General features: G+C 40.8%; 2 protein-coding genes across 8 annotated transcripts; both read left to right on the top strand.

Moving 5' to 3' along the window:
- The first annotated feature begins 117,741 nt into the window (after positions 1 to 117,741).
- Positions 117,742 to 260,452, top strand: LOC140728911 (protein tyrosine phosphatase type IVA 3-like). 7 transcript variants are annotated; one of them, XM_073048034.1, is made up of 7 exons: positions 227,713 to 227,743; positions 234,369 to 234,474; positions 241,222 to 241,762; positions 243,403 to 243,495; positions 250,941 to 251,071; positions 251,806 to 251,880; positions 253,685 to 260,452. In XM_073048034.1, the coding sequence occupies exons 3-7, from the start codon at positions 241,658 to 241,660 to the stop codon at positions 253,800 to 253,802; spliced, it is 522 nt and encodes a 173-aa protein (XP_072904135.1). In that variant the 5' UTR covers positions 227,713 to 227,743; positions 234,369 to 234,474; positions 241,222 to 241,657; the 3' UTR covers positions 253,803 to 260,452. The 7 variants fall into 7 exon arrangements, with proteins under 7 accessions (XP_072904143.1, XP_072904128.1, XP_072904119.1 ...); XM_073048042.1 differs by lacking the exons at positions 227,713 to 227,743; positions 234,369 to 234,474 and adding an exon at positions 117,742 to 117,821; XM_073048027.1 differs by lacking the exons at positions 227,713 to 227,743; positions 234,369 to 234,474 and adding an exon at positions 117,780 to 117,881.
- Positions 260,453 to 312,281: 51,829 nt separating this feature from the next.
- On the top strand, positions 312,282 to 558,192 carry trpn1 (transient receptor potential cation channel, subfamily N, member 1). The gene is made up of 29 exons (XM_073047991.1): positions 312,282 to 312,498; positions 315,198 to 315,299; positions 357,051 to 357,149; positions 464,428 to 464,541; positions 466,835 to 466,939; positions 472,494 to 472,592; positions 475,744 to 475,845; positions 478,030 to 478,131; positions 483,917 to 484,015; positions 485,724 to 485,924; positions 488,969 to 489,070; positions 491,441 to 491,539; positions 495,505 to 495,633; positions 497,010 to 497,138; positions 498,541 to 498,657; positions 501,612 to 501,710; positions 502,593 to 502,793; positions 512,755 to 512,853; positions 522,547 to 522,753; positions 527,434 to 527,535; positions 532,088 to 532,186; positions 535,113 to 535,259; positions 538,356 to 538,463; positions 542,919 to 543,116; positions 544,960 to 545,166; positions 546,389 to 547,754; positions 553,450 to 553,602; positions 554,846 to 554,953; positions 556,223 to 558,192. The coding sequence occupies exons 1-29, from the start codon at positions 312,349 to 312,351 to the stop codon at positions 556,300 to 556,302; spliced, it is 4,923 nt and encodes a 1,640-aa protein (XP_072904092.1). The 5' UTR covers positions 312,282 to 312,348; the 3' UTR covers positions 556,303 to 558,192.
- The last annotated feature ends 18,524 nt before the right edge of the window (positions 558,193 to 576,716 follow it).

The following is a 576,716-nucleotide window of genomic DNA, read 5'->3' as shown; positions in this document are numbered from 1 at the left end:
GATGTCCAACTGACTGAGGAAACAGCATGCCAAAGGCAGCGATTTAAAGTGCTGCAGCACCAGTTCAATCTGCTTCAGTTAGAGCTGCAGACCCACAGCCCTCCAACATTTGATCAACCTTCTGGTAAGACAGATACTTTGGGGGCAGATGTTGTGGGTCCAGATGCAGGTCCCCCTCCTCCTAAGGTAAAATTTGGGGTCTTCCATGAGGATGGCTCTACAGCAGTACATTGAGATCTACTCAGGAGCCAAAGCTTCAGCAGCTGACTGATCCTGATGATACTGAACATTCCTCTCCCTCAAGTCACAGCATTTAAAGCAGGACTGGACTAATCCCCTACACAGTGGAGATTGCATCTGATGTCATCTGGAGACAATACATTGATCAGCTAAGGAGAGCAGAGTCGATTGTTAGAGAAGAACAGTGAGCAGACCTGTCAGAACCATTTCCTACAGTCTCAGAGTCAACTCCTACAGCCAGCACGGAGGAGGGCCCAGAACATGAGATTGTTTCATAGGCCCCAGAGCCTGAGATTATTTTACATCCACATATCTTGCCAGCCAAGCTGAGTGACCCCTTTTGTCATTTTTAATCTTTTTTTATTGATTTAAAAATATATAAAGACAAATACAAATCAGAGAAGTTATATCAAATACATATTCCAATAGAAGTACAAACAAAAAAAAGGAGTGTACACTGTCAAAATCATATATAGTATAATACCAACTCTTTAGTTTTGTTGACATCGAAGGGAAGGTTGTTATCATGTCACCATGTCACTAGCCTCTCTGTCTTGGCTTATACCCCGATTATCATTCGTTGAGAAATGGCCCACTACAGTAATGTCATCTGCAAAGTTGTAGATGGAGTTAAAGGATGCAGTCATGAGTGTATAAGGAGTCATTGTGCATCATTTTGCTGTTATGCTTGATAAATCACTGGCTTTTAGCTTCAATGGTTGTAAGGTGCTTTTCCATCACTTCACAATGAAAAACTTATTGCTGTTTATACTTTAAGTTGCAGATTCACTAGAAACCAACAGAGGGAGCTTGTGGCTTTCTATAGCCCAATACAATTTTAGAAAGCAAATCTGAGAGGCAGAGAAAGAGCTTGGGATTGTGCAGAGCCTCAATATCTCTGTTAAGATGATCAATTCATTTTCCATGCCTGGAATTACTTAAAATTCCATTCATTATTATTGCATGGCTAAAAATAGAAGTGACTTTGCACAGTAGGAAAAATGTAATGAGCTGGATTGATAGTAACTGTACTTTGCTGACATTGGTCAGCAGAGGACAGTCAGTTCTTACACAAAAAAGGATGCCAGCGATTTGTACAAAATAGAGGTACATTGTAACCTGGGTGGACTTCTGGATTTTGGCTTCAATACACAGTGAAACCCAGCAAAGACAGCCTGTGTCAATAAGCTGACAACAACAACTCACCCTCTGCATTTCACATCAACATCACCCTCAGCTGAGTACAGTATGTTCTTTTTCAGCAGCATTAAGATGAAAGTTCTGGAACTTAACTTTGGTTCACTATCTTCTAAATTACCTGCAAATGAAAAAGCTAAATTACATTTCCCATTTAACAATAAACTAGAGATAAACAACCAAGACAAAGCTATCACGCATACACTCTTCTTCACCTGGAATGACATTCATAGCATGTAAGCCATTTAAGACACGCTGGCAATCTTGAGATTGCCATGTTTGATGCCATGAGGTCAGCCGTTCTTTCTATGGCTAAAGACAATATAATAGAGACCACAAGAGACTACAGACAATGGAAATCAGGAGCTGGAGGAACTATGTGGGTCAGAAACCATCTAATGGAGGGAGATAGACAATCAACGTTTCAGGTCAAGAGCCTTCATCAGAGACCAGCAGCTTTGCAATAACCATGTTCGAAACAGTCATCTCTCATCACCTGGCAAACATACAGATTGGAAATGGAATGATAATTTTGTTGTTGCTCCAAAAGTAGCCCATGAAGTAGAGTGAAGTGTTTTTGTGTGATTCACACATTAAAATTCTGGTGGGTATACCAAGGTACTGCATCTGCATCCAGATCCCAAAATAAGGTATCCGTACTCTCTACTCAATTCACCTGTCCTTTCTGAATTGTGAAGTATATCACCTGGGAAAACCCCAATTACCTTTCTCACTAGACCTATCAAATTGCATCTAAGTAACTGCATGGTAGGCATGACTCCTATTTCAAAGTCATGTAGTCAAGAGTCGAAGAGTCATCAAGTCATATAGTATACAGACAGGGTCTTCTGCCCATCGAATCCATCATTTATACTTATTCTACAATAATCCAATTTTATTCTTCCCACATTTCTGTGGTCTCCCAAGCACAACTGAGATTCTACTACTCATCCGCAAACATGGACTAATTTACAGTGGCAATCAATCTACCAACATGCACACCATTGGAATATTGGAGGCAACCAAAGCACATGGAAAAACCTTCATGGTCACAGGGAGAACATGCAAATTCCACAGACAACATTAGGGTCACAGATTAAAATCCAAACCGTTATCTCACTGCTCTTCTAAATGTTGATTGGGAATAAATTTCTTAGTAGGGTGCAGCCTGAAATTATGCTTCTTTACTGCTGCTACCAATTTACACTGATATTCTCTGCCATCTTTTTTATAAGAACTAAAAGGAGGAGGAGATAATTAGGTCTCTTACGCTTGCTCTGCCAATCCACAAGATCAAAGTGGATATTTTTTTATTTTAATGCCACATATTTGCACCAACCCCATGTGCCTTGATTTCTTTAATTCCCTTGAGCATTGATTTATAATATTAAATTTAACTTAAGCATGAGGAAAACAAAGGAAATGTTCAGGCCAAGGGGAAAGCATTAAATTCACAGAATGTAATTTCAATTATGATAGTTAAAGTTTCAATCAGGTATGGGATATTCATGCTCATAAGATATGCTATGTTCGGAAACAAGCAATTACAGAAGCTTGGGAATCTTAAACACGATTTACTTTGAAGCTGTGAAAATAGGTTAAGGGAACATTAAATCCAGTGAACATAATATTGATGAAAATAACTTTTAAAAAATTTCTCTGTGGGAACTCAATATATTAGTTGTACTGCTTAAAATACTTGCTCTTCCAAACTACTATCTCCAGCTAAACCATTTTAGTATAGTTGAAAACACAATGACATTTTGGAAAAAAGTCCAGGTGTGCCTTGTTCGCAAAAAAAAAGCTGGACAAATTCCAACTGATCACCACCTGTTCAGTCTTCTCTCAACTGGAAGCTAAGTGAACGGAGGGGACACTGACAGTGTTGTCAAATAGGACTTATTCACGAGGAAGCTGTTCATCGATATCATCTTTAGGTTTCCCCAGGAGCATTTGCTCCAGACCCCATTACTCCAAAGGTGACCACCCTTCAGATTTAGGCAGCACTTGACCAAGTGTGACAAAAAAAGCTACAACCATCAGATTCCTGAACTGGCACGGATAACTTCATTCATCACTGCTCTGAACAGCTTCTACAATCTACAAACTCACTTTCAAGGACTCTTTACAACTCGTGTTTTCACTATCATTTTAACATACAGTTTGTCTTTTGCACATTGTTGGCCTGTCTTTGTCTGTCTATTTCAAAAATTATATTTATTTTGTATTCTTTTATATTGTAAAATTCTAATGTACTCCTGCAAGAAATAAATCTCAAGATAGTATATGGTAACATATATGTAATTTGATAATAAATATATTTTGAAGTTTGATATTTGAAGTCAACAGACATCAAGAGAAAAAAAAACTTTCATTGTTCCAGATGATAGTAGTTATTGGAATATAATCATTGGGCCCAACAGTGACTCTCCTTTTGTTTATTCACTAATGGGGATATTCACTGATCATTGCACAAAGTAATTGCTGATTGGTATATTACTAGCACATGTGAACATTGAAAAGGTTTGGTTTGCATGCCATCCAGATCAAATTTTTCACACGCAAGTACTGTGTATCAAGGTAGCATGAATTCCATTTGCAACCACTAAAAAACAAAACATTATGTGCCTGCAAACATCGGGACCAAAACGGACAGTCTAAATAAGTATCTTTGACATTCAACGGCAAGTCCACTGGTGCCAATATCCTGTGCAGGGATTCAACAGGGCCAATATATAAATAGTGTGGCAATAAGAGCAAGTCAGGAACGGGATACCCTGTAGAAATGATTCCCACAAGCAATGAACCCCACAAGCTTTCCATCATCTACCTGAGTTATACGGAAAGGCTGAATACATTAGGAACATTAAGCACAAGAAATTCTTCAGAAAACACACAACAAAATGCTGGAGAAACTCAGCAAGGGCAGGCAGCATCCCATGGAAATAAACAAACAGTTGACATTTTGGGCCAAAACCATTCTTCAGAACAGGAAAGGGAGGGGGAAGATGCCAGAATAAAAAGGTGGAGGGAGGAAAAGGAAAATAGCTAGAAGGTGATAGGTGAAGCCAGCTGGGTGGGAAAGGTAAAGGGCTGGTGAGGAAGGAATCTGATAGAGAGGAGAGTGGACCCAGAGGGAGGTGATAAGTGATAAGAGGCCAGAGTAGGGAATTAAAGAAGAGAGGAGAAAGAGGGACAAATTGATATTCATGCCATCAGGTCAGAGGCTACCCAGACGAAATAAGGTCTGGGTAGCTCCTCCATCCTAAGGGTGGCCTCATTGTGGCACAAGAGAAAGCCAAGGACTACATGTCGGAAATGATGCCTCACTTAGAAGAACTGTTTGGAGCTCTGAATGGAGGGAGGAGGTGAGGGAGCAGGTGTACTTCTTTGGCTGCTTGCAGGGATAAGTGCCAGAGAGAGATTAGTAAGTACAGACAAATGGACAAGGGAATTTAGGACCTTATGCAATGGAGCGCAGAAGAATGATGATCTTATAGAGGTATGCAAAATTATGCGAGGTATAGATTAGTTGAATCGTGAAGCCTTTTTCCTCTCAGGTTGCTTGAGACTTGAACCAGAGGCCATAGGTTTAGAGTAAAGGCTGAAATATGTAAGTGGGAACTTCTGCACTCAAGTGTTGAACAAGCTGCCAGCAGAAGTGGTAGGTGCAAGTTCAATTGTAACTTAAGAGAAGTTTGGATAGGTGCATGGGAGGGCTATGGTCCATGTGCAGGTAGATTGAAATGAGCAGAAAACCAAGCTGGTATGAACTAGATGGTCTAAAAGGCCTGCTTCTGTGCTGCAATGCTCAATGACACCATGACTCTATCTACAAGGCACAAGACAGGAGCAAAGTAGAATTTTCAGCACTTCTCTGGATGGGTACAGCTCCAACAACTCTCAATAAACTTGCCACCATCCAGGACCAATCAGTCCATTTGATCTGCACACCATCCAAATCACCAAATGTTCCTCCATCACCAGTGCTCGTAGCTGCATTTCCAAAATGCACTGCACAAACATCTCATACACATATGAGGGGTGATTGATAAGTTCGTGGCCTAAGGTAGAAGGAGTCAATTTTAGAAAACCTAGCACATTTATTTTTCAACATAGTCCCCTCCTACATTTACACACTTAGTCCAGTGGTCATGCAGCATACGGATCCCTTCTTTGTAGAAGTCGGCATCTTGGATCTCCAGGAGCAGTCCACAGCAGGGGTGATTGATAAGTTCATGGCCTAAGGTGGAAGAAGATAGCTATTAACTTTCTGCATAACCACTCAAAGAGTTGAACTGCACATGCATTTAACGAGAGCTGTATAACATCTCCTCTAGCTTAGGCCACAAACTTATCAATCACCCCTTCTATGGATCACTTCTGGAGGTCCAAGATGCCGACTTCTACAAAGAAGGGATCCGTATGCTCCACGACCGTTGGACTAAGTGTGTAAATGTAGGAGGGGACTATGTTGAAAAATAAATGTGCTAGATTTTCTAAAATTGACTCCTCCTACCTTAGGCCACGAACTTATCAATCACCCCTCGTAAGAATTAGCAGCAGGAAATGGGCATTTCAAGCCTGCTATGCCATTCATCAAGGTCATGCCAATCTTGTACCTCAGCACAATATCCCTGTTATAACTCCATGTCACTTTTCCCTTAATAACCAGAAATCTGGTTAAAGAGCGATAGAGCAAAAGAGCACCCTTTTCTGAAAGTTTACAGGATACACAAGAGATACTCTTCCAGGAGATTAGACGTAGTAATAATTCTACAAAGTGCAAGAGCAGGACTCTTTTCTGACAGGTTTCTCTATTTTTTCCATCACGAGGACCATCATATAAGAGGCAATCTCTATGTTTCAGGACTGTTTTGAAAGGACTAAATGATGGATGTTCAAAGAGGCCGGCACACAAGAAAAAATCACAGACCTTGAGGAATATACCTCATTTGTCACCTGCTACATCTGTAAGTATAATTCCCTCACACTCCTGACTTGAGCCTTGCAATGGTGGACAGGCTTTGGGGAGTTAGAAGTTGAGTTGTTCATCACAGGAGTCCTAGCCTCACACCTAGTCTTAAAGTTAAATTGCACATAAGGCTAGTCTAGTTCAGTTCAGTCAACTAAAAAGAAAAATACACAGTGAAATAAAGAAAAATACAAAAAAAATGGTGCTAAATTTATCTTCTTACTTAAGGTCAGCCCCTGATTCCATAAAATAGGGCAGTGATAAATGTCCCAGCTATAGCTGGGGTAAAGCTGAGGGACCAGATGCTACCAGCATTCCAACATTTATCTCAGTAATTATAAAATGGTTGCTAACTCAATGATAAGAGGAAGGTCTGAGCAGTAGATCAGATGCTGAGCCTGCAACCCTCTTTTGCATACAAAACAATTAGAGGTCAGATTTCCATGGAACAGATTGCTCGTTGTCAATGTGATCCAGCCCAGTATAATTGGAACAATGGAACTTAAGAGCAGATCTCATTACCTGCCTGAGCATAACTGAAGAGAATATTTCTTCCATTAGTCTTCACTTCTGGTGAAAATTGGACCATATCTCAGTTCCGTGTTTGCTCTTTCCCCTAACACCAGAAGCACATAAACTAGTCACTCAACAAAATCTATAATTACTGACATGTACTGACATGTCGGTAAGTCAATGGATAAGAATTCTCTGTGCAGGTGCAACATGTTGCAGATTTTTCACTTGGGTCATCACTAGGGAACTCTGGAACTTTGAATTCCACTGCTTGTTTCCAATAAGAATCAAATGTCCTACTAGTGTTATCTAATGCTGCCAGAACATTCAACACTTCTGAGCTCATGCACACCTTAAAATCTTGAATTTCTTAACCCTTACACACATAGGGGCACTAACAATTATAAATGGAACACTTGGTACATCCCAGCAAAACCCTGGACCATTGTCCTTTTACAATACAAAATGCAATGGGTTTTTTTGCTGCAGATTCCTGCATCTGCAATCTCCTGTGTCATCTGTTTACTGTAGTTGTGTTTAAGGCTATTAAGGCTGTTTTAGCTATTACTTGGACATTTTTGGCTGTCAAACACTGGAAAGGGTAAGCAGAATCAGAGCCAATCAGATAAAACAATAATTAAGAAACATGAGATCAAAGGGTTAACTGTCTTTCTCAAAGAACTCAGTGCACTGCTGCAATGCATTTTCTGGATTCTCTTGTAAACCCTGCAGTGATATAAACAGAGAGGGTGAAATTCCCCAAAAATTTAACATCTTCTCAAAAATTTTCCTGAAGAAATAATTAGCATTCAATTCTAATAAAAAGACTTTAGTGATTATGATTTTGCCACTAACAAAGATTTTACCAGAAATGTTTAATCAAATACATACTTGTGGTTTGTAACAACTTACTCTTTATCAATTAGGCATTTGCACAATAATCTAAGTGGCAACAGTTCAGATAATGGCGGAATGTCATTTCAAAGCTCTGGGCCATAATATAATTGCTTAATACAAGAGCTTAATCATAGCTTGCTGAGATACAATTTACAACAGCGATTTTTAAAGCTTCACTTATCTTAACCTCTCATTAATATTTAACATACTGTACATAGTTTCCCAGTGGTTTTATTTAGAGACATATTATCTGTCTCTCATTTTCTCATTGTGCCAGATTTTAAAATACCTTTCAGTCCAAACTTTTATTTTCAGTAAGGAAAGGGCCATCAGTACTAAGAGAACTTTTTTTTTACACTGTTGGAATCTGTTGCTGGTAACAAGTAACCTTTTAGTTAGGATGCCTTAAGCCATGAAATCTGCTGAATATGTGCCCTCTACCACATGCACAGTGCTGAACAGAATCTGACTCTAGCTCGTTAGTGACACTCACCACCTAGAAGAGCAAAGAAAGCAGTTACATAGGAATATCTTTGCTTACGTATTCCACTCCAAAATAATATAGTGACTTTGAAATATTTTGTCTTTGTTTAAAGTTATTACACTTGAATTCTAGAATGTTGGTGCACTTTCAACAAATGGTTTGCAATGGTTCAAGACGGTAACATCTCAAGTTAAAGAGATGAGCAATTGAAAAATCAAAGTCAATGGTCGAGTTTATTGTCATATGTATAAGCGTAATGAAAAATTTATTTGTGGCAGTTTCAAAGCCACATGGCACCATATAATCAGCACTCACAAGAAAACATAAATTAAGCAAAGTACAAATAATTTACAAGAAAACAAATTAGAACAAAGAGAACAAAGTCTATTTCAGTGCATGATGGTCTGTCAGTGGTTCCCACTGACTAAGGATTTTGGGTTACTGCTCCAGTGTCTGCCAGACAATACCCCCAGTGCTCCTGTCATCCTTTCCGGCCACTCTCAGGCCTCCAATAGTTGGGATTGACCATGCACGGTTCATCCTAGCTGTCTATGTATCTGCACTTTAAAACTAGTCTTCCCAGAGTGACTGACATTAAAGTGCCACCAAACCACCTTTGCCCCTTAGTAGCTAAGCCACGCATGAAGGTCTAGAGTGGGCGGGACTTGGTTGTCAGAGGCTATTTGAGACACATGTCATTGGGAGCATTTAATGGGCAGTGAGAATTTATTCCCACTATCACCAGCTCCCTCACCACCCCCCTCCACACACACACACAGAGCATCGGCTAAGGCAACCTTAAGGAACATCCAGTTAATATATTTAAAAAATTAAAAATTTGATTTCTGATGCACAATGAAAGAAAATAAGAACTGCAAATTTGTGAAAAATAATTACAAATATATTCAATCTATTTAAAGCCACAAATAAAATGATTTATTTAATTACAGTAAATACAATTTTCATCAATAACTTTGGAGCATATATTAGGACAACTATTTCACCCTGCTTTTTCACCTTCCAATGCTGTGGTTGGGTTTGATGCAGTGATATCAGCTTCTCAGCATCAGGCTGAGCGTCTCTCAGAGAGAGTCTCAGATCACCTTATTCTGCTTTGTTGCTTTGAAAGAAGTTGGACGACTACACTGAACCATACTCTACTAAAAGTGATGTTGGAAAGATTATAAAGAACATCTTGACATTTCTCCACAGTGCAGGATAGCATTCAGATATTTTTTCTGCAACCAAAAGTCTTAACATGAATTTTGGAAACTCAGCTTCAGCTCAAAGTCATTTTGTAGCAAGGTCATCTTTTCCTCTATCCTTCCAGTTTATTCCTCATTACAAGTGTTTAGGAACTGATTGATTACCCAATTTGAATTGAGAGAAGATCCTGAAATCTCTCTGACATGATTTTCTGCAGCTCACCCAGGTGGGCACAATATACTTGAAATCATCATCTGGTATTCTTTCTTCGCCTTCCACCTCAGAACGGCTCAGAAATTGGAAAAGGTCACGATGGGCAATGTTGCACTTAAATAAGGTTAACTTGGACAAAAATATGGAGACAATGGATTTGACTTTGAGAAGGTTCACATTGTTTCCTTGCAATTGAAGATTGATTTCATTAAATTTTGTGAATAATTCTGACAATAAGCAATTCCATGCGAGTTGATTGCCGAATGAAGTATTTGAATATTGAGAGAATTTTATCACAGTTTCAATAGGCCATAAAACCATCTTAGGTAGTTTCCTTTTGAAAGCCATTTGACAGCAAGCATTCAAACTATACATCATTCTCAATACAAAGCTCTCAAAATAGTCAAGAATTGAGAGCATGGACTTGCTTTTATTTACCGCTGTGATAACAGCATTCAATGATTTGTGCAGCCGAACACTTGGGTTTTTTTGGGGAAAGACGTTGTCTGTTAATTACACTGTGAATGATAAATACATTATGTATAGATTTTTCAAGAAAGTAATAATGCCACGATGACGTCCTGTCATTGATGGTGCCTCATTTGTCGATTAAGCACGAATGATGGTGAGCAGAATGTTGTTCTCTTTGAAAAATTGCTCAAAAACCCAAAATATTGATTCCCCCTTCATATCTGTTTCTAGTCCCCTTGCAATTGACAACTCTTGAACCATGCTTTCATGTTTTGTGAAGCGTACATAACCAAGTAGCAATGATATGTTGTCTGGAAAAATTGACTCATCCAACTGCAGAACAAATTCTGTTGTCCAAAGTACATAGCACAATGTGTCTTCAACATTCTCAGACATGTCATCTATTTATCTTTTAACAGGAGTTGTCGCTGAATGGAATCACTTCAATTATCAGGTCTGGTGAGTTATGCAAAACTGCACACAGAACCTCCCTTACTACTGGCAGAATCAGTTCTTCTCCAATTGTATGGGGCTTTCCAGATTTAGCAATGAGCAATGAAATATTGTGTGAAACACACAAACCATCACTGTTATATTATGAAATGGTGGTAAACATGTTTTAAAGTGTTTTCCATTTTGTAAGTTTTCACAAAGTAACTGAAAATAAGCCAAGTTCTTGTTTGCTTTGTTAGAGCATTTTTTGGGATTAGCACGTATCGCAAATTACTTCAGCAATGACTTCAGCCATCAGTCTGCAGATTCAAATATGAACTGCAGATTAAATTTAAAATGCAGCTCTGAACAATGGGTTCTTAAGAACTGTGGACCACAGTTAATTGAAAAACCAGACAATGCTGATTTAAATTCATTATTTGGGTATCATTTTGGGTGCAAAGAAGGAGGAGTGAAGTTTCTGTATAGTTCAAAGGAAGCATTGTAATTATGGAATTGTCATGAATTTTTTTGATCTTTAGCATACTGTATAAAATGTTGTGTAGTGTTGGGTCAAACAGACTTCTTGATCTGAAAGGGGTATTAGTTATGATGCTTGCCATGTCTTATTTTGTTGAAATAAAACACTTCATATCCACCAGTACTTCTCTCCAGTGGCCTTGTTTACATTACAGAGTGTATCAAAGTGTATTCTCTTCAAATATTCAAGACAGTCTCATTGTCTCATTAGAAAAAAAATTTTCACACAACATACACATTGGCTTTTGATGGTTGCTTGGTGCTGGTATAAATCCTTATTTCAGATACACCACATTATAATGTCTATTTCTTTTACAATTGGTCTGCATCTGCCACTTTCATTATGGACTAGCGACCATGGTCAATCGCCAATTGTTTAAGTCCAACCTCAAGCACTGATCAATAGCGCAGGCAAAACCTGACTCTCTGCCGGAAGGTACATAAAGTGAGGCAACAATATCTTGGTTGGGCCATGAGCTAGAGAAATGTGGTCAAGACTATTCAGAAGGGCAGTTTATAAACTTTACTCCACTGAACGCCATACCCTAATTCACAGGAATTGTGTCACTGCGTACTCTCTCCGGTCCTGTTCACCCTGTACATATCAGACTTCCAATATAACTCGGAGTCCTGCCATATGCAGAAGTTCACTGATGACACGGCCATAGTGGGGTGTGTCAGGAATGGACAGGAGGAGGAGTATAGGAAACTGATACAGGACTTTGTGATATGGTGCAACTCAAACTACCTGCGTCTCAATATCACCAAGACCAAGGAGATGGTGGTGGACTTTAGGAGATCTAGGCCTCATATGGAGCCAGTGATCATTAATGGAGAATGTGTGGAGCAGGTTAAGACCTACAAGTATCTGGGAGTACAGTTAGACGAGAAGCTAGACTGGACTGCCAACACAGATGCCTTGTGCAGGAAGGCACAGAGTCGACTGTACTTCCTTAGAAGGTTGGCGTCATTCAATGTCTGTAGTGAGATGCTGAAGATGTTCTATAGGTCAGTTGTGGAGAACGCCCTCTTCTTTGTGGTGGCGTGTTGGGGAGGAAGCATTAAGAAGAGGGACGCCTCACGTCTTAATAAGCTGGTAAGGAAGGCGGGCTCTGTCGTGGGCAAAGTACTGGAGAGTTTAACATCGGTAGCTGAGCGAAGGGCGCTGAGTAGGCTACGGTCAATTATGGATAACTCTGAACATCCTCTACATAGCACCATCCAGAGACAGAGAAGCAGTTTTGATGCAATGCTCCTCAGACAGGATGAAGAGGTCAATACTCCCCAATGCCATTAGGCTTTACAATTCTACCGCCAGGACTTAAGAACTTTTTAAAGCTATTATTAATGCTTTTTGAGATAGTGATTTAGATGCATATCATATTTTTTACTGAGTTAAGTATTGTATGTAATTAGTTTTGCTACAACAAGTGTATGGGACATTGGAAAAAAAAGTTGAATTTCCCCATGGGGATGAATAAAGTATCTATCTATCTATCTATCTATCATTAGAGTATGGGAATCAAACCAGCTAACACTGCAAAGGGCAATAATGCACGGGCTGGGCAAGGAAATAACACGATTTCTTCAGTCCCGATTTCTCATGATTTGCCAAATACAGAAATGTCACATTGCTTTTCAACAACTATAATACATTTCGAGCAAAGTCTAAGAAAATCATGGGTTAGCAAGAAATGAGGTGATTGGGTGATCGTTGTAATCAATTATGAGGCATTAAGAATCAAATGTTTATAATGCAAAACTAATTTCTTAAATTAAACCTGTAATCCATCAACTGCCTCTCTTGCTACCAAGTGATCCTCACTACCTTCTTTATCTTTATCACCCCCTTAGAAACTCCCACCACCCCCACAGGTGCAATATTGTCAACTTTGGGAACCACTTCTCTGAGTGGTCATAGTGTTGCCAAACTGTAGTGATTAGGTCTTTGCTGATTGGTGAAGGGAAATGGTTGAACAGAAGTAGCTGTTATTGAATCTGATGGTATGTGACTTGAGGTTTCTGCACCTCCTGCTCGATGGTAGCTGCAAAATTATGGCATGCTATTTGGAGCTCTTTGATGAAGGTATTACCTCCTTGAGACAATACCTTTAGTAGATACTACCAATGATGGAGAGGGATATGTATGTGATATACTGGACAGAATCCGCTACTCTCTGCAGCTTCTTATATTCCCGTGTATTCAAATTACCACACCAGATCAAGATACTTCCAACTGTACATCTGTACTAGTTTGTAAGAGTGTTCAGTGACAATCTGAACCTCCTTAAACGACTAAGAAAGTAAAGATACTGGTGTGTTTTGTCTCATAATTCCATCTATGTACTGAGTCTAGGACAGGTCAACTGAAATGTTAAGGCTCAGGAAATTAAAGCTGCAGGCTCACTCCACCGCTGATCCCCCAGTGTAAATTAGTGCATGCTAACCCTCTTCCCCCTCCTGAAGTCAACAATCAGGTCTTTAATTTTGCTGATGTTGAGTGAGAGGTTTTCTGGCACAATTCAGCAGCTGAACTAACTCACTCTGATAACCTGGCGCATAATCACCTTATCTTGCAGCGATATCGAAATCCGATAATAGGAAATTCAGTTAGTTTTCCATCACACCAGCATCTTATTCGGCCAAATTACTTATACTCATCCCAGCCAAACTTGAAATTACTTATCGCTGCCAAGTCTCAAAGAAAGAAGCAGGTGAGTAATGGCTGAGTAATGTACTAGATCCAAAAATGATTATGAACAACTCCCATAATCAACCTAATCTTTCCCATCATATATCAACTTCAGTAGTCAGCAAGAGAAGGTATAACAGCTCCATGACAGAAGATGTATGCAGATCAGTGTGAGATTGCCATCAGTTGATGCTCAGATGTTTGTGTACATAAGATGATAAAAATTAACTGAATCCCTCACATAGCCAAGAAGAACAATGGCTCAACTAATAGAATCACTGCTGCACAACTTCATGAATCCAAGCTCATTCCTGCCCTCTGGTATTGTTTGTGTGGAATGTTCATTCTCCCAGTGACTACGTGGGGTTGCTCTAATTGCTCTGGCTTCCTTCCACATCTAAAAATAGGCAGGTTGGTAGGTTAATAGGCCTCTGTTACATTGTACCAGGAGTATGAGTGAATGATAGAATCTTGGGTAAGCTGTTGGGAATATGGGAGAATAATATGAGCTGGTGTAAAGCCTGAAGGTCAGCATTGATTTAATGGGCCAAAGGATCAGTTTCCTTGCTGTATAACACTATAAGAAGTCAATAAATTATAATAGACTTGTGTTGGTAGTCTCATGGACTGTAGGTGAAGATTTTACACAGAAACGTGACAGAAATTGTCATCAGTTGATGCTCAGATGTTTACAGATCCAAGAAGAACAATGGACAGTTCAATGAGAGGAGGGGCTGTTCTAGACCCGGTGTTGGGCAATGAGCCTGGCCAGGTAACTGACCTTCCAGTGACTGAGCAGCTAGGGAGCAGTGACCACAACTCCTTAACTTCCAGGATAGCTACAGATAAAGTTAGGCATCGTCCTTGTGCAAGAATTTTAAATTGGAGGGCATTAGCAGGAATTAAGAAGCATTGATTGGGAACACTTCTTTCTGGCAAGTCCACACCAGACATGTGGAGGGTGTTTAAAGGTCAATTGCACAAAGTACAGGAAATGTATGTTCCTGTTAGAAATAAGGTTGGGGATAGAAAGATAAGAGAACCTTCGATGTCCAGAGAGGTGATGAACTTAATCAAGAAGAAAAAGGAGAAGTGTGTAAAGCTTTAGAAGTTAGGATCAAACTAAGCACTAAAGAAGGGAATTAGGAAAGCCAGGAGGGGCCATGAGAAGTCCTTGGCAAAGGGGATTAAGGTAAATCCCATGGCATTCTATACATACATCAAGAGCAAGAGGATAACGGGGGGACCACTCAAGGATAAAGGGGGAAACATTTGCTTGGATGCAGAGAATGTGAGTGAGATACTTAATGAGTGTCCAACTGGCCAAGTGGTTAATGCGTTGGACTAGCGACCTGAAGGTCATGAGTTCGAGCCCCAGCCAAGGCAATATGTTGTGTTCTCGAGCAAGGCACTTAATCACACACTGCTCCAGTCCACCCAGCTGAAAATGGGTACTGGCAAAATGCTGGAGGTTAACCTCGCGATAGACTGGCGTCCTATCTGGGGGGAGTCTCGTACTCTCAGTCACTTCACACCATGGAAACCGGCATAAGCACCAGCCTGATGAGCATATAAGGCTTGGGACAGACTTTAACTTTAACTTAACTTGCTTCAGTATATACCAAGGAAATGGATATGGAGGACCAGGCGATCAGAACTGAGTGTATAAATATGTTAGGCCATTTAGAAGTCAAGGAGGAAGAAGTATTGGGCCTCCTAATGCGTATTAAGGTGGATAAGTCCCCAGGACCTGGTGGGATCTACCCCAGGGTATTGAAGGAGGTAAGAGATGAGATTTCTGGGCCTGTGACCAGCATCTTCGTGTCCTCTCGAGCCACAGGCAAGGTCTCAGAGGACTGACGAGTGGATAATGTTGTACCTCTATTAAGAATGGAACAAGGGAAAATCCTGGAAACTATAGACAGTGAGTCTCGCATCAAGAAATTTAGAAAATTATTTCTTCATGGAGAAAATTATTAGGGATAGGATATATGAACACTTGGAAAACCAGAGCCTAATTAGACCCTTATCAACTTGATCCAGTTTTTAGACAAGATGATGAGAGTAGGGCAGTGGATGTTCATTTTTTTTTCATTTTCAATCTTCTTTTATTGATTTTTAAACAAAAAAATGAATAGATACAAATCAGAGGAGAAGTTATATCAAATACATAATGCAAAAAATGTACAAACAACAAAAGGGATATATACTGTCAAAGTCATATAAATATAATATTAAGCTATTGTGTATAAACAAAGAACCACAACTCCTCTTGGCAATTCATACAAAAAAAAGACTGGAAATTTTTATAATAAAGAGAAAAAAACCCACTAAACTAACCTAAAACAAAAAAAGACTGGGCAGTCCATTTGAGGATAAAATTAGAAAAGAAAAAAGAAAACATCCTTCTGGTCAGTTCTGAAACTTCGTGGATAAAGAGGAAAAAAGAAAGAAATTTTTTTTTAACCTAAAAATAATAAAAAAGAGAAAAAAATTAAATCATATAAAAATATTGAATAAAAGGTCGCCAGGCTTGCTCAAAATTAAAAGGTGTGTCAAACATCCGGCTTCTAATTTTCTCCAAACTTAAACAGGGCATAATGGAAGAGAGCCAAAGAAAAACAGTAGGTAGATTAGAATCTTTCCAGTATAACAAGATAGCTCTCCTAGCCAATAAAATTGAAAAGGCTATCACATGTTGAGCAGAAGCAGGAACACTTCCTGTTTCCTTGGGAATAATCCCAAAGATTGCCGTAAGTGAATTAGGTTGTAAATCCACACCTATGACTTTTGATAACGTTTTAAAAACACCCCTCCAAAAATTATTTAACTTTGCACAGGGCCAAAACATATGAGTTAGAGTAGCCACCTCAGTGTTGCATTTGTCACAGGTGGGGTTTATATTAGAAAAAATATGCGCTAATTTATCTTTTGACATATGGGCCCTGTGTACCATCTTAAACTGAATTAGGGAGTGACGTGCACAGATAGATGAATTATTAACTAGATAATAAATTTTACTCCATTGATCATCTGAAAGTGAATGCTGAAATTCCATTTCCCAAGTACGTCTAACCTTATCATTAGGCATCATACGTGCATTCATTAACTGTTTATATATAATAGCTATCAATCCTTTTTGAAATGGTTTAAGCTGAAAATAGCATGTATCATATTTGGTAAATGAACAAATGGATAATTTGGTAAAAATCACGTAAAAAATTCCTAACTTGTAAGTATCTAAAAAATGTGCATTAGATATATCATATTTATCCACCAACTGTGAAAAAGACATTAAATAGTCCTCTAAAAACAAATCTAAAAAAGATTTTATTCCCTTGGTTTTCCATATTAAAAAAGCCTTATCCAGAGTTGATGGTTTAAAGAAAAAGTTAAAATGGATATTACTAGAGAGTACAAAGTTATTTAATTCAAAAAATCTATGAAACTGAAACCAAATTTTTAAAGTATGTTTAACAATAGGACTAAGACCTTGTCTACCTATCTTGGAAAACAAAAAAGGAAGAGGAGCTCCCAATAAAGAGGGGCAGTGGATGTTGCTACATGGATTTTACAAAGACATTTCACAAAATCCCTCATGGGAGGCTAATCCAGAAGCTTAAGATGCATGGGCGCAAATTGGCTGCTTGGATTCAGAACTGGCTTCCACATAGAAGACAGAAGGTAGTGGTTGGAGGGACCTGTTCGAGTTGGAGGTCTGTAAATAGAGGAGTTCCACAGTAATCTGCACTCCGACCTCTGCTGTTAATGATGTATATAAATTACCTGGATGAAAGTGTAGATGGGTGAGTTGGTAAATTTATGGATGATACCAAAATTGGTGGAGATATGGAGAGTGTAGAAGATTGGGAAAGAATACAGCATGATATAGCTCAGTTGCAGATATGGGCTGAGAAATGGGAGATGGAGTTTAACCCAGATAACTGTGAGGTGTTGCACCTCAGTAGGGCAAATGCAAGGAAACAGTACACTGTTTAGGGCAAGATCTTTAATAGTGTTGCTGAGCAGAGAGATCTTGGGATCCAAGTTACCACATACAAAATGCTGGAGGAACTCAGCAGGCCAGGGAGCATCTACGCAAAAGAGTACAGTCAACAGTTCAGGCCGAGATCCTTCATCAGGACTGAAGAAAAAGAGATAAGGAGTCAGATTTAGAAGGTGGGTTTGGGGAGGGAGAAATACAGTTGATAGGTGAAACCGGGAGGGGTGGGGGGTGATGAAGTAAAGAGATCAGAAGTTTGTTGAGAGAGATACAAGGCTGCAGGGGAATATAATAGGAGAGGACAGAAGGCCACGGAAGAAAGAAAAGGAGAAGGAGCACAAGAGGGAGGAAATGGGCATGCATGGAGATTAGGTAGGATAGGGAAAGGGGGGTGGGGAATGGTGAAGGTGGGGGGGGGGGCATTACTGGAAGTTTGAGAAATCGATGTTCACGCCTTCAGGTTGGAGGCTACCCAGACGGAATGTAAAGTGTTGCTCCCCCAACCTGAGTGTGTCCTCATCGTGACAGCAGAGGAGACCATGGATTGACATGTGGGAATGGGAATGCGAAGTGGAATTCAAATGAGTGGCCACTCGGAGATCCCACTTTTTAAGTGGACGGAGCGCAGATACTACCGTAGATTCCGGATTATAAGCCGCTACTTTTTTCCCACATTTTGAACAGCTTTGAACTCTGCGGCCTTTAATCCAGAGCGGCTAATACATGGTTTTTTTTCATGCCGCCTCGTAAACATTTTGCCTCGTAACAGTAGACCAATAAAATTGATGAGTAGTTCACAGAGGTCCAATGAAATTGTACGATAAATCAAGTGCACTTTCACAATTAAATTATTGTAAATCAGTCATTTGTACTCACCCTCATCAACATGGAAAATACTCGAAGAAAAGCAAGTCCCGAGCGCGTCAGACCCGATTAGACCCGATTAGACCCGATCGCGTTACGCAAGCGCGTCAGACCCGAGCGCATCAGACCCGATTAGACCCGATCGCGTTACGCGAGCGCGTCAGACCCGAGCGCGTCAGACCCGATTAGACCCGATCGCGCTACGCGAGCGCGTCAGACCCGAGCGCGTCAGACCCGAGCGCATCAGACCCGATTAGACCCGATCGCGTTACGCGAGCGCGTCAGACCCGAGCGCATCAGACCCGATTAGACCCGATCGCGTTACGCAAGCGCGTCAGACCCGAGCGCATCAGACCCGATTAGACCCGATCGCGTTACGCAAGCGCGTCAGACCCGATTAGACCCGATCGCGTCAGACCCGAGCGAAAACGCTGCTTTTAAGTTAAAGGCGATCAATAACTTTTCCTGGTAGGCTGCAGTATATATATTTTTACCAGTCGCTAGGAGATATTGGAATATTGTTCGTGCTGTTCAGTAAAAAAGTATATGCAACGTAATTTGTGTTACCGATACGTATGTATATTTAAAAGTAGCGGTGCGGCCTAAAATCCGGTGCGGCCTTTACAATTAAAAAATTGATTTTATTTCTAAAATTAGAGCCAGCGGCTTTTAATCAGGTGCGCTCTGTAGTCCGGAATCTACGGTACTATGCTACATCAACAACTGCATTGGTGCTGCTTCCTGAACCCATGCCGTGCTTCTCGACTTCAACAACTTTGCCTCCAACTTCCACCCTGCCCTAAAATTTACCTGGTCCATTTTTGACACCTCCCTTCCCTTTTTCAATCTCTCTGTCTCTGTCTCTGGAGATAACTTATCTATTGATGTCAGTTATATACACATTGACTCTCACAGCTACCTGGACTATGACTCTTTCCACCCTGTTACTGGTAAAAATGCCACCCATTTCTCTCAATTCCTCCATCTCTGCTGCATCTGCTCTCAGGATGAGGCTTTTCATTCCAGAATGAAGGAGATGTCCTCCTTATTCAAAGGATAGGACTTCCCTTCCTTCACCATCAACTCTACCCTCAACCTCACCTTTTCTATTTTGCGCTCGTCTGCTCTCACCCCACCCTCCCAACACCCCTCCAGGGATAAGGTTCCTCTTGTTCTCAGTTACCACCCTACCAGTCTCCACATCCAGCACATAATTCTCCGTAACTTCTGCCACATCCAACGGGATACTACTACCAGGCACATCTTTCCCTCCCCCCCACCTTTCTGCTTTCCTCAGGGGACACTCCCTACATGAATCCCTTATCCATTCATCCCTCCTCACTGATCTCCCTCTAGGCACTTACCCTTGCAAGTGGAACAAGTGCTACACCTGTCCCTACACCTCCTCCCACAGTACCATTCACAGCTCCAAACAGTCCTTCCAGGTGAGGCGACACTTCAACTCTGAGGTCTGTTGGGGTCATCTTTTGTATCCGGTGCTCCATCCTGTGCATCGGTGAAAGTTGACGTAGTTCGGGAGACCGCTTCACTGAGCACCTACAATTTGTCCGCCAAAAAAAAGCATGTTCAAGGGGGATACCTGGAATGCGCTGCCTGGTATGGCAATAGAGGCAAATACATGAGCGGGTTTTAAGAGACTTTGGGTAGGCATATGGATGTAAGGAAGATGAAGGGATATGAACAGGTGTAGAGAGGAGGGATTAATGTTTTGGTGTTTTTTGATTTACTTTTTAGCTGGATTGACTTAACGTATGTTATATGTTCTAATTATTATTGGACAGAATCATAGCTAACAAGAGAAGTCAAAGCCAACGTAAAAGCCAAAGAGAGGGCACACAATAGAGCAAAAATTAGTGGGAAATTAGAGAATTGGGAAGCTTTTCAAAATGAACAGAAGGCAACTCAGAACGTTATTAAGGTAAAGATGGAATAGGAAAGTAATTTAGCCAATAATATTAAAGGGGATACCATAAGTTCCTTCAGATAAATAAAGTGGAAAAGAGAGGCGAGAGTGGCTGTCAGACTATTGGAGAATGATGCGGGGAGATAGTAATGGGGGACAAGGAAATGGCAGTCAAACTGAATAGGTATTTTGTATCTGTTTTCATCATGGAAGACACTAGCAGTATGATGGAAGTTCCAGATGTCAGGGGTCATGAAGTGTGTGAAGTTACCATAACTAGAGAGATGGTTCTTGGGAAACTGAAAGGTCTGAAGGAAGATAACTCGCCTGGACCAGATTCTGTATACCCCAGAGTTCTGAAAGAGGTGGCTGGAGAGATTGTGGAGGCATTAGTAAAGATCTTTCAAGAATCACTAGAAGCTGGAATGGTTCTGGAAAACTGGAAAATTGCAAATGTCACTTAGATCTATAAGAAGGGAGAGAGGCAGAGGAAAGGAACCTATTGGCCAGTTAGTCTGATCTCAGTGTTTGGGAAGATGTTGGAATCCATTATTATGAATGAGGTCTCAGCTTACTGGAGGCACATGATAAAACAGGCTGTAATCAACATGGTTTCTTCAAGGGAAAATCATTCCTGAAAAATCTATTGGAATTCTTTGAAGAAATAACAAGTAGGTTGGACAAAGGAGAATCGGATGACTGTCTACCGAAGGGTCTCAGCCTGAAACATCAAATATACTTTTTTCCACGTTGCCTGGCCTGCTGAGTTCCTCCAGCATTTTGCATGTGTTGCTTGGATTTCCAGCATCTGCAGATTTTCTCTTATTTAGAATCGGTTGATGTTGTGTACTTGGATTTTTAGAAGGCCCTTGACAAGATACCACACATGAGGCTGCTTAGCAAGCTATGAGCCCATGGCATTACAGGAAAGATTCGAGCATGGATAAAGCAGAGGCTGATTGGCAGGGGGCAAAGAATGGGAATAAAGAGAGCCTTTTCTGGTTGGCTGCCGATGACTGTGTGAGACCAATTCTTTTTACATTATATGTCGATAAATTGGCTGATGGAATTGAAGGCTTTGTTGCAAAATTTGTAGATAATATGAAGATAGGTGGAGGGACAGGTAGCTTTGCAGTAGTAGAGAGACTACAGAAGGACTCAGACAGATTAGAAGAATGGGCAAAGAAGTGGCACATGGAACACAATGTCAGGAAGTGTACAGTCATTCTAGCACATAGGTAGAAAAAAATGAGAGGGTCGACTGTTTTCTCAATGGAGCGAAAACACATAACTCTGAGGCACCAAAGGACTTGGGAGTCCTTCTGCAGGATTCCCTAAAAGTTAATTTGCAGGTTGAGTCTCCGATGAGTAAGACAAATACGATGTTTGCATTTGTTTCAAGAGGACTAGAATATAAAAGCAAGGATATAATGCTGAGACTTTATAAAGCACTGGTGAAGATTCACTTACAGTATTGTGAGCAGCTTGGGGCACCATATCTTAGAAAGGATGTGCTGAAACTGGAGAAAGTTCAAAGGAGTTTCACCAAGTGATTCCAGGACTGAAGGGCTTGTCATATGAAGAATGTTTGATGGCTCTGGACCTGTATTCACTGGAATTCCGAAGAATAAGCAGTGACCTCATTGAAACCTCTCAAATGCTGAAAAGCCTTGATAGAGAGGATGTGGAGAGGACGTTTCTGATTATGGGAGAGTCCAAGACCAGAGGACACAGCCTCAGAACAGAGAGCCATCCATTTAGAATGGAGATGAGGGTCTTCTTTAGCTAGAGAGCAGTGAATCTCTGTAATTCTTTACCATAGACAGCTGTGAATACCATGCCTTTATGTATATTTAAGGCAGAGATTGGTAAATTCTTGATAGGTCAAGACATGAAGGGATACAGGGAGAAGGCAGGAGATTGGGGCTGAGAGGAAAACTGGATCAGCCATGACGAAATGGCAGAGTGGACTCGATGGGTTAAATGGCCTAATGCTGCTCCTATATCTTATGGTCTTATAATCAGTAGAATAAGAAAAGTCAATATAATGGCCATTGTGTGTTATTCATGCTGGATGTTGGGAGTCTTGGGAGGCCCAGAGTCTCCCAGGGAACTATATCTGCATGAAGTGCATCTAGCTGCAGCTCCTTCAAGACCATCAGCTTGTACGGGAGTGTGAGGAGATCATCAGTCAGAGTTACAGGGAAGTAGTCACCCCTAAGATGCAGGAAGCAGGTAGCTGGGTGACTGTCAGGAGAAGGAATGGTAAGGTGGATAGGCAGTTAACGCAGAGCACTTCTGTGGTCATTCCCCTCAAAAATAAGTATACTGCTTTGGATATTGTTACGGCAGAAGATCTCCCGGGGAATGCCATGGAGACCAGGTTACTGGTATTGAGCATGGGTCCGTGGTACCAAAGAGAAAGAGGGAGAAGAGGGGAACAGTCGTGATAGGAGGCTCAACAGTTAGAGGAACAGACAGGAAATTCTGTGGACGTGAACAGGACACCTAGATGGTATACTGCCTCCCAGATACCAGGGTCAGACACATCTCAGATCACGTCCACAGCATTTTGGAGAGGGTGGGAGAGCAACCAGGTGTCTTGGTACATATTGGTACCAATGTCATAGGAAGGAAAAGCAATGAGGTTCTGGACAGAGAATTTAAAGAGCTAGGCAGAAATCTGAGAAGCAGGACCTTCAGGGTAGCCATTTCTGGTTTGCTGCCTATGCCACTTGCCAAATGAGGGTAGAAATAGGAAGATTTGGCAGATTAATATGTGGTGGAGAAGCTGATGCAGGGGCAGGGTTTCAGGTTGTTGGATCATTGGGACCTCTTCTGGGAGAGGTATGACTTGTACAAAAGGATTGCACCTGAATCTGAGAGGAATGATGTTCTTGAGGGCAGGTTTGTTAGAGTTGTCGGGGAGGGATTAAGCTAATTTGGCAGGGGGAAGGGAAACTGAGTGAAAGGATTCAGAAGAGGAGGGATGATAAAAAAAAAAAGCAAAGGCAGCATGCAATCAGACTAGGAAGAGCAGGCAGATGATATGACAAAATTACATCCAGCAGGGTGAGGATCAGTGAATTAGGGATGCAGAATCATATAGGATAGCGAAAACAATATTCAAAGTGTCATATCGCAATGCACAGTGTATAAGAAATAAGGTGGATGATCTTGACTTTTACGGCTTGTCAGGTTTGATGTTGTTGCCATCACTGAATTGTGGCTGAAGGATGGTTGTAGTTGGGAGCTGAAGGTTACACATTGTATCGGAGGAATAGGAAGGTAGGCAGAGGGGGTGGTGTGGCACTGCTGGTAAAGAATAGCATCAAATCAGTGGAAAGATGTGACATAGGATCAGAAGATATCAAACTTGTGTGGGTTGAGTTAAGAAACTGCAAGGTGGAAGGATTCTGATGACAGTTATATACAGGCCTCCAAACTGTAGCTGGGATGAGGACTACAGATTACAATGTGAAATAGAAAAGGCGTGTCTAAAGGGCAACGTTAAGATGGTCATGCGAAATGCTATCGTGAAGGTAGATTGGGAAAATCAGGTTGGTAATGCACCTTAAGAGAGTGAATTAGTTGAATGCCTACAAGATAGAATTTTAGAGCCTACTAGGGAATCAGCTATACTGAATTGGGTGCTACGTAATGAACTGGAGGCAATTAGGAAGCTTAAGGTAAAGGAACCCTTAAGAGATAGTGATCATATGATTGAGTTCAACTTGAAATTTTATAGGGAGAAAGTAAAGTCTGATGTTGCAGTATTTCATTGGAATAAATGAAATTACAGTGGTATGAGAGAGGAGTTGTACAAAGTAAATTGGAAGGAGATGCTGGCAGGGATGACAGCAGAACAGCAATGGCTTGAGTTTCTGGGAAAAATTAGAAAGGTGCAGGACAGACGTATTCCAAAAACAACGGAATACACAAATAGCAAAATAGTACAACCGTGGCTGAAAAGGGAAATTAAAGCTAATGTAAAAGCAAAGGAGAGGGCGTACAACAAAATTTGGCCTGGAATGTAAAGGATTGGGAAGCTTTTAAAAATCTACAGAAAATAACTAAAAGAATCATTAGGAGAGAAAGAGATGAAATATGAAAGCAAACTAGCAAACAATATCAAAACAGATAGAAAAAGGTTCTTCAAGTATATAAAAATAAAAGAGAGATGAGACTGGATATAGGACCACTAGAAAATGAGGCCAGAGAAATAATAACGGGGGACAAGAAGATGGTAGATTAATAAATAGGTATTTTGCATCAGTCTTCGCTGTGGATGACATGGGCAGTATGTCTGATACTGTGAAGTAAGAGAGGTAGGTGCAGTTACCAATGCAAGGGAGAAGATGCTCAAAAAGCTGTAAGACCTAAATGTACCTAAGTCGCCCAGACCAGATGAACTGCATCCTAAGGTTCTGCAAACGGTAGCAGTGGAGATTGTGGAGGTATTAATATTGATCTTTCAAGAATCATTGGACTCTGGCATGGTTCAAGCAGACTGGAAAATTGCAAATGTCATTCCACTATTTAAGAAAGGAGGGAGGCAGCAGAAAGGAAATTGTAGACCAGTTAGCCTGACCTCAGTGGTTGGGAAGATGGTGGAGTCAATTACTAAGGATGAGGTTATAGACTACTTGGTGACACAAGACAAGATAGAACAAAGTCAGCATGGTTTCCTCAAGGGAAAATCTTGCCTAATGAACCTTCTGGAATTCTTTGAGATTACAAGTAGGATAGGTAAAGTGGATGCAGTGGATGTTGTATATTTGGACTTTCAGAAGGTTTTTGACAAGGTGCCACACATAAGACTGTTTACGAAGCTAAGAGCCCATAGTATTACAGGAAGTTATTGGCATGGTTAGAGCATCGTCTGATTGGTAGGATGCAGTGAGTGGGAATAAAAAGATCCTTTTCTGGTTGGCTACTGGTAACTAGTGGTGTTGGTGTTGGGACTGCTTCCTTTTATGCTGTATATCAATGATTTAGATAATGGAATAGATAGCTTTGTTGCCAAGTTTGCAGATGATATGAAGATTGGTGGAGGGGCAGGTAGTGTTGAGGAAACAGGTAGGCTGCAGAAGGACTTAGACAGATTAGGAGAATGGGCAATGAAATACAATGTTGGAAAATAGATGGTCATGCACTTTGGTTAATAAAAAAAAATGTGTAGATTATTCTCTAAACAGAGAGAAAATCCAAAAGATCATGGATGCAAAAGGACTTGGGAATCCTTGTGCAAAACACCATGAAGGTTAACTTTCAGGTTGAGTCAGTGATGAGGAAGGCAAATGCAATGTTAGCATTCATTCCAAGAGGTCTAGAATATAAGGATGTGATGCTGAGGCTTTATAAGATACAGATGGGGCCTGGCCTTGGGTATGGTGAATAATTTTGGGCTCGTTATCTAAGAAAAGATGTGCTGGTATTGGAGAGTGTTCAGAGGAGGTTCAAAAAGGATGATTCTGGGAATGATAGGGTTATCATATGAGGAACGTTTGATGGCTCTGGGCCTGTAATTGTTGGAATTTAGAAGGATTAGGGGAGATCTCATTAAACATTTTGTATGTTGAAAGGCCTAGACAAAGTAGATGTGGAAAGTGTCATGGTCCGGATCGGTTCCCCTTTAAATTTAGTTAGGTTGCGTTATGCTCTGGACCATTGACTTTTTGATCCCTTCTAATTCCGTTTCACGTGTCCCTTGAGCCTGGCAATTAAGGTGATCTACTCTCGACCCGAACCAGCAGCTTATAAGCCCCTGGCTTTAGCCATTCAGGGCGAGAGTGTTAAGAAGCCTTAGCAAGTTGCCATCGCTACGACAAGCCAGAGTTATCCAGCCCACATCGGAGTACCAGCAATTTGCCTTCCTTCGCCAGAGTGGGTCCGGGCAAGGTCAATCTGCCAGGGGTGAGTTGAAGGCGGAGTCCTGGCTCGACATTCATGCCCATTGTCCATGTCTACCCCTCGAAGAAGAGTCCCGGCTCGATGCCTGATCTGAAGGAGGAGTCCTGGCTCAAGGTTCCTTGTCCTGTGTTTTGGTGTCCACGTTCTGCCTGTGGTGATCCATGGTGTCCACGTTTCTGACTGCGGTGATCCATGGTGTCCATGTTTCTGGCTGCGGCGATCCATGGTGTCCACGTTTCTGGCTGCGGTGATCCATGGTGTCCACGTTTCTGACTGCGGTGATCCATGGTGTCCACGTTTCTGGCTGTGGTGATCCATGGTGTCCAAGTTCTGGCTGTGGCGATCCATGGTGTCCACGTTTCTGGCTGCAGCGATCCATGGCGTCCACGTTTCTGGCTGCAGTGAATCAAGGTCCTAGTCTCCTAGTCCAAGGTCCACGGCGGTCCCAGTCATGGCCGCGGCTGTCCGTGTTCCCCCTGTCTAAGTCATGGCCGCGGCTGTCCCAGTTCCCTGTTTCCAAGTCCCAGGTCCGCGGTGATCCACGTCCCTAGTCCCCTAGTCAGAGGTTCGTGTTCCTCTTTGTTCTCCTTGATTTCCCAGTCCTCTGTGTAGCGAGTAATAAACGCTATTTTATTGAACCTAAGAAAGACGTGTTTGTGTCCTGCGTGTGGGTCCTCTCCCAGCACCCTTGTTCCCGCCTCGTGGCAGAAAGGATGTTTCTCATGGGAGGGGAGTCTAAGACAAGAGGGCACAGTCTCAGGATAGTGAGACATCCACTTAAAACAAAGATGCGGAAAAATTACTTTTGCCAGAGAGTGGTGAATTTGCGGAATTTGTTACCACAGGCAGCTGTGGAGGCCAGTTTGTTGGATGTATTTAAGGGAGAGATTGATAGCTTCTTGATTGGCCATGGCATCAAAGACTACGGGGGAATGCTGGGGTGTGGGACTGAGGAGGACAAAAAAAGGATCAGCCATGAATGAATGGTGCCACAGACTCAATGGGCCAAATGGCCTAATACTGCTCCTATGCCTTATGGTCATGTTTTTATAAACAATTTTGGAATGCATTCAGGAAAGGGCAATCCTGGGGATATGTATACACACATCTTTGAAGTTGGCAAGAATGTGGAGAAGTCTATTATAAAGACAAATTTCAGTTTTCTACTTGGATTAAAGCTCTACAAAAGCAAGCAAGTTACTCTAAATCATCACAGAGCACAGAGCCTCTGCTGGTCCATTGTGGCTATTTCTGATCATGAGTAAATGTTAAGTTCTTTGAGACAATGTTTAGGATAGTCACTAAAATGATACCAAAGTTCAAAGTTCAAATGATTTATCAAAGTATGTATATCATTCATATACAGCCATGGGATTCATCTTATTGCAGGCACACACAAAATAAAGAAACACAATAGAATTCATTAAAAACACACACACACACACACACACACACACACACACACACACACACACACACACACACACACACACACACACACACACACACACACACACACACACACACACACACACACACACACACCCTTATCCAATTTACAAAAGAGGACACATTGTGCAAATAGTAAAAAACAGTCAACAAAGTAGCAGGGATGAAGGATTCAGTCAATTTAAGGACATGGAGAAAATGTTGTTGAACCTCTTGGAACAGAGGAGGTGAGAGGCAAAATTGAATCAATTCAGAATCTTGAGGATATTGAAAAATAAGGCAACCTTTTTCACGTTGCAAGAAGTTCTGTAACCAAATATGAAAATGTAAAATAGTCAGCCAAAGAACTAGAGGCAGAATGAGGAAACTTGGCAGGCTGGTTTTGGAATTGGCTTGCCTTCAAAAAGCAGTGGGTGGTTGTAGATGGAGCAAGTTCTGCCTGGAGGTACGTGACCAGTGATGTTCCACAGGGTTCTCTTCTGGGACCCCTGCACTTTGTGATTTTTATAAATGACTTGAATGAGGAAGTGGAAGGGTGGTGTTGTGTATTTAATATTTGTGTAATATTGTAAATATATTGTTTGATAAAGCATTTTTGTTTGTTTACATACTTTATTGTGGGTTATGTGTCAGAAATACATGAATAGCTTACATCATTACGCCACCACACCATATTTGTGTGCCTTGCTAAAGTAAAATTAAACTAAGGCACGCATCTCCCAGCTTTGTGTTTCAATGAGTTTAATATTTTGGAGTTATAAAATATAATAACAGTGACAAGCAAGTTTTAAATAAACTTGAGATGACTAACTACCTAGTGAAGTGCAGCAAGATGTTCAAGTTAAAACTAAATGAGAAAGGGTTGAGTAAAAACTAGCACAGTATGTACTTCTTCAGGAAGGGGCAGAGGTGGTCAAGTTAAAGAAGTCAGAAAATGGAATAATTTATGGGTTCATAGGCAATGTGTACCAGGTGATAATCATTATAAATTAAAAATAACAGAAATGGCTGGCTGCATTGTAAAGATAGACGTGGTGTTCAATTGCACAAAAAATAACTAGGTTGTGTATTCTGAATGGATTAAGCACTATTTTAAAGCAAATTGAATAGCCGATGAGAAACGAGTGTCAGTTTTGCTGAGGGCATTAGGTGGAAGATCATCCAGTTTGCTTAGAAGTTTAACTGCTTCAAGCAAACCAGCTGAAATGAGCTTAGTTGATATTGTATAAGTAATGCAGGAACCTTCAGAAACAAAAGCATTGTTAATTGCAGATGTCTTTAGATAGATAGATAGATAGATAGATACTTTATTCATCCCCATGGGGAAATTCAACTTTTTTCCAATGTCCCATACACTTGTTGTAGCAAAACTAATTACATACAATACTTAACTCAGTAAAAAATATGATATGCATCTAAATCACTATCTCAAAAGCATTAATAATAGCTTTTAAAAAGTTCTTAAGTCCTGGCGGTAGAATTGTAAAGCCTAATGGCATTGGGGAGTATTGACCTCTTCATCCTGTCTGTGGAGCATTGCATCGATAGTAACCTGTCGCTGAAACTGCTTCTCTGTCTCTGGATGGTGCTATGTAGAGGATGTTCAGAGTTATCCATAATTGACCGTAGCCTACTCAGCGCCCTTCGCTCAGCTACCGATGTTAAACTCTCCAGTACTTTGCCCACGACAGAGCCCGCCTTCCTTACCAGCTTATTAAGACGTGAGGCGTCCCTCTTCTTAATGCTTCCTCCCCAACACGCCACCACAAAGAAGAGGGCGCTCTCCACAACTGACCTATAGAACATCTTCAGCATCTCACTACAGACATTGAATGACGCCAACCTTCTAAGGAAGTACAGTCGACTCTGTGCCTTCCTGCACAAGGCATCTGTGTTGACAGTCCAGTCTAGCTTCTCGTCTAACTGTACTCCCAGATACTTGTAGGTCTTAACCTGCTCCACACATTCTCCATTAATGATCACTGGCTCCATATGAGGCCTAGATCTCCTAAAGTCCACCACCATCTCCTTGGTCTTGGTGATATTAGGTTTCATTAGTGGCATGTAAAGGAAGGAGAGTCTATTTCAGTTTACGTGGCTGAATTGAAGTAATTGTCTGAGCCTTGTCAGTTTAGTGTTGGGTTTAATGATGCACTGAGAAATCACTTAGGTTGTGGAATCTTAATGTTAAATAAGGTAAAATAGCGTTAAACGAAAATTCCACACCCAAGTTTTACAAAGCTCGTCCAGTTCCTTATACCATGCTTGATAAAGTAGCCAGTGAGCTAGATTGCATGGAGGCTGAAGGAATATTTTCCAAGGTTCAGTGAACACCATAGACAACACCAGTGATTCCAGTAGCCAGAAGGATGGGCCTGTCAGGATCTGTGGTGATTTTAAGGTCTCCACCAACCAGGTACTGAAAGTGGATCAACAACCTCAATCCAAGATAAAGGATAGCTTTGCAAACCTATCTGGAGAAAATCACTTCACCAAAGTGGACTTAGCTAAAGCTTACCTACAGATGGAGTTGGAAAAAGATTCCAAAGTGTTTCTCACTATAAACACTTACAAGGGCTTTATCTCCACAATAAGCTTATTTTTGTAGTAGCATCTGCATCTGCACTCTGGCAGAAAGCTATGGACCAGGTGATTACTAGGTTGCTCAGGCACTCAATGTTACCTGGATGACATCACTGTTACTGGTAAGAATGACAAGGAACATCTCCAAAACCTGAGGATAATGTTAAAAAGATTGCAAAATTATGGTTTCAAGGCATAACACAATAAATGTATATTCTTTAAACTATGCATCACTTACTGTGGTACTACCATTGGTATTCAAGCATTACTCAAATGTGCTGAGAACATTCAGTCAGTGGTGGATGCCCAAGGGCAAATGATGTGTCACAGTTGCTGTCCTTTTTAAGATTTGTCAATTACTATAACAGATCCCTGCCAACCCTGGTTACTATGCAACACCCCTTGAAATCATTATTACAGATTGGGAAGAAATGGCAATGGACAAAGCAGTGTGAGATAGCTTTCAAAAAGGTACAGCAAATTGTGATGTCGGACAGATTATGATCCACATCGTCCAGCGAAGCTTGCCTGTGATGCCTTGTTTTGTAGTATAGTGAAGTCACGTTACATGTTATGAGTGATGTAAGTGAGCTGTCCGGAGCCTTTGCATCATGTTTCCTTACTGCTGCACAGAAAAATTACAGAACCTACAGCTGAGTCAAATTGAGGGTTCTTCAAACAAGGAGGTTTGATGTTTCAGTTGTAGATAAACAGTCCTGGGAACTACAGAGGTGAGCAAAAGTGTGTACTTGGAAAGATTAAAAACAGAATTAGACCACTCTCCTACACAGTGGAGATTGTGTCTGATATCATCTGGAGACGACATATCAATCAGTTGAGGAGAGCAGATTCAATTGTTAGAGAAGAAAGGTGGCCAGAACTGTCAGAAACATTTCTTGCAGTTCCAGAGTCAACTACTGCAACCACGACAACGGAGGCCCCAGAATATGAAATTGTTTCACAGCCACAAGTCTCCCCTGCCAAGTGGAGTAACTGACCTTGTCAGGAGAGATGGAATCCCACAAGAGTAAGAAATCCTCCACAGCAATTAAATCTTTAGGTCTAAATGGAACAATTTAAAATTGGCTATGCTGTGGATGTCTATATAGTAGTTGTATTATATAGTATGTACGTTGAGATGCATTCTATATTCAGTTGGAGTTTATAGCTAAGCAGGGAAGAGTGTTGTGTATTTAATATTTCAGTAATATTTGAGTGATATCATAAATGTATCGATTGATTAAACTTTCTTTGTTTAAATAATTCATTGTAGGTTATATTAAGAAGTACATGAATGGCATACATCTTTATGCCATTTCTGTTCATCTTGCTTAAAGCAAAGTGAAACTAAGAGATGCATTTCCTAGCTCTGTTTTTCTTTCAGTTAGTTTTATGTTTTATAGGTTAGTACATTTGCAGATGACATGAAGGTTGGTGATGTTGTCAATAGTGTAGAAGGTTACTGAAGGTTACAATGAACATTGACAAAAAGCAGAGCTGGGATGAGAAGTGGCAAATGAAGTTCAATGGAGAAGTCTGAAGTGATACACTTTGAAAGGTTGAACTTGAAGGCAGAGTATAAGGATAATGACAGGATTCTCAATTGCGTGGAGGAACAGAAGGATCTTGGGATCCATATCCATAGATCCCACAAAGTTGCTGCACAAGTTAATAGGGTGGTTAAGAAGCTGTATGCTGTTTTAGCCTTCATTAATTGGAGGACTGAGTTCAAGAGCCACAAGGTGATGTTGCAGCTCTATAAAACTCTGGTCATACCACACCTGGAGTGTTCTTTTCTGGTTGCTTCATCATGGGAAGGATGTGCAAGCATTAGAGAAGGTGTAGAGGAGATTTATCAGGATGCAGCCTGTATTAGAGAACATGTTCTTATGAAGAAAGGTTGAGAAAGCTAGGCCATAGATAGAGTGGACAGCCATCACCTTTTTCCCAGGATGGCAATGGCTAATATGAGGGACATACTTTTAAAGTGATTGCAGGAAGGTATGGGGGAATGGTAGAGGTAAACATATCTACACAGAGTGGTAGTGGCATGAAACTTACTGCCAGTGGTTGAGGCAGAGGCATTTACATTTGGGACTCTTAGATAGGCACATGGTTGAAAGAAAAATGAAGGACTATGTAGGAGGGAAAGGTTAGATTGATCTTGGAGTAAGTTTAAAGGTCAGCACAATATTGTGGGCCAAAGGATCCATACTGTACTGTACTGTTCTATGTTCTATGCTCTAAGCAGAAAAGTCTCCAATGGTCTTTTAATCAAACCTCATGCCTGATTCTCTTCACAATCAGATCCAACATTTGCCCATCCCACCTTTGAAAACCACACAGCCCACCTCTGCCATAATCTAATCTGTTCAAGTGCCACAACACTCCCAGGACTCCCCAATGTTGAACCCACAACTTCCCACGTGCTGCCCCTCTATTGACCTTGCTCCAGTACGCACCCAACTGCAAGCTAAGATTTCATTGTGGCCAGACATTAAAAATTGCTCATGAGGCTCTGCTGATACAGTTGCAGCACCTCCATAAAATATGCCACTTCAGCTTTCATACCTGCTAAAATCTATGTTAATCCCACCCATCTACCATCAGGCAACCCTCAGTCTCCACACCATCATCACTCCAACTATACTGCACCCTGACCCAAGCCCCCTGTAAGTCAGAACTATCCTCTCCTGTAGCATCTTAGCACAACACACAATTTTACTGGAAATGTCAGATGTTGGCAACAGTCATAATTAACATCAGCTTGGCTGGAAATATAGACTTGGAGAGGATATTATGAAAAGCAATGATGATAGCAGTTAATCACATCCATTAGTAAACACAAATTACACTGCAGATGCTGTGGTCAAAGCAACACGTACAACACGCTGGAGGAACTCAGCAGGCCGGGCAGCATCCGTGGAAACGAGCAGTCAACGTTTCAAGCCGAGACCTGACGAAGACCTGACGAAGGGTCTCGGCCTGAAACGTTGACTGCTCATTTCCATGGATGCTGCCCGATCTGATGAGTTCCTCCAGCATGATGTACATGTTGCTAATCACATCCATGCTTACAGGGAGTTCAAGAAACTAATAGTACTATTAGAACTATTCTGATAACCTTATTCACAAGAAACACATTGGAGTGTTGTCAAATGATATCTTGACTTGCAACAGAGATTGATTGGTAAACTGCTGAGAATCCACAAATATGTTCAAAATCACATGGACATATTTGTTTGTTTTATTGACATGTAAATGCTTAATCCGTTAAAAGGAAGGTGAAGACTTCTGAACAGTACTCTTTATACATTAAACTGCAACAGAGGATTTTAAAGTAGTTTAGTGCATTGTTCTACTCAGCATTTGAGTTTGATTCAACTTCCTCTGCCACTCTATCCAACAGTTTTCATACGTGACTTTTGTCAGCCTCAATCCATGGGATTCTCTGCAGTTAGGCACTAGTTATTCTGAAAGCCAGCAAAACTAGTGTGGGAAATGAAAAAAAAATCCCATCAGTAAAACAGTTATTAAAGACTTGGGAGCTGAAAGGGTTCTGCTAGTTCTCACTTGGCACCACTAAGTTATGAAGTCATTGAAATAATCCAGTGAGGCCACAGTGCTTGAGTAGGGGAGCAAGATCTACTGACCAAGAACAAATTGTTTTAACAAGTAAAAAGATAATAAAGTAAGCTAAGAATAAAAGGAAACAAATTCTATTAATGTTTATGTGAATCAAAATAGGGATTTTATTCATATCTATTATAGTTGGTTTGAAACTAAACTGATGATACTCAGGTCACAAGACACATCTTTTTATTGTAAATATTAACTCAGTTCTTTCCACAAACAGAAGAGTTGTGAAATTCCATTCTCACTCACTTTCCCCTTCAATCCTACAACTTCTATCCATCAACAGCTTCTCTCCTAGTTCTAGTTCTTGATTTATTTAAGGTAACTAGTAAGTGGTGCCTCACAGAGGGGCTTTAATTCAAGGCATGGAAAGCTGCACACCTAATACAGGCAGGTGAGAACAATAGAACATAGAACAGTACAGCACAGGAACAGCCCCTTTGGCCCACAGTGTTATGCTGAACCAATTAAATTCATAACCAAATAATCAATTAAACTAATTCCTTCTGTCCACACAATGTCCATATCCTTCCATTTTCCTCTCATTCATATAGCAATCTAAACATTTCTTAGAAGTCCCTAACATACCTGCTTCTCACATCTCCTTTGAAATTAGCCCCATACATTCCCTCCGGTATCAGACATTTCAACCCTGGGAAAAGGATGTTGTCTGTCTACTCTATCTATGCTTGTCATAACTTCTATCAGATCTCCCCTCGGCCTCTACCACTCCAGAGAAAACAACCCAAATTCTTGTGATTGCACATGTGGTAAACCTGGTAATCCTGGTAAACCTTCTCTGCGTCCTTTCCAAAACCTCGACATCTTTTCTATAATGCAGCAACCAGAACTATATGCAAAACTCTAGATGTGGCCTAGCTAGAGTTTTATAAAGCTGACTTTTGAACTCAGTGCCTCAACTAATAAAGGTAAGCATGCTCTATGCCCTCTAAACAACCCTATCAATCTGTGCAGCCCCTTTCAGAGAGCTGTGACCCTGACCCCAAGATCCCTCTGCTCATTAACACTGTTAAGGGTCTTGCCCTTAACAGTGTACTGTCTCCTTACATTTGACTTATCAAGGTGCAACACTTCACACATAGCTGGGTTAAACACCATCTGCCATTTCTCTGCTCCTATCTGCAACTGATTTATATTCTGCTGTATTATTTGCCAGTCTTCTATGACATCCACAACACCACCAATCTTCATATCATCTGCAAACTTGCCAACCCACCCATTTACATTTTCATCCAAGCCATTTATATACATCACAAATTAGCAGAGGCCTCTGTACATATAATGTAGATAGATATAACAGTCAATTGGACAGAGCGAACTGAAGGATTTGTTTTTGTGTTCTGGACTCTGTGACTCAATAAATTTAGTTATATTAGAAGTACTACAGTATATTTAAATTGTTACTTAACCTCACTCTGATTTTCTTCAAAGGCAAATTTTAACTGCTGTGTTTGCTTAGGGCATTGACACTTGAATGTTAGTGTGCCCTTCATTTTTGAAGGTGAAATTCCAAAAGAGTTCCCAGATCATCTGCCCCAATATTTGGAGAAAGTTCAAAGGGGGCTGTGGATAAATGGCATAAACAGCAGAAAATTAGGACAATCTCAGACTGGTATGGGAAAAAAAGTGTTGCATGTGTCCAAAACCCACAAGCAAAGAAAATCAATTGATGTAAGACAAAATTTTAAGATTCAAGACTCAAGATTCAAGATTGTTTAATGTAATTTCCAGTACAGAAGTATAAAGGAGAATGAAATAATTGTTATTCTGGATCCAAGGCAGCAAAACAAAACACAATTGGATAAATAGCACAATAATTATAAGCACAATTAATATAAATGCATAAGATAGCTTATATACATGGATTGATTTAATGTCCATAAAGTGACACTTGCACAACAGTGGCTGTACGTAAGGAGACTCCGACAGGAAATGATAAAGTAGTGTTGGTGGGAGGTGTGGAGGGGTGGGTTAGTGGGTGGAGGTGTTGATAAGCCTTATTACTTGGGAAAAAAATAACTGTTTTTGAGTCTGGTAGTCATGGCATGGATGTTATGTAGCCTCTTCTCTGATGGGAGTGGAACAAACAGTCTATGAGCAGGCTGGTGAGATCCTTCACGAGGTTCCTGGTCTTTTTCTGGCATCTTTCTATATATATGTTCTCGATGACAAGTAGGCTGGTGCCAGTAATGTGCTGGGCAGTTTTGACCACCTGTTGCAGAGCCTTCCTGCCCACTACAGTGCAGTTTCTGTATCATACAGTGATGCAGCATGTTAGGATGCTCTCTGCTATGCATCTGTAGAAGGACATGAGAATAGATGTGCTCTTTTCAGCCTCCTCAGAAAGTACAGGCATTGGTAAGCTTTCCTGATCGTACAGAATGTGTTCTGGGTCCATGAGAAGATGTGCGAGATGTGCATTCCCAGGGGTATAAAAATGAAGTTACTTTTTACCTCCCTAGAATATCTGCCAATGTCTTTAATTGCTGATAGAAATGGAGACCTTCCCCTTGCCAAACTAAGGATGCTGAGATATTCACAGACTCTCTGACGGAGTAAGAATTTTGAGTCTAATACTAGATCTGCTTAAAAGGCTGTCAAACAAGAAAGCCTAATCAAGTTCTTTAAATGGACATCACCTAATTTCAGAACCTCACTTAACAAATTGTAATGAAGACTGCAATGGAAACATCGTTGCTCCTGTTTTTGTTTTGCATAGTGTTTCCAACCAAGACTTCCCATTTCATTGAAGTCTTTCACAATATCTCTCTCCATGCAAAATGGAAAATAGTTGATAATTCACATTCTAGCTTTCCTTCCTTCCCTTCCCCCCATCTTCTTATTCTGGCATCTTCCCCCTTCCTTTCCGGTTCTGATGAAGGGCCTTGGCCTGAAACATGGACTGTTTATTCATTTCCATAGATGCTACCTGACCTGCTGAGTTCCTCCAGTATTTTGTCGATGAGATCTCAGTAGTTTGTATATAAACAATGAATTACATTTGAAAGGGCTGGCAAATTCGTAAGTTGCAGCAATGATGTATATTTGTCACAAAAATTATCTTCCTAACCAATGTTTTGGTTTATAATGCTTTTGTCAGGAATATATTGTTTAGGGAAACATTTTTGCTCAAATCATCACCTAATTGTTGCAATAAGGGTTATTTAGGCGGTACTCTATGCTTAAATCCTACATTGTATATTGAAGAAGGCTGTAATAAATTAATTCACAATAATTAAATCACTAAGTCATTTGATGTGGTAATCCACCCTACACCTTCTACAGAAAATACCAGTAAAGAATATTTGTGCTAGAAACTTATTTAGCTAAATGTGATCAAACTACTTTGTAAATCAGTTCTTATAGCAGAGCATTCCCTGGCCATGGAAAACAGATACAATTTGAAAAATGGGAAGTTAATCTTGCCACTGAGCATAAAGACCCCAAATCGATGATTTAACTTGAATGTTGTAATGTTTGTGCCAGCCAGCTGCCAACTAGTTCTTGAGATTTATCACATTGTATTTCTAGATCTGTTGGCCAAGCATTATGAGACTTCCAGTTTGTAGGTATAGCAAAAGGAGGCTTCCATTGCCCCACTTATCCTCATAGTGCACCCAAATGGACATAACCAAATCAGCTCACTAGAATATGAAGACAAGGGTGCATGTTTCATACAAATTTGAAGGGTAACTGCATAGACTGAAGCAGCTGCAGACCAGACAGTTAAAGGGGAAATTTACAGATGTTAATGTCTTGCATTTAAATCTATATTGTTTTCAAAATCAATACCAGGCACCTTCTTGTCCACCTTTGTCTTAATGAAAATTTCAGTTTGTCATGGTTCTGAATATAATTTTCATAAGCTTGAAAGCCCTCACTAAATATTAATTTAGTGTTTTGAATGCATCTGATGGTAGATCAAGTGCCGAGAATGATCAAGGATCAATTTAATTCAGCATATAGATTTACAAGTATTAGGAATTTGCTTTGGTGTACTGACGTTGCATGCAATAAAAATGACATTTTACAATTATAAAGAATAAAGAATTATGTTAAAATAAAGTTAGAAGTAGATATCAAGTAAAATATACATAGATACATAAATAAAAACGTGTTTACAATGCAAACAACATTATAAAACATGGTTTAAAGTGTTTAGAAACACTTTAGGTGCAGGAGTAGGCTATTCGGCCCTTCGAGCCTGCACCACCATTCAGTATGATCATGGCTGATCATCCAACTCAGAACCCTGTACCTGCTTTCTCTCCATACCCCCTGATCCCTTTAGCCACAAGGGCCATATCTAACTCTTAAATATAGCCAATAAACTGGCCTCAACTGTTTCCTGTGGCAGAGAATTCCACAGATTCACCACTCTCTGTGTGAAGAAGTTTTTCCTCATCTTGGTCCTAAAAGGCTTTCCCTTTATCCTTAAACTGTGACCCCTCGTTGTGGACCTCCCCAACATCGGGAACAATCTTCCTGCATCTAGCCTGTCCAATCCCTTTAGAATTTTATACATTTCAATAAGATCTCTCCTCAATCTTCTAAATTCCAGCGAGTATAAACCTAGTCGATCCAGTCTTTCTTCATATGAAAGTCCTGCCATCCCAGGAATCAATCTGGAGAACCTTCTTTGTACTCCCTCTATGGCAAGAATGTCTTTCCTCAGATTAGGGGACCAAAACTGCACACAATACTCCAGGTGTGGTCTCACCAAGGCCTTGTACAACTGCAGTAGAACCTCCCTGCTCCTGTATTCGAATCCTCTTGCTATGAATGCCAACATAACATTCGCCTTTTTCACCGCCTGCTGTACCTGCATGCCCACTTTCAATGACTGGTGTACAATGACACCCAGGTCTCATTGCACCTCTCCTTTTCCTAATCGGCTACCATTCAGATAATAATCTGTTTTCCTGTTCTTGCCACCAAAGTGGATAACCTCACATTTATCCACATTAAATTGCATCTGCCATGAATTTGCCCACTCACCTAACCTATCCAAGTCACCCTGCATCCTCTTAGCATCCTCCTCACAGCTAATGCTGCCGCCCAGCTTCGTGTCATCCACAAACTTGGAAATGCTGCATTTAATTCCCTCGTCTAAATCATTAATATAATTAGTGCATTGCAGTGACTGAGTAATAGATAGAGGATGGTGGCTAACCTGAATGGTTGATCAAATTAACTGCCTTGGGGATGAAACTTTTAAGTTGGTGTGCAGTTTTTAATGTATTTCATGTGGTCACAAATTGATCAGATATCAATGAAAGTTTCTCTAATGAGCCATCTTGCAGCTATTTCCCAACAAGTCTTAATGACCTTGATGTGTTCCCTTCATTTTTAACTCCAGCAATCTTTGGGCATTCATAGTCTGACACATTATGCTTCTTGGGAATCTTAGTTCCTGGGTCTTACAGAAGCACCACATTCTGAATAACTCAGTAATCTACCCCCAACAAAATTCACCACTGAAATAAAACTGGGAGTGTTTCACTGGTCTGAAACCAATGAAATAATCAGTTTTAACAAGTATGCTCATGTAATGTATGGATCTATGAGCAATAAAAGCACCCCCCCCCCCAACTTAGAACTATGTATTGATCTGTCTTCTGCGCATGAGTTGTTGTTTTCTCTCTCTCTCTCTCCCCCCCCCCCCCCCCCCAATGCATGAGCGAGAGAGAGAGGCTTGCATCTGGCATGCATAGTCAAAACATTCAAAAGAGATCTAACCTTGGAATATCATAAGAGATTGCAGCAAAGGGTGCCACAGATCTACAGAAAAAAAGGTTAGAATGTGAAATGCCCAAGCTATCCCTGAATGGTGCAAAAATCCAAATATGTTATCGATGTGGTAAATCCTCCCATATTGCAAATGACTGTTGGTTCAAAGACCAAGACTGCAGAAAGTGTCAGAGTGTGCAAGGCAGACAAAAAGCACAACCGAGTGAAAAGTCTCAAACATAAAACTAAGCAAATCCATAAAGTTATCGAACGTAAATCAGAATCAGACAACATAGAGTCTGACAAAGGTGAACTGTTATGCCTAGAACTGCATGATATAACTGAAGCAGATCACAAAATCGTCTAGATCACTATAGACATTTCTGGTGTAAAACTGAAAATGGAGCTGGATGCAGGGTGAGCTTGGTCCATGATTCCAGAAGCTCACTACAACAGATTGTTTTCTAAGATATCAAGAGAAGACCTCAGTGATTCTAAAGACTTACACAGGTGAAAAGGTGTCTCCCAAAGGCAAACTGAAAGTAAATGTGACAAATGAGGCCAAACAGTCAGAGCTTTATGAATTGAAAAGTGGAGGACTCGCACTTTTCGGACATGAATGGTTGAGAAAAATCCTACTAGACTGGCACTCAGTCAAAGTCTCAGTGTGACATCAACAGGCAACAGCAGCCCAAATAGCAGCACTAACCAGAAACTGGTAAAGCTGCTTAATGCTAATGAGAACATTTTTGAGAAGGGAAGAGATAAACATTGAATTTTTTGAGTGTTGTTGGTATTGCAATCATCTAGGCAAGTAACCTATGACTCATTCTGGCTTATACATACCTCCTAGATGAAACCAAGGGATGAATCACTCGTGGTAAGAACATTAAGTATTTATGTGGTTCATCTAATTGAGTTTCAGACAATAGTGATCCTTAGAAGGATGATGGTAGGAAACCCAATAGTAATGGCATAAAATGTCAGGAGAAGGTGGTTAGACTCTCTCTTGTTGACACTCTATAGTAAGAATATTACTTTCCGTTTAGTAGCCCATGCTAGAATATCATCCATGCTGGTATGGGCTGTTCCATTTACTGATGATTTTCAACTGGAATTGCTTCCAATCTCATTTTATCAGCTGAAAATGATTGTGCCCTAAAAAAAATCTTGCAGTGATGGGCTGAGACTGGGTTGATTGATCTCCAAATGCCACAAGTATCTTCTTGTATATAGAGGAACACCTAAAGCCAATAGAAGATTCCATCTGAGGCCTCAAACTTCATCTTCACCAGGACTTTTTGATGTCATACTTAGTCAATTGGCAATCATGATACCATTGTCTGTCATTTTTGTCTTTTGTCTGCTTGGACCTATATAGCTGAAATCCAAAATACATTGTCAGAGAGACAGCAGTGTGGTAATTGAACTGGGACAACTTGACTACTTGTAGTATTGAATTATTCTCTTCTACTTCCCCCACCCCCGCAAATGCTGGTGAATCTCATGAAAATGAAAATGAATGACTTACTCACTGAATTCTTCTCCTCTGGTTCAAAAGAGGTTCCACAGCGTGAATAAAAAGATTAACCATTGTATTAGTCAATAGATAGTATTTTATGCATTTTAGTATCTTTGTTAACCACATCTAAGTTTTGTCATTTTCTTTATGTTACTTTGCTGAACTCCATATGATGGAACAAAGCTCTTTTAGGTATTCCAAGCTGAAACTTAGCATCATTTTATACCATAAGACCATAAGACATAGGAGCAGAATTAATTCATTTAGCCAATCGAGTCTGATCCTTTTTTACCTCCTCAGCTCCACTTGCTTCATTTCCGGGAGATAACTGAGGTCCCTAAAAACCTAAAAGATGGGTACCTATTAAAGGATCTGAATCTTCTTTGGCATTCTCAGAAATGTACCTGCCTTTTCTTATCCAATGAAACAATAACAGTGAAGAGAATGAGCACAGGAGAAAATGTTTACACCCTGCTAAATGTCAGAGTAAATCTCTCGACTTGATGGTTTACTAAATGAAACCAAAACTCTCGAAGTTAACAATATTTTGGCACAAAGAAAACAAGTCAAAGTTCTAAATCTCTATCTAATAGCACTATTTATTTGGAAAAATATGTCTTCAGGATCTCAGCATCCTTCATCTCTCTCTTCTGTTGTACCAACTCTGTTCTTGTGCAACATATTAAATCAATGGATTCTTAGGCACTAATGACACTGATGATCTCATATTGTATTAGTCAATCAATGATCTCATCTTGATCATTTAAAACATTGAACAATATATACAATTAATTAATACAATTGCAACTTGCTTTATTCTTACTATTCTACCTTTTATCCATTCCTATTGATTTAAATGCAGAAACTTGAACTTTTATGCCAGAGTTAAGTGGGGAGATTCTCCAGTTTAATTGCTGCTTAACACTGGTTCAGCAAGACCACTTGACCCCCATACAGAGACACCATGATAAAGCTGCAGTCAAGAAAATATTGGAGGAACTTAGCCACTTGGTTGTTCTATATTTATGTAGTAATCCTAAAATGCTGGCAGTAAATGTCAATAGTTCTATGTTGTATTACATTTAATATCCTCACCCACAAATTATTAGTTTCAATGATGTGAAAAAATCATAAAAAGACCTGTAATATAACTATCCGTCAAAATTATAGAAGTTGTGCTTTGATGTTCAGTCTCCACAGTTACTACTAGTGTTAGATTAATTCTCAGAGGTTTTAGGAATGCCACATTTTTGGTTGCCAGAAACATTATATGTAAGGAAGATATTTTGTAAGAAACTAAAAGCTGCTTCTTCCACTAGGTTTATTCCTGACCACTGGTACTGTCTGTGTAGAGCTTGTATAGTCAGTCGGTGTGCTCTTGTTTCCTCTCACATCCCAAAAATGTGCTCATTGATAGATTAGTTGGCCACTGTAAATTACAGGTGTGTGTGGGTGAGTGGTAGAATCAGGGTGAGTTGATTGGGGTATGGGGAAAATAGAATGGGATCACTGTAGGATTTTCAAAATTGGGTGAGCTTTATAATTGGTGATGACTCAGTGGACTAAAGGAACTTCTGTGTGCCGTGATTCTTTGAGTTGATTCTCCTTGGTGTTAATGTTGTGGTTGCATTATGTTCTGTTCTGAACAAATCTGAAAAGCTTTGTGAAAGTCTGATGATGTAATAAATATTGGGCATTTCTAAAAGGGCTCTCTTTAACAAAAACAAAAAATGCAGGAAATACTCTAGCTAATCAGGCAGCATTATTACTGTTGCATATTAATAATTTTTCATCTCCCCTCCATAGATGTTGCCTGACCTGCTAAGTTCCACCAGCAGTTTGTGTACGTTGTTCTGGATCTACAGCATCTGCAGAATCTCTTGTGTTCGTCAAGTGAATAATTTTCTTGCAGACCTAGCCATCCAGCAGTTGATACTTATGCCTCAAAACTTCAAGGACTTGTTTGATCCTGACCTTCTGCCTGTTAGTTTGCATGTTTTCCCCATGATTGCATGGACATCTGTTTCCTCTCACATCCTACAGATGTGCTGGTTTGTAGGTATGTTAATTGATCTCTGTGAAGTTCTTTTTTGGGAGGGTTGTAGAAAATTTCGTGAGGAGTTAGTGGGCATGTGAGAGAAAACTGGACAGAATTAAGTAAGCAGGGCCATAGAATTCATTGGATTCCTTTGTGGGCTAGTGTAGACTCAATGAGCCATATGATGTCTTGTGTGTTGTGATAAAATATGGAAAATATATGTTATTCATGCTATTCCCGATAGATAACTTGCTATTCAATTGCAAATTCCTAAGTTCACATATACCATACTGGTTTTGATATGGATGATCTTTTTTGAGGTTTGAAAAAACCCTTTTTATCAGCTCCATCTTCAATGACTGATAATTTTCAAATTGAATTTCAATTGTGTATTCACATTGACCTTAGGTTAGCTTAGCTGAACCTGATTCCTCTGCCATATTAGAATAATGCAGAGCATTAACACAGCATCTTCTCATGCTTTGGGCTGTGTTAAAGTACAGTCTTGGCTGGTAGAATTAACATCCTTTCTTGCCAACTACAGCAATGGGAACAATATCAAGTTTGGGTGGTACTTCTCATATGTGCTTATAATTAAATTAGTCCAATTTGGATTCTCACAACCCATTTGCAAATTTTACAGGAGTTGGCTTTGCCCCAGAATGAAAGCCAACAAAAATGTTCGTGATTATAAAATTGATAGCTTTTAGCTACGCAGATGGTTAGTTTGCCAGCCAACACATTGCCAAAGAAGGCAGCAGAAGCTTTGAAAGGCATCGTGTTTGAAACTGAAACATTATGTTGGAACATAGAAAATAGTAGAGCATAAGAACAGTCCCTTTGGCCCACAATGTTGTGCCAAACTAATTAATCTAGTAACTAAGTGCCTAACTAAACTGATCCACAAACTTAAAAGTTAAACTAGTCCTTCCCTGTTTGTCACTTTTATGTTCCTTATGGTTATCATTTTCAAGCTTGATGTTGTATATTGTCCATGCAAAGTTAGGTATTTGAAGAAAGCAAGCACCCAGAAAAATAGTGTGACTTTATATGGAGCAGGCAGTAGCTGGAACACTAGGGCAAATGAAAGGTCTTTTGTTAAATTTGGCTTTACCAAGATTTATAAATTAAATCTAAGGTTCCTTTCAACTTCTGATTAATGTATACTGCAGGTGAGATGGGCTGATAGAATCTATTGTTGGATGCAATTTATTCCATGTCCACAGGCAGAGAGGGGTCTGATTTGCAGTTATGAATTAAGTGGCCACATTTCTCATATCCCATCCAAATCCCATGTGAAAGGGAAATAACCTTAAATCCATAGAGAATTAAACAAGTAAAATAGCATCCTAGAGAGAGCTGCTTCCATCAATATTCATTTAAAATGCTGTTCCTGTGTGATAACTTTTTGATGAGAAACATGAAAACAGCTTGAAACAGGACCTCATTGAAAATACTGACATTTTTCTGGCAGCTGCGCTTACTGATAGAGCACAGAATTCTCTAAAGCTACAATAGTTCACCAAGGCACAGAGCCAGCTATTTGTGAGGCATTCCCATCAACTACAGATTGAAGTCCATCGTTTTGTCAGAAGTACTCAGTGAGCTTTCCAGGTGCATGATTGAATACCTCCCTCTCCAGACCCATCACCTTCAGAGCAGTTTTTCACTACAAAAGCTCAGTACTGGCTGTGAGAAGCATAGAAATATTTCCAATAAAGAATGATTTGCATTTTCTTCTTTCCAGAACAATGAAAATTGCTTCACAGCCAGTGAATTACATTTGAAATATACTGTAGTCACTGTCGTTCTGAAGGAAATGAGTGGTTCAATTTGCATACAGCAAATTTCCTCAGACAGCAAAGTAATATAAACCAGAGCACACCATCCTAGCTTGCAAATATATTGCCAAACCTTCACTGCTTTTGGGTCAATATCCTAGAACTGGTTCCCAACACTACTGTGGGAATATTATCATGAAATGAATGCAGTTGCTCTCCACCACCTTCTCAAGGGCAATTAAGGATGGACAATGAATGTAGGAATTGACGTCTAAAGGCTGAAAATGAAATTTAAAACTCTTAACTTTTAGGAATGTTGAATGAGGAATAAATCTTGACCATTATGGCTGGTACCACTTCCTGTTCTCTTTCAAAATAATGGAATCAGATACTTCTTTTCCAAACTGAAATGTGAACAGTGTCACTTCAGTGTCTCATCTGATTCAGTGCAGCCCTTTCTTAGTACTGCACTGTGACTGGAGCCTAAATCATTTTGATCCTCCAATTGCTTTGGTAGAACTTCAATTGGAACTTTCTGGTTCAGTCACAAGAATGATCCATCTGAGAGAGCCAATATTATCATTTTCCACTTTGAAGTTTAGTTGAAGTTCCAATATATGTCTCAACTTCTGACATCTCTTTTCCTCCTGTCATTTATTAGAATTGAGACAACTATATCTTTGTATTTTCCCTGGCCATTTAGTGAGATGGGGAAACATGAGGTCATACCAGATTTCACATAGGCATGAGTTAACTAAAGAAAAAAAAGAGTTGATACATTTCTATCATTGGTACTCAATCATTGGGCTGAGATTGATTTAACTTTCAATCAAACCCCCCCCCCCCCACCCACCCACCCCACCAACACAGAAAATGGAAATAGATGGAGTCATGGCAGAATTTCAGCTACAGTCTGATTGAAAGACAGAGCAGGCTTATCTTTTTCGATTCCTTGCATAAAAATAACATGGTAAGAAATTGCTTAGGACTTATTCTGTCACTGTTTGTCCCAGCTACATTGAAGAAAGTGAAGAAGATAATGATGAAGAAGAATGATGTATAATGTGTGAAGAGCTGAAATAGAAAAGGAGAGTGTTGTAGATACTCAGCAGGTTGGGCAGAATCAGCATAGAGAGCATCAGAGACAATGTTTCAAGTCACTGTTGCTTTATCAGAACCGCTTATTAATGGTTGTTTAATTCCAGTCTAGGCAGAAAGGGAGAGATAATCTTAACTGGTCTTCATCAAATGAGCCTCCGTCGGTCAGGGTTGATCATGGATATTGCATCCTAGCAGTCTAGATACGCAAGCCAGGACAGTTCAATATGCAGAGCAAGCTGTTGCCCATGCAGCAAGCTCTCCCTCTCCATGCATCTAATGAACCCAAAGGAAGCGCAGAGACTGATAAGTGGTACTAGCAACATCGCAGGAGTTTCTGGTCAGTGTTGAACTTGATGTAGGACTGCCTTGGGGACTCAAGCTCCAGCTCTCCACCCCCCCCCCCCACCAGGGTTTACTCCCAAAGCCTTTCCCATGAGTGGGTATAGTCTCAAGGCTGCAGTAGTTTGAGATTAAAGTTTTGCTTCTCCTATTTCAGCTGCCAACCATGGCTGACGAGCCCCATCTGCCCGAAGCAGCGAGTTTTAAGGTGCCAGTAACCTGCCTTTGCCCTTTTCCCATCAGTAGAAATGGTTCTGCCAGGCTTAGTAGCTAAGCCACACATGAAGGCTAGGAGCAGGATTTGGTTGTCAGAGGCTATTTGAGTAACACCATTGGGTGCATTTAATAGGTAATGGGGTCTCGTCACCATTACCACCCCCAGCTATAATAAACTTAAGGAACTAGATCTTCATCAATCCCAGTAAAAAGCAGGTTAAATGCACACTGGGTTCCGTTAACTATCAGCACCTCTGCTGGTTATTAATGCAAATGAATGGCATCCACAGATCTGGCCTCCAGGAGTTCTACACTGGCCTTTCTGATAAAAGGAGAAAAAATAGAAAGTGAAGGTGAAAGGAAAACCTGGAAGGATTGGGGTTTTTTTTGTTTATGCATATAAAGAACAAATGCTTAAATGGTTGAAACTGGAGAAAAAGAGAATATTCTCCTGATTCTTCTCATCATTGACCTAGAGTCCCTTTTGTCCCAAGAGTCACTGCTGAGTGACATTAAAATGCTCTGTATGTTTATTGAGTTTTACCCTTGGGGTCCGATGCAAAAACAAAATTCTGGCAGCTGTATAAAGTGCTATGATCTCTAAAGTAAAGAACATTCTCTGTGCAGTGCCCGGTCATGGCACAGTATTAGGCACCCCTGGGTCAGTGACAAATTAGAATAAGCCAGTGGGAATGGCAATGGTTCAAAAAGCAACACTGTGTAAATAACAGAATATTTTCAGCAGCAACCCCAGCCATACCAGAGTGCTAAGCATCACTGATTTCTAACTATGTGGGTCCAGTATAAATGGTAGCCACATTTAAGTTGGAGCAATCCTCAACTGGTTAAACCTGGATAGTTTCTAATTGGAGTTAACATGCAGATTTGCTCTTTGCCTACTTCATTCTCATTAACTCCACGGATCCTGTGAATAATTGTAAGTCTGTTTTGAGACTGAAACTGAGGAACTATTTGGGTAAATCCCAGTCCAATGTTGCATTATCCTATGATTTCATAACTAAATCTGTGTTATGATTCTACAATATTAATAATAATTGAATGATTCAATCAATTTCTTATCACATCTTGCTTTCTTTTTACGTCATTTACTAATTTAGGTTTGAGTGCAGTTCAGTAGCTAGCTGTAAACATCTTCATTGATGTCATTGGAAAAGTTGCAAATCAGAGGCCAGGTGGGGTGACACTGAGGTGCAGCTAGGAAAGCTGCTTCAGAACTCCATTTCAATCACATAGTCTCATGCTGTCTATGTTGAGTTCAGACATTCTCCCTGTGACCACATGGCTTTCTCCAGTCTTCTGCCTGTCTTCCGATATTCACAATAATCAAATTATTAATTTTCATGGGAAGAGCCTATTCTTGCAGCAATTTCATGTGCAAAGCTCTCCTGCAATGAGGATTTCATCATTTTGTTATCTAAAATGACTTTCAGCAAGGTCATTATCCAAATATGAATCTGGTGCCATTAATGAGGATCTTTTCAATGTGTACAGCATAAAGAGGACTCATCATGGTTATAAATGTTATTTTGCACAGAATTTTCTAACTTTTCAGAAAATGAAAATACTAACTAGGATTGGCCTGATAAACAACCTGATACTTTTTGTTCACTTAAATGCCATTAAATAACTATCCCTATCAAAAGAGAATCACTCCATATGCTTTTGATATTCAATATTACTTTGATCAAATGATTAGTGGCCTTCACTGAGTACAGCTCAGCAATGAATATTATCATCCCTGCAAAAGTAATCAATAAGCTTCAAGTCCTAGGCCTCAGTACCTCCTCATGTAATTGGATCCTCGATTTCCTCACTTGCAGACCCTTGTCAGTTTGGATTGGCAACAACATCTCCTCCACAATCTTCATCAGCACATGTGTACCACAAGGCTGTGTGCTTAGCTCCCTACTCTACTCATTTTATACCAATGACAGTGAGTCTAAGCACAGCTCCAATGCCATATTTAAGTTTGCCACTAACACTACTGTCATTGGCTGAATCAAAGGGGGTGACAAATCAGCATTTTGATTGAAAATCCAGCTGAGGGTGCCACAACAACAACCTCTCACTCAATGTCAGCAAGACCAGCAATAATTATTGACTTCAGAAGGAGGAAATCAGAGGCCCATGAGCCAGACATCATTAGGAGATCAGAGCTGGAGAGGTGGAGAGGGTCAACAAATTTAAATTCCTCAGCATTAACCCTTCAGAGGATCTGTCCTGAATCCAGCACGTAAGTACCATTACAAAGGAAGCACATAAGCATCTCCAATTCCTTAGAAGTCTGTGAAGATTTGGTATGACATCTAAAACTTTGACAAACTTCTATAAATAGGCAGTGGAGAGTATATTATCTGGTTGCATCATGGCCTGATACGGAAACAGTCAATGCCATTGAATGGAAAAGCCTGCAAAAAGTACCTAATTCATCATGGGTAAGACACTTCCCGCCATTCAGCACATCTACACAGAGTGCTGTCACAGGAGAACAACATCCATCATCAAGGACCCCCCAGCATCCACACCATGGCCCCTTCTTACTGGTGCCATCAGGAAGAAGGCATAGGAGCCTTCAGACATTCACCAACAGCATCAGAAATAGTTATTACCCCTCAGCCATCAGGCTCTTGAACTAGGAAACCATTAGCAGACATTGAAAATAGTTGAGTGCATCAGCTTTAAGAGGAAAAGTACCTGAGCTAACGTCCAGAAACCTACTGTTACACAAGAAAAGAATGACTGTTCTCTTGAATGTATAAACCCCGCTATGTTTTGTAACGCCAAACTAAATGAAAGAAAAACACAGGAGCCAGAGGATAACTTATTTCAACATCACTTGCCCCATCACTGAACTGTTTCTGAAACCTGTGGACTCACTTTCAAGGACTCTTCATTTCATGTCTTTGATATTTATTGCTTTTTTTCTCTTTCTTTTTGTATTTGCAGATTGTTGTCTTTTCTTGCACATTGGTTGTGTCCGTCCTGTTGGGTGGGGTCCTTCATTGATTCTATCGTGTTTCATGTATTTACAGTACTGTGATTGCCCGCAAAAATGAATCTGAGGAATAATTATAATGACATATATGTACTTAGATAATAAATTAACTTTGAACAAGTTTTATCAATGACTAGAACTTAACAAGATCATGTTAACAGAGAAAAGGATGAATAATCTCTCATGATTTACCTTTTGACTCCTACAAGGCTGTAATGAAGGCTCTGACCAAGTTATGCCAGCATAAACCAAATGTTATCAGCTTATTGCTATTTTCATCGCTCCATTCATAAGGACTATCCCCTTGCTGAGGATTAGGAGTAACTAAATGGAATAACAATTGGGATCAAGTTACTGCTTATTGTGAACAGTATATACAAGGCGGCTTTTTACTTTGTCTGGTAAATACCCTCCAGTAGCTGTATTTTTTTTTGGGAATTCAGTATGAATGCTCTATTTTAATAAACATAGCCAAGCAATACATTTTGATGTGAAAGAAGGCAAAACAAATTTCATAATGTGATTGAACTCAAAAGTGATGCCAAAACAATGCTTATACCAAAAATGAAAAATCTGTAAAATATTTACTTTTGAATTGAATTACTTAACTCTGTTATTTGACTCCTAAGAGTCAGGAGGCAGGTAGCTGGGTGACTGTCAGGACAGGGAAGGGGAATAGACAGAATGAGCAGAGCACCCCTGTGGCCGTTCCCACCAATAATAAGTATATCATTTTGGATACTGTTGATGGGGACAACCTACCAGGGACAAGTTGCAGTGGTTGTGTCTCTGGCACTGAGACTGGACCCTCAGCTCAGAAGGGAAGGGAATTTGATAGTTAGGGGACAGATAAGAGGTTCTGTGGAAGAGATCAAGAATCCCGGATGGTCTGTTGCCTCCCTGGTGCCAGGGTCCGCGATATCTTGGATCGAGTTCTCAGTATTCTCAAGAGGGAGGGTGAGCAGCCAGATGTCGTGGTCCATTTAGGGACCAATGACGTGGGTAGGAAGAGTGAGGAGGTCCTGAAAGGTGAGTTTAGGGAGTTAGGTGCCAAGTTAAAGGTCAGGACCTCCAAGATAGCAATCTCAGGATTGCTACCAGTGCCACATGCAGGCGGGTTTAGAAATAGTAAGATAGTGCAGATCAACACGTGGCTGAAGACATGGTGCAGGAGGGAGGGCTTCAGATTTATAGATAATTGGGCAGTTTTCCAGGGAAGGTGGGACCTGTTTCGGTGGGACGCTTTACATCTGAACTGGAGGGGGACAAATATTCTTGCAGGTAGGTTTGATAGAGAGGCTCCAGTGGATTTAAACTAGATACAAGGGGGGAGGGGAACCAGAGCGCAGGAACAGATGTATGGGTGAAGGAAGGAAAAGAAGATAGTCAAGTTGTTTGCAGCATTAGTGATAAACAGAGAGTAAGAGGTGGAGAATTTCTGAAACATTTACTTTAATGCTAGGAGCAATGTAAGAAATGTGGATGAGCTTAGAGCATGGATTGATACCTGGAAATATGATGTAGCTATTAGTGAAACATGGTTGCAGGAGGGGTGTGATTGGCAACTAAGCATTCCTGGATTTTGTTGCTTCAGGTGTGATAGAATCAGAGGGACAAGAGAGGGAGGTTTTGCATTGCTTGTCAGAGAAAATATTACAGCGGTGCTCTGGCAGGATAGATTAGAGGGCACGTCTAGGGAGGCTATTCAGGTGGAACTGAGGAATGGGAAAGGTGTAGTAACACTTATAGGGGTGTATTATAGACCACCTAATGGGGAGCGAAAATTGGAGGAGCAAATTTGTAAGGAGATAGCAGATATTTGTAGTAAGCACAGAGTTGTGATTGTGGGAGATTTTAATTTTCCACACATAGACTGGGAAGCCTATACTGTAAAAGGGCTGGATGGTTTGGAGTTTGTAAAATGTGTGCAGGATAGTTTTTTGCAGCAATACATAGAGGTACCGACTAGAGAAGGGGCAGTGTTGGATCTCCTGTTAGTGAATGAGATAGGTTAGGTGACGCAGGTATGTGTTGGGGAGCACTTTGGATCCAGTGATCACAATGCCATTAGTTTCAATATAATTATGGAGAAGGATAGGACTGGACCCAGGGTTGAGATTTTTGATTGGAGAAAGGCTAACTTTGAGGAGATGCAAAAGGATTTAGAAAGAGTGGATTGGGACAACTTGTTTTATGGGAAGGATGTCATAGAGAAATGGAGGTCATTTAAAGGTGAAATTTTGAGGGTACAGAATCTTTATGTTCCTGTTAGGTTGAAAGGAAAGGTTAAAAGTTTGAGAGAGCCATGGTTTTCAAGGGATATTGGAAACTTGGTTTGGAAAAAGAGACAGATCTACAATAAATATAGGCAGCATGGAGTAAATGAGGTGCTTAAGGAATATAAAGAATGTAAAAAGAATCTTAAGAAAGAAATTAGAAAAGCTAAAAGAAGATATGAGGTTGCTTTGGCAAGTAAGGTGAAAATAAATCCAAAGGGTTTCTACAGTTATATTAATAGCAAAAGGATAGTGAGGGATAAAATTGGTCCCTCAGAGAATCAGAGTGGACAGCTATGTGTGGAGCCAAAAGAGATGGGGGAGATTTTGAACAATTTATTTTCTTCGGTATTCACTAAGGAGAAGGATATTGAATTGTGTAAGGTAAGGGAAACAAGTAGGGAAGTTATGGAAACTATGATGATTAAAGAAGAGGAAGTACAGGCAGTTTCCGAGTTACGAACGTCCAACTTGCGGACAACTTGTACTTACAAACCGAGGAAGGAAAACGCTGTCCGCCATTTTAAGTCGGATCGCGACGTCATCTGCCATTTTAAGTCATTGCTGTTGACACTGTGTTGAGTGTTTAACTTTGTATTTGGTTAATTTGTTCTTAGTAAGATTGACCCTGACTCCACCCCCCTCCCCCATTCCGGTCGGCTGGTGGCGCAGTGAGATCAGCGCCAGGCTAGAGAACGAAGGTTTGCGAGTTCGATCCATTGACAGACCGCTCCCGTGCCGGGTTGTTGTCGATCCACTGACTCCCGTACCATCCGTGCCAGGTTGATTTCGAGCTCGCAACTCGACCGCTTTTAAAAAAAAGCCACCTCCGGTTTAAATTCCCATGTGGAATATTGTGGAGGATCAAATGCACAAACCCAGCACAGCCCCCACGTCCCATTTGGCCTGTCTCAGTGCGATGGTCCTTAGGACCCAGCGGACCTTGGGAGCTGGCACAGTTCAGGATACGCCGCCCGCAGTGTTTCTGTTCCATTGACGGGAAGCTATCGCAATTGAAAATAAAGTGGAAATAATAAAGCGTTTGCAAAGAGGTGAATCGCTATTGGTCATTGGAAAAGCGTTAGGCTACAGTCGGTCAACGATCGGAACAATTTTAAAGGATAAAGGATAAAGTGAGAATAATGGAGCATTTGAAAGGCCCTGCCCCGATGAAAGCTACAATTATTACTAAGCAATGCAGTGGTTTAATTATTGGAATACATACATTTCTTAAGTGTTTTATATGCATAGAAAGGTAAAATATATACTAAGACAAATCTTTGACTGACGCTAAATAATACCGGATGTACTTGTTCCGACGTATGTACAAATCCGACTTAAAGACAGACTCAAGAACAGAACTCATACGTAACGCGGGGACTGCCTGTACTGGCGCTTTTAAGGAATATAAAAGTGGATACCGTAGATTCCGGACTACAGAGCGCACCTGATTAAAAGCCGCTGGCTCTAATTTTAGAAATAAAATCAATTTTTTACTTGTACAGGCCGCACCGGATTTTAGGCCGCACCGGATTTTCGGCCGCACCGGATTTTCGGCCGCAGGTGTCCCACGTTGTAATATGAGATATTTACACAGAAAGATATTACACGTGAGGATTTTTTAACTTTTAATTAAATCCATATGGTAACAAACAAATATATATTGCAAATGCTTTTTTTCGAACCGTGCCTGTAATACGGCTACTTTTAAATATACATACGTATCGGTAACACAAATTACGTTGCATATACTTTTTTACTGAACAGCACGAACAACATTCCAATATCTCCTAGCGACTGGTAAAAATATATATACTGCAGCCTACCAGGAAAAGTTATTGATCGCCTTTAACTTAAAAGCAGCGTTTTCGCTCGGGTCTGATGTGCTCGGGTCTGATGTGCTCGGGTCTAATGTGCTCGGGTCTGATGTGCTCGGGTCTAATGTGCTCGGGTCTGATGTGCTCGGGTCTGATGTGCTCGGGTCTAATGTGCTCGGGTCTGATGTGCTCGGGTCTGATGTGCTCGGGTCTAATGTGCTCGGGTCTGATGAGCTCGCGTAACGCGATCGGGTCTGATGTGCTCGGGTCTGATGTGCTCGGGTCTAATGTGCTCGGGTCTGATGTGCTCGGGTCTGATGTGCTCGGGTCTGATGTGCTCGGGTCTAATGTGCTCGGGTCTGATGAGCTCGCGTAATGCCCCCACCTTCCCGTTTCCCACAAGACGCGGCGAAACCGGGTGTGATGTCATAGCATCCCGGGATGTAGTACAGAAAACAAATATAGTTAAAACACTTCTAACTTTAACTAACAAATGAATTACTAAGCGAAAATATTATAAACTAAGTAACTGCCATAAAGGCAGCACAATGCTTTTCTTCGAGTGTTTTCCATGTTGATGAGGGTGAGTACAAATGACTGATTTACAATAATTTAATTGTGAAAGTGCGCTTGATTTATCATACAATTTCATTGGACCTCTGTGAACTACTCATCAATTTTATTGGTCTACTGTTACGAGGCAAAATGTTTACGAGGCGGCATGAAAAAAAAACATGTATTAGCCGCTCTGGATTAAAGGCCGCAGAGTTCAAAGCTGTTCAAAATGTGGGAAAAAAGTAGCGGCTTATAATCCGGAATCTACGGTAAGTCTCCAGGTCCTGACAGGATATTCCCTAGGACCTTGAGGGTAATTAGTGTAGTAATAGCAGGGGCTCCGACAGAAACATTTCAAATGTCATTAGAAACGGGGATGGTGCCAGAGGATTGGAGGATTGGCATATTGCTCATGTTGTTCCATTGTTTAAAAAGGGTTCTAAGAGTAAACCAAGCAATTATAGGCCTGTAAGTTTGACATCAGTGGTGGGTAAATTAATGGGAAGTATTCTTAGAGATGGTATATATAATTATCTGGATAGACAGGGTCAGATTAGGAACAGTCAACATGGATTTGTGCATGGAAGGTCACGTTTGACAAATCTTATTGAATTTTTTGAAGAGGTTACTAGGAAAGTTGACGAGTGTAAAGCAATGGATGTTGTCTATATGGACTTCAGTAAGGCCTTTGACAAGGTTCCGCATGGAAGGTTAGTTAGGAAGGTTCAATCGTTAGGTATTAATATTGAAGTAGTAAAATGGATTCAACAGTGGCTGGATGGGAGATGCCAGAGAGTAGTGGTGGATAACTGTTTGTCAGGTTGGAGGCCGGTGACTAGTGGTGTGTCTCAGCGATCTGTACTGGGTCCAATGTTGTTTGTCATATACATTAATGATCTGGATGATGGGGTGGTAAATTGGATTAGTAAGTATGCAGATGATATTAAAATAGGTGGCGTTGTGGATAATGAAGAAGGTTTTCAAAGCTTGCAGAGAGATTTAGGCCAGTTAGAAGTGTGGGCTGAAAGATGGCAGATGGAGTTTAATGCTGAAAAGTATGAGCTGCTACATTTTGGTAGGAATAATCCAAATAGGACATACATGGTAAATGGTAGGGCATTGAGGAGCGCAGTAGAACAGAGTGATCTAGGAATAATGGTGCATAGTTCCCTGAAGGTGGAATCTCATGTGGATAGAGTGGTGAAGAAAGCTTTTGGTATGCTGGCCTTTATAAATCAGAGCATTGAGTATAGGAGCTGGGATGTAATGTTAAAATTGTACAACGCATTGGTAAGGCCAAATTTGGAGTACTGTGTACAGTTCTAGTCACTGAATTATAGGAAAGATGTCAACAAAATAGAAAGAGTACAGAGAAGATTTACTAGAATGTTACCAGGGTTTCAGCACCTAAGTTACAGAGAAAGGTTGAACAAGTTAGGTCTTTATTCTTTGGAGGTTGAGGGGGGGGACTTGATAGAGGTATTTAAAATTATGAGGGGGATAGATAGAGTTGACATGGATAGGCTTTTTCCATTGAGAGTAGGGGAGATTCAAACAAGAGGACATGAGTTGAGAATTAGAGGGCAAAAGTTTAGGGGTAACACGAGGGGGAATTTCTTTACTCAGAGAGTGGTAGCTGTGTGGAACGAGCTTCCAGTAGAAGTGGTAGAGGCAGGTTCGGTATTGTCATTTAAAGTAAAATTGGATAGGTATATGGAATAGAGTGTTATGGGCTGAGTGCAGGTCGGTGGGACTAGGTGAGAGTAAGCGTTCGACACGGACTAGAAAGGCCGAGATGGCCTGTTTCCATGCTGTAATTGTTATATGGTTATTTGTATGTTCATCTATGTGAAAAGCATTCTCTACACTCTTTAAGCAGGTATGAATGTAAATTCAGCACAACAAATCTCAACATACCATCAAAATGTACTACATGGTCAGAACATTTCAAATACATGTGCAATGATTTATCAGTTAAAATAAATCTCCCATGGCACAGATCAGAGCTGGTCATGGTTTAACAAGAATCTGCTGAGGAAACCATTAGCAGACCTTGAAATCAGTTGAGTGCATCAGCTTTACGAAGAAAAGTACCTGAGCTAAAGTTCAGAAAGCTATTGTTACACAAGAATTACTGTTCTCTTGAATGTACATAAAACCCGCTATGTTTTGTAACACCAAACTAAATGAAAGAAAAACACAGGAGCCAGGGAAAACATGTTAACTTAGTTTTATTTTAGTGAGGCATTCAAATATGATGTGATGGCATAATGACGTATGCCATTCACGTACTTTTACATATAACCCATAATCAAACAATATTGTTACGTACCCGTGACACGTGACAGTGGTACCCTTGTCACGTGACTAGGGTTGAAGTTATACTGGACATGAGGTAATGGTGGAGTGATGTCATTTTCCCGCCAGTAGAGGTCATGTGACAGGTTTTTTTTCTACAGGGTATAAAAGGAAGACCCACCCTGTCAGGTGGGGCAGTTCGTGGCTGGATTTGCCAAAATGACTTCATATCACTGTGTGATTTAATGTGATGACGCAGTTTAGTTAAAAATGAAGTTTTGTTAATGCCAAAAGTTTAAAAGGTCAGAGCCAACGGTTTCTTTGCTAATGGAGAGTGAAGTTTGGAGATCAAGAAAAATCGATTTTCGATGGATTGACTTCGACCTTGTGTGATCCTCATTCGGAAGGATTTCGTTGACTATTCTCGCTGTTGACCCCTGGGATGACCAGAAAGGGTTTGAGAATAGTGTGGAAGAGAGGTCAGTCACTTTAAGTTGTTATATTTAATAAAATTCGACGTGGGAGTTCGACGCTGGGAATCGAAGGACATCGACGTGGAAGAGAATTTAAATCGCTTTAAAAAGTCTCTCCTTCTAAAAGTACCGTGAGCTTTTGAACTGTCGGCATATCGTTCTTTGAACTGTTTTCATTCGGCAATTCGCTTTAGAGAACTGAGTTTTTTTCAATACTACTTTAAAGACTGTTTGAGACTGCAAAGCTATTAAGAACTGTCTGACCAGCTGCCAGCAGCTGAGCTCGGACCATTGTTTGGGTTTGTTTACATTTGAAGGGGGTTTGTTATCAGTGTTTAATAAACGTGTTATTCGTTATAAAACCCCTTGCCTAACTCATCTATATTATTGTTGCCCGAATACGTAACATAAATATGGGGGTACGTCCGGAATTGAATTATTTGAGTTTGGAAAGTTTTTTGAATTTTGAATCGGTGTTTTGGTAACGGGGATTGCTCGATTTTTTTTGTTTGATTGGCTTGTGAGTGGTATTCGGCAACGATGAATATTGATGAGTTTCTGGATTCGCCAGTCGCGGATTTGTTAGCGAAGGCGAAAAAAACTGAAGTCTCTGAACTTGCTAATCGGTTGCATCTTAAAGGGATTTTGCCAACTACATCAAAAGCTGTAATACAGAGAAAAATTGCGTCTCACTATGTGGCTTCGGGTCATTTTGAAGAATCGATTTTAGAATCGTTTCCAATAAGTAATCTGGAGATGCAGTTGCAAATCGAACAAATGAGGTTGGAATGTTATAAATTGGAAATTGAACAAAAGCAGAGAGATTTTGAATATGCAATGGCTAAATTAAGGTCTGTAGAACAGTCTGCTGGTTCTAAAAAACCGTTTGTTGCTAGCCAAGAAATTAAATTGGTCCCTCCATTTAGTGAAACAGAAGTGGAGAGATATTTTCAACATTTTGAAACTATTGCTCGGATGTCAGAGTGGCCGAAAGATAAATGGTCAGTGTTATTACAGAGTGTAATCAAAGGAAAGGCACGACACGTTTACACAGCTTTAACTGCTGCGCAAGCATTAGATTATGATATTGTGAAAGAAAATATTCTCAAATCGTATGAGTTGGTCCCAGAAGCGTACAGGGAAAAATTCAGGAGTTTGAAAAAGTCTGTGGAAAAGACTTATGTGGAATTTGCCTATGATAAAGCTATGTGTTTTGAGAGATGGGTTTCTTCTAAAAATGTAAATGGGGACTATGAGACTTTGAGAGAGCTGATTTTAATGGAGGAATTTAAAAGAAGCATTCCTGTTGAAGTAAGGACCTACTTAAATGAGAGGGATATTGATAAATTGCAGGACTGTGCTAGATTAGCTGATGAGTATGTTTTAATCCATAAGAATAAATTTCCTCAGGGTAGAATTTTTAAGAGGAAAAATAATATGGAGACTCCAGGTAAATCAGAAATTAAATTAGAGGTTAATGAGAGAGGTAAGGAGGAAGGAAAACCTGTGAAGGAAAGACAGTTTGGTCTTATTTGTAACTATTGTAAGAAGCCTGGCCATGTAATAGCTAGCTGTTTCAAATTGAAAAAGAAAGAGAAGGAAGCAGTTACAGATGCTTGTGTGCAACATACTAAAGCACCTGTAAAGTTACAGGGTTTGGTAAACACAAATGAGGATTTGTTAGAGTCTGACAAAGTTAGAAAGGGATATGATCATTTTATAACTGAAGGGTTTGTATCCTTGAAAGAAGGATCTACTCTGGTGCCAATAAAAATTCTTAGGGATACTGGAGCTTCTCAATCACTGATGTTAGATAGTGTGTTGAAGTTTAATGAAGAGAGTGATACTGGTGAGGTGAATTACATAAGAGGTGTTGGAAGTGATTTTATGCCTGTACGTTTACATGAAGTAAATTTAAAGTCAGGGTTAGTTACAGGATTTGTTAAAGTAGGACTACAGCATAGCTTACCTGTGAAGGGTATTTCTTTATTGTTAGGTAATGACTTAGCAGGTGGACAAGTTTTTCCTGAAGTGCATTTGACAATGGAGTTAGAGGAACCAGAGGTGAATTCTAACACAGATTCTTCTTGTGTTGTGACTAGAGCTATGGCTAAAAAAATTGATGTGCAGAATGAGGTTGTTACTCATGACTGTTCAACTCAGGATTTGAGTTTTGAGGATGTGTCAGAAACTTTCTTACCTTCGTTGTTTGAACAAGGTTCTGGGAGTAAGTCTGACTATGAAGATTTATCTCTGTCACGGAAGGAGATGATAGCAGAGCAGAATAGAGATCCTGAGATTGTAAAATTAAGGGAACAAGCTTTACTAGGTAGTGAAATTGAGAAGGTGTCAGTAGGATATTACTTGGAAAAAGGAGTGTTGATGAGGAAGTGGAGGTCGCCTACAATTCCTGCAAGTGAGGAATGGAATGTTGTTTACCAGGTGGTTGTTCCTAAAGTTTATCGGAATGAGATTTTGACTTTAGCTCATAGTGTGCCTTTAGGTGGACATCAAGGGGTAAGGAAAACTGTGGACAAGATTTTAAAACATTTTTACTGGCCTGGTTTAAGAAAAGATGTGGCGATGTTTTGTAAGACGTGCCATACTTGTCAAATTGTGGGTAAACCAAATCAGGTTACACCAGTAGCTCCATTACAACCTATTCCAGCATTCGGTGAACCGTTTTCTAAAGTTATTGTAGATTGTGTTGGTCCATTACCAAAGACAAAAACTGGTTATCAGTATTTGTTGACTATCATGTGTACTTCGTCTAGGTTTCCAGAGGCAGTACCACTTAGGAATATAAAAGCTAAAACTGTGACGAAGGCTCTTATAAAATTCTTTACTTATTTTGGATTGCCTAAGGAAATACAAACTGATCAAGGTAGTAATTTTATGTCTGGATTGTTTCAACAGATAGTTTATAAATTGGGAGCTAAGCAAATTACTTCGTCTGCATACCATCCAGAATCGCAAGGTGCTTTGGAGAGGTTTCATTCTACTCTCAAGAATATGATTAGGACATATTGTGTGGAGAATGAAGGTGACTGGGATGAGAGTATAAACTTACTTTTATTTGCAGTAAGGGAATCGGTACAGGAATCTTTAGGGTTTAGTCCATTTGAACTTGTGTTTGGACATAGAGTTAGAGGACCTTTAGCTTTATTGAAGGAACAGTGGATTAGTAAGGAAGTGCATACTAATTTGTTGGACTATGTTTTGAAATTTAAGGACAGGTTACATAGAGCTTGTAGCTTAGCCAAGGAAAATTTGAAGTTGGCTCAGGAGAAAATGAAGACTTGGTATGATAAGGAAGCTAGGATGAGGATGTTTAAGCCTGGAGATAAGGTGTTGGTTCTTTTCCCAGTGCAGACAAATCCTTTACAAGCTAGATTTCATGGACCTTATGAAATTGTGTCTAGAGTTAATGATGTGGATTATGTAATAAAAACTCCAGATCGTAGAAGGTCAACACAACTTTGCCACATAAATATGATTAAACCATATTTTGCGAAACAATCTGATACTGTGACTGTTGTGGTTAGTGAGAATGAGTTGGATTTAACTGGGAACATGATAGATGATTCATCTGACTTTCATTCTAAATCTAACATTGTTTCTGTTAGGTTACCTAATTCGACTATTTTGGAAAATATGGATGAGAAATTAGCACATTTACAGCTAGAGCAGAAACAACAGATGAAGGAATTGATTTTTAAGTATAAGGATTTGTTTCCAGATGTTCCGAGAAGGACTACTATAGCTTCACATGATGTAGATGTTGGAGATGCCAAACCTATTAAACAACATGCATATAGGATGAACATGGAAAAATGTGAACTTGCTGAGAAAGAAATTGAATACATGTTAGAGAATGATATTATTAGACATTCTAACTCGAATTGGAGTTCGCCATGTGTTATGGTGCCAAAACCTGATGGTAGTATTAGGTTTTGTACGGACTATAGGAAGGTGAATGCTGTAACGAAAACAGATGCATATCCAATTCCTAGAGTAGATGATTGTGTAGATAAGGTTGGAAAAGCAAAGTTCCTTACAAAGATTGATTTATTGAAAGGGTATTGGTGTGTTCCATTAACGGACAGAGGTAGAGAGATTTCTGCATTTGTAACTCCATCTGGGTTATATGAGTATAATGTTCTTCCATTTGGGATGAAGAATGCCCCAAGTACTTTTCAGAGGATGATTAATTCTGTGATTCAGGGATTGAAAGATACTGATGCTTATATTGATGATTTAGTGACAGGAAATGATACTTGGGAAGCACACATTATTGCGGTGGAGAAATTGTTTGAAAAGCTTTCAAAAGCTAACTTGACTATTAATTTAGCCAAGAGTGAATTTGGACATGCTACTGTGACTTACCTTGGTTATGTTGTAGGTCAAGGTAAGGTAGCTCCTGTTCAGGCAAAAGTTCAGGCAAAAGTTCAGGCAATTTTAGAAATTCCCACTCCGACGGGGAAAAAAACTCTCAGAAGGTTTTTGGGAATGGTAGGATATTATCGAAAATTTTGTAAGAATTTTGCTAATGTTGCCCTTCCATTAACTAATCTTCTGCAGAAGAATGTGAAGTTTGTGTGGACGGTGTTTTGTCAGGAAGCATTTGAAAAATTGAAAACAATGATATGTGAACAACCTGTGCTTAAGGCACCTGACTTTGAAAAACCTTTTTCATTAGCTGTGGATGTTAGTGATGAAGCTGCGGGAGCAGTATTGATGCAAAGGAATGAGGGTGATGAGGTTGATCATCCAGTAGCTTACTTTTCTAAGAAATTTAATAAGCATCAAAGAAACTATTCAACAATAGAGAAAGAATTGTTATCTCTTGTTTTAGCTTTGGAATATTTTGAGGTATATGTTGGTACAACTCAAAAACCACTTATTGTTTACACTGATCATAATCCGTTAGTTTTTCTGAGTAAGATGAAAAACAAAAACAGAAGATTGTTAAATTGGAGTTTGATGTTACAAGAGTACAATATTGTGATAACTCATATTAAAGGTAAAGATAATGTGGTTGCTGATTGTCTATCTCGATGTTGAATGTACAATGTTTTTTTTTGGAGTGGTTTTTTTTATTGTAACACTCCTACTGTATTGTATATTGTGTATGTTATATGATTTATACATTTGTTTTTTTTGTAAGTGATTGTTAAAATTTTTGTTCTTGTCAGACCAAAAATGTTTTTTTTGGAGGGAGGTGTTACGTACCCGTGACACGTGACAGTGGTACCCTTGTCACGTGACTAGGGTTGAAGTTATACTGGACATGAGGTAATGGTGGAGTGATGTCATTTTCCCGCCAGTAGAGGTCATGTGACAGGTTTTTTTTCTACAGGGTATAAAAGGAAGACCCACCCTGTCAGGTGGGGCAGTTCGTGGCTGGATTTGCCAAAATGACTTCATATCACTGTGTGATTTAATGTGATGACGCAGTTTAGTTAAAAATGAAGTTTTGTTAATGCCAAAAGTTTAAAAGGTCAGAGCCAACGGTTTCTTTGCTAATGGAGAGTGAAGTTTGGAGATCAAGAAAAATCGATTTTCGATGGATTGACTTCGACCTTGTGTGATCCTCATTCGGAAGGATTTCGTTGACTATTCTCGCTGTTGACCCCTGGGATGACCAGAAAGGGTTTGAGAATAGTGTGGAAGAGAGGTCAGTCACTTTAAGTTGTTATATTTAATAAAATTCGACGTGGGAGTTCGACGCTGGGAATCGAAGGACATCGACGTGGAAGAGAATTTAAATCGCTTTAAAAAGTCTCTCCTTCTAAAAGTACCGTGAGCTTTTGAACTGTCGGCATATCGTTCTTTGAACTGTTTTCATTCGGCAATTCGCTTTAGAGAACTGAGTTTTTTTCAATACTACTTTAAAGACTGTTTGAGACTGCAAAGCTATTAAGAACTGTCTGACCAGCTGCCAGCAGCTGAGCTCGGACCATTGTTTGGGTTTGTTTACATTTGAAGGGGGTTTGTTATCAGTGTTTAATAAACGTGTTATTCGTTATAAAACCCCTTGCCTAACTCATCTATATTATTGTTGCCCGAATACGTAACAATATATTTACATTACTCAAATATTATTTAAGTATTAAATACACAACACTCCTCCCTGCTTCGCTATAAACTCCAACTCAATATAGATGCATCTCAGATGATTTATGTAACATATTGCTCTCTAGTGATATCTCTATATATATACATATATACACACATACACAGTATACAATATAATTATACTATAGGCATATATAGCATACTGAAGTTTAAATTGTCCCATTCAAGCTGAAAGATTTAATCACTGTGGAGCATTTCTTACTCTTACAAGACGGGATTTCAAGATGGTGGTCACTCTGCTTGGCAGGTCAGACTTCTGGCTGTAAAAGTTGTAGGAGTTGACACCAGGACTGCAGGAGGTGGTTCTGACAGCTCTGTATAACTCTCATTCCAACTATTCAACCTGCTCTCTTCAACTGAATGATGTGTCATCTCCAGATGACATCAGATGCAATCTCCACTGTGTAGGAGAGTGGTCCAGTTCTGTCCATGATCTTTCCAATTACTGATTTTTGATCACTTCTGTAGTCCCTAGCCCTGGACTACTTGTCAAGGACTGAAACATCAAACCACTTTGTCTGAGGACCTCTCAATTTGTCTCAGCTGTTTCTCCTGCATCCTACTTATGAAATTGGGATGAGGAAATCCCAGTGTGAGCTTAAGGGAAGAGCAGGAAGAGCATAGCTGGTTGTGGAATGTGCTCCACTGTGAGATACAAAGGAGGAAATCAGCGAACTTCTGATTCAGTGTTAATGTAGTGTGTTCTGCTGACATTGCTTGCAGTGTGCTCTGTAGAAGCAGGACAAATTTTCCACCAATCAATTATAGCTGTGTGATCCGGTGCAGATGTCTTATTCCATTCATTTTCAGGAATGACGGAAACTGCTCTGCAATAAACTGCAGTCTATTCTCACTGACTAAGTGCTCTGGAACAACAGTCCTTGCGAAGAGATATCTCAGCATATCAACAGTGTGCAAAGCTGTAATGGAGGCTGTTGGGAACACTACTTGCCACTTTGTAGCTGTATCCACTACAGCCAATAAAATCGGGCCTATGAATGATCCAGAAAAATCCACATGATCCCTCTGCCAAGGAGTGATCTATCAGTTGATCTATCCCAGGCCACCAGACAAAGCTTCCAACCAACACTTTCATTGTGACCATACCATAGAAACACAGAAAACCTACATCACAATACAGGCCCCTCGGTCCGCAATGTTGAACCAAACATGAACTTACTTTAGAAATTACAGTACCTAGGGTTACCCATAGCTCGCTATTTTTCTAAGCTCCATGTATCTATCCAGGAGTCTCTTAAATTACCCTATCGTATCCACCTCCACCGTCATTGCTGGCAGCCCATTCCACACACTCACCACTCTCCATGTAAAAAACTTCTGCCTGACATCTCTTCTGTAACAGCTTCCAAGCACTTTAAAATTGTGCCCACTCATGTTAGCCATTGTGTAAAAAAACTTACCCCTGACATCTCTTCTGTACCTAATTCCAAGCACCTTAAAACTGTGCCCATTTTTAAAGTTAGCCATTTCCGCCCTGTGAAAAAGCCTCTGACTATCCACACGATCAATGCCTCTCATCATCTTATACACCTCTATCAGGTCACCTCTCATTCTCCGCCGCTCCAAGGAGAAAAGGCCAAGTTCACTCAACTTATTCACATAAGGCATGCTTCCCAATCCAGGCAACATCCTTGTAAATCTCCTCTACACCCTTCCTATAGTTTCCAGATCCTTCCTGTGCTGAGGTGATCAGTACTGAGCACAGTACTCCAAGTGGGGTCTGACCATGGTCCTATATACCTGTAACATTACCTCTTGGCGCTTAAACTCAATCCCATGCTTGATGAAGGCCAATGCATCATATGCCTTCTTAACCACACAGTCAACCTGCGCAGCAGCTTTGAGTGTCCTATGGACTTGGACCCCAGGATCCCTCTGATCTTCCACATTGCCAAGAGTCTTACTATTAATACTACATTCTGCCATCATATTTGACCTACTAAAATGAACCATCTCAGACTTGAACTCCATCTGCCACTTCTCAGCCCAGTTTTGCATCCTATCTATGTCCTGCGGTAACCTCTGACAGCCCTCCACACTATCCACAACACCTCCAACCCTTGTGTCATCAGCAAATTTACTAACCCATCCCTCCACTTCCTCATCCAGGTCATTTATAAAAATCACAAAGTGAAGGGGTCCCAGAACAGATCCCTGAGGCACACCTCTTGCTCTTCCCATACTTGTGAATGCCTTGGGGTTTTCTTTTTTGGGTGGCCGTGTAGACCTGAGGCAGTGTAGGATCTTTCTTGGTTTTCCTTTGGATAATCTCTACCATAACAGGGAGACTTTTGATTTGGATTACAGAGAATACACCGAGGATTGTCCATGTTTGTAAATGTTTAAGGTACTTCCTTTAACAAGGATAAACAGAATAATCCATCAGCATTTCTATAATTAGATGTCCTCTTGAATTCAATCTTGGAATTGTGTCTTCCAAGAAACAGAGCCCCTCTCTGCATTAGTGTAATGGTTATGAGTGATTGGCGATCAGTAAGAGGGTAAACCCTCTTCCATACAGGTAAAACGTTTTACACCCAATACCAGATCCAAGCCCTCTTTGTCAACCTGTGCAAAATTTTTCTCTGCAGCAGTAAGGGAACATAATGCAATGGCTATGGGTTCATTCATTTCCATCACTTATAACATGAGACATGACTGCAATATACCATAAGGCGTTATAGGCAAACTTCACTGGACGATATGGATCATAATTTTGTCCATTGCCATTTTTTCCTTATCTGTAGTAATGAGTCAAGCGGTGGAGCACAGTGGCCATGTTTGGCAGGAAATTGACAAATAGTAATTGGAAAATCCTAAAAAGGACCACAACTGTGAAACAACCTTTGGCCTTGAGGCATCCGCCACTGCTTGAAATTTCTCGGCACACTTGTGTAATACTTTTGCTTTAATTAGGTGACCACAGTGAGTGATGCTTGGTTTAAAGAATTTACTCTTGTCGCAACGTGCACCGAACCCATAAACTTGTAACCTTGAGTGCCTGGGCAGCCTTGCAGCACCTGGTCCATTACTTGCTGCAAAAGTGCAGGTGCAGATGCTCCTCCAAAAATAAGCCTATTGTAACGATAAAGCCCTTTGTGAGTGTTCATGGTGAGAAACATTTTGGACATTTCTTCCATCTTCATCTGTATGTAGGCTTCAGCTAAGTCTATTTACTAAGTATTTCCCTCCAGAAAGGTTTGCAAAGATATCTTTTATCCTTGGGAGGAGCGAGGAAAGATGGTGCCAGTTGTTCTTGCAGACCAAGGTGACTTCTTTCAGTTCACCCATGAAACAGCATATTCTTCTTCTCTTTCCTTTCTAGGTGGGTTGGGGTTCTGTCAGAGTCCAAGATCTACAGTTTAAACCACAGTTTTTCACAAGCAGTGGTTTTTTGGACCAGCTGTGTGGTCTAGTGCGTCGCTATCTCCAGGAATGGCCTGGAAGACATGCTCTTGGGAAACAGCCCCGTAGATGACCTGGCTCCTTGCCGATTTTGCCAACTGAAGCATTGTGAGAGACTGAAAAATCGAGACAACAAGTGGTGTGTTTGCTAATCACCAGCTGCTGTCGAAAGAAGGTCCATGTACTCAAATGATCTTTCTTTCTTTCAGTGGAGAGTAAGAGCATGTCGGTCTTTGAGACGGGAGGCTTGGAGAAGCGACGTGGAAGATTGTAACATAGGAACAGCGAGTTGCTGGTCTCCACTCTCGTTCTTGCAGACCTTTCTCTCCCTCACTAGAGAGGGAGAGCCTGTCTGAGATACTAAAACAATGGTTAATTTATGTCGTTTTGATGGACTCTGGATCAAGTTCTCTTTGATGGCTTTTGCTGTTGCTTCCCTGGTGGAGGGTGGAGGGCTGGTGCTTCTGTTGGCGGGAGGAAGGGGGAATTTAGTGTTTTTGCTGCTGCTTGTGGGAAGGTTGGGGGAGGCGACCCTCGGAGATTCAAACTTTCTATCATTCTATGGGATTTCTTGTTTCAGTGATGTCTGTGAGGAGTATGCATTTCAGATTGTATACTGTATACGTTCTCTGATACTCATGGGTTAAGGGTGAAGGGGGAAAATTTTAAAGGGAACATTGGGGTGGTGGGAGTGTGGAATGAGCTGCCAGATGAAGTGGTAAATGCCGGCTTACTTTTAACATTTAAGAAAAACTTGGACAGGTACATGGATGAGAGGTGTACGGAGGGACATGGGCCAGGTGCAGGTCAGTGGGACTAGGCAGAAAAATGGTTCGACACAGTCAAGAAGGGCCAAAAGGCTTGTTTCTGCGCTGTAATGTTCTATGGTTCTAAATCAACCTTCAGTACCGGATTGATAGAGACCTTAAAATCACCACAGACCCTTAAAGTCCCCATCCTTCTTGGCTGCTGGGACCACTGGCATTGCCCATAGCCTCCACTTAAACGTGGAAAGAATTCCTTTAGCTTCCATACAATCTAGCTCACTGGCTACTTTATCAAAGATGGTTTAAGTAACTGGACAGGCTTTGTAAAAGTTGGGTGTGGCATTTTCATTTAATACTATTTTACCCTTGTATCTTTGAGCTTTTCAACACCATTCTTAAATATTGCCATGGCATCATCCAGTACCTCTCTTAATTCACTTTCAGTTGACCCCATTGCAGGGGATGAGGCATGCAAATACTGGATGGATCTCCGATCACAGACCAACAATGCTGGCTCTCCTGTTTTTACCACATACAAGCCCAATGTGGCTCACTGGTTGTTGTACTTCACTGTTATGAATATCATCCCCACAGGGGTTATCTTTTCTCCAGTAGAAGTTCTCATTTTGATGTCAGCAGGCTTCAGTGCAGTATCTTGAAATGCTGTTAAACTCATTTTGTGGAAATCGCTGATCTAGTATCTAATTCCATTTTAATTAATTTGCCATTCACTTCTGGTGTAAGTCATATTCTTTGTCTACTGTTAGTTTTCACATTATCACCTGGTACTCACTGTTTATGAACCAGTAAATTTTGTCTATTTTCTGCCTTTGTTTAAATCTGACTATCTTTTTCCCTTTCCAAAGAACTACCTGCTGTGCTTTTTTTAAACTCAAATATCTCCCCATCCAAAGAGAAACAAAACAGGTAGGTAGTTTTCTCAGGTTTGTTTTAAAACTCCTTTGTCACCACTGCTATGTGTTATAACTCCAAACTAAATGAAAGAAAAACGCAGGAACCAGGAAAAACATATCTACTTAGTTGTACTTTAGTGAGGTGTTCAAATATGTCCTGGTGCCATAATGATGTACAGTCTGCCTTCACATACTTTTAAATACAACTAGCAATGAATTACGTAAACAAACAAAGAATGCTTAATCAAACAATATATTTACAATGTTACTCAAATTGAAATATTAAATACAAAATACCGGGAATGGTTAGTTTGTTCTTTCAGTGAGATAACTGTAAGCAAAATGAAGTCAGCCTATGTAAGTGCATAAAAGGTTTAAGCAATTTGATTAATAGGTTCCTATTTGCTAGATCACATTTAGAGCTAAGAAAAACGTTCACTGACCTCAAAGCTCAGTTTTCAGTCTGCATTTATCCATCATTCATGACAACACTCTCAATCAAAGGGCTTTAGATTTGTTCATATTTACTGAATGTGGTAAATGAATAGTAACTAACAAATATATAAGCAGTTCCATGAATCTCAGACAAGTCCAAAGTAAACCATTTTGGGCAGTTAAACTAGGAGAGGGCATACATAGTGAATGACAAGTGTTGTTGAACAGATGATCCTTGGGATACAAGTGCATAGTTTCCTGACATAGGTAGACAAAGGTTAAAAACATATAGCATGCTTGTTTCCATCAGTTTGGGCACTGAGTACAATCATCATGCTACAGCAGTTGATATTGTTGAAACAGCATTTATAAAGTGATTGGGAGGGAAATAATTTGTAAGGGATGTAATGAGCAAATTTTTCACACTGATGGTGGTGGGCAGGTATGGTGAACCTATGGCATACCTATGGTGAACCTATGGCCGAAGATGGCACATGTAATTCTTATATTGGCACAGTATGCAGTGCTGCCCTTAAACCCATCATTAATAAAAAAAAGATACATAATGATTATCCTTACTGTCAAATGAAGCTGTAAATGAGTTTTTATAACCCCAGAGCAGTGAAAAGTTTTCATAGGAAATGTCTTACGCTGGGTTTGCACCAGTTAGACGGTCACAAGAACACACAAGATTGGATGATATGATTTTAAATCCTTTCCAACCTGGTATAAGTATCAGTATTTGGATAGTAAACTGTTACAATAACAATTCAGAAATTATATTATTTTTCAATTATTTAAAAGATTAATATTAATCTTTTTAGTGTTAAGAATATTTGAACAGATTTTCTAAAATACTTCATTTATTTCAGTCTGTTTCTCTCATAGTAAAACAATGATTTAACAGTAGAACAATATGTGAAAATAAGCAAATGGACTCATCCCTTTTCCTTAAAAAAAAGTCCATAATTACTGTTGCTAATTCATTAATCAATGATAATCTCTGCTCAAAATTGCCATGGCACACAAAAAAACTTATCGCAAATTTAGGCACATGCTCTCAGTAAGGTTCACCGAGCCTGGTGGTGGCTATGTAGAACAAGCTGCCAAAGGAAGTGGCAGAAGCAGGTACAATTACAGCATTCAAAAGACATTCGTACATGAAAGTTTTAGTGGTGTATAGGACAAATGAAGGTAAATGGGACCAGCTTCAGTAAGCACTTAGGTCGACGTGGGCCAATGGAGGTGAAAGGTCCATGCCATTACTAAATTAGCAAAAAAAAAGCAGGATATAATACATATTTATACAAATCCATTCATGCACCAGAATGTTGTAAGTACAAGGAAATAGCTACACAGGATAATGACCAAATAATATTTTAGCGTATTTGGTTTATGTCCTCCTACGCTCTCCTTCAAATAACTCAGTATACACCCTAGTTTATTTATTTTATTCAAATTGCATGATTTTTAACTTACAGTTCTATGAGTTATCATGCATCAAAGTTTGAACCCTTTGATTCTTTCCTCCAGAATGCATGCTGATAGGTAAACTTCAGTCATTCAATCTGTCATTAAACTTACTACAACAAGTGAGTGTACCTGCATAGTAACAATGTATGCTGACGACTGGATCATTATTTCAACCATAAATTCCAGGTAAATTTGTTTCTGTCCCAAGCGACCCAGGTGTAAAGAACATGTGTTCAATCTCTAATAAGGCCAATGTAGAATGTGCGGAATGACAATAAACAGACACAAAGAGTTCAAACAAGATATGGTAGTTTATTCATGGGTTTATCACAGACTCATTCTGGAACTTACAATAAACTTTGCTGCAGCGAACATAGTATTTGATCATGCCTAGAAATGACCAGATCTCAGTTATACTTTTGGGATTTCTGGCTACTACGATGGCCTTAGCTGCAGCTGGTTTTCATCTATTCACAGACCAAAATAAATCACTTCCTCCTGGACAAGGGCATTTTTATTTTTTTAAGCTAGATATATTGATAAAGTCTTCTGAATACTACTTTTACCATGACTGTTATAAAGGGAATATCATACAAACTCCACAACCAACCTTAATATCTGAAATCAGGAATAATCTTAGTCAATATTTTACCACCCAATAGCTGCGTACACCCTGATGTCAAGTACAGTTATGTTTCTTTGTCAATATTAACCTGGGTATATGCATGAGACAATCTACTTTAATGAAAATCTTTGCACTTGCCTATTTAACTTACACATCTTGAGTTGCAGATATATTCCCCCATATATTGCACTGTTAAAAGTCACTTTTGAATCATCACAAAGGAAGGCGGTCTGATACACTTTGGCTATCTCCATGACAGTGTTGTTCATTTATTCTTTGACACTTTTATTCCCAGTCCTACAGTAATTCAGACCAGCAGGTTGTACTCCTTCTGCCTATGTACAAACACAAGCTGAAATTTGAGGATTCAGTGCAGAAAATTGTACAGTGCTAGTCTGAAGAATTAGATGAGCTTAAGTGTGACTGCTTTGAGTGAATAGACTGGTCTATGCTCAAATATTCAGCATCCAGCCTAGATGAATATGTCATCATTGTCATGGACTTTATTATCAAGTGTGTCAAGGACAATCTGGGTAATCCCAAACTTGAAACACTTGATGAACCAGGAAATCCATTTCCTACTAAAGTCCAGGACTGTAGCATTAACATCAGGTGACCCTGACTTATACAATAAATCAAGATACAGCTCCCTGAAACTATCAGGGATACCAGATTACAGTACCAATTCAAAATCAAGTACCAGGTCAGCTCTCAGTTTTGGCAGGGCTTACATGCTAAAAAAGGGGGCATCTCATAATTTCCCATTGAACTTAACACATGCTATTCACAGAGGCATTTTGAATATCATCACCTGCCCTGTCTGCCTCCAATGCACATGAACCCACAGAAGCATCTGGCCAAAAGGGTGTTCCGGCCATTCTTAGAATCTGCACAGACTATCTGGCGTGGTTTTTTGCAGACATGTTTATCCACTTTCTACTTTAATTTGTGATCCCCACCTGGTTTAAGATGACTATCACCCTAATACATAAGAAAAATAACAATCAACAATCATGATGAAAGGTTTTGGTCCGAAACGTTGACTCTTTATTCCTTTCCATGCATGTATTAGACCTGCTGAGATCCTCCAGCATTTTTTGTGTGTTACTCCAGAAAAACAAAGAAGTGTTTTGAGAGGTAGGTCACGGCACATAATAACTCAACCCACTGCAATTCAACTACTTCCAAAACAGGTCTATGTTGGACATCATAGTCTGGAGTCCCTGGCTCCAGTCTCAACTCTGGAGCCTCTTGACAGTGAAGGCAGCTATGTCAGATTATAGTTTATTGACTACAGCCCTGCCTTTAATACTATAGTTCAAAGTAAACCCATCACCAAACCCCTAGACCTGGGATTCATACCTCCCTTTGCCACTGGATCTTTGAATTCCTGATCAACAGAGTACAATCAGTAAAGAAAAACAGCCACACTTTGACCAGGATTATTCTCAGCACTAGTCCCCCACAAGGCAGTGTCCTCAGTTCCTATTCTACTTTCTGCACACTCACAGCTACATAGCCAGATTTTACTCTAATTACATCTGCATGTTTGCAGGCGATACTACTGTAGAAGGCCATCTTTTAAATACTGATGAGTCAGGTTATAGAAAGCCTGGTGACATGGTGTCATGACAACAACATTTATTTCAATGTCAGTAAACCAAAAGTGCTGATCATTAACTTCAGAAAAGTGGGAGAGGTGCATGCACATACTACTGTTTACACCAATAGTGCTGAAGACAAGATGGGTTGAGAGTTTCAAGTTCCTTGGAGTTAACATCACCAATTGCCTATACTGGTCCAACTATGCAGGCACCATGGACAAAAAAATCTCAATCAGGAGGCTAAAGAAATTTGGCATGTCTACTGTGACCTTCAACTAATTTATTGATGCACCATAGGAAGCATCCTATTCAGATGCATCACAGCTTGGTATGGCAATTGCTCCGCCTATCACCGCAAGAAACTGTGGACAGTTGTAGACACAGCTCAGCATATCACTGACCCTACCGTACCCTCCATGGCCTTTGTCTACACATCTACCCAACTCAGTAAAGCAGCCAACATTATCAAAGGCCCCACCCAACCTGGATAGTCACATTTCTCCGCCCCCTCCCTCCATCAGTGGACTGAAGATACAAAAGCCTCATACCACCAGCCTCAAGGACAACTTCTATCCTGCTGTTATAAAATTAATGAATTGACTTCTATTACGATACGATAGTCGTCGTCTTTGACAATTCCACCAGGAATACAGAGCGCACACACACACGATATGATAGATTCTTAACCTCACAATCTATCTTGTAATGGCCTTGTAATTAATTGTCTACCTACACTGCACTTTCTCTGTAACATTTTATTCTGCATTCTATATCACAAAGCACTATTGTAACAAAATGATCTGTTTGGATGGCATGCAAAGTTTTCACTCTACATGTGACAATAATAAACCAAGTTAATATTTTGTCAATAATTCATGTCACTCCTATTGATTTAATTCTTCTTTGTACATGAAGTGGTGGTCAATAGTTTGGTTTGACATCTGTATGTCATGGTCCCAATTGTTAATCCCCTATCTTGTCCCTAATCTCCTTTGATTATGCCTTGATTCCAATCGTTAATTTCCCATTTACTACTAATTCACTTGATGACAGCATACCTGGTCTCCATCAAGAACTGCTGTATAAGAACCCTGGCGTCACAACCACCGGTCACCAGTTTGTTGGTCTATTCCTGTGTGATAACTATATTTCCCAACTGCTTAGAACAGTTAGTTCTAAGTTCAGCTCCAGTTTCAAGATATTCCATGAAAACCCCATCTCCGTGTCAAGCCTCCATATCAGAGCTCCGTGTCAAGATTCCTCCTGTTTGTTGTTCAACATTCATGTCTGCGCCAGCATCCCCAACTCCATCTCTGTGCTTGTGTCCTGCACTTGGGTTCTCCTCATTCGCTCCATGCAACACTGTAGTCATGTTGCATGCTATTTGAATATTAACATAGGACTGGAAATGCTCCATCACCTTTTGATGTTTGATCAAAAAGACAGCAAAATTTCCATAATTTTAGCTCATAATCTGACATCATTGAGTCTATATGATTTTTCAGTTTTTTTTAATCAATTTATACACTGGTGCATCTATTGTCCTCTAGATAAAGTTTACTAATGTTGCCTATCTATCTGATCCTATTGATATTAATGAGACCACCATCTTGCTTTCTCATATGATCTCACCCTAGGTATTTTTTCCCCTCAACCCACTTATGCAATGTCAATTTCCTAAATATCACTTACACTCTTTTGTTGTAAAAATAGGATGTTTCCCACAGTTTGCATAAACTATCAATACTTCCATCATATCAAGTCTGAGAATGGGACTAGACTGCCAATTTGTACTCTTTTTCACTTCATCCACTGTTATGCTTGTCTTTTTATTCCACAATGAATTGACAAGTAATACTTTTCCCTGTGTTTATGTTTACACCTCACACTTACTGCAATTAATCAGCACCTTAGACCCACTTAATCATGTCATCAATGTCCTCAATAATACATTATTTAATGTTCATAATCCTTCACCATTCAAACTCAATGCAAAGTTTGTGTGTATAATGGTTTTCAGCCTCTAATGAATCCATTACAGATTGTGCAGATTTAGGTATAAAAGACGCAACATGTTCAAAAAAATACATGCAGTTTATTCAAGGGCTCTTCAGGATCTTTTTATAAATGTTGTTTTAAGCCAGAGTCGCACAACACAATCCTTAAAGGAGTGCCTGCATTAAAGCAACAATTATTTTTTGCAATCAATATTGATTAACACATTGAACAAGAAAAAGATTCAAAGATACCTTGAAAGGCTCCTTGGAGAAAATATAATATTCCTATTGACACATGGAATCTCTGAGTCATGACCTGCAGTAAAGTTGGGATTACATTGGGAATCTTGAGCTCTTTCAGGAGCACACAGAAATAAACGCAGTGTAAACACCTTCCAAAACTACTCACCTGCCTACCTAAAGCATTTCCTGCTCCATCAGTGATCGGGTCTGCCCGCATTGGCTGCCTCTGAATCTACAGAAGCAAGACATCACCAACCTAGAAGGGCAAACTATAAGGAAGTTTTACAATAATTATGTTTATGGTCGAGGTCTCCAGTTAAAAAATGACACTAATTACAGCACTAAATAAAATAAATAACACTGTTACAGTATTTAATCAATGAAGAAAGCAGTGTAATTACTAACTAGTTAGTGGAAGGAAAAAAGATATATTGATTATTGGCAAGTTAGTTTATACCGAGACAAATTTTGCACAGGATGCATTTTTAAGTGTACTTAATTAAGCAAAACCCAAATGCTCTGATATATTTTAAGCAAGGCTCAGGAGCCAAATGATGAACTTTGGTAATTGCTACTATTTAACTGATGTTAATTTATGAATAGTTTTACTATGTGTCATCTGTGCTCTGGTACTGCTATACTAATTATTTTGGAGTAATTATGAAAGGAGACTGCTTCTTTGGAGCTAAATTCAATCAACCTGCATAGATCCTAATGCAATATTATCCTTCACCAGTTCAGCTGAATATAGGGGATTCACCCAATGGACACTGTTTGCACATTATAATGAACTTAGTGTCAAGACATGCTGAGCATACTGCTGAGTGTCAGTAGTGCAGCATACTAGACAACACAGTTGTGCAGTTAGTGGGGCTACTGTCTCACTGACCTCAATGCTCAACTTTAGTACTATCTCCAAGGAATATGCACATTCTCTCTGTGACAATGTAGGGGGAGGATTTGATCAGAAAGTGAGCAGAATAAAAATAGTCTCAGATAAGTGTACGATTAGTGTAGTTCGATAATTGGGTCCTTTGGCTTGGCTGGCCAAAAGGGACATGATTCCTTGCTGTATTTCTAAGTGCTAGCCTACATTGCTTAAAACTAATCTGCACCTGCAATTATGGTATAAATGTCACTCAATTGCCACTTTATCAGGTTCTTCCTGTACCTAATAAAGTGGCCACTGAGTGTATGTTCATGGTCTTCTGCTGCTACAGACCACTCTTACAGTGTTTGAGTTACTGTCACCTTCCTGTCTACTTGAAGCAGTCTGGCCATTTTCATCTGACCTTTTTGCCCACAGAACAGCCGTTCTCTGGATGTTTCTTTGTTTTTCGCACCACTGTCTGTAAGCTCTAGAGAGGCTGGTGCATGAAAATCCCAGGGGATCCGCAGTCTCTGAGCTACTCAGACCACCCCATCTGGCACCAACAATCATTCCACAGTCAAAATCACTTAGATCACATTTCTTCCCTGTTCTGATGTTTGGTCTGACAACAACCAAACTTCTTGGAACATGCCTGCATGCTTTTATGCATTGAGTTGTTATCAAATAATTGGTTGATATTTACATTAATGAGCGGGGGTGCAGATGTACCTTATAAAGTGGCCACTCTGTGTATATTGTTACAGCACAGAAAGGGACCATTTCACCCATTAAGTCTCTGCTCACTTTGTTTACAACAATCCTATCACTCCCAGTCTCATAGAGAAATAGCAGGATCAGAAGTGGAGACAGTGAGCAATTTCAAGTTCCTCGGTGTCTGTCAATATCACTGAGGATCTAACCTGGTCCCAACATATCGATGCAGCTACAAAGAATGCAAAAGAGCAGCTATATTTCATCAAGAGTTTGAGGAAATTTGGTTTGTCATCTAAAACACTTAAAAATTTCTACAGGTGTATCATAGACAGCATTTTGACAGGCTGCATCTCTGTCTGGTATGAGGGGGAGCTACTGTACAGGACTGAAAAAAGCTACAGTAAGTTGTAAAATTAGTCAGCTCCATCATGAGTACTAGTCTCTGTCGTATTCAAGACATCTTCAAGGTACAGTGCCTCAGAAATGCAGAGTCCATTATTAAGGACCACCATTACCCAAGACATGCCCTCTTCTCATTGTTACCATCAGAAAGAAGGTACAGAAGCCTGAAGGCACACACTCAGCAATTCAGGGACAGCTTCTTTCCCTCTGCCCTCTGATCTCTAAATGCACATTTAACCTATAAACACTACCTCACTTTTTAAAATTATTTAACTTAAAAATTTAATATACATATATACTGTATTTGTACTGTAATTCATTTTTGTTCCATATTTATCATGTATTGTATTGTACTGCTGCCACTGTTAAATTTCATAACATATACCAGTGATATTTAACCCGATCCTGATTCTGCCCCCTCAGTGTTGCTCTGCAAATCATTTTCAGACCACTCACTGTGTTTTTCTCTTTGATTGGCTGTTTCTTGCATCACTAAAGCAGTGAATGCCAGACTTTAACCACACTCTATTTTAAAAAGTTTTCACTCACCCCTCCTTAAATCTACACAAATGTTTGAATCAGTGCTCCTAACAAATTAAAATATCTTACCTCTGGAGCAGGGTTTCCCAACCTGGGGTCCACAGACCTCTTGGTTAATGATAAGGGTCCATGGCATAAAAAAGGCTGGAAACCCTTGCTGTAGAGGAAGGTACAGTACATTATGACAGCAGCAGTTGGTTTAAGTTACTGTCATTCTGCAGATTATGCTCCTTTATTGCTCTCAGGACAGTGTATGAACAAAGAGGTCTGTGGCTGTAGGCACACAACTCTTTGATGCAGGTAGAACAAGTTGAGAAAGTTGTTAACATATGGGTTTCTTGGCTGTACAAAAGCAAGGAAGTTAATAAAATATGTTTTAGATCTCAGATGGAGGATTGCTTTCATCTTTAAGTGTGACATTTTTGGAAGGAATGTTGCAAATGAGGTGTCAGAGAGTTTGTGGAAGAGATTCCCTAAAATGTCACCAGTTATATGAAGAAATTAGATAAGTTAAGAGTTGTTTTCATTAGAACAGACAAATTTAAGAAGGGACTTGATGGAGGTGTTGAAAACCATAAACAATTTTAGCAGTTTAAATAAGGTGTGACTTTTTCCAATAGTATTAGAACCAGAAGATTCAGATTGAAAATGATTGGCAAAAGAATCTAAGACAGTCTCCAGAAACAATTCTTCCTGTGACTATGGTATTTGCCCATGTTTGTCTAAAGGTGTTTTGAATAGTCCATAAAGACTAGAATCCATATTCAGAAGCAATTGCTTCCTAATGATGATCCTTCTCTTAATCAGAATCCTTAAAAAACTATTTTAAGTTAAAGATTCCATGTGGTCATTTATTGTAAAGTGATTGTCAAAATGTTCAAAATCTCCAAAACGTTTTATTTCGCAGCCAGGCTATGACCAGAAAACCCAGCCTTCTGAATGTTACAACAGATAAGCCCCTCAGAAACCTTAGGGGAATAAAACAAAAGCAATTAATTGACTGTCTCACTGCTGTTAATAATAAGTACTACTGTGTGTTCCTTCAGTCTGGTTCTGATTGTGGTACATGTGGGAGAAGAGGCTGTAATGGTTCTCCCTGCTCCCCATTGTGCAATATGTTGTGAAATGGGTGCTGCAGATCTGTTTTACATTTATCCTCTTCTTTATTCACATTAAAGGTTTACTCATAGAACCACTTTTGAACACTTTTATGTACTGTATGCCGACTGACACAAGCACACATTTACTTGTCTTTCCAGCATTAGAGTTCCTGTTAGCTTTCAGATCCCTATGGACTCACTCCAGTACTTTAATCTTCCAGTCCTACTTCCCATCTACCGTATGTGTGTGAGCGTAATAAGCAGATAACAGTTTAGCTGTCTACCAGTGTGGGTGGGCCTATCTGTTAAATTGATAGAGAGAGTCTAGCTTCACATTTATAGGGTTTGACGTTTTGAGAGAACCTAAAGTGGCTCGAATGGCTTAGATGAGGAGAAAATACAACAGCAATTTTTTCAACTGAGTTATAAGGTTTTTATTAATCCTTAAACACGATTTTACAGAAACTTGGTTCTACCTAAACATGTTGCAACACATTTTCTTTGATTTGTGCCAAAATGTTTTATGTGCTTCCTTGCCTTTTGGTAAGTTGACTGAAGATTGTATGCATTGAATTTTCTCCTTTAACATATATTTGAGGAAACCATGTGCATGAACATTCCACAGTGCTTGTTTAACAAGTAATTGGTACATTTGTTTTCTTGGCTCTTTTGTGTATACTTTGGCAGCAGTGCAGGTTTAAGGGTTGAAGCAATTCATTTAATCGTGGTCCCTGAGGTTTAGTTGGGTCGATGGGAACAAATGGTTCTGCCTACATTAAACTGAGGTCATGTTTATTTGGGTCACTGTTCTTGCCTGGCTTCAGGCAGGCACTGTTGTTAGTTTATTTCCCATTCTGCATTCAACTAAATCCTCTCCCTTTGGGGTGGCTTGTTGGCTCTGGAAGAGTGTACTAAAACTTCCAAATGATCTTCCTAACTTTATTTTAAAGCTTAATTGAGAAAACTATTTTCATAGCAATCAGGGAGTGCAAATTGAATAGTTCATCTCTCATCATTTATGAAGGCAAGGCTGGCTAAATGCATGGAACAGAACATTCTTGCATATATGTTCAATAAGGGAAGGAAGCTCTAATATTGCATTGGGCACTTCTGGTATAGAGCTTTCTGAATGAAGTGCATGAAGGTCCATTAAATGTAATGTCAACATTTTAAAAGTTTCAGTCTGTTCTGTTTATTCATCTCAGTAAGTTGAGAAAGTTTAACTTGAGGACAAAGGTTAGCTACTGGCTCTGGTTCTCAAGAAAAGAAACTAAAGAGGATTTGAAGTAGAAACAAATGTTGGGCATTATAAGGGGAGACTTTCAACTGCTGAGGCAGGTGTTCTGTTATCAGAGGACCTTGATGGAAATGTGCTTTGTTCAGCAGAGTAATTAGCAAATCAAGTTATTTATATAACACTGCAAGACAACCTCACTGCTTGTAGCCCTCTTTGGACACTATGATCACATCACAGCCTTTCACTGAAAACATTTTGATTGAGGTGAAACATCATAGCACAGATAGCAGAGCTGCTATCTCACACTTCCAGTGACCCAGAATTCAGTCCTGGCCTCAGGTGCTGTGTGGAATTTTTTTTCATTGACAGTTTTTGCTCTGGGTGCTCCTGTTCCCTCCCACATTACACAGGAATGCAGGTCAGAAGATTAACTGGCCATCATCAATTGCTCCTGGTATGTAGCTGAGTATACAGGGGACTCTGAGAAGAAAATGGGGCGATAATAAATGTGATAGATAGTATGGTCTTGGGGAGCTAAAGACCCTGTCTCCATGCCGCATGGCTCTGTAAATTTATAAAGTTCAGGCATAATTTCCAAACTATGGATCTGAAAATACCGTGCTCTGTACTGTAGTCGGTCTAATCCAGATTCAGCATGCAAATAAATCAAACACAGATAGGGTTAATTCAAGGCATAGTGTTCTGGTGAACAATCTGTTTCTACATACGAAACCTTGGAATGCTTAGAAAGGAATGTCATAGACTATTTTAAGTAATAAATTTAACGTAAGCATATGAGTCTATTACAAGATTGAAATGTTGTGTCAGATGTGGAAGTTAGGTGATAAAAACTTGATTCCAGAGAAACACAATTTGAGTTGTTTTATCTCAGAGCTGTTGATTATCATGGAAGAGGCCAAAGACCTGAAATTGTTAATTAAGTGGACAATCATACCTTTGTAGATAACAAAAGTATTTGATTTACTTAGCAGTCAGATTAATAGAGATTCTGACTGTGCCTGTGGCTCAGACAGGTAAGGATTAAGGAATCATAGAGGAGGAGACTCAAACTTTATCACAGCGAAACCATTTCAATCATTTTTGCTGCTAGCATCACATCTTTGAGAACCATTTAGATCAGTAGTTCCCAGAGTGGGCAATATCATCCCCCCCACCTGGGGGCAGCAGAAGTTTCTAAGGGGGTGATAAAGTTAAAGGGTGTGGTGGGAAGGTGCTCAGTAGCAAGGGAGGGAGCTGAGTGATTTCAGGTTTAATATAAGAAATAAATTACTTATTATAAACATTTAATCCTCAGTGCCTCATAATTGGTTACAATTATCACATAATCACATCATCTCTTGCTAACCCACCATTCTCTTAGACTTTGCTTGAAGCTGTTGAAAAGCTGTGACACTTCTGTATTTGGGATATCATGAGAAATCTGGACTGAAGAAATCGTGTTATTTCATTGCCTGGCTCACACATTATTAACATTCACTATTGTATAGTGTTAGCTAGTATGATTTCCATACTCTAATCACACCGTGATACAATTCCTATGAATTAGGGTGTGGTGTTCAATGGGGTAAAGTTCAGAATCAGCCCTGTCGAATAATCTTGTCCTCATTTCTCTTGCTCACACAACTGAGATATCACTGCCCCACTTTATATACCTTCAGGCCTGAGTTATGATGACATCATATCTTTCCCCTTTATTGCTCATCCGAGAGGTTAGACTTAAACAATACGTGATTGACTATGGTCAGCAATCCATAATGAAAACAATGGAAGCGGACCAAATGAAAAAGAAGTGTAGACAGTGTAGTGTGGAGTATTTAAAATATGGATTTATAGCAGCACCAAGCAACCAACAGCAGCCAATGTGTCTCTCGGGTGAAAGATTTTTTTTCAAGTGAGGCAATTAAACCATTCAGGCTTCAGGAACATTTGAAGAGAATACACACTGATAAAGCAAACAAGAACTTGGGATATTTTCAGTCACTTTGTGAAAACTTTAAGAAACAGATAATACTTCAAAACATGTTTGCCACTACTTCATAATGTTGTGTGCTTCATACAACATATCATTGCTCATTGCTAAATCTGGAAACTCCTATACAATTGGAGAAGAACTGATTCTATCATTAGTAAGGTAGATTCTGAGTACAGTTTTGCAAAAATCACCAGACCAAATAACTAAAGCGATTCTGCTCGGCAACAAGTCTGCTGCAAATCGATGAAATGTCTGAAGATATAAAAGACATGTTGTGCAATATACAATACTAAGGACAGCAGAATTTGCTCTGCAGTAGGATGAGCCAACTTTGTCAGGCAACAACTCTTCACTTCTTATTTATGTTCACTTCATAAAAGCATGGTTCAAGAATTGTTATTTGCAAGGGGACTGGAAACAGATATAAAGGGCCAATCAATGTTTCAGGTTGTTGAGTAATTTTTCAAAGAGAAGCACATTCCACTCATCAACATTCTTGCTTGTGCAACAGATGGAACACCATCAATGACAGGACACCACTATTAAATCATTACTTTCTTGCAAAAGAGTGTGCCTAACAAATCTACTATTCACTGTATAATTCACAGTCAACTTGCCCCAAAGAGTCTAAGTGTTCATCTGCACAAATCATATTGTTATCACAGCAGTAAATAAAATCAATTTCCATGCTCTCAATTCTCGACTATTTTGAGAGTTTCATCTTGAGAATAATGAACAGTTTGAACGTTTGTTGTTGTACACAGACGTCAAAGGCTCTCAAAGGGAAACGGCCCACGATAATTTTAGGTGTCTTTTGAAACTGTGATAAAATTCTTTGAAGACTCAAATGCCTCATTCAGCTATCAGCTCAAGAATATTAGGCATTAAATTGATTATTTGTCAGAATTATTTGCAAGTTGCAATCTTCAATTGCAAGGAAATGACCTGAATCTTATCAAAGTTAAATTAGTCATCTCCACAATTCTATCCAGGTCATCCTTATTAAAGTGCAACATTGGCTGTCATTACATTTTCCAATTTCTAAACCTCTCTGAGCTGGAAGAGATAGAATGCCAGATGATGATGGTTAAGGATACAGTATCCACCCGGGTGAGCTGCATAAATACAAGGGATTCTGCAGATGCTGGAAATCCAGAACAAGACACATAAAATACTGACAAAACTCAGGTCAGGCATCATCTATGGAAATGAACAAACAGTCGATGTTTCATACCAAGAACCTTCTTCAGGGCTGGAAAGGGAGGGGAAAGACACCAGAATAAAAATGTGGGAGGTAGGGAAGGACTACCTAGAATGTGATAGGTGAAGCCAGATGGGTGGGAAAGCTAAAGGGCTAGAGAAGATGGAATCTGATAGGAGAGGAGAGTGGACCATGGCAGAAAGGGAAGAAGAAATGGCCCAAGGCAGGAGAGGAGAAAAGTTAAGAGGACTGAGTGGGGAATAGAAGAAGGGGGTGAGAGAAAAAATTACCAAAAGGAGAAATCAATGTTCATGCCATCAAGTTGGAAACAGTCTATATGTAATATGGAGTGTTGCTACTCCACTCTCAGAGTGGTCTCATTGAGGCAGTAGAGAAGACCATGGACCGACATGTTGAAATGAGAATGGGGGTAGGAATTAAAATGGTTGGCCATTGGGAAATTCCACTTCCGGTGGATGAAGTGGAGGTGCTCCACAAAGGGATCCTCCAGTTTATTTTGGGTCTCACCAATGCAGAGGAGGCTGCATCAAGAGCACTGGATGCAATAGACAACCCCATCAGATTCACAGGTGAAATGTTGCCTCACCTGGAAGGACTGTTTGGAGCCCTGAATGGAGGTAAGAGAGGAGGTAAGTGGGCAAGAGTAGCATTTCTGTTGCCTGTAGGGGTATGTGTCAGGAGGGAGATTAGTGGGGAGGGGTGAATGGACAAGGGAATCCAGAGTAACCTCTGTGGAAGGCAGAGATGGGGAGGACATAAAGATATATTTGGTGACTGGATCCTGTTGAAGGTGGGAGAAGTTGCAGAGAATGATGTATTGGATGCAGAAGTTCATGAGGTGGTAAGTGAGACAAGAGTAACTCTATCCCTGTTAAGGTGGCAGGAGGACAGGATGAGACAGATGTCCTAGAAATGGAGGAGATGCAGGTGAGGGTAGTATCAATAATGGAGGAAGGGGAACTCCATTCTTTGAAGAAGGAGGACATCTCTGATTTCCTAGAAAGGAAAGCCACATTCTGGGAACAGAAGCAGTTGAGTCAAAAGAACTGAGAAAAAGGAATAGCATTTTTACAGGAGACAGTATGGGAAGGAGTATAGTCAAGGTAACCATGGGAATCAAAAGTTTATAAAGGATGTCAGTGGACAGATCATCTCCAGAGATGGAGTGATTGAGAAAGGGAAGGGAGGTGTCAGAAATGAATCAAGTAAATTTAAAGGCAGCATAGAAGTTGTTGGCAAAGTTGATGAAATTGACGAGCTCAGCATGGGTGCATGCAGCAGCACCAATATAGATGCCAATGTAGCGCAGGAAGTGTTGGGAGGCTGCATAATGACATGTCAAAGAGATTCAGAATCTTCTCTTAATCCAAATTCCACACTTTGTATTATATCTATTCCTGAACACTTGTAATGAAGGATGGAAGAAGAACTAATTTCACTATAAAATGACTTTGAGCTGAAGCTGAGTTTCAAAACATCTTATCAAGACTTTTGGTTACAAAAAGAAATCTCTGAACGCTATTCTGCACAGTGGTGAAAGGCCAAGATGTTCTTTATTTCCTTTCCAACATCCAACTTAGTGGACCGTGGTTTCAGTGCATTCACCCAATTTCATTCAAAGCAATGAAACAGACAGCAAATTACTGAACATGGGATCTGGGTCTCCTTCTAAGTGACATTCAGCCTGATGTTGAGAAGCTGATATCACTGTACCATCCATCTCATTGAAAGATGAAAAAGCAAGGCAAAATAGTTGTACTTCTAATGAATGCTTTAAAATTGTTCGTGAAAATTGTTTTTATGGTAATTACATAAATAAATTTGTAGCTTTAAATATATTTCAATTTTTTTTGCAATTATTTGTCACTGCTTTGAATTTTCAGTTCCCATGTTCTTTCACTGTGCATCATAAAACAAAATTCTTTATAGTTTTTATGTAATGGTCAGAGATTCCTTAAGGTTGTTTAGCGGGGACGGTTAATGTGGATGAGCTCCCACTACCAATAAAATGCTCCCAATGGCACATGTCTCAAATAGCCTCTGACAATTAAGTCCAGTTCCTGGTCTTCGTGTATGGCATAGCTACTACCCTGGCAGAACCATTTCTACTAACAGGAGAAGAGGCAAAGGCGGGTTACTGGTGCCTTAAAACCGGTAACTGAGCAGATAGGGCTCATCAGTCACTGTGGGCAGCTCATCTAGGAGAAGGAAAACTCTGATCTCAAACCGCCACTGCCTTATGGCTATACCCACTCATGGGGAAGGCTTTGGGAGTGAACCCCAAGGAAAAATCCAGAGTTGAGTACCTAAGGCAGTCCTCAATGTTAAGTTCAACGCTAATGGTCGAGTCCTGCAACACCACTGGTGCCAAACTATATCAGTCTCTACCATTCCGTTGGATTCATAAGCTGCATGGAGAAGGGGGAGCTTGCTGTAATGACAGTGAGAAAAGGGCATGCCTTGGGTGCTGGAGGTCCTTAATAATGGATGCTGTCTTCCTGAGACACCGCTCCTTGAAGATGTACTGGGTACTTTGAGGTGTAGTACCCAAGACAGAGCCAACTAAATTTACAACCCTCTGCAGCTTCTTTTGGTCCTGTTCAGTATCAGCCCTCCTGATACCAGACAGTGATGCAGCCTGTCAGAATGCTCTCCACAGTATATCTGTAGAAGATTTTAAGTGTACTTGTTTACATACCAAATCTCTTTAGACTCCTAATGAAGCATAGCTGTCATTTTACCTTCTTTATAACTGCATCAATATGTTGGGACCAGGTTAGATCTTCAGTGATCTTGACACTCAGGAGCTTGAAATGGCTCACTCTCTCCTCTTCTGATCCCTCTACAAGGATTGGTATGTGTTCCTTCATCCTACCCTTCCTGAAGTCCACAATCACCTCTTTCATATTACTGACGTTGAGTGCCAGGTTGTTGCTGCAACATCACTCCACTGGTTGGCATATCTCACTCCTGTGCGCCCTCTCATCACCATCTGAGATTCTACCAACAATGGTTATATCATCAGCAAATTTATAGACAGTATTAGAGCTATGCCAAACCACACAGTCATGTGTATATAGAGAGTAGAGCAGTGGGCTAAGCACACACCCCTGAAGTGCACCAGTGTTGATCGTCAGTGAGGAGGATATGTTATCACCAATCCACACAGATTGTAGTCTTTCAGTTAGGAAGTTGAGAATCCAATTGCAGAGGGAGGTATAGAGGCCCAGGTTCTGCAACTTCTCAATCAGAATTGTGGGAATGATGGTATTAAATGCTGACCTGTAGTCGACGAACAGCACCCTGATATAGGTGTTTGTGTAGTCCAGGTGGTCTGAAGCTGTGTGGAGAGCCATTGAAATTGCGCCTGCTGTTGCCCTATTGTGGAAATAGGCAAATTGCAAAGGTTCTAGCTCCTTGCTGAGGCAGGAATTAATTCTAGTCATGAGCAACCTCTCAAAGCATTTCATCACTGTAGATGTGAGTGCTACTGGGTGATAGTCATTAAGGCAGCTCACATTATTCTTCTTAGGCACTGGTATAATTGTTGCCTTGTTGAAGCAAGTGGGAACTTCTGCCCGTAGCAGTGAGAAGTTGAAAATTTCCTTGAATACTCCAACCAGTTGGTTGGCACAGGTTCTCAGAGCCTTACCAGCTACTCCATCGGGACCTTCCGCCTAGCAAGGGTTCACTCTCTTTAAAGACAGTCTAACATCGGCCTCTGAGACAGAGATCACAGGGTCATCAGGTGTAGCAGGGATCTTCACATCTGTAGTTATATTCTCCCTTTCAAAGCAGGCATAGAAGGCGCTGAGTTCATCTGATAGTGAAGCATTGCTGCCATTCATGCTTTTGGATTTCGCTTCATAGGAAGTAATGTCTTGCAAACCCTGCCAGAGTCATCGTACATCTGATCGTGCCTCCAACCTCATTCAAAATTGTCTCCGCAAATCATACCTGGTTTTCTGGTACAAGCCTCGGTTGCCAGACTTGAATGCCACAGATCTAGTCTTCAGCAGACAACATACCTCCTGGTTCATCCACAGCTTTTGGTTTGGGAAAGTACAGTAAGTCCCAGTAGGCACACACCCATCCACACAGGTTTTAATGAAGCCGGTTACAACTGCTGCATACTCATCCAGGTTCGAAGATGAATGCCTGAATACAGTCCAGTCAATGGATTCAAAGCAGTCCTGTAGGCGCTCCTGTGCTTCCCTTGTCCATACCTTCTTGGTCCTCACTGCTGGTGCTGCAGTCTTCAGTCTATACTCAGGGAGTAGAAGTACAGCCAGGTGATCAGACTTCCCGAAGTGAAGGCATGGCATCCTTGATGGTGGTCCAGTGTGTTGTTTCCTCTGGTATTGCAAATGATCTGTTGATGGTAATTGCTTAACGATTTTTTCAGACTGGCCTAGTTAAAATCTCCCAAACCAATGGTGAAGTCATTAGGGTGCACTGTTTCATGCATGTTGATCCCATTCCTCAGATCGTCTAAAGCCTGCTTGACATTGGCCTAAGGTGGAATGTATACTGCTCCCAAAATGATCCTGGAGAATTCCTGCCGTAGGTAAAAAGGATGCACTTTACTGACAGACACTCCAGGTCTGGTGAGCAAAAAAGGGACAGCACTGAAATATTTGTGCACCAAGAAGAGTTGATCATAAGGCATACTCCTCCACCTCTGTTTTTGAGAGACTCTATAGATCTCTCCTGACAGTGTACAGTAAACCTGTTGATCTGAATCACTGCATCCGTTATGGAAGGGGTTAACCAGGGTTCCGTGAAACAAAGGACACACGCAGTCCTAATGTCCCTCTGATTCAGCACCCTAGCTCTGAGATAATCGATTTTATTCACCAGAGACTGCACATTTGCCAGTAAGGTAATCGGTATTGGGAATTTAAAACCCCATTGCCTTCTCAAATCATTATCTGTGCCTTTTCAATATGAGAGTGGATTGTGTGAAAATAAAGACCAAACCAATCTCAACAATTCCAAACAACATTTGACAGAATAAGTTAAAAAAAACAAAAAGGGTTCAGGTGATTTTAGCTGTCATTTAAGGTGATAAATCCAATATAATTAGTTATTTTACCATAATGGATACCTACACCTTGTAATTATAGTATGATATAATTTCATACTAAGTTTTACAGTAATATGATTAAGTCTAAATCTAATTTCTTACGTCCAAACAATTTATAGAAATGGAATGGGCAAGTCAGGGAAAGCAGATTAGGGCAAATAATAATAGATAAATGTCCAAAAATATATATATAGTTCTTTTTTTTAATATTATTTATTTATTGAATTTTAGAAATTACAAGAATAAATGTAATAATAAAATAGTAAGAAAAGTGATATTAACCCTCCCCCCTTAACCCTTATCTAAAGAAAAAGAAAAAAAAAGAAAGAAAAGAGAAGAAAGATTGCCTGGATATCAGAGGATCCCCACATGTTCCATGGAGTTCAAAATAATTTTGATATTTATTTTCACTTTCCCCAGTTACTGTAATTTTATCTTCAAAGGACCTATGTATCTAATCCTATCTTTCATAAGTATGGTGACCAAATTTTCAAAAATATCTCATATTCATTTCTTAAATTATACGTAATTTTTTCAAATGGAATACAACTATGTATTTCATTATTCCAACGATCCATAGTTAAATTTAAATCAGATTTCCAAGTAACTGCGATAACTTTTTTGGCTACTGCCAAAGCAATTTTTATAATTTTTTTCTGATACTTATTCAATTTAAATTTCATTATTGTCCCTTCAATGTCTCCTAATAAAAATAGCAATGGACTATGTGGAAGTTGTACTCCAATAATTTGTTCCAATAAAAATCTTAAATTAATCCAAAATGGTTGAATTTTAGAACAAGACCAAGTAGAATGTAAAAAAGTACCAATTTCTTGTTTACATCGAAAACATTGGTCAGACATATTTGAATTTAATCTATTTATTTTCTGTGGTGTTATATATAATTGATATATATATATATATATAATAAAGAAATCTTTATTAGCAAATAGGACTAATTCAAAATAGGCTTATTCCTTTTACAATGGATAATAAACTTTTACATAATTGGTTTCAAAAGGAGATTAAATATATAGGTGACTGTTTTGAAGGAGGTATATTGATGTTGTTTGATCAATTAAAAAATAAATATAAAATATCAAATAACACTCTTTTCTGTTATTTTCAATTAAAAGCTTACTTACGAGAAAAGCTGGGACAAACAATGTTGATGCCAAAACCTAGTGAAATAGAAATATTAATTCAGAAAGGAAAAATTAAAAAATTTACATCTTGTATGTATAATTTGATTCAAAAGCAGACAATTAAATTAGGAATTCATAAAAAAAGACAAAAATGGGAATCTGATCTGAATGTTAAAATTGATGGAAAAAATTGGTTAAGATTATGTTCTGATAGTATGAGAAATACAATAAATGTTCGACTTAGATTAATACAAAATATATAGTTCTTAATGGATGTACATACTCTAAAATTTCCACTGGAAAAATGGTATTGCTATGGACAACTAGACAAATTATGAATAGTACTTGATGTTAAGAATACTTACAATATTGATTAAAAAGCATAAACCAAAATATTGTAGGGCTTTCAATAAGTAGCAATATATGATCCAGTTATTGCTGATGATATAAAATAGAATATGGGAGCAAATTGGTAATTATAAATAACATTGTAGGTGACAAGTAAAATGAGATCAGCAAGATTATCAACTGTTTGTATTCATATAAGTCTGGCAAATGGTAGGCAGATCATCACAGATTCTCTGGTAATGTAAGTGGTTAAGAAGAGAAATATTAAAATAACAGATTAGCAAAGCAGTAAATTGGTTTATTATTGTCAAATTTAATGAGGTACAGAGAAAAATTTGTTTTACATACAATTCAAACAGATCAATTCTTGTAACAGTGCATTGAGGTACAGTACTGCAAAAACCTTAGGCAGATACTGTATATATAGCTACAATGCCTAGAACTTTTACACAGTACTGTAATACAAAGCAAAGCAATAACAGAATGCAGACTAAATTATTACAGCTACAGAGAAAGTGCAGTAGGAACAGACAATAAGATGCAAAGTCACAATGAGGTAGATTTTGAGAATAAATTTCCATTTCTTTATATTAGGGAACTGTTCAATATTCTTACCTCTGTGAGAGAAGATGTCCTTTGTAACTTCTGCCTGATTTGGAGTGGGGGGAGATAGAAGAGAATAGAGAATGTCTAGGGTGGTTGATTATGTTAGCTGCCTTATTGAGGCAGCAAAAAGTGTAAACAGAGCCCATGAAGAAATTAGTTTCCATGATGTGCTAAGCAGTATTTACAACTCTGGAGTTTCCTGTAGCCACAGGCCAAGCAGCTACCACAAGCTGAGATGCATCTCGATAGGATGCTTTCTATGGTGCACTGATGAAAATTGGTGAGGGTTAAAGGGGACACGACAATTGCTTTATCCTCCTGAAGAAGTAGAGGTGCTGGTGAGTTATTTTTAGACATGACATCAATGTGATTGAACTAGGACAGGCTATTGGTGTTGATCACTCCTAGGAACCTGAAGCTCTCGACTTCAACACCACTGAAGTAAGCAGGAGAATGTGCACCACACTGTCTTCCTGAAGTCAATAACCAGCTCTTGAGATGTGCTGACATTAAGGAAGGGTTGTTGTCACAACACAATGTCACTGGGCTTTCTGTCTCCTTCCTGTAATCTGACTCATTCTTATTTGCAACGTGGTCCACTACAGTGATATCATTTTCAAACTTGTAGATGGAGTTAGAAACATAGAACATAGAAAACCAACAGCACAATACAGGCCCTTCAGCCCACAATGCTGTGCCGAACATGTACTTATTTCAGAAATTACCTAGGGTTACCCATAGCCCTCTATTTTTCTAAGCTCCATGTACCTATCCAAAGAGTCACTTAAAAGACCCTATTATACCCAGCTCTACCACCGTCACCAGTAGTCCATTCCATGCACTCACCACTCTCTGCGTAAAAAAAACTTACCCCAGACATCTCCTCTGTACCTACTTCCAAGCACCTGAAAATTGTGCCAACTTGGATTTCAGCTCTGAACCATTTCAGCCCTGGGAAAAACCTTCTGACTATGCACACAATCAGTGCCTCTCATCATCTTATATACCTCTATCAGGTTACCGCTCATCCTCCATCACTCCAAGGAGAAAAGGCCGAGTTCACTCAATTTATTCTCGTAAGGCATGCTCCCCAATCCAGGCAACATCCTTGTAAATTTCCTCTGCACCCTTCCTATGGCTTCCACATCTTTTCCATCGTGAGGCGACCAGAACTGAGCACAATACTCCAAGTGGGCTTTGACCAGGGTCCTGTACAGCTGCAACATTACTTCCCGGCTCTTAAACTCAATCTCATGATTGATGAAGGCTAATTCACTATATGCCTTCTTAACCACAGAGTCAACCTGCACAGCAGTTTCGAGTATCCTATGGACTCTGACCCCAAGATCCCTCTGATTCTCCACACTGCCAAGAGTCTTACTATTAATACTATATTCTGATCATCATATTTGACCTACCAAAACAAACCATTTCACACTTATCTGGGGTGAACTCCATCTTCCTCTTCTCAGCCCAGTTTTGCATCCTATCAATGTCCTGTTGTAACCCCTGACAGCCCTCCACACTATCCACAACACCTCCAATCTTTGTGTCATCAGCAAACTTACTAACCCATCCCTCCACTTCCTCATCCAGGTCATTTATAAAAATCATGAAGAGCAAGAGACCCAGAACAGATCTGAGGCATACCACTGGTCATCGACCGCCACGCAAAATATGACCCATCTACAACCACTCTTTGCCTTCTGTGGGCAAGCCAATTTTGGATTCACAAAGCAATGTCCCCTTGGATCCCATGCCTCCTTACTTTCTCAATAAACCTTGCATTGGGTACCTTATCAAATGCCTTGCTGAAATCCATAAGCACTACATCTACTGTTCTACCTTCATCAATGTGTTTAGTCACATCCTCAAAAATTCAATCAGGCTCATAAGGCACGGCCTGCCTTTGACAAAGCCATGCTGACTATTCCTAACCATATTATGCCTCTCCAAATGTTCATAAATCCTGCCTTTCAGGATCTTCTCCATCAACTTACCAACCACTGAAGTAAGACTTACAGGTCTATAATTTCCTGGGCAATCTCTACTCCCTTTCTTGAATAAGGGAACAACATCTGCAACCCTCCAATCCTCTGGAACCTCCCTCTTCCCCATTGATGATGCAAAGATCATTGCCAGAGGATCTGCAATCTCCTCCCTCACCTCCCACAGTAGCCTGGGGTATATCTCATCCGGACTTATACAACTTGATGTGATCAATAAAGCTCCAGCACATCCTCTTTCTTAATGTCTATGTGCTCAAGCATTTCAGTTCGCTGTAAGTCATCCCTACAATCACCAAGATCCTTTTCCGTAGTGAATACTGAAGCAAAGTGTTCATTAAGTACCTCCACTACCTCCTCCAGTTCCATACACACTTTTTCCACTGTCACACTTGATTGGTCCTAATCTCTCATGCCTTATCCTCTTGCTCTTCACATACTTGTAGAATGTCTTCGGGTTTTCTTTAATCCTGCTCGCAAAGGCCTTCTCATGGCCCCTTCTGACTCTCTTAATTTCATTCTTAAACTCCCTCCTGCTAGCCTTATAATCTTCTCAATCTCTATCATTACCTAGAACCTTTCGTAAGCTTTTCTTTTCTTCTTGACTAAGATTTTCAACAGCCTTTGTGCACCATGGTTCCTGTACCCTACCGTTCTTTCCCTGGCTCATTGGAACTTACCTATGCAGAATTCCATGCAAATATTTCCTGAACATTTGCCACATTTCTGCCATAGATTTCACTAAGAATATCTGCTCCCAATTTATACTTCCAAGTTCCTTCCTGATAATTTCATATTTGTCTGCTCTTATCCCTCTCCAATGCTATGGTACAGGAGATAGAATTGTGATCACTATCTTCAAAATGCTCTCCTACTGAGAGACCTGACACCTGACCAGGTTCATTTCCCAATACCAGTTCAAGTATAGCCTCTCCTCTTGCAGGTTTATCTACATATTGTGTCAGGAAACCTTCCTGAACACACCTAACAAACTCCACCCCATTTGAACCCCTTGCTCTAAGGAGATGCGAATCAGTATTGGGGAAATTAAAATCTCCCATCACAACAACCCCGTTATTATTACACCAGTTAGAGCAAAATCGCACCATGCAGCCTTGTGGGCCACCAGTGTTGAGAGTAATCATGGTAGAGTTGGTGTTGCCTTTCCATACTGATTGTGGTCTGTTGGTCAGGAAGCCAAGGGTCCAGTTGCAAAGGGAGGTGTTGAGTCCCAGGTCAAGGAGCTTGGAGATGAGTTTGCTTGGAATTATGTTATTGAAGGTGGACCTGCAGTCAATAAGTACTAGTCTAATATAGGTTTCTTCACTGTCTGATACTCCAGTGATTAGCATAGGTTCAGGGAGATGGCATCAGTCCTGAGTAGACCTGTTTCAGCATTAGGAAAATTGTTGGGTCATAGTTGTCTGCTCTGCTGGAGATAATGTGTGTCATGACGAGCCTCTCGAAGCACCTCATGATGGTGGATGTCAGAGCCACTGGTAGTAGTCATTAAGGAACTTTATATTGCTTTTCCTATGTAGCAGAATGATGATGGTTTTCTTGGTGTAGGTGGAAACCTTAGATCGAAGCAGGGGGAAATTAAAGATGTCCACAAGTAACCCCATTAGCTGATCTGCACAGGATCTAAGGGCACACTCAGTGACACTGTCCGGGCCAGATACTTTGTGTAGGTTCACTCACCGGACGATTGATCTTACATCCACAACAGTCCAATGAATTCAATTGCATTAGACACTGTCCAATGACATGCCCATTCCCTTCTGTTCAAAATGTATATAGAATGCAATAAGCTCATCAGGAGTAGATGTGTTGTTGCCAGCGATCCTGTCTAACTCTGTTTTGTAGCTTGTTATGGAATGTAAACCTTGCTAAAACTTACAGATGAAATGGGACTCTATTTTGGACTGGCATTGTCTCTTGGCATCCCTGATTGCTTTATAAAGGTCATATCTTGATTTCCTGTAAAGGTCAGGGTTCCTGATTTGAATTCCAGATTTGCAATTAAAGTAGAAGATTGTGACATTATTGAAGATTTGAAATATAAAACAAACCTTAATAAGGGTCAAGTCTCTAGAAGTGGATTAGTTATCAAGTCTGGATAAAATGCACCCAGTCTCTCAAGTAAGGGAGGAAACAGAGAAGACTGAATATTCTTTCACTTTATTTTTTGGATACAGGCAAGACACCAGATAACTTAGAGATAGTTAATGTGGTTAGGCTGTTCAGCAAAGAGGAGAGGTACAGACTGAGTAATTACAGAGGTCAGTCTCTCATCAGTGACATATACGGTAATTTATTTGAAAATGTTCTGAGGGTAACATGATTAAAAATTCAGAGGTACACTTAATTAATCAGAATCAAATCAGAATTAATTTGATAAGGGAAGATAGTAGCTGACCAATCTGTATTTTTGATGAGGTTACAAGAAGACTTAATTGATGCTGAAGCATTGAAGTAGTGTACATGGATTTCCACAAAGCATTTAACAAATCTTTACATAGTAAATTAATCAAGAAAATGAGAGTTCACGGGATCCAAGAGAAAGTGACTAATTAGATTCAACTTGGTAATGGGAGAAAACAAAGAACAATGATAAAAATCTTAGAAAGAACAAATTAGTCAGCTTAAGAATCAGATATTTAGGGCCCAGCGTTTTACATCAATATAAACCTCTGTATAACAACTCCCTCCCAAAATGGCATTGAAGCCTAAAGCATGCCCTTCATTGCAATGCATCAAAACATCAGTTCTATATCCCAAAGCTGACAACTCCAGCTCTTTACCCACTGCCACAACAGGTTTACAGCAGATGGAAGTCTCACTTATTCTTGACTCTGCTTCAGCACCTAGACAACATCTAAACATATGCCAGGTTGCTATTTATTAATTACAGCTCAGTATTCAATACCAGCACCCCCTCAATATTAATCACCAACCGTCTAAACCTGGGCCTCTTACCTCCATCTGCAACTTTATCCTTGACTTTCACGAGGGAGGCCAGTCAGTAAATTGGTTATAACATCTCTCTCTTGCTGATAATTAAACACAGTGGGTGTCCTGCCCAAATTAGAACAGTCCCCTAATTTGTGATGGAGTATTGGTATTCCAATCTTGTTACATAAATGCATACATAGGAAAGGTAACAAATATCAATTGACTCAAATGACAGCAAAAAACATTATTGAGTAAAGTCAACAGCATACCTTTACACAACAGTTGAAAATCTAGAACTAACCGGTCTAAAAAACTGCTAGAGATATGAAATAAAAAGATTTCACCATCTGTAAAATGTGCTCCAGCATTTTAGAAAGGCTTCATTGACGGGACCTGCAGTCTCCATCATCCAGAAGAATAATGGGTTTTGACAATGCTACAACTTTCAAATTCCGTGGTTTGGAAGGAAACTTGTAAGTTGTAGCATTGTCAAAACCCAATATTCTTCTCAACGATACAGACTGCAGGTCCTGTCAAAGTAGCATTTCCAAAATGCCTTAGCATATTTTCTAGATGGTGCACAATGAACCTGCACTTAAGCAAGGGAAATAGAGTGTAGTCAGGTAGGCTGTTTTCTTCTAGCTTACTTCAAATTTGCTCAGTATTGTTATGAAGAGATAGCATCTAGAGTCTCTTGCTGTTCTATATTCAAATGAACTACATCAGTATTTAAATTGGTTGAATTTAAGTTTGAATATAACTTCACATAAAACTTAATTAGGAAGAAAGGTACCTTAACAGAATACAGAATAGATAAACAGGAGCAGACAGCCATTCAGTTTGCTGAGTTCATGCCATGTTTTTTGTTACTCCACTAAAGCACTGCCCACTGCATAAACAAAAAAATAAAAGGCACAGTAAAGTGAATGTGAAGAAATAATACAAAGAGCTAAGACTAAAGATGAATAAATCCACAGTCAAGGAAAATATGGAATGTAGTTTAAAATAATTAATGAACTTGAACAGGAATATGACAGGTAAATGGATTTTCATTGTGCCATCAAAGTTCTAATGTTGCAACAGACTTGAAAGAGAAACTCAAATTAGATAGATATCTCATGCACTGCACTTATTTTCGTTTGATGTCAAGTCTTGACTCTTTGAGACATAACTGTGCTTGTTATTTGGATCTACAAATTTGTTTCCTGAATGTGATTTTGTCTTGCACCCTTTACAGAAGCAACTCTTCTATGCACACAGCTTTTCTCTGTTCCCTTTCCAGATTGAGTTCCATTGTTTTCTACTCCTCTTTGTAATCTGTCCCAGATGCATTGAATTTTACCTTTTCTTGTACAGTTTATTTCTTTTTAAATAAATGCTACAGAGTTCTTTTGGCTTTCTAGCTCAGTTGGTAGGAATTTTGCCACTAAATAGGATGTTGTGGTTCAAATCCCACTCTGTGATTTAAACACATGGCTATTAATCTGGATATAAGTTCCAATACAGCACAAAGAGAATGTTGATAAATTGGACATCTCCTCTCACAGATGATCTGTAAAATCAACGTCTGTTTTCTATTTCTATATTGAATTTTCTACAGCCTTGTTCAAAGGAGTACTGCGGTCTCTTGATGTGCATTATTCCTCCCACTACTAACCAACTCCTTGGGGAAAAAAAGAGCAACTACAGTCACCCCCTTAACAATAGCTGCTGCTATAAAATGTAACTTAATCTTTGTGAAGAACTTTGAGATATTCTCACAAATAAAGAAATTTTCTTATTCCTTATAATTGTGCTCCAATATGTCATGTCTGGAATTAGAAGCAAACCAATAAGAAGTTTTAAAATTGAATTTTAAGTTAATACACTCTGAAAGAAAATAAAACCTTTTCAGAGGTTCCGAGATAAGAAAGGGTTATTGCACTGCTGATCTAACCATTTAGCTTTGTTATAGTTTCAGCATAATTACCATGTACCGTATACTTTTATGATACCAGTTCTGATATCATTTGCATTCAACAGGACACATTGCTTACTAAACTTCACAAAACAGACATTTTATTCTAAGAGCTTTCACAGGAAGAGATCATACGGAAAGAAAATTCAAGAATATGCTTAAAACCTCCTTGCACAAATGTAACATCCCCAATAACTCCAGAGGATGTATGACCAATCAAATGGAGAAAGAACATTCAGGATGGCACTAAGAACCTAAAATCCATCCATTGTGAGAACACAGAAGTCCTACGTAAGTGGTGGAAGGAATGCATCACTTCATAAAGCAAGCAAAGCAAAAGATCCTTGATCCTGAGTGTGCTTAAAATGAAGGTGCCTAATGTAGCAAACTCTTTACTGAAACCTCAAAAGAGTGAATGTCTCTCGCTCCTCCTACAGTATGACCCATGAAGGTGATTCAATCAAACCACTTTTTAACTTTACCTTAATTTTTATCCTTTCTTTAACATATTGCCTTGACCTTGGACCTAAACAATGAAGAAAGAAAAAGGGCAAGATCCTTCTTTCTTAGATTTGTTGTTTGTAAAATATAAGGATGTAAAAAGTAGCAATATGCAGGATAATGGAAATTCAATACTATCTCGACCAGAAGAAAATACAAATTAGCCCACATGACCTAATTCAGTCAAACATTTACATATGTGGAGTAATTAGCCTGGAAAGGTCCTATGGAAGGAAAATGGGAAGGTTTCAAACCAGATATATCATTCAAAGTGCTTGACATCTGCATATGACATAAGATCTACCATTGTGAATGACAGAATCAAATTCAAAATTATTTACTGTTATTGTTACCCATTCCATTGTTGACAAGTGTATTCAGAAGACCAAATGAAATTGAAAGCAATGGGGAGACTGGTGTATGTAGTGGCTACACAATTTGGCTTGTAATGCTGGCTTGAATAATCAATCTAAAGGTTTTGAGCTCCAATGCCATCTTGATAATTCATGGATTTTAATTATATTTGATAAATTATGACAAAAGCTTTTCTTTTAAATATTTCCCAAGTGATTTGTGAAGCTTCTGTACATTTGGTAATTGTTGAACAAATCCCAACAGTTGAAATATTCAAGGCAATCGAGCCAAATCAACATGGTTCTGTCAACGGGAAATCCAACTTGAACCAATAAATTGCCATTATTTGAAGTATTGTTTGCCCTGGTTAAAGGGCAACATGAAAATGTCTTAAACTTAGCTTCAGTGCAGACATTTGACATTTGCAGAAATAAATTTTCATCACATAAGAGATAATATTGGCACGTACAGAGAATTGGTTGGCTAATAGATAATAGAGAATGGGCCTAAACCGGTCTTTTACAACCTTCAGATGCAGAGGGAATTGGATGACCTAGTAAGCAATTCACAAAAGGCCGACACAGCAGAACTCAGTAACACTAAGAACATTTTTGTTTATCGTGAGGGAAATTGAATACAAAAGTAGGGTAGTTGCTCTTCAACTATTCAGGGTATTGGGAATACCACATCGGGAACACTGTGCACAATATTGATTTCCCTATTTCAAGAAGAACATTGGAAGCAGTTCAGAGATAGTTTGCTAGACTGACACATGGGATGGATGTGTTGTCACCTGAGGATAGGTTTGTATTCACTAGAATTTAGAAGAGTGAGAAATGATTTGAGGGGACTTGTTATAGTGAATGTGGGGAGAATGCTCCTGTGGGATGATCTAGAAGGTAGGATCACTGTTTAAATAAGGTTTTAACCATATAGGACAAAGATGAGGATTTTTCCTTTAATAGGTTATGAGTCCTTGGAACTCTTCCTCAATGGACAATCGAAGCAGAGTCTGAGTACTCAATACTGAGTACTTAATAAGCAAGAGGATGAAAAAGTTATTGTAGTCACATTAAATTTAATATTAAACACACAAATACACAGTCAGCTTGAGAAGCTGAATGGCCTACTTTTCTTTTGGTATATTTATTCACTTCAGAGAATGAAACCCATTATTCTTACATTGTCTACCTTTACATGACTCCTTCTCACACTGACATTGTTAATTGTAAGTTTTCTCTACTGGCTTTATAAACAAGTTCTATAAACCCACAACAAATAGCAGCACATCATTCAAATAAGCATAATACTTTGTGCTGGACAACAAATGTCAGCCTTTCCAACAACAGTCACAAGCTTAGCGTGGATTAAAGTAAAATGATAAAGTAAAGTAAAAGTCTAGATTGGGTATTGAGCAATGAGGAAGGGTTAGTTAGCAATCTTGTCGTGCGAGGCCCCTTGGGTAAGAGTGACCATAATATGGTGGAATTCATCATTAAGATGGAGAGTGACATAGTTAATTCAGAAACAAAGGTTCTGAACTTAAAGAAGGGTAACTTTGAAGGTATGAGACGTGAATTAGTTAAGATAGACTGGCAAATTCATGGCAGATGCAATTTAATGTGGATAAATGTGAGGTTATCCACTTTGGTTGCAAGAACAGGAAAACAGATTATTATCTGAACGGTGGCCGATTAGGAAAAGGGGAGATGCAACGACCTCGGTCTCATTGTACACCAGTCATTGAAGGTGGGCATGCAGGTACAGCAGGCGGTGAAAAAAGCAAATGGTATGTTGGCATTCATAGCAAAAGGATTTGAGTACAGGAGCAGGGAGGTTCTACTGCAGTTGTACAAGGCCTTGGTGAGACCGCACCTAGAATATTATGTGCCATTTTGGTCCCCTAATCTGAGGAAAGACATTCTTGCCATAGAGGGAGTACAGAGAAGGTTCACCAGATTGATTCCTAGGATGGCAGGACTTTCATATGAAGAAAGACTGGATTGACTAGGCTTATACTCACTGGAATTTAGAAGATTGAGGGGGGATCTTATTGAAACGTATAAAATTCTAAAGGGATTGGACAGGCTAGATGCAGGAAGATTGTTTCCAATGTTGGGGAAGTCTAGAACGAGGAGTCACAGTTTAAGGATAAAGGGGAAGCCTTTTAGGACCGAGATGAGGAAAAACTTCTTCACACAGAGAGTGGTGAATCTGTGGAATTCTCTGCCACAGGAAACAGTTGAGGCCAGTTCATTGGCTATATTTAAGAGGAAGTTAGATATGGCCCTTGTGGCTAAAGAGATCAGGGGGTATGGAGAGAAAGCAGGTACAAGGTTCTGAATTAGATGATCAGCCATGATCATATTGAATGGCGGTGCAGGCTCGAAGGGCCAAATGGCCTACTCCTGCACCTATTTTCTATGTTTCTATAATACTTGCATTGCATTACGAAGATATCATTTTTAACAGAATGGAAAAGTAATTCACACGTATATTGACAAATATGCACTGGCAAATAAAGTACTATTTGTGAAAACAGAACTACAGTATTAAAAGTATATTTTTCTTATAAGATGACCCTTGCACTACTAACATTCATCTTCTCTGCACACTCCCTTGCTGCCCATGTCAGTTTGATTGTAGGACCCAGAATAGTATCACAGTCCTCCCTCAAAATAAAAGTGAAGAACCCGTTCAGAAATTTGGCAATGGTCTGATATGCAAAGTTTAATTTGCAGAATTCACATGGGACCATCTGTTACGTACAGTAGACTTTGAAAAGCAGCCAACTCAGATAGATCCAGAGAAATACTGCAGCTGGGGCACAGTTAAAGATAGAGATAATGTATCTTGAAACTTTAGAGCTTGTGCCACTCCATCAGACCCTAACAACATTACCATTTAAAACTCATGAGGATTAATAAAAATATTTCATAATTAAATTATAAATCCCCCAGGGCATCATATACAGCATATGGTCTGCAATGGTTACACTAATGTGGTGAGCTCTAGAAAGATTACTGTATGCAACTCCTCTTTTATTGAAATATCATCTCATATTCATGGTCTAAAAAAATTGACATTTTTGTTCAAAAGCTGTTTTCTGCTATTATCATTATTCAACTTAAAAGCTGAAATTTGCTAATCAAAACTAAATTGGCAAGAACAAATGCTAATGCTTAGAAAACACTCAATGAGTTCTTAACTTTAAAGTCTACGAAACAGTATACAATCCAGTAAGTGAAGAGTCAATGATAAAAGAAGAAGCAAAAAATTCAGGAAATGGAGGTGTCAGTTGAGTGAGAAATTAAGTTAGTATTTAAGATCATTGACCTTTAGTCAAAAGTAAGTTGGAAAACAAGCATCTTTAATTTGTAGAGTAGGAGGGTAGAAGGACAGTTTTTATCTCATTATTGGAGTTTCAAAGACTTCTTTATGTGATTGCCACGGACTTAAAAAAGACATAGATGAGTGTGCCCCACAAAATCATTCAGAATCTACCCCAACCAGAAGCACTGGATGAACCAAGAGATCCACAATCTGCTGAGGGCTAGATCGATGATGTTCAGATCTGGTCTGATGACCAAGGAAATTACAACAGGATCAGGTATGACATCTGAAGTGGCAATTCTGGATTGAACTTGAATCATAGAAGGATGTTCAACTGCTCTGGAAGGGGTTATGTGTTATCACCAAGCAACATATGTGACAGCAGGGTTTCACTCTCAGATGAGCTAAATGCATTTTATGCTTGCTTTGACCAACAGAACATGATGGCACCATCACGAACTCCCACAGGCAAAACCTGCCTACAGGCAGAAATTGAAACAAGAAGCAACCATAGTGAAAACCATCCACTGCTGGTCCACCAATCAGAGTTACTGATACAAGACTACTTTGATAGTGTCACCTGGGAGATATTTCGAGCCAACATCTCTGAATACACATAAGTGGTCACAAGCTTCATTTCGAAGTTCATTGAAAACAATGTTCCCCAAAAGTCAGTCCAGGTCTACCCAAACCAGAAGCCTTGGATAAATAGTTTAGTGCATGTTGCTCTCAGTGCAAGGGATAAAGCCTTCACCTCCAGAAACCAACAGGAGCTCAAGAGATGCCACTGTGATTTATGTAGAACCATCAAGGTAGCAAAATGGCAACACAGGGACAAAATCCAGACACAACTCTGCAACAAGGACACATGTAGCATAAAGCAAAGACTGCACACCATCACATACTTCAAGAGGAAACACAGCAGTACAGCCAACATTGCCATTTTGCTCCTGGACAAGCTAAATGTTTTTTTATGTTTGATTTGAGTTGGTAAGACTGAACCCCGAGGAGATTCACTGATGAGACCTGCTCCTTGGCCATCTCCAAAGCTGAGGAACATAGAACATTCTGATGTGTCAACAGCCGCAAGGCAGCAGGGCCGGGTGGCATCCCAGGGCAGGTCCTCAAAGCGAGTGCAGAACAGCTGCCTGGTGTGTTTACAGACATTTTTAATCTCTCCCTCTCCCATTGTGTAGTGTCCTCTCCCCCCCCCCCCCCGAGTTTCAAATCATCCATCATTGTCCCTGTACCTAAGAAAACCGAGCTAGCATGCCTGAACGATTGGCACCCTCTCACACTCACCTCAATTATAAGCAAATGCTTTGAGAGGCTGGTTAAAGGCTACATCTGCAGCATGCCACCACCCACAATGGACCCCCTACAATTTGTCTACCAATGGAACCGGTCTGCCGAAAATGTATAGCCACAGCACTACACACCATCCTCACTCACTTTGAGAAGAGGGATGCATACGTTCCTGGACTACAGTTCATCATTCAACACCATAATTCCCTCCAGTCATGGCAGGAAGCTCAGAGACCTACAGCCCATCCTGTGCATCTGAATCCTGGACTTCCTATCGGATCGCCAACAGGTGGTAAGGATGGGCTCCCTCATCTCTGCCCCTCTGATCCTCAACACAGGTGCCTCCCAGGGTTGTGTCCTGAGTCCTTTCCTCTACTTCCTTTACACCCACGACTGCACTGCCATACACAGCTGCAATCACAGATTCAAATTCACAGATGACATGACATTGATTGGCCTTATTTCTAGCAGTGACGAGACAGCCTAGAGGACTGACACCCTGACATAGTTGTGCCAAGATAATAACATCTCCCTTAATGTCCAAAAAACAAAAGAACTGATTGTAAATTACAAGAGGAATGGAGACAGGCTTGCCCTGATCAACATCAATGGAACTGCAGCTGAGAGGGTGAGTAGTTTCAAGTTCCTCCGTAAACACATCACTGAAGATCTCACCTGGACAGTACACACTGATTGTGTGGCAAAAGAGCACAACAGCGTCTCTTCCACCTTAGGCGCTGACGAAGTTCGGCACAAGCCCCCAAATCCCCAATACCTTCTACAGGGGCACCATTGAGAGCATACTGACTCATCACCACCTGGTACAGAAACTGCACCAACCTTGATCACTGGGCACTGCAGACAATGGTACGGACAGCCCAGCGGATCTGTAGATGTGAACTTCCCTCCATTGAGGACAGTTCAGCAACAGGTGCATAAAGAAGGACTGGAAGATCATCAAGGACACCAGTCACCTCAACCATAAACTGTTTCAGCTACTTCCATCTGGCAAATGGTACTGCAGCATTAAAACCAGGACCAACAGACTATGGGACAGCTTCTTTCTACAAGCCATTAGATTTATAAATTCATGTCTGTACGTTGTGATGGACTCAAAACGCAAAGATTTTTACTTCCTCGCGTTGTGGGATGGATGTACGATTTAAATAAATTTAAATTCAACCCCTGATGACCCTGTGATTTCAGTTTCTGAGGCCTATATCAGAACATTCTTCAGAAGGGTGAACCCATAAAAAGCATCTGGTCTAGGCAGTCTACCTGTCCTAACCAACAGCTGGAGCATTTACTGACATCTTTAGCATCTCACTTCAACAGTCTAAGGTACCCACCTGCTTCAAGCATGCCTCAAATTATACCGATGCCCAAGAAGAAGGTGGTAACCTGCCTCAGCATCCAAAATCACTCACAGTACTTTGCAAAAGTCTTAGGCACCCAAGATTTTTACATGCTTTCAGATGGTATAGCCTCTACAGAACCCTGATCTCAACATCATCGAGGTTGCTTGGGATTATATGGAGAGACAGAAGCAAGCAAGTCATCAAAATCTGCAGAAGAACTGTGTCAAATCTTCATTCAGCCCAGGAACACTTGGACAGTGAAGATGCATACATCAGAATGTTCTTCATTGACTATAGTTCCTCATTCAACATTGTCATCCCCTAAGCTCCAACACCTAGGCCTAACTACTTCCTTGTTGAACTGGATTCTTGATTTCCACACTTGCAGACCCTAGACAGTTTGCATTGGCATTAACATCTCCTCCACAATCACCATCAACACAGGGGAATCAAAAGATTGCATGCTTAGCCACCTGCTCTACTCGCTTTACATTTGAGACTGAGAGGCTAAGTACATTTTCACTGCCATATTCAAGTTTGCTGACAACACCATTGTTGTTGGCCAATTCAAAGATGAAGTGTCAGCATATAGGAGGGAGATTGAAAATCGAGCTGAATGGTGCCTGTTCTTGCCTCTAGAGGTGCAGTTCACTTTGAAAGTACACCACTTTCAATATGTAAGCTGCTTTTTATGTCAATTCCTGTGTAGGTAAATTTTGATCCATTATGAAGCACACAGTAATAGACATTCATCTTCATCCACTCATTATTTGTCCTTGAAACAGCAATATATTTTCACAAGAGACCTCATTAAAAACCCTGAAGAAAGCTTCCATCAGGGGAGATTTTTGGGAAATAGTTTAACTTACTGCATAGCTGTGTAGATACATACTGCAAAGACAGTAGAGTGAAAAGATATTGCTTGTCTTCAAGGGCATCGCCAATGTTCTGGAGACACATCTTGAACTTCATGGATCATAATATTGGCTTCTGAGTCAAGCAACATCGGTCACCAGGAACTGGAAGTCAGGTCAGAATGTGGCTCATCAATTGCATCTTCACAATTCTTGAACACAATCACAATGAGCATAGCTGCAGCACAAGCCCACACAAGAGCAGAAACAGCAAGAATGAGAGCAGTCAATACAAACTGTGAAGTTGAGATGCAAATAGAGAAAGCACATATAGGTATGGAGAGTGTACGTGTAGAGGCTACATTAAGTGCATTCAAGGAAGTGTGTAAAGCTGAGGCTGCCTTAGCAGAGGCAACAATATACGAAGAAGCAGCTGATTTATACAGTGGTGAATCTATGACCAGCACCAGTCATGCTCTGCCATCACAACAGCCAATGTATCTTACCAAGGAATCTGCCCAAATGCACCTTGGCTATAAAAAAGACAATACATCAGTTCAAGAAGCTGTCCACACCACTCAGCCAGCATGTTGTTCACATAGTACAGGTATTGATACCCAAGGTCTAAAGCTGCAAAGAGCCACAACCCACCCTTCCACAGTTTGACCACAGTAAAAGACATTACTCAAAAATTATTACTGATACCAGTCCTATCTTCACAGACATGGACAAACTGAACTTCCTTCCATCGCAGGACACACATTTGCCAAACCATTCTCCAGAATTCTTTAATTCAGCAGCTGCAGGTGCATTAGCTCTGGCTTGGTATTTGGTTTGTTGAAATCTAGTTGCAGTAGAAATAAAAGTGTTCAACAGCCAGTTGAACAGTTATCTGTGCTGGAAGTCAAGCTTTCGCAATGCCATGGAAGGATTAAGTCTCAGACCTAGCGAGGAACTAGATCTCTGTAAGTGGCTTGATGGGGAGTCACTGAAACATGCAAGAAGGGTTTGAGCAGTTCACATTAATAATCCAGCTACAGGTTTACAAATGCTGCAGTAGAGGCTTGACAAATACTATGGCTCTCCAGAGGCAATCGAAGGATCTCTATTCAACAGACTCGATAATTTTCCAAAGCTCTCACACAAAGAAGTGCAGAAGCTATAGACATTTGCTGATTTGTTGTCGGAACTGAAAACCACACAAAAAAAAGGTTACCTACTAGGACTCAGTTTCTTGAATACGGCAAGAGGTATAAACCCTATAGTGAAAAAGCTAATGAACAATTTCCAAGAACAGTAAACAACTGAAAGGTTCAAGTATAAAATGAAGCATCATGTCCACATCTACCATTTTCATTCTTTGTTGAATCTGTCTGCCACCACGCAGAAATGCGAAATTATCCCAGTTTTTTGCTCTCAACTTATGGTAACACATCATTCAAAGAAAGGTCTCCAGCAAAAGCATGTAAAATCAGAACCCCTATCAGTCAGCAAATAATGAAGTAGAAAACTATATTGAACCCCAAAAGAAAATGTTCTGTCCGGAAGAAACCTCACTCCTTAAGGAAATGCAGAGGATTCAGAGAGAAAAAAAAACCCACTACAGAACAGGGATGCTTTCTAAACGAACACTCAATATGTTTCAAGTATTGTGCTTCAACAGCACACCAGGTGAAAGAGTGTAAAGTCATCATACACTCACTGAGTACAACAATGACCAGCACATATCAGCATTTCATTGAGGACCAGCACCTTGGGCTGGTACTGGTTCCAGTAAACCTGCAGCAGAGCATAGTGGGGAGGCAGCTGAGCATCCATCAGATGCAGCTACTTCCTCATGCACAAAGGCTTCCAAGGCAAATCCTGCTCTAAAATACGTCTAGCCAACATCTACCTGAAAGGACATCCTGAGTAAAAAACAAAAGCATATGTGATATACGATGATCAGCGCTATTTGTTTTTGGCAAAATCAACATTCTTTGATATATTCAGTATTCAAAGCTCTGCTAACCCATACACTCTAAAGACATGTTCTAAAGCATCTTAGGTTGCTTGAAGAAGAGACAGTGGATACATTATGGAGTCAAAGGGAGGGGACCTTTGCTTACCCTTGCCAATCCTTATTGAGTGCAACCGTATTCCTAGCAACAGGGATGAAATCCCAACTCCTGAAGCTGCATGCAATCATTCACATCTTAAGGCCATAATTTACAATATTCCCCCACTTAACACCATCCGTGCACACTACGCACATGAACAGACAATGATAAGCACAATGCACCTTACGCCAACAACTGGACCTGGGTTTGGTCATAGTGGATGACGTCTGCCTCAATGGTGCTCATCAGCAGGTTTAGGACTAATGTCCTGGGAAACTGCAACTAAGTCATTTCAGACCCTGTGAGAGCAGAATCTGTATGAAGAGAAGATTGCAGATAAGCAAACCAAGCACCCCGACATACTTACCTCTGCTTAACCAGATTTAGGGAAGCTGGTATTCTGTCACTCAGAAGATAATTTTAAGCTGGCAGCTTCCATCAAAGAGGAGGTCTTTCTTTGAATCATGTACAAAGAAGTTAGCAAAGATGAGTCAAACAGTCAGTAGCCCCCCTTCCTTTCCACTTTCCATGACAACTCATACCAAACAACAAAGCAGGCCCTTAATCGACTCATGCCCATCAGTTACACATTGAGAAGGAAACTAAAAATGAAAAATCATTACATGGAGTTAATGGAGAAATTCTTCAAAACAATCATACTGAGCTCCACCATACACCAACAAAGAAAACTAGTATTTGTCAGTTCTGATGAAGGGTCTTGGCCCGAAATGTCGACTGTACTCTTTTCCATAGATGCTGCCTGGCCTGCTGAGCTCATCCAGCATTTTGTGTGTGTTGTTTAGATTTCTAGCATCTGCAGAATTTCTCTTGTTAGTATTTGTCCAACTTTAGTGTTTACCATCCCTAGAAACTTGCACAAATACAAACTGTCTTCGAATGAAGTTTGCAGTTCAAAGGCCTATCACTGAACAATGGACTCTTGTGGGGTCCAGACCTCAATAACAGTCTGCTCAGGGTTCTCCTGCATTTCAGAACTGAGTCCGTCACGGTGATGGCAGATATCAAAGAAATGTTCCACAGTTTCCTAGTGGGAGAGGACAAACAAGACCTCCTCAAATTCTTGTGGTTTTGTGACCACCAATTGGACGATGAGATTCTGGAATACTGCATATGAGTTCATGTATTTGGTAACTATCCCTCACCAGCTGTTGACAGCTACCAAGGAAGAGAAGGAATTCAGGACAGAAGCACAGAAGTATGTAGAGAGGCACTTCTATGTTGATCATTTTAAATAATTTTCTAGTGCAAAAGAAGCACTCAGTGTGCTGAAAACAGTGGAAGAAATTCTGGTGCAGTCTAATCTCAGACTGCGTAAGATTGCAGCAAACAGTGCTGAAGTCAAGTAATGTTTCCCATTTGAAGATCTGGCCAAAGATCTACAGAATCTTGATTTTGGACAGGACTTCCCTCCTTTGCAGCGCAGTATGGGCCTTGGGTGAGATCTCGTTACTTTCCAGGTCACTGCTACCAAAAGACCATTTATGCATTGTGGCATGCTATCCACTACCAACAGCCTATTGACCCTCTTGATTTTGCTGCTTCAGTCAGTATCCAAGGATGCTTCATGTTAAGAGAGTTGACCTTGGACACTTGTGAATGGACTTTCCCACTCCCAAAGGAGAAACATGAGCAGTGGCAGTAGTGGTGCTCGTCCCTTCAGGATTTTAACACAATCTAGCACTATCTACAGCCCAAAAGAAAGACACATCTTCTGTGATGTGTCAACTAAATCTATTGCTGTGTTGCATACCTTAAGGTCAAAGGCGCTGATGGATATAGTGAAGTTGGATTCATCCTGGACAAGACAAAGGTTGCTCCCAAATCAGATCTCACCCTACCAAGGATTGAACTCAGTGCTGCTGTTGTAACGATTGAGATGTCAGAGATGATAACCAACTAGCTAGACACAGAACTAAATGACATCAAGTTCTTTACCAACAGCAAGGTTGCGTTTGGTTATATATCTAATGAAAAAGAAGATCCTATGTTTATGTATAATAGGATCCAATGTATCAGGCAGTCAACTCAGAAGTGACAATGGAACTATAGTCCTACTGGTTTCAACCCAGCTGGTCATGCCACAAGAGGGCTCTGAACTAAACAGCACACCCTCTTCTCATGGTTAACTGGCCCAGTGATTCTTGTTGATCCTCAACAGGAATATAGTCAGCAGGAAACTTTCAACTTAGTCAGCCCTTAGACAGATGTAGAAATACGTCCTCTAGTAACAACCGACATCACTCATATATCACCACTCCAATTTGGCAATGCACGTTTTGAGTGGTTTTCAAGCTGGAAGTTGCTTACCAGATCAGTGGCCCAGCTCTCACATATTGCTCATTCCTTTACAATGGTAGCCAAAGACAGTCTTTGCAATGGTTGGCACAGTTGTAAGCAATATCTCAGGGCAGAGCAATTGAATAGGGCAAAGGTTAGAATTCTTCTCTTTGGTTAAAGACAGATTTATGCAGAGGAAGTACAATGCTTCACAAAGCAGCAAATTCTCCAAAAACAGTCCCCTTTGTAAATGTTGACCCTTTCTTGCATGATTTCTGATAAGTTGTTTAACTCGCTGCATTGCTCGGTAGATACGCACTATGAGAGCAGTCGAGTGTCACAAGAGCCATCACTCAACGTCAGCAAAACCAAAATAGCTGATTTTGACTACAGGAAGAGGAAGCTGGAGGTCCATGAGCCAGCCCTCAATAGGGAATCGGAGGTGGAGAGGGACAGTAACTTTAAATTACTAGGTGTTATCATTTCAGTAGATCTGTCACACAACTAGTACTTAAGTGCCATTACAAAGAAGGCTTGGCAGTGCCTCTACTTTCTTAGAAGTTTGCAAAGATTCGGCATGTCGTCTAAAGCTTTGACAAACTTCTATACATGCACAGTTGCAGAGTAACATGACTGGTTGCATCATAACCTGGTATGGAAACATCAATGCCAATGAATAGGAAAGCTTACAAAAAGTAGTGGATATAGCCCAGTCCTTCATAGGAAAAGATCTCCTTATAATTGAGCATACCTGCAAGAAGTGGACCCCCGAGAAAGCAACATCCATCACCCCCACCATCCAGGCCATGATCTCTTCTCGCTGCTGCCATCGGGAAGGAGGTACAGGAACATCAGATCTCATCTTTCCAGTTTCAGGAACTTTTATCACTCTTCAACCATCAGGCTCCTGAACCAGGGTGGATAACTTCACTTATCTCAACTGAACTGAGTCCACAGCCTCACTTTCAAGGATCCTACCACACGTTCTCAATATTACCTTTCTTTTGCATTTGTACAGTTTGTCTTCCTTTGAACATTGGTTGTTTCTCTGTCTTTGTGTGTAGTTTTTCATTGATTCTATTGTGTTTCTTTGTATCTACTTTGAATACCCAATAGGAAATTAATTTCAGGGAACATACACATACTTTGATTTTAAAAAATTTACATTGAACTTTGATCAAGATGAACTCTTGACCTATCAGGAATGTACCAAAAACAGAGTCAGGGCTGCAGGTTTTATCACTTTAACTGATTATAATGGATAAAAGAAACACTGAAAAACCTATTCAGAAAAAAGTTTTCATTTGCTCAGGAAGCCAAAATATTGTGCCAAAATTAAGTATAATGTTCATCATTTGTTCAGCAGGTAAATCAATCATAATGACAACAGGTCTACCCAGTCATCATTAATCTTATTTGTAATCTAACTCAGACAGCACACAAAACGAAAATGAAAACTTGAATTTAACCATTCTTCACAAGAATAAATAGAACATTTGTGCTCCAATTAAATTTTGATCTTCATAGAAGTTGGTCTTTGCCTTGATTTTGGCATTTCTGGTTTCCTCAAAATGCTAAAATTCTTTACAGGCTGCAGTCATGTCATCCAGCACCCTTAACTTCTACACTCCAAGAAGAAAGGCTCAATTTGAACAGCCATAACTTGTATTTGTCTGGCTTTAATGCAGATTAGATTAGATTAAACTTTATTGTCATTGTGCCGAGTGTAGATACAAAGCCAATGAAATGCAGTTAGCATCTAACCAGAAATGCAAAGAATAGTGTTATTTACAAAAATAACTGTGAATAAAAAGTGCTACAGCACACAAATATAAAAGTACTGAGACAGTACAATATGGGTGCAATACTGCTTAGCGCTGTGATGTGAGGTTCAGCAGGGTCACAGCCTCAGGGAAGCAGCTCTTCCTGTGCCTACTGGTGCAGGAGTGGAGGCTCCTTGTAGCGCCTACCGGATGGGAGGAGAGTAAAAAGTCCATGGTTAGGGTGAGATGCATCCTTGATAATGCTTTTCACCCTGCCCAGGCAGCATTTATGGTAGATGTTCTCAATGGTGGGCAATTGGGTACCGACAATCTGCTGGGCAATTTTCACCACACGCTGGAGTGCTCTGCGGTCTGATATGGGACAATTGCCATACCACACAGAGATGCAGTTAGTGAGTATGCTCTCAATGGTACAGCGGTAAAATTCGTCAGTATCCTGGGACAGAGGTGAGCTTTCTTGACGCCCCCACAGGAAATAAAGGCACTGTTGCACCTTTTTGATCAGGATGGAGGACTTCAGGGACCAGGTGAGATCCTCGGAAATGTGGACACCAAGGAACTTGAAGCTGATACATGCTCCACTACAGCTCCATTGATGTAGATGGGGATGTCAGTGCGGCTCCTAGCATGCCTGAAGTCCACAATGATCTCCTTGGTCTTCTGGGTGTTAAGGGTCAGGTTGTTGTCAGCACACCACATGGCCAGGTGCTGGACCTCATCCCTGTAGGCCGACTCATCATTCCCTCTGATCAGGCCACCACCATGGTGTCGTCTGCAAAATTGATTATGGAATTAGAACCATGTACAGGAACGCAGTCATAGGTGAAAAGGGAGTACAGAAGAGGGCTCAGCACACAGTCTTGAGGCAAGCCGGTGTTCAGGGTGAGAGTGGAGGAGAGTTTGTCTAACATAACAGATTGTGGTCTGTTAGACAGAAAGTCCAAGGTCCAATTGCAGAGGGATGAGCTGATACCAAGCTGGCGAAGTTTGGCGATCAGCTTGGAGTGGGTCACCGTACTGAATGCCAAACTAAAATCAATGAACAGCATTCTGACGTAAGAGTTGGGGCTGTCCAGGTGGGTCAGGGCAGAGTGAAAAGATGGCGTCCTCTGTTGACCTGTTGGTGCAATAGGCAAATTGATGGGGGTCCAGAGGAGTGGGCAGACAGGATTTCAGATGTGATAGAACCAGTCTCTCAAAGCACTTTGCAATGATGGGGGTGAGTGCAACTGGGCGGAAGTCATTCAGGCCCGCGGCAGTGGAATGATTTGGCACTGGCACGATGGTGGCATCCCTTGAAGCTTGTGGGGACAACTGCCTGAGCCAGAAATGGATTGAAAATGTCAGTGAAGACCCCGGCCAACTGCCCTGCACAGACTCTGAGCACACGGCCAGGTATTCCATCCGGACCAGCTGCCTTCCGTACATTCACCTTGCTCAGGGTGGCACAAACATCAGAGGTGGAAAGTGAGAGAGGCAGTTCACCAGGTGGGAGATCCGCTTTGAGTGTGACCTCCTTGTTCTCTTGGTCAAGCGAGTGTAGAAGTAATTGAGTTCATCAGGGAGGGAAGCAGAACTGGAAGGGGGCACAGTACTAGGTGGTTTATGGGTCACCTCATTGGAGCAAAAGAAACCTGCATTTATACACATCATTCATAACCTCAGCTCATACCAAAGCACATTATAGTAGATAACACATCATAGAATGTTATGGTGAGGGTAAAAAGGGATTTGCTTCCTTCCAATCTGATCTAACCCAGCTTCTACTTAACTAAAGTTCCTAAACAAAAATCAAACAATGGTAGATACTGGAAATTTTAAATAAAACTGGAAAACTCTACAAATCCTGAACTCTTTGTCCTGAAACTCTCTTTCTATCTGCTCTGCCAGTATTCCTGTGTGTTTTTTTAAGTAACTAAAATCCATTAAGCTTACAGATAGTTTAGCAATGATTTATTGGAATAATTCCAGGGATGATGAGTTTTAGTTACAAATGGAGAAGCTGAAGTTGCCCTTGTTGAGAAAGAGGAAGCTAAGAAGGGATCTTAATAAGTGGTTAGTATCCGGAATGCACAGCTGGATATATGGTGAGAGGGATGCGGGTATGTCAGCATGGGAACATATTGACGTGGGAACATGTTGGCAGAGAATTAATGGAGGCAAATTCATTTGTGGTCTTCAAAAAGCAATTGAATGAATACATAAAAGGGAAAATTACAGGGCTATGTAGAGAAGGCAGAAAAATGGAATTAGTTGGACTGCTCTTGTAAAGACCTGGCACAGACGATAAAATTTTTTATCCGTTTTTTCCAACTTAACCTTTTAACAGTTCTGCAATTAATTTTAAGGTTCATCCAATCTGCAGTGTCACAAAATTAAGGATAGTTTTATGCTCGTTATAATAATGGCTGCTGATGTTCAGTTGGTAACAATCTTAACTCTGTGCCAGTATTGTTGTGGTTTCAAGTCCTATTGCAGAGACATAACCAAAATAACCTAGGCTGAGACTCTACTGCGGTATACAGTGTGTGTTTCTAGTTGGAAGTGCCGTCTTTTAAATCAGGAAACTGAAAACTTGACTGCTGTCCAACTTGGATATAAAAGATAGCATGAACATCAAAGAACATGAGTGTTAATTCTGATGTAGTAGAAATCTTTCTCTAACCAACAAAATGATGAGAAATTAATCTTATTACAACTTTGCTATTTGTGGGAGCATGCTGTTTGTAAACCAGCTTATGAGATTTCCAAGTTACAAATGAAGTTACACATCTCTAGGTGTAAAACTCTGCAGCTTTGAAAGCGTGTTTAACATTGAGCTATTGTTCAGAAAATAATAAAGACCTTATTCTCTTGTGAAAGGCACAGAGACACTTCACGGACCTTTTATAAATTTTTGACATACCCAAAATACTCCACCCCCTTTAAAAATAAGACCAGAGCTATTAGCACGATAGCCTTTGACTTTAGTGTGTCTAAGTCTGAGAAAAGTTATATTCCAGTTTCATACTACAAAGCCATGGATTGTGGCATGCCAACTGAGCTTAAGAGTACTTCAAATGACATAGATTAGCTATTACCAGTTTCACTGTGCTCTTTACAATGAGTTCCAAGTTTATAGAAAATGTTGAATGATACTGTGGAAACAAAGTTTCTTTGTTTTCTGTCTTTTTGAAGTATTTTGGACTCAGTATTAAACTCTCCAACTTCAGATAAATTGATATGTCAGTTTCTATTAATCAACTGTGACGTCTCCCCACTCCGATCCCACCTTTCTATCTGAGATATGCTCAGCCTGACCTGCTCTGCATTTCACAGCCACAATATTGGTAGATCCTTTAAAAGTGTAGATTATTTGCTAAATGGGGTGTGAATTGAAAAAAAGAGGTGCAAATGAATATGAGCATTCATTTCCAAAGGTTTAGAACATCAAAAAAAATTGTAATATTGAGGATTTATAAGCCATTGGTCGGACTACATATGGAGTAGTGAGCAGTTTTGGGCCCTATATCTAAGCAAGGATGTATGGGAATGAAAGTGTTAATGTGTGATCAGTGTTTCGTGGGTCTGGGTCCGTACATGCTGGAGTTTAGAAGAATGGGGCATGATTTCACTGAAACCTATCAAATTTTGAATGGCCTAGATAGAGTGTATGTGAAAAGGATGTCTCTAATAGTGGAAGAATCCAGGACCAAAGGACACAGCCTCAGAATATAAGTATGTCCCTTTAGAATAGAGACGAGAAATTTCTTTAGCCAGAGGATGGTGTACCGTGGAATTCATTGCCACAGATGGCTGAAAATGACAAGTCGTTAGGTGTATTTTCCTGTAGCTTTAATCTCCTTTTCAGTCTCTGACCTGGAATGGTAACTGTTTTTCTTCCCACAGATGCATTCTGGCCTCCTGTATATTTCTAGCATTTTTGTTTGTGTAGTAGCTCAATGAACAGCACCTCATTTTCCATCTCACATTCCAGTCTTTGGGCTCAACTTGGATTTCAAGAATTCCAGTTAGAGATACATTTTTTTTTTTACTTGCATCAGAACAGGTTAATTCTGCTGCAGTCATCCAGCAGTTAATACAACATTGAGCTTTTTTTCCCTCTCTCCCCACAGATGTTACACAGCTCTTTCCTGCTTTCTCTCTTATTCCAGGTTTCCAGCAACCACTATTCTGCATCTCAAATTTACAGCGTGTTCTTTTGTATATATTTTCCACTCCAATTGCCCTCCTTTATCTATTTATCATTTATCAATTAATCATCTCTTTCCAGGGTAAAAACAGACCACCTGGCAGAGGCACAAACAAGACAGTCATTTTCATCAAGGGGAAGGTCACGCCAGTCAATTCAAAGAGGCCTAAATCCAATCTGCTGCAAGCTGCCAGATCATTGGAGATGAGGGTCAATGTGGAAGGTGCAATTCCCAGAGGTGGTGAAAACCACACCAACCAGACTGTGGTCCACCAACGACAAGGAAATCATCCTGGTGGAGTTCACAGTACCATTGGAGGAAGGATGTGAGGAGGCTCACGAGAGGAAAGCCCAGATGTACCAGTTCTTAGTCCATGAGGGCAGGGACAAAGGCTATTCCCTTTGGAATGCAGACATAGCTATTCCTTGCTGTAGAGGATTCCCAACAAGGTCAGCATGGAGATTTCCATCTACACTGGGCCTTGATGAAAAAAGCAAGAACCAAGCAGCTCGCAGGATGGGGGAGGAAGCAGAAAGAGCCTCTTGCTGGATATAGAGCAGAAAAGAGGAGTTGAGCTGGAAGTCAGGAGCAGATGGGCAGTGACTTGGCCAGTACTGCTGACCCATCAAGTGGAGAGTGTAGTGGTTAAGGGCCGAAACTCTCCATGAAGCTTGACAACATGACACCTGACAACATCTGCTCCTGGCCAAAAGCTACAGTTACCTCATCATGAAACTGAAGAGAGCACCCCGGTTTATTATGCAAGTTGTTACACAGACAACCTTTGATCTTCAGCATCTCATCATTTGTTATCCTCATCATTCCCTCACTTTTCTGCAACTTAAAAACACTTTAGTTTTCTCAGATTTCTAGTTCTAACAGTGTTTTAATCTGAAACATTAGCTCAATTTCTTTCACCATAAATGTGCCTGACCAAAGTAGTTCCAGCATTTCATTTTGAAAATACGTTTTCAGTATCTGCAATTTTTAATTTTCAGTTCAAAAACAAAAAAAATAGTGTTTTTCTTGATTCCTTCTGGTTATCATGATACCAAATTGCTTTGCCAAATTATCATTATGTTCAATAAATTTTATATATTGACAAGGAGAGGCCATTCATAATTCGTCTAGTTCTTGAAATTGATCCTTGGCTTAGTTTCCATAGAATTAATAAATGCCTTTAAGATGAATTCTTTCTTGCACATATCTACAAAAGCACACACTGTCAATGGCTTCAAAAGGTAAAAAAGAATGAGGAGATGCCGCTTATTTTTTCACAATATTGTACTCGAGTAATTGGCAATGGCCAACGCCACACAAAATAAAATGAGATAAGCCTCTGGACCACAGATTGACACAACAGCTTCCATATTTGGAAGAAATCTTTTTGTATATTAAAAAGTCAGCCATTTTTCCTTTCCTAATTTAGGGTATGCTATTCTTACTCCCATATATGAAGTGCTTTAGTTATTTTCTTTTAAGTAAAACCCACATCATTATGACAAATTATACAGCATCATAAAAACAATTGTTTGACATCTACTAATCTTATGTAAAAATATTTTATTAATTATTGCTATGCTATGTTTTATGTTGCTTACATGATGCAACTGATAATACGTAAATCTGATAACTATCAGATTGCTCAACTGATTATTCAACTTTAACAATTGGGTAAGGTGGAAGCAGAAGCCTCGAATTTACCTGAAATACGACACAAGAAAAAGTGAGGCTATTGGTTGAATAAATTATGCGTAATCTAACACACACAAAATGCTGGAGAAACTCAGGTCATGCAATAACTAGGGCCGAGATCTTTCATTTCCCGCCTAATACTGATTCTTCGCATACCATCTACTTTTTATTTGTTGGAAAGTATTAAAAACTGACCAGCTAATTAGCGGTCTATCATAATCCAAATAAACAACAATGATTCTTTAAAAAATTGTTAAATAATCTTTTCTTTCAGTCTGGATGAAGAGCATCGTCCTGAAACATCTACAAATCATTTCTCTCTACAGATACTGCCTGATCGCTGGGTTCCTTCAGTAGTTTGTTCTTTGAATCCTTTGAAAACATTATTCATAATCTGACTAATCCACAATCGCCAGCATTAGAGGAAAATAAAACTCCATTAACCACAAACAAGTATTAAAAGCGCACCCATTCTTTCCAACCTAATACACCCATTAACACTAAGGCACGCGGATAATGCAAGTGGCGGAAATGACGTCACCCATTGCAATAAAGCCCCGATGTCTCCCATCAATAAGAGAAATGGAAAGGGAACAGAAAAACTAGAATTTTATTTTAATTTTAACTTACCAAATTTGAATCAAATGTAACAATTTTAAAAACTGGAGTAATTCTCTTTGGAAAGGAGGCTAATTTTGGCTTCAATATTAACCTATGACCTGACGCTGACGTCCCTTAGCGACGGTCACGGCAACACATGGGTAACTTCGGGTTGAGAGGGGCAGACGCTGAATGCTAGGAGTAGCCCTCAGGTCATCAACAGCACCTGTTAGTACTGTACTATCAACAAATAGTGCTCCTCGGGTTTAAATGAACAGGCGTCGCGCAGTGAGTAGTAGCATCTCCATTGCTCTGTTGGGGAAAGTTAGCATTCACTGTAAACACACAATCCACCTTGACTTTAGGTTTGTGCACTGCCCATGTTTGTTTCAATTTATCTTACATTAACTCTGATTTTTATTTGTGATTTTTGCTTTTATTAGTAAAGCGTTATTTTATTTTTGTTCAGAGTGAATCCTTGAGTTGGCTGCCTATGGATACCAGCTTGAGTGAGTGGTTGCTCCATTCCTTTGTGTGGCTCTCATTTAAATCTAACGGAAGGTGTTTATTTCTTTGTCTACACGGAGGAATCGCATATTATAGAAATGCCTGGCTTAACATGTTTCTTGTTATTTATAACTTTACCGGTAATAAGTTTATGTATACGTTTACCCAGATTGAAGGGAGATACAAAGATTGTGTGGCTCTCGTACTCTCCAAATATTGCACTATAGTTATAAGGCTGTACCTTTCAAAATCATCAATTTGGTCAGAGGATTTCTGTAAATCAAATTTTCTGGTGAATGTTTTCCTGCCTGTTTGCTTCTGAATAATCTCTTATTTTTGTTTTAATATCTTGTCATTTTCAGTTCAACTTATGTATTTTTTGAACATTCTAAGCTTTAGGTGCATAATTGCCTACTCCTCAAAATTGGTTGAAGCTTACAGCTTCAACTTTTATGCAGTGGGTTGGAAAACTGCCACTGCCTGTGAATTATATTGATTTTATAGCATACATTTTAGATGTGAATGAAATGTGTTTTGAATTGTGTTTTTGCTTTCCCTCATCTATATACAACAAAATCATCTCTTGTATTTTGTCTTGATAATGTGAAATGAATGAATAGTAGGTCACAGGTGGGTGTGCAAAAATTTCAGTGCTTTAATGTGTATTTATGTTGAGCGAGTGGGATACTAGATCAGCTGGCCTGATTTGGGATTGAATTGTTTTCCACATGTTTTACCTTGAAACTTGCGTCAGACAGTTCCATTAAATGTCCAAAATTTGCAACCTCAAATATTTTTTAAGAAGTGCATTTCATATTGCTTTTAAAAAGGTTTTTTTGTGTATATATAAATTATAGTTCATTCTGACAAACATTGGACGAAAGTGAAGTTATTTCAAGATTTGTGGGATATATATCTCAAACTTTGCCATTATGACAAAACTTGTAGTTTAAAATATAAAAACAATCAAATTTTAGATAGGTCAATAGATCATTGTACAGGCTTGTCAGTGAGTGCCTTATTAGAGTGAAATTGGCAGGGACCCTGGGAGAAGGTCACTTGTTCACCCTCTACGATGCAGAATTAAGTGCCAATTTTTGTTTTTACTTTGGGAGGGAAGAAGAGAAGTGTATTTATAGTCAAGTGCATTATTGAAGTTGACTTTACTTCATCTACTGTAATGCAGTTTTGTGTTTATTATATTTGATCTACCAGTTAGGGTTTGCTAGTAGCAAGAGAGTGGGAGGATTGTAGGGCTGCAGAAGAGAGACTGAAATGATCAAGGGTGAGAAAAAAATCAAGGGAAGGGTCAGTGGGAAGGGAATGAGGCACTGGTTGACTTCGATACCCTGTCTAGTGCAAGTTCAAAATAACACACATTAATTGCTGCTCTGAGTGAAAGTTGATTGGGAAAGGTTGAAATGAAAAGCAATATGTTCTTTATTGGGTGGCAGATCAGCAACTCCTTTTCTGTGATAAGTGGATGCCTCTTGACCATCCAGCTCAATGTAACACGCAAACAGCATACTACAGTTAATATCACATGTGCCTCAACCCTGTATGATACTTGCGTTTCTGAGGCAGACTTCCACCTTGATCGCTGCTTCTCAGAGAGAGACAAGCTGATCTTCTGGATAGCTTCAGTGCCAGAATCAGTAAAGATTCTTTGCAACAGAAGCAACAGCAAGAGGGAAATGGAGAAGGCCAGTATCAGAATGTTTTAAATATGGTTTTGTGCTCATCTTTCGAATGAAACAGTGTGTTGGTTATGACAAGACCTCATGGCAATACCCCCATTCCATGAACTGGTACATATTAGATAAATTATCCAAGCAAGAAACTGAAAAATTGTCTGTCACCTTCTTAAAAACTGGACTGATTACAGCCCAAGTTGTCTGTTCCCTCCATTAGTCTGAACCTAAAACTATAAGATGTAGGAGCAGAATTAAGCCATCTGGCCCATCAAGTCTGCTCTGCCATTTGATCATGGCTGATCCTTATTTCTGTCTCCTCCTCAACCCCAGTTCCTGGCCTTCTTCCTGTTATTTTTGATGCCATGTCCAATCAAGAACCTATCAATCTCTGCCTTAAATACACCCAATGACCTGGCTTCCACAGCTTCATTGTGGCGAAAAATTCCTGAAATTCACAATCTTTTGTTTAAAGAAATTTCTCCACATCTGTTTTGAAAGGACTCTGCTCTATCCTGGGGCTATGCCCTCTTTTCCTAGGCTCTCCCACTATGGGAAACATCCTTTCCACATCTACTGTCATCCAAAAGGTTTCAATGAAGTTCCCCCCCCCCCCCCCCACACCATTCTTCTGAATTCCAGTGAGTACAGACCCAGAGCCATCAAATGTTCCTCATACAATAGTCCTTTCATTTCTGGAATCCTCCTTGTGAACCTCCTCTTGATCTTCTTAAATGCCAGCACATCTTTTCAAAGATGAGGGGCCCAAAATTGTTCACAATACTCAAGGTGAGGCCTCACCAGTGCCTTAAAAAGCCTCAGCATTACATTGTTGCTCTTGTATTCTAGATCTCTTGAAATGAATGCTAACTTGGCATGTGCTGACTTGACCTGCAAGTTAACCTTTAGGTTGGGCATTCTGCACAAGGACTCCCAAGTCCCTTTGCTTATCAGGTTTTTGGATTTTTCTCCCTGTTTAGAAAATAGTCTGCACCTTTATTTCTACTACCAAAGTGTAAGACCATGCATTTTCCAACACTGTACTTCATTTGCCACTTTCTTGCCCATTCTTCTAATCTGTCTAAATCCTTCTGCATCCTGTTTCCTCAACACTACCTGCCCCTCCACCAATCTTTGTATCATTTGCAAACTTGGCAACAGAGCCATCTATTCCATCATCTAAATCATTTATATACAACATAAAAATAAGTGGTCCCAACAACAGCCCCTGCAGAACACCACTAGTTACTGGCAGCCATCCCAAAAAGGATCCTTTTATCCCCACTCGCTGCCTCCTACCAATCAGCCAATGCTCTAACTAGATTCAGATTCAGTTTATTGTCGTTTAGAAACCACAAATGCAATGCAGTTAAATAAAATAAGACAACGTTCCTCCAGAATGATATCACAAAAGCACATGACAAAACAGACTACACCAGAAAATCCACATACCGCTTGGCAATCCCCAATCCAGAGTCCGGTGAGGCTGCTGCGTATTAATATCGCACTACCATCTCAGAGTGTTCCCCGGAAAGGAGTTCCAAATCCACCAGACAAAACAAGACCAAAAACTAAAGCTACAAGACATGCACAAAACTACATAGTTACAACAGTGCAAACAATAGCATAATTGATAAAAAAAAAACAGACCATGAGCACAGTAAAAAATAGTCCAAAGATGTTAAAAGACTATAAGTTCAAAAGAAACCACCACACAGTTTCCTCAAGTCCTCAGGGTCCTAATAGACTCGTCATCCCATGCAGGCGGTAGAAGGGAATACCCCAGCTACGGACTTCCACGGCGCCGTTGGATTCAGCCTCACAGACGCAGCACACAATGAAAGTGCCCAGACCGCAGCGGACTCCAAGTCCGTCAAGCCTCCGACCATCCCCTTCGGCACAGCTTCTCCGAGCACCATCCTCTGCCGAGCGTATTAAGACGCCCCCGCCAATGGCCACCAGCAACACGACCCTGAGGACTGGAGGCCTGTTCTTCTCAGCAGAGACCCAGACCCCTCAGCAGCAGCAGCAATGAAGAGGGCCTTCCTGGAGATTTCCAGATGTTCCTCCGTGCTCCCACGTCCATTTTTCATCAGATTAGGATTGCGCACGGCACCCCGCTTAACAAATAACAGATCAGCTCCGGAGTGGCGGCTGCAAGCTGCGTCGCGCCGTCATCTTGGCTACGTAACTTTCCTGTAATACTATGGGCTCTTAACTTGGTAAGCAGCCTCATGTGTGGCACCTTGTCAAAGGTCTTCTAAAAGTCCAAATATACCACATCAACTGCATCCCCTTTATGTATCACACCTGTAATCCCCTCAAAGAATTCCAGAAGTATTTTCAGGCAGGATATTCCCCTGAAGGAAACCATGCTGACTTTGTCCTATCTTGTCCTGTATCACCAAGTACTCCATCACCTCATCCTTAACAATTGACTGTAAGATCATCCCAACCGCTAAGGTCAGGCTAATTGGTCTATACTTTCCTCTCTTCTGCCTTTCTCCTTTCTTAAAGAGTGGAGTGACATTTGCAATTTTCCTGTCCTCTGGCATCATGCCAGAGTCCAATGATTTTTATTTGTAAGATCATTTCTAATGCCACCACAATCTCTAACCACATCTAGGGTGTGGTGTTCTCTTTCAGAACCCTAGGGTGTGGTTCAACTGGTCTGGCTGACTTTTAGGTCTTTTAGCTTTCTGAGCACCTTCTCTCTTGTAATAGTAACTGCATCCACTTCTCTTTCTTCACACGCTACAACATCGGGCATACTACTTGTGTCTTCCACAGTGAACACTGATGCAAAATACCTATTTTGTTCATCAGCCATCTCCTTGTACCCTGTTATTTTTTTTCTTCTGCCTCATTTTCTAGCAGTCCTATATCCACTTAGATTTCCTCTTTATTTTTAACATACTTGAAAAACTTTTACTATCCACTTTGATATTAGTTGTTAGCTTGCTTTCATATTTCATCTTTTACCTTCTAATGATTTTTTTAAATGCTCTCTGTAGGTTTTTTAAAAGTTCCCTGTCTTCCCACTAATTTTTGCTTTGTTGTAAGCCTTTGTTTTGCTTTTACAATAGCTTTGACTTGCATTGTCAGCATGGTTGTACTATTTTACCATTTGAGTATTTCTTTATTTTTGGAATACATATGCCCTACATCTTCCTCCTTTTTCTCAGAAATGCACACCATTGCTACTCTGCTGACATCCCTGCCAGCAGCCCCTTCCAATTTACTTTGGCCAGCTCCTCTCTCACACCACTGTCATTTCTCTTACTCTGCCGAAATACTGTTACATCAGACTTTACCTTCTCCCTATCAAAATTCAAGTTGAACTCAATCCCTGATGAGAAGGCTCAGCTAGGCAGATCAATTATATTCCTGACATCAGCTGTTAGAGACATAACTTTAAAATTTGGTATTGGGTTGGTTGATAATCCATGATTTTGCTAAATGGTGAATCAACCTTCAAAGGTAAATGGCTTATTCCTGTTTCTTATTCTTTTCCTCTTATTGTTCAATAGAGCCCACATTTGGAATTCAGAAAAGCTGACGATATGCAAACAGGAATGTAGCACAACTTTAACTTTATGCCTCTAGAAACTTTACATACTCATGAATGTGAAGAATAGTGCCTATGAATACTTGTCAAGTAAAAGAAAAAAATCACTTTGACAGGCATTCATATGCACTATTAAAAGAGAAGAATTTAACCATACACATTTACATTTTCTAGAATGGAGTATATTTTTAAAAAAGCTACTTATTGCTTGCAGCTATTCTACAATACATATTGGGACAATAAGTTTAGAAGTTGAACACAAAATTGTATAGGGGTGCATTTGATAGATTAATGTGCCATGGGACCAGGCACTTCAGCCTAATTCATCCATACCAACTAAGATGCCCATCCAAGTGAGTCCCATTTGTTCATGTTTGGCCCACATCCCTCAAAGCCTCTACTACCACGTACCTGTCCAAATGCCTTTTTAGTGTAGTGGTTGTTGTAGTACCTGCATCAACCGCTTGCTCCATATGTGCATTACCTTTATACAAACAGGTTGCTCTTGAGGTCCCTTTTAAATCTTCTCTAGCTTTAAACTATGCCCCCATGCTTCTAATGCTATTTCTGGGGAAGAAGACTGGACCTTCACCTTACCTATTACCTTCATTATTTTATACACCTCTTTAAGGTCTTTCCTCAATCTCCAATGCTCCAAGGGGAAAAACAAGTCCTAGCCTTCCTAATCTCTCCTTGTCTCTGATGCTCAAGTATTAGCAGTTTTCACATGAATCTTTGCACTCCTTCAGACTTGATATGCAAAATTAATATCTGATTTAATTGACAAATGAAGCGTTTCCGTTTTAAGATGCCTTTTAACTAGTGGGAAGTAAATACTTTGAATGCCACATATTAATGAATACATTTAGTTTGCAAATTATTAAACACTGCATAATGCACTGCCTGAAAATATGCTAACTCCACTGATTTGTTAGCTACATAAGACAGTGAGCAACTGAGACAACTTGACCACAATTGTCCAGCTTTCAACAAAAGTCTACACTGTATTAGCTTATGAACAGAAGGAATGAATACAAGCAGCAATACAAGATAAATGGGATAGAAAAAAGAAGCATGTTACATTGTACAAGAGAGCATACTATTATGTATAGATGTGTGATATCATCACTATTCAAGGCAGTCTCTCAATAATGCTTAGTAGGTCTTACTAAAACTGAAATATTTTAACTGGTATATAGGAAACTTAAAGGGAATGTAAAGATCAGAACAGAACATACAAATTACCACTGTGGACAAAATATTGCCTAATTCCTGGCATCTAAATAATTTTTCTGCTAATTAAATTGCACTTCAACAAAAATTGAATAGCACATGAAATATATTATTCTGTGATCATAATTGACTATACAGATTGCATCACTTAACCAGATTTCACTCTGCTGCTCATAATGCTAAATGAAAAATAGTGTTAGGGGCACGTAGATGTAAAAGAAATTCATTAAAATAGAAGTTTATGCTCAGATTACAAAAGACTACAGCATTTGTAAAGCTTCCGCAGACTACAGCTATTCAAACTCACTCATTCAATGAGTACAATCCCAGACCAAAGTACTTCAATTTATTCTACTGCTTCCTTTATAGTTTAAGTGTTATTTATTCCATTTTTTAAAAGAATATGCAAGGCAATTACAACCCCATTACCAATATGACAGCACAGATAGATGGTTCCTGCAACTGGTTCTATTGTTTGTTCATATTTTTGAAATGTAGAGTTGTGGGCAAGCAAGTGCACTCACAGAAAACAGTCTGTATCACTACAACTAGTTCTTTAGCAAAGGCCTTACTACTACAGGCGGGATATTGTCTAGAAGCATAATTCTTGATATGTATATCAAGTGCCCCATGATAAGGAAATTGCTGTGGAGTGAATAAAGTTGGCTACAGATTAGTCTGTGGTGGTGGTAGTATAGATCGCAGAAGAAAGCCAAGACTGATCTATTTGGAATTTTTAGTAGGATATGGCTGAGAGTTTTTCAGCATCATTTTGTGTGCTAGATTCTGCCATTGCTCAGCATCATTCAGCAGTTGCTTACTTGCTACCATCAAACATTCCAAGATTGACAAATACTCCAGACCTCCATAATGTACCTTATTTCAATCTCAAAATCATGCCATCCTCTACAGGATAGTGTAATTACATATTTGATCATCAATTCCATCATGTGCTACGTTATTCCATATTTCCAAAGCATTTTATGTATTTTGGTGAGACCCCATAAGGACAAAATGGAGCTCTCTAATTAGCCAATGGTAGTACACAATTTTGTCAATCTTTCTTCTTGACCTTGAAAACATTGAGTACCAACTTCACAACGTCCAACAGTAGTCAATCTTTATTCCCATGATACTAATATAATTAGAACCAATGTTCCTGAAGTAAAATCAGCTAGCTATATACCACCAATCCATATTCTGCAAGGCAGGCTTTAAAGATGGTTCAGCACTCAATATTGCTCTGAGTACTTTTAACGGAAATGTAATTGATACATCTATCAGTCTGCAGAAACATTTTGCCTTGTTCACGGCTTGTCATTCACTTACTTTCTTCTGGCAATTATTAAATAAATTTTAACTGCTAGTATCTTTTCCCCACATAAATTAGAGACTTCTTAATCTTCGTTCTTTGGTTTAAACAAAAAGCAAAAATTACTTTGGATGCAAATTTATAGCCCACAAATACATTTATTTTGCTGCATAATTGTGGAGGATTCATATCGTACAATGGCGATACAGCACATTACTGAACCTGGACTAATTATCTGGAGACCCAAGTTCAGTTCCCATCGTGACAGTAAAGGAACTCGTATTCAGTTAATACTGACAAGTTAAAGAAATATTTTTGACATTAGAAGGAGAAGAAGCAGTAGGACATTTAACCCTTCATGCTCTATCATCACATTTTCTAGGATCATTTTTACCTTGCATCACTTATCTGCTTCGGTTATGCTGATCCCAAATGAACAGAATGTCACAAAGACCCATAACATTTTAATGCCAGGAAGGTAATTCTGCCATCCTTACTTGTCTGGTTTATAAAGGTAAAGTTCAGATTAGCTTTATTTGTCACAAGTACAACAAAACATAGTGAAATGTTTCGTTCATATCAAAGCCCAACAAAGCCCAAGGATGTACTGGGGGGTAACCCACAAGTGTCGCCACGCTTCCAGCGCCAACTTACTGTAGCATGCCCACAACTTACTAATCCTAACCAGTAGGCCTTTGGGAATGTGGGAGGAAACTAGAGCACCCAGAGGAAATCTATGCAGTCTCCTTACAAACTGTGTCAGGCACTGGACGGACCCTAATCTTCTCATCACCGCTGCTGTAAAGCATTACACTGCTATGCTACCATGCCACCTTGTGTTTCCCTCGAGCCATTCCAGACCTATTGCTGCGGACTGAAATGCCAAAGTAGGGCAATCACAAAGAATGCTTGGTTTGATACCAATGCCTAGATTTCAAAAGGGGAAACAAAAAATAACGTTATTAACAGGATACACTATTTGAAACCTACAAAAAAAGTTGTAAGGTGTCAGGATCCCTCTAAAGAGTGACTTCTATTTTTATATTGGCAAAAGCTGCCAGTTTGTACTAGATATAGAGAGAGTCCAATGAAAGAGGAGACAAATAATGTTGATAATCTGCTCAATGGTACCAGTGTACGTGAAACCCATTTTTTTTAATAAAAGTACACTGTGGAAGATACTAGCAGTATTATAGGAGAGTTACTGGCATGGATCGAGCATTGGCTGATTGGTAGGAGGCAGCAAGTGGGAATAAAAGGCTGCCAGTGACTAGTGGTGTTCCACAGGGTTCAGTGTTAGGGGCTGGTGTTCAGACCACTTCTATTTATGCTGTACATCAATGATTTAGATGATGGAATACATGGCTTTGTTGCCAAGTTTGCGGATGATACGAAGATTGGTGGGGGGAGGTAGTGTTGAGGAAATGGGTAGGATGCAGAAGGATTTAGACAGATTATGAGAATGGGCAAGAAAGTGGCAAATGAAATACAATGTTGGAAAATACATGTTCATGCACTTTGGTAGTAGAAATAAATGGGGAGAAAATCCAAAAATCTGAGGTGCAAAGGGACTTGGGGGTCCTTGTGCAGAACACCCTAAAAGTTAACTTGCAGGTCGAGTCGATGGTGAGCAAGGCAAATGCCATGTTAGCATTCATTTCAAGAGATCTAGAATACAAGAGCAGGGATGTGATGCTGAGGCGTTATAAGGCACTGGTGAGGCCTCACCTTGAGTATTGTGATCAATTTTGGGCCCCTCATTTTAGAAAACATGTACTGGCATTGGAAAGGGTCCAGAGGAGGTTCACAAGGATGATTCCAGGAATGAAAGGAACATTTGATAGCTCTGGGTCTGTATTCACTGGAATTCAGAAAGATGAGGAGGGATCTCATTGAAACCTTTCAAACGTTGAAAGGCCTAGACAGAGTACATGTGGAAAGGATGTTTCTCATGGTGGGAGAGTCTAGGACAAGAGAGCACAGCCTCAGGATAGGGTGACACCCTTCCAAAACAGATGTGGAAAGATTCCTTTAGCCAAAGGATGGGGAATTTGTGGAATTTGTTACCACATGCATCTGTGGAGGCTAGGTCATTGGGTGTATTTAAGGCAGTGATTGATAGGTTCTTGATTGGACATAGCATCAAAGGTTACGGGGAGAAGGCCAGGAACTTGGTTTGAGGAGGAGAAAAAAAAAAGGATCAGCCATGATTGAATGGTGGAGCAGACTTGATGGGCCAGATGGCCTAATTCTGCTCCTATGTCTTATGGCCTTATGGGATATAGAATTACAGAAGTCTATCATCTGGAGGGACAGAATTTCTCCTCATTTCAGTGCAGCTTTATTCTCCTTTCCCAATAAAGGATGCACTCACTGTATGGTAAGAGGATAAAGAATAATGTTTCCATGAAAGATAGATTTTGGCACAAATAAAGAATGAGTACTTCACAGTTGAGAAGAATAAGAGAAGTGTTGAAAGATACAAGCATTTTTAATATAAGGGCAAGATCTTGTGTTAGATAAAAGGATGGTATTTCTCTAGATCGAGGATTCTAAGACCAGGGGCACAACTGGAGAAAATAGATCAGCTGTTTAACATTGAGGTGAGCAGAAATCTTTTCATTGAGTGTGTTGAACCATGGGGATTATCACTGCGGACATGGTATTTTAGAATTCTCCTTTTCATCCACTTTTAAGAAAAATGATTCCTTTCAAGGATACTTGGTAGTGTGGAGGAAGAGAGGGATCTGGCAGTACATGTCCATAGATCCCTGAAAGTTGTCAGGTAGATAGGGTAGTTAAGAAAGCTTATGAGGCGTTAGCTTTCATAAGTCAAGGGATAGTGTTTAAGAGTAACGAGGTAATGATACAGCTCTATAAAACTCTGGTTAGGCCACACTTGGAGTACTGTGGTCGCCTCACTATAGGAAGGATGTGGAAGCATTGGAAAGTGTACAGAGGGGATTTACCAGGATGCTGCCTGGTTTAGAGAGTATGCATTATGATCAGAGATTAAGGGAGCTAGTGCTTTACTCTTTGGAGAGAAGGAGGATGAGAGGAGACATGATAGAGGTGTACAAGATATTAAGAGGAATAGATAGAGTGGACAGCCAGTGCCTCTTCCCCAGGGCACCAGTGTTCAATACAAGAGGACATGACTTTAAGGCAAGGGGAGGAAAGTTCAAGAGGGATATTAGAGGAAGGTTTTTTACTCAAGAGAGTGGTTGGTGTGTGGAATGCACTGCCCGAGTCAGTGGTGGAGGCAAATACACTAGTGAAATTTAAGAAACTACTATATAGGTATATGGAGGAATTTAAGGTGGAGGTTTATATGGGAAGCAGTGTTTAAGTGTCGGCACAATATTGTAGGCCGAAGGGCCTGTACTGTGCTGTACTATTCTATGTTCAGACTACCCTGTCTTTCTCAATTCTAACCTCAGCCTCTCTCCTTATACATGTTAGCTAATCTTTTCTCATAATGAACTTGTTTCCTTAGTAATATCCTTGCAATTATCCTCTTAAGTGTCTTTTTCTATTCCTTTAATGAGGTGACCAAAAATGTATGTATTACCAAGTTGTATCCTAATTTAGATATTATAGTGCCAGAATCAAATGCGTTTTTTTTTAGAAAGTCAAAGAAAAGGGAGAGTGCATTGTTCTAACTCAGATTCAGATTCATTGTCATTTAGAAACCACAAATGCAATGCAGTTAAAAAATGAGACAACGTTCCTCCAGAATGATATCACAAAAGCATATGACAAAACAGACTACACCAGAAAATCCACATAATATTTGGCAATCCCCAATCCAGAGTCTAGAGAGGCTGCTGCATATTAATATCGCACTACCATCTTATCACGTTCCTGGAAAGGAGCTCCAATCTAACCAGACAAAACAAGACCAAAAACTAAAGCTACAAGACCTGCACAAAACCACATAGTTACAACAGTGCAAACAATAGCATAATTGATTTAAAAAAAACAGACTATGAGCACAGTAAAAATAGTCCAAAGATGCTAAAAGACCATAAGTTCAAAAGAAACCACCACACAGTTTCCACAAGTCCTCAGGGTCCCAATTGACTCATCATCCCACGCCAGCAGCAGAAGGGAATATCCCCGCTATGAACTTCCACAGCGCCGCCCGACTCAGCCTCGCAGACGCAACACACAGTGAAAGCGACCTGATTGCAGCGGACTCCGAGTCCATCAAACCTCCGAGCCACCGACCATCCCCTCCGGCACAGCTCCGAGCACCATCCTCTGCCGAGCGTATTAAGACATCTCTGCCAACTCAGTGGTTCTCAAAGTGGAAGATATTACCTGCCTTTGCATCAGTGGGAGTTTCTAAGAGGGTGATAAAGATAAAGGGGTGCTTGGGTATGCTCAATAGTAAGGGGGGTAGCAGAGAGATTACAGGTTTAATATAAGAAATGAATTATTTAATTCTCATCTGATCCTCAGTGGCTCATAATCGATTACAATGATCACTAAACCACATCATCTTTTGTTAATCAAGCAACACACACAAAATGCTGGTGGAACGCAGCAGACCAGGCAGCATCTATAGGAAGAAGTACAGTCGACATTTCGGGTCGAGACCCTTCGTCAGGACTAACGGAAAAAACAGATAGTAAGAGATTTGAGAGGAGAAGGGTGAGACCCGAAATGATAGGAGAAGGCGGGAGAGGGAGGGATAAAGCTAAGAGCTGGGAAGTTGATTGGCAAAATCTGTTTTCTTAGACTTGCTAAAAGCGAGTTACAGTTGTTGGAAAGTAATGTTACGCTTCTGTATTTGGCATATGATGAGAAACCTGACCTGAAGAAATAGTAATTTCCAGGCCCTGCCCTTACATGATTACTGTTCATTAATGTAGTACGGTTAGCTACTACAATTACCATATTCTAATCACATAGTGGTGCAATTCATGTGAATTAATGTATGGAATTCAATAGGGTAAAGTTTAGAATCTGCTCTTTCAAATGGTCATGACTGTATTTTTGTAGCCCATGGCCCAACCAAGATATTGCTGCTGCATTTTATGTACCTTCAAGCAGAGAGCTAGGTTTTTCCTGAGCTATAATGACATCATAACTTTCCCCTTTATTGATTGCAGTGGTTGAGATTAGATTTAAATTGACTGTAATTATTAATCCGTAACAAAATTAACAGAGGCACATCAACTGTGAAATAAGTGAAGACTGTATAGTGTGGAGTATCTGAAATATGAATTTATACCCGCACCAAATTAAACTTTACACAATGAACGACCGTGAGTGGAAGCTGAGCATTGGTTTTGTTTCAATCAGTTACCAGCTGAAACTCTCCAATATTAACTACAGCTGTTTTAAATGTTGTGGACATCAGTAATGAGAGCAAGTAAGGAGACAGAATTAACAAACAAGCCTGCGTTGATTTGATTTTAGATTAGATTTCAACAAAAGATTTTTGGTGGGCTTTCTCAAATTTCAATGTATTTAGGGGGAGTGGACTTACTTTCCATCACTGTGGTCTGCTAGTTATGAATAAGGCAATTCTACATCATTTCTTCTCACTAATAAGATTAAGTACTATTGCACAAATCATAAGCATACCCCTAGAAGGTACAAGAAGGGTGAGTGCGGAAGGATTTCTTGTTCCCTGTGAAGCAGTTGCTGAGACTCGATGTCTAGACAAGGAAAAGGTGAAGCCACAACACTCTGTCCAATGCTGCATCTCACTCATCACAGGTTGGACTGCAGTTTTCGGTAGGCTGTGTAAAACAAAACCATGAAGGTTTGATCGCAGACAAGAGAAAGTCAGCAAATGCTAGAAATCTGAGCAACACACAAGATGCTGGAGGATCTCAGCAGGCCCGGCAGCATCTAGGAAAAGTAGCTGCAGGGATCACAGAGGGGGAGCATTGAGAGGGTTTCACTGAACTCCCATCAAAGGGAAGATTTAAAATACCCTGAAGAAGTTTAAATCTTCCCTTCAGGATTTTAGTGCTCTCATTGCTTCCCCTCTGTGATCCCTGTTGCCTGTCCTGACTAATGGTTTCAGCCTGAAAAGTCAACTGTACCCTTTTCCTAGATGCTGCCCAGCCTACTGAGTTCCTCAAGCATTGTGTGTGTGTTACAGTGATGGTTTAAGTGCTTCATCCAACATTTCATTGCTAAATTTGGAAAGCCACATACAATTGGAGAAGAACTGATTCTGCCAGCAGTAAGGAAGGTTTTGTGATAGTTCTGCCTAAATCACCAGACCAAGTTAAATCAATTCTGCTCAGTGACAACTGTAATCAAACACGAATAAGTGAAATGTCTGAGAATGTTGACGATACATTGCACTACACGGGACACTAGAATTTGCTCTGCAGTTGAATGAGTCAACTTTACCAGGTGACAAATCTTTTCTTGGTTATGTTCGATTCATAAAAGATGAAAGCATGATTCAAGTGTTTTTATTTGTATAGAGACTAGAAACAGATACAGATGGGGAGCCAATATTTTGTGTTTCTCAACTCCCCTTCTCCCCCCCCCCCCGTAAAAGAGAAATACATTCCACCCACCAACGTTTTTTGTGCAACAGATAGTGCACCATCAATGACAGACATCATTGTGGGGTTATTACTTTCTTGAAAAAAGCTGTACAGTCGGCCCTCCTTATCCGCAGTGGATTGGTTCCGGGACCCCTCGCGGATAACAAAATTTGTGGATGCTCAAGTCCCTTATTCAACCTGTCTGAATCCAGTGGACTTTAGGACCCAACGGAACCCCCAGACCTTATTTAGCCTGTCTCAGAGCGGTGGACATTAGGACCCAGCACCAGAGCTCTGAATACGCAGTGTTTCTGTTCATGAAAATAATCATGATCACAATTGAAATAAGGTGGAAGTAATAAAGCGATCGGAAAGAGATGAAATGCCATCGGTCATTGGAAAAGCATTAGGCTAGGTCGGTCAATGATCGGAACAATTATAAAGGATAAAGTGAGAAAGGCTCTGCCCTGATAAAAGCTACAATTATTACTAAGCAACACAGTGGTTTAATTATTAGGTTTTGGAATTTTGAGTTTTTGATCCTCCACTTCAACCCGGCATGGTGGAAAGCGCACTAGGGAGCGATCTGTCCCGAGTCCCAAGAACTTCTGTCGCCGCGCCCTGCGCTGAAACACACGTTCTTAAGTGTTTTATATGCATAGAAAGGTAAAATATATACTATATACAAAGACAAACGTTTGACTGACTGATGCTAAATAATACCAGATGTACTTGTTCCGACTTACTTAGTAAGAGAACTTCCAATTTTTTTTAGTCCGATGCACGATAACCCACGCACATTCTCCTGTATACTTGAAAACATCTCTAAATTACTTATAATACTTAATGCAATGTAAATGCTATGTAAAATGGTTGTTATACTGCATTGTTTAGGGAATAATGACAAGAAAAAAAGTCTGTACATGCTCGAACAACAAGTGCTGGAAGAACACTTCCGGGTTTTCGCGATTTGCGGTTGGTTGAATTCGCACATGCGAAATCCGCGGATAAGGAGGGCCGACTGTACTTAATTTACCATGCGCTGTGTAATTCACAGGTGACATTTTGTTACAAAAAAACTAAGTGATCAGCTGCACAAATCACTTTCGAGCTGTGTTTAGAGAATGATGAACAGTTTATATTCTTGTTGCACACAGAAGTGAGATGGCTCTCAAATGGAAACTGCCCAAGATGCTTTTGTGTGCAATTTTGAAACAGTGATAAAATTCTTCATTCGGTAATCCAGTCAAGAATATTAGGCATGACATTCCTTATTTGTCAGAATTATTCACAAAGTTTAATGAAATCAGTCTTCAATTGCAAGGAAATAATGTGAATCTAGTCGTCTCCACATTTCTGTTCAAGTTAAACTTAAGTGCAACATTGGCCATCACAATTTTTTCCAATTTTTAAGCCTCTCTTGAGTTGGAAGAGAATGACCAAATAATGAACTTCATGTACGTTGTACCCACTTGGTTGAGGTGCATAAAGACACATCAGAGATTAGAGAAAATTCTCACAATCCAAATTCCAGATTTGGGTAATAAATCTATTCCTGAACACTTTTAATGAGGAAGGATGGAGGAAGAGCTGATCTTGCTACAAAATGACTTTGAGTTGAATCTGAGGTTCAAAAAATTCTTATCAAAGACTTTTGGTTGCACTCTCTTGATTATGAGGGAGAGTTTGCTGCTGATTCTCGAGTCCGGGAACTCAAAATAAAAAGCAGTGGTTTAGACTGTCTGTTAACATGGAAACAGTGACTGTTATTTCCCCTCTCAGTGTAGAAAGATCAATATCTCTATCCCCTGTTAATGAGAGAGAGTGCCAATGGGATATTGAAAATGTTGAAGAGAACAGTTAGTCTCTCTTTGGGGGCTTTGCTAGTGCTTGCATGGTGGGTGGTGGGAATGGTGATGCTTTATGTTGGAATAAGTGGAGGGGGGAAGGTTGATGCTGCTTGTGCATGGGAGGTGGGGTCGGAGGGTTTTGGACTCTTGTGTTTTTCTGTCATTCATTCTTCGGAGTTTTTCTTCTGTTTCAAGGATATCTGCGGAGAGTAAGAATTTTAGATTGTATACATTCTTTGATATTATATGGAACTATTGAAATCTCTTAATGCTATCATGCACGGTTGGGGGGAGGGTGGGAAGGTCAAGGTGTACTTTATTGCCTTTCCAACATCATATTTAGTGAAGTTTGGCTTCAGTGCAGTCGCTCATTTTCTTTCCAAGCAGACAGCAAATTACAGGTATGGGGATCTGGGAATCCTCAGTGACATTCAGCCAGATGTTGAGGAGCTAGTATCACTGTACCAAGCCCATCCATCTCATTGAGGGGCGAAAAAGCAGTGAAGTAGTGAACAGTTGGACTACTAATATACATTGTAAAATTGGTGCTGAAAATGTTGTACTGTAATTAAAAGATTTTATTTAGTTTTTAAGCTGATTTGAATAATTATTGCAATTATTTATCACTGCTTTGAATTTGCAGTTCCTATTTTCTTTCAGTGTGCATCGTAAATGAAAATTCTTTATAGTTTTTATGTAATGGCCAGAAAGGGAGCGGGGAGGGGGTGTGCAGGGTGCTGGGGATACAATCTTGGAGCTAAGGGGGTGGTAATCCAAAAACATTTGGGGAGCACGAGTATTAAATAAACTGAAAAGACGAAATGGCAGATTTATCATTGGGAAATGTTTCAAAAGGCTTGAAGTAAAACGGAACTATTCCCAAACTGAGTAAGAGTGCAATGAAAATCTAAACTCCTTGGAGGAGGACAGTTACAATTATACTTTGTGCTAAATGAAAAATCTGAATTAGAAAAAAAATTAAAGCAAAATATAATTGGCAAACAGCTAAGTAAGCAAGTGAAGTAGGTGAGATTGTTATAGATACTAAATTATTGAGGGGGTGAGTTTACTGAGTATGTGAGAGACAAAGAGCCAAGAGGTAATGGGCTTAATTTATTGTTACAGACTCAGGAGGCGTTAATTAATCTAGTAGTATGGGACCTCAAAGCACTGTAACCATTGTATTACTGAATCTTGCAAAAAAGGTTGTAAATAGTTTAGTTCCATCTGAAACCAGATTCTTAAATGTGAATTGAGTAAGCTATAAGCCAAAAGTTGTGAAAATTCAAAAAAAGTACAAATGCCAGCAATCAAAAATGCTAGAAATTTCAGCAGGTCAAGACACATCTGTGGGAAGCGAAATGGCTAATGTTTCAAATAATGACACTTCAGACCGGGAAGGAGACATTTGAAGGGTGGCTGACGGGGTTTGGAAGTTTTTGCTCTAACCTATCAACCCATGGCATCCTGCATTAGTACAGTGAGGTAACAAATACTGGCTTGAGAAATAACATTTTATCTTCTGCCTTTGCATGTTGTAACCTTACAGACTTAATATTGAATTTTACAAGCAACGCACACAAAATGCTGGAGGAACTCGGCAGGCTAGGCAGCATCTAGGAAAAGAGTACAGTCAACCTATTGAGCCTAAACCCTTCAGCAGGACTGAAGAAAAAAAGCTGAGGAGTAGATTTAAAAGGTGGGGGATTGAGAGACACAAGGTGATAGGTGAAACTTGAAGGAGGAGGGGATGAAGTAAAGAGCTGCAAAGTAAATTGGGAAAAGAGACAGAAGGCCATGGAAGAAAGAAAAGGAGCACCAGAGGAAGATGATGGGCAGGCAAGGAAATGAGATGAAGGAGGGAAAAGAGGATGGGAAATGGCAAGTGGGGGGGAGGGAGCGCACTGCTGGAAGTTGAAGAAATCAATATTCGTGCCAGCAGGTTGGAGGCTACTCATACGGAATGTAAAGTGTTGTTCCTCCAATCTAAGTGTGGCCCCATCACAACAGTGGAGGAGGCCATGGATATTTAAATCGGAATGGGAATGGGAAGTGGAATTAAAATGGGTGGACAGTGGGAGATACCACTTTTTCAGGTGGATGGAGTGTACGTGCTCAGCAAAGCGGTCTCCCAATCTACGTCAGGTCTCACCAATATACAGGAGGTCACACCAGGAGCACTGGACACAATATATGTCCCCAACAGACTCGCAGGTGAAGTGTTGCCTCACCTGGAAGGACTGTTTAGAGCGCTGAATGGTAGTGACGGAGGAGGTGTGGAGGCAGGTGTAGCATTTGTTCTGCTTGCAAGGATAAGTGCCAGGAAGGAAATCAGTGGGAGGGACAAATGGATAAGAGAGCTGAGTAGGGAGCAATCCCTGTGAAAAGCAGAAAGTGGGAGGCAGAGAATAATGTGCTTGCTGGTGGGATCCTGTTGGAGATGGCAGAAATTTTGGAAAATTATGTGCTGGACATGGAGGCTGGTTTGGTGGTTGATGAGGACAAGAGGAACCCTATCCCTGGTAGAGTGTTGGGAGGATGGGGTAAGAGCAGACATGTGTGAAATGGAAGAGGTGCAATTGAGCGCAGCATTGATGGTAGTGGACAGGAAACCCCTTTCTTTTGAAAAGGAGGACATCTCCTTTGTTCTAGAATGAGAAGTTTCATCCTGAAAGCAGATGAGGTGGAGGCAGAGGAATTGATAGAAGGGGCTGGCATTTTACAAGTAACTGGGTGGGAGGAGGTATAGTCCTGGCAGCTGTAAGAGTCCATGGGTTTATAATAGAATCAATGGATAAACTGTTTCCAGAGATAGAGACAGTGAGGTTGAGAAAGGGGAGGGATGAGTCAGAAATGGACCAGGTAAATTTGAGGGCAGGGTGGAAGTTGGAGGTAAGTGGATGAAATCAATGAGTTTAGTGTGGATGCAGGAAGGAGCACCAATGCTGTCATCGATGTAGCAGGACGGTCACCAGTGTAGGCTGGGAATATAAACTGTTCCACGTAGCTGACAAACAGGCAGGCATAGCTGTGACCCATATGAGTGCCCACAGCTACACCTTTTGTTTGAAGGGATGAGCCAAAGGAGAAATTATTAGAGTGAGAACAAATTCTGCAAGGCGGAGGAGAATGGTAGTGGTGGAGGGGAACTGGTTAGGTCTGGTGTCCAGAAAAAAACTGAGAGCGTAGAGGCCTTCCTGGTAGGTGATGGAAGTGTATATAGGGACTGGACATTCATAGTAAAAATAAGATGATGGGGGTCAGGGAACTTGAAATCATTGAAAAGATTCAGCGTGTGTGAAGTGTCATGGATATAGGTAGGAAGGGACTGAACAAGGTAGGATAAAACAGAATCAAAGTATGCAAATATGAGTTCAGTGGGGCAGGAACAAGCTCAAATAATGGGGCTACCTGGACAAGTCTGTTTGTGGTTCTCAGGTAGGAGGTAGAAAAGGGAGGTGCAGCAGCATCTGCGGATTTTCTCTTGTTTATGATTGAATTTTACAACTTCATGCAAGTTCTTTATCAGTTGCCCATCTGTAATACTGGCTTTTACTTATGCTGCTGGCATTTAGGACAGCAATGAATTTTACTCCATCTCGCAAGGTTATCAGCACTGCCTTCAATGTGCCAATAGCTTCCTCTGTTTTCACGACTGTAAACCTTGTGAATCTCTGGTGGAGACTCAGGAATACCATCATTTTCAAATGTAGAAGGATTCTTCATTGCTATTTCCATAACAATTTTGTTTTGTCAATCAGAGTGGTTAGCCCTGAGTAGAAACAGTGGAGGACCAGTGGACCACTTGGTCTGGCCTTTATCCTTTCTCCTGTTTGGCATGGGTGACCCTACCAAGAGTCAAATCATAAAGCCCTGCCTCCAGCCAGCATAGCTCTCAGTCATGGAGGTACTCAGTGGTCGAAACCACTGCAAGGTTGTGATCCTCTTGTAGGTCATGTTGGCCTAATTACTTTGTTTTTCTCCCTGTTCTCCTCCTCCTCCCCCCCCCCCCCCCCCGCTTCCTGTTTCCACATGTTCTTCTGGGAGTTGAAATACAACTTCCTGGTCTGCATTTCTCAACTCCAAAGTCTTGTTCAGTGTTCACAATCTCCAACTGCTCCCATTCAAACACTGAACAGGTAAACTTGCTTGCAGCTTACTCAATAATCAGGCCAGCTTTATTCTTCCAGGGATGTTCCCCTCTCCCTCCTTCCCAGTACTAATGAAGGGTCTTTAAGCTTCAGCCTTTTGTATAGGTGGACATTGTCTACTCAGTGATTACAGCATTTTCTGTCTTTGTTTAAAGTGAAAGGTGTGAACAGTTAACCCACATTTGCTAACTTGTAAACTGTCTTATTACTTCAAAAGTAATTTTGTATTTATTTATGCAAAATCGCTATTCATTTTGGTAGGTCAAATATGATGGCAGAATATAGTATTAATGATAAGACTCTAGGCAGTGTGGAGGATCAGAGGGATCTTGGGGTCCGAGTCCATAGGACACTCAAAGCAGCTGCATAGGTTAACTCAGTGGTTAAGAAGGTGTATGGTGTATTGGTCTTCTTCAATCGTGGAATTGAATTTAGGAGCCGAGAGGTCATGTTGCAGCTATATAGGACCCTGGTCAGACCCTGCTTGGAGTACTGTGCTCAGTTCTGGTCGCCTCACTACAGGAAGGATGTGGAAACTTTAGAAAGGGTGCAGAGGAGATTTACAAGATGTTGCCCAGATTGGGGAGCATGTCTTATGAGGATAGGTTGAGTGAACTTGGCCTTTTCTCCTTGGAGCGACAGAGGATAAGAGGTCACCTGATAGAGGTGTATAAGATGATGAGAGGCATTGATCATGTGGATAGTCAGAGGCTTTTTCCCGGGGCTGAAATGGTTGCCACAAGAGGACACAGGTTTAAGGTGCTGGGAGTAAATACAGAGGAGATGTCAGGGGTAAGTGTTTGACTCGGAGAGTGGTGAGTGCGTGGAATGGGCTGCCAGCAAAGGTGGTGGAAGCGGATATAATAGGGTCTTTCAAGAGACTTTTGGATGGGTACATGGAGCTTAGTAAAATAGAGGGCTGTAGGTAAGCCTAGTAATTTCCAGGGTAGAGACATGTTTGGCACGACCTTGTGGGCCGAAGGACATGTATTGTGCTGTAAGTTGTCTATTGTCTAAAGATATACAAATTAGTTTACAATTAAAGGCTCATAATGTTGCCAAAAAATCAGTAAGCCTAAGAAATGGGAACATTCCAGAATTAATCATCGAATGTCCAAGACAGTGTAGGACTGCTGCACACTCATTTTGATGGAAACATGGCTCCAGGATAGAAACATAGAAAATATACAGCACAATACATGCTCTTCAGCCTACAAAGCTGTGCAGAACATGTCCCTACCTTAGAACTAACTAGGCTTTACCCATAGCCCTCTATTCTTCTAAGCTCCATGTAGCCATCCAGGAGTCTCTTAAAAGACCCTATTTTTCCCGCCTCCACCACTGCCGCCGGCAGCCCATTCCATGCAGCCACCACTCTCTGCGTAGAAAAGAAAAACAAATTACCCCTGACATCTCTCCCATACTTACTTCCAAGCACCTTAAAAATATGCCCTATCGTGCTAGCCATTTCAGCCCTGTGGAAAAGCCTCTGACTATCCACACGATCAGTGCCTCTCATTATCTTGTACACTTCTATCAAGTCACCTCTCATCCTCCATCACTCCAAGGAGAAAAGGCCAAGTTCACTCAACCTATTCTCATAGTGCATACTCCCCAATCCAGGCAACATACTTGTAAATCTCCTCTGCACCCTTTCTATGGTTACCACATGCTTCCTATAGTGAGGCGACCAGAATTGAGCACAGTACTCTACGTGGGGTCTGACCAGGATCCTATGTAGCTGCAACGTTACCTCTCGGCTCCCAAACTCAATCCCACGATTGATGAAGGCCAATGCACCATAGGCCTTCTTAACCGCAGTCAACCTGCGTAGCAGCTTTGAGTGTCCTATGGCCTCGGACCCCAAGATCTCTCCGATCCTCCACACTACCAAGAGTCTTACCATTAATACTATATTCTGCCATCATATTTGACCTACCAAAATGAACCACCTCACACTTATCTGGGTTGAACTCCATCTGCCACTTCTCAGCTCAGTTTTGCATCCTATCAATGTTAAAATCCATATACACTACATCTGCTGCTCTACCTTCATCAATGTGTTTAGTCACATCCTGAAAAAATTCAATCAGGCTCATAAGGCACGACCTGCCTTTGACAAAGCCATGCTGACTATTCCTAACCATATTTTGCCTCTCTAAATGTTCATAAGTCCTGCCTCTCAGGATCTTCTCCATCAACTTACCAACCACTGAAGTGAGACTCATTGGTCTATAACTTCCTGGACTATCCGTACTCCCTTTCTTGAATAAGGGAATAATATCCGCAATCCTCCAGAACCTCTCCCGTCCTCACTGATGATGCAAAGATCATTGCCAGAGGCTCAGCAATCTCCTCCCTCGCTTCCCACAGTAGCCTGGGGTACATCCCCTCCGGTCCCGGTGACTTATCCAACTTGATGCTTTCCAAAATCATCCTTACAATCACCAAGATACTTTTCTGTAGTGAATATTGAAGCAAAGTGTTCATTAAGTATCTCCGCTATTTCCTCTGGTTCCATACACACTTTTCCATTGTCGCATTTGATTGGTCCTATTCTCTCACGTCTTATCGTCTTGCTCTTAACATACTTGTAGAATGTCTTGGGGTTTTCCTTAATCCTGTCCGCCAAGGACTTCTCATGGCCCCTTCTGGCTCTCCTAATTTAATTCTTAAGCTCCTTCCTGCTAGCCTTAAATCTTCTAGATTCATATCATTACCTATTTTTTTTATTCTTTCGTACACTCTTCTTCTTGACTAGATTTACAACAGCCTTTGTGCACCATGGATTTTGTGCTCTACTATCCTTTCCATGTCTCATTGGAACATACCTACTCAGAACCCCACACAAATATCCCCTGAACTTTTGCGACATTACTTCCGTATGTTTCCCTGAGAAATCTGTTTCCAATTTACGCTTCCAAGTTTCTGCTTGATAGCCTCATAGTTCCCCTTGCTCCAATTAAATCGTTTCACTAACTTGTCTATTCCTATCCCTCTCCAATACTATGGTAAAGGAGATAGAATTGTAATCATTATCTTCAAAATGCTCTCCCACTGAGAGACCTGACACCTGACCAGGTTTATTTCCCAATACCAGATTAAGTACAGCCTCTCCAGTTGTAGGCGTATGTACATATTGTGTCAAGAAACTTTCCTGAACACACCCAACAAACTCCACCCCATCTAAACCCCTCACTCTAGGGAGATGCCAATCAATATTGGGAAATTAAAATCTCCCACCACAACAACCCTTTATTATTACTCCTTTCCAGAATCTGTCTCCCTATCTGCTCCTCGATGTCCCTGTTACTATTGGGTGGTCTATATTAAAAAAAAACACCCAGTAGAGCTATTGACCCCTCCTTTTCCTAACTTCTACCCATAGAGACTCTGTAGACAACCCCTCCATGACTTTCTCCTTTTATGCAGCCGTGACACTATCCCTGATCAACAGTGCCACACCCCCACCTCCTCCCTCCCTATCCTTTCGGAAACATCTAAAGCCTGGCACTTGAAGTAGCCATTCCTGCCCCTGCACCATCCAAGTCTCTGTAACAGCCACAACATCATTGCTCCTAAGAGCTGATCCATGCTCTAAGCTCATCCGCTTTATTCATGATACTCCTCGCATTAAAATAGACACATCTCAAACCATCAGACTAGGCGTGTCCCTTCTCTATCATCTGCCTATCCTTCCTTTCGCACTGTCTCCAAACTTTCTGTATTTGTGAGACAACCTCCCTTTCCTCCGTCACTTCAGTTCAGTTCCCACCCACCCAGCAATTCTAGTTTAAACTCTCCCCAATTGCCTTAGCAAACCTTCCTGCCAGGATATTGGTTCCCCTGGGATTCAAGTGCAACCCATCCTTTTTGTACAGGTCACACCTGCCCCAAAAGAAGTCTCAATGATCCAGAAATCTGAATTCCTGTCCCCTGCTCCAACCCCTCTGCCATGCATTTATCCTCCACCTCATTCTATTCCTATATTCACTGTCACTTGGCACAGGCAGTAATCCTGAGATTGCTACCTTTGAGGTCTTGCTTCTCAACTTCTTTCCTAATTCCCTGTTTTTTTTTTCAGGACCTCCTCCCTTTTCCTACCTATGTCGTTGGTACCAATATGTGCCACGACCTCTGGTTGTTCTCCTTCCCACTTCAAGATATCATGGACGCGATCAGAAACTTTCCAAACCCTAGCACCTGGGAGGCAAAATACGATCCGCATTTCTTTCCTGCGTCCCCAGAATCGCCTATCTGACCCCCTAACTATAGAGTCTGCTATCACTGCTGCCATCCTCGTCCTTTCTCTATTCATCTGAGCCACAGGGCCAGTCTCTGTGCCAGAGGCGCAACTACTGTTGCTTCCCCCAGCTAGGCCATTCCCCCCCCCCCAACAGTAATCAAGCAGGAATACTTATTGTTAAGGGGGACAGCCACTGGGTGCTCTCTAATGCCTCCTGCTTGCCCTTCCCTCTCCTGACTGTCTCTGTTACCCACTGTCTCCTGTGGTCCCGGGGTGACTACCTGCCTATAGCTCCTCTCTATCACCTCCTCACTCTCCCTGACCAGACGAAGGTCATTGAGCTGCAGCTGCAGTTCCCTAACGCGGTCTCTAAGGAGCTACAGCTTGACGCACCTGGTGCAGATGTAGTCGCCCGGGAGGCCGGGAGTCTCTAGGACTTCCCATATCTGACACCAAGCACAGAAAACCAGCCTCACTCACATAATCTCTGTCTTTATTTTTAAACAAAGAACCTACCCTTTATCCTCGACCCTTTATCACCGAAGCCCTGTTGAGCCAAAGCCTTCCTACTCTATCTCCCACTACTCCATCGCCCGTCCGTAAATCTGTCTTCCTTTTAACCTCTTCCCGCTGTTCTCACTGGCCGACCTCCACACACTTGCGCAATCATGCCCCGGTCAAACTGCCGAAGAAATAACCCTCCCTATCGAAGAAAGATACTACCCCCTGAAACAGCCATCCAGCTGGAAGGTTTCATCTGTTTTCCAGCGGACAGAAAAATCTACATTAAAAAGAATTGATGTGTGAATGCTTCAGTAGTGACATCCCACTGTTTGTCCCTTAGAGAGTTTTTAACAGTGAAGTGCAGGCCCTTTCATTTACTGAGGTAGTTCACTGCCATTGTGATTATGGATGTATATCTTCCCCTCCCCTTGCTAATGTTGAGGAAGTGCTGTGTGAGCTCTATGGCTCCCTCAGTGACCTTCAAACCAAATAACATGACAGTTTTTTTTAATTGTTGCTGATGACTTCAATCATGCTAACTGAAAAACAGTCCTGCCTAAATTCTTATCAGCATGTTGACTGCTACCAGAAGTGAAAGCACATTTCGACCTGGTTTATATCATGTCCCTGTGCGTACAAAGTTGCTCCGCACCCCCGCCTCAGATATTCTGACCATTTATCTATATGTTAATTTGTACATACAGGCCACTGATTGAAAGAGTCAAACCTGTTCAAAGGGAGATGATGACCTGGCCAGAAGGAGCATGTCAGAGAAGACTATCACATTAACATCAATGAGTATGCAGGATCTGTGACTGCTGTATAGAGAAGTGCACTGAGGATCTCACCATTATTAAACGTATCTATGTGGGAGCAAATCAGAAGCCATGGCTGACAGCATAGGTCTGAGCACTGCTGAAAGATTAGGATGCTGTCTTTAGATCAGGGAATTTGATGGTTCTCAGGTCAGCAAGATCTGTGCTTTGGTGCAATCAGGAAGGCAAAAAGGGATTATTCACAGTGAATATGCAGCCATTTCTGTGATACCAGAGACATGAGAGGTAAGTAGAAGGGCATTCAATAGACAATAGGCAATAGGTGCAGAAGTAGACCATTCGGCCCTTTGAGCCTGCACCGCCATTTTGAGATCATGGCTGATCATCTACTATCAATACCCAGTTCCTGCCTTGTCCCCATATCCCTTGATTCCCCATCCATAAGATACCTATCTAGCTCCTTCTTGAAAGCATCCAGAGAATTGGCCTCCACTACCTTCCGAGGCAGTGCATTCCAGACCCCCACAACTCTCTGGGAGAAGAAGTTTTTCCTTGACTCTGTCCTAAATGACCTACCCCTTATTCTCAAACCATGCCCTCTGGTACTGGACTCTCCCAGCATCTGGAACATATTTCCTGCCTCTATCTTGTCCAATCCCTTAATAATCATATGTTTCAATCAGATCCCCTCTCAATATCCTTAATTCCAGCGTGTACAAGCCCAGTCTCTCTAACCTCTCTGCGTAAGACAGTCCAGACATCCCAGGAATTAACCTTGTGAATCTATGCTGCACTTCCTCTACAGCCAGGATGTCCTTCCTTAACCCTTGAGACCAAAACTGTACACAATACTCCAGGTGTGGTCTCACCAGGGCTCTGTACAAATGCAAGAGGATTTCCTTGCTCTTGTACTCAATTCCCTTTGTAATAAAGGCCAACATTCCATTAGCTTTCTTCACTGCCTGCTGCACTTGTTCATTCACCTTCAGTGACTGATGAACAAGGACTCCTAGATATCTTTGTATTTCTCCCTTACCTAACTCTACACCGTTCAGATAATAATCTGCCTTCCTGTTCTTACTCCCAAAGTGGATAACCTCACACTTATTCACATTAAACGCCATCTGCCAAGTATCTGCCCACTCACCCAGCCTATCCAAGTCACCCTGAATTCTCCTAACATCTTCATCACATGTCACACTGCCACCCAGCTTAGTATCATCAGCAAATTTGCTGATGTTATTCTCAATGCCTTCATCTAAATTGTTGACGTAAATTGTAAACAGCTGTGGCACCCCACTAGTCACCACCTGCCATTCCGAGAAACACCCATTCACCGCTACCCTTTGCTTTCTATCTGCCAACCAGTTTTCTATCCATGTCAATGTCTTCCCCCCGATGCCCTGAGCTTTGATTTTACCCACCAATCTCCTATGTGGGACCTTATCAAATGCCTTCTGAAAATCAAGGTACACTACATCCACTGGATCTCCCCCGTCTGACTTCCTGGTTACATCCTCAAAAAACTACAACAGATTAGTCGAGCATGATTTACCCTTGGTAAATCCATGCTGGCTCGGCCCAATCCTATCACTGCTATCTAGATGTGCCACTATTTCATCCTTAATAATGGACTCTAGCATCTTCCCCACCACCGATGTCAGGCTGACAGGTCGATAGTTCTCTGTTTTCTCCCTCCCTCCTTTCTTAAAAAGTGGGATAACATTAGCCATTCTCCAATCCTCAGGAACTGATCCTGAATCTAAGGAACATTGGAAAATGATTACCAATGCATCCGCAATTTCCAGGGCCACCTCCTTTAGTACCCTAGGATGCAGACCATCTGGACCTGGGGATTTGTCAGCCTTCAGTCCCATCAGTCTACTCATCACAGTTTCCTTCCTAATGTCAATCTGTTTCATTTCCTCTGTTACCCTATGTCCTTGGCCCATCCATACATCTGGGAGATTGCTTGTGTCTTCCTTAGTGAAAACAGATCTAAAGTACTCATTAAATTCTTCTGCCATTTCTCTGTTTCCCTTAACAATTTCACCCAATTCATTCTTCAAGGGCCCAACATTGTTCTTAACTATCTTCTTTCTCTTCACATTCCTAAAAAAGCTTTTACTATCTTCCTTTATATTCCTGGCTAGCTTGCGTTTGTACCTCATTTTTTCTCCCCGTATTGTCTTTTTAGTTAAGTTCTGTTGTTCCTTAAAAACTTCCCAATCATCTGTCCTCCCACTCACCTTAGCTCTTTCATACTTCCTTTCTTTTAATGCTATGCAATCTCTGACTTCCTTTGTCAACCACTGTGGCCCCTTTCCCCCCTTTGAATCCTTCCTTCTCTGGGGGATGAACTGATTTTGCACCTTGTGCATTATTCCCAAGAATACCTGCCATTGCTGTTCCACTGTCTTTTCTGCTAGGCTATCATTCCAGTCAACTTTGGCCAGCTCCTCCCTCATGGCTCCATAGTTTCCCCTGTTCAACTGCAACACTGACACCTCCGAGCTGCCCTTATCCTTCTCAAATTGCAGATAAAAACTTATCATTTTATGATCACTACCTCCTAATGGCTCCTTTACTGCAAGATCGCTTATCAAATCCTGTTCATTACATAACACTAAATCCAGAATAGTCTTGTCCCTGGTCAGCTCTCGTACAAGCTGTTCCAAGAATGCATCCCGTAGGCACTCTACAAACTCCCTATCCTGTGGTCCAGTACCAACCTGATTCTCCCAGTTCACCTGCATGTTGAAATCCCCCATAACTACTGCGACATTACCTTTGCCACATGCCAATGTTAACTCCCTATTCAACTTGCACCCAATATCCATGCCACTGTTTGGTGGCCTATAGACAACACCCATTTGGGTCTTTTTGCCCTTATTGTTCCTCAGTTCTATCCACACAGACTCTACTTCTCCTGACCCTATGTCCCCCCTTGCAAAGGACTGAATCTCATTCCTCACCAACAGGGCCACCCCACCCCCTCTGCCCATATTTCTGTCCCTACGATAGCACGATAGACTGTTCATCCTATAACAGTCCACGCTGCACATCATCAACAGTGACGCTCACTTCCTAATAAGCTGAATGTCTTTTTTGCATGATTTGATCCAGAGAACAATGTGCTGGCAAGAAAAGCCATTCTTCTCTAACTCCCAGCCTTCGCTTCCCCAAGAAGCAGTAACTCTATCTGCCTGCCGCTGATGTGAAGAACGCCCAAGCCAGGGTTTAAACCATATAAAGCTGCAGGACCTGATAATGTATCTTGTCAGGTGCTGAGGGACTATGCAGCCCCACGAGCAGAGTTTCTAACAGGCATCTTCAGCATCTCTCTGGATACGTCCACTTTTCCCTCAGGTTTTAAGGTAGCCATTATCATCCTAGTGCCCAAGGAGGTGACAGTAACTTGCCTTGATGCTGACCATCCAAGTGTCTCTGACCTCAACAATAAGGAAGTGCTTTGAGCATCTGGTTGTAGATTACATTACATCCCATTTTCCTGCTACTTTGGACCTTTTTCAGTTCACTTGTAGTTCAAGTCAGTCCACTGATGATGCCATAGCCCCCACCATTATAACCAACTTTTACAGGGGCATAATTGAGAGTGTCATGACCAGCTACATCATCATCCAGTACAGAAGTTTCAAGGCATCAGACCAAATGTCCCCAAAATGGATTGCGAGAACTGGTGAAAAGATCATCAGGGTCTCTGTTCCACCCATCCAAGATATTTATCAGGAGCACTGTGTACTCGAGGCCCTTAGCATTGGTAATGGTCCCTCCCATCTGTCCAACAATCTCTTTGACCCTCTCCCATCAAAGCAGGAGGTTCCATAGCATTAGGAACTGTTAGAATGGGAAACAGTTTCTTCTCCCAGGTCGTGAGACTACTAAACTCACTGCCACCATCCAGGTTTCCTCATGTATGAAGTGCCAGTAGAGTTATACTCTGCACCTTATTTGTGATTTTATTTTGTGGTAATATTACTTTATGTGTGAGTTGTATGTACTGTGGTTGTGCACTAAAGGAATTTTGTTTCATTCAGTGGTATATGATTGAATGACAATATACTTGAACTTAAAAATGTAGAGTGAATTTGAGAGTAGAATGCAGAAGTGAGCAAATCAGATATCAAGATAAATTACAAAGATGTCTATAGATAAAATAACATGGAAAAGAGGACCAAAAATTACCATTTAAACCTGACTGCTAATGCTGGAATCTAGAACAAAGACAGAAATGCATTGTGTCAGGCAGCATCTGTGGAGGGAAATGGACAGACAATGTTTCATCTATACTGAAAGTGTAAAGGGAGATGGCCAGAATAAAGAGCTAAGTGGCAGGGTGAGGCAGAGCTGGCACCTGATGGGTGGATCCAGGTGAGGAGGGCTGATAGAGAAACGAAGGGTGGAATTGTAGGTCTTTCAGAAACTGATGCAGGAGAAATTATACTAGGATCTGAAGAAATGGCAGAGAAATGAAAATTTCTCCTGGAAATAGAGGGCTGCAGATGTAGGGTAAATTAGGAGTTCAAAAACATTGGCATTAGTGGGGGGGGGGGGGGTCAGAAAAGTGGCTCTAGAGAAATTAATGGGATTAAAAACTGAAAGCCAAGACTTGCACCACATCATTTGAAAAGAAGTGGCTATGAAGGTGGTGATGCACTAATTATCTGGAATAGTTCCTACAAATACGAGAGTAGTAAATTCACCTCTACTCTCTATAAAAGGAAGGAAATGGAAATTGACAAGTTATAGATATGCAAACATCAGTAGGAGGGAAAATGCTCAAATGTGTTAAGTAGCAATTGGAAAATAAAACTAGGATTGTTCAGAATTGACATGGATTGATAAAAGGAAAATTGTTTGACCAATCTGAAGCTATTTTGAGGTTGTAACTAGTGCAATAGATGAGAATAAACCAGTAGGTGTGATGTATTTGAACTTCAGAAGGCTTTTGATAAAGTGTGGTAGGAAGGATTATTACTGTCACTAGAACACACTGTAGTAGTATGGATTGAAAATTCCATTAATGGACAAAAAGTGGAGTAGCAATAAAACAGGTTTTTTTTATTATTAAACTATGATCTCTGACGCGCTGCAGGAATCAGTGCTGGATCCCAGCCATTTCTAATGTATATTAATGATTGGGATGTGAGGACTAAGTGTAATATATCCAGGTTTGCTCATTACACTTAACCAGATGGGATTATGGTCCATGAGGAGGATGCAAAGAGGCATATCGATAGGGTAAGTGAATATTCCAGACTTTGCCCAGTGGAATAGAAAGTGGGGAAAATAGAAAGTCATCAATATTGTTTTAAAAGGATACTCCACCTTCCTATTCATTGTATACAGGGAATTTAAATAATATTACTGTTCACTGAATTGCATATCACTGTATATAAAGAAACACTAAAAGTTAATGTTCAGGTTTAGAAGGACTGGAGCCTTTTGCGCAAAGATTTAGGTGTAAAAGTAATATGATGGTGGTAAAATTGTATCTTGGCTGTTGGGCTTGGCTTCCCTCGCCAAGAAAGAATATACTTGTTCGGAAGTATATACTTGGTTCGGAAATTGCACCATCTCGGATCGCAAGACCCTGCAGTGGATAGTGAGGTCAGCTGAGAAGATCATGGGGGTCTCTCTTCCTGCCATTACGGACATTTACACTACACACTGCATCCGCAAAGTAAACAGCATTATGAAGGACCCCACGCACCCCTCATACAAACTCTTCTCCCTCTTGCTGTCTGGGAAAAGGCACTGAAGTATTTGGCTCTCACGACCAGACTATGTAACGGTTTCTTCCCCCAAGCTATCAGACTCCTCAATACCCAGAGCCTGGACTGACACTTTACTGCCCTAATGTCTTGTTTATTATTTATTGGAATGCCTGCACTGTTTTGTGCACTTTATGCAGTCCTGGGTAGGTCTGTAGTCTAGTGTAGTTTTTTTCTGTGTTTTTTTTTACGTAGTTCAGTCCAGTTTTAGTACTGTGTCATGTAACAGCATGGTCCTGAAAAACGTTGTCTCATTTTTGCTATGTACTGTACCAGCAGTTATGGTCGAAATGACAATAAAAGTGATGACTTGTGATAAAGGAATAGATTTGTATGTATTATCATGAAAATTCCAACTTCATGAAGTGGAAAAGGTATCAGATCCCATTGGTGTGCATTCTGCAATGCTTATAGGTCAGGAGTTACTGGAAGTTTCCAGACTTCTAGTTTTGGAAGTTCCCAGAGGAAATTTAGAATAATGTTACTATTCCTGTCAACGGAACTAGCAGCTTGGAAGGAGGTTGTTCGATCCATTTTAAATTGTTGCTGGATCTATGTTTAATCTGTCTTGATAGGCCTACTTCCTTGTTCTATCCAAGTAGGCTTTAAATTTCTTGCCATTTAAATACTTTCCAGCCCACATAGAACAACATACTTGAATTTACATCCACTCATATCCCTAGAAGTACATTCCATTTCCTAATTACTGATTATATTAAACAAGCTTTCATTTTTGGTTTTTAATTATCAAATGTTGAATTATTTTGTGCATCTAGATGTTGGATATCATGAAACAATGTGAGAAAGAGCAGTAATAATTTGAAAATTTATCAGAAATGTGCTGGAGTTGTGATTTTGAAAAACAAAAATGAAGAGACTAATGCCATCCATAATAGATCATCCACAGACAGGACAGCAACTCTGTGCAGTTGTACATTCAGTACATATGTAAACCAAACATATGTCACCTGTTGAACCTTCCTTAAGAAACTGCCAATAATGGTATCTTTTGAGTGACTCTACCTTCAGTGATCTGGCTCTTGAACCAGCGTGAATAACTTCACTCATCTCAACACCAAACTAATTCCATAATCTATGGACTCACTTTCAAGGACTCAGCAACTCATGGTTTAATATTTACTTTCTTTTGTATTTGTACTGTCTGTGTTTTGCATGTTGATTGTCAGTCTTTGTGTATAGTTTTTTGTTGATTCTGTTTTGTTTTATTTCTGCTGTGTATGCCTGCAAGAAAATTAATCTCAGGGTATGAGCTTAGATGATAAAGCTTCTTTGAACCTTAACTTTGACTTGTATTGAAGGATGTAGTTGTTCTTGTAGGTATGAACTAACCCTCTCTACTCCCAAAAGACGTATATTCTCTGTTGCAGTATCAATTTTTAATAATAATTTTAAAATAGTAATTTTTGGCTCTGTTTCTCTTGGTACTGAAAATTGCCTTTGAATTCCATTCCCTTGTACTTCAATAATTAAAGTTTTTAAGTCTCATTTCTACTCTTTTTTTCTAACTTGATTTGAAGACACAACTCATTTACAATTGTTGATTAAAGGGATGCATGTGTTTACTCCATCACTGGAGATGGTAGATGCTCTGTAAAAGGCATTGCACATTCCATAGTTGGCTGAGTAGCTTCTAGTGCAAAAGCCCATTTTAGGAAGTCAGTGAGAAAGTTAATTTTATTTTTTCTCTTCTTTTGTCAACTACAAAGCTTAGCCCTTAAAGCAAATTATTATTCAGAACATTTACAGCGATGGGTGTGTAAAAAGGGCCCAAAGGATCATTGGCGCCCCAAGTCACCCCAACCACAAACTGTTCCAGCTGCTACCATCCGGGAAATGGTACCACAGCATAAAAGCCAGGACCAACAGGTTCTGGGACGGCTTCCACCAGGCCATTAGACTGATTAGTTCACACTGACATTGTATTTCTAAGCTATATTGACTGTTCTCTTGTATATCTTATTGTACATACTATTTATTACAAAATACTATAATTTGCACATTCAGACAGAGAAGTAAAATGAGGATTTTTATTCCTCATGTGAAGGATGTAAGAATTCCAATTCCGATTTAATTCAATTTCCCACCCACCGCAAATTTCAAAGCAATAATGGGATGTATAATTTCAAATATTCAGATCATTCAAAAAGACTGAATTGGGGAAAAAACTACATGGTTATTTTATAGTGTATGTGGGGTATCAAATAGTATGAGATAAAATGTTGATAAGTGCAGTGTTAACTCGAAAACGTGATTTGATTATACAATTAGATAATTGTAACTTTTACTGAGGGTGCAAGTCCATGGAAGGTAACTAAATAGAAATGCATTTTCTGAAATAACTTTAAAAGCAACCTTTTAAGAACTGGAGTGGATAAATAATTTTCAGAAGTAATTCCTAATAGGCTATGAGGAAATGGATAGAAATTCAAAAATTGCGCTAATAAATTAATTATTGAATTGTGTGTGTGTGTATTAGAATAGCTTTAAGTATTTTGTTGTAAATGCATTTATTAATTAATGAAATGTGACTTTATGTCTAATTCCTGAGTCAAGTGATTCACTGGAGCCAAACAACATGTAATATCCTTTGATATACTACTTTTCCACATTTCCAGGAAAGTTGGGATATTTTCCAAAATGCAATAAAAACAAAAATCTGTGATATGTTAATTCACGTGAACCTTTATTTAACTGACAAAAGTACAAAGAAAAGATTTTCAATAGTTTTACTGACCAACTTAATTGTATTTTGTAAATATACACAAATTTAGAATTTGTTGGCTGCATCACACTCAACAAAAGTTGGGACAGAGTTAAAATAAGATTGAAAAGTGCACAGAATATTCAAGTAACACCAGTTTGGAAGGCTCCATATTAAGCAGGCTAATTGGTAGCAGGTGAGAGGTCATGACTGGGTATAAAAGTAGTGTCCATCAAAGGCTCAGTCTTTGCAAGCAAGGATGGGTCGTGGCTCACCCCTTTGTGCCAAAATCCGTGAGAGAATTGTTAGTCAGTTCAAAAGGAACATTTCCCAACGCAAGATTGCAGAGAATTTATGTCTTTCAACATCTACAATACATAATATTGCGAAAAGATTCGGACAATTCAGAGATACCGCAGTGCGTAAAGGACAAGGTCGGAAACCACTATTGAATGCGCGTGATTTTCGAGCCCTCAGGCGGCACTGCCTAAGACACCGTCATGCTACTCTGACAATTATAGCCACCTGGGCTCGGGAGTACTTCGGAAAACCATTGGCACTTAACACAGTCCGTCGCTGCATCCAGAAATGCAACTTGAAACTGTATTACGCAAGGAGGAAGCCATACATCAACGCTATGCAGAAACGCTGGCGAGTTCTCTGGGCCCGAGCTCATCTCAGATGGACCGAAAGACTGTGGAACCATGTGCTATGGTCAGATGAGTCCACATTTCAGCTAGTTTTCGGAAAAAACGGGCGTCGAGTTCTCCGTGCCACAGATGAAAACGACCATCCTGATTGTTATCAGCGAAAGGTGCAAAAGCCAACATCTGTGATGGTATGGGGGTGCATCAGTGCCCACGGCATGGTTGAGTTGCATGTATGTGAAGGTACCATTGACTCTGATGTGTATATTAGGATTTTAGAGAGACATATGTTGCCATCAAGGTGGCGCCTCTTCCCGGGACGTCCATGCTTATTTCAGCAGGACAATGCCAGACCACATTCTGCACGGGCTACAATAGCGTGGCTTTGTAGACACAGAGTGCGTGTGCTTGACTGGCCTGCTGCTAGTCCAGATCTATGTCCTATTGAAAATGTATAGCGCATCATGAAGAGGAGAATCAGACAACGGAGACTACAGACTGTTGAGCAGCTGAAGTCTTATATCAAGCAAGAATGGACAAAATTTCCAATTGCAAATCTACTACAATTAATATCCTCAGTTCCAAAACGATTAAAAAGTGTTGTTAAAAGGAAAGGTGATGTAACACAATGGTAAACATACCTGTGTCCCAATTTTTGTTGAGTGTGTTGCAACCATCAAATTCTAAATTTGTGTGTATTTACAAAATACAATTAAGTTGGTCAGTGAAACTATCGAAAATCTTTTCTTTGTACTTCTGTCAGTTAAATAAAGATTCACGTGAATTAACATATCACAGATTTTTGTTTTTATTGCATTTTGGAAAATATCCCAACTTTTCTGGAAATGGGGTTTGTAATTGGATGGATCTTGCCTAACCTTACTATGACAGCACTGCAAATTTTGTTATATTTATAAAATGTTAATTGGTTATGGTCTTTCTGAAGACTGACAATACATGTCTCCCTTGTGAGAGCTTTGCTTCTAAGTGCTTCCACATGACCTTAATCAGCTGAAAATGAGAACTCCACAACAGTTCCCTTCAAGTTGCAATAATGACGTTCAAAATCCATTCCAGTGGTTCCCCTTGTTTAAGGTCAAAAAATGGCCATGTGGATCTTTTCTCATTTTGCAGATGGGGACATTGATTCCAAACTGTGGTTTAGGCATAGTTCCAGGGCACTTCGAAGTTCGCATGTAGTCTGAGAAAATATGTACAAAACTCCCTTACTGTTGTACTTTGCTGAGTTTGTTTAGCATTGCAATTCACTAAGTGGGTAACATACAGACAATAGGTTTGCAGCATTAAGCTGTACAAATTTTTTGACAAGTTTTGCAAATGTGTTAATTTTTTTAAAATCTGATTTATAACTATGGTTAATATTTTTAAAAATTTGTTTTGTGGAAACAAGCTTTATCTGTATTTTGTGAAAGCTAAAAATACAGTATATTCCATTTGCACAAGAACCAAGTAAGCAAATGAAGAAAGTTCCTCAGAAGTACTATATTAAAAGCACTTGTTTGATTCCTTGCTATTCTTTTCTGATTTGTAATAAAAATGTAAATTGGTAGTTTATTACAAAATGTATATTGATTCAAGTTGGTGGCCTTGCTTGTAGTTTATACTGATTTTATTTAACTTTACATCACCTTTTGTTTTGAGAAGATGAGACGGGCAGAAAACTATATAGTGTCCAAAATAAAAACCATACAACAGTTTTTTAAAGTAAATATGTTGTTATTCGAGGTCTTTATCAATTAATTGAGCAGTATTTGACTTTGGCAATAACCTTTCCTGCATATTGTTGTTTTATTCTCTGGGTAATTCTCTGCAACAGTTGTCAAATTTTATTTACTGTATATCGCTGATTATGACTGTAGAACTATAAGCAAAAGGACTTTGGTCCTTGGTTACCTTAAGAAAATTAAATTTTGCTGAAGTGTAGATACATGGAAGGTCTTCAGCTGTGTTTAATCTGGCAATTTCATGACTTGTGAAACTCTTCACCCACAACCTCACTCCCAGCCTCCCACACACATTATAAGATGTGGGTATTAAATAGCTTCAGTGAAAGTGATTTTTAATCACTATACTCACTATATAATGAGACCACCAAAAAGCAAAAATACCGTTAGGAAAACTGTATGTATTTTTATTTCGCAGTCCCAACCTATCCATCATTAACTTTATTACGTTTGTGCTGCCCTGCAGCAAGAACGCAATCATTTGCAATAGCAATGACGGGAAAGGAAGTAAATTTGTCTAACCTTGTACTCTGCATACGCACGCTGATAGTTATACTGGCTCATCCCCAGAAATGAAGGTTGGCAGCATTCTTTGTTTATAATATTTGAACACATTTCTTTATGTAGCATTTTGTATATCTTGTGGTCTTCAGATAAGGAGAGTGAACTTTTAAGTCGGACCCAGCAGACTAACAACATTTTACATATTCTCTTCAGCATAGTTAGAATAACTATTATGCTGCTTCTTAGTGCACTGTTCCTTAATAATTAAAATGTACTTTATGATATTTCTATGGCAATTTTCCTTAAAAATATTATCCTTTTTATACAGATAAATAGCCAATCTTTTTACAAAGTTTGATTTAACTCATGTAGTGCCATCAGAATTTTAATTTGGATTGCATTAGAGAATAGATGTTAAGATTGTCAACTGATAATGATGTAAATAGACCAGATAGATCATTAAAAGTAATGATGCATTGAATTCAGCTTATCATTAGAAGTAACCATATAGCAAATTAAGGTGATGGGCAGCTGTGTGAAGCAATGGTAATTTACCCAAGTTTTTGATCAAGGTCTGTCAATGTATCATTTGCATTGCGAAGAAAGTATCTCGCCTTTGGTTGCTTTTTCTATGTATCTTGCTATATTTGTCCATTAAATTCATTACAGAAGGTTGGATTATATCTCTGTAATTGTAAGTACACTTTTAACAATCTAATGATAATGGTCAGTTGTGGTATCATACTATTTGTATTATTGTGTTAAGACACACAGCCGATTGATCTGGAGGCATGAGTTTGAATCCCACCATAGCAGTTAGAAATTAAAGTAAAGCAAATAAATCTAAAATTTAAAAGCTAGCTCCAATAATTTTGACTTTTAAAATACCAAGATACTTAAATACATCTGGTTCAGGAAGAAGATCTGGCACTTGGAGTCAAGATCACAGCAGATTGGTTGGTTCTTACCTGAATGGTAATGGGGAATGGTTGATAACCAATCAATATTCTGTCCGTGAATTGTTTTTAAATTGTCACCTATATTTATCACAGCGTCAGGGGTGTACATGATGTCATTGAAGGGAGTGAAGTAAAAACGTTCATTTCCAGTAGACAAGCAAAAGTAAACCAAAGAGGTCTTCTTAATTCTAGTTTTTAACACTAAGACCATAGGATATAGGAGCAGAATTAGGCTGTTTAGCCGATTGAGCCTGCTCTGCCATTTCATCAGAGCTGATCCATTTTCCCCCTCAGACCCAATCTCCTACCTTCCTGTATTCCTTCATGCCCTGACTAACCGAGAATCTATCAACCTTTGCCTTAAATATGCCAGTTTTGTTCAAATTCTAAAGTTATGTTCATTGTGAGGCATTCACTGCAAAGTGAACAGTGTTGCTAAATCTGAAGTCTTCTAATTGGTTTGTGAAACTGTGTAGGAACGTGAAATAAATAATTTTGGAGTTAGATTACCAAGGCACATTTGATTATCATTTAGCTGACTTGCTTATTAATGTTCTTTCAGGTATGATACTAGTATAGTATTTGAATTTCATGAATAAAGATGAGAGTTTAAGTTCTACTAAGCTAAATTCAGTTAAATAATATGGGAAATTTTATTTAAATAATCTTAGTAATGGTAACTTGGAAACTTTGAATTTTAGTAAAAACTAGACAACCGGGTGACCCATTGGGGCACCCTTTGAGAGAAAGGTAGTGCAGTCTGATGTGACCAGAATGAACATTAAATTTTCCTGAATGCTATTGCTATCACTTTGCTATGGAAATTGAAGAAGAAAAACTCAGTTTATTAAAGAAGAAAGATGCGTAACTAGGGAAATATATCTCCTCCTTATTTAACGAAGGACACTTTTGATGGCAACATGTCTGGCTGATCTGCCACCCTTGTGCCTTTCATTGTCATTCTGGAGACATGCAGTCGTTTCATCCGCCATCTCTTCATGTCTTCTGCTGTTTGTTGTTTGTCTCTGATCCTGGAGACGTGCATTTCTCAGCTCCTTTGTCTCTTCCTCTCTCCTCCTTCAGTGCCTGTTTTTGTCATTGTGGAGGTGTGCAGCCCTTTCATCCTTCTCCTCATCTCCTCTTTCTCTCTTATCATGGAGTCATGCGGCCCTGGCCTCATCCGATTCTTGTTCTCTCTTCCTTCTGTGCCTGTTGTTGTCATTTTGGAGACATGGATGCCTCTCCTCCTCTGTCTCTTCTCTCATCTTTTTGTCCTGACTCTTTAATCCTGGAGTCGTGCGGCCCTGGCCTCATCCAATTCTTGTTCTCTCCCTCTCCTTGCCGCTTCCTGACGATGTTTGGCATCATCTCTTGACCATAATGACCCCCTTCTCTTTCCACATGGCATAATTAGGCTGACCATTTTATTTTACCTTAATGCTGGATAGAAGATGCGAACCGGTAACACCAAAGCCTCCAGGATGCTGATTATTCTTGATGATGTGGTTGGGACTCTCCTAAATGGACCTGATGTAGTCACCACTGTCCTTTGACTGCAGTAAAGGGTTTGATGGGTGTTTCGAAGTATGTCATTACAATTAGATTTAATAATCTCTTATTGATGGGTCGTAGTTTGATCTGTCCCAATCCTGCACATGCTGATAGTGACTAGCAGAATGTGACCGCTTGAAATAGAGCTGCCCTGTCCTTTTGCTGCTGTAAGCATCGTGAGGCGCTGCTGAGGCTGGGCGTGTGCATGCATCATGGCGTCGCGCCGTGGTTTCCATGAAAGGTGGAATCGGGTCAGTTGGAGAACGGGGCCTGTTGATTGACGAGTGAGCAATTTTATACAAATATATAACCCTGAACTTTCCATGCATTTTGTAAGTTAGCGCATTTTAAGTCAGATTAGTCAAAAAGAAGTGCCGCTATAATGCACCGTTTGGGCTAATTGGAGGTCACAAACAGAGCATGAGAGTTTCAGCAGTGTATAGATACATCTGATTGCTTGCATTTTTCAAGGGAATAAATCTCCTAAGCTTATCTGATCTAATATAAGTGTTATCTTGTGACCCAAGTTCATAGCTCCCTGAAAAAGACAACACAAATTAATAAAGTACCGGTGTCTCCCGCTTTCCAAATGTTAACTTTACGCAACTTTGCTTTTACAAAGGACTTGCATTAGTACAGTTTTCCCCTGCTATCCAAAGATAGAGCTTTCCAATGGAACAGTTTGTAAGCCGAAATAGCGTAAAGCGAAGAAGCAATTACCATTAATTTATATAGGAAAAATTTTTGAGCTTTCCCAAACCCAAGAAAATAACCTACCAAATCATACCAATAGCACATAAAACCTAAAATAACACTAAAATAATGTATATACAGTGTAGTTTCTTCCAGAATCGGGAAGATTGAGCTAAAACCAATTTGTAGGAAAAAAATCCTGCCCATGCAAGGCTTCACAGTCACGGTAGTCTTTCTCAGAGTAAACAAGTTTAAAGCTGGCATCTTTCCTCATAAAAGTGAAAATCCTCTTTTGGTTAGTGAAAACAGGTACAGGTGTCCCCCCATTTTTCGAACGTTCGCTTTACGACAACTGGCTTTTACAAAAGACCTACATTAGTTACCTGTTTTCGCTAACAGAAGGTGTTTTCACTGCTACGAAAAAAGGCAGCGCGTGAAAAAGGTAGCGTGTGGAAAAAAGGCAGCGCGTGCGCTGAGCAGCCAGGTTCCTTCCCCGGAACTGCATTATAGCCGGCATTGCTTAAACACGTGCCTGTGAGCATCTGTGCTTTATGTCAATTTATTTTGTGCATCTGTTAGCAAGATGAGTTCTAAGGTATCGGAAAAGCCTAAAAGAGCGCATAAAGGTATTACACTTAGCGTAAAACTAGACATGATTAAGCGTTTCGATCGTGGTGAACAAAGTAAGAATAAAGTGAGTTTGGCTAAGGGTTTGTGGAAGTTGACGAAGATGATGTTGAAGAAGTTTTGGCATCCCATGACCTAGAAGTGACAGATGACGAGCTGATGAAGAGGAAAGGATAACAATTGAAGCCGAACACAGTAGCGAACAGCCCGAAAGTGAAGTCATCCAGGAATTGAACGTGAAGCAATTGCGTGAGATTTTTGCTGTGATTGACAACGCTGTAATGATTACAGAAAAGTATGACTTTAATTTTGAAAGGGTACGTAGGTTTGGGGCATATTTACAGGATGGTTTGAGTGCTTACAAAGAAGTGTGTGATAGAAAAATGCGCAAGGCTATGCGGTCAAGCATACTGTCGTTTTTCAAGCCTTCCACATCAGCCACAGCAGACGACAAGCCTCGACCTTCGGCATCGAGGCAGGCAGACATAGAAGAAGGTGATCTGCTAGCCCTGATGGAAACAGATGACGATGACACCCCAGTCTCCTCTACCTCCCACCACCCCAACCTCCGACGACTCAGCCTAACACACCATCAACAGTGTGCTTGCTGTCTTCCCGATTCCGGTAAGTGAAACTACACTGTACATACATTATTTTTACTTTATATAGGCTGTGTATTTTTATGTGTTATTTGGTATCTTCATAGCTTTAAACGTTACTGGAAAGAGTGCTTCTGTCAAGAGCGCTTGCGCTGTGTGTTTCTGCCAGGAGCGCTTGTGCCATGTGGTGTTTTTGCCGCGAGTGCTGCCGAGAGCGCTTGCGTGAGATTTTCGCTGCGGTGGACAGTGCTGCAATAATTGTATTCCTACATTATATAAGCTGTGTATTTATCAGATCATTCCTGCTTTTACTATATATTACTGTTATTTTAGGTTTTATGTGTTATTTGGCATGATTTGGTAGGTTATTTTTTGGGTCTGCGAATGCTCACAAATTTTTCCCATATAAATAAATGGTAATTGCTTCTTCACTTTACGACATTCTGGCTTACGAACCATTTCATAGGAACGCTCTACCTTCGAATAGTGGGGGAAACCTGTAAAGCAAAATACCTCCTGCAAACCAACTTGCAAACTGCCCCTCAAAAACATCCTGGTGCTGATGGGAGAGTTCTCCAATTAATGCTACTCCCTGCACCCATGTGGAGCTCATCAATTTTCACTCTGCCCTCAAATTCACTTGGTCTATCTTGTGCAGTGCTCTTCCCTTTCTTGATCTCCGTTAACAACTCAAGGTACAGATTGTCCATGAATATTTTCTACAAACCTACTGACTCAGTTATGACTGCAGTTCTTCACATCCTATTACTTGCAAAGATGAAATTCTCTCAGTTCCTTTTATCTCCACTAGATCTGTTTTCATGATATGTTCCATTTCAGGACATTTGAGATGTCCTTCTTATTTCAGAAAATATGGTTCCCCCTCACCACTGCAGTCAATGCAGCCTTCACCCCATTCCCCCACACCCCTGACATAACAGGAATAGAGTTCCTATTGTCCACACCCAGTACCCACCCAATTAGTTTCCACATCCAACGTATTGTCTGCAACATCTCCATATGGATCCTACACCAGTCACATTTTCCCCTTCCTTCACCTCTATTTTCTACAAAAATTGCTCTTTCAATTATTCCATTCTGTTCATCCCGCCCTACCAATCCTTCTCCAGGAGACTGTCCCTGTAATTGTGTTAAGTTTTATACCTGCCCTGTACTACCACCATTCAGGGACTTACGCGATCCATAAGATATAGGAGCAGAATTGGGCAATTTAGCCCATCAGGTCTGCTCCACCATTTCATCATGGCTGATACATTTTACCTGTCATCCCCAATCTCCTGCCTTCCCTGCACCCCCCCCCCCCCCCCATATCCCTTCATGCCCAGACCAATCAATAATCTGTTAACTTCTGCCTTAAATATACATAAAGACTTGGGCTCCACAGCTGCCTGTGACAAAGAATTCTGCAGATTTTCTTGCTAAAGGAATTCTTCTTTATCTCTGTTCAACAAAGGCACCCCTCTATATTGAGGCTATGTCCTCTGGTCTTTGACATTCCCACCATAGGAAACATCCTCTCCACATTCACTCTATCAAGGCTTTTCACCATTCGATAGGTTTCAATTAGATCAACCCTCATTTTTATGAATTCTAGTTAATGCAGGCCCAGAGCCATCAAATGCTCTTCATATGATAAGCCATTCAATCCTGAAATCATTTTTGTGAACCTCCTTTGAATCCTCTCCAGTTTCAGCACATTCTTTCTAAGATATGGGGCCTAAACCAGCTCACAATACTCCAGGTGAGGCCTCACCAGTGCTTTATAAAGTCTCAACATACCCTTGAATGCTGACATTGCATTTGCCTTCCTTGCTAATGACTTGACCTTGAAATTAACCTTTAGTGAATCTTGCACAAGGACTCCCAAATCCCTTTGCACCTTAGATTTTTGTTTTTTCTCACCTTTTAGAAAATAGTCAACTCTTTAATTTCTACCAGTGCATGACCATACACATCCCCACACTGTATTCTATCTGCCACTTTGTGTAGGTGAGGCACTCCACATATAACTCCATCAGTATCATTTATTGCATCTGATGCCACTTGTGCAGCCTACTCTGTAAAGGTACATTGTGGCTAGACACAGATTAGTAAAGCAGCATCTTGTATTCCGCCTTCATTAGTCTCCAATCTGACAGCATAAACATCGATTTCTCTTACTTTTGGTAAATATTCTCCTCTATTTACTCCCACCCCCCCCCCCCATCCCTTTGATTTTTTTTTCTTTATCCCACCAATCCCATCACTCCTTTCCCTGCCCCATCCTCTCGATCTGCCTATTACTCCCATATTCTTCTCTCAGGTTCCCCTCTTCACCTTATTTATTCCATGGTACCCTGTCCTCTCCTTTCAGATCCAATTTTCTCCAACCCTTTGTCATTTTCACTTATCATTACACAACTTTTTGCATCATTCCCACTTTCACCCACCTTTACATGCATATATTTTCCTCCACTCAACTGGATTCAACTATCATGCAACAGCCTTCAAGTTCCACATTTCCCTCCCTCCCTTTTATACTGGCTATCCCTCTTTTATGTCTAAATAAAGAGTCCAGACCTGAAATGTTTACTATCCATTTTCCATCCTTGAGTGCTGCCTGACCCGCTGAGTTTCTCCAGCATTTTGTGTGTACTGAGGCAACACACAACAGGAGGAAGCTGTTCCAACCACATTCCCATGTTTGGGCCTAACAGCAGACAAAATTGAAGCTGAAGCATTTTGAGTGATGTTTCATTTGAATTTTTTTTGGATCTTCTATTGTAGCTTCATCTTTCAATCACTATCCTTGTGAAAGCCCATCTTGAATAAATTTAATACACGTGATAATGGCTGGGAACACTGGATTTAGAAATATTTATGTGCTCAACTTGCAATCAGACTTAAAATTATTCTTCTGTTCAGTGCCTCTGTGGCCACTTTTTAATTATTAACCAAAGAAATTCTGCAGACACTGGAAATCAATGCAACACACACAAAATTCTGGAGGAATTACTCCTCATCTTTTTTTTCTCCAGTCCTGATGAAGGATCCTGATGAAAACATCAACTGTACTCTTTTCCATAGATGTTGCCTGGCCTGCTGAGTTTCTTTTTTAATCATTTTGTGACACGTTGTATGATCAGCAAGATCTGCATTTGTTTCATGTCCCTCACTGGCCAAAGATAATGGTGAGCTCTCCATGACCTGCTATAGTTCTTCTGTTCAAGGAGTTCCCACATTTTTGTGGCGATTTCCAGGATTTGGACCCAGAGACACTAACCAGTGCTATATGTCAATTACAAGTTAGAATAGAGTTTAATTGGAGTAAGGGAAATTATGAGGCTATCTGGCAAGAAATTGGAGACTTAAATTGGAAACAGATGTTCTCAGGGAAAAGTACAGAAGAAATGTGGCAAATATTCAGGGGATATTTGTGTAGGGTTATGTATAGGTATGTTTCAATGAGACAGGGAAGTTATGGTAGATTACAGGAACCATAGTGTACGAAGGCTATAATAAATCTAGTCAAGAAAAAAAGAAAAGCTTACAAAAGGTTCAGAGAGCTAGGTAATGTTAGAGATCTAGAAGATTATAAGGCTACTAGGAAGGAGCTTAAGAAGGAAATTAGGAGAGCCAGAAGGGGCCATGAGAAGGCCTTGGCAGGCATTTTAAGGAAAACTCCAAGGCATTCTACAAGTATGTGAAGAGCAAGATGATAAGACGTGAAAGAATAAGACAGTGTGAAAGTGTGTATGGAACCGCAGGAAATAGCAGGGGTACTTAATGAATACTTTAATTCAATATTCACTATGGAAAAGGCTCTTGGTGATTGTAGTGATAACTTGCAGCAGACTGAAAAGCTTGAGCATGTAGATATTAAGAGAGAGGATATGCTGGAGCTTTTGAAAAGCATCAAGTTGGATAAGTTGCCGGGACCAGACAAAATGTACCCAGGCTACTGTGGGAGGTGAGGGAGGAGATTGCTGAGCCTCTGGCGATGATCTTTGCATCATGAGTAGAGATAGCCCAGGAAATTATAGACCAGTGAGTCTTAACTCAGTGGTTGGTAAGTTAATGGAGAAGATCCTGAGAGGCAGGATTTATGAACATTTGGAGAGGTATAATATGATTAGGAGTAGTCAGCATGGCTTTGTCAAGGGCAGGTCATGAGGCTATCAAGCAGGAACTTGGAAGCATAAATTGGAAAGAGATGTTCTCAGAGAAACATATGGAAGTAATGTCGCAAATGTTCAGGGGATATTTGTGTGGGGTTCTGAGTAGGTACGTTCCAATGAGACATGGAAAAGATGGTAGAGTACAAAATCCATGGTGTTCAAAGGCTGTTGTAAATCTAGTCAAGAAAAAGAGTGTACGAAAGATTTTTTTAAAACTAGGTAATGATATAAATCTAGAAGATTTAAGGCTAGCAGGAAGGAGCTTAAGAATTAAATTAGGAGAGCCAGAAGGGGCCATGAGAAGGCCTTGGCGGACAGGATTAAGGAAAACCCCAAGGCATTCTACAAGTATGTTAAGAGCAAGACGATAAGATGTGAGAGAATAGAACCAAACAAGTGCAACAATGGAAAAGTGTGTATGGAACCAGAGGAAATAGCGGAGATAATTAATGAATACTTTGCTTCAATATTCACTACAGAAAAGTATCTTGGTGATTGTAAGGATGACTTGCAGTGGACTGAAAATCTTGAGAATGTAGATATTAAGAAAGAGGACGTGCTGGAGCTTTTGGAAAGCATCAAGTTGGATAAGTCACCGGGATCAGAGGGGATGTACCCCAGGCTACTGTGGGAAGCGAGGGAAGAGATTGCTGAGCCTCTGGCAATGATCTTTGCATCATCAGTGAGGATGGGAGAGGTTCTGGAGGGTTGCAGATATTATTCCCTTATTCAAGAAAGGGAGTAGGGATAGTCCAGGAAGTTATAGACCAATGAGTCTCACTTTAGTGGTTGGTAAGTTCATGGAGAAGATCCTGAGAGGCAGGGTTTATGAACATTTGGAGAGGCGTAATATGGTTAGGAATAGTCAGCATGGCTTTGTCAAGGCAAGTCGTGCCTTACGAGCCTGATTGAATTTTTTGAGGATGTGACTAAACACATTGATGAAGGAAGAGCAGTAGATGTAGTGTATATGGATTTCAGCAAGGCATTTGATAAGTTACCCCATGCAAGGCTTATTGAGAACGTAAGGAGGTTTGTGGATCCAGAACGGGCTTCCCCACAGAAGGCAAAGAGTGGTTGTAGACAGGTCATATTCTGCATGGAGGTCGGTTACCAGTGGAGTGCCTCAAGGATCTGTTCTGGGACCCCTACTCTTTGCGATTTTTATAAATGACCTGGATGAGGAAGTGGAGGGATGGGTTAGTAAATTTGCTGATGACACAAAGGCTGGGGGTGTTGTGGATAGTGTGGAGGGCTGTCAGAGGTTACAGCAGGACATTGATAGGATGCAAAACTGGGCTGAGAGGTGGCAGATGGATTTCAACCCAGATAAGTATGAAGTGGTTCATTTTGGTAGGTCAAATATGATGGCAGAATATAGTATTCGTGGTAAGACTCTTGGCAGTATGGAGGATCAGAGGGATCCTGGGGTCTGAGTCCATAGGCACTCAAAGCAGCTGCGCAGGTTGACTCTGTGGTTAAGAAGGCGTATGGTGTATTGGCCTTCATCAATCGTGGAATTGAATTTAGAAGCCGAGAAGTAATGTTGCAGCTATATAGGACCCTGGTCAGACCCCGCTTGGAGTACTGTGCTCAGTTCTGGTCACCTCACTACAGGAAGAATATGGAAGCCATAGAAAGGGGGCAGAAGAGATTTACAAGGATGTTGCCTGGATTGGGAAGCATGCCTTATGAGAATAGTTTGAGTGAACTCGGCCTTTTCTCCTTGGAGCGAAGGAGAATGAGAGGTAACCTGATAGAGGTGCATAAGATGATGAGAGGCATTGATTGTGTGGATAGTCAGACAATTTTTCCCAGGGCTGAAATGGTTGCCACAAGAGGACACAGGATTAAGGTACTGGGGGATAGGTACAAAGGTGTTAGGGGTAAGTTAGGTGTACTAAGGTGGTGTTGTGGATAATGAAGAAGGTTTTCAAAGCTTGCAGAGAAATTTAGGCCAGTTAGAAAAGTGGGCTGAAAGATGGCAGATGGAGTTTAATGCTGATAAGTGTGAGGTGCTACATTCTGGTAGAGCTAATCAAAATAGGACATTCATGGTAAATGGTAGGGCACTGAGGAATGCAGTGGAACAGAGTGATCTATGAATAATGGTGCATAGTTCCCTGAAGGTGGAATCTCATGTGGATAAGGTGGTGAAGAAAGGTTTTGGTATGCTGGCCTTTATAAATCAGAGCATTGAGTGTAAGAGTTGGGATGTAATGTTAAAATTGTACAAGGCATTGGTGTGGCCAAATTTGGAGTATTGTGTACAGTTCTGATCACCCAATTATGGGAAAGATGTCAACAAAATAGAGAGAGTACAGAGGAGATTTACTAGAATGTTACCTGGGTTTCAGCACCTAAGTTACAGAGGAAGGTTGAACAAGTTAGGTCTTTATTCTTTGGAGTGTAGAAGGTTGAGAGGGGACTTGATAGAGGTATTTAAAATTGAGGGGGGTAGATAGATTTGATGTGGATAGGCCTTTTCCATTGAGAGTAGGGGAGATTCAAACAAGAGAACATGAGTTGAGAGTTGAGGGACAAAAGTTTAGGGGTAACACGAGGGGGAACTTCTTTACTCAGAGAGTGGTAGCTGTGTGGAACGAGCTCCAGTAGAAGTGGTAGAGGCAGGTTCAATGTTGTCATTTAAAAAAAAAATTGGATAGGTATATGGACAGGAAAGGAATGGAGGATTATGGGCTGAGTGCAGGTAGGTGGGACTAGGTGAGAGTAAGTGTTCGGCACGGACTAGAAGGGCCGAGATGGCCTTTTTCCATGCTGTAATTATTATATGGTTAAGTTTTTTACTCAGAGAGTGGTGAGTGCGTGGAATGGGCTGCTAGCAATGGTGGTGGAGGCAGATACAATAGGCTATTTTAAGAGGCTTTTAAATGGGTACATGATCTTAGTAAAATAGAGGGCTATAGGTAAGCCCAGTAATTTCTAAGGTAGGGACATATTCGGCACAACTTTGCAGGCCAAGGGGCCTGTATTGCGCTGTAGGTTTTCTATGTTTCTATAAGGATGAAATGTACCTTTAAAGGAAACCAGATTGTGGCATTTGCATGCTTTTATTCTTCATGGTAGCTAAGTTAATGGGTTTGGGAAATGCCGTCAGAGTAGTTTAGAAAAGTAACTACCGGTATAGTAGATTTTGTAGATATTACTATGCAGCTACTGACCTGCTGGTGGTGGAGGGAATTAATGTTTATGGTAGTTGATGGGGTACTAGTCAAAGTGAGCTCCTTTATCCTATATGGTGTTGAACTTTCAGTTCTTAAAATTCATTCACACAAGCAAGTAGCGAGTAATCTATTACACTTCTCACATGTTTATAGGTGGTGAAAATCATTGGGGTATAAGAGTGTGAGAATAGTTGTTCCCTAACTACAGGAAGCTGATGGTACTGATCTCTACAATGGTAGTGCCATTGAATGTAAAGACTAAATAGTTGAATCCTTTATTTTTTGGAGAAGATCTTTGCCTGGAACTTTTGTGACAAGAGTATTATTTGCCACTTCTCAGCCCATGGTTGGATAATATACATTTTTGCTGCTTGAAGGTATGCGATTAGTGGCCTCTTTAGATACACCTGTATACTTGTTCTTAATGTAAATATCTATTCAGTCAATCATGTGGCAGCAACACAATGCATAGAAATATTCAGACATGGTTAAGAGGTTCAGTTGTTGTTCAGATCAAATATCACAATGGTGGAGAAAGTGATTTAGACCATGGAATGATTGTTGGTGCCGGACAGATTAGAGTGTTTAACTCAGAAACTGATGATCTCTTGGGATTTTCAATGAAGAGTTTACAGAGAATGGTGCGAAAAACAAATACCCATTGAGCAGCAGTTCCAAGGGGGCAAATGCATTGTTAATAAGAGAGGTCAGAGGAATATGGCCAGGCTGCTTCAAGCTGACAGGATAGCAGCAGTCTCTTAAATGATCACATGTTACAACGGTGGTGTGCAGAAGAGCATCTCTGAACAGAGACCATATCAAACCTTGAAGTAGTAAGCTACAGCAGCAAAAGATCACAAACATACACGCAATGGCTAAAGATAATTGAGTCTGGAAAAATGTCTTGAGGAATTTCCAAAAGAGATGTCATGAGTGAAATGCTTAATCTGCACCAACTGCAATCATGTTCCTTTGTGCCAGTTATGACTCCAACCTTATGAATGTTGATGCCCATTGATTTCAGTAATAGTCATAGAAGTAAAAATGAAAGTAGTTATTAAGAGAGGTTGAAGGCAACATTGCTGTTACTGCATGCCTTTCGTTATTGAATAATAATTCATCTACTGAGCAAAGTGACTATTAAAGCTATAAATACACAAAAATGGAATTTTAAGTGGTTTATAATAAGTACTACCGTAGTTTGTAAAGGGTTGCACTCGTATTACTTGTAATAATTCAACCAGCAGTTCACACATTAAAATTTAATTTGTAGTAATGTAGTCTGCCTAACATAAAAGTAGCTTTTAACTAATGACCCAGAATATTGTTGTTCTGACGTACTTTGTAAGATTGCTGCTTTCTCGTTTACTTTTTAAAGGTCTTATTGATATAGATTTCTGTAGTCTTTAGGGAAAGCATTCAAAATAGAGCTGGTTTGCAGTACTTTATAAATTTGATCAGTTTCCTGCATGGCTTGTAGTGCAATAAATGTGGCTGCTTGGATCTAAACTTTGGTCAGCAGGCAAAACTTCCTTCCCTGTGCTCACCATTATGGCTTATTTCCCTTACAGCTGTCCAGCCTTGATTGTTGGCTAAGGTCTGAGGAGAATATGTCCTGGGACTGGAAACTGTCTAGCTACAGCTGACAGGTGAAAGTCAAGCTAAAATTAATTATTGTCAGTTTCCGTCAGGTACAATGTCCAGCTTCCCAGTATTCTTAAGACAGGATTTTTTTGTTACATTGCAAGAGCTATTCTCAAAAATGCAGCCTTCCGTAAAGCTATTCCATTTCTACTTCTATTTATGTATCTGAATACTAAAGAACCTGAACGGAAAAGTGTGAAAGGGAGGAAATAAGTTAAAGATTCGATTCACAATAATTTAAAGATGATCATTTTGACAAGATTTAAAACATTATTTGATTTTATGTGGTGATCTTTACAGATTGTCTGTGTTAACATAAGTAGAAATAAATATATGCCAATCTCAAAACTTGGGTGATCCTAAGACAAAACTGTGTGTGTGTGTGTGTGTGTGTGTGTGTGTGTGTGTGTGTGTGTGTGTGTGTGTGTGTGTGTGTGTGTGTGTGTGTGTGTGTGTGTGTGTGTGTGTGTGTGTGTGTGTGTGTGTGTGTGTGTGTGTGTGTGTGTGTGTGTGTGTGTGTGTGTGTGTGTGTGTGTGTAGCTAAAATAAAAGGTACAACTTTCCAACTACATTTATTCAGAAGCTGAAGGGGAATTAAAGACCTCTTTATTATTCACTGTTCTAATCTAGCCACAAAAATTACATTAATTGGCTTTACCCTTCATACATTGTTGCAAATTCAGTAAATTCATCGGAAGTTCAGCTACTCACAATGCACTAATGATGATTGTGTTATACTTGGGTAGGTTGTTTAACTTAATGAAATTATTATTACATTAAAATTGATACAACATTAATATACATCAAAAGTTTTAATTTCATAACCTTTCCATTTCTCCTTAATCTTTTGTCACCATACTGTAGCGTTAACACCCTTTTAATGGAAAAGCCAAAGTTTTATCAAATACTGCTGATGGTCTGAATAACAAATAAAATAGTATATGTTGGATTCTGAAATGAAAATGCTGAAAGAACACCAGAGATCCTGCAGATGCTGGAAATCCAGAATAACACAATGCTGAAGGAACACAGCAAGTCAAGTAGCATCTATGGAGAGGAATAAACAATTGCTGTGCCAGGCGAAACCCTTCAGAACTGGAAAGGAAGGGAATTAGAAACCAGAATAAGAAGGTGATGGGAGGGAAAGGAGTGCAAGCTGGCAGGAGTTAGTGAAACCAGGTGGGAGAGGAGGGATGAAGCTAGGGGATAATGAGTAGAAGAGGTAAAGAGCTGAAAAAGAAGGAACAACACACACAAAATGCTGGTGGAACACAGCAGGCCAGGCAGCATCTATAGGGAGAAGCGCTGTCGACGCTTCGGGCCGAGACCCTTCGTCAGGACTAACTGAAAGGAGAGATAGTAAGAGATTTGAAAGTAGAGGGGGGAGGGGGAAATGCGAAATGATAGGAGAAGACTGGTCTCCCAATCTCCCAGCAGAAAGGGGGAGGGGGAGGGAAATCTGTGCTTGGTAGTGGGATCCCATTGGAGGTGGCGGAAGTTACAGAGAATTATACGTTGGACCTGGAGGCTGGTGGGGTGGTAGGTGAGGACAAGGGGAACCCTATCCCGAGTGGGGTGGCAGGCGGATGGGGTGAGGGCAGATGTGCAGGAAATGGGAGAGATGCGTTTGACTTCTTTCTGCTTTCCGCAGGGATCGCTCCCTACGTGACTCCCTTGTCCACTGGAACTCCCCCATCCCTTCCCACCGATCTCCCTCCTGGCACTTATCCTTGTAAGCGGAACAAGTGCTACACCTGCCCTTACACTTCCTCCCTCACCACCATTCAGGGCCCCAGAGAGTCCTTCTAGGTGAGGCAACACTTCATTGTGAGTCGGCTGGTGTGGTATACTGGGTCTGGTGCTCCCGGTGTGGCCTTTTATATATTGGTGAGACCCGACGCAGACTGGGAGACCGTTTCGCTGAACACATACGCTCGGTCCGCCAGAGAAAGCAGGATCTCCCAGTGGCCACACGTTTTAATTCCGCGTCCCATTCCCATTCTGATATCCATGGCCTCCTCTACTGTCAAAATGAATCCAAACTCAGGTTGGAGGAACAAAACCCTATACCGGCTGGGTAGCCTCCAACCTGATGGCATGAACATTGACTTCTCTAACTTCCGTTAATGCCCCTCCTCCCCTTCTTACCCCATCCCTGACATATTTAGTTGTTTGCCTGTTCTCCATCACCCTCTGGTGCTTCCCCCCCCCCCCCCCGCCTTTTCTTTCTCCCGAGGCCTCCCGTCCCATGATCTTTTCCCTTCTCCAGCTCGGTATCACTTTTGCCAATCACCTTTCCAGCTCTTAGCTTCATCCCACCCCTTCCGGTCTTCTCCTGTCATTTCGCATTTCCCTCTCCTCCCACTACTTTCAAATCTCTTAGTATCTTTCCTTTCAGTTAGTCCTGACGAAGGGTCTCGGCCCGAAGCGTCGACAGTGCTTCTCCTTATAGATGCTGCCTGGCCTGCTGTGTTCCACCACCATTTTGTGTGTGTTGTTTGAATTTCCAGCATCTGCAGATTTCCTCGTGTTTGAAGAAGAAGGAATCTGATAGGAGAGGTCAGTGGACCATATGAAGAAAAAGAGGGACAAGAGGTGCCAGAAACAGGAATAGGAAAAAGACAAGATGGCAAAAAATAGGGTAAAATTACTCGATATTAGAAAGATTGATGTTCATGGAATTAGATTGGAGGTTACCTAGACAGAATATGAGGTGTAATTTCTTCAACCTGAGAGAGGCCTCATCATGGCAATAGAGGAGGCCATAGACCAACATGTCAGAACGAGTAGTTGAATTAAAATTAGTAGCCACTGGGAAATCACAAACTTTGAGGCAATCAGATCAAAGCCCTTTGAAGTGGTCTCCCAACCTACATCAGGTCTCGCCAGTGTAGGGGAGACTGCACGAGGGCCACCAGATACAGTAGTTGACTCCAGGACACACCTCAGGAGCCGACATATCCAGCACATAATTCTGCAATCCACTATTTTTAAAGGATTCTACCATGAAGCTCAACTTGCGCCCCCCCCCCCCCAACCCTCCATTTTTCATAGGGATCACTCTCCACATGATTTCCTAGCCAACTCATCTGTTTCCCACTGACCTCCCTCCTGACACTTGTTCCACTTAAAGTAATAAATGCTGCACTTGCCCCTACACCACTCTCTTATCACTACTCAAGCTCCCAAATGGCCCTTCCAGATGAGATGACATTTCATCTCTGAGTCTGTCAGGATCACTTACTCTATCTGGTGTTCTCAGTTGGGCTTCGCCTACATTGGTTAGATCCAGCACAGATTAGGGGACCGCTTCATCAAGCACCTTCACTCTGCCACAAAAGGCAGGATTTCCCAGTTACCACCCATTTCTGATTACGGTGTGTTATTCCATGGACCCTTTTACTGTCATGGTGAGGCCACTCTTTGGTTGGAAGAGTAACACTTCATATTCCATCCTGGATATGCTGCCTCCAACCTGCTGATATGAGTGTTGATTTCTTAACATCCATCCATCATTCTGCTCTTCTTCTATTCCCTGTTCTAGTTCCCAGAAGCTAGGAAGAGCTTAAGAGACAATGGCGCCTAACGGCGACTCCTTTGCTTGCATCTTCGGAAACGGCTCTATTTCTATCTTTAATTTCTCTATTTTTCCCTTTTAGGGTTCTTTTGAAGACCTTGACCTGGAGTTGTACGCTGACTTTGACTCATTGTGAGAATGGGACCCGCTCTCGGGGTCTCATGACTGGCCATTATTCGATATACCAAGGACGCAGTTTAGAAGATTAGCACGCCTTCTGAGTTTCGGGATTTCATGGCTCTGGAGGTGGGCGGACTCACGGTCGGTGCCTCTGCAGGAAATCGGTGTGTCGTGGGAGTACACGGAAGATCAAAAGCAGCAAGCTGGCTGTTGGCTGTGTGCCCAGAGACCGGAGTTCTTTGGGCACAGAGCTCAGTAAAAACAACCCAACGGACTTTTAACATTGTAAATCAATAAGTTGTTTCGTTATGTCTCCCCTCACTGCGAAACGGAGACACAATTTTTCCCTTATTGGGGAGGGGAGAGAGAGAGAGAGAGAGCATGGGGTATGTTGAATTATGGGTGAACAAGTAGTCTTTGTACTGCATGTCTGTCTTTATTGATGCTTTGCTGCATGCTTGAGTGCTCAGTGGGGGGTGCAGATGGGTTTTTTTGCTAGTGGGGGAGGGGGATCGTTGCTTTGCTGCTGCTTACTCATGAGAGGGGGCAGTTGGGGGGGCTTTGAGGTTCTAACATTTAACTATCCTTCGTTCTTTGGAACACTCCTCTGTTTGGATGGTTGTGAAGAAAAAAATTTCAAGATGTATATTGTATACATTTCTCTAACATTAAATGTACCCCTTTAATTACCCCTTCTATTGTACTCACCTGCACAGCAGCTGCTTCTTGTGCCCCTCCTTCTCCCTTTTTTCCTATGGTACATTCTTTCTGATTCCTCCTCATTCAGCCTTTTACCTCTTCCATCTATGACCTACCAGGTTCTTTTTTCACTTTCATTCCTCCTTTCGTCTGGATCTTCCCCCTCACCTAGTTTCACCTGTCGCTTGCAAGTTGAACTCCTTCACCTCCTTATTCTGGCTTCTTCCCTTCTTTTCAATTCCTGATGAAGGATCTTTTCCCAAAACTTTGACGATTTATTCTTCTCCCTGCATGCTGCCTGACTTGGTGAGTTCAAGTCAAGTCAAGTCACTTTTATTGTCATTTCGACCATAACTGCTGGTACAGTACATAGCAAAAATGAGACAATGTTTTTCAGGATCATGCTGTTACATGACACAGTACTAAAACTGGACTGAACTACGTTAAAAAAAAACAACACAAAAAAACTACACTAGACTACAGACCCACCCAGGACTGCATAAAGTGCACAAGCAGTGCAGGCATTCCAATAAATAATAAACAAGACATTAGGGCAGTAAGGTGTCAGTCCAGGCTGTGGGTATTGAGGAGTCTGATAGCTTGGGGGAAGAAACTGTTACATAGTCTGGTTGTGAGAGCCGAATACTTCAGTGCCTTTTCCCAGAGAGCAGGAGGGAGAAGAGATTGTATGAGGGGTGCGTGGGGTCCTTCATAATGCTGTTTACTTTGCGAATGCATCGTGTAGTGTAAATGTCCGTAATGGCAGGAAGACAGATGTAGCTGCTCAGGATACACTCAGTACAACCCCTGTAGAATGTGATGAGGATGGGGGTTGGGAGATGGACTTTCCTCAGCCTTCGCAGAAAGTAGAGATGCTGCTGGGCTTTCTTTGCTATGGAGCTGGTGTTGAGGGACCAAGTGAGATTCTCCGCCAGATGAACCCTAAGAAATTTGGTGCTCTTAACGATCTCTACCGATGAGTTGTCAATGTTCAGCGGGGACTAGGAATACAATCTATCAAGCAGCAATTGCGCAAAGAAAAACCAGATGTTTTCAAATGTTGTTCAGTTTTTACTACCCAACTACTTGAGTTCTTCCAGCATTTCCTGTTTTTCCTCCTATTGGTCTTAACCAAGATCATGTGTAAGTTCTGTATTAACTTTCGAACTTTTCAATATTTTTTAATAGTATCTTAGTAGTTCTGATTGCTGTGTTAGTGGAAGAATGTGGGGGCTTTAGAGAGGATGGAGAAAAAGTTCACCAGGATGTTGCCTGGATTAGAAAGTAGAGCTGTAAGGGTTTTCACTATTGTTTTATTTTCAGTACATGTATCAAGAAGCAATGAAAAGTTTGTTTTGCATTCTGTTCATACAGATCAAATCATTACACAGTGCATTGAAGTACAACAAGGTAAAACAGTAATAATGCAGAATAAAGTGTTACGGTTGCAGAGAAAGTGCAGTACAGACAAATGATAAAGTGCAAGAGCATAACAAGACAGATTGTGTAGTCGGTAGTCCATTTTATTATGCAAGAGGTCTATTCTAGAGTTTGATAACAGCGGGATAGAAGCTGTCCTTGAGCCTGATGGTGCATGCTTTCTAGCTTTTCTATCTTCTGCCAGGAGAGAGAGATTTTCTATGATGTAGAGTTTTTGGTCTTTGATTATGCTGTCTGCTTTACGAGGCAGTAGGATGTATAGGCAGTCCATTGAGAGGAGGCTGGTTTCAGTGATTATGGTGAGCTGTATCCAAAACAGTTTTTTTGTAGTCACATGCAGAGCATGTGCCATGCAAAGCTGTTATACATCCAGATAGCATACTTTCTCTGGTGCATCAGTTAAAAATTGATAAGAGTCGATGGGGACTTGCCAAATCCCTTTGGCATCCTGAAGAAATTCTGGTACTCTGAAATCTCTTGTTTGATATCAATGTGGTAGGACCAGGACAAGCTATTGGTGATGATCATTCCAAGAATTTTGAAGCTCTCAACCTCAGCACCGTTTATATAGACAGGCGCATGTGTACTGCTCTCCTACTTGAAGTAAATGACCAGCTCATTGTTTTGTTCACATTGAAGAAAAGGTTGTTGTCACAACACTGGCTGGACAAGACTCAGTTTTTTGGATTGATACTGTCTCTGAGCATCTCTGGTAGCTTTATGGATTTTTTGATTTCCTGTAAAGGTCAGGATCAATGCAGACCTAGACTTCAGAAGAGAGTGGATCTCCTGGTTTATTCTTTTTGTTTTTAGTTTGTGAACATCCAGATTGACCTCTTTGGTACACAGTCAGCAACTTTATCACACTTGTGGTAAAGTCTGTGGTAGTGAAATACTCATCTAGGCTGTTCTGCGTCTTTGACAATGGACCAGCTTACCAACTCAAAGCTGTCGGTAGAAACTCATCTGTTTGCCAGGTCAGCATCGTTTGACTTTCTGTACTGAATTCTCCAGTATGAGAGGGTTAGACCAAATGGGATTGTTTACTCTGGAGCATCAGAGGCTGTGGGATGACCTGATTAATAAATATATAAAATTATGAGAAGCATCATGGAATAAATGGTCTTTTTCCCATAGTGAAAATGTGAAATACTAGAGGGCATAGCTTTTAAGGTAGGAGGTGGAAAGGAGAGTTCCAAGGCAAGTTTTTATTTTAAACAGAATGGTGGGTGCCTGGAACTTGCTGCCAGGAGAAGTGGGGGAAGCAATTTCAACCGCAACATTTAAAATATGAACAGACGGAATGGAGACAAAATAGACCAGATGTGGGCAGATGAGATTAGATTGGTATTATGGTTGGCACAGACAGTGTGTGCTGCATTATTCGATGTATTAAAGACATGGCGGATAAGTGAGAGTCTTGGATCAGGGATTGTACACCCTCAATCCTGCCCCTCTTTTGCAAATCCACTTTGCTCTGATTTCATAAATGTGGTTAAAAATGAAGCTTTGGAGGATGGTGGAAATAGAAATAACTTGGAGCATGGAAGTACATACGCAGGACAGGCATATTTGAATGTGCAAATGTCCCACTATTGGTAAGAGCACTTTATACTATTGTACACTTAGCATGCCTGTTTTCCTTTAAAGCAGAGGTAGACAATTATTTAAAAATAAGTGACATCAGTTGAAGCAAAAAAAAAGTAAAAGGCTTTGAGGAAAGGAAATTTATGCAAATTTGAATGTCTTGCCTAAATAGTGTCTTCAGGAATTTTGTATGCAGTTACTTACTGCTTTTTCCTTTGCCGATTCAATTATTTTTAATTTTTTAAAAACCTTTGTAAATTTGCCAAATACTCGATTCCAAACGATGCAACGGGCAGCAGTAATAAACAATTTATTCAATTTCAATGCAGCATTCTCTTCATTACAAAGCATTGTTTATAAATGCAGCACAAAATGACAATGTATGTCATCTCTTCCTGAAGATTTTTAACTGGCATTGTCGTTTAAATTTCATTAGTCATCTTTAGCTAATCACATTCAGCATTTACAAATTACATTATACAATAGGAAAAGTTATTTGATAAATGTTTTCAAATCAGTTACTGGCATTAGTTAAATTCAGATTTTCTTTTATTAAATGTAAAAGCAATTGCCATGTCAACTGGTTTATTTTACTACATGGCTTGCCTTCTCTTTAACTTGAAATTACTCAACAACCCCGTCTAAATTGCAACAAATGCCACATTAAAACTGGTATGCAATATTTGAGAACAAGCTCACTTTTACTCCATTATGTTAAATTAGTTTAAAATTAAATATTGTACTAAATCAGAATTAAAAATGTAATTATTGTCATAAATTGAAGTGTTCTTGAAAGATCTGAAGGCATGCATTTGGGTAGATGTCATAAACCAGTTCTGAAGCAGTGGTAGGGGAATTTGGAGAAAAAACATCTTGGATAGAAGCAGCAGTAGTGAGAAGTAAATGTACATTGTTACATAGAAAATAAAATTGCAAGATGAATTTTTTAAAAAATACTTTGAAGCAATAAAAGACCAGATTATAAATGAGAAAATCTGCAGATGCTGGAAATCTGAGTAACACACAAAATGCTTGAGGAACTCAGCAGGCCAGACAGCATCTATGGGGATAAAAAGTACAGTCACCGGGTTTTGGCCCGAAATGTCAACTACTTTTTTCCAAAGACCAGATTCTTTCTTTGAATTTTGTTTTGACATGCATGTACCTTTTGAATCCTGTCAGCTTTTATCTCTAGTTAAAAAATTAAAATTATTTTACGTACCTAAATAAACAAAAATAAATCGCATTTAGTGGTTCTCTTGTCCTAAAATGCTAACTATAACAAAATAGATTCCTGACGTATTAATGGTAAATTAGTTGTGGATTGCAACCTAATACTTCATATTCTAAGAAAAAAAACATTGGAGTTCTAAATATGGTTAATGGAATTTGAAAGAAATTCATTAAGAATCACTCTGAGCTCCTTTTGGCTTCAGAATATACTATTTATGCAAGAATATACTTTTGTATACTTTTTATGCAAGGTCTCAAAACAAATAACAGGCTTTGCACACAATTACTACTGAGGGAATTATGGGCTGATTTTAAAGGTAAACAACGGCATCGTAAATAAGTTGAACAACTGCTATATAAGTTTTCAGCACTTGATTTTCTTTTTTTCATTTGTAAGCATTTTAAGTGCTTTTGTGATATTTCATAAAAAGATTCAGATCCTCAGCAGTTTTATTTGAATCTCTGGCATTCAAGACCGGAGATCAAAACTATACAGAATTCCAGGTACGACCTACGGAGATATTTTGAGGGCAACAATACAATTAAGATTTGTGGTTAGGGACAGAATTTGATGCATGTCAGCTCTGGCAGAATTTGCACCCCTTTACTTCCTACAAAGCAGATCCTAACATCATGAATTGCTGTGATGCTTCACTCCCAGATGAGTTTAAATATGCCTTTTATCCACATTTTGAAAGGGAGAATAAAACTACACTTGTGTGAATTTCTGCAGTATCTGTGACCCTGTGATCTCTTGTCTCGGAGGCCAATGTCAGAACTTCTTTCGAGAGGGTGAACCCTTGCAAGGCATCAGGCCCTGATGGTGTACCTGGTGAAGCTCTTAAAAACCTGTGCCAACCAACTGGTGGGAGTGTTCAAGGACATCAATCTCACATTGCTGTAGTCAGAAGTTCCCACCTGCTTCGTACGAGTAACAATCATACAAGTGCCTAAGAAGAGTATGATGAGCTAACTTGACTTCATCACTCAGTGTCACTCATATCTACTGCAATGAAGTACTTTGAGATGTTGTTTATGGCTAGAATCAACTTCTGCCTAAGCAAAGATGTGGACTCCCTGCAATTTGCCTATGGTCACAATGGGTATACAGGGATATCATCTCATTGGCTCACCACTTGGCCTGGGATCACATGGTCAATAGCAATACCTACACCATATCCTCAGTTCTAATCAACAAGCTCCAAAACCTGGGCCTTTATACCTTCCTCTGCAACTGGATCTTTGACTTCCTCACTAGGAGACCACGGTCTGTGTGGATTGGAAATAACAACTCCTTGCTGCCAATCAACCTGGTGCACCTCTAGAATGCATGCATATTCCCACTGCTCTAATCTCTCTATTCCCAGGATTGTGGACCAAGACACGACTCAAACACATCTATAAATTTGCTGACAATGCAACTGTTGTTGGCAGGATTTAGATGTTGATGAGGAGCCGTACAGGAGTGAGATAGATCAGCTGATTGAGTGTTGACACAGCAACAACTTTGCACTCAATGTCTGTAAGACCAAGGAATTGATTGTAGATTTCAAGAAGGGGAAGTCTCAGGAAAACACACCAGTTTTCATTGATGGATCAGAAGAGGAAAGGATGACCAATTTCATGTTCTTGCTTGCTGCCAGTTTCTATCCTTCACATGATCAGTCTTTGACTTTTTGACTCTGCTCCCAGTTCCAGTTCCACTTCCCGCTCCCTCTTTAGGGAGTTGTGTCTCAGAAATCAAATGCCTGCACAATTGCATCGGTCTCTGTAATTTTAGCTACTTTTGATGGATTCCACTACCAGAAACATAGTCCCCTTTCAGCATTTTGCAAGGACCATTCCCTTCATGCTTCCTTATCCACTCTTCCATTCTCAGCTGCCTAGCCCATCTTCGGGCTCTTTTCCTTACAACTACAGGTGATCCGCCATGTGTTCTTTCACCTCTTCCCATTCTATCCAGTAACCCCAAAAGTCTTTCCTGGTAAAACAGCGTTTCTCTTGCACTATTTTCCATTCTAGTTTACTCCATTCTATGCTCACAATACTGCACTGGAAAACTTAAACTCAAACACAAATATATTAATCACTTTACAGAGGACCTGCAATCATCTGCAGGGGTGACTTAAGCTTCCCATTGCCAGCTACATTATTTCTCCATCCCACTCCCATTCTTGGTTGCTCTCCCACCCCAGCTTTTTTTCTTCGGGTGTTGAAGACATGCCCAGCCTCGCCTGCTAGGCATGTCTTCCTGATTAGCATGTTGCAACTTACCCATAGTCACCCCAGTTTAACTGTATCAATAATATCCTGCCTCTTCATCCTCACTGCATCATAAACTTTGTCGTCTTCCTTGTAGTGGTTTTGTTTCTAACCTCACAGATGCATCCTGGCCTGCTGAGAATTCTCAGTCTTTGTCCTTTTGTTTCATAATTAATGTACCATTGTCCTTGTGATACAATTCTGCAGTGTATGCAGCATAAAATCAATATCCTAAATCATGGTCATCTGTAAATGCTCATATCAAGTTTGTAAGTATAGTGTTTCTATTTTCAAATGATACATTTTAATGTTATCCATCTGTTGGTTATGAATGTTACTTCTGATTTTTAAATTAACACAAAATCTTAGTAGTATAGGCATTACAGTGACAAGGGCCGCCCAAGATGAGAGAATCTAAGAGGTGATGGGTAATGAAGGTAGGGGGCTGACAAAGGAATCTAAAATGAGAGGATAATAGACCTTTTTAATAAAGGGAACATGCTGGATAAGCAGGGAAGAAGGTGACGGGTGAATAAGGGCAAGGTAGGGGAAAGATGGGTAATGGAAGCATTTAGACAGGCACATGAACAGGCAGGGAGTGGAGGGATATAGACCATGTGCAAGCAGGTAGATCAGTTTGCATTGGCATCATGTTTGGTATGGGCATGGTGGACTGAAGGGCCTGTTTCTGTGCTGTAATGTTCTGTAAATCAAAAACCCATTCATGTAGTTTTGTCATTTCTCTATTTAGCCACTAGATGGAGTAGAAGGAAATAAAACCAAGAAATTATGGAAACACTCAGGTCAGGCACCATCTGTATAAATGTTACCTGATCTGATGATAGTATCCACAACTTTTGATTTTAATTTGGATTTCCAGCATCGCAGTTCTTATTTATGGGGCAGCGTAGCAGTTAATGTGATGCTTTACAGCATTGCTGTAAGATCAGGTTTCAATTCCCACCACTGTACACTACGTTGGCATCAGAAGCATAACGACACTTGTGGGCTGCGCTCAGGACATTCTCAACACGGAAGGGTTTTGGCCCGAGACATTGCCTGTTTACTCTTCCATAGTTGTGTGTGTTGCAATGCATTTCACTTTATAGTATGATGTATACGTCACAAAGGTAATCTTTAAGACCTCTTTATTTTGATTTTTCAGTTGGACTGAAAAAAGGAAATAGTTTGTATCACAATGTACTTGTAATTTGCAGACCAGTTTGTATGTTATAACCACAAAATTCTTCTTAACATTGGTTAAATATCCAAGAAAGTAATCTGACTAATTCTGCACCCCAGGGTAGCGTGGCAGTTAGCACAATGCTTTTATAGCCCGGGGCATACCAGAATTTGGAGTTCAATTCTGGTGTTGCCTATGAGGAGTTTGTACAATCTTCCTGTGAGCCATATGGGTTTCCTCCCAGAGTCTAAAGACATTGTGGTTATTAGGTTAAATGGACATTGTAATTTGTTCTACATGAAAAGTAGCACACTCCTGTAGAATATAATTGGTGGGAAGATGGAAAAGGCCCATGTTATTCTCACTTTATGCCTCCTGCCAGTCAACCAATCTTCTGTCTATGCTAGTATCTTTTTCCTAATAATCTTGTGCAACAACCTCATATGTGACACCTTCTGAAATCCAAGTAAACCATATCCACTGATTTTCCTTTGTCTATTCTGCCTTTTATCTGCTCTAAGAATTCCAACAGACTTTGCAGGCAAGATTTCACCTTAAACAAACCATGCTGACTTTATCATGTACACTGAAACTTCATCCTTAATAATGGACTCTTAACATCTTACCAACCACTGAAGTCAAGCTAACTGGCCTTTAATTTTTTTGTCTTTTACCTCCCTCCCTTTCTAAAGACTGGAGTAATATTTGCAATTTTCAAGCGCTCTGGAACCTTTCCAGGATCTAGTGATCTTTCAGCAATAACAACTAATGTCCGTAGTGTCTTGAGCTAATTTTTTTCAGAACCCTGGAGTGTAGTCACTACTTTGAGATATTTAGTCTTGGTAATAACGACTACACTTACTTCTGCCCTCTGAAATTCAAATTGTTCTATAATGTTGTGTTGAAATTCAGTTATAAAGGAAAGAAATCTCACAGGTGGAGAGCCCTCCCGTTGTAATTCTTCCTCCAACAGCCACCCAACTTAAGTATGTTTTATATTAGCAACTTCATTTTATTGATGTTGAAGCTACTTACGAGAATTTTAGAAGCAGTTGACTTAAATGTAAGTCTTAATTTGATTCACAATTTTCAAGCCACTTCTGACTTAAGTCTTTATGGTTGGTCATTAGCACCAGAGCTATTGAATTTACCATGAGTTGTAGGTGCAATCTGCCCCATTCAATTATTTAAGATCTTTATCAGAAATTATAGAAAAGTTTTTACTATCAGAAATTTTTGCTGTAGTTTCAACTATATTCCAGAAATTGTAATGATATTGTGATATAGTTAATGATAAAAAAATTATATTAAAACTTTTTTCAAAATGCATTTCTCACCACCATTTGATGTGGGAATTAGAACCCAGATTTCCTTTTATTAAAACTTGCTGCATATTGTTATTGTGGAGTTACAGTTGTTGCCTTTCTTATCTATTTTTATATTTGGAGATAGAGAACAGTAACTTGCTTTTCTAGCCTAAGAGCTCATGCCACTTAATCACACCCATTATCCGTGCACATGTTTTAGAAGAGAGAGTGTGAGCTTTCCTTGGTTTATTAGTAGACACGTTCTAGGATATGTACCAAAAGAGAAAGCATATTATTCTATAGAAGAGGATTAGGCTACACAAGGTGCTGGCAATAGGCCAGAGTAACTGGAACTTGCACATTTTTGCTACAGCCAGTCGTATGACTGTTCAGTTCCCCACTAGGGCGGCCTCTTTTTAGCTGTCATTTGAGATTGCTAATTGGATGCAGACTTTGCATAGACAAACATTGATTTACAGGAAATGCATCGTTTTGGGGTTTATCTGGAAAGTGAGGGGAAGGTCTGAAACTTTCAGATAAACCGATACCAGGAAAGAATATCTTAGTGTAGTTGCACTCTGTGGTTCGGTCAGTATTTGTTGGATATATTCATTGTATACATAGTTTATCAAGTTTTTTAAAACCACATTATGTTCAGATTGTCAAAGTAAAAATGCCTTTGGGAAGAATGTGAATTCTTCTCTCTGCTCATGGGATTTTCCAAGAAGATTAGCAACAGGAATTTACAGTTTGTGAGCAGGAAGTAACCACCAACTTTTGCCACACAGTGAGTTTATTTTTGATCCATATTTAGATGTATTTAAATGCATTATAAAAATGAACATATTGGCATCACCTTTCCAATGCAAGTATAAATGTTGATTGAGATGTGATGTAAATTTCCATTTTTAAGTACAGTATTAATGCAGGAGTGTTTAAATTAATAGATGCTAAACAATCTCCTAGTTGTCAATGATACTGAGCCTTTACTCTGTCTTTTCACTTCTAATATCTGTCATACATAGAAACAATGCTACAAATAATTGTAGTTCTAGATGCATGATAATGACATTTTATTGTATTAACACTGCAATATAAAATATGCATGTGGGCATTAAGTTATTTTTGAAATGTTTCAAATGTAACAATGTTAAATAGTGATTTAGTGTAATTGCTGCAAAGTTCATCATTCGCAAGTGAGAAATTATGTGCACCCTTAGCTATCCTAGGTAGCACTTTAGATGAATATTTGCTGCAACATGACCATAATTTGCATAGCATAGCAATTTCCATGTACTGTACATGCAATTTCAGAAACCATAACTCACCAAATTAATTTCATACTTGGACATATGAAGGCTGTGACAGTTTTGCATAACCTTCATATCCAATATCAAATTAAATGGAACATTTAAAAATCCAGACTGACTGTGGGAGGGAACTCTTGGTTTCTGGTGTGGCAGTTCAAAAGTCTTTCACTATTGGAATTCGTTTTTCTTTTTGTAAGAAAATATTTATTCTTACTACTGTCTTTAAGGAAGTCCATAGATAAAATGAGTTTGTATATTTTTGGTCTCAGAAATACCATCTTGTATGTTTTGCATGTCATATAACATGTTTAATTTCTTACTATTTATATTTAAACCCAAGAATGAATCAAAAGACTACTTTCCATTCCAGCTGAGGCATTTCTGGGACTTATCAAGGGCAACCTTGTGTTAAAGCAAATTAATTTGCTTGAGTGTTTCTTCACTTGGTGTACTGTTAAGTAATAATGAAGGGTTTGCCATACTTCACTGTAATATTCTGCACATCTATGCATTTCATTGCTGGAAGATTGTGGAGGATTAGCTGCTTAATCTTGACCTGTCAAATGCAATATTTAGATTTTGGCTGAGCAATCCTTTCCTACGGTTTTTTAAAACTGCATGTTGACCTAAACTGAAAGCAATATTCTCAGTGAATTATCTAATCAATACATTTCACTGATCTCAAAATACTTAAAACATTGTACTCTGGTTATATATTCCAGTATGCCATTTTACTATGTCATTGTTCAATCGTAAAAAGGGTTGGCCTAGATTCAATTGCATGATTTTTTTTCTTTATTACATTTTCTTTTATCCCCAGGAATGGAAATGCAGTTGCAATGATTTCTAGGTTGAATTGCACCATTCTAGAAATCTAATCAGCTATTTCTTGTAATGGATCACATATGTGTAGATCAGCCATTTTCATCATTAAAATTACATGTAATGGTACTCTCTATTCATAACATTTTAGAAATTAGAGGGAGCTTATTTCAGAAAGTTCTGAGATGTTCCTCTCATCCCATCTAGTTTTTAATTGCACTCTGTGATCTACATTGGCACAATTTGAAGGGGAGGCTTTCTCAGCCAGAACCAGCACAGCATTTTCGTACCCAATTCAACTGTATCCCACATAATTTAGCAAATGGCTTTATTTTGGGGCCACCTGTTTCATTTTCTACACCCGACTCAAAGCCCACCTTTCCCACTTTTGCCATGCTGAACCAACTTGTGTTCAATCGCTATTTGCAGCTCCTTGATTTGCTGCTAGCTGCAAACATCCGCCCAACCCAAGCCTAACCACTTATTAACAGCAATGACACTCTAAATACATCCTTACAGTTCTACACATGTTGCATCACAGTTGTCACTTTACTAACTGTCTCATCACATCCACGCTGAAAATTGGGTTCTATTCTAGGACTGACCCGCTGGGTTCCTGAGGATGTGTTGAAGGAATAAGAATACAAGTCATTGGTATTCAGTGTTAAATACAGTCAGGTTAATCTTGGTGCTGGGAAAAGATACTACAGTTAGTTTTCAATGAGCTCAACTTTCTGGAGAATGACACACAAACAAGATGAATGTTGGAGTTGTTCAGTTTTGAAGTTATTGACGATAAATAATTTAGTTGCAGGTTCAGCTGAAAGCAGAGATGATACAGAATTGAGAGGAGGTGGGTTTTGTTGTAATGCTTTATGTGTTTTAATAAACAAATATAATTATGCTTGAAATTGCTTACCATTGTTTATCTTGCTGTCCAAAGAGTCAATTTAGTGATATCCAGGGTGTCTTTTTCAGAGGAAGTCAAGATATTTATATTTCCTGGAAATAACAACAGTGAACATTTATGTTACGTTCTAATACATAAAATTAGACCTGAGATTGCACAAGTTAGTATATTTGGGATCATAACCATCTGGCAAACTAATCACAAACAGGAGAAAATCTGCAGATGCTGGAAATCCAAGCAAAACACACAAAATTCTGGAGGAACTCAGAAGATCAGACAGCATCTATGGAAGAGGGTACAGTCGACGTTTCAGGCCGAGACCCTTCAGCAGGACTGGAGAAAAAAAGATGAGGGATAAAGTTGAAAGGTGGGGAGGGGAAGGAGAAACACAAGGTGATAGATGAAACCAGGAGGGTGAGAGGTGAAGTAAAGAGCTGGGAAGTTGATTGATGAAAGAGATACAGGGCTGGCGAAGGGGGAGTCTGATAAGAAGGTAGAAGGCCATGGAAGAAAAAAAAGTGAGGTGTAGCACCAGAGGGAGGCAATAGGCAGGCAAGGAGATGAGTTGAGAGAGGGAAAAGGGGGTGGGAAATGGCTATCTAATCAATAAGTTTAGTGAAGGTAGATCTACACTTATCAAATTCCTCTAAGTCCTTAACGATTCTTTGCAAGTTATGGCTTGTACTTCTGACCTTTTGTATAATGGCTGCAGTACAAATGTGGAAGGCAAACAAAGCATTAAGTAATTTTGTTTGTTGACGATTCTATGTGGAACTACTGGCTACAGTTCTTACTATCAGAATGATGATCACTTAAACAGAGCACTTACCACACCAGGTTCCTAACTTGTAAGTGTGTCCCCATACTTCCTGGTGTCATTGATTTCACACGTTATTTATCATCTGTATTTACTGAGCTATTTCAAACTGTGCCAATTTTTCCCAAATTCAGTCTTCAGTCAGTTTCAGTTAGCTGCTTCAATTTCATTGAAATTTGCTGTACCTTTTATGAGCAAATGTGAATACATCTGCTCATAAATAGGACTTTAAGTTGCTAAATGCCTTTTGTTTCAACAATATGATTGTTACAAACCAATTTGGTTTTATAGTCCTATGCCATACTTTGCTTCTGTGTGTTCTGAAGTCTTTACCAGTAACAAAGTATTTGTAGTCTTCAATTTAGCTGTTACCAACTTGGAAAGATATCACCTAGCTTGAGCATAACATAAATCCATAAATGCTAAGCAGTTATAATTAGATTACAAGTTCTACCAATATTCTTGAAGAATAAACATTAACGTTTAGAGACTGGGAAAATGAACCTGTTGTTCTTTGATAATAAATTTTACTTGGAATTTTGAAGACATTCTAATACAGATGAGGATGGATGGCATTATTTCAGAGTTCATACATGTCAACACGTACAGCGCTGAGTTTCCTTTTCTGCAGGCATACTCAGCAAATCTACAGAAGACTAACTGTAAACAGGAACAAACTGCAACTGCAGATATAAATAAATAGCAATAAATTAAAAAAAGATAAGAGTTCTTAAATAAGAGCAGTTATCTCTTTTTGTTCAAAAGCCTGAAGATTGAGGGGTAGTAACTGTTTTTTCAAGTCCTGAGCCACTTGTGTCATCTACCTGATGGAGGCAGTGAGTAAAAAGCATGGCCTGGGCGGTGAGGATCTTTGATCACAGGTGTTGCTTTCCTATGGCAATGCTTCATGTAGATGTGCTCAATGGTTGGATGGGTTTTATCCGTGATGTACTGAGCCAAATCCACTACCTTTTGTAGGATTTTCTGGCTCAAAGGCATTAATGTTTCCATCCCAGGTTGTAATGTAGCCAGTCAGCAAACTTCCCACCACACATCAATAGAAGTTTGCCAAGGTTTTTGATAACATGCCGAATCTCCACAGACTACTGAGGAAGTAGAGGCACTGTCATACTTTCCTCGCAAATATATTTACATGATGGGTCTTATCCAGTGGTCAACAGATAAGATGTGCAACACACTCAATCTTGCACTCGACTGTTGAGTTACATCTTGCATTGACGTCTGGGTTTTGTAAACTGGGGGTGGTACAGTAGCATAGCAGTTAGTGCATTGCTTTGTGGCGCCAGAGATCACTGATCACTGCCATTACCTGCAAGGAGTTTGTACTGTATGTTCTCCCCATGACTGCAGGTGTTTCTTCTGGGTGCTCCATTTTCCTTCCACATTCTAAGGAGGATGATTAGCTTTGGTGAGTTGTGGCCTTGCTATGTTGGCACCAGAGGCATGGCTACCCCCGTAGGCTGCTCATCACTATTCTCACTGATTGTTACAAAACAATGCCTTTCACTGTATGTTTTGAGTTTTGTTATACTTGTGACAAATAAAACTAAGCTTTACATTTTGTCATCTTCTTTCTAATTTTTGCCATGCTGTCATTTTACCTACTATATGCCTTCAATTATTTTACATTAGAGATAAAGTGACTTGACAGTAACAGAAATACAATTTTAGTCTACACAGGTGTGATGGACTCAGTTGCTCCTGTAATTTTTTTTATTCTAAGCAGAATTATTATCTTTTTGATGTCTTGTTGTCACCAGTTAGGTGACATGCAATATGAATAGTCTTTTCTAATCAGTCTTGAAGATTAAGACAATTTTAGTCCATTTCCAATCCTAGTAGAATTTTACTGGGCATCTATAACCTCCATAATTTGCTGGTATTTAATTAATAGCTTTTTATATTAGTGAAATCAGTTTAATGACTCAAGTGCAATGTTAGATGTTACCAATTATATGCCAAAGTTAAATACGAATTTGGATTACTTGATGTATGTTGACGTACAACAAATACAAGGCATTTCTCATTACATGAATTTTATTAGCAGGTGCCAACGTTGCTAGGGAACTGTGGTGGCTTAGCAATTTTAAATTTATTGATGGAGGTTCAGGGTCATCAAAATTCCCAAAAAAGGGTGAAGGGTCTGTTTTTAAATATTTGCATCTTTTCACCCTGTAACCATTTAGGGTGTGTGCTATATAAGTGATAGCAAGTTCAGTTATATTTCAGTGTATTATAAACAGTTCTGAGGAAATCTTTAAATATTGAGCTAAGGACAGAATGAAATCTGCTTATCTTCCAGTTGATCTCGCCAACATCAATAAAGAGAAATCACATGTATGTTACTGTTTGTGGTATTTTGCTTAGTTGATAATCAGTATTTCAGTTTTCCGCAATGTTTCTCATTTAAGTTTAGCAATCCTATGCTCTTTAACAAAATAGCATGTGGAATAGCATGGTCTACCAGGCAACAGTACTGTCTGCTTTCCTATGTCTTTCTAAGATGTGAGCCAGATACAATAGGCATTCTAAGGAACAAGAAAAATGGTATCAGTTCTGTCTGCATAAAAATCATCATCCAATTTACTGGAAGGATAGTTAAACCAATGTCATTGTGCTCTCTCATTCCTGCATTCCTAGTGTTGAGACCCTAATATACTTTGGTCACCAAGATCGGGCAGGTCACATAAAACCTAAACTCAACCCAGGTTCTTGATACAGACATCCTATTCCAAGCTTTGTCATGGGAAGTGATTAACTGGCAGATGGAGGAGAAATTCAAAGCTATACTCAAAGACTGTATGAAGAGCTACAACATCGTCACTGATCCCTGAGAACATTTAAACTGTGAATGCTTTAAATGTAGATTAAGCAATTGGTATAGTATTAAGAACCTCAAGACCATTTATTAGCAGCACAGAGGGCTTGCATGAGGAGGAGGAGGAGGAGAAACATTCTCACATACTAGCCACTTAGCTCCCTCTGCCACCTTGTGACACATCTATGAAAGAGTTCCCATGTTCTCATTACCCATAAAATCAGAATGGAAGTTAAATTCTACTCTTATGCAGAATCCCCAAAGAAGGATGCTGCATTTTATAATATATCCAGATGACAAATTAGCATGTAAGAAGTCAATTTACAAACTTAAATGTACCAAAGTAGTTTAGACTGGTTCAAATTTATCCCATTGGGTGGTTTACTAATTGCATGCAGCTGCAGAATCATCTATATTTTGCATATCAAAGGAAATTAATCCGTAAATAAACTGTACAAAATGGGAAAGGCATTATTAGTATGGTAAAAATTGCTAAGATTTTGCCTCGAGCCTTTTTTGGTTCAAATGTATTGGTGGTTTGTGCAATAATTCCAAGATTCTTCTAGTTTTGGAGACTTCTAATCTGTCTAATTTGATAGGGAGAATGATGGAGGCGGGTAGGAATAAGGCTAATTATTATGGAATGTGGAATAAAGTTTGCAAGCTACTGTTGTGTGTGCCTGTGGAATATTGGATAACACAATTGAAAGAATGTCTTGCATAAACATCTCAATTTGATCAGCACACACTGAAGGAAAATGGTGGCATCTTGGTTATTTCACTGGTCTAGATTGAAAGAAGATGTTAAATATCACAATGCCAGTTTGAAAATTTGATTTATTTTATTTTTAAGTCAGTGATGGTGACCATGAAACTTGACTATGTTCATTAACGCCATTTCAAGATTAGACGTTTTCTGTTCTTGCCCCACCTAACTTGTAAGTGACTTCATTCATACAATGTGCTTACCTTATTAGTGCCTACTAATGCTTTTCAGTTTATAAATGGGCTTTCTCAGGATGAATTGGGTTTTTGCCTGTCCCTTTCCAAAATAAGTATTTTAATTTAGGTTTGAAATGTACAAAAGAAATCACAATTTAACTTGTTTTAATTTGCTAGACTACTGTTAAACCTTTGAGCATCTAATTTTGCTGTAGTTTCTATAGATGCATGTCCTACATCTTGCAATTAACTGATCTACAATGTCAGAATAAAACAGTTTAACTGAAGGTTACAGGTTTGTTGGAAGATTAAATATTAACTTAATTGCAGCTTTAATTACACTATTAAACAGTTTTGGAATTCTAAAATTAGATTTTGCTCCTTTTTTCATGTAATGATTTCAATTGTACAGTAATACAATTCAAAATGTACAGTACTTGTTACTTTAGTTTGCAATTATTTCCCGTTTTTTCCATTTTAAAACTGAATTAATTGATGCTGTTTAATTTGTTGCTCATGTTTGTAGCTTTCTATAAAAAGATAAATAATGCAGCATATTACCTTCAGGCATACTCAGCTTTTGCTTCCATCCCTACCTACTGCTGTGGTGGTGATTCCAAGTTGGATCACTTTTCACTGGGATTTTACCTGAAATGGTACATAAGGTTGCAATCATGAATTGTAACTCTAACCACATTTTTATGCAGTTTTGAAAGTGCTTCTGTAGAAACTGCTAAATGGTGCTAGTGTTATCAGCAAATAACTTGGCTCAATACAAAAACCGTTAGTGTCTCTAATATTAATAATCCTACAATCAATTAGCCTTACAGTTTTGCCAAAATGATTTACTAGGCAGCTCCATGCTTGATCGACTTCATAACCCTGCTTTTAAATTTTAATAGGAAAATATGAATATCTGCTAGATCTGTGTGATTGTTTAGGTGGCTTTTGCATTGAAGAATGTTTGTAAATTTGAAACAATAGAAATTATTACGTTGAGTAAGTATATTGAATATACCCTGCAGGCTGAAAATATATCTCCTACGATGCTTTTAAAGCTGAAGTTGGGAACTGCGCTACATTATGTAACTGACTTGTGGGATTCATTCGAGTTCTTTGCTCCAGGGAAGAATGAAACAGGAACCAGATGCTTCTGATGTGAAGGAGAATTGAAGGGAATCAGTAAAGCTATTTTCATTTACATGTAGAGGTCAGTCCTGTTGTTGTCTTGAGAGCCTGTGGATAGGTTGTAGGCAAAATTATTAACAGTATATTATAGTTAATAAGTTATGCATAAACTTGATTTGGTATTCAGCTGTGAAACCTCTTTGATTTGCATATTTGTAAAAGTTGTTAAGTTATCACCACATCTGTTTTTTTTTAAAGGTCTGATTTGCATTTTATGAATAATGATTGGGATGATTACATTGAAGTAGCTTTATATCCATTAGATGTCATATTATATGCAGAAGTTAGTTTATCCCATATACCTTACCTGACCTATTGGTTTCCAAATTGTTGACAGTAAAAAGATTTTTTAATTTTCTTGGCAGAAGTGGCAATTCAGCAGGTAAATGACACTATCTATCACCCACTACCCTGCTTTAGAAGTTATTGAATGTATTTATTTATTATTATTGTTCTTTACCGCACATTGTGCCACATTGGTGACAACTTTGCCATTGCTTTAACATTTGTCTGACTTTTATGAGGTTGAGTTGCGAGCTCAACACTCAACCCAGCACAGATAGAAAATGTGCAAGGAGCCAGCCAGATTCAAATCTAGGACCACTCGCTTCAAACTCCACTGTGGATGCCACTACATCACTAGCCGACTATTAAATTTATTTATGAACTAGATTATTGGAAAGTAGCCAGGTCCAGTTTACTGAAAGAAAATCGACTTGGAAACTACGCAATGCTGCCTATGAAGATGTACCCCATTTTCCAAAATGTATAATATAATTAAAGCTGAGTATCTCAGCTTCGAAGTTAAGACTGCTGCTGGTATATTTTTATTGTATTTGTCTGGCTTGTGACTTTGAAATTAAAGTGTAATATTTCATTTGGTGGTTTCATCAAAAAGCTCTATGTCAGTTCTAGAAGTTGGTCATGGATCAATAATGTTTAAGGAAGTAATGCCTAGTTAGTTTGCATCAGTACTGTTTGTATTCTTCACAAGCTTGAACTACAGAAAAATGCACGAACAATTTAGTAAACGTGTTGCTAACTTTGTCAATGTTTTACATTGAGACCATTCCTCCAGATGAAGGATCTTGACTCAATACATTGACTATACAGGCAGTCCCCGGGTTACATACGAGTTCTGTTCCTGAGTCCGTCTTTAAGTTGGATTTGTACGTAAGTCGGAACAAGTACATCCGATATTATTTCGTCAATTAGTCAAACGTTTGTCTTAGTATACAGTATATATTTTACCTTTCTATGCATATAAAACACTTAAGAACGTATGTATTACAATAATTAAACCACTGCATTGCTTAGTAATAATTGTAGCTTTCATTGGGGCAGGGCCTTTCACATGCTCCATTTTTCTCACTTTATCCGTTATCCTTTAAAATTGTTCCAATCGTTGGCTGACTGTAGCCTAACGCTTTTCTAATGACCAATGGCGTTTCACCTCTTTCCAAACGCTTTATTATTTCCACTTTATTTTCAATCAAGATCGCTTCACGTCAGTGGAACAGAAACACTGTGGGTGGCGGGTCCTGACCTCTGCCGGCTCCCAAGGTCCGCTGGATCCTAAGGACCACCGCACTGAGAGAGGCTAAATGGGACAAGTGGGGGCTGTGCTGGGTTTGGGTATTTGATTATCCACAATATTTCCCGTGGGTATTTAAACTGGAGGTGGCAGTGTGTTTTTTACGAAGTCGAATTGCAAGCTCGACATCAACCCGGCACGGATGGTACGGAAGTCACTGGATCGACATCAACCCAGTATGGAAGCGGTCTGTCACTGGATCGAACTCGGAAACCTCCATTCTCCTGCCTGGTGCTGATCTCACTGCGCCACCAGCCGACCAGAACGGGGGGTGGGGTCAGGGTTTCCTATAGGGCAGATGATTCAGGGTGAATCTTACCAAGAAAAATTTAAGCCAAATACAAAGTTAAACACTCAACACAGTGTCAACGGCAACGACTTAAAATGGCGGACGGCATTCTCCTTCCTCGGTTCGTAAGTACGAGTTGTCCGTAAGTCAGACGTTCGTAACTCGGGGACTACCTGTATATTCCCCTTTATAGATGCTGTTTGACCCACTATGTTCCTCCAGCAGCTTGGTTTTAGCTTCAAACAAAGATGCGCTATTTTATAATTAAATTTGACACAACGCAAGTATAGCCTTTCAAATTAGATATATATGATGTTTAGTTATGGATGCTAGTAAAATTTAACAAAGAGAAAATTGAAGCAGTGAACCATAAAGGCAACATAAACAAAATGTGTGCTGTTCTTAGAGATGAAGTTTGTAAAATAAAGCCTCTTAAAATTAGTTGACTTCAATCCCATGTGTATCTCGGTGATTCTGTAGTTGCTAAGGAAACACTTGTTTCAAGTATGTTGTTTCCTATAGGGCAGATGAATCGGAAACAGCTGTTGGTGTTTAAACCTTTAGTATGTTCTGATATGCTTGCAAAGGAAATTAAAATAATTTAGTTAAAAATCATTGATGGCTCTTTATCTCATGGACTGAACCCTTGCACTTTTCAATAGACTTAGTGTGAACAGAGAGGAAAGTTTACACAGCTTCATGTGAAGATATATTTTCTGTTGCTCTTGTACTTTTACTAATTAGTTCCATGTTTGGAATGTTGTTGTGTTTTAAATCCAATTCTTTATCAAGTGCTGAACCTAAGAATCAAGTAATATTTTTAGATAATTATTAAAGTTGTAGTATCCCTTAGATTCATCTGCCTAAACAAAATACTGAAGCTTATTGATCAGAAATTATTTTGAAATAAACTTTCAGATAATGTGTTTCTTACCATGATAGTGAATATTTGATTACTAATGGAACTTGTAGATTATTTAGATACATGGGACAATAATAGTATGATCAAGACAAAAACGCTTTGGAACTTAAGAGTTTCATTTGCATTATTGTGTTTAAAGTGGTACAGCAGACTTTAATTGAAACTTTTATCATGTTGTGAAACAGAGGCTTGCTCAGCTCTGCTATCTTCTTTGTGTGCTGGCAAAATAGATGATCGCTTCAGTGTGTTTCTGTAGACTTGGCAGCTAAAGATAGTAATAAAAATAACAAGATTTAGCAATCTGAACTCCTGAACATTTGGTACTTTAGAGGCTCAGAAGGGTGACTAATGTGCCAAGTTAGGAAATTTCATAGAACATGTCCTATTGCAATACTACTTAGTTATGCCCTGTTTTCTATAAAATATACCAAAGCACGGGTGAGCTAAGAGATCGACCTACCGAAGTCTAGGACTGCAGTATTCAAATCAGGTGACCCTGATCTGTACAAGAAATCAAGATACAACCTCTGCAAAGCAAGCAGAGATGCCAAGAGAAAGCACTAGTCCAAAATAGTGTCTTCAAATATGACAAGGCTTATGTGCTTTCACAGGCTACAAAACAGCAGGCAACATTGCAGACAACAACATATCTCTTCCTGATGAACTACAAACACTGCACATTTTGAACAGAAGGGTCTGTAAACCTTCACCCACAGCAAAAATGAAATCAATCTTCGAGAGAGCACCTGACCTGGATGATGGCCTTGGATCCTATGCAGATCAGCTAGCAGGAGCATTTGATGACATTTTTAACCTCTTCCCTCCTTCAATCTAAGGTTCCCACCTGCTTTAAGACTCTCTTATTCCAGTACCATGAGAACCAAGAAGGTACCATGTTTTCATGACCAGCCACTAGTGGAAATGCATCCACCATGATGAAGTGCTTCAAGAGGCTGATTATGGTATTCATTGATTTCAATCTCTCAGACAATCTCGACTCTCTGCAATCTGCCTCTTGATGAAACTGGTCTTTGGCAGATGCTGTCTTAATCACTCTACACTCATATTTGAAGCATCTGGACAGTGAAGATATCTATTTTAGACTATTGTTTGTTGACTACAGCTCAGCCTTCAATACTATAATTCTAAGCAAACTCTTCTCCAAACTCCTAGACCAGGCACCCAACACCTTCCTTTGCAAGTGGATCCCTGAATTCCTGACCTACATATTGCAATCAGTAGGGATAGGAAGCAGTACTTCTGCTATAGTTTTTCTCAACACTGGCACTACATGAGATTATGTCCTCAGCCCCTTACTCTTCTCCCTGTACACTCTCAACTACATGGCCAGATTGTGCTCTCACTCTATCTCTGTTTGCAGATGACGCTACCATAGTGGGCTGTATCTTGTATAAGGATAAGTTGAAGTACAGGAAGGAGATAGAGCGCAGTGACAGTGGTGTCATGACAACAACCACTCTCAATGTCAGCAAACCAAAAGAGCTGGCCATTGACATCAGGAAAGGGGGTGGGGGTGCAGTGTATGTGCTCCTGTTTACATAAACAGTGCAGATGTCAAGAAGGTTGAATGTTTCAAGTTCCTATGAGTGAAGATCACTAATAGACTATTCAGCACATATGTGTTTGTGAATTTATGTATGTATATAAGATAGAGCCTTAAACTCTGAATCTACTTCATCATAAACTCACACCCTACTGCCTACACTTTCTCTGTTATATTTTATTCTACACTCCATTTTAATTTTTACCACCTCAAAAATTTGTTACAATGAATTGATCAGTATGGATGGTGTGCAAGACAAGTTGTTCTTGCTACTTCATTACATAGTTGAAGACTACCACAGGACAGAAACAGGCCCTTCAGGCAATCTAGTCCGTGCCAAACTATTACTTCTAGTTCCATCAACCTGCACCCAGAGCTTATCCCTCCATCCATGCTCCTATCCAAATTACTGTTAAGTGTTAAAATCAAATCTGTACCAACCACTTCCACTGGCAGCTTGTTCCACACACTCCCAACCCTCATATTCCTCTTAAACATTTCACCTTTCACTCTTAATTGAGGTTCTAAGTGGAAAAAGCCTGCTTGCTTTTGCCCTATCTATGGTCTTCATAATTTTGTTACCTCTACCAAATATTCTCTCATTCTCCCATGTGCTAGGAAATGAAGTCCTAACCTTTTCAATCTTTCCCTAAACTTGTGTGCTCAAATCCTGGCATCCTTAAAAATTTTCTCTGTACTCTTTTAATCTTATTAATCTTTCCTGTAGTTACATGCCCAAACCTGGACATAATACACCAAATTAGGCCTCAGCGACATCTCGTACAACTTCAACAGAATATCCCAACGCCTGTACATAGTATGAAAGCCACTGTTTCAGAAGATCGCTTTTCATCTCTGTCTACCTGTGACGCCACTTTCAAGGAATTATGGATCTGTATTCTCAGATCCCTGTATTCTACCACATTCCTCAGTGTCCTTACTGACTTTGGTGTCAAAATGGCTGTGGTGATGTGTCTAGTGTGGTAGTGTAGTGGGTAGTACTTGTCGCTCTCACTTTCAGCTTCCAGCACTGGCTAGCAGTCTTGTGAAAAGGAGAGCTAAATATACAAGTCTCTCCATGCCAGTACATGGCCTCTCCAACAGCAAGTCTCACGTACTGCCCCCTTGCTTCATCAGGACTGGAGAAAAAAAGGTAAGTCAGTAAGAAGGTGGGGGTAGGGAGGAAGAAATGTAAGGTGATAGGTGAAACTGGGAGGGAGGGGGGGGTGCTGACGTAAAGAGCTGGGAGGCTGAGAAGTGAAAGAAATACAGGGCTGGAGTAGGGGGAATCTGAGAGGGGATGGAAGGCCGTGGGAGAAAGAAAAAGTGAGATGAGAACCAGAGGGCCTCAACTATATCTCTTCCATTTAGCATACATTTGCCCTTCCCTATTCTGGCACCCCACCAGGGATAGGGTTCCTCTTGTCGTCACCACTCACCTACTACCACACCTGCTTCTGTATCCAGCACTCAGTTCTTCATAACTTCTGCCATCTCCTTCAGGATCTCACCACCAAGCACATCTCTCCTCACCCCCCCCCCCCCCCCCGCCGCTTTCTGTTTTCTGCCAGGATCCTTTGTCCATTCATCCCCTCCCCACTGATCTCCCTTCTGGAACTTATCCTTGCAAGCAGATAAGTGTTACAACTACCCCTACACTTCCTCCCTCACTACCATTCAGGGTCCAAATGGTCCTTCCAGGTGAGGGAACACTTCACCTGAGAGTCTGTTGGGGTCATCTATGGTGTCAAGTGCTCTGATATGGCCTCCTGTATATCGGTGAGACCCAACATAGTTTGGGAGACCGCTTCACTGAGCACCTATGCTCCATCTGCCAGGAAAAAGTGGGATCTCCCAGTGGCCACCTGTTTTAATTTCACTTCCCATTGCCTTTTCTGATATGTCTGTCCATGGCCTCCTCTACTGTCACGAGTCCACTCCCTGGTTGGAGGAGTTACACCTTGTATTCTGTCTGGGTAGCCTCCAACCTGATGGCATGAACGTCGCTTTCTCAAACTTCTGGTTATGTACCCTCATCCCCTTTACCATTCCCCATTCTTATTTCCCCCCCTCACTTTATCTCCTTGCCTGCCCATTGCCTTCCTCTGGTGGTCCTCCCCCTTTCTTCCATGTCCTTCTGTCTTCTATCAGATTCCCCATTCTCCAGCGCTATGTCTCTCACCAATCAACCTCTCAGCTCTTTACTTCATTGCTCCCCTCCTCTCCTGGCTTCACCTATCACCTTGTGTTTCTTCCTCCTCTCCCTCCGCCTCCTTGCTCTGACTCCTCATTTTTTCTGCAGTTCTGAGGAAGGGGCTTGCCACAAAAAGTCCACCGTACTCTTTGTCATAGATGCTGCCTGGCCTGGCCTGGGGTGGGGGGGGGTGGGGAGGGGCGGGTGTGTGTGTCTGTTCTTCAATGTCCTGGTGGTTATTGTGGGGTCTGAAATACAATCCTACCAGTCATTGCACTCTTCCTATTTTAGAGTTCTACCCATGTTGCTTCAGTAGATGAGCCCTCCATTGTGTCCCCTATGGGTGAAGCTCTGATATTATCTCTGATTAATAGTGCAACTCCCTCTTTTACCTCCCTCTGTCTTTTCTAAAACATCGAACTGTGGGACATTGAGCGCCCATTAGTGTCCCTCTCTCCACTAAGTCTCTGTATTGGCCGTGACATCCTAATTCCATGTACTGATCCTTGCTCTTAAATTCATCACCTTTACTCATGAATACTCAAAGCATTAAAATAGATCAAGCTATCCATCCCATCCTATCTGTTACTTTTTACTCCTGCCGGTTTTTTTACATGCCCTCACATCTACCTCTCCATCCTCCCATCATTTCTGATCTAGTGTTCTGATTCCCATCCCATTGACAAACTAATTTAAACCCTCCCAACTAGAATGAGCAAACTTCCTGACCAGGTTCTTGGTTTCCCCTCGAGTTTAGGTGCAAGCTGTCCCTCTTATACAGGTCAACATTGCCCCATAAAGGGTTCCAATTATCCAAGAACCTGAAATCCTGTCCCCCTGCATCAATTCCTCAGCCATTCATTCAAATATGTTATCATCTTAGTCCTGCCCTGAATAGCATATTATACTGTGATCTTGCAACAGTCTGTGATCTCTACAAATTTGCTCTTCTAATTCTCACTGGCTTTTGTGTGGTCTGTAACGTAATGCCATTAACGTAGTCATCCCTTTCTACATCGGTTCCACCCATTTAGCCTCTCCAGTTTGTCTTGTCTGAACACTGTTGTGCTATTTTTCCTGGCAGGTTAAACCAACCTTCCTATTTAATCCCTTGCCCTTTATTACATCTAAAACAGTGGAACTCCAGAACATTGAGCTGCCAGACCTCCTGCAACCCAGTCTCACTAATGGCTACAATATTATAATTCCACATGCTGATCCATACCCTAAGCTTATCCGCCTTTCCTATAATACTACTTGCATCAAAATACAGTGGAATCTAGTTAATTGGGACACATAAGAACACAAGTACAGAGAAAGTAGGAGTAGGCCATCTGGCCCCTCAAGCCTGCCCAGCAACAAGTAAGATCATGTCTAATCTAGCCATGGACTCGTCTCCACCTACCTGTCTTTTCCCCATAACTCTAATTCCCTTACTTTGCAAAAATTTGTCCAACCTTGTCATAAATATATTTACTGAGGTAGTCTTTACTGCTTCATTGGGCAAAGAATTCCACTGATTCAGCACTCTCAGGGAAAAGTAGTTCCTCCTCATCTCCATTCTAAATCTACTGCCCTGAATCTTGAAGCTATGGCCCCTAGTTCCAGTCTCACCATCCAATGGAAGCAACCTTCCTGCCTCGATCTTATCTATCCCTCACATAATTTTATGTTTCTATAAGATCTACTCTCATTCTTCTGAATTCCAGTGAGTACAGTCCCAGGCGACTCAATCTCTCTTCATATACTAATACTCTCATCTCTGGAAGTAACCTGGTGAACCTCCTCTGCACCACCTTCAAAGCCAGTATATCCTTCAAGTAAGGAGACCAGAAGTGCACACAGTACTCCAGGTGCAGCCTCACAAGTACCCTCCCTGCTCTTAAATTCATCTTCTCTCGCGGTGAAGGCCAACATTCCATTTGCCTTCCTGATAGCCTGCTGCACCTGTAAATCAACCTTTGGTGATTCATGCACTAGCTGTACCAAGTCCCTCTGCACAGCAACATGCTGAAATATTTTATTATTTAAATAATAATCTGTTCTTTCATTTTTCCTTCCAAAGTGGATGACCTCGCATTTACCAATATTGTATTCCATCTGCCAGACCCTTGCCCACTCACCGATCCGGTCTGTAGTCTAGCGTAGTTTTTTTCTGTGTTGTTTTTACGTAGTTCAGTGTAGTTTTTGTACTGTTTCATGTAGCACCATGGTCCTGAAAAAGTCTAATTTTTACTGTGTATTGTACCAGCAGCTGTGGTCAAAATTACAATAAAAAGTGACTTGACTTGACCAAAGCATCTACTATAATTTTTGTCATTTCTTTCAGTGCCCTGGGATGCATTTCATCAAGACCAAGGGATTTGTCTATCTTTAGGCCCACAAGTTTGCTCAGTACTACTGCTTTAGTGGTAGCTATTGTATTGAGGATCCTCGCCTACCATTGCATCCATAACATCTCTCTTTGGCGTGTAAGATGTGTCCTCCACTGTGAAGACCAACACAAAATAGTCATTCAAAGCCTCAGCCATTTCCTCATTATCCAATATCAATTACAGTACTCTTTCTCGTCTTCCAAGGGACTTACATTCACTTTAGCCACCCTTTTCCACTTTATATAATTATAAAAACTTGCATTATCTCTTTTTATATTTTGTGGTAGTTTATTTTCATAATCTAGCTCCCCTTTCTTTATTGCTCACTTAGTGGCACTGTTGCTTTTTAAAGTTTTCCCAATCTTCCAGTTTCTCACTACTCTTGGAGACTTTGTATGCAGAAGATTTTAGTTTGGTGCTTTCTTTTATTTCCCTAGTTATCCAAGGCTGGCTCCCCCCCCCCCCCCCCCCCCCCAGCCTTGCTGTCCTTGCTTTTAACTGGAATATACTTTTGTTGAGCACCATGAAAAATCTCTTTGAATGTCTTCCATTGTTGCTCAACTGTCCCACCGTATAGCCTGTGTCCTCAATCTACACAAGCCAAATTCTCCTTATCCCTAACCCTATCCCATTGTTGTAGTCTTCATTGTTTATCCAAAGTACACTGGTTTTAGATGGAACTTTTGCACCTTCCATTTGTATGAGAGATTCAGTCATACTGTGATCACTCTTTCCAAGAGGATCCCTAACTACAACATCACTAATTTTGCCTGTCTCGTTGCACAGGACCAGATCTAAGATAGCACATCCCCTTTAGGTTCAGTAACATGCTGTTCAGGAAAGCCATCACGGATGCACTTTAAAGTCCTCCTCTATACTGCCACGACTGACTTGATTCACTTAATCTGTGTGCAAGTCCCTCATGATAATCACTGTTCCATTCTTACAAGCCTCATATTTCTGTGCGTCCAGTCAGGGAGAGTTAGGATAGAGAGAAGCTATAGGCAGGTAATCACACCGGGGCCTGGGGAGACAGATAAGTGGGTAACAGTCAGGAGAGGGAAGGGCAGGAATCAGAGGCTAGAGAGCACCCCTGTGGCTGTACCCCTTTGACAATAAGTACTCCTGCTTGACTACTGTTGGAGGCAATGGCCTACCTGGGGGAAGCAACAGTGGCTGCACCTCTGGCACAGAGTCTGGCCCTGTTGCTCAGAAGGGTAGGAAAAGGAAGAGGATGGCAGCAGTGATAGGGGACTCTATAGTTAGTGGGTCAGACAGGCGATTCTGTGGATGCAGGAAAGAAGCACGGATGGTAGTTTACCTCCCAGGTGCCAGGGTCTGGGATGTTTCTGATCGCATCCAAGATATCCTGAGGTGGGAAGGAGAACAACCAGAGGTTGTGGTACATATTGGTACCAATGACATAGGCAGGAAAAGGGAGGAGGTCCTGAAAGCAGACAACAGGGAGTTAGGAAGGAAGTTGAGAAGCAGGACCGCAAAGGTAGTAATTTCGGGATTACTGCCTGTGCCACGTGACAGTGCGTATAGGAATAGGATGAGGTGGAGGATAAATGTGTGGCTGAGGGATTGGGGCAGGGATTCAGATTTCTGGATCATTGGGACCTCTTTTAGGGCAGGTGTGATCTGTACAAAAAGAACGAGTTGCACTCCCAGGGGACCAATATCCTGGCAGGGAGGTTTGCTAAGGCTATTGAGGAAAGTTTAAACTAGGATTGCTGGGGGAGGAAGAGGTGGTTGGCTCATAAATAGAGAAAGCTTGGAGACAGTATGAGAGGGAGGATAGGCAGGTGACCAAGAAGAGACACGCTCAGACCAATGGTTTGAGATGTGTCTATTTTAATGCAAAGAGCATTATGAACAAAGCGGATGAGCTTAGAGCGGAGATCGGTACTTGGAGATATGATGTTATGGCCATTACAGAGACTTGGATGGCTCGGGGGCAGGAATGGTTACTTTGAATGCCAGGCTTTAGATGTTTCAGAAAGGACAGGGAGGGAGGCAAAAGAGGTGGAGGTGTGGCACTGTTTGATAAGAGATGGCGTAACGGCCATAGAAAAGGAGGAAGACGTGGAGGGATTGTCTATGGAGTCTCTGTGGGTGGAAGTTAGGAACAGGAATGGGTCAATAAAAAACTTGGTGTTTTTATAGACCACCCAATAGTAACAGGGACATCGAGGAACAGATAAGGAGACAGATTCTGGAAAGGTGTAATAATAACAGTGTTGTAGTGGTGGGAGATTTTAATTTTCCAAGTATCGATTGGCATGTCCCAAGAACGATGGGTTTAGATGGGGTGGAGTTTGTTAGGTGTGTTCAAGAAGGTTTCTTGACACAATATGTAGATAAGCCTACAAGAGAAGAAGCTGTACTTGATCTGGTATAGGGAAATAAACTTGGTCAGGTGTCAGATCTCTATGGCAGAGCATTTTTGAGATAGTGATCGCAACTCTATGTCCTTTAGCATAGCATTAGAGAGGGACAGGAACAGACAAGTTAGGAAAGCATTTAATTGAAGTGAGGGGAAATATGAGGCTATTAGGCAGGAACTTGGAAGCATAAATTGGAAACAGATGTTCTCAGGACAATGTACGGAAGAAATGTGGCAAATGTTCAGGAGATATTTGTGTGGCGTTCTGCATAGGTACGTTCCAATGAGACAGGGAGAGGATGGTAGGGTACAGGAACCGTGGTATACAAAGGCTGTTGTAACTCTAGTCAAGAAGAAAAGAAGAGCTTATGAAAGGTTCAAAAGCTAGGTAATGATAAAGAGCTAGAAGATTATAAGGCTAGCAGGAAGGAGCTCAAGAAAGAAATTAGGAGAGCCAGAAGGGGCCATGAGAAGGCCTTGGTGGACAGGATTAAGGAAAACCCCAAGGCATTCTACAAGTATGTTAAGAGCAAGTGGATAAGACGTGAGAGAATAGGGCCAATCAAGTGTGACAATGGAAAGTGTGTATGGAAACAGAGGAGATAGTAGAGGTACTTAATGAATACTTTGCTTCAGTATTCACTATGGAAAAGTAAACTTGGCGATTGTAGAGATGATTTACAGCAGACTGGAAAGCTTGAGTATGTTGATATTAAGAAAGAGGATGCGCAAGAGTTTTTGGAAAGCATCAAGTTGGATAAGTCACCGGGACAGGACAAGATGTACCCCAGACTACTGTGGGAAGCAAGGGAGGAGATTGCTGAGCCTCTGGCGATGATCTTTGCATCATGAGTAAAGATAGCCGAGGAAATTATAGGCCAGTATGTCTTACTTCAGTGGTTGGTAAGTTGATGGAGAAGATCCTGAGAGGCAGGATTTATGAACATTTGGAGAGGTATAATACTAGGAATAGTCAGCATAGCTTTCTCAAGGGCAGGTCGTGCCTTACGAGCCTGATTGAATTTTTTGAGGATGTGACTATACATATTGATGAAGGTAGAACAATGGATGTAGTGTAAATGGATTTCAGGAAGGCATTTGACAAGCAAAGCTTACCCCATGCAAGGCTTATTGAGAAAGTAAGGAGGTATGGGATCCAAGGGGACATTGTTTTGTGGATCCAGAACTTGCCCACAGAAGGCAAAGAGTGGTTGTAGACAGGTCATATTCTGCATGGAGGTCTGTCACCAGTGGTGTGCCTCAGGGATCTGTTCTGGGGCCCTTTCTCTTCGGGATTTTTATGAATAACCTGGATGAAGAAGTGGAGGGAAGAGGGATGGGTTAGTAAATTTGCTGATGACACAAAGGTTGGAGGTGTTGTGGATAGTGTGGAGGACTGTCAAAGGTTACCCAGGGACACATTGATAGGATGCAAAATTGGGCTGAGAAGTGACAGACGGAGTTCAACCCAGATATGTGTGAAGTTGTTCATTTTGGTAGGTCAAATATGATGACAGACTATAGTATTAATGGTAAGACCCTTGGCAGTGTTGGAGGATCAGAGGGATCTTGAGGTCCGAGTCCATAGGAAGCTCAAAGCTGCTGCAAAGGTTGACTCTGTGGTTAAGAAAGCATACGGTGCATTGGCCTTCATCAATCGTGTGATTGAGTTTAAGAGCTGAGGGAGGTAGTGTTGCAGCTATATAGGACCCTGGTCAGACCCCACTTGGAGTACTGTGCTCAATTCTGATCGCCTCACTATAAGAAGAATGTGGAAACCATAGAAAGGGTATAGAGGAGATTTACAAGGATGTTGCCTGGATTGATGAAAATGCCTTATGAGAATAGGTTGAGTGAACTTGGCCTTTTTTTCTTGGAGTGACAAAGGATGAGAGGTGACCTGATAGAGGTGTATGAGATGATGAATGGCATTGATCGTGTGGATAGTCAGAGGCTTTTTCCCAGGGCAGAAATGACTAGCACGAGAGGGCACGGTTTTAAGGTGCTTGGAAGTAGGTACAGAGGAGATTTCAGGGCAAGTTTTTTTACGCAGAGAGTGGTGAGTGCGTGGAATGGGCTGCCAGCGATGGTGGTGGAGACAGATACGATAGGGTCTCTTAAGAGTCTCCTGGACAGGTAAACAGTGCTCAGAAAAATAGAGGGCTGTGTGTAACCCTAGGTAATATCTCAGGTAAGGGCATGTTCGGCACAGCTTTGTGGGCTGAAGGGTCTGTATTGTGCTGTAGGTTTTTTATGTTTCTGTTGCCTGTGCCACTGTAATGTTACTATTCAGTGGCCAATAGACAACTCCTACGAGTGATGTTCCTACGAGAGAATTATACAGATGGGCGCCTGCCACCCCACTCGGGACAGGGTTTCCCTTCTCCTCATCTACCACCCCACTAGCCTCCAGGTCCAATGTATAATTCTCCGTAACTTACACCACATCCAATGGGATCCCACTACCAAGCACATCTTTCCCTCCCCCCCTTTCTCCTTTCCACAGGGATCGCTCCCTATGCGACTCCCTTGTCCACTCGTTCCCCCCCATCCCTTCCCACCAATCTCCCTCCTGGCATTTATCCTTGTAAGTAGAACAAGTGCTACACCTGCCCTTACACTTCCTCCCTCACCACCATTCAGGGCCCCAGACAGTCCTTCCAGGTGAGGCGACACTTCACCTGTGAGTCGGCTGGTGTGGTATACTGCGTCCGGTGCTCCAGGTGTGGCCTTTTATATATTAGTGAGACCCGACGCAGACTGGGAGACCGTTTCGCTGAACACATACGCTCGGTCCGCCAGAGAAAGCAGGATCTCCCAGTGGCCACACATTTTAATTCCACGTCCCATTCCCATTCTGATATGTCTATCCATGGCCTCCTCTACTGTAAAAATGAATCCAAACTCAGGTTGGAGGAACAACATCTTATATACTGGCTGGGTAGCCTCCAACCTGATGGCATGAACATTGACTTCTCTAACTTCCGTTAATGCCCCTCCTCCCCTTCTTACCCTATCCCTGACATATTTAGTTGTTTGCCTGTTCTCCATCTCCCTCTGGTGCTTCCCCCCCTTTCTTTCTCCCGAGGCCTCCCGTCCCATGATCCTTTCCCTTCTCCAGCTCGGTATCACTTTCGCCAATCACCTTTCCAGCTCTTAGCTTCATCCCACCCCCTCTGGTCTTCTCCTATCATTTCGCATTTCCCCCTCTCCCCCACTATTTTCAAATCTCTTACTATCTCTCCTTTCAGTTAGTCCTGACGAAGGGCCTCGGCCCGAAACGTCGACAGTGCTTCTCCTTATAGATGCTGCCTGTCCTGCTGTGTTGCACCAGCATTTTGTGTGTTGTTTGAATTTCCAGCATCTGCAGATTTCCTCATGTAGTGCAGATAATAGACTGTTTTCATTCGCTTTCAATTGTTGTATTTTCCAAATCTTCATTTTTATTGTAAAGTTCAAGGTGATTATCAATACCTTCAAGCTCTTTGTGATTCCTAACTTGAATTTTTACTCATGGCTGTTTCTGGTATCTCCAAGCCTGAATGCTTGAAACTGCAGCTAAGTTGTCTTTCTGCTTATTTCTCACTATCTGTGACAAAATTCATGGATTTTTGAACAGAAATACACAGAACTAATGCTATTAAAAAGAAATTGTTCGCTCTAAGCACAGTGTTGTCTAATGGCCTCACAAGTGCAAGCAACTGATGCTAATTAGAAACTGTCCCAGCTAAGCGAGATAATGTCCCAAATTAACAAAAGGAATCCCAGCTAATTTCTCAATTAGTTTTTGTTTTTTAAAAGGTGTTCCTAATTAACAGCTGCCCTGATTAACCAATGGTCCGATTAATTGGAATCCACTGTATGCACATTTCAGAACATTAGTCCCAGCATGCTCTTCCTTTGGATTCTAGATTTTGTAGCCTTAACTATATCTATCCCCACAATCATTCCATTATCTGCTCTAGTGTTCTGGTTCCAAATACCCTGCAACTGTAGTTTAACCCCTTCCCCCACCCCCCACTGCCCATGCAGCACTAGCAAAACTAACTGCAAGAATATTTGTCCCCTTCCAGTTTAGGTGCAAACCCCATCCAGTGTGTACAGATGCCACCTTCCCTGGAAGAGCCCAATGACTGAAAAATCTGAAACCCTCCCTCCTGTACCATCTCCTTATCCACACTTCCTATATCTTGCCTCACTAAAACGTGATACAGATAGCAATCCTGAGATCACAATTCTGATGGTCTGTCCCTTGAACTAACTCCCTGAACTCAGTTTGCAGGACCTTATCGCCCTTCCTAACCATGTCATTGGTACTGACATGGACACGAACTTTGGCTGCTCGCCCTCCCAATTAAGAATGCTATGCATTCCATATCAGATCTCCCTGACCCTGGCATGTACCATCTGGGAATTTAGTTCTCATACACAGAACCTCTTGTCTGTTCCCTTAACCATTGCATCCCCATCACTGCAGCTCACCTCTTCTCTTTCCCTCCCCACCCCCCACTTCCCTTCTGAGCCTCAGAGCCAAAGTGTCAGAAACCTGATTGATGTGGCTTTCCTCTGCTAGATTATTTCCCCATCCTCATCCTCCCAACGGTATCCAAAGCAGTATGTGTATTGGGGGGAATGACCACAGAGGTACTCTGCGCTCGTTGCCTACCTCCTTTCTCCCCGATGGTGTGAAAATAATAAACCAGCTAACCAATTTAGATGCCTTTTTTGAGTTCATTTGTATGTGCTCAATTTGTACTTGTGTGTTTTAAATTTTTAAGCAGAGATGTCTTCACTTAGATTCTAGGACAACGTCAAGCCTGATCCCCCTCACCACCACCACCACCCGCCAAACTTAAACTTAAGCATACAATCTATACGGTATGGAGGGAGTGCTGCTTCTTTAGAAGTATGGTACTCTGGAGAGCTGCTCCAACATAGGTGTGGAGGGAGAAGCGCTTTGCCAGAGGTTGCATTGAACTTGTATCAATGTGCTATTAAAGTTCCTAGGGTATTTCTTGAGGGGAGAAAAAGTAAATATTTATTTTTTATTATTTGTCAAATTACTACTCATTTTCTTGCTTTGAATTTAGATAGTTGCAAAGGAAGGCTTTTGATTCAGCTGTTAAATTTGTTGAATAATTTCAGATCTAATGCTAATGAAATCGAGTATATTTCCTAATCTTTATGTAAATCACTATCTTCTGTATTTTTCTTATCAATTGATATAATTCACGATTTGCTTTATATTTTGCGCACAGCCTCGCCCACAATATGACAAATTTTCTTTTCTCACTGCCGTAACTTGGTAAAAGATGTTTCAAAAGTACGTCATCTTATAGCATTAAAGTGACCATATATTTTTCAGATGCCTCTCTGAAAATGCATAGATTTTTTGATGAAAGATAGTCAAAGTAAATTTATTATCAAAGTACCTCCATGTGTATCGAATAGTGGGAAAACCTGGTTAATGGTATCAATGATTCATGTAATTTTATGCTATAAAGAGAGGCTGAAATTAACAATTGATCACTGCATCCCAGAAATCAAAACTGTACTTGGCTGGAGTTATTCATTCATACTAAAAGACTATGCCATGAACCAATCTTAAAAAATAAAACTTTCACCTTTAGTCTTAAATTGTAAATGTATTCCAAATCTTCCAGACTATTCCTGCATTTTTTATCACATTGGTGTACCTTACAGATTGCTAATGTGCCCTCATTTGCTGCGCACCCATTCTAACTCGCCCTTGTCCTCTAATCCATTTATGTGTAGAAATAAAAATTTGCATCATGTATTGTTTTTTATAAAATGAAATTGTCATAGACAAAGAAATGCCAAAAATAATTGATTATTTAGAAGAAAATTTATAGTTCTTCTAATTAGATATTCACTCAATCGTTATCTAAAAATGAGTAAAATATGTTATACATTTATTGTCTTTTTTGCTCTGTCTAATACCCACATTTAACCTCACTTATCAACCATGACTTGCTTAACTGAGGTAGTTTCAAACCATATCTGAGTGCTCTCTGTACTGGGTTCTGCAAATTCATGTACTGGGGTCTGTCAAAGAATAATAAAAAATTATTTGGTTGTGCCATTTGTGGAAAAAGTTCTAATATCCAGGAATTGTACTCAGATGGAATTAGGTCTCTCATGGAAAAACTGCAGGATAAGTACAAATTCTATGTAGAGAGTATAAGGAGTTATCATAAATTAGAAATGTTTAAATATAGCACAGATAGGTGGAAGGTGATCTACTTTCTGAAATGTGCACTCAGTCAAGACAAAAAAGAAGTCATTTCACCATTGTTCTTTTAATAACAAAAAATCATTTAAAACCTAGGCAGGATCTAATGCAAGTTTTTTAGACTTAAACCTGCACACTAGAACAGTGAGCTTTAGGAATGTGGTATGGAGGTTTGTTGTAAAGCAGCCTTCCTTATCCTTTTTGCTTGGGAAGAACCCTTAAAATAATTTTCAGGTCTCAGAGAACCCCTGTGTGATCAGTAAGTTGTAGATGTAATAATCCAAAAATAATTATCAATATTCTTGAGTAGAGAATGAATTTTTAGCCAACCTTTCTTGGGGGGAGGGGGGGAACAGTTAAGTTTAGCTTGCCTTTCTTGAAATTAATCTTTCTGTCCCTTCAATAAATTTTAAAAACTTGTAAGGCAAACATAATTTCTGTTAAATAACTGGCTTAAGTCGAAATGGATTTTAATTTTTCTGAAGGTAGGCTCGGTAGACTTAACTTAAATGAAGGTTGTAACGATGCTATTTACAACATGAAAATTCATTGCCATTCCTGAGGAGTAAAGTTACTAAAAGCCATAAGCCAAAGCAATTTGAATGAAAATGTAGCCTTCAGCGCAATTTTATACAAGACTTTGAAAAAGCGTTTTCATACTAATTGACGTGATCAGGCTGAAGTATAGGACTAGCATATGAAACCAGTGCCTGCTTTTTGCTGCACAAATACTCAGTTTTGGGTCGAACTTGAGATAAGCACACACGGATTTCACCTTTAACTGAAATGAGATGATCTTGGTGCTTGCTCTTGATGCTTGTTAAACAAGAAAAAGGTTCTTCACACATGAAAGAAGTTGAAAACCGCAGCAAACTGTGCATTTCTTTCCTATGAATAGGACACTCTTCTTTCACAGAAATCCAGAACTATATGTAAATCAATATCTATCTGTATTTTTGCTTATCAATAGTTATAATTCATGATGTGCTTTATATGTGCTCTGGATTTCTGTGAGTATCCTGCTGTTCACAGGAAGGCAATGCACATTTTGCTGCGATTTACAGAACTTCAGGGGTAGGTCTGTAAATCTCATCTTGAGTACACGATCGGACTGCATCTCCCAAAGCTTTTCCTCTCCTCTCAAAGTCAGGTCTCAGGGTCCCTCACATAGTCATATACTTGTGTTGAAAGGAAGACAAAATACTGTTCAATTTTGTTCTGCAGTTCTTCCAAGTGGATTTCAATAAGATTCAGGACTTCCTGATCCTTCTCACTCTGAAGCCCAAGCAACAGTGGAAACATTTCAAGATTTCCTTTGGCAACATGATTTTTCCAAACATTCAGTTTCCTTTTAAATCCAAGTATTTTGTCACTTGAAGGCAAAACATTTTCTCCAGGGCCTTTGCAGAGACTTGTTCAACTGATTCAAATGATGAAAAATGTCTGCTAACTATGCTAGTTTCTGCAGCCATTTTTCATCTTCAAACAACTCAGCAAAATCTATTTCTTGAAAATACTCCTACAATTCACCTTTCAGTCCAAACACCCTGTTGAGAACTCTTCCCCTGCTAAGCCACCGGATGTCTATATGTAGTAGGAGATCAGTGTGCTCTTTGTCCAGGTTTTCACAGTTTTTTAAATGTTCTCTAGTAAACTGGTTTTTGTTTAATAAAGTTCACCATTTTTGTAGTATCATCCAGAACTGTTTTAATTTCATCTCCAAGTTTTTGACATCAGCACCTCTCTGAAGAAAGCAGTGTGTTGTGATACCGTCAGGATTTTCTTTTTTTTTACAAGTGGGATGAAACCTGTCATGGAGCGAACCATTGATGGGGTATCATCAGTACCAATGCCAGCACAGTTCCTCCAAGACAGACCTTTTGTTTCCAGATATGAAGACAAAACAGAGCAGTAGATTTGTTTCACACAGAGGGTGGTGGGTGCATGGAATGCAGTGCTGGCGGCGATGGTACAGGCGGATACAATAGGGCCTTTTAAGAGCCTCTTAGATAGGTACATGGAGCTTAGAAAAAAAGAGGACTATGCGCTAGGGAAATTCTAGGCAGTCAACGCAACATTGTGGGCCGAAGGGCATGTAAGGGGCTGTAAATTTCTGTGTTCTAAAACATTAAATATATCTTGGCCTTTGCTTTTTCTCAGGCAGATTTTTACCACAGATAATGTTTTCTTGAATTTCACCATCATTTACAAATCTTACAAATGCTACAATATAACACGTATTGGTGAGACCTGTTGACTCCTCAACCTGGTTAGAGAGGCTGTTGTTTTTCAGTATATCACACAAAACCTCTTCAGCATCATGTGACATGTCATTAATATGTTGTCTTATTGTACTGTTTGAGAGTGGCTGTCTTCTCACCTGAAGAAAAAACATGCATGAGCCTATTCTTGAGCTACTATACGCGAATGACTATGCTCTTCTCACGCACACAGAGGATGCACTACAAGTTGCAGTCACAGGTCACCAAGGCTGCTAGGGCTTTTAGGTTAATGGTTAGTCTAAAGAAAACGATGATCCTCCATCAGAAGCCCACTCATGCCGTTTACAACCCACCTCAGATCACCATTGATGACCACCCTTTTATAGTTCACCTACCTGCGCAGCGTCATCTTCAACAATGCTATGGTAGTAAAAGACATTGACAATAGGCTCGACAGAGCTAGCAGTGCCTTCAGGCACCTCCAGAAATGTGTGGAAGAAACACCAGCTGTGTCTGTCCACAAAATTTCAGGTGTACAGCGTTGCCATCGTCTCAACACTGCTATACGGCTCTGAAGCCTGGGTCTTGCATTGCAAGCAAATCTGGTTGCTCAAGCACTTCCATCAGCGCTGCCTCCACTCCATTGTGGGTATCAGCTCGCAGGATCGTGTCCTCAACAATGATGTCCTGGAGAAGTCTTAACTTCCAAGCATTGAAGCCACTTTGCTGCTCGGGCAGCTCTGTTGGCCAGGCCACGTGGTTTTCATGGACAACTCCAGGTTACCGAAAGCAGTTCTCTATGGCTCTCTCAGCAGCTCTCTTGGGCAAATATTGAGGTCGAGGAGTGGCAGCAACTGGCTTCTGACAGAGACCACTGGAGAACACTGATCCATGGCGCAGCCATGAATTTTGAGGAATCCAGAAGAGTTACTGCTGAAGAGAAGATGAAACACAGGAAGGATCCTACTACCCAAGCACCCGCATCCAACTGTTCCCATGTTCCTACTGCTCCAGAGACTGCAGATCCAGAATTGGCCTCTACAGTTACCAACGATGATGCCATCACTCCTGAGGGCTCTTCTTCCTTCCTGATCTTCACAACAAAGAACCAGCCATCATCGAGTGTGAAACATATTCAGTTTCTCGTACCACATCTTGTCCTAGCATTTTACCCACTATAATTTTACATGCTGATGTTATTAGGTTCTCACCAACTGTGTGAATTTTCCCTTTCTGGGTAATCAGTTTTGCTGCTAAATAACTTGCTTCCTGCACTTTTTTATTGACTGTGACCTTGTTATCAAAATCTTTACTCTGTTTTGAGATTCCAATAGCCGTTTAAAAATAATCAGCACTTTTATGTGTCATATGCTTGTGATTTTTATTTAAGTGTCTTAAATTTTGCTGGAGCTATTGCTGCATTTTTAAGTTGTTTGCCACAGACTTGGCACAACGGAACAGGACAACTTGGATCACCAGTCGATGTAAAACCCGTTGATAGGTAGCTTTCATTGTAAAGACTGACTTCTTTATGTCTGTTGTTGCACTAGAGCAGTGAAATGACTCAGTTGATTTTAATTCAAAAATCACCACATTGGACCATCAGACATGTCTGTAAAACCCACTTCACTTTTCTCATCAAACCACAGTCCTCCCCTCTGTGCAATTAACAACAGCACTCACTGATTATCAACGGCCTCCCCTATCTCACATCCAAAACTGAGAGTGGACTCAATCAAATAAACTTGGTCCTCCTGCGCAATGCTATACTGGGCTAGAGAGCTCTAACAAGATTGCTAGCAGGTCTGCTCAGTCACTACCCACCACTGCAAGCGCTAGCATCACACATTGCACGTTGTGCAAAATTCAAAATACAGATATTTTTGAATCACGATCTCTCATGGAACCCCAGATGAGAAACCTTTTTCTAAAAGGACAAGGTAAGTAAATGAATTGAGGATCTCTACTGGTGATGTTCCCAGTGCTAGTTCCCAATGCCCTTTAAATCTGAGATATCCCTTAAATCCTTCTGTATACCATATAGAACAGTACGGTATAGGGACAGGCCCTTTGGCCCATAATGATCCCAGTCTAACTAATTACATGTGCTTCCGTATCATCCTTATTTCTCTATTAGCTGTATGTCACTGTTTCCTTTAAACTGCATTGGAGCATGGCTCTCAGAAACTGAAATGCTCCCATGGACGTTGCCTCTGTTGCTGCACAGCTGGAAAAAGATTACGAATGTATAATGTAAGATTTGTACTGTATTTCATTATACTCTTCAATTAATAAAATCAAAAGTATGCAGTTTTTCTATTTTCATTCTAAATATTCATAGTATGCATATTACAAAAATATGCATTTAAAGTGCTGCGCAGTTTTCGGGCTGTTTTTTTTTTAAAAAGATTTCCTGCTCAGAGCAATGGTTGGTCCGCGCAGCTGTTTTAAAAAAAAAACAATTAGAAGGAAAGTTGCTGCCTATCATATCTACTGCTGTTTCCCTTGGCAGTGTTATGGAAATCTTGATGTTCTTAGTGTTCAAAATCCAACACATCAGAACAACAAGATTTTAAAGGAATATTGATTGCATAGGGATTGTGTCACTTATGACTCAAACAATCCACTCATGTCTTCTATTATTTCTGGAGTCTAATTACCAGAATATTATCAGTAAGTGTTCTCTTTGTAAAAAAATAAAAAATTCTATGGCTTTGTAGAGGAAAAATCATAGTTGATCAATTTATTGGACATCTTTGACAAAATAGCATGCACTGAAATGTGAAATTTGTAGATTTCCGGAAAGCATTTGAAAAGATGGGGCATTAAACATTATTTAGGAAGAGAAATCATAATGTAAAAGAAAATAACAATTTGGGATGGGTTAAAGATGTTTGTTCTGGTTGGCAAGCTGCAATGAGTGTTGTGAGTGCTGGCATAACATTTTACAAATAACTGGGATGAATGCACCAAAGAGACTATTACTAACTTGTTGATAGCACATTGGCAGGAGAACATAAGGAAGGAAAATGTAATACAAAAAAGTTAAGTTCATGGACAAAGGAGTAAATATTCTGTAAATTTTCGCATCTTTATAGGAAAAAAAGCGTATCATATAAATGTTAAGAATCTGACTGTCCTAATGCATGAATGCTAGTGAAGAGCATCTGCAGGCAATTTGTTGTGACAGAAAATTGAGGGCCAAGCAAGTTTTAAAATGACAAACTATCAGATTCTGGTACCTATAGTATTTTGCTTTTTAAGAGTTTTTTTTAAAACTCGGGTGATAATCTCCAATTGCCAGAATAGACCCCAACTGCAGATAGCTGAACAATTTCTTTCCTTTGTTTAGACACACAAATTATCAAAAGGGTAACCAGTGTGTGAAAGGAAGGAAATTGTATTTATTCAGCTAACATTAGGTAAATATAAATAACAATTACATTGTACAATTTAGGGCTTGAATTTTTCATTTCTATTCGGCAAAAACTAGAAAAATATTCCCATATTGGAAGATTTGTTCACTTTTCTGCAGTAAACATCAGCCTCAGAATTCACAGAATTCAGAATGCTGGCATTTGCTTCTCAAAAGTTTCATTTAAACTACAGGCAAACCTCGCATTACAGAGCAGTTGTGTAATCCATCCATATCATGCTTTTCCATAATGTGAAACCTAATTTCCTATTGAATCCCATGTTTTAATTAGAGATGAATTATTGCATGATGTTTTCCTCTCAACAGTAATAAAAGTACTGTAGCTCTCTGGACCAAAAGCAAACTGCAAGTGAATGTGATAAGTGATATGGAGAGAGTGAGTAAGGGGCAGATGGAGCCAGGTGAGTGGAGGTACATGGCACTCTCTTGTGTTTCCATATCACCTTCCACCCTTCAGTTTGAAAGGAGATGTGCACTTTTAAATGCATATCAAATATAGATGAGATGCTTAATGATATAACTCACAACAAGTAATAGTTAGCATATCAAATATAAGCAAGATAGCTTAGTGATATAACTCACAACAAATAACAGTTGACATATCAAATACAAGCAAGATTCCTTAGCAAAATACCTTTATGTGGTTGTTTAGATTTACAACTTGAACTTAAACTTGCTTGCTTTGTTTTCAGACATTTTGAGAGTAAATAATATGGAAAGCTCTTGGGGTAGGTGAGTGAGGAAGAAAAACTGCTAGGCAGCAAAATGTTCCTACTGTGCTAAAGCAAAGCGACACTACTCATGTGTCAAGATATGCACGCTGAAGATGATGAAAATAAAATTAGTTTCATTTGCTTTGTTTATTTTTCCCCTGCACTAAAATATTGCAAGAGCAAATTTTAATTTGTATTTCAGATTTTTGGTTAGTGATTCAAATCACATGCAATTAAATAGTTGAATGTAAAAACTCCATATTGTTCAAGTACTTACCTGATTATTGAGATTAAGTTGCTTGGTGGCATGAATTAGTTAATTTTTAATCTGGAAGTCTTGTACAAAATGATGCATTTGGGGTGTTATTTGTTTTCTTTAGGGAATATCTTTAATCATTTGAAATGTTTGTAAATTGTAAATTAGTTTATCATGTCACATGTACCAAGGTACAGTGAAAAATTTTTGCATGCCATCCATACAGATCATTTCTCATCGCAATCGGTGCATTGAGGTAGTGCAAGGCAAACAATAACAGAATGTAAAGTGTTACAGTTACAAAGTAAGCAGACAATAAGGTGCAAGGCCATAAGGAGGTAGATTATGAGGTTAATCTTAATGTACTAGTGGACTGTTCAGTAGCCTTATAACAAGGGGGTAAAAGCTGTAGAGTCGACCCTCTTTATCCGCAAGTTCTGCATATGTGAATTCAACCAACCGCGAATTGAGAAAACCCGGAAGTGCTCTTCCAGCACTTGTTGTTTGAGCATGTACAGACTTTTGTCTTGTCATTATTCCCTAAATACATTATAACAACTAGTTTACATAGCATTTACATTGTATTAGGTATTATAAGTAATCTAGAGATGATTTAAAGTATACTGGAGGATGTGCGTAGGTTACTGTGGATCGGGATCGAAAAAAAATCAGAAGATGTCTTACTATGTAAGTCGGAAAGGTACATCCGCTATTATTTAGCATCAGTCAAATGTTTGTCGTAGTATATATTTTACCATTTTATGCATATAAAACACTTAAGAATGTATGTTTCAGCGCCAGGCTCAGGAAGTTCCCGAGTTCGATCCAGTGACAGACCACTTCCGAGCACGCTCTCCTTCCGTGCCTGGTTGATGTGGAGGATCAAAAACCCAAAACCCAATAATTAAGCCACTGTGTTGCTGAGTAATAATTGTAGCTTTCATTGGGGCAGGGCCTTTCTCACTTTATCCTTTAAAATTGTTCCGATCGTTGACCAACTGTAGCCTAACGCTTTTCCAATGACAGATGGTGTTTCAACTCTTTCCAATCGCTTTATTATTTCCACTTTATTTTCAATCATGATCGTGATTATTTTCGTGAGCAGAAACACTGCGGATTCAGAGCTTGGCCGCCGATGTCCACCACACTAAGACAGGTTAAATAAGGTCTGGGGTTCCGCTGGGTCCTAAGGTCCACCACATTGAGACAGGTTGGAAAAGGGACTTGAGCATCCGCGTTGTTTGGTATCCGCGAGGGGTCCTGGAACCAATCTCTCACAGATAAGGAGGGCCGACTGTGCTTGAGTCTGGTGGTGCATACAGGCTTTTATCTTCTGCCAATGTCAACATGATAACAAAATAAACAAATTATTTTTAAAGCAAAGTTTATAAATGTTAAGTTAAAATAAAATGCTTCATTATACGTTTTTTCTATCAAACTGAATGTTTACATACTTCATTAAAATTAACTTTATAACAAGAAACTATTGGTAGTAGAAAAAGTGTGCTTAGGGTTCAAAGAGCATATTGAAAGTGGAGAGTCACTGAGATTCTTTACAGAATTACAGCACTGGCAAAATGAAAAGCATGAATACCCAACCAGAAGTTGGAAAACAGTACGGTAGTTATCAATGGACTGTAAAGTTTGCGATTGGAAAGCCTAATTCAGCATAAGAATGAAAGTCCTAAATGTTTGAGCTATTGCTGGAACTGGAGATGATAAAGCCACTGATATTATGTTTTATTGGGCTTTGGTGGTGGTAATGCAAGGAGTGTGTAAGGTTTGGAATAACTCCATTTAACATTTAATGTCAGTATTTGATTTCCGGCAAAAAATTGGAATGAAGTAGTGGGATCCTTATTGCCAGTACTATGTGACATCTAGTTCATAATGTTCTCAATATGTCAGTACCGATGATAACTGTTTTACCTTTTCTAATCCAAATGTTTTAAATAAGATAATTGTCAAATATTTTCTTTTATTGCACTTCTTGAATTAATAGGTATACCTATTCAAATATCAAGCCAATGTTGGATGTTTTAAAAAATCTATATAGTTGTTTCCTGTTCATTTTTTTTCTTTCTGAAGAATTACATTTCATTCCCTTGCCAGTTTTTCCTCTTGGTTGCAGCCAAAATTTTTGCCGTGATAAGTATTTGAAATGGACGTTTATATAGAGTGAATAGAGCACTACAGTACAAAAACAGGTTCTTTTGTCCATGTGTTACACGCTGAAATGGTATGCCTAGTTTCATCGACCCACACCTGAACGATGGACATCGATACTCTTTCAGTCATTATCTAAGCTTCTCTTGAATGTTGCAAACAAGCCTATATCTACCACTTCCGCTGACAGCTTGTTCCACACTCGCATATCCAGCAGACCAATCTCCATACCTTCTGCCATTTCCAATGGGATATCTCCACTGAATACATCTTTCCATTTGTCTACCCACTTCCTGTATGGATCACTCTCTACACGATTCTAAGTCAGAGTGAAGAATGTCTCCCTTAGGTTCCCCTTAAGTACTTCACTTTTCACCCTTAATTTATGCCCTCTAGTTCTAGTCTCACCCAACTCCATGGAAAAAGTCTGCTTATAGTTTTTTGTACACCTCTATCAAATCTCCCCTCATTCTGCAAGGGGATAAAGTGCTCACCTATTCAACCTTTTCCTATAACTCAGGTCTCCAGTTAGAAAGGCCATCATCTACCACCACCCTCTGGCTTCTACCCCCTGATCCTATGTCAAAAATCCCAGTTTTTGTAGTGGACAGAGCTAAGATACTTGACAATGTGATCCCCCAAATCTACATTGGGTCTCACTAGTATGGAGGAGGCCCCACCAGGAGTACTAGATATATATAGATGACCCTGATATACTTACAGGTGCAGTATCATATCACCAGGAAGGTCTGTTTGGAAACTTGAGCGGTGATGAGGGAGGAAGTGTAGAGGCAGTTGTAGAACATGCTTGGATAAATGCCAGAAGAGTGCTCAATAGGAATGGAGAGTTGAACAAAAGAATCGTGTAGAGAGTGATCCATACAGGAAGTAGGTAGACAAATGGAAAGATGTATTTAGTGGTGATATCCCATTGGAAATGGCAGAAGGTATAGAGATTGGTCTGCTGGATATGGCATCTCGTGCAATCTCTTTCCTTGTCATACCGGTGAGAGGGCAGGGTGAAGGAAGATGTGTGGGAAATGGAGGAGACATGGGTGAGGGCAGCATCCGTGATGGTGGGAGGGAAACCCCTTTTTTTTTGAGGGTGGACATCTCAGATGTTCTCAAATGGAGGTATTCATCCTGAGAACCTGTGTGGTAGGAACAGAGGAACTGAGAAAAGTGAATAGCATTTTTTGTAAGTGACAAGTGGAAATAGATATAGTCTAGACAGCTGTGAGAGCCAGTAAGTTTATAAGAGATATCATAAAAGGGAATAGTCTTCTCCAGGGATGGAGACAGAGATTAAGAAAGGAGAGAGTGGTGTCAGAAATGGAGGAAGTAAATTTGAGGACACAGTGGAAGTAGGAGGCAAAGTTATTGAAATTGACAAGCTCAGCATAGGTGCAAGATGCAGCACCAATGCAGTCATCAATGTAACATGGAAAGAGTTGAGGAGCATTTCCCATGTAGGCTTGGAAAAAGGACTGTTCCATGTCTCTTTGATTATGAGAAGCATAGATAGGGTGGATAGTCTGTACCTGTTTCCCAGGGCACCAGTAGCAAACACCAGAGGGCATATGTACAAAATTAAGGGAGGTAAGTTTACGGGGGACATCAGGGGTAAGTTTTTTACACAGAGGGTTGTGAGTGCCTGGAATGACTTGCCACATTAGGGGTATTTAACAGCCTCTTAGACAGGCACATGGATGAAAGAAAAATGGAGGGTTATGGGGTAGTGTGGGTTTAGTACTTTTTTTAAGGATTATATGGGTCGGCACAACATGGAGGGCTGAAGGGCCTATACTGTGCTGTAATGTTTTATGGTTCTGTGGTTCAACAAAAAGGCAGGCATAGCTGGAGCCCATGCGGGTGCCTATGGATACACCTTGGTTTAGAGAACATGGGAAGAGCTGGAAGAGAAATTGTTAGGGTAAGAACCAGTTCCACCAAATGGAGGACAATGGTGGTGGACGGGAACTGGTTAGGTCCATTGTCCAGGAGGAAGCAGAGAACTTTAAAGCCTTCTTCATGGGGGAATAAACATATTATTTCTGATTACAATTTGCAGGTTATTGATGGCAATCACAACAATGTCTTAGTTGACATGGGAAGATCTTGACATACAAAACAATATTGAAGCACTATCTTATATGTTCTAAAGGAACTTAAGGATATATTCATGATGAATAATGCAATAGGTTCATCCATCTGAGACAAATAATGTTTTTGATGGGTCAGGCCCCTTCTGGACTAACACATTTTTAAAATCCAGTGTCTGTCAACTTCAGTAGTTACTGTTTATATTCAGTTTCCTGTTCCTATTGGTCTACCTACAAACAAATCTTTTTGAAAGATGAGCAGGTTAAAATTTATGTTGGAAGTCTTTTAATCAAGTATAATATAATAAGAAACTAGGACCAGGAGCATGGTCACTCAGCTCTTCTTGCCTGCTGTGGGTCATGCATGATTTGGACCATAACTTTCGTTAATTGTGCTAAGGAAAATTTGCTACTCCACTCACCTTGCTGGAGAGATCTTTTTACAACACTAAATATCTCTTTGGTCTTCTCCATAAGAGCTATATTAGAGATAGATTTATTATCACCTGACAAATGTCATGAAATCTTTTTTTGTAGCAGCAATGCAGTGTAAGTCATAAGAATTACTATAAGTTACAGAAATCAATGACTAAACATGTTGAAGGTAGAGCAGTAAATGTAGTGTATATGGATTTTAGCAAAACATTTGACAAGGTACCCCATGCAAGGCTTATTGAGAAAGTAAGGAGGCATGGGATCCAAGGGGACGTTGCTTTGTGGATCCAGAACTGGCTTGCCCACAGAAGGCAAAGAGTGGTTGTAGACAGGTCATATTCTGCATAGAGGTTGGTCACCAGTGGTGTGCCTCAGGGATCTGTTCTGGGACCCCTACTCTTCGTGATTTTTATAAATGACCTGGATGAAAATGTGGAGGGATGATTTAGTAAATTTGCTGATGACACAAAGGTTGGGGGTGTTGTGGATAGTGTGGAGGGCTGTCAGAGGTTACAGTGGGACATCAATAGGATGCAAAACTGTGCTGAGAAGTGCCAGATGGAGTTCAACCCAGATAAGTGTGAGGTGGTTCATCTTGGTAGGTCAAATATGATGACAGAACATAGTATTAATAGTAAGACTTTTAGCAGTGTGGAGGATCAGAGGGATCTTCGGGTCCGAGTCTATAGGACACTCAAAGCTGCTACGCAGGTTGACTCTGTGGTTAAGAAGGCATACGGTGCATTGGCCTTCATCAATCATGGGATTGAGTTTAAGAGCTGAGAGGTAATGTTGCAGCTATATAGGACCCTGGTCAGACCCCACTTGGAGTACTGTGCTCAATTCTGGTTGCCTCAGTACAGGAAGGATGTGGAAACCATAGAAAGGGTGCAGAGGAAAATTATAAGGATGTTGCCGGGATTGGGGAGCATGCCTTATGAGAATAGGTTGAGTGAACTCAGCCTTTTTTCCTTGGAGTGACGGAGGATGAGAGGTGACCTGACAGAGGTATACAGGTTGATGAGAGGCATTGATCATGTGGTTAGTCAGAAGCTTTTTCCCAGGACTGGAATGGCTAGCACGAGAGGGCACAGTTTTAAGGTGCTTGGAAGTAGGTACAGAGGAGATGTCAGGTGTAAGTTTTTTTAAATGCAGAGAGTGGTGAGTGCGTGGAATAGGCTGCTGGTGATGGTGGTGGAGACAGATTCGATAGGGTCTGTAAAGAGACTCCTGGACAGGTACATGGAGCTCAGAAAAATAGAGGGTTATGGGTAACCCTAGGTAATTTCTCAGGTAAGGACATGTTCAGCACAGCTTTGTGGGTCGAAGGGCCTGTATTGTGCTGTAGGTTTTCTATGTTTCTAAATAAAATAAAAGCCGTGGAGTGGATCTGCACCGGACTTCATGGCGAGTGGTCCCGGGTTCAAATCAGGCTGGGTCCTTGCATGCTATCCATCCATGTTGGTTAAGCATTGAGCTAGTAACTTGGCCTCGTAAAAAAAAAAACAGACAAATGCTAAAGAGATGGCGAAGTTGCTACCTGATGCACCACAAGGTGCAGAGAGGAATGGCAACAGAAATAGTGATATGTGTATTTACATCAACACGGAATGGTGTAAGAACTCTGTGCTGGTTTCCAGACACTGCTCATCGCAAACAGAGTTTGTGGCTGTTAGATGCAGACCATTTTACTTGCCACGGGAATTCACCTCTGTTTATATACTCGGTGTCTACTTTCCCCCCAGCGCTAATGCTAAGGAGGCGCTCTGTGAACTGTAAGGGGCTATTAGCGAACTGCAGAACGCACACTCTGATGGACTGTTTATTGTCGCCGGTGATTTTAACCACGCGAACCTTAAGTCAGTGCTCCCCAAATTCCATCAGTATGTGGACTTTGCAATGAGGGGGGAGAATGCATTGGACCTGGTTTATACAAACATCCCCGATACGTACCGGATAGAGCCCCACCCCCACCTTGGTTACTCAGACCACATCTCTGTTATGCTAATCCCAGCATACAGACCGCTCGTCAGGTGCTCCAGACCAGTTCAGAAGCAGGTGAAAACCTGGCCAGCAGGAGCCATCTCTGCTCTTCAAGACTGCTTTGAGCACACTGACTGGCACATGTTCAGGGAGGCTGCAACCGATGGCGACTCTACCAACTGAGAGGAGTACACAGCATCAGTGACCAGCTACATCAGCAAGTGCATTGATGATGTTACTCTGTCCAAGACCATCACTATACGCGCTAACCAGAAGCCATGGATGACCGCGGAGGTGTGTGCGCTACTGAGGACCCGTGACTCCGCCTTCAGAGCAGGCGACAAGGCAGTTTTAACAACAGCAAGGGCCAAACTATCCCGAGCCATCAGAGGGGCAAAGTATGCCACGCCCAGCGAATCCACAGCCACTTCCAGGACAGCGGCGACACGCGGTGCATGTGGAAGGGCATCCAGGACATCACCAATTACAGGACATCACCTGACTGTGCGGGTGATGCCTCCCTCCCAAATGTGCTGAATATCTTCTACACCCATTTTGAGGTGGAAAATGACGTGGCATCGAGGAAGTCCACCCCTCCTACGAATGACCAGGTGTTGTGTCTCACCGTGGCTGATGTGAGAAGAACCCTGTGCAGGGTCAACCCACGGAAGGCTGCTGGACCAGACAGCATTCCTGGTACAGTGCTCAGAGGATGTGCAGACCAGCTAGCAGATGTTCTCACTGACATCTTCAACATTTCCCTGAGCAGCGCCACTGTTCCAACGTGTTTCAAGCCACCACCATCGTCCCCATGCCGAAGAAGTCTTCAGTGTCCTGCCTAAATGACTACCGTCCCGTTGCACTCACATCCATCATCATGAAGTGTTTCGAGAGGCTCATCATGAGGCATATCAAGACCCTGCTGCCCCCCTCACTGGACCCCCCGCAGTTTGTGTACCGTCTCAACCGCTCAACAGATGACGCCATTGCCATCACTCTCCACCTGACCCTAATCCACCTGGACAAAAAAGACACATACATTCGGATGCTGTTCATAGACTTCAGTTCAGCATTCAACACAATCATTCCTCAGAAACTGATTGGAAAGCTGAGCCTACTGAGCCTGAACACCTCCCTCTGCAACTGGATCCTAGACTTCCTGACTGGGAGACCTCAGTCAGTCCGGATCGGGAGCAGCATCTCCAACACCATCACGCTGAGCATGGGGACTGTGTGCTCAGTCCACTGCTGTTCACTCTGCTGACCCACAACTCTGCTGTAACACACAGCTCAAACCACATCATCAAGTTCGTCGATGACACGACCGTGGTGGGTCTCTTCAGCAAGAACGACGAGTCAGCTTACAGAGAGGAGGTGCAGCTGCTAATGGACTGGTGCAGAGCCAACAACCTGTCTCTGAATGTGAACAAAACAAAAGAGATGGTTGTTAACTTCAGGAGGGCACGGAGTGACCACTCCCCGCTGAACATCGACGGCTCCTCGGTAGAGATCATTAAGAGCACCAAATTTCTTGGTGTTCACCGGGTGGAGAATCTCACCTGGTCCCTCAACACCAGCCCCATAGCAAAGAAAGCCCAGCAGCATCTCTACTTTCTGTGAAGGCTGAGGGAAGTCCATCTCCCACCCCCCATCCTCATCACATTCTACAGGGGTTGTACTGAGAGCATCCTGAGCAGCTGCTTCACTGCCTGGTTCGGAAATCGTACCATCTTGGATCGCAAGACCCTGCAGCGGATAGTGAGGTCAGCTGAGAAGATCATCGCGGTCTCTCTTCCCGCCATCACGGACATTTACACTACACACTGCATCCGCAAAGTACACAGCATTATGAAGGACCCCATGCACCCCTCATACAATCTCTTCTTCCCTCCTGCCATCTGGGAAAAGGCACCAAACCATTCGGGCTCTCACGACCAGACTATGTAACAGTTTCTTCCCCCAAACTATCAGACTCCTCAATACCCAGAGCCTGGCCTGACACCTTGCCCTATTGTCCTGTTTATTATTTATTGTAATACCTGCACTGTTTTGTGCACTTTATGCAGTCCTGGGTAGGTCTGTAGTCTAGTGTAGTTGTTGTGTGATTTTTTTTTTTCTCTGTATTTTTTTTTACGTATTTCAGTCTAGTTTTTGTAATGTGTCATGTAACAGCATGGTCCTGAAAAACGTTGTCTCATTTTTACTATGAACTGTACCAGTAGTTATGGTCGGAATGACAATAAAAGTGACTTGACTTGACTTGAAAATGAGGCACTGTTTATGGACCAGGCCCAAAATGCTGGAGGAACTCAGCAGACCATTCAGCATCTGCGGAAAAGAGTACAGTCGACATTTCAGGCTGAGACCCTTCAGCAGGACTAGAGGTAAAGTAAGATGAAGATGAGGAGTCGGAGTAGGAAGATGGGGGGGAAGGGAGGAAGACAGAAACACAAGGTGATAGGTGAAACGGGGGTGGAAGGTTTGGGGGTTGGTGACGGATGAAGTAAAGAGCTGGAAAGTTGATTGGTGAAAGAAATACAGGGCTGGAGAAAATGGGATGTGATAGGAGAGGATAGAAGGCCATGGAATAAAGAAAAGGGGGCGGAGCACCAAAGGTAGGTGATTGACAGGTAAGGAATTGTTAGAGGTTGATAGAGGGGAATGGGGAATGGTGAAGGGGAGGGAGGGAGAGATTACTGGAAGTTCAAGAAATTGATATTCATGCCATCAGGTTGGAGTCTACCTGGATGGAATAAAACATGTTGTTCCTCTAACCTGACTGTGGCTTCATCGCAGCAGTAGAGGAGGCCAAGGAGTGACATGTTGGATTGGAAATGGGAAGTGGAATTAAAATAGGTGGCAACTGGAAGATCCCTCTTTTTCTGGCAGATGAAGCATAGGTGCTTGGCTCCCAATCTACGTCGGGTCTCACCAATATACAAGAGGTCACACCAGGAGTACCGGACACAGTATATGACCTCAACAGACTCTCAGGTGAAGTGTTGCCTCACTTGGATGGACTGCTTGGGGCCCTGAATAGTAGTGAACCTGTTGGGGTCATCTACTGTAAGCCTCAAACAGTTCTTCCAGCTGAGATGACACTTAACCCATGAGATTTTAGGATCATCTACTGTACCTTCTCCCTCAGGAAAAATTGGAATCTCCCAGTGACCACCCATTTTAATTCCACTTCCCGTTCCTATTCTAACATGCCTGTCCATGGCTTCCTCAAATGCCGCAATGAGTTGGAGGAGCAACACCTTGTATTCCATCTGGGTAACCTCCAACCTGATGGCATGAACATCAATTTCTCAAACTTATGGTAATGCCTGCCCTTCCCCTTCACCAATCCCCATCCCCTTTTCCCTCTCTCACCTTATCTCCTTACCTGCCCATCACCTCCCTCTGGTGCTCCTCCCTCTTTCTTCCATGGCCTTCTGTCTTCTCCTGTCAGATTCACCTTCTCTAGCCTTGGAACTCCTTCACCAATCAACTTTCCAGCTCTTCATTTCACCTCCCCACCCCCTCCCAGTTTCACCTATCACCTTCTGTTTCTCCTTCCCCTCTCCTCCCTCCACCTTCTTACTCCGACTTCTCATCTTTTTTTCCCTCCAGTCCTGTTGAAAGGTCTCAGCCCAAAACATCAACTGTTCACTCTTTTCCATAGTTGCTACCTGGCCTGATGAGTTCCTCCAGCATTTTGTGTGTGTTGCTTGGATTTCCAGCATCTGCAGACTTTCTCTTGTTAATGTTTATGGATCATTCATAGGTCTTTGGACTCTTCTACCACCTCTCTGATGGTAGTAATGGGAAGATAGCATATGCATGTACCAAAGCCTTGATAGCTTACTCCTACTCCACAGAAACATAGTTAAAACCATTATCTTTCTGCTTTCATCAATCTAGAAAGTATTCAGCAATTTGAAGAGGAATTTGTCTGATATACTCTTCATATTTAAGATGAGGAACAAGGACAAACCAGTCCAGTGAGCTTCACATAAGTAGAGAAATTATTAGAGAGGATTCTTAGGGGCAGGATTTACTTATATTTGGAAGAGCATAGACTTGTTAGGGATAATCGTCATGGCTTTGTTTGGGGATGGTTCTGTCTCTCAGTTTTTTTGAGCAGGTGATTTAGGGCAGGGAATGATGAGTTGGTAAGTTGATACAGATTTAGCTTGCTTGTAAATGACAAATGTTTGTGGTGCAGGGGTTTTGTTTTTCTGCTTGTAGGTCTATGATCAGAGAGTTCCACAAAGATCATTGTTGGGACTTCTCATTTGTGATATATGTATGTAAGTGGTTTGGATGAAAACATAGGCAATCTATTTAGTACATTTGAAACAACACGATTGAGTTGTGAATGTTAAAAGTTGTCAAAGGATACAGCAAGACATGCATGGGGTGGGGGGGGGGGGGAAGGAAAATAAACAGTAAATAGCAGGACCCTTGGCAATGATGTCAGAGGGATCTTGGGTAGAAGTCCATCGCTCCCTGAAGGTGGCAACACGAGTGGCTAGGGTGGTAAAGGAGATTTACAATATGCTTACCTTAGTTGTTCTGGACATTAAAGATTTGATAGACCATGTTGCGGGCGTATAAAACTTTAATAAAATCACATTTGGAATATTGTGTACATTTCTGGTTGCCTCACTGTAGAAAATGAAGGTTTTGGAGAGGCTGCAGAAGACTTTCCCAGGGATATTGCCTGAATTGGAATATATTAGTCACAAGGAGAACTTAGGCAAACATGTTTTTTTTTGCTGGGGTGTCAAAGACTGAGTACATTATGTAAAATCATGAGAGGTATAGAAAAATTAGTGTGTTTTCGCAGAGTAGAAATGTCAAATATCAGAGGGCATAGATTTAAGATTAAAGGAGATATGCAAGGCAAGTATTTTTTTGTCAGTGTAGTAGGTGTCTGGAACACTACTGGAGGAGGTAATAAAAGCAGATATAACAGCAATGATTGAGGATTTTGACTCACTTACAAATCACTGCCAGAGCCCAGGCAATTTGGTTCCTGGCTATCTCAACATCCTAGCATACCTGGTCAGTCCTCAGGAATTTACTTATCTTTATGTGCTTCAAGAATTGTCAACATCTTTATTTTAATGTGCATATGTTTTGAGACGTCACTGTTCTCTTCCCTGAACTCACTAGTTCTTTATGATTACCTGTCAACTAAAATAATATGAGATCTGTACAATGCATAAAGACAAGAGATTCTGCAGTTGCTAGAAATCCAGAGTAACACATACAAAATACCGGAGGAGCTCAGCAGGTCAGATAGTGGAAATGAATTAACAGTCAAAGTTTTGGGCTGAGATCTTTCATCAGGATAGAATCTGAGCCAGAAGCATCATTTGTTTGTCCATTTCCATAAATGCTGCCTGTCCTACTGAATTCCTCCAGCATCTTTTATGTTACTCTGTACAACACACAATTGTCTTAACTGAAATTATCTTTGAAGCTGTTATGATTAGAATGCTATATCTGTAACTTTTGAGTTGTTCATGTGGAAACTATGGAGCACTGCTGATCAAGTTGCATTTTTTAAAATAAATTCACATCAGTGATTCCAGGATTTCTAGACAAGTGCTGCATATTTAGTCACCTAAAATGTTCTTGAGTTTCAGCAGGCCTGACTAATAGTATTAAGGGGCCATTTGTTTCTGACATTAGCAATAACTGCTGTCAGTGTCATATGGCTGATTTATGCAGACTCTGACTGGTTTGAAGCAGTGATAGCTATTAGAAGCAGTGTTCACAGAATATTCCTTAGAGGACTCGTTTTGAGCTGTATTATTAAGGTAAGATTTTTTTGCAGCAGAAGGGAAATATATGATTATTAAGAACCCTAAAATTCAACAGCAATATAAAAAATATATAATAAACTAATTATAGTTGTACAGGTGACAATGAATGAAATCTGATGTTACTCAAGTTAGTGTTTGACAGACATCTGCCATCTCACTTTCAAATAAGATTCATTGCAGGAGCTGACACTTTTATAACTGCATAATGTAGATAGACTGAAGTGCCATTAAATTTTCAAAAAGTCTATTGTTTATCATTATACTTTAATGTGGCTTTGGTCAAATTTAGTCCTCAAGGTTACAAAATAGATGGTTGTAAAATTGTGCAAAATGCTGTTTTGTTACAGTACAACTTCTATACAATAACTGGGCTTTAGGTTATTGTGTGTGAATGTTAATCAAGACCAATATCTATTAAATCAGTAGAAAGTACAACTTTGTGTTTCTTTCAGAGTGCAAACAGGAAAGTACAACTTTGTTCCTTTTAAGAGTGCAAACAGGCAAACAGCCTACTCCTAGTCACAATTGAAACTTTGCTTCTGTTGATTCTTTTCTTTTAAAAGATTAACATCACAGTTTATTAACAAAACTGCATCTACTGTAGGGTGGAACAGGACAATAAATCATGACTGTCTATTGAAGCACTGAAGTAATTTTACTTGAGTAAAATAACTAAAATCTATTTGAAGAGCAGGCAAACAGAAACTACAGCAACAGCTCAATAAAATAGGGTTAATTTCTCCAGCAAAATAAAATTTATGTGCAAAAAAAATCTTTTTACCTATAGCCCAGTTATGGCTTTAGCTTTGTTACTACTTCAACATTGAAATGATTTTGATGAATTTATAAGTAAAAGTGGAATGTATCTTAGCACTCAGTGCTACAAATGCAGTGTGCATTTTACGATGCTTTCGCTATGTTGTAACATGGGCAATAATTTATGTTTTTCTGTAATGTTTCTGTAATATTTAAACCTTCTTGGTTCATAATTTGCCTATTGATTTTGTGCACATCAAAACTACCTGTAACTTTGTCCTTTCTACTACCCTCACTATCCCCAACAGACCTCAGACGCACGGCCAAATTACCAAATGAACTGTTCTGTTCATCTCTGTTGAAGTTCCCTTTTCTGTAAAATCTTCAGATGCTTTATTTTACTAAGTGCTGATACAGGCTACTGAAGCATTGATCACCTTATCTGAATTGAAACCTCTGATCTGGTACTCTTTCAGTGTGTCACAGAAGAGTAAATAATATTTTACTTATAATTTCTGGAGTGGGAATTTACGCCACAACCTTTTCTTGGTCACCTGGTCTAGCTTTGCAAATTTTCATCACTCTTCTTCCAATCCCCACTACTCGCACTCAGGAAAAATTTTAATTCTTTCTTTAATTACCTCTAGTTTCAAATTTGAATCGGGCAAACTTTCATTTGCAGAGCTCCTGTGAAGTTTAGATATATTTCCTCTGTTTACAAAATATTAACAGTTGTTGAGACACTTATTGATGATAATTTTAAATACATTTTATAGAACTGATTATCAATTGGAAAGTTCCACTTGACATGTTTTTCAGAAACCTGACCTAGGATGCAGTTGTCAAATACTGGAGGGCATAACTTTAAATTGAGAGGAGGAAAGGTTTAAAGCATGGTTCCCAAACTGGGGTCCACAGACCCCTTGCTTAATGGTATTGATCCATTGCATAAAAAAGGTCGGGAGACCCTGGTTTAAAAGATTTATATGAAGTTTTTTGTTAAAGCACGTAGTTGCCTGGAATATGCTGCCGGGGGAGTGGTGGAAGTGGATATGATAGCAACGTTTAAGATGCATTTGGAGAGACATATGAACAGACAGGGTGGAGTGGGGATTCATTTACATTAGAAGAAAGGAGGTGTAAGTGGAGCAGTCCATTGTGGGAGTGGTCAGGATTTGTCTCAAAAGGCTTCAGCGTTAACTGGTGGAAACTAAAAGTGCTGAGTCCTTTGGAGTCATTTAGTTAATTTTAGAACTTGAATATAAGAACTTAGAGCCAAAGGTTTAGCAAGTGTAGGCAACATGATAGCTAAGGCAGTGGAATGCTCCCCCCATAAGATGTGGAATTGCAGGATACCTAATGCTCTCCCTGATGACTACATCTGCAGGAAGGGCACCCAACTTCAGCTCTTGACTAACAAGGTTAAGGAACTGGAGGTGGAGCTGCATGTACTCAGGACTATCCGTGAGGCTGAGATCCTCATAGATGAGACTTTTACAAAGGTGGTCACACCCAGAATGCAGACTTCGTATATAGATAGGTGGACCCCTCCGGGGGAAGTAAAGGGAGTAAGCAGGTTGTCAGGTAGTGCAAGATAACTTTGAGGCCTTTCCCCTCAGCAGCAAGTATAATATTTGGATATTGCTGGGGAGATGACCTATCAGGACACAGCAGCAACCAGACCTGGTGCACTGTGGCCGGCTCTGAGGTTCATCAGGAAAGGGTAAAGTCAGATCATGCAATAATGATAGAAGACTCGATAGTTGGGGGATGGACTAGAGATTCTGTGGCTTCAGGAAAAATGCCAGGATGGAGTGTAGCCTCTCAGATGCTACAGTCAAGGATGTCTAACAGCAGCTGCAGAAGATTCTCAAGAGGAATTGTGAGCAGCCAGAGGTCATGGTGCACATTGGCACCAATGACATAGGTAGAAAGGTGAGTGAGTAGATGCTCAGTGAGTACAGGGAGTTAGGGAAGAGGTTGAAGAGCAGGATCTCCAAGATAGTAGATTCTGGATTACTCCCAGTACCACGTACTAGTCAGGGCAGAGTAAGATGTTAGTACAGATGAATACATGGCTAAGGATCTGGTGCACGTGCAGTGTTTCAGATTTCTAGATAATTGGAATCCCTTCTGGGTAAGGTATGGCCTGTACAAAAGGAAGGGTTGCACCCAAAACCAAAAGGGACCAATATCCTTGTTGCAGCTTTGCTAGAGCTGTTGGGGAGAAGTTAAACTGATTTCGCAGGGGATGGGAACCGGAGTGATAGGGCTGAAGATGGGGCAGTTGGTATACAAGTAGATGCAATGTGTAATGTAACTGTGATGAAGGGCAGGCAGATGATGGGGCAGAATTGCAGTCAGTGAGATGAGTGGAAGTGTAACGTGTGGGCAGAATCAAAAATGGCAATGAGAACAGGCCTGAAGGTGCTATATTTCAGTGCACGCAGTATATGGAACAAGGTAAATGATCTTATAGCGCAGTTAGAAGATCGGCAAGAATGACATTGTGGGCATCACTGAGTCATGGCTAAAAGAAGATCATAGTTGGGAGCTTAACATTCAAAGAAACGCCTTGTATTGAAATGACTGGGAGGCAGACAGAGATGGTGGTGTCTTTGCTGGTTTAAAAAAATGAAGTCAAATCCTTAGAAAGAGGTGACATAGAATGGGAAAGTGTACAGTCCTTGTGGATAGAGTTAAGAAACTGCAAGGATAAATAAATACTGATCAGAGTTATTTACAGACCTCTAAACAGTAGCCAGTATGTGGGGTACAAATTATAACAGGAGATGGAAAAGACATGTAAAAAGGGCAATGCTACGATAATTATTGGGGGGATTTTAATAGACAGATTGGGAAAATTAGGTTGGTGCTGGTTCCCAAAAGATGGAATTTGTAGAATGCCTACAAATTTTAATCTGGCTTTTTAAAATACAGTTTTGTAGCTTGCAGTTGAACCCAGTAGGGGAAAGGTAATTCTGGATTGGATTTTGTATAATGAACCAGATTTGATTAAGCAGTTTAAGGTAAAAAAAAAACCTGTAAGAGACAGTAATCATAATATGATAGAATTTACCTTGCAGTTTAAGAGGCAGAAGATAGCTAGATGTACTGTATCAGCAAAGGGAATTAGAGGCATAGGACAGGAGCTAGCCAACATTGTTTGAAAGGGGACATGAGCAGAGATGACAGCACAACAGCAGTTGGCTCCTTTTGGAGCCAATTCAGAAGACATCGGATAGATAGATCCCAAAAATGAAGAAGTACTCTAAACGGAGGATAAGGCATCCATGTCTGACAAGGGAAGTGAAAGACAGCTGAAGAGTAAAGGTGAAGGCATAAATTAGTGGCAACTTTGAGGTTTGGGAAACTTTTAAAAACCAACAGAATGCAACTTAAAAAAGCCATAAGGAGAGAAAAGAGGAAATATGAAGGTCAGCTAGCCAACAATATCAAAGAGGATATCAAAAGTTTTTTTTTCAGATACGAAAAGTAAATGAGAGGCAAGGGTAGATATAGGACCAATAGAAAATGACACTCGATAGGTAGTAATGGCAGACAAACTTAATAAGTATTTTGTGCAAATCAAAAGATACTAGCAAAATGGCAAAAATACAAGAGTGTTGAGGACAGAAGTAAGCGAAGTTACTATTACTAAGGAGCAGATGCTTGGGTGGCTGAAGGCCCTGAAGGTAGATAAGTCACTTGGAGCACATGGACTAACTCCAGGGTTCTGAAAGGTAGCAGAAGAGATTCTGGAGCCATTAGTTATGCTCTTTCAAGAATATCTAGCTTCTGGAATGGTTCCAAAGGACTGAAAAATTAGAAATATCAATTGGTTAGGAAGATATTAAAGCCTTATTACCGATGAGGTTCCAGGGAATTAAGAGACACTTGATAAAATAGGCCAAAATCAGTATGGCTTCGTTAAGGAGGAACTTGCCTGACAAATCCGTTGGAATTCTGAGAAAATAACAGGCGGGATAGACAAAGAGTCAGTGGATAATGTTTACAGAAGGCCTTTGACAAGGTGCCACACATGAGGCTGCTTAACAAGATAACAGCGCATGGTGTTGCAGGAAAGATACTAGCATGGATAGAACAAGAAAAAATCTCCAGATGCTGGAAATCCAAGCAACACACAATGTTGGATGAACTCAGCAGCATCTATGGAAAAGAATACAGTCGCTGTTTCGGGCCAAGACCCTTCATCAGGACTGGAGAGAAAAAGATGAGTCAGCATTGATAGAAGATTGGCTTACTGGTGGGGGGGAAAGAGTGAGAGTGAAGCAGGCCTTTTCCGATTGGCAGCCAATGGTGAATTTTGAAGATTATACAAAAATATGTGGAAGGCAGATAGTATTGAGGAAGTAGGGAATCTGCAAAGGACTTGGATTGGAAGAATAGACAAAAGTGGCAGATGGAATGTAGTATAGGGGAAGTATATGGTCATGCACTTTAGTAGGAATAAAGACATAGACCATTTTCTAAATGGGGAGAAAATTCAAAAGTCAGAGATGTAGAGTCAGCAGTAACGAAGGCAAATGCAATGTTAGCGTTCATTCAAAAGTGCTAGAATATAAGAGCAAGGATGTAATGCAGAGGCTTTATAAGGCATTGGTCAGACAGCACTTTGTGTATTATGAGCAGTTTCGGGCTCCTTATCTAAAAAGGGATATGCTGGCATTGAAGAGGGTTTGGAGGAGATCCACAAGAATGATTCCAGAAATGAAAAGGTTAACATGTGTATTTAATAGCGCTAGGCCTGTACTCACTGGAGTTTAAAAGAATTGGGGATGGGGTGGTGGGGGTGGAATCTTATTGAAGCCTATCAAATATTGAAAAGCCTAGTCAGAGTGGATGTGGAGAGGATGTTTCCTATAGTCGGTGAGGCTTGAATCAGCAGGTGCAGCCTCAGAATAGTGGTATCTCAATTCATAACATAGATGAGGAATTTCTTTTGCCAGAGAGTAGTGAATCCTTGGAATTCATTGCTGTAAAGGTTGAGTCATTGGGTATTTTTAAAGCAGAGGTAAATAGGTTCTTGATTAGTCAGGGTGTCAAAGATTATGGGATGAAGGGAGGAGAATGGGGTTGAGAGAGATAATAAATCAGCCTTAATGGAATGTCACAGCAGGCTTGATGGACCAAATAGTCTATAATTCTGATGCTGTGCCTTACGGTCTTGGGTTGGGTTTCACCTTGTAGGAAGTAATGACCTGCAAACCCTGCTAGAGCTGATGTGCATCTGATTCCATCTCAAACGTCAACTGGATATTGTTCTTTCGCCCTTAAACCCTTCTGTAGGTCATATCTGTACTACTTGTATAGTTCTGGACTGTTGTTCTTGAATGCCACAAATCTAGCCCTCAGCAGACAACAAATATCCTGGTTCATCCACAGTTTTTGGTTTGAATACATCTGGTTTGTTCTCAAAGGCACAGACTCGTCTGCATATGTCTTGATGAAGTTGGTGACAATTGTGGAGTATTCATTCAGATTCAAAGGTGAATCCCTGAATATTGTCCAGTCCACCGACTCAGCTTTCATCTGCCTCCCTTGACCATACACCACCACTGGTGCTGTGGTCATTAGTCTCTGCCTATATGCCAGGAGTAGAAGTACAGCCAGGTGATAGAACTTTCTGAGTGCAAGTGTGGAATGACAAAGTAAACGTTCTTGATAGTGGTTTAACAGTGGTCAAGTGTGTTGATTCTCTGGTTGCACGGGTGATATGTTGGTCTTAGTTGTTCAGGGACTCCTTCAAGCTGGCCTGGTTGAAATCACTCGTAATGGTAGGGAACACCTCTGATTGCGTTGTTTTGTGCCTGCTGATCATGGTGTTTTGCTCCTTCAATAGCTGCCTGTCATTGGCCAGAGATGGACTGTACACCATTACCAGGATGGCAGCAGAAAGCTCCCTCAGCAGATAAAATGGGTGACACTTAGCAGATGTTCCAGGTCAGGTGAGCAGGATTGAGCCGGAGTCGCCATGCCTTTGCAGCATGATGACTTTGTCATAAAGAATACTCCATCTCCTCTATTTTTAAAAGTATTAGTTGTTCTGTCATTGCAGAGAATGGTGAAGCCATCAGGTTGCAGCACTGCATCCAAAATGGTAGGGGTGAAGCAAAATACACAGTAGTCCCTGATGCAATCTTGCTCTGGGGTCTTCAGTTTTATTTTCCAGAGACTGTACATTTGCCAACAGTATAGTTGGAAGTGGGGGTCTAAGACCTTTACATTCCAAACATACCTGCAGACCTGCTCCTCTTCTGCACTTCAGTTTAATTAAAGGGAAAATGCAGTCAGGAATCTGCTGAGTTTAAGTAAAGATAGATTTTTTTTTAAACATCTAAGACTATTTTGCTTACTGAAGTTCCCATGGCTGTGACTGTGGATTTCAGTTGTAGTAATCCTAAAAGGATATATTTCATGATCCCCGTCAGAGCTGCGTGAAAAAGTCACCACTTATCATCACCATCTTATTGCTTGATGACATTTTATGAAGTCTAATAAAAGTTGATGGTGTTTGGTCCAGTGAATTAAAAATAAGCAGCATTTTGGTGGGAAAAACAAGGCTAAACAAGCCGCCTTATCCTCACCACTGCAAGCAGCAACCTGCGTATTTCTAGCAGTTTTCCAAGTGTTGCACCTCAAGGTCATAAATCTGTATTTGTTCAGCAGAGCAATGGACTTTTTTGATTGGAATAGCAACTTTTGGAAGAACAGCCCCTTCCATGCAGCACAGCAGCTGAAAGAAACAAATGACAGTGTTGTTGTATGGAATGACTTCTGTTCACCCCAGCCATGTACTGTACATTTATCTCCAGAAGAGATTTTTCCCTTTACTAAAGCATCTAAATGAAAGTTCTACTGGAGCATTATGGTCGAAAACATAATGTGGTCCTTGGGAATAAATGTGAACCAAATTTACTTCCTCTTGTATATTTATTTTCTGTCATCATTATGACTGTATTTATGATCAGTTTTGTTTTAAAAATAATAGTATGAGCAATAAATGTCGTAGTTCCCCCCATAAAAGTGTAATTTAAATCAATCAGATTGGTGGATCTAAAGGCCAGATCAGATAAGGATGGTAGACTTCTTTCCTTAAAACAGGGGGAATTTAGGACTCTGGTAGTTTTGTCATCTTTTCTGATACTATCTTAATATTTCTAAATTTGCATTTGTGAATTCAAATTTCCTACTGTTCTGGGAATGTCTGGGGATCAGAAGAGTGCATTTGGATAATAATCTAATAACTTAACCTCTGATATTATACCAGTAATGGACTGGTAAATATTTTTGTATAAGCCAAGCCATAAAAACTAAAGTAGATGGGTAAAGTCATCTCATCCAGCTCTGGCAGCCCAAGTTGTTGAGCGAAATGAGGATACAGTTGATATGCATTTAAACTTGGATAAAGTACCACAGATTTGGCTGCTGGAATTATTGAAGGCCGTGGAATAATATGTGGTATTGACAGCAATATAAATATCTATGATGGATGGAAATCCCTTGCGGGGGGAGACTGTTTTTCAATTAAATAGGAGGTAGTTCCCCAGATTTTAGCTGAAATCGCTGCTTTCTTTTTTGTTTATTGTCAGTGTCACGAATTGTGATGTACAAGGCACAATTTCAAAATTTTATTATGACACAAACTTGGGAAGAGAAATGATTATTTAGAATAGTAATATACTTAAGTTCAAAATAAATTTATTATCAAAGTACATATGTCAACATATACAACCCTGACATTCATTTTCTTGAGGGCAATTGCAATAAGTACAAGAAGCACAATAGAACCAATGCAAGACTGCACCCAGTAGGAAGACAACAACCGCTAACGAAAAAAATCAACAAACTGCAAGTACAGAAAGAAAGAGGGGGGGGAGGGAAGGAATAATAAAAATTTAATAAGCAATAAATATCGTGGCTGTGAGATGGAAGTCCTTGAAGGTGAGTCCTAGGTTGTGGGAACAATTTAATGATGGGATGAATGAAGATCAGTGAAGTTAACACTTTTGGTTTAAGAGCTTGGTGGTTGAGAGGTACAGGTGTCTCCCCCCCCCTTACAAAGATAGAGCATTCTTATGAAACCTTTCTTAAGCCAAAATGGCTTAAAGCGAAGAACCATTAATTTATATGGGAAAAAATTTCGTAAAAGTGAAAATCCTCTTTGTAATGCGAAAACAGGTTACTAATTAGGTCTTTTATAAAAGTGAAGTAGTGTAAAGGGAACATTCGTAAAGCGGGGACACCTGTAATAAATATTCCTCAACCTGGTGGTAAGGGTCCTGATTCTCCTGTACTAACTGGATATTGGGGGGTCCTTGATGATGGATGCTGCTTTCCAATGACGTCGCTCCATGTGCTCAGTTCTAAGGAGGGCTTTACTCGTAGTAGACTAGACTGTATCTACTACCTTCTTGTAGGCTTCAAAGGGACATGGGTTTGTTTAATGGGCAGATAATCACAGGTGAAATACAATGCACATAAATATGTCAGTCATAAAGTTTTCTAATTTTCTAATCATTAGATGCTAACTTGGCCATTGTTATTATACATTTTAGGCACTACAGGGTTTGGAGTGGGTGATAAAGGTTTTCCTTTCCAGGAATAAAGGATTGCAGCTAAGTAGCTAATCTGCAGCAATTTGGGTGGCTCTCAAAGTAGAGAAGATTGAGAAGCGATTTAGACTATAAGGTATAGGAACAGAATTAGGCCATTTAGCCCATTGAGTCTGCTCTGCTGTACCATCATGGCTGATCCCAGATCCCACACAACCCCATACACCTTCCTTCTCGCTATATCATTTGATTCCCTGACCAATCAGGAAACCATTAACTTCCGTCTTAAATATATCACACTCTGTGGCAGAGCTTTCCACAGATTCACTGCTCTCTAGCTAAAAAAAATTCTCCTTACCTCTGTTTTAAAAGATCATCCCTCAATTTTGAGGCTATGCTCTTTAGTTCTGGAAACCCCCCACTATAGGTAACATCCTGTCCATATCTAATCTAGTCATTCTAATGTGCCCACACAGTCTTCTAAATTCCAGTGAGTACAGGCCCAAAGCTGCCAAACACTCCTCATATGTTAACCTGTCCATTCGCAGAATCATCCTCATGAACCTCCTCTGGACTCTCTCCAATGACAACACATCCTTTTGAGATATGGGGCCCAAAACTGATGATAATACTCCAAGTGCAGCATGAGTAGTGTCTTATAAAGCCTCAGCATTATCTTGCTTTTATATTCCCATTGAAATAAATGCCAACGTTGCATTTGCCTTCTTTACCATAGACTCAACCTATAAATTAACCTTCTGGGAGTCCCGCACAAGAACTCAAGTCCCTCTGGACCTCTGGTATTTGAATTTTCTCACCATTTAGATAGTCCACATTATTGTTCCTTTTACCAAAATGCATTATCATACATTTCTCAACACTGTATTCCATCTGCCACTTTTTTGCCCATTCTTCCAATTTGTTGTCCTGCTTCAATATCATTGAATCCTCAGCACTATCTACCCCTCCACCTATCTTCATATCATCTTCAAACTTTGCCACAGTCATCAATTCCATTATCTAAATCATTGACAAACAATGTGAAAGTAGTCCCAAAACTGACCCCTGAGAAACACCACTGACAGCCAATCAGAAGAAGCCCCTTTTATTCCCACTCACTGTCTCCTGTCTGTCAGCCATTCATCTCTCCATGCCAGTATCTTTCCTGTAATGCCATAGGATTTTATCAAATGCCTTCTGAAAATCCAATTGCATCCACTGCCTCTCCTTTTTCCACCCTGCTTGTTTCCTTCTCGAAGAACTCTAACATATCTGTCAGGCATGACTTCCCTTTACAGAAACCATGCTGACTGTTGACTTATTTTATCATTAGTCTCCAAGTACCTCAAAACTCATCCTTAATAATAGACTCTTGCACTTTCCCAACCACTGAGGTTAGGCTAACTGGCCTATAATTTCCTTTCTTTTGCCTTCCTCCCTTCTTGAAGAGTGGAGTAACATTTGCAATTATCCAGTCCTCCAGGACAAGGCCAGAATTAAGTGATTCTTGAAAGATCATGACCAATGTATCTGTTATCTCTTCAGCAACCTCTCTCAGGACTAAGGGGTATAGTCCATCTGGTCCAGGTGACTTATCCACCTTAAGACCTTTGAGCTTCCTAGTACTTTTTCCTTTATAATAGCAATGGCACTCACAGACCTCTAGCACACCACTAGTGTCTTCCACAGTGAGAATTGATGCAAAGCACTCATTAAGTTCATCTGCCATTTCTTTGTTTCCCATTACTACCTCACCAGCTTCATGTTCCAGTAGTTCAATATAAACTCTCACCTCCCTTTTAAAGCTTCCAAATCATCCAACTTCCCACTCACTTTTGCTACCTTATATGATCTTTCCTTGGGTTTTATGCAGTCCTTGATTTCCCTTGTTAGTCACTGTTACCTACCCCTGTCATTTGAAAACAACTTCTTCTGTGGGACATGTCTATCTTCCGCCTTATGAACTGTTCCTAGAAACTTCAGTCATCTCTGCTCTGCCATCCAGTATCCTCCTTCAGTCCACCTGGGCAAGCTCTTCTCTCATGCCTCTGTAATTTCCTTTATTCCATTCCGATACTGATACATGTGTCTTGTGCTTCTTGCTCTCAAATTGCAGTATAAATTCAATCATAATATGATCACTGTTCCCCTAAGGGTTCCTTTACATTAAGCTCCCTGATATGATCTGGATTATTACACAACACCCAAAGATGGCCTTTCTCCTAGTAGGTTCAAGCACAAGAAAGCCATCTCGTAGGCATTCACCAAATTCCCTCTCTTGCGATCTGACACCAACCTGATTTTTGCATTCCCCTTTCATATTGAAGTCCCCCATTACAATTGTGATGTTACCCTTATTGCATGCCTTTTCCAGCTCACTTTGCAATCTCAACCCCACATCTTGGCTGCTATTTGGAGGCTTATATATGATTCCCAGAATGGTTTTTTTACCCTTGCAGTTTCTTAACTCCACCGACAAAGATTCAGCATTTTCTGACCTTATGTCATCTCGTTTTGAAGATGTAATTCCATCTCTTGCTAACAGAGCCACACCACCACCTATGCCTTCCTGCCTGTCCTTTAAATGCAAAGTATATCCTTTGACGTTAAGCTCCCAATTACAGCCTTCTTTCAGCCATGACTCAGTGATGCCCACAACATCATGCCAACCAATCTCTACTTGCGCCATGAGTTCATCCACCTTATTCCGAATGCTACATGCATTGAAATACAGCTCCTTCAGTCCTGCATTCTTCGCTGTTTTGAATTTTGCTGCTGTGGTACAATTTAACTCTTTGCTCTGTCTGCATTTGTACTCAATCATTGACTTGTCCTTCCTTACATTCATGTTGTACCCATTATCTACTTGTAAACCTGCTGGCTCATCCTCAGTTTGACCATGCTGGTTCCCATCCCCCTGTCATATTGGTTATCTTAAAATCATGAAGGATTTGTCATAGCAAAATTGTTTTTAGTGGCTAAAAGAGTAGATACCCAGGAACAAAAGAATAATTATGATCGTCAATAAAACCTGAATAGTCACTGGGAAAAAATCTGAGTAATGCAAGTACATTTAGTAATAGCTGTCAGAAACAGAATTGGCATTGTATTTGAAGGAAGTTACAGGGATGTGGAATTATAGAAGTAAGAAAATGAAACTGGCAGAAACTCAATGGATGGAATGGCTTCCGTCTGTGCCCTGTGGTTCAATTTTAAAATGGAGCATTTATTGGAAGGAAGTTAAATGAAAACTGGTATTGCTGAGGTATGTTAAAGTTCTTTTGTGGTGATCCAGGTTGTTCATATTTTTTTTTTTGAAACAGTGATTTTTTTTTCCACTTTATCTCACTTGTGCTGTATTGAAAATAGTATGGATGGCAATATAAAGTATATGTCACTTTCTACATAAGAATTATTCAGGTATTTTAATTCATACTGAATGCGTAATCTATGATATTTATGTATGTAGTAACTTAAAGTCAAAGCTGCCTTGGCATCCCTTCAGTGAGGAGTAATTACTGTAATATTATTTCGAAACTTTGATTTGGCAGCACTCAAAAGATATGGATCCATGTCTGTTTTGAATCTGAAGAAGTTTTGTTCTTGAAGGTTTTATCCTATTATTACCAAGCATATGAGTCAGAATATTAATAAAAAACTAACAGGTTTTTAATTTTAAATTCTATTCATATCTTAATCACCCTTTGTAGTCAAGCTAATAAATATCAAGACTGAATACATGAGGCTGTGTTCATATAGCCTAGCAGAAAGGTGCAGGAAGTATAAGATGGTTAGCTTTATTAGTAGAAAAACATGAAAAGCAAAAAGAAAGGTGTTATTTTGTTTAGCAGGCATGTATTATAACTGAGGGGCCAGCACTGATATTTCATACATCACACTGTTTATTTTGAATACTGCTGAGTTAGAGTATTTTGAAAACAATAAATATTAGTCATATGACATTTTACATGCAGCTCATCAGTAAATAAGGCAGATACATTTACTGGTCAGTGATCAAATGGTGAAATGAGATCAAAGCTATCAATTTTGCTCTTCTACAGGAGTATCATTCCAGACAATATTGTACTTCAGCATTTTTAGCAATGCAGCTCTCAAATAGCTATCTCTTCTTTTTTTCAGTGGTTCAACAGCTCCTTTCGGCACACTTTTATGGAGTTTGTGAGAAACAGCAGTGGCTATTGCCCAGCACAACATAACATCTTTGCAGACAAGTAAATCTAAGGAGGAACCTGCCAGCCACCAAATTTGAGTAAAAAGTATCCAAGAGATAACAGACTTAACCTGTTTGGTATCTCCAGTTGTATTCTTATTGCTTTGCAATGTATCTCCAAATGGGGTGACTGAACTGTTGAACGTAGATGCATTTATAGTTTGAAGGAGAGCGTAGAAGAAGTAGAGACCAATTTTATAAACAATTTAAAGAAGAATATTTGATTTGCTTGCTGCAAAAAGAAACCTACAATCCTATGAAGACAGTACACAGAAATTAGTTTGGAGATATTCTGATCATTTACAGCCACTATTAACCACCTTCTGTGCCACTGGTTCCATCCCCATGGCCCGCATGAATCGCCCTGCACCTGTGGAAGTTTCTTATAAACACATGAGATTTCTCATCACCCACAATCCTACAAATGCCACATTGGGCGCATTTATAGAGGTGAGTCATTAAAACTAAACATAATGTTTGCAGTTTAGTGTTTGAATGGTTAGCTAATGGATGTTCAAAATGAATCTAAATGTGATTGGCAAACAAACCTACTATGTTGATGCCTGCTGTTTTTGATTTGAGATATCCAACGCATACTGTTAACATCTGTGAAAAATTTTGCGTGATATAAGATCCTAGGCATCAGTGGTAAAGAAAGTGATGAATATTCATAGGAAGACTGAATTTTTAATTATTAATAATTACATTAATGAAATAGACTGATCCAAATAGTCTAGATTATTTCTTTCTCACTTTTATCTAGTTCCATTTTTTTCAATAATCTATCAAGCCTCAAATCCTAATTTAAGCTCTACCCTAGGCATTTAACATAATTCCATGATTTCATAACCCATGTGTTATATATCTGCAAAGGAAAAGCCTGCTGCTGCTCTTGGTTCTCAATTTTATTTTATTTCTGAAAGGGAAATTTCAGGTTTAATAATTCATTGAACTGATTTCCAGACAGATTTAGTTTTGAATTGGAAATTTTGAAATTAAAGCCATCTGCTATATTAGTTATCTTACTCTTGATTAGACTTTGCAGAAGATTTTAATGGATAGAAAGGGATAGAGAAGTTATTAGTTTTCTATCTTATTCTGTTTGTGCATAATTTTATAATTCCTTTTTGCCTTTCCATTGCCAAGACCATAATTAGAAATTTGATCTACTTACGGTAGATGTTACATATAGTAGAGCAGGTCAGAGATTGGGTATTTTGTAGTAGTAATTTTCCAATTAAGCAACTCTTAAAACATGATTTTTCTTTTTTTATTATTGATCTCTTTTTATTGCTGATTTTAAGATCACATGGATCATGTTGGATATGGAATTTTTATTTCCAGTTGAACAATTTCAAGATTAATTAAATCTAAGGAAGAGAAACTGAGGTATCTGACCAAATTCTAGAGCTTAATTTATTCACAGCTAGCTGGAAGCATTGTTGATGAGGAAATTAGAGTTGGAGGCCAGAACTGCAGATGGTGTTTGGAAGCTAGGAGCCCTGTAGATGAAAAACAAGCAAATGTTCGAAATGAGTTTCCAATTCATGGAAGTTGTATTATCAAAGGACAAACAGGAGAACAATGGTATAGTCAATTATCTGTCAGCAACTATTGGGTGCCAATCTGGGTAAAAGAATTCAAATCAGGGTATTTGAGCAACCAGCCATGGGTGGGCTTGTTTGTGGTTAGTTTTTTTTCAATTGTTTGTAGACATCTGCAAAGCATGTACAGGCCAAAGGGTTGATTGGCCCTTGTGGGTCCTTTTAATACTTGCTGTAAATCAGGAATGCTTTATTAACTTCAAAAATAAATAAAACATTTTCTTATTTTAAGCTACTATCATGCAACAGCAATGGCCAAATTAAGAGCTTACAGATTTCATAGACCCTGATTTCCTGGGAGAGTATCTATTTCATGTGAGTCCATAGAGCTTATATGAAAATCCAAAGCCACAAAGATCTGGGCTTCAATTCCATAAGATCATAAATGGGAAAACAATGTAGATTCCATGATTTCTTTCATCACCCAAAATGTTTTATCAGTTATAATTCTTAAATAGTGAGTTGCTTATGTTTTTCCATCCTTAGGAGCTACAGAAGTATGGTGTAACAACCCTTGTGAGAGTATGTGATACCACATATGATAAGAGGCCACTGGAGAGTGAGGGCATTGTAGTAATAGTAAGTAATGCTTTTTACTTTACTAAATGGAAGTTTAAAACAATAATGTGAATTTTTACAAGTGAAAGTCAAAAACCAGTTCAGAGTAAGCAATGGCTTACTCTTGCGAACACATGAGGTTTCTCAAAAGCCACATTCCTATAGATATTGATGTCTAAATTGAGAAAGTTCTCACAGAGACCAATCAAGCAACAACCTGGCATGTAGTACTATGTATTGATTCAAATAGGAAGGTAGCTGGTAAACAGAAATAAGAGTACTTAGCTTTGTATTAGCTCAGTAGTATTAAGTGTTTGATAACTGGAGCAACATAATGTATGATACTGTACAAAGATCTTAGACACCCTAGCTCTATCTATTTGTAAATATCTTAATCCCAGCTCAAGGACGTCACTCAGGGATTCCTTGGAGCCATGTCCTTGGTCCACTGATGTTCAGCAGCTTGATCAATAGTCTTTCCTCCTTTCACAAGTTGTAATGAGATACTTCCTAATGATCACATAATCTTGAATTTCTTCACAACTCCTCAGCAAATGGAAAGAGGGAGAGAGGCACTCTCAATATCACCTTCATAAGGCGGGTTAGGAATGTACATTTAGTGCTGATCTTGTCAGTTATACTCCTGTGCTTGAAAACAAATATATACAGAAAAGAAATCTTATTTGAATATACTTCAACACCTGAAAACATTCTTCAATTCACTGATTTAGGAGCATATTCAAGTTTGCTGTGCCATTTTGAAACTCTGTAGTGCCTTGGTAGCAGGTTTAAAAAAAGTTGTCTGGTTAGGAAGGGTTTTAGATGTGGAACAGTTTTGTTGCCTGACATTATAATGTCCTTGACAATAATTGTGACAGTTGTCTTAGCACAAAAATTGGTTTTATTCCTTGTAGTATTTGCAGTGTAATGCATTCATTCTTCTGTTTTCTGTTGTATAAACCTTTGCAATTGACCCATGTTCAAATTGGTTTGTTTTTGTAGTTAGTTAAATTAAGTGATCAGTACAGTGTTTTCTCTTGTATTCCAATGATATGCATTAGCAATGCATAGTATTTCCTGACTGACTCCACTGTAATTTGGTGAAAGTAGTAGCACAATGAATTGCTTTTATTGGAGCCTTACCACATATTTACAGTATCTCATGATAACAGGTTCTGAAAGTTTTTCACAGTGGTGTCCTGCCACTTGTGCTCTGCAAGGCTTATTTTGAATTATGAAGTTTCTTAGTCTTGTTCTTCACCAATGAACTATGTTGAAACAGTCCCAAGGAAAGCATTCAGTGTTTTATGGGATTATTTGACACTGGCAAGTCTGAATTTGCATATTTGCTATAGTTCTTACTTGCTTCAAAATATTAATTAGTTTCTATTTAGTTACTAAATGGCCTTGTATGTTTTCCTAACATCTATCCAATAGTCTTCAACCTTTACATTTGCAGTGCTTTCATGGCCAAATAAAGGAAATTTGTCAAGTGAACTGAGGGCATAACTCAGTACAGACCAAATGTTGCTGTTGTAATTAGCTGAGAATTCTAGTGAAGTTTAGTAAAATCAGAATAGTAACCATTATCTACTTGAACTACAGAATCATTTGAATTATGCATGTTTTGCAAGGCAGTAACAAATGTTACTCAATTAACTAAGCATTTGTAATACTCTCACATTATCTGCTGCCTTTTTGGATATAATGTGTGATGGCGTTTAACATTTCATGTATTAAAAAAGCAATGGGCAATTTTTCATAACTACTGCAGAAACTTAAAGCTCACAAGATTGTTAATTCAGTTCAACATGCTGTCAAGCGATCTGACAAGAAAGTAAATTTCCTGCGATCACCTATTGCACCACAGGGTGATGAGGCAATTAAGGCCATAAGACATTGGAGCAGAATTGAGTCATTCATCTCATCGAGTCTGTTCTGCCATAACATCTTGGCTGATTTATTATCCTTCTCAACCTCATTCTCCTGCCTTCTCCCTGTAACCTTTAATGTCCTTACTAATTAAGAACCTATCAATCTCCTCTTTAAATGTACCCAATGACTTGGCCTCCACAGCTATCTGTGGCAGTGAACTCCTCTGGCTAAAGAAATTCTTCATCTCTGTTGTAAAGGGATGTCTTTCTATTCTGATCTGGAGCTGGACTCCCTCACTGTAGGAAACATCCTCTCCATATCCACCCCTATTTAGGGCTTTCAATATTCAATAGGTTTTCATGAGATTCCTCTCTCATTCTTCTAACCTCCAGTGAATACAGGCCCACAGCCATCAAACACACACTCCTCAAACATGAACCTTTTCGTTCCTGGGATCATTCTCATGAACCTCTTCTGGACCCTCTTCAATGCCAGCACATGATGTCTTAAAAAAAGGGCCCAAGACTGCTCACAATACTCCAAGTGAAGCCTCACCAATGCCTTATAAAGCCTCAGCATTACATCCTTGATTTTGTATTCTGGTCCTCTTGATATGAATGCTAACGTTGCATGTGAGCATAACATCTCTATGATGTAGTGAGATTTTGTTTCCAGTGGCTAATATATTTATTTGGGTATCTACTTTCAAATGGTAGATTCACAATTTTACTGGGGAGATAAATAGTTTCCTGTGGCTTCAATTAGACTGTAAGATATAGAAGTAGAATTCTATCTGTTGTGCCATTTAATCATGGCAAGTTATTTTTCAATCTCATTCTTCTGCATTCTTCCACATTACTCTTAACCCCCCCCCCCCCCCACCAATCAAGAAATTACCAATCTACATTTAAATAAACCCAGTAGCTTGGCCTCCAAAAACCTCTGTGGCAACAATTCCAAAATTGCTCAAAATGTTCCAAATCTGTTCTGACAACTGTCTTAATTCCTCAGCATTACATACTTGATTTAATATTCTAGAGCTCTGAAAATGAATGTTAATATTTTATGTTACGTTACGCTCACAACTGCCTATTCACTTCCTCCCTCGCCTTCGTTCAGGACTCCAAAAGGTCCTTCCTGGTGAGGCAACATTTCTGCTACAAATCTCTTGGGGACATCTAGTGTATCCCATACTCCTGATGTGGTTCCTCTGCTCCATCCGCAAAAAGTGGAATTTCTGGTGGCCAACCATTTTAATTCCTATCCTATTCCTGTTCTGACATGTCGGTTCGTGGCATCCTCTTTTGCCACAATAAGGTCACTCTCAGGTTGGAGGAACAGCAGCTTGTATATCGTGTAGGTAGCCTCCAACCTGATGTCATGAACATCGATTTCTCCTTATGGTAATTTCTTTTTTCCCTTCCCCCCCCCCCCCACCTTCCTTTTCTATTCCACACTCTGGCCTCTTACCCTTCTCCTTACCTGCCTATCACCTCCCTCGGTGTCTCTCCTCATTCCGTTTCTCCCATGTTCCACACTCCTCGTATCAAATTCCTTCTTCTCCAATCCTTTGCCTTTTCCAATCTTCACCTCCCATCTCATGACTTGATGCCCCTCCCCACCCACCTGGCATCACCTATTACCTTCCAGTTTGTCCTTCCCCTCCCCCCCCCCCCCCCCCCCACCTTCTGGTATCTTCCCTGTTCCTTACTAATCCTGATAAAGGATCTTGGTCTGTAAAAAAAAAGACTGCCGATTCATTTCCATAGACGTTGCCTGACCTGTGGAATTCCTCCAGTATTTTGTGTGTTGCTCAGGATTTCCAACATCTGCAGAATCTCTTGTGTTTAACATTTTGCCGCCTTTATGGCTGACTCGATCTGCAAGTTTACCTTCAGGGAATTCTCCACTAGGACTCACAAGTCCCTTTGCGGCTCCAAATTTTGAGTTCTCTCCTCATTTAGAAAATTGTCAACATCCTTTATTCTTCCTTGTGACCCCTCATTTCCCTGTGCAGTATTCCTTCTGACATTTTCCCTGCTCTCCTAAACTGTCTTAAGTCCTTCACCTATCTTTGTATTATGTGTAAACTTGTTGTAGTGCCATCAGTCCATTCATCCAGATCATGAAAAGTTGTGGTCTCAGCATCTGCAGGGCTCCATAGTTACTGGCAGCTATCCTGGAAAGGACACCTTTACCCCACTACCTGTCAGCCATTCTTCTATCCATGCTAGTACATTGATTATAAGACATGGGTGATTCTGCTCTTTGAGTCTGCTCTGCCATTACATCATGGCTGATTTATTATCTCTCTCAACCTCATTCCTCTGACTTCTTCCCAAAACCTTTGACGCTCTGACTTATCAAGATCCTATCAGCCACTGTTTTAAATATACCCGGTGGCTTTGTTTCCACGGCCATTTGTGGCAATGAATTCCACAGATTCACCACCCTCTGGCTAAAGAAATTCCTTCTCGTATCTGTTCAAAATAAATGTCCTTCTATTCTGAGGCTGTTCTAGGCCCTTTTTGGTCCTAGATTCCCCCAAAGATAGGAAACATCCTCTCCAGTTCCACTCTATCTAGGCCTTTCAATATTTGATAGATTTCAGTGACATTCGACTGCCCTTGCAGTGCATTCCATCAAAGTTCAAAGTCAAAGTTATCATTAGAGTACATACAACTCACCACACATGACCCTGAGATACTTTTTCCTGTGGGACATACTTAGCAAATCTATAGAATAGTAATTATAAGCAGGATCGATGAAAGAGCAAGAACATAGAGGGAAACAAACTGTGCAAATGCAAATATAAATAAATAGTAATAAATAATGAGAGCATGAAATAGTGAGATAAAGAGTCCTTAAAGTGAGATCACTGGTTGTGGGAACATATATGAATAGATGTATGTAGTTATCCTCATTTGTTCAAGAGCCTGATGATTGAGGAATAGTAACTGTTCTTGAACCTGGTGGTCTAAGTCCTGAGGTACTTGTACCTTCTACCTGATGGCAGTAGCGAGAATAGAGCATGGCCTGTTTGGTGAGGATTGTTGATGATGGACATACAAGATGTAAAGAAGCGGTCCCTACACCGACCCCCGCGGAACACCATTAGTTACCCACAGCCAACTAGGAAAGGTCACTCTGTTCCCACTGTTTTCCTTCTGCTGATCAGCAGGTCCTCTGTCCATGCTAGTATCTTTCCTGTAATACCACAGTCTCCTTTTAAGCAGCCTCGTGTGGCATCTCGTCCGAGGCCTTCTGAAAATCCAAATAATCCTTTGTCTACCCTGCTTGTAATTTCTTCAAAGAATTCCAACATATTTGTCAGTCAAGATTCCCCCTTAAGGAAACCATGCTGACTTTGGCCTGTTATCACGTGCTTTCAAGTACCCTGAAACCTTATCCTTAATAATGGACTTCTTCCCAACCAATTGATATTTGCAATTTTCCAGTCCTCTGAAACCATTCCAGAATCCAGTGATTCTTGAAAGATCATTACTAATACCTCCACAATTTCTTCAGCTACCTCTTTTAGAACTTTAGTGTAGTCCATCTGATCCAGGTGACTTGTCTGCCTTCAAAACCTTTCAGCTTCGCAAGCCCTTCTCCTTAGTAATAGCAACTACGCTCACTTCTGCACCCTGACAATCTCAAATTTCTGGCATACTGTTCGTGTCTTCCACAGTGAAAACTGACACAATATACTTATTAAATTCATTCGCCATTTCTTTGTCTACCTCTACAGTGTCATTTCTGGTGGTTCAGTATCCACTTTTGCCTCTCTTTTACATATCTGAAACATCTTTTGCTGTCCTCTGATACTTCTGGCTAGTTTACCATCCCATTTCATGTTTTCTCTTCTTCAGGCCTTTATTAGTCGCCGTTTGTTGGTTTTTAAAAGCTACCCAATCCTTTAACTGCTCACTTTTTTAAAACTTTATTTAGAAATACAGTGCAGAATGGGCCATTCGAGCCGCATTGCCCAGCAACCCCTGACAACTCCAATTTAACTGTAGTCTAATCATGGTACAGCCTTCCTTTTTAGAATACGTCTTCATCTTTGAGATTGCTCCCATCCAATCAACCTTGGCCAGTTCCTCTCCTGTATCAGCAGTTCCCTTTACTCCACCGGTAATACTGATACTTCTGACTTTAGCTTCTCCCCTCAAACTGCAGGGTAAATTCTATCCTATTATGATCACTGCCTCCTAAGGGTTCCTTAAGGTCCCTAATCAAATCTGGTTCATTACACAGTCCAGAATTCCCTTTTTCCCCAATGGATTGACCACAGTCTTCTCTAAAAAAGCCATTTTGTATGCAATCTACAAATTTGCTCTTTTGTGATCCAGCATCAACCTGATTTTCTCTATCTACCTGCATATTGAAATTGCCCCATGGCTATCATAATGTTGTCCTTTTTACATGCCTTTTCAATTTCCCATTGTAATTTGTATTCCACAAACTGGATACTGTTCAGGCGTATGTATACAACTCCTATCAGGGTCTTTTATCTGTGTATCTTCTGAACTCTACCCACAAGGATTCTACATCTTCCGATCCTATGTCACCTGTTCCTAAGGGTTTGATTTCATTTTTGTCTTACCAACAGAGCCACCCCATCCCCTCTGCCTTCCTGCCTGTTCATTCAATACATTGTGTATCCTTGGACATTAAGCTTCCAACTATGATCTTTTAGCCATGACTTAGTAATGCCCGAAACATCATAAATTACACAACAAGATCATCTGCAGTATTCCATGCACTGCGTGCATTCAAATATTACACCTTCAGTCCTGTTCTCATCACCCTTTTCAATTTTGCCGACGTTATAGTTACTCATCCCACTAACTGCAGTGTTGCCTTATCATCTGACTGTCCTTCATCACAACCTCATTACACACTGCATTTTGCTTGTATACCTATCCTCACCCCATCACTCTAGTTTTCATCCCCCTATCAAATTATTTTAACTCTCCTTCACAGCTCTTTCAAACTTGCCCACAAGGATATCGGTGCTCCTCAAGTTTAGATGTAACTTCAGCTCTAATGTCATGGGGTCATGTTCTTTAAAATCTTGCTTTCAAAGGCCTTCTCAATAAACAAAAAATAAGAACAGATTTCAATCAGATCTTGCTGGTTTTTAATGATTTGTGAATATTTCATCCTTCATTGGAAATGAAAGAACTAAATGATGAATATTCAAGCATTTGCATATTTGAGGAACAAATGGGAAGAGAATTTCAATAGTAAGTAACGTAGCACAAAAGGAAGTAGGGAAATACTTTTTTCCAATGCACTGTACAATATTTCCCTCCCTTTCATCACTAAGTATTTTCCAAAAAATACCTTAAGATCAGTAATGGAACTGGGTGGGGTGGAGTTTATATTCATTTAAATATCAGCACACTAATTACTCATTAGATAGATCATCTTCTATTGGATATCAAATGTAGCTTCATCATCGCTATCTTTCATATTGTGCTAGCCATGAATTAAAATATTATTTATTTGTGATGGTTGATGGAAAAGTCCTCTTTGTTGCAGCGTAAAGTCAACTGTTTTACAAGTAGTTTTACCTTTTTAAGGATTGGCCATTTGATGATGGTGATCCACCTCCAAGCAAAATTGTGGATGATTGGCTAAATTTACTTAAAACTAAGTTTTTGGAAGAACCTGGAAGCTGTGTAGCAGTCCATTGTGTTGCTGGCCTTGGGAGGTATGTATACAAGAACTTTTGCTGGCCAGGGTCTAATGTCCTATTCCTTTATTATGGAGAAGTTGTCAGTTAATGTAGTAGTAGTGATGTCTTGATGTTCTGCTGTATATACTTGAGTGAATTCAAATAAGCTGCTAGCAGTGGAAGGAAATTATGTAGTTTCTTCAGTCTATGAAAACCAATCCTGGACAAGATTATAAAGGAATAAAGTCAAACATTCGGTCATTTCTAATAGGGGAGAAGAATTGATGAAAGCAATATACCAGGCAGAGCATTTGAGGGAGAGAATTGCAAAAAAGAGCCACTAAGATAACTAGGGAGAGCTGAATGTCAAAATTTCCTAATTACTTACAAGTTTGAAACTTAGTAAATGGCACAGAGGGCTTCAAAAGAATTTGGGAGAATATGTGTTGACAAAGTGGATACTAAAGAATGTGCAGTGAATGCGTTAAGTGCTTTCTTCCTGACACAACCTATACAAATATATTTGTTTCAGTTGTGCTGGTAGTAGGTATCCATAACTATGACAAGAGATGTATGACTATATCCCAATATTTGACATGGTTATCAATGGAGGAATGAGATACTAGAAAAAGTTTCTTTCCAGGGAGTGCTAGAAAATGCAGTGTTCGGAGAGGGGTGTGGCTTGTCAATTTTGAAGTAGTGTTTCAGATAATAACATCTTATAAGTTGGGGCAGTGTTCTGTGCTTATACAGATGTTTCAACTATGCAGGGCCCCTGTACTGGTAGCAGTTGCTCTTATCGAATGTGGAATGAAGTATGAAGATGCCATTCAATTCATCCGGCAGTAAGTACAATTTGTCCCTTAGAACCAGTTTTAGTCATTATTTGATTTGATGACATCTTTACAAGGGCACTTTGCATGGTTCCCTTTAAAAACTGAGCACTGTATAATATACAAAGTGCAGTGGATCACTGATTTAAAGAATGTGTCATTATTACCTGGAAATCTGATCACCACATTAGAGGGAAAATGTATTAGTATTCAAGAGGGTTCTGAGGAGATTTGTCAATGTGTTGCCAGACAATCAAGGTTCATCCAATCCCACCTGAAGGAACAACCTGCCAGAACTGGCAGTGTGTGTCTAGATGTCTATCGCGCGCGCGCGCGCGCGCGCGCGCACACACACACACACACACACACACACACACACACACACACACACACACACACACACACACACACACACACACACACACACACACACACACACACACACACACACACACACACACACACACACACACACACACACCCATTCAGATTATCATGCCTGCGTCACTATTTTATAAGATCAGAGCCACTTTCTTCCAGTATCCCCGTCTCTTCATTCACTGATAACACTTAAGTCACTAGGCATAAAGGACAGTCATAACTCGCACAAATAAATATTTATTTGTTGGAGTTCAAAATACCAATCTCAGATCATTGCTGTAAGAATTCCTCAGGTCTGTATCATAGATCCAATCATCACAAGATACTTTATTAGTCACCTTCCTGTCACCATCAGATTAAGAAGTGAATGGTGATAAAGGAATGTTGCATTTTCTCTGAAGATGAAGCAATCAATGCCGGCTTTTTGCAAAACTCTAAACACCATTTAGTAAGAGCTGTTGTGGCTTACTTAACATTTATAATAGATATGGGGGTAATTTAGCAGTAGTTATCTTGGTTATGGGTCTTTCACCTTTAGCACCTTGGACTACGGGGGTGATTGATAAGTTTGTGGCCTAAGGTAAAAGGAATCAATTTTAGAAAGCCCAGCACATTTATTTTTCAACATAGTTCCCTCCTACATTTACACACTTAGTCCAGCGGTTGTGGAGCATACGGATCTTGGACCTCCAGAAAATGTCCACAGCAGGGGTGATTGATAAGTTCATGGCCTAAGGTAGAAGGAGATGAGTTATACAGCTCTCGTTACATGCACATGTAGTTCCACTCTTTGAGTGATTATGCAGAAAGTTTGAAGTTAATAACTCATCAGGAGTGATTGATAGGTTCGTGGCCTTAGGTAGAAGGAGATGAGTTATTAACTTCAAACTTTCTGCTGAATCACTCAAAGAGTTGACCTGCATGTGCATTTAACGAGAGCTGTATAACTCATCTCCTTTTACCTTAGGCCACAAGCTTATCAATCACCCATCTGTGGACATTTTCTGGAGGTCCAAGATCCGTATGCTCCACGACCGCTGGACTAAGTGTGTAAATGTAGGAGGGGACTATGTTGAAAAATAAATGTGCTAGGTTTTCTAAAATTGACTCCTTCTGCCTTAGGCCACGAACATATTAATCACCCCTCGTAAATAAGTTTGACTGGAGAAGCCATATACTGTAAATATGCAGCTGTGAAAGCAAGTCAGAGACTGGTATACATGGCAAATGAATCCTACAGTACATGAAGAATCCTTTTATTAGCCTCCTTATGAGTTACTGGAGGTGACCCAGATTGTTTTGTAATTATTTGAATTTGGGACATTAAAGTGTATTGACTTTTAAAAATAAATGAATGTTATATAAAGAAGTAAGAATGCTTTCATCAACTTACTGAATTTCTTTTCACTTTTCTTTTCAACCTTTTCTTAAACAGGAAACGTAGAGGTGCCATCAACAGCAAACAGCTCTCATACTTGGAAAAGTATCGGCCAAAGATGAGACTTCGTTTCAAGGACCCTAATAATCACAAGAACAGTTGTGCCATCGTATGAAATTGAACACTTTCAGTGAACAATGGTTTACAGCAATTTTTATATATTAAACAAAAATAAAATCCCTTCCAGTTTCCTATCTTAAAATCCAATCGGATGTTGTTTCTTCCTCCAAGAGTAACTTCAATATTTATTTATACTTAAATCACCAAATGAAAGAAAGTACCATTCTTTATGACGGCTTATTGATTCTGATTAAAAGCTCTAAACAAGTTTATCATTTGAGGTAATCTTACCATCTGAATTCTCTGCTTCCTCTTTACAAAGATATCCTTGATTTATATGGTGTATAATCAAAATAGAAATCTGGTGTGATAACCTTGAGTAAAAAAATGTGCATTTAGGAAAGTAATTGTAAATATGATACAAATTGACTGAAGTATGATTGATTGGTACTAATTTTGGCAAAACATTGTTCTTTAGTTTGATGATTCTTAAAATGTGGTTCCTTATGTTGGTTGAACCAAATCCAGGTGAATATTTAGCATTAATAGACCCTTTGTTTTGTACCTTAAGGTAGTTGTGTTCCTGCAATCCCACACTTTGTGTTTGTATACAACATCCCTGTACAAGAATCACTAATCTGTGTGCTTCCAATTCAAGTGCGAAATGGCTATAATAATTATTTTTTGATATCTAGTTTTCCACAAACAAACTTTCCTATGTGCATTGAAAGTTGACAATAATTGTGTACTAATCCTGAATTTAACCATACGATTGCCCAATGACCTAACAGAGGGTAACCTAGTGATTATCCTAACTGTGGTTGATAGGTAAAGAAGTGCAACAAGTTTTGATATTGATTGTTTGAGATAGTGTTTTTTTTAATAGTTATATCTGTTTGCCAGGACTTGGTTAAAATGAAGTCTTTGTGTAATAAAATAAAATGCTGGAAATATCCATATAATGAAAGACCACTGACATGAAGCATTAACTTTAATTTTCTGCACACGTGATGTCTGACTTGCTAAATTATTTCCAGTATTGTCCATTTTTATTTCCATATTTCATATTTCCAAAGCTTGCAGTTTGTTTTCTGTTTTGCTTTTGTCTTACTGGCAGGTTTTGAACCCAAATCCCATATTTCTTTAGTACAAGCTGGTAGGGTTAATTAAGGGAATTTTAAACTGAATACCATCTTTTTAATGTGATAAAGTTTGCAGTTGAATAGGATATGTCAAAATGTACATTCATACTATATGTATAATGACAGTGAAAACTTTGTTCATTTTAATTCTGATTCAGTCATAATTTGGGTGTAGTGGAGTGTGAACTCTTAGAAGATAATATTCACTCTCTGATCAGAACATTACGACTAATTTATTTCATATATGGCTTTATCAAGAAAGCAAGGCCACTGCACTGAAGCTAAACTTGCCTTATGAATGCCACGTTACTGAAGCTTTGCCTTTTTCCTTCTGTTATTTATTCGTAATAAAAGCTAAATACTGGAAATGCACAGCAGGCCGGACCATATCTGGAGTGGGTGATGGCTGACCATTCAAGAAAACAAATAACAAATGGTTTACAAGCCCTAAGCAGTGATACCTTAAGAATTAGAGCAGGCATTCAATCTCATATTGTGCCTTTGTAATCTACTTAAGAGTTCATAACTCTGAATTGTTTTTGTCCATAGAGAAAGAAAACCCTGTGAATGATGCCCAGGTTTCATTCGAAGTTCAGCTCAGGCGTAACTTATAGAAAACTGATTTGTCGATGAGAACAGTAACTTGTTTGTTGTAGTGAAGTACAACTATATAAATAGTGTAAGTCAGCTTAATGCTGTGCAACTTTTCTATGATCTATGCATTATTGACCATTTACAGTGTGACTACAACATCAGCTGTTTGAACTTTCTAAAGAATGTGAGGTCATCCAGTCAGGATTTTAGTTTTTTACTTTTTATAACCTATTTCCACATCTTCCTTCTATGAAAGTCCATTTCATTCAATTAATGAAATTAACAACCATTTACAAAACCTAGCTGGTTTGCTGACTTTTTGTTATGCTTCTGTTCTTGGGCTGCAGTTAATATGTAAAATTATAATTGTGGAGGATTTGTGCAAGTTAAACTTCAAAATATCAGCTTGGAAATTCAACTATGCAATGTTCACTTTTCAAGTACCAAACAGTTCTATAAACGCCCAGATTAATATTTGTTACACTTAAACCAGGGGGTTGAACTCTTTAAATGTTGTTTCTGTTCTGACATTTTAGACATAATGTAAGGTAAAATGTAATCCTAACATCACAAAACAAATTTCAGCATCAGTGCACAGCACAAAATGATGGAGGAATGAATGAGAGTTAAGTTATATACATGACTGAGATTGTTTGTGTGTTCCTTTTCTGTCTTCTAAGTACATACTCTTAGTAGTCAATAGAGAGGAGAGAAGGTTAGATACACTCAATCCAATCATTTTGCACAAGTCTGATTGGTTGATTAAATTGAAGAGTGTTTCTAGTTTCCCTAAAATAGAACTGTATCTCGTCAGACTTGTGACCTGAGAATTCATTTCTGCATAAAATAGCCATGAGGCATTGTTATTGGCAATACAATAAAGGTATCAGAAAGCAGAACTGTAGTAAGTGCCAACTACTATAATGTACATATTTTGTACTTTGATACAAAAAAGTGAACAACTATAAAATCATGTGATATCATTAAATGTCATTACTTGTTCCTGCTTCTATTTATCCCACCGAAATGAAACTTGCATTTATTAAACATTTCCACTAGCCAATCCTTCAAAATATCAGTGTCATTTAAATATGAAAGTAAATACTATCTTTTGTTAACTTTATAAACATTTTATTAAAATTTTCTTCTAAATACGTCAATGTTCTAATGTTTACGGATTAAGACAAGTAAACAAGTTACTTTCATCCTTTTAAAAATAAAAGCTTAAAAAGAAAAGCAATTAATTGCTTCAACAGTCAATACATTCTGTAATATCCTGTTCCATATTGTTTTTAGTAACATTTACACACTCGGATGTAGATTGGAATTAAACAATGTTGAAAAATTGTAGTGCACAAGTTGTACAAAGGCATTGCTTGATTAGCTGCCTCCTGCAAATTATTTTGGAGTTGTAGTGATTTTAAGTAGAAAGTACTATGTACATGTTTTTTAAAAGGAATGTATAACATTTCATTATGAATCCTATGTGCCCAATTTTCATTAATAACTGATGTGGCAGTATTGTATATAAAAGCTATTATTTGCTCCATGCACCATCCTCAAAGGATATGATGGCATTGCACAAACATTTTTCTCTTTAAACGTGATATGATATAAATCTCTCATTTGAAATAATGGTGCTAATAATCAGCTGTTTCTTCCTACAAGAAGGAAAAACTTGTGTGCTTTTAATCTTTGTTGATATTTAGGGTAACTGAATTTAGGACCATGTAGCAAAAGAATCTTGATTCACACAGGGAAGTGTTGTGAAAAGGACAATTACATCTGGTTCATCCCAGTCAGAGAGGTGATGTTTGAAGCTTCTTTAAGAGATGAGAATGTTATTTCAGTTGATGCAGGAACTGTTTTATTTAGACTGTGTAATCCTTAAGGTAGTAGATAGTTTGCTCTAAAAGGCTCTAAGGAAGCAAGGTTGGTCTGGGCTTTGGGTCTTTAATACTTTATTGAAATATAGTTATTTATCTCAGTGCAATTTATAGAAGTCTACTGAATGTACTGCTTACAGTTTTCTCTGAAGCCATTAGTTTCTTTTTAGAATGGAAGTTGAAAGTGGGACAAAAAAGAAAGATTTATGCTTTTTGTACTTAATAATGTGGTGATAATTCTTTGATCATATAACATCATGAAACGTGCAGTTATCTTTTCTGATACAAAGTTAGTTATACGCAACACTAAACTCTCAAGCCGTCATCTCGCACCATCTTAGCTGGGGCAGAACAGGCTGGATAATGACAGTTTGCAAACCACACAAACTCTTGCTGGCACAATTGTGCATACCACCATTAACATCTTTCATGGTAGAAACTGATCTTGGTGTATAGTGGTCAAATTAAATTTCAGCGCTTGATCTTATACAGACAATAAACAAAGGTGCTGTTGAGGCTTTAGCACCACTTTTTCTTGTCTTGTTTTGAAAATTATGATGGGCAATTTGCCTAATTTCCTAACAAGCTGACTCTTTCCATATGTGATCAAACCTGAAGCTTAAACTGTCTTGACTGGTTTAGTGCATCAATTTTTATCCTATTTTAACAAAAGAGAGAGAACCTGTTTCTGTGAGTAAGAAGTGAATGGACAAGAAAGTGTGGAGGGAGGGAAGAGTATAAGTTAGGTTTATTTCTATTCAAAGTGCAAACAGTTATGTTCCCACAACCTAATTCCGTGCACAAAGCTTTTAAACATTCAGGAATCTGCATGACTGGGACCTCATTTCCTTTAATAATGGGCAATTTTTTTAATATTCCTCTTAAATTGGGCTCATTAATTGGATGGGTTTAGTTGGTGTGTCACATTTGTAGTATTATGTTATTTGGGGACAGAATGGGAAACACCTGTGTGAACCAACTTTGTTTCACTTGAATTGCATTTCCTATTAAAACACTGTTGAAAAGCATTTCACATAGTGAAGCAGAAGGAACACGTTATAGAGAAACATATTAAATTATATTTGCATGTACTTGTTACAGTGATTAAAAGGATGGCTGTTGAATTTAAATGAGCAGAAATCTTAGAACAACTCTATGTTGTGGGAGTTCAGTGAGGTGTATTAGAGCTATGAACTGATTGTGGGTTCAAAAAGAAACTAGCAATATGGAGCTTAGGTGTGAAAAGTGAACATGGTGCAGTATCAGCTATAATCTTACTAAACAGCAAAGTGGGCTCAAGGGTCATTGAGTTCTGTTCCTCTCTCATTGTCTAATGTGGCTTATTAATGTTGACCAGAATTTGCCTATGTAACTTTTGTTTCATGAATTAAATCCAAAGGCGCTCATCAGGTATTTCTTCCCTTATAGTATTTTGCATATAGTTTAATAAAAAAAATTGTTTAATATCAAAAACCAACCATTGTGGGAAAATGTACATTTTCCACACCACCACCTCGACCCTGCATCCTTCCCCCTCCCCCACCCCATAATGAGGCATAGCCTTTGTATCAGTGGGCACATCAACTAATTTATAGTTTATGGCTTTAAACAATCAGTTTCTACTGCCTAATCTCACTGAACATTGCAGAGCAGTACCTGTACCAATGTTTCCACATAATATTCAGATTTGGAGAGCATTTTTTTAAAATATCACATGCAATATGGAATTCAGGTTACTTGCTTTTATCACAAGGCTTGAACTTGCTTAATCTGAAGGTAAAATGTAAATTCCAATAGTGAAATTGCACATCACTATCTGAAGTGGTTCTCACTTCCTAATACTGAACAAGCTAACTTAATTGCCAATGATCTTATTTAGTAGACAAACATGTAGCAGTATTCAACTTTGCAAGTTTTCCTTGTGAATAGATAGCCTAGTGTACTGAATATATATTCGTAAATGGGTTTGAAAATTTTGGATTGTATCTGAAAGAAAAATATTGCCTTGTATATAATAATTGTAAGCTGTGGAGTCCAGTATGGTTAGTCTTACTATTGGTGAGTAGTACTCCCCTGTGCTAGAGATGGTGAACTAAAATTGCTTCATTTTTGCCTAAAGTTTCAGATAATAAATCTGAGCTCAGTGGCCTTCATTTTATAGAAATGGTATATGAAGTGTTTACATATTTAAAATGTGTGTACAGACAATAATGTAATACATTTTTTTAGTGTTTGTGTTATAGGCTTGCAAAGTAAAACACGTAATCTTTCAATATACAGAATTATATATCCTACTACTTTGAATCCAAATACTAATGTTTATTGAGTAACAAAAGTGCCAGTCTCCTTAGCAGATGGGGAACAGTGAGAAAAGCTGGGTCTTCATTGTGTTCTAATAATGTTTTTTGGTTGATTGAACTAAATTGTATTCATTCAGTTACTTTAAAGAACGTGACCTGCTTTGTCTCTTTATTGTTTGAATTAGCAAAGAATAGAAATACTGTTCACAATATTCCTCTCAAATCATTTGAATAGATTTTTTTTACTTTTAATATTTGTTAGTAACTTATATTCTAGTTGAGACTTTTTGCTTCCTACAATAAATAGGGAACCAATGGTAAAAGAGAAAGTGAATAAAATGCTTATCTTACCAATAAAAAAAAGGGTTGAAATTGATTATAATTACATAGTCCAGTTCTAATGAATCCTGACTAACTTCACATGCTATGCTATTAATTTGTCCCCAAGGTCAAATAAGCACTGCAAAGATAAAACTGCGGTAGCATAAGAAACATCCTCTGAAAATGGCTTAAAAGTTTTTTATGTGGGGGGGGGGGGGGACGACAGGAAATTTACGCCCACAGAACTTGTCCAAATTAACGCTGAATCTGAATTTATCTACTGTAATTAGATGGAGCCAATGTGGCTGAAAGTTTGATATCTAGCCTTTGATTATTTTTTTGTAGACTGTATTGTTTTATGTCAGACTGCTGGTTTGTTGTGGAAAATTTTTAGTGTTCAGAACAATTGTAATTACTATTTGCCTCCAACAAGGTAAATAAAAGGGGCTTTCATTTTCATAACATGTGTTTGTTTTGAATTTGTTAGATACAAATCATGTCTTGCCAAAGGAAAGAAAATTATATTAACACTTTGATGGTAGACCACTTGAAGTTGAAAAAACAATTACAAGAAGCATTATTCATGTTCTGGTACCTGGATGTTCCTGTTTACTCTGCATCCCCACAAGAACGATGAGAGCAGTGATCTTAAAGCTGTAGGTCAAATTAGCAGTTAATATTCACAATCTTTCTTTGGATTCTTGGTTGCCTCAGGCACTTCCTAGTGTATTTGGTTTCCTCAAAATTAATTCAAATTTTATGCTTGAGAATCAATGATAGGCTGTATTAATACCTCAACTATATAAATGAGTTATAATCATTTTACATGAGCTCACTATTGTTCTCTCTATTTCTCGCGTAGCCCATTTATTATTTATTTTGGTTATGGAAACATTGTGAAAAATTTCTGTTTACTTTTTTGATGACTGAGAAAATAGTTAGGATTCAACTATATTAATATCACCTATAATATAGGTCAGGTAAGGATGCCAGATTTCCTTCCCTAAAGGGCATTCGTGAAATAGATGAGGGTTTAAACAATACAAAAGAAATATTTACTATTATTATTGTTAGTTTTTTATTTGTTTTTTTTTGCTTGAATTTAAATTCCCCCTAGTACCATGATTGAATTTGAACTTAACATTTCTGGTTGATCACCTTGGCCTTTAGATATTGAGTACCTAAGCAGAAAGCTTACATGCCTAGTGACTGAACACTTGTTGAGTACCTGATGAAACTACCTAGAATCTTCTGAGAAAGCATGTTTAGTGTTAAGTTTGATAGGAGTATACTGAATCATACCTTGGCATGAATGCTATTCCCCCATGTACCAAACATGCTGTCTAGGTTTTGCACTGTGCAGGCATCATGAGCTGCTACGTTTGCTGAGCAAAAATCAGCATTCATCCCAACTTCTGACCTTAAGGTGGAAAAATGAAGGTAGAGAGAGAATGTGTCTTACACAACATGTACATAAGGAAGGTATAAGAATGAAGTGCAATATTTCAGAAACAATAGTGCTGGGATGGGGAGAGAGAAGGCAATAATACACTATACTTCAGTAAATATATACTAAATGTCATAAAACCCTTTGGCCCAGCTTACCCATGCTGACTGAAATGCTTGTGGCTAATACCATTTTCTTGCATTTGGCCCACATCCCTCTATTGCTTTCCAATCCAAATCCTTTAAAAGCAATACATCTGCTTCTGGCAGTTGATTCCATATGCTCGCCATCCTCTATATGGAAGCACTCCTTCAAATCTCCTTCAAATATTTTCCCTCTGATTTTAAATGTCTAGTTTTAGTCTATACTGTATCTATGTCCCTTATAATTTTATAAATACCTAAAAGGTCACCCTTCAGTTTCCTGTGCTCAAATGAGAATAATCCTAATGCATCCAATCTTTCCTTGTAATTTAAGCCCTCTGTTCTAGGCAATGTTCTGTGGAAGAATCTCTTCTACACTCTTTCTGGACAATATCACATGTGTTTTATAGTGCAGTGACTAAAGCTGCAAATATTATTCTCAGTGTGGCCCAATTAATGTCTTGATTAGCTGCAACATCATGATGTCCCATCTGTCATACCCTGTGAAGGCAAGCAATCTAACTGCCTTTTTCACTACCCTATCCACCTGCGTTAGCTGCTGAAGGAGCTCTGAACTTGCACCCCAATCCCCCTCTGGATATAAACACTTTTCAGATCCCTGCCATACACCATACATGCCTAGGCAGTGTGAGACAATGCAAGATGCATCACTTCACACTTGTCTGGATTAAATTCCATCTGCCACTGCTCCACCCAACTTTTCAGCTAAGCTATGTATCCTTAGAAAACTATGCTCACTATCAACAACTCCACCAGTCTTAATGCAAGAAGGTAACTTGCTTGTCTGTGTTCAGATGTTCACATACAAGGTCCTTGCACCAGTCCCTGCTAAATACCACTGGTTTAGACCCAGTGATATAAACAAACCTCCACCGTCCCCCTCTGCGTCATATCACCAATTGAATTTACATCCAATTTGTCAAAATATCTTGGGGCCCCACATGCCCGAACTTTCTGTTCCAGCCTGTTAAGCAGGACCTTGTCAAAAGCCTTACTGAAGTCCTCCTAATCTCTTAAGATCTCTCCTATATAGTCTATAAATATTAAAGGATAATAATTTCCTCTTGTCAACATACGCTTACTCCTTTATCCCGATCAGCCCCTCAATTTCTTTCGTTAACCAAGATTCCCCAGTATTACCATCATTGCTTTTTGAACTTTTAAACACCTCCTACATTGAATGTTGTTTTCCCTTTAACAGATGTTCCCTATCTATTTTGGTAAGTCTTATACTGTTGAATTCTGTCTTCTCCCAGTTAAAGAGCTTAGCTCTAAGCCTGACCTTATCTTTTTCCATGACTACCTTAAAGCTTACTGAATTTGGCCAGCCAAATAATTAAGCAGTAAGGGTGCCTAAGACTTCTGCACAGTACTGTAGTAATTTTACGTATTGCACTGTACTGCTGCAAAATAAACCCAAAGTCATGACATGTGAGTGATAAACCTGGTTCTGTATGTGTCTCTATTATGGAAAGGGGTTATGGAGAGGAGAATCATGGTTGGGAGAAGATGAAAGGAGAGGGAAGGCGCTTCACCCTCACCATTCCCAACATCCTTTGCTCCTGCCAGATTTACAGCTAGCTCTGTTCCATATTGACAAATATAGTACTGGGCAAAAATCTTGAGCACTCTAACTATATACACTATTTGCTTAAGATGTTTGCACAGAACTGTATATACTCTGATAAGGTCAACATCCTACACAACGGGGGAGAAAGACCACATTTTATGAGTAATTAATGCAGAAAACCAGGTAAATACAGAGGGTTCACAAACTTTTTCTTGCGACTGTATATAAATAATGCATAATAAGGGTCACAACACTGACCCCTATGGTACACCATTCTGAGAAATAATTGTCAACAACCACCCTCTGCTTCTACTTCTGATTCAATTTTGAATCCACCTAACTTGACATCTCTTGGTTCCATGGGAGGCAATCTTCCATACCAGCCTACCATGTGGGAACTTATCAAAGGCTTTGCTAAAATCCAGTAGGTAATATCCATTGCCCTACCTTCCTTTTCAAAACCTTGTTGATTCCTCCTAATCAGACCCTGTCTCTCCAAAGACTATACTACTACATCATAACCACACTGTTAATTTTCAAATGTTTATGAATCCTGGTTTAAATGTTCAAAGATGGATTATTTCTTGTGATGTTTATTTTGCCTTATTCTAGCTCTATGCAGTGTGCAGTAATTTGATCTGCACTGACACTATGTGAGACAAATTGTTTTGCTGTACCTTGGTACATGTGACCATAATAAACAAATATCAAATATTAAAAGTGTAGTAGGAACATCAGACTTGTTATTTACATAAAAACATGAGATAGCCTTGTCCTGTTTGTTGTCTGAGATTGCACTGTTCATGTTAAACATATTTTTTTCAATTTACAGTTCAACATTAAACCATCCTTCAGGATTTCCTGTTGGTTAAGTTGGTCTTCAGAGCACACTTAACAACTTGGATTATCTATTTGAGGTTTACCTTTGACCTCTTTGTAGAGTTTCAACCTGTATTCTAACTTTAATATAAAACAGAGGCCATGTATAAAGAGGAGTATTTTGTATGGTCAGGGCACTGCTCTCCTGTGGCAATTCTTCACACTTTCCTGATGCTTATGGTATGGATCCTGCACCTTTTCCATCTAGTTTCTCCCATCCTTTGTATGGTTGTCTATCCAACTCCTCTCACTAATGAGAACAAATCTTACTCGCTTGGACCTGTTACCTTAGTATTTGAATATCAGACTTCTCTGCCTGATAACAAAAAAAAACTCCATCAACCTGCCCTCAGTGTCAATCTCCTTTTCACATCAGAATTATTATACTTTTCTGATTAAATGAACTTTTCTGCCTGCATTGACTGCTGTTCTAAAGTTGATTTAATTTTTCTCCTTACGAACTGTTCCCTGCCAGCTCTCGCCTTCTCTGACACATGCTAAATGCTGTTATTTTTTCCTAGTTTCACAATGTCGAAAGCCCCTTTTAAAAGGAAGTCACAAATGATCTTTTATGATTGACTTGTTTATCTCCATCAAACTCTTTGCAGCCTTGATTATATCATCCTGCAGTGGTTTGCATCTATGTACAGTATATCTATTGAATACCCTACTTTTGATTATACTTTTGTGTAAATAGAGCATTTAATACTTAATCTGTTTTGCTCTTCAATTAGAAAATGGGTGCTTGGTTGCTAAAATTAATATATCTTTCAATACTTCCACATTAAATAATTACCAATGAAATGGATATTCATCACAGTATTGCCAATTTAAATTGGCAAGGCATCCATAACTTTATTGGCTTGTTTTCTAGTTTCCATCTCTAATTTTCATTTAAATGGCTTGCCATTTATTCTGATTCCTTGATCTAGATCCATCTACACTAGAAGGATACCTAATCATTTCAGAAAGCTTCAATATTTCATACCACAGCCTTAGTTCAAGAAAATGCAAATCAAGTTTATGCTGCATGAGATTAAAATTTAATGTAACATCTCCTGCTATTGCGATAAATCTACACTGTATTCCCCCATTAGTATATCTTTCCTAAAGTGTAGTGTATTATTGCCTTCTCTCTCCCCATCCCATCACTGTTGTTTCTGAAATATTGCACTTCATTCCTATACCATCCTTATCTACATGTTGTGTAAATGTGTTCTCTCTCTACCTTCATTTTCCCATCTTAAGGTCCGAAGTTTGGATGAATGCTGATGTTTGCTCAGCAAATGTAGCAGCTCATGCCGGCATGATGTAAAACCTAGACAGCATGGGTACATGGGAAATAGTATTTCATGCCAAGAATTGGCCATCTCCTTTGGGAATGGATCTAATCACCCGCACTAAGCATTTCCTTTGGCAGGTCCCTCACTATCAACATTCCTATGGTCGCCATCTACTGTAAAACTTAACCAGGTGAAATAATTTTACTATGAAAGTAAGTCAGAGGCTGTTACCTTACACAAGGCAGAAGTGTGATGGAATATTTTCCATTTGTCTAGTTAGAGCTCCAAGAAAAATACTTTGATAGACCAACCTGCTTGATTGGTTGGTACTCTGTACACCACTGGCAGATCGTGGTCATGGTATGTGTTCTAAATATAATGCAGTACAATTGCTCATTCATGCCACTGGGGCAGCAGGCACGTGAGAACACCAGCACCTTCATGTTTCCCTCTAAATTGTACAGCATTCTGACCTGGAAATATTCCTCATTGCAACTGAAGCCATCTAACCAACTGCATTATAAGATTATCTTCACCAGAACAACTGCAGTGGTTCAAGGAGGTCATCATGTTTTCAGGGGAATTTAGGGATGGGCAAAAATGATGACCTGGTAAGTAATGCTCCGTACCTGAATCATGTATAAATTTAAAAGATCTTTAATTCTTAGATGATCAATCATAAAAGCTAGACCAATGCTTTTTTATTCTATTTTTCAAAAAATTTAACTTGGGTCCTTAATTTTACAACATCCTACTTATACATAAATAGGTTTAAGGTAATTTTGGTTGCTTTATCAATCAAGACAATGGAGATTCATGTGGACCTGATGCATGTCCCTATTCTTATCTTTCTCATGTCTTTACTTGTCATATTCAAGATCTTCACATGTCCAGTTTGTGATTCTGTTTGAACATAAGAATTAGGATCAGGAGTAGGTCATGTATTCTTTTGAACTTGCCTCAGCATTTATTAAGATGATGGCTGGTCTTCCTCTGTAGTTCTGCTTCCCTGCATTATTCCCATATACAGTACAGTGCAAAAGTCTTAGGCACATATACAGTGGCATGCAAAAATTTGGGCACCCCTGGTCAAAATTTCTGTTACAGTGAATAGCTAAGCGAGTAAAAGATGAACAACACACACAAAATGCTGGTGGAACACAGCAGGCCAGGCAGCATCTATAGGGAGAAGCACTGTCGACGTTTCGGGCCGAGACCCTTCGTCAGGACTAACTGAAAGGAACAATAGTAAGAGATTTGAAAGTAGGAGGAGGAGGGGGAAACACAAAATGATAGGAGAAGACCGGAGGGGGTGGGATGAAGCTAAGAGCAGGAAAGGTGATTGGCAAAAGGAATACAGAGCTGGAGAAGGGAAAGGATCATGGGATGGGAGGCCTAGGGAGGAAAGAAAGGGGGAGGGGTGCACCAGAGGGAGATGGAGAAGAGGCAGAGAGAGAGAAAAAAAAGAGGGGGGGAAAAACTAAATATATCAGGGATGGGGTAAGAAGGGGAGGAGGGGCATTAACAGAAGTTAGAGAAGTCAATGTTCATGCCATCAGGCTGGAGGCTACCCAGCCAGTATATAAGGTGTTGTTCCTTCAACTTGAGTGTGGCTTCATCTTGATAGTAGAGGAGGCTGTGGATAGTAAAAGACCTGATTTCCAAAAGGCATAAAATTAAAGTTAACACATTTCTTTAATATTTTAAGCAATATTACTTTTTTATTTCCATCTTTTACAGTTTCAAAATAACAAAAAAGGAAAAGGGCCTGAAGCAAAAGTTTGGGCACCCTGCATGATCAGTACTTAAGAAAACCCCCTTTGGCAAGTATCACAGCTTATAAATGCTTTCTGTAGCCAGCTAAGAGTCTTTCAATTCTTGTTTGGGGGATTTTCGCCCATTCTTCCTTGCAAAAGGCTTCTAGTTCTGTGAGATTCTTGGGCCGTCTTGCATGCACTGCTCTTTTCGATGATGTTTAGATCAAGAAACTGTGAGGGCCATGGCAAAACCTTCAGCTTGTGCCTCTTGAAGTAGTCCATTGTGGATTTTGAGGTGTGTTTAGGATCATTATCCTGTTGTAGAAGCCATCCTCTTTTCATCTTCAGCTTTTTTTACAGACAGTGTTATGCTTGCTTCCAGAATTTGCTGGTATTTAATTGAATTCATTCTTCCCTCTACCAGTGAAATGTTCCCCGTGCCACTGGCTGCAACACAAGCCCGAAGCATGATCGATCCACCCCCGTGCTTAACAGTTGGAGAAGTATTCTTTTCATGAAATTCTGCACCCTTTTTTCTCTAAACATACCTTTGCTCATTGCGGCCAAAAAGTTCTATTTTAACTTCATCAGTCCACAGGACTTGTTTTCAAAATGCATCAGGCTTGTTTAGATGTTCCTTTGCAAACTTCTGACACTGGATTTTGTGATGAGAACGCAGGAAAGGTTTTCTTCTGATGACTCTTCCGTGAAGGTCATGTCTGTGCAGGTGTCGCTGCACAGTAGAACAGTGCACCACCACTCCAGAGTCTGCTAAATCTTCCTAAAGGTCTTTTGCAGTCAAACGGGTTTTGATTTGCCTTTCTAGCAATCCTACAAGCAGTTCTCTCGGAAGGTTTTCTTGGTCTTCCAGACCTCAACTTGACCTCCACCATTCCTGTTAACTGCCATTTCTTAATTACATTACAAACTGAAGAAACAGCTACCTGAAAATGCTTTGCTATCTTCTGATAGCCTTCTCCTGCTTTGTGGGCATCATTTATTTTAACTTTCAGAGTGATAGGCAGCTGCTTAGAGGAGCCCATGGCTGCTGATTGTTGGGACAAGGTTTGAGAAGTCAGAGTATTTATAAAGCTTTGAAATTTGCATCACCTGGCCTTTCCTAACAATGACTGTGAACAAGCCATAGCCCTAACAAGCTAATTAAGGTCTGAGACCTTGGTAAAAGTTATCTGAGAGCTCAAATCTCTTAGGGTGCCTTTTGCATGGTGCTCCTTTCCTTTTTCCACTCTAAAATTGTACAAAACAAAAATAATACACTAATCTTGCTTAAAATGTTGAAAAGAATGTTTCATCTTTAAAATTATGACTTTTGGAGATCAGTTCTTCTTCTACTCACTTCTATTCACAGTAACAGAATATTTGACCAGGGGTGCCCAAACTTTTGCACGCCATTGTATATAGCTAGGGTGCCTAAGACTTTTGCACCATACTGTAGTAATTTTATTTATTGCACTGTACTGCTACAAATAAAATCAAATTTCTTGACATATGTGAGTGATGATAAACCTGATTCTGATGTGGGGCTTTATTGTGGACTGAGAGTGGGAAGGGACAGGGAGAGGGCAGTCTGGTTAGGAAATGGGGAAGCGGGAGAAGAGAGAGCAGAAAGCACCCAAGAGACATTCCGTAATGATCAATGAACCAACTGCTTGGAATCAAATGACTTTGCCTGGTGTCTTAGGGCTGGGTGTGTCTGCACCTGTGCCATTCCAGACATCCTTTGCCCCCATCAGACTTACAAATTTGCTCTCTATTCCATGTTGTCAAATACAGTAGCTATATACTCTATATATGCCTAAGAATTTTATACAGTACTGTATCTGATTATATTAATCTTCAGGAAAAGAGTAATGTGGTAGGAGAAAGCTGAGTGCAAAATAAACTGCCAGAAATAGTAAAACAGATGCTAAGAGTTTCTGTAGATTGTTAATTTCTCTTTATTTAAACTAAATGCCTGCTAGTCCTATCGAAAATAATTCTATGGAATCAATAACGGGAAATAAGGAAAGGTTTGATGAGTTAAACAGATATGAATAATAGTCCAGAATTCAAAGAGAAAAGAGAATAAGGAACTATGGGTGGAGAGAGGCGGGAGGGAAGGGATGGAATTACAGTCATCCTTCCTTACCCACCACTTACTGCTTTCTGTAGGGATCGCTCCCTACACAATTCCCTTATCCACTCATCCCTCCCCCCCCCCACCCCCGATCTACTTCCTGGTAGTTATCCTTGCGAGCGGAACAAGTGCCATACCAGCCCCTACACCACCTTCCTCACTACTATTCAGGGTCCTAAACAGTCTTTCCAGGTGAGGCAACACTTCAGCTGTGAGTCTGCTGGGGTCATCGACTGTATCCAGTACTCCCGATGTGGCCTCCTGTTTATCGGTGAGGCCCAGTGTAGATTGGGAGACCGCTTGGCTGAACACCTACGCTTCATCCACCAGAAAAGTAAGATCTACCTGTGGCCACCCATTTCAATTCTACTTCCCATTCCATCATGTCAGTCCATGGCCGTCTCTACTGCTGCAATGAGGCCGTGCATAGGTTGGAGGAGCAACACCTCTAGGTAGCATCTGGCCTGATGGCATGGACATCAATTCTTCAAGCTTCCGGTAATGCACCCCCCCCCCCACCCAGCTTCACCATTCCCCATTCCCATTTCTCTTTACTTCACCCCTACCCCACTCCTGGTTTCATCTATCACCTACTACCTTGTATTTTTTCCTTCCCTCCCCCTACCTTCTTACTCTGCCTTCTCATCTTTTTTCTCCAGTCCCAATGAAGGGTTTCGGCCCAAAATGTTGACTATTTACTCTTTTCCGTATGTACTGCCAGGCCTGCTGAGTTCCTCCAGCATTTTGTGTGTGTTGTTAAGAAATAATGTGTGCTGTGGATAAAGGATGGCTGTACTACAGTTTCCAGAAGGGATTTCATGAGGTAGCTCATTAAAAGCTATTGCCTAAAATAAAAGTGCGAAGAATACCCAAGATATTGGTCAGAGATCAGGTCAATTGAAGGCAGAGGGAGAAGATGTGAAAGACTGCAGAGGTCTGAGACATGAACACATTTGGAAATCTTAGTGCAAGTCTCACAAAAGCTTACTCTTCAGATAAGGCAAGTATCTGGAATGCTAATAGAAGATTATTGCTTATTGCTAGAAGAATTGAAAACAAAATTAAGCAGGCTATTATGCTTCAATAATATAGAGGTGCATATAGAATATTGTGCATGACATGGCTTTCCTTATTTTACAAAAGTTATTAATGAATTGGAAGCAGCTAATCAGAGGTTACCCAGAATGGGTTGGTGGTCTTGCATCTATTGAAGTTTAAGAGGTTGTCTTGATTTAAACATAATTTCCTGTGGATGTCACCAGGCTGGTTATGGAGACAATAGATATAGGCATAATGGAGGTGGATAGGGAGAAACAGCAACATCTAAAATATATAGGTTTAAGATGAGGATTAGGGAGAACTTAAGTGGGGAAAATTATCATCCAGAGGATGGATTATGCTGCCTGAGTATGTAGTGGAGGCAGACATCCTACAACATTTAAGCATTAACTGGAAGAGCACTTGAATCACTTGAATTGCAGCCCAAGTATTGTGTAAATGGAAGGGAATGCAGAATTGCCAGTCAACCAGATCAGGCAGGCAGAGCATTTGACTTGAGGGGTTTAGTGTCTTACTCCTGTTCCAATTCATATATTAATACAATAAATCTATCATTCTCTTATTTGAAGAAATTCCACAACCCTCAGAGAATCCTAAAGATTCAGCAATCTCTAAGTGAAAGATTTTCTCTTTCAAATTTAAAATGGCTACTATTTGTTCTGAGACTGTGACTCCTCAAATATTCCCTATATCCCTTCTATTCAGCTCTATCAAAATATTGTATCTTTCGGTAAAATCACTTAACATTCTTCTAACCGCTGGAGAATACAGGCCAAATTTCTTAACCTCTCTTTGCCGGACAAGCCCACCATCTCAGGTACCATTCAAATTAATCTTGGTTGCGCTCCCTCAGAGGCAAATATATCCCTTTTTAAGGAAGAAGGCCTTATCCATATATGGTCTCAGCAATGCACCATTCAATTGCTGAAAGACATCTTTCCTCCTGTAACCAACTGATCTAATAACACATATCTTTTGCCTCCTAACTACTTGCTGCACCTTTGGTGAGCATTTAGTGGCTGGTATGCAAGAATACCCAAGTCCCTTTAAAAATCAGTACTTCCTAATCTCTTGCAATTGTGGAAAAATAACAATTTGTAAGAAATTGAATATCTTTCAATATACGAGAAAGACCCATTTTAGCCTTGGTTCATGTGTAACAAAGTCTTTTCAGTGATGAAGGGGTCCTGGTTATTTATGGCAGTAGTAGTGTTGCTCTGATCACTGCTGATTTCCTCTTCATCATTACCTTATTGATAAGGTACAAGACAATGTAGCCATTTACAAATTCCTGATGAGAGTAAAAATGCACTTCAATAACATATTCTCATTGCTAACTTCTTGTTGCCATCAAAGGGCAGCATTTTGAGCAATCAAACTGTGCAAAATCTGTGGAGTAGTGGTTCTTGTATTGAATTTACTAAGCATAATGTTTCTGTATTACATTGTCTAACATGAAAAATTATGAGTAAATAACATAAGACTACTTTCTTATTGTTTGGAAAGCCAGTATAAATTAATGCCAGTATCCAGCAGGGTGGAACGTGGTGAGTACCCTTGTGGATATGTCAAGATGCAAATGGTTCCAGATTTAAAGGCAAGATGCACACATGTGCACAGCACATTTCATACTTCCAGCATAGTAATCTGCTACTTCCATGACAGTTGGATAAATATTTTCTTTATATAATCAATAGCATCGTTTGTATACTATGTGATCTTGACTGCTGTGGGAACAGTATATTTAATTTTCTTTAAAATATAAATCAACAGGTGATCTACAAGAATTTTTTTACATGTATACTTTATCTTTTGTATGACTTTGTGGTACTCCCAAATTGTGACCAGCCTAACCTACCATGCAGAAGGAATCCTGTGGCTAACCTGAGCTGGACTACTCTTGAAGTTCTGTGTACAGTTCTAGTTACAGTGTCTGTACCATGGTCAGCATGGCAGCATAGTAGTTGACACAATGTTTTACAGCTTCAGTGACCCAGGTTTAATTCTCGCCACTGTCTGGAAGGAGTTTGTACGTTCTCCTCGTGACCACATGGGTTTCCTCTGAGTGCTCTGGTTTCCTCCCATGGTCCAAAGACACAGCATTTGATAGGTTAATTGGTCACTGTAAGTTGTCCCGTGATGAGGATAGGGTTAAATCAGGGATTGCTGGGCAGCACAGCACGAAGGGCCTATTCCGTGGTTGTATCTCAATACATAAATAAATATAAACAGACAGTGGAGAGGGTGCAGAATGGTTTGTATGGCTGAAACTAGAAATGCAAAGTTAAACACATCAGGAAAGGCTGAACAGGCTGGATGCTTACCTTCTGTGGGAAGGTAAAAGGCTGAGAATTGATTTAATAGAGATGCATAAAATTATGAAAGTTTTTAAAGAGCAAGTTCTTTGTTACCACTATTGCATAAAGTAAAAAAGAGGTCATTTTACCAGATGTTCTTCAACACTTTGATATTCAAATATCTGATATAGATTTTTTTTAAATTGGTTTGGTGGCAAACCTGTGAAATTCTCTGTCGCAGAAGGAAGTGAATACCGAGTCACTGAATATTCTAAGAGAAGACAGGTTTCTAAATACAAATGGCATCAGTGTGGTGTGGGGTGAAATCAGGAATATGTTATTGTGATAAATGATACAGAAGGCTCAAAGAGCGGTTTGGCCTCTTCCTGCTCCTACTTTTTCATGTGCCTGTATTTTGTTTTTAAAAGTTAAATGCTATTGACCCAAATCACTTATTCTGTTTCTCTTGCCATAAAAGCTGACCTGCTGTGTGTTTCCTGCATTTTTAAAATTTCCGTTTTCCAGCACCACAGTATTTTACTGCTATAAATATTTCACTCCAATGTTTTATTCTCTTAACTATAGAAATCTCATAATGGGTCCCTTGGTGCATCTGACATAGGTAATGGAAACCAATGAGCCAAAAGGCAGGAAATCTACCCTGCTTGGGAAACAATGCTTTGGCTTCTTTGAATGATGTAAACACTAACATCAATTCTATTTAGAAACTGGGCCTGAAACTTTGTAATGTTAGAAGATAAACTTTTTAAACTAGCAAATCAGGGGAATACATAGTTTTGAAATACAATTTGAGATTTGCTCGTTTATATGCAAGACAAAAAGCAAGTAATTTCCTACATCCTTCCTCAAAGATATTTATTGTGAAACTGTTGGCATCCCATAATGGATTTATGAGAAATTAACAATTGCCTAAAATATTATCTCCCCGTGATAACAATGAAGGGGGAGAGTCTGAATTTCAAAGGGAGAGACTGAAATACTACATCTACTACATGGCTTTTGTGGAACTGCTGACCAGAGATAGAATTCTCAGCAAAACAGCCTTTGAAGTTCAAATAGTTAATTTTACCTAAGGCGTTTAAAATTTTCCAAAGAGTAACTGAGCTGCTTTCTCAAAGTCAGATCCGCAGTATGAAAAAATTTAGACCAAAATATTTGGCAGCAGTTCATTGGTTTGTTTTTGAGTGACCACTTCTGCGGCAGTCTTGCTTCTGCAAGTACTGACTGAATCTCGTCTGTCGTCACTGGGAAGGGAAGATTCGTCATCAGCCAGGACGTAGGTTTGACCCGGATCCCAAAGTGACCTTGCAGGGTTAATTGGCATTCAGTCACAAACACAAGAGATTTGGCAGTTGCTCACTTTTAAGTCTGTTTCCTGGTCTCTGATGATATTTTCCAGTCAGCATCCTTCCTGCCTTCAAGGACAAAGTTCAGATGAGTTCAGTAGGAAGAAGCCTGTTTCCATGTGTTAGTGGCTATATTCTACTCTACAGATACACATTAACACAGAACGAGCTGTTAATCCCCATTCATCTAATCAAGGCAGGATTTCTGTTTCATGGATAAAAGCAGCATCTGTTTACTTTACCAAAGGGATGGCAAAGTGGTTTATTTTGATCCACTGACTCTCTTCCAGAGGCAGGTGACTTGTTATGAGAAGTTCCTGTTGAAAAATATACCACTTGGCTTAATGTTTTTTTCCATGCAGATCTTGTAACCTCTCAGTTGTGTACAGCCCAATAAAGAATTTAAAGGGAGATTCCCATTTTGCAATGCATGTGTGCGAACAAAAGCAGCTTCAAATTGGAAGACCTCTCTTGTGCTTCACTGTCAACCATTCAACATTATTGTAAGAAGAATTAACAATGGCCCATTGACCCCAGATGAAGGATTGTGAATGACCTCAGTGACTACTGTGAGACATGAATGGCCTGTCAAACTACCATACAATAGCCAGGCAGGTCACTAAGCAGTGAGTAAATCTTGCTTTTGTCTGTGTTTTACCCTTCTGTTCTGTTTGTTCCAGTGGCTTTACTGAACACAACAAAAACAACTTGCATTTCTATCACAGCAAACAGTTTCAGAATGACTCATCAGACTATAAGCACATGGTGTGTCCATTGACAAGAATCCATACTAACAGGAGAATTAATTACACTGCCTAGAGTGTTATAAATTATTTTCTTTTCCATGACTCTGTTCAAGGCTCTTCTGCAGCGCTCTGGGATTTCAATCAGTCATGGGTCATATAACCATATATATAATATATATCTTTTTGCTCTTTTGAGATCTCTGGCTCAGAGATAGATATCTTTTCCTGTGCAATGCACAGGAGGAACTTGTTCCTAAATCTTTGGGTGGTGCTGAACAAGGAACCCTGCATATCTTTTATCTGACTGTACCCACCTCCACACTGTGGCATTACACATTGGGACTGCCTCAGGCCACACTGTCTATAAGAAATAGGAGCAGAATTAAGTCATTCAGCGCATACAGTCTGCTCCGCTATTCCATCGTGACTGATCCATTTTCCCTCTCAACCTCGTTCTCCTGCATTCTCTCCGTAACCGTTCATGCTGTGACTACTCAAGAACCTGTCAACACGGGCATCCTGACTGTCTGTATCGCTGCCTGGTATGGGAACTGTACTTCCCTCAATCGCAGGACTCTGCAGAGAGTGGTGCAGACAGCCCAGTTCATCTGTGCATGTGAACTTACCATTATTCGGGACAGTTATGGCAATAGGTGTGTAAAAAGGGCCCGGAGGATGATTGGGGACCCGAGTCAAGTCAAGACACTTTTATTGTCATTTCGACCATAACTGTTGGTACAGTACACAGTAAAAATGAGACAACGTTTTTCAGGACCATGGTGTTACATGACACAGTACAAAAATTAGACTGAACTACGTAAAAAAAAACAACACAGGGCAAGCTGTACTAGACTACAGACCTACACAGGACTGCGTAAAGTGCACAAAAACAGTGCAGGCATTACAATAAATAATAAACAGGACAGTAGGGCAAGATGTCAGTCCAGGCTCTGGGTACTGAGGAGTCTGATAGCTTGGGGGAAGAAACTGTTACATAGTCTGGTCGTGAGAGTTCGAATGCTTCAGAGCCTTTTTCCAGATGGCAGGAGGGAGAAGAGATTGTATGAGGGGTGCATGGGGTCACCCCAAACACAAACTGTTCCAGCTGCTACCGTCCAGGAAATGGTACCACAGCATAAAAGCCAGGGCCAACAGGCTCTGGGACAGCTTCTTCCACCAGGCCATCAGACTGATTAATTCACACAGACACAATTGTATTTCTAAGCTATACTGACTGTTCTGTTGTATATCTTACTGTACATACTATTTATTACAAATTACTATAATTTGCACATTGTTCATTCAGACAGAAAAGTAACAAAGATTTTTACTCCTCACGTACATGAAGGATGTAAGAAGTAAATTCAAAGCAACCTCACCTTAAATACACCCAATGACCACATGGCCATGGCAACAAATTCCAAGATTCACCACCCTCTGGCTAAAGAAACTCCTCATCTCCATTCTAAATGGACATCCCTCTATTCTGAAGCTATGCCCTCTCATCCTAGACTCTCCCATTATAGGAAACATCCTTTACACATCCTCTCTATCCAGATCCTCAGCCTCCTTCCCCCACAGACCCAGCATTCAATAAGTAGAATATCAAGAGATCTCATGAGCTCTGACCATAGCCCTCCTCCCTGGTTATTTGCATCACTTGCAGTCCTTAGCCATAAATGTACCAAACCCGAATGTACCAAAAAATTTGGTCAGGTTTAATATCAAGTGAATACACATGTTAATACCACCTTGGCAGAACAAGGAGCACACTGGGTGGGATATTAGCCACCATTGATGTCCCAATGATACAGACACAGTCAATGGATTTCCCATTTAACAATGGGTCCTAGCTATCAAATTATAAACACGAGAAAGTCTGCAGATGCTGGAAATCCAAAGCAACACACACAGAATGCTGGAGAAACTCAGCAGGCCAGGCAGCATCTATAGAAATGAATAAACAGTCAACAAAAGAACAAACAAATCCCCCTCCATCACCACCGTCCTCTTACAAACAAGACAAAATCTGCAGATGCTGAAAATCTGAGCAACATGCACAAAATTCGACTGTATCCTTTTCCAAGATGCTGTCTGGCCTGCTGCATTTTGTGTGTGTACCACCCTCCTCTATCCCGCAGAACTGGTCTCCACTCTGAACAATTTTTCCATTCACTCCAAGCTCGAGGTGTAGCCATGGGCACCAGCTATGCGTGCCTCTTCACTGACTAAGTAAAACAGTCCATGTTTGAAGCCTTTCTCGGAAATGCTCCCCAACTCTTCCTTCACTACATTGGTGCTGCTTCATGCACCCATGTTGAACTTGTCAGTTTGTCAACTTTGCTACTAACTTCCACCCTGCCCTTATATTCACTTGGTCCAACTCTGCCATCTCGATCTCACAGTCTCCATCTCTGGAGACAAACTAACAACCAGCTTCTTCTATAAACTTACTAATCCCCACAGTTATCTTGACTATACCTCTTCCCACTCTGTCTGCTGTAAGAATGATATTCCCTTTTCTCACGTTTCTTCGCCTCTGCCGCATGTTTCCAGGACTTGGTTTTCCATTCTAGGACATCAGAAATGTCCTCCTCCTTTAAAGAACAGGGGTATCCTTCCTCCACTATTGATGCTGTCCTCACCTGCATCTTCTCCATTTCCCAAACATCTGCACTCACCCTTTCCCACCACCTTAACAGTTCCTCTTGTCCTTGCCTACCACCCTATCAGCCTCCACATACAACACATTATCCTCCACAACTTCTGCAATCACCAGAGGGATCCTACTGCCAAACATGTCTTTATCTCCCCCCACTCTGCTCTCCACAGGAACCACTCCCTCTTTGATTACCTCCCCAATAATCTCCCTCCCAGCACTTATTCATGTAAGCAGCTACACCTGTGCTACACCTGCCATACGCCTCCCTCACCTTCATCCAGAGCCTCAGGCAGTCATTCTAGGTGAGGCACCACATCACCTGTGTATCTGCTGGGGTTGCCTATTGGGTCCAGTGCTCCCAATGTGGCCTCCTCTACGTTTGTGAGACCCATCATAAATTGGGGACAGCTTTATCAAGCACCTCCACTCTATCTGCCACAAGTGGGAACAGCCAAACATTTTAATTCCAATTCTGATTCCCATTCCCATTCCAACATGTCATTCCATGGCCTCCTCTTGTGCGAAGATGAGGCCACCATCAGGATGGAGCAGTAACACCTTATATTCCGCCTGGTTAGTCTCCAACCTGATGACATGAATATTGATTTCTTCTTCCAGTAAACAAGTACCCCACCCCCTATTCTCCAGTCTGACTTTTTACCTCTTCTCACCTGCCTATTAATTCCCCCAGCCCCCAACCCCCACCCCCTTTCCCTTTCTCCTCGGGTCCACTCTCCTCTCCAATCAGATTCCTTCTTCTCTGGCTCTTGACCTTTCCCACTGATGCACCATCAATAACTCTCGGAGATGGGAGGTGAATGACAGGTTTTTATTAGCAGCAAAAGGGAGCACGGCATCTCGGAGACTGAGGGAGGAGCAGTGCCTCCAATCGCCTTTATACCGGGGTCTGTGGGAGGAGCCACAGGAGCAGTCAGCAGAGGGGCGTGTCCAGACAGGTATACATAGTTTACTACACCCACCAACCTGTATTCCGCATCACCTTCCAGCTAGCTTCCTTCCCCACCCCTCTTTTTTATTCTGGCATCTTCCCCCTTCCTCTCAGTCCTGAAGAAAGGTCTTCATTTTCATAGATGTTACCTGACCACCTGCATTTATACCAGCGTTTTGTGTGTGTTTTTTATATGCTATCAAGTTTATTTGTTTCTCCTCTAATTCAGACATTGCTGTTTTCTACCTTGAATGACAGCTGGCACTCACTCCTTTGAGGATGCTTCCCTCGTTTGCTGTTTGAGTTTTCTGATGCCCCTTCACTACGTGATCATTTATGGCAACGACTGACAGCAGGGAAGAGACGTTCTGACACTTAGTTGCCGCACATTGATGGGCAGTGATGTTCTTGGCATCCCAGCTGGCATCAATACAGCCTAGGAAAACTTCATTCAAAGCTCTTATTTGGAGATTAAGTCACTGTGTCAGAACCCTGTGGCACATACTGGGAAGTGTGTCCTGCAGAGAAGAAAGCAGTGAGTGACCGCACACTGTAGAGATGGTATCAGTTTGTAAGCACATTGTTGTTTGCATCAATGGAGAACACAGAGAGAAACTGTGTTCTTCAGTGGGACAGAAGTCAGGGGCACTGAGAGCAGGATAATGCCTGGTTACCTTTCTGAACATGAGAGAAAAGATCCTGCTTTTAAAATGAAAGCCCATATTGCATTTGAATAAAACTAAAACTTGGGGACCAGTGACTCACGTTTCCTTCAGTTTTCTCTTCTCTTTCCTACACTTGCAGAGTCTGACCTAGATATGAGCTGCAAGGCCTAATATATAGGGGGTCTCTGGACCACACCAATCCTAGTGTGACCAAAAATGGATACTTTCAAATCTCTAGACTCTTTACCTGCTATGAGCTTTGCTTTGATCAGAGCTTCAACATTTCTAGGCAGTTTCACTGAAATAAGATGACCAATGGTCAGATTGCCTGTGCCACATGGATGCGTTGAACTAGTGGAGACACTCACACAGATAACGCAGCAAGCAAATCACATCTCAGGCTTTCACTGGGCCAATAGGACTTTTATAATAGGGGCACAGGAGACTGGAGATTGAAGCAACACACAAAAAACTGGCTCCACTGGGTGAAATGAATAGTGAGTTTTCCTTTGCTTTTTATTGTGTTTTTATGTATGAAATAACCAGTTACAGGAAGTTCCTACAGAAGTTGGGAAGTCTTAGAGCGCCAGCTGATCCAAGTTATTTTCCTGCTTCACCTCAGTTGCTGGAATGTTGCAGGCACTGGGAAACAGAGTAAATGTCTGGAGATAGTACCACACGTCGTGAGGCGCTTGAAATTCAACCCAAACATGTGGTCTAGGATGCAGCTTGATGTGGTTGGCTGAAACTGATTTCAGTATTAACGCTTCCTTCCTGCTGCCTACAAATTACACAGCTGCTACATGTACGCATGTGGCAGAGGGAAGTGGAAAACTAGCTCCATTTTGATCTGTAATACATTATGTTTTGAATTTTGGCCAAAATTCCATGTCTATAGGGGATCCTGTGTCTCCTAAAAGGTTTGTGATGTCATATGACAAGGACTAGTGAAAAAGCAACATCACTGGAATTCTTTATCAAAGAACGCGGTTTCTCTTCTTCCTCCATCAGTGCTGTCCCCACCCATATCTCCACCATTTTCTGCACATCTGCCTTCACCCCATCCTTTCACTGCCAAAACAGGGAGAAGCTTCTCTTGTCCTTATCTACCACACCACAGCCTTCGTATCCAGCACATTATTGTCTGTAACATCTGCCATCTACAACAGGATCCTGCCAACCAACCACATCTTCCCCGTAGCCCACTCTCTACTTTCCGGAAAGATTGTTCCCCATGTGACTTGATGTCCACTGGTCTCTCCCCACAGATCTCCCTCCTGCACTTATTCCTGCTAGTTTGCCAATTACTATACCTGACCATTCACCTCCTCCCTCACCACCATTCAGGTCCCCAAACAGTCCTTCTACGTCAGGTGACTCTTCATGTGCAGGCCTGTCAGGGTCATCGGTTGTATCTGGTGCTCTTGGTACATTAGCCCCTGGTGGTAACTCATTTCGATTCCACTTCCCATTCCAGTCCAACTTGTCAGTCCATGGCACCCTCTACTGTTGCAATGAGACCACATTCAGGTTGGAGGAGCAACACTTTTTATTCTATCTGGTTAGCCTCTGACCTGATAGCATGAACATCATTTTCTCTAACTTACAGTCATTTCTCCACTGCCTCCTATTTCTCTTTTCTCATTTCCCAATTTGGTTCCCCTCTCACACCTTCTCTTCTCACCTGCCTTTCACCTTCCTCTGGTGTCTTTCCTTCTTCCCTTTCTACCATGGTCCTCTGTCCTCTCTGATCAGATTCCTTCTTCAGCCTATCACTTCCTAGCTTCTTAATTCACTCCCTCCCCCACCTACCCACCTTCCCACTCACCTGGTTTCACTTATAACCTACCAACTCTTACTCCTTGCTCTCCCTCACCTTCTTTATTCCAACATCTGCAGAGTCTCTTGTTCATTTGTGGTGTTGTTTGCCCAATGAGCTTTTACTCTAGTAATGTGCAGTAGTATATGAGATGCTTGCTTCATTGAAGCCCTGGTTATGTTTGCAATACACATACACTGGAAAAAAATGTTAAAATTTTAATTATAAAAGATAATTCTATCTCCCTCAACAATCGTTTTGACCGAGTCATCCATCTCTTCATAATAAGTCAAGTTGTCCCTGGAAAGTAATTTCATGCAAATTTAATGACCACTGTCTCACAATTTAATTTTTCAACTGTGTTTGCAGATACTTTACGAGTTTTATGATTTTGTAAATGTAGACTAAGGAGCTTAGCAGGCTATGTCGAGACCTGGACAAACTTGGAAGACCTGACAAAGAGATACCATCTCAATGGTTGGGACTGGGCTGTAAAGGATCAGATCACTGGTCCCTATTCAATGTGAGCTGGGCTCAGATCCAGCACACCAGAGTATGGGAAAAGAGCAAAGGATCTTTCTGGATGACTTATTTAAGAAGCCAACACAGACAAGAAGGGCCAATTGCTCTGTGCTCTCTAAATGACTAAACCCAATGAAGCTGAATTTTTATATTTCCCCGAAATACTTTAGTTACAATTTTAGTTGATGCAATAATGTAACGTTTTCAATTACTATTTCCCACATCGGATTAAATTTATAACAAGCAGCAAACCCAAAAAAATGGTGTAGTCAAAAAATTGAATCTAATGATCTATATTTATAAACCATAAATAAATGGAGGAAGTATTTATTTCTCCTTCTGATCACATTTCCTATTCTTTGCTTGTGAATCAGATTTAACAAGTGATTAATTTAATATACAGGATAGTTCAGCAATTAGCATGCCAGTTGGTTAACAAACTACTCTGCAGGTTAGTGTCAAGAAAATCCAGGGAGAGTTGATGGATGTTGCAAAAGAGAAGTTACAGTTTTGAAATGAATTTGAATTGACTTTATTACTTACATCCTTCATATACATGAGGAGTAAAAATCTTTATGTTACATCTCCATCTAAATGTGCAATGTGCAATTTATAGTAATTTATAATAAATAGTATGTGCAACAGGATAGTCAATATAACATAGAAATACAGTTGTGTTAGCATGAGTTAAGCATTCTGTTAACCTGGTGGAAGAAGCTGTCCCGGAGCCTGTTGGTCCTGGCTCCAATGCTGTGGTACCGTTTCCCAGATGGTAGCAGCTGGAACAGTTTGTGGTTGGGGTGACTCGGATCCTCAATGATCCTTCAGGCCCTTTTTTACACACCTGTCTTTGTAAATGTCCTGAATAGTGGGAAGTTCACATCTACAGATGTACACATGTACTGGGCTGTCCGCATCACTCTCTGTGGAGTCCAGTGACTGAGGGAAGTACAGTTTCCATACCAGGCAGCCAGTCAGGACATACTACAGAAAGTTCTTAGGATTTGGGGGCCCACACCAAACCTCTTCAACCGTCTGAGGTGAAAGAGGTCCGGGCCTGGGAGCAAGGAATGATGCAGGGTTTAAATGAGATTTATTCATGTCTGCACTGAACTGAGGCTGTGGTCTGCAACTAATAGGCTCCTGGACCAGCTGTAGTGATGACTAGCTTCGTGGCTGTGAACTCACTTTTGTGATCTTCAGTTTTGAATGTTATTTGCTTACTTTTATTGTTTGCATGATTTCTTTTTTTTCTGCACACTGACTTTTGACAGTCTTTTTTAAATGGGTTCTTTTGGGTTTCTTTCTTTGTGGCTGCCTGTGAGGAGAGGAATCTGGAGGGTGCACGTAGTATACATACTGTACTTTGATAAATGTACTTTGAACAGAAGGTCTGTTCAGGTCTGTGTTCAGGTTTCAACTCTACTCCCTATACATTCACAACTATGTGGCCAGATTCACTCTAAATCCATCAGCAAGTTTGCAGATGACGCCTCTGTAACAGGTCAAATTTCAAATAATGATGAGTCCAAGTAAAGGAAGATGACAAGTGTCTAGTGACATGGTTTCATGACAACAATCCTCCCCTCAATGTCAGCAAAACAAAAGAGCTGGTCATTGACTTCAGGAAGTAAGGGGTATTGCGCATGGTCCTGGTTACATCAACAATGGGGGGTTGAGAGCTTCAAATTCGTAGGAATAAACATCACCAATAGGTCCTGGTCAAACCAATTGTTGGCCAGGAAAGTACACCAGTATCTCAGGAGGCTAAAGAAGTATGGTTTATCCCTTTTTACACTTATCAATTTTTATTGATGCACTATAGGATGCATTCTATCCAGATGCATAACAGCCTGGCATAGCTACAGCATAGCCTGAGATAAGTTATGGATAAAACTCAGCACATTATGGAAACCAGCCTCCCCTCCATGAACTCTCTCTGTCCAATCTGTATTTGTTTTTCACTTGCTCCTCCTTTTAGGCTTTATTTGTATATTCTGGCCTCAGGTATATCTCAACAACTCTCACTATAAAACACCAAGATGAAAAAGACTGCGGATGCAAAAAAAATGGAAGAACTCAGCAGGTCAAGCAGCATCTACGGAGGGAAATGGACAGTCGACATTTTGGGTTGAGGCCCGTGAAACAGGATATTTCAGATGAAACATTAAATTTCCAATTCCATAAGACATAGGAGCAGAATTAGGCCGTCTGGCCCATCGAGTCTGCTCCGCCATTCAGTCATGGCTGATCCTTTATTTTAATCTCCTCCTTAACCCCAGTTCCCAGCCTTATCCCCGTAACCTTTGATGCCAAGTCCAATCAAGAACCTATCAATCTCTGCCTTAAATACACCCAACGATCTGGCCTCCTCAGCTGCATGTGGCAACAAATTCCACAAATTTACCACCCTACGCTAAAGAAATTTCTCTGCATCTCTGATTTGAAAGGGTGTCCCTCTATCCTGGGCTGTGCCCTCTTGTCCTAGACTCTCCCACCATGGGAAATATCCTTTCCACATCTACTCTGTCTAGGCCTTTCAACATTCAAAAGATTTCAATGAGATCCCCCCTCATCCTTCTGAATTCCAGTGAGAACAGACCCAGAGCCATCAAACATTCCTCATATGATAACCCTTTCATTCTGGAATAATCCTTATGAACCTCCTCTTGACCCTCTCCAATGCCAACATATCTTTTCTAAGATGAGGGGCCCAAAACTGTTCACAATACTCAAGGTGAGGCCTCACCAGAGCCTTATAAAGCCTCAGCATCACATCCTTGCTCTTGTATTCTAGACCTCTTGAAATGAATGCTAGTATGGCATTTGCTTTCCTGACCACCGACTCAACCTGCAAGTTAACTTTAGGGTGTTCTGCACAAGGACTCTCAAGTCCCTCTGCATCTCGGATTCCTGGATTTTCTCCCCATTTAGAAAATAGCCTGCACTTTTATTTCTCCCACCAAAGTGCATAACCATGCATTTTCCCTGACCCACTGAGTTCTTTCAGTGCCTTTCATGTGAATATAAAGCAATCAGATCTCACAACATTGGCAGCAATTTACACAAACGTTATTACCTTCCCAATGTACCACCCATCGCCTTATCTGAACTTCTCTGTCCTCTCTGACCTTCTGTTTTCCAGTTCTGTTGAAGGGTCTTTGACCTGAAATATTAATTAGTTCCTGTTCCATGGATGCTGCCTGAATTGCTGTACTTTTTCAGCAATTCGTTTTTCCATTTCAGATTTCCAGCATTAGCAGATATTTAGATAAGAATGGAACCAGGCAAATGTGGTTAAGCTAACTGGAGACTGAGGAGAAGCATGAGAAGTTGATCTTGTAGTCAACCATGTTGCAGTTGAGAAGGACAAGGACAGTTTTCCAAACTGATGAGATGATGTGACATTGATCAGAGTCATTTGTACACCACAGACGGCTCCAGAATTGGACTTCTGAGTCTCCATTGACACACAACATCACTGCCCACTCCTTAAACGTCTGTTGTAAGGCTGGTTCTTTTGATGAGGAGTAATGGTATGAAAGCTGATTGGCAGATAGGAGGGAGATTGAAAATCTGGTGAATGGTGTCTCAACAACACCTCTCACTCAACGTCAGCAAAACCACAGAACTGATAATTGACTATAGGATGAAGAAACTGGAGGTTCCAGTCTTCATTAGAAAATCAGAAGTAGAGAGCGTCCTGAACTTTAAACTCCTTGATGTTATCATATCAGAGGATCAGTCCTGGGACAGTAAGTACAATAACAAAGAAGGCACCACACCACACTACTTTCTTAGACGTTTGTGTGTAGTTGGCATGTCATCTAAAACTTTGACAATTTTTAATAAATGCACAGTGGAGAGCATCCCGACTGGATGCATCCCAGCCTGGTATGGAAACACCTATGCCCAAGAATGGAAAAGTCTATAAAACGTGGTGGTTATAGACCTTCTGTGCCAATCCATCAGAAGGAAATCCCTCCTAACCATTAAGCATATCTACAAGGAACATTGCCACAAGAAAGCAACATCCATCATCAAGGACCACATCATCCAGGATGTGCTCTCTTCTCACTATTACCCTTGGGAAGGCGGTACAGGAGTTTTAGGTCCCACACCACCGGGTTCAGGAGCAGTTGGCACCAAACAACCATCAGGCTCCTGAACCAGTATGGATAACTTTACTCAGCTCAGCTCTGAACTGATTTCACAACCCTTGGACCGACTTTCAAGGTCTGTACAACTTATGTCCTCAGTATTATTTATGTATTTATATTCTTATTTGCACAATTAGTCTTTTCTGTCTGTCAGTCTTCATTTATGTATAGTTTCCATTAATTCAATTGTATATTTTCCTGTGAATACCTGCAAAAAGATGAATCTCAAGATAGCATATGGTGATATACATACTTTGATAATAAATTTACTTTGAACTATGATCTGCTTAAGCAGCATTCAAAATGCTGGGGCCTTCACAGCGACAGCAGTGCTGCATCAGCAGCTTAGGTTCCAAAACTTCACCTTGTAAGTTATTAGCTTTATTGGTCACAGGTACACTGAAAAAAATCACCACTTTCATTGAAATGTGTTGTTTGCGTCAATGACCAACACAGTCTCAGGGGGCAGCCTGCAAACGTTGCTCTGCTTCTGGCACCACCATAGCAAGCCCACAGCTTACTAACCCATATATTTTTGAATGTAGGAGGAACAGGAACACCCAGAGGAAACCTGCATGATCACAGGGAGAACATGCAAACTCCTTACAGCCTCGGTGGGAATTGAACCCCAACTGTCGGGGCTGTAATATGTTATTCTAACTGCTATGCAACCCATGTATCCCCCTACTGTGCTTCCCCTTGCATCCATCTTTTCAATAATTTTATCATTGTGTCTCTTCCTGGATAAGTCCATGTGCTTTACATCCTGACCTCAGAGTTCCTCCAGCATTTTGTATGTTGCTCTAGATTTCTAGCATCTGCAGCCTTCCCTTTGTCTACCTTCGAACCTCTGTTTTCTGAGTATTTCCCGGTGCTAGCACCATACATAGTACTTCTGCAGGACTTGTGCAACAAATGAATGCCAGTTCAGTTGTCTTTTTCCACCTGAAAAGCTTCAATATTCAACTACCTTTTGCAACTAGATATTATACATACAAACCGAATTCTGCAGCTTTGCTCCCACCTGGTGGTCACTTCAGATATGTGCATCTTTCAAGCGGCAACCCTATCAATAATATAATTGTTATTCTGTTTCAACAGCTACAGAAGATCAAGGTAATTGTGTACGTTAAAAATCAGGAAACAGGGAAAGTCCATGGATGGCAGCTTCTCACATCTGTTTAAGTACCAGTTTAACATTCTCAGCTGACTATCCAGTATAAGACTGAAGTGGTACCAGACTACTGGAAGTGCCGTCTCTCAGATAAGACAATACATTCAATCCTTGTCTACTCCCACCAGTGGACAGTACAGGTCCCTTGAACTTGGACCAAAAATCTCAATCATGTGTCTTGGCCTACATCTCTCCTACATCTGAGTCCCTATCAACTAAAATTGATACTGTACAGGAAATGCTGGAAAAACTTGCAGGTCTCAAAGCATCTGTAGGAGAAGAAGCAGATTTAATATCTTCAGTCACTGACTGTTCCTTCATCAAACAGTGAAAGAAATAAACTGAGGAAGTTTTAAGTTGCAGAACGATGTGGGATGGATATGATAGGATAATAGGAATATATCTGATGGAAATTCTAACTCTCAAATTTCTGAAGATGTACCACAGAGAGCATTCTAATGGACTGTATTGCTGTCTGGTATGAGGGGGCTACTGCACAGGATCAAAATAAGCTGCAGAGAGTTGTAAACTCAGTTAGCTCCATCACGGGCACTAGCCTCTGTAGTATCCAGGACATCTTCAAGGAGCGATGCTTCAAAAAGGTGCCATCCATCGTTAAGGACCCCTTCACCCAGAACATGCCCATTCTCATTGCTGCCTGAAGGAAGGAGGTTCAGGAGCCTGAAGGTACCTACGCAATGATTCAGGAACCCCTTCTTCCCCTTTACCATCTGAATGGATATTGAACCTTTGAACACTACTTCACTATTTTTATTTTTGCACTAATTTAATTTAACAATTTTATATAACTGTAATTCACAGTTTTATTTTCTCTATTATCATGTATTGCATTGTACTGCTGCTGCAAAGACAACAAATTTCAAGACATATGCTGGTGATATCAAACCTGGTTCTGATTCTGATTCAGAATGAAGCTAGGCTTGTCTTAGGGGCAAGCTATTGATGAAATCATCCTGTGATAGTTTAAGCAGGGTAGTTAGAGAGAGGAACAATGAACATAAAAACTATGCAAAAGAGGACAATTAGAGCGAGAGAAAAAACAAACACAAACAAAGAAATGTAAGAGCAGAAGCTCAGAGCTGAAGGAAATAACCAGCAGATCAGGCTGTACTAGTGAAGAGAGAAAAACTGAGTCAATGTTAGATATAGACAACCCATAGAATAACTGGCCTGTTCCAACAAAAGCATAAAAAATGCATTATGTGAAGATGTAGAACTTAGCATTGAATCTGAAAGGCTTCAATGTGCCCAGGCAGGAGATGATGAGCTGTTCCCCAGTCCTGTGATAGGCCTCTTTATAACAGTGTGTGAAGCCTTAGATAGACAGGTCAGGTGTAAAAATTAGTGTTTATCACAAATAAATCACTCAACTTGATTATCTGATCACTTAAGCCTTTCCATTTGGGGGCTTGTGCTTATCAGAGATTAATACTGCAGTCACATTTGGTTTTGATATTTATTAAAAACTTGGGTATGAATATGTGGGTAAATTTTCCAAATTTAGGAAAGGTACAATCACTGGAAGCACGGAGTCCATGAAGGCTAAAAACAAAATTCACAGTAAATTTATTATCAAAGTACCTATACAACACTGAGATGCATTTTCTTGCAGGCATACTCAATAAATCCATAATAGAATAATAACTATAATAGAATCAATGAAAGACCACTTCAATTTGGATGTTCAAACAGTATGCAAAACACACTAACTATGCAAATACAAAAATAAATAATAATAAAAATAAATAAGCAATATATATTGAGAACATGAGATGAAAGTTGTGGCTGCATTATGGTCTGGCATGGGAACACCAATGTCTTTAAGCAGAAAATCCTACAAAAGGTAGTGGATTCAGCCCAGCATATCACGGGTAGAGCCCTCCCAACCATTGAGCACATCTACATGAAATGTTGTTGTAGAAAAGCAGCATCCATCATCAAAAATCCTCACCACCCAGGCCATGCTCTTCTCTCACTGCTGCCATCAAGTAGAAGGTACTAGTGCCTCACGACTCACATCACCAGCTTCAGGAACAGTTACCACCCCTCAATTCTCAGGCTCTTGAAAAGAGGATTACTACACTTCTTCTATTTCTGGTATTCCCACAGCTAATGATCTCACTTTAAGGACTCTTCATCTTGTTATTTCATGCTCATTATTTATTCCTATTTATTTATATATGCATTTGCACAGTTTGTTGTTCATTGATCCTGTTTACAGTTATTGTTCTATAGATTTGCTAAGTATGACTGCGGAAACTGAATCACAGGATTGTATGTGGTGACATATCCGCTCTGTTTACAAGTTTTTTACTTTTACTTTTATTACTTGAAAGTGAGTCCATTGTTTGTGGGAACATTTCAATGATGGGACAAGTGAAGTTGAATGAAGTTATCCCCTTTGGTTCAAGAGCCAGATGGTTGAGAGGTAATAACTGTTCCTGAACCTGGTGGTGTCAATCCTGAGGCTCCTGTACCTTCTTCCTGATGGCAACCATGAGAAGGGTGCATGTCCTGGGTGGTGGGAAGTCCCTGATAATGGACGCTGCTTTCCTGCAACAGCAATTCATATAGATGTGCTCAGTGGTGAGGAGGTCTTTACTCGTGATGGACTGGGCTGTATCCATTACTTATAGTAGGATTTTCCATTCAAGGCCAATGGTGCTTCCACACAACGCTGTGACACAACCAGGCAATATACTCTCCACTACACTTCTGTAGAAGTTTGTCAAAGTTTTAGATGTCATGCTGAATCTCTGCAAACTCCCAAAGAAGTAGAGGCACTGCCATGCTTTCTTCGTAATTACATTTACATGCTGGGCCCAGGGCAAGTCCTCCAAAATAATAACACCAAGGATTTTAAAGTTGCTGACCCTCTCTATCTCTGATCCTCCGATGGGGACTACCACATGGACCTTTGTGGCCTAAGGTAGAAGGAGATCAGTTATACAGCTCTCGTTACATGCACATGCAGTTCAACTCTTTGAGTGATTATGCAGAAAGTTTGAAGTTAATAACTCATCTCCTTCTACCTTAGGCCAGGAACTTATCAATCACTCATCTGTGGATACTTTCTGGAGGTCCAAGATCCGTATGCTCTATGACCGCTGGACTAAGTGTGTAAATGTAGGAGGGGACTATTTTGAAAAATAAATGTGCTATGTTTCCTAAAATTGACTCCTTCTACCCCAGGCCACAAACTTATCAATCACCCTCGTATGTATCTTTGCTGCCTCGATGTTCCAGGGTTCAGTGAAGAGCCTGTGAGTTGGCATCTACTGTCGACCTGGTGCACTGAGAAACAAATTGGAGTGGATCCAAATCGTTTCTCAGGCAGGAGTGGATATGCTTCATCACCAACCTCTCAAAGCACTTATCACAGTGGATGTAAGTGCTAATGGACGATAGTCATTGAGGAGATTACCACGTTCTTCTTCGCCTGCTTGAAGCAGGTGGGAACGTCAGACTGCTAAACCGAGAGGTAAGCGTCTCAGTGAACACGTCAGTCAGTTGATTAGCACAGTCTTTAGTACTTTCGCCAGATATCCCATCTGGGCTGGATGCATTTCGTGGGTTCACCCTTCTGAAGACTACTCACACGTCAGCCTCAGAGACTGAAATCACAAGATCATTGTGGGTTGTTGGCTATGTTCCCTCTAAGCTATGCGTGTGCACTCACACATACGTTTTTCAACCAGCGCACAAAGGAAATGAATGTGCGCACAAAAGGTTAGTTACCTAAAATAATGTAGTAATTAATAATTATACTTACTGAAATAATCTTTTAGCTAAAAGTTTCTGTTAACTAGTTAGTCTGTTTTTCAAAGACCACAATGCACATCACTAATTTACGTCACCTCACCTTTCTTGTTCCGGTTTGTACAGCTGCATCACAGCGGCAGCCATCTTTGGCGGACAGTGTTCATATCGTAAAGTTTACAAAGATCAGTCCAATGACCCTGTGGCTAAATACTGTCACAAGAAATTGATAAACATCACATACAAAGTAGCTTTACAGGTTTTAAGTGATGTCTTTGATGAACTGGCTGCACCGTGCAAGATTCTGCAAAAGAGTGGCCTGACACCGATTGATACACTTCATTTTGCGTGAGGCAAAATTAACAAGATAAGAAAGCAGTATCTGGGAGACAATGCTTCATGGAGTGACAAAGTTAAAGTTTTGCTAAGCCAACAACGTGAAGAAAACATCACAGTAGATACAAGTTCGTTGTTGACTTTTATAAATAGTCTTTGTGTTCATTTAGAAGAACAATTTCCTGAAGATGAGGTACAAGAATGGTCAGTTTTTGATTTCTCTGCAATTGCAGATTGTGACTTCACATTTGGCGATGAACAAGTTAATGCCTTATGTCTAAAATATCATGACTTTCTAGCTGAAAATGCTGTAATCGTTAGAAAGTTTAATGATTTCAAATTTTCCGTGCAAGAAAAAATTAAATCCAAACTGATTTCAAACTTTGCTCAAATGGTGACATTTGTACTTCAAAATGAACAGTTTTGTGACCTTGCACAGTTGATGGACATTGGGAGAACCTTTCTTGCGTCTAGTGCAGACTGTGGGCGAGGTTTTAGCCTAATGAATCAACTCAAAATCAAGCTGAGAAACCGTTTAGGTGAATGTCATTTGGATATGTTAATGAGAATCAAAAGCTATCAATTGGATGGAAGTTCTATTAGTCTAGATAGAGTTTACAAAGAATGGGTAAATGAGAAAGAAAAAATAACTGAGTGACTTAAATATATATATTATTTTGTTGTTATTCTGTGCAGTTTTATGTCAAATATTTTGTAAACCTACATAAACTGTGCCACGTGTGCATTCAGTGCGCACATACTTTTGTCACAGGAAAAAAGATTTGCACAACATAAGATCTTTGCACACAGTGACTACTAAAAATTAGAGGGAACATTGGTTGTGGGTGTTCGTGATGGTTCCTCCATGTTTTGATGGACAAAGTGACATCGAAGACATTGGACTCAACTGGAAGCAAAGCCCTGTTGTTGCCTGTGGTGCTTGATTTAACTTTATAAGAGGTGATAGTATACAAGCCTTGCCACAACTGTCCAGTATCCTTCATTGATTCATGTTTAGTCCAGAATTGCCACTTTGGCCATGAGATGGCTTTCCAGAAATCATACCTGGACCTCTTGTTATTTTCTTGGTCACCAGACTTGAATGCCTCTGATCTAGCCCTCAGCAGATTGCAGCTCTCATCAAGTCAAGTCAAGTCAAGTCACTTTTATTGTCATTTCAACCATAACTGCTGGTACAGTACATAGTAAAAATGAGACAACGTTTTTCAGGACCATGGTGCTGCATGACACAGTATAAAAACTAGACTGAACTACGTATAAAAAACAACACAGAGAAAGCTACACTTGACTACAGACCTACCCAGGACTGCATAAAGTGCAGAAAAACAGTGCAGGCATTACAATAAATAATAAACAGGACAATAGGGCAGTAAGGCGTCAGTCCAGGCTTCGGGTATTGAGGAGTCTGATAGCTTGGGGGAAGAAACTGTTACATAGTCTGGTCGTGAGAGCCCGAATGCTTTGGAGCCTTTTCCCAGACGGCAAGAGAGAGAAGAGATTGTATGAGGAGTACGTGGGGTCCTCCATAATGCTGTTTGCTTTGCGGATGCAGCGTGTAGGGTAAATGTCCGTGATGGCGGGAAGAGAGACCCCAATGATCTTCTCACTGACCTCACTATCATGGTTCATTCTTGGCTTCTTATTGCAGAAGATTGAATGATTTTGTGGAGACACCCTCACCTACAACTATTTTAATAAAGCCTGTGACAAACATGGTGTATTCATTCAGATCCACAGATAAGTCCTTGAACATGGCCCAGTCCACTGACTCAAAGTAATCCTGTGGCGACTCCTCTACCTCCCATGACCATCTCTTTGTTGTCCTAATCTCTGGAGCGTTACTCTAGCCTGTGCCTGCATGTGGGTAGGAGGACAGCCAATTGACCTGATTTACTGGAATGTGTTCTGGGTATGGAACAGTAGACATTCCTTATCTTAGTGTAATAGTGGTCTCATGTGTTGGGACCTCTGGTGCTACAGGCTATATGCTGATGTAATTAGGCAGGGATTTCTTCAAACAAGCTCACTTGAAGTCCTTGACTATGATTTGAAATGCATCAGGATGAACTGTTTCTTGTTTGAAAATGGCACCATACAGTATTTCAAGTGTTTGGTTATGGTTGGCTATAGTTATAGTATGTAAACTGCAGTCAGGATGATGGAGGAGAGCACCCTAGGTAAATAGAATGGACTGCTTTTGACCATTTGGTGTTCTAGTTCAGAAGATCATGAGTTTGACAAAATCACCACGTTGGAGCACCACCGAGAGTTTATCATGAAACACACTCCTCCACCTTTTGCCTTTTCCAAATTAACAGTTCAATCCATTCTGTAAACTGAGAAAACTTATGGTATGATCACTGTATCTGGCGTGCAGGGAGAAAGCCAGATCTTGTTCAGACAAGAAATACAACAATCTTTTATATCCCTCTGATACAGCAATTTAGCCCTCAGGTCCTCAATTTTGTTCTCCAGCAACAGCACATTTGCTAATGAGATGTTGGCTAGAAGGGGCCTCATCCTTTGACATTTCAGTCTGGCTTGGAGTTCACCCTCTTTCCCACTGGCTTCTAGCCATGGCAATGAACTTTCATTCGCTTAAAGATGCACCAAATCCTTCAGATGATCATGAAATCTGTAGATCATTAAGTTGATTTAACAATACATTGCTGGGAGGGGAATTACACATGGCAGATTACACTGAGGGTAATTCAAAAGGACTATCTTTAAAAGTATTGTAGGTGGCCCTCAGAACATCACTGAGTTTCACCAGCTCCATCTTGATGCATAAATATCTAAAAAGTATATAACAATATACCATTTGAGCTAGTAGACAGAAAAGAAGTAGATTAACGATGAAATGATTTAGCTTCTTTCTGTCTCCTCTTTTAGAATGGTTCCCTTAGAGATGCTGGATTGCACAGCAGAGTTAGAGCAGTGGTGATGCCAGGCAGAAAACAGAATGCTTCTCTTGCAGGATGTGGGAAGGTACGGAGACCTCCAGTGCCTTGATGTACCTACAAGCAGATTGTCCAGCAGCTTATTTCAGACCATGTTGAAGAACTAGAGCTGGAGCTGGATAAACTTCAGATCATTTGGGAGGCTGAAGGGTTGATTGACAGGCGATAGAGGGTGGTAGTTAAACACAAGGTGCAGGACGCAGGTAACTGGATGACCATCAGGAGCATGAAAAGGGATAAGCAGCCAGAGTAGAGCAGGGGTCACCAACCTTGTTTGCACCTCCGACCGGTTTGATATTGACAATATTCTTGCAGACCGGCCGACAGGGGGGAAGATGGGGGTTGTTAATCACGACCGGAATATAGGTGATAAGTCAACTATAAGTCACTTATAAATGGCTAATACACTCAATTTCATTTCTAAAAGGGTTTATCTAACAAATTTAATATTAAACACACATCGCATATTTTCCTCGCATGAACATAGTGATAAGTCAATTATAACTCACTTGTAAGTCAATAGCATCATAACAATTTAAGTAACATTTGAAAATTAAACACACATCGCATATTTTCCTCATATGAACATATAAGATCATTGCAACACACCAGTGAGAGGACAAGGTCAGGGCCGGAGGTCCGCGTGCCAGGGCCGCGGCAGTCGCAGTCCGGAGAGAGCGACCGAGCGAGCAAGGAGTGTGACAGGGCGCGTGTAGGTAGGTGGATCTAGAAGCCGACAAAAGATTGGCTTGAGGGATGACTTTCAGTAGATTGCAGCAAGGTAGCTGCTCTGCTTCTTACGAAACGCTGGGCCCGAATTAGGTCGTCTGCAAATATTTTAGCACCAGGTTCCCCACAAACATTTGGTGTGGTAAACAGGTTTAGAGGCGGTGCCCATCTGTCCATGCTCCAGGCCAGTACCAACGGCACTTCCCGCCAGCCGTGTGAGGCGGCCGGTTACCCAAGGCCAAACAGTAATCCCCGGCACGAGGGTATCACTGCGTTCAGGCGACTGATGACTTCGCGTGCGTTCAAGTTCAACAGTGGGCGTGACAGGGAACGAGGAAAGGTGCAGCTGACTCATATCATTTCATATCACCAAATCATATCATGGTACCGGTCCACAGCCCGGTGGTTGGGGACCACTGGTGTAGAGTACCCCTATGGCTGTTCCCGTTAATATACCACCTCAGATACTGTTGGTGGGGGAGAGCATGACCTACCAGAAGAAAGCCACAGTAGTGGTCGGGTCTCAGACACTGAGTCTAGCTACGTGGCTCAGAATGGGAGGGGAGAGAAGAGGTGAACAGTAGTGATAGCAGATTCATTGGTTAGGGGAACAGACAGGAGGTTCTGTGGACGAGAGCTAAATTCATGGGTGGTACGCTGCTTCCTGGGTGCCGGGGGGATATCTTGAATCAAGTCCACAGCATTCCTAAGTGGGAGGGAGAGCAGCCAGAGGTCATGGTCTATATCAGTACCAGTGACATGGGTAGGAAGGGTGACGAGGTCCAGCAAGGAGATTTCATGGAGTTTGGTGGTAAGTTAAGGAACAAAACCTCCAGGGCTGTCATCTCATAATTGCTATTGTGCCACATGCTAGTGAGACCAGAAATAGGAAGATCATTCCCTCTAACATGTGGCTAAGGAGTTGGTATGGGAGTGAGTGGGGGGCTTCAGGTTTCTGGTTTATTGGGCTCTCTTCCAGGAAAGGTGAGACCTATACAAACAGAGCAGTTTTCACCTGAACTGGAGGGGGAATTAATATTCTTGCATAAAGTTTGTTAGTGCTGCGTGGTGGGGGAGGGGAATGTTGAGGTTTCACCTGGAGCTTTAGGAGGATGGAAGCCAGAGTGCCAGAGCAGATGGAGCAGTGTTTGTGAGGAATATTGATGTTAAGCCTACATACAAAGTCAGGAATCAAAACATTGATCATGGTGGAACGAACGTTCTGAGTTGTGTATTCAAATCAAGGAGTATTGTAGGAAAGGCGGATAAGCTCAGGGCATAAATCAAGACATGGAATTATGACATTGCAGCCATTTGTGAGATGGTTGCAGGAAGGGCAGGTTCTGTTGTTTTAGATGCGATGTAGTGGGAGGGGTGGCATACTAGTCAGGGGAAATGTCACAGCGGTGCTCAGACAGGACAGACTGGATAACTCCTACACCTACACCTCCTCCCTCACTACCATTCAGAGCCCTAAACAGTCCTTCCACGTGATACAACACTTCACCTGTTGGGGTCACAAACTGTGTTCGGTACTCCCAGTGTGGCCTCCTGTATATCGGTGAGACCCAACGTAAGTCTCCAAGCACCGACTGTCCGCCAAAAAAGAACAAGATCTTCCAGTGGCCACCCATTTCAGTTCCACTTCCCATTCCCATTCCAATATGTCCATCCATGGCCTCCCGCACTGTTGTGATGAGGCCGCACTTAGGTTGGAGGAACAACACCTTATGTTCCATTTGGGTAGCCTTCAACCTAATGGCATGAATATCAATTTCTCAAACTTCTGGGAATGCCCTCCACTCCCCCTTCACCATTTTGCATTCCCTTTTCCCTCTCTCACCTTATCTCCTTGCCCGCCTATCACCTCACTTTGGTGCTCCTCCCCACTTTTCTTTCTTCTATGGCCTTCTGTCTCTTTTACCAATGAACTTCCCAGCTCTTTACTTCATCCTCCCCCCTCCAGGTTTCACCTATCACCTTGTGTTTCTCTCTTCCCTCCCCCTGCCTTTTAAATCTACTCCTCTGCTTTTTTCTCCAGTCCTGCCAAAGGGTTTTGGCTCGAAGTATTGACTGTACTTTTTTTCTAGATGCTGCCCAGCCTGCTGAGTTCCTCCAGCATTTTGTGTGCGCTGCTCTGATTTCCAGCATCTGCAGATTTTCTCTTGTTTGGGACTGGAGAGCTTGTCTACTGAGGCTATATATGTGGTACTGAGGAATAAGAAAGCAATGGCCACTTAATGGGATTACATTATAGACCTCCCAACAGTCCACAGTATTTAGAAGAGCAAATTTGTAGCAAGTTTGCAGACTGTTACAAGAAATATAAAGTTGTAATGAATCAGAATCAGGTTTAATATCACCAGCAAATGTCATGAAATTTGCAGCAGCAGTACAATGCAATACATGATAATATAGAAAAAAACTGAATTATAGTAAGTATTACAGTATATGTATATCAAATAGTTAAATTAAATAAGTAGTGCAAAAACAGAAATAAAAAAAGCAGTGAGGTAGTGTTCACAGGTTCAATGTCCATTCAGAACTCAGATGGCAGAGGGGAAGAAGCTGTTCCTGAATCACAGGGTGTGTGCCTTCAGGCTTCTGTACCTCCTTCCCGATAGTAACAATGAGAAGAGGGCACGTCCTGGGTGGTGAGGGCCCTTTTGAGGCACTGCTCCTCGAAGGTATCTTGGATAGTACGGAGGCTAGTGCCCATGATGGAGCTGGCTGATTTTACAACTTTTTACAGCTTACTACAATCCTGTGCAGTCACCCCATCCCCAAACCATACCAGACAGTAATGCAGCCAGTCAGAATGCTCTCCATGGTACTCTGTAGAAATTTTCAAGTGGTTTAGGTGATAATTCCAAATCTCCTCAAACTACTAATGAAATATAGTTGCTGTCTTGCCTACTTTATACATAGATGCATTGATATGTTGGGGCCAGGTTAAGCCTTTCGAGATATTAACACCTAGGAACTTGAAATTATTCACTCACTCCATTTCCACTTGGAAAGTTAAAATCATGTAATGATGCATGATTTTAACTTTCCACATATTAGCTGGGACTCCCACACTGAAAAGGGGCTGGATAGGATAGAGTTTGTTAAAGATGTTCAGGAAAGTTTCCTTAATCAGTACACAAAGTTCCAAATAGAGAGACTGTGATACTTGATCACCTATTAGTGAATGAGACAAAGGAGGTGACAGAAGTCTGTGTAGGGGACCACTTTGCATCTAGTGATCATAATGCCATTAATTATGGAGAAAGTTAGGTCTTGTCCTCTGGTTGAGATTCTAAATTGGAGAAAGGCCAGTTTAGTTGGTATCTGAAAGGCTCTGGCAAATTTAGATTCAGAAGGTTGTTTTCTGACAAAGGTGATATTGGTAAGTATGAGGCCATCAAAAGTAAAATTTTGAGAACATGAGTTTGTATGTTCAGAATAAAAGGCAAGGAAGACAGGTTTTGGAAACCTTGGTTTTTGAGGGATTGGGAAGCTCTGCTTAAGAAAAAGAAGGAGGTACATATCAGGTATAGGCAGGAAGGAGCAAATGAGGTACTTGAGTATAAGAAATACAAGAGGAACACTTAAGAAGGAAATAAGTAGGGCTAAAAGAAGGCATGAGGTTGTTCTAGCAGGCAGATTGAAGGAGAATCCCAACATCTTATACAATATATTAAGAGCAAAATGATAGTAAGGGACAGGATTGGTCTCTGGGAGATCAGAATGGCCATCCATACATGGAGCCAAAAGAGATGGGATAGATCTTAAATGGATTTTTCACTCTTGTATTTACTTGGGAAGTGGACAAAGAGTCTATAGAATTGAGACAAAGCAGAAGTGAGATCATGGGCTGCATGCATATTACAGAGGAGGAGGTGTCTGCCACCTGAAGCAAGTAAGGTATCCCTTGGGCCCTGTGGGAGGCTAGTGCAGAAATTGCAGGGGCCCTGGCTGAGCTGTTTAAAATGTCCTTAGCCAGTGAGGTGTGGAGCATTGGAGGGTAGCTAATGTACCATTGTTTAAGAAAGGCTTTAAGAATAAGCCAAAAAATTATAGGTCAGTGAGCCTGACATCAATTGTGGGCAAGTTATTTGAAGATATTCTAAGGGACTGGATAGACAAGTATTTCAATAAACAGGGACTGATTAGGGATAGTCAACATGACTTTGTGCATGGTAGGTGTGGTAAACTATGTATACCTGTCTGGACACGCCCCTCTGCTGACTGCTTCTGTGGCTCCTCTCACAGACCCCTGTATAAAGGCGATTGGAGGCACTGCTCCTCCCTCAGTCTCCAAGATGTTGTGGTCCCTTTTGCTGCTAATAAAAGCCTATCGTTCACCTCCCATCTCCGAGAGTTATTGATGGTGCATCAGTAGGACATGTCTAACCAATCATATAAAGCTTTGTGAGGAAGTTACTCTGAAAGTTGATGAAGGCAAGGTAGTGGATGTTGTCTACATGGACAATATGGCAAGGCCTTTGACAAGGTCCCACATGGGAGGTTGGTCAAGAAGGTTCAGTCACTTGGCATTCAAGATGAGGTAGTAAATTGAAATAGAGATTGGCTTCGTGGGAGAAACCAGAGATTGTTGCCTTCCGGACTGGAGTAGCGCGTATGGGAATGGTGCTGTATTCATTGTTGTTTATCACTTGTATCAATGATCTCGATGATAACGTGGTAAACTGATTCAGAAGATTTGCAGAAGACACCAACATTGGTGATGTAGTGGACAGCGAGGAAGACTATCACAGACTGCAGTGGGATCTGGGCCAGCTGGAAAAATGAGCTGAGAAAATGGCAGGTGGAATTTAATGCAGACAACAGTGAGGTATACAAAATCATGAGGGGTATAGATAGAGTAAATGCAAGCAGGCTTTTTCCACTGAGGTTGGGTGGGCCTAGAGCTAGAGGTTATGGGTTAAGGGTGAAAGATGAAATGTTTAAAGGGGAGATGAGGGGGAACTTGTTCACTCAGAGGGTGAATAAGAGTGTGAAATGAACTAGCAACTGTAGTAGTGGATACAGGTTTAATTACAACATTTAAGAGAACATTCTGTGGTATAGTGTTCTATGACTCTAAGGGTTAAATGGCCTTTAACTTTATTAATCAACTGATGAGGTCTCTATTTCTCCGTGGAATGGCATTTTCATAATTGTCCTTATTTAACTGTAAAACACTAGTTTCAGAAATGAGTTTCACACTCAGAACCTGAATGTGATATCCCTTGCTGCCCCAGACATTCCTTTATAATGGCCATTGACCAAGAGACAAGAACTTACCTCCCATCATGACATCCTAATTTAAGTGATTTATTAAATATGGAATGAAAGCTGATCTCAGTGACAGTAACCACAACTAGCAAATTGTTTTAAAAATCCCATTTGATTCATAAATGTCCTTCAAGAAAAGAATCTGCTGTCTTTATTTGTGAACCAGCATGTGATTTAAAATCCACTCTTAACTGCTACTTCATCTTGGAGAAAATTATGGATGGGAAGTAAATGCTGGCATTGCTTAATGGAATTTTGTGCATAAATAAAAAGGATAATTAATCTTGTCTTATTACATTTTTCTATATTTCTGAAGCCATGATCTTTGTCTCAGAGATTCTTATTTTCTCTAGGATTTCGGCCCAGTTGGCTGGACCAGCAGCTTTGCTCTTGGGAAGGTTATGGTGAGCCAGCTGCTGCAATCCTTGGGGTGAATAAACAGACACAGTTCCTGTAGATGTGGAGTTCTGGGACTTACATCCAGCAACAAAGGGCTGGCAATATACTCCTAAATCAGGATACTGTGTGTCTTGGGGAGGGATCCTATGCAGTGAGTGTATGTCAGTAATTATGACAACTGTTGAGACAGAGACAAGCCAGTGACTGTGGGAGCTGATGGTGACATTTCCATGCAGCCTCTGCCCATGTCTTTTGTAATAGAAGAGAACAGTACAGTATGGGCCCTTCAGTCTATGCTGTTGTGCCGACCTTTAAACCCACTCCTCAATCAATCTAACTCTTCCTTCGTACATAGCGCATAATCCTCCATTTTCTTTTTAATCCATGTGCCTACTTAAGAGTCTCTTAGATGTCCCTAACATACCTACCTTTACCACCACACCTAGCAGTGCATTCTAGGCTTTTACCACTCTTTGTGAGAAAATACCTACCTTGACATCTCCTCTAATCTTTCTCTCAATCACTTTAAATGAATATATTCTGGTAATAGCCATTGCCACACTGGGCAAAATGTGCTGGCTTTCCATTGTGGGTGGTAGAGATGCCAACAATGTAGTGAACCAACGTTTATTGTGATGGATGGGGTGGCATTCAAATGGGCTGCTTTGTCCTGAATGGTGTGGCTTCTTGAGAACTATTGGAGGCATCCTACAAGTGGAGATTATTCTATTACTATACAGACTTGTGCTGGGATGCCAACCGATGTGATGGCATGTTAGGAGGTGAGTCCAAAACTCTGTCCTGTTCTAGCATTACAGTATTTGTGTGGATGGCCGGTTGAGACTCACCTCAGCATACTCCCAGGATGTTGATGGTGGGGGCTTAGTGATGGTGGTAGCATTGCAAGTCAGGAACAGGTTCTAGACTTTTAGAACACAGAACATAGAAATCTATAGCACATTACAAACCCTTGGGCCCACAATGTTGTGTCGACCATGTAACATATTCTAGAAACTGCCTAGAATTTCCCTACTGCATTTCCCTCTATTTTTTGAAGTACCATGTATCTAAGAGTCTCTTAAGTCAAGTCAAGTCAACTTTTATTGTCATTTCGACCATAACTGCTGGTACAGTGCATAGTGAAAATGAGACAATGTTTTTCAGGACCATGGTTTACATGACACAGTACAAAAAACTAGACTGAACTACGTAATAAAAAAAAAACAACACAGAGAAAGCTACACTAGACTACAGACCTACACTGGACTGCATAAAGTGCACAAAAACAGTGCAGGCATTACAATAAATAATAAACAGGACAGTAGGGCAAGGAGTCAGTCCAGGCTTCGGGTATTGAGGAGTCTGATAGCTTGGGGGAAGAAACTGTTATATAGTCTGGTCATGAGAGCCCGAATGCTTCGGAGCCTTTTCCCAGACGGCAGGAGGGAGAAGAGCTTGTATGAGGGGTGCATGGGGTCCTTCATAATGCTGTTTCCTTTGCGGATGCAGAGTGTAGTGTAAATGTCCATGATGGCGGGAAGAGAGACCCCGATGATCTTCTCAGCTGACTTCACTATCCGCTGCAGGGTCTTGCGATCTGAGATGGTGCAATTTCCGAACCAGGCAGTGAAGCAGCTGCTCAGGATGCTCTCAATACAACCCCTGTAGAATGTGATGAGGATGGGGGGGTGGGAGATGGACTTTCCTCAGCCTTCGCAGAGAGTAGAGACGCTGCTGGGCTTTCTTTGCTATGGAGCTGGTGTTGAGGGACCAGGTGAGATTCTCCGTCAGGTGAACACCAAGAAATTTGGTGCTCTTTACGATCTCTACTGAGGAGCCGTCAATGTTCAGCGGGGATTGGTCGCTCCGTGCCCTCCTGAAGTCAACAACCATCTCTTTTGTTTTGTTCACATTAAGAGACAGGTTGTTGGCTCTGCACCAGTCCGTTAGCCGCTGCACCTCCTCTCTGTAAGCTGACTCGTCGTTCTTGCTGATGAGACCCGCCACGGTCGTGTCATCGACAAACTTGATGATGTGGTTTGAGCTGTGTGTTACAGCAGAGTTGTGGGTCAGCAGAGTGAACAGCAGTGGACTGAACACACAGCCCCTGTGCTCAGCGTGATGGTGTTGGAGATGCTGCTCCCGATCCGGACTGGCTGAGGTCTCCCAGTCAGGAAGTCTAGGATCCAGTTGCAGAGGGAGGTGTTCAGGCCCAGTAGGCTCAGCTTTCCAATCAGTTTGAGGGATGATTGTGTTGAATGCTGAACTGAAGTCTATGAACAGCATCCGAACGTATGTGTCTTTTTTTGTCCAGGTGGGTTAGGGCCAGGTGGAGGATGGTGGCAATGGCGTCATCTGTTGAGCGGTTGGGACGGTACACAAACTGCGGGGGGTCCAGTGAGAGGGGCAGCAGGGTCTTGATATGCATCATGACAAGCCTCTTGAAACACTTCATGATGATAGATGTGAGTGCAATGGGACGGTAGTCATTTAGGCAGGACACTGAAGACTTCTTCGGCACGGGGACAATGGTGGCGGCCTTGAAGCACATTGGAATGGTGGCGCTGCTCAGGGAGATGTTGAAGATGTCAGTGAGAACATCTACAATAGGGTCTAAATATTGTATCCACCTCCACCGCTGTGGCCAGCAGTGCATTCCACACACCTACTTTTGTGACACGATTTTTACTTGACACTCACCAGTCCATGCTTCAGTGTTCTCAGCTTCTTACTTGAAACCCAAAACAAAATTTCATTTACCAAGAAGTCGCAAATAGGTTTGAACATTACACAATCATCAGTAAGCATCTCACCCTATCAAGGAAGGTAGCTCACTGATAGTTAGACCTGGGTCATCACCCAGATGAACTCCTGCAACAATGTCCTTGGCTGGAAAGATTGACCTCAAACAACTACAGACACACGCGATCATATAACTCCTGCATTAGAGTATTTTCCCCTCAATGTTGCCTTGCTGCCAAGAGCAGTCACTCTCACCATACTCCTGCAGTTCAGCTCTTTGATCCAAGGCTTTAATGTGGTCTGTAGCTGAGCGGACCTGGCAAAGCCCAAACCAGGGCAACAATGAGCAGGTTCTAGGTGAGTAATTGGTGTATGATCATTTTGCTGACGATTGAGAGTAGACTGACTAAGCAGTAATTAGCCAGACTGGATCGAAACTGTTCTTGATTTTCTGGGCAATTTTACACATAGTTAGATAGATGCCGCTGTAGGGTAACGTAATGGGTAGAAACAGATGCATAATTCACAACCACTAACATTGAGTTGGGGATCAGTTTAAGAAGCTATGTCTGACGTGATGGCATAATGACATGAAGGTCATTATGCGTTTGCGTTTGCTTGACAATGAAGTTAGTTGCTACTGGTTCCCTTAAACTTAAAATGCCCCTGCCATTTTATTTACGAAAACCTACATTGGTAATGACACTGACGCTCAAGGACAATTGCAGAGTTATTCAACATGTCAGCCAACACAGTCCCTTTGAAGGTGCTGGAGTTCTGGGAGCAAAATGTTGTCATTTGGTTTGTACAAGCTGAGGCCTAATACTCGTTGCGAGAAATATCCGTGGATGACACCAGATATTACTATGTAGTTGCGTGCTCAGTAATTCCACGGCAGTGAGAGTGGAGAGTCTGCTTGAACACCCTCCCGCACGCTGAATGCTCACCTGTTACGGTCAGAGTCCGAGAGCGGCAAACAGTTGCTCTCCTTTCCCAGCCTGGGGGATGCTTAGCCTTCAGAGCTAATGGACCACATTCTGCCTCTCCTGGAAAATCAGCATCCTTGTTTTATTTGTACCACAGATATCTGATCAAGTTCACACAGCCCTCACTAATACACCCACGAATTACTATAGGGTGCTTGCTAAAATGGCTAATAGTCTACACTCAGCTAGGCAGAGGTGCATACTTCCTCCTTCTTTCCCTGCCTAATAAGCCTGGACAGCAGAGCCTCCAACACATGCACACCTGCAGATGTGAAACAGATGACACCGGGTGAGTACTTCTGCCATCATTGCTTTGGTAGGAACGCTAGGAAGTTCAACTGCCTTACAGCTGCGACAGAGGTCTGATGGGACACCATGGGTTCTAGCTGTCAGGATCATCTACCGTTCATCACAAATACCCTTTCAGGGCAACGCTTTTTGTGTGACAAGTGGGTGCTCAAGTAAGTGTGCTGCCAGTTCTATTGAACATAAAGCAAAGAGTGACCAAACTGCACTGGAGGCCGTCAAAAGCAGCAGGATCCAAACTTACGGGACACAATGGGTGATGTTCTGACATCACACATGAGACTTCACCCTGGCTAAAGTGGTGTTTGGAGCAGATTTCCTGTGTAACCAAGGACTGTTAGTTGGTCTTAAGAACAGCTGGCTATGGATATCAAGGACTTTGGGTTATTGCCCTGCTCCCCTAGTAAGTTCCCAATATATGCACCACCGCTTGTGACTTCACTCGACTGCTGGCAAATTCCCAAATCTCACCAAGCCCTCATTCTCAACTATAGTCACGAAACATGGGGTTGAGTACCATATTTCCACAAATGACCCACAAACGTCCATGCCCACGTGCGTAGACTGAACCCAGAAGAGCTGGCCACTGTGAATGCTGAGTTTGCCCACACAGAGTTTGCTTGGTATTGTATGCAGGTCAAATAGCCCCTGGTCTTCGCCTTCCACATGGTCTCAAAACCTGATAGTGATTGCCACCCATATTGCCATTATCACCACCTTAATAAGATCACCACCCATGATTGTTATCCAATCCCACACTTCTCGGCACATTTAGCCAGAAAGTTAATTTTTTCTAAAGTTGACTTAGTTAGAAGCTATCATCTGGTGCTTGTATTCTGGGAGGACATTCACAAAACGGCTGTGATAACCCTGTTTGGCCTCTTTGAGTTCCTGTGCATGCTGTTTAGTCTGAAAAATGCAACACAGACTTTCCATCAGCTAATGGACTCTGTATTAAAAGACTTAGATTTCATTTTTGTTTACTTGGATGACATACTTGTTGCAAATGTATCCAAATCTGAACGTGTATCACATCTCTGCACACTTTTTGAGTGCTTAAGCCAATACGGATTGATTATTAATCCTGCTAAATTCCAGTTTGAATGTCAACCATTGATTTTCTCCATCATTGCATCCCAGCAGAAGGTGCTTAATCCCTCCCATCAAATCTTGCTGCTTTATAGAACATAGAACTTATAACAATACAGCACAGTACAGGCCTTTTGGCCCACAATGTTGTGCCAACCCTTAAACCCTGCCACCCATATAACCCTTCACCTTAAATTCCTCCATATACCTGTCTAGTAGTCTCTTAAATTTCACTAGTGTATCTGCTTCCACCACTGACTCAGGCAGTGCATTCCACGCACCAACCACTCTCTGAGTGAAAAACCTTCCTCTAATATCCCCCTTGAACTTTCCACCCCTTACCTTAAAGCCATGTCCTCTTGTACTGAGCAGTGGTGCCCTGGGGAAGAGGCGCTGGCTGTCCACTCTATCTATTCCTCTTAATATCTTGTACACCTCTATCATGTCTCCTCTCATCCTCCTTCTCTCCAAAGAGTAAAGCTCTAACTCCCTTAATCTCTGATCATAATCCATACTCTCTAAACCAGGCAGCATCCTGGTAAATCTCCTCTGCACCCTTTCCAATGCTTCCACATCCTTCCTATAGTGAGGTGACCAGAACTGGATACAGTACTCCAAGTGTGGCCTAACTAGAGTTTTATAGAGCTGCATCATTACATCGTGTCTCTTAAACTCTATCCCTTGACTTATGAAAGCTAACACCCCATAAGCTTTCTTAACTACCCTATCTACCTGTGAGGCAACTTTCAGGGATCTGTGGACATGTACCCCCAGATCCCTCTGCTCCTCCACACTACCAAGTATCCTGCCATTTACTTTGTACTCTGCCTTGGAGTTTGTCCTTCCAAAGTGTACCATCTCACACTTCTCCGGGTTGAACTCCAACTGCCACTTCTCAGCCCACTTCTGCATCCTATCAATGTCTCTCGGCAATCTTCGACAATCCTCAACTCTATCCACAACACCACCAACCTTTGTGTCCTCTGCAAACTTGCCAACCCACCCTTCTACCCCCACATCCAAGTCGTTAATATGCTTTTATGGATTTCCCAGCACCCCTCACTACTAAAACTACAAGAGTTTTTAGGTATGGTGAATTTCTATCACCACTTCATTCTACAAGTTGCTGAACTTAAGTTCCCCTTGTATAGTGCCCTTAAATGCAATGCCCCTAATTGTGTGCTTGAATGGTCAGTGGACATGACAAGAGCATATGATGACACCAAACGAGCTCTTTCTATCGCGACTCTACTGGCACACCCACTCCCCAACACACCCATACCATCACTACTGACACATCAGACTATGTTGCGGGTGCTGTGCACGAACAGCTGGTCAGAGGAGTGTGGGTTGAGTGCTAGTGGGCAAAAATTAACCGGCATGTTTGGGCACTATTTGCATATTTTGAGATCCCTGAACCACTGTTTGATCATGTTAATGTGGACCTGGTTAGTCTTCTTCCCCCTCCCCCCCCCCTTGTGGTTTCATACACCTTCTTATCATGGGGGACAGTACAACCAGGTGGCCAGATGTTGCCCCTCCAGCATCAATGATGGCCACAGATGTGGCTTCAGTGTTCAACAGCACCTGCTGATTGCTCAGGTCGACATCCTATCTGATATTTCCTCTGACTTCAGTCCCCAATTCACATTAGACTGCTGATCTGCAATGGCTCAGAACCTAGGCTTTAGCTACATCACACCATGGCATATCACCCGAAGTCGAGTGACCTATGTCAGAGGTTTCATTGCTCCTTAAAGGCAGCTCTGAGGGCTTCCCTGATGGATGAGTATCGGCATTTTCATCTCCCAAGGGTCCTGCTGTGGCTCTCAACGACACCAAAAGAGGACCTGCAGTCATCCATGGCTGAGTTGGTATATGGGCAGCCATTACAAGTGCCAGTTGATTTTAATCCTGATGCTACAACTGCCTGGTCAGCCTCTCAGCAGCATTGTGCTTCCTCAGTAAACTCAATTCCTCTGCACCTATTCCTATCTCCCATCAAGATGTACGGTACTCTTGGGTTCCTGTTGACCTACATTCCACCTTGTTCGTTTTTGTCCACCCTGATACACACCAACATCCCCTTAGGCTCCCTTACAATGGTCCATTCAGCATTTTTGAATGGAGAGAAAAGTCTTTTATTATACATTGAGCTGGAGTTCACTTTAAGAGGATGGTCTGATGTGATGACATAATGACATGAAGGCTTCTACCAAACTTTATGTGTTTGGTTGACAATAAAGTTAGTTGCTATGGTTTCCCTTAAACTTAAAATGCCTCTGCCATTTTAACACTGACACCACCATTACAACTGCTATTCTAGAGACACAGTTTGTTCTGAAACTTCTACTAGGACGTTGCCTTGTCCCACCAAGTGATCTCAGCCATTCCTAGATCTTGTAATGTGAAATGAAATTGGCTGTAGTCCAGCTTCTGTGTCAGTGAGATCTCAGGGGTATACCCAAGGTGGATCCTCAACTCTGCACTTCTGGCTGAACATGTTTATGAAAGCTTATGCATTTTCCTTAGTTAACCTACTGGGTCTGCCTAGGACTACTTAACTGTACTATAGATCAGCACTGGAAACTAATAAAAGTTGAGTTGGTTGTAAGAAACATTAGCATTCATTTTGAGAAGACTAGGATATAAAAATAAGGATGTAATACTGAAGCTTTATAAGGCAACTTTCAGACCACATTTGGAGTATTGTGAGCAGTTTTGAGCCCCATATGTAAGAAAGGATGTGTTGGCATTGGAGAGGATCCAGAGGAGATCTACAAGATCATCCTGGGAATGAAGGGGTTAATGGATTAGGAACGTTTGATGGCTCTGGGCCTTCACTCACTGGAATTTAGAAGAATTAGTGGAGATCTCATTGATGAGTATCAAATATTGAAAGGCCCAGATAGAATGGACGTGGAAAGGGTGTTTCCAATAGTGGGAGAGTCTAGGACCAGAGAGTACAGCCTCAGAATAGAAGGACCTCTATTAAAACAGAGATGAGGAGAAATTTCTTAAGAGTTTGGTAAATTTTGAAATTCATTGCTATAGATGACTGTGAATTCTCTATCTCAGAGGTTTATGAAGGCTAGCTATCTGATTTATTGAAAGAGAAAACAAGTATTTTATTTTCAAAGATGAGGAAATAGAAGGTTTACGGGGAATTGACATAGAAGAGGTCTGGAGCTAATCAACCAGGATTAAATGCAGGCCAGAAGAGAGGGGCTGAGTGGCCTAATAATTATTTCATTGGTAACTGTGGAAGATTTTTTTGGGGCTCCTTGACAGTGTGCTGCAAGCACTGAGCATGCAATACAACACTTCATACTTGGAACAACAACACACACAAAATGCTGGTGGAACACAGCAGGCCAGGCAGCATCTATAGGGAGAAACGTCAACAGCGCTTCTTCCTATAGATGCTGCCTGGCCTGCTGTGTTCCACCAGCATTTTGTGTGTGTTGTTGTTTGAATTTCCAGCATCTGCAGATTTCCTCGTGTTTGCTCTTTAACTTCATACTTCGGTTAGGTTTCCATTTGGCACAATCACTAACTTTGTGTTTTTGTGTTTGCGATTATTAATTAAGTCAAAAACCTATACCATCTTCAAAGAGTATGCTGAATCAGGAATATCTTTCAAGTTTTCTAATGTGAAGGTCAGTACACCAGGTATAGAATGTACAAAACCAGTGCTCAGTCTGAAACAGAAAGACAATGAGGGCCAAAACAAATTCATTAGGAGCACAAGGAAAGTGATGATAACATATAATAATTGACAAAGTAAATTTGGAGCAAGCTGATAGTCAATATGGGGATTAAACATTCAAAGAACTTTATCACTAAAATATAATAAATCTAAAAGAGTGTGAGATACTCATTGTGAAACTCCCAGACAAGTGGTGGCTCAGGCTGTTGAAAAAGAAATGAGGTTGATATGAAACAGTTTAATATGAGAAGGAAGGAATAGAACTAAACATTTCATCAAGACTTCAAGGAAATTACTTTGACTATTATCCTTGTTAACTCTTACTTTGTACTGGATGTAAGGAACTGAATCTACAACATATGTGTAACTGGAGTGATTTATTGTTATCACAAACTGAATCTTGAAGAAAATCTACAGTGGTAGAATTTTACATCTTCATCCCAATAATCAAAAGTGAGAATATTTCATACAGCATCTTCAGACAATTCCAGAATTGTCTAGGATTCCAGGTGTGCTTTCACCAAATTCCCATTCAAATGCAGAAATACCATCTTACTGTTTTACTCTAATACTTGGGAATAAACCTTTTTCTGTTCCCTCTTTCTTAATCTTTTCCATCATTTTTCTAATAGCTAATATTGGAAAGTCAGCACTTCCCAGTTTTCTTAGTAGTTGTGTTTGCTTATTTTCTCTCCCCTTCCTTTACTGAAAAGCATTGTAATAGTTGTTTCCGATTTATTGTGGCCATTCCAAAAAAATAAGGCATTCTGGAAGATCACAACAAATTTTCATATAAAAGGAGGGTTTGTTGTTTTTTAGTTTATATTTTAAATTTCTACTGCAGCTTTCCTTTATCTGTATTAATATTAAATCCTCCATCTTGTACAAACTTACTTCCTATGAATTTTACATGTTTTTTGTATTTTCTTCTGTAGGAACAGCATCTTTTTTCCACATTGTCTCTCCTGTTTCAATTTCTAAGTACACATGCTTACTTTTGCAATTTGGTTTTGTATAGATCTTATCAATTTATTGGGTTTAATATTTCTTGCAGGTGTATTCTTTTTTATCTCCATTTACCATTTCTTCCTTACATTTTACTGATTTCTAAAAGTCTCTTCCTCTTGCTAACATTTCAGAAAAATCATATACTCATTTTAATTCAAATCTACTTTAAGCCTATTTAGTAAGCCCCTTTGACATAAAGAATTTATTTTTCAATAACGATAGGTTGAGAATTATGGATTATTTCATACTAGCAAATTAAATGAACATTCTCAGAAGAATAGCTCAGTCATTGCACTCAGCACTATCCTAGGCTTTGTATATTGAAAGATAAATTAAAGGTTGCCAGACTAAACTGCTTAATCCAGGTTTTACATTCAGTGTAGAACTCCTGGTAAGAACAATATATCAAGCAAAGCAACACAGGCAGAGATGGAAGTAAATTCAAAATGGAACTAAACTATTTGATCTTCCAACCTTATATCTGACCATCATGAAAACTTTTTGCTGTCACACTAACAGTCTCTGAATTAAAAATAGAAAATGTTGGAGATACTTAACAAGCTGGACAGTATTTGTGAAGTGAATGTTTCAGATCAATGATGCTTCATCAGAGTTGATAAAGGATTTTCAATATGAATTTTATGTGTATTCTCTCACCACAGATATCTCCTGGCCTGATGGCTATTTGCACTGAGGACCATTTTAACCTCCAGATCTGATTTCTCCAGACTAGCTGCTCATCTCCCATCTTTCGTAAATTTTAACTCCTCTACTTCTCCTGCTCATGTCTATCTCACACCATACCTACTCACTTCTACTCTTGATCCAAACTGGCCGAGAATAATTTGAAAATACTTTTTCATATGTTGAAATCACTCTATCCTATGATTAAGTGACTGGGGAAAGATCTGATGACTGTGGAAAGAAGAGCATGAATCTGACAAAGATCTTCAACCTGAAACGTCAACTCTGTTTCTCCTTCCAGAAACGCTGCCTGACGTGCTGAGTGTTTCGAGTAATTTCTATGCTTCTTTCAGGCTTTCTGTATCTGTGGTTTTTAAAAATATCTTGTCATGAAATTATCTATTTTGGCAAGTAAATAAAAAATTCGCACTATCTTAACGATGAGAGATTGCGGTGCTCAGAGTGGAATCAGAGCATGATATGCAAAAGTTTAGTTATAAGTGTAGCAAGAAAACAGAAATGTTCATAGAAAACTTTTGTTTATTGTTAGGGAGGGTAATTGCAAAAACCGGGAGGTTATGCTTCAGTTGTATGAAGCAATGTTGAGACAGGAAGTGAGTACAGTGTACTGTACTGGCCTCCTTTTTAAAGGAAGGATGTAAACAAATGGTTCACTGGACCAATACCTGGAATGTGCGGTAAGAACAGAACACTCTGAGAAATACTCAGTAAGTCAGGCAGCATCAGTGGAGAAGAACAGACTGAGACTTAAAGGAAAATAATTTCGGGCTGAGACCCTTCACCTTGCAGGATTACATGAAACCATCTCGGAACTGCTGTTGGCAGGTCCCTAATGATTGCGCCTGAGAGTCTGTAGAGGATGCAGGACCATTTTCCAGCCCATCCTATGATAAATTAAGACCCACCATCAACAGTTCATTCCTACGTTCCCCCTCCCCCCCCCCCCAAAGATACTCTCTGTCCTGCTGAGTTCTTCCAGCGCTTTGTTTTATTGCTTCAGATTTCTGCATCTGAGTCTCTTTTGTCTTGTGTCTCTATAGTTTACCTGGTCATGTTCACCTCCTCTAGCTGAGTGATATCTATACTTTGATTATTTGCTAAAATAAAAGAACTTTATTTTCCACTTGTAACTTTTACATAGAACACTACATTTAAAATACCGTTGCTATTATTCAACACTCTCGCCATCAAATTTTCTGAAAAAGTATTTGTTTTCAAAATAAAACGTCATTAAAAATGTCTCCGAAAATTCTGAAGTGTTTAAGGCTTATAATGGAATATAATGTCCCTATTAAATGGTAAACTTTGAGTGAAACTTTTAAATTAAAAAATAGTTATAGATTGAATTGTCAAATGGAGTGGTATTTTTTTAATCTCGAGAGGGATCGAACCAGACTGCGAATATTCCGGAGACTCGGGGGAGAAAAGCAACCTTAATGTCTAAGCTGAATCCAAGGTAACGGGACCAAGGCGGAGTTAGCAACGTTTAACGAGAGCAGGCTGAGGGGCCTGATTGGTGCCAATCGAAAAAAAACTGCCATCAGCGCCATCTACCTGGGCTCACGGTGGCGCAAACCCAGGCTGAGAGAAAAAGGAGCGATTCCAAAGGGGAGCTGTGGTCTGGAGGAGCAGCTCAAATGTTGGGAAGATGTCCGAGACGAGTTCTATCAGCTCTGGATCTACTGCGGGTTCAGGCAGTCGTGTTTTACAGCTGGCGAGCAGAGGAGAATGGACAGCCCTGGAACAAGCTTTGAAAGGCATTGACAAGGGAGACCGGGACATCTCTCACACGGACGAAGTGAGCGACTTTTCTTCCCTCCCTACTTTTCATTCGTTCTAGGCATTGTTAGCAACCAATAATTCCCCCGTGGTATTCCGGTTCAAAGTCATATTTGTGTATCGGTGGGAGGGTGAATTTTAACAAAAAGAGCAAATCGTATTTCAGCCACTAGAATTGGAAGGTGCATGCTCCCAAGAACAACTGTTTGACAAATAGATAAAGGTCATAAAATGGGTTCACCAGAAGTGCAGCCGGTCTGTTAAAGGAAAATAATTTGTTCTTAATGCAAGGTTGCAGTCACCAAGGTAACAAGACCATCAGGAACTTATCGTTCTCAAAGGGCACTTAAGGTGGATTGATTATTTTTTTCTGAAATTAAACTGCCTAATCTTTCTTTTGAACGAACTGATAATAAATTCAACAGAAAAGGGACACCGATATATATCCTGCCATTTGTTCTGGTGTATTGGTCAAATGTGTGTAAGTAGGACAGGGCTTGTAATGGGTATAATTTTGTAAGATGTAAGAACAGGAACCAAAGAGACTTGAAGAGAATGTAATGTTGGGAAAGTAGCCTTTAGTGACTTTGAAAGAGCTGTGAAAAAACAATTTGATATTGTAAAACAAAGGGTTGAAGATTATAGGCTTTGATTAAATGTTTGTTTTTGCATATGGTAATCCATTCTTGGCTTTTGAAACTAATACTAATGTCATAGTAGACCTATTCCCCTTGTGGAACGATATCTTCTTCCTGAAATACTCTGCACTCTACTTTCCAATCAGCCATGAAACCAAATCACTTTTTTCTGAAGTGGAATAATTCTATAGTGATTTGGTATGGAGCTATCCATGTGTTCTGGCCCATGCTTGCTTTGCAAAACATTATCTGGCCAAAACTTGGTTGCAGAACTGCCTATACCGTCAAGGACTACACTACACGGGTACATCATTGGTTATGAAGAACATTGGGTTATCTCAAGATTGTTAAAGGCACAATATCGATGTGTCTTCCATCTGATAAGCTTGCCACATCCTCTCCCTCTGCAGCTCTGGATAGAGGGTGCACTTCACTCAAGAAAAGGATCTCTTAATATTGTGGCAATTTGAAATACTGTTATTTTCTGCACAAGGGAAATAAAGTCAGCTTTATTTGTTCAGAATATATTAAGTGGTTTTAAAAGCTGTATTTTATGGGACACCTATTATCTATTTTCTTATTTTTAATATAAATTATAAATTTCCATGGCATAAGCACTTTTCATGCTAAAATCTGAAAAGTTTCCCTAATAACAGTTCCCTCATAGCAGCTGCTTAATGTGCATGCTTGAGAGTTAAGTTAATTATAATTAAAATTTTAACCATACGGTTGTGTGTTTGCCATTGTCCCAGTTATACCTAATTATTTTGATCTTTATACAATGATTTTCAATTGGGGAAGTGAGGATATTTGGACATGCATAGGAACTGGTGTATACTGTTATAACTTTTTCTGTAACATTTTTCTGGTTCCACAATTCACATTAATTTATCCCATTCCTCTTTACCTCATTTTGTCAGTAACCAATTGTGAGATTTTCCATTGACTTAGCTTCAACAAAGAGTTCCAGTTTAATTCTTAACTATTTCTTAGAAAAGTGACATAGCCCCTTGCATAACCTCACTGCTAAAATTATGCTCCCTCGGTCTTGACATACCATGTCAGAAATTTTTTCTCTATTTTTATCCTTTCAGCTCCTATATTTATTTTAAACACCTCGGTTACATCATTCTAGAATATAAAACAAGGATAGAGTGATGAGGCTTTATAAGGATTGATCAGAATGTATTTGGGGTATTGTGAGCAGTATGGACCCCTTATGTAAAAAAGGGTGTGCTGGCATTGGAGAAGGTCCAGAAGAGGTGTGCAAGAATGATACCAGGAATGAAAAGTGTTCCCATATGAATAGCATTTGATGGCACTAGGCCAGTGTTCACGAGTTTAGAAGAATGAGTAGGGATCTCATTGAAGCCTACTGAATATTGAAAGGACAAATAGAATGGATGTGGAGAGGATGTTTCCAATAGTGTGAGCATCTAGGACCAAAGAACACAACCTCAGAATAGAATTATATCCAGTTGAAGAACAGAGATGAGGAGAAATTTCTTTAGCCAGTGGTGAAACTGCAGAATTCTTTGCCACAGACAACTGTAGAAGCCACGTTATTGAGTATATTAGAAGCAGGGATTGATTAGTGAAGGGCATCAAAGGTTACAGGGAGAAGGCAGGAGAATGGGTTTGAGACGGAAAATAAATCAGCTATGATCGACTGGTGGTGCAGACTCAATCAGCTGAATGTCCTAACTCTGTTCCTATGTCTTAAGGTCTTGTGTTCTTTATTGCCTTTACCCAAGTGCTCGTTTAATCCTTGTGCATAAGTAGGAAAAATGAGTGCTAGCAGAAATATCATGGAGGAACACAATACTCTCTGAGCCTACTTTCAGCATGGGTTCTATGACAACCAGAGTTAGGAGTGCTGATTGTTTGAGTTTCCCTAATCCTTCAACACTGATGATAGTTGTGGAATTCTAAGTCCAATTCTAGCTGATGGTCTATCTACAAACCTCTGGAAGGAACAGCGATTGAAATTGAGACTTGAACTTGATGACACTAACTTTTATGAAATTACATGTCAAATAAACTGGCTTTTATAGATATTTTATTGTATTTTGATTTGTAGGAATCTGGTCTAACCCCACTTTTGATTGCTGTTCGGGAAAATAAACTTGCAATTGTGGAAAGACTACTTGAGTTAGGAGCCAATCAGATTGATCGGTCAAAGGTTAGTTTCATAATACTTACATGAACCAATCTACTATAGTGAGTGTGTATATATGAAAAATGTAGTATTAAAATTACAAACTTATTTAATCTATAGTTGATATCAGCAAGGATAATTGAGTATAATATGCCTGCTAATTAATGTGATATTGGACTGTTATTACTGGAAAAGGTATTCCAGCCTCTCACAGAAGTAAAAATCATATCCTCAAATCATAGAAATAGTGTATTTAATATTTCAGTTATATTTGAGTAATAGTGTAAATATATTGTTTGATAAAGCATTCTTGTTCATTTAAGTAATTCATTATGGGTTATATGTAAAAGGATGTGAATGGTATAGATCATCATGCCACCATGAGATAAATGTGCATCTTGCTAAAAGTAAAAATGAAACTTATGTACAGAAGCTATCCTAGCTTTGCTTTTATCTTCAGGTAGTTTTATGTTTTGGAGTTACAAAACATAACAGTGGCAATAAGTAAGTTTTAAAAATACCCAAGACAACTACCTACCTGTTGAAATGTTGCGAGACATTCAAGATATTTGAGTTTTAAGTAAAGTGCTGCTCGCTTTCTTTGCAAGAGAGAGGTGGTTGAGTTTTAAAAAGGGCAGAATATGGATGAGTTCATGGGTTCATAAGCAGTATTGAATTGAATGATCTTTATTGTCATTATACATAGGTACAATGAAACTCTGTTTAGCATCCTCTCAGGTAATTAAATAAAGCGGTAGATAAAATCAAGACAGTAATAAAAAAAAAGTATTAAATAGATAAGTAGCAGAAAATAAGTTGCAGCAGCACCAGAAAATCACAGTAATGCACAAAGTGCCGTTAGTGCAAGTATTTGAGTCCTTGTGTGTGCTCACAGTTTCAGTCATTGTTCTGTGGGAGTGGTGTGATGGAGGCCACAGCTCTGGGGTAGAAGCTGTTCCTCAGTCTGTTTGTTCTGGCTTTTAGTGTCCTGAACCGTTTGCTGCATGGCAGCAGGTCAAACAGGGAGTGGTCGGGGTGTGTGGTGTCTCTGGTTATGCTGATTGCTTTCCACCTGAGTCTGCTGGAATAGATGGTGTCCAGTCCTGGGAGCTCCATCCTGACAATTTGCTGGGCTGCCTTCACCACGCGATGCAGGTCTTGTCGCTCAGCGGCTGTGCAGCTGGCACACCACATTGTGGCACCGTTGGTCAAGATGGTTTCAATTGCATTTCTGTAGAAATTAAGCACAGCTTTTGTGGGGGTTTGACCTGTTTCAGCTTTCTGAGGAAGAAGAGTCTTTGTTGTGCCTTTTTTACAAACAGTGAGGTGTTGGTGGTCCATGTCAGCTGTTTTGACAACGTAACTCCAAGGAAATTTAGGTTTTCCACATTTTTCACTACCTCTCCATGTATATGGAGGGAGGTGTGTACTCTGGCCTTCGATCTCCTGAAGTCAATGATCATCTCTTGTTTTAGAAGTGTTAAGGACCAGGTCATTGTCCTTATACCACTCCGTCAGACGATCCACCTCGAGCCTGTAGGCTGTTTCATCCTCATCTGATATCAGGCCAACCACTGTGGTATCGTCCGCAAATTTAATTATGGAGTTGGAGGTGTAGATGGGGGTGCAATCATGTGTGAAGAGTGTGTGGAGCATAGGGATCAGCACACAGCCCTGCGGGGTGCCTGTTTTTAAGATGAGGGTGGTGGAGGTGTGCTTACCAACTCTGACTTGCTGTGGTCGGTCTGTGAGAAAGTCCAGGACCCATGAGCACAGGGAGGAACCAAGGCCAAGAGTGGTCAGTTTGCTGACCAGTTTATGGGGGATGACTGTGTTCAATGCAGAACTGAAGTCCACAAATAACATCCTCACATAAGTGTTCGGTTCCTCTAAGTGAGCCAGAGCAATATGGAAGGCTGTTGTGATTGCATCCTCTGTAGGGCGGTTTGCCCGGTAGGCAAGTTGGTGTTTGTCCAGATCAGGTGGGATTATAGCCTTAATGTGTGAGAGCACAAGTCTCTCAAAGCACTTCATGGCAATGGGTGTCAGCGCTACAGGGCGATAGTCATTCAGGCACTTCACAGCTGATTCTTTGGGCACTGGGATGATGGTGGAGGTTTTAAGGCATGTTGGAACAACAGCTTGTTGCAGTGAGAGGTTAAATATACTTGTACACACCTCAGCAAGCTGGTCGGCATATGCTTTCAGTACCCGGCCGGTCACTCCGTCTGGGCCAGCTGCCTTACTCGCATTCACTTTCCTCAGGGTAGATCTCACCTGATGTCGCTTAAGGACCAGTGTGGACTCATCGTCAGGTAGGTTGATGAGTGAGTAGCCTTCGCCCTCTGAGTATCAAAGCGGGCAAAGAACTGGTTTAGGACATCAGGTAGTGTGGTGTCATCATCTGGCAGCAGATTATTGGTTTTGTAGTCTGTCAGTGCCTTGATGCCTTTCCACATACTGTGGGGGTTGTTGTTATCAAACTGATTTTCAATGCGCAATTTGTATTTGCGCTTTGCATCCCTGATGCCCCTGCAGAGATTCCCCCGTGCTTCACTGTAGGCTTGTTTGTCTCCTGACCTGAAGGCTGCATTGCGCTCCCTGAGTAGTGCCCTCACATTGCTGTCAATCCACGGCTTTTGGACGATAGTAATCACAATTTTTTTTTTAAAAAGCAGAGATGGTTAGCTACATTGGAAAGATAAGACACATTCTATGGCACAATGGATATCTGGTGAATTGTATACTGAGCAAATTGAGCAGTATTTTGAAGCAAACGGAATTACCAATGAGAAATGAGTGCCAGATTTGCTGAGTGCATTGAGTTTAAAGGTATATAGTTTGCTTAGAAGTTTCACTGCTCTAACCAAAGCAGCCGAAATGAGCTTTGTTAATATTGTGAGAGTAATACAGGAACATATAGAACCAAAACCATTGTTGATTGCAAAATGCTTTATGTTTCATAATTGGAATCAAATGAAAGCATGCTGAATTGATGAGATTGAGCATTGTCAGTTCAGAAATGGGCTGAATGATGCACTGAGATATTGTTAAGTTTGTGGAATCTTATGAGTAAGAATTCAAAAAAGGCTCCTAACTAAAGCACAGCACAAATTTAAAAGAGCAGTTGAAATTGCTGTATCAACGGACGTAGCAGACAGAGATACAATTGAGTTTCATTTAGGAATGAAAGTGAGCATGAGCAATTTTTTTCTCAACCTTTTTATTATTGTTATTAATATCAGCAAAATAAAATAATACATAGATAATGGGATTACAAACATACACTTTCAAACTAAACATAAGAGAATACATAAGCAATAATTACAATATAAATGAGTATTCCCAAATCATAAACAATACAATATACAAATAAACAAGTCAAACCTAGGTATATCATAATATATATTTTTTTAAAAAAGAAAAAAAAAGAGAAAAAAAATTATGCAAAAAAACTAATCTAATCTAATAGCTAATAGAGAAAAAAAAAACAAAAAAGAAAAAAGAGAAAAAGAAAAAATAAAAAGAAAAAAGAAAAGAGAAAAAAAAAGGGCTGTTTATAATATCTCACAACAATAGAAATTCATCAATGTCGTCAACTCCGATCCTCTCAACATATATACAATCGAAACTGGAAAAACAAATAGGCTTGGAACAGGGTCATTTACATCATATGAAAATATTGAATAAAAGGTCTCCATATCTTATCAAATTTAATAGAAGTATCAAATACCACACTTCTAATTTTTTCTAAATTTAAACATAACATAGTTTGAGAAAGCCAATGAAATACGGTAGGAGGATTAATTTCTTTCCAATTCAACAAAATAGATCTTCTAGCCATTAATGTAAGAAATGCAATCATTCGACAAGCGGAAGGGGCTAAATGGAGTGAGTCCATCATTGGTAAACCAAAAATTGCAGTAATAGGATGAGGTTGTAAATCAATGTACAATACCGCAGAAATAATATCAAAAATATCTTTCCAATATTTTTTCAAAAGCAGACACGACCAAAACATATGAGTTAAAGATGCTATCTCAGAATGACATCTGTCACAAATAGGATTTATATAGGAATAAAAGCGAGCCAATTTATCCTTGGACATATGAGCCCTATGCACAACTTTAAACTGTATTAATGAATGTTTAGCACATATAGATGATGTATTAACTAATTGAAGAATTTTATCCCAATTCTCAATAGGGATAGTAAGGTTAAGTTCTCTTTCCCAATCATTTTTAGTCTTATGAAAGGGCTCTGAACGTATCTTCATAATTATATTGTAAAATTATATTCTGAAAAGGATTTAGTTCAAACAAATTCTCCAAAATACCTGAAGACACAAAATTTGGAAAAGTAGGAAGTACAGTATTTAAGAAATTCCTAATCTGTAAATATCTAAAAAAATGAAATCTAGGCAAATTATATTTATTAGATAATTGCTCAAAAGACATAAAACAATTATCTAAAAATAAATCAGAAAAACATAATAATCCTTTAGTCTTCCAAGCTGAATAAGCTTGGTCTATAATAGAAGGATTAAAAAAGCAATTGGATACAATAGGAATATTTAAAACAAACTGAGTCAACCCAAAAAATTTCCGAAATTGAAACCATATACGTAAAGTATGTTTAACTATCGGGTTGTCAATTCGTTTCGGCAATTTAGAAAGAGCGAAGGGAAGAGAAGTCCCTAAAATAGAACCCAATGCGAATCCTTGTACAGAATTAATTTCCAAGTTCACCCAATGAGGACTAAAAGATATATCCCAATCCTTTAACCAACATATCAAATATCGGATATTAACTGCCCAATAATAAAATCTAAAATTAGGCAATGCCAATCCACCTTCCTTCTTTGCCTTCTGTAAATATATTTTACCTAACCTAGGATTTTTATTCTGCCATATATATGAGGAAATTTTTGAATCAACATTAGAAAAAAAAGATTTCGGAATAAAAATTGGTACCGCTTGAAATATATATAAAAACTTGGGTAAAATAACCATCTTAATGGCATTAATCCGACCTATCAAAGATAGAGATAATGGTGACCACTTAGTAAACAAACATTTAATTTGATCAATTAAGGGTAAAAAATTAATCTTAAATAAATCTTTATAGTTTTTGTGATTTTAATCCCTAAATAAATAAGAGAGTCATTAACTAATTTAAAAGGTATATTTCCATAAATTGGAACCTGTCTATTTAAAGGAAACAATTCACTCTTATTAAGATTTAATTTATACCCGGAAAAATCACTAAATTGAACCAACAATGATAAAACTGCAGGAATGGATTTCTCAGGATCCGAAATAAATAATAATAAATTATCTGCGTATAAAGATAACTTATGTATATCTGTCCCACGCTTAATGCCAAAAATGTTCTGTGATTCTCTGACAGCAATAGCCAAGGGTTCTAAAGCAATATCAAATAATAATGGACTAAGAGGACAACCTTGTCTAGTACCCCGAAATAAACGAAAAAAGGGAGATCTTAGATTGTTAGTAAGCACCGAGGCTACTGGAGTATGATATATCAGTTTAATCCAGGAAATGAATGTCGGACTAAAATTAAACTTCTCAACACATAAAATAAGTATGGCCATTCAACTCTATCAAATGCTTTCTCCGCGTCTAATGAAATAACACATTCTGAAGTGCTATGTGAAGGAGTATAAACAATATTCAATAATCTCCTAACATTAAAAAAAATAGCAATTCTTAATAAAACTGGTTTGATCTTCCGAAATAATTTGGGGTAATACTTTCTCCAACCTGGATGCCAGTAACTTGGAAAAGATCTTGGAATCTACATTCAATAAAGATATTGGTCTATAGGATGCACAGTCAGTAGGGTCTTTATCTTTCTTCAGTATTAAAGAAATGGAAGCTCTATAAAAAGATTGTGGCAAATTGCCCAATCTAATTGCTTCTTCAAAAACCCTGCATAACCAAGGAGAAAGAGTAGCGGAAAAACATTTAAAGAATTCTACTGTATATCCATCTGGACCTGGTGCTTTCCCAGAATTCATAGAGGAAATAACCCCTTTAATTTCTGCATCTGTAATAGGAGTTTCTAATATTGAAAGATCATCTGATGATAATTTTGGAAAATTCAATTTCCCAAGAAAATCACACATGGTATTACGATCATTAGGGAATTTGGAATGATACAGGGAGGTATAAAAATCTTGAAATGATTTATTTATCTCATCATGGTTAACTGTCAGATCCCCATTCTGCTGACGGATCTTAGTAATTTGACGTTTAACCAAAGCATTCTTCAATTGACTAGTTAACAGTTTACCTGATTTATCACTATGTATATAAAAATCAGATCTGGTTTTCATTAATTGATTTTCAATCGAAGATGTAAGTAATAAACTATGTTCCGTTTGAAGTTCAACCCTTTGTTTGTAAAGCTCCTTGCTAGGAGTAATCGAATATTTCTTGTCAATCTCTTTAATTTTATCAACCAATAAAAGAGTTTCCATCCTAATGCGTTTTCTCAGACCGACAGAATAGGAGATAATCTGTCCACGTATATATGCTTTAAAAGTGTCCCAAAGTGTTCCGCAAGAAATATCATCCATGGAATTAGTTGAAAAGAAGAAATCAATCTGTTCCTTCATAAATTTAATAAAATCCGGATCTTGCAATAAGGTAGAGTCAAATCGCCATTGTCTAGCACTAGAAGCTGTATCCGTAAATTTACTAGAAAGTTTTAATGGAGCATGGTCAGAGATGGCTATAATATCATAATTACAACCAATTACCAATGGAATAAAACAAGAGTCAATAAAAAAATAATCAATTCTCGAGTAGGAATGATAAACATGTGAGAAAAATGAAAACTCTTTGTCGTTAGGATGCCGAAATCTCCAAATATCAAAAATTCCATTATCAGTCAAAAAGGAGTTAATACAAGTGGCCAACTTATTAGGTAAAGTCTGAGTAGATAAAGATTTGTCCATCAAAGGATTTAAACAACAATTAAAGTCACCACCCATCATTAACTTATATTCATTTAGATTAGGTAAGGAAGTAAATAAGGACTTAAAAAAATCGAGACAATCAACATTTGGAGCATAAACATTAACCATAGCAACCTTTTTGTTGAAAAGTAAGCCAGTAATTAACAAAAATCTACCATTTGGATCTGAAAAGATATCATGTTGGACAAATGCAATAGAGGAGTCAATAAAAATTGAAACTCCCTTTACTTTGGCATTCGAATTCGAATGATACTGTTGACCCCTCCAAAACCTAAAAAAGCAATATTTATCCTCTTTTCTCACATGAGTTTCTTGTACAAAAATAATATGAGCATTAAGTCTTTGGAATACTCTTTTTCCGTTTAATCGGATGGTTTAAACCATTAGTATTCCAAGAGACAAAATTAATATTCTGAGCCATATTTCTGAAATCAACCCTTTGGTATATAAAGGGTTAACCAAATTATGAACTCATGTACCCGGAAGAGGAACAAAAATAAAGGGCGGACCCGGAAGTGACGACATAGCGGACATTCTTGTAGTTCAAAATCAGCCAAAATGAAAAAACTAAAAAAAACTAGAATAAAAACCATAAGATTTAGAAAAAGACCTCCCACCCCCCCACCCAAGAAAAAAAAAGACAATCTCAGCCAGAGATAGGCCGAGAAAAAGAAAAAATGAAACTAACTCTACCCCCATGTCAGTAGAAGACAACTCCGGATATAAAGGATAAAAAAAAGATCCACCCAAACTCTAAAGAAATAATAATCACTATACTAAAACCAAACTTCTTAATATAATTAATTGTAAAAAAAAACCCAAAAAGAATATAATCACTAATAACTTATAAATCGGGTTAAAAACCCAAACACCAAAACAAATTTAAACTGTGATAAGAGGTGCATTATAGGAAGAAGACGAGAGACAAAAAAATGGCGAAATCAAAAAAAAACCCAAAAATATTTTGAAGAAACCGCCATCTTAGTAAAAAAAATTGACCTTCTAAGGATTAGTAATAATAACCAAAGATAAAGTACAGTGGTTGATGTAAGTAAAATAACAAGATTAGTAAGTCAAAAAAAAACTTTAACTAGAGTATAAAATATAAAGTAAACCTACACCAATAGCCAAAAACAAGACTGTTTTTGGAAAAAAAAACCATCTGGAACGATCAAAATCACTCATTTATTAGGAATGAGGATCCATAGCAGTAGGGAAGTTCTCATTCAGAAATCTTCTTGCATCAGATGTTAAAAGAAAGACCTGCCGTGGAGCATTCGGAGGCGATATTCTGAGCTTCGCAGGGTATAAGAGCGCAGGTTTTAGATTTTTCTCATAACATTCAGACATCAGAGGTTTAAAAAGAAGCCTTTTCTTTATTACCTCTGGACTAAAATCTTCTACCAAACGGAAATTGTGATCTTGAAATTTGACCATCCCTACACGCCGAGCCACACGAATAAGTTGCTCTTTAACATGCACATAGTGAAATCGGACAATTACAACTGGTGGTTTAGCTGAAGTACTTGTTGATCGACGCATAATTCTGTGAGCGCGGTCGAGTAGTGGTGGACTATCTGGAAATACGGAAGGGAATGCATCCTTTAAAAGTTGGGCAAAGTACTTCGAGGGGTCCCCTTGTTCAATACCTTCCGGGAGACCAAGTATGCGTAGGTTCTGTCTTCTGGACCGATTCTCAAAGTCAACACTCCTGGCTTTAAGTGTTTCTGCTTGTTTAATCACAGAAAGTAAGTTCTGCTCCAGTTTTTCAATTATCAAATCTCGCTTCCGAGTGTCTTCTTGCAGAGTTGCGATTAGAACTTGTTGCTGGTTAACTACTGAATCCATCTTATCCATATAATCTTGAAAAGCCTTTATATCTTGTTTAAAAATTAGTCGTTGTTCTTCAAATTTTTCATTTAAAACCTCCAATAACAATTCATAAGTTAATTCCGTACGTTTAGGATCAATTGGCTTTTTCCCGTTTCCGTTAGGATTTTTCCCAGTTTCTCGCGCTTTAGATCTAAGAGCCATTTCTTCAAAAATTCACAATAAATTCTTAAGGATAAGTCCAAAAAAGTAGCAAGAATCTTTTGGTGTAGGTAAATATAAGTTAAATAAGGGTGATCATAGGTTAAAAAAGTAAAGGTTATGGAGCGAATCTGAAAACAGTGCTCACTCCATGAGCGTCTCCTGCTGACTCGAGCAAATTATAATGTCTAAACAAAAACTGGCCTGGCCAAACACTTTGTTACTGTTGTGGTAGGAGTTCATGTACACAAGTCCAATGCAGGTTTAAACTTGAAATTTGCAAAAAATGCAACAAAGTAGGAAATATACAAAGAGCATGTTAGGCAGACAAAAATGTATGGACTGCACAGGGAAGAGAAAAAGATAAGTCAAGTTACAGTTTCAAAAAGAGCACTAATCTGTATAACGTTGATGAAAAATCTGATAATGATGAAAGTGACACAGGACTGTGTAGCCTTGAGATATACCACATGAAAACTAGCAAGAAACAAGCAATATCGCTTATACCAAAAGTGAATGGCAAATTAATTTAAATGGAATTGAACACTGGTTCAGCTGTTCCAGTCATTCCACAAAATAACTTTGAACAGCTTTTCAAAGATACTGAACTGAGGCTTGTAGATATCTAGCTAAGAACTTCTACTGGAGAAATGATAACTCCCTTGGGAACGACATTTGTAACATTTGTATGTGGTTAAGAAAAGGAAGGCCAGCATTATGGGGACATGATTGTCTGAGACAACTACAACCTGATTGGAGATCCATCCACCATTTGCATGTCACATACCCTGCAATAGAGTCAACTGAAAGCAAATTTAAAACAGTACTAAATGATGCCACAGCAGTGATCAAGGATGGCAATGGAAAACTGAAACATATCAAGGATAAAATAGTATTAAATGAAAATGCTGCACCCACTTTTTATAAAGCCCATCCGGTTCCTTATATCATGTATGATAAAGTAGCTAGAGAGCTAGATAGCATGGAGGCTGAAGGATTTCTTTCTGAGGTTTGGTGGAGCCCAAGCTCACAGTAACCAAAAAGAATAGGTATGTCAGGATAGGTGGTGATTTCAGGATTACCATCAACACAGTACTGAAAGTAGACCAAAGCTCTCTGCCCAGGATTGAGAATATATTTGCAAACTTTGCTGGAGGAAAACACTTCAGCAAAGTGGACTTAACTGAGGCCTACTTACAGATCGCAATGGAAGAAGAGTCCGAAGTTGTTCTCACCATCAGCACTCACAAAGGCTTGATCACTATAATAGGATCTATAATAGGATTTTTTGGGAGTAGCATCTGTGCCTGTACTCTGGCAGAAAGCTACAGACCAGGTACTGCAAAGTGGTCCAGGCACTCAGTGTTACCTAGATGACATCATTGTTACCAGTAAGAATGACAAAGAACATCTCCAAAATCTCGAGACTGTGGGCTCAAAGCACATTGCAACAAGTGTGATTTTTTTTTTAAACCAAGCATTACTTACTGTGGACACATACAATTGATGCACAAGGACTACACAAGTATGCTGAGAAAATTTAAGCAGTGGTGGATGCCCCAAGGACAAAGAACGTGTCACAATTGTGCTCCTTTTTGGATTGGTCAATTACTATAACAACGTCCTGCCAAACCTGGCTACTATGCTCCACCCCTTGAACTTATTGCTACAGATCAGGAAGAAACAGCCATGGACAAAGCGGAGTGAAGTAGCTTACCAAAAGGTAAAGGAAATGTTGATGTCAGACATTGTGCTCACTCATTATGGTCCACATCGTCCAGTGAAGCTTGCCTGAGACACCTTGCCTTATGGTAAAGGTGCAGTTATGTCACATGTTATGAGTGATGGAAATGAATGTCCCATACTTTTTGCATCACATTCCCTTAACGCTGCAGAGAAGAATTACTTACAGATTGACAGAGAGGCCTTGAGTCTAGTTTGCAATGCAAAACGTTTCAACTAGTACTTGTATGGGTGAGAGTTTACCATTATTACTGATCATCAACTACTAGTATCTATTTTCAATCCACAGAGGGGTGTTCCACTAACAGCAGCAGTGTGAATGCAGAGATGAGCTCTGTTTCTTGGAGGACACAATTACAAGAGGATGAATAATCATGGAAATGCTGATGGATTGTCTTGCAAATACTTTGAAAAGGAAATAACTGAAAAATTTACAGAAGTGGACACTCCTCTGGACATATTCTCTCTAATGCAAATCAAAAGTCTCCCTATTATGGCAGAGATGATCCAAAGGGAAACCAGAAAAGTTCCCACACTGTCTCAGATCTACACAGCAACCCAAAATGGCTGGAATGTGTAAAAGTCCCAGTTCCCTCATTTTTACCAGTATTGGGATGAACTTGCTCCTTGACGGAGATTCCCTTATGTGGGGATTGAGAGTTGTTGTACCATCCAAGCTACATGTTGAAGGAACTACATGCCGATCATCTGGGATGGACAAAATAAAAGTGTTGGCTCCAAGTTTGTCTGGTGGCCTGGGACAGATCAAGAGATCGAGCAGTTTGCCAACATGTCCAAAAGATGCCAAGAGCAGTGCCTCTTCATCCCTGAGAATGGCCTGCATTGTCCTGGCAAAGGATTCATGTGGATTTTGCTGGACCGTTCATGGGCACAAACTTCTTGATTGTAGTGGCCAGGAGTGTTCCCAATAGCCTCCACTACAGCCTTGCACACTGTTGATGCATTGAGAAGCCTCTTCTCAGGGACTAGTGTTCCAGAACACTTAGTTAATGATAATGGACCCCAGTTTGTTGTGGAACAGTTTCAATCATTCCTGAAAATGAATCGAATAAAACATATTACATCTGCACCATGTTATCAAGCTACAAATGGCTTGATGAGATGGTTTACTCATAGTCTAAAGAGCACACTGAGATCAATGTCAGCAGAACACAAAACACTGAATCAGAAGCTCACCTCTTTTCTCTTGCATGTCACACTCCACAACCAACAACTTGCCTGCTATGTTATTCCAGGGTCATCCCTAGTGTTTTTACTTATATCACCTTGTACCCGGTCTGAGGAGTATGCAGGACAGACAGCTGAGACAAATCGATGGCTCCTCAAAAAAGGTTTGATGTTGCAGTCCGGACTACAGAGGTGATCACAATTGGTTACTTGGAAAGATTAAGGTCAGAAATAGACCACTCTCCTACGCAGTGGATATTGTGTCTGATATCATCTGGAGATAACACATCGCAATCGGTTGAGGAGAGCAGAGTCAATTTTTAGAGAAGGAAGGTGATCGGAGATGTCAGAAGCACTTCCTACAGTCCCAGAGTCAACTCCTACAACCAACATGGAGGAGGCCCCGTAACCCAAGATTGTTTTTCAGAGATTGAAATTCTGTATATAAGTTGAGTTGCATTCTCTATTGAGTTGTTTATAGCTAAGCAGGGAGGAGTGGTGCCTATTCTATATTTCAGTAATATTTGAGTAATATTGTAAATACATTATTTGATTAAGCATTCTTTTTCTTTTAAATGATTCATTACAGGTTATATGTAAAAGTACATGAATGATATACATAATCACACCACCACTTCATACGTGTGCTAATAGTAAAAACGAAGCTAACATACACGAGGTATCCTGGTTTCATGTTTTTAATTTCATTTAGTTTTATGTTTTTGAGTTCCAAAACATAACAGAAATGTGTTCAGCTGATGATTTAACCAGGAGACACATCAACATATGATAGATCACAGATATTCATACATGCATTATTTCTGTGTATGTCCATTAGTTCATGGGAAGGGGGTATTTAGCCCAGGAGAATTTGTTGGCTAATAATTGATCTTTGCAGCTCATAACAAGATTAAGTAAGGGCATGGAAATATCAATTTTTGGCCAAAGTAGCAGTAATATCATGTTACAATTGCCACACCAGATTAACACAATGGATGTGTTAGCACAGGCTGCTAGTCTCTCCTCTCCTTTTCATATTTTGTATTTTTAAGTGTAATTGTTCCCCAGTCATATAGTATGATTCTGATGTATGTGAGCACAAAGCAAATTCAGATCAAGATAACTCATCAGATCCTTCAAATCTCATTTTCAATTTAACAAGATCACAACTGATGAGATTCTAAACCCAGTTTCACATTCCCACCCACCTCCAGTAACTTTTCAAACCCTCACTTGTGAACAATCTGCCAACATTTGCATAAATTTTTCAAATATTCTGCTGCCATTCATTGAGGAAGAGAGTTTGGGAATTGTTTTATTATTGATACTTGTACCAAGGTACAGTGTAAAACTTGTCTGTATACTGTTTGTACAAATCAATTCATTACATAATACTAGAACATGTGCGTTTCTGAAATTCCTCAAGCTGGTTGTGGCCCATGTACCTACTCTTAACCACAGTTTAATCTCCTCGTATGGCCAGAGAGAACCTAGAAAGCTTGCTTAAATAGAAAATATACAAGGTGGGGCTAATGGTCATCAACTTAGATAACCACCTCGTTGCTCCTGTGCTTTTGCCCTCCCCTCTGAACCCCTGGGTTTTTGATTACCCACAAAATCGATGGAATTCACAAGGCATTAGGGCTCAAAATGTCTGGATTCATTCCCAAACTCTTTGGAAGTGCAAAGTGGTCAGATTCTGTTGAGGTAAAATCAATTGAAAAGGACTTCAGTATGCAATGAAACACAGAATAACTTCAAGTGAAACCCTACTGTGTGTCATTAGGACTGGCTTGTTAACAGAATGGTAATTCATACTGCAATAGCAAGTTTAATTCAGGCTCAGACAATAAGCAAAAGAAAATAAAGACAGAACATCCAAAGAAGGAGAGGTGGTGTAGGGAAGTCTTGGAATTAACAGTTTACCCCTGAAATGTCCGTTAGGATTTGTATTTTATTTGAAGACTAAATCATTGGAACTATGCTACTCCATTGTTACACCATTCCTAATCCCCAACCCCCAAAATGTAACTCCATTGTGACCATATAACATTAAGATTGTATCAAAAGGCTAACATAGTCTCAGAAAGACTGTACATATAATGGGAACATGTTGATGTCCTCCTAGCTTAGGCAGAGCAAAATTTATTGTAGGGTCAAAGCAGAAGTTCTAATTACAAGTGATCATGGCTAGAGTAAAATAAAGAAAACATCCAAGAAGGCCAACAGGCCTGTTTCTGTGCTGTAATGTTCTATGGTTCTATCTCATCCACAAGGATATTGCCCTCAGGACCGGTGACTTACTCTGTCCAGAAGTCTTGCCTGGCAGGATAGTCAGTCTGGGTGTTCATGAGTGCATGAATATTACCTGGCAACATAGAGGACAGAGAAAACATCATAGACTTTAGGAGTCACACAGCACAGAAACAGCCCTTCCTCCTAACAGTGTCCATGCTGAGTCTTGTAATCCTGTTTACCTGCATTTGATCCATAGCCTTCTATACCTTAGCAATTTAGCTGCATGCCTGGATGTTCCTTAAAGCTTGTGAGAGTATCTCCATCCACCACATACTTGTGCAGCACATTCAGGATTCCAAGTGTTCTCTCTGTGTAAAAATTCCTTCGCGGATCCCATCTAACACCCCTACCTTATCACCTTGTACTTGTTCATGTACTCCAGAGAACATCTGTGTGTCAGTCTCCACATTCAAGAGGAGGAGAGTATAAGAGCAAGGATGTAATGCTGAGGCCTTAAAGGGCATTACTCAGACCACCTGTGGAGTATTGCAAGTCAGTTTAGGGCTCCATATCTAAGAAATAATTTGCTGGCATTGGAAAGAATCCAGAGGAGGTGTACGAGAATTATCTCAGGAATGAAAGGGTTAACATTTGAGGACTCCTGTGCTCACTGAAGTTTAGAAGAATGAAAGGTAGTGGTGGTGGTGAGAGGGTGTGAGTGCAGGGACCTCCCTTTAGTACAGAGATGAGAAGGAATTTCTTTAGACTGAGGGTGTTGAATCTGTGGAATTTATTGCCACAGATGGTAGTGGGGACTAGGTCCTGATGGAATGGTAGAGCAAGCTCGGAGAATGATCTAACTCTGCTCCTGTGTCCAATGGTCTTATGCTCTAGGATAAGACCGGATGTTCTAGGAAATGGTAACCAGTCACAATGTACATTAAATGGTGGAATCCTTAGAAGTATTAATGTACAGATGTATTGAGAGGTGCAAATCCATAGATCCCTGAAAATGTCAGCATAAATAGAGAGAGTTGGAGATAGGGTGGTAAAGAAGGCATATGGCATGCTTGCCTTCATCAGTCAGGGAAGTGAGTATTAAAGTAAGGAAGTCAAGCTGGAGGTTTGCAAAACATTAGTTATTGTGTGTAGTTCTGGTTCCCACATTATAGGATGGATGTAGAGCCTTTTGAGAGAGTGCAGAGGAAGTTCACTAGAAAGCAGTCTGTTTTGGAGGGTATTAACACTCACAACATAAGATTATTTTTGTTCCTTAAACTGTTCACTGTCTGGTAGAAATCTGTGTAACTTTAGTGCAGGATCATTTGAATGCAATTTCTGCATGGGGCAGAAATAAGATCCTGATTTATACATTCATGGAAAACAAAATGTGTAAACACCCAGGATGTCTACAAGTTGCCCGCATTAAAGCGGCATCTGTTTTGGCACCAGGTAAAATTTATTGTTTGGATGTTGATTTTATGTAGTAAGCACAGGTAATAGTGAGTTGAATCTCACAGAATTCATGTTCTCCACACCTATGGATCTTATGACAGAAGTCTTAATGGATCCAGATTAACTTTCACTACAAGATGTTGGTAATCTTTCAGGAATAGCATACATTTAGAGTCAATGAGTTATACAGCAGAGAAATGGTTCCTTCAGCCCATTCAGACTGCACTTGTTTATACTACTATCCCAGTTTATTCATCCTATATTCTCATCAAATCTCCCTAATCACTGAACTCTCGGGGCACTGCTGTCACCTACAAAAGTAGGGATATCCCCTTCACCTACACACTCGGGGCAATTTACAGGAGGACAATTAACTGTTCTCCTTGTCATCACATAAGTTTTGTCTGGTGCTCCTGTTTCCCAACGCACACCAAGCACGTGCAGGTTAGCAGGTAAATCAACAACTGCAAGCTAGAAACTGGAGAGATTTAATGAGAATATGGTAAGTAGAGGGTACAGGGAAAATTATTGATAGAATGGGATTGCTCTATGAATTGGGACAGATGATGGTCTTTTTGCTGTAAGGGAATATAGAAAATGAATTTTTATTCTGGAGAGATATGCCATATGTTAGTAAGAAAAAAAGTCATCTATGCAAATCTAGAAAGTAAGAATCAAATCGAGTTAAAGAAACTCGTACTGGGAACACAAATATGTAAATAATTAAATGTTATCTGGGAAGCCTCAAATCATTTTCTAAAGGATATTAACCAAGGCACAAAAAAAACCCACAGAGAAAGAATTCACTTACAGATTCTTTACAACAAAGTCGACTGTGCAAATATAGGGCATAAGAATCAAGGAGAGATCAGAAAAACTAAGGTTATAACTCCAAGTGGTAAGACATATATAACTCTGTTATTCTGGTGGGTCATGATTTAAGTCTGCAGTTTAGCTTTAGAAACAAATGAACGTATAAATTTTTAAACACAGCTTAAAAGGATTCAAATAAATAGATAAAAGATGTAAATTAGATGAAGTGAGATGCAACTGTGGGCAATGTTATTTTTCTTGAAGTTATAGTGTACAATGGGTTTATGTTCCTTGTTTATTTTCAGGGACAAGCTGTACCGCCAAAGTGACTGTTCTTCATTTTTCCTTTCCTTTTTTTAAACGTGACATAAATGAAAATCAGCTTCTTCACAGTAAAGAGAATGAATCCGTGAAAGGTCATTGGGATGACAGAGTTGCAATAAAACAGCTTGGATTTAGAGCTGACCTTTAAATAAATGCACTTGTCCCATATATTCTGCTTCGAGTTGGTCCCTTATGCTAGCAACATTGCACAAAGAGGTTGAAGAGGAAGGGAGAGAGATAGAAGTCATTAAGCTGGTATTAATTCTCAGGAAAATGGTGCCTTTTCTTAATTAAAAACCCGAGAAGTATTTTCCAGTGGAAAGTTTTCAATTTTTTGTACATTGTACAAAGATTAGAAAGAAGTAGTGAGGCATTATTTCACATTGTTCTGAAGTTTATCAGCTGCAGAAGCCTAATGACTGAAAGATTGGTCTGTTTGTCCATACTAGGAGCAGAATGTGAAGGAAGCAGAAATGTTTTTTTGATTGTTTATTTTAAATTAGTTCAGACTTTGCCTCAGTAATTTAAGATGTATTTTATGAAGGACAAAACACAAGGTGCACTCAGAACCAAGGAATAACTCACAGATTTAACAGTTAGCTGATAGCCTGATTCAGGAGTTGAATCCTTGTATCAAATGTGCAGAAGTTCAAGTTGGTGACTCACTATGCAGGACTGTTGTTAAAAAGAAGGCCATAAATTTACCTTTGCCCGTGATGACCCCACATCCCACAAATCAACAAAATGAAAAAAATTCCAGTGCATTTGCCACTCTTGGCTCTATGAAATATAGTTTAAAAAACTTGTTATTTCTGGTTGTACCACGGACTGTAAGACCAAGACAGGAGCAAAAGTAGACTATGTGGCCCATTGAGTCCGCCTTGCTACGCAATTGTGGCTGATGTTTTCAATTCCATTCTCCCTGTAACCTTTAACAACCAAGAACCTATTAATCTCTACCTTAAATACACCCACTGTCTTGGCCTCCACAGCTCTCTGACTGAATTCCACAGAATCACCACCCTCTGGCTAAAGAAAAGTCTTGCTCAATTTGATTAGTTTGTTGGTGTGTAATTCCAATCACTTTCTATTCAGGCAGGCAAGTTAAAAGTTTAGACATGTCATGGCATAATTAAGATACAATATGTTCATCAAAAGAAAGGGCCTCCCAATAACTAGCCTCATTATCTCTATTTGCCATTTTTACTCATTCTATTTAAGATGTTTATCAAATACTATAAACCTAATCTAAGTGTTCTGTTATATCTAAGATAATTTCAACAGCAGGACACCACTTAAATACAATACACACAATATATATATAAATAAAACACTGCTTTTCTGGTGCTCCAATGCACCTGGTAGTACTGCTCAAGATTTCCTTAATGGAGTGTTTTTAAAAGTTAGCTAGACACAAAAAGGAATTCAAATCTGGCTTTTTGCCATTTTGATTGGAAAGCAAAAAATATTAATATTCACCATCACTGGGAGCCTGAGGTTGAAAATGCATTAGCAAATTTGAAAAATTTACACTTGAAAACCAGGTAAACTGAGTATTTTTCCCACATTTATGTGTGCCTTAAATAAAATGTGGAAAATGATGGGAATAATCAGCAAGTCAGGCAGCATGTGGGGACAAAGGAATGTTAATGTCTTAGACTAGTGCGAGCTACAACCAACAAGGTTTGCTTCACTGAAGCATGAAACAGGGAAACCTTGCAACACTCTTCCTGTGAATCTTGGGACTGAAGCTCTTGTCTCTCTCTCTCTGCAGCTTTCACATTCTTCACATCAAGGAGACAGCATGGAGCCCCAGGTCTTAATCTTTGTACTCGCATAGTGTACAGGGGCTTTGACCTTGTTGGACATTTGTTAACAAAGTGGTATTGAGAAATGCATAGTGTGTGCATGTATTCTTTCTCACTCTGTATGGTTTATTTCTTGGCTGTTGTGTGCCACTCTGCCAGTGGTCTGCAAGAGCTGTATAAGAAAGCAAATCTAAGCAGTTAGAACAAATTCCATTGAATGCCTCTCCAGCATTGTTCCATATACAGCATGAAAGCAGACCCTTTGGGGTTTCACCCAACTCATCCATGTTCCCCAAGATGCCCACCTAAGCTCGTCCCATCTGCCTGCATTTGTGATATATCCCTCTAAACCTTTGCTATCCACGCAGCTGATCAAATGCCACCGTACTCGGCAATTACTACCAATCATTGAAGTATTCATACTGCTTACAGATTCTCTGTCTAATGAGAGATTGGTTGCGCCCCCCCCCCCCCCAGTACCCACTCTCCCACTCAAGCCCCAGAATTCTCCTCCTTGAATGACAAAGTTTACTTGGATGAATTCAAAGCAGCTTGAAATATTAAGCCATTTTAACATCAGTTATTTAATCTCTTCTAATCCATGCCCAACCTCAAAACTTATCATTCTTTATCTTTGAGTGCCTTTGTAAGCACCTTGTGTTTGAGGTTTCAAATAATTGATTTCATAACAAGACTGGAAGATACCAGAGATGAAGAAATGCAGAGTAGAATTGGAGCAACACGTACAAACAAGCTGGATGAACTCAGCAGGTTGGGTAGCATCCGTTAAAACGAACAGTCGATGTTTCGGGCCGAGACCCTTCGTCAGGACTGAAGGAGGAGGGGGCGGGGGCAGGGGCCCCATAAAGAAGGTGGGGGGAGGGTAGAAGGTGCCAGGTGAAAAACCAATCAGAGGAAAGATCAAGGGTGGGGGAGGGGAAGCAGGGAGGGAATAGGCAGGAAAGGTGAAGAAAGAATGTAAGGGGAAAGCACAATGGGTAGTAGAAGAAGGCAGAATCATGAAAGAGGTGATAGGCAGCTGGAAGAGGAGGTAGAGTGAAAGTGGGATGGGTGAAGGGAGAGGGAGGGAATTACCGGAAGTTGGTGAATTCGATGTTCATACCAAGGGGCTGGAGACTACCCAGACGGTATATGAGGTGTTGCTCCTCCATCCTGAGTTTGGCCGCATTATGGCAGTAGAGGAGGCTATGTATGGATATATCCAAATGGGAATGTGAAGCAGTGACATATCCGAATGGGAATGTGAAGTGGAATTGGAGAAGAGCTGGTGGGAAGATCTATGATATAGTGGAGGCTAGGAGTCATTAAACGGTTAACTGGAACTTGGGAAGCAGCCGTTATTTATTGTTAACGTTGCTCACAGTGATTTTCTGTATTGGTGATGTTCTATTGCCAAAGTAAGAACATAAGAAATAGGAGCAGGATCAGGCCATCTGGTCCATTAAGCCTGCTCCACCATTCAATAAGATCTGACCAATGACTCATCTCTACCTACCTGCCTTTTCGCAAATAACCCTTAATTCCATTACTATGCAAAAACATACCCAACCTTGTCTTAAATATATATTACTGAGGCAGCCTCCTTTGCTTCATTGGACAGAGAATTCCACAGATTCGTCACTCTCAGAGAAAAGCAGTACATCCTCATCTCCATCCTAAATTTACTCCCCTGAATCTTGAGACTATGTCCCCAAGTTCTAGTCTCACTACCAGTGGAAACAACTTTCCTGCCTCTATCTTATCTATCCCTTTCATAATTTTATATCCTTCTATAAGATCTCCTCTCATCCTTCTGAATTCCAGCAAGTACAGTCCCAGGCGACTCAATCACTCCTCATAGTCTAACCCCCTCATCTGTGGAATCAACCTGGTCAAGCTCCTCTCCACCATCTCCAAAGCCAGTATACTGTTCCTCAAGTAAGGAGCCCGGAACTGCACGCAGTATTCCAGGTGCGTCCTCACCAGTACCCTGTACAGTTGCAGCATAACCTCCCTGCTCTTAACAACATTGGACTCCAATGAAACTGATATTGAATCCCATTAAAATTTCTAAAGTCAGTGTATTTAAATTATACACTTGATGAATTTATCATTTCTTTCTGCAGGTTTCTACTAGTTGAAATAATTATTTTAATTATGTGAGTGAGTTATGGATGGGGAAGGTTGATCTTTTTTGATTGTTTGGCTGAGCTATTGTTAAGTGACGGATGGTTACAGTTCATAAGCAATATGTCTTTTTAAGTCCTGGGTAGATACAATAAAACTGATATGGCTAATGGAGTCTAGCTTTGTTTAACCTCCCAGGAAGAATACCTCAGGCTGAGGGAGATGCTAAGATAATTAACCATAGCGTCCATAGGTTGCGTGAAGAAAAGGGATAGTCAGTATTTTCTGAATTATATTGCAGGCCAATATAAGATGTCAAATATAAGCAAATAGAGGCTAGAGCAGAAATTGTGGAAGTATTTGCTTCATTGTTAACCAATGGTGAAATTGCTGAAGACCTGAAGGTAGCTAATGTTGTTCCATTGTTTAGCAAGGCCAGCCTGACATCAGTAGTGTGGAAGTTTCTGGAGAGAATCCTAAGGGAAAGGATCTACCAGCATTTGGATAGACATAGTCTGATTTGGAGGAGTCATTGTGGCATTGTGTATGGGAAGTGGTGCTTTATGGAACTCATTTTTTTGTAGAAATAATCGAGAAGGTAGGTAAGGGGAGGGTGGCGGTTGTCCATTTGGATTTTAGCAAGGCCTTTGGAAGGTTAGGTCCCATAGCATCTAGGATGCAATAGTTAGGTGGATTTAAATTATCTCAGAGATAGGAAGCAGACGGTTGTGGTTGAAGTTTTGTTTCTCAGAATGGAGGTTGTGCCACAATTGTCAGTGTTGGGACCCTTGCTATTCATTATTCATACAAAAGATTTGAATGTGAATGCACAGGTCTTGATCAGTTATGGAAGTGGGCTGAAGAGTGGCCAATTTTCCAACTGGTCCAGATCCAATTGCAAGCTTTGATAGCTTTTCTCACTGTCCACTGCTCCTCCAGTCTTGGTGTACTCTGTAAATTTGTTGATCCAGTTTACCATATTAAAATCCAAATCATTAATATAAATGACAAACAGCAATAGACCTATCACCGATCCCTACAGCATAGCACTAGTCACTTTTGGTTCTTCTGCCACTCAACTTCATTCTACGTCTGTCAGTTCTCTTAACCTTTCGGCAAATGGGAATCATTTATTTCCATTTATTCTGTCTATAATCTTCAGAATTTTAAATACATCCTCACAAACTCCTCCTCTTCCAAGGAGGAAAAAACTACATCTACAACAGGCTGCAAAAATAACTGAAGTCCCCATCTTTTATATCTTTTTGATGAATCTCTTCTGCACACTCTCACATTTCTCCACAAGTGTAGTACCAGTAAGCTGGTGACCTTCATCTTATCTTTGATATCATAATTACTGAGCTTGACCTGAAGTATACAACTCTGAAATTCTTCTTCTTTAGATGGCCACAAAACCCAGAAAGAAAAGAAAGGCAGCATGATGATCAAAACCACCCCCCCCCCCACCAAATTCCTCCTCCAGCACAAAAATATTAAAAAATGGTACAAGCAGATCAACACTCAAATCTCTCTCTCCTACACACAAAAAAAAACGTGGAAGATCGGGTGAATGCAAAAAGAGCATACAAATCAAAAGAAGTGCACAGTCCAAGTCCACATCCACGCAGAAAACCTGGGCAACATTCTCCCTCTCCGTGACCTCAGCAGTGATTTTAAAAAGGCAGTCTCCTCTTTCTGCGGCAGAGTGATCTCACCAGCATTTCAATCTCCCTTGTCACTTTAATAGGTGAACAGTGGAAGCTTAAATTGGCAAAATGGAGTCAAATATCGGCTCACAGCCTTCTCGCCACAGTTCCCACACACTGGCTCTGCCTGGCGGAATCTGCTCCAAGACTGTAGAACACTAAAACACCCAAAAGATCTCCAACCTGCAAATCACAGGCTCCAACAGCACCAGAATCATATTCAAGGTGAAAAACAAATGTAGAAGACATAAAAGAAGGGAAATATATGGTTTCATGATCCATCCAGAAGATGGCGACCAGAGGAGCATTGTACGCAGGTGCCATCTTGACCGTGTCTGTTTGCTGTGAAGTTTGTAAATCACCTTCCCCTCACGCCTGTGTCAGTTTATTAGTCAATTGCCTATTCAAGGGATTGTCACCTTATTTGATGTTCTGACCATCATCACAAAAAGGTATCTTGATGGGAAATATCTGTGTTTATCAGTGTTTTGAAGTACTGAGGAATGGGGTTCTCTCTAGCACGAACAATTCCAAAGCCTTCAGTTTGCTATTTCTATGTTTGTTTGTGGGTCTGTATACATCTTGTGGAAGTCTGTCACTATCTTCCTCACTGTTGTGTCATCTGGAAAAATGAAAATTGTGCTCTCCACCACCCAGTCCAGATTGTTAACATACATACTGAGAAAAGCAATGTGCCCAGTGCTGTCTCTGCGTAGCTTTCCTCCAGTCTTGGGAAAAAAAATCAGATCATAAGTAGTCTCTGTTAAACTATTGTGAAAGATAAAATGAAGTAATGTCTAACACAGATGCAATAAAAATGGGAAGGTTAGGATGGGAATTTGGGGATTAAAGAGAATATAGAATCCCACAGACTTAAATAGTGAGATTGTAGAAGTATCATATCAATCGCTCTGGATTAACACACAGGAAGAAAGGAAGGCATCATTCCTCAGGAAGGAATCCTGCTTCCTTTCCAGTCCTGTAGAAGGGTCTCAGCATGAAATGTCGATTGTTTACTCTTTTCCATAGATGCTGCCTGGTCTGCTGATTTCCTCCAGCATTTTGTGTGTTACGCTGGATCTCCAGCATCTGCAGATTTGCTTGTGTTTATAGTTCTCTAAATCTGTTCAGTCTTTGAGAGGGAGGAAGGAGAGATGATAAGCAGTGAAAAAAAGAATGTCATAATTAAGTCAATCAAAATCAGAGAGGATAAAAGCTCTTGACAAATGGACCTCTACATCCATGCATCTAAGAATAATCATTTGGAAAGGTATGGCATCTGAGTATATTTATATTCAAGATTTTTCTGGGAAATGCAGACTAGTCAGATTAACACTGGAGGCAAGAGAAATTTCTCCCACTAAAGGAGAATATCTAATGACAAAAATGTAACAGTGAATAAGATTTCAAAAGGGAAAATATGTGATTTCTTGAGGAAGTATCTGTAAACGAACAATGGTAATATGCTAACAGTAATTTATCCAGACTTGTAACAACTCTTTGAAGCATGATTGCAACTGGACCAGGGTTTTTATTCTCTAGGAGTTTAATTAGTATATTTAATATATCAGTTTTCTATTCTGTTTGAAATGCACTTATTTCATTACTTGTCTCAACATCCAATACCATGTTCTCCTGTCCTGCCTCTCGAGTATGTGCTGGACAATGAAATAACGATTTAATAGTTTGGTTTTGTCTGGAGAAAATTAAAACTATGACCACTCAGGAATTGTCTTTCTTGTGTGATTCCAGTTTTGGGAGGGGAATGTACTCTCTGTGGGAGGGGCTGAACTCTCCTGGGGGAGAGCAGGAATTATATCCTGGGAGAATTATACTGGCTGGTGGGGGGGATGTTTGTACTCTGAGAGCATCTGTATTCTGTTGGGGTGGTACTCTACACACTTTGGGGGGAGGACTGCACATTCTTTTTGCCCCCTGACACCTGGAACTTACTGCTAGTGTCTTCCACAGTGAAGACTAACTCAAAGTATTTATTCAGTGCCTCTGTAATTCCCTTCACTCCACTGTAGTACTGATACAGTATTATTTGACATCAGCTTCTCCTCATATTTCAGGGTGAATTTGATCATATTATGATCACTTCCCCTCGGGGGTTCTTATACTTTAAGCTCTCTAATCAATCCTGTTTCATTACACAATGCCCAGTCCAGAATAGCTGATCCCCTAGTGGGCTCAGCCACGAGCTGCTCTAAAAATCCATCTCATAGCTACTCTATAAAATCCCCCTTCTAGAATCCAGCACCAAACCTATTTTCCCAATATACCTGCATATTGAAGCCCCCTTGACTATTGTAACAGTGCCCTTTTGCCGTGCATTTTCTATTCCCATTGTAATTTGTAGGCCAAATCCTCTCTACTGTTTGGAGTTCTGCATGTAACTCCCATCAGGGTCTTTTTACACTTGCAGTTCCTTAGCTCTATCCACAATGATTCAACACTTTCTGACCCTATGTCACCTCTTTCTAATGACTTGATTTCAGTTTCACTAACAACAATGCCGCTCCCTCTGCCTTTCAGCCTGACCTTTTGATACAATGTGTATCCTGGGACATTAAGCTCCCCAGCTATAATCTTCTTTCAGCCATGATTCAGAGATGCCTACAACATCATACTTGCGTGCTGCAAGTTCATCTACCTTATTCCATATACTGTAACACATTTCAGTCCTGGATTCACCTTTTCATTTTTGTTCCTCCTTTTATGTTGCAACTCATCCTGTTGACTGCACTTTTTCTCTATCAAAAGCCTCTCCTCTCTACACGATGCCTCTGTTTGTAATCCAGCTCCCTCATCTTCAGAACTATTATCTACCTTTCCTACGATAATTCTTGCATTGAAATATACGCAGCTCAAGACATTAGTTCGTGCTCAATCTTTTGATTCCTAACTCTGTCTGAGTTCTTAACAACATCTGCCCCCACAACATCTCCACTAACTGTTCGGGCACTCTGGTTCCCATTCCCCTGCTCTGGTGGGAGTGACTGTACTTGCTGTGGGGGGGGGGGGGTTGTGGGTAACTGTACTCCCCGAGCTGTCAGTGGTCTCTGATGGTTCAGTAGCTGTGCTGGTTGAGGAGTGCGGGTACTGTGGCCATATGGGATAAACTTGAATATCCTTTGCCCCAACTATAACACAAAACACATTTTGGAAGCTATTGTCTTAACCAACAGCCTTTTCTATCACAAAAGTAAGCCAATCTTGAGAATCAATCCAGCTTCTTTCCAGGAAGTACTCTCACCTCATGACAGACCCACGAATCTCCTGGATGTGACAGTAGACTTACTACACCCTAGGGTGTTGAGATTCTGGGATGTAAATGTTGTTCAGGAGTGCAGTGTTGATGGAGGAAGAGAGTTGGAGTACAGTAAATAGTATTACAATGCAACAAAACCATACTACCATGATGAGACCATAATCAGGTTGGAGGAGCAACCCCTCATTCCATCTGGATAGCCTCCAACCTGATGCCATTAACATTGATTTCTCTAACTTCTGATAAATTCTCCTCTTTATGTTCTCTCTTTTTCCAGTCCTCATTCTGGTTCTCCTCATCTCCTCCTCTCCTCACCGGCCCAATACCTCCAGTGCACTCCCTTTCCTTTTTTCCAAGGTCCACTGTCCTCTCCTATTACATTCCTTCTTCAGACCTTTACCTCTTTCACCTATCATCTCCCAGCTTCTGATTTCAAACCACTCTTCCACCCACCCACCTTCCCTCCTTACCTATCACCTGCCAGATTGTATTCCCCCTGCTCCCCCTACCCCCATCCTATTCTTCAGGCTTCTGTCCTCTTCCTTTCCAATACTCATGAGGGGTCTCAGCCTGAAAAGTCAATTGTTTATTCCCCTCAACAGATACTGCACCAGCACCAGCAGAAACTTTCCTGCTTCCAATAACGTCCCCGTGCTTTGTGTAGTTCACCTATTTGTTCAATATCTCAGCCTTTAGGTATGAAAGGGCAGTGTTGTTCCAACATAAGCTGTATTATAATTGTGTTAAAGATAGTGAGAACTGCATGTACCTTTTTAACACCACTGCACAAAATGCCTCAGCTCATTCTGCTGGACACACATACAGGTGGTCTTTAGTGAGGCATCGTTCATCAAGGAACCATGACAAACATGTCATAGCACATCACCATTTATTTTTTGTGCCTGTTTATATATTAGATTTATTTGGTGTGCCTGCTTATATATTAGATTTATTTGTTTACTAACTTGGATTATCTGTACTCATTGGTGGGGGCATGCAAAAATAAACCTCCCTGCTCATGTTCTAAGCATTTTTTCTGGAAGGGATTGAGAACAGGATGTAGAAGTACAGGCCCTTCAGCCCATGATGTTGTCCCCACCTTTTAACCTACCCTAAGATCAATCTAATGCTTCCTTCCTACATACCTCTCCACTTTTCTTTCCTCCCTGTACCTGTCTGTCTCTTAAATCACCCTAATGTATCTGCCTTTATTATTATCTCTCACAACACGTTCCATGCATCCAACTCTCTCAGTGTAAAATAAACTCTCTCTGACATCTCCACTCATACATGCCTCCAATCACTTCAATTTCATCTCGTATTTATGCACTGTGAAAAGGGCTCTGGCTAGCCACTTGTATACCTCTATCAAGTTACCTCTCATCCTCTTTTGCCTAGGTCACTCAACCCATCCTCATAAGACATGGTAATCCAGGTAGCGACCTGGTAAACCTCCTCTGTAGCTTCTCTGCAGCGTCCACATCCTTCCTATAATGAGTCGGCAAGAACTGAACTCTGCCAGGCCAACTCTACGTCACCCCATTCTTGATTCATTTATTGTTGCTGGAAATGCTTTGAATGTCAGAAGCTGAGTCACTCACCACAAGACACCGTCTGGAGTTCACAGACTCTGCTTTGTTATTGTATTTATGTGCTCACTCAGTCACCATAAACAATGCTATGGTGTGCGGTGTTTTGTGGTGGTTGTCTCATGTCAAGGGTAGGTAGTTAGGTTCTATCTTGTGGAACCAGGTCATTTTTGTGAAGTGAATATTACATGAGACCAGGCGTAAATGGTGTCTAGATTTTGCAGCTTGCTTGAGTGCACTGCCTCATTTGTTGAGCAGTTGCAAATAGAACTGGACAATGTGCAATCATTAAAAAACAACCTAATTGTCCTCGTATGGTTGCACAATGTTCAATCCAATTTGCAAAGCTGGCCCTACATTTGAAGGAAGGTCATTGATGAAGTAGTTGAGATGTCTGGTCCTAGAACAGTACCAGGAGAAACTCCTGGATCTAGGATGATTTACCATCAGCAATCACAACCACCTTCCTTTGTACAGCCATTGAAACATTTTCCCCTTAATGCTAATCAATTTAAGTTTATCGAAGCTCTTTGAGGCTAAACTCAGTCAAATGCTGCCTTGACATGAAGGACAGCGACTGGCAATTATGTGATGATGTCTGGAGATAAGTGGTCCCAGTGAAAGCCAAAATAGGCAATGTTGAGCAGGTGATTGATGAACATGTGGTCAATGACACCCTCTATTACTGGGAGGTAATGCACTGAATTGGTATTAATTGGTTTGGATTTGTTCTACTTTTTATAAACAGGATATAACTGGATAATTGTTGAATTATCAATTAGATACCTATATTGTAATTGTACTAGTAAAGCTTGGGAAGAGTTTAAAGGTTCAAAAGTTAATTTATTATCGAAGTATGTACGCAGTATACAACTCTGAAATTCATCTTCTCCAGATAGCCATGAAACAAAGAAAATAATGGAAGCCAGTTCAAAGAGAAACAACAAACCCACCCCCATGCCCACACAAAAAAAGAAAGACAACATGATCATTAACCACCCCCCCCAAAACCCTCTGTCCCCTGCACAAAGCACAACAAGAACATCCAGCCCCAAATCCCCCTCCATTCTCCAGAGCTTGGCTAGCTCTGAAGTGCAGGTCTTCTGCTAGAATATTGTCTGTTCTTGTAGCCTTTTCTGTAGACAGTGTTCTGAGTAATGTCCTGAAATCACAAATTACATATTGCTTTGCTCGACCTCTACATGTAGAATCTGATTTATAACTTCCCACAATCTCCAATAGTGCTAGTCTTCTTTTCTATGTCTTAATTAAATAAGAGGCAAATCATAGGTCTTAAATTAAGCTTCTCAACATTGGCAGAGGTACTTGGCTCTATTTATTTGTGAAGATCAGTTACTTACATTCCCATATGGTGTCCTTCTGAGTATTCTCTCACACTCCCTCAATTTTAATGATTGTATTCACCCTAAAAGACATAGCTGTCTATTTGATGTACAAATTGAGGGGTTTTGGCACTTTGCTGTAAATATTATAATTTCCACCTTGGTGCTGGCCTTTCATTTCCTATTGCCTCCCACATTAATTATTATTTGGCCTGCCCTTTTAGACATAAGAAGATGCTACTTTTGTCTTACGCACAAGTCTGCACAAGTCTGATCTGATTAATTGTGAGCTTCACACTCTAACAATTTCTTGCTATGTGCAATGGCATTGTAACTGTTTGCCACCCATATCACCAGTGTATGTGTTTACCATAGATCCTTCACATTTAATTGAGATCACTGCTGAGTGTAGAAACTGATATGTGTAAGGCACAAGGAATTCAAAGATGTGTATGGCTTTTTCAAGGCTTCTATACTGATCACCTCCAGAAATTATTCAGAGCCTACTAAAGTGTTTCTCGTCAAGATATAGGCCTCCACTGACATCCCACTGATGCATCGCATAGTGGTTTTAATAGCTTCATGGGTGTGAAATCTTTTTTAATGGTTTATGGCTTCTCTGGTCGTAGACTCATAGTCATAGAGCCATACAGCACTATCTGACCCATGCCAATCAAGTTGCCTAAGTAACATGGTCCCATTTACCTGCGTTAGCACATAACTCTTTAAATAATTCAATGAACCCGTCCGAATTTCCTAATTGTACCTGCCTCTCCCACTCTGGCAGCTTGTTCCAAATCCTCACCAGTCTCTGTGTAGAAAACATCGCTCATCTGCTCCATTTTAAGTCTTTGCCCTCTCACTTTGAACCTGTGCCCTATGGCTTTGGACTCCCCTACCCTCAGGAAACATTGGCCTTTCATCTTATCTGTTGCTCTAGTGATTTTGTAAACCTCTAAGGATGTCATCGTCAAACGTACTTAAAACTGTTCTTAGAGATATGTGGTTGCAAAAGCAATAATGTTTACATTTATTTAATTGCCAAGAATGCAATATTATTTTCTTTCTTTTAATGTCATAAGTAGGGAACCTGGGTAGTACCTCCCTGAATTGTACAATTGCATATGTTAGGTTAGTTTTGGGATTATTAGATCTGGTGTAGATTTCATTCAGTGCACCATTAGACAATAGACAATAGACAATAGGTGCAGAAGTAGACCATTCGGCCCCTCGAGCCTGCACCGCCATTTTGAGATCATGGCTGATCAACTACTATCAATACCTGGTTCCTGCCTTGTCCCCATATCCCTTGATTCCCCATCCATAAGATACCTATCTAGCTCCTTCTTGAAAGCATCCAGAGAATTGGCCTCCACTACCTTCCGAGGCAGTGCATTCCAGACCCCCACAACTCTCTGGGAGAAGTTGTTCTTCCTTAACTCTGTCCTAAATGACCTACCCCTTATTCTCAAACCATGCCCTCTGGTACTGGACTCTCCCAGCATCTGGAACATATTTCCTGCCTCTATCTTGTCCAATCCCTTAATAATCTTATATGTTTCAATCAGTTCCCCTCTCAATCTCCTTAATTCCAGCGTGTACAAGCCCAGTCTCTCTAACCTCTCTGCGTAAGACAGTCCAGACATCCCAGCAATTAACCTCGTGAATCTACGCTGCACTTCCTCTACGGCCAGGATGTCCTTCCTTAACCCTGGAGACCAAAACTGTACACAATACTCCAGGTGTGGTCTCACCAGGGCTATGTACAAATGCAAGAGGATTTCCTTGCTCTTGTACTCAATTCCCTTTGTAATAAAGGCCAACATTCCATTAGCCTTCTTCACTGCCTGCTGCACTTGCTCATTCACCTTCAGTGACTGATGAACAAGGACTCCTAGATCTCTTTGTATTTCTCCCTTACCTAACTCTACACCGTTCAGATAATAATCTGCCTTCCTGTTCTTACTCCCAAAGTGGATAACCTCACACTTATTCACGTTAAACGTCATCTGCCAAGTATCTGCCCACTCACCCAGCCTATCCAAGTCACCCTGAATTCTCCTAACATCCTCATCACATGTCACACTGCCACCCAGCTTAGTATCATCAGCAAATTTGCTGATGTTATTTTCAATGCCTTCATCCAAATCGTTGACGTAAATTCTAAACAGCTGTGGTCCCAATACCGAGCCCTGTGGCACCCCACTAGTCACCACCTGCCATTCCGAGAAACACCCATTCACCGCTACCCTTTGCTTTCTATCTGCCAACCAGTTTTCTATCCAGGTCAATCTTCCCCCTGATGCCCTGAGCTTTGATTTTACCCACCAATCTCCTATGTGGGACCTTATCAAATGCCTTCTGAAAATCGAGGTACACTACATCCACTGGATCTCCCCCGTCTAACTTCCTGGTTACATCCTCGAAAAACTCCAACAGATTAGTCAAGCATGATTTACCCTTGGTAAATCCATGCTGGCTCAGCCCAATCCTATCACTGCTATCTAGATATACCACTATTTCATCCTTAATAATGGACTCTAGCATCTTCCCCACCACCGATGTCAAGCTGACAGGTCGATAGTTCTCTGTTTTCTCCCTCCCTCCTTTCTTAAAAAGTGGGATAACATTAGCCATTCTCCAATCCTCAGGAACTGATCCTGAATCTAAGGAACATTGGAAAATGATTACCAATGCATCCGCAATTTCCAGGGCCACCTCCTTTAGTACCCTAGGATGCAGACCATCTGGACCTGGGGATTTGTCAGCCTTCAGTCCCATCAGTCTTCTCATCACCGTTTCCTTCCTAATGTCAATCTGTTTAATTTTCTCTGTTACCCTATGTCCTTGGCCCATCCATACATCTGGGAGATTGCTTGTGTCTTCCTTAGTTTGCAGGTATCACGGGTTTTCTTCAGGAGCATGGTGGACTAACTCTCAGACCTGTTGAACTCAAGACAGGAAGAATCTTTATCTCTGACCACTTTATTTGATGCTGCTGGCATAAAAGCCAAGGGATTCTCTAACATTATTCAGTCACATCAATTTGCAATGATAGCTGCAATTTTTTTAACCTTGGTAGCCTTGTTACAAGCAGGCATTTGCTGTTATAAGAGTTACCCTTTCATCTCCTATTCAAAATTTTTTCCAAAGTGATCCAAACTAATTTGGAACTAATCCAAATGATATAACTATTTTCTCCATCAACTTAATTGGGTAAATGCTGAAAATAGATTTTTTTTTAAAAAATCCTATGAACATTTATCCAAAATGCTACCAAGTTATCCAATCACAAACAAGAGAAAATCCAAGCAACACACACAAAATACCGGAGGAACTCAACAGGCCAGACAGCATCAATGGAAAAAAGTACAATCGATGCTTTGGGCCGAAACCCTTCATCAGAACTGGAGAAAAAAGATGAGAATTCAGAGTAAGAAGTTGGAGGGAAGGAAGGAAAAATACAAGGTGTAGGTGATGGTTGAAAGTGGGAGCAGAGGAGGGGTGATGTAAAGAGCTGAGAAGTTGATTGTTGAAAGAGATACAGGGCTGGAGAATGGAGAATCTGATAGCAGAGCACAGAAGGCCATGGAAGAAAGAAAAGGGAAGGAACACCAGAGGGAGGTGAGGGGCAGGTAAGGAGAGAGAGGGAAATGGAGATGGGAAATGGTGAGAGGGGGTATCCATTACTGGAAGTTTGAGAAATTGATGTTCCCACCATCAGGTTGGAGGCTACCTAGATGGAATAAAAGGTGCTGTTCCTCCAACCTTAGTGTGACCTCATCACGACAGTAGATGGGGCCATGGACTGACATGTCAGAGTGGGACTGGGAAATGGAATTAAAATGGCCATTGGGACATCCTGCTTTTTCTGGCGAACAGAGCATAGGTGCTCTGTGAAGCGGTCTGCCAATCTAAATTGGGTCTTCCTGATATACAAGAGGCCACACTGGGAGCACTGGATAGAGTACATGACCCCAACAAACTCACAGATGAAGTGTCACCTCATTTGGAAGGACTGTTTTGGGCCGTGAGGGAGGAGGTGTAGGAGCAGCTGTAGCACTTGTGCCACTTGCAAGTGCCAGAAGGGAGATCACTGAGGAGAGACGAATGGGCAAGGGAGTCGCATAGGGACCAATCCTTGTGGAAAGCAGGAAGTGGGGGGAGAGCAAATGATGTGCTTGGTGGAGGGATCCTGTTGGAGTTGGCGGAAGTTCTGGAGATCTGCGTGCTGGATGCAGAATGCTGGTGGGATGGTAGGTGAGAACAAGAGGAACTCTATCCATGGTGGGGTGGTGGGAGGATGGGGTGAGGCAGACGTGTGAAATGCAAGAGATGCAGTTGGGGCAGTGTTGATGGTGGAGGAAGGGAAGCCACTTTCTTTGAAGAAGGAGGACATCTTTGTTCTGCAATGAAAAGCCTCATCCTGAGAGCAGATGCGGCTCAGGCGGAGGAATTGAGGGAAGGGGATGGCGTTTTTACAGGTAATGGTGGTTGTGAGAGTCAATGTGTTTATAATAGACATTAGTGGATAAACTGTCTCCAGAGATAGAGACAGAGATTGAAAAGGGGAGGTAGATGTCAGAAATAGACCAGGTAAGTTAAAGGGCAGTGTGGAAGTTGGAGACAAAGTTGATGAAGTTGACGAGCTTCGTGTCGGTGCACGAAACAGCACTAATGCAGTCATCAATGTAGGGAAAATTTGGGAGTGACACCAGTGTAGACTTGGAATATAGACTGTTCCACGTAGCCAACAAAAAGGCAGGTGTAGCTGGGACCCATGTGAGTGCCCATGGCTACCCCTTTTGTTTGGAGGAGCCAAAGGAGAAATTATTAAGAGTGAGGACATTCCACTAGACAGAGGAGAGTGATGGTGGAAGGGATCTGGTTAGGTCTGGTGTCCAGAAAGAAATAGAGAGCTTTGAGGCCTTCCTGGTGGGGGATGGAGGTGTATAAGGATATCCATGGTAAAAACAAGATGCTCAGGCCAGGGAACTTGAAATCATTGAAAAGATCAAGAGTGTGTGAAGTGTCATGGATGTAGGTAGGAAGGGACTGAACCCAGAGGGGATAAAACTGAGTTGATATGTACAGATATAGGTTCAGTGGGGCAGGAACGAGCAGAAACAATGGGTCTAGCTGAACGGGCAGGATTGTGGATCTTGAGTAAGAAGTAGAAATGGAAGGTGCATGGTGCGGGATCTATGAGGTTGGTGCCGGTGGATGGGAGATCCCCAGTTAGGGTGATGGAAGAGGACGGGAGTTAAGGTCAATGATGGCATGGGAGACAATGGCCTGGTATTACTTAGTGGAACCTTGTTCGAGGGGGAAGTAAGAGGTGGTGTCTGACAGTCATTGCCTGGCCTCAGCAATGTAGCGGTCAGTAGCCAGACTAATACAGCATCACCCTTATCTACGGATTTGATGGTGAATTTAGGATTAATGCAGAGGGAGTGGAGAGCGGTGCATTCGGAAGGGGTGAGGTTAGCATTGGAGAGATGAGTGGTGAAATTGAGATGGTTGATGTCTCATGGGCAGTTAACAATGAAAAGATCCAAAGCAGGCAGAAGACGAGAGCGGGGTGTCCAGAGGGTTGAAGACCGGATAGAGGGTGATCGGTACGGGCTGCAGAGTCCTTGTCAAAGAAATAGGTCTGAAGAAGGAGGCAGCTCAGCGTCATGGTGGGTGAGAAACACACTGAGGTGTCGGCGCAGGGGGCAAAGGTGAGGCCACCCCTTTCTTCCATGGCCTTCTGTCCTCTCCTTTCAGATTCCGCCTTCTCCAGCCCTCTATCTCTTTCACTAATCAATTTCCTAGCTCACTACTTCACCCCTACCCCTCCTAGTTTTACCAATCATCTACCACCATGTATTTCTTGCTCCCCACCCCCCACCTTACTACTCAGGTTTCTTTTTTCTCAGTTCTGATGCAGGATCTCAGACTGAAACGTCCATTGTTTACTCGTTCTCATAGATGCTGCCTGGCCTGCTGAGTTCTGTGATGGTTGATTCTGTATGTTACCTTTCCCAGCTAAGTAGATGGTTAAATGGTTAAGCAATAAGTAGGCATGTAATTTTATCTTACAAGAGAGTTTCAGGAACTCAGCTTTTCCATTTCCAACATTTTTGAGCTTTTGGAGAGTTGACCTTGGCTTTCATTTTTCATGATTTATCTTCTTCACTTTGCAGTCTTCCAGTTGCTGTGAACCTTGGCCTATTCCCCTTGGTTCCTTTATTTCTGTCCATTCCTGGAAATTATTTAGGATATTTCCCTTGGGAAATAACCAGGAATCTCTTGAGAACAGTGCCCCTCTCTGCAAGCCACAGCTTTGGCAGAAATACAAAAGTGAAAAGCGTTGGGTTTCCACCATCCTTTCTCATTCCCTTCTGAACAGCCAGCAGCTCGGTAAAACATTTCAAAGGTTAAACCATTATTTGTCATGTCTGATGCTCAGCAGTCAATTTGCCCATTGCTAGTGGAGTAATTGTCGGCAAACTGCTTCAGAAATGCTATTTGAGGTATAAATATTTGCCAAGATGACAGAGATAGCTCCCTTGCTCTTCTGGGAAATCATGTCATAAAAGGCACAGTGCAGCAATCCATCAATCATGCATGTAGTGCCCACCAACATTTTTGCATTCATGTGTCTAGAAAGGGAATTGATTAGTAGCTTTCCAACTCAGAAGCTAGAGCACCACCGACTAATTGATGCTAAATCAATAAAGCCCTTTCAACCCAGTTTCCATCAAACCTACAATTACAAGATGGCAAGTGCTCAGAAGAAATTGCTGGCTCTAAAGTTCCATATTGACATCTAATACTGGTGGAAAGACAAATTCTCTGATGTGCAAAATGATGTTTATTATTATTCTGAAGTACAAAGGCACAAATTGAATCTCTCCCTTGTTCTTTCACCTCACAGTAGAATGGTGGTGGTTTGTACTTGTACTTGTAGCACCATTCTATCACTAAAAACTTAGTTAGATCTGTTACGTACCCCGTAACTGGGTCACTTACCAGCAAAGATAGAGAGGTCCGTTGAAGTCTGATGGTACTATTTTTAACAGTATTTATTGATAAAAATACACAAAATAATATCAATGCAAACATACAGATAATATACGTCGTCAATACTAAATCTAAGAGCGCGGGTATAATAATAATCAATAAGAAATAGCTCTATCATTGTCTAGGGGATAATGTATTGTCCGATGGAAATATAAAAGTCACTTTAGTTCATTCCAGCTGCAGCTCTTTGGTTGGAGAGAAAGACGGGTTAAAACTTGCCCATTCCTTTTATGATGTCAATCCTTCGAGAGTGGTTGGGAGTTGATTTCCCCGTTGTTAGCTAAAAACCGTTCTTCCGTGGTAAAGGCCACCGATTCCGGGGCAAATGGAAACAGACGCACGTGGCCCTCCCACCGGCTTTCACTATTACGGGACCGCTAGCGTTTCTTCTGGTGCGTCTGAGGGGCTGTTCCCACAGACCCTCTTTTTATCCTGACTCACAGGGTCTCAGGTGTCAATCAGGTTGGGATGATGCAATCCCTCCACCAACCTCCCCCTCGGTTCATTGCTTGGGGGCTTCGATGCATCGTACAGGATGCAATACACAAGTCCGTCTCCAAGAGACAATAGCCGGTATCAATGGGTCCGCCTTTCGGAGGCCAGGACACATTCCAACTCTTTGTGGATTCTGCATGTCTTTCTCTCATTTCCTGGGTCTCCTGAACTGACTTAATAGTGATCTTGCGATTCTCACAAAGGAGGAGGCTACCCCGCACCCTTCGGCCCCTCAGAGCTGTGGCACATTCGTAACAGATCATTAACTTGATCTGTATGTTCTGTACAATGTAAAATGAACACTGCAGAGTAAGGGCAATTTTCTGCTCAGCAATTTAAAGTACCTAAGGCAGGACAAAGAGCATGATATCAAATCTGGAAAAATAAACAATGCGTAAGTAATTTCACTCTGCAATGATTTGCAAGTGATTGTTTATGTGCAAACAATTCATCTGTAGTTAAACCACACTGTTTCATGAGCATCTTGTGCACTACAAACTCATTTTGCATTTCAAAAACATTGATGGAAAAGGCTGAAGAAGGAGGACTGTGTTTTGTTACAATTGGGTAGAGGTATTTTTGGTCAATGTTACTGTAATAACTGGAGGTGATAACACAATTAGATGAAGCCTCTACTAAAATAGTGAAGGATAGAATTACTCCCAGTCAGTAACAACACATCACACATGCTTAATGAGGAGAAATGCTTATTTAATTATTCAACCAGTAGCTGGAGCACGGGCCTTAATATCCAATGGGAAATCAAATAACTTGTGATCTGTTGTAGAGCAATTGACGATTTAGTTTGATAAACGGTTTCATTTTGTCAGAAGGAACTTGAGAAGAAACTACTGAAACACAGTATTGCAATAAGTTTCAGATTTAATCAATATGCTCTAAAATTTGTTTTATTTAATTATTAGGTACAAGGAATTGTAAACTTTGTCCTTATAAAGTTAGCACAGTTTTAACATCTGTTCCACTATCAAGGACTCCTGGCAGCTGCAAATTTAAGAGTCTTTCAGTAACCCTTGATGCGCTCTGATAGAGCTACTATTAAAAGGGCGAATCTACTCAATTGAAGCAGGAATGTTCTTGAATTCCTTTTCTGCCATTAACCCTTAACAACATCAAACATATAAGAGTATCTCCTGTGTTATGGCCTTTGAAACTGTTCATAACCCTAGTCCAAAGGAGGATTCTGCTTGCACAGTGGGAAAAATCTTTCTTTATATATTAATGATCAAATAATTTATTATCATGCAAGAAGTGCTTCCTGAAATATAAAATATTACTATAGTAATCAATTTTTATTGTTCTTTACCATATTCTTGCAAGATTAACTGTTATCACACTATAGCTTCTAACATTCCATTCAGAGTGACATGGCTCCTCGTTGGGGAGGGTATGTACTTTTGGAACAGGACTGCCAAAACTTCAAATTGCAAAAACTTCTCTCCTCAGTCTTTTCTGACCTCGTTGTTCCACAGAGAGAAAACTCACAACCAGTTTCTGCTCAGACTGGCGAGTAAAAATTGCATTTGGATCTGAATAGAAATCTATGCCAGTTTTTGGTAGCCCCAGTACAAATAGACCATTTAAGTCATGGTTTTCAGCAAACAAAGTGTAATTGTTCAGAAAGGTTAAGGGAAGATAGAAAGATGAACCAGAGAATGTCATTGTTATTTTGAGATCCCTGAGTAAAGGGCAAACTGATGAATCTGTGATGAACCATTGGAATGTGAACTTAAAGAGAAGTGTTATTTCACCACTGTGTCATTATCGTGACTACAAGACATTGCATTTTGGAGTGAATATGGACCACTTTCTGTGTCTGTTACTGAAGACATTTACACTCTTGTTTTTCTGGATTGCTTTTGAATGCAAGTTCGCACAAAATATTGCAGATGCTCAAATCTGCAGCAAAAAGAATAAGCTGCTGGGGGGGGTGGGGGGGTCTCCACAGGTTAAGCAGCATCTGTGAAGGTAAAGGAATGTTACATTTTTCAAATCAGGACTAAGTGTATAGAGGGAAGGAAGCCAAGTGGTGAGAGGTAGGAGTGTGATGGAGCTGGTAAGTGAGAGGTGGGACGGGGTCAGGGGGTTTGGAATGGTGGGCAGATGGAACCAATGAAGCATATGGGAGAGCGTATTGGAAAGGAAGATGAAGGATGAAACGGGGAGAAAATCCAGGGATCTGAGATGCAGAGGGACTTGGAAGTCCTTGTGCAGAACGCCTTAAAGGTTAACTTGCAGGTTGAGTCGGTGGTGAGGAAGGCAAATGCCGTGTTAGCATTCATTTCAAGAATCTAGAATACAAGAGGAGGAATGTGATGCTGAGGCTTTATAAGGCACTGGTGAGTCCTCACCTTGAGTATTGTGAACAGTTTTGGGCCCCTCATCTTAGAAAAGATGTACTGGCATTGGAGAGGGTCCAGAGGAGGTTCACAATGATGATTCCAGGAAAGAAAGGGTTATCATATGAGGAACATTTGATAGCTCTGGGTCTGTACTCGCTGGAATTCAGAAGGATGAGGGGGGATCTCATTGAAACCTTTCAAATGTTGAAAGGCCTAGACAGAGTAAATGTGGAAAGGGTGTTTCCCATGGTGGGAGAGTCTAGGACAAAAGGACATAGCCTCAGCATAGAGGGTTGCTGTGGAGGCCAGGTCGTTTAAGGCAGAGATTGATAGGTTCTTGACTGGACATGGCATCAAAGGTTACGGGGAGAAGGCTGAAAACTGGGGTTGAGGAGAAGATGGGAAAAAAGGATTAGCCATGATTGACGGCGGAAGAGACTTGGGGCCAGGTGGCCTAATTCTGCTCCTGTGTCTTATGGTCTTATAAAGACACACAGATGAATAGTTTTGTGGACAATTCACTCAACCTATTAAAAAGCTACTTGGATTAAAATTCTGTCCTGTTAATAATATTGACGCACAGAATTTCTATTTTGCTTTCAGGATTTGACACATGCTCTTAAGATATGTGCATCATCTACTCACTCTGTAGCAGTAAGTGATAAAATTGTATGAATGGGATGTAGGATTATGTAAAAGAAAATGAAGCCGTTGATGAAGAAATAAGGGAACGCCTGAACTAGACTATAAATGCAACATTCAAATAGAAGCATGAACTATAATGCCACTGGATCACCTGTAACCCAAACATGGAAAGTCAACTTTGAAGGTGTTACTTCTGAATTAGTTTAGCTGATTTTTGTTTTTATTGAGAGGCTGAGTCTGAGATACCAAATACCAATTTGCGCACAAATGGCCTGAGTTGGTAGGTGCGTCCCACAGACCAAACTCACAACTTGCATTCTCTGTTGCCTCAGACTTACCAGGTCAAGGCCCACGTGGTGGAACCTGTTAGCCAAAGCATTCCTGGAGCAAAGCAGTGTCACTTGTACATTTGTCATGAGAGACTTAATCAGTGGACGTAAGTAAACCAAAAGAAGCTCCACCCCTGGTTTTGTCAGTTGTCATTGTTTTTAAAGCTGACACTTCTTTAATTACATCTAGAATTCTGTTTTTCTGTATAGCTTTGCACAAAAGTTGAATTTAATAGTTACTAAATTAATTTAAATCCATTGATGAAAATTTCCTAGCTGTCCGTAAAGACAAATCAGTGGATGGACACAATTAATATTATTTCATTAAATATGTTTCGGATCTCACATAACAATACTTCTTGTTATCTGGGCCCATACTGTTTCCAGAATATCAATGAAATGAATAGTGCTCCCTGTTATTTCGCTCTAATTTCATGTTGCATATAGATAATATTGCCGCATGTGGTTGAATCATTTTTGAACCTTTTCAAACGGTGCTCTTCCATGTTGCTCCATGCAAACAGGATCTTGTTGTTGACTTACCACTGAATTACATTGATTGCCATGGTTAACTGGGTGGTAGAAACAGATCAAGCCCCCTTGTGTTTGCAAACTTAAAATTATTATTTATTACATTGCATAGTTATTAATCAGAGGCAATTCAGCTCATTGGCAATGAAAATTAACCAATGCACCTTCAAAGTCTGTTGTTAAAAGTAAAAAAAGACTTTTTTCCAGTACGCCATTCAGGACTTAAAGTTGACCAGAAGTGATTTGAAGGGAACGAACTGAAGCCTGTTACCTATTCGTGTATATCTTGACCCTTACGGGTTGCTGTCAAGCTTCCCTGTGTGTTACGTACTGAACGTAATGTGACAGGGCATTCTGGGTAGATGAGTTACAAGTAAAATAAACAGCAGCACGTTTGTTCCTCACCTCTCCATCTCTCGTGTAAGTGTTATTCACGGCCACCCAGCTTCCCTGTATCACAAACACAACCGCTATCGACAAAGTGACAGATCCTCTCACAATATTTATTGTTTCGTTCCCTTCAGTGAGAAATGACTGTGTGCAATGCTGGCAGTATGTGCTGAGTCATGTAGGTGAGTGAAAAGATGTCATGTAAAAAAAAATGGCCACAGTAAATGCTTTGGATTCAATCATGACTCCGGATGCTTTCCACGTGGAGTTTGCATGTTCTCCCTGTGAACATATTTGTTTATTCCAGGTGATCTGTTCACTTCCCACTTCCCAAAGACATGCAGGTTAACTGGCCACTATAAATTGTTCCTAGTGTGCAGGTGAATGGTAGAAGAAGGGGGGGAGCTGAAAAAAGATGAGAATAGATGTAGGGAAAATTAAAGAAAAGTTTAAAGTAGGATTCAAGTAAATAGGTTGGCGTGGACTTGTTGGGCTGAAGGTCTCTTTCTGTGCTGTAACTCCTTGTGAATCTATGACACTACCCTTTGTAATAGTGCTGTTGGATATTCTGTGCCAATTGGAGATACTCTTTATTTCTGCTATTTTATTATAGTCATTTTTTTGCTAATTGGTTTATTGATGTCACATGTACCGAGACATACAGAATAATTTTGTTTTGCTTGCCATGAATGCTGATCATTCAGAAACACTCATTTGACGAGGTAGTATAAAGGGAAAGGCAAGAACAGGACAGAATGAGGTGTTACAATTACAATGGAAGTATAGTGCAGGCAGGTAATAATAAGGTGTAATGGCCAAGACAAGGCAGACTATGAAGTCAAGTTTCTCTTTATCGTACAGGAGCTTCATTCAGGACCTCTTTATATCTCTTCTTCTTTATTTCTATAAGACATAGTAGCAGAATTAGGCATATTGGCCTATCATGTCTGTTCCACCATTCGATCATGACTGATTTATTTTGCCTCTCAATCCCATTCTCCTGCCTTCTCCATGTAACCTTTAATGTCCTTACTGGTAAAGAGCCTATGCACCTCTGCTTTAAGTGACTTGGTCTTCTCAGCTGTCTGATTTGATTCACCACTCTTTGGCTGAAGAAATTTATTTTCATCTCTGCTATATCCTTCATCTTTTTTTCATTTAATACATGTTACTCAATTTATTCACTTTAATCAACGCTTCTTTGCAGTTTTTATGCTGGTAATTTCTTGGTTCTTCAGTCTAATTGTTTGAGGAAGATGCACTGTGGCTTGTCCCAGATACCGTGTGTAACATTGCTCTCTTACCAACTTTTTAGGATGGAAGGACTGCGCTACACGTCGCTGCAGCACATTCAAAGGAAGAGATTGTTCGGCTGCTTCTGGCAAAGAGATGGGACCCTAATCTCACTGGAGGGGTATGGATGCAGCTACTGGTGGTGCTTTTTTTTACCTGAAGTTACTCAACACCTTTTGAGAAAAGTGTGAAACTATACAGTTGTGTACTCCTGTGAAGAGTCATGCCAATGAGGCAAGTAATCCCTGGTTACAGCTGGGAAATGAAAAACATCCTTAAATTGTGTCCACTGGGCAAGGTGTGATCCAGGCTGTCTTGGCTAATTACTGGTGAAGTATATTGGTGCAAAAGGCTGGAGTGTGGAAGAGGGGGATTCTAGTCTGTACTGTGTGCTGATTACGAAAAGAAGTCTCTCGTTTCCTGAGCAGTCAGTGGTCACCTTCTCTACTCTGCTGTGAGCTGAGGTATTGCTGTTCTACTGGTCTTCCTCATCCTCTTGCTTATCTTCAACCTGCAGTGCTTCATGCTCTGAGTTTGCATTCCTTTCTTTCTCAGGTACCTCAGAGATTCTGAGGCCATGTAGCATACAGAGATGATAATGAGACTGACAAAATCTCCACCTGTGGGACCTATACAATAACCCAGATTGATACAGGCACCAGAATCTCACTTTCATAAGATCTGTGTTATTCAACAATAATTTTCATTGTTTTTTTTATTATTCATTACTTTTTCAAGATTTGGCCATAGTCCATATCTAATTGCCCTTGAGAATGTGACAAGGAGGCAGACGTGTAGTAATCTGACTGGCTAAGGCACTCCCAAAATGCTGTTGGGAAGGAATTTCCTGGTTTTAGAGCCAGCTATGATGAAGGAACTGATATGTTTCCAGATATGGAGAGTGTGCAGTTTGGAGGAACCAGTTGATGATGAAATTCTCATGGACCTCCTTCCCTGTATCCCCCAGTAGTAGTAATGAGACTGACAAAATCTCCACCTGTGGGACCTATATGATAACCCAGATTGATACCCTCAGTAGTAGGTGTCTTTGACTTGGTTGTGCTGTCACAGCTGTCTGGGCAAGTAACTGTATTGGACACTGCAGTCACTGTTCGCTGGCAGTGAAGGGAATGAGTATTTAGGATCTTATGTTGACAGTGCTAGTACTGCAAGCTGATTTCAGGAACCTAGGAAGAAGAGACCTCATGGGCAATGACTGTCTGCAGTCATGGAAAGCCAGTAATGCAGGAAATCCTGATGCTGAAACTGCCACCTGCTCCTCACTGAAATCAAAGTATATGTGGTCCTCTTCTCATTACTATCATCAGGGAGGAGGTACAGAAGACTGAGGACCCTTGTTCAATTATTAAGGAACAGCTTCTTCCACTCTGCCTTCAGATTTCTGTATGGTTTATGAACCTGTGAACAGTACCTCCTTATTCCCATTTGTTACACAATTTATATATTTTTGTAGTTTATAGATCTTCATGCCTTTGCACTGTATTACTGTTGCAGAAAAACAAATTACATGTCATACATTAATGATAATAAGTCTGATTCTGAAGGCAGTGCTAGATAACCTCTTTTTGGTAGCAATGAGCTGCCAAAAAAATACGTACACAACGCTGGAAGAACTCAGCAGGCCAGGCAGCATCCGTGAGAAAAGAGTAGCCAACGTTTCGGACCGAGACCCTTCATCAGGAATGGGGGGGGGAAGAGAGGGCCGAAGCCCAGTAATAGAGATAGGGGAGGGGGTAGGGCCTAGGGATGCCAGGTGGAGAACCAATCAGAGGAAGGATAAAGGGGGGAGGGGATAAGCAGGAAAGAACTGTAGAGATAAAGAAGCAGAAAGTTGAAAGGGGAGAGAGGCAGAGAGGGACCTGGGATAGGGGAAGGGGGAGGGGGAGGGGGAGGGAATTACCGGAAATTGGAGAATTCAATGTTCATACCACCAGGCTGGAGGCTACCCAGACGGTAGATGAGGTGTTGCTCCTCCAACCTGAGTTTGGCCTCATCATGACAGTAGAGGAGGCCATGTATGGACATATCTAGATGGGAATGAGAGGCAGAGTTGAAGTGGGTGGCAACTGGGAGGTCCTGTCTATTGTGACGGACGGAGCGTAGGTGCTCGATGAAGCGGTCCCCCAATCTGCGTCGGGTCTCGCCGATGTAGAGGAGGCCGCACCGGGAGCACCGGATGCAATAGACGACTCCAGCAGACTCGCAGGTGAAGTGTTGCCTCACCTGAAAGGACTGTTTGGGGCCCAGAACGGTGGTAAGGGGGGAGGTGTGGGGACAGGTGTAGCATTTGCGCTTGTAGGGATAAGTGTCGGGTGGGAGTTCTATGGGAAGGGACGTGTGGACCAGGTAGTCGCGGAGAGAACAATCCCTGCAAAAAGCTGAGAAGGGTAGGGAGGGAAAGATGTGCTTGGTGGTGGGGTCCTGTTGAAGGTGGCGGAAGTTGCGGAGGATAATATGTTGGATCCAGAGGCTGGTGGGGTGGTAGGTGAGGACAAGGGGAACCCTGTCTCTGTTGTGGTGACGGGAGGATGGGTTAAGGGCTGAAGTGCGGGAAGTGGAGGAGATGTGGGTGAGGGCATCTTTGATGACGCCAGAAGGGAAACCACGATCCTGAAAGAAAGAGGACATTTGAGAAGTCCTGGAACGGAAATCCTCATCCTGGGAGCAGATGCGGCGGAGACGGAGGAACTGGGAATAGGGAATGGCATTTTTGCATTGGGCAGGGTGGGAAGAGGTATAGTCAAGATAGTTATGGGAGTCAGTGGGTTTGTAGAAGATGTCAGTTCATAGTCTGTCTCCAGAGATGGAGACCGAGAGATCAAGAAAGGGGAGAGAAGTGTCCGAGATGGACCAAGTGAATTTAAGGGCTGGGTGAAAGTTAGAAGCAAAGTTGATGAAATTGACGAGCTCAGCATGGGTGCAGGAAGCAGCACCAATGTAGTCGTCAGTGTAGCGGAGGAAAAGTTGGGAAGTGGTGCCAGTATAGATTTGGAGCATAGACTGTTCCACATAACCCACAAAGAGGCAGGCATAGCTGGGGCCCATGCGAGTGCCCATGGCTATGCCCTTGGTCTGGAGAAAGTGGGAAGAACCAAAGGAGAAGTTATTGAGAGTTAGAACAAGCTCCGCCAACCGGAGGAGTGTGGTGGTGCTGGGGAACTGGTGGGGTCTGTTATCCAAAAAGTAGCGGCGGGCTTTGAGGCCTTCTTGATGGGGGATGGAGGTGTTTAAGGATTGAACATCCATGGTAAAAATGAAGTGGTCGAGGCTGGGGAATTGGAAGTTATTGAAGAGGTGAAGGGCATGGGACGTATCCTGGATGTAGGTGGGGAGAGACTGAACTATGGGGGATAAAATGGAGTCCAGGTAGGCAGACACAAGTTTGGCAAAGATCTGCTGCAGCTGCTTGGAATGATCCTGTGACAAGGAAGCTGGGAGATTATGAAAAAGAAGTACAGGCACAAAAATGGCTGAAGGCCTTCTCACATCATTCTTCACACCTCAATAACAGCCTTGATAAACCAAACTGTATTGGAGAGGATTGGATAAGATGTAATGTATCTGGAAATGCTGTGAAAATACACTATTCACAGATGGGTATGTCTTTGCCTTGTGTTCCTAACTCACCTTTTTGGACAATTATTGCCTCAGCGAAGACTCTGGTAAAGAAATTCTTCCAAAGGTCTCACCACTGAGCTACTCAAATATCAGCAGCTGAATGTTGGGGAAAATACTCACTCTTCTTTCACACCATGAAGGACAATTCAGAAGGCGTTTGAGCTCACTATAGTGAGTGCAGGCAAATCTTCCATGTTAGCAAAATGTTGCTTTAAATAACAACAAATGCCACAAAGTAGTACAATACAGCTAGCGTTGGCAGAATTTCAAATGGTGCTGAGAGGGCATACAGGAGCAAGATGTATCAGCTAGTTGAGTGTTGTCAAAGCAACAACCTTGCACTAAATGTCAGTTAGACCAAAGAACTGATTGTGGTCTTCAGAAAGGATAAAACGAGGGAACACACACCTGTCCTCATAGAGGGATCAGAAGTGGAAAGAGTGAGCAATTTCACGTTCCTGGGCATCAAGGTCTCTGAGGATCTGTCCTGAGCCCAACGTACTGATGCAACTACAAAGAAGTGCTACAACAAGTGTATGGGACATTGGAAAAAAAAGTTGAATTTCCCCATGGGGATGAATAAAGTATCTATCTATCTATCTATCTAAGTGATGATAGTGCGTATACTTCATTTGGAGTTTGAGGAGATTTGGTATGTCACCAAAGACACTCACAAACTTCTGCAGATGTACCATGGAGAGCGTTCTAATTGCCTGGTGTGGCGGTGAGGGAGGACAACTGCACAGGATGGAAAGAAGCTGCAGAAAGTTGTGAACTTTGTCCGCTCCATCGCGGGCAATAGCCACTGTAGTACCTAAGACATCTTCAAGGAGCGATGCCTCATTAAGAAACCCCATCACTCAGGACATTCCCTCTTGTCATTGCTACCATCAGGGAGGAGGTACAGGAGCCTGAAGGCACGCACTCAACAATTCAGGAACAGCTTCTTCCCCACTGCCATCGATTTCTGATTGGATGTTGAACCCATGAACACTACTTCACTACTTTTTATTTTGATTTTGCACTGCTTATTTAACTACTTAACATACTGTATGTACAGGTATTCTTACTGTAATACATGTTTTTCTTCTCTATTATGTATTGTGCTGCTGCAGCAAAGACAGCAAATTTCAACTGCTGGTGATATTAAACCTGATTCTGAGTGAACAGTGATTTCATATGCAGTTGATTGTATCTGGACAATGGATTACAAGAGATTGTACTGTTACTTCATGTGTTGCAGCTGACTATAGTGTAACTTTCTATGTTGGAAATGGAATTGGAATTGATCCATTATTGTCACATACTGAAGAGCTTGTCTTGCATACCATTTTATAGACATCAAATCATTATACAATCCATTTAAGTAAATCAAGTTAAAGCGATAACAATGCAGAATAAAGTGTAACAACTACACAGAAATTGTGGGCACATAAACAATAAGATGCAAGATTGTAACAAGGTCCGGAGTCCATTATATGACACCGTATTGCAGATCATATCTCATATTATGGTGATGAATATGGAACTAGTCATTGAGCAAGAAGTGAAAACATTTGGAAAGAATATTAAGCATGCTAATGTGAATGTACATGAAGGGAGACACTAACTTCCCGAAGGCTACCACAGGCAATCAAAATAACAGTATTATTCTGCGTTAAATGATTTATGTGCTACATGATCCATTTTTCAGACGTGTTTGCCCTATTGCCGGTCACTGAGTTACCTAATGGCTCTAAAAGTTTATGAATCAGATTAAATTGCCGCTGACTGCTTGCTTTTGCTCCTTTCTTTTCTGAACTTGCCAGCAAACTTGGAAATTACTTTCTGTTTTAGTCCATGGTCGAAGAAGCGGTTGAGAAGGTTAAATTGCTAGAATGCACCATTACTTGTACTGATTGCCGGGACTTTGAAAATATTTAGAAGGTACTGTGAGCCCAGAGTTTGTTTTAGAAATTAATCTGTGATAAAGGGAACTTCCCAGTGGCCAAACATCTTAGTTCTGATTCCTATTCTCATTCTTCTTGTCTCAAGCTGAGGCCACCCTCAGGGTGAAGGAACAACACCTTATATTCTGCCTGGGTACCCTTGAGCCTAATGGCATGAATATTGATTTCTCCTTCTGGTAAACAAGCTCCCCTCCTTCTCTGTTCCCCACTCTGACCTTTTACTTCTTCTCACCTACCTATTACATCTCCCTGGGCCCCCCCCCCTTCCCTTTCTCCTATGGTCCACTCTCCTCTCCTCAGATCTTTCTTCTCCTGCCCTGACCTTTCCCACCCACCTGGTCTCACTTATTACCTTGCAGATAGACACTTTCCCTTCCCCCATCCTTTCTATTCTGGCATTTTCCCCCTTCCTTTCCAATCATGAAGAAGGGTCTCAGCTTTTTGTGTGTGATGCTTTGGACATCTGCCATCTGCAGACTTTCTTGAAGGGTCTCGGCCCGAAACATTGACAGTGCTTCTCCCTATAGATGCTGCCTGGCCTGCTGCGTTCCACCAGCATTTTGTGTGTGTTTCTTGAATTTCCAGCATCTGCAGATTTCCTCATGTCTATGATAACTAGTTTTGTTAGTCATAACCCAAAGTTACCAAAATCCTACCTTCTTAAAATAATAAAATGAAGATAAACTCCTTTAGGAGAAAATGTTTTATTTTTATTACATAAAATGAAAAATACATAATTTATTTATATTTCACAAGTACAACATTCTACGAGGTTATAAACGAATCGGAAACCTGATTTTTTTTTTTTTTGTTAATTTGTCCAACCAAGCCTTTAAGAAGTATTCTGGATTTTGCAGTTCTATTGCATTCTACTTTGTTCTTTGCCTATTTAACTGTTCTAAATAGCAGCTTCGACCTCCGAGGTTGCCTGTAAATCTTATGTAATTTTAATTTACGATGGTTTGATGCAGATTGGCATGTGTCCGAATCACTCAAGGAGAGCTTCTATCTAATAGTTACAAGACTATTGAATTGTCCCCAATTATGCTAAAATGGACTCCTGACAGTTTAATAAAACAGACCCTGGTCATACAGTCAATTTATGGCCTTATGGTCTGCAGTGTACTTTTTTCCATAACTATAATACTTAATTTGGCATTCTGTTATTGTTCTCCCCTGTACTACTTCCCTGTTGTGAGCAATGATCTGTATAGATGGCATATAAAACAAATTTGTCACTACTTCGGTCCATGTGACAATAATAAACCAAGTTACAATTTACCACTTGGAATCTAGAGACCAAGAAATGTCCAGTCCCATCAAAGCCAATGGAATGATCAGACACCTACTCGACCAAATACCTTGAGATCAGCACTTAAATCTCAAGATCACAGAGCTGCTTGTAATGTACCAGTGGATATTTAAACATGCAAAGTTTAGGATGTTTACTCTTTCCCACAGGATCCTACAACCAAACACATCACTACATTTCCCCTACCACCTCACTCTCCACTTTCCACAGGGATCGCTCCCTCCGTTATTCCCTCTCCATTAATCTCCCTCCTGGTACTTACCTCTGCAAACTGAAGAAGTGCTTCATCTGATGAAGATAAAGCTGACTCTTCACCCAGTCCTGATGAGGGTCTTGGCCTGAAATGTCAATTGTATTCTTTTCCATAGATGCTGCCTGGCCTGCCGAGTTCCTCCAGCATTTGTGTGTTGCTTGGATTTCCAGTATCTGCAGATTTTCTTGTGTAAATGCTACCCATTTACTTCCTCTCTGACCTCCATTCAGGGCTCCAAACAGTCCTTCCAGGTGAGGCAGCATTTCACCTGTACATCTGTTGGGGTCATCTATTGTATCCAGTGCTCACGATGCAGCCCCCTCTTCATTGGTGAGACTCAACGTTGAATGGAAGACCACTTTGCTGAGCATTTTTGCTCCATTCTCAAAACACAGGATTTCCTGATGGCCAACCATTTTAATTCCAATCCCCATTCCCATTGCAACATGCTGGTCCATGGCCTCCTCTGCTGTCACAATGATGTCTCTCAAAATTTGGAGGAGCAACACCTCATATTCCATCTGGGTAGGTGATGCACCATCAATAACTCACTTTGAGATGTAAGAAGCGAGATATCGGCTTTTATTGACTGGAAGAATGAACAACACTACATCCTGGAGAATGAGGCCGGGCTCAGGCCTCAATCGCCTTTATACAGGGGTCTGTGGGAGGAGCCACAGGAGCAGTCAGCAGGGGTCTGTGGGGGGAGCCACAGGAGCAGTCCAGACAGGTATATGTAGTTCACCACAGTAGGCTCCAACCTGATGGTATGAATAATGATTTCTCCTACTTCTGGTGATTCTTTTTCCCCCTCCCCTTTCCCTTTTCTTCAGTTCCCCACTCGGGCCCCCCTCTTGCCTTATCTCTTCTCCTCACCTTCCTATCACTTACCCTGGTAACCCTCCTGGCCTTTCTCTCATGGTTGACTCTCCTTTCCTTTCGGATTAAGATCTCCCGGTAATATGGCAACACATGCAAACACAGTGGCCTCTCGGGCCAAGCAAAGGTGCTTTTTACTTTGTTAAATTTGTTTTTTACAATCCAAAGACAATTTACTCCAAGAACATTGAGCACTGCAGTGCTGTTTGTTGATCAGAATAGCTGGACTGGTGCACAAAGGGCTGGCCAGGATGTTGGAGGGGCAGGTTTCGGTTCAGAGGAGCTTTCCTGACTGCAGACCGTGTTGCTGCATGCTATTCAGAGGCATCGAAGTTGGTGCAGTATGACCGTGAGAGATTGTCTTGGACATTTGACGTGCAATCGTAAGACTGTTGGACAGTGCTAGTGTAAGTTGCTGCAGGCCTGCTACCCTCGTCTGATGGAGGGCCAGATGACATTGAAGCTGTGTAGCCTTGGTTGAAGCAAGGACTAGGCCTCAGGCCTGCTGCAGACCAGGTACTAGACACGGAAGCGCTACAGCATTGTGTCCACAGCCAGCTGGGGCCTGTCCTCTTCCATCAGTGCTGCCCTCCCATGTTCACGCAGTGGAATGACAGGCTGGATTGCGTGTGTCTGTACACTGCCGGGATTGTACCATCAATTGCCCGACATTGCCGCTCAGCATCTTGGACTAGATGTATGTTTTTTTTTTAATGAATATACTTCTTCGCTCACTATTTTGAATTGTGCTACTCACTTTTTAAATGTTTTTGAACTCACTATTTTTAAGTTTGCTTCCTATTTTTAATGTTTGGCTTCTTGGCCCCAGAGGAAAGTTGTCTCGTTCAGCTGTATCTATGCATGTTTTCAATGATAATTAAACTTGATTTGATTTGATATTATTTATTCCTTTTTCTCCAGCCCTTTACCTTTCCCATCCATAATCTCTCAGCTTCTTATTTCATCCCACATCTCCACTCACTTGGCTTCATTCATCACCTGCTAGCTTGTAGTCTTTCCGCTTAATCCCTCCACCACCCCCCCCCCCCCACCTTCTTATTCTGGCTTCTTTCCCCAAACTGATGAAGGATCTCAACCAGGAATGTCCAATAGATGCTGCCTGACCTGAGGAATTCCTCCAGCATTTTGCGTTTGTTGCTCTGGATTTCCAGCATCTGTGGAATCTCTTGTGTTAATGTTTTCCTTTTGTTTGTTTTGTGGCTTGTTCCTTTTCTTTTATTTAGATGTTTTGCTGTTGATTTTATTCATTTTTCTATCTGCACTTCCCCAGATGTTCATTGATTGCAAGTTCATCACTCAAGCGGTCATTTTTCATTGATGTCATTGATAGTGAGTTTCAACAGGCATGAGAGGAACCATATCTTATATATAAACAAATGGATCTTTGAATACATTTCGCTGCAAGATAAATTCCAATCTAGGAGTATTAAAGTCAATGGTTTCATTTAAACTTCCAGGGGTCAGCTCATGGAATCAAATTAGTTAATCTAAATGTCAATTCACTGTTGGAGCAAGACAAAGGATAAAAAGAAAAAAAAGGATTGAAATTCTCTACATTTGTGATGTAAGGAGAGGTTGAAGCTTGAAGGTAAAAGGACGATTACATTGTATGACAGATGTTTGTTTTAATTCAGAATCGGAGTGAGTTGAGGTAAAAGAAGATGCTCTTCTTGCATGAAAATCGAGTGGTTCATGAAATGTCTTCAGAATGGTGCTTATAAAGGTGATTTATTGTGGCATGTAACATGAACACAAGTCCATAAGGGTTCTCTGTTTTCAAATAGTTAACTGGACTTTGTCCTTTCCCATCTGATTAGCAGCAACAGTTCAGCAGTGCTTGGAGTGAACTGGTGACCTCACACATTATCAATCTTGTACAAGATTGCCTGCATTTAGATCTGTAACTCTGAATAGCATTGTCATCTTCTGAGACAATTAGAGACCAGATAATAGTAAGCTGATTCCCTGAGTTGACCAGCAAGGTGATTTTCCTAATGTAGAAAATCAATTTCCATGAACAACAGGATCTGCTCACTGCTTGTTAGTTCAATGAGGCTAACAAGTCATTCTGCTAATAAAAGGGCCAATTTTATCTGAGTATCAAACAGTTAATTCCAAGAAGTTATGCCCATTTTATGAAAGTTCTGAGCCCTGGAGTGTAGTGCTGAATGTTTCCTCATAAAGGTTGCCATAGAAATGGAATGTCCTGTGGATGACATAAACAATCCAGACATCTCTGTGCATGTTGGACATTCTATTAACTTCCATCAAGACCAGGAGGATAAATTGTGGTTCAATAGCTGAGCTTTGATATAAGTTATGTATTATTTTACATAAAATGATATGTAATTATGTATGCTTAAAACAAAAAAAAATCAAATATGCTGATGATTTAAGGCAGATAATTTATTTTTAGTTCCTTGTTATTCCTAGCAGCCTGCTGAACTTTTCAATGAGAGGACTGAAGTTGATTTTTAAGGACATTGTGATGAACTTTCACGTGAGAATAAAACCATTTCCCACAAGGCACTCGATACGGCCTGGAACTGTGCCAGCCATCCTGAAATTAGGTAGGCAAAGGTGCTTTGGATGCCCAGATACTTTGGACAAATGCACCTCAGAAAGTATGTAAGGGCCCTATTCCAACTACACCTGTTTTTAACCGGGATATGTTAAAATCAGTATAACCCCATTCATCCAGCAAGCTCAGGATGTTGAACTAATAGATTTTCCAGCAACAAACAAAATGCTAGAGATACTGACCTGGGCCAGGCAGCATCTGTGGAGGGAACTGGACAGTCAACCCTTCATGTCATGGCCCTTCATCTTTCTAGCATCTGTTGTCTCTAATAGATTTCTAGTCTATCAGATGGGGTTATTTTTATTTACACTCCAACAAATCACAATCAGGTTTAGTATCACTAACATATCTCATGAAATTTGTTGTTTTGCAGGAGCAGTACAGTGCATTACTTGAAAAATACTTATTATAATGAATATATTTTTAAAAATGCGAAAAGAGAGCAAAATAGTTGGTGTTCAAGGGTTTATGGGATACTTAAGAAATCTGATGGCGGAGAGAAAGAAGCTGTTACAAAAAACTTTGAGTGTGTGTCTTCAGGCTCCAGTACCTTCTCCCTGATGATAGTAACAGGAAGAGGGCACGTCATGGATGATGAGGGTACTTACATATTGGATCTGTCTTCTTGAAACATCACATTTGAAGATGTTGTTGTTGATGGGGAAGTTAATATCCATGCTGGAGCGATCCTGTGCAATGTTGCCTCTATACCAGACGGTGATGCAACTTCTTAGAATGCTCTCCACCCTACGCCTGTAAAAAGTTGATAGCATCTTTAGTGACGTACCAAATCTCTTCAAATTCCAACTGAGATATAGCCATTGGCATGTCTTCTTCATGATCGCATCAATGTGTTGATACACTTCTTTTGATTTAAAAAAAATCTTCTCATTCTCCTTCCTACGCGGTACCATTTCAGTGAACCCAGTAAGTTTCAAGTCAACAGAGCTGTATGAGTTTAAAGAGAGCATGGGAACTGGGCTGGGACCCCAGAGATTGGAGTGAGAGTGTGAAAATCAGAGACAACCAACTCAACCATACAGACCATGAGCATGTACACAAGTCTGTGGATGTAATGTTGCTTCCCAAAACAATGTTCCTTATTTGAATCACAGCTCCAGTGATCCAGATTCAATCCTGACCACTGTGCTGTGTGGACTTCACACATTCTCTCTGTGATTGTATGTATTTATTTTCTGGGTGCTCAGCTTTCTTCCCAGACACCAAAGACATGGACACTATTAGTTTTCTTAATCTAATGGAATTTATTTAAGGTTACAGGGATACAGGGATAGGGGAATGGGATTGCTCTGTATAGCATAGGCCCTTGGTGTAAAGAAATTTGGAAATTGCAGGTTTAAATCTATTTAGGATACATCCTGGCCACATAAACTGCTCTAATTAATGTCAGTAATCCCATATGACAAAGCATGCTGCATAATCTATTCTCAATCATTTCAAACTCCGCCTTTAGCATGGCTACCTCCTCCCAGCACCTACAGTCAGAGAACGTAGGGTCGTATAGCACAGAAAGTTCATGACCCTTTTGCCCAACTGCACCAATCACAACTGCCTGCATAAAGGTCATATCCCTCTATGCCTTACATATTTAACTGATTATATGCCCATCTATTTAGTGTATTGATGGAACCACTGACAAAAGACTGCTATCAACTTGAGACATTAACCCTATTTCCCTCCACATTGATTCTGACAAAGATGCAGTTAATGTTGCACAGTATTTCTATTCTTAAGGAAAAAATTGTGTCAATATATCACAGTAAACTTATTTCAAAGAATTTAAAATGTGTTGGAAATTATTTATCATTACTCCCCTAATCCATATACACAGAATGATAAACACACAATTAACACATGTTGTTCTCAAGTCTCCAGTATTAATTGTTTAATTCATAGAAAAATTATGTTTTTATTCATAAGGTAAACATAATTCCTTAGCAATCAGATACAGCTCTTCAATGGTAGATGTTATTTATGTACAGTAGTTCATTAATTCTGCTATCCTTCATCCAATTAAAGTTTTCTTCTGGAGCTTAGTTGGCAGCAAGTTATTTCCCTCCTTTCTTCTTGCACTTTTTGTTGGGTTTCAGTTTGGGTAGAGACCTATGTTGGACATATTTTGGGGACACATATCTGATAGATTTTGCTTTCTTGCCTCGTTTATTGTGCCATTGATGGCAGGTGCTATGGGTTGTATAGGCTTTTGACTTAGTCATGGTTGTGTTTGTATTCGACGCAGCTTTAAAGTGAAGAAGATTTACTTTTATAGATGGTTTCAGCTGTGTATTACATAGGGTGTGATGCACACAATGATCATCGTTATCATTTTTGGTAGTTTATTGCCTTTTAAGCTGTTAGGATATATTCAGATTATGATGTATTTCCTATGGTGCAAGATCACTGTTTTACAAAGTTGTAATTTGTCACATACATCCTTTGAGTATTGTGCATTACTAAGGACATCTAAAAGTGAATATCAAAAAATAGAGTAAGAGAAAGATAGAACATGGAAAATTCTCTTGGGCCCAATGAGTCCACCATGACCATCAATTACCCATTTATTTACACAAATCCCATTTTAAAAAAACACACCACACAGTTTCATTAATCACCTTCAGATTCAACCGCTTACCACATACAAGTGGCAATTTAGAGTGTCCATTTAAAATATCATCCCTCACCATTGGGATAAAACTGGAACTCCTGAACGCCACGCAGTCACAATAAGAACATGCAGACTCTATGTGGATAGTGCCCGAGATCCAGATTAAACTAGGCCTTTGATATGGAGAATCAGTGGCTTTTCAAGCTGCATCGCTGTGCTGCCCAACCGTGTGGCTTGGGGTAAGGATAACTGCACTGTAACAGAATGGGACAGTGCAAAAACAGAAACACATTGCTTAATAAGGATCAAGTAAGAAAAAGTGAAGTGATAAACATGGTCACTGGCACAAAATTATTTAAAAATGCAAATCCAAAAGTGCTTTATGCGAATACTCAAAGCATTTGTAATATGTTAGATGAATGAGCGGAGCAAATTGATGTATATGAATACAATATCATTGATATTACAGAGAACAAGAAACAATCTGCTGGAGGGTTGAGCAGCATCTGATATTGTCTATTACTATTGCGGAGATATGGCTGCAGTAGGATAAAAACTGGGAGCTTAACATCAACCAATATCAATCTTTTAGCAATAATGGGCACAAGAAGAAAAGGAGGTAGAATGGAATATGAATTAGTTCAGTTTGAAAGTAGGGTTTTAAATTTAAACAAATGGAAATGCAAAGGGATGCAGAATGAGTTGATAATGATGCATTGGGGAACTTCATTAAAACTCATGCTGGCTAACAATTAAGGAACAGATAAAGGAACAGCAGTAGTTATACTGATGCAAAAACACAAAAGAAAAAGCAACATAGCTATGATTTACAAAGGAAGTTCAGGGTAGCATAAGAATCAAAGAAGCTTAAAGAATTGCCAGGAACAGCAAGCTTGAGGATTGGGAGCCATTTAGAATCAGCAAAAATGGTAGTGATACTAAATTTGATTCTGATTATGACATATAAAATACATATACAGATTTCAAATTAGTTAATTGCTACAACTGCAGCTTGTATTGATCTAAAACGTAATGAAAAATATTATTCTTGACATGCAAGTATTCTTGACTGAGCGAAGGGCGCTGAGTAGGCTACGGTCAATTATGGATAACTCTGAACATCCTCTACATAGCACCATCCAGAGACAGAGAAGCAGTTTCAGCGACAGGTTACTATCGATACAATGCTCCTCAGACAGGATGAAGAGGTCAATACTCCCCAATGCCATTAGGCTTTACAATTCTACCGCCAGGACTTAAGAACTTTTTAAAAGCTATTATTAATGCTTTTTGAGATAGTGATTTAGATGCATATCATATTTTTTACTGAGTTAAGTATTGTATGTAATTAGTTTTGCTACAACAAGTGTATGGGACATTGGAAAAAAAGTTGAATTTCCCCATGGGGATGAATAAAGTATCTATCTATCTATCTATCTATCTATCTATCTATCTATCTATCTAAATAGTGTTAAGCAAGGAGAGATAGTAACAGCAGTCAAATAATAACATGGTCGAACAAGAGGAGTTAATGGAGAATCTGAAATTATCAATATTTAACAGGAAGAAATGATGGTTCTTCCAAGATGAATATAATTAATTCAATGAATATTATATCTATTCATTGCTAATATAATAATTTGTTTCCACACTTTTCCTTTGAACTGAAATGAGGACTTGAGCAGGTGAATTCTTTTAGATGGACAATTAACTGCTTCCCCACAGGACGTAGACTTACATGGTGAGCGGTAGGGCACTGAGGAGTGTGAGGGATCTGGGAATACGATGCATAGTTACTTGAAAGTGGCATCAGAGGTAGATAGGGTGGTAAAGAAAAGCTTTTTAGCACATTGGCCTTCATAAATCAAAGTATTGAATACAGGACACAAACGAGAAAATCTGCAGATGCTGGAAATCCGAGCAACACACACAAAATGCTGGAGGAACTCAGCAGGCCAGGCAGCATCTGTGGAAAAAAAGTACATTCGACGTTTCGGGCCGAAGCCCTTCGGCAGGACTGGAGAAAAAAAGCTAAGGAGTAGATTTAATAGGTGGGGGGAGGGGAGAGAGAACCAGCAGGTGATAGGTGAAACCTGGTGACGTGTCACCTGTGAGTCTGTTGGGGTCATTTCCTGTGTTTGGGGCCTCCTGGACATCGGTGAGACCCGACATAGATTGGGAGACCGCTTCGCCAAGCATCTACCAGCAGCATCTACCCGCCAGAACAAGCAGTATCTCCCAGTGGCCACCCATTTTAATTCCACTTTCCATTCCCATTCCAATGTGTCCATCCATGGCCTCCTCCGTTGTCACAATGAGGCCACACTCAGACTGGAGGAACAACACCTTATATTCCATCTGGATAGCCTCCAACCTGATGGCATGAACTGTGATTTCTCAAACCTCTGGTAATACCTCCCATGCCTCTCCATTCCCATCCCCTTTTCCCTCTCTCACCTTATCTGCTTGCCCACCCATCACCTCCCTCTGGTGCTCTTCCTCCCTTTTCTTTCTTCCATGGCCTTCTGTCTCTTTCACCAATCAACTTCCCAGCTCTTTACTTCATCCGTCCCCCTGCAGTTTTCACCTATCACCTGCTGGTTCTCTCTCCCCTCCCCCCACCTTTTAAATCTACTCCTCAGCTTTTTTTCTCAGTCCTGCCAAAGGGTTTCGGCCCAAGATGTCGACTGTATTTTTTTCCATAGATGCTGCCTGGTCTGCTGAATTCCTCCAGCATTTTGTTTGTTTTATTGAATAAAGGAGTTGGGATATTATGTTGAAGTTGTACAAGACCATAAGACATATGAGGCAGAATTAGGCCAATTAGTCCATGAAGTCTACTCTGCCAATTCATCATGGCTGACTTATCCCTTTCAAACCCATTCTCCTGCCTTCATCCTGTAGCACTTGACACCCTGACTAATCAGGAACCTGTCTTCTTTAAATATACCCATTAACTTGGCCTCCACAGCCATCCTTGGCAATGAATTCCACAGATTCACCAGCCTCTGGCTAAAGAACTTCCTTCTCATCTCTGTTCTGAGTGGATGTTCCACTGTTTTGAGGCTGTTCCCTCTGTTCCTAGACTCTCCCACTATAGGAAACATCCTCTCCACATACACTCTGTTATCTAGGCCTTTCAGTATTTGATAGCTTTCAATGAGATTCCCCTCTCATTCTTCTAAATTCCAGTGAGTACAGGCCCAGAGACATCAAGTGAGGCCTAATTTGAAGTATTGTGTGCAGTTTTTGTCCTATCTGCAGGAAAGATGTCTATAAGATGGGAGTGCAGAGAAATTTTAGAATGATGTCAGGAACTGAGGACCTGAGTTATGTAGAAAGGCTGAATATGTTAGGACTTTTATTCCCTAGACCATAGGAGGACGAGGGAGATTTGATAAAGGTGTACAGAATTATGAGGGTAAATGCAAGCAGGTTTCTTCCACTGAGATCGCTTGAGACTGGAGCTAGATTCTTGAACATGGGTTAAGGATAAAAGGTCAAATGTTTAAAGGGAACATGAGGGGGAACTTTTTTACTCAGAGGGTGGTGACAGTGTGGAATGAGCTGCCAGTGGAAGTGGTGGATGCAGGTTCAATTTCAACATTTAAGAGAAATTTGGATAGGTACATGGATAGGATGGGTATGGAGGGCTAAATCACTTCAAAATCTATAATAGTGTCATATGATTCAAGGCATAACTTACCAATTATTATTAACAATTATATTAGCTTGCTTGATTTTTTTTAAATGAGTAAAGTACTAAATAATGGTTAAAATATATCAACCACTTAGGCAATTCATCTGCAAATTTCACAGAAGTTAGCAAAGCATCCCATCTCCAATTGTATTTTTTTCATTCCCTTTGATGAAGATTAATGCAAAATTGTAAGTTCTTGTTCTTAATTATTAAAATAAACCCATGGGAAGATTACTGCAATGAGCAAATCATTCCAAGTTTTCACAGATGGTAAAATTGAGAAAGTAAAGAGGCATGGGATCCAAGGAGACATTGCTTAGTGGATCCAGAACTGGCTTGCCCACAGAAGGCAAAGAGTGGTTGTAGACGGGTCATATTCTGCATGGAAGCCGGTGACCAGTGGTGTGCCTCAGGGATCTGTTCTGGGACCCATTCTCTTTGTGATTTTTATAAATGACCTGGATGAGGAAGTGGAGGGATGGGTTAGTAAATTTGCTGATGACACAAAGGTTGGGGGTGTTGTGGATAGTGTGGAGGGCTGTCAGAGGTTACAGCGGGACATTGATAGGATGCAAAATTGGACTGAGAAGTGGCAGATGGAGTTCAACCCAGATAAGTGTGAGGTGGTTCATTTTGGTAGGTCAAATATGATGGCAGAATCCAGCATTAATGGTAGGACTCTTGGCAGTGTGGAGGATCAGGGGGATCTTGGGGTCTGACTCCATAGGACACTCAAAGCTGCTGTGCAGGTTGACTCTATGGCTAAGAAAGCATATGGTGCATTGGCCTTCATCAACCGTGGGATTGTGTTTAAGAGCCAAGAGGTAATGTTGCAGCTATATAGGACCCTGGTCAGACTCCACTTGGAGTACTGTGCTCAATTCTGGTCACCACACTACAGGAAGGACGTGGAAACCATAGAAAGGGTGCAGTGGAAATTTACAAGGATGTTGCCTAGATTGGGGAGCATGCCTTATGAGAATAGGTTGAGTGAACTCGGCCTTTTCTCCTTGGAGTGATGGAGGATGAGAGGTGACTTGATAGAGGTGTAAGAGATAACGATAGGCATTCATCATGTGGATAGTCAGAGGGCTGAAATGGCTAGCATGAGAGGGCATAGTTTTAAGGTGCTTGGAAGTAGATACAGAGGAGATGTCAAGGGTAAGTTTTTTTACACAGAGTGGTGAGAGTGTGGAATGGGCTGCTGGCGGCGGAGGTAGAGGTGGAAACGATAGGGTCTTTTAAGAGACTCCTGGATAGGTTACATGGAGCTTAGAAAAATAGAGGGCTATGGGTAAGCCTAGGTAAGGACATGTTTGGCACAAATTTTTGGGCTAAAGGGCCTGTATTGTGCTGTAGGTTTTCTATGTTTCTGTGTAAAAAGGCCATTGATATTGCTGACCTCCACTCATAAGTCTGCTTCATCATTCTAGTTAAATTCTTTGAACATTGCAGTAGCCAACTTACATTTAATAACATTTTTCTAATTTATCATGAACAGATGTTTTCAAGAACAGCAACCATTTAGGTAGCAATTTCTTTCCACAGGTACTTCTTAACTAGCTAAGTTTGTCCATATTCAGATCTGCAGTTTTATTTGTTTAGCTTTGAAGTAGAATTTGTTAATGTATGGAATCATCTCATTTTTCTTGTGGAAATTAGGGCGCCACAGTAGTGTAACAGTTAGCGTGATGCTGTTATAGCTCTGGGTGTTCTGGAGTTTGGAGTTCAATTTCAGTGCTGGTTGTCTGTAAGAAGTTAGGACATTTTCCCTGTGACCATGTGGGTTTCCTCTGGGTGCTTCGTTTTCTTCCCACTGTCCAAAGATCATACCCATTAGTAGGTTAATTGGTCACTGAGTTGCCTTGTGATTTGGGCTAGGGTTAAATATGTCAGCTGCTGGGCGTTGCGGCTCATTTGGCCAAAAGGACCTAGTTCCGCAGCATATCTCTAAATAACTAGATAACACAATTCACAGCAGCAACCATATTTAGGTGTATATGACCTTGCACAATCCTCTTTTCTAAATTCATATGCACACAAGCAATATCACAATGCAATATGAATATCTAAAGTTACAGTTTTGTATGCACCTAAATATCACAATAAGCAATGAATATCTTCTACTTCTGTCACAGGTAATTTGCATACAAAATACATTGTCCCCATATTTGAGTATAATTTATAAATGAAGGTACAAATTGGACTTAAGTTCTGATATTTGCTTTTTAAAATTTTATTTGTATTCAATTGATAATATCTCTGACACTTGCTGCCAATCACACATTTTTCTTCAAGGATAGTTTTTGCTTGAGTGTTTCATTAAGGCTCTTGTTTTTAACTTTTAAAGTATTATCGAATTCATTATCTAACTTCGGATTCATAATCTTTGGTGGCCTTCGTTTGGTCTGTACATAACGAGGTCTCCGTTGGATTCTCGTTCTTCTGCCCCTGGCTTTTCTTGCTCGTCTTGCTTTTGCTAGTCGTTTGCGGGCACGGTTCTGTCTCCTTGACTTGACCATAGTTTTCTCTTCACTTCTGCTTTATCAGCAGATTACTTTCTTATCTCTCTACTAAATGGTCGTCAGTCTGTTACTTATATAGCGTACACTGTGTTGCAACACAATGTAACTTGAAATTTGTATTTTATTCTGCATTACCTTATTTGGTATTAATATGGATATCATGATACACCACAGGTGGTATATCCTTATTAGGTATTGTTGTGATTGGCCCTGCTTGGCCTTGCTGGTTTGCAGTAGGGAGCATCGAAGTTATTTTATCTGTTATTACTGTTGCTGTACTGTTTGGATTTCAGGGATTTTGTGCTAAGTTTGTTCTTGTGGGTTATGTTCTAACAATTGCAAAGGATAAACGGTTATTGTGCAATCTCACTATGTTAAAAAATTAATTTCACTGAGGTATACATTGATCATAAAATAAATTCTATATTTGGTAAGGAAAATTTGTCATATTGAGAAATTGAGCAAAAAATAACATTCTTATGACAGTAATAATATAGATCTTCCAGATTGCAGAGGAATGGCAATAAATATCTAAATTATAGAGATACTTGATTGGTTCCTATCCAAATACTGAGATTGAAAATCATAAGCCTTAGATATACATTTATTTTTATAGTGCGAGCTTTCAGTTGGCAACTAATAAAATTAGAGGAATAATGATCACTTGCAGCTGACAGACCAACTATACCAAATATTAATCTCATATGACGTGTATTTAATACTTAATGTTGTAAATATTTTGTTTGATCATATAATTAATTAGATTATATGTAATAGTATGTGAATGGCTTACGTCATCACGCTACCACATCATATGTCTGCGCCTCACTTAAACTAAAAAAGAAGTTAAATGCGTTATTCCCAGCTCTATTAGTTTTATGCTTTGGAGTTACAACATGTAACAGATGAGGCCTCACAAGCAATTTTGTTTGCAGAAATGAGGAAAGATTCTTAACTTATGCTTTTAACACAATGAGGATTTCATAAACATGAGAAAGGGAGAGGAAAGACCATAGGAGAAAGGGAAGGAGGAGGGGACTTGGGAGATAAATCAGAATTCAAATCAAAATCACGTCTAATATCACCAGCATATGTCATGAAATTAGTTGTTATACAGCTACATTGCAATGCATAATAATAGAAACTGGCTTATAGTAAGTGAAATAAATATAATATATAAAATAGTTAAATAAGTGGTGCGCAAAAAGGCAGTGAGGTAGTGTCATTCAGAAATCTAATGGCAGAGAAGAAGCAATTCCTGAATCACTGAGTGTGTGCCTTCAGGCCCCTGGACCTCCTCCCCGTTGGTAGCAATGAGCAGAGGGCATGTCATGGTCCTTATTGATGCATGCCATCTTTTTGAGGCATCGCCCCTTGAAAATGTCCTGGATGCTGGGGAGGCTAGTGCCTATGATAGAGCCAACTGAGTTTACAACTTTCTGCAGCTTATTTTGATCCTGTGTTCTTTCCCCCACCTCACCCCATACCAGACGATGATGCAGCCGGTTAAAATGCTCTCCACGATAGAAATTTGCCTGTGTCTTTGGTGACGTACCAAGTCTCTTCAAACTAATGAAATTCAGCTGCTGTCGTGCCTTCTTTATAACTGCATTGATATGTTGGGCCCAGGTTAGATCCTCAGGAATGTTGACACCCAGGAATTTGAAGTTGCTTACTCTTTCCATTTCTGATCCCTCTGTGAGGACTGGTGTGTGTTCCCTCATCTTACCCTTTCTGAAGTCCACAATTAGTTCTTTGGTCTTACTGACATTGAGTGCAAGGTTGTTACTGTGACACCACTCAACTAGTTGATATTTCTTGCTCCCGTACACCTTCTTGTTACCATCTGAAATTCTGTGATCAATAGTTCTGTCGTCGATACATTTATAGATTGCATTTGGGCTGTGCCTAGCCACACAGTCATGGGTGTAGAGAGAGTAGAGCTGTGGGCTAAGCACATATTCTTGAGGTGCACCAGTGTTGACTGTCAAGGAGATAGAGATGTTATTTCTGATCTGCACAGGCTGTGGTCTTCCAGTGAGGAAGTTGAAGATCCTTTTGCAGAGGAAGGAATAATTATGTTGAAATGCTGAGATGTAGTTAATAAACAGCAGCCTGACAGAAGTATTAGTATTAATGATAGGCAGGTGAGAGGCCAGAATGGGGAATAGAAAGAGGGAGGGAGGAAGTGTTTTTACCCGAAGGAGAAATCGATGTTCATGTCATCAGGTTGGAGGCTACCCAGTCAGAATATAAGGTGTTGTTCCTCCACCCTGAGGGTAACCTCATTGTGGCATGAGGAGGCCATGGAGTGACACATTGGAATGGAGTGGGAATTGGAATTAAAGTGTTTGGCCTACAGGAAGTTTTGCTTTAGGCAGATGGTGTGGAACTGCTCAATGAAGCGGTCCCCTAATTTACAACAGGTCTCACCAATGTAGAGGGAGGCTGCATCGGGAGCACCGGACACCATAGATGACCCCAGCAGATTTATAGATGAAGTGTTCCCTCACCTGGAAGGCACTTTCAGGGCCCTGAAAAGAGGTAAGAGGGGAGATGAATGTAGCACCTAGGCAGGTTTTAGGATTTCCTGTTTTTCTGTTTCTGCTCAGCATCCGTTCTTCTAGTTGTTGATACACAGCAACATTCTTAGGAACGTTATCTTCTGGCTGCATAAAGTTATCTCACTGCAAAAGAGTTTTCCAGGTGTGACCTCACTCAGAGTCTGTATCAGTACGACATGTATATATTTTTATTTAGAGACATGACCGTTCTGGCCCAAAAGCCCACAATGCCCAATTATGCCTATGTGACCAATTAACCCCTTTGTTTCTGGAATGTGGAGGGAAACTGGGTCTCCTAGGTTCAGTGTAGAACCAAAAAACTCTCTTTGCCTAGTTTGTATGGGCAATATTTACACTTCCCCACTGCACTTTATCTCCCACTACCACGGTGAAGGCTTCAGAACAGCACAGACCCTTCAGCACATGATCTATTAACCTTTGTTAACCTTTTAACCTATTCTAACCTTCTCACCCCACCCCAGCCCTCCATTTTTCTTTTACCCAGGTACCTGTCTAAGTCTCCTAAATGTCCCTAATGTATTTATCTATGTCACCACCTCTGGCAGTGCTTTCCAAGCACCTACCATTGTGTAGAAATCTCTACCTCTGACCAATGTTCCCTCTAATTTTTAGTAGTCAGTGTGCACAAACATCTAAAGTTGTGCAAATTTTTTCTCTGTGACAAAAGTATGTGCGCACTGAATGCACACATGGCACAGTTTATGTAGGTTTACAAATTATTTGACATAAAACTGTACAAGAATAACAACAAAATAACATACATATTTAAGTCACTCAGTTATTTTTTTCTCTCTCCTGTCTTTAGCATTTACCCATTCTTTGTAAACTCTATCTAGACTAATAGAACTTCCATCCAATTGATAGCTTTTGATTCTCACTAACATATCCAAATGACATTCACCTAAACAGTTTCTCAGCTTGTTTTTGAGTTGATTCATTAGGCTAAAACCTCGCCCACAGTTCGCACTAGACGCAAGAAAGTTTCCCCCAATATCCATCAACTGTGCAAGGTCGCAAAACTGTTCATTTTGAAGTACAAATGCCACCATTTGAGCAAAGTTTGAAATCAGCTAGAGAATCATGATACTTTAGACATAAGGCATTAACTTGTTCATCGCCAAATGTGAAGTCACAATCTGCAATTGCTGAGAAATTAAAAGCTGACCATTCTTGTACCTCATCTTTTGCACTTCACACCCTTCACTTCTTTTGAATTCGACATAGTGAATCAATATCTCTTTCAATAAAAACTTAGTAAGCTATCTACAGGATTTGAAACAGATCTTTGTAAACTTTACGATATGAACACTGTCCCCCAAAGATGGCTGCCGCCGTGATGCAGCTGTACAAACCGGAACAGGAAAGGTGAGGTGACGTAAATTAGTGACGTGCATTATGGTATTTGAAAAACTGACTAACTAGTTAACAGAAACATTTAGCTAAAATATTACTTTCAATAAGTATAATTATTAATTACTACATTATTTTAGGTAACTAACCTTTTGTACGCACGATAATTTCCTTTGTGCGCTGGTTGAAAAACATGCGTACGTGTGCGCACATGCACAGCTTAGAGGGAACATAGCCTTTGACTTCCCCCCATACTTTCCTCCATATGATATCCCCTTGTATTAAAGATTTTGCCCTGGGAAAATGTCTCCGACTGTCCATTCTATCTCTGCCTCTTAGCATCTTATACACTCTATCAAGTCACCTTTTGTCCTCTATAGCTTGCTCTACTTATCTATACCCATGAAGCATGCTCTCTAATCTAGGCAGCATCCTGGTAAATATCCTCTGCACCCTCTCTAAAGCTTCCACATCATTCCTATAATGAGGTGATCAGAACTGAACAGAATACTCCAAGTGTGGCCTAACCAGAGTTTTATAGAACTGCAACATTACTTCATGGCTGTTCAACTCATCTGCCCTATCAACTTGTGCAGGAACTTTGAGGGATCTCTGGACGTGGACTGCAAGATCCTTCCATGCCTCCACATTGCAAAGAATTCTAATATTAACCTTGTACATAGCCTTCAAGTTCTAAAATGAATCACTTTACACCTCCATTTTGAACCTCATCTGCCACTTCTCAGGCTACCTCTGCATTCTATCAATGTTCTGTAATAGCCTACAACAACCTTCTACACTATCCACAATGCCACCAACCTTCATGTCATCTACAAACTTACTAACCTACCTTCCACTTCCTCATCTAAGTCATTTATAAAAAACCACAAAGAACAGGGGTCTCTGAAAAGATCCCTGGTGAACACCACTGGTCACTGGCCTCCAGGCAAAACTTGTTCCATCTACTACCACTTTCTGCCTTCTGTGGGCAAGTCCATTCAGTCAAATTTCTTTAGATCCCATATTTACTGACTTTCTGAATGAGCCTACTATGGGGAATTGTTGTCAAACACCTTACTAAGGTCCACATACACAACACATCACTTCCTCAAGGAACTCGTTCAGACTCGTCAGGCATGGCCTGCACTTTACAAAGCCATGCTAACTATCAATAATCAGACTAAACTTCTCCAAATGCTCGTAAATCCTCTCTAAGAATCTATGAATCCTCCAATAGTTTGCCTACCACTGATATAATTGACCACTGACCATTCACTAATCTATACTTCACAAGATTATCCCCATTATCTTTCTTGAGCAAAAGAATAACATTTGCTGCCCTCCAATCTAATGATACTACTCCTGTGGCAATGAGGATGCAAAGATCATTGCTAAATACATTACAATTTCTTCTCTTGTTTCCAGTCTAGCCTTGGGGACTTACAGTATTTATCTTCATGTTTTTCAGAAATTCAAACGCATTCTTTTCTCAGTGTTGACACGTTCCAGCATGTTAGCCTGTCTATGCTGTCCTAACATTCATTAAGTTCCCTGTCACTGATGAAAACTGAAGCAAGTTAAGAACCTCCTCAGCTCCTCTGACTCCCAGGCATGTTTCTTCTTCTATCCCTGATCAATTCTACCTTCACATTCGTTATCTTCTGGCTCTTCTCGCACATCTAGAAAGCTTTGTGGTTTTCCTTAAATCTACTTTCCAAGACTTTCTCGTGTTCCCTTCTAGTTCTCCTAAATCCATTCTTCAGCTTTATGGCTCTTTGCTGTTTTTTAAAGTTTTCCTAATCTTCAAGTTTCCCACTATTCTTTGTTGCTTTGTATACATGAATTTTAATAATAATAACTTACTTAGAGAACACTTTTCATACAGATGATGTAGTTCAAAGTGTTTTACAATGAAATAAAGTACAAATTTAAAATAAAAGATAAAAGTCTTGCACTATATTTTTTCTGTGACTGTTGGTATTGTGTTTTGCACCTTGGCCACAGAGTAACACTCGTTCGTTTGGCTGTATTCACTGGAATTCATGTATGGTTGAATGACAAGTAAATTTGAAGTTGAAAAAGATGTTAATTAAAAGCAAGGTTAAATAAATAGTCTTAAGATGGCATTTAAAAGTGTCAGTCTAGAGTTTTAGGTGTGAAATTCCACAGTTCAAAAGAGCTGACCTTCCAATTATCTTTAGAGGGAGCTTGTTTAAATTTAAGTGACCGACAGAAGAAGACCTGTGAGTTTGAGCAGGGTTATAAAACAAAAGCAATACGGTGATGTACACCGGTCTCAGACTAGTGAGAACTTTCAAACCAAGCAAGAGAATAGCAGTAGTATTCTGAATGAGTTTATCAATAGGTTGCTTTGGAAGGCCAGTAAAAAGTGTATTGCAGTAATCTCGTCTATTCCATATAAAGGTACAAATTAATTTTTCAGCATCATTATGTGACAGAAATAGACATAACTTCACAATATTTTAGTTTGATTTTTTATTTCTTTAGTTATCCAGGGTTGGCTCTCCCCACCCTTACAGCTGCTACTTTAGACTGGAATATACTTCCGTTTGGCACCATGAAAAATCACTTTGAAAGTTTTCCACTGTTCCTTAACTGTCCCAAAATATTGCCTGTGTCCCCAGTGTATGCTAGCAGCTCCTCCCTCATCCCATTGTAGTCTTATCATAAATATGAGAAAGTCTGCAGATGCTGGAAATCCCAAAGTAACACACAGAAAATGCTGGAGGAAATCAGCAGGTCAGGCATCATCTGTGGAAATGAATAAACAGTCAACAGTTCAGGCCTAGACCCTTCTTCCTAACTGGAAGACCACAATCTGTGCAGATTGGTGATAACATATCCTCCTCATTGATGATCAATACTGGTGCACGTCAGGGATGTGTGTTTAGCCCACTGTACTACTCTCTATATATCCACGACTATATGGCTGGGCATCGATCAAATACCACATATAAATTTGCTGATGGTACAACTATTGTTGGTAAAATCTCAGGTGGTGACAAGAGGGCATACGGGATGAGATATCCCAACTAGTGGAGTGGTGTCACAGCAACAACCTGGCACTCAACATCAGTAAGACGAAAGAGCTGATTGTGGATTCCAGAAGGGTAAGAAAGGAACACATACCAATCCTCGTAGAGGGATCAGAATTGGTGAGAGGGAGCAGTTTCGAGTTCCTGGGTGTCAAGATCTCTGAGGATCTAACCTGGTCCCAACATGTCGATGCAGTTATAAAGAAGGCAAGTCAGTGGCTATACTTCATTAGGAGTTTTAAGAGACTTGGTATGTCAACAAATACACTCAAAAACTTCTATAGATGTTTTTTTTTCTGTGGAGAGCATTCTGACAGGTTCCATCACAGTCTGGTATGGGCGTAGGAGGGCTACTGCACAAGACCAAAAGAAGCTGCAGAGGATTGTAAATTTAGTCAGCTCTATGTTCGGTACTCGCCTATAAAGTACCCAGGACATCTTCAAGGAGCGGCGTCTCAGAAAGGCAGGGTCCATTATTAAGGACCTCCAGCACCCAGGGCATGCCCTTTTCTCAGTGTTAACGTCAGGAAAGAGGTACAGAAGCCTGAAGGCACACACTCAGCGATTCAGGAACAGCTTCTTCCTCTCAGCTATCTGATTCCTAAATGGACATTGAACCCTCGGACACTACCTCACTTTTTTAAATATATTTCTGTTTTTTTGCACAGTTTTTAATCTATTCAATATTCATATACTGTAATTGATTTAGTTATTTATTATTATTATTTTGTTTTTTTCTCTTCTAGATTATGTATTGCATTGAACTGATGCTGCTAAGTTAACAAATTTCACATAATAATTCTGATTCTGATTCAGCACTTATGTCGTCTCCCTTGTTTAGGCATAATACATAGCTTTTAAGTCGAACCACTGTATCTTCCATTTGTATGATAAATTCAATCATCCTATGATCACTCTTTCCAAGAAGATTCCTAGTCACAAGATCTCTAATTTAACTGTCTCATTGCACAGAACCAGATCTAAGATAACATTTCCCTTTTAGGTTCATTAGCATGAGTCCTGAAGAAGGGTCACGGCACAAAACATCGACTGTTTACTCTTTTCTATAGGTGCTGCTGACTTGCTGAGTTTCTCCGGCATTTTCCGTGTTTCACTGACATGATATTTAAGGGAGTATTCCACTAAGTCTTCCTCAAGGCTGTCTCAAACAATTTGATTTAAAGTTGAAGTCAAATAGGTCCAAATGAAGGGTGTCAGCCTGAACCTGACTCAACTGAACTTCTTGTGTTGTTCTAGATTCCAGCATCTGCAGTCTCTTCTGTCTCTATTGAAGGCTGAGGTGAATTTTGGCACAAGATCAGGGAATTTGGGAATGTGTATATCCTGTACTTCCTGCTAGATTTCTGCCGGTGATTATGTCAGTATGTTTCTCTCAATGGGACTTGATGCACAGGCCACACATTTGCTGACGCTCTGCACCATTTACACTTAGTAATCTGCCCACTGGATCCAGAGCCAGGTTGCACCCAACACAGGATGCACAATTCACTTGGAGATCTTACAGTTGCGAAGAAGAAAAATTGATTATACACATTTGCAGTGATGTTTGTAACAACTTTAAAACGCTTAACTTGTATGCATTAATATTGATTTTATGTAGAATTTTAAATATTGTTTCAGTCTTTTGATTCATTTTTAATAGTGCATGATACTTCTGAATCCAGTGATGATTTCTAAGTAGGATAGTTTTGTCAGTTAGGCCATGGGATTGGTTTTCTCATCTGTTAATCATTTCCACATCAGTGGAGGTTGTTCTGGCCTGTGCACAGATTCCACTTGCATCATTGCTTAATGCTAGCACTTGGCAATTACATCCAGGACAATTTTACCTACCATTAAGTGCAGTGTGGCAATTGGAGACAAAAAGTTTCGGTAACCAGTCCAAATACAATTAAGAGAGTAACAGGCACTTGGAAAAGAGTCAACATGGATTAGTTGAAGGAAAATGGAATTAAGTTAACCTGATAATGAGATAAACAAAGGGCTGATTAAGGGAGTGTGGTTGGTGCCATCTGTATAGAGTTTCGGAAGATATAACCATATAAACATTACAGCACAGAAACAGGTCATCTCGGCCCTTCTAGTCCGTGCCGAACGCTTACTCTCACCTAGTCCCACTAGCCCGCACTCAGCCCATAACCCTCCATTCCTTTCCTGTCCATGTACCTATCCAATTTTTTTTAAATGACAATATTGAACCTGCCTCTACCACTTCTACTGGAAGCTCGTTCCACACAGCTACCACTCTCTGAGTAAAGAAGTTCCCCCTCGTGTTACCCCTAAACTTTTGCCCCCTAACTCTCATCTCATGTCTTCTTGTTTGAATCTCCCCTACTCTCAATGGAAAAAACCTATCTACGTCTTGCTCTGTAACTTAGGTGCTGAAACCCAGGTAACATTCTAGTAAATCTCCTCTGTACTCTCTCTATTTTGTTGACTTTCAGTGTATCATTTGGTGACCAGAACTGTACATAATACTCCAAATTTGGCCTCACCAATGCCTTGTACAATTTTAACATTACATCCCAACTCCTGTACTCAATACTCTGATTTATAAAGGCCAGCATACCAAAAGCTTTCTTCACCACCCTAATCACATGAGATTTCAGGGAAATAGTTCCTTCAGGGAACTATGCACCATTATTCCTAGATCACTCTGTTCTACTGCATTCCTCAATGCCCTGCCATTTACCATGTATGTCCTATTTTGATTAGTCCTACCAAAATGTAGCACCTCACACTTATCAGCATTAAACTCTATCTGCCATCTTTCAGCCCACTCTTTTAACTGGCCTAAGATGTTTGATAAAGTTCTGTACAAAGGTTGGTTAACAAAACTGAAGCCTATAGAATGAAAGTGGAACAGTATACCGCAGGGATCTGTCCTGGGACCCCTGCTGTTTATGATTTTTATAAATGACCTGGATGTAGAGGCAGAAGGATGGGTGAGTAAGTTTGTGGATGACACGAAGATTGGAGGAGTTGTGGATGGAGCTGCAGGTTGTCGAAGAGGATATAGACAGGCTGCAGAGTTGGGCAGAAAAATGGCAGATGGAGTTCAATTTGGATAAGTGTGAGGTGATGTACTTTGGAAGGACAAACCAGAAGACTGAGTACAGGATTAATAGTCAGTTACTTAAGAGTGTGGATAAACAAAGGGAGCTTGTGGTTCAAACTCTACAAATCTCTGGTGAGACCGCACTTAGAGTATTGTGTTCAATTCTGGTCACCTCATTATAGGAAGGATGTGGAAGCTATGGAGAGGGTGCAGAGGAGATTTACCAGGATGTTGCCTGGTTTGGAGAACAAGTCATATGAAGCAAGGTTAGCAGAGCTGGGACTTTTCTCTTTGGAGCGTAGAAGAATGAGAGGGGACTTGATAGAGGTCTACAAGATTGAGAGGCATAAATAGGGTGGATAGTCAGTACCTGCTTCCCAGGGCACCAATAGCAAACACCAGAGGGCATATGTACAAAATTAAGGGAGGAAAGTTTAGGGGAGACATCAGGGGTAAGTTTTTTACACAGAGGGTTGTGAATGCCTGGAATGACTTGCCAGGGATGGTGGTGGAGGCTAAAACATTAGGGGTATTTAAGAGCCTCTTGGACAGGCACATGGATGAAAGAAAAATAGAGGGTTATGGGGTAGTGTGGGTTTAGTACTTTTTTTTAAGGATTATATGGGTCGGCACAACATGGAGGGCTGAAGGGCCTGTACTGTGCTGTAGTGCTCTATGGTTCTATGGTATGGGTAAGAATTGGCTTAAAGGCAGGAAGTTGACATCTGTGGTAAATAGTTAATATTCCACAGTGGACTGTTGATATATATTTATTTATTTTTATTTATTGAGATACAGAGCCCTTCCAGTCATGCTGCCCAGCAATCCCCCGATTCAATCCTCACCTAATCATGGGACAATTTACAATGAACAATTAACCTTTCACTTGTACGCCTTTGGAATGTCGGAGGAAGTGGGAGCGCACAGAGGAACCCATGCGGTTATAATGAGAATGTACAAACTCCTTACAGGCAGCAGTGGGATAGGTATATAATTTATTAGTAACTTAGATATGGCTATGCTGAATAAGATTTGTATATGACACAAAGCTTCAGAATATAGTAAACAACAAGGAGGAGGGTAAGAGTGCAAAAAAACATAAGTATGCTGGATGAATGTGCAGAAAATGGCAGATAGACGCAAGTGTGAAGTTACTCACTATGTTAGAGAAGGTAAGGAAACACTTTAAACTATAATGGCACAGCTCTGAAGAATTGTGCAGGTACATAATGACCTATGTGTCCATAAGCATGAGAAACAAGGCATGTTGGGAGTGGTTGGAAAAGTAGCTGGGATTCTAGGATTTATAGAGGTATACAGTACCTCTGGAAGTTACACTGAATATATAACTCAGACAACACACACAAAATGCTGGTGGAACACAGCAGGCCAGGCAGCATCTATAGGAGAAGCACTGTCGATGTTTCGGGCCGAGACCCTTCTCAGAGACCAGGCAACAACGTGAGCAATGTGTCCAGTCCTGGTAGGTTCAAACAAGAATGCAGAAATGATTTAGTGGATGAGTTCCAAGAAACGGAGTTTCAGCTAAAGGACTAGACTATAAAAGTAAGTGTTTTGCCCTTTGAAGATTAGAGGATATTTGATGAAGCAGTATAATAACATCATGGCTGGTTTCCAAAGAGATAATTGAGATAAGTTCTCTATTTAGCAGGTAATTCAAGGAGCACAGATTTAAAACCTTGCCAAAAGATACCAACGGGGTGTGAGAGATATTTCATCAGGAACTGACTCAGATTCACTAGGCTTAAATAACCACTGTGCATAATAATTCTATGCTCCTGTAAAATGTGGCCTATACCTGTATTTTTTAAATAGTCCTTCAGATGGATGTTGTAGGTTCTGCAATACTATTTTTTGAGTGAGTGGGAGTTGACCTTGATTTATGGCTGCTATTTATCTAACTGAAATAGATTATCAGACAAATTACAATATTGCCTCTTGTGGGACTTCGATGTGCACAAGTTGACTGACCTAAACAATGTCTATATTTCAGAAATACATCAATCACTGTAAGGTGCTGTGGGATATCTTGAAAGGGATGCCAAAAGCCACATAAGTAGGAGTCTATATTTTATAAAACCACCCAAGTGAAAAGGACAAACATAAGGACAGGTAATAAATACCATTGTTACCTACATGGTGTCTGGTATTGGGGAGAGGTCGATTGCCAGGATCAAAAGAAGCTACAGAAAGTTGTAAAATTAGTCCGTTCCATTATGGGTACTAGCCTCCATAATATCCAAGACATTTTCAAGGAGCAGTGCCTCAGAAAGGAAGTGTCCATTATTAAAGATCCTGATCACCCAGGACATGCCCTCATCTCGTTTCTACCATCAGGAAGGAGGTACAGAAGCCTTGAAGGCACACATTGTCATTGAGCCCAAGAACACTACTTCACTTTTTTTTCTTTTTATATTATTTCTGTTTTTCACTACTTTTAATTTAACTATTTGATATATGTATATACTTACTCTAATTGTTTTTTCTCTATATTATCATGTAATGCACTGGACTGCTGCTGCTGTTAACAAATTTCATGACATATGCCAGTGATATAAACCTGATTCTGGTTCTGATGATGCCATGGTGTACCTATTTGGTGCAGTTGACTCGATCTGTTATGGCATAAAGAATGGTAAATAATTGATTGCAAGAAATCATGACAACCCATCAAAGACCTTTTCACTTCATCTTCCATCTGCAGTCCAATTTGCTGTCTATGTCTGCTCCTGCCCTATCTGTCATTCACAGTTAACTTGTGAACTCTAGACACTCACTCATCCAAAATCTCTTATTCATCTCAAAATGTCACAATCACCCATTACACCCTGCTTTCACCTTTGATACTCTCCATAGGTCATAGCTGCAAAATGCCTTAAATTACAGTCTTGGGCACAATTACTGTCTGATGTTCTTGCAAAGTACGTTTATCAGAACCAAGGATCATTCATAGCCAAGACACCACTACTGAATACTGCCAGAGGTCTGCAGGGTAGCTTTCCTTTGCCGATGTAACATTTTTAATATAAGATTTAATTATGTCTTTGAGATTAATTTTTTGGTTCACTATTTCTATTACGTTGAGAAAAATGCAAAACGAAACAGTTCCAAGTCTCAAGTACTTGTTTTTTATTCAATATCAAGTGATAACTCTTTTCATCATGGCATTCAGACAGGCACCCTCATGGGCATTCTATGCTGCTTAAGCGATTCATTAAGACGTCTGTTGTTCTTTACTTTCAAATTCTCAATTTCATCTCGGGGTCTGCTGCGGCGTTTCTGATGCACACTCTTCCGCACCTTTCTCCTGTAGGAGATGTGGCGGGGTCTGCGGCTCACTCGCCGTCCTCTCCTTCGACCCTTTGATTTACGCAGCCGCCTACCATATCGTTTACGTGGTCGGCTGCGTCTGGTACGATATCTTGACTTGGTCATGTCTTCTCGATATCTCACTATCTCACTGATTTGAGATTGTCAATGAATGTTAGCTCCCGTAGGCAGCTTTTAATGCCTGCAAGCACCATTGTTGAGTGACATAATCATACCATGTTTGGTGTGAAGCCATATTTTGTATTCATAAAGATGTATATGGCACCTTATAAGGTGAATACGCTGATACATTGATCATATCATTTTATTGGTGAGTTTGATCAATACACAATGGATTTCAGTGTCTTTATACCAATGTCATGCCATATATGGACAAAACTTGGTGAGTGATGTAATCCTACCATGTTAGGTCTGAATAACCATATTTTGTATTCATCAAGATGTAAGTATCTTCATACCATAAGATACATTAAATAAAACATAGAAACATAGAAAACCTACAGCACAATACAGGCCCACAAAAAAAATTACCTAGGGTTGCCCATAGCCCTCTATTTTTCTGAGCTCCATATACCTGTCCAGGAGTCTCTTAAAAGACCCTATTGTATTCACTTCCACCACCGTCACCGGCAGCCCATTCCACGTACTCACCACTCTCTGCATAAAATAACCTACCCCTGATGTCTCCTCTGTACCTACTTCCAAGCACCTTAAAACTGTGCCCTCTCATGCTAGTCATTTCAGCCCTCGGAAAAAGTTGTTTAAAACAAGTTAATACAGTGTTTTTGAAGAAAGTGGCAATGTATGAACTTTGCTGTTGAAAAACTCATTTTGACAGTGTCGTTTTGTTGTACATGTGGGATCTGACTTCTCAGACTTAAGTTACACAACCAAGTTAAGATAGGCTATCCTTGGTTTGCTTAGAAACTGGAATGAAGATAAAACATGAGGAATTCTGCAGATGCTGGAAATCAAACAACACACACAAAATGCTGGTGGAACACAGCAGGCCCGAAACGTCGACAGTGCTTCTCCCTATGGATGCTGCCTGGCCTGCTGTGTTCCACCAGCATTTTGTGTGGAATGAAGGTAGTAAAGATTGTGTGTGTGGAGGGGGGAGGAGGGACATGTGAGGTCTATAAAAAGAGAGGTTTAGAAACATAGAAACATAGAAAACCTACAGCACAATACAGGCCCTTCAGCCCCCAAAGCTGTGCCGAACATGTCCTTACCTTAGAAATTATCTAGGGTTACCCATAGCCCTCTATTTTTCTGAGCTCGATGTACCAGGTTTGTACAGGGTAGGTTGCTAGAAACTTCTCATCACTTTGGAGATGGGTAAAAAAAAAACTAGATGGCATAGATTCAGAGAAAGAAGGCAAAGATTCTCAGGGGATATGAGTGGGATGTTACGTACCCCGTAACTGGGTCACTTACCAGCAAAGATAGAGAGGTCTGTTGAAGTCTGATGGTAATATTTTTAACAGTATTTATTGGTAAAAATACACAAAAATAATATCAATGCAAACATACAGATAATATACATTGTCAATACTAACTCTAAAAGTGCGGGTATAATAATAATCAATAAGAAATAAGCTCTGTCGTTGTCTAGGGGATAATGTATTGTCCGATGGAAATATAAAAGTCAATCAGTTCATTCAGGCTGCAGCTTTCGGTTGGAGAGAGAGACGGATTTTTAGAACTTGCCAGTTTTTCCTTTGTATGATGTCGATCCTTCGAAATTTCGTTGGTGGTGGTCTCTTCTTTAGCTAAGCCGTCTTCCGTGGTAAGGCCCCAATCCCGGCAACGGGAAAGGACACACGTGGGCCGTCCACCGGCTGTCGCTACTAAATGCTGTCACGGGATTTCTAGCGTTTCTGCTGGTGCGTCTAAAGGGGTTGTTCCCCAGACCCTCTTTTATCCTTACTCACGGGGTCTCAGATGTCAATCAGGTTGGGATGATGCAATCCCTCAACCAGCCCACTCTGGTCATTCCCTGAGGGCTTCAATGAATAGTACAGTACTCAATACACAATTCCGTCTCCAAGAGACAATGGCCGGTATCCGTGGCTTTGTCTCGCTGAGGGCAGGACACACATTCCAAACCCATGAGGATTCTCTCTCATTTCCTGGGTCCCCAGACCTGAGTTAATAGCGATCTTGCGATTCTCAAAAAGGAGGGGGCTACTTTGTACCCTTTGGCCCCTCAGAGTTGTGGCACGTTCGTAACACCCCCTTTCTTCAACGCGTTTTTACCATCAGTAAAAATGAAGTAATACAGAGTCTTACAGGATTTTAGAATTTAACACAATACAAAAGTTTTTTTTCACTACAGAGTAATACAGTTATACATTCAATTCAGCATCTAAACAGTTAACGATTACATAGTCACTTCCTTTAATATCTTAACATCTTGTACCTTACTAAAGTCTTGTAGCATCAGGCTCCAACTTAATAACTACCTATTTTTATTTCTTTCCTTCAGCAAACAAAAACTAAAGAGTTGTGATCTTAGCTTACGTGTATACTATAAAAGTTCATGCAAATACTAATCTTTATGTTACTTTCAAACTTAACAGTCAAGCTTCCATGGGGGTTGTCTTTATTATTCACATGCTTTGTCGAAATTCCTTAAAACCGGCTTCTGCTATTTAAAAATGGCATCCCATTAACCCTCGCCTCTTTTCCAGTTAACTCCCACGTGGTGAGCTTGTGCACCTTGGCGAAATAGGCTTTCGCCCGCTCCTTTCATAGGAGTTATTTTATCAACAATGTGTTCCAAACTTAGACCATTTTCCGAATTTCCACACAATTCTTTAATTTTAAGCAAGTTGCTAGTTTTCTCTTCAGGACCCTTCAGGCGATTAGTTCTCAATGCCAGCGATCCCTCTTTGTTCAAACAGCATTTCGAATTCTGCGGTTTCACACCACACTCTGGAATAACAATAGCGTGTGGGGCACCTTTACATTCCAACTCAACCTGTAATTGATTCACAGGCACCGCGTACCAAGCCATTGTCTCTGTACCCTGGTTGCTGCTTCTGACATCAATCCAGACTTTAAATTTTCTTCATTCAATTTGGGAACTACACTTTTCCCTTTTCCTTCAATAATAATATTCACCTCACTACCTTTTATCTCCTCACTAACTTTTAACACACCTTCAAGCACAATCAACTGGGAACTCTCACTTCCCACACTTCCCAAGGTTAACCCTTTCTTCACTGAACCAAGTCCATCTGACCCACAAGGACTGCATTCCTTTTCCACTGAATCAAATACCTCTGACTTTTTCTGAGCTCCATTACTAGGCTCAGTACCACGTGCATCCACATCTTGAACACACTCAGACGGGACATTTGCCTCTTCCAGGCTTTCAATACCCGTACCCTTTTCAAATTCTAAATTCCCCTGATCCTCCCAGCTACTCTCTGGGCAACTCCCTTCCGGAGTAAACTCAACCCCATGGGCTGAAACAACCTCATCTGCCAACCCAGCAGACTTCTTCAAGGTAATGGCATCCTTTTCATCTAGGACTGCCCTCATTTCATTATCGGGAACACCTTTTGAATTTTCAACTTCTTCAAACAGTTCTGCCAAACCAGACAGATCATCCATGTCCAACTCTGGACCTTTTAACAGCCTTAGCTGTTTCTCATCTTTATTTCGTGCCTCTATAACTTTTCTCCTCGCTAAGGGAAGGTCTACCTCCTCTCCCTTACTCTCTTTCATTTTACTACTCTCCGGTTTACCACCCTCTAAACCCTCATGGTACAGGGTCGGTAAAAACATCTCGGCCAAATCGATACTGGCCGGATTTAAACTGCTCTCGTTCTCAGCTGCCTTTCTCGACATGCTGCGAGTGATCGCACATGCGGGATAGATCTTGGAATCTAGGGGCGGGACCTCAACACTCACAGGCTGGCTCGTCAGCTTCATTGCTGACCAAACCTTACCACCGGCTAAATCATTACCCAGAAGGACGTCCGCGTCAGTTCTCGGGAATTCTGATCGCACCCCTATTTCAACTGGTCCAGATACCAGCTCACAATTCAGAATGATCCTATGCAAGGGAACCACTTCGGTCCCTTTTCCTATTCCTTTCAAAGCTACCATTCCCGTCTTGCGACCAAAATCCAGTACCTTACTGCTAATCAATGACAGTTCAGCTCCCGTGTCTCTCCAGATCCGCACAGGAACTGGTGGGTCTCCCTCTCTCACAGACATGGTTCCGTTTGACATACTTGTCTCAGACCCTTCTCGTACTCTGTCTACCCGGGGCTCTCCTGTCGATTTACTGATCACCACGGCACATCCTATAGGGACTGCTGCTTTCCATTTTCCTGTTTCCTTCCACGGAGCAAGGCACCTAGATGCAATATGTCCCCCCTTTCCACAATTAAAACAGGTCAAGCCAGGAAATCTCTTGCCATCTTGCCTCTCCTCCTCAATCTTACCACTAGCTACCAGCGGGACCTCTGCCTCAGCCGGTGGGCTTTCTCTACCGTTCCCACGGTCTCTCTGGTAACTTTTATTGGAGGAAAACTTTGTCTTGTGGGTTAGGGCATATTCATCTGCGAACCTAGCAAATTCGGAGATGGACTTATTCGGCTTCTCATTCAAATACATCCGGATATCCTCCGAAACACCACCTTTAACTTCCTCGATCAGAATTAACTCCCTGAGACGCCAAAAATCCTCTTCCACTGTTTCTGCTGTACACCAGCGATCCAAGAGCACACCCTTCTCATAGGCAAACTCGGTATAGATCTGATTCCACCCTTTCTTTAAATTTCTGAACTTTTGTCTATACGCTTCAGGTACCAATTCGTAGGTCCGGAGAATGGCCTCCTTTACTTTCTCATAATTCTCCGCCTCTTCCTCCTCCATGGACAACGCCGCATATGCCCGTTGTGCCTTCCCTTTTAACACACTTTGTAACAACGCCACCCACTGCTCTCTGGGCCACTTCTGATTCACTGCCACCTTTTCAAAAAGCAAGAAATAACTATCAACATCCATTTCCTCGAACGGAGGTACTACCCTCAACTCCCGACTAACATTAAACCACTCCTCTCGGTCTGACCCTTGAGTTCTTCGCTCTTGCCTTAATTTCTCCATATCCAAGTCATGTTGCCTCTGTTTCTCTGCCTCCCTCTCCTTCTCGGCTCTCTCCCTCTCTTTTTCAGCTGCTTCCAGCTGTTTTAACTGAATTTCATGCTCTCTTTGTTTCTCAGCTCTTTCCTGCTCCCTTTTCACCTCTAACTCCTTTAGCTGGAGCTTATGCTCCCGTTGCTTTTCGGCTCTTTCCTGCTCTTTTTCCTTTTCGGCTCTTTTCTTTCTCAGCTGCTTTAACTTAATTTCATGTTCCAACCTTAATTTCTCCAACTCTAACTGAGCCGTCCCACTTGCTGGTACCTTTTCAGGGATATTTTCCAATACCTCAGCAGAAAACACATTCTTCACAATATAATACTGAGTTATGGCCCTCCGCACCTCCCGCTTTTTCATCGACAACCTCACCTCTGCGAGGCTTAGTCCTTTCGCAACCAGCCCACTCTGGTCATTCCCTGAGGGCTTCAATGAATAGTACAGTACTCAATACACAATTCCGTCTCCAAGAGACAATGGCCTGTATCCATGGCTTTGCCTCGCTGAGGGCAGGACACACATTCCAAACCCATGAGGATTCTCTCTCATTTCCTGGGTCCCCAGACCTGAGTTAATAGCGATCTTGCGATTCTCAAAAAGGAGGGGGCTACTTTGTACCCTTTGGCCCCTCAGAGTTGTGGCACGTTCGTAACAGGGATCTTCTTCACCAGAATGTTGTGAAATACACAGAGAGTGGTGGAAGCAGGGGAAATACAGGCAGTCCCCGGGTTACGTATGAGTTCAGTTCCTGAGTCCGTCTTTAAGTTGGATTTGTACGTAAGTCGGAACAAGTACATCAGGTATTATTTAGCGTCAGTTAGTCAAACGTTTGCCTTAGTATATAGTATATATTTTACCTTTCTATGCATATAAAGCACTTAAGAAATGTATGTATTTCAATAATTAAACCACTGCATTGCTTAGTAATAATTGTAGCTTTCATCGGGGCAGGCTCCATTATTCACATGCTCCATTATTCTCACTTTATCCGTTATCCTTTAAAATTGTTCCGATCGTTGACCGACTGTAGCCTAACGCTTTTCCAATGACCGATGGCGTTTCACCTTTTTCCAAATGCTTTATTATTTCCACTTTATTTTCAATCGCGATCGCTTCCCGTCAATGGAACAGAAACACTGCAGGCGGCAGGTCCCGAGCCGCGCCAGCTCCCGAGGTCCGCTGGGTCCTAAGGACCACCACACTGAGACAGGCTAAATGGGACAAGTGGGGGCTGTGCTGGGTTTGGGTATTTGATCCTCCACAATATTCCGTGTGGGAATTTAAACTGGAGGTGGCAGTGTTCTTTTTATGAGGTCAAGTTGCAAGCTCAACATCAACCCAGCACAGATGGTACGGGAGTCATTGGATCGACATCAACCCGGCACGGGAGTGGTCTGTCACTAAATCGAACTCGGGAACCTCCGTTCTCCAGCCCAGCGCTGATCTCACTGCGCCACCAGCCGACTGGAACGGGGGTGGGGGGGCGGGGTCAGGGTGAATCTTACTAAGAAAATTTTAAATCATATACAAAGTTAAACACAACACAATGTCAACTGCAACAACTTAAAATGGTGGACAGCGTCGCAATCTGACTTAAAATGGCGTTCTCCTTCCTCGGTTCATAAGTACGAGTTGTCCGTAAGTCGGGCGTTTGTAACTCGGGGACTACCTGTATTGGAATTTGAGTGTCCAAGTGAGCACTTGAATCATTTAGGCTTAAAGGACTATGGACCTTTTTGTGACTGTGATCGAAGTCGCCAGAAAGACACTGAAGTTGGTGATACTTAATCTTCATTCAGCACAAGCAGGCATTCTTATGGAGATGTTCTCAGAAGAATCCCACAAACTCAAATTACTTCGCATTTTTTATATCCTTAAGACCAATGGTAACAGTAGCAGATTCAATATAGTTTCAAGAGTTCCAATGACATACTTCAATACTTTGGGGTGTCAATGCTTCCTTTGAATTGCAGATCTACAGTGGGAGACCCTCTGAATGCCTTTATCTATTGCAAGCTTCCCTAAATTTATTTACCTGTAGTTGATGCAGGGCAATTAACACAACCCCATTGTTTTAACATTTACTGATACATATGCAATCTCTTAGTCAATTTACTGAGTCCCAAAGGAGTTCAATTTCTATGTGTTGCTAGCAAGGAGGCACTGCATAAGTCTTGCTGTTGGAGAGGCTATGTACAGGCAAGGAGAGAGTTACGCATTCAGCTCTCCTTTTCACTAGACTGCTTCCTAGTGATGGAAGCTGAAAGTGAGAGTGACAAGCATTACCCACTACACTACCACACTAGATGTGTCACAACAACCATTTGAATGGCAGAGGACAAGGAGGAGGTCTGACCCCTGCACAGATAGCATGCAGGCCCGCCGCTGTGTGGCCATGCCCTGGTGCTCGTGAACCAGATCCTCAGTTATGGGTAAATAGCCCCGCTGCCTTGTGAGCAGACTCGAGAGAGAGATGAAGGCCACAGGAGAAAACCCATACTAAAAATCAGAGTGGAGCTCCTAAGGTGGCTGGACGTCACTGAACATCTTCCTGGCAGCTTCTGCAGCCAAGCTGGTGCCAAACATATTGCTCTGCTTTCCTTTGAACTACACCGGTGAAGCTGTGTACCTTGACATCCCAGGATCTCCATGCCTTCTGCCCAGGCTCATGCCCTGGAGAGGTCACTCCAGCAACTCCATTGTCCTTCGAGACAGACGGATGTCACCACCACCATCATCAGTCAATTTACTGATCGCTGTTTACAATCTACATTAAGAACTGAAGACTGGTTCTTGTTTGAGTTAATATCTGCTATATTCACATAAACCCAGAATACTCCCTGATAGACATAAACTATTGATGGCTTTGTGGATAAATTTGCGAATAATACAAAGATAGGTGGAGGAGGAGGTAGGATTGAGGAAGCAGGGAATCTGCAGAAGGATTTAGGAGAATGAGTAAAACAGTGGCAAATGGAATTCAGTGTAGGGAGGTGTATGTTAATGCATTTTCATGAAAGGAATAAAGGCTTAGACTATTTTTAAAACTTGGAGCAATCAGAGGTACAAATGGGCTTTGGAGTCCAGTGCAGGATTCCCTAAAGGCTAACTTGCAAATTGAGTCAGGGCTGAGGAAGGCAAATGCAATGTAAGCATTCTTTTCAAGAGGACAAGAATATAAAAGCCAGGATGTAATGCTGAGGCATTGGTCAGACTGCATTTGGAGTATTGGGTTCCTGATCTAAGAAAGGATGTGCTAGCATTGGAAGGGGTCCAGAGAAAGTTCTCAGGAATGACCCCAGGAGTGAAAGGGTTAGCATATGAGGAATGTTTGATAGCTCTGGGCCTGTTCTTGCTGGAGTTCAGAAGAACAAGGAGGTATCTCTTTTGAAACCTTTTGAATAAAGAAAGGCCTAGACGGAGTGGACGTGGAGAGGATGTTTCCTCTATTAGAGGAGTCTAGGACCAGAGGGTACAGACTCAGCATAAAAAGATGTCCTTTTAGAACCGAGATAGGAGAAATTTCTTGAGCCAGAGGTGGTGAATCCGTGGAATGCTTGCTTTAAATGGCTGTGGAGGCCAAGTCATTGTGTAAAACCTGTTTTGTTAGTTCTTGTCTTACGTCATGTGACTGGTCGTCACACTCTTTGTGAGGAAAAATAAAATATCCTAGTACTACACCAGGTGCTAGTGGGCCATCAGAAACTCTAGGTAAATAGAAAACAGACACTTCTAGAGGTAAGATTGTTTATTAAAAAATAACAATGTATACAAAACATTTACATGAATAAGAACAGTTCAAAATTCCAATATTCTGTTTTACGTTGCAAATCTCAGATATCAACAGATCATAAGACATAGGAGAAGAATTAGGCCATCTGGCCCATCGAGTCTGCTCTGCCATTCAATCATGGCTAATCCTTTTTTTTCTCCTCCTCAACCCCAGTTCCTGGCCTTCTCCCCGTAACCTTTGATGTCATGTCCAATCTTTGCCTTAAATACCCCCAAGGACCTAGCCTCCACAGCTGCATGTGGCAACAAATTCCACAAATTCACCACCCTTTAGCGAAAGAAATTTCTCTGTATCTCTGTTTTGAAAGGGTGCCCCTCTATCCTAAGGCAGTGCCCTCTTGTCCTAGACTCTCCCACTATGGAAAACATCCTTTCCACATTTACTGTGTCCAGGCCTTTCAACATTTGAAAGGTTTCAATGAGATCTCCCCCCACCATCCTTCTGAATTCCAACGAGTACTGACCCAGAGCCATCAAACGTTCTTCATATGATAACCCTTTTATTCCTGGAATCATCCTTGTGAAACTCCTCTGGACTATCTTCAATGCCAGCACATCCTTTCTAAGGTGAGGGGCCCAAAACAGTTCACAATACTCAAGGTGAGGCCTCACCAGTTCCTTATAAACCCTCAGCATCACATCCCTGCTCTTGTATCCTAGACCTCTTGAAATGAATGCTAACATGGCATTTGTCTTCCTCGCCACTGACTCAATCTGCAAGTTAATCTTCAGGGTGTTCTGCACAAGGACTTCCAAGTCCCTCTGCATCCCAGATTTCTGAATTTTCTCCCCGTTTAGAAAATAGTCTGCATATTTATTTCTACTACCAAAGTGCATGGCAGTGCATTTTACAACATTGTATTTAATTTACCACTTTTTTGCCCATTCTCCTAATCTGTCTAAGTCCTTCTGCATCCTACCTGTTTCCTCAACCCTACCTGCCCAATCTTATTATCATCTGCAAACTTGACAACAAAGCCATCTATTCCATCATCTAAATCATTTAAATACAGAATAAAAAGAAGTCATCCAACACCGACCCCTGTGGAACGTCATTAGTCACTGGCAGCCAACCAGGAAAGGATCCTTTAATTCCCACTCGCTGCCTCCTACCAATCAGCCAATGCTCTAACTATGTTAGCAACTTTCCTGTGATACCATAGGCTCTTAACTTGGTAAGCAACTTCATGTGTGTCACTCTGTCAAAAGCCTTCTGAAAGTCCAAATATACAATATCCACTGCATCCCCTTTATCAATCCTATTTGTAATATCCTCAAAGAATACCAACAGGTTCATCAGGAAGGATTTTCCCTGAAGGAAATCATGCTGAATTTGTCCTATCTTGTCCTGTGTCACCAAGTGCTCCATCACCTCATCCTTAACAATTGACTCTAACATCCTCCCAACCACTGAGGTCAGGCTAACTGGTCTATAATTTCCTTTCTGCTGCCTTCCTCAAAGGAAGTGGAGTAACGTTTTTCAATTTTCCAGTCCTCTGGCACCATGCCAGAGTCCAATGATTTTTGAATTCATATCAATAAAAAACAAATTCCTTTTTAGTTAGAATCAGTGAGATTCATTTAGATAGATCTAGTGTTATTCCCTATTTAAAGGTTTTAAGACTAACCTTTGCATTTTTATTTATCCTAGTTAGTTAGGGAACTAATTGAATTCTTATTTTTATGTATTATGTTTAACCTCAGTTTCAGTTTCAGGTTGGTAGGTCTTCAAATTCAAATTCAAACCCAAAAAATATATATATACAGCTTAACTCGTTTCAAGACAAATTCTCCAACATCGCAACTTTTAATCAAAGTAAATCTCATTAAGTCACTTATCAAGTCTTTGCAAAAATAATCAGTTCTTCGAGAAAATCAATTCAGATCCTACAAATGAGAAATAGGCTTATACATTCAAACGTTTTAAATCCTCTATGTCTTGAAACATTTTGTTCTTGCATCGGTTCGAAGGTCTTGGGTTGCTCTCCATCTTGTTTCTTGTTTCATTGGATGAAATGGTGGGTCATTCACAGAAAGTCGATTCACAAAACTTGCACAACAAAATAAATTGACCTGTATATAACGGGATTACAATCTGTAAATTCTTATACACATTCTATTTTCTGTTTCAAAATAACTCAATATCATAGAACCATAGAACATTACAGCATAGTACAGGCCCTTCAGCCCTCCATGTTGTGCCGACCCATATAATCCTTAAAAAAAAGTACTAAACCCACACTACCCCATAACCCTCCATTTTTCTTTCATCTATGTGCCTGTCCAAGAGGCTCTTAAATACCCCTAATGTTTTAGCCTCCACCACCATCCCTGGCAAGTCATTCCAGGCACTCACAACTCTTTGTGTAAGAAAACTTACCCCTGATGTCTCCCCTAGACTTCCCTCCCTTAATTTTGTACATATGCCCTCTTGTGTTTGCTATTGGTGCCCTGGGAAACAGGTACTCACTATCCACCCTATCTATGCCTCTCATAATCTTGTAGACCTCTATCAAGTCCCCTCTCATTCTTCTACGCTCCAAAGAGAAAAGTCCCAGCTCTGCTAACCTTGCTTCATATGATTTGTTCTCCAAACCAGGCAACATCCTGGTAAATCTCCTCTGCACCCTCTCCATAGCTTCCACATCCTTCCTATAATGAGGTGACCAGAATTGAACACAATACTCTAAGTGCGGTCTCATATGAGATTTGTAGAGTTGTGACATGACCTCTCTACTCTTGAACTCCATCCCCCCTGTTAATGAAGCCTAGCATCCCATAGGCCTTCTTAACTACCCTATCAACCTGCGCAGTGACCTTGAGGGATGTATGGATTTGAACCCCACGGTCCCTTTGTTCATCCACACTCTTAAGTAACTGACCATTAATCCTGTACTCAGTCTTCTGGTTTGTCCTTCCAAAATGCATCACCTCACACTTGTCCGAATTGAACTCCATCTGCCATTTTTCTGCCCAACTCTGCAGCCTGTCTATATCCTCTCATAACCTTCGACAACCTACAGCTCCATCCACAACTCCTCCAATCTTCATGTCATCCGCAAACTTACTCACCCATCCTTCCATCTCTGTATCCAGGTCATTTATAAAAATCACAAATAGCAGGGGTCTCAGGACAGATCCCTGCGGCACTCTACTAGTCACCAACCTCCAGGCAGAATACTTTCCTTCCACAACTACCCTCTGCTTTCTTCCTTTAAGCCAATTTTTTATCCAAACAGCCAAGGTTCTACTTATCCCATGCCTCATGACTTTCTGAATGAGTCCCTCGTGAGGAACCTTGACAAATGCTTTGCTAAAGTCCATGTAGACCACATCCACTGCCCTACCCTCATCAATTTCTTTTGTTACCTCTTCAAAAAACTCAATCAGGCTTGTGAGGCACAATCTTCCCTTCACAAAGCCATGTTGACTATCCATGAGTAGACTGTACTTCTCCAAATGTTCGTAGATCCTATCCTTAAGAATCCTTTCCAATAGTCGGACCACCGACGTAAGACTTACTGGTCTATAGTTCCCAGGTTTCTCCCTATTACCTTTTTTAAACAAGGGAACTGCATTTGCCACTCTCCAGTCCTCTGGCACTTCCCCTGTAGCCAAAGAGGATTCAAAGATCATAGTTAATGCTCCTGCGATCTCTCCGCTCAATTCCCACAACAACCTGTGGTGTATCGTATCCGGCCCTGGGGATTTATCAATCTTAATGTTTTTAAGAAGATCCAGCACTTCGTCCTTAATCTCCTTCTTGGCTACCCTATATTTCTCATGAGCTCCTCCTACTTCCTGCTTCTTATATCTAACATATGCTTCCTTTTCTCTCTTGATGAGTTGCCTCACGTGTTTTGTCAGCCACAGTTCCCTTTTCCTACCATTTTTTCCTTGCCTCAGTGGGACAAACCTATCCTGAACCCAGCTCAAGTGGTCCCTAAACTTCTCCCACATTACTTCTGTGCTTTCCCCTTTGAACATCTGTTTCCAATTTACTCTCACTAGTTCCTGCCTCATCCCTTCAAAGTTAGCCCTTCCCCAGTTAAGCACTTTACCATTTCGTCTGATTTTATCCCTTTCCATAGCTATGCTGAAGCTAAGGGAGTTGTGGTCACTCTCACCAAAATGCTCCCCCACCAAGAGTTCTGTCACCTGACCAGGTTAATTACCCAGAACTAGATCCAGTATAGCCTCTCCTCAAATTCCACCCCATCTATCCCCCTTGCACTCAGGAGGTGCCACTCAGGAGGGAAGTTGAAATCACCCATAACTATTACCCTGTATTTTGTGCACCATTCTAAAATCTGCCTACTTATCTGCTCCTCGGTGTCCCGAGGGCTATTTGGGGGCCTATAGACTACTCCCAGCACAGTGATTGATACCTTCCTATTTCTGACTTCCACCCAGACTGACTCAGTGGACTCGCCCTCTGCATCGTCCTCCCTTTCTATAGCTGTGATACTATCCCTGACCAGCAATGCCACTCACCCCCCTTTTCTACCTCCCATCCTATTCCTTTTAAAACACCTGAACCCTGGGACCTGCATCATCCAATCCTGCCCTTCCTCCAACCAAATTTCAGTAACAGCCACAACTTCGTAGTTCCACGTACTAATCCATGCTCTAAGTTCATCCTCCTTGTTCCTAATACTCCTAGCATTGAAGTAGACACATTTCAACCCCTTTAACTGGCTACAATTATGTTCTGTCCCCTGCCTGTCAGTCCTCATCAACTCAGAACTCTTAGCATCATGCCCTTGTCCTTCTACCTTAATCCTTGCACTCACTTTCTGATTCTCACCCCCCTGCCAAACTAGTTTAAACCCTCCCCAACAGCTCTATCAAACCTGCCAGCCAGGATATTGGTCCCCCTGGGATTCAAGTGCAACCCGTCCTTTTTGTACAGGTCACACCCGCCCCAAAAGAGGTCCCAATGATCCAGAAATCTGAATCCCTTCCCCCTGCTCCATTCCCTCAGCCACACATTTATCCTCCACCTCATTCTATTCTTATTCTCACTGTCGCATGGCACAGGTAGTAATGCTGAGATTACTACCTTTGAGGTCCTGCTTTTCAACTTCCTTCCTAACTCCCTGTAGTCTTCTTTCAGGACCTCTTCCCTTTTCCTACCTATCTCATTGGTCCCAATATGTACCACGACCTCTGGCTGTTCTCCCTCCCACCGCCAGATATCTTGGACATGATCAGAAATATCCCGGACCCTGGCACCTGCAAGGCAAATTACCATCCGAGTTTCTTTCCTGCGTCCACAGAATCGCCTGTCAGACCCCCTGATTATAGAGTCCCCTATCACTACTGCCTTCCTCTTCTTTTCCCTACCCATCTGAGCCACAGGGCCAGACTCTGTGCCAGAGGCACGGCCACTGTCGCCTCCCACAAGTAGGCTGTCCACCCCAACAGTACTCAAACAGGAGTACTTATTGTCAAGGGGTACAGCCACAGGGGTACTCTCTAGAACCTGACTCTTCCCCTTCCCTCTCCTGACTGTGACCCATTTCTCTGTCCCCCGTGGCCCCGGAGTGACCACCTGTCTGTAACTCCTCTCTATTACCTCCTCACTCTCCCTAACTAGACGAAGGTCATCGAGCTGCAGCTCCAGTTCCCTAACACGGTCCCTTAGGAGTTGCATCTCGATGCACCGGGTGCAGATGTGGCCGTCCGGGATGCCGGGAGAATTCAAGACCTCCCACATCTGACACTGACCACAGAAAACTGGTCTCACACACATACTACTTCCTTTTATATCCTTATATCATATTGTCATTTCCAAACATTTCTCAGTTACAACATTACTGAACATATTTCACGCACAAATTAAACACTCAGAACAGTAAGTGTTTTAGCACACCAAATCCCTTGGTATGATTGAACTGAACTATGTAATTCCCCACTACACCGAAGAGATCTTGGACACTACTCTCTGCTGACATCGTCTCACTATGGCTGGTGCTTATTATAGCCATAGCTTCAATAAGCCTTTTATCGATGTTGTCTCTCCTCCAGGAGTTTCATCCTGAGGATTTCCAATACTGAGGTAGAGATACTAACTACTAATTCCACTTGTTATAGTTATATCTTTAGTTAGTTTCTAATAGTTTGCTGTGTTTCTGTTGCCTGGGTCAGTCATGCCTTGTTCTTGCATAGGGATTTTTTTTCAAGTTTTTTTTTGCAATCCCGTTAGTCTCATTTTCGTCCCTCTACAGGTGGAGATTTCTAACACTACACCTTTGGGTTTAATTAACCTGGGTTACAATTGGGTTTATTTAAAGCGGAGATTGATAGGTCCTGATTAGTAAGGGTATCAAAGGTTATGAGGAGAAGGCAGGAATCAGTGCAAGGTATTCCATTAAATAGAGGAATGAGGAATAGGGTAAGAACTGATTAGAAAGCTCAAGGTAAAAGAAACCTTGGGGAAAAATGATCTATGATTGAATTCACCCTGAAATTTGAGAAGGAGAAGCTAAAGTCAGATGTATCATTACAGTGAATTAATGTATTACTGTGAATTACAAGGAATTACAGAGGCATGAGAGAGGAGCTGGACAAAATTGATTGCAAAAGAACACTGGCAGAGATGATGGCAGAGCATCAATGGCTGGAATTTCTGGAAGCAATTTGGAAGGCACAGGATAGACGCACCCCAAAGAGGAAGAAGTATTCTAAAGGCAAGATGACACAACCATGATTAACATGAGAAATCAAATCCAACCTAAAAGCTGAAGTTATCAAATACCAACAAAAGGCAACTTAAGAAGTTATTAAGAAGGTAAAGAATGGAAAACGAAAGTAAGCAGGCCAGTAATATTAAAGAGGATACTAAAAGTTTCTTCAGATACATAACTGTAAAAGAGAAGTGAGAGTGGATATCAGACGACTGGAACACTATGCTGGAGAGGTAGTAATGAGGGACAAGGACATGGTGGATGACTGAATAAGTATTTTGCATCAGTCTTCACTGTGACAGACACCAGCAGTATGGGGTGAAGGTTCTTGGGAAACTGAAAGGTCTGAAGATAGGTAAGTCACCTGGACCAAATGGTGTATACCCCAGGGTTCTGAAAGAGGTGGCTGAAGAGATTGTGGAGGCATCTTTCAAGAATCAATAGATTCTGGAATGGTTCCAGAAGAATGGAAAATTGCAAACGTCACTCTACTCTTAGACAGATTAGAATGGACAAAGAAGTGGCAGATGGAATACAGTGTCAGGAAGTGTATAGTCAGACACATTGTTAGAAGAAATGAAGACTATTTTCTAAATGGAGAGAAAGTACAAAAATCTGAAGTTCAAAGAGACTTGGGAGTCATTGTGCATGATTCCCTGAAGGTTAATTTGCAGGTTGAGTCTGCGGTGAGGAAGGCAAATGCAATTTTAGCATCCATTTCAAGAGGACTAGATAGGATATAACCATATAACAATTACAGCACAGAAACAGGCCATCTCAGCCCTTCTAGTCCATGCCGAACGCTTACTCTCACCTAGTCCCACTGACCCGCACTCAGCCCATAACCGTCCATTCCTTTCCTGTCCATATACCTATCCAATTTTACTTTAAATGACAATACCGAACCTGCCTCTACCACTTCTACTGGAAGCTCATTCCACACAGCTACCACTCTCTGAGTGAAGAAATTCCCCCTCGTGTTACCCTTATACTTTTGCCCCCTGACTCTCAACTCATGTCCTCTTGTTTGAATCTCCCCTTCTCTCAATGGAAAAAGCCTATCCACGTCAACTCTATCTATCCCCCTCATAATTTTAAATACCTCTATCAAGTCCCCCCTCAACCTTCTACGCTCCAAAGAATAAAGATCTAACTTGTTCAACCTTTCCCTGTAACTTAGGTGCTGAAACCCAGGTAACATTCTAGTAAATGTCCTCTGTGCTCTCTCTATTTTGTTGACATCTTTCCTATAATTTGGTGACCAAAACTGTACACAAGATGTGCTGAAACTGGAGAGGATTCAAAAAAAATTCATGAAAATGATTCCAGGATTGAATGGCTTGTCATATGAAGAGTGTTTGATGGCTCTGGGCCTGTATTCACTGGAATTCAGAAGAATGAGGGGTGAACTCTTTGAATCCTAGTGATTGTGAAAGGCCTTGATGGCAAGGATGTTTCCTGTGGCAGGAGAGTCACAGAGGACACAGCCTCAGAATAGAAATGTGTCCATTTAGCATGGAGATGAGGAATTTCTTTAGCCAGAGAGTGGTGAATCTGTGGAATTCATTATCACAAGCAGCTATGGAGGTCAAGTCTGTATATTTAAGGCAGTGGTTGATAGATTCTTGATTAGTCAGGGCATGAAGGGATGGGGAGAAAGCGGGAGATTGAGACTGAGGAAAAAAGTGTGGAGCAGACTCAATGGGCCCAATGGCTGAGTTCTACTCCTATATCTTATGGTCTTATGGAAATTAGAAATGCTGCACATTCAGGAAATATGAAATAAAAATAGAAAATGCTTGAAACACTCAGCAGGTCCAGTAATGTGTTGACAATAATCAACAATTTCATGATCATACTTAATCTGCCTTCTGTGACATTTTGATATAATGCTTTATTTTGAGGTACTCCTGATTGTCCTCCCATCATAGTCTTCAACAGTATTTGATGTAGGCTAGGTCATCTAGATTGATAAAAGAATCAAAATCACTTTTATTATCACTGACATACATTGTGAAATGTATTGGCTGAAGGCAGCAGCGCAATACATAAATAATGTTATAAATTGTAATGTATATATAGAAATATATATTCCACAATGGTACTTAATAAAGTATATATAGAGAGAGAGTGCAAAAAGAGAGCAAAATGGTGAAGCAGTTAGTTTAGGTCATTCAGAAATCTAATGGTGGATGCGATGGGAGGTGAGGACCTCGACACAATAGATATCACTGAAAAGGTAGTGCTGAGAAAACGTGTAGCTTAAAGATCGATGAGTCCCCTGGTCCTGATGAAATGCATCTCTGGGTATTGAAAGAAATGGCAGAAGTTATAGTAGAGGCTTTGGTGATAATTTACTAAAATTCTCTGAACTTTGAGCAGGTCCCAGCAGATTGGAAGAAGGCAAATGTCATGCCACTGTTCAAAAAAGGATGTAGGCAAAAGGCAGGTAACTATAGGTTAGTTATTTTAACATCTGCAGTTGGGAAAATGCTCGAAGGCATCATTAAAGAAGAAATCGTGAGGCATCTGAAAAGAAATGGATCCATCAGGCAAACGCATCATGGATTCAGCAAAGGCAAATCCTGTCTGACAAACCTGCTGGAGTTTTTTGAGGATATAAGGAGCGCATTGGATGGGGGGGACGACAGATGGGCGTTATTTACTTGGATTTTCAGAAGGTGTTCAATAAAATGCCACATAAATACTTATCTATAAGATAAGAATGCATAGAGTTGGGGGTGATGTATTAGCATGGATAGAGGATTGGTTAACCAATAGAAAGTGGAGAATTGGGATACATGGGTGTTTCTCTGTTTGGCAATAAGTGGTGAAGGGTGTACCGCAGAGATTGGTGCTGGGCACACAACTGTTCACAAAATACATTAATTATCTGGAAGAGGGGACTGAATGTAGTATATCTAAGTTTGCTGAAGAAACTAAACTGAGTGGAAAAGCGAACTGTGCAGAGGACACAGAGACCCTGCAGAGAGATGTAGGTAGGTTAAGTGTGTGGGCAAGGGTCTGACAGATAGAGTGCATTGTTGGTAAATGTGAGGTCATCCACTTTGGAAGGAAAAACAAAAGATCAGATTATTATGTATATGGTAAAATATTGCAGCATGCTGCTGCACAGAGGGACTTGGAAGTGCTTCTGCATGAATCACAAAAGTTTGATTTGCAGGTGCAGCAGGATATCAAGAAGGCAATTGGAATGTTGGCCTCCATTGCTGGAGGGATTGAATTTAAGAGCGGGGTGATTATGCTGCAACTGTACAGAGTACTGGTGAGGCCGCATCTGGAGTACTACACGGAGTTCTGTTCTGCTTACTTCAGGAAGGATATACTGGCTTTGGAAGTTCACCAGGTTGATTCCAGAGATGAGGGGTTTAGACCATGAGGAGAGATTGAGTCGCCTGGAACTGTACTGTCTGGAATTCAGAAGAATGAGAGGAGATCTTATAAAAGCATACAAAATTATGAAAGGGATAGATGAGATAAAGGTAGGAAAGTTGTTTCCACTCATAGGTGAGTCTAGAGCTAGGAAACATAGCCTCAAGATTCGGAGGAGTAAATTTAGGATGGAGATAAGGAGGAACTGATTTTCTCAGAGAATGGATTAATCTGTGGAATTCTCTGCTCAATGAAGCAGTGGAGGCTACCTCAGTAAATATATTTAAGACAAGATTGGATAGATTTTTGCATAGTAGTGGAATTAAGGGTTATGGTGTAGGTGGAGATGAGTCCATGGCCAGATCAGCCATGATCTTATTGAATGGTGGAGCAGGCTCAACGGGCCAGATGGCCCACTCCTCTTATTTGTTATGTTCTTATGAAAGCCCATCATGTTTAGCAGAGATACTAGCATGGGTGGAACATTGACTGATTGGGTGGTGGCAAAGTAAAGGAATAAAGGGAGCCTTTTCTGATTGGCTGCCGGTGACTAGAGGGGTCTGTGTTGGAACCCTTTCTTTTAACGTTATATATCGATGATTGGGATGATGGAATTGATGGTTGTGTGGCTGTTTGCAGACAATATGAAAATAGGTGAAGGCACAAGTAGTATTGAGGAAACAGGGAGGCCACAGAAGGACTTAGACAGATTAAGAGAAAGGGCAAAGAAGTGGCAGATGGGATACAGTGTCAGGAAGCATATGGTACATGCACTTTGGTAGAAGAAATAAAAGCACAGATTATTGTCTAAATGGAGGGAAAAATACAAAAATCTGAGGTGCAAAGGAACTTTGAAGTCCTCATGCAAGATTCCCTAAAGGTTAATTTGCAGGTTGAGTCTGTGATGCGGAAGGCAAATGCAATGTTAGCATTCATTTCAAGAGGACTAGAATATAAAAGCAAAAACATAATGCTGAGGCTTTATAATGCTCTGGTGAGGCCTCATTGGAGTACTTGTGAGCAGTTTTTGGCCTCTTCTTTAAGAAAAGACATGCTGACATTGGAGAGGGTTCAGAGGAGATTCACTGAGGCTTATTGTAGCAATTGAAGGATCTGGGCCTGTACTGGTTGGAATTTAAAAGAATGAGGAGGGTCTCATTGGAAGCTATCAAATATTGAAAGGCCTAGATAGAGTGGATATGGAGATAATGTTTCCTATGGTGAAGGAGTTTAGGACTAGCCTAAAATAGAGGGACGTCCATTTAGAACAGAGATGATGAGGAATTCCTTTTACCAGAGGGTGGTGAGTCTTTGGAATTCATTTCCACAGGTGGCTGTGGAGGACAGCTCATTGGGCTATTTAAGGAGGAGTTTGATAGTTTCTTGATTAGTCAGGGCATGAAAGGTTACGGGTAGAAGGCAGGAGAATGGGGTTAAGAGGGAAATCCAAACAACAACCTGGGATTGAGATGGCCGGGGACGTGATACAAAGACCATGCTCTGGGGTCTGCAGATGGAAGATCTTGCGATCCTTGCAGGACGTGATAAAGTCAAAGAAACTGCGATCACACGCATGGATCCGACGGAGGATGAAATAACGGACAGGTCCATTGCAAACGGAGAAAAAGGTGTCCCGGAGGCCTGGAAGTGATTGTGATAGGGACACCAGGTACCTTCTCATGGCGGAGAGTGTCGCCCTCAGAGCTCGACGGGAGAAACAACGGGAGGCAGAGTCAATTAAATGTGAGTACCTGGGATCCTCAGAAGGTCCAAATTGAGAAGCTCAAAAACGGATCCTGAAGCCAACTGGAGTCAGTTGGCGGCGGTGACACGTTCCAAGGAAGGATATATGGCTGTAATAGCGGGTCTGGGTCAAAATATGATCGAAAAGTTGAAGGGCCAAAGGAATTATAGATGGGGAGCAGCGAGAGAGGGTTTCACTGAACTCCCGTCGAAGAGAAGATTTAAACTTCTCCAGTGTAGGCATCACTGGCAGAGGCTTCGCAGTAGTGAATTTAAAGAGCAAAGATGAGGAAATCTGCAGATGCTGGAAATTCAAACAACAACACACACAAAATGCTGGTGGAACGCAGCAGGCCAGGCAGCATCTATAGGAGAAGCACTGTCAACGTTTCGGGCCGAGACCCTTCGTCAGGACTAACCGAAAGGAAGGATACTAAGAGATTGGAAAATAGTGGGGGGAGGGGGAAATGCGAAATGATAGGAGAAGACTGGAGGGGATGGGATGAAGCTAAAAGCTGGAAAGGTGATTGGTGAAAGTGATACCGAGCTGGAGAAAGGAAAGGATCATGGGACGGGAGGCCTCGGGAGAAAGAAGGTGGGGGGGAAGCACCAGAGGGAGATGGAGAACAGGCAAACAACTAAATATGTCAGGGATGGGGTAAGAAGGGGAGGAGGGGCATTAACGGAAGTTAGAGAAGTCAATGTTCATGCCATCAGGTTGGAGGCTACCCAGCCAGAATATAAGGTGTTGTTCCTCCAACCTGAGTTTGGATTCATTTTGACAGTAGAGGAGGCCATGGATAGACATATCAGAATGGGAATGGGACGTGGAATTAAAATGTGTGGCCACTGGGAGATCCTGCTTTCTCTGGCGGACCGAGCGTAGGTGTTCAGCGAAACGGTCTCCCAGTCTGCGTCAGGTCTCACCAATATATAAAAGGCCACACCGGGAGCACCGGACGCAGTATACCACACCAGCCGACTCACAGGTGAAGTGTCGCCTCACCTGGAAGGACTGTCTGGGGCCCTGAATAGTGGTGAGGGAGGAAGTGTAAGGGCAGGTGTAGCACTTGTTCCGCTTACAAGGATAATTGCCAGGAGGGAGATCGGTGGGAAAGGATGGGGGGGGACGAGTGGACAAGGGAGTCGCGTAGGGAGTGATCCCTGCGGAAAGCAGAAAGAGGGGGGGAGGGAAAGATGTGCTTGATAGTGGGATCCCGTTGGAGGTGGCAGAAGTTACGGAGAATTATACGTTGGACCTGGAGGCTGGTGGGGTGGTAGGTGAGGACAAGGGGAACCCTATCCCGAATGGGGTGGCGGGCAGATGGGGTGAGGGCAGATGTGTGGGAAATGGGAGAGATGCGTTTGAGAGCAGATTTGATAGTGGCAGAAGGGAAGCCCCTTTGTTTAAAAAAGGAAGACATCTCCTTCATCCTGGAATGAAAATCCTCATCCTGAGAGCAGATGCAGCGAAGACGGAGGAATTGTGAGAAGGGGATAGCATTTTTGCAAGAGACAGGGTGGGAAGAGGAATAGTCCAGGCAGCTGTGAGAGTCTGTAGACTTATAGTAGATATCAGTAGATAAGCCATCTCCAGAGATGGAGACAGAAAGATCAAGAAAGGGGAGGGAGGTGTCGGAAATGGACCAGGTAAATTTGAGGGCAGAGTGAAAGTTGGAAGCAAAGAGGGAAATCGATAAGTCGTGATGAAATAGCGTAGAGGACACAAGGAGTTAAATGGCCTAATTCTGCTCCTATATTACTCAGTGAGTGAGTGAATGAGTCTGCACTGAGCTCTGCTTGGCTCAGCCTAGCCTACGATTGTTAACACTCATGGTGGGGTCTATGAGACTATTCCCAGAAGATGCATGAAGCCCTGCAGCAGCCAGCAAATCCATTCACATTCATCCCTCCAATCTCCCAAATTCTCGTTGTGTGTGTAAAGATGTCCATAAGTCAGTTTCTGTAACTTCAAGTCAAGTCAAGTCACTTTTTATTGTCATTTCGACCATTTGTACTGGTACAGTATACAGTAAAAACAAGACAACATTTTTCAGGACCATGGTGCTACATGAAACAATACAAAAACTATACTGAGCTATGTAAACCCACACAAAAACTACACTCGACTACAGACCTACCCAGGACTGCATAAAGTGCACAAAACAGTGCAGGCAGTACAATAAATAATGAACAAGACAATAGGCACAGTAGAGGACAGTAAGTTAGTGTCAGTCCAGACTCTGGGTATTGAGGAGTCTGATAGCTTGGGGGAAAAAACTGTTACATAGTCTGGTTGTGAGAGCCCAAATGCTTTGGTGCCTTTTCCCAGATGGCAGGAGGGAGAAGAGTTTGTATGAGGGGTGCGTGAGGTCCTTCATAATGCTGTTCTCTTTGCGGGTGCAGTGTGTGGTGTAAATGTCTGTAATGGTGGGAAGAGAGACCCCGATGATCTTCTCAGCTGACCTCACTATCTGCTACAGGGTCTTGCGATCTGAGATGGTGCAATTTCCGAACCAGGCAGTGATGCAGCTGCTCAGGATGCTCTCAATACAACCCCTGTAGAATGTGATGAGGATGGAGGGTGGGAGATGGACTTCCCTTAGCCTTCGCAAAAAGTAGAGACGCTGCTGGGCTTTCTTTCCTATGGAGCTGATGTTGAGGGACCAGGTGAGATTCTTCGTCAGGTGAACACCAAGAAATTTGGTGCTCTTAACGGTCTCTAAGGAGGAGCCATCAATTTTCAGCAGAGAGTGGTCACTCCGTGCCCTCCTGAAGTCAACAACCATCTCTTTTGTTTTGTTCACATAAAGAGACAGGTTGTTGGCTCTGCACCAGTCTGTTAGCTGCTGCACCTCCTCTCTGTAAGCTGACTTGTTCTTGCTGATGAGACCCACCACAGTCATGTTATTGGCAAACTTGATGATGTGGTTCGAGCTGTGTATTGCTGCACAGTCGTGGGTCAGCAGAGTGAACGGCAGTGGACTGAGCACGCAGCCCTGGGGAGCCCCCATGCTCAGTGTAATGGTGTTGGAGATGCTGCTCCCGATCCGGACTGACTGAGGTCTCCTAGTCAGAAAGTCTAGGATCCAGTTGCAGAGGGAGGTGTTCAGGCCCAGTAGGCTCAGCTTTCCAATCAGTTTCTGAGGGATGATTGTGTTGATTGCTGAACTGAAGTCTATGAAGAGCATTTGAACATAAGTGTCTTTTTTGTCCAGGTGTCAAGGATTTCAACCACATTTACTATCCCTGGTACCTCAGCTGTGCCCAGCAAGATATAAAAATCTCTGTCAGTTCCCCAGGAATCTCCTCCTTTGCCTTGTACAATAGCCTGGGTATGCCTGCTAAGACAGCTAACACCTCTTCCTTTTTCATGAGAAATTACACAAATCTTCTTTTGCTCCTAAAATGCCCTCCTCTATGAATACGAATGAGTTTTTATATGCTGCGGTACCACACACAGATTGTCCCTTTGATCTATAATGTGCACTTCTTTTCCCTTCTTGATCCCCTTATCCTTTGCATAAGATGCTTTGAAACTTCCCTTAAGTTTGTCTGCTAGTGAAGATTCATGCCCTCTCTGACCTCCAGTTTATTTTTTTAAATGTACCCCCTACACTTTCGATATAGCTAAAGGATCCTCCTTGATTTCAGTGCTCTGTATTTGCCATTTCAGAATCAGTATCAGGTTTATTATCACCTGCATGTGACTTGAAATTTGTTAACTTGGCAGCAGCAGTTCAATGCAATACATGATCTAGCAGAGAGAGAAAAAGGTACCGTAGATTCCGGATTTTAAGCTGCTACTTTTTTCCCACATTTTGAACAGCTTTGAACTTTGCGGCCTATAATCCGAAGCGGCTAATACATGATTTTTTTTCATGCCGCCTCGTAAACATTTTGCCTCATAACAGTAGACCAATAAAATTGATGAGTAGTTCACAGAGGTCCAATGAAATTGTATGATAAATCAAGCGCACTTTCACAATTAAATTATTGTAAATCAGTCATTTGTACTCACCCTCATCAACATGGAAAACACTCGAAGCATTGTGCTGCCTACTTAGTTTATAATATTTTCGCTTAGTAATTCATTTTCTAGTTAAAGTTAGAAGAGTTTTAACTACGGTATATTTGTTTTCTGTACTACATCGCGGGATGCTATGACGTCACACCCGGTTTCGCGGTGTCTTGTGGGAAAATGCCGGTTTGCGATAAACGGAAAGGAGGGGGGGAGCGCATTACGCGAGCGGCTTTGGATCTGAGCGAACGCTGCTTTTAAATGCCGTTTGCGATAAATGGAAAGGAGGGGGGAGCGCATTACGTGAGCGGCTTTGGATCTGAGCGAACGCTGCTTTTAAGTTAAAGGTGATCAATAACTTTTCCTGGTAGGCTGCAATATATATATTTTTTTACCAGTCGTTAGGAGATATTGGAATGTTGTTCAGTAAAGAAGTATACGCAACGTATATTTAAAAGTAGCCGCGTACGGGCACGGTTCGAAAAAAAGCATTTGCAATATGTATTTGTTTTTGTTACCATATGGATTTAATTAAAAGTTAAAAAAATCCTCACGTGTAATATCTTTCTGTGTAAATATCTCATATTACAACGTGGGACACCTGCGGCCGAAAATCCGGTGCGGCCTAAAATCCGATGCGGCCTTTACAATTAAAAAATTGATTTTATTTCTAAAATTAGAGCCAGCGGCTTTTAATCAGGTGCGCTCTGTAGTCCGAAATCTACGGTAAATAAAACACAATAATAAATAAACAAGTTGTGGTGAACTACATATACCTGTCTGGACACGCCCCCCTGCTGACTGCTCCTGTGGCTCCTCCCACAGACCTCGGTATAAAGGCGATTGGGGCCTGAGCCCTGCCCTCAGTCTCCAGGATGTAGTATGGTGGTCAATTACTGCTTGTTCTTTCTTCCAGTCAATAAAAGCCGATATCTCACCTCCCATCTCAGAGAGTTATTGATGGTGCATCAATTTTATTGACTGGAAGTTTTAAAACATGGGAAGTATTTTACGTCCGGAAAAATTAGATTTGGACCCCCAAACTCCAGAAGCAGCTCTTGCCTTTGAACTCTGGCTTGCATGCTTCCAATCATACTTGGAGGAGGTTAGTGCAACTGAGCCCGCTATTATGCACAGAATTCTCCTCTCGAGGGTCACCTCGAAAGTTTACTCACTTATCAGGGACCTGCCGACCTACCAAGAGGCACTGGACGCCCTCGAAATACAGTACCTGTGGCCGATGAACACCGTCTACGCAAGACATTGCTTAGCGACGCGGCGGCAGCGACCTGACGAGACGAGCCCTGCGTTTCTCCAAGCCCTACAGACACTCGTCCGAACTTGCGACTGCAAAGCTCTGACAGCGGAACAACATGCGGAGCTGCTAGTACGAGAGGCCTTCGTTACGGGGATCAGGTCAGTGTACGTGCGCCAGCGGCTGCTGGAAAATGCCGATCTTACCTTACGCTCGGCGATCGAGATGACCGACACACTGGAGGCTGCTCTGTACAATGCTGACCAGCCACGCAATCCCCCGCCGGTCCCTTGGACACCTCAGACCCCGCCATCCGCGAGCAAATTCACCAATGCCGCTGCCAGTTGCGGCTCCACGAACTCCCCGAACCCGACCACGGCTGCTGCCAGTCGCAAGTCCGCGCAGTGTTACTTCTGCGGACTCGAAAAGCACCCCCGAAAACGCTGCCCGGCCCGAGAAGCTACCTGCTCCAGCTGCGGGAAGAAGGGCCATTTCACCAAGGTCTGTGTCTGAACCACGAGCGGGGACGGGCAGCGCTGCGTGTGAGGCATGGGGGCCGCCATCTTGCCTGCCCACCTCGTGCGAGGCATGGGTGCCGCCATCTTCCCTGCCCGGATGGGGGCGGCCATCTTTGTCGGCACCAACTCGCCCCGCCCCCGACCCGCCGGTGCTTACCGGGCACCAAGACGGCAGTTCAACTCTGGCCTCCGTAACCCTCGACCAAAGCGCCCCACACCAGCTTGCAAGGTCAATGATGGACATCCTGGTGGAGGAGCACAGGACTAGCTACCTGTTTGACACGGGCAGCACTGAGAGTTTTATTCACTTGGACACGGTGCAACGCTGCGGACTCGTGACACAGCCGGTAAGCCAGAGGGTCACCATGGCTTCTGGGTCGTATTCCACAGACATCCGGATGGGTTGTGTAGCGACATTGGTGGTGCAGGGCACAGAATATCAGAACTTTGCGCTACTGGTCATGCCTCAACTGTGTGCGCCTGTGCTATTGGGGCTGGACTTCCAGAGCCACCTCGAAAGTGTGACTATGGCATATGACGGGCCCCTCCCACCACTCACTGTCAGAAATCCTCTGTTCTGTGGGACTTTGTCATATACCCCGCTACTGACCACACACACACACCGACCCACACATCCCTCCCAACACCATGCCGACAGCTGCGCTACTGACACCACTTGCAGCCTCTCCACCCTCAAGATCCCTCCCCCACCGATGTTCGCCAACCTGACCCCCGACTGTAAACCTTTGGCAACTAAAAGCAGGAGGTACAGCGCGGGGGACAGGGCCTTCATTCAGTCAGAGGTGCAGCGACTGCTCAGGGAGGAGATCATTGAGCCAAGCACAAGTCCTTGGAGGGCCCAGGTGGTTGTTGTTCGGACCGGGCAGAAAAATAGGATGGTCGTGGACTATAGCCAGACCATCAATAGGTTCACGCAGCTTGACGCGTACCCCCTACCCCGCATCGCGGATATGGTCAACCAGATAGCTCAGTACAAGGTGTACTCGACAATAGATCTGAAATCCGCTTATCACCAGCTCATCATCCGCCCAGAGGACCGCCCCTACACCGCCTTCGAGGCGGGCAGCAGGCTCTATCACTTCCTGCGCGTCCCCTTCGGTGTCACAAATGGTGTCTCTGTCTTCCAGGGGGAAATGGACCGGATGGTGGACCAGTGCCAACTGAAGGCCACATTTCCCTATCTGGATAATATCACCATCTGTGGTCACGACTGGCCGGATCACAACGCCAACCTCCAATGATTTTTCCAAGTGGCCAAAGCCCTGAACCTTACTTATAATAGGGACAAGTGTGTGTTCGGAACCACCTGGCTCGTTATCCTTGGGTATGTCGTGGAGAACGGAGTCATTGGCCCTGATCCCGACTGTTAGAACTCCCTCTTCCCACCACCCTCAAAGCCCTCAGACGGTGCCTAGGCTTCTTTTCCTAATACACCCAATGGGTCCCCCATTACGCAGACAAGGCCCGCCCCCTGGTCAAGTCTACCACTTTTCCCCTCTCTGCCGAGGCCTGCGCGGCCTTCAGCCGCATTAAAGGGGACATTGCCAAAGCAACGATGCATGCGGTGGACGAGACCATTCCCTTCCAAGTAGAGAGTGACGCCTCCGATTTCGCACTTGCTACTACCCTCAATCAGGCAGGCAGGCCAGTAGCATTCTTTTCTCGTACCCTTCAAGGCCCTGAAATTCGGCACTCCACGGTGGAGAAAGAAGCCCAGGCCATAGTGGAAGCTATTAGGCACTGGAGGCACTATCTCGCCAGCAAAAGATTCACCTTGCTGACCGACCAGTGCTCAGTTGCATTCATGTTCAGCAACCAACAGCGGGGCAAAATCAAAAATGACAAAGTTTTGCGGTGGAGAATAGAACTCTCCACCTACAACTATGATATCCTGTACTGGCCTGGAAGGCTCAATGAGCCCCCTGATGCCCTATCCCGGGGAGCGTGTGCCAGCGCACAGCTCAACCAGCTATACGCCCTCCATGCACATCTTTGCCACCGGGGGGTCACCCGATTTTACCATTTCGTGAAAACCCTGAACCTGCCGTACTCCCTTGAGGACATCAGGACGATGACCAGGGACTGCCAAGTCTGCGCTGAGTGCAAACCGCACTTCTACCGTCCTGAAAAGGCGCAACTTATCAAGGCCACCCGCCCCTTTGAGCGACTGAGTGTTGACTTTAAGGGCCCCCTTCCCTCCACCGACCGCAATGTCTACTTCCTCAACATTATCGACGAGTACTCGCGGTTCCCCTTTGCTATCCCCTGCTCCGACACCACTGCCACGTCCGTCATAAAAGCCCTGCGCCAGCTCTTCACTCTGTTCGGATATCCCTGCTTTATCCACAGTGATCGAGGTTCCTCCTTTATGAGTGAGGAGCTGTGCCAGTACCTGCTGGCTAGGGGCATTGCTACTAGTAGGACCACAAGCTATAATCCCCAGGGAAATGGACAGGTGGAGAGGGAGAATGCCACAGTGTGGAAGGCCACACTTTTAGCCCTTAAGTCAAAAGGGTTGCCGGTCTCTCGATGGCAGGAGGTCCTCCCCGAGGCACTCCACTCTATCCGCTCCCTGTTATGTACATCCACCAATGCCACCCCTCACGAGCGCCTATTCTCTTTTCCCAGGAAGTCTGCCACTGGGACCACCCTACCAGTTTGGCTGACATCCCCAGGGCCAGTGCTGCTCCGAAAACATGTGAGGAGTAATAAATACTCCCCGATGGTTGAGAGGGTTCACCTACTTCATGCAAACCCCCCAGTAAGCTTACTTGATCTTACCTGATGGGCAGGAGGACACGGTCTCCGTCCGCAACCTGGCGCCTGCAGGAGCAGCAGACCACTACCCCGAACACTCCACGGTAACTATGAACCCTGTACCCGAGGTGACACCGCGCACACCGAGCCCTACACAGACTCCTCACGACACTCCTATACTGGGCGTCTCGTACGCGTATATACCAGGCGCCTCGCACACGCGTGAGGGATCACTGACGCCTAGTGGGCTGACACCTCCAGTTAGGCCGGAACCAGCACAACCACCGTCTCTGGTGCAATCACCACCCGCACCTGTGCAATCACAGCCAGTGCTACGTAGATCGCAGTGACAGATTCGACCACCTGATAGACTTAACCTGTAAATATACTTGTAAGAAACTTCGCCCCATGGGGACTCTCTTTTAAAACAAAGGGGGGGTGAATGAAGTGAACTACATATACCTGTCTGGACATGCCCCCCTGCTGACTGCTCCTGTGACTCCTCCCACAGACCCCGGTATAAAGACGATTGGGGCCTGAGCCCTGCCCTCAATCTCCAGGATGTAGTATGGTGGTCAATTACTGTTTGTTCTTTCTTCCAGTCAATAAAAGCCGATATCTCACCTCCCGTCTCAGAGAGTTATTGATGGTGCATCACAAGTAAATCAATTACATGTATTGATTAGATTTTAACAAATGTGCAAAAACAGAAATACTGTATATTAAATAAAAGTGAGGTAGTGTTCAAAGATTCAATGTACATTTAGGAATTGGATGGCAGAGGGGAAGAAGCTGTTCCTGAATCGCTGAGTGTGTCCCTTCAGGCTTCTGTACCTCCTTTCTGATGGTAACAGTGAGAAAAGAGCATGCCCTGGATGCTGGAGGTCTTTAGTAATGGACGCTGCCTTTCTGAGACACCGCTCCCTAAAGATGTCCTGGGTACTTTGTAGGCTATTACCCAAGATGGAGCTGACTAGATTTACAACCTTCTGCAGCTTCTTTTGGCCCTGTACAGTAGCCCCTCCATACTAAGCAGTGATGCAGCCTGTCAGAATGCTCTCCACGGTGCAACTATAGAAGTTTTTGAGTGTATTTGTTGACATGCCAAATCTCTTTGAACTCCTAATAAAGTATAGCTGCTGTCTTGCCTTCTTTCTAACAACATCAATATGTTGGGATCAGGTTAGATCCTCAGAGATCTTGACACACATAAACTTGAAACTGTTCACTCTCTCCACTTCTGATCCCTCTATGAGGATTGGTATGCATTCCTTTGTCTTACCCTTCCGGAAGTCCCCAATCAGTTCTTTCATCTTACTAACACTGAGTGCCAGGTTGTTGCTACGGCACCATTCCACTAGTTGGCATATCTCACTCGTGTACGCCCTCTCATCACCACCTGAGATTCTACCAACAACAGCAGAATCGTCAGCAAATTTATAGATGGTATTTGATCTATGCCTAGCCACACAGTCATGTGTATATAGAAAGTAGAGCAGTGGGCTAAGCACACACCCCTGAGGTGCAGCAGTGTTGATCATCAGCGAAGAGGATATGTTGTCACCAATCTGCACAGATTGTAGTCTTTTGGTTAGGAAGTCGAGGATTCAATTGCAGAGGGAGGTATAGAGGCCTAGGTTCTGCAACTTCTCAATCAGAATTGTGGGAATGATGGTTTGTTGCCTTTAAGGCATTTGTTTAGTTTATTATATTTTTGCTTTAGTAATTCATTTGTTATCATTTTCTAGTTAAAGTTAAGGTTGTTTAAAGTAAATTCGTTGTCTGTGATATATCGCGGCATGCGATGACGTCACACCCGGTTTTGCCGCGCCTTGTGGGAAAATACTGGTTTGGAGAAACGGGAAGGAGGGGGCTTATGTGTGCAGGATCAGCGCGAGAAAAGTTTTCTTTCTACGCACTAGAAATATTAGTGAAGCAACGCCGTAAGTTCATGAGATAATCGATATGTTGAATTAAAAATGTTAACGCTGATTCTGTTAAAAGTAATGAAGGTTGATAAAGTTTATGTTTTTTGTTATTTAAAGAGTTGTGGATAGTTTGTGTTGAAGTGTATTTAAAGCCAGTCGATGGCGTAGGTAGATTCTGACTGTATGTTGCACTTTAATGTAATATAGTTGTTGTAGTTTTACTCTTGCAAGTATTTATGATGTAAATGTGATGTCAAGAAGGAAACAAATACTGTATATACTTTGTATTGTTTTATCAACAGTTTTCACCATACGTTAATGTGGAAGAGTGAACAGTAAATGGTTAATCTTACTGGGACCGCCTCATTGATTGGTTTATGCTTGGTGTTTAGTTCAGAGTTCTTTTACACCTGTGCGAGAACACTACAGTGAAAAGGCGGCATTATCAGGTGTTTCAAGTGCTGCAATGACAACACAATCCAGCATCAAGTCGTTGCCATCCAGCGACAGGGGCAGTAGGGCATCAACATGTAAGGCTGCCCAAGCAAGAGCTAAGGCAGAAGTCGCCAAGGTGCGAGTGTTGTATGCCGAACAAGAAGCAAAATTGAAAAAGGAAGCGGCTGCCAGAGAAGCCGAAAACCAAATGTTAAAGGCTGCCAGAGAGAAGGAAGCGGCTGCCAGAGAAGCCGAAAACCAAATGGAAAAGGCTGCCAGAGAGAAGGAAGCGGCTGCCAGAGAAGCCGAAAACCAGTTGGAAAGGGTAAGGATAGAGTCAGAGTTAGAAGTGCTGACGCTACACCGAGAAGCAGAAGCTACCAGGGTGGAAGCAGAGATAATAGAAAGTGCTAAAGAAATGCATGTTCTGGTTGATGTAAAATCTACTTCAGAAAAGACCAGATTGGAACGCACAAGCGACTATGTCCAATCTCAAATGTACTTGAAGATTCGTTCTTCCTCTCCATACTTATATGCTAACGTCCCACCTCACGAGGAGTCTCAGAGAGGCCCAATTGCATCACATTCATCTGAGGAAGACAATTTACCTTTGCAACTCCACGATGAATTCAAGAATGAAAGGGTTGATGACAAATACTTCTCGACACCAAACTTACCAGATTTGACAAGAGGAGAGGCAAAGGCTGAATTCAGAACAGCAAATTCCATAACAAATGTACACCCTCAGTCACATACCCGCCAACATATTTCCCCAGCCAACATGCCACTAGCAGTTGAACCCATGGCACAGTATTTAGCATGACAAGATCTTGTCACGTCAGGACTATACTAGTTTGACGATAAACCTGAAAATTACCGTGCATTGTACTCCTCATTCGCCAACGCTATCCACGGAGTCCAGCTCGGAGCAACCCAAGAGTTGGATCTTATGACGAAATGGCTGGGAAAAGAATCATGCGAACAGGTGAGACGCATACGTTCAGTGTACATTAACAACCCCAAGCTAGCCTTACGCAAAGCATGGGAGAGACTTCGGGAGGGCTATGCGGCCCCTGAAATTACTGAAACGGCACTATTCCAATGTCTGGAAAATTTTCCTAAGGTGTCAGCCAAGGACCACACTAAGTTAAGAGAGCTCGGAGATTTACTCATGGAGATTCAAGGCGCCAAAGAAGATGGCTATTTAACTGGTCTATCGAACCTAGATACTTCATACGGGATTAGACAAATCGCGGACAAACTTCCATTTGGGCTGCAGGAAAGGTGGGTGTCTGCTGGCTCAGAGTACAAGGAAGAGAACGGTGGTCGATTTCCTCCCTTTGAGTATTTCACTAGGTTTGTGTGCAATGAGGCGAAGAAGCGAAACGACCCTAGCTTCATGAGTCCAGGTAGCAGTACAATTTACACCAAGCCAGTTAAATCCACTTTGAATAATTTCAACATTAATAAACCTGTCTCAGTGCGTAAAACTGAAGTCTTTACAACTAACAATGACCCTAGCAAGAATTGTCCATTGCATAACAAACCCCACCCCCTCAAAAAATGCAGAACGTTTAGGAAAAAACCCCTTGAAGAGAGAATGGCCCTTCTCAAGGAGTAAAAAATATGTTTTAAATGCTGTTCCTCTACCTCTCACCTTGCTAGAGAGTGTATGATCTCTGTGAAGTGCCCGGAATGTAACAGCACTAATCACAATGGGGCCATGCATCCTGGCCCGTTACCGCAAACCGACGAAGCTCCTTCACCCTCACAACAGGACGGCGGGGAGGGAGAGGCTCACTCCAGGACAACTGTTGTCAGCTCGAGCTGTACAGAAGTTTGCTGTCAAGCTCAGTCAAGCCGTTCTTGTTCAAAGATCTGTCTCACTAAGGTGTACCCTAAGGGAGTGTGGTGAACTAGATATACCTGTCTGACTGCTCCTGTGGCTCCTCCCACAGACCCTGCTGACTGCTCCTGTGGCTCCTCCCACAGACCCCTGTATAAAGGCGACTGTGGGCTGCTGCTCTCCCTCATTTTCCCCAGGATGTAGTGCTGTTTATTCTTCCAGTCAATAAAAGCCGATATCTCGCTTCCTAAGTCTCAGCGTGAGTTATTGATGGTGCATCAGGGAGCCAAAGACAAGGCCATCAAAGCCTATGTAATTCTGGACGATCGGAGCAATCGCTCACTAGTCAGACCAGAGTTCTTTGACTTGTTCAACATTGAGAGTAATCAGTTCCCATACTACCTTAGAACTTGCTCAGGCAGAGTGGAAACTTATGGAAGGAAGGCAGAAGGCTTCCAGCTCGAGTCCCTGGATGGTAAAGTCGTCATCTGTCTCCCTCCACTCTTAGAGTGCAATGAAATTTTGAATAACCGCACTGAGATCCCGACGCCACGTGCAGTGCTACACCAGCCACATCCCCACCACATTGCCAAGCACATCCCAGAACTGGATCCAAAAGCAGAAATACTCCTGCTATTATGAAGAGATGTTCTCTGGGTGCACAAGGTTAGGCAGCAGGTCAATGGACCACACGACGCCCCCTTTGCGCAACGCCTGGATCTGGGCTGGGTGGTGATAGGAGAGGTGTGCCTTGGCAATGTACACAAACCGACAGTTAACACACTCAAGACCAATGTGCTAGAGAGTGGTCGCCATTCAATTTTTCAACCCTGCATAAGCTACATGTGTATCAAGGAAGCACGACAAGGCTTTAACAAATGTAAAGTAACCGACAAGACGCTGAGTCAGTCAGTCTTCACTCAAACTGAGCATGATAATAAACTTGCTCCATCAGCACAAGACGTCATTTTCTTAAAAATAATGGACACCAAGGTCTTCAGAGATGAAGCAAATAATTGGGTCGCCCCACTACCTTTCAGAGAACCATGCCAGCGCTTGCCAAACAACAAAGAGCAGGCAGCCAAGCGGTTCACGTCCTTGCAAAAAACCCTGAAAAGGAAATTTGAGATGCAGCAACAATACGTAGCATTTATGGAGAAGATCTTTGCTAATGGACATGCTGAAGTAGCACCGCCACTGAGGGAAGGCGAGGAGTGCTGGTACCTCCCAACGTTTGGGGTTTACCACCCACAAAAGCCCAATCAGATCAGGGTGGTCTTTGACTCCAGTGCTCAGTGCACTGGTATCTCCCTTAATGACGTGCTCCTTACAGGCCCAGACCTCAACAATACCCTTCTCGGGGTCCTGCTGCACTTCCGGAAGGGGAAGGTCGCAATCTTAGCGGACATCCAGCAGATGTTCCATTGCTTCTTAGTACAGGAAGACCATCGCAATTTCCTCCGTTTCTTATGGCACAAGGACAATGACATTAACAAGGAAGTCATCGAGTACCGGATGAAATTCCATGTTTTTGGCAATAGTCCATCACCTGCTGTGGCCATCTATGGGCTGCGAAGAGCCATCAGAGAGGGCGCACAGGAGCATGGCGATGACACCGTTAAGTTTGTAGAAAGGCACTTCTATGTCAATGACGGCTTGATATCACTACTGAAAGAAGACGAAGCAATTGATCTGCTCCGACGTACACAAGCCTCACTCGCTGAGTCAAACCTCCACTTGCACAAGTTCGCATCAAACAGTCAGGCAGTAATGGAGGCCTTTCCACACGATGACTGTGCCCCAGCAATCAAAGACCTAGATCTCAATGGAGAAACCATACCCACACAAAGGAGCTTGGGTCTCCTCTGGGAGATTACGACTGACTCATTCACATTCTCCGTGCCGACCGTGATCAAGCCATTTACCCACCGTGAAGTTCTCTCCACTGTCAACAGTGTTTTTGATCCCTTGGGTCTACTGGCACCAGTTATGATCCAAGGAAGAGTCCTTCTCAGAGAACTTACCTCTGAGCTCTCTGACTGGGATACTCCCCTACCAGAAGACAAGCTAAGCAAGTGGGAGGCTTGGAGAGATTCACTTCAAGATCTAAAACAGCTTCATATCCGATGTAGGTACATTGTGACCTCACCTACCGAGGCAGCGCAGAGAATTGTGTGTTTTTTCGGATGCGTCTACCAAGGCCATCGGTGCTGTGGCTTACTTGAAAGTAGTCAGGAAGGATGGTCAAGTCGAAGTAGGATTTGTAACTGGTAAGGCGAAGCTCACTCCCCAGTCCGAGCCAACAATTCCAAGGCTTGAACTGTGCGCAGTTGTCCTGGCTGTGGAAATGGCAGATCTTATCCAGGATGAGCTAGACCTAGAGCTGGATGATATCAAGTTCTACACAGACAGCAAAGTAGTGCTTGGTTATATTTATAACAAATCAAAACGCTTCTACGTGTACGTTCATAATAGAGTTCAACATATCCGCCTGTCATCAAAGCCCGAACAATGGCATTATGTACATACCGAGGATAACCCTGCAGACCATGCATCGAGATCCTTACCTGCATCCCGCCTGGCTCAGACATCCTGGTTCACCGGACCTCCCTTTCTGTATCAGCCACCAACGGAAAAAACTCAAATGAGCGAGACATTTGAGCTGATCGAACCCAAAAGAGACTCGGAAATTCGGCCGCAAATACAAACAGGAGTCACCTACCTCGAAGAATCGATACGTATTAACGAACGCTTTCAGCGGTTCTCCACTTTGCATTCTTTAGTGAGAGGACTTGCGTTCCTCATTCACATGGCCAGATCACGCAAACACTCATCCCGAAACAGTAAATGTAGGGGATGGCACAAATGTAACTTACCTCGCACTGCGGACGAATTGGCCCAGGCAAAGGATGTTATCTTTAAAGCAACTCAAAGAGCGGCTTTTGCAGGGGAGTTTTCGGCTCTCCAAGCTAATAAACCAATACCAAAGGACAGCCCTTTGAGGAAATTCAACCTGATCCTGAAGAACGATATCATCTGCATTGGAGGCCGGTTAATACACTCCCAACTTCCAGCTGCAGAAAAGAGTCCAGTAATCCTGCCCAAAGACAGCCATGTGTCCTTACTGCTCACTCGCCATCACCATGAACAGGTAAGGCATCAGGGCCGTCACCTGACAGACGGAGCAATCAGGGCAGCGGGACTGTGAATCTTGGGAGGTAAAACACTGATCAATTCAGTACTTCATAAATGTGTAACCTGCAGGAAACTGCAAGGGAAGATGGAAGCTCAAAGTATGGCGGACCTCCCACCAGAACGCCTCGAAGCCTGCCCTCCTTTTACATATGTGGGGCTCGATGTATTTGGTCCCTGGACTATCACTACAAGATGCACCAGAGGAGGACAAGCAGAGAGCAAGCGGTGGGCCATCATGTTTAGCTGCATGAGTTCAAGAGCTGTACACATTGAGGTCATCGAATCTTTGGATACATCCAGCTGTATTAATGCTCTCAGGCGCTTCTTTGCGCTAAGAGGCTCTGCAAAGCAGTTAAGGTCTGATTGCGGCACGAACTTTGTTGGAGCGTCCAAGGAGCTGGGGATGGACAAAACGGTGCAAAAGTACCTCAGTCAGCAGGGATGCAACTGGGAGTTTAACACACCACACGCCTCTCACATGGGAGGCGCATGGGAGTGGATGATTGGTATCGCCAGAAGAATTCTTGATTCAATGTTTCTGCAGTAACACACCCGACTGACCCACGAGGTACTGTGCACACTAATGGCAGAGGTCACAGCCATTATAAATGCACGACCTCTCCTACCTGTGTCTTCTGACCCGGAAAACCCCTTCATACTCTCGCCATTAATGCTCCTTACGCAGAAGGCAGGAGCTCTCCCTCCACCTGGGGACTTCTCTGATAAGGATTTGTACACAAAGCAATGGAGACAAGTCCAGGCTCTGACAAATTCGTTCTGGTCTCGTTGGAGACATGAATATCTACCTTTGTTGCAACACAGACAAAAGTGGACAAAACCCTACAGGAATCTTCAAGTTGGAGATTTAGTCCTGCTCAGGGACAAGCAAATCGCCCGCAACTGCTGGCCAATGGCCAGAATCACTGCCACATTCCCTAGTCGGGATGGACATGTCAGGAAGGTTGAGTTGAAAACTTCTGACTAAGGTGATGTGAAAATTTACCAAAGGCCAGTTACAGAAGTCATTCTACTTCTACCTAAGGACTGATTTAGAGACTGAAGTTTTGTATTATGTTCATTGTGACCTTACGAAGGTCAGGCGGGGAGTGTGTTGCCTTTAAGGCATTTGTTTAGTTTATTATATTTTCGCTTTAGTAATTCATTTGTTATCGTTTTCTAGTTAAAGTTAAGGTTGTTTAAAGTAAATTCGTTGTCTGTGATATATCGCGGCATGTGATGACGTCACACCCGGTTTCGCCGCGCCTTGTGGGAAAATACCGGTTTGGAGAAACGGGAAGGAGGGGGCTTATGTGTGCAGGATCAGCGCGAGAAAAGTTTTCTTTCTACGCACTAGAAATATTAGTGAAGCAACGCCGTAAGTTCATGAGATAATCGATATGTTGAATTAAAAATGTTAACGCTGATTCTGTTAAAAGTAATGACGGTTGATAAAGTTTATGTTTTTTGTTATTTAAAGAGTTGTGGATAGTTTGTGTTGAAGTATATTTAAAGCCAGTCGATGGCGTAGGTAGATTCTGACTGTAAGTTGCACTTTAATGTAATATAGTTGTTGTAGTTTTACTTTTGCAAGTATTTATGATGTAAATGTGATGTCAAGAAGGAAACATACTGTATATATTTTGTATTGTTTTATCAACAGTTTTCACCATACGTTAATGTGGAAGAGTGAACAGTAAATGGTTAATCTTACTGGGACCGCCTCATTGACTGATTTATGCTCGGTGTTTAGTTCAGAGTTCTTTTACACCTATGCGAGAACACTACAGATGGTATTAAATGCTGACCTATAGTCAATGAACAGCATCCTGACATAGGTGTTTGTGTAGTCCAGGTGGTCTGAAGCTGTGTGGAGAGCCATTGAAATTGCGCCTGCTGTTGCCCTATTGTGGAAATAGGCAAATTGCAAAGGTTCTAGCTCCTTGCTGAGGCAGGAATTAATTCTAGTCATGAGCAACCTCTCAAAGCATTTCATCACTGTAGATGTGAGTGCTACCGGGCAATAGTCATTAAGGCAGCTCACATTATTCTTAGGCACTGGTATAATTGTTGCCTTTCTGAAGCAATTGGGAACTTTTGCCAATAGCAATGAGAGGTACTTCTTTCTTATCTAGCCCTCAATGTTCCTTGACACCTGTCAGCCTTTGTGAGTCCATTATTTCACAGTTAAATGACTCCCACTTTTCTGATATAGGCCTGCCTCTTCCAGCCTACTTTTATTAGGAGATGAAAAGAGACTGTAGATGGTAGAATTTAGGGTAAAAAGCCAACTTCTAGATGAACTCAGTGGGTCAGGCAGCATGGGTGGAGGGAAAAGAACAGTTGAGAGCTTTCACCTGGACTGAAAGAGCAAAGAGAGGATAGTCATTATAAAACGGCGAGGGGAAGTAGAAGAAAAGAGCTGGTGACTGACAGCAGGATTCATGTGAAGAGGGATGATAAGCAAATAGAGCAGGGAAATGTAAAGGGCACCTATAGGTTGGGCAAGGACTTGTTTTGCCCTTCTCTCCTCAGAATGCTGATTACACTTTTTCACCTGTATCCACCTATCACCTGTCAGCTCTTGCTTCACCCCTTCCCCTCACCTCACTGGCTATGTCCCTTTACACTTTCAGTCCAGGTGACAGATTTCCATCTGAGATGTTAACTGTCTATTTCCCTCCTCAAATGTTGCCTGACCCATTGATTTCCTCCAGTAATTTTTTTTAATATATACTTTTACCAGATCTTAATTTATTTCAAAGTCAGCATTCCCTCAATCCAGGAACTGGCCCATGCATATCCCTTTACGCAACAACCTTTAAATGTATGCTCACTATCCAACTGACTAGTCATCCACTTTCATGTCTACATTCCTTAAAATTAGGTCTATTACCTACTATTTTAAGTCTTCTATCTACGCACCAGCTCAGAAATCTCTCCTGCTTGCAGCTGTCAAACTACAGTAATCCCTGTTAATACTGGGGAAGTTGAAATTCCCTGCTGCTATATTTCTATCGCTAGCACACCTCTGTGGCTTTTCCGCATAGCTGCTGTCTTTTTGCCCCGACTGCTGGAAGGCATGTAATCATCCCCTTTTTGCTGCTAAGTTCTATCCAGGTGGTCTCATTACAGTAGTAAATGACAGTGCCCCATTCTCTTTTATGTGCCCCCAGTGTCAGGCCCAGAGATTCTATAATATGGAATGCTGAGTTACCAGTCCTGCTCTCTATCAACTATGTCCCTGTAAATAACAACTACCTCTTCCTTACACCCTTCTAGAGACTCCATATTTGTTTGTAGGTGAAGCAACAAATCTTCCAACATAGTGTTCAAAATGTAATGTCTGCAAAGTTGTTTTCTCTACCCCGAAGAAACCAAATGCAGGCAAAAACTTTGTAAAAATCTGCATGTACTCTACAGGTAGGTCAGATCAGAGACATTCAAGTCTGATGACCAAGAAAGTTCCAAGAGATCCAGGTACAATCTCTGGAGAGCCATCTCACAGGCAAAGTGGCAATTCTGGGCTAAACTTGAATCAACAAAGCATGTTCAACAGTTGTGGGAGGGGTTGAATGCTATTACCACTTATAGAGTTTAATCAAGTAACATAGACAACGACAGGGCTTTGCTTCCAGATGAGCTCAATGTCTTCTATGCTCACTTTGAGCTCAAAACATGGAGGAATTATCACAAGCACCCACACTTCCTGATGATCCTGTGATTTCAGTCTCTGGGGCATTTGTGTGGCAGCCTTCAGGAGGGTGAGCCCACAGAAAGCATCCGATCCAGGTGAGGTACTTGGCCAAGTACTGAAGGCCTGTGCTGATCAACTGGCTGGAGTGTCCACTGGGATCTGTAATGTCTTGCTGTGGCAATCAGAGGTGACTACTTGCTTCAAGCAGGCTTCAATCACATTGGTGCCCAAGAAGAATGTGGTAACCTGCCTCAATGAAAATCATCCAGTAGCACCTACATCCACTGTGAAGTAGCGTTTTGAGGCTGGTGATGAAACATGTTCAACTCCTGCCTGAAAAGCAACTTAGATCTGCTCCAATTTGCCTACCGGACCAACAGATCCACAGCAGATGCCATCTCATTGGCTCTTCACTCAACCCTGGAACATCAGGATTACTGTTTATTGACTACAGTTCAGCATTCAATACTATCATCCCCTCAAAACTAATCAATAAGCTTCAAGACCATGGCCTCAATACTTCCTTGTACAATTGGATACTCGGTTTAACAACACACACAAAATGCTGGAGGAACTCAGCAGGCCTGGCAGCATCTAGGAAAAGAGTACAGTCGATGTTTCAGAAGGGTTTTGGCCCAAAATGTCAGCTGTACTCTTTTCATAGATGCTGCCTGGCCTGTTGAGTTCCTCCAGCATCTGCAGATTTTCTCTTGTTTATGATTGGACACTGGATTTCCTCACTTGTAGACCCCAGTCATTTTGGATTGGCAAGAACATCTCCACAATCTCCATCAGCACAAGTGCATCACAAGGCTGTGTGCTTAGCCCTTCACTCTACACACTTTATACTTATGATTGTGTGGCTAAGCACAGCTCCGATGCCACATTAAACACCACTCTTGTAAGCCAAATCAATGGTGGTGATGAATCAGCATTTTAGAGAGATTGAAAATCTGGCTGTGTGGTGCCATAACAAAAATCTCTTACTCACTGTTAGAAAGACCAAGGAGCTGATTATTGACTTCTGGAGGAGGAAACTAGTCCTCATTGGAGGATTAGAAGTAGAGAGGGTCAGCAACTTTAACTTTCTCAGTGCAACCATTTTGGATGACCAGTTCGGGGCCCGGCACATAAGTGCAATTATGAAGAAAGCACAGCAGTGCCTTTACTTTCTTAGAAGTTTGCAAAGATTTGGCATGACAGCTAAAACTTTGACAAACTTCAATAATGGAGAGTATATGACTGCATCACAGCCTGGTATGGGAACACCATTTCCCTTGAATGTAAAATCCTACAAAGAATAGTGGATCTGGCCCAATGCTACCATTGAGCACATGCTATATAAAGCATTGTCACAGGAAAGCAGCATCCATCATCAGGGACGCCCGCTCTCTTCTCGTTGCTGCCATCAGAAAGAAGGTACAGGAGACTCAGGACTCACAACACCAGGTTCAGGAACAGTTATTACCCCTCATCTATCAGGCTTTTGAAACAGAGGGGATAACTTCACTCAAGCTCACTTGAAGTGAGGTTGAAGTGTTTCCATCATTGAAGTGTTTCCACAACCTATGGATTCACTTTCAATGAGTCTTCTAATGTTTTCGATATTTATTGCTGTTACTTTTCATAACCTTGCTGCTGGCAACATTTAATAGAGACAAAGAAACACAGTCTAATTCTATATGCTACATTTGTTCTCAAATATCAGAGACACTCCCCTTGTTTTATCTATTGCCAGCCTCATGGGAGGAGGGGAGAAGAGAAAATGTCCAGGGTGGGTGGAATCTTTGATTATGCTGGCTGCTTTACCAAGCAAGAGAGAAGCATATCGAGAGTCCATGGAGGATAGGCTGTTTTTTGTGAAGCGCTGAGCTGAGTTGAGTATATTTCTCACTCAAGAAACACGCACAAAATGCTGGTGGAACGCAGCAGGCCAGGCAGCATCTATAGGAAGAAGTGCAGTCGACGTTTTCGGCCAAGACCCTTCGTCAGGACTAACTAAAAGAAAAGATAGTAAGAGATTTGAAAGTGGGAGGGGGTGGGCCCCCTCAGAAATGAGAGTAAATATAGGACTGCTAGAAAATGAGGCAGGAGAAATAATAACGGGAGACAAAGAGATAGCTGATAAACTAAATGAGTATTTTGCATCAGTCTTCACTAGCAGTGTGCCTGATGTTGTAGTGTGTGAAGGACGAGAAGTGGGTGCAGTTACAAGAGAGAAGGTGCTCAAAAAGCTGAAAGACCTAAAGATGCATAAGCCACCCAGATCAGAGGAACTGCACCCTAGGGTTCTGAAGGAGGTAGGGTTAGAGATTGTGGTGGCATTAGAAATGATTTTTCAAAAATCATTGGACTCTGGCATGATGCCAGAGGACTGGAAAATTGCAAATGTCACTCCACTCTTTAAGAAAGAAGGAAAGCAGCAGAAAGGAAGATATAGACCAGTTAGCTTGACCTCAGTAGTTGGGAAGATGCTAGAGTCAATTGTTAAGGATGAGGTGACGGAGTACATGGTGTTATAGGACAAAATCAGCTTGGTTTCCTTCGGGGAAAATCCTGCCTGATGAACCTGTTGGAAATCTTTGAGGAGATTACAAGTAGGATAGATAAAGGGGACGCAGTGGATGCTGTATATTTGGACTTTCAGAAAGCCTTCGACAAGGTGCCACTCATGAGGCTGCTTACCAAGTTAAGCGCCCATGGCATTACAGAAAAGTTACTAACTCGGTTAGAGCATTGGCTGACTGGTAGGAGGCAGTGAGTGGGACTAAAAGGATCCTTTTCTGGTTGTCTGCCAGTGACTAGTGGTGTTTCGCCGGGGCCGGTGTTGGGACCATTTCTTTTTATGCTGTATATTGTTACAAACCCCGTAACTGGGTCACTTACCAGCAAAGATAGAGAGGTCCGTTGAAGTCTGATGGTACTATTTTTAACAGTATTTATTAGTAAAAATACACAAAAATAGTATCAATGCAAACATACAGATAATATACATCATCAATACTAAATCTACAAGTACGGGTATAATAATCAATAAGAAATAAGCTTCTATCGTTGTCTAGGGGATAATGAATTGTCCGATGGAAATATACAGTTCACTGCAGTTCCACAAGCTGCCGTCTTTTGGTTGTCGCTGTGTTGCACTTTGTTGGAGAGAGAGAGAGAAATAGGAATAGAATGGGAACAGTTACCGCTACGGGTTTTCCAACCTTTATGAGTTCGATCCGTCAGGAGTCCCGTTGGTGTGGCCGTTCACTTGTGGCCTCTCCTTTAGCTAAGCCGTTCTTCCGTGGTAAGCCTGCCAATCCCAGGCAAGGGAAAGGATGCTCACGAGCCCCCACCAGCTGTCGCTATTAAACGCTGTCACTGGATTTCCAGCGTTTCTCCTGGTGCGTCTAAAGGGGTTGTTCCCCAGACCCCTCTTTTATCCTTACTCACGGGGTCTCAGATGTCAATCAGGTTGGGATGATGCAATCCCTCAACCAGCCCACTCTGGTCATCCCCTGAGGGGCTTCAATGAATAGTACAGTACACAATGCACAATTCCGTCTCCAAGAGACAATGGCCATTATCAGTGGTTTTGTTTCGCTGAGGCCAGGACACATTCCAAACCTTGTGGATTCTCTCTCATTTCCTGGGTCCCAGATCCGAATTAATAGCGATCTTGTGATTCTCGAAAAGGAGTGCGCGACTTTGTACCCTTCGGCCCCTCAGAGTTGTGGCACATTCGTAACAATATAAATGATTTAGATGATGGAATAGAAGGCTTTTTTGCCAAGTTTGCAGATGATACAAAGATTAGTGGAGGGGCAGGTGGTGTTGAGGAAACAGGATGCTGAAGGACTTGGACACATTAGGAGAATGGGCAAGAAAATGGGAAATGAAATACAATGTTGGAAAATGCATGGTCATGCACTTTAGTAGTAGAAATAAATGTGCAGACCATTTTCTAAACAGGGAGAAAATCCAGGAATCTGAGATGCAGAGGGACTTGAGATTCCTTATGCAGAACGCCCTGAAGGTTAACTTGCAGGTTGAGTCAGTGGTGAGGAAGGCAAATGCAATGTTAGCATTCATTTCAAGAGGTCTAGAATACAAGAGCAAGGATGTGATGCTGAGGCTTTATAAGGCACTGGTGAGGTCTCACCTTGAATATTGTGAACAGTTTTGGGACCCTCATCTTAGAAAAGATGTTCTGGCATTGGAACGCGACCAGAGGAGGTTCACAATGATGCTTCCACGTATGAAAGGGTTATCATACGAGGAACGTTTGATGGCTCTGGGTCTCTCTCGCTGGAATTCAGAAGGATGAGGGGTGATCTCATTGAAACCTTTCAAATGTTGAAAGGCCTAGACAGAGAAAATGTGGAAAGGATGTTTCCCATAGTGGGAGAGTCTAGGACAAGAGGGCACAGCCTCAGGATAGAGGGGCACTCTTTCAAAACAGAGATGCAGAGTAATTTCTTTAGCCAAAGGGTGGTGAATTTGTGGAATTTGTTGCCACATGCAGCTGTGGAGGCCAGATGGTTGGGTGTATTTACGGCAGAGATTGACAGGTTCTTGATTGGATGTGGCATCAAAGGTTATGGGGAGAAGGCCAGGAAAAGGGGTTGAGGAGATAAAGAAAAGGGATCAGCCTTGATTGAATGGTGGAGCAAACTTGATGGGCCAGATGGTCTAATTCTGCTCCTATGTCTTGTGGTCTAACTCAGCAGGCCAGGCTGCATCTATGGAAAAGAGTACAGTCAACATTTCAGGCCAAGACCCTTAATCAGGAGTGGTGATGGATCTCGCCCAAAACGTCGACTGTACTCTTTTCCATAGATTCTGCCTGGCTTGCTGAGTTTCTCCAGCATCTGGTGTGTGTTGCTTGGATTCTAGCTTCTGCAGATTTTCTCTTGTTCATTATTACATTGTGGTTGGACTGCAAAGTAAATCTTGTATTTCCTTTATTAGGGCAATGACCACACCAGCACCATGGTTGACGATGGACCTGTTTTGGGATTGTCTTTGACACTATCTCCCTGTCTTTCACTAATCCAATCCCCCTGCACTTACACCAGCTTCAACCAACAGAACAGTGAATCCTACTGATCATACATTATCTCTACCATCCAGTCATAGACTAGTAGATGCATAGAAACAGCACCTACAAAGTCCTGGAATGCCCTCCCAACACAATGAGTGTTTCCATGTTCTCTTGATTGACATCTGTAGGAGGTTCATTTGCATCACTTTCACTTTCAATTCAAGCACCCTTGACCATGTAATGAAATAATTCTCCAATTATATTTGAACAAAAAAACTGAGTCATACGAAATATTTTTTTTTCAAGTCTCAGTACTTGTAGGCTTTTATTTTCAATTTGAATCAGTGAACATGATGTGAAGAATGAAGTTTGAATTCAAGCAGTTTCCACATCCAGTCTGTCCTGTGCACATCTTTAGTACTCGAATAGCTCAAAACATGTGGTCTTTTCTTTGATCTGTCATAGCTTCTTACGGACGACAACGTCTTGAAGCTCTTCTACGATGAACAAGATGTGCTCTGACAATAGTACTTGATTTTCGTTTGCAAGGTCTCTTGCCATTTCTCTGCCTACGTCTGCGCCTGCGTTTGCGCACACACTTCTTCATGCTTCAGACTTCAGCCACTGACCACTTTGGAAGTGTTCAGTCTCTAGTTTTATAGCCTTTTCACCAGCCTGCCCGATTGTGATGTCATCATGATTTTACAGCTTTCAGCTACCTTGTACTTTCCATACTTGGCATTTTGTCACAAATTTTTTTTGGGCTGTGTATGTTCAACATATAATTGCCTATTAAGGTGTTTTGTCCCAAACTGCCTTGTAAGGTATTTGTCTATATTTGGCATTTGGGCTCAAGTTGTTTTGGGATTGTTTATGTTTAGCAGATAACTGATTTTAAGGTATTTTGTGCAAATCTACTTCTATTCAGATCACGATTATCCTGGAACACAACAATGGATTAAAACTTACAAAGGTTTCCCAGGTATATATTCTCACTGGTGAAATTTTGAATACAATCAAATTTGTGTAATATCTGCCAGGGCTGATTGGATTTACTTTAACTTGATAGTTCTAAATTTACAGAGAGACAACTGAATCTTTCCACAGCCTATCTCTCACTCAAAGTAAAGAACCTTGGTTCCTCATAAGTTTAAATCAAAGCCTTTGGAAGCTTCTCTTTGCTCTGTTGGTACTTGTCTGGTCTCTCCAAACAATTGCTTGTACAATTTGATCATGATTTTCTCTGGATTATCATATAGTATGGCACTATATATGGTTCAGCAAAATCTTGTTGGCCAGCTTTAGTGTTTTTTACATTTAACCTAAACTATTTGAAGTCAATGTATGAAACATTTGTTTCTATCCAACGGAGAGTATTTTTTATGTATTAAAATTTCAACTCTGCTATTCTCAGTCAATATTATTGAAGTAGGTGTCAAAGTACAAAGCAAGTCACTAAGGTGTGTTATGACCCCAGCCCCCTCCTTTGTGAGAATCGCAAGAGAGAGAGAGAAGCCTTAAGGTTTGGAATGTGGTCTGGCCTCTCAGCCAGACAAAAGCCATGGACATAGCCATTGTCTCTTGGAGACACCTTTGTGAAATGGGGACTGGACTATGTGCAAACCCTCAGGGCAATGTGGGCTGGGTGATGGGGAAAGGTTGCCACACCCCACCCTGATTGACAGCTACAACCCTGCAAGACCCGATAAAAAGGTGGACTGCCGAGGCAGCCCCTCAGCCGCACCAAGGAGACATACTAAGAAGATACGATAGCGTTTCCCGTCGGAGCGGGAAGCCATTTTGAAGGAAGCCACGTGCGTTAGATTCTGGATCGGGAGTCTGTGGCTGAAACCAAAGGAAAAACCGTTTTTAACTAACAACAGGGATTTGCTTCGCAAAGACAACGGGCAAGTGTTCCTTTCTCACAAATCCTCTCTCTCCAACACGTGAAATGCCAGCGGTTCCCAAATGGAAAAGCCCTGCAGATTTCTGAGTGACTTTTATATTCCATTGGACTCAGTATTATCCCCTAGACAACGATAGAGCTTATTTCTGATTGATTATTACTATACCTGTGCTTTAGATTGAGTATTGACAACGTATATGATCTGAATGTTTTGTATTAACCATACGTTTGTGCCCCTTTATAAATAAAAAACATTTGAAAATAGTACCATCAGACTTCAGTGGACCTCTCTATCTTTGCTGGTAAGTCACCCAGTTACGGGGAACGTAACAAGTGGGGGCTCGAACGGGATTTGAAACCAAAGGGGAGGGTCAGTGAATCGGGCTGTAAGTCCAAACTTGAATCTGGGTACGCAGGTAGCCAGACAGAAAACCAGCAAAGATGGACGTGGAGGAATTTATGAGAAACCCGACTCCGGGGGCGCTAGGGGTGGCTACCAAATTAGACTTGGTAAATCTGGCAAAGGGGTTAGACCTCACAGAGGTGAGGTCATCAATGAAAAAGCAGGAAGTGCGAAGGGTCATAACTCAGTATTACATTGGGAAGAAGGTGTTTGCAGCTGAGGATTTGGAAAATATCCCCGAAAAGAGATTAGCGGGTGGGACAGATCAGTTAGAGTTGGAGAAAGTAAGGTTGGAACATGAATTTAAAGTAAAGCAGCTGAGAAAGAAAAGGAAAGGGAGCAGGCATTCAAACTAAAGGAATTAGAGGTGATACGGGCTCATGAGCTCCAGCTAAAGCAGCTGAGAAAGAGAAGGAAAAGGAACAGGCTGAGAAAGAGAAGGAAAAGCAAAGAGAGTATGAGGAGAAAGAGAAACAAAGGAGCCATGAGTTGGAACTGGACAGGCGAAGGCAAGAGCGAAGAGCTCAAGGGGTAGAGAGAGAGGAGGGGTTTGATGTTAGTCGGGCGTTGAGGTTGGTCCCCCCGTTCAAGGAGACGGATGTTGATAGTTATTTCTTGCTTTTTGAAAAGGTGGCAGTGAATCAGAAGTGGCCCAGAGAGCAGTGGGTGACGTTGTTACAAAGTGTGTTATGAGGGAAAGCACAGTGGGCATATGCAGCGTTGCCCCCGGAAGGGGAAGGGAATTATGACCAAGTAAAGGAGGCCATTCTCCGGGGTTACGAGTTAGTACCTGAAGCGTATAGACAAAGGTTCAGAAATTTAAGGAAAGGGTGGAATCAAACGTATACCGAGCTAGCCCATGAGAAGGGTGTGCTCTTGGACCGTTGGTGCACCGCGGAAAAGGTGACCGAGAATTATGGGCGTCTCAGGGAGTTATTTTTGATTGAGGAATTTAAAGGTTGTGTTCCGGAAGAGATCCGGATGTATTTGAATGAGAGGACGAATCAGTCCATCTCAGAAATTGCTAGGTTCGCAGATGAATATGCCCTAACCCACAAGACAAAGTTTTCCTTGCCAAAAAGTTACCAGAGAGACCGTGGGAACGGTAGAGAAAGCCTGCTGGCTGAGGCGGAGATCCCGCTGGGAGCTAGTGGTAAAATTGAGGAGGAGAGGCAAGACGGCAGGAGAGGTCCTGGCTTGACCTGTTTTAATTGTGGAAAGGTGGGTCATATTGCATCTAAGTGCTTTGCTCCGAGAAAGGAGCCAGAGAGAGGGAAGGCAGCAGTCCCTATCGGGTGTGCCGTGGTAATCAGAAAATCGGCAAGAGGGTCCCAGGTAAGCAGAGAGCGTGAGGGGTCGGAGATTTATCTGTCACACGGAACCGTGTCTGTGAGGAAGGGGGACCCGCCAATTCCCATACGGATTTGGAGAGACACGGGGGCGGAGCTATCATTAATTAGCCGTAACGTATTACAATTTGGACCTCGGACAGGAGAGGTAGACCTGAGAGGCATAGGAAACCGGACCGAGGTAGTGCCTTTGCATAGGGTCCGTCTAGATTGTGAGTTGGTGTCGGGACCAGTGGAACTGGGGGACCTGCCGAAGTTGCCAGGGGAAGGCGTGGACGTCCTTCTGGGTAACGACCTAGCGGGAGGGAAGATGGGTGCAGCTGTGAAGCTGACAACCCAGCCCGTGAGAGTTTAGGACCCTCCCTCAGATCCAAAAATCTATCCCGCATGCGCAGTCACTCGCAGCCTGTCGAGAGCGGCAGCTGAGAATGGGAGCAGTTTAAAATAGGCCCATTTTGATTTGGCCCAGACGTCTTTACCGACCCTGTGCCACGAGGGTTTCGAGGGTGGTAAAACGAGGAATAGTAACATAAAAGGGGGTAAGGGAGAGAAGGTAGATCATCCCTTAGCGAAGAAAAAGGTCCTAGAGGTAGGAAATAAAGATGAGAAACAGATAAAGCTGTTAAAAGGTCCAGGGTTGGACATGGATGATCTGTCTGGTTTGGCAGAACTGTTTGAAGAATTGAAAATTCTAAAGGGGTTCCCGATAATGAAATTAGGGCAGTCCTAGATGAAAAGGATGCCATTACCTTGAAGAAGTCTGCTGGGTTGGCAGATGAGGTTGTTTCAGCCCGCGGGGTTGAGTTTACTCCGGAAGTGAGTTGCCCAGAGAGTACCTGGGAGGATCAGGGGAATTTAGAATTTGAAAAGGGTACGGGTATTGAAAGCCTGGAAGAGGCAAATGTCCCGTCTGAGTGTGTTCAAGATGTGGATGCACATGGTACTGAGCCTAGTAATGGAGCTCAGAAAAAGTCTGAGGTATTTGATTCAGTTGAAAAGGAATGCAGTCCTTGTGGGTCAGATGGACTTGGTTCGGGGAAGAAAGGGTTAACCTTGGGAAGTGTGAGTTCCCAGATGGTTGTGCTGAAGGGGGTGTTCAGAGTTAATGTGGAGTTTACGAATGGGGAAATAACTGTTGTTGTGGAGGAGAACGGTAAATCTGTAGTTCCCAAATCGAATGAAAAAAAATTAAAGTCTAGATTGATGCCTGCGCATCGATTACAGGTTGATTTGGACTGTAAAGGTGCCCCACACGCTATTGTTATTCAAGAAAGCGCTGTGAGGAAGCCAAAATTTAAATGCGGCCGGAGAAAAAGGTTCGAACTGAAATACATCAGCCTGCATGGTCTTGACAAAAGAGTTAACTACCTGTGTAGCATTAAAGAATTGGGTGGAAATTCCCATGATGGACTAGGTTGGGGACGCGGAGTTAAGAGAATAACCCTTGTGGAAAGGAAAGGCGGGAGAATACCTTGCCAAATTACTCAAGTTCCCCACGGGGGGGACTCACCGGAAAAGAGGCGATGGTTAATAGAACTGCCATTTTTAAACAGCAACGCAGGTTGTACGGGTTTGCGCCAAAGCCTGTGAATAATAAAGACAACCCTTTTGGAGACCTGCCGGTGAAGTAAAATGACCGAAACGATTAGTATTTGTATAAACTTTTGTAGATGCACCTAAGCTAAGATTACACCTCCTTAGTTTTGTTGCTGAAGAAAATAAATAAATAGGTGGTTATTGAGCTGAAGTTTGATGCTACAAGACTTTAGTATGGTACGCGATGTTAAGATATTAAAGAAAGGGACACTGTAATTGTTACCTGTTTAGATACTGACTTGAATGTATAACGGTCGTACTCTGTGAAAAGGAAAGCTTGTGTAGTGTGTTAGATTCCAAAAATCCTATACGACTCTGTACCAACTTGTTTTTAACCGCTGGTAAAAAACTTTTAAGAGGGGAGGTGTTATGACCCCAGCCCCCTCCTTTGTGAGAATCACAAGAGAGAGAGAGGAGCCTTAAGGTTTGGAATGTGGTCTGGCCTCTCAGCCAGACAAAAGCCATGGACATAGCCATTGTCTCTTGGAGACACCTTTGTGAAATGGGGACTGGACTACGTGCAAACCCTCAGGGCAACGTGGGCTGGGTGATGGGGAAAGGTTGCCACACCCCACCCTGATTGACAGCTACAATCCTGCAAGTCCCGATAAAAAGGTGGGCTGCCGAGGCGGCCCCTCAGCCGCACCAAGGAGACATACGAAGAAGATACGATAGCGTTTCCCGTCGGAGCGGGAAGCCATTTTGAAGGAAGCCACGTGCGTTAGATTCCGGATCGGGAGTCTGTGGCTGAAACCAAAGGAAAAACCGATTTTAACTAACAACAGGGATTTGCTTCGCAAAGACAACGGGCAAGTGTTCCTTTCTCTCACAAATCCTCTCTCTCCAACACGTGAAATGCCAGCGGTTCCCAAATGGAAAAGCCCTGCAGATTTCTGAGTGACTTTTATATTCCATTGGACTCAGTATTATCCCCTAGACAACGATAGAGCTTATTTCTGATTGATTATTACTATACCTGTGCTTTAGATTGAGTATTGACGACATATATAATCTGAATGTTTTGTATTAACCATACGTTTGTGCCCCTTTATAAATAAAAAACGTTTGAAAATAGTACCATCAGACTTCAGCGGACCTCTCTACCTCTCTATCTTTGCTGGTTAGTCACCCGGTTACGGGGAACGTAACAGGTGTTACTTCGATATGGCCTGGCAACATTTATCCAGTTATTCTATTCAGCCATGTTCAGGAATGGCACCAAGTCTCCTTGAGTGGAGAACCAAGAGTTAGATTATTCTCCACAACTTTCAGCATGAATATCCATTGCTAATATGTGTGATGTTAGCAGCATAGTGAGTGCAATTGGAAATCTAGGACCAAATGGTGAATAATTGTATCAGTTAAAGAAATAGGGTTAATTGTTTTTTCTTCCCATTTATCCTGTGACTGGCCTGCATTTATTTCCCTTGAACTGAATGGCTAGCTGGGCCTTTTTATGGGGACAAGCACTGTAAGTATTAGTTATTAAGGATTTCACATAAAGGCTTGTCCAGAGAAAGATGGCAAATTTCCTTTGCTAAAGCACATTAGCACCAATAAGAACAGCAATTCAAAAAAATGACATCAAACTAGGTAGTTTTACCTAAATTTCAATCGCCCAGCTACTATGATGGCATTCAAGCTCATCATGTAGGAGTTCAAAGTAAACTTTTATCAAAGTACATATGTGTTACCATATGCTGCTACCTTAAGATTCATTTTCTTGCAGGCATTTACAGGAATAAAATAAATACTATAGAGTTTATTAAAAACTATACATAAACAGTTAAAAACTGACAAATAACCAATGTGCAAAAGAAATCAAACACTGCAAAACAACCTAATGCTGAGAACAAGAGTTGCCGAACCCTTGAAAGCGAGTCGTCAGGTTCTAGAACCAGTTCAGAGTAGTGGTGACTGAAGTTATCCATGCCGGTTCAAGAGCCTGATCATTGTAGGATATTAACTGTATCTGAACCTCAAAGTTAAAGTAAAATTTATTATCGAAGTACGTATATATTACCAAATACTACCTTAAGATCCATTTTCTTGCAGGCATTTACAGGAAAATAAAGAAATACAACAGAATTTATGAAAAAATATACATAAACATACACTGACAAATGAACAATGTGTTAAAGAAAATGAATTGTGTAAATAAAAAAAAAATACCAAGAACATGAGCTGTAAAGAGTTCTTGAAACCCACAAGGCAGGACTATATATTGCTTAATATTATAATTAATGATATTCTCTCTAAGATAGGTACTGGAGTGGATTTGCAGGTTGAAATAGGACAATTGCCCTTACCGTTGTGGAGGCTGAAGTTGTTGTTAACATACTGAATTAATCTGAAGGGGCAGAAAAAAATTATAACCCTGTTAAATGTCTGTTGGTAGACTGTTGGGAACGTCACAAGAAGAGCGTTTTTAATTTTGGGTGGCTGGGTTTGCTGGATTACTTAATATGTCCCACTGTAGATGTTTTGGTAACTCCACCGTGGTTTTTTCCAATGATTTTAGTTGATTTTAGGTTGCGTGATTTAATGAAATCCAAGGATCCTGATATGCCTGAGAGTCTGTTGGTTCATCAGTATGTTAAGGAAAATTATTGTGATACATTAACCATTTTTGCTGATGGATCAAAAGATAATTTAACTGGGAATGTTGGTGTGGCTGTTTGTGTGCCTGAATTGCAGATAACAATAAGTAAACTTTTTACTATTTATCAGCAGAACTGGTTGCCATCAATTTGGGCTTACAGTAGGTAGTGGAAATTTGTCCTTGCAAAGTTGTAATATGTTCAGGTTATTTTTGTCTTTAGATAGATAGATAGATGGATAGATAGATACTTTATTCATCCCCATGGGGAAATTCAACTTTTTTTTCCAATGTCCCATACACTTGTTGTAGCAAAACTAATTACATACAATACTTAACTCAGTAAAAAATATGATATGCATCTAAATCACTATCTCAAAAAGCATTAATAATAGCTTTTAAAAAGTTCTTAAGTCCTGGCGGTTGAATTGTAAAGCCTAATGGCATTGGGGAGTATTGACCTCTTCATCCTGTCTGAGGAGCATTGCATCGATAGTAACCTGTCGCTGAAACTGCTTCTCTGTCTCTGGATGGTGCTATGTAGAGGATGTTCAGAGTTTTCCATAATTGACCGTAGCCTACTCAGTGCCCTTCGCTCAGCTACCGATGTTAAACTCTCCAGCACTTTGCCCACAACAGAGCCCGCCTTCCTTACCAGCTTATTAAGACGTGAGGCGTCCCTCTTCTTAATGCTTCCTCCCCAACACGCCACCACAAAGAAGAGGGCGCTCTCCACAACTGACCTATAGAACATCTTCAGCATCTCACTACAGACATTGAATGACGCCAACCTTCTAAGGAAGTACAGTCGACTCTGTGCCTTCCTGCACAAGGCATCTGTGTTGGCAGTCCAGTCTAGCTTCTCGTCTAACTGTACTCCCAGATACTTGTAGGTCTTAACCTGCTCCACACATTCTCCATTAATGATCACTGGCTCCATATGAGGCCTAGATCTCCTAAAGTCCACCACCATCTCCTTGGTCTTGGTGATATTGAGACGCAGGTAGTTTGAGTTGCACCATATCACAAAGTCCTGTATCAGTTTCCTATACTCCTCCTCCTGTCCATTCCTGACACACCCCACTATGGCCGTGTCATCAGCGAACTTCTGCACATGGCAGGACTCCGAGTTATATTGGAAGTCTGATGTGTACAGGGTGAACAGGACTGGAGAGAGTACGGTTCCCTGCGGCGCTCCTGTGCTGCTGACCACCATGTCAGACCTACAGTCTCCCAACCGCACATACTGAGGTCTATCTGTCAAGTAGTCCACTATCCAATCCACCATGTGAGAGTCTACTCCCATCTCCGTTAGTTTGTGCCTTAAGATCTTGGCACTAGAGAAGTCAAGGAATGTAATCCTCACAGCACAACTGACCCCCTCTAGGTGAGAGAGTGATTTGTGCAGCAAATACGTGATAGCATCCTCCACTCCCACCTTCTCCTTATACGCAAACAGGTCATTCTAGCAGTAGGTCAGATTTACTGCTGGAAGCTCTTCAAACTTTATTTCATATTCAAAGTATTGGTTTACATGTCTCTTTTTTATGGGTCCCTGCACATACCAGTATTGAGGGAAATGAGCAGGATGATTCTTTGGCCAAAAAAGTTGTTAAAAGCTCATCTGTGTATATAGACCTTCCACTTAACAAATTAGAAGCTAAGGGTTTGGCTGAGCTAAGCTTAGGGGATTATGGCAATACTTGTGGGATAATGGGTATAAGGGGAGACACCTTTTCATGATACATAAACAGCTGGATGGATTAGAGAAGGGGATAAAACAAGAATGGAAGGAATTGTATTGACTCGACTAAGAATTGGGTATATTTTGCTTAATTATTCCTTGTGTTGGAAAACTTCACTCTGGGGTGTGTAGGTTTTGTCATCATTATGAAACAGTTGAACACACTCTTTTACAATCTAGAGCATATAAGGTTGAAAGAAAGCAAATACAGACTGCACTACTATCTTTGGGGTTGATAGTTTTCATTTAAAAACTTTAAGTTATGGAAATTAATTCACAATGTTGTGTTTCATTATTTACAATCTATACGGCTTTCAGGGTAATTTAGTTGTCTTTGAAAAGGAACCAAATAGGGGTTTGTTTCCCAACTCTTTACACCACACTCCAGTCCAGTTGGTGGCAGTAATGCTCCTTTAATTTGGACTGCCAATCGCCATTAAATGTCAAAAAGAGAAGAAGATTCAGTGCTCAATCGTAAGCCTATTAGTGATATCATCTAGCATTTGTTTTGTGCTCTTATCCAGTTTGATACTGTGTCTTGAACCTTGCTTTGGATACCCCAGCATTTAGGTCCAAAGCATTTTTTGTCAAGAACTCTCACCACAGTATGATTGAGCCAACATGGAACCAGCGGGGTACTGGAGCCTTCCATCAGCTGTGTCTAGCCACAGTGAGAACATTTCTGGACAGTCTAGAGATACACAGCCTCCAGGTCACCACTTGCCTACTATTGCAGGCGGGAAGCTAAAGTCGCTCAGGTGAGGCTGTAGGTCTCTCTGCAGAGCCAGTCTATCTTCAACCTTGGAGAGATTCAATGGTGACCTGGGTTCTTGACGAAACGTCCTTGTCTAATGCTCATTAGTATTTGAACTTCAGCCGTCTTGGTTCCCTTCAGAGCATGGAATATATTTTAGGAATATAAAAGTGGATAAATCTCCAGGTCCTGACAGGATATTCCCTAGGACCTTGAAGGAAGTTAGTATGGAAATAGCAGGGGCTCTGACAGAAATATTTCAAATGTCTTTAGAAACGGGATTGGTGCCGGAGGATTGGCGTATTGCTCATGTGGTTCCATTGCTTAAAAAGGGTTCTAAGAGTAAACCTAGCAATTATAGGCCTGTCAGTTTGACGTCAGCGGTGGGTAAATTAATGGAAATTATTATTAGAGATAGTATATATAATTATCTGGATAGACAGGGTCTGATTAGGAACAGTCAACATGGATTTGTGCGTGGAAGGTCATGTTTGACAAATCTTATTGAATTTTTTGAAGAGATTACCAGGAAAGTTGACGAGGGCAAAGCAGTGGATGTTGTCTATATGGACTTCAGTAAGGCCTTTAACAAGGTTCCGCATGGAAGGTTAGTTAGGAAGGTTCAATCGTTAGGTATTAATATTGAAGTAGTAAAATGGATTCAACAATGGCAGGATGGGAGATGCCAGAGAGTAGTGGTGGATAACTGTTAGTCAGGTTGGAGGCCAGTGACTAGTGGTGTGCCTCAGGGATCTGTACTGGATCCAATGTTGTTTGTCATATACATTAATGATCTGGATGATGGGGTGGTAAATTGGATTAGTAAGTATGCAGCTCATACTAAGGTAGGTAGTGTTGTGGATAATGAAGTAGGTTTTCAAAGCTTGCAGAGAGATTTAGGCCAGTTAGAAGAGTGGGCTGAACAATGGCAGATGGAGTTTAATGCTGATAAGTGTGAGGTGCTACATTTTGGTAGGAATAATCCAAATAGGACATACATGGTAAATGGTAGGGCATTGAAGAATGCAGTAGAACAGAGTGATCTAGGAATAATGGTGCATAGTTCCCTGAAGGTGGAATCTCATGTGGATAGAGTGGTGAAGAAAGCTTTTGGTATGTTGGCCTTTATAAATCAGAGCATTGAGTATAGGAATTGGGATGTAATGTTAAAATTGTACAAGGCATTGGTAAGTCCAAATTTGGAGTATTGTGTACTCAGCATCTTGAAAGAGAAAGGGGTTAGCCACTCTTGGTCGTTATGCAGTTTAATCCCCTGTAATCGATGCATGACTGCAGGCTACCATCATTCTTTTGTACAAAGAACCTTGTGCCAGCTGGTGAGGCGGAGGGCCTAATAAGGTCCATGGCAAGATAACTTCTGAGATTTAAACTCTTTAATTCTCCAGAATACAGATATTTGGCACGGCCTCTTTAAGGACTTAGGATGTTCCAGTTAATCGATAATCATGTATTGGGCGCCAAGAATCAGGTATTTAAGGAGCACATGAGCATAAGTTCTGTGCTCAATAGTAAGCCTGCTAGTGATATCGTCCAGCATTTCTTCTGTGCTCTGATCCAGTTTGATAACATGTCTCAAACCTAGCTTCGGATACCCCAGCACTTGGGTTCAAACCATCTTCTTCAAGGACTCTCTTCAATGGACTGTAATGTATTGTTCTCTTTCTTTTAGACCAATGACTTTCCACCTTAGCACTACATACTGATACGTTGTCTGCGCATGTGCTAATGTCTACACATGCACATCGTTCGTTCTCTCTCTCTCTCCCCCCCCTCCAACTTTTGTGCATTCAAAAGCACCAAAGCTCCAACAATTCCTGTCTCACTATATTAACTTCATATAGTGATTTTCACTCCTGTGATTCTGAATCATCCCTCTGTTTTGTGGGCATTTACAAAATTCCATGCAATGCTGCATCTCTACTCAGGATGATCTGAAACCCAGATTCATTGTTTATTTTTTCAGTGCTATCTCTTCTGAAAGCCACCTATTTCCAAATTTATATGTGATTGTGGCCCTTTCCACATCAACTGGTGCTGCTGCAGAAATTCAACCAGATGCCAAGTTAGTGGCTTTCAGTGGTGAGTCTTTGCATTCAGCTCCAAAGAAAATCATCAAATTTTCCCATTTAGGAGTACAGCTGAATGCAGAGTCACAGTCAGGGGTATTGCAATGTTCATAAAGGAGCTGGTTGTGGATTACAGGAGGAATGGAGACAGGCTAACCCCTATTGACACCAATGGATCTGGGGTTGAGAGGGTGAACAGTTTTAAGTTCCTCAGCATACACATCACTGAGGATCTCACGTGTGTCTGTACACACCAGCTGTGTGGTGAAAAAGGCATAACAGCACCTCTTTCACTTCAGACGGTTGTGGGAGTTTGGTATGGGCCCCCAAATGCTAAGAACTTTCTACAGGGGCAAAATTGAGAGCATCCTGACTGGCTGCATCACCACCTGGTATGAGAACTGTACCTCCCTCAATCGCAGGATTCTGCAGAGAGTGGTACGGACAGCCAAGCACATCTGTATTTATGAACTTCCCATGATTCAGGACATTTACAAAGAGAGCTGTGTAGAAAGGGCCCGAAGGATCATTGGGGAACGGAGTTACCCTAATCTCAATCTATTCCAGCAGCTACCACAGCATAAAAGCTAGGACCAACAGGCTCCAGGACAGCTTCTTCCATCAGACTGATAAACTCATGCTGATTTGAGTGTATTTCTATGTTACATTGACTGGTCTATTTATTATAAATTACTATGATTGCACATTTTTACTCCTCAAGTCTGTGCAGGATGTAAGAAATAAAGTCAATTCAATATGTCACCATATACAACCATGAGATTCATTTTCTTGCACGCATACTCAATAAATCTGTTGTAAACTTCTTTCGAAAAGACACCACGTAGTTTCAAAGACACCACGTACAACGGTGAAAGTAACTTTAACTCTTTATTAGCAAGTTACTCGAGAGAACCCCCCCCCCCCCCTTAAGTACTCTCTCTCGGAGGCTGCTTTGAGGGTCTCTCCCTCCTGAAGCAAATACAGTTCTTTTTATATAATGCAGTCACGCACACAGATACATGTGGGTTCACCCCCCTTAGTTTCTGTACAGATGAGTATTGTTAACTTTATCAATCATAAATTGGTCATATAACAGTTTTAATTGCTACTATGTCTGGATACAGACAGGCTCAGGCTTACCATCCAAAGCCTCCTGCCCTTGAAAATAGCCGCTCTTTTTTATGCTTATCTTGCAGGTGCCATAAGGAATACAAGGCAAAATAGGCTTCTCACAGCAATTAATCAGGCAATGATAGAAGTTACTCTAAGCAAAACCAAAGTTAAGCGCAGATCGCATACCAAGGATGATGTCACCCGCTCAGCTTATTTTATGAGAAAGCATTTGGGATTCTATAGCTTTTTCCTCAAACTCTTAGCTGCTATGACCCTTACAAAAAATAGCCAGAGTGTGTGCTTTCGATAACGTGGCATACCCAAATCTAAAGCCATGGATCAACTAGGAGATTCGTAGTCTGCTGCGGGCTGTATCTGTGACATTAAGACTGCTGATACAGAACAATACAAGAAATCCAGGTCCACCCTACGGAAGGCTATCTTAAGAGCAAACAAAACGATTCTGTTTGCAGTTAGAGGTGGAATCAGATGCATGTTGGCTCTGGCAGGGTTTGCAGGTTATTACTTCCTACAGGGCAAACCCTAACAGCGGGAATTGCTCTGATGCTTCACTTCCAGATGAGCTAAATGACTTGTATGCATGCTTTGAAAGGGAGGTTAAAACCTGTCACATCTGATGATGCTGTAATCTTTGTCTCAGAGGTCGACATCATAATTTCTTTCATGAGCAATAACCCTTCTGAGGTATCAGGCCCTGATGGTGTACCTGGTAGGGCAGTGAAAACCTGTGCCAACCAACTGGCGGGAAATTTTCAAGGATATCTTCAATCTCTCACTGCTGTAGTCGGAGGTTTCCACCTCCTTCAAAAAGGTGAGAATCATAGCATCGCCCAAGACGAGCAGGGTGATCTGCCTCAATAACTATCACCCAGTTGCACCCACATCTACTGTGATGAGGTGCTTTGAGAGGTGATCATGGCTAGAATCAACTCCTGCCTAAGCAAGGATGTGGAGCCACTGCAATTTGCCTATTGCCACTATTGGTCCGCTGTCGTTGCAATCCCATTGGTTCTCCAGTTGGCATTGGATCACCTGCTGTTTATTGATTACAGCTCAGCGTTCAATGCCATCATACCTTCAATACTAATTAAAACGCTCCAAAACCTGGGCCTCTGTACCTCCCTGTGCAACTGGATCCTTGACTATCTCATCAGAAGACCAGAGAAATGCAAACTGGAAATAACACCACCTCCTCACAGACAATCAACATGGGCATAGCTCAAGGATGAGTGCTTTTCCCACTGCTCTACTCTCTACACCCCACAACTGGACACAGCTCAAATGCAGATGACACAAATATTGTTGGCAGAATTCCAAATGGTGATCAAGAGGTGTATAGGAGCAGGATAGATCAACTGGTTGAGTGGTGTCGAAACAACAACCTTGCACTCAACATTGGTAAGATTGTGGACCTGATAGTTTGTAGACTTCCAGAAGTAGAAGTCATGGGAACACACACCAGTCCTCATTGAGGTTTCAGCAGGGTAAAGGGTGAGCAGTTCCAGTATCTCTGAAGATCTGTCCTGGGCCCAAAATATTGATTCAATTACAAAGAAGGCACAACAGTGCCAATATTTCATTAGGGGTTTGAGGAGACTTGGTATGTCACAAAAGACTGTCACATGTTTCTGTAGATGTACCATGGAGAGCATTCTAACTGGTTGCATCACTGTCTGTTCTGAAGGGGCCACTGCACAGGATTGGAAAAAGCTGCAGACAGTTGTAAACTCAGCCAGCTCCAACATGGGCACCGGACTCCCCAGTATTGAGAACATCTTCAAAAGGCGATGCCTCAAAAAGGTGGCATCCATCATTAAGGACCCCATCACCCAGGACATGGGTCTTCTCATTGCTCCCAACAAGAAAGAGACACAGGAACCTGAAGACACACACTCAATGTCTTAGGAACAGTTTTTTCTCCACCGCCATCAGATTTCTGAATGGACAATGAACCCATGTACACTACCTCTCTATTTTTTTTTTTGCTCTTTTTGCACTACTTGTTTAATTTATCTATATACTACTAAAACTCTCATACTCTGTCTGTTTGTGACCTCCAATTAACGCAAATGGTGCATTACAGCGGCACTTTTTTTGGCTAAATCGATTTAAAATACGCTAACTTACAGAATGCAGGCGATGTTCAGGGTTATGTATTCGTATAAAATTGCTCATTTGCAAAAATAAACAGGCTGGCTTTCACCTGAGAGACAATCCGCCATCATGGAAATCGGGACGCGACACCACGACGCATGCGCACGGCCAGCCTCAGCAGCGACACCAACCGGAGCAAAAGGGCAGGGCACCTCTATTTCGAGTGGTCACATATCACCATCAGGATTGGGACAGATCTAACTGCCACCCATCAATAAGAGATCATTAAATCTTATTGTAACGACGTACTTCTCTTTCAATATTTATATTCCTTTATGCAGAAACTAATAAATAGTACAAGAAGATATATATTATAAGTAAAAAAAGTACCAAATACATTGTATTAAAAATAGTTACTATCACAGAACCCTGAATTCATAAAAATTAAATTAAATCGTTATATTGAAATATAAAAAATTCAGTATACAGAAAAAAATGTAAACCCACTACCAAAGTCAGAGCTGTTAGGAAAAGCAAGAAAAAAGGGGGGGAAACCCCTTACCATATAATAAAATATATTATTAGCCACCATCTGTACTTTTACAACAAATCAAAGGTTTGGAAAATAACTCAAAAATGGTCCCCACAATGTATAAAAGTCTTGACTAGATTCAAAAACTGAACATCGGATCTTGTCTAAATTTAAGCATGATATAACATCCCGTAACCTGTAATGACGTACTTCGAGACACCCATAAAACCCTTTGCAAAGAACAAACAGCAGAAGAGATGAAGAGACAGCGCATGAAAGGACTGCACGTCTCCAGAAGACAATGAGAGGCACAAGGGTGGCAGATCAACCAGAAGTGTTGCCATCAAAAGTGTCCTTCGTTAAACGAGGAGGAGCTATATTTGCCTTGCTACGCGTCTTTCTTCTTTAATAAACTGGTTTTTATTCTTCAATTTCCAAAGCAAAGCAATACCAATAGCATTCAGGAAAATTTAACGTTCATTCTGGTCACATCAGACTGCACTACCTTTCTGTCAAAGAGTGCCCCAATGGGTCACCCCAGTGTCTAGTTTTATATAATTTTTATTGTATTTTATAGATTTTTATTATGTATTGTAATGTTTCTGATTCTGAAACTTCAAAGTAAATTTATTATCAAAGTCTATATATGAACCTGTTACGAACCCCGTAACTGGGTGTCTTACCAGTGTTACGTACCCCGTAACTGGGTCACTTACCAGCAAAGATAGAGAGGTCCGTTGAAGTCTGATGGTACTATTTTTTAAAGTTTTTATTTATAAAGTTTGTATTAACCTTATTAAAAATAAGGTTAATACAAACAGTCAGATAATATACGTCGTCAATACTCCATCTAAAGTGCGGGTATAGTAATAATTATCAATAAGAAATCGCTCTATCATTTGTCTAGGGGATAAAATATTGTCCGATGGAGATATAAGAGTCACTCAGTTCCTGCAGGCTTCCAGCTTTTGGGGACCACTGGGTTTTCACTTGTTGGAGAGAGAGATTTGTGAGAAAAGAAACTTGCCCGGGTCTTTTGATGAGGCCAAATCTGTTGAGTCGGGGGAGTTGGTTGCCCATTGTTAGTTCAAGAAAATCGTTTCTGTGATACCCGCCACCGGCTCCCAGGCAAGGGAACCGAACGCACGTGGCTTCCTTCAAATGGCTGCCCGCTATTACGGGATCGCTAGCATGTCTTCTGGTGCGTCTAAAGGGGTTGATCCCCAGACCTTCTTTTATCCTTACTCACGGGGTCTCAGATGTCAATCAGGTTGGGATGATGCAATCTCTCCCTGTCACCCAGCCCACATTGCCCTGAGGGCTTGCATGTAGCCCAGACCCCATTCCACAAAGGTGTCTCCAAGAGACAATGGCCGTTATCCGTGGCTTTGTCTTGCTGAGGGGCCAGGACACATTCCAAAACCTTGAGGATTCTCTCTCATTTCCTGGGTCCAAGACCTGAATTAATAGCGATCTTGCGATTCTCAAGAAGGAGGGGGCTGCGGTCATAACACCAGCAAAGATAGGAGTATCCGTTGAAATCTGATGATACTATTTTTAACAGTATTTATTAGTAAAAATACACAAAAATAATATCAATGCAAACATACAGATAATATACGTCATCAATACTAAACCTAAAAGTGCGGGTATAATAATAATCAATAAGAAATAAGCTCTATCGTTGTCTAGGGGATAATGAATTGTCCGAGGGAAATATAAAGTTCAGTTCAGTTCATACAGGCTGCAGTAGTTGTTGTTCACTGTGTTGCAATTGTTGGAGAGAGAGAGAGAGAGAGAGAGTAACTTGCCGACTTTCCTTTTACGATCTTGATCAGTCTCCGTCCTTTAGCTAGACCGTTCCGTGGAGGACTCATCACCCAGGCAAGGGTGGACACACACACAAGCCCCCACAGGTCTCGTAGCGTCTGTCCTGGTGCGTCTGAGGGGTGTTCCCCAGACCCTACTTTTATCCCCACTCACAGGGTCTCAGATGTCAGTCAGGTTGGGATGATGCAATTCCTCAACCAGACCACTCTGGTTGCCCCCTGAGGGGTTTCAATGAATAGAACAGTACTCAATACACAATTCCTTCTTCAAGAGACAATAGCAGTAATCTCTCTCTTTGTCAATAGGAGACATTCCAACCTGTGGCTTCTCTCTCATCAATTTTTCATGAGCGTTGTCAATCTCTCTCATTTCCTGGGTATCAGACCCGAAATAATAGCGATTTTGCGATTCTCAAAAAGGGGGGGGGTGACTTTGCACCCTTCTGCCCATCAGAGTTGCTCCTCATTTGTAACACCCCCATCCTTCTAAGAATTTTTACCACAGGGAAAAATTAACTAATACAGAGTCTTACAGAATTTCAGAATCTAACACAATACAAAAGAGTTTTTCACTACAGAGTAATAGTTATACATTCAATTTAGCATCTAAACAGTTAGCGATTACATTGTCACTTCCTTTAATATCTTAATATCTTGTACCTTAATAAATTCCTGTAGCATCAGACTCCAATTTAATAACCACCTATTTTTATTCCTTTTCTTCAGCAAAAACAAAACTAACGGGTTGTAATCTTAAGTATATAATACAAAATGTGAACCAATACATGTGTGATTATTCTGTAGTACATTACAAAAGTTTATGCAAATACTAATCTATATTTTACTTTTAAACTTAACAGTCAATCTTCCATGGTGTTGTCTTTATTATTTACATGCTTGGTCGAAATCCCTTAAAGCCAGATTCTGTTATTTAAAGTGGCATTTTTCAACCTTTGCCCCTTTTCCACTTAACGCTCAGGTGGTTAGCTTGCTCACCAGTGTGGAATAGGCTTTTGCATGCTCCTTTCATAGGAGTTATTTTATCAACAATGTTTTCCAAACTTAGCCCATCTTCTGAACTTCCACACAATTCTTTATTTTTAAGCAAGTCGTTAGTTTTATCTTCAGGACCCTTCATTCTATTAGTTTTCAGTTTAATATCTGCAAGTGATCCCTCTTTGTCCAAACAACATTTCAAATTCTGCCTCTTTACAGCACACCCTTGAATAACATTAGCGAGTGGGATACCTTTACATTCCAAATCAAACTGTAATTGATTCACAGGCACCTTGTTAACAAGCCATTGTTCCTTCAGCCTGGTTACTGCTTCTGAAACCAATCCAGACTTTAAATTTTCTTCATTCAATTTAGGAACTACACTTTTCCCTTCTCCTTTAATAATAATATCCACATCACCACCTTTTATCTCCTCACTAACTTTTAACACACCTTCTAACACAAACAAATGGGAATTCTCACTTCCCACTAGTACCAAGGTTAACCCTTTCTTCACTGCACCAAGTCCATCTGACCCAAAAGGACTGCATTCCTTTTCAACTAAATCATATACCTCAGACTTTTCCTGAGTTTCATTACTAGGTTCAGTACCATGTGCATCCACATCTTGAACACACTCAAACAGGACATCTGCCTCTTCCAGGCTTTCAATACCCGTCCCCTTTTCAAATTCTAAGTTCCCCTGATCCTCCCAGTTACTCTCTGGGCAACTCCCATCCGGAGTAAACTCAACCCTGCGGGTTAAAACAACTTCATCTGCTAACCCAGCAGACTCCTTCAAGGTAATAGCATCCTTTTCATCTAGGACTGCCCTTATTTCATTATCGGGAACACATTTAAAATTTTCAACTTCTTCAAACAGTTCTGTCAAGCCAGACAGATCATCCATGTCCAACCTTGGACCTTCTAACAGCCTTATCTGTTTCTCATTTTTACTCCGTGCCTCTATAAATTCCCTGTTGGCTAAGGGTAGGTCTACCTCCTCTCCTTTACTCTCTTTCACCTCTCTACTCTCCGTTTTACCACCCTCTAACCCCTCTTGGTACAGGGTAGGTAAAAACGTCTCAGCCAAATCCACACAGGACTCATTTAAAATGGTCTCTTTCTCAGCTGCCTTTCTCGACATGCTGCGAGTGATTGCACATGCGGGGTAGATCTAGGGGCGGATCCTCAACACTTACAGGCTTGCTCGTCAGCTTCCTTGCTGAACACACGTCACCACCTGCTAAGTCATTACCAAGAAGGACGTCCACGCCTTCTCTCGGGAATTCTGATCGCACCCCTATTTCAATTGGTCCAGATACCAGATCACAATTTATAATGATCCTATGCAAAGGCACAGCTTCTGTCCCTTTTCCTATGCCTCTCAAAACTACCTCTCCAGTCTCAGGACCAAAATCTAGTACCTTACCGAGAATCAATGACTGCTCAGCTCCAGTATCTCTCCAGATCCACACTGGAACTGGTGTTTCTCCCCCTTTCACAGACACGGTCCCTTCTGAAATAAATTTCTCATGCCCCTCTCGTATTTTATCTACCTGGGGCTTTCTCGTCGATTTGCTGATTGACACAATACACCCTGTAGGGACTGCTGCGTTCCCTTTTCCTGTCTCCTTCCTCGGAGCAAAGCACTTAGATGCAATATGACCCACCTTTCCACAATTAAAACAGGTCAAGCCAGGAACCCTCCTGCCAGCCTGCCTTTCTTCCTCCTTACTTTTACCACTAGCTCCCGGCTGAACTTCGGCCTCAGCCGGCAGGTTTTCTCTACCGTTCCCACGGTCTTTCTGGTAACTCTTATTTGAGGAAAACTTTGTCTTGTGGGTTAGGGCATATTCATCTGCGAACCTGGCAAATTCTGATATGGACTTATTTGGCTTCTCGTTCAAATACATCCGGATATCATCCGAAACACAACCTTTAAATTCCTCAATCAGAATTAACTCCCTGAAACGCCGAAAATCCTCTTCCACCCTTTCTGCCGCACACCAGCGATCCAAGAGCACACCCTTCTCATAGGCAAACTCTGCATATGTCTGATTCCACACTTTCTTTAAATCTCTGAACTTGTGTCTATATGCCTCAGGTACCAATTCGTAGGCCCGAAGAATGGCCTGTTTTACTTCCTCGTAATTCTCATGCTCCTCCTCCTCCACAGACAACGCCGCATATGCCCGTTGTGCCTTCCCTTTTAACACACTTTGTAACAACGCCACCCACTGATCTCTGGGCCACTTCTGATTCACTGCCACCTTTTCAAAATGCAAGAAATAACTATCAACATCCGTCTCCTCAAACGGAGGTACTAACCTAAACTCCCGGCTAACATTAAACCTCTCCTCTCGGTCTGCCCTTTGAGCTCTTCGCTCTTGCCTTAACTTCTCCATGTCCAGCTCATGCTGCCTCTGTTTCTCCTTCTCCTTCTGGTTTTCAGCTCTTTCCTTCTCCTTTTCAGCTGCTACCAGCTGTTTTAACCTAATTTCATGCTCCCTCTTCACCTCTAACTCCTTTAGCTGGAGCTCATACTCCCTTTTCTTCTGTTCCAACCTTAATTTTTCCAACTCTAACTGAGCCGTCCCAATAGTGGTACCTTTTCAGGGATATTTTCCAATACCTCAGCCGAAAACACATTCTTCTCAATATAATACTGAGTTATGGCCCTCCACATCTCCCACTTTTTCATTGACAACCTCACCTCTGTGAGATTTAGTCCTTTCGCAATATTTACCAAGTCCGTCTTTGTGGCCTCCTCTAGCGCCTTCAAAGTTGGGTTTTGTGTAAATTCGTCTACGTCTATCTTTGCTGGTTTCCTGTCTGGTTACCCGCGCAACCAGATCCAAGTCTGGACTTAAAAGCCTGATTTACTGGTCCTCCAATTTGGTATCAAATCTCGAAACGAGGCCCCAAGTTGTTACGAACCCCGTAACTGGGTGTCTTACCAGCAAAGATAGGAGTATCCGTTGAAGTCTGATGATACTATTTTTAACAGTATTTATTAGTAAAAATACACAAAAATAATATCAATGCAAATATACAGATAATATACGTCATCAATACTAAACCTAAAAGTGTGGGTATAATAATAATCAATAAGAAATAAGCTCTATCGTTGTCTAGGGGATAATGAATTGTCCGAAGGAAATATAAAGTTCAGTTCAGTTCATACAGGCTGCAGTAGTTGTTGTTCACTGTGTTGCAATTGTTGGAGAGAGAGAGAGAGAGAGAGAGAGAGAGTAACTTGCCGACTTTCCTTTTATGATCTTGATCAGTCTCCGTCCTTTAGCTAGACCGTTCCGTAGAGGACTCATCACCCAGGCAAGGGTGGACACACACACAAGCCCCCACCGGTCTCGTAGCGTCTGTCCTGGTGCGTCTGAGGGGTGTTCCCCAGACCCTACTTTTATCCCCACTCACGGGGTCTCAGATGTCAGTCAGGTTGGGATGATGCAATCCCTCAACCAGACCACTCTGGTTACCCCCTGAGGGGTTTCAATGAATAGAACAGTACTCAATACACAATTCCTTCTTCAAGAGACAATAGCAGTAATCTCTCTCTTTGTCAATAGGAGACATTCCAACCTGTGGCTTCTCTCTCATCAATTTTTCATGAGTGTTGTCAATCTCTCTCATTTCCTGGGTATCAGACCCAAAATAATAGCGATTTTGCGATTCTCAAAAAGGGGGGGGGGGCGACTTTGCACCCTTCTGCCCATCAGAGTTGCTCCTCATTTGTAACAAACCGTATACTACCCAGGATCCATTTCCTTATAGGCATTCACAGTAGATTCAAGGAAATACAATAGAATCAATAAAAACAAAGACAGATAAACAACCAGTGTGCAAAAGGGGTGGCATGGTAGCATAGTGGTTAGCACCACGCTTTTCAGTACAGATAACCTGGGTTCAATTCCCATCACTGCCTGTAAAGAGTTTGTTTGTTCTCCCTGTGACTGCATGGGTTTCCTCTGGGTCCTCTGGTTTCCTCCCACTGTCCAAAGACGTACCGATTGGTAAGTTCATTGGCCATTATAAACTGTCCTGTAATTAGGCGAGAACTAAATCGGGGAATTGCTGGATGGCATGGCTCATAGGGCCAAGAGGGCATATTCCACGCTAATTCTCAATAAAAAAAGAAAACAAACTGTGCAAATACATAAATAAATAACAGATAATACTAAGATATGAGTTGTGGAGTCCTTGATAGTGAGTCCATAAGTGTGGAATCAGTTTGATGTTGAGGTGAGTGTGGTTATCTAGATTGCTTCAGGAGCCTGCTGGTTGAGGGGCAATAACTGTTCCTGAACCCGGTAGTATTGGATGTAAGGCTCCTGTACCTTTTTCTTAATGGCAGCAGAGAGAAAAGAACTTGGATGGTGGGGGCCCTTGTTGATGGATGCTGCTTTCTTGTGGCAGTGCTACTTGTAGCTGTATTGAATGGTGGGAGGGCTTTTCCTATGATGCAATGGACTGCATCCACTACTTTTTATAGGTTTTTTCCATTCACGGGCATTGGTCTTTCCATATCAAGCTGTGATGGAACCTGTCATGATACTCTCCACCGTGCATCCAGAAGTTTTTAAAGTTTTAAATGTAAATTTGAATTTGTGCTAGCTTCTAAAAAAAAAACAGAGGCACTGCTGTGCCTTCTTTGTAGTGACTCTTACATGCTCATCCTAGGACAAAGTCTCTGAAATGATAACACTAAGGAATTTAAAGTTACTGATCCTCTCCAACTCAGTTCAATAAATTAGAGTCAAGATACACAATAGTTATTTGCTTTGAATTTTATTCAAAATGACTTCAGTATAAGAAGCAGCAAATGTATTGAATTCAGGGAGTAGTACCTCATCACAAACAGCGAACGTTTCTTAAGAAAATTCATTAGGAGTAGTTCTTGTTAGCTGGATGAAGACTGACAAGTAATTCTTAACATCTTCTTCTTCTTCTTCTTCTTGGCAATCTTCTAATGTGGCGTCTTCTACAATATGTTTTTGACCTGTCTCTTTTACTTAGATTTAATCGTCGTAAGTGCTGCCTCCGTACATAACAAGTTTGTTGTTTCTTAGCAGGCTTGCAGCACTTCATTATTGTATCTCATCCACCTTTCTTTTGACTCTTAAATCTCAGCGTCCTGTCTTTTAGTTACGTTTAAATATCCTTCGCAGCTTAAATATATAAAGTATCCCATTATGATGTGTTAGAGTTTTGTGACCATTCATGCCTTGTAAGGTATTGACAACATGATGTATTCAGTCTCAATTGTGATGGAGAGGCGATATCACTACCTTATAAGGAATTGGGTACAGCTGGGATCTGTTACCTCTTTTTCATCCTTCATTTTGTTAAAATTTTGTGTAGAGTAAGTTCATCAGTAGCCCCTGAACAGCAAGTGATATCTACATTTCTGAGGTCAGGTAGATCACAAGCAGCTGCAGAGCAAATCTCTCACTACTTAATACTGTCCTCACCCCGCTCCCCCCTTTTCTATATAATGCACAAGCCACTATTATTGCCTTTTAAGTACATCATTAATTAAATGCCAAATTAGAGGGAGTTGTTCAACACAAAGACTCGAGTGAAGCCGTGTGTTGGCTTTTTCAGGTAATCTGTTGTGCCCTTCACTCTCCATGAACATAATAAATATAGAACAATTAAACCTAGAGCCGCAAGCTTTACTGGCTGCTTTTGGGTTAATTATTCCAGATTTAATAAGTGGCAGCTCAGTGGGAAGATTTATGGAGATTGGATTCCAGCATTCCCAATTTTGAGAACTGGATTCAAATCCAGCATGTCTGATGAAAAGATATAGAATATGCATTGCAGTCCATGCATATTCCTCAAGAAAAGAATAAAGTTGCTATTTCTTAATTAGATGGTCTAATTGTTTTAGAATGCAGTACACAAGGGCATTCAGTTTGTTGTGTCTTGTGACTTCTATGGAAGAACTGTCTTAAGAATTTCCACTTGCTTGTTCTTTGCAATTGTCTCCCCTTCACCACTAACCTCATTTCCTTTTGAAAGTTGTTATCAACTCTAATTTGCACAGCAGCTAAAGAAACTGGTCCAATTTAGGTGGCATCTTTATGCAGTGATTACCTCAAGGGATTTCATGAAAGTGTAGTCAAACTTTAGACAGAGCTGCATAAGGAGCTATTTGGGCCTGCAACAACAGGCTTTCGTGTAAAGCCCTCTATGCGTAGTAGATAAAATGAATTTTCACCTCCTCTCTGGTTCTTAGCAATTACTTTAAATCTGTATCTTCCACCTGTGTGTGAGTTTATGTAGCTTTTTTGCAATATTATATTCAAGTTCTTGAGTCTTGACTTCCCATATTAATCGCAAAAAGTTGCCTCATCTCCTTGTCTCAAAAGATCCTGGTGGGATTTATATACAGTGCATAGTAGCCAGGATGTGAGGTGCACATAACAACAAGAGATTAAAAACGGAACTAAGAAAGACAATGTTACAATGGTAATGTTGGACTTCAATATGCAGATAGACTGAAAAAAATCAAGCTGTCACAGGACTTGATTTTTCCAGTTGATCTACACACTGTTATGTAGACTGTATGTACAATATCCCTACTAGATGGCTCCCACTAGGGAAATCGCAATTCTGGATTTCATGCTGTGCAATAAACAAAATTTGAGTAAAGAGATTAAGATAAAGGAACCCTTTGGAGTCAGTGATCATAATATGATAGAATTTACCCTGCAAGTTTGCTGGAGGATTGGAGGATAGCAAATGATGTTTCATTGTTTAAGAAAGGCTCCAAGCTGTGAAATTATAGGCCAGCAAGCCTGATATCAATAGTGGATACGTTATTGGAAGTGGATACGTTATTGGTAGTGGATACATTGTTGGTAGTGGATATGTTATTGGAAGGCGTATGAGGGACTTATATAAAGGGACTGTATATAAAAGTATTTGGATAGGCAGAGACTGATTAGGCTTAAATTGCCCCTCGTGTGGGTGTGAGGAGAGAGTGTGGCATGAGTAAAAGTAGATTAGTGCAAGTGGACGTTTGGCAGGGACTTGGTGGGCTGAAGGGCCTGTTTTTGAGCTCTATCACATGATTCTAATAGCCTGAAAAATACACACATAAGCCACACTGGAACTGTTGCCTCTTCTGTAATGTCTGGCAGTAGTGCATTGCAAACTAATTACTGGGCCCAAACGTTTCCCAATTCAAATCAACTAGGAATGATTCCATTGAGAAGCACCAAGCCAGTTTCTTTGAACAACATAGAAAACAGTGCTAATCTAACTTCCATAGATTGTTCCTTGTTTTGTGAATATGCCATGGACTGCTGAATACATCAGCAGTAGCAAGAAATACAATAAAATAGAGGCTTGCATTTACATAGCATGTTTCCCATCATCCCAAAGAACTTCAGAGGCAATGAAATATTTTTGAAATGTAATATTTTTATTATATGAAAAGCAGCTGCTAATTTGCATACAGTAATGCTTTACAAACTCATTTGGATAACAAAGGGACGTTGACCTGTAATATTAACTCTTGTTTCTCTCTCTACAAATGCTGCTTAACCTGCTCAGCATTTCCAATAGTTCCTATTTTTATTTCAGATTATTGGCTTCTTCAGTACTTTACCTTTGTAACATTGATAGTCAAGTCAAATTTATCACCACATGCACAGGTACTGTGAAGTACAGGTCCAATGAAAAGGTCCATAAATAGTTTGTAAATTATATAAGACAGTGAAGAGAAAAAATACTACGCAAAGCAAAATGTGTGCAAGTGAAAACACACTTAGAGACAAGTCCATAACAGGTGGTCTTTATTTTTCAGTTGCTGTAGCAAGGATAGGTTCGTTCAAGAACCTCAAAGTTGTAGGAAAAGAGCTCTTCCTGAACCTTCTGATGTGAGATTTCAGGCTTCTGTACCTTCTGTTTGACAATAGTGGAACAAAGTCATGACCCAGGCAGCAGGGATCCTAGATGATAAGGCCCACTGAAGATGCAGCACCTGCTATAGATGCTGTTGCTGAAGGGGTGGGTTGTGCCCATGATTGACTGGGCCACAACCACTCTTGTTTATAGTCTCTTACATTAGGGTGGCATGGTACACCCTCTCCTCATTATATGCGGGGGATATGTTCCTCGAAGTCGGCGCATAATGTGAATAATTATTTAAATGGAGAAAATAGGGATGTGTTCCAGAGGGCTTCCTAAATATATTTTATCTGTAATTTATTCACATTTTCATACCAATGCAACACAAAAGCAGTACCACAAGATGACATTTGTATTATATTTCATCAATTTAAGGTAATATTCAATGCAATAAATCATAGAAAGTTAACATCCTGGGGTGTACAGTACTCACCAACAGAGGCAGGCGTGTTCGCTCCGGGAGATGAGTGGTTGTTATGGTGTCGGGCAGCTTTACATGGATAAGGTGGATGGTTGTGGTTGTCAGGATCACATCAAGGGGTGAAGGAAGACTCACAGAACTCCCAGCAGCAGGAGATGACACCGGTTTGAAGAAAGCGGTGAGGGTTGTTTGCTTGGCAGCATTTTGATTTTCAGCATAAATTTGCTTGTAGGGAAGAAGGATTGATGGCAGGGAATGACTGAAATGCTGACTCTGTTCTAAACTTGGGTCCATGTCCATCGCCATTTCTGCCAAGTGTTCCGACTTCCACCATTTCCTCACCGTTGGTAAACTCCGGAGATTTTCAAAATCATTTTTTGTTTGCAGCATCTGAGAGACAGTTCGCCATTAAAAAAAAATACGTACGCCATGAATGTGGATTACACCTTGGTCGAGTGATTGAATCAGCGATGTTGTGTTAGGCAGCAGGAAATGCACTGTTATGTTAGGATGAATGCTGTCCAAACATTTAGGTTGGGCTGGCGCATTGTCAAGCAACAAAAGAACTTTAAAGGCAAGACTCTGTTCCCGGCAGTAGCATCCCAGAGCTGCGTTACCTTCAGCTGATGCTGTGCTGTTTATAATTTCCTAATTTTTTTCAAGTGTTAAAACGGTTCTCTGCCACACGGCTGATGGCCCAGGACATAACATCGGACGCTTAGGAGGCATAGTTAAATATTTCAAGCACAAAATCACTGCACCGTAGGTAAAACCAACAAAAGTTTAAGAGCTCAAGATCGCACATCCATACATTGCCAAAACCAATGCGATACTGGCAGGAGTGAGACTGTGAGACGTGCGCGTGACTTGTATTGGCAGAAAAGTGGTGCTTCTCGTCCCAACAGTGAAACTGTGAGGTGTGCACACCTGACTTGTATTGGCAGGAAAGCAGTGCTCCTCACATAACTGTGAGTTTTGGACGCATATAAGGAGACATTGGTAGAAATAGGTTCCTCGCATAACTGTGAATCCACATTGTCTGAAGACGCATATAATGAGGATAGGATGTAGTGCAGTGGTTAGCATAATGCTTTACAGTACGTGCGATCCAGGTTCAATTCCCTTAAGGAGTTTGTATGTTCTCCCCATGACTACGTAAGTTTCCTCCCTCAGTCCAAAGATCTACCTGTAGGTAGGTTAATTGGTTATTGTAAATTGTCCGGTGGTTAGGCAAGAATTAAATCTGGGGATTGCAGGGTGGCGTAGCTCAAAGGGCTGGAAGTGTCAATACCACACAGCATCTTAATAAATAAATAGCATCCCGTATATTGGTATAATTTGTATATATGGTATTGTCTGAGGAATAGGCAATGATCTGGATAGCAAAGACTACTCATCTTCTCTCAGAAGGATGCCAGAGAAATTTTTTATAGACACTTGAGAGAATAGGCAAGATCTTGAAATAATGTTTCACTCAGAATCAGCACCAGAATCCCACCTGAGATACCTGTGCTGAACTCTCTGCAGCCTTCGGCTCAGAGGCAAGATTGGATCCTTCTCAGGCACAGACAGCAACAGGGAATTGGGGGGAAAATTGTGGCCTCTTTAACATGTTCTATATTTCATTGTCTTTATTTTCAGCGTAAGGATCAGTTGCCTCTACATTTTGCTGCCAGTCGACCCAGTGGTGCTCTCAACATAGTACAGATGCTACTGAGGTCCTCGAACAAAGATGCTCGATTGATGCAAGATAAGGTAGGAGATAGGCACTCTTTACCTTTAATAGCCGCAGCTAAGTATGCTTGGGTTCTATTCATGTGTAGTGAATATGTAATAAATTCTGGCCTGTCCTTGGTTTTATAAAATATTACTGATATACTGTTATCTTGCTGTACTACTTTCTCAAAAAAGAGCTTACACTTTTAATCAATGAACGGAGACTTGAATCTTTTATTTCAAATAGTAATAGAATGACAATTTTTCATTCTTATCTGTTGTCCAGGAAAAGCAATGATTTACCTCATTAATGCTCATCAGTATAACATTGCAATGAAGAACAGCTAATAAACTAGCTTCTGATCAATAACTAACTACCCTACCGCTGAAATATCTTCTCTCTGGGAGAGGATTACTTACATAAAAAATAGATTACAAGGAAATCTAGGGTTTTCAAGACAAAGAAAAGCTCTGTGTAGAGAACCTACTTGATCATCATGACTGTCAAATCTCTTGCATGTGATATTCTTTTCACGTATTTACTTTTCACTTTTATTCTCTTTTAACCTGCAGAGTTGTTATTCCTCTCTGTGCCTTGTGGCGCACTGGGCAACAACCTTGCCACTTCTTTTGCATTCTGTGTGTTTTTTATGAGGCTGAATTGCTAGCTCAATTCTCAAGTCAGCATATATGGAAAGCATGTGAGGAGCCAGCAGGATTCGAACCCAGGACCACTCACATTAAAGGCTGGTGCTGATGCTACTACACCACTGGCTGGCTATCAATACCTACAGTACCTGTTAATTGCGATGCGTTTCATTACCTTTCACATTTGCCAAACTTCTGAATATACTCAAATCATCTGTACTTTAAATGAAGCAGAAGTACTCAGCTGGTCAGGCAGCATCTGCAAAAGAAAAACAGCTAAGATTTCAAGCCAGTGGTCTTGCCTCAGAACTAATCTATTGGTCCTGCCAGTTTTGCTTATTTTGTTTTTCTTTCTTTAAGATTTTGCATAAATGTGTCATTCTCTAGTATTAATTGCCGTTGTAATAATTCACAAGATAGCAGTGTCTTCAACTCAGCTGACATTGAGTTTCTGGAGGTGCCTATAATCGTCATCCGACACACCTGCCCATATTTAACAATGGCAACCAAAAACAATTTTCTCAACAGATTATCCTGTCCAAAACCAGACGGTGGAAAATCTGATTCAGATGTTACAGAGTTACAGTGCCTCTGAAAAGTCACCTTCAATAGTCAGGTGCTTTTTAGGACTGCAGTTTTTTACGAAAATTCATATTTAGGATAGAATGTCAAAACTGGCATTAAACTATTTTTAATACTCATCATAGATTTAACTGAGTTATTGGTACTAAACAATGCCTAATTATTCTTTAGTACCAACAATTCATTTTTAATTTATAATGATTATTAAAAATATTTTAATAGTGGTGTTTTGAATAGATCGAATTAGTAGACTTAAAAACTTGATTTTCATTCTTTTATTTTTTCAGTTAACAATTATTAGGATAAGATATTTAACCAAGGCTCTATCTACTCTCTTGAATATGTGTAATGAATCCCTTCGTGTGGACGAGGAGTGAGAGAATCATCTTAAATGCAAAAACAAAAGCTGCTGGAGAATTCGGCAGGCCAGGCAGCGTCTGTGGAGGAAAACAGACATTGATCTTTTGGGTTAAGAGCATCCTTTAGACCCTTCATCGAGACAATTCCTCAATCCAGAGGAAGGGCTTGAACCCAAAATATCAACAATCTAGTTGCCTCCACAGATGGTACTGGACTCCAACATCAGTAGTTTCTTGAGTTATTCTCAGTATTCTGGGCCAAATTTTAATAAATAAGGCTAAATAAAGATTTTCCAGTAATAATCACATAATTTGTCCAAGTGTCTCAATCCCATCAAGCAGATGGAAATGGTGTAACTTACAAGCTCCCCTCCAAGTTGTATGGTATACTGGCTTTGAAAAATATTATTATCCTGTAACCATTATCGAATCCAGGTCATGGAACTTATACAACAGTGAATTTAGATCCTGGAACTCCCTGCACAATAGTGCTATGGAAGTACCTTCACTGAAAGAGTTACAGATATTCAAGAGAGCAGCTTCTCAGGGGCATCTGGGGAAGGACAGCAAGTGCTTACAGGGATGGTTACAGGATCTTGCAGTGTGCTAGCTAATTGCTGTACTTCTTGCACTACCATGCTAACCACATCTCAAAAGTATTATGAAGGGATGAAAGGCAATACTAAATGTCATCTTTTCTTCTTCTGTGATCTCACTTTGTTCCACTTTGTTTATTTTCACAGGATGGCTGCATTCCCTTGTTTCTCAGTGCTGAAGTTGGCAATGTTGCAGTATGCAAGGAACTGCTCAGTGTTAATGCTGATCTACAACTCAGGACACAACGGAAGGTACACGTTATCTGGGCCCAGGGTCAAGCACTGTCAGAACATTGTATTGCAGGGCTTGCCAACAAAAGAAGCAAACTCATTGGTCCATCTTACTAATGTTTGTACTCACTGCAAAAATTTCAATGCTGGCTCTGCTGAGAGAACCTACTTAATCTCCAATGAGGCACCTGAAATAATCTGATATTATTCTTCCCTGAAACCTGCTTTGTTTCCATGCTGGGGTAGAATCCTTTATCCCCACTGGTATATTCTGTATTGAATCCATAGTAAGTCTCTTCTCCAAGTTGGGATGGTATGAGGTCACTCAGAAAATCACAGCCATTTTGGATTGGGTTATTAATTCTCCTTTGATGCTCTCAAAATGCTGAAAGTAAGTGGAAGAGCAATGCAGTACGGATACAGCCCACCCAATCCACGCTGAACACAGTGCCCACCCAGCTGGTCCTAATTTCCTGCTTTTGGCCGATATCCTGCTAAACCCCAGCCCTCCATGTATCTATTCAAGTGCTTCTTAAATAATACTATTGCACCTGCCTCAACCACTTCTTCTGGCAGCTCATTCCATATACACTCAGTGGCCATATTATTAGGTATCTCCTGTACCCAATAAAGTGGCTAATGAGTGTATGTTTGTGACTCCCCTGCTGCTGTAAATTATTCACTTCAAGGTTCGACGTGATGCGCAGTCAGGTTTGCTCTTCTGTACATCACTGTTGTAACACACAGTTATTTGAGTTACTGTCGCATTCTTGTCAGCTTGAATCACTGTGGCCACTCACCTGCGAACTCTCTCATTAACAATGCATTTTTGCCCATAGAACTGCTGCTCACCGGATTTTTTTTTTGTTTTTCACAAAATTCTCTGCAAACTCTTAGAGACTGTTGTGCATGAAGATCCCAAGAGATTAGCAGTTTCTGAGATACTCAAACCACCACATTGGGCATCAACAATCATTCCATGGTCAAAGTCACTTTGATCGCATTTCTTCCCCATTCTGATGTTTTTTCTGACAACAACTGAACCTCTTGACCATGTTTGCATGCTTCTATGCATTGAGTTGATCTGCTGATTAGGTATTTGTGTCAAAGAGTAGGTGTATCTAATAAAGTGGCCACTGAGTGTACATAACAATAGTCAAAACCAATTTTCTGTGATATAAGTAATGAATAATAAGGGCCCAAACACTGATCCCTGTGGTATATCACCAGTCACCGGCCTCTATTCTGGGAAATAACTTTCAACCACCACACTCTGCTTCCTATCTATGAGTCAATTTTGAACCCACCTAACTAGCTGTCCCTAAATTTCTTGGGGCCTAACATTCCAGATCAGTCTACCATGCAGGACTTGTCGAAGGCCTTGCTAAAGTCCAAATAAGCAATATTCACTGCCCTACCCTCATCCAATTTTTGGTTACTTCTTTGAAATACTCTAAAGGATTTATTAAGCACAACTTCCCGTGCAGAAAGCCAAATTGACTCCTCCTCATCAAGAGTCAAGATTCAAGTACATTTATTATCAAAGAATGTATAAATTATACAACCTTGAGATTTGCTTGCTCAGATGTAGCCACAAAACAAGAAACCCAAAAGAACCAATTAAAGAAAAAAAGAATAATAATTAAAATTAAAAGACCAACACTAGATGCACAAGAGAAAGAAAACAAATCATGCAAACTATTGAAGCGAACAACATCATTCTGAACCAAAATTGAGTCCTCAGATCCAAACGCCAGAGCGGCCCCCAGTAGGCCCAAAGCTTCGCTTATCAGTTCATCATATTAGTGGCCACGGAGCCTGTACTCACTGATTTGGGCCTGTACTCACTGGAATCTAGGAGAATGCAGTGGGATCTTATTGAAACCTACCGAATGTTGAAAGGACTAGATCTGGTGAGAAGAGAATGCTTCCTGTGGTGGGGGTATCTAGAACTAGAGGACACAGCCTCAAAACTGAGGGGCAACCTTTTAGAACAGAGGTAAGGAGGAATTTTTTTAGCCAGGGATTAGTTAATCTGTGGAATGCCGGAAGAAACCTGAAGACACACATTCAGCGATTCAGGAACAGCTTCTTCCCCTCTGCCACCTGATTCCTAAATGGTCATTGAACCCGCACTATTTTTTTTAATGCAGGGTAGTTCTGTTTTTTGTACAATTTTTAATCTATTCAATATGCATATACTTTATAAAATTTACTTATTTGTTTATTATTTTTAATATTATTATTTTGTTTTCTTTTTTCTTCTATATTATGTAATGCATTGAACTGATGCGGCTAAGTTAACAAATTTCACATCACATGACGGTGATAATAAACCTGATTCTGAGTGCTCTGCCACAGATTGCGGTGAAGGCCTAGTCCATGAGTATATTTTAGGCGGAAGTTGATGGTTTCCTGATCGGTCAGGGCGTCAAAAGGTATGGCGAGAAGGCAGGTGTATGGGGTTGAGTGGGATCAGCCATGATGGAATGGTGGAGCTGAATGACCTTATTCTGCTCCTATGTTTTATGGAGCACAGCAGCTGGGGTAGTCTTCATAGCCTCAGTGCTGTGGAGAGAGGAGTGCCATCATGGAAAATGAGTAAAATTTGCTCTCATCCCAACCGACACCCTGTATTTTCAGTTTATCTAGCCCAGTGTTTAAATTGAATCAACAATGGAACAGTGAAAGGCTTCATGCCTGGAAAGAGGAGTGAAGATTGCAGAGAGTGGGAGAAATCGGCTCTCACCTCCAATCTGGGTCAGTGTTTAACCTGTCTAAACAGCATTTCATACCTCACACTAGGACACAGGTACCACTGTTGTGAAAGGCTCCGGGCCTAGACCACGCTGCCTAGCGACTTGCTCCAGGCCCAGATTTTGCCACACAGCCGAAAGCCGCTCTCAAGCTCTTCAAATCAGCTCAGTGTCCAGAGCAATCCAACTTTGCACCCGGGCCAGTTGTACAAGCGAGATCAGACTCCTTCTATCCAAATGCTATCCTTCAAAACTCCCTCTAGTTACTTTCCTACTATTGATGTCAAGCTGACCAGTCTGTAGTTCCCTTGCTTGTCCCTGCTACCTGTTTTAAACAACAGGACAACATTAAACTAAGCAACACTCTGAGCACACTTTGATAGAGTATTGGAAACAGATTTATATGGCTGAAGTATGAAAGGAGTTGTCTGGTGATTGCAGGCATAATTCTATATCATGTTCAGACTAGCTACAATTGACTAAGTCAATGTGATTTATTCTAAATACCTTCTATTTACATTTACGATAATCTGTGTGATGAATTGTCTCTTTAACCAATACCTTTGTGCTGTCATAAGTAAAATAGGACCTTCCACAGAAGACATCTCTTCTGTATCAGCTAACACGAGACATTACCATCTTTTTATTTCTGGTAAGATAGCAGTGCACTTGGTCGCAGTGACAAGACCCTGTTGAACATTGGTAGTACAGAATACTGCAAGTTCAATTCATTCGATCATTTGGCAAGACTGATGGCAGGGAAGCAGTGTGGCATTGCCTGTGACAGTCACCCAGGGGAGGAGGCACCCCAAGCGTTGTGGGAAAGAACAGAGGTGTGGCGGACGTGCTGGCATCTTTGCTGGGTTGGCATTACGCCAGCCCTCACATTGATGCTGCTCTCCAGTGTTCACCCCCTGGATTGTGAGATGAAGAACTGCTGTGTGCTTGTTTCTGCAGGAACGTGGCTCTAGGACAATATCCCATGAACCATCAATCTTTAGGCCATGTCGCTCAGGGATTTGTGCTAATGTTATTTTACGATTGTATGTGCTGTGGGCTGTGTATGTACTGAGTTTTACACCTTGCCCCTGGAGGAATGTTGTTTGTTTAGCTGTGTACATGTGTATGGTTGAATGACAATTGAACTTAAACCACTTTCCATGTCTTGAGAAACACCCCCAGCACATTAGTGATAAAATATTCTATTGCCTTTCATGGATTAGCTTAGTCTTTGGTTGTTTGAGGAAAAGGGTGTTTGAAATTCAAGACCTCAGTCCTAGCATAAAATTATGTTTGACTGGGCAGCAGTGACCCCTAACCTCTGACATGTTCACATGCATTACATATAGCAGGGACTTGGAACACCAGAAAGATAACACTAACACTGCCTCTGCAAAACCCTCCATATTCACTGGAAGAATATGAAAAAGAAGACTGCATTTTGTTAGTGATGTCCATAGGGATCCCGAGCTTTGTGAAATAATCTTCATCCTTTAATTCCACTATTATGTTAAGTAAAGCCATTAGCTTGTATGTGGATTTCTGTTGGAAGTCCTGAACCATGCCCTTCTTGTACTGACAACTGCAAGGGCACCAGAATTCACACTGCTATCCAGTTGATAAGTAAGCTTCAAAGTAAATTTATTATCGAAGTATTTATATGATATCATATACTACCTTGAAATTCATTTTTACAGGTATTTACGGGAAACGTGAAGAAATAATAATAATAATAATAATTTATTTATAAAGCCCTTTTCATACCAACAATGTAGTCCAAAGTGGTTTGCAATGGGATAAAGTGTGAACATGAAAATAAAAGACAAAGTGATGTTAGTGAAATGTAAGGATATTAAAGTGGTTTTGAGCTGGTGCTTAAAAGTGTCAGCTGAGTCTGGATCTCTTATAGTTTTGGTATTGAGTTCAACAGTTTAGGAAAGTAGTTCAAAAAAACTGACCTGCCAATTATCTTTTGAGGGAGATTGTTTAAATTTAAGAGTTCGACAGAAGAAGATCTGAGAACTTGAGTGGGGTTATAAGACAAAAGCAATTCTGTGATGTACTCTGGTCCCAAACTATTGAGAGCTTTAAAGCAAGTAAGAAAGCTTTAGATTTATTTCTAAAAGACACAGGAAGCTAATGCAGAGGGGCTAGGACAGGAGTTATATGCCCCTTATCTGGATTTTAGTTAAAATTCTAGCAGCGGCATTCTGAATGAGTTGAAGTTTGTCAATAGATTACTTTGGAATGCCAGTAAAATGTGCATTGTAGTAATCTAGTCTATTCCATATAAAGACATGAATTAGATTTTCAGCATCATTATGTGACAGAAACGGACGTACCTTTGCAATATTTCGTAAGTGTACAAATGTTGCTCTGGCTGCTTTCTTTATGTGGAATTTAAAATTCAAATAATACAGTAGTATTGATGAAGAACTACGTATACATAAACAAAGCCTGAATAATAACTAATGTGCAAAAGAGGACAAATTATGCAAATAAAAATTAAATGATTCATGAAGATGTTTCATCTCACTTGTTCCAGGCATGAGCTGGTTTAGTAAACTTTGAACTCTGTAGTATGGTGCAATATGGATGAAAGTGAATCAACAGTTCAGCTTACAACAGTCTTGTTCCATTTCCATTGAATACATTTAAAGAGTTGTGACTTTATTAACACTCTGTGGTATCGGATAATCCAAAGCCATCTGTTTGCTTTTCTGAAGCGCTGGGTTGACATGGGCTTTGGAAATTTTTTTATGTGGAAGAGCTTTTTAAGGAGAAGAAATTTCCACCTAACTGTCTGTCTTCCTTTCCAGGATAATGGGGATACAGTCTTACATGTTTGCTGCAGAAAGAAAGATGTAGAATTGGCTAAACTCATGGTGGAACTTGGTGCTGGTGTTGACTTTCAGAATGTGAGTAAGCACAAGTGTAGAACAACTATGACAAATTACACCATTCCCTTATAATAATAAACACCTAACACTAAATATGTGTGGGAGAAATTTCTTCAAATCATTAGTGGAATGATCAAATCACTGCTACCACAAAAGATACAAAGTAGTAAATCTATAAGTTATAAATGAAAAGGTTCTACCACATTACAATGCAAAAATTAATTTAAATAAACATTTAAATACAACCTAAATAAAGGCTGATTAGTTTAGTCAGCAGGGCGTAATGAGGGGCAGGTCATGATTAACCCTGATTTGATTCTTCAAGGAAGTAACAAAACAGACTGATGAAGGCTGAGCAGTGGGTGTAGTGTATCTGGATTTTAGTAAGTCGTTTGACAAGGTTCCCCATGGAAGGCTCATACAGAAAGTCAGGGGACATGGGATCCAGAGAAACTTGGCTGAGTGGATTTAGAACTGGCTTGCCTACAGAGGCAGAGGATGGTCATAGGTGGAACATATTCTGCCTGGAGATCAGTGACTGATGGTGATCTGCAGGGATCTCTTCTGGGACTCCCGAATTTTGTGATTTTTTTAAATGACTTAAACGATGAAGTGGAATGGTGGGTAGATGACACGAAGGTGGGTGGCGTTGTGTATAGTGTAGAAGGTTGACATGGGCTACAACAGGACATTGGTAGGATCCAGAGTTGGGCTTAAAAGAGGCAGATGTGGTTCAATGTAGCAGGAAATAGTTAATACAAGAGGCTTAATTTCAAGGTGATTGGAAGAAAGTATGGGGAGGATGTCAGAGATAGGTTTTCTACACAGAGAATGATTGTGCATGGAATGTGCTGCCAGGGTTGGTTGGTAGAGGACCATTAAAGAAACTCTCAGATTAACACATGGGTGAAAGAAAGCTGGAAGGCTGTGTGGGAGGGAAGAATTAAATTGTTCTTGGAGTAGGTTAAATTGTGTTCTACTTGTAACTCTGGCCCGCCATTTTATCAAACCTCCACCCACAATCACAACTTTAACAAGCGAATTAACAATTCATCTGGAGTACAAATATGTACCCCACAGGTTCAATGCTCGGGGAATCACACAGCATCCAACGGGATCAATCACGGACGAGCCCTCATAATTGTAACTCTTGCTTTGGTTGGCGGCTTAATATAGGGGGTGATAACCCCTGGCCCAGCCACACTTACGAAATCTCATTTGGGTGGATGCTGTGCGATTTGTCTGCTGTTACAAATCAGTACCATGAGATAACAAACAGTACACAATATGCGATTAAACGATTGAGCTTTATAATTCTTAATTTGACTATATGGTTAGTAGAGAAAACAAAAATAGAAAAAGGGTCCATTCTCGTGAAACAGTTCATTGCACAATGTTGGAGCTCACTGATAAGCCAATCGTCCGCCATCGACCTCCTCCGATTGTCGCTGACCTTCGGACCCTCGCTCCAAACCCACTCCATCCGGCGGTCTACCAACTCTCTCCATTCGCGTCTTCTCTCCCCTCTCTCCCCGGCAAAAGACTGCAAAACCCTGTCTTCCAGACTCGCAAGATAAAACAACATTCCTCTCTTTGAATAGTCCCCACATTCCAAAGTACCGTTATCTCTGGTCATAACCCAAACACTGCTGCTACAGAGAGGCCATTACATTAGCAGTGAAACCTTACAGCGTGTCACATACTGTTCTAATTTCTATGTAAATTTTATATCATAGAAGAAAGTGGACAACGTATATTGATTCTCAAATTTGAGTTTTTCTAAAAGAATTGACAACAGCCGGGTAGTTGAAGTTGCTGACATGGACTTTACTGTATCGTTGTTCAGATATGGCCCAAGTGTGGAGCGAAAGAGACACTGACTCCGGTCATTAGTGCACAAACAGGATTTTACTGCAAACAGGATTTTAAAGAAAAGGAAAACAATAAACACTAGGCCAAACTAAAACCCTCAAATAAAAAACCAGATGCCAATACTGTGGCCACAAGTAATATCTAAATAGAAAATGAATATCGCTAGTCTTCAAAGTCATTTGACTCGATAGACCATTTTCCCAGACAAGACCGGATGCAAGCAGGCAGTGTAATGTTGGTACGCTTTGCTCAAGTCTCGACAAGCGCTACAACGAAAAGAAAGGAGTTAAATACCGCCATAATGAAATAATAATTAGCTGACACGTGGAATTGCCGAGTCTGCTACGCAGCTGAGTCCCCATGGTTGTAACACTTTACTATGTGGGACATTTGGCATTTTCCCCACATTAAATGCCAGGGCAAGTGCAGGGGATTCTGTGGATTTCTTCTGATCACATTCCTATGTAAGCACAATAATGAACAGTAAAATAGCAAGATAAATTTTTGGTAACATCAAAAGTGTTGCAGCAGGAAATGGAGCACAAAGGCAACTACTGTAAGAAATAAAATTCACAGAAATGTGAGAAAATGGCACACAAGTCAGGCAATGTTAAAAGTAATTTCAGAAGCATCGTGTTGCAAACTCTCCAATAATTTTAAGGGAATAGCTACAATAATGTGGCCATTGAGAACACGTTGTTCTAAAAGGCAGTAGCGGATTAATGAGTAAATTATTTACTGTGCTGAAAACTTCATTAATGACAGAAGGAAAACAGTTGCCTCAGGGATAAACAAGTTAGTTCTGCATTCCTTGTTCACACTGTACCAGCGAAGAGGAGGGCAGAATTTCTGGCAATATAATAAATATTCCTGATGAAGTTGAATGATGTGATCAGACTTCAGTGCACAAGAGAATAGAGTTATTATCTGAGAGGCTACAAATATTTTATGAATTATACCTCATCAATGTTATGAATGGACGCTTGCTGCTTTTTGACACATTCCTGCTGTAGAGTTAATATCAAACCTCACATTTGGCAAACTCTGGGATTAAAAATTAATTCCAATGGAATGTTAAATTAGAACCCTTCCTGGAATTTCATTTGTTTCTGAGGCTTGTAATGATTTCTCTGTATTGTCTAAGACCCAAGGAAAGACCAAGTGTTCAAGAGGATTAGGTGGTGGTGGTGGGGGGGCAGGGGGAACAGCAGAATTCACAACAATTTTAATATATTCATGCTTCAGTGGACAGAAGAGTAGATGGTACTTTTCACCTCAGCCTGTTCCTTCATTGCAGGAAGAAGGCCAGGTTCCTTTGCATGTTGCTGCCTCGGAAGGAGATGAACTCATGCTGAAGTTCTTCTATCAGTACAAAGCCAATCCAAACATTACAGACAAGGTACTCTCTTCCATTCTCATACGCTGAAGATATTTCATTTCTCTTATTTTTATTTTAATGAGATACAGCACAGAATAGGCCTTACTGGCCCTTCGATACCACCCAGCAAACCCCCAATTTTTCACGCTAACCTAATTAAGAGACAATTTACAAATTTACAATGACTGATTAACATAGCAATGACAAAGTAGGTCGTTGGACGGTGGGAGGAAACTGGAGCACCCAAGGGAAACCCACACAGTCACGGGCAGAACATACCAACACCTTAAGAGCAGCACGGGAATTGAACCCCAGTTTCCCGCCCTGTAAAGCATTGTGCTAACTGCTGTTGGGTAGGATATGTATTTTAGGTGATGAAAAGATTCCAGCTGGAAAATTGGAAGTTAAGTTTTGGCCGCATTCTAATAGACACGCGTGGATGAGCAGAGCAAGACAGAGGACCACAAAGATCCAATTAGGGGAGATGTGTAGGGAGTGAGAGAAGTCAGAATCGGGTTTAATATCACCGGCATATGTAGTGAAATTTGTTAACTTTGCAGACGCAGTACAATGCAATACATCATAATATATGGAAAAACTGTGAATTACAGTGAGTATATATTGCATGAATATCAAATAGTGAACTTAAATAAGTAGTGCAAAAATGTAAGTAAAAAAAGGAGTGAGGTAATGTTCATGGATTCAATGTCTGTTCTGAAATTGGTTGGCAGAGAGAAAGAAGCTGTCCTTGTGTCGCTGAGTGTGTGCCTTCAGACTTCTTAGACCATAAAACCAGAAGACATAGGAGCAGGATTAGGCCATTCATCCCATCGAGTATGCTCCACCATTCCATCATGGCTGATCCCAGATCCCACTCGACCCCATACACACACCTTCTCACCGTGTCCTTTATTACCCTGACCAATCAGGAAGCTATCAACTTCCACCTTACAGATGCCCACATACTTGGCCCCAACCTGTAGTCTGTGGCAGAGCCTTCCACAGGTTCACTACTCTCTGGCTAAACAGAATTCCTCCTTACCTCAGTTCTAAAGGGTCACCACTCAGTTTTGAGGCCGTGCCCTCTAGTTCCAGATACCCCCATAGGAAACATCCTCTCCCCATCCACCCTGTCTAGTCTTTTCAACATTCGGTAGGTATCTCCTTCCCAGTGGTAACAATGAGAAAAAAAGCACTGAAGATGCAATTAGACATTTGGAGATATTAGAAATCAAACTAAGATTAATGACCTTGCCCATCTGACATTTTATTCTATTTTTGTGGACACCTGAAACAATGGTAACATTTTGCACTGATAATGAGATAACGGTTGTGGGGAACAAAATAAATTAGGTCATTAAATACAATCAGAACCTTAACTCATTAGCTATGTAAAACATTAGCAGGTACCTATCTCCTATCACTCAGCCAGTTACTAATCAGCGAACCAATTTGTTTTCAGATCCATTGGTTTTAGCCAAAATTGATGAGGTACTTATTCAGCGATACTGTGGCGCAACCTCCCCATGTCAGCTACACAGGTTCAATCTGAGCCAAAGATATGTTCTGTAGTGGGTTGGTTGGCCACTCTGAATTGGCACTTATGAGTAGTGGAATCTAAATCAGAATCAAAATCAGCTTTATTATCCTGGACGTATGACGTGAAATCTGTCGTTTTGCCGCAGGAGTACAATGCAAAGACATAAAAATCTATAAATTACAAAAATAAATAAACACTGCAAAAAAAATAATACTGAGGTAGTTTTCATGGTGTTCAGAAATCTAATGGTGGAGGCGAAGACGCTATTCCTAAATCATTGAGTGTGGGTCTTCAAACTCTTGTACTTCTTTCTTGATAGTAGTAATGAGAAGAGGGCATGTCCCAGAGCGTGAGATTCTGGAGGGAGTTGATGAGAATGCAGGAAGAATTTTTTTTAAATGAACAATGTAGGATTATTGTAAATGGATGGCTAATGGCCAGTGTGCACCTGGTAGGCCGAATGGTCTGTTTCTGTGCCATATCTCTGTGTCTATGTCAGTATGTATGCCCATACCTCACAGACATAATAGGCCTAAAGGCCTCCTTTGTACAGTGAATCATTATGATTCTATAAGTTTATGAAATAACTTATGGTTAATAGCATTGGATTAGACTGACGAATGGTGATTGAATTTGGATTAATCCTGTCTATTTCACTATTACAGCTGGACCGGTCACCACTGCACATTGCTGCTGAACGTGGACACACCAATGTGGTTGAAGTACTAACTGAGAAATTTAAATCCAATGTACTGGCCCGAACAAAGGTACTTCCACCACTCAAACATTGATAAGCTTCAATTGTAACTAAGTGAGCAGGAACTACTGAAAGATTAGGTGCCTCGTGTTTTGAACAGGACAAGTAAGATTCCCACAAACATATCTAAATGGTGGCCAATGAACTATCAACCAGTCCAACAATCCAATCCTACAAAAACTGCCTGAGCATCAGGAATTAATAATCAAAAACTGCCGGTACTGGAAAATGGAAATAAAAACAGAAAGTGTGAAAGTCACTCAGCAGGTCAGGCAGCATCTGTGGAAAGAGATAAGGCTTTGTCAGAACTCCAAAATAAAATCGGGATAATAACATTGGATTATATAGATTTTTAAGGTGATTTATTGTAACTTAGATCAATGTTACTCCTCCCACTATCCACCATAAATTTATATTAAAATTTCCACATATCTTCACAACTCAGAAGGAGGCCATTCAGCCTATTGAGTGAATGCCAGCTCTTAGCAATCCACTTTCCCATAATCTTTCCTGTAATTCCTTCCCCACCCACCTGCATTGCATTGAGATGTGGGGGGAAACCCACAGGGAGAACATGCAAACTCCTCACAGAGGCCATGATTAAACCTGGGTAGCTGGATCACTGAGACAATGGCCCCATTGGCCGGGCCACCCACAACATCCTACACAAGATTCTTCTAGGCAAGTTATAGCTGAGTGCAGCAAGAGGCATAAACAACCAAAAAAAAACAAAGTGCAATAATTTTGGAAAAAGTTGTAGTAGAAAACATTAAGCCCTCTTTTAACTGAAAGCTAGTCAGGTTTGCCAATACTACCACATGTTCACTAGATGGCAGCAAATGTTTAAGATTGGAGATTCACTGACAGCTCAGGCATTGAACTCCAGTAACAATCCTGAATTTTCTTCAGGATAGGAAATCTGCCATTCTCCAAATCTACCATCACCTGTATGTGTCTGCAGCACCACAGATATGGTTAGTGCTTAATAACCTCCATCATTGCCCATCTATCACCCAGTAGCACTCACATCTACAGTGATGAAATGCTTTGAGAGGTTGGTCATGGCTAGAATGAATTCCTGCCTCAGCAAGGACCAGGACCCATTGCAATTTGCCTATCGCCATAATATGTACAGAAGCCTGAAGGCACACACTCAGCGATTCAGAGACAGCTTCTTCCCCTCTGTCATATGATTCCTGAATAGATACAGAACCCAGGAACACTACTTCATTTTTTTATTTATATTACTTCTGTTTTTGCACTATTTTTAATTTATTTAATGTACATATATATAATTACGGTAATTGATTTGCTTATTTTTTCTGTATTATTATGTATTGCATTGTACTGCTACAGTTAAGTTAACAAATTTCATGACACATGACAGTGATGATAAAATTGATTCTGATCCATCAGACACACTGAGGGGATGCAGGCTTTGCCAGCAATGTCCACATCCTGTACATGAATAAATGAAATCAATAGTTTATTTTTTTAAACATGTCTATGGTTCTTCCACTTGAGGGCTAGATTCCACTTAGTTATTATCCTTCCTTATAAAAGAAATCTATATTTTGATTCATTTACATAAATCTGCAAGATGCTGACAGGTCAGCATTCATTGCTCTTGAGAGGGCGGCAAGTGAGCTGCCAGTTTCAACTGCTTCAGGTTTTATCTCCTGTAAATGTCAAGGAAAGTGCTGTGGAGGGGGACGGGAGCACGACCGTCAGTGTATTAAAGGCATGTTTCAGCCTGTTAATCATGTGTCCATTAATGTTGCAAAACTAAATGTCTGAATTTGTGTTTACATATTGGCTCTAATGAATTTAGTTATAGTAGGAACAAATAAAACTGTCTTCAGTTTGTTTTAGAAACATTAAATATAAAGGTGTAAGTTCCTTTTCACAAAAACATTACATAATAAATGACACGGAAGTGCAAAACACAGCTGACAAAATGTCCTGTGGTGAGCACCTCTGTTGAAAATAATATCTGCCAGAAGGTTAAACTTAGAATAGAGGTAGATTAGACCTCCCTGTTAGTTGTATTAACTTCCAAGCTTTAACAGCAATGAACCATGCAGCACACTGTGTGAACACTGTTTGCCGACTGCAATACTAATTGTCAGCAATCAGTCTCGCAGCATTTGGCAAAATTGTATGAATCTCTTTAAAAACCCAGTGAGGTCTTGGAAAGGACAGATTGTACTGTACCTGCCTCTATGCTTTGAATGTGCTCACTACATTCCATCTGCTTCCTGTTCAACTGGCATGCAGGGGAGTCCAGGAACATGACAATTAGGGACGGGTGCAATAGCAGGAAGTGTGAGCCTCAATGAACCTTGAAAGAAATAAAAGCCCAGGTATGTTTGCATATGGCAAAGGCCTGCTATTTCATCCCGGCACATCACTCCTTTGCTGCAATAACTTGTCTAAAAAAACATTCTCTTGCATTGCAAAAGCAACTGTTCTTCAAAACTGCCTCATTGTCTGCAGAGCAGTTAGGGGATTTATGAAGCCACGTAAATATACAAACGTGTAGATGTTTCCATATAGCAGGAAACACTAGCTAGCCATTTGGCTAAAATAATACCAAAAAGAATTAAAATTAAAATGCACTTCTGAAACTGAAGCTAATTCATTGTGATATAGTTAGTTCCTTCCATTATACTGTACACTATAGGGTAACATTTTAATGACATGAAGTTGTACACTGAAGGGAAAAGGTCCAAAACTTTCAGATCCAATGGATGTTGGTATTGTTTGTAGTGAGGAAACCAAAATTAATGTGGGGAACAGCTGGTACTGCCCAGTTTCACATTCTCTCTGAAAATCCAGGCACATGCTAGAATACTATGCCGACTGTCAGTTGTATCCTTCATTGCCTGCTACTTTATAGCCACTGGAAAATGGATAGTGACTAAAGGCAGGCGCAATTCCTGAGGAGCACAGAGGATGTAGCACAATGGGAGAGTGGGAAATACATCCTTGCCCTGATCATAACAATTTCAGGAAGTTGCAAGGTGCTTAGTGATTACACTGTTGATCTGACACCCAGAGGACTGCACCTGACAGATGGGAGTTCAAATCTCACCTCAACAAATGTGCTGTTTAAATATAAGCAATTAAAATGAACATGGACACAGTGATGATACATTTAGACTCCACTATTCGATCATGGCTGCAATGTCAGGAGTACCAGTGTCTATACGTATTAGCATTCAAATATGAGTAACATCTATGAGTTCATAGAGAGACTCTATGAACGCAGGAGACAGCAGCACATATGAGTGCGAAAATATATTGGAATGCCAATATGACAAGGGAACAGGTTCTTGCACATGTGGGAGGTCAAATGTAAGAGGAAATTATGCGTTAAGTGGGAGCATTGGTATACAGAGTGATTTTGAGGCACAGATCCATTGCTCCATTGGTAGAATGGGCATTGAGCAGAAGAACTCAGAAGTCATGTTGAAGCTGTTTTAACATTTGGTTTGGCTGCACTGGAAGTATTGTGTGTACTTCTGGTCACCCCATTCTTGGAAGAATGCAAAGGCTTTCGAGTGGGTGCAGGAGAGATTCACCAGGACTGAGGAGTATGAGAAGTTGGCAAATGTCTGGAGTGTTTCAGTGCTCTCTGGAGCATCAGATGCTGAACAGCAACCTGATAGAAGTTCTGTATGTAAAATTATGAGAGGCGTAGGTAGTGTAGAAATATCAAATATTTGTGGTTGTAGCATTAAGGTGAGGGGGAGAGTTTAAAGGAGATTTACAAGTTTTTTTACACAGTATTATGGTTAAAATACACATTGTAAGTTGAGGGGTCAATTCCTGCTCTCATCTTCTCTCAGGATGAGGCTTTTCATTCTGGAACGAAGGAGGTGTCCTCCTTTTTCAAAGAAAGGGGTTTCATTCCCTCCACCATCAACCGCATCTCTTCCATTTCACGCACATCTGCTCTTACCCCATCCTCCCACCACACTACCAGGGATAGGTTCCTCTTGTCCTCACCTACCACTCTACAAGTCTCCACATCCAGCACATAATTCTCCGAAACTTCCACCACCTCCAACTGAGTCCCACCAATAAACACAACTTGCCCTCCTCCCCACTTTCTGCTTTCCACAGAGATCGCTCCCTATGCGACTCCCTTGTGCATTCGCCCCTCCCCACTGATCCCCTTCTTGGCACTTATCCTTGCAAGAGGAACAAGTGCTACATTTGCCCCACACCTCCTCCCTCAGTACCATTCAGGGCCCCAACCAGTCTTTCCAGGTGAGGCGAGTCTGTTGGGGTCATATACTGTGTTCAGTGTGGCCTCTTGTATATCGGTGAGATCCCATGTAGATTGGGAGACTGCGAACAAGTGGAACATCCCAGTGACCACTCATTTTAATTCCTCTTCCCATTCCCATTCCAATATGTCCATCCATGGCCTCCTCCACTGTCGGGATAAGACCACACTTAGGTTGGAGGAACAACAACATCTTATATTCCATCTGGGTAGCCTCCAACCTGATGACATGAACATCGATTTCCCTAACTTCCAGTAATGCCCCCCCTCTTTCACCATTTCCCATCCCATTGTTCCTCTCTCATGTTATCTCCTTGCCTACCCATTGCCACCCTCTGGTCCTCCTCCCCACCCCCCTTTCCTTTCTTCCATGGCCTTCTGTCCCTCCAAGTTTCACCTATATCCTGATGCTTCTCTCTCCCCCCCACCACCTTTCCAAACTACTTCTCATCTTTTTTTCTCCAGTCCTGCCAAAAGGTTTCAGCCAAAACGTCGACTGTACTTTTTTCCATAGATGCTGCCTGACCTGCTGAGTTCCTCCAGCATTTTGTGTGTGTTGCTCAGTTTTCCAGCATCTGCAGATTTTCTCTTGTTTGTGGGACTATTCCTGTTTTATTTTCCATGTTCTGTAACAAAACCTAAAGTAAAATCCAGAAAAATGTAGATGCTGGAAACCTGAAGTATACACAGAGAATGCTGGAAATACTTAGTATCTGTGGAAAGAAAAACAGTTTATATTTCAGGTCCAAGACCCTCCATCAGAACAGAGAAAGAGAGAAAAAAAAACAAGTTAATTGAAGTAGCAGAGAAAATGGGTAGAATAAAAATAATTTCTTTGATCGGGTGAGACAACTTAATGTGGTGATGAAGTAGCAGATAAAGTTTCTTTGTCAACATAAAGTTTTGCTCCAATGGTGAGTATGTGGGACATTCCCATCATAAACTATATAAAAAAATAAGAAAAGCTGAACCAAAAGTATTATGGGAAAGGCTAGATCTGCTGCAGACAGAAATAAAGAGTGATGATCTATAGTCGGCGAGTTTTAAATTGACTCCTGTGATATGCCCAGAAGGATGAAGTTTTGTCCCTGAGGCTTGAGTTGAACCTTGTTGTAACAGAACTCCACATGCTGGTTGCAGTAGGAGTGACATGGTGAATTAAAGTGTAAGAGACAGGAAACTGAATACCATTCCTTTGGGCTGAGTGCAGGTGCTCTACACACCTAAACTGCTCTATTAATACCATCAACATTGACACAATCGGGCTATATAAGATATAACGACATGTGCAGGTGTGGCTTATCCTTCTGGGTTCTTCCAGCCCATTCCAGAGACAATAAGGGCAGTATTGCCATCTGAATTGAAGTCAGCTGATTCTGCAAGCTTGGAATCAGGCTTGTATACCTCACGGCTATACCAGAAACAGTACTTAATTTTAATGGAAATAAAAACTTAAAGCTATCACTGTTGCATAAACAGATATGATGTTTTTTATCAATAGGATGGAAGTACTTTAATGCACATCGCCTCACACTGCGGCCACCCTGAGACAGCGCTGGCATTCCTGAGAAAAGGAGTCCCTCTCCACATGCCCAATAAGGTAGCACTCATCCCTTTTTATTCTTTCACCTTGGGTCTTTGACCACAAACCAGCTGGGTAGAGTTTAGATGCACAATGCCTGCACCATTTTGGCAAGCATTGTTCCTCTTGTAGTCATCAATCTGGCTCTCCCAAAGGGGAAGTATGTCTGAGCGGAGAGGCCACAGATCTACAGTTCAGAAGTTCCAGCCAGTACTTACTCATAGTTCCCGGTCCTCCTGACTCTATGGACATATCGTACCCGTGAATTTAACCCGGTTGTCCATACTCCATCCCGCTAAATGTACATTTTAAGCAATTAGAAAGAAGGAATTTCAGGAATTAAATTTTTTCTTTAAAACCATGCGTTTCTTTGCCAACATTTCTCTCTTCATCTCCAAGCTAAAATGCATAGTTCCACAAAAGTTAGCAGTTCAGCCATTGTTATGATAATGCCCCTTAGTCAAGGAAACCATCAGAACTTGTCTGGAGCCTGCTCAAGGCTCAGATGAGGAAGACTGAAATAGGTGGCAAGCATCTTGCTGTATTAGATATGAATCCAGCCCCAATTTAAAGACCTTTGACCTTTTTTTCAAATCCCTCCGTGGTTTTTCCCTTCCTCTCTGTAATTCCTTCCCACTCTCTACCTTTTTCAGTGACACACACTCCTCTGATTCTAGTTTCTCACTCATGCATAATTTCCCAGATTTAGGGCCATGACATTAGATGCTGAGGCCTGAAGCTTCGGAATTCCGTCCTCCACTTCTCCATCTCTTTACTTCTCTTCCTTCTTTTGTGATGCTCCTTTGAGCATTTGACTGATTTCTTTTCTGACCATATGTGCACCAATGCCTCTCTTAAATGACTCAACACCTTGGGATATTTTTGCCTCACACCAACCTAATAAAAGTGTACCTCTTAAGGGTAATTTAAAACTTCCAGAACTGCAGTATGGAGATAGTAGCTGCTGTGGAGGTTTTTGTGTTCATCTCCCTCCCCTTTCCAATCCAACTATCCCCATTAAACCATGTTCAGGTTGGTAAGCTCTCAGCCTTACGCTTTTCCACATGAGATTCAGAAGACCATGAGGAAGAACTATGACAATTCTTGTAAATTTTAGTTAATGTGAAATACAATTATTTTGTGTTTTGATTAAAAGTACATGGTCATAAAATCTTTTTCAAAGCATTTATTTCTGTATATTTCCATTCATGAGAAGTCTTCAGTGCTTGACCACGTGAAGTGACATGGAAAGTTATGTTACAGTTCCCAGAGAGTTTGCAATAATGTAACTTGACATCATTATTGTTCTAAATTTGCCCACTGAAGACTTGTTTTTCTATGTCACTGTAATTGCTTTAAGTGTGCTCCATGAAGTTAATGAAGTATTATAACAGTCTGTATTACTTCTGAAGTAATGTGCACTGGAATGTATGATTACAAGGAACTTTTTAACATTGAAAAACATAAGTAAAACCACAGGTAAGTCACAAAGCCTCTATCATCCACTGGTCCCCATATCCCTTAATTTCCCAGCAGTTCAAAAATCCAATAACTTCAGAAGTTTCTATATTCACCATGAAAAACAGTGTAAACTTAATTTTTTCAATCTAGAATAATAAACAGCAAACTTATTTCCTAAGGAATTTCAGAAAGAAGTTAACAAATTCTTGGTGGATTGCATTTCTAGCGTATCTTCTCATAATATTAAATTATTTTCTTCCTCCAGTCTGGGGCAGTGTGCCTCCATTCTGCCGCAAAGAGAGGGCACGCAGCTGTAGTGAGAGTGTTACTCCAGAAGGGGGCGCATGTTGATGCTAAGACAAAGGATTGCTACACAGCCCTACACATTGCAGTGCAGCACTGTAAGCCTCTGGTGGTACAGACCTTGTTGGGTTTTGGGGCTCAGGTTCAGCTCAAAGGAGGCAAGGTAAGAAATTGTTATTGTATACTGGAGATTACCAGTGAAGGTAATCATGTTAACAAATCTGTGTATCTGGTCTAAGTGTGATTGTGTTAGGAAGGTGGGTCTAACTCGTAATTACCCTTACTTCACATATTTTGACACAAAATTATTAAAATATGTTGCCTGAAGCTAGTTCTAAAGTGAAAGGAGAAGGTATTTATCTTGTAACCGTTTTAATTTCCCCCAGGTGAACTCTGTTCAATAAAGCCAGACAGTATTTTGAAAATTATGTGGTTGCACAGGCCCGCACGTAACTCAGAGTTCAATGCCATGTCACATTTTGTACACACATTCAATTCCCATCACCTTGTGATTCTCTTAGCCTCCAAAAGTCTGTTGATCTCAGAATCAGAATCAGGTTTATTATCACCAGCATGTGACATGAAATTTGTTAACTTAGCAGCAGCAGTTCAATGCAATACATAATCCAGCAGAGAGAGAAAAAAATAATAAATAAACAAGTAAATCAATTACATGTATTGAATAGATTTTTTAAAATGTGCAAAAAACAGAAATACTGCATATTTTTTAAAAAGTGAGGTAATGTCCAAAGCTTCAATGTCCATTCAGGAATCAGATGGCAGAGGGGATGAAGCTGTTCCTGAATCGCTGAGTGTGTGCCTTCAGGCTTCTGTACCTCCTACTTGATGGTAACACTGAGAAAAGGGCATGCCCTGGGTGCTGGAGGTCCTTAATAATGGACGCTGCCTTTCTGAGACACCGCTCCCTGAAGATGTCCTGGATACTTTGTGCGCTGACTAGATTTACAACCTTCTGTAGCTTCTTTCGGTCCTGTGCAGTAACCCCTCCATACCAGACAGTGATGCAGCCTGTCAGAATGTCCTCCACAGTGCAACTATAGAAGTTTTTGAGTGTATTTGTTGACATGCCAAATCTCTTCAAACTCCTAATAAAGTATAGTCACTTCTTGCCTTCTTTATAACTACACCGATATGTTGGGACCAGGTTAGATCGTTAGAGATCTTGACACCGAGAAATTTGAAGCTGCTCACTCTCTCCACTTCTGATCCCTCTATGAGGATTGGTATGTGTTCCTTCATCTTACCCTTCCTGAAGTCCACAATCAGCTCTTTTGTCTTACTGACGTTGAGTGCCAGGTTGTTGCTGCGGCACCACTCCACTAGTTGGCATATCTCACTCCTGTACGCCCTCTCGTCACCACCTGAGATTCTACCAACAATGGTTGTATCGTCAGCAAATTTATAGATGGTATTTGAACTATGCCTAGCCATCCAACTTTAAATAATGAGTAGCCCTCAAGAGAGACAGAATTTCAATTTCTGAGTAAAGAACTGTCTCAGTCCTAATATGGGATTAATGTAGAATTGGCATAAATGGCAGCTAGAAGGTCAGTGTGCCAAAGAGCTTGCTTCCATTCTGTATGACTTGTCCCCTTCCACTGACTGGGCCCTTATCCTGAGACAATGCCCCCGGTTCTCAGGTTTCCAGATGATGGGAGTAGATCTTTGGCGTTGACACTGTCATTCCTCCCAGATTCTGAGCACAAGGTTTCAGGCCCAAGCCCATATGGTGGCCTGAAACAGATTGACTGCAATGCAAATTCAGGAGCCACAGATGAATTCAATCGCTCAGCAGTGCCTCCTCATGACAGGTGGTCAACATCAACAGCCTTAGGTGCAGCTTTTGCCATCCTAAAAAGATCTGAGCCAAGCATCTGAAAACAGGAAAAAAAATGAAGTGGACAGTGCAGGCACATGCCTTTAACATATTGTAGATTCCATATTAAATGGAGATATGATACTTTCACAGGCCCTAATTTATATTATAGCAAACTTTCTGAATTCCTGATATAAGTCAATTGAATTTATCAAGAGAGTAGGGTCTGACTGCTAATGCTTCACCTTCCTTCAAAGATTGAACCATTACTCACCACTCAAGTCCTCTTCACATCGGTAGCACAGCAGTGCAAACTGTGAGCAGTTTCAAACTCCTGGGGGTGTACATCTTGCACAAGCTCTCATGGTCCCAGAACAGATTCCCTCCAGACAAGAAAGCTCAGTAACAACTTTACTTTCTGAGGAAGCTGAAGAGAGCTGGTCTTTGTACATCAATACTCACAACCTTCTGCAGATACACAGCTGACAGCATCCTAACACTGTGTGGTACGGAAACCGCATTGCAGCAGACAGGAGGGCTCTACAACAGGTAGTTAAACTGGCCAACACACCACCAGTACTCATCCACCCACCATCAAGGACATATATACAGAAAAGTGCTTGAATAAGGCCAGCAATGTCATGAAGATTCCCATCTACTCTGCCGATGGACTGTTTGTCCCACTCCCATCAGAGAAGAGGTGTTGCAGTATCGATGCCAGGACAATTAGAGTCCAAAACAGTTACTTCCCCCAAGCTATCAGGCAGATCAACACCTCCACTCATTAACCTAGCCCACCACTACTACAAACACATCACCTAGCATCACTTTGGGTACTTTACATGCAATCCATCTATGTATATAACAGTTACGTTGTGTTTTATATGATTACTTTTATATTTATTGGGGAATTATGTTTTATTGTGACCTTTATGTTTATTGACTTTTTTATGCCGTATTGAATCCAGAGTAGCAATCATTTCATTCTCCTTTACTCTCGTGTCCTGAAGAATGACAATAAACATCCTTGAATCTTAAAAAACACAATAGAAATCGATAGTTCCTCCATGTTTTCTGTATTAAAAATCATCCTACTCCATGGCCTCTTTTTGTGCCTACAACATAGGGATCATTTAATGGCTATTTATCTACTTCACATTGATTGAGCTTGCTTTGCACAAATTGCTCGCTACGTTTCCCTACATTATGAAAGTAACAAGTTCATTGAGAGTGAAGGCCATTGGGAATCCCAAGGGTATAAAAACATAAGCTTCCCTCCAGGCATGGGATTTATACAACTCTATCTGATTCTTGTACCAATCCTTTCTTGCACATAACTGAGTCCTATTACAGCCCCTTTCCCTCTGCAGGCTCAGGAGACTCCTCTGCACATTGCTGCTCAAGTGAAAGATGGTGAGAAGGTGGCTGTAATGCTGTTAAAAAGTGGAGCAGAAGTAAATGCTGGGCAAGAGGTAAGAATGTGCATAATCAGACTTCAGGCATGTCGAGCAGTCATGGGATAGAGTAGGGGGCAGTGTTTGAAATCTGCCACTGAATTATACGATCTTGGAGTCAGTGATGTAGAGCGCAACGTAATTAGCATTCTTATGCTGTGTATGTATGACTTTGGGCCAAGGACAAATTAAGTTCCCAGATGCCCTTTAATAAATTATATTTGACAGGCATTGATATCGCAAAAGTACTTCATATTGCATTTTGAATACTGAAGAATTGGAATACAATTCACCATGAGGTTGAAATAAGAATATTAGGTTGAATAAAGAAGTTTACTCGCTATTGAATATTCTTTTATGGAAGCTCAATAACACGAAACCTAATGAAGTGACTTAAAAGCTGAAGAGTCACTAAGAGGGTTTCCTAATGTCCATCTTAATGAAGGACTGATCCACATCAGCAAATAAGATTTACATGGGAACTAAGAATTAGAGAATGAGCTGTATATTATATTGTAGGATCTGCTATATTGATATAAAGATTGATATAATGACCTGTTATATTATTATAAAGATTGGTGAATAACAAAATGTAAGTAGGAAATTAATGAAATCTAAAGTGACTAGAAGAATGGTGAATAGAGAAAATAGCATGTGAATGCAAGAAATATGTTACAAGACTGGAATAACCAAGTACTCACAAAGCCATAAGATCATAAGACTTAAGAGCAGAACTCAGCCCATCAAGCCTGCTCCACCGTTCCAGCATGGCTGATTTGTTATCCCTCTCAACCCCACCCACCTGCCTTCTCTCTGTAACCTTAGACACCCTGACTAATCAAGAACCTATCAACCTCTCCATTAAATATACCCAATGACTTGGCCTCCACAGATGTCTGTGGCAATGAATTCCTTCACATCTCCGTTCTAGCTGAATTGAATTCAAGAAGGCTGAAATTTACATAAATGGAAGATTAGCTTCTGTTTCCCCAGCTACTCTGAGCTTCATTGGAAGAGTGTGGAATATTAGATTAGTTGTGGAATGAAAAATTAGAACAAAAGGCAACTGGAAGCTCATTGATGCCTCTGCAGACTGAATACAACTTCTCCAAGGCTGTCACCCTCAATGTATTTGGTTTTCCCAAAATGGTTAACTGCATATCACAATTATCAAGTGAGGTACTTCTACTCAGAAGTGACAGTAACTGGTTGCTGGAAGAGCATTTGTGGACCTGTATGCAGGAAGGGAGAAGGTAAAAGGAGAAGAGAACTGACATCTTCTACAGTTGCTCGGAAAGTGGCATGACATAAAGGAGTTGGTTTTGGTGTAGATGGAAGAGTAAATTAGAGCATGCTGTATAGAACAATCCTTTCAGGATACTGAAGATTAAGAGAAGATGGAAGTACAAGTGGTTGTGGCATTACATTTGAGGTGTTGGAAAATACGGAGGATATGTTGTAGAATGTGGCGACTTCCAATGAGGACAAGGGGAAATGTATTCTTGTTTTGGGTGAAGGAAAGAGCAGTTACTTAAAGTCTGAATTGTGGATATATTTTGTCATATCTTAATAAACAATAAAAATTATACATGATAAATTATGTTGCTGAATTGGACCAGTATATATTTATTTACAGGGACCATCAATGCTACACAATTCATCATTCTCTGCTTTATGAAATCACATAATAGTAACAGTAAATGATTCAATCTCTACAATTCTGTAGTTGTACTTATTTAAATGCAAAATACATGATGAAATAAAGCTTGACCATAGTTGTATAGAGATTATAAAGATTGCTCTATGCAGTATATGTAAAATACTGTAGAACATCAATTCATGTTTAGTATGTTTAGATATGTTGACTTGTAATGGGGAAGAACATGGATCTCTAAAACTAACACTTTCAAATATTCACACTATTAACGCAGAAGGAAATAAAATGATCTATCAATGCAAGCAAACATTGGTGAATCTTTCCTAAGGCAAATTAAATCTTCAGGCTGAGAAATGCAATGTTTTACCCAGTTACAGTAATTTTATATGATTTTTGGATTGCGCTCTGCATAAAGTTTGAACATAACTCTAAGGCTACATTGCTGCATTGTTTGAAAAGCCTCTTGTGTTGGTATACAGCTGCACAGGTGAGTGTCAGATTATTTCAGCATGCTTATCTTGTCACAAATTTACCAGGAATTTAACTACAAACAGTACTTCAGTGTAAAACCAAAGTAGGTTAGTTTGGCTCAGATTTCTTTGGAACAGTTGATTAATTTTGTTTTTATAGCGTAATTTATACTGAGAAGTCCCAGAAGGCTTGGGACTTATTATCAGTGGTGGGTATTCTGAGCTGTAGTGTGGTTAATGCCATCTATTTGATGTCCACAGAATAGTGAGACAGCCATGCATCTAGCAGCCCGGCACGGCAACCTGAAAATGATCCAAGCTCTGATTGAGGAGGGAGGTGACCTAACGTGGCTGTCCAAGGTAGGAGGACCCAACGCTGCCAACAAAGATTGAACGAATATATCATGTAGAAGCATGAAAGCACATAGATAGAAGTATGAATGCGACTTTTGATCTGTCAAACCTGTTCTACCATTCAATACCGAAGTGTTGACATTCAATAGAATCATGGCTTAAATCTCTTTCATTCCCTTTCTACATGTTACAGATTCATGTCATGTTTTATAGGACAGAAGCAGACTAACTGTTCCACACAAGCCTCTCCCACCTCACTTCATGGAGGAAATTTCTAATCTTCCTTCCTCCCTACATTCTTGTCAGGCTGTCTCTTGGCTGCGTCCTCATTCTTCAAACGAATCCCTCCCTATCATTGAGTCATACAGTAAACAGGCCAGTCAGTCCATCTCATCCATACAACCTTCCATCTTACTCTCAGCTACCAACCCGAAGCCTTAATTGCCCAGGCGAATCAAGTGCTCGTCTAGTCAAGTCTTAAATGTTGTTAGCAATTCTGCTTCCAAAAGTGATTCTCACCACTGCCTGGGTTAAAACAGTCATCTTCAGTTCCACTCTTGAACTTTTACCTCTTATCCTAAATCCAAGTCCTCTAGTTTTATTCACCTTTGGTACTGGTCAAAGATTCTTGCAGTCTACCCTGTTTATATCTTTTATAACTTTATCTACATTAATTATGTCTTTTCTAAATCTCCAGGGAAAACAGACCAGAACTTTCCAATCTCTCCTCATTATCTAAAACAACTGCCAGGGGAGCTCAAACAACACACACAAAATGCTGGAGGAACTCAGCAGTCCAGGCAGCATCCATGGAAAAGAGTAAACAGTCAACGTTTTGGGCTGAGACCCTTCATCAGGACAGATGGAGGGTACTGAAAAAGGATCTCGGCCAGAAACATCAACTGTTTACTCTCATCCATCGAGCAGCCTGGCCTGCTGAGTTCCTCTGGCATTTTGTGTGTGTTGCTTAGATTTCCAGAGTCTGCAGATTTTCTCATCTTTGTGCTAGGGTAGCTCAGTGGGTTGGGACCCTTAATGAGGACTGAGGATCAGTCCCTGGTGAATGGTCTCAAACCAAAATGTCAAGAATTCCTTTCTCCCATACTCTCAGTTCTGATGCAGGGTCTCAACCCAGAACATCAACAATTTTCCTCTCCTCCACAGATGCTGCTTAACCTGCCAAGTTCCTCCAGCAGTTTGCTTTTTATTCCAGATTCCAGCATCTACAACCGCATGTGTCTCCTCATAAGTAAAATGTTCTGCACCCTCTCCGATGCTAGTGTGGAGACCAGAACTACATATAGTACTGCAACTGAGGTCTGACCAAGACTCTATAAACGTGGAGCATAACTTCTGTGTTCTTGTATCAATATCTTGACCAGTGAAGGCCAACATCGCATATTCCATCTAAACTACTTTATCTTCCTGTGCTGCTACCTTCAAGAATCTAATAACTCACAAACCGAGGTCCCTCTGTTCCTCAATACCCACTATGACCTTACTATTCACGATATATGTCCTGCCCTCAGTAGTGCTCCATCTGCTATTTCTCAGCCCATTTTGCCATCACATCCATATCACCTGAAGAATGACCCTGTCCTTCACACTGTTAACAACTCTGCCGATCTTAGTGTCATCTGTGAGGTTACTGATCACATCACCAGCATCTGCATTCAAATCATCCACATATAATTGAGTATTCCACACTCGTACCTAATACTGAGTACAGGAGCTTTTACAGAATACCCTGCATTTGGGATCACCTCCTTTTTCTGACCCCAAAACAGCAGTTTTGTTTATAGAGCAACATCTGTAAATTGCTTTAAAGTTTATGAACCTGTAGCAGAACATGTACAAGATTTCTTCTTTCTTCATGAAAGAACCCATGCAGTTCTCATAATTTCACTTTCTCAGTTTTAATATAAATCTTATTAATATAGTTTACAAGCAACACACACAAAATGCTGGAGCAAATCAGGTCAGACAGCATCTATGGGGAGGAATAATTTTGGGACATTTTGGGAGAAGACCTTTCATCAGGACTGGAAGGGAGGGGGAAGAAGACTGGATACAAAGGTGGGGAGGGGGAGGGCAAGATGGCAGGTGACAGGTGTAACATGGCACAGCGCATGCACTCTCTGGTGGTAGTGGTGGTGTGTGGGCTGCTTTCTCATGTACAGCGTCAAGCTTCTTGAGTATTGTTGGTGCTACATCCACGCAAGTGAAGGTGTCCATCGTGCTCCTGATTTACGTTACGTAGATGCTGGAAAGACTTTGGGGCATCAGGAGCTGAGTCACTTACAGCAGGATCCCAGTTTCTGACATTCAAATTTCCAAGTTCAAAGTAAATTTATTATCAAAGTACATATATGTCAGCATATACAACTATATAGAACGTCACTGATCTAGTTATGTTCAATGCTAGCCACCAGAGTGATGATGTAAGGTGGGAAGAATAAAACGGGATGAGTGTAGAATTAATGTAATTGGGTGCTTGATGGTTAGTCAATGAATTGAAGAATCTATTTCTAGCACGTAAGTGTGTCATTATGAAGAGAGCATGACAGTACTCCTACTTTTTTTAGAGGTTTGCGAAGATTTGGCACATCACCTAAAACTCTGACTAATTTCTATAGATGTGTGACAGAGAGTATATGTACTGTATGTACCGTGGAAAACATTCTAACCGGCTGCATCAACTTTTGGTATGGGAAAGGGCCGCTACTCAAAGTTTAACACAAGTAGTCCTTGTCTGACCTAAAAGCTCCAAAACCTGGGCCTCTGTACCTCTCTCTGCAAGTGGATTGCTGACCTCCTTGCCAGAAGGCCACTGTCTGTGCGAATCAGAAATAACATCTCCACCTGCCTGATAATCAACACTGGCGCACCACAAGGATGTATACTTAGCCCATGACTCTACTCTCTCTACATCCATGACTGTGTAGCTGGGCGCAGCTCAAATGCCACCTATAAATTTGCTGACAACAAACTATTGTTGGCAGAATTTCATATTGTGACAAGAAGGCATACAGGAGTGAGATATGTCAACTAATCACAGCAGCCACCTTGTACTCGACATCAGTAAGACCCCAGAATTGATTGTGGACTTCAGAAACAGTAGGATGAGGGAACACACACCAGTCCTCATAGAGGAATCAGAAGTGGAAAGGGTGAACAATTTCAAGTTCCTTGGTGTCAACATCACTGAGGGTCTATCCTGGGCCCAACATATTGTGCGTTCTAAGGAAACCTAACGTAAAGATGGCAAGAGAGAGTGAAGGAATTCCAGAGCCTTGCAGTCACCAGTATTGCACTCATGGAAATTTTGATTTGTGCAAGAGGTCAGAATCTGAGGAGTACAGATAACTCCTTTGCTCATGTGGTTTAATGTAGCTCTCAGCCTGAGGATTAGCAATGCCATAAGAAAAATATTGCAGGGCTAGTTTTTAGTAACTAGTAGACAACCGGGTGACCCGTTGGGGCACCCTTTGAGAGAAAGGTAGTGCAGTCTGATGTGACCAGAATGAACATTAAATTTTCCTTAATGCTATTGCTATCACTTTGCTTTGGAAATTAAAGAAGAAAAACTCAGTTTATTAAAAAAGAAAGACAGGTAGCAAAGGAAATGTAGCTCCTCCTCATTTAACAAAGGACACTTCTGATGGCAACATGTCTGGTTGATCTGCCACCCTTGTGCCTTTCATTGTCATTCTGGAGACATGCAGTCGTTTCATCCACCATCTCTTCATGTCTTCTGCTGTTTGTTGTTTGTCTCTGATCCTGGAGACGTGCATTTCTCAGCTCCTTTGCCTCTTCCTCTCTGCTCCTTCAGTGCCTGTTTTTGTCATTGTGGAGACATGCAGCCGTTTCATCCCCCGTCTCTTCATCTCTTCTACCATTTGTTCTTTCTCTCAGATCCTGAAGACGTGCATTTCTCAGCTCCTTTTTCTTTTCCTCCCTCCTCCTTTTAGGCTGGAGAGAATCCACTTCACATTGCAGTCCGGCACTGTCATGTCGATGTTGTGGAAGAAATCCTGAACTACCTGACCAATGAGAGGAGTCGCCTTGAGGCTGTTGCATGTGTCAATCAGGAAAACCAGGTAAAAGAAAGATTAGTATTTTTATGATTCAAGCAAATGAAGGAGCTGAAAGAGCTGGAAATCTAAATCAATGCCACCTGCCTCTCACCAACCACCAAAAATAATACCAATGTCATAATAAGTTAGAGTAGGACAGGTTGTGTTGGATAAAAACATGACTCTGCTGGTAAGCCTTCAAAAAATTTGGATGTTCATCCAAATTCTTCTTTCCTCCCCTTAGTTATTAAAGTCAGCATACCTCTGATTGTTTACTGATTTATCTAATTTCATTGCTTAAGCCACCTTATTTGAGTTGCTGCATTTCTCTTCATTGGCATTTGTGTTATCAAAGTTGATTCCTTCTCTTATTTCAGCTTCTGCAAGCATGCCCTTTTTTTAACTCAAAAAAGTTCTCTTTTAACTCAAAAAAGTTCTCTTTTTCTTACCCTGACTAAATGCATTATTAAAACCAGGCCATTAGTTATCTCTGCAGATGTGGACAATCCAGGTCAAGTATAGCATCTGCACTGCCCTCCATCATTCATCTAAACCTATTAAATATGAGCTCAAAAACCTGCATCTCTCTCCTGACTCACAATATTGTGGTTTTCAATTACACTGTGAATCCAAATGTGAACCTTTAACTTTTCTGGATCAAGGCTGCTCATTCCCAAACAAATTGTGGAACCCATATTCTTGTAGCAAGTAAACTTCACGAGTTTTCACTGTTAAATAATGACAGCACCATGATGCAGTGTGATCTTAAGGTAATATTAATGCAATACAAGATCAGTATTCAGATTTCCTCATGCCATTCTTGAAATCCTCAAGTTTCCAGATGACTAATAGATGATTAACAAATAGGCATTTTCCCTTTGAAAAATTTTGTGATGTGAAAAGATACAGATAGAAGATCCATTTTCCAGAAATATGCAAAACAAATCTTTTTATCTTATTTTACAACATACTGTGAAATATTCTGAAGGTTATTTCATATGTTTAACCTCCAATTGTGGAGATCCAGCACACTGGAATGCTCTTCATAAGCCTCCTTGCCTAGCAACGTCCCCCACATCCTCAAAACTTTGAGACTTCAGTCACATGTACCAATCCTTCTGTCCCTTTCAAATGACACTCAACAATCCCTCTGTAGAGCCTTTGAGGCTGCAAAAGTATATGATCTGTGTATATAAAGCATTATCTACAGCCTTTTGACTTGTTCTTTTTAATTCCCTGGAAAAATATAGATACTATTAAGCCGGTTTGAAAATCAGAAAGGAACTAAAGAGAAGAATATTGTTGTTTTCAGTTTCTGAACATCCAGTTTTGCAAGCTGACATGCTGTGGAATTTATTACTGCCTCCACATTAAACTCCTACGTTTACTTTATTTCTCAGGAAGGAGAAACATGCCTGCACTTAGCAGCAGAGATAACAAAGGACATGATTCACTTCAAGCAAGAAGACACTAAGATCGTTAAAATTCTCTTGGAGTATGATGCTGACATCACTGCAGCTACAAAGCTGGTAAAATAATGTGGGGCACAAGGGGTCAAATATGTTGCTTAAGATCAGCAGCATATCTTCTAGGATAGTTTTGATGGAGATGTACTGTATACATATAAATGAACAAGTCATGTACTTGGGAAACAAACATAAAGGGCCAATACACCACTGAAAGCATCAGATGTATCAAATTTGACATTTAATTGACTGAGCATCACTTCATTTTTTCTATTTTTATTCTTGGAAAACGTGGAGATGCTGGATGAAAATGAATCCACAAACTAGGTAGCAGCATACTATTTGAAAGGTCCAAATGTCCTATTTTAATTTCATCTTTTTTTACTTTTTGCAATTTATGTAAAGATGCCTGATCTATGTGGAATAAAAAATATACTGCTAACTGAAGCTGACATAGTTTGTAGTGAAATGGAAGAGAGCTTCTGGATTAAGTTCTATCAGTGGCTGAAGTAAAAATAAAGCTAACAGCTCCAGGCCAATGGTCACCACATGTTTACAGTGCCTGAATGCAAAAGTCCATTGTTGTTCTATAATTAATTCCTGGTTCAAACACTTATTCATCCCATCTTTCTATTTATTATTATTCAATTCCTTCAGAAAACAGCTTCTGCAACTAGTTGCTTGTTCAAACTCCAAAATTCAGGGTTGGATCGAGAGATAATGGTCCTCTCATGTTTCCATTGGGTATTCCATCAAGTTGTTCCATTCCCTCACTTATTTCCCTGTAACAAATTCTCTATCACAAATCTAATGGTATTCTCCCCCAACATTCTCCTACCATCCACCAATATTAGGAGTAATTTACAGCAGTCAGTTAACCTAACAAACAGCACATATTAGTGATGTCTCCACAGCCTTGAGAAGCCACAAGGTCACAGAAGAGTAGAGCAGCTGCCTCCTAGTGCCAGAGATCTGGGTTCATTCGTGACATTGGGTGCTGTCTGTGTGGATTTTGCATGGTGTCCCTATGAATACATGGGTGCTCCGATATCCTCCTGCATACAAGAGAGATGCAAATTGGTTGGTTAATTGGCCACTGTATATCTTGGGGGAATTGGGGATTATATGGGAAGAAGATAAAATGTTTTTAATGTAGGATTAGTGTAAAATGGATGGTTAATGCTCAATGCAGACTTGAAGAGGATATTCCCACGTTGTGACGATGATTCATAGGATCAAACCTCGGTTGCTGGAGCTGTGAAGCAGTGGTACAGTATTACCTGTTGCCCCACTTTTCTGCCATGCCAATAAAGGAGGAAGATGGAAGCAAAATGGTCATTGGTTTGGTGAATGGGGTTGAATATCTAACCTGTCAAAGGGAGATAATTATAAAGCAAAACTACCTTGTGCTTTAGCTATAAACTTTGTCTTGGGAAACGTAATAAAGAGTAATTTTCTTTCGTAGATGCATGAAACTCCATTACATTACTGTGCACATGTCGGGAATTCAGATGTTCTTCTTGAAATCTTGAAATACATTGGCTCAAATAGAATGCAGCAGGCCATCAATAAACAATCTAAGGTACTCTTCCTCCATATTTTCTAAATTTCTAATAGTGTGTAGACCGTCTAGATGTTAGGAATAGATCCTTCTTCATAAATAGGCATCACACAAGCCATAGACTATAACAACGTCTTGACTGTAGTACTGTGGGCTTCTAGCAAAATTTAACATAACCACGACATTGACTAAGGAAATGCAAAATGCACTCAGTTCACAAGAATAACGGACTAATCCAACCACCTATAGCTTCAGCTGTAAAAATAAAAATAAATACCACAAGCTGACCATTTTCAATAGACTCCAGTCACAAAGAAAAAATCCAAAGGAAGGACTAAACTATAAAAGTTTCTTTAAGTTTGATTCTATCTCTAAAAGTATCGAATTGTGCCAAGATGTGTGGCAGATCAGAAGACTGGATGTAATACAAAGAACTACATTAAAGATGGGACTTGGGTTTGATCCTGACTTCCAGTGCTGTATCTGGGGTTCGTATGTTCACCTCTTGACCATTTGGATTTTTGCTGGGTGCTTCATTTTCTCCCAATAGCTTGTTGTCGGTTAATTGGCCGCTGTAAATGACCCTCAGAGTAGGCAAGTGGCAAAATAAAGGGAAGTTTATTAATATATGACAGAAAATGAGTTGCAAGCATACTGGGTAATAAGGAGGGGAATGAAATGAAAGGAACTGTCCTCCTTATAACTCAGATCTCCAATCCCAGCAACATCCTTCTGAATCTTTTTTCTGCACCCTCTCTGGCTTAATCACTTCCTTCTAATAGTCAGGTGATCAGAACTGCACATAATATCTTGGAGTGGAATATACAATGTCTCAACATGACATCTCAACTCACGTACTCAATGTCCCTATCAATGGAGGCACACATCCCATATTTCTTCTTCACCACACTGTCAGACTGTGTTGTCACTTTCAGAGAACATCATAACAGCGAGGAATTGGCTGTTTCTTAGTCAGCAATTAGCTGCATTCCCAAACCTTTCAGTAATTAAACAACAATCAGTCTTAAGCACGAATTAACAAAGGTTCTTGCATTCAAGTCAACTTACAGCCTATGTTGTAACAACCTCTTGCTTCTTCTGTAATCCTAACATATTTTACTTACCAGTTTAGATTGAGTCTGAAATCTAAAATTTTCACCCTGATGATCCCTGCATTTTTTCTGCTTGTCTCTCTCCCTCTCCTTCTCTCTCTCCTATAAGCTTCTTAAGGATTTCTGCTTTGACTTCCTAACTTCCTGTCGGATTGTGCTCCTAGAATAGAAAGCACATCAGATTGTTTTATCCCATTCTGAGTCCAATCTAAATGCAAGCTTCTAACATTGTAAGGAACCACAATACATTCAAGAGTTTATTTGTGCAGATATCATCTTATTCTAGTTTAGTAATTTAAAATGGAAGGACTGCTAAAGGACAATGTGAGTGTGAAGGTCTGCATTCAGGGAAAACAGCACAATAACAATGATCAGAATCAGCTTTAATATCACTGTCACACTTGTTTTGTGGCAGCAGTACATTGCAATACATAATAATAAAAAATTATAAATTACAGTAAGTATATCTGAAAAAATGAATGAAATAAGTAATGCAAAAAGAGAGGGAAAAGTACTGAGGCAGTGTTCATGGGTTCATTGTCCATTCAGAAATCTGATGGCAGAGGGGCTGAAGATGTTCCTGAAGCATTGAGTGTCTGTCTTGAGACCCATTGATGGTAGCAATGAGAAGAGGGCATGTCCCGGGTGAAGGGGGTCTTTAAAGATGGATGCCGCATTTTTGAGACGTCGCCTTTTGTAGGTGTACTGGATACCTGTGAGTCGAGTGTCCTTGATGGAGCAGGCTGAGTTTACAACTTTCTGCAGCATTTTCCAATCCTGTGCAGCGGCCTCTCCATTCCAGATAGTGATGCAACCAGTTAGAACGCTCTCTGTAGAAATGTTCAAGTGGCTTTGGTGACATACCAATTCTCCTCGAGCACCTCATGAAATACAGCCACTGTCGTTCCTTCTTTGTAATTGCAGCAATATGTTGGGCCTAGGTTAGATTCTCAGAGATGCTGACACTCAGCAACTTGAAACTGCTCACCCCTTCTACTTCTGATCCCTCAATGAGCCTCAAATAATGTAAAACATTAATCTCATGGTTTTTTGTGCAAAACTTATGCTATCTCAATAAACAGTCAAGCCAATATGGTACTCATTAGTTATGGTATTTACAGATTCTCCAAAATATTCTGTGCAAATCTTCAGTATTGCTAAAAATTACTTACTCTCATCAGCATTTAATATCTAAATGCCATAGACATTAACTGCATTAATAAGTTGCCATTGACATTAACTATGCATTCATGAAGGAAGCTTTATAAATTAGGTTCATTCTTCCTTGCTGTTTAATAGTGGGACCAACACTGGAGCTACAAAGGATCTCCACCAAATATATCTACATGTTTTTCCGTGTTTATGATTTAGCGGAAGAAGAATATCCCTTAACTCGGCAGTGGAGTTATCGGGGCACCATCTTTTGATGGTGTTTCCGTAACAAGCTATTCTTGGTTTTACGAGGCCGAGTTGCTAGCTTGACGCTCAGCCCGACTTGCATTTGAACTTGGGAACCTTCGCTCTGGAGTCCGGCGCTGATATTATTGCGCCACCAAGTTGATTTGTTGATTGTTTTGCCTCTTACAGATGTCAGTGTGCTGATGTGTTTCTATCTTAGTATAAGAGATGGCAATTATCAGGTTCACCAATAGTTAATTTTTATCATTTGAACTTGAGGAAGTGGACGTAGCTTACCTGTTTCCAGTTAATATTCCTGCTCTTAGCCACTTTCTTCAAGCTTCAGCCTCGGTACATTGTATATATGTAACAAAGTAAGTGTTTACACTAATGATTACTATATGCTTGTGTGTCTTTATCATGAAACCCATTTAAGACATTCCCACAATTCTCACTGTAAAACAGAATGGCTGTTCACCATTGCTTCTGGCTGCAGAGAGAGGACACACGGAGATGGTGAAAATATTGCTGCTAAACCATGCTAGAGTGGATGTATTTGACGAGGTAACTCTGACATCTATTTTAAAGTATTTAGCTAATTATTTAAATGTTAGTAGAGATCTTTAAAATATGTTTGCCTAATAAAGGGACACTGAGCAGTTATAACTCTAAATTCATTATTCAACACACCATACACTGAACTTTTTGCAACCAAAGGATCCCTGAGTTCAAAGCCTCACAGTTATGGTGGGTATTGTAATATATTTCATGAATGATGCAAAGATAAAAAAACACTGAAGACACTCGTGTTAATATATTAACACTATTTCTTTATCCACTGATGCTGGCTGACTTGCTGTGTTTCCAGCATTGTCTGTTTATATTTCATATTTCCACCATCTGTAGTTTTCTTCTCCATTTACATCTCTGTTGGAATGAGATGGTGGAAATTCAGTAACATTTACCAGCCATTCATTTAGATGGCAGTTTTAAAGGTGCAATTTAATAAACCAAGTGGCAGCAGAGAGCACATATGGCAGAGCAGATCCAGTGAGCTCAATTCAACTGGGACCCCTGGTCCTGTTAGTGTGGAGCTTACATGTTCTCCCTGTGACCATATTGGCTTTCTCTGGGTGCACTAGATTTTCACCACATCCCAAAGAGTTGTGCAGGTTGGTAGGCTAACTAACCACTGTAAATTGTGCCCAGTGTGTAGAGTGGTAGAATCTGGGGGTGGGGGGGTAGACTGATGAGAATACAGGTAGAATAAAAATGGGATTGATGTAGGATTAGCTTTAATGGGTTGATGAGTAAATGGCTGAAGGATCCATTTCCTTGTGGTATCTCTCTGACTCTGTGGGACATGGGTAGTGCTCTAGTATGTCAAACACCAGGCCCTGCAATACTTCTGTAAAGTGTGGTGCTTCTTTTTGGTTTATTCTACAGCATGGTAAAGCTGGGCTTCACTTGGCAGCAGAGAACGGTCATGATGAAATCTCAGATATCCTGCTCTGGCACAAGGCCTTTGTCAATGCCAAAACTAAGCTTGGCTTGACACCACTTCACCTGGGAGCACAGAATGGTTACAACAAGCTGGTAAAGCTTCTGGTCGAGACCCATGCTGCCAGTATTGATGCACTCTCTCTGGTAAGTCACTTACAATGAGTTAATCGTATCTCCAGATTATAGCTGGCTAAAAGCACACACATTGCATCACCAGATAATGGCCACCCTTGGTACTCAAGGACATGACTAGACTAGGCTGACCACAAATGTTTTCACATTATGGAGGAAACATGAGGGCAACCAACAAAAAGTGAAAGAAGGAAATCACAGAGGCTCTTAAATATCCTCCCAAGACCTGAAGTAATGAATAGGTCGATTGCCTTTGTTACTAGTATGACACGGGAGACTATTCAGCCCATCAGGTTAATGTCAGCTCCAAACAGAGGAATGTCATGTCTCATTCCACTTTTCTTTAGCATTGTAGCTCATTCTTACTCAAATGTTCTTGCTACCCACCTTACGAGGTAACTTGTAGTTAACCACATCTTCCAAATGTGAGAAGAAACCAGAGCATCCAGCAGAAATGCATGGTTCTATAAACTCCACATAGGCAGCACACCAGGATAAGATTGAACTCACATCCTGGAGTTATTAGGCAACTGCTGCACTACAATGCTGATATATCACTCGGGAGCTTTGAATGGTTTATCAAATTAAACATTAATAAATCTCAAATGTACTGGACATAGCACCGGAAATTGGGTGAAATGGTACTTGATCTGGGATTGTGTCTACATACACTCACCAGGCCATTCCAACAGACATGATAACTTTAAAAGGCCCAATGAAACTGGAATTGGAAATAGCATTGGTTTATTGTTGTCACATGTACCGAGGTAGGGTGAAAAGCCTGTCTTGCATACTGTTCATACAGATCAATTCATTGCACAGTGCAGCAAGGTAGTAATAGGTAAAACTATAACATAATGCAGAATAAACTGCAACAACTACACAGAATGTGTGTTGCAGTTATAATTAGGGAACAAGATCATAACGAGATAGATAGGGAGGTCAAGAGAATATCTTGAAAAGGCAACAGTATGAAACGCTCCAGTCAAGATGGCACTAGCATGCAACGCGCCCCCGGTCAACATCTTCTAAATAGTTTATGAAAATAGCTTTCCTACTTCTTTTACATCTATTTTTCACCTTTAATGTGTTCCTGGGACTGTTTGAGCCTGTGATTTGCAGCTTGGAGAACATTTGAGTGATCTAGCGCTTTGCTGGCTCCAAGAAGGTTCTGCGAAGCAAGGGCGTGCTCGGACAGCCTCAATGCAAAGAAACTTTGAGATGGGATGTGAGCTGACGTTCGACTCCATTTTGCTGTATAAAGCGTCCACTAATCACTGACTAAAGTTTCGAGGAAGGCTGAGACATTGAGGCAAATGTAGAAGGCAAGCGAGAGTTCCAGGACTGACTGCCTGTCTTTTGATCAGTGCCAGAGAAGGAGTCTGTGAGTGGCCTGTTGCAGTGTGGCGGGCGAGAAGGCCTCTCTGCCTCATGTGGTGTCCCTCTCTTTTGATGAATGTCGGTGATATCAGGGGATGGTATCGTGGTTCTGCCTGAATGGATTGGACTGGTGTGTTTATGGATTGTGGACTTTTTCAGACTTACGGTTTTTATATTCTGTATTTTTGATTGCCCACTCCTTTTCGGTTTTTGTTGTGCGAGAGGAGGATGTTTGGGGGTTGATGTTCTTTTAGTGTTCTGTTAGTTTTTTGTGTGGCAGCAGGATTGTTTCTGGGGGTCGATGTTCTTGTTCCATTTTGTGCAGGGGAGGGTTTTTTGGGTGGGGGAGGTTGATGATCAGGATGCCATTCTTTTTTGTACGGGGGAGCAGTGCGTCTGATGTTTCTATCTGAATAATTTTCATGTTCTTTGTTTCGTGGCTATCTGGAGAAGACAAATTTCAGATTTGTATATAAATGCATGCTTTGATTTAAAAAATGAACCTTTGACCTTTGATCTTATCTACGGGAACCATTCAATAGTTATAACAGTAGGCTAGAAGGTGTCCTTGAACCTGGTGGTACTAGCTTTCAGGCATATCCAGTCAAACTCAAGGTCTCATTGCTGTGACCATTCCATGACGTGAGTACATTTTTTCAAAATAGTTCAGTGAACCCCTTCAAATGAATGAGATAGCACTTACATAGATCAGCAATCTCTGGCAGAAAGATATGCCCTGATTCATTCAGGTAAGGATATTAATCTTCTGTCCTAGTACTCAGGTTCTTTAAGGTTGTTGTAGTTGAGTGTGGTAGTGGGGATAAGCTCTCACTACCAATTAAATGCTCCCAATAGCATGCATCTCAAATAGCCTCTGACTACCAAGTCCAGCTCCTGGCTTTCATGTGTGGCTTAGCTACTGAGCCCACTGGAACTATTTCTATTGTCAGGAGAAGGGACAAAGGCGGGTTACCAGATCTGAAATCCAGTTACTTCGGGCAGTTGGGGCTCATCAGCCATGGTTGGCAGCTCATCTAGAAAGAAAACTCCGATCTCGAACTTTCACTGCCTTGCAGCTGTACCCACTCGTGGAGAAGGCTCCGGAAGTAAACCCAGAGGAGATATCCGATGGTGTCCTGAAAGAAGTCCTACATTGTGTTAAATGCTGACTGGCAACTCCTCGATGCTGCTGGTGCCAAACTGTATCAGTCTGTGCCATTCCTTTGGATTCATCAGCTGCATGGAGAGTGGGAGCCTGCTACGTGGGCAACAGCCTGCTCTCCATATCACACTGTCCTGGTTTACATACTGGCTAGATTACACATAGACAGCTGGAATACAACATCCATGGTTTACCCTGACTAATAGAGAGGCCTAGTACTTAACACTGATTCCACCTCTTTCCTGTCTTCCACGCTGCACTCCATGGCCATAAAAGTCAGGGACAAACAGCAGATAGCTGAACATTCTCAATGGAATGGTGAGGTGAGAGATGCACAATCCAGTCCACTTTGCCTGATCAGGCTTGTCCTTGCACCGTTCATTTCTAAATACTATTTTCCCATGAATTATCAAGTAAGCTGACGATGGGACAGCTAGACCTCAGGAACCTCGTACACCTAGATGATAAAAATAGAACTGTGGTCACCTTTAACAAATAACATTGTGTACTGTGCACTTCCAAATTTACCAATTGTTGAAATATGGAAGAATTCTGTGTTCAGCCACACTTTATATTTGCATGTTTAGCACTTCTGGTTTTGTTGCCGGTCAGCTTTTAACACTACAGACCTAAAATGAATTTCTAGGAATTTACCATCTCAGCCACTGAGACTAAAGGGTTGAGAAATAAATACTGAGACAAAATAGTGAATTTAAATTGGTGAATTCAGCGCCAAATCAGATGCAAATAGAGAAATGAAAAAAATGAATGCCTACAAATAAAAAAAGAAAAAGTAAGAAAAAAATGAAGCATATGCTGGTTTTTAAATCTTCAACAAGATAAGAATGGGAGACCAGTCCACCAGTTTTCCATTCACTAGTTTGGCAGTCATTAAAATCATCATGGTTTTGAAAGGGAACTTTTCCTATTAAAATTAATTACAAGAATTAATTTTCTGTGATGAGTTTCATGATCGATGTGACCTGGGAAGATTAGGCACTGTACGCTAACATAAAAGAAATTCTGGGCAGTCATTTAGTAAAGATGACATGACATTGTGAGGCAAAGAATAAGGCCTTCTGTCCTTGTAGTATTCTGTCAAGTGAACCCATGCAAGTCCATTCTTCCTGCAGCTGGTGCAGAGGCTGGTTTGAAAGTACGACTCTTGCTCATCTATTTAATACAACGTCATCCATGTTCATACAAATACAGATTTCTTTTTAAAGTCAAAATGTCTTCTAAACGTGAAGTGGAAATATTTTATGATCTGTAGTTTTCTAAGGAAACTTGCCAGGATTTAAACTATAAATAGAGCAGTGAAGTGAGACATTTAGCTTCAAAAATAGATTATGTTGATGTTGACTTAATGACGTCGGTATTTCATTGTGCTTAGATAAGATGATTCCCCGAAGACTTCTCAAAACTTAGAGTTTGGAACCCTGAGAAGCTGAAAGACACTTTCCCAGAGAAAAACCAATGAATGACTGGATCCTCCTTATGACGCAGTGCAGGAATGAACAAGTTATATATCGGAAAGACTTGTGACAGTTGGTACTCATTAGCAATGTAACTAGATATCTGCACTGTAAATATTGTCAGGGGTCCTCAGTTGTGAAGCAGCTGCATCTCTTCAGACATCTTACTAAGTTGTCAAATGTATATGTGCAGAAAGCACTGATCTAGAGATTTTCATTGAAGTTTGCTCTGCCTGGGTAATTTCTATTATGAGATGGCATATGAATGTCAGGGACTGTATTGCTCAGAATGATCAAACACTGGTGTATTTCCTGCATGTTTCCTGACTTTCTCATAACCTGACAAATATTTTGTAAAGGTTCATCATGAATTCCTTGCGCAAGAACATTCTGCCAAAACAAAGGTTAAACGGAGTAGGATATATTAGCTGGATGTATTGTTACACTTTGTTTATATACACTGTTATGACAATTGTGATCCTCCAGTTCTTACGATACAAACCTGAATCTCTGGACATTTAGAAGATTATGGCCAATATTCCAAGCTTCTTTCCACAGCAATGTAGAACAGAACTATCTGGGTAGTTATAAACAATAGAAAGTCTGCGGGTGCTGGCTATCCAAAGCAACACACACAAAATGATGGAGGAACTCAACAGGTCAGGCAGCAACTGTGGAAATGAATAAATAGTCGACATTTCAGCTCAAGACCCTTCTTCCAGATTAACTATAAATTAACTATCTGGATAGTCAATGTACAGTATTCACTTTGAGTCTTGCTAACCTCCTAGTATCTCTTTATCAATTTTTAGCCCATGCAATATCTCATCATACTTTCCTTTGTGAGTTCAAACTGTGATAAAATATACAATCAATACCCTTTGCCTCCATGAGTAAATCTTTTCCTTGGCTCCTGAGCAGCTCCATCTCTCATCTTACTACACATTTACTCTTAACAGTCTGGTTGAATATTTTTAGATTTTCTTTCAACTTTGCTGGTAATGTTTTCTAGTACTCTCTCTTATTTTCATTTCTACTATCCCTCTAAGCTTTCCTTAATCAGCTCAAGTATTGCTCGTGTTAAGAAATCTAAAAAACTATGATACTTTCTCTGAAGCTGCGGTGGTGGGGTATGATGCACCATCAATAACTCTCGGAGACGGGAGGCGAACAATAGGCTTTTATTAGCTGCAAGAGACCACGATGAGCAGCAAGAGACCACCACACAACATCCTGGAGACTGAGGGAGGAGCAGTGCCTCCAATCACCTTTATACAGGGGTCTGTGGGAGGAGCCACAGGAGAAGTCAGCAGAGGGGAGTGTCCAGACAGGTATATGTAGTTCACCACAGGGTAGAGACATGATAGAAGTTTTCAAATTATGAGAGTTTATGCTTCTGATGTAGTAGGCAGGTGACATTTTTTCCACAGAGTCGAAATATATAACCCTGTCCTTACATTTACTTGGGCCATTTCTGACAATTCCATCCCCTTTCTTGATCTGTCTGCATCCATCTCCAGAGACAAACTGTCAACAAACATAGTTTGTAAACATACTGATTCCCATGGTTATCTTGACTATACATTCATTTAGCATTCATTTCAAGAGGTCTAGAATACAAGAGTAGGGATGTGATGCTGAGGCTTTACAAGGCACTGGTGAAGCCTCACCTTAAGTATTGTGAACAGTTTTAAGCTCTTCATCGAAGAAAAGATGTGTTGGCATTGGAAAGGGTTCAGAGGGTTTCCGGTGACATCATTGTCAAGAATGGCAGGTTAAGTCACTAGCTCCTCCGGAAAAACGCGTATTAAGCCCCGTTAACCCATCAAATATAGTATTTTTTGAAAAGTATTTGAACTGAAAAGAGGGGCAAGAATGGGGAAAAGGAATGGAAATTTAAAAAGTGACACTGCGGAGCCTGCAGCCGAGAGGAGTGCAGCGAGCGGCTCTCCTACCTGACCGCGTGCTAGCGAGGCGGACGCTGGGCCTCATTCAGGCAAAGCGGCGAATATGATCGAAATTCTGAAAGAGATAAGGGAGTTTCAGAAAGCAATAAAGCAGCAGCTCCATGATATTAAGTCAGAGCTCGCCAGCGTCAATCAAAAAATAGTGGTGGCAGAGACTCGAATTGAAAAGGTGGAAGATCGCGTTCAAAACATGGAACGGATACTGAGTAAGACAATAAAAATATTACATCACCAAGAAGGTAAACTGCTTGACCTGGAGGGAAGATCGCGGCGGAAAAATATCAGAATCTACAACGTTCCCGAAGGAGCGGAGGGCTCGTCTCTGACGGAGTTTGTCGGAAAGTTACTGCGGGATGCGCTGGATCTTCCCTTGGCTATGGAGCTGGAAGTCGAAAGAGCCCACCGCACGTTAGTCCTGAGGTCTATCCAAGATAACCCACGCTCAATAATAATAAAATTCCTTCAGTATAGCACCAAGGCGGAGATTCTACAAAGGGCCTGGGGTAAGAAGAGGGTGTTTTTAGACGATAAATTAATACATTTCAACCAAGATTACCCACCCGCGGTCCTGCAGAAACGCAAAGAATACTCTGAAGTAAAGCGAGCACTAAAGCAAAAAAAGATTAGATTTCAAACTCCGTACCCTGCTAAACTTCGAGTGTTTTCTGACAACGGGATGCGGTTGTACCGGACAGTGGAAGAGGCGACTACAGACATGAAGGCCAGAGGGTTGCCCGTCAGTGTGACCAAAATAGGAAAAGCTTGGCTGAGGAATTATCCTGCTCCGCTTGGGAAATAGTGCGAGAATCGAGAAGGCAGGAGATGGGAGGAGGCTGAGAGAAATATATCAGGAAAGGACTGGGAGTTTCCCAAAGACTGTCCTCACCCCCTTCAGAAGAGCCATAAGGTTTGGCTAACTTTAAAAATGTTGAGAAGCTAAACGGAAGCAAAAGTGGACGCTGATATACCTATCTCAAGAAATACTTATTATAATGTGGATTTTGTATTACTTAGTTGTTATTCTTTATTCACTCACTTACTCCTTTCTCCCCACCAAAATGAGAATATATATATGTGTGCATATATGTGTATGTATGTAATATATATGTGTGTGTATATATATATAGGAGGAGTACACAGGGAAATCTTTTCTGTGTAATGGATTTGTTCACTGACTTTTATGAATACTGCAATGGGGGCCCTCAACTCACAAGTAGGAGGGGTTATCCCCCACAGTTAGATATTTCCTCTAGCTCAACACAGGGTCATCTACTAGAGACCTCAGCCTTGGAATCACACGTTCGTTGCCATTTTTGTTATTATTTGCATTTCTTGGTTCTTATTTGTTCAGGGAGTAGATCGATTAAGTTTTATTCTAATTTCAATGATACATTGACAGATAAATACAGATGGCTAAGGACAAGGTAAAACTCATTTCTTTTAATGTCAATGGGCTATTAAATCCAATCAAACGTAAGAGAATTTTATCCAAAATGGAAAAAAAAACAAGCCCATGTAGCATATTTACAGGAAACTAATTTAAGTGATAATGAGCATAAAAAACTAAAGAGAATGGGCTTCACTAATCTGTTTTTCTTTTCATATAAATCAGGACATAGGAGAGGAGTCTTATCTCAAGTAAGCTAAATTTTGAAAAAGTATTCGAAATGTGAGATAAAGAGGGCAGATATATTCTGGCAAGGGGAATATAGATGGAAATTCAGTTACTCTATTGAATATATACGCACCCCTGGGAAACGATATTGGTTTCTTTCAGAAAATTACTGATATTATGGTAATGGAAACAGAAGGTCTCCTGATATATGGGGGAGACTTAAATTTACAATTACAACCAAACTTAGACTCTTCCAATAGAAAAACCTTTGAAACAAAATCTTTACATAAGAAAGTTAATACACTTTTTGAGGATGTTGGTTTAATTGATATATGGAGGGACCTTTTCCTCCAACAGAAGGGATTACACTCATTATTTTGCTCCCCATTCTGTATATACAAGAATAGACTATTTCATAACATTTGGAAAAGACAAAATAAACACCTGTGGAATTGGGACAATAGATGTAAGTGACCATGCACCTATATATTTATCTGTTGATTTTGACCTACAAACAAAGAATACTACTTGGAAACTAAATTCAAGTCTACTCAATGATCTGTACTTTAAGGAACAAATTAAAAAAGAAATTGGTCTCTACTTAGAATTTAATGATAATGGAGAGGTTTCACCTCCCATTTTATGGGATACTCTGAAGGCGGTCTTAAGAGGGAAAATTATAGCAATATCTTCATATAAGAAAAAAATAAGGAATAAAACAGAGGAATTACAAAATAGGCTGAAGGAACTAGAGAAAAAACACAAATTGAATTTGGCACAGGATACATTAGGGGAAATTAAAAGAATTAAGAATGATATAATTAGTAGTTTGGCTACGCAAGAAATCAGGAAAAACTTAATGTTTCTGAAACAGAGACATTATGAAATTGGATCTAAATCTATGAAAATACTGGCGTGGAAACTGAAAAAAAAGTTAGCAGAAAATACAATTCATAGAATTAGGAACCCAAGAACAAAAATGATAAAAAAAAATAAGCTAAGTGAAATTCAAGAAGCTTTTCAAGAACCTTCCTCTCCCACCCTTTACCTTTCTCACCCACCTGGCTTCACCTGTCTCCTTCTAGCTATCCTCCTTTCCCTACCCACCTTTTCATTCTGGCACCTTCCCCCTTCCTTCGTCCTTTCCGGTCCTGAAGAGGGTTCTCAGTCCGAAACATCAGCTGCTTATTAATTTCTATGCATGCTGCCTGACTAGCTGAATACCTCCAGCATTCTGTGTGTGTTACTTTTGAAATATATAGTATTAGAAACATGTATTTGAGATGAAAGGGCAAAAGTTCAAAGGCTATGTGCAGGGCAAGTCATTTTTATACGAGAGTGATAGGTGTCTGGAATGTGTTACCAGTGAGGCAGATATGATAGAGGTTTTTAAGAGGTTCTCTGATCGGCACATGAATATATACATGAATATGCAAAGATGGCGGGATATGGACCACGTTCAGGCAGGAGGGATTAGTTTAATGAGACATCATTAGCTTAATTAATGTGACACCGGATCATGGGCCAAAGGTTTGTTCCTGGCTGTGTTGTTCTATTTTCTAACATCCGTCATTTGTCCTTTCTTTACAAAATGTTCTGACTATAATTACTGAAATCTCTTAATGGGATTTGATGTGTATAAATTGTACTGAACTGACACATCCTGAAAGTCAGATATGTGTTCCATTACTGATGTGGCAAGGAATTGGAACTGGTGCCACAGAGCTCCAATGAGCTGTGTTCGGTTCTGACCTCTGGCCTGTGTGGAATTTGCATGTTCTCCTGGTGGCTCAACCTTTCAGGTTATCTGCTTTCCTCACACATTCCAAGGATATGCAGCTGATGGGTTAGTTGGCCACTGTAAATTCATTCTCATACAGGTAGGTTGTTTGAAAGCAAGGCATTTGAGAGAAAACTTGTTAGAGGGAAACAGTTGAAGAATGGAACTGATGAGATTGCTCTGGAATGGACCAGCTGAATGATGCCCTTCTCTATCATAAGAAAATAAAAATACATCGCTCAAGACACTGGAGAGGAATTCCCCCCCCCCCCCCCCACTGTTACCCCTTGAGTATATTCGGAATAAATCTCACATGATTAACGTTAAATAGTTGGAGAAAATCTGCTGCTTTTTTCATTGCGGTACGTGAGACATCTGATCTCGCCTTTGCCATTGCTGCTCCTGGCATGGGTTCAGTCACCCAACAGGGGCAATAGTGGAAAAAGCTTCAGATCCATCTCTTTATAAAGGAAAAGGCCAAAATTAGAAAAAAAAAGTAAGATTGGAATGCTTTGTCATTTAAATATGAAAGTGTGAGTGATGATCTGCTCTTATAGTTTCAGATATTAATAATTTATTTTTAAATGCATCTAGTCGAAACGGACACCTCTACACCTGGCAGCAGCAAATGGGCAGCTTGATGTCTGCAACACTTTACTCAAGATGAAGGCGGATGCAAATGCCACTGATATCGTAAGTGGACTGAAAGCTATTTGATCCAAGTATATTGCCCAGCGAAACTGAGGCCAAATTCCAAAGAACCTTCCTGGGTATAATAAGTTACTTCTAAATTCAAATCAATAACTTTTATTCATTCAGATCCTTAAAACAGTCCAGGCACTCTAGAAGGGTGTAAACAAACAACTGAAACCCTGAGCTGAGGTGTAGCGAGTGAGCAGGTGCCTCACTACCCCACTGACCCTGGTTCAATCCTGATCTTGGATGCTGTCTGTGTGGAGTTTGCACATTCTCGCTGTGACATTGTGGATTTCCTCCAAGTGCTCATGTTCTTTCCCCTCCCACCCCCCCCCCCCACCCCCACCCCCAACATCCCAGAGATAAGCTGGTCACTTGAAATTGTTCTCCTAATGCGGGTTAGTGATACACTCTGGGAGGAGGAGTTATAAGATTAGTGTAAATGGATGCTTGACGGTTTGCACACACTTGGCCAGCCAATGGGCCTGTTTCACAATGATAACTCCATATAAAAGGAAATTAGGACAGGTGACCAAAAGCTTAAAGAAGTTTTTAGGAAGAAAAAAATGAATTCCAAAATGCAGGGATTGGAGAGATTCAAGCAGACTTCAATTATACTGGTGCCTAGAAGAACATGGTAACCTGTCTCAATGACTATCACTCAGTAGCACTTACATCTACTGTGATGAAGTGTTTTGAAAGGTTGTTGATGAAACATATTAACTCCTGCCTGAAAAGCATCTTGGATCAGCTCCAACTTGCCTACCACACAACAATTGGCAGATTGGCTCCACTGGCTCTTCTCTCAACACTGGAACATCTGGACAGCAAAGGTGCATACATCAGGATGCTCTTTATTGACAATAGCTCAGTATCCAATAGTATCACCCCCTCAAAACTAATCAATAAGCTTCAAGATTTTGGCCTCAATACCTTCTTGCACAATTGGATCCTGACGCACAGATCCCAGTCAGTTCGGATTGGCAAAAACATCTCCTCCACAATCTCCATCAGCACTGGTGCACCACAAGGCTGTGTGCTTTGCCCCTATTTTACTCACTTTATACTTATGACTGTGAGGCTAAGCACCATATTTAGGTTTGCTAATGACACCACTGTCGTTGGTTGATTCAGAGGTGACAATGAATCAACATATAGGAGGGAGATTGAAAATTTGGCTGAGTGGTGCCACAACAAAAACTTCTCATTCAATGTCAGCAAGATCAAGGAGCTGATTATTGACTTCAGAAGGAGAAACTGGAGGTCCATGGTCCACGAGTCAGTCCTCATTGGGGGATCAGAAGTGGACAGGGTCAACAACTTTAAAATCTTTGGTGTTATCATTTCAGAGCATCAGTTCTTGGACCAGCACAGAAGTGTTATTACAATGAAAGCACAGCCGTGCTTCTTCTTCCTTAGAATTTTGCAAAGATTTGGCATAACATCTAAAACTTTAATAAACTTCTATTGATGTGCGGGGAAGATATATTTTTTCTGACTGCATCACAAACTGATGTGGAAAAGCCAATGCCCTTGAGCAGAAAATTCTCCAAAAAGTCTGACCCAGCCAAGATGGGTAAAGCTCTCCCCTCCATTGAGTACATCTACATGGGAGCACTGCCGCAGGAAAGCAGCATCCATCATCCAGGCATGCTCACTGCTGCCATCAGGAAGAAGGTACTGGATCCTCAGGACATGCACCAGGTTCAGGAACAGTTATTGCCTCTTATCTCACACAAAATACTGGAAGAACTCAGCAGCCATGCAGCATCTAAGGAAAAAAGTACAGTTGACATTTTGGGCTGAAACTCTTCAGCAAGACTGGAGGAGTAGATTTAAAAGGTGGGTGAAGGGGAGAGAGAACCACCAAGTGATAGGTGACACCTGGAGGGGGAGGGATGAGATAAAGTGCTGAAGTTGATTGATGAGATGAGGTGAGAGAGGGAAAAGTGGATGGGAAATGGAGGGGGGGGCGGAGGTTGGGGAGCATTACTGGAAGCTTGAGTAATCAACGTTCATGCCATCAGGTTGGAGGCTGCCCAAACGGAATATAAGGTGTTGTTCCTCCAACCTAAGTGTGGCCTCATCACGACAGTAAAGGAAGCTGTAGATGGACATACCGGAATGGGAATAGGAGTGGGAAGTGGAATTAAAATGGGTAGCCATTTTGTGTGTGTTGCTAAGATTTTCAGTATCTGCAGATTTTCTGTCAGGCTCTTGAACCAAAGGGGATAACTTCATTCAACTTCACCCTCCCCACCTATGAACTCTCTTTCAAGGACTCTTCATCTCATGCTCTCAATATTTATTGCTTATTTATTTATTATTTTTTCATTCTTCTGTATTTGCACAGTTAGCTGTCTTTTGCACATTGGTTCATTCTGTTGGGTGCGGTCTTTCATTGACTCTATTGTGTTTCTTGAATGCCTACAAGAAAAGGAAGGCATGTGGATGCTGACATATATGTACTTTGATAATAATTTTATTATGAAATTTGAACTTTGGAGAACTGAATACATGGGATAGGACTCAGGAAAGATCAAGAGTTAAGAACAAGTGTGAAGTGTTGCACTTTGGCAGGACATACCAGGTAGGATTTACACAGTGAAAGGAAGGGCACTGAGTTGTGTGGTATAACAAAGGGATCTGGAAATAGTGATCCATAATTCCTTGTAAGTCATGTCATAGATAAATAGGGTCATGAAGGAAGCGTTTGGCACATTGGCCTTCATAAATCAGGGTATTGAGTAAAGGAATTATGATGTTATGTTAGTTGAATAAGGTGTTGGTGAGGTTGAATTTGGAGTATTGTGTGCCATTCTGCTCACTTGAAAGAAAAAAATATTTACAAGGATGCTGCCGGGATCCTTGGGACCTGAATTATAAGGAAAGGTTGAATAGGTTAGAACTTTTATTGGCTTGGAAAGTAGAAGAATAAAGAGAGGTCTTACAGAGGTATACAAAATTATGAAAGGTATAGATAGGAGAAATATACGCAGACATTTTCCCTTGAGGGTGTGTGAGATTACAACTGGAGGTTATACGTTTAGGGAGAGAAGGTAATGTAAGTGTAGAAAGAGCTGTCAGTGGATGCAGGTTCTATGGCAATATTTAAGAGAAGTTTGGATAAGTACATGGACGGGAGGGGTATGGGCCAGATGTTTGTTAGTAAATGGGATTAGGCTGAAAAACAGGTTGTCACAGATAGATGGGCCAAAAGGCCTGTTTCTATGTTGTAATCCTCTATAACTTTAAGAAGCGGAGTCCAGTGATTGTGGCAGGTGCCGGAGGTTTATAAGAGGACAAAGATTTTGAGGAATATGAACCAAGGATGAGTGTTTTAAATGATTAAATATGGACTGCAAGTGGAGAATGATAGGTCAATGGAATTTGCAAATTAAACCATGGAGAAATTGCAAGGTCAGTCCATTAGGTAATCAAACATAGAGAGTGTGAGTATTTTTTTAAGTAGAGAAAGATTGAAAATGTTTATTGCTTACAGGACCTGGTTATCCTTGAATGCAGATCACTGAGAGTTAATGTAGGACTTCTGGTCAAGATGGCGCCTGCGTACAATGCTCCTTTGTTCGACATCTTCTGGATAAATCATCAAGCTATATATTTCATTTCTTTTATGTCTTTTATGTTTGTTTTTTGTCTTGGGTGTGATTCTTGAACTGTTGGAACCTGTGATTTGCTGTTTGGAGATCGTTTGTGTGTTCCAGCACTCTGCAGTCTCCGGGAGGATTCCGGGACCTGGACCTGAGAGTGAGGAAAGATCCGAGATTTGATCGATTAAAGTACCAAGCTGAATTGAAAAGGTTGGGCATGGGCTGAATTCAGGTTATGGGGCATCAGCCTGAGAGCATATGGAAGTGCAGGATCCGGGTCCAAGAGAAAGGTCTGGGCAGTTTAAGCGCCAGGCCTGATTGAAAAGGACAGGGTGTCAGGGACCAAGGAAAGGCACAAGCCAGTTCAAATCACTGTTCCAGGAGGCTTACTCGTCACCGCGTTGAAATTCAACTCGTTACTCTGCGAGGTTCACTCATCTCTGCTGTTCCGAACTGTGGCTGTAACCTGCAACTATCACAGTGTGGACTCACTTTTGTGAACTTCAGTTCTGAATGCTATTTGGTTACTTTTATTGTTTCCACATTTTCTTTCTCTACATGTTGGGTGTTTGATGGACGTCTTTTGTTTTAATGGATTCTATTGGGTTTCTTTGTTTTGAAGCTGCCTGTAAGACGACTCTCAAGGTTGCATATAGCAGTGGTCCACAACCACCGGGTCACTGGTATAAAGCATACATACTTTCATAATAAATGTACTTTGAACTTGACTTTGAAGATCATGCTGCCTTTCTTTCACGGCTACCCGGAGAAGCATTTCAGTGTTGTATACTTTGATAATAAATGAACCTTTGAACCTTTGAAATATAATTAATTAGGAAGATAAACAGTATGTTTATCTTTGTTTTAAAATTCATTATGAGCATAGTTAAGGTGGATAGTCACAGTCTTTTACCCAAGGTAGAGGAGTCTAAAGGTATAGCTTTAAAGTGGGAAGAGAAAAATTCATAAGGAACCTGAGGGGGCAACTTATTCACACAGAGAATGATGCATTTCAGAGTTAAAGTCAAAGCAAATTTATTAATAAAATACATATGTCACTATTGAGATTCATTTTCTAGCAAGCATTTACAAGAAGATAAAGAATTTCAATAGTTATAGAGTCTGTAAGTTGTGATATTGTTTCAGAGTTGTGGTGAGTGAAGTTATCCACGTTGGTTCGGGAGTACCTGGAGAACTGCATGCATTTCTGGTCTCCTTACACCTGGAGTACTGCATGCAGTTCTGGTCTCCTTACTTGAGGAGGTGGTGCAGAGGAAGTTCACCAGGTTGATTCCAGAGATGAGGAGGTTAGACTATGAAGAGAGACTGAGTTACCTGAGACTGTACTCACTGGAATTCAGAAGAATGAGAGGAGATCTTACAGAAACATAAAGGTATGAAAAGGATAGATAAGATAAAGGCAGGAAAGTTGTTTCCACTGTTAGGTGAGACTAGAACCAGGGGATACAGCTTCAAGTTTCGGGGGAGTAGATTTAGGATGGAGGTGAGGAGAGTGATTTTTTCCCAAAGAGTGGTGAATCTGTGGAATTCTCTGCCCAGTGAAGCAGTGGAGGCTACTTCAGTAAATATATTTAAGACAAGGTTAGATAGATTTTTGTATAGTAGGGAAATTAAGGGCTGTGGGGAAAAGGCAGTTAGGTGGAGATGAGTCCATGTAATGGTGGAGCAGGCTCGACAGGCCAGAAGGCCTACTCCTGCTCCTGTTTCTTAAGTTCTTATGTTCTTATTAGCCTGATGGATGTAGGGTAATAATTATTCTTGAACCTTGTGGTGTAGGACCTAAGGCTCCTGTACCTCCTGCTCAATTGCAGTGGAGAAAGGAGAGCTTGGCTCACATGCTGGGGTCCATGATGATGGATTTTAGTTTCTGTTGACAGTACTCTTTGTAAATGTGCTCAGTGCTGGGAAGGGCTTTGCCTGTGATGGACTAGGCTGTGTCCACCAGGACTTTTCTGTTCCTGGGCATTGGTGTTTACATATCATGCTGTGATGCACTATAGTGAGGATACTCTCCACTGTGCATCTATAGAAGTTTGTCAGAGTTTTAGATAACATGTTGAATCTGCAGTATGCAAACCTTTTAAGAAAGTAGAGGCAATGTCATGCCTTCTTGGTGATGTCAATTACATGCTGGTCCCCTGGACAGAAACTTTCAACTGACCCTCTCAATCTCTGCTCCCATAATAAGGACTGGCTCATAGACCACTAGCATCTTCCTCCTGTAGCCGATAATCAGCTCTTTGGTTTTGCTGGCATTGAGTGAGAAGTTGTTGCTGTGCCCCATTCAACGAGATTTTCGATCTCCTTCCCTTATGTCCATTTGTCACCACTCTTGATTTGGCCAACAACATTTATGGAACAAGCTGCCAAGAGGAAATGGTAGAGATTACAATAGCTTGCAATATTTAAAATACACTTGGACAGGTTTTACATGGAGAGAAAGGTTTTAGAGGAAATTGGCTAAATACAGGCAAATGGGACTAGCTTATTTAGGCCAGTGGTCCCCAACCACCGGGCCACAAAGCATGTGCTACCGGGCTGCGAGGAAACAATATGATTTGGTGGTATGAAATCATACTGCACTACAGCTGACTCATATTGTTTCATACCATCAAATCATATTGTTTCCTCGCGGCCCAATAGCATATGCTTTGCGGCCTGGAAACCAGTCCATGGCCCAGTGGTTGGGGACCACTGGTTTAGGCAACTGGGTTGGCATAGATGCGTTGAGCTGAAGGGCCTGTTTCTATGCTGTAAGCTCACAGATTTGATTAGAATTCTAGAGAAGACTTGGTCCAATTCTGTATAGCCCTGTTGAAACAGTATTTGGTGTAACATGTACAAGTGTGCTCTACCTATCTAAGGACAGATATACTAACGATAAAGAGAGTACAGTAGTAGTTCTGTGATGGTTGATTTGTGATACAAAGAAAGTGAACTAGGTGGGGTCTATACTCTCCAAAGTTTAGAAAAATAGGAGGTTATCTCATTGAAACATATACAATTCTAATGAGGCTTGACACAATAGATGTGACAATGTTTTCTTTGTATTATCAAGAACCACAGGTCAAAGTCTCAGACTAAAATTCTGGCCATTCAGGAGAGAGTTGAAATCTAATTCTGCACCCAGTACATAGTGAATCTCTGGAATTCTCTGCCCAAGAGGGCAATAGAGGGTCAGTCCTTTAATACATTCAAAGAATAGATTTCAGATATAAAGGAAATCAGGAGATTAGTGAGAGGTAAAAATAAATAGCCATAATGAAATGGTGAAGCAGGCGTGGAGGACTGATTGGCCTACTCCTGTTTCTTAAATAGGAGGTAAGCTGAGAGGAAGATGCAGGCAGATGGTATTAGTTAGATTGGAATCATGGTCTGTGCTAATGTGATAGGCCAAGAGCCTGTCGCACGCTGTACTGGTGGGATGAAATGTACTGTGGCTACCTTTTACTCATTTATGTACACCCTTCTCTCAACTGTATTGCCATGTGTTTACGTTGTCCCAGTGAGTGTGCTAAATGAAAGGATCCGAGTAGAATCAAAGACTTGTTTCAAGACTTGGGCACATGAATGCCATAAAGGCAATATTTCTGTTTTCAGTTTTATTAGTTAAATCAAAACTACTGAAAGTTTAACTCCAGTATGGAAATTCAAGGGAACAAAGATGCCTTATGGCGTGAACTGGATTTATTCAGTAGCTTCACGAGTCAAGTATTGGGGAGGGGAAGACGTACATATTAGTAGAGAGTGCATAACTATAATGACTTTGGAGGCATCTATATACAGGTACACGTAAAGTTAGAAACATTCATATTCTCACTCTCACATTCAGCAAGTTTTAATTACCCTGTTTCAGCACGTTCTTTGCAGTTAGTAATATTTTGACTGAACTCGCTGTCACAATTTCTTTCTCAATTTTAATAGTGTTACAGCTTGTATTTTCTCTGCAATCTTTCTTTAAGTTAACAATCTTCACAACGCTGTACCAACAACAGTACAAAAACACCAAGACAAGTCATGAACACTTTATATACATAATACATTTTACTAATCATTTAAGTTGCATCTTCATGGGGAAATCATATTCAGGGAGAAATAGTAAAGAGAAAGGAGAATAGAGGTAAATTGTAGCCAAGGGTAAAGAAAAGGTAACTTCCTTCTATGATCTGCCAAAAGGATATTAAAGAACATAAAGGATAGTTATAGTAACACAAGCAAGATCTTTTTCTTTCATCTAAGCTATGAATTAGAGAGCAATTAATGATAAATCCTTTGAATAACTCTTAAAGTGAATTGAATATGACAGGATTTAAAATGGTTACCTTGCATTAGTTCATAGAAGGGAGAATCAATGAGTTGATGCTGCAAATGAAAGTAGGAGCAGTTGCTTTGGGAAATCTATACAAAGAGAGATCTTGCTCATCACCTTGTTCATCTGTCTGCTGGATAAAGACACTGGAGAATTTATTCACGAGCTTAGTAATGAAATAGAACCATTCATGGGTATAAAAAGGTGAACGAGAAAAATTGGATACGTCAGATCAAAATGTGATGAAGGATAGAGTTAGTATCTGGCAGATGTCATTAAATAAATTGGAAGTTATTATGCACCTGAAAAAGGTCACTGGCCAAGCAGTAGTATATTGGACAACATGTTGAAAGAGAAAGACTTAGGTGCTGTGGGAAATGAATCACACAGATAAGTGTAGACCAGCTCCTAAAGTTGCATCATTGTTTGACTCAACAGCTTTTGTTCTAATGCTCCACATTTTGCCTTAATATTCCTCCTTAAGCAGAATGTATAATTTTTATTGACCAAGAATTAACAGGCTATAAAGCAAGAGAAATCCAGATTTATAATTTCTATGTTTTAAACAGATTGGTAGACATTTAATATTGTGAACTCTTCTATGGGAAACAACACCTTCAAAGGGGAGAAAGGGGGAAAAACACCTATCATTATAAAGACTGGATTTGATCAGTTTGAAAACTGGTCTGTAGCGGTTACTTGAAAACAAACAAAACTGCCCAGAGAATAAGTGTGTGGGTTGACACTGTATGAACACTTCAAAATGATGAAGTTCCAAAGTCAAAGAAAGTACCTTCAATCTTTTATTAAGAAACCAGCAGAGACAATTGTGTAGAGATTTTTAAAAACTTACAAAACCAAAACCAGTGATCTAACAAAATAAGCAGTCTAATAGTTATATAATGGTCTAAGCCACAAAAAGATCACCCACCCCCTAACCAATCCCTGGTTCTAACCAGACTAAACTAAACTTAGACAGAGCATGAATATGTAACTCTATTGCTTCTACCACGCCTCAACCCACATGACAGATTACCCATAATAAGCATGCAACACAAAATAAAAAACAGACAGAAAATAGATACATGGCTCCTATATCATCAATTTGTAATTTGAAACAACAATTAGGCTTCTAAACTCTTGGAAATGGTCAACCTTTTTCATAATTTAGCCTTCGAAATTCCAGCATCATTTGTGTAACTCTTCTAAAACTAATGCACCATTCTGCAGATGAATTACCTAAAAGTTACTGAAGTCACCAATGCTATTTTTTCACTGGAAATAGAGTACAACATCCCACAAGAAATAGAGGTTTTTTTACACTTTTGTTGTTCACTTAATTAAAATTTCTAATACAGCAACAGGTCAGTTGGTCCATGCCATTGTTTATATTCTGCATAACCTACATCCCTGTAACTTCATTTAACAAATTATTTCAGAATTTTCTTCTACTTCCAAAGCTTTGTGTGCTAATCTAGCTTCCTTGTCAGTGCAGCTTTGCTATCAACCCCAGAAACTCTTTTTGATAATAAATTATGCATTCCAATCATTCTCTGTGTAAAACCCTGTGTGATCTTTTTGACATTTCTCCTAGCAATCCTATGGCTGTCAGGAAAGTGATTTCTAATTTATTGCCAATTAGTGCCAAAATTACAGCCATGTCTTATTTTGTCAAGAGACTCTTCTAGCCTGCTAATCATATTTCCACTTCAGCTGTTCTCTGATTATCCTTCTGTGGTGTTTCTTCAGCAAGGACAAACACCTCTCCACCTGGCTGCAGAGAATAATCACTCTGAGGTTGTGAAACTCTTCCTCAAGCAGAAGCCTGAACTGGTGATGTCTGCAAACATGGAGGGATCCACTTGTGCACACATCGCTGCGTCCAAGGGAAGTGTTGCTGTGATCAAGGAGCTGCTAAAGTTCAACAAAGCTGGAGTAACCATGGCTCGGAATAAGGTGACAACTACAGGCTTCGTACTGAGGGGAGAATAAATATAAACTATTGATTGTATGAGATAAAAAGTAATATTTTAATACATCTTGAATAAACATTGGAGCTTAATACTTCTAAAAACAAAATAGCATAATTCATCAAAAATAAACAAAAGGCCGCAAATGTTGAAAATTTGAGATAAACACCAGTTATGTTGGGAATACCAGCAGGTCAGGCGGCATCCATAGAGAGTTCAAATTTCAGGTCAAAGATCCTTTACCCAATAATCCCATTCATTGTATGGTCTTTACTGCATTAAGTAGGCCAAATACAGAGGAATATTAGAGCCCAGCAGAGTTTCTCATTCACTCCACAAATATGACATCAAGCTTTTAGGCTTTAATTCTCCATCACGTTCTTACTCCGTCATCTATCTCATAAACTGTTCCAATAAATTTCAATATAATTTAAGAAATAGTACCTCAGCTTTCAAAATTACACGTCACTGGTTTCTTGACTCTACACTGTATTCAATAATTTCAGATGCAACTCTGGTATTCCTAGTTACATCTCATCCTGACCAAATATTTTCTTTGCTTGACCTGGTACCATCCATACTGGCTTTACACCATTATCCCCCAATCAATCTTTACCACACTCCTACCTAACACAGGATCTCCATTTTGTCCTCTCTTGCCACCAAGCCCTGTGGCAATGGGTGAATGATGACGCAGCGAGGGTACATTGGAAACTGTAGCCATGGACCTGCACACAGGTGGCTCATTTTTTTATTGACCAAAGTCGCAACAGAACTCAGCAGTCACCTGAGTGACTGAACAGCCCTTTAAAGACCACACTGGTCTCCTCTGTAGTACAAGGAAGGGGCTAGAAAAGGTTCCCTGAACATTGTCTACTTCACTCAACCTTGGTCAGCAAACCATGCCTGGTGGAGATCCCACCTCAGCAGTCAAAATCAAGGAAATTGAATAAATGTGACATCACTCAGAATTGACACATGGAATGTATGAACCTTAGTAGGCATTGCCAAGTCTCACAGATCAGAGAGAAGAACCGTTTTGGTGGCAACAGAATTAGAGAGGTACAAGATTGACATCACAGTTCTCGCTAAGACTCACCTGGCTGATGAAGGCCAACTGACAGAAGAAGGTGGCGACTACATATTCTTTTGGAGTGGGCGCAGCAGGACAGAATGATGCAAAGCAGGAGTCAGATTTTCTATCATGAACCACCTTGTCCAAAAGTTTACCAGTCTAATAAGAGGATTCAACGATCATCTAATGACCATGCAACTACCCCTAAGGAACAAATGTAACGTCACGCTGATCACGCCTACGTCTCAATGATGATCAACCCAGAAGAAGCCAAAGACAAGCTTTATGGAGAGCTTGATCCCCTGATTGTGGCTGCACCGAGATCAGAAAAGCTTCCTGTCCTTGGAGATTTCAATGTTTGAGTGGGAAGAGACCACAATATCTGGGATGGAATCCTATGGCACAATGGGGTAGGCAAATGCAACAGCAATGGCTTGCTTCTTCTGCAAACCTGTGTCATTCATGACCTGATCATCAACGTAAGAAGATGTCTAGGATGCATCCTTGCTCTAAGCACTGGCATCTGATTGACTATATCATCACCAGAAGGTGTAGCAGATGCGATGTCAGAGTGCCCAAAGCCATGTGTGGCGCAGACTGCTGGACAGACCACTGTCTGATCGTTTCCAAACTTAATGTCCACAACAAACCCAAACGTCATCCACAGGCAAGAAAATTTGCCAAGAAGCTCAACGTCAGCAAGCTGAAATCGGGTACTTGCAGACTACCTGGTTAAAAGCCTCTAGTCACAGCTCACCAATGTTCGTCTTGGAGGGGATGTGGGGCTGCTTTCAGAGATCGCCTTTACTCCATCTCCTTTGAGGTCCTTAGCCATACATCAAGGAAGAACCAAAACTGGTTCGATGAGATTGATGAGGAGTTAAAAGCTCTCCTATAAGAAAAGCACTGGCTACACAGAGTTTATCAGAATGATCCATCCTGCATCTCCAGGAAGACAGCATTTGCCAATACACGCAGAATAGTTCAAGCCAAACTCAGAAAGATGCATTACTCTTGGCCCTGCGAAAAAGCTGATGAGATTCAGGGCTACACTGATAAACATGACTCAAAGAGATTCTTTGCTAATAAACACTCTATGGCCCTCAGCCTTCTGGGATCTCGCCCCTCCTAAGCGCAGATGACACCACACTCATCACTGAGAAGGCCAAGATTCTGGACAGATGGGCAGAGCATTTTGAATCTGTGCTGGACAGACCAACTACTATAAATGAGGAAGCAATTGATCGTCTTAATCATGTAAACATCAACCATGAGATCTCTTCCCCAAGAAGAGGAAGTCAAGAAAGCTATAGGCCAGCTGTCAAGTGACAAGGCTGCTGGAGCAGATGCTATACCAGCAGAAGTCTACAAATCAGGTTGTTCACTCATAACCAGCAAACTGACAGAGCTCTTCCAGTCCTTCTGGGAGAAGGGTCAGATTCTGAAAGAAATGAAAGATGCATCCATTGTACACCTGTACAAAAGCAAGGGAAACTGCCAAATATGCGACAACCGCAGAGGCATCTAGCTGGGAAAGTCTTACCCAGAGTCCTGCTAGACAAACTAAAATGCTCATCTGGAAAAAGGTCATCTCCTGAAAAGTCAGTGCGGCTTCAGGAAAGGAAGAAGAACTAGCAACATGACTTTTGCTGCGAGACAACTCTAGGAAAAATGCCAGGAGCAGAACAGACAGCTCTACACCACCTTTGTCGATGTTACCAAGCCTTCGACACTGTGAAGTGAGAGGGATTATGGAAAACCATGGTGAATTTTGGTCACCCTGGCAGATTCATCACTATGGTCAAGCAGCTTCATGACGGGATGTCAGTGTGCTCGATGATGGTGACTGTTGTGGTGCTTTCTCAGTCACAGATGGGGTCAAGTAGGGATGTGTGCTGGTACCACCCTCTTCAGCATGATGTTCAGTGCGATGTTGACTAATGCATTCCGGGGCAGCGATCCTGGAATCCACATCAAATACAGAATGGATGGCAAGCTGTTCAACCTGCGCAGGCTTCAAGCCGTTACTAAGGTCAAAGGGACAGTACTAAGAGACTTCCTATTCACTGACAACTGTGCACTCAACATAAGCTGAGTCTGATATCAGGACATCATCAACAAATTTTCCGCTGCATGAAGAACTTCGGTCTCACCACCAGCACCAAGAAAATGGAAGTCATGCACCAAGCAGCCCCAGATCAAACCTATGTGGAGCCGTTCAGCTCGGTGAACGTTCAGCAGCTCCAGATAGTTAACAAGTTCACATATCCTGGCAGCACACTCTCAAGAGTTCACATTGACAAGGTCTGCTGCAGGATTACCAAGGCTAGTGCCAATTTTGGGAGACAATGTGACACTGGGGCAAAGGGGAATTACTCTGAAGACCAAGCTCTAACTCTACTGTGTTGTCATCCTACCCACCCTCCTCTATGTGTGTGAAACAAGGAATGTGTACATGAGACATGCATGTAGAGTGATCCACTTCCACTTGTCTCGCCTAAAAAAGATCATGAAAATCAGTTGGCAAGACAGAATTCCTGACATGGAGATGCTGTCTGCAGCAGACATGCCCACCATCTTCACTTTGTTGACAAAACATCAAGTCAGATGGGCAGGCCGTGTCACCAGGATTTTAGACGATCGCATCCCCAAACAGTTATTCTTCAAGGAACTGTCCACAGGGAAGTGTTCTCATGGTGGTCAGTGAAAACGATTCAAGGACATGCTCAAGACTTTGCTGAAGGCCCTTAAGATCAACTACACTTCTTGGGAACATGCAGCCTTGAATTGTTCATCGTGGTGCATTCTCAATAAGCGTGCCACCAAAGCTGAAAAGAATCGCAATGCTGAAGCAAAAAGGAAACAGTGGAAAGAACGAGCAGCAGGCACCTCAACTACAGAATCTTCACACACTTGCCCACATGTGGGAGGTACTTCCTAGCCCAGATTGGACTCAGCAGTCACCACTGGACACAGAAATAACAAACAAACCCACCCAAGGATGTCAGTGATCCTCATCACTCACAATGGATAGACAGTCTCTCTCTACACCTCTACCTCTAACCTCTACCTCCTACCTCCTACCTCTACCGCTACCTCCCCCAAAACATACACCTTCAGTATATAACTTACATAACTGGGATATTTTTGTTCAATCAAGGTTCAATTTATGACAATTGGCAGAACTGAATTGGCCAAGCGGAACAGGTGATAAATCCCCTTGAAGAGCAGAAGTTCCCTATTAAAATAGAAATCAGGTCCTAATAACATGTATTGTGTCCCTTAACTGCTTTTGATAACTTTTGATTAAAGTTATTGAGGATCTTTAATTTGAAGTTTTAAACTTAAGCAGTTGACGTGCTTTACTTGCGGCAGGGTTTCCCCTAACAAAGTAAATTTCAACCCTTACACTTGATTTTCTTCAGAGGCAAAAATCTAATTTAGAAACTGGTTTAAAAAAACAAAACTTTCTAATTTCACAAACATAGTAGAGAAATGATGATTATAAAAAGAAGATGGGAAAGAGGACCCACAGACATATTGATGTACAAGTTTTCCTTGTTTTCATAATCAGGATTTGGTATTTTTCAGAATAAAGACTCCAGCCCTCTCCACCTGGCTGCCACTGGAGGTCATGCTGAGGTTGTTAAGGTGTTGCTGGAGGCCGGTGCATCTGCCACTGATGAGAACGCTGTGAGTTTTGGTCTAATAGAGTCCTTAAAAATATGGAGGAGGAGGAGGATAGGGTAGAGGGGAGGAGATTTGGTCATGAATGCAATATAATCACAAAAATCTAAAAAAAATCTATCAAACATTCTGGAAACACACCTTTTAGGTGAAGTTAATTAAGTAAAGGATGAGAAAAAGAATTGAAGATGTCCTGTTAGATTCAATGCAGTGATAGTTTATATGGAGTATATATGTTGGCATTGACATGCTATTTTTATGCAATAATTTGAACTAATTAATCTACCGAATAATTCTTAGAGGTTTCCATTGCTTTTATAATACTTTATTTCTTTCTCCACGTGAATTCTGTAACTTTCCCCTTTCCACCCCAATTCATACAATGCCTATTCATGCCACTTAACAAAACACAAATCAAGAAAATATATTCATTTTTTTCCTGCATCAATAGCCATGTTTTTAACGATGTGTGTGCACCCTGTGATTCTGATCACTCACATTAGTGTATCATGGACGTCATTTAGTCCAGTATCAGAATGCTGCCAACTTAATTTATATTAATGCAACACAAAATACTGCAGATTCTGGAAATCTGAATTAAAACTGGGTGCCTCAGATATTCAGCAGGCTGAGCAAATTTGCAGCAAGTGGAATACTTAATGTTAAGGGGAACATTAAATTAAGCAATTTCAGAATACCAGCCATTCCAGTTTATATCAAAATTGACCTATCCTGGTGAAAGATCATTAATCAGAAACATTAACTCTGTGTTATCTACTGGCTGACTATCTGAGCATTTCCAGTATGTTTTCTTTTCTAGCATCTGTAGTGTTATTTTACATCACAAGTCCAACATTTTTTCCCAATTTTGTTCTTTTTGTCTCTCTCCTCCCCTCTGTTTTCTTTCAGCTTCTTTGTTTATGCCTCACCCAGAGACATCATTTATAATTAATATGCCTTCACTATTCTCTCCCATCCAGCATCACCACCTCTATTCTATTTGGTTTCTCTTGCTCACTTTGTTCTCTCCACCCTCCCCCCTGTCTGTAATGTGAAATAAATTTAACTTCTATTTCTTCTGAATGCTGATGAAAGGTCATCAGGTGAAGTATTGATCCTGTTCCACTGATAGTATCTGGTCTGCTGAGTGTTTCTATGATCCTATGTGTTGGCATTGGAGTAGAAGGGTCTTGGCCTGCAATGTGAACAGTTTATTCATTTCCATAGATGCTGCCTGACCTGCTGAGTTCCTCCCGCATTTTGTGTGTGTTGCTCTGGAGTGCCTCTGCACAGCCATGCCTGGAAATGAAACGAAGGAACATGCCCAGGGTGACATCCCAGTAGGAAAGGCAAATGCCACTACATTGTCACTTATCTTTCCCTATGCAAATCTAAAAGTATCAAAGAAGGTATCAGTCTGTGAACCTTGCCTGCAAACCAGTCCTGGTTCTTGACAGGCTGGAAAGAGAAGTCTTAATTGGTAGAAGTTTGAGTACCCTGGAAGAAGTTCAAATTGTCTTATGAGACTTGGTGACCAATGTCTTTATTCTCATTTGTTATGTGCCATGTTTGTTCTCAGCAATTTTTTCTACAGAAATGGTTTGACATTGTCATCTTCTGGGCAGTGTCTTTACAAGACAGGTGACCCCAGCCATTTCAATACTCTTCAGAGGTTGTCTGTCTGGCATTAGTAGTCGCAGAACCAGGACATGTGACATGCACCAGCTGCTCATTTGACCATCCACCACCTGCTCCCATGGTTTTACATGACTCCAGTTGAGGGGCTAAGCAGATGCTAGACCTTGCCCAAGGTGATCTGCAGGGGGGAAGGAGCAGCTTACTCTTCCTTTGGTAGAGACGCATCTCCACCCTGCTGCTACTCTAGTTCCCTGAAATTGTTAGTGCATACTATAGTTCCCACCCCAACCTCTGCACAAATTACTAGAAACATTCAGGAGATCAGGCAACACAACATCATTCGTAGAATTATGGTTGAGCTCTCTATATCCATATATGTGGCTGGAAAGATGTCACCAAAGGACTCTCACTAGTCTCAGAACTTGACTTGTGCCTTTTGTTGTACATGTTTATGTAAAACTAATTTGGGGGCATGGTAAAGTTTACAGATGATACAAAACTGGCTTTACAGGAGGAGGAAAACTTGTGACTTCAGCAGGGTGAATATAGATATTGTGATGAGTTGAACATTTCAAGTAGAAAATTCAACCTCTGATGTCTGTGGTAATGGATTCGGAGAGATGCAACAATGCAGGGCAATATTCAATAAACTGGGAAACATTGTGAAATGTGGACAAAGCGACAGACTAAAGCACCTCAGCACCGTCCAGGATAAAGTAACCTATTTGACTGCTCAAGGCCAATATATCCTCCCCTTGCTGCCCTATCTGGGCTGATCACAATATGTAAGATAAGAACTATGCACAGTTCTATAAACCTGCACCATAACTTTGATTCTTTGCTACTTTATGTGATGAAGGCTAACATTGCATTATCCTTTCAAATATTTAAAAAAATTCTAATGGAATGGTAGCTTTCATCATTTACAGTTTGGGATATAGTGAACTTTAATTGATAAAATTTGTAAATTGGTTTATTATTGTCATACATACCAAGGTATTAGTATCAGATTTGTTAGCAGTGACAGATGACATAAAATTTGTTTTGTGGCATATATCACATTATATGTCAGTGACTATACAGTATGATGAATGTAGCACAGTATAAGTCAGGTACAGTGAAATACTTTGTATTGCATGTCATTCATACAGATTATTTCACATCAGTACGTCAAGGTAGTATAAGGGAAAATATAGCAGAGTGCAGAAAAAAATGTTATATTTATGGAGACAGTCCATGCTGGCTGACAATAAGGCACAAGACCATGACAATATAGATTAAGAGGTTAAGAGTCCATTTTATCATATATGAGGTATGATTGATAGTCTTATAACAGTAGGATAGAAGCTCTCCTTGAGCTTTCTGGTATGTGCTTTCAGACTTTCGTATCTTCTGCCAGATGAGAGTATTTATTACATTTCAGTGTGAAAGGTTTTGGTACAAAGGACATTCCAATGGCTCCCAGGCCTTGTTGATAATGGCCAGAAGCCATCATGCTTATTTAAAACTTAACCCCTGATGTTAATTGTTCCCCTGAGGGAAGGCATGGATCTAGTGAGCTGAATAGGGCCATAAATTCATCCTGCACAGAAACAGGCTCTTCAGCCCTCTGAAGCTGCAGAAAGCATCAAGCACTCTCCTACACTAATCCCGCTTTATTTCCCCATTCCTCTTGACTCCCCCTCCCCCACACTCACACCTGACTACCATTCATGTGCACACTAGAGGCAATTTATAGAGGCCAGTTGAACTCCAAGCCTGCATGTCTTCTGGATGTGGGAGGAAACCAACGCAGTCACAATGAGAATGTGCAAAATCCACACAAACAGCAACTGAGCTCAGGCATGCACCTGTGAGAGCTACTATGCCAAACCAAACCAAACTGTGCCAAACCAAACCAAACTGTGCCAAACCAAACCAAACTGTGCCAAACCAACTAGCATTCTTTGGTGCCATAAAGAAGTAAGCCTTTGTGGAGTATGGAAGGGCACATGACCTACTTCAATGGAACATCGCAGATAGTAAAAGGCTTTCACTTCAGATAAGTGAGGGCCTCATTGAGATTCAAAATTGACAGTATGAAAATACCTATCAGATTTTATCTGCCGATGGCAGGATTAGCACCAGTGCACTCAGGCTGAGAACTGATATTATAGAAAAGGCTATAAAAGCTAAGATTATTTTTGGTGTTCTCAGAAAATTTCAAGGATTATTGGAACTAGGCAGAAGATTAGGTGGCATGGACAAGATGGGCTGAAGGGCTTGTTTCTGTGCTGTAGTACTCTATGATTCTATGATTCCTTGGAGCTGATCAATTCTAATTACATCATATGGCTACCATCCTTGCATTGGCAGGAACTCTTCCTGCAGTTGTCCGACTGCAAACTCCAGCCACCCTTCCTCATTCCTAATGCCAGATGAACCTAGGGAGCATTCAGGCCCTGGGTGATATGAAGACCATCTGTTACATGGCTAACCAAACTACTGTATGATGACCTTTATACTCACCTCGCCAACCACATATCACAGCCTATCACACTAGACATCATCTATTCAGAGCAAAAACTAGTTAAGATCAATAACCTTCATCAGAATTTCATCCAACACTCACTTGCACCTAGAAGTTGTCTTTGTCACTAATTTCTTTCCACAATTGTGTTTTGATGATTTTCTCATTCTGTCCAATGCTGAACCTCTCTCAGCTCTATTGCTGACACGTGTTTAATCAGTTTCTTTCATGATTTGGACTATTGAGAATGTAGCATTGTAGTACAATTAACTATCAATAGCCTGTGCAAGATAATAAACAGGGTTAGATTATATTTTGAAAATAATCAAACATTCTGCTTACTCACTATAATTAATGGTTCTGATTCCTCTAGTATATAATCATTTTTGTTGATTTCATTTCACTTTCTAGGAGGGAATGAACACAATTCATTTGGCTGCTAAAAATGGACACATTAATGTCCTTGAAGCTCTCAAAGGCACGCTATCCTTTAAAATAACCAGTACAAAGGTTAGTCACTAAATCAGTATTCATTCCACAATCTCATAGAATTTAAATTTACAAGATCCTTGCTAATAATTTTGTTACAGTTTTAAGAAAAATCCACTTCCATATCATCTGCAAATAGTTTCAGTTATTACTGTGCAATTATATACTTACAGTGGTATTTCTGATAATTGACTGTTAACTCATACTAAATAGTTTCTATCATTGCATTTGGTAATCTGCCACCCAGTTATTTTGTAAAGCAGACTTACCCAGTGTAAAAATTAAACAATTCCTGTTGTATTTCTGTGATAGGTCTCTAGAGATTCACACTTCCTAATGAACTAAACCTGGCCCATATTTCAGAGAACTATTGCAACAGATTTTCACTCCCTTTGAAAGATCTGGGCACATGGAGCAATACCAAGTTCATTTATGAGCAGGAAAAGAGTGGGCCAATGTGTGGACTCATGGAAATTTGAGAATGTTCTAGTACATGGATTATGATGATTGAATATGTACTAGAAAGTAAGAAATTGTATCCACACTAACTATTTCTTCTGTGTCTTTCTCCTCCTCGGAGCTGTAGGTATAATGCCATTGGGTAATGTGTGTCTAGAATAGAGACACAGATCTGAACAGAGCTGAGTAAAAATAATCCAGATTCAGTTAACAATGCCAAAAAGATTATTATTGTGAAATAACAGTCATTTCAAAAGCAGAGTACAAAACCATTTTCACAAATTGGTATGTTATTCAAGAATATATTGTGATAAGATTTCTGAATTCTCTTTAAGTGTATTCCATAAAGTAGGATTAATTTGGCTGAAAATGCAGGTGAAATGAATGCAAAGAAAGACATGCCCGAATCGTCTTTATTGTATACATTATAGATAAAGTATACTTTTGGGAAAAAGATAAACAAAAGGGTCCCACCACCTCTGGTTACTGAATGGCTGGGCCTGATGTAGCAGTCTTTCAAATGATTCACACATACAATGTTTAAAGGTGAACCATTAGTAACATTGACATATTGTTAGGCAATGTACTGGATTGAAATGCTTGGTACAATATGTAAAGATAATGGCGGTAGTGCTTGCTGTACACAATAAAGAGGAAGGTAGTGAAAGAACACAGAGCAGGAATTCTCTGTCAGGTTCTTCAAGCAATCCCACCTTGTCTGTTCCCACATTCTTGGACTTTTGATATCTCTTTCAGGGTAGAGATAACCAGTACAAGAAGATGGGTTGCACTTGAACCGGAGAGGGACCTTGCAAGGAAATGAGCCACTGCTACACTGGAGTTTTTGAACAACATTGTCAGGGTGTGGAAATCTGTGAGAGCAACTCCTATGATAAAGTAGTGGCCAACAAGAGTACGTTTAGTAGCCAGGGTAGCCTCGAGCACTGTAGAGGGGTGGGAAAGAAGACTCAGTTAAACTGCATTTATTTCAATGTGTGAGATTAACAGGTGAGGTGGACAAACTCAACACAAAGATTAGCTCTGAGAATTGGGATGTTACAGAATGGACAGCTCAGTATTCCAGGTTACAGATGCTTTAGGCATGACAGAGGTACAGGTAATCCAGGAGGGGGTGGTACCATTATGATAAGTGAGGACATAACAGCAGTGCTTGGAGATGACGGTCCTGAAGTATCATCCAGTGAGGCCATATGAGCAGAAACAGATGGAGAAGAGTCACTCTAGTGGGCCTGCATTATTGATCTCCCAATAGTCAGCAGTAACTTTAGGAGCAAGTGTGCAGAAATATTGCTCATTGCTGTAAGAACAATAGGGTGGTATTAGTGGAAGGTTTTAATTTCTCCTGTTTTGACTGGGCCAACCAGAGTGATAAGGCCCCTGACAGGGTGTAATTTGTAAACTCTGTCCAGGAAACCTTCCTGAGTCTGTGTATGGAGGACCCTTTATGGGAGGGCACAATAGTTGGCCTCCTTTTAGGAAATAAGGCAGGGCAAATAACTGAAGCTACTCTAGTGACCTTAATTCTGTTGCTTTTAAGAATGCAATAAGGTTCCTAAAAGAGTGAAAGACTAATTTTCGGGGAATTAGGTTAAACTGGGGAACCTGTTTGAAGGGAAAAGACAAAAGCATGCATTTAAAAGAAAAACGGAGGGCAATTCTTTCATGCAGAGGGCAGTGAATATAAAGAATGAACTGCCAGACGAAATGGTCACAGCAGGCATCATTTATAAGAAACACTTGGAGTGGCACTGCTTAAAGATATAAGAGTCATTTGCACCAGCTTGGTTGTCAACATGGTCCATATGGACTAATTGGGCCAAAGGGCCTGTATCTGTACTGTATTACTCTGTAAATCTATGAAAAGTGATCTTCTCACAGGCTAATAGTGGATTTAGCAATTTATTATGCAAATATAAAGATAGAATTTGGCAACTTAGTGGCAGTAGCCTTTAAAAACAATTTTGACTTGTTCTCCTGCTCTGAAATAGACGGAAAGGGTAACCCATTTAAGATGGAGATGAGAAGGGACTTCTTCATTCAAAAGTTGTAAGTCTTGGAATCCTCTCTCTCTGAGACTGCGAAGGCTAATTTATCGAGGTCAAGATCAGATCAGTCGTGATGTTATTGTTTGCAACAGGCTTAAGGTGCCATTTCCTACTCCTATTTCTTATGTTCCACAGCTCAGATAGAAATATGTATATTGATCCTCAGAAGGCAAAACGTAACAGAATAAGTGTACTACACCCCTTGCCCCCACCTTGCGGCCTGCTTTGAATATAACTGATCCAAAAACAAAAGCAAATCTTGGTGCAATGCTCACAAGCCTTAAAATATTATGACAAATTAGCTATGATTTCATCATGTGACTCTAGGTTGTTTTTTCAAGCATGCACACTAGTGAGCCCAAGCTCTATAAAACTACAATACAATTAATCTAACCAAACTTTCCTTTTTCTCCCCCCTGGAGACTGGATTCACAGCCCTTCATGTGGCCGCACACTTTGGCCAGATGGACTTTGTGAGGGAGATTCTCACCAAGATGCCGGCAACCATACGCAGTGAGACCCCAAAGATCACCAGTGAGGGACAACTAACAAAAAAGCAACCAAGTGAGGTAATAAGAGTTGCTGTCCTACGAACAACAAACTGGGGCGCTATGATCGGGTTTATTGATTTGAAGCAGTTTTATTAGACCTCCACTTACTGCTGTATTTTAAGTTAAACAGACTTGCAGAAAAGAATTTCAGTACTTTTGCAAATGGTGATGAATAAAGTAAATAAAATACTTGACTTCAGATCAGGGTATGGTGGTTGTCCATCATGTCCAATAGATGTGTGCAGGAGAGTCTTTAAGTGGAAAACCTGGCGCACTGGGGCAGTTCAGCTCTCTTGACCACAGAAGTCCAGGTCCAGTGGTACAAACAAGTGTCACAAGCTGGGGTCTTCTTTGGTTGCAGTGGATGACCACAACATCTTCTGTGCCTCATCATGCCCTTCGCTCTCCACAGAGCAATGCGGAAACACCTTCCTGGCCATTGGATCTCACTGTAGATCTCATCCGCCCAGTCCGCCAGAGCAGACTTAGCATGCTAGGATGACCATGTCCCTATATCACCGGGATATGAGGCTTGCCAGCGACTCTCACCTTGTGTGGCCCACCTTTTGAAATGGTATACAGGGTGTGGCCACTGTCACACGCAGACAGCTACTTGGAGCAAGGTGTGAGCTGAGCTTCCAGTGGGGACCAAAGGTGAGTAAGCTGCCCCGGAATGGACACAACAAGCCCTTTCACCAGAGGTGCTACCCTCCCTGGACACCGCTGTGGTGAACTACATATACCTGTCTGGACACGCCCCTCTGCTGACTGCTCCTGTGGCTCCTCCCACAGACCCCTGTATAAAGGCGATTGGAGGCACTGCTCCTCCCTCAGTCTCCAGGATGTCGTATGGTGATCTCTTGCTGCTGACTGCTCTCTTCCAGCGAATAAAAGCCTATATCTCACCTCACGTCTCCAAGAGTTATTGATGGTTCATCAACCGCATATATCAGGTTATAAAAAGCACTTAAAAGAATATGCTTGTGTTGTCCAGAACAAAAAAAGACAATAGGTGTTATGTTTTATCAAAAGGTAATGTCACTAGTTCTTATCGTTATTTTAAATTCAAGACCAAAATATTGTTTTCTCCTAACAAAAGTATTAAAATATGGCCAAGAACAACAAATGGCAGGGGAAACTCAGGTGGTTGAATGTTCTGAAAAGAGTGTCAGATCAAAGTTCATATTACATTTCTGTATGTTAAAGCCTAAGGACTTAGTCTTAATTTCATCAGACTCAGAGGACACCCAAGTCTATGACTGGGAGATGTTAAGAAACCCTTGTGAAAGAAACAATACACCTTTGGTGCAGTAAGTCCCTGTTGCTGCTGATAGTCATCATTATGTGCCATGTCGTATTATATGGGTGATCATGGTCTTGATCACAGTTGTTCATGGCAGATCTTTCTACAGGAGTGGTTTGTCATTGCACTTTCAATGGGGACAAATTTTAGATTATACAATGAAGAAGGGAGCAAAGGAAAAAAAGAGTAAAATTAGAAGTGCTCCACATGTAAGTATCATAAAATAATTCATAGCTGACATAATATGTTTACACATTAATTGTTATTTAGCTTGTGGGTAAGAGAAAATGATTCACAATCATTAACCTACTGGAGTGAGCTTGCACTATTAATTATTAGAGTTGACTCTCTATATCAGAAGGGAAGGAGGCAGAAGAAAGGAAATTATAGGCCAGTTAGCCTGACCTCAATGGTTGTGAAGATGTTGGAGTTGATTGTTAACTATAAGGCCTCAGCATACTTGGAGGCACATTATAAAACAGGCCAAAGTCAGCAAGAGTTACCTTAAGGAAAAATCTTTCCTGACAAATCTGTTCGAATTCTTTGAATAAATAACAAGACGGACAGACAAAGGAGAATTGATGGATGTTGTATACTTGTATACTTAGATTTTCAAAAAGCCTTTGACAATATGCCACACATGAGGCTGCTTAACAAGATAAGAACCCATGGTATTACAGGAAAGATACTAGCATGGATAGAGGATTGGCTGATTGACAAAAAGCAAAGAGTGGGCATAAAGGGAGCCTTTTTTGGTTGGCTGCCAGTGACTAGTGGTGTTTCACAGAGGCTAGTGTTGGGACCACTTTTTATGTTATAGGTCCATGACAGAATTGATAGTTTTATGCCAAGTTTGCTGATGGTACGAAGAAGGATGGAGAGGCAGGTAGTGTTGAGGAAGCAGGGTGGATGCAGAAGGACTTAGACAGATTAGGAGAATGGGAAAAGAAGTGGGAGATGGAATGCAGTTTTGGGAAATGTATGATCATGCACTTTGGCAGATGGAACAAAAGTGTAGACTATTTTCTAAATGGGCAGAAAATTAAATCCGGGCTGCAAAGAGACTTGGGAGTCAATGTGCAGTATTCCCTAAAGGTTAATTTACAGATTGAGTCAGTGTTGACGAAGTCCAACGCAATGGTAACATTCATTTCAAGAGGACTAGCAAATAAAAGCAAGGATGCAATGCTGACACTTTATAAGGCATTGATAAGGCCTCACTTGAAGTATTGTGACTGGTTTTGGGCCCCTTATCTAAGAACGTATGTGCTGACATTGGAGAAGGCTCAGAGGAAGTTTCTGAGAATGAAAGAGTTATTGTATGAGGGGCATTTGATGGGTTTAGGTTTGTACTCACTGGAATTTAGAAGAATGAAGGGGGATCTCATTGAAGCCTATCAAATGTTGAAAGGCCAAGAAAGAGTGAATGTGGAGAGGATGGTCCCTACGGTGGGAGAGCCTAGGACCTGGTGGCACAGCCTCAAAATAGAGGGACATTCATTTAGAATGGAGATGAGAAGAAATTTCTTTAGCCAGAGGGTGGTGAATCTGTGGAATTTGTTGCCACAGTGGAGGCCAGATCATTGGATGTATTTGAGGTGAAGGATGATGGATTCTTAATTTGTCAGGCCGGTAAGACAGGAGGGAATGGTGTTACGAGGGAAAATGGATCAGCCATGATGAAATATTGGAGCAGACTCGATGGGCCAAATGGCTCAATTTTGCTCCTGTGTATGGTTTTATGGTCTTATTACTGTGAATAGTCAATCCAGGTGAATCGAGATTTAATGTTATTACTACTTTCATTTCAGTCAGGATACACACCTTTACACTTGGCAGCACAGTCTGGCCATGAAAACTTGGTCCGGCTTCTACTTAACTACCCAGGGGTCCAGGTGGATACTCAAACCAGCTTGCAGGTGAGTAGTCACTTTCAGTAAATTAATATATTTGGGTTTGTTACTGTATTACAGGGCTTATCACTTTTGTCACGTTACTGAACATGAGCTTTTTAAGCTCATGGAGATGGTATAAGGTGTATATTAATAGGCAGACAGACTGTGGCTCTAAAGGAAAGGTATATTAAGTGCTATCAGTTGCTCACATCAAAGGAAATCCCAGACTCTCATCTGAATACTGCCAAACGCAGAAGTTTGACACATGGTGAAGATCAGATAGTGGCACATCTACCGTTCACTGATCTTCTGGCTCATCATTGGCTCTCTAAGAAAAGTCCATTCAAACATCTCCAGCTCTCAGCATTATAATGGTTAAGACACTGTAGCAAAAACAATCCCAGTCATTGCTTTACGCATTGAGATGACTGCTGCTGGGAGTTTGATATTTCAACAAATGGTAGCCTCTGGCTTGATATATTTCTCTCAATATTCATTTAGATGCCTTTGATAGAAGCAAACATGCTGAGTTTAAAGGATTACTGAGACAGCATCACTAATTTTTCATTGTTGTCTGAAGCCAAAATCATGTGTAGTGAAGGTCTCATTTGCACCTAGTTCAGCAGAGAAAGTCAAGTTATTAAACCCAACGGTGTCCTGATCTGTCATAGCATTGGATTTCCCTTGATGGCCATCATAGAGAGCTCTAACACTGAAAAAGAGCCTGTGGTTCTACAGTCCCCTTTATTGCAAAGTTTCTGCTCTTATTTATTAATTAGGGCATCTTCTCCCTGTGTTCTTCTAGATTGCTTTCCTTTTATCTCCTGCTCTCAATAGAAGTCTGTAGCCCTTGTTTAAAAACCCTTTGGCTGGAATAATGGAGTGTGTCTGAACACCTTGGATGACTTGGTGGACCAAGGCAGGATGATGGGTTGAGTAAGACAATGGAACTTAGTGCCTGATTTAGGGCTCAATTGTGCAATGGAAAAGATGAGTTGCCACCTGCCAACTGACATACCTAGAGCCTCACAACTCTTTGAACCACTCCATCAACAGTGACAGAAGTCTACTTGGCCAGATTGGCCTGCTAGCTGTGTTCCTTCTGGGTCAAGCTCCCAAGGCAACTGCGAGTACTCAGAATACAGAGTGAAGGCCAAGCTTGAGTATAAAATCCAATTTTCAGTAAGTCTGGAATAATTGTTTTCCAGGAACTGTTGGAGAGATCAGTCATCTTTGAAAATACACATACTGATTTATTGCTTTTCACTCAGCAATTGTCATTAAGGACATCTGCCTGAAAGCTTATGATTTGATTGGTCAAAGTAGATAAAGGCTGCAATAACTGAGAGTGTCTCTTCTATTCCTCAGGATTCCTGAGAAATAGTGCAGTACAGGACGTGACAGCCACTGAACAAATGTACATAACAAATGATGTCAGGAAATGGTTGGTGGGAACATCGCAGAAAACAAGCCACTTTATTCTATGACTCATTTCCTAATTTATAATGAAGTAGTATTTAAAACAACTCTTCATATACATTTAGGTTCTTTAGTTATTTTGCAACAGTTTGATACTTCCCCATATTTGATAAATCTATGGGAATCAGCCAGTTGAATTTTCTCCTTAAGAACAATCATCCTTGGCCATTAGCAAACATGAAAGTTTCAAAAGACATTCAATACTTAAAAGGATTAATATGTGTCATATAATTTTAGGGATGTGTACTGGATGTACCAAATTGACTAATATTAAAGAATAAACACGAGGAAATCTGCAGATGCTGCAAATTCAAACAACACACACAAAATGCTGGTGGAACACAACAGGCCAGGCAGCATCTATAAGGAGAAGCACTGTCGGGCCGAGACCCTTCGTCAGGAATATATACAGTACTGTATATTAAAGAATATACAGTACTGTACAGATGCCTAAGACTTTTTGCACAGTACTATAAATAAATATATATATCAGAAAACATATCAAGTCTCCATTTTAAACTTACCCAAAAATAATACTGAACATTAAATAGGTAATAATGAAAGGTATTAGGATATTCCAGTATTATTTTATACAGTCAAATAATACACCTGAATGAGTATTATATTTTTCATAGACCTTTACACAGTACTGTAGTAACTTTATGTATTGCACTGTACTGCTGTCGCAAAAAAAAATTCATGACATATGTGAGTGATGATAAACCTGATTCTGATGTATGTCTCTTTTGTGGACTGAGAGTGGGAAAGGGAAAGGAAGAGGAGAATCATGGTTAGGAAAAGGGAAAGGGAGAAGGAAGGGAGCAGGGATCACCAGACAGACATTCTGTAATGATCAATAAACCAGTTGTTTAGAAATAAATGTCATTGCCAGATACCTTAGTGCTGGGTGTCTCTGCACCTGCACCACACCCTCCACTCTGGCTCTCCTCCACTGCCTCCTGTCCCTCAGCATTCCCAACACCCTTTGCTCCTGCCAGATTTACAAACTCACTTTTCACTTCACATTGGCAAATACAGTACTGTGCAAAAGTCTTAAGCACTCTGGCAATTTATATATGTGCCTAAGACCTTTGCACAGTACTGTAATCAACACTCTGTGCTAAGTCTAAGGTACCATTTGTGAAAATAAAACTGGAATTTACATCAAATTTTGCAGCAAAGAAACAGATTATTTACCCATAGATTTATATCTCATGTGAACCCCCTCCTAGCTTATTTCAACATCTCAAAAGTGGAATGCTGCATATGCAAAAGGTCTGAAATAAAATATGCTGGGAAAGCTGAATAGTTTAGGTGGCAATGTGAAAAGAGAAAAGATGGTTAATATTTGGGATCACTGGCATTTCATCAGTGTCCGTTGAAGAGTCATTGATCAGAAATTATAAGCCTGCATACCCCTCTGTTGACTACCCAGCATTTTTTATTTGTATTTCTTCCCAAATATTTAACATAGCCATCCAGCTTTCCTGCTTTTAAAGAAAATCGACCTGTACCCAAGGGGCTGCATTCTTTAATGGACAGCTTCAATAAAGTGCATTATTCACCTAAAAGCAAGACCTTCCAGTGAAATTCCTGACAAAGGGAATGTTACACAAAATTACTTAATTGGAATATGACAAATGATAATATGAATTTTGAGTCCCCAGAGCCAACCTTTTCCAAATGAATTCACCTTTGGCATAATGGCACAAAGAACAAGCTATTTTCTTACTATAGCAAAACTTTTCCATCACTAAGAATCTTTTACTGCCTTTCTGTAGTTTTTACTGCCCTTTATCTCATAATATAAATCCAGTCACGATTACATACTCATTCAGATGTACTTCTTCATTCACACTCATACTGATGTCCATGATTGCACATGCACACGTGTAAAAACTGTTCTCATGTTCCAAATAAGAAAACATACTACTTACTTATTAATTATATTCACTCATATTTATTTATGAGTGACATTGAACGTGCTCCAAGTGTTTTAGTCTACAGTGTCTCAGAGTATATATTACACCCCTAAAACAAAACATGCCTTTCACTTCCATTGCATAAGTGAACTTTCCAAGAAAACACAACCTGGAATTGCATATTTAATTATTTGTGGCTGATTTTACAACACATCAATGGTGTAGAGTTGCTGATGACCAGGTATTCCTGATATGTGTTTCTGTCAGATAAAGTTCCATTCCTGCATGGTTGAATAGTCACATTTGCTTTGAGCATGAGAGTTATAGTTGTTTCTAACAGGCCTATCTAGTTGAGTTCTTTTTATGGCATTCTTTAATAACATTTCGAAATTTGGTACAAGTTCTCTTCCACAAGTGCCACCAAAAGACTGACAGAGCTTGGGCCCATCTGATTGCCTGAAGCTACACTTTTGATCAGAGTGGGACTTTAATTCTCTGCCTTTGAACCCGATGCTACCTATTGACCCATGTCTAGATGAATATGATATCTAGTGCGTCTATGAGTAGGCTGTCATCACTGTTTGTTCATGTGTATTAGGTCAAATGGGCAATGACTTCATTTAAGAAGGTTTGGCAGATAATGGCAAGTTTAAACTAGGAGAATAGCCAAAAGAACCAAATGTTCTTTTGTTCACAGTGTAAGTGGTGTAATATATTGCGTGTGTCTTCAGGAACAGGAGGATACTAAACAAACATAATTTATCTGATTCATAGACACAAGAGATTCTGCATTTGCTAGAAATCCAGAGAAACACATACAAGATGCTGGAGGAACTCAGTAGTTCAAGCAGCATCTCTGGAATTGATTTTGTGCCAAGATCAACTGTTTACTCCTCTCTCTGCAGATGCTGCCTGGCCTGTTGAGTTCCTCCTGCATCTTGTATTTGCTATTCCCTATTTTATCAGATTATTTTGCCACTTGATCATTTTTTATTGTAAGTTGATTTCCATATGCAGACACATTGATGAAGTGGTGTCTATGTGGATTTAAGAGGGTGGCTGGTTGACTTTTTTCCAGAGGGCCACCCCACTCCACCTCGCAGCACAGAGTGGTCACACTGCAGTCGTTGGACTCCTCCTGAGTAAATCCACCTCTCAGCTGCATCTGAAGGACAATCGGGGACGCACCTGCCTTCACCTGGCAGCTGCCAATGGACACATTGAGATGGCCCGAGCTCTCCTCGGCCAAGGAGCTGAGATCAATGCCATCGACAAGGTGCGTGAAAAGGAGCAAAACACACTGCCCTGTGTGCAGTTTCCTTTCATGCTTTTTTGTGTCATGATTGGATTAGATACTGTATATAAAACATTGCAAACCAAACCACAATACAAAACCCTTGCATCAAGCCAGTCCTATTCCTTTTCAAGGGGGCTACTTCTAAATTTAAGATTGGAGTGCTCAGAAGAACTTAGCTGCAGATTCCTCACCTCAAATAACTTCAGGTGTTCCTCTGTAGTCCAAAGCAAAAAGCAAAACTTCAGCTAGCGATTAGCATAGACATGTCTCTCTAGATCAGCCAGTCAGTGTCAAGGAAAATTGCAGGTATACCTTTACATGACAAATGAGGGCGAAGATTTATAAAAATGCATTAATGTCAAGCATCTGCAAGGGTTGGGGTAGGGACAGTAGATAGGAGGCAGGAGACACGAATTGGGTGGTTCAGGGGGCAGAGAGGATTAAATCAGAGAGCATCGTATTATAAAGATAAAAGATTAGCTTTATTTGTCACATGTACATCAAAATATACAATGAAATGAGTCATTTTGCATCAAATCACATTAGCGAATATTGGACTGGGCAGCCCACAAGTGTCAATGCGTTTCCAATGCTAACATAGCATGCCCACAACTCACTAACCCTAACCATACGTCTTTGAAACGCGAAAGGAAACCGGAACACCCTGAAAAAATCCACACAGTCACGGGGAGAATGTACAAACTCCTTAAAGAAATAGGTGGAAATCGAAACTGGCAATTGTAAAACTTTGCACTAGCCAACATTATTCTTCAGATGGGTCACTGGTGACAGACTACAGGAAGAGTAAACAAGTTTACATTATCAGAGCATTCAGGAGTATTTTTAATTTTAATCATCAGATTATAAATAATAATATTTTTTCAGCTTCTTGACTTTTCCATTAACACCAAGACCAGTTAAGATATAAAATGATTAAGTTTTCGCTTTAGATTCAGATTTATTTATCACAAGTATATTGAAACAAACAGTGAAATGTGCCATTTGCATTCACAACCAACACGCCTAAGGATGTGCTGGGGACTTGCAATAAAAGTTCAATTTACTTTCTTCCCCCCGTGCCCACCCCCCTGCCCCATACTGTCACTCTATTCCCCAACCGGTAATCAGAATCAGGTTTACTATAAACACAAGAAAATCTGCAGATGCTGGAAATCCAAAGCAACACAGGGCAGTAAGCCCGGGCCTGCTGAGTTCCTCCAGTATTACCTCAGGTTTATTATCACTCTCATAAGCTGTAAAATATATTGTTTTGTGACTGTCGTGGAAGACATAAAAATTAATGTAAATTACAATAAAGGTAAATAAATAAGCAGTTGTATAAAATAAAGAAGAATAGCAAGGTAATGTTTATAAGTTTGAGGACAATTTAGATTTGCTGTCTGGGAATCAGGCATTCTCCTTGTGATTTCTTCTATTACTCTGGCTTACTCCCACATCCCAAAAGACATTAATAACTGACTACTATAATTGACCCCTTGATATGGGCAAACAGTAAAGGAATCATAGAGCATTGAACATTACCGCACAGTAGAGGCCCTTCAGCCCATGATGTTGTGATGACCCTTTACCCTATCCAAGAACAATCCACCCCTTCCCTCCCACATAGCCCTTCATTTTTCTTTCATCCATGTCCTTATCTATGAGACTTTTAAATGTCCCTAATGTATGTGCCTCAGTTAAATATCTCCAGCTATGAGTATGGGCTCAGTTCTTCTAACGGTTAGAGAACTAGAGAAGTGTGAGAGGAAAGTGGTTGCAGAGAACTGGATTAAGTAGGCTTTTTTCTTGTTCTTTTTTTCAGAATAGTTGGACTCCTTTGCATTTTGCAGCAAAGTCTGGTTCCCTGGATACAGTACAGTTCCTGGTGGAAAATGGAGCTTCTCCCAAGTTGGAATGTAAGGAGGGAAAGACACCCATTCAGTATGCAGCAGCTGACCACCACCAGGAGGTGGTGAGTTTTTTAATCCAAAAGAATAACCTAACCTTGAAATTGACAGAGGACCGCAAGGTAGGTGATGGAAGTTCAAAACTCTGAACAGTGCAGACTAGAACCAACTGCACCTGGATCCAACATTTTATAGCACATCTCAGAAGTATATTTTTCAATGTTACTCAGAAGCCTTGAAATGAAAACTCAGATATGCTTACTGTCTCTGCACTTTCTCTATAGCTCTTTGAAAATTTATCCAGTTCACTTGGAGTGACACTATTAAACAAACTTTTACTGTTCTTTCATTCCAGATGAAAGCAAATATTTATTCCTTCATGTTGCCTTCAAGTCATTTTCTAAATATTTTTGCTTTCATAAGTATACTTTACATTTTTGTGAAGTATGTTTTTTGTGTAAAATAGCAGTCTGCAATGGAATATAGACAGATTGAATGAGTGGGCAAAGGTTTAATCAGGGAAGTGTGAGGTCATGTACTTTGTTTAAAAAAAATCAAAGAAGTAGATTATTGCCTAAATGAAGAAAGACTGTAAGTGAGTTAAGTACAGAGAGACCTAGGTGTTCTGGTGCATGAATCACAAAGAGCTAGCAGGCAAGTTCAACACATAATTAAAAAGGCAAATGGCATTGAGATATTTAAAAATAAAGAGGTTTTGTTGCAATTCTACAGAGTACAGTGAGGGCTTATCTTGATTATTACCTATATTTTTTGTCTTCTTACTTAAAAGACAAAAATATATATTTTTTAATATAGTATTGCAGCCAGTATTAAGTGGGTGAGCTCATATTTTTAAACATTGGCACCTAGTCCTAGATATTTCCACAAAAAGAAACATCCTCACTACATCTACCATGTGACGACCTCAGCAGATCTTATAGAAGTAACTCTCACTTTTCTGAACTCCAATAGACACAAGCCTTACATCTCCAACCTTCCCTCTTAAGCCAATTTCCCCATTCCTGGTATTAATCTTGTAAACCTTAGGGAAACCAAGCATGCTGAAGCGGGTAAAAAGAATAAAATAATATATCGGCAAAGTTCTGTGAAGGATGCGAGGGAGCATTTGTTGAGAACTGGCCAGTTGTTGTATTTCTCTGTGGTATACTACATAAGTCTGCAAGAGATGGACTGTCAATCATTTCACACTATCACTGTGCTTTAATTGTGTGAAAGGTTTTCAGAGATTTCAATGGATAAGATTCACTATAAATATAATTACAATTGCTGAATTGTCAGTGCATTAATGAAGAACTAACATAATTCTTACGGATTTTGTTGCAGTTCCTCTTTGATCTCATGGTCTGTGGAAAACTGAATGGGAACAGGGTCATTGAAGAGTTTGTCCTGCACTCAGCTGCCCCCATGGACACTGCCGTCAAACTCTCCCATGCTTTTGGCATCACGGCTCTGAAGGAAAAGGAGAGATACAGGGAGTTGCTGGAAGCTGCCAAGTACTGTGAGAACATGGCCAGTGAGCTGCTTACAGTGGCATCTGGTTGCAAGAGTGCTGGCTATTTGCTTCGTGCTGTGGATCACCGGGGCACCACCATGCTGGACTCCTTAATAGAGTGCGAACAGAAGGAAGTGGTAGCTCACCCAGCGGTGCAGAAATACCTAACTGACGTCTGGTTTGGCAACTTGAAGTGGGCCCACTGGAAAATAGTCCTTTTGTTTTTTATCTTCGTCATCTGTCCTCCTATTTGGCTGCTCTTCTCCCTCCCAATTCACCAGTTTAACAGGATTCCAATTATGAAATTCATGAGTCATTTGGTTTCTCATATCTTCCTCCTGGTGCTGTTTATATTAACAATAGTCTATCCCCCCCTTAGCCCGATATATGAAGGTCGGATGCTTCCCTGTTGGAACGAATGGCTCCTGCTGGCTTGGCTTTCCGGAATGCTGGTCTCTGAGCTGACCCACCCAGGGGAGAGAGCAGGATTGGCATGGATTCGGATATTTCTCTTGGGATTTTCGGCTGTCGCTGTCTTCTGTCACCTGCTTGCATTTGCCTTCCGGGACCATGAGCGGCTGCACTGCTTTTTTGCACGAAATATTTTCCTTGCAGTAGCCATGACCCTCTGCTTTGTGCAGTTTCTGGAGTTTCTCACCTTCCACCACCTGTTCGGCCCCTGGGCTATCATCATCCGAGACCTGATGAAGGACCTGGCCAGGTTTGCAGTCATCCTTGCGCTGTTTCATGTAGCTTTCACCATGCAACTCACAGCAGTTTACCAACCTGTATATCCTGTACCACCACTCAAACCGTCTGCTGGAAATAGATCAGGTTCTGAAGAGGCATATGACATTCAAGACCCATTGGATATTACTGTCTTACTTTTCTTTGCTCTGTTTGGTATGATGGATCCAGACTCCTTACCCACATTGTATCGGACGCCCATTTTTACCCAGTTCATTGTCAAGTTTGTTTTTGGAATGTATCTTGTCATGACTCTGATTGTCCTGATCAACTTGCTGATTGCTATGATGAGCGACACTTACCAGCGAATCCAGGCACAATCAGACACTGAGTGGAAGTTTGGGAGGGCCATGTTAATCCGTGACATGATCAGAAAATCAGGGACCCCTTCTCCGTTCAATCTATGCACCAATCTTTTCTACTACATCAAAATGCTGTGCAAGCATAGGGGTAAGTCAGTGATTTACATTCATTTGAAAGGGTGGACCAAATTTTTTACAAGTACTTCATGAGTGAAGTTGAATTTGGAAAGGAATTGATTTATTAGTGTCACATTATATGTAGGGAGATACAGTGAAAAGCATTTATTGCATACTGTTCATACAGATCAAATCATTACACAGTGTTTTGAGGTAGAACCAATAACAATGCAGAATGTACTGTAAATAGCAGCTGAGTGTAACAATATAACAGGAAAAACTGCAAGTAAATAATGAGGAAGATTACAAGGTAAACTGTGAGGTCAAGAGTCAAACTTATTGGAGTGACAGAGGACAGGCAATGACCTGATAGAGGCGCAGAAGATGGTAAGAGGCATAGGTTGAGTGGACTGCTAGGTTTAAATGGCTAATACCAGTGGGCATGATTTTAAGGTGATTGGAGGAGAGTATGAGCAGATGTCAAAGTCAGGTTCTTTATACAGGGAATGCCCTGCCAGGGGTGGGGGTTGAGGCAGATACATTAGGGCACATGGATGATAGAAAAATAGAGGGCTATGTAAGAGGGTATGATTAGATTGACCTTAGAATAGGTTAACAAAGGATGGTACCTGTTAGCCAAAGGGTCTGTACTGTGCAATGTTCTATGTTCTTCGCTTTCTAGGGAACTATGGCAACTGGGTAAAAACTGTTTTGGAGCATGGTGGTATGTGTTTTCAGGTTTTTGTATCTTCTGACCAATGGAAGAGGAGAGAAGAGAAAATGGGCAGGGTGGGTGGGATCCTTGATTATGTTAGCTGCTTTACTGAGATCATGAGAAGTGTAGACAGAGTCCATGGAGGGGAACTGGTTTCAACGATTTGTTGAGCTGTGTTCACAAATCTCTGCAGTTTCTTGCAGTCACGTGCAAAGCAGTTGCCATCTCAAGCCATTATGCATCCATTATAGCCCTGATTTTCCTAGCTTGAGTACTTAGGGAAACTGACAAGAGTAAACCAAAAGGCACAGGAAACCGAGGGATTTGCATGAAAGAGCAGAGTCTGGTTTGCACCTTTAATAGGCACAGACTCATTGGAGTCACGCAAAATTGGCATTGGTTATTATTTCCACGTGTACAGTGAAAAGCTTTTGTTTGCATCCAAACAGATCATGCCATGCCCAAGTACATTGAGGTAGTAAAAGAATAATTTATGATGCAGGATTCTGACCCAGTATGTCAACAATTCCTTTCCTCCCACAGATGGTGTTCAACCTGTTGAATTCCTCCTGCAGATTGTCTGTTGCTGCAGAACACTGTGTTACAGTTACAAAGAAAGTGCAGTGCAGTAAGACAAATGAAGTCCAGGGGCCACGGTCAGGTCAATTTGAAGTCCAAGAGTTCACCTTCAGGCATATGAGAGGTCCATTCAAGAGTCTGATACCAGCAGGATAGAAGTTATCCCCACCACTGTTTTCATCCATTGTGTTTATATGCTCTCAAAAGACAGGATGACTAAAATAACCTGATCACTTGGCCCATGCACCATCAAGTCCTGAAGGTGCCAGGTAATCAGAGTTCTACTCTAATTCAATTTGAATGACTCGCAGTTTGCATGCATTCTTGCCTCGAGGTATCTATTCCGTCTACATATGCAAATCAGCCTTCTCCTAATCTTGGATCCTTATTTCTGGTCTTTCTTTGTGCTTTTATGATAACAACTTTAAAACATAGAGAATTGTCGTCAGTAATTTGGAAATGAATGCCCATTGATACCCCCTGCATTGATTGGCTACAGTCCCAAAAGTGAGATCTGGGTAAACCTTCGGCTGACTGGCTTAAAAAGCTCTCTAGGATGCACTTCAAAAATCCCTTCTTATGTAAGCCTTTCACACTGAGGTGAAAGCATTAAATATTGAGGAAGTTGGAGCAATCAGTTTCGAGATGGACTCTAGTTTTTGTCCCATTACAGTATCTGAGTTGGTGGCAGGGTTTAGGCAGATGTACTATTCTTATGTCTCTGAGTTGATGTAGTCAGCCAATGGTGTGAAAGTCTCTCTTCTACCTTTCCTCTTTATTCGTCAATTGACTCATCAGATTCCATCCTATTTATCCAACTCATGAAAATATTCCTTTAACATTTTACTGGGGTAAAAATCCTGGAGCTTTTTCATATGCCCTGTGATTACTTCTTTTACCACTTTAATTTTTGGGTGGGGAGGGGGGATGTCAATAGCAAGGCTAGGATATATTAGCCCTTATTTTTTCTTGCTACATTCCCAATGATTTCCCTCAGATTCTATCACTGATCTACACAAGGCAATTTACTGTGGCAATTCTATCTACCAGGTTAATTTGGCAGGCAGAAGGAAAACATCTGGGGTAAACTCCATAGTAACAGGGAGAATTTACAAACTGCACACATATAGCCCTGAAGGTTTGAATTGAACCCAGGTCACTAGGAGCTATGATGCAGCTTCTGTACAAGCTGCATCTTTCTGCTTCACCAATCCTTCTTTCTTTTCATTGTTCACTTTTTCCTTCATATAGTCCTCATTTCACACTGGTACTAAATCCCTAAGCCTCTAGAATTTCATCTGAATAACACTTTTTTTGAGCACATAAACAATTGAAAATGTTTTTGATTTCCTGTTGAAACTTGATAGTGGCTAGTTCTGGGGCATTTCACACAATTCTACACTTTTGACTTGGTACTTTGCCACCCTTATAACCCTGACCTCATTTCCATATTATCCATGAACAAAATTGTATAGTTCCCTCATTCAACATTTGTTGTCAAGCATTGGGGGTAAATATTTTGATCCAGAACTTGGTCTTCAACCTCAACATGAATTAGAGTCCGTTTCTGATAAGTTCCTTACCTGCATCCTTCTTCCCTTTGCTTCCCATTCTTCCCCCACTTCTCAGTCAACCCCTCCACTACAATTCTCATTAGAACCTCTGAATTGTCACAGTCCCAGTCCAGTTGAAGGATCTTGATCTAAAATATCAACTTTCCATTCCCTAATTTGCAGTAGCTTTGCTGTCTCTACCACTTGACTCATCACTGCCATGATACTCAGCCACAATTACAGGCCTGTTCCCATTTCTTGATCTTGATTCTTCTCCTCACTTCCCCTCAGGCCCCGAGGTACAGACCAGACCATCCACACAACCACGATCATATCACTGATAAAATACTTATCCCAACTGACAACCCTTCCCAAACTCCAACAATTCTTTAAGGTTATCCAAATTATTTTGACCTTGCAGCCACACAACCCTAAAACTTGGACCCAATTCCTCGACAACTTGTTTTCATTCACAAAAAAAAACATTTCTGACTATTTACAAAAACTAACCATAGCATGTGAAAGTTTTAGTCACATTTGATCTTGTTCTTAAGTAGATTGATAGATTAGGTTAAATGTATGAATCAAAATACAGAGTCTAAATAATGGAGATATATTAAATTCTTCTTGTATTTCTAACATTTGAAAAGGATTATACAAGAATTATGATGCCAGAAACAAATTTAATCTGTAGAGATTCCACTCATCAGCTTGAAAATGATTGAATGACATTATTCTACAATCACTTGACATATTTGTATCTCTGTAATTTAAAGAATTCAATGCATACTTGTGTTCATGGATAACATGATTAATCATAATTGCAATGGTGTAAAGGGGAGAAAAGTCCCGTGGGAAATAGGATTGTTGAAATGTTGGAGCAGAGTGAGGTCGTGGAACTCATTGGAGCTTTCCGGGCCACAGCTCCAGATAATAGCCATCCATTCAAAATCACCAGACTCATAGTATATAAATCTTCATGATGTCCAAATATCAAATATGCAGCACCCTCTTTGTTGCCACCCTCAAAAAAAGTAGATCACACATCGCAGTGCACCTAAGGCTTATTGTGGGCACTTAAACCATTATTGCAATACCACAAAGGTTAATACCTCCTTTGCAATGTTTCCCCACAATCCCGCATACAAATAGAACATCAATCATTACAGCTTTGGAATAGAGTCTATGTTGATCATGATGCCAATCTAAACTAATCTCATCTGTCAGTACACTGTCATATTCCCTATATCCCCCAAACCTCATGAAAAGCCTCAACCCGAAACGCAACAGCCTGTTTCTCTCCGCTAATGCTGCCTGACCTGCTGAGTTCATGCAACTTTCTGTTTGGTACTGCTTCAGATTTCCACCGAGTTCATACAGCTTTTTTTTGTACTGCTTTAGATTTACTCCATCTGCAGTCTCCCTCCACAACCTACCTGTTCATTTATCTGTTTCCAGCGGGAGGGAACAGCCGCAGGTGTACGCTGCACTGGCTGTGCATTTCCCCTCCTTCTCCTGACAGTCACGTAGTTACCTGTCGCTTGCAATCTATGGGTGACTACCTCCCTGTAGCTCCTATCTATCACGTCCTCATTCTCTCGTACTAGTCGAAGGTCATCAAGCTGCAGATCCAGTTGCCACAGTAAACTTCTACCATTGGGAAGAAAATACATTCCACTTTGCACTCTCTGCTATTCACTCCATTGTCTATAGAGCATAGAATATAGGAAGTTAAAATTTCAAAGTAAATTTATTATCAAAGTACATATATGTCAACATATACAACCCTGAAATTCATTTTCTTGCGGGCATACTCAATAAATCCAATGATCATAACAGAATCAATGAAAGTCCACACCAGCAGGGTGGACAATGAGTGTTAACACAAATCCAATGCCATATTTAACTTTGCTTGAAATAGCCCTCTGCAAGTCATACCTGGTTTTCTGGTACAGACCTGGGTCATCAGACTTGAATGACACAGATCTATGGCATTGGATCTGTGCTTAGGCACACAAGTGTAAAGCGAGTAGAGCAGGGGGCTTAGCACACAGCCTTGTGGTGCACCTATGCTGATCGAACATAGCACAGGCGCAGGCTCTGGCCCATTGTGACTGCAACTACCGTGTTTCCATTCTAACTAATGCCACCTGCCTGCATGTAGTCAATCTAATGTTTTTCATGTTCTGTCCAGTCCAATAGTAATGCTTGCCTTCACTCAAAAACCATTCCATCCTCTGAACATAATTTCTGCATAAATAAATGGGCATTAACTCTGTTCAGTAGAGTTACATGGTACAGAAACAGGTCTGCTCCTCCTGTTGTGAAGTACCAATCTATACTTTATCAGCTCTTGGTCCGTAATCTTCTATGCCATGGTGATTCAAGTGTTCATCCAGGTACTTTTAAAATGGTGTGACAGTACCAGCCCTGATTAACTTGTCAAGCAATACATTTCCGATTTCTACCATTCTCCAAGTGAAAAATGTTCCATAGCTTACCTCGAACGCTCTCATTCCTCGACTTAAAATTACGCCCTCAGATTTTAGACACCTGTTATGGGGGAAAGAACTCTCACTTACTGAGAAAATTTTCCCCTTAATAGATTGTTTAAAGTTTCTCTAAAGTTACCCCACAATGATCCAATCAGCATCAAAAGAGCACTTCACGCGTCAGGTAAGCTGCCTGTCAGAATTAATCCATCTTTTCTCTTTTGAATTGATTTATATTTCATTTTTTGTTATATTTTCTCTTTTTAGGAAAAGGTAGTAGTTTCATTTTCCAATTACATTCCTCAGTTCACTTCCTTTCCCAAATGGATGCATAGCAGTCACGTTTCCAAGACTGGGGAATTTTAATTCTGTATTCCAAACCCATAGGTAAACTCTGCTCTATGGAGGGCCGGGAATTGATGAATGAAGGAGATAACCTCGACACCATATCAGATACACGCTCCATTGACATGTTGTCACATACATCTGTCGGATGGATACAAAGCACCTCTAAAAGAGCAGCACAGATCTCTCCTGAAGGTACAAGATTGGCTTCTTTTTGTATTAAAGTATTAACAAATTTCACAATGTAGAAATAACTTTTTGATCCTGAACTCTTTAAAACATGATTGTTTTGAGGCAGCAGCCCCGGGCAAAGATATAAACTGACTATAAATTGCAAAAATGAATAGATAATGCAGCAAATGTTGTTGGAAGATAGCACAGTTTTTTTTTGCCTACATGTGAAGATTAGCAGCTGAAACACTTCTTTTTAAGCTGTGAGATATTAACATAACTTTGGAGCAAGCATGTGTCGTTGACACTCTGCACTCTGGTACAAGAGGCAACCACAGATCAGTAAAGAGTTTCGCTTTACATTTGGAGGCCAATGATTCTCTTTCTACTTCCCCTGACAACAAAATCTGACCCTCTGTTTCAATATGTGAACATAAAAGATAAGGAGGCCTGGAAAAATGTCTTGTACTCTTTGAAGTTTAATAGCATCTGTTTCCTTATTGAGCTTTAAAAAGCCTACTTGATAAGTATTTTGTCATTTGTGAAATTGCCAGTCAATGTGGGTAAATAAAAAGCACCATGTTTGATGTTGACTGTTATCTTTGAACATCCACTTCCCCACAAATCTACTCCCTCTACGATGAATTTCTGCCTCATTGTACACCTCTTTCTCACTGGTAATACAGCATTGTTGCTTCATTCAAATGTTTCATCAACAGACTAATGTCTAAAGTCACCACCTTCTCAAAGGCAATTATTCCGGCCTTACCAATGATGCCCACAATTTTTAAAATGTAGAGTAAAATAGATAGATTTCACATTTTTTTGGTCCTGAAATTTTCATTAGAAAAATTAATTACATTTGAGCATATCACTCAGATGAGGCGAAGTTTACAGAGAAAATTTTTGCTGTTTCTAGACTGAAATTTGTCTGCCTACAGTTTCTGGGGATTATGGATAAAAGACAATGTACACACTTGTCAATGAATATAAAATGCATAAATATAGAAGTTGCTCAGGAGAGAGAATGGAAAAATGAAAGAGAATTAATCAAAGGGACATTTTAATGGCTTGATTTACTGTCTCATTCAAGATTTTTTGGATTTACGAGGATTGAGATTAGCAGTCAAGAAAAAATAGACAATAACTTAATCTAAACCATTTGAAAAAATATGACTGGAGGAATATGAAACAATAGAAAAATAGTTTTTGCTTTAGATATGTGTGAATATAATAAAACTGACTTCTAACATATCCTTCTCCACAGCTGGATTCTTGCGAGGCATAAAGCAAAATGGTCCAATGCAGATTGAAGATATTATTGACTGGCACAATGTAGCTTTTCGCTATTTAACAATGAAAGGCCAGACTGATGGTATGTTTGTAAAGGATTCTTCTCAATTAAAGGGTTGGTTTCATTTCTAGTAGGTGCAAGACTGAGATACAGTGAAAAAGTTTGTTTTGCATGTCATCTGTACAGATCTTTTCACCACATCAGTGCATCAAGTTAGTACAAGGGAAAACCTCAAACATAATATAGTGTTACAATTACAGAGAAGGTGCAATGCAGGTAGACAATAAGGTGTAAGCCATTACAGTTAGATTATGAGATCAAGACTTCATTTTTATCGTGTGAGATCCACTCGACAGTCTTCATACATTGAGATGGAAGTTGTGCTTGAGCCTTCTGGTACGTGCGTCCAAGCTATTAAATTTCTATCCAATGAGAGAGGGGAGAAGACAAAATATGCAAGATGGGAGGGGTCTTTAATTATGTTGGCTGCTCTTCCAAGGCAGCGAGAAATGTAGTCAGAGTCCAAGGAGAGAAGGCTGGTTTGTTTGATTTGTTGAGCTGTGACCACAACTCTCTGCAGTTTCTTGACATTTTAAGAAAGGTATCCCGATGCAAGTAATCTAGAAATTAAACCATAATAGGCACTCATTTTTCAGTGAGAGTTTTGTATAAGCATGCTTACAAAGAATATATGAAGAGAATGTATGAAAGAATGTATTTATGGTTCAGCCGGCCGGTGGTGTAACAGCATCTGCACCGGACTTCAAAGTGAGTGGTCTCAGGTTCAAATCCAGCTGGCTCCTTGCACACTTCCCATCCGTGCTGGGTTGAGTATCAAGTTAACATCTCGGCCTTGTAAAAAATGGACAAATGCTAAAGAAATTGCAAGATTGCTGCCCAGCACAGAGAGAGAGGAAGAAAAAGTACTTATGTTTGTTATTTGTAAATGAAATGGAAATTTTAAAAGGCATTGCCCTTGAAATGGCACAATTTCACATTGAAGATGTTTAGTTTGAACTTGAGTATTCTTCAGCATCCTGAAAATTGCCTTCCATGACCAGCCAGAAGCAGGTTATACCCAGTAACATTCACTGCCATTCACAATTTATGGATTTCAGCATAGACCACAAGTTATCAAACTGTGTATCCTGAAGAAAGAGGAAGTGAAGCATATTGATCATTCTAACCCAAGACTAATTTGATCTTCTGTTCTTTTATTCAATTTTAGATCTATAAATTCTCAATTACTATAAAAGGGGAAAGTAAGATCTTCTGTGGCAGATTAATTAAAGATTGCTTTATCTATAATATTACAAAATAGATTTCTGTTTTGACCTTCTACACTTTTAGGTCTGGTGTTGATACAGCTGCAGCATGATGGAAGTCCAAAGGTCTGTAAGTGTGATTTTGGCACCAACTATCAAACTTGACTTGCCAAATCCCGATAACATCAAAAACATGAGGTGCTGCTCAGATGGATTGTAACATTGTTCAGCTATGTCTGAGTTCAGCTATTGTTCAGCTATGTCTGAGTAATCTGTTAGTGGTTTCTGCACTTTTCAAGGTCATCAACCATATATCAAGCAGCTATTCATCGAGTTACGTTGATCAGAGGAGAAGGATCATCGTAACCATTGAAGATGTGTAGTAAAGTGTGTTTTTTTATTCATTAAGTGATTATTATTTATTTAAAGGATTTTACATAGCAGTACAATTGCTTAGCAGATCTGTTTTTATTTGGTAAGACAAATGGCAGCATGTAATTCTCTCCCTATGGCCATAATTTATTTTTAATTTTTACAACCCTTTGTCCGTATTTCCTTGTTCATTCTATTTTGCTTCATATTTTGCTTGAATTTTACTTCTATTTCTAGGGCACTGAGAAAATGTGTGAACTGTAGTTCTAATACCTCTTTGATTCTGGCCAGAAATGCTATTCTGGACATAACATTATCTGCAAATATAGAAAGCTTCTTGGCAACTACTGCAAGGTTCCAGCAGGGTAGGTTAAATTTAAGGCGCATGTTGCAACATTTGATTTTTGAGTTAATTTTCCCTTTCCAATTTTTAACCACACTTATTCTGATTGAAGTACCTCCTTCTTTCATAAAACATGCTTGTTTTAAGGCATTTTCCATAAAAGCAGGGTGCAAAGAGACCTCACTGATCTCACTGTGCTCCACTTGGCTCTTCACTCTCCCCCCTCCTTTCATTTCAACAAGTTCACTCATAGAGCTCATCTCCTGATCTTTCTATAGTCTGCTCAGACTTTTGACCTGTTGTGTTAAATCATGGGTTAGGAGATGTTCCATCACAGACGTGGTGTAAGTAGGCATATTGGGTTAGTAACAGGGATTGGTATCGGGAGGGAGGTGGTTAGTAACAAGATTGCTGGAATCATTCCTCTCCCTGCCTGGTTCGTTGGTGCATTCCTCTCCCTAAGCACTTAGTTCATTATTCCCCCAGTGCGCTCAGAAACCAGACTAACCCCATCAGATAAATGTTCAATGAATTCTGATTTTCATTAAGGCCAAATGAAATGTTAATTTATAAATAAATAATTTCTTTTTGCAATTTCAACAGTGACTGTCGCTTAGATAAAGCATCGCACATTTTGTATGGAGCCTAGATATAGTAGATAAGAAATATTTATTTCCCTTGCAGAAAATCAATAACACGTGGACCTATACTTAACATATGAAGAAACAAATAGAATTTTTTTCCTCCCAGTAAACTGGGAAGCCACAAACCTCAGAGCCCAAATGGATAGCCAAAGCAAAAACCACCATCACATTTCTGCAGTTATTCAGATGTGTCTGTGAATAGTCATACAGTCCAAGAGCTAGCAAATGGAATGACTGAATGCATCACATGGTCATTTAAAGAAACAGGCCAGCATTTTTTGTCAAGAGCCTGCTTGAATAAACTAGTCAGAATTTAAAACTATATTTTAATCTGTTTGTTCTACTTTTGATACTGATGTGATTAGTTTGCTTTGTACAAAGATTTCCAATGTTTTTGATAATTTATACAATTGGAGGAATATTTTTGAATTATTTATAGTATCTTCGTATCTAAAATCCTTGTCTACTTTGGAGAAGGAAAATAATTAAAAGCTTAACCTGTACTATTATAGTGTAAACTTGCTGCAGAATAAGAAAATGTTTTGTTTAAAGTATGCTGCCATGAATTTGTTAGTAATATCATTAATGTTTGATCATTAGTAATAGGACTAACAAACAACAAGATATTATCGTACTGTGGAGATTTTCTCTTGGATTACACTTGTGAACTAATTACCTATGATAAAGTCTTCTTGAAAAAGCATTCAAAATTGTTTTTTGTGAAGAATTTGAAAAATTCTGAATAATGATGAGCTGTGTGCATACTACATGGTAGCTCACAGCGTAATGGTTAGCATAATGCTTTACTGTACCAGCGAACAAGGTTAATTTCCCACCACTGTCTGTAAGGAGTTTGCACATACTCCGCATGACCACATGGGTTTCCTCCAGGTGCTCCAACTTCCTCCCATGGTCCAATGACGTACAGTCCATGTAAATTGTCCCGTGATTAGACTAGGGTTAAATCAGAGTTTGCTGGGTGGCATGGCTGGGAGAGCCTATTCTGTTCCGTATCCCAATAAATAAATAAAATAAACTACCTACCCTCTGATTTTCTGCCCTTCTTAAGGCAGTGATTTGAATTGAATATATTGAATAATATTGAGGTGAAATTGGGTCAGAGCAGTATACAGAATGGCCAAACCAAATTTGTCACATATTAAAGAACAGCACAATAATTATCTCCATTGAAATCATTAGACCCGAATATAGACTGGAGTGACTGTTTTAAAGGTGCAGCCATTGCCAATTTAACCTCAGTTGAATTGTACAATAGTATCTATTCCTTGCTTTTATCTTCCTCACTATTTAGTGCTTCCATCTTTAGATCCCTGTGGAGAATGTCGCAGGTACTGGATGTTGAAATGATCCCTCATTCACTTTCCAAAGTTGTCATGGAGCTCTGGCTGATTGATGACTCTGCCTGACATACTCCTGATCAGCAGAGCTCATTGGAAGATTTTCCTCTTGCAGCATGCACTTAGTTTTCAGTACCTGGATCCAGCAAGGGATTTTTTTTTGTTACCCAGTCCTAGAGTGTATGGAACAAAGCTGAAGGTGGGTGGACACACACAGCAGGTGGAGTCATGTGGCAGCTCTATCGAAGTAATAACAATACAGGAAGAAGCCAATTCTCCCAAGTGAGTGAACGCAGGCTTTACAGAGAATGAAATGTTTAATAAATGCAATAAATGAAAGTAAAAAGGAAACCTTGTAATCAAGAAGAATGTAATATAACACAGAAGCAACAGTTGAAGGTAGAAACATAAACAGGAATGAAAGAGCAGAACAGGGACACGCTATAAATAAAGTTGGAAAAAACAAGATGACAGTGAAATGAAACAAAAGCCTAAAATTAATTACTAGAGGGATACTAGCCAGGTGGATGAAGCCAGTTAGAATGAGGTAGGAAACTTGGAGGCAACTGAAATTAGCAGAAGATGTAATCCACTCTTTCCTTGCCCTAAAGTAAAAAGTTATAACTTTAACTGAAATGGCAGCTGAAATTAACTGAATGAAACTATGTACAGCTAGTGCTGTGAACAGCTCAGACAGTTTGGGACTAAGTCAGGATGAAAAGCCCAGCTTGACATTTGATTTCTGGTGCATACAATAAACAAGTTTTATGGTGTATTTTTAATGTACCCTGGCAGCAGGATTCAGTTCACTGACTTCAAAGAACTGACGTCTACAAATTAGAACCATTTAGTGCATAAATGACATATTAAGATAGTTTTGTGCATATTTTGAACATGACAAATTATGAAATGAATTTTCTACGCTTCAATCCTGGGCCCAACAATTTGATGCAATTACAAAAGAGGCACAACAGTGGTTATATTTCATTAGAGGTTTGAGGAGAATTGAAATGTCAGCAAAGACATTCACAAGTTTCTACTGAAGTACAGTGGTGAGCACTCTGACTGGTTGCATGACTGCGAAGTATGGAGGGGCCTCTGCTCAGGATCAGAAAAAGCTTGTAACCTCACCCAGCTCCATCATAGGCACTGACCTCCTCAGCATTCTCGACACCTTCAAAAGGCAGTACCTCAAAAATACCTCAATAAAGTCTCCATCACACAGGACATGCCCTCTTCTCATTGCTGCCATCAGGGAGGAGGTTCAGGAGCCTGAGGACACACAGTCAATATTTCAGGAACAGCTTCTTCCCCTCTGCCATCAGATTTCTGAATAGACAATGAACCCATTGAACATGACCTCAGTATTTTTTCTCTCTTCTTGCACTACTTATTGAATCTATTTTTATATATACTTTTTATTGTATTGCAATGTACGTTACCATAAAACAACAAATTTCACGACATATGCCAGTGATATTGAATCAGATACTGGTTCTGAATTTTAGACGGGCGATGAAACACTAAGGGTCTAAGCATGGTAAATATGGTGCAACTCTTGTAGGCTGGGAGCAATGGATGTTCTCTTTCCGAACTGCAAGATAAACCTGGGTGAAGGTAGGATTCCTTTCAGTGAAAGTTCAAGGGAAAGGCCTGTAGAAGTGTTGGAATTTTAAGAAAAATTGTCATTTACAGTCAATTTTCTGAATAGATGGCCACCAATCATATGAGAAGCAGAATGGCCAGAAGTTGTAGTACATATTGATATCAATGACATGGAGGAGGTCCTGAAAACAGAATACAGGGAGTTTGGAAGAAAGCTGAGAAGCAGGACCTCAAGGGTAGTAATCTCAAGATTGCTCCCCATGCTACGTGACTGTGAGGATAAGAATAGAATGAGGTGGCAGATAAATGCATGGCTGAAGAATAGGAGCAGGGGGCAGGAATTCAGATTTCTGCATAATTGAGACCTCTTCTGGGGCAGGTCCAACCTGTACAAAAGGTATGGGTTGTACATGGATCTGAGGGGGACAAATATTCTTGTGAACAAGTTTACCAGAGCTGTTGGAAGTGGTTTAAACTAATATGATGGGGATGGGAACTAGAATGATTAGAGCTGAGGATGACCCAGCAGGTTTACAAGTTGATGATGGGTGTAACATGAATATAAGGAAGGACAAGCAAGTGACTGGGTACAAATACAGACAGAGCAAAGAGTTAAATTGTACCACAGAGGCAAAACTCAAAAGGGCAAAGAATGCAGGATTGAAGGTGCACGTGGCATTCAGAATGAGGTGGATGAAATTGTGGTGCAGTTAGAGATTGGTCAGTGTGATATTGTGGACATCACTGAGTCGTGGTTGAAAGAAGGCCGTATTTGGAAGCTTAACATCAAAGGATATACTTTGTATCGAAAGGACAGGCAGGAAGGTATAGGCGGTGGTGTGACTCTGTTGGTAAAAGATGGAATTACATCTTTGGAAAGAAGTGATATAGGGTCAGAGGATGTTGAATCTTTGTGGGTGGAGTTAAGAAAGTGCAAGGGTAAAAAAAAACATTACGGGAATCATATATAGGCCTCCAATTAATAGCCAAGGTGTGGGGTTGAAATTGCAAAGGGAACTGAAAAAGGCATGTAATAAGTGTATTATCACAATTGTATTGGGGGACTTCAATATGCAAGGGAATTAGGAAAATCAGGTTGGTGTCGGATCACAGGAGATGGAATTTGTTGAATGCCTATGAGAGTTTTAGAGCAGCGCATTTGAGCCTGCTTGAGGAAAGGCTATTTTAGACTAACTGTTGTGTAGTAACCCAGATCCTATTAGGGAGCTTAATGTAAAGGGATCCTTAGGAGGCAGTGATCATAATATGAGCTTAACTTATGCAGCAATTTGAGAAGGAGAAGCATGTCAGATGTATCAGTATCACAATGGAATAAAGGGAATTTCAAAGGCATGAGGGAGGACCTTGCCCAGGTAGATTGGAAGGGGATATTGGTGGGGATGACAGCAGAGCAGAGATGGCTGAAGTTTCTGGAAATAGTTCACAAACGCAAGATAGGTAAGTCCCACAGAAGTAGTTCTCAAATGGCAGGGCTAGGCAACTGTGGCTGACAAGAGAAGTTAAGGACTGCATAAAAGCCACAGAAAAGGGCATATAAGGTAGCAGAAGTTGCATAATTGGGAAGATTTTAAAATCCTAAAAAAGGCAACTAGAACAGCAATAAGAAGAGAAAAGATGAAATATGAGTGCAAACTAGCCAATAATATAAAGCAGGAGACTATAAGCTTTTTCAGTTAAATGAAGAGTAAAAGGGAGGCGAGAGTTGATATTGGACCACCGGAAAAAAGTGCTGGTGAGGTAGTAATGGGGGGCAGAGAAATGACGGATGAACTCAATGAGTACTTTGCATCAGTCTTCACTGTGGAAAACACTAGCAGTGTGCTAGAGGTCTGTGAGTGTCTGGGAGCAGAAGTGAGTGCCATTGCTATTAGAAAGGAAAAAGTGCAAGGCAAACTCAAAGGTCTTAATGTGGATAGGTCACCTGAACCAGATGAACTTCATCTCCAAGTCCTGAGAATTTTTTCTGAGGAGATAACAGATGCATTGGGCATAATCTTTCAAGAATCATTTGAGTCTGGCATGGTCCCGGAGGACTAGAGGATTGCAAATGTCATTCCACTCTTTAAGAAGGGAGGAAGACAAAAGAAAGAAAATCATAGGCCAGTTAGCCTCACCTCAGTGGTTGTGAAAGTGTTGGAGTGTATTATTAAGGGTACTTGGAGACTTATAATAAAACAAGTCAAAGTCAGCATGGTTTCTGTGAAGGGAAATCTTGCCTGACAAATCTGGTAGAGTTCTGTGAGAAAGTAATAAGCAGGGTGGACAAAGGGGAGGCAGTGGATGTCATTTACTTGGATTTTCAGAAGGTATTTGATAAGGTGCCACACATGAGGCTGCTTAACAAGATAAAATCCTATGGCATTACAAGAAAGATACTGGCTTGGATAACAGAATGGCTGACAGGCAGGAGGCAGTGAGTGGGAATAAAAGGGACTTTATCTGGTTGGCTGCTGGTGACTAGTGGTGTCTCTTGGGGGTCAGTATTGGGACTGCTACTTTTCACATTGTCAATTATTTGGACAATGGAATCGATGGCTTTGTGGCAAAGTTTGCGGATGATATGAAGATAGGTGGAGGGGTAGGTAGTGCTGGGGAAGCAATGTGATTGCAACAGGACTTAGACAAATTGGAAGAATGGGCAAAAAAGTGGCAGATGGAATATAATGTTGGGAAATGTATGATAATGCATTTTGGTAAAAGTAACTATCGTGCAGATTTATCTAAATAGGGAGAAGGTTCAAACATCAGAGGTGCAGAGGGACTTGGAATCCTCATGCAAGACTCCCGGAAGGTTAATTTACAGGTTGAGTCTGTGGTAAAGAAAGCAAATGAAATGTTGGCATTTATTTCAAGGGGAATAGAATATAAAAACAAGGAGATAACGTTGAGACTTTATAAGACAGTAGTCAGGCCACACTTGGAGTATTATCAACAATTTTGGGCCCCGTATCTCAGAAAGGATATACTGTCATTAGAGAGAGTACAGAGGAGGTTCACAATGATGATTCTGGGAATGAAGGGGTTAACATATGAGGAGCATTTGGCAGCTTTGGGCTTGTACTCACAGGAATTTAGAAAAATGTAGGGAGACTTCATTGGAACATACTAAATGTTGAAAGAACTAGATAAGGTAGATGTGGAGAGGATGTTTCCTGTGATGGGAGTATCCAGAACTAAAGGGCACAGCCTCAAAGTTAAGGGGCGATCTTTTAGAACAGAGGTGAGGAGGAAATTTTTTTAACCAGAATGTGGTGAATCTGTGGAATACTCTGCCGCAGACGGCAGTGGAGGGCAAAAGTTTTAAGGCAAAAGTTGATAGTTTCCTGATCAGTCAGGTCATCAAAGGATATGGCAAGAAGGCAGATGTATGGGGTTGAGTTGGATCTGGTATCAGTCATGGGCTGAATGGCCCAATTCTGCTCCTATGTCTTAAGGTCTTATAATGACAGCCAATGCATGCAAAAAGATAATTTAAGCATTTTCACAGAAAATTATATAACCATTTTAAAGTGGTTATCTGACAGTGATGAATGGTGTGTGGAAAACAAATGTTATTTTTCAGCTTGTTAATATTTATAACTACTTAAAGTGGATCTTTTAGTAATTATACAGCACACAGGCATATCTGGGAAAGTAAGAATATTTTTGAAAATGTTGTTCAGCAGCAATACTTAAACTAAGAATTCATATTTTTCCAATGTGAATAGGTTCCAGATCAAAAAAATGCTCCAGAGAATAAAATATATAAATATAATGCATATTTTTTGCATTACTGTAATTCTTATTATTATATTGCAGAATTTAAACAAGTAATAATGATAGAGCATATGTCAATTAAAACATAATAAAATGGATGGAATCTCTGCCACTTAATGTAATTAATAGTAACAACTTAACACTATTTAGTAGCATATATTATACAACATACATTTTAACAATAAGCAATATAGTTCCTCAATTTATTTTATTATGGGGCACAAAGAAATTACAAAGCAAATACACTGATACTTTGCTTCTGATTTTACAGAAGGGGACATACATAACTTCCTAGAAGAGCTGATTCTAATGAAAAGAAGGAGTTAAATTGACACTAGTGGAAAATAAAGGGTTGGAGAAATTTTTCATACCTTCAAATCCCTAGGACCCAAAAATCTGTATCTCAGCATGTTAAAAGAGGGAGCCAAGAAAATGTATACATTGAACATCATCTTCCAGAGATCTATAGATTTCACCAACAAGAAAAAAACCTGCAGAAGCTGAAAATCAAAGCAACACACACAAAATACTGGATGAAATCAACAGGTCAGGCAGCACCTATGGAAAATAGTAAGCAGTCAACGTTTCAGACCAAGACTCTTCATCAGGACTGTAGATTTCTATAGCTTTGCGTAGATTTCACCACACTATCGGAAAAGGAGGTGGAGGTGAGCAAGAAATAAAATAAGAAACTTTGGATAGGTTAGTGTGGTATCAGGTGCATGAAAATTCTCGACTCCATTGAAAAGGAAGTGATAACATTAATAGAATTAAGTATTAATTCCGTAAGCGATTGGCAAAAACAAATTAAAGTAGGGCAGGGCGAGCAAACCGGCTATCACTGGAGTGGGGATTTTGAGGGTTTAGCTCTTCGAGGACCCAGTGAGATGAGGCTTCAGTGAGAAAGCTGTAAGTAGAATTTTTTCCCCACTGGTGTTTTTCCTTCTCTACGTTTGCTCAGTTAGAACAACAGGGATGCCAGACAGGGATAGTGAAACGTGGGAAGGCAGTGCCTCTGACGACTTCACCTATGAGAAGAACATCCAGTTGTAGGCTCCATGTTAAGGAGTTGGAGCTGGAATTGGAGAAACTCCAGATCATTTGGGAGGCTGAGGGGGTAGATAGGACACATGGAGAGGTAATTACACCCGAGGTACAGGGATACAGGAAGCTGGATGACGCAGAAAGAGGAAGGTGGTTAAGGGCCAGTGCAGAGTACCCCCATGGCTATCCCCCTCAACAACAGGTATACCACTTTAGATACTAATGGCGGGGGGATGACCTAGCAAAGGACAGTCACGGCGGTCAGGTCTCTGGCTCTGTGACTCAGAGGGGAAGGAGGGAGAAGAGATGAGCTGTGGTGATAAGCCATGATTTAGTTGGGGAACAGAAAAGAGGTTCTGTGGACAAGAACAACATTCCCAGATGGTACATAGCCTCCTGGGTGCCAGGGTCTGGGACATCTCGGATCGAGTCCTCAGCATGTAGGTACAAATGACATAGGAAGAGTGACAATGTTCTGCAAAGTGAGTTCAGGGAGTTAGGTGTTAAGTTAAAGGATAGGTCCTCCAGGGTTGTGATCTCAGGGTTGCTACCCAAGCCATGTGGCAGCGAGGCCAGAAGTAGAAAGATTATACAGTTTAATATGTGGCTAAGGAATTGGTGTAGGAGAGAGGGCTTCAGATTTTTGGATCATTGGGCTCTCCTCCAGGGAAAGTGAGATGTACAGAAGGAACAGTTTGCACCTGAACTGGAAAAAGACTAATATCCTAGTGGGAAGGTTTGCTAGTGCTGCACAGCGGGGTTTAAACCAGAGTTGCAGGAGGATGCAAACAACAGTTACAGAACAGATAGTGGAGAGGTTGTGGAGACAGAACTTGTTAAGATCACAGACAAATTCGGGAATCAAAAGGTTGAGCATAATGTGACTAATGTCCTGAGGTGCATATACTTCAATGCAAGAAGTATCGTAGGAAAGGCAGATGAGCTCAGAGCATAGATCAACACCTGGAATTAAGATATTGCAGCCATTAGTGATACTCAGGTGCACGAGGGGCAGGACTGGCAGCTCCATGGTCCGGGGTTCCGTGGTTTTATATGCATCTAGTTTAAGATGGTGCTATTGAAGGCATGACTAGTAGTTCCAAGGCAAGGAAATTCTACTAAAAACATTATGAATAATAAATATTAGTAACACTTTTTTTGAAGTAAATTGTGAAACTCACTGCAAGAGGCAAGTGACGGCAAAGTGAATTCGAGAGATGAGCCATGCTGGCACCCTGCAAAGTCGACGCAGATGGAGTTGGCGATTCAGAGAGGAGAAGTCGAGGTAGAGGAATTTCACTGCCTATTCAACTAACCCAGATGCAAGGTTGGATTGCTGTAAGCGTCAAACTGATTTGGAGAGGTCATGAACAGCTTCTTTGACAGTGAAGTCTAGGCCCAAAGTGTATCAGAGGGTGGCATATTCTAGGCTCAGACTGATTCGCTGCGGCAGAGCCCATGTCCTACTGCAAGGTATGATCCACTGTTTAGACCATTTAAATACCAGCCAAGATATATGTGAAAGGCAGGGTGTTGGACCAGTTTCACTCACTTTCCCATAATGTTCACTCCTCTTTCCATGACTCTGAGGCCATAAGACTCCTCCTGGCTTCTGTACTTAGAAGCTTTGCGGCAATTTGTCCCGCTAATATGTTGAACTGATACCGAGGCTTTGGGCCTACTCCAGGCTGCTCTGGGGATTTGGATCTAAGAACTCCGTTTGGTTTGGAATGCAACTCGCTTCTAACGTTTGCATGATTTATGTTTTTTTGTTCTCTTTCTCTGCTGGTCTTTATTTTTTCGGTTTCTTGTTTTGTAGCTGCCTATAGCAGGCAAATCTCAAGGTTGTATAATTTATCCATTCTTTGATAATAGATGTACTTTGAATCTGAATCTTTGAAAGAACAGGAAGGATTAAAGGAGAACGTGTAGTGTTGCTAGAAAGATTGCAGACTGTTGCAAGAAACATAAGGTTGTTATAGTAGGTGATTTTAACCTTCCACATATTGACTGGGATATGTGTATATATATACAACATATCCATGCTGTAGAAGGACTAGAAGGGATAGAGTTTTTTACATATGCTCAAGAAAGTTTTCTTAATCAGTACATAGAATCCCAAAGAGAGTGTGTGCAATACTTGATCTGCTATTAGGGAATGAGACAAGGCTGGTGACAGAAGTTTGCATCACAATGCTATTAGTTTCAAAGACAGTATGAAAAATAATAGGACTGGTCTGCAAGCTGACATTCTAAATTGGAGAAAGGTGAATTTTGATGATATCAGAAAGTGTGGATGGGAAAGTTGTACTTGGTAAGTGGGACATCTTCAAAAGTGAGATTTTGAGAGTACAAAGCTGGTATGTGCCTGTCAGAATAACAGATAAAAATAATAGGTCTAGGAGCCTTGTTTTTCAAGGTATACTGAGGCCCTGGTTAAGAGAAAAATGGAGGTGCATATCAGGAATAGGCAAGCAGAAACAAATGAGGTGCTTATGGAGTGTAAGAAATGCAAGAGAACACTTAAGAAAAAAATCAGGAGGCCCAAGAGACATGGAGAAGATCTTTTTTTTTGGTGTCTGTATTTACTCAGGAGATCGACACGGAGTCAATAGAAGTGAGGCATATCGGCATCAAATTCATGGACTCTATACAGTTTACAGGGGAGGAGGTGTTTGCTATCTTGAGACAAATTAGGAGGCATAAATCTCCAGGACCTGACAAGGTGTTCCCATAGACCCTGCATGAGGTAAATACAGAAATTGCTGGGGCATCAGCAGATATTTTTAAATCATCCTTAGCAACAGGTGAAGTACCAGAGAATTGGAGGATAGGCAATATTGCTGTGCTGTTTAAGAAAGGCTCTAAACATAAACAAGGAAATTATAGGTTGGTGAGCCTGACATCAGTGGTGGGAAAATTATTGGAAGGTATTCTAAAACAATGAATATTTGGATATATATGAACTGATTAGGGATAATCAGCATGGCTTTGTGTTTTGTAGATCGTGTCTAAGCAATCTTACAGCTTTAGAAAAAGAAGAGGTGATTAGCTAGAATGTTTGACAGAATGATTTGGATGAAAAAGAATAAATAGTCTGCAATTACATTTCTCATAGTAACCAGCATCCTTAGTTTTTCCTTATTTTGCATCCACTACTCTGAATCCGGTCATTGCTGTTTCAAGCTACCAATGATACTTTTCTCAGTGATACTGAGCCAGCAGTGATTTATAGTGCGGGTAGAATAGCACAAGGTTAGAAATGGCCATAACCAATTTAGCAGTACGTAAATAAAGGTCTGTACTAGGGATTGCTGATTATTGAAACATTTTTGACATTAAATGGTTGCACAGGCTCTGATTAACTAGATTGGAACTTCAAATTTGTTGCCTGATTGGTGGTTGTTGAGTTAACTGGCAGACTGAATCTTTTACACATTCAGCCTGGCTGGAATCCCGCTCAGTGGATTGAAAGTCCGTAGCAAAGATAACATCTGAGAGGTTTTACAAAATTACAGCACTTGTAGTTCTAGTTTTCTCATCCTTGATGTCAGTGTACACTACTCAGCCTTTGATATATGAAATTAATTGGACAAACACACTGCTTTGTGATGTCAAATAATGTTTGCTTTTGCAATTACCATATGCAAGGTTCACTCTGTGCAGTCTCACTTAAGACATACTAACGTATATGTAATTTGATAATAAAATTTACTTTGAACAAATGAATCAGGCCCACGGAGCTTGTGCAAGAGGACTTTGTCCATAATTACTAGGGGGTAACCTTGTTCAATCTGTTACAATCCTTATTCTACATTTCCCTATTAGCTGATCATTTGTTATAGATTTTGTTGCCCCAGCCTATAATAATTTGGTCTTTGTCGCTATTTTGGGATGCTGCAGGGAATCAAAATAGATGCATGTGACGGCTTGTTGGTGATAAACAAACTAAGAATCTGTTTTCTTCCCCCGTGCACTCTCTTTCCCATAGACTGTATTCACTAGGTTTCAAAAAGTACAGCAGCAGGCTACACATCTACTCTTCGAGATATGTTTATAGTTCAATAAAAGGGCAGTTCTCATGCTGGGCATGAAAAGCAGTTACAGCAAGAGGTCAATAGGCAGGATCACTGATATAGCTCTACTTTAGGAAGCAGGCCACCTCCGAGATTAGGTCGTCCAGTGCTTCAACTTCATCTAACAATATGGAAAAAAGCTTGAGAACATCATAAATTCAATAGCAGAGACAGGAGTTATATTGCATGCTGTGGGAATCCTTTTCTGTAACAGGAACTGGATCTGTCCTCATGCAGAACTTTTAAAGTACTCTTTATATTTGGTGATAATTTTTGTTAAGAATGTCTATGAGGCATAGCTATCATTACGACAATCAACGTTATCTGTTCATTGCTCCATTGTATTGCTCAAATATGAACGTCACCAAAGCAATTGCACTTAACGTTAGAAGCACATTAACACTGGCCAGATCTTGGGTCCACTTTCCCTCGATATGAAGCAAGTTTTCAGTGTTTCCTAGCAACCTCAGATCTCATGCTTGTTTCATTCTACTATGCCTACTGCTGTCTCAAGGCACAATCATTCCTTATGCACCTACCTTAAGATCACAGTATCAATCTCTACCCCTGGCCCTCAATACCTCAACCACAGAACAGATCCTGATTTACTTATAGCCACCAGTCATCCCACAAACTCAAGCCCAGTCTTAGTTCAGACTCCTGGTCCTGAAAATGAACAATACTTTTCAAAGTTTAAAGTGAATTTTATTATGGAAGTAGAGGGCTGCCATGCCTTCTTCACCGTTGCACTTATGTTCTGGGTCCAGAACAGCTCCTCTGAGATAGTAACACCGAGGAGTTGAAAGTTGCTAACCCTCTCCACTTCTGATCCTCTGAATAGAACTAGTTCATGAACCTCTGGTCTCCCTCACCTGAAGTCTATAATCAGTTCCTTGACCTTGCTGATATTGGGTTGTTGTTATGACACCACTCACCCAAATTTTCAATCTCCCTGCTGTATGATGATTCATCACCACCTTTCATACAGCCTACAACATGGTGTCATCAGCAAACTTAAATATGGCATTGGAGCTGTGCTTAGCCATACAGTCATAGTGTAAAGCAAGTAGAGCAGGGGGCTAAGCACATAACCTTCTGGTGCGCCTGTGTTGATGGAGATTATGGAGGAGATTTTGTTGCCAATCCGAACTGAATGGAGTCTATAAGTAAGGAAATCCAGGATCCAATTGCACAAACAGGTATTGAGACCAAGGTCTTGGAACTTATTAATTAGTTTTGAGGGGATGATGGTGTTGTATGCAGAGCTGTAGTTGATAAAGAGCATCCTGATGTATGTGTCTTTGCTGTCCAGATGTTCTAGGATTAAGTAAAGGTCCATGAAATGGCATCTGCTGTGGATCTGTTGTTCTGGTAGCGATTGGAAAGGGTCTAAGTCACCTCTCTGGCATGAGCTGATACGTTTCAACACCAGCCTCTCAAAACATTTCATCACTGTGGATATAAGTGCAACTAGACAATAGTCATTCAGGTAAGTCACCACACTGCTCTTGGGCAGCAGTATAATTGAAGCCTGCTTGAAGCAGGTGGGTACCACACACTGTCAAAGCCAGAGGTTGAAGATCTCAGTGAACACTCCAGCCAGCTGGTCAGTACAGGTCTTCAGTACGTGGCCAGATATCCTGTCTGATCCAGATACTTGCCATGGATTTAATAGTTCAATAGTTCCACTTAATATCAGAGAATGTATACAATATACACCTGAAATTCTTGTTCTTTGCAGACATCCACGAAAACAGAAAAGTGCCCCAAAGAATGAGTGACAGTATAAAGGGTTTGAACCCCAATTCCCCCTTACTCTCCCCTCCCATGGACAAGCAACAGCAAGGTGTCAACCTTCCCCCTCCCCACTTACTTCAGCAGAAAAACATCAGCACCCTCCACCCACCAAGCAAGCAATGGCAAGTCCCCAAGGAAGACCATGATCTGCAGTAGAATAAAAACTAATCATTTACCCGACAATTCGACATACCACAGGCTCTCTCTCTCTCTCCCTAATAAAGGGGCAGAGAGGTGTCACTCAGCAAGAGGGGAGACATAGAACAAAACAATTCGCTGATTTATGGTGTTAAAGTCTATGGCAACACCTTTTTCCAAGTTCTCCGACTTGAGAATTGGCAAAAAACTCTCCTCCATCAACAAGAGAAGGAGGGAGAGTGTGATCTAAGTACAGAGCCGCTGACAACTAGTCTGGTGTTACCAATATCCTGCTTTCTCCTCTGACACTTCAGCTGGTGGCAATTGGCTCATTATCCGGGATGCAAAGCTTCGGAACCCTGAGAGCCTGCTCGTCTTCCAGGCCACGTCATTGGGATCTCGAAAATTGGCCAGTCAGTGAGCCCCAGGAGTGGATTGCATCATCGCAAAGTACTGGATTTTGAGTGTAGCTCTAGGTCAGGGTCTACGACAGAACCTCATCCACGTTGAAAAGGAGAAAGACATTAAAGTTAGAAATAAGCTGTTTCCGCAGATGAGCTCAAAGAAGTTGCTGTCTAGCACCATCTTAGCTCCGTCCACAGAGTGCCAACTTACCTTCATCCACCTGAAAGCAGCTCACACATCAGCTTTGAACACAGTGACCATAGGATCTCAGCTCCTTCTGAGACCTTGTGTCGAGGGTACAGCTGACATTCACATGAGTGAGTCTACAATGGAATCACCATGATGCCATTGTGCACTACCCAGCTCATGAGCTTTTTCAAGTGCACTCATTTTTTGTTTTGTAATTTCTTTCCTAAAGGAATAAATTATAAGTGTAGGCTACGGATCTTCTCTGCAGTGTCAGGGAAAGGTTTCACTACATTGAAACCCATTGCTGCGATGATGTTCATGGCCATAAAGAAGAAACTCAACACCTATAGTGCCTTTCTCTTCCCAGTTAGAGTCATGCAGCACAGGAACAGGCCCTTCAGCCCAACAAGTTTGTGCAAACCATAAACCGCCCATTTACATCAAACCTACTCTATAAACATTTTATAAAATAAAGCTTATATGTCACATGTGCATTGAAACATATAGTAAAATGCATCCCTTGCATCAATGACCAACACACTTCCAGAAAGTGCTGTGGTGTCACCATGTTTCTGGCACCAACATTGCTTTTTAATATTTTCTTCACATTCCCACTTCCCCCAGAAACTAGCCCTCACATACATACTAGGGATAATTTATTGTGGCCAGTTGAGCTACAAGCTTACAGATCTTTGACACATGGAAGGAAACTGGAATACCTGGAAGAAACCCACACACCTCACAGAGGGAATATGCAAATTCTGGAGCTCAGGACTGAACCCAGACTGCTGAAGCATCGAGGCAGCAGCTCTTCAGCAGTGCCACAGCGCCAAGAAGAATCTTAGATCTTGAGCTTGCTGGCAGAGGAAATTCAGTGACTGAATTAGCTTGGATACTACCAGTATCAGTACAGAGAAAATGAAGTACCAAAGGCAGATGCTACAAAAGAGTAATGTAGTCCTCAAATATAGGTCCTTAGATATTGACAACTTCCTCTATTGTGATGCTGGATCTGTAAATATTGCCTGTACATGAAATAGCAAATATAAATGGTGATATATCCCTGGGAAGTGTCAAAAGTAAGTTTCTTTTAATGCATGCCTGAGGGAAACACAGCTCCACATGCACTGTAGTTCAGTCAGATATTGATGATATTATCCAGACTGAATGCAAACTGTTCACCTTACAAGCAATGCTATTCCAGGCTATGCGTAATACTCTATCTTGCTACAAAACACCATCCACTCCTCAGTCCCATCTCTGGTCTTTCCTCCTGAATCCTCTTCCTCTCAAAGATCATACTATCTTCTACTTCTAGTCTCCAAATCCAACTCAGTGCTGCTTTATTAATTTTTTTTCTTCTTTTATTGTCGGGACAGAACAAATTGTTAGCCTCCTCCTGTACCACAAAGGTTATATAATCTGGTAATTGGATGATATTTTCCTATCACCCTTTCAAGCGGAGATCCACATATATATCCATGGATAAAACCACAACTGCACTTTAGACTTCTTATGGAATTGTCCAAAGTGCTTACTGTAACATCTATTGCTGTCACAACAGGAGCCACGTGTCCAATCTTGTTGCTCTTCTTACAATCCCAGTTATCCCATCCATCTCTGTTCCAGCAGAAGTTGCCATTAAGTCATCAGTCCCTGCTTTCTTTTGTAGTCTTGGCCAGGCTGTTTATTCATTCCTCAGCAAGGTTATTGTTGTGAAAGATTGCATTGCTCAATGTGAAGTATTATCTCCTACTCTTATTATTTGGCTACACAGTTCTCTCTGGCCTTAAGAATCCTCTACAGTAACAAGGATAACTATGGTCACTCCCTTCTCAAAGGAAGTAGAGCACTTAGCTGCTTTCTAATCTTACTATTCTATTCAGTTGTTGACTATTTCCCAGTTCTCTGCTTCTTAAAACTTCTTATCTGTAACATCTCCCAACTGTTAAAATCATTGACCAGAGAGTTTAATTCTCATTTCTGTCTCCACAGATGTTGCCTGATCTGCTGAGTATTTCCAGCTTTTTCTGTTTCTATTTCAGCTTTTTCATGGTTAAGGGGAACATGAGGGGGAGCTTCTTTGCGCAGAGGTTGGTGAGAGTGTGGAAATGAGCTGCCAGTGCAGGTGGTGGATGCAGGTTAGGTTTCAACATTTAAGAGATGTTTGAATAGGTACATGGATGGGAGAGATATGGTCCAGATGCAGGTCGATGGGACCAGACAGATTAATGGTTTGGCATGGACTAAATGGGCTGAAGAGCCTGTTTCTGTGCTGTAGTGCTCTACAACTCTATGACTCTTTAAAACATTCAAATTACTTTCCTTTTGAAACAATTTTTTGCATCTACCCAGGATTGCGCTATCTCAGTCCATTGTCCTCTGACATTTGAGACACGTTGATCCAAAGTAATAAATGCCAGACTGGATGCTACATACATGAAAGTTGTTGATACAAATATATTGAAAGCATCTTCTTCTCCCAGTCATACCTCTGTGGCTCAGTAGATCTATGAACAATTCAAAATTGCTTTCTATTCAAATTGTCAATGTATTGAACCCGAAAACTATTATAGACTGGACCTCAGGGTTCCTGGATGCAACAGGTTTGATTCCTTGACATATATTTAGAGAGAGCAACTTAAGGGGTACCAGGGATTCTAATCCATCAATCTACAGATGTCTCATTAGAACCATACACAGTGGAGCAGGAGATATCATTCAGCCCTCTGGGTCTGTGCCACCAGTCAACACATTCATAACTGACACTGAATTCAGTATCCTGTTCCTGCCTTTCTCCATTCCTCTCAATCCATTATAAACCCTCCTTTACCTAATAAATGAAAGTTTGAGGTCACCTGCTGCTGTAGTCCATCCACTTCAAGGCTGTCATGTGCATTCAAAGATGCTCTTCTGTACAACACTGTTGTAACATATGGGTGTTTCAGTTACCGTTGCCTTTCTGTCATCCCGAACTATTCTGGGCATTCTCCTCTGATCTCTCTCATTAACAAGGCTTTTTCATCCACAGAACTGCCACTCACTGGATGTGATTTACATCTCATCTTTCTTTGTAAATTGTTGTGCGTGAAAATCCTAGGAAATCAATTTCTGAGATATTCAAATCATCCCTTCTAGCACCAACAAACATTACATGGTCCAAGTCACTTAGATCACAATTCTTCCCCATTCTGAAGTTTGATTTGATCAACAAATGAACCTTTTGAAAAGACTACATGCATTTTTTAATTCATTGAGTTGCTGCCATGCGATTGGCAGATTAGATATTTGCATTAACGAGTGGATGTTCAGGTGTACCTAATAAAGTGACCATTGATTGAATACATATCTACCATATTCTTGAGAATAATTAATGACCTTGACTGCACTGCCTTCTGTGACAGAAAATTCCATCCGCTCACCATCATGGTTGTAAATGGTATGCTTGTAACTGAGTCTGTAAGCCTGATATTGGACTCCTAAACCATTGGGAATATCCTCCCTGTATTTAGTTTGTCTGGTAGAATTATGTGAGTTTCTGCGAGATCTCCTCTCATTCAAAGGTCAAAGTAAATTTATTATCGAAGTACTGTATGTATATGTTACCATATACTATCTTAATATTCTTCTAAGCTATTGACTCTCTATATGGTGGGTCTACATCCCAGGAACCAGCCCTATAAACCGTGGTGCACTCATTCCATGGCAAGAATTCTCTGCCTCAGGTTTGGAGATTAAATCTGCACAATAAATTTCAGATAGGGTTTCAATAAGGCCCTGCAGAGCTGCAGCAAGACATCCTTCCTCATGTATTGAACTCCTCCTACAAGAAAGAACAATATACCATTTGCTTTCCAAACCGTTTGCTACTCGGAACGTATGCTTTCTATGTATATTGCAGAATGATATGCATTGAAGCTTCCCTTTCCATTCTATCACAATTCACATAATACTGTAGGTCTGATACTTAATGAGACCTACAAGAAACCAAAACAATATTAAAAAGAGTTCTTCCATTATCTGGAAGAAAATGGCATTGGATAGTATGGTAAGAGAACAAACCACGGCACTTTAACTGTTTTAAACAAAATAAGTTTACCATATTGGGAGCAACTGCTTAACAACATTAGAACAATAGTGTACATGTCCCTAATGCTAATGTACCTTCAAATCATGATTTTTTTTTGTTGAGAGTGTTATGTTTTGTAACTCCAGAAAATAATCAAAAGAAAAACCCAGGAGCATTTGTCTACTTAGGTTTAATTTTCTTTTTCTTTAGTGAGGCACTCACATATGACGTGTAGGTATAATGACATATACCATTCACATAATTCTTACATATAACCCATAATGACTTACGTAAACAAATAGTGCTTAATCAAACAGATGTATCAGTATTACAGTGAAGTAAAAGGAATTACAGAGGCATGAGAGCACAGCTGGCCAGAATTGATTGGAAAAGAACACTGGCAGGGATGACAGCAGAGAGGCAATGACTGGGATTTCTGGAAGCAATTAGGAAGGCACAGGATATATACAACCCAAAGAGGAAAAAGTATTCTAAAGGAAAGATGATACAACCATGGCCAACAAAAGTCAAAGCCAACATAAAAGCCAAAGAGAGGGAATATAATACAGCAAAAATTAGTGGAAAATTAGAAGATTGTGAAGCTTTTAGGAACCAACAAAAAGCAACTAAAAAGACATGAAGAAGGTAAAGAGGGACTATCAAAGTAAGCTAGCTGGTAGTATTAAAGAGGATATCAAAAGTTTCTTCACATATATAAAGAGTTAAAGAGGGGTGAGAGTGGATATTGGGCTGCTGGAAAAT

Source organism: Hemitrygon akajei, chromosome 1 (assembly GCF_048418815.1).
Source record: "Hemitrygon akajei chromosome 1, sHemAka1.3, whole genome shotgun sequence".
NCBI classification, from domain to species: domain Eukaryota; kingdom Metazoa; phylum Chordata; class Chondrichthyes; order Myliobatiformes; family Dasyatidae; genus Hemitrygon; species Hemitrygon akajei.
Note: the sequence above shows the minus strand (reverse complement) of the source record. Positions and strands in the feature narration are given on the sequence as shown.

What these genes read in the sequence shown, in the direction of transcription:
- LOC140728911 (XM_073048042.1), top strand. Translation starts at nt 241,658, where the DNA reads ATGGCCCGCATGAATCGCCCTGCACCTGTGGAAGTTTCTTATAAACAC. An exon ending in CATTGGGCGCATTTATAGAG is followed by an intron (nt 241,763 to 243,402) that starts GTGAGTCATTAA and finishes TTCCATCCTTAG; the next exon opens with GAGCTACAGAAGTATGGTGT. An exon ending in TGTGTTGCTGGCCTTGGGAG is followed by an intron (nt 251,072 to 251,805) that starts GTATGTATACAA and finishes TCAACTATGCAG; the next exon opens with GGCCCCTGTACTGGTAGCAG.
- trpn1 (XM_073047991.1), top strand. Translation starts at nt 312,349, where the DNA reads ATGTCCGAGACGAGTTCTATCAGCTCTGGATCTACTGCGGGTTCAGGC. An exon ending in CTGCCACTGATGAGAACGCT is followed by an intron (nt 527,536 to 532,087) that starts GTGAGTTTTGGT and finishes TTCACTTTCTAG; the next exon opens with GAGGGAATGAACACAATTCA. An exon ending in AGATCAATGCCATCGACAAG is followed by an intron (nt 543,117 to 544,959) that starts GTGCGTGAAAAG and finishes TCTTTTTTTCAG; the next exon opens with AATAGTTGGACTCCTTTGCA.